Raw genomic sequence first — 552,353 nt, forward strand, 5'->3', positions numbered from 1 at the left:
TCAAATCCAGGTCTCCTGCATTACAGGCAGATTCTTTGCTGTCTGAGCTACTAGGGGAGCCCCATATATAATATATATAGTGATTTATTTAAATATAAAAGATATATGCAATTTTATTATTTTTTCCTGTCTCTGTCTGTGGAGAGGCCCTGGGAGCAATGATACCTCCACCGTAATAACCATACCCAATACTGGCTCAACCTTGGGTTCTAACATCACTTTACATTAAAATCATCCTCCCTCTGCCCCTCAGGAAGGGCTGGTTCTGGGTCTGAGGCAGAAGTCCTGGAGGAGCCTGGGATGTGTCATCAGAGAGATGGGAGGTGCTCAGAAAACCACGGGGATTTGTCAAAAGGACAAGGGGCATCTGGAAGGGGTCCCACTGACCAGATCTGAGACAATGTAAGCATCAACATAAATAATAGTAATGGATCATAATCTTTACTATCTGAAAGCAAGGTGTCACCTTATCAATATAAATAAAGGAAGAAAAATTCTTTTTTTTTTTTTTAACAAAAAAATAAAACCAATCTGACTTCACGCTGATTCAGCCAGTCCCCATCCAACACCCCAGGGCTCTTCCTTACTCTCTTTTTGGGACCGTGGTCACCCTCCTTCCCTGCACAGCAAACTCCATCCTCCGTCCTTGGTTCGGACGGCTTCACTGCTTTAAGTGGTTTACGTTCTTTCCCAAGAGACTCAGCCTCATCCCAGAATTGCCACACCGATCTCACCACCCACAGCAAACCTAAGCAAAGGTCCACACTTATTTTCAGTCCTTTTTTGACCTTAGGCTCACCATTCCACTGAAGGTGCCCAGTGTTTAAACCAGAAGAGGCACCTTCTGAGCTGGGTATTGATGGATGAATAGGAGTCTCCTGGGAAGAGAAAGGGGAAGAGAGGCCATGCGTGTGGAAAGGCTGGGGGGCGACTTGGACATGTGAGGTGTTCCCCCTGCTGTGGCTGCAGTCCAGGTTTGTTCAGAGAGAAGGGGAGTAACAAAGAATGAGTCTGGAGAGGTGGGGTGGGGAGGAGTAACAGGGAAGTCCCTGGTGGTTGGGCCAGGAGCTTCGGGTCAATAGTGGGTCACAGGGGGCATCAGAGTTTAGAAACTGTGGTGGATGGATTGGTAAATGAGTGGGAGTGGCTGCGACCACAAGTTCAGCATCCTTGCTGCTCTGGAGACTCAGTTTTATCATCTGTAAGGTGGGTGCAGGAGGAGGACCCACTCCCAGGGCTGCTGGGGGACGCCCTGGAGTCTGAGAGGGGCCCGTGGCTCACACCTCCTGTCTGGGACATCTCTGCTTCCTGTTTCTCCGTCAGGGGAAGTCTCGGTCTCAGCTTCAAAAGCACAAACACGCTCTCAAAACAAAGGAAGCTGGTCCTCGACTGCGGAGGAAGCAGGAAGCTGCCGGCCCTGCTAGCAGCCCAGCTGCCGGGGCTTGGGGACGGCGGTATGGAGTCTGTGGCCCTGTACAGCTTCCAGGCCACGGAGAGTGACGAGCTGGCCTTCAACAAGGGGGACACGCTCAAGGTAGGGTGGCCGGGGCTGGCCGAGCTGTGCCTATGTGGTATGGGGGGGGGGGGGATGGTGCTTAAAATCAGGGCCCGGATGGCCCTTCTAATAGAGTCTAGTCTCTGGAGGAAGATAGGCCCAGCTTCTCCAGCCATTGACTACGTGACTCTGGACAAGCCACCTTCTGCCTCAGATCCTCAGTTTTCCCATCTGAGAAATGGGGAGTTAGTTAGTGCTCCCTCCTTTAGGAGCCATTCTGAGAATTCAGCGTAGTGAGTGGCAGGGCCTGATTCAACACCCAGTTTCCCAGGAAATAATTTGAAATGAGTTAGAGAGAGAGAGGCAAAGAGACCGAGACAGAGAGAGGGTCTTGGGAATTAAGTACACACACTAACCTATCGGGGATAAAACAACTGTGACTAAGGGTCTAGATGGGCCTCCCCCAAGGTAAGATGAGCCTCAATGCTATGCAGCCCCCTCGTGGAACCTCTGTGAGGAGCACACACCCTCCAGGGCAGAGGGGTTTCCAGGCTCTCTCTCTCGGGAAGTGTCCCTGCTTACATGCCTGCATCTGGAACCGGAGCTCAGGGCCCTGATTTGGGAGTGTCTGGCACAATTTGGGCGCTGGAGCTGCCATCAAGTCCCGCTCAGGAAGCTCCCTGGGCCCCAGGCTCCACGCCGGCCCGGTAGGCCATCCTTCCAGTCTGAGCCGAGGCCCCGCTCCGCGCTGCCCCAAGCTTCAGGCCTCAGAAGGGACAGCACCTCCCGTGGGCTGACCATGTATGGAGCCAGGTCTGAGCTTGGCAGTGTGCTCCAACATCCGCTTAAACTGCTGCGGCCCCATTTTGCAGGTGACTAAGAAAGGCCCCCAGGCACCATGACTTGCTCAGTGTGGGGTCGAATGTGAACCCTGAACCTGGGCTGGGGCGAGAAGTTGACAGTTCTAAGACCACATTATTTTGAGGAAGTCCCCCCTTATCTGTGCTGGGATGCTGGCCCTTGGCCCCCTGGGTGGCCGGCAGGGGGTGTTGACCTGAAGATGTGTGGTTACCTGAGGGCAGGGAAGACTGGCACCAGGACCAACAGGCCAGTGTAGGAGACTCTGAGATCTAGGTCCGGCTCACAGGCCTTGTTAGCCAGTCTGAGAGAGTTTGGGTCTCTAGTTCCAGACTCCGGGGCTTGGGAGAAAGTGGAATCATGAGGAATCTGGAATAGGGTGGTCGGTCAGTGCTTTTCACCTGAGACCTGTGATGGGCAGTGTGGCGGGGAAGGGTCTGTGGGGTCCCCCAAGGGAATCACTGTAAAAACTATGACACCCCCTTCCCTCCTGGATGCCTGGGCTCACTACCCACCCAGAGACTGGCTGAGTTTCCACTAACCCTGGCTGGAGCACTGGCATCTCCTGCTGTGTTTGCTTTTAACCCGGGCTCCTGAGGGCAGGGACATAAACCAGTGCCCGCACGGGGCAGGCCCTCAGCAAGACACGGGGTGTCAGAGGAAGGAAGGCGGGATTAAGATGTTAGCCAAGACCCAGGAGGGGACCTCTCAAGGCATGACAGGCCATGGGAGGGGCTGCCTTTTCCTTCTTTCATGCAACAAACCCTTGCTGCCCTGTGGAGCATTGTCCTGAGTGCTGAGACCGCAGGCAGTGGACAAAGCCCAATCCCTGTCCTCCCAAACCTGACATTCCAGAGGGTGAGTCATGCCAGGAGGTGACAGATGGATGGAAGCAATCACCCGGGAAGATGGAATGCAGAGGGTGGGAGGGGCAGGGGGACAGCTTTAGACTTGGGGGGGGGGGCGGTCTGGGCAGTCTCTCAAAAGAAGTGACACCTCAGCTGAGATCTGAAGGGTGAGCGGGACCCAACCATGCAGAGAAGAGGCGGGGGAGGAGAGTGAAGGAGGAGATGCATCCAGCGGGGGTGGGGGTGTGAGTGAGTCTGCAGCGTGGGTTCAGCCTAGCTCCGTGCTCCACGATGGCATAAAATATCACACAGTCCCTAAAAACGCCATCTGGGGAGGGGTCATTTAACAACTCAAAAATGCTCATGAGGCAACGTGAAGTGGCAACAAGGCAGAATACAGAGGAATATACACAGAGAGCCGACTCACACGTACTCAGTAGATTTGAGTTTTAGGGATGGGAAACTGACATTCTGCAGGTGAGAAAGGGAAAGCTAAGCCTCTTACAGGCACCGGATTCGTGCCTAGGAGAAAACACCAGAATGTCCTGAGGAGTTAGTCCTTGGTCCCGGGAGGCGGGCCATCAGCAAGTCCCACCTCCTTGTTCATGCCCCTGCCTTTCCCTGAGGGACAGGGATGAATGAGCAAGTGGGCCTTCCAGGCCCAGACCTGGCGACAGGGCCCTTCCTCACGGTGGTGCAGGTGCCAGGTCAAATTCTGCCTTGATTTAAGGTTTTGATGGATTTTTTTTTTTTTGCATTAAATTTTAAACAGTCTAATTTTTAGAACAGCTTGAGGTTTACAGAAAAATCGAGAAGACAGTACAGAGGGAGTCGCATCTGACACCACACGCCCACTCTCACCCATGCACACCCTCTCCTGTGGCAACATTTTAAAGTAGCAACTCGGTTCATTTGTTACATTAATAGACTGATATGGATACATTATCATTAACTACTGACAGCATGAAAATTTTTAGCATTGATTTTGATTTTTTAACATATTCTCTTAAAATACTATTTACGTTGATTCGTGACATCCTCGGAGCTCCCTAAAATTTTGCACTCAAAGTGCCTCCCCCACCTCACGTGGTCTGGAGTCTGATTTCTGTAACTGTAAAAGTTAGACACGACAGCCCTGCAGCCCTGCAGCCTGGCAGCCCTGCTTCCTCTCCAACGCCCGTCTGATGACTGAGCATGCAGGGTGTCCATTCACGAGCGTGTTTCCAGCGTACCAGTTGTGAGCGCCCAGTGGACACGCAGATCCCAGGCCCTGGGAGCTGGCAGGATGTTGTTCTTCCAATCTAAGAGCTCTGCTCTTAGATGACCCTCTGGACAAGTAGCCCCAAATGTCACTTCCCTAAAACATAGCCCCCTCCCAGGAGCAGGCTGCTTTGGGTGCACAGTACCTGGCTCTCCTGGCTAGAGGAAAGATGTAGGTGCTGGCTTAGCTCTACCAGAACCCAGACTCAGGGCACCCACGGCCTCAGCACCTCCACGGGGACGGCCGGTGCGCCCCAGGTTGGACACAGCCAGCCCTCTGCTCCCCACCTGCCCCCGCAGCTGTTTCATAGCACCCGGCAGCCACACCCACCCACCAGCACCCAGGCCCAGAACTTGGGGGTGGTCTTGGCTGCTTTCTCTGCATCTCAGAGCCAGCCTGTCAGCAGTTCCCCCTAAACCATCCCTAATCTGACCACATCGCAGTCACCCCAGGCCAGGGCCCCATCACCGCTCACCTGGGCCCACCTCCTCACATCCCTCCCTCCAGTCCACAGCCTGGTCTCCACACAACAGCCACAACCCAGAGCCTGACCTTCCCCTAGTGGCCCTCAATGGTTTCTCTTGTTTGTTTTTGTAAATAATTTTATTTATTTATTGGCTGTGCTGGGTCTTTGTTGCTGCGTGGGCTTTCTCTAGTTGCGGGAACAGGGGCTACTGTCTGGTTGCTGTGCTTGGGCCTCGCATTGCTGCAGCTTCTCTGGTTGCTGAGCACAGGCTCTGGGGCGCAGGGGCTTCTGTGCTTACAGCTCGCGGGCTGTAGGGCACAGGCTCAATAGTTGGGGTGCTCTGTGGCGTGTGGGATCTTCTTGGATCAGGGATCGAACCTGAGTCTCCTGCATTGGCAGGTGGATTCTTTACCACTGAGCCACAGGGGAAGCCCACTCCTCTTGGTTTTGAAAATAAAAATCAGAAGAGCCTCCTCACTCCCACCGGAGTACGATAACGTCCAGTTCTCGCCCTCCCTGTGCACATCGTGGCCTGGCCCCTGCCTTAGCTGCAGTCACACAGCTTTCCTTTCTGCTCCAAGGACAGCTCGCTCCCACCTCAAGGCCTTTACACTGGCTATTCCTTCGGCCATGGACACTGTTCCCCACATCTCATGTCCAGCCTTTCCTATAATTAGGGCCTCAGCTCACATGTCAGTCACCTCCTCAGAGATGCCTTTCTTGCCCACTCTCCCAGCCCTGTGGACAATCCCCTGTCCCAACCAGGCATCTACGTCTTCCTGACGTATGTCTTGCGAGCACTCCCCGCTGCATTAAATTATCTTGTTTATTATCTGCTTCCTGTTTCTCCCTCTGCCTCTGCCCACTAAAGCGGGAATCTCCTGCCCCCTGCTGTGTCACTGGGCTGGACACAGAGCCTGCCCTGCAGGAGGTGCTCAGTGACCACGCTGGCCAGGGGATAGTGGCACAGGACAGCACACAGGAGAAGGGGCCAATCTGGGGGCAGGCCAAAGTGGGAGCATCACCAGGGAGGGTTGGCAATTCCTGTGTCTCAGAGCGTCTGGGGGCTTTGAACAATGTTGACAGCAAGACCTCAGCTACCGCAACCCATCAGAACATTTCTGAGTCTTTCCCTGGAGTGGAGATGACAGGAAAACAAACAAAACTGGGATAGACAAGACGTGTTACAGCCTCATGTCCACACAGGACTTTGTAGGTCACAAAACACCACCACATGCCGTGTAGGCTGCGTCTGTTTTATGGTTGCAGAAACTGAGGCCAAGGCTGCAGAGAGAGTTAGAGGCAGGCAGACTGGTCTAGAACCCAAGGCTCCCAGGAACCTTCACTGAATCTGTGTCCCATAAGCCCTGATTTTCCCATTAAGCTGGAGTCGGGGAGGGGGGGTTTGTTTTGTGTTGTTTGGTTTTCAGCAAAAGTTTTCCTGAGTCAGCCACCTGCTTCCGGCTGTCCCTGGGGACGCTAGCCCAGCCCAGACAGTGGAGACAGGAAGGAGGGGGCTCGGCGGGCCAGGCGGTCAGACGAGCTGCTGCCCCAGCCCTCGCTCCCATGGGGCCTCTGCTTGGGCGGCTCAACTGTGTCTGATTTTTTGTCTCAACCAAGCATCCCCACCAGGTTGGAGCTGATACGTGGACCTACTCTAGGACGGACGGGAAAGATGGCCCTTGGGCAGGGTCCAGAGACTGAATGAAGGGGGACTGGCGTGAAGAGTGAGGGGGTCCTGCTCACCTCCTCTCTGGGCCTGTGCCCTCCTCTGTGCAATAGCTTTTGATGACAGCAGCCCCAGGGGCCGGGGTGAGAAGGGGTGGCCGTGGCAAGCCAGCCCAGCAACAGGGGAGGGAGCCCAGCGTCCCGCCGCCACCCACAGTGGCTCCCACCTACACTCGGGTTTCAGTTCCCCTCAGGCCACCTGCAGGGCGACGTGAAACCTGTGACCCGAGCCTCGTCTCAGCCCAAATACCTCCCGTTTGCTCCCCAGGGTCTGAGCCCCCAACCCAACCGTCACCCCTGAGTTCAGACGTGCGGGTTTGTAAATGTGGGTGACCCCAGGTGACCACCACTTGGAGGGGCTCCTCAGACTTCCCCCCCCCGGGTCAGCGGAGGCGTCGAGTAGTACCATGGGCCCCATGCCCAGGGCCACAGCTCAGGGACCAAGGGGCTGCGGGGTCTCCCCTAACCCCACAGGGTGCTGGGGGTCTGGGTGGCAGCACTTGGATATCCAGCTCCAGCCCCCCAAGCTCAGCCCACAAACCAAATCCTCCTCTAAGACTTGTGGGCAGGCCCCCCTCCAAAAAAACGGGGCAGGGAAGAGCATGGAATCACACTGGGTGGGGCCAGTGACCTCGCCTTCCTCTGGGAAGCGGGCCCCGGGGCTGGGAAGGGGGCCCCTCAGCAAGGGAAGCCAACACTCCTGGGTGACCAGGAGCCATGTCTCTCCTGCCCACAGATCCTGAACATGGAGGATGACCAGAATTGGTACAAGGCCGAGCTGCGGGGCGCCGAGGGGTTTGTCCCTAAGAACTACATCCGCGTCAAGCCCCACCCGTGAGTAGCTCCCCCACATCCACAGGCCCCCTGCACCGCTGCCAAATGTCCCCTCCCAGCCTGGCCCAGACGGAGTGACCTGCAAGGCCTCACCCCAGCTTCCCTCCATCCGTCTGGAGCCCCCTGTCTGTACCCTGAGCAGAAGTGGGGGACAGAGGTGTGATAACTTGTCCCAAGTGGTGGTAGTCTGGGCCAGTCCAGGCCACAACACCGAGGACCTGGGACACCAGAGAGCAACTGGGCCCTGGAGAGGACGGGGCCTGGGCGCTCAACGGTGGGCCCACTGGCTGCGGCGTGGCCTCAGGCAGGCCCTGGCTCTCTATGTTCTTGTTTCTCTGTCTGCAGTCCAAGGAGGGCCAAGGCTCCTCTCGTGGGGGGTCCTAGGAGCCTGTGCGGGGGTGGGGGTGAGGGGCCAGGGAGGAGAGGGGCAGGAAGGAGGCAGCCCTGAGGGCCCTGCCGCTGGAGCAGGGGAGTGGGGGGAGCTGGACACTGGCCAGGCAGAGCTGGGACAGGGCAGAGCAGGAGTCAAGTGTGGGGCCCAGGCATCCCCAGGCCTGGGAACTGCTGGCCCAGGGAAGTCCCTGGTCAGGCTTTCAACGTTGAATGCCCTAGTCTCAGCCCCGGGACAGGCCTAAGTGGTCAAGAATCTGTGAAAAACCAAGTGGATATGCGTGGAGTGAAGGCTGAAGTAGCCTTGAGACACGGTCATTCACCAAACACTGGCTATGGCCCCAGGGACCCGGCCCGGGTGATGCTGGAGACATGTGTTGAGATGTTCGGGTCAGAGCACCGTGTCCCAGGGAGAGACAGGAGGTAAAGAAAGAATGACAAGAGAAGGCACTCAGCACTGAGATAACTAACCAGGGAGGCCTTCTCGGAAGAGGTGACAAACTGAGGTTTTGAAGGATGTGTGTAGGAGTTAGCTGCGTAGAGTCAGAAAAGGGCATTCCTGGGAGAGGGGCAATGAGAACCCCTGGCTGTGGGCCTGCCAGCGGGGCCTCAGAGCCTGGGTGGAGGGTGGGAGGAGCCACGGATGGGTTTCAGCGTGGATGGGGGTCCTGCATCTGATGCGGAGGCAGGTGACAGGGCTGGGCAGGCTAGAGGGGGCAGGCTGGGAGGTGTGACATGTGTGTGGTTGTGGGGTGAAAGGAGAGCAAGGTGCAGGGCCAGGGTGGGGCCTGGAGGCTGTTTCCTCTTTATCTGTCTTCAAGTTCTTTCCAAAGCTGCCACCACCTCCGGCTTCCTGTGTTGGGCAAGGCCTCTACCCACCTAGCTCCCCTGTCTGGGCTCCAAGCACTCCCACCCCACGACAGATCCTGTAGCCTGGACTCCAGGCCTGCAAGGTCTCTGGGCTGTGTGACCTTGATTTCCGTAAAGGGAGACAGATGGAGAGAACCTGCCAGGGCCACCAGCCAGTGCCAGGTCAGTGAAAGACACAGTGGAAGTGGGAGCCTCCAGGTGGAGGCTGTGGCCCAGCAGAGGCTGCAAGCCTAGGAGGTTGGAGGCCACTGAGAAACCCAAGTAGAGGCTTTGGTTTACTCAGAAGGAAAGAAAAACTGATGGATATCAGGGCCATGCCCTTTGGCGGAATATGGTGGTTGAAGCCAGTCTCCACCAGGGTGGGTAGCAGCCGTGGAAGGTTCCATGTCTGATGGCCCTGGGGTCCCTGGGGTCCCTTGGACAGATCAGGGACCAAGGGCATTTCCCCCACCTAACTGAGGCCAGGTCCAGGTGCGTTCTGGGCTAACTTCACCCTTGCCCTGGCTCTGAAATAGCAGTGGGGAAAGTCCAGCCAGCTACTGACTCAGCCCTTGGGGCTCCAGTGCGGGACGTGGCAGGGCAGAGGTCTCGGGGGGGCCCTGATCACCGCCACCACCCTGCAGCCCAGGGAGCCTGGGGCAGGTGTGATGGAGGCCATCTACTCCCAGGGCCCCTGGGCATCGCGGGCAGGGTCCATCGAGGGTCTGACCCCGTTGTGTGGGGGTCTAGGAGTGCATGGTCTGCTGGGCCGGGGAGGTAGAGCAGAAGTTTGCCAGGAGTGTGGGTGGACCAGCTAACGGTGGGGGAGGTGGGGTCCGCATGGGTGAAGGTCGGAGCAGTGGCGGTAAACCCCTGCAGGTGGCGGTGCCCTCGTCCTCCCAAGGGCCCTGCGAGCTGGGCGCTCTTGTCACCGTCTTGTGGGCCAGGAGATGGTGGCACAGAAACGAGTGGCCTGTCCAGGGTCAGAGACGGAGGGAGGTTTGCCTCAGGTACTGTGGGCCTGGGCTGTGCCCACCAGGACGGAGTTGGGGAAATTTGCCAGGCAAATCTTGGGAGGGGACCTCTGCTCCTTCTTGGGCCTCAGTTTCCACATCAGTAAAATGGGGGCTAAGTGAGGAGTGAGGTGGGTTCTGGGGGTGTCAGGATGGGGAGGCTGGTTTCTCCCATCCTGTCCTTTGAGCCACTGAGGACCAGGAGGGGGCTGGGCAGCCTCCTCAAGACTGCGGTTGCAAAAGCCTTTGAGGGTGACGGCCGCCCACACACAGACGCCTCCTGTGGGGTTTTGTGGGTTCTTCAGAGACACTGGGCTCGGGAAACGCCCACATGGGGCCCCACTGGACCCCTGCTCCCCCCGTGGCAGCACCTACACCTGTTCCTGCTGGGGGCTTCCCAGAGGAGCTCCGTTCTGGGCACCCCCAAGCCCCGGGCCCTCCACGTCCCAGCTCAGCCTCCAGCCTGGAGGTTCCTCCGGGACTCCCAGAGACCCGGGCTGAGCTCTCAGAGGCAGCCTGGAGCCCCACCCTTGGCCGCCACCTCCACCGCCTCCACTCCGGGAAAACCCACCATGAGATGGGCCCAGGCCTCCGCACCCCCTAGCATGGGGGCAGTTGTGGGCTAGAAGCTCACTTTTGGGGTATGGGCTCCCAGGAGTGGCATCTAGAACACAATGTCAGGACCAGGATTTTATTTTGGGGTGGAAGGTGGGGAGGAGACTTGGAACTGCTCCTTCTGGTTGGAACCAGGGTGCCAATGCCATGAGCTGAGCAAGGTGCCTGTCCTGCTCCCCTCGGTCACCACCTGAGACATTGAGGGCCCAACCCGCCCACACACAGGCCGGGCACATCAGTAAAAAGCCCTCGGAGGAGCTGGCAGGCAGGGGAGGGGCAGGTGGGGCTACAGGCAGGACCCTGTCTGCCTGCACCTGAGCCCCTGTGCTGAGCTTGCAGAGCTCTCTGTCAACATCCTGACATGACAGGAAATTCCCGCCTCGTATCCGCCCTGGCGCTCAGACTCAGGAAGGGGAGAAGGGAAACGGCTCAGGGAAGGGAGGCTTGGCGGCCTCGGGGCGCCAAGGTCTCACGGTGAGATTCCAGCCACGCTGGGCTTTGGTTTCCCCATGTGAACATCAAGAGTGGACTAAAACCCTGGGGCTGAGAAGCCAGCTGGAGATCACCTGGGCCCTCCGAGGGTAGGTGATTCCCAAAGAGCCAGATTCTGCCAGACTGCCTGGTGCATTTACAAGGAACCTTCTATATACCCAGTTCTGTTTGGTCAGAAGGGACTTGAACCTGTGAGGAAAAGTCCAAGTGGCCTCAGTCTGTGCATCTGTGAAATGGGTACAGGGAGAGACTCTTCCTTGCCAGAACAATATTTCTCTTTGGTGGTGCTTTACTCACTAAATTGTGTCTGACTGAAAAAAAGACAAAATAAATTGTGTTTGACTGTTCACAATCCCAGACTGTAGCCAGCTAGGCTCTCTCTGTCCATGGAATTCTCCAGACCAAGAATACTGGAGTGGTTTGCCATTTCCTTCTCCAGAGAATCTTTCCTACCCAGGGATTGAACCTGGGTCTCTTGCATTATAGGCAGATTCTTTACCATCTGAGCCACCAGGGAAACCCGTTTCTCTCTGGTCATCTTTAAAATATTTTTTCACTTTTAAGAACCTACAATAGGAAATGTAAAAGACCAGGTCGGGGTGGCTGGGTCAGAGTTCACTGAGGTGTGTGTTTGCCTGAGTCTGTGCTCATGTTAAGTCACTCAGTTGTGTCTGACTCTTTGTGACCCCGTGAACTGTAGCTTGCTAAGCCCTGGGATTCTCCAGGCGAGAATACTGGAGTGGGTTGCCATGCCCTCCTCCAGGGGATCTTCCCAACCCAGGGATCGAACCCGAGACTCTTGCGTCTCCAGCATTGGCAGGTGGGTTCTTTACTACTAGCGCCACCTGGGAAGCCCCATGTGTTTGTTTGGTGTGTTAGCAAAGGCTTGTGCTCGGGAGGCAGAATGCTGGGACTAGGTACAGCTCCTGTCTGCCACCATCTGTGACCTTGGGTACCTGACTTCTGCCTCTCCGGGCCTTAGGCTGATAGTCTGTAAAGTGGGTGCAGTCGCACCTCCTGTGTCCAGGACTGCTGGGAGGACCTGGCTGTGATGGGTGCCTGGCACTGGGCAGGGTGGCCGGCCCCTGCCCTCACGTTGCCCTCTCTGCAGGTGGTACTCGGGCCGGATCTCCCGGCAGCTGGCGGAAGAGATTCTGATGAAGCGGAACCACCCAGGAGCCTTCCTGATCCGGGAGAGCGAGAGCTCCCCAGGGGAGTTCTCTGTCTCTGTGAAGTGAGTTCTGACCCGAATACGCGGAGGAGGGTGGGCAAGGACAGGCCCTCGGAGCGTGGAGGGAACGACCGACCCCTGGAAGCAAATGATCATCTGGGTGTGAGATGACTGCAGGGAGTGGCCCTGGGCAGTGAGGATTGGAGGCTGACTGGGAGTCCTCCCATGCCAGGCCAAAGTGTCAGCCATTTTTCCAATGGCAGCAAGTCACCAGGGGAAGCTGATATGACAAGGCTGCAGGGGGAGAGCAGCAGGCTCCCCGGGGTGGGTGTCCAGGGTGTGCTCTGGACAGGGTCCCCCTTGTGCTACGCAGTCAAGAGGATGGACCCTGGGGCCAGAGTGCTTAGGTTCACATTCCAGCTCGGCCATTTCCTGTCTGTGTGACTTTGGGCAAGTCACTTAACCTCTCTGTACCTGTTTCCTCACGTGTAAAATGAGTTATTGCGAGGAGCAAATGAGTCATTCTATCGAGAGCCGTTAGAACAGTGGCTGCCACTGAAGCAGGGTGGCAGCCTCTGGGCAGAGCAGAAGCTGAAACCAGAAGTCACAATGGGGCAATAAGCAGTCCAGGTGGAAGGAGGGGCAGGAACCGGGGAGGGGGTCGGGCCCTGCTTGTCTCTGTCCTGCCTCTTCTGCACCTGAAACAGGGATGTGGGAGCAGCAATTCAAGGACTAGTCGCTGAGTTGTGTGCAGTGTGCCGGGCAGCGTCAGGGACTCAGGAAGCAACAGGGAAAAAACGAAGTTGCTGTCCTTCAGGGTTTGTGTCTTAGTCGGGGAGACAGACCTTGAACAAGGAGAGAAACGAACACAGCAGGAGCCAGATGGCAGGGGCTGATGGCCTCAGGTTTGAGCAGAGATCTGCAGCTGCGGTGCAGGCTGTCTGGGGCCCCGGGAGTGAGGACTGGGAGGAGAGCTTCCAGGCAGAGGGAACAGCAAATGGAAAGCCCCTGGGGTGACTGGGCAAAGCCAGTGGGGGGAGGGGTGTCAAATCCAGAGAGAATGGCCTGATAGGTCCCAACCAGGGGGCGGGTTCCCCCAGAACAACAGGCCGCCATGGAGCATCCCCACTAGGGAAAGGAAGTGGATCCCTTGGGCTACCGAGGAGGAGGATGGCTGGGATCAAGGGGGGGCCTGGAAAGAGCCAGGCGGAGCCTCTGGTATTAGCACTGGGATGGGGCTGGAGGGTCAGGGAGGTGCCATGTACCTGTGAACTGGGGACCACCAACAATACCACCATCAGGGTTGCTGAGGGCACTGGGCATGTAGCTGGATGGGATGGGCGGGTGGACGTGGGCAGTGTGGCCTCTGTGCTGGATGGCACCAGTCTTCTAGGACTTGGATGTGTCACAGCCAATGGCTGGCTGATTTTCCAATGGATAAACATACCTATGTTGATGGCTTTGTTGGCTTCTGATGGGGCACCAGGCTCAGAGGAGGGAAGAGCTCATGTCTCCCAGCAGGCCGGCCATGAGGCCATTCTGCTTGCAGAAATGTGCCCCAGGGGAGGCCTTTCCTATCTGTTCTGTACAGAGCTTGTGGTGGTGTGCGGTTGGCACACTGGAGCCCGGCAAGTGGGCTTCTCCTAGTCGGGGTCAGGAGGGCTGCTGGGGATGGTGGTCCCCCATCAGGGGTCACAGCCCTCACCCGCCCCTCTCCAAGCTTTGTCACCAGCCTTAGCTTTTATCACTTCCGTTTCCCCTGGGAACAGGCTGAGCTCCTGATCCAAGGCAAGGGCTCTCCTCCTCTCTGACCCTCAGGGGTGGTGAGACCCCAGTTCTTGGCCCTGAGCGTCTGGAGCCCCCTGACTTGCCCCTCCCTCCACAGCCCAGCCCCTGAGGCCAGTGGGTCCCCCGAGGAACAGGAAGTGGCAGTTTTCCCTGTGCCAGCTCCCAGGGCCCAGTATCTCCTGGGAGAGGCGCCCGCCAGGCGGGATGGTCTGGCCTCGCTCCAGGAATCAGCTCCAAGGTCACCGCAAAGGAGGGCACAGGGGCCTTCTTTGGCCACCTCTGCAGCCTGAACTGAGCTTCTACCTGCCTCCCTCTCCCCTGAGAGTGGATCCCATGGCCTGAACTTCCGCCGTGGGTGCCCTGGCACCCTGCCCTCCCTGGGCATGCAGACCCGCCACCCCAGGCACGGGGTCAGGCCAGCCAGCTCAGCCTTTGGGGTGTGTGTGTGTAGGACAGGGGAGGAGTCCCTCAGAGAATGAGGGACTGGGGTCTCCACGATGCCTGATCGAGGGAAGTTCGATGGCAGCAGACATTCCACAGGCTGGAGGAGATGACATCTGAGCTGGGCCCTGAGGCATGAGTAGGAGTTTGGTGCACAAAAAGGAGAGGCGATGCCAGGCCCAGGGAACAGCAAGTGTGAAGACCAGGGGTCGGGCAGAGAAGGTGGACTTGGAGAGCAGTTTGTCTGAGCAGGAGGGGGATGGACAGTTTTAGGGAGCCAGCACCAGTGCCGTCTGGGAAAGGGGCCTGGAATGTCCCTCAGAGAAATCCCCACACACAAACTGTCCCCCCTGCTCCACCCCAGGCATCCTGCCCAAGCCCTCTCCCCTAGCTCAGAGCCAGAACCCTGGGTGCCCGGGGTTGTGGTGTGTACACAGCACCACAAGGTGGCGCCCTCCAGCCTCAGTTGCATCCCCCAGGGCCAGGATCCTGGGTCCTGCCCCTATTCTGGTCCATGCTCTGTCAGGCGGCCTTTCAGGGCCCTTGGAGGACCACCAGGCAGACCTCAGAGCAGGAAACAGACTCAGGGCATCTGTGCTAGGAGAGTGGCTTTTGAGCAAGAATATCAGCTGTGTAACCCTGGGCAAGGTACCTGGTCTGTTTCCTCGTCTGTGAGGTGAACATCGATGTAAGGGGCTGAGTATGCTGCCAAATGTTGGCTTCCCCGGTGGCTCAGCAGTAAAGAACCCGCCTGCCAGTGCAGAAGGCACGGGCTCGATCACTGGGTTGGGAAGATCCCCCGGAGAAGGAAATGGCAACCCACTCCAGTGTTCTTGCCTGGGAAATTCCACCGACAGAGAAGCCTGGTGGGCTACTGTCCATGGGGTCGCAGAGAGTCAGATATGACTTAGCGACATGAACAATAACAATCCCCAAAGCCAGCTATAAGTTGTCATTGCCATGTCAACTCTCCTAGGACCACACAGTGCCTCCTGGCCCCAGCCCCATGGCCCCAGCCTGTTAGAGAAAGGCCAGTGGCCATGTGGGGGTGAGCAGCCCAGCTCTCTCCCTGTGTAACCTCAGCAGATCCCATCCTCCTCGGCTGTGACATCCTTATCTCCACTTTGGAGACAGTAGCCAGGACGTCGTGAAGTCCAGTGACCCGACAGCCACCCTTCTGGGTGATGACTACATGGATGCATGTGCAAGAGCGTTTCCACCTCACTGGCAGGGCTCCCGGGACCTCTGATCCTACACGAGTGGCATCTCCCGCCCGCTCTCACCAAGCCTCGTAAAGCTGTCAGAGGTAGGGTTTACGGGCCTTGCTCTGCCTCTCGGAGCGACGGTGGCCACGGCTGGGTGCCCTTTACGAGTTTACAGAGGGCGGTCACCCCCCACCCCCACCTCCGGGAGCATGTCTGAGCTGGCGGCCTGCGGGCCAGGGCAGGGGCGCATGGCCTGGCTGTGTAACTTTTGCACCCGCTCTGATACAGGCTGCGGTGGGCTCCTTGGTTGGAAGCAGTTTGTTCCCCAGTGAGACTAGGATGATGCTTGCTTCTTTTCAGACTCAGGTGCCTGGGGTCCCAACCTGTTTGCTCTGCCCCTCTAGTTGCTGAGCCCCTACTGTGCACCAGGTCCCATGCCCAGTTTCAGGGACTCAGCTGCCAACAATTGAACAAAGCTCCCTATCCTTTAGGCTCAGGTTCCACTGGGGCGACTGATAATTTTATACATGTATGTATGAGAAGATGTGTATGTATAATTTATTAAACAATTAGTAAATTATATAGAATCTTGGAAGATGAAAAAGGCTCTTGGAAAATGAAGCAGAAAGAATTGGAGGAAGGCATAGTTTTATGCAGGCAAAGACAGGGAGGAAGTGACCCCAGAAGCCTGGTGTGCAAGTGAAGAAACAAAGGCTCAGAAACGTGCAGTAACTTGCCTGAGGTCACACAGCCAGAAACAGCAGAACTAGCGCCCATTGACACCCCCATGACCTGAAAGACCAGGTCTGCCCTTCCGCTCTCCTTCCCTGAGGCTGAAAACCTGGTGTTGGGGGTTCTCTCTCCACTCCCTTCCCAAGGTCAGTTTGATTCTATCTCATATCTGGTGCAGAACAAGTCATCCACCCCCTCCTTTTTCACAGATGGGAAGACTGAGTCTACACAAGGGCCATGCCTTATCAGAAATCACCCAGTAGGCAGTCAGCAACCTGGTGTCCATCAGGCCACCAACCTGGTCTCCAAGCCCTGACTGGGGGGTCCTGGGGATCCTGACACCTTACCCCAGCCTTGTTTATCCACCCTGGCCCACTGTCACCCTGGCTAATGCTGCCACCAGGCCAGAAAAACCTGCTGGGCAGGACCAGCGGCAGCTAGCATCAGGCCTGACTTCATCCTTTAGACTTTCCTGACAGCCCAGGGGCCTGGCCCAGCCCTCACCCCCCTGGGTAGGTGGGCGTGGGGGTCACAAACAGGGATACACACACCCATGGCTGCTCAGAGACGGATGCACATGGCCAGCCTCCCAGAGCAGAGAGAGACACGCACACATCCAGGTGTGATGGAGAGACACCAGGCCCAGACATCACACACATATACCAGGCTTGGTGCCCCCTCCAGCTCGGGAGGGCTCACCCAGCAGGGCCACCCCTCCTAGCTCTGGGGCCACCTGGACTTAGACTCGGGCCTGGGGAGGTAGGAGACAGGATGGCAGGGAGAGAGAGCCTGCCCAGGTGCTAGGTCCTCAGCCCTGTCACATGGAAGAGGGTCGGTCACTCGTTAGGCCAGGGACTGGCTCAGAGGAGGGTCACGCCTGTTCACAGACATAGCAGACCTGCTGCCCCCAGCCGTGGGCAGGCTCCTCTCCCCTCTGGGCCCTGCTATCCCATCTTGAGCCATGCACAGGCTGGGGACTGGACCACGAGAGCTTCCCAGGTTTGAGAATCCGCCAGTTGTCAGGCTGATGAATTTGAGCAAACTCTGGGAGATAGTAGAGGACAGAGGAGCCTGGCACACTGCAGTCCCCGGGGTCACAAAGAGTTGGACTCGACTTAGCAATTGAACAACAGCAATAAGGTTCTAGAACTTCTGGGTCCTTTGCCCCCTCCCAGGCCTCGCCCCTCCCCTGGGTATGATCAGGGAAACGCTCCATTCTGGGTGACGCCCGGGTAACTGAAGGTAACCTTCAAACACCAGAGTGTTCAAAACTGTGCTCACTTAGAGCTGAGGTCTCCTCAAAATCCCTACACCCTCCTCCGCCCCTCACCCGGAGGACAGCTGCTGAATACACCCCCAGCTCCTCTTCAGAGCTGGCACTGAATTAGGGCCTCTGCCTCCCCAGCACCACGGCCACAGTCCAGGGGCCGGGAGAACCCCAGGCTCTCTGGGACAGGGCACAAGGGAGTCAAGAACCGAGGCTGCAGCAGGCCGGACAGGAGGGAGGTGCCTGCCCGCCTGCCTGCCCTCCTCCCATCCCAGGACGTGGACACACATGTCTTACAGCCGACAGCACAGGTGCTTAGTCACCTGGGAACAATGCTTGCTGACGGCACACGAGCAGCTTTGTCTCGGGCCAGGGTGATGGCTCTGGCTGGTCACAGAGCCTCCAGCATTTTCTGGCCTCAGTTCTGCAGGTGCAGCTGGCTGCGCTGAGAGTGACGTGTGTTAGAGGGCCTGGGACTATGGCTCAGAGCCAGCAGGGGTTGCGGGGTGTCAGCGGGGTCTGGGAATGAAACACCCAGTGAGCATGGATGCCCTGGGCTGCCCCACAGTGTCCCTGACCAGATCCTCTCCCAACTGGGCTATGCCTGGGCCGACTCCTGCCTTCCTGCCTTTGGGTATCTGTGAGCAGCGGGTTGCAGGCAGGCTGCACAGGGCTGAGGGAGACAAGGAGTCCCCTGACTCTGACGGAGGGCATCTGACGCAGCTCACAGAGCTTGGGCCATGTTACCCAGGCTTTGAAGCATGAATAAGAATTTGACTTAAGAAGAACTTGGAAGAAATAATGTAGCAGAGGTCTGGAGGCATGCTTGACAGTGGAGAGAGAGGTTACACGTGGTTGGGATCCTTGCCTTGGGCGGGGCGGGAGGATTCCCCCTCCCCCAAGCCCAGAGAGACAGAACGGAACAAATCTCTGTCTTAAATCTCACATCTTACCTTTAACAAGGCAGCACGCCAGGCCTGGGGCTGACAGGTGGAGGAAGTGAGCTCAGACAGGGATAGGCAGCTGGGGGATGGACGCCGAGCTCCGGTCCAGGCCATGGAAGCACTCGGACGGCAGCACTGCAGGAGCTCGGGCTGCCCAGGCTTGTGCGGCCCCTCCTGGCGTGGGATAGGCCGAGCACGACGAGGGACCGGCATGTCCCTCTGTCCTGTGGCCAGTCTGGGAGAGGCAAGCCATCCCTTCAGTTGGAAGGCGCTGGGCAGAGGGCTGGGATATAGTGCAGTTGGGATGCAAGGCTGGGTAAAGGGAGGGAGAAGAGAAAGGGGTACGTTGATCACATCAGAGTGTATTTGAAGAAAACTGAGGCTGGACAGGTCATCAGAGCCAGACCTTGAGATCAAGGTTTTAGGATTTTATCCCGAGGGCCGAGGGCCGTGGGGAGCCATGGGAGGTTCTTAAGGCGGGGTGGGGGTGGACAGGAGGTATCCCACAGCCTGAGCCTCTTGCACACTGGCAGGCTTTGGTCTAAGTGGGGATGGTCTTAGGACTCGCCCCTCGAGGGACTGTGAGAGCTGGGAGGGGATGAAGTTGGGGAGGGAAAAGAGAGTTAAGGCTGAGGGGACGTTGGAGAGAAGAGGTGCTGTCAACTCACCTCTCTCAGAGGAACCATGCAATATTGCCAATAAATGAGCACTCACCCAAAAGGGAGGTGTTACTATGAGGAAACCCAGGTTCAGAGAAAGTAGGTGATTTGCCTAAGGTCACAGAGCAAAAAAGTGTCCTGATCCAGGCTCCACATCCTTAACTCCACACTCCACAGCCAGGAGATTCCCTGTGCCTTGCATGGAGCCCGTTGGTGGGGCCTGGGACCCCTTCCCCACCTTGTCTCCTCCTGACTCGGTCCTCACCTGGAGAGGAAAAGGCCAGGTTCCGGGGGCAGGGGGAGGGCCCATCCGAGCAGCTGTCTGAGATGGCCTCTCCCCCAGCTACGGGGACCAGGTTCAGCACTTCAAGGTGCTACGTGAGCCCTCAGGGAAGTACTACCTGTGGGAGGAGAAGTTCAACTCCCTTAACGAGCTGGTCGCCTTCTACCGGACCACCACCATCGCCAAGAAGCGGCAGGTCTTCCTGCAGGATGAGGAGCCCCTGCCCAAGGTGGGTGGGGTTGGGGGGTGGCAGAAGGGTGAAGCACAGCTTCTCCAGTTCTGTCCTGGGGGTTGCCGTGAGGCAAGAGGAGTTGGGACGCAGGGGAGGCGGGAAGGGCGGGTAGAAACTGCCGGGCAAGCAGAGCCTGGCTTATTCTCCGCCAGAAGCTGTGCGTGGCACACAGTAGGTGTCCAGTAGTTGTGTGTTGAGTGAGTGAAAGTATGCCACCTGCTGAGCCTCCTGGGAGCCTGCACCTCACAGGTAGGAAGCTGAGGCGCAGGGAGCAACGGGACTCATCCCAGGCCGCCTGCCGGGTGGGGTCAGCACTGGCTTCTGCTTGCCAGCAGCTGGCCTGGGGTTGGGAGGTGAGGCAGAGGGTGCCCATGGGCCAGGTCCTGGCCTGGTGGAGGGGGTCTAGACACCCCTTGTTCTCACAATAACAGCAATTTGTCAGCCGGCTCTTTCATCAAGGGGCCCTGGGACCTGATCTCAGTCTCATTAGGGTGATGAAACCAGCCAGCGGGGTTATTAGACCTGACATACTGTTTTCCTTGGGACGGGGTGTCAGCAAGGCCTGGGGCTAGAGGTCGGGACGCTGCACAGCCTAGTGAGCTTGGGTTCTGTGGGGGAGCGAGAGGGGGCTGCAGGCTGCTGCTCCAGTCCTCCCTGTTCCTAGCCCCTCAACCCCCACTCCTGGCCAGGCGTGAGCTTAGGGCCAGTTCATCCCTCCCATGGGCCTCATTTTCCCCTGGGGCCAGTAGGATGAGCCCTGGGAGCTGACAGGAGAGTAAACAGTGTTTTCAGAGGACCCCCCTCCCCCGCGTTATGCACCCTCCTCCCATCAGCACACTTAGTGCCTGGCCCACTCAGAGCTCAGTCTCAGGGATGGGTCCCCCAGAGGGTCTACTGCCCAGGGCAGCTCTGCCCTTGGAAAGTGTGAGGGGGCCACAAGGGAGCTGGGGGCTCCCTGAGGGCTCTCCCACACCGACCGCCTGGCTCTGAGGTCACCCACCTTGCACCCAGAACCGCTAATTACAGCCTGTCCATGATCCTATCACCTGCCCAGATCAGATTCTGCAGGCTGGGAGCAGAGTGCCTGGTGGGCAGGCAGGTCCAGGGTGCTGGGTGTGATCATCACGGCGCCGGGCTGACGTGCCCGGAGGGGAGCTCTCATCCAGCAGCCATTCGCAGGGGACAACCAAGTCCCACAGAGGTCAGGGACTCACCTACAGCCACTGGGGCACAGGTGGGACTAGAGCCCAGCCGGCAAGACGAAAGTGTGCAAAGTGACATCCTTTGCCTCAAAGCCTGGCCAAAGGCAACAGCAGCAGACTGCTCACAGCCACACATCACTTTACAGTTTAAAGGCCTGTTCCCGTAGGTCTGGGGCCTGGAGTCAAAAGCTCAGGAGAGAGCCCCCAAGACGCGCAGGTATCTAACCAAAGTCCCATGCTGAGGCCCAGGACTTGGTCCCTTGATTGCTGGCCATGTGATCCCAGCTGGGCTGCCAGGACAGACCCTGTGGAGATGCAGGGTCTGTGCTGCAGATGTGCAGGGAGTGGGCAGCGGGAGGCCCGTGGCGGGGTAGGGTGGGGGGATAGCTGTCATCTGAACCTGGACACAGAGCTGGGTTCAATCCCAACTCTGCCTCCTCTTGGCGCTTCCGTGGGGACAGCCCAGCCGGGGTCTCCTGAAGCCCCACTGATCGTCTCCTCCCTCGCAGCCGCCCCGGGCCTGCTTCGCCCAGGCCCAGTTTGACTTCTCGGCCCAGGATCCTTCCCAGCTCAGCTTCCGTCGCGGTGATATCATTGAGGTCCTGGAGCGCCTTGACCCCTGCTGGTGGCGGGGCCGGCTCTCTGGGCGGATCGGCTTCTTCCCACGGAGCTACGTCCAGCCGGTGCACCTGTGACCGGAGTGGGCCCAGGGGCTGAGTCAGTGGACCCGCCGTCCACCAGGCATGTGGAGAGAGGACACTGGAGCCCCCAATACAGGGCTTTGGACAGGAGCATGGGTGTCTTGACTGTCTGGCTGGCCTTTGGAGCTTCATGCTAACCGGGATGGGCCCAGTGCCCTGGAACCACTGCCACGTGCAGTGCCCACCAGTCTGGGGGGCTCCAGGGCCTCCACTGGCCTCTGACATCACTGGGTGGCCAGCAGGACCCGTCCAACCCAAACACCAATGCCCTGCCCCAGGAGGGCTGAAGACTCGGGCTCCACCCGAGTGGGGGCTGAAGCCAAGGAACCACAGGCTGGGCCTGCCTGTCCCTCCATTCAAAGCCCCAAGGGCTGGCTACTGGGGAGGGGGCCAGGGCCCAGTGTACTGGTGACTTGGACTTGCTGGACAGTCCCTGGTGGAAAGCGACTTCTCAGCTGTCCTTTGAAGACTCTGGGCTCCACAGGCCTCCAACACCCCTGTCCACTGCAGACACTTAGTGAGGAGGGCAGGGTAGAGGCAAGGTCCAGAGGAAGGAGGGCAGGGGTGGGAGGAATGGAGGCAGCTGCTCTTTGCCACTGGCCCCATGGGACGGATGCACTCCAAGGGGGCAGCCCTGGACATGGCCCCCTAGAAGACACAGCTGCATCTGCCATATTTGTTGAGGCCCAGGTTCTGCCCAGACCAGGGCTTCAGGAAGCAGGGGTCACTGCAGACCAGGTGGGGAGCTGGGGCAGGAGCTGGGCTTTGAGGTCCAGCAGCATCCAGGATGCGGCAGCCTTGGTGGGCCTGGCTTAAGGAGAGGCTGGGTGTCTATGCGGATGGCGCTGCCATACAACCCGGGACGCTCAGAGGCCTGAGCTCTGGTGAATTCGCTGCTCATGACCTGGGCCCGTGAACTCAAAATAAATACAGTAAAAGAATACAAGGATGTCCATGAGAAATCTCATTTTCTTTCCAATTACAACTACTATTTTTAAAGTATCAGACATTCTTTTTTTCCCATTTCCTCCCTAATTTTTCAGGGCTCCTACTTGGCTGGCTTGGCCATTCGCTGGGCACTGGCCTGCCCTGTGGCCCAAGGCGCACTGCCCTCCTCTGGCCCTCGGTGTTCTTGATGGGAAAAGGGGTGCTCTGGGGGCAGCGTCAGGCAAAGTAGGCGTAGAAGAAGATGTTGACGCACATGAGGAGGATGGCGTTGACACCACAGACGCGAGCCCAGAAGGCGTGTCTCTGGGATGCTCGGCCATCACCTGGGGGTGGTGGGAGGAACGGGCAGATGAGGGCCACAGGGCCCCACCCAGTGCCCTTGCCTGCCGCCCTGCCACAGGTGGGAGCAAGAGGGGGGCCTAGGGTCACACATACACACCTGTTTTCACTCCCGAGGGCTGGTCCTGAGCCAGAGTCCACCAGGTCAGGCTCTGGATCTAGAGAGAAGGGCAGGGGTGAGCCCAGACAGGGGTCAGTGACGGAAAGAGGGCAGGGACCAGGGTTAGATGGGGTTATAGGTCAAGACCTAGAAGATTCCTGAGTCAGAGAGGGTCAGAGGCCAGGGGTGAGGGCAGGCTCACCTGGACGCCCTGGGGGTGTGGTGTCAGCAGGCTCCCAGCTACCACCACAGCCCCGCTGAGCAGGAAGAGGGCCACGGCGAAGTGCAAGTAGTGGACGCCATGGAGGACGGGGGGCCGCGTGTCAGGGTGGCCGCAGGGCGGGGCTGGATGCAAGAACTCCAGCACCAGCCTTGTGGCACCCACTGCCAGCCCTGCCATCAGGCCCCAGAAGGCTCCCTAGAGGAGAAGGCAGGGCTGCTGGGGCCTCGGGAGGAAGGCCAGGCCTCCCCCACTCGGCACCCAGGCACCAGGGGAGATGAGCCCTGAAGCCTCCCACTCTCCCCACATCCACCTGCTCATTGGCCCGCCGCCAGAAGATGCCCAGGACGAAGACTGCGGTCACCGGTGGGGCCAGGGAGCTGGTCACCGACTGCATGTAGATGAAGAGCTGCCCGCCGTTGGAGCCCTGCAGGACGGGGATCCAAGCGACACTCACGCCGACGAGCACCACGATGACCAGCCTGCAGGTGGCAGGGGGCGGGCCATCCTCAAGACTCCCACCCCTCCCCACCTCCCCTGGGTCACTGAGGCTGGCTATCCATCTGTCACCTGCTGCCAGAGCTCCAGCCTCCTCCCCGGCCCCTGTCCTCTCCTCCAGGGATGCGGCTGGCCTTGCCCTCTCCAGACTTTCCATGGCTCCCTGCTGCCTGCAGGAACCGCCCCTGACTCGCCCTGCGTGCTCCCAGTCATCCCTGCTGTCTCCCCCTGGTCTCCTGTCCATCTTCAAGGCCTGGCCCCGCCTCTCTAGGTTTGCTGCCATCTCCCCACTCCTGGTGGCAGCAGCCTCATCCTTTAGTTCCCTGCTGCACCTCCCGGCACACAGTAGGCGCTCAATACACACTTGTGAATGACCTGTTGCCCTCACATCCAGGCCAGACTGACCCGCTGGTGGTTCCTCAAACCCTGGCGGGCCTTTGAAGGAGTCGGGACCTCTGGTGGCACACCTCACCCTCTGCACACACAGCAGAGGTTTGGAGCCCCTCCCCTTGCCCCCCTGTGTGGACACCTCCTCTCAGCTCCTGCCTGCCTCTGGCTGGTGTGAGCCACCTCCGCCCCTCCCTCCCCCAGCAGGGACGTGTTTCACTCATTCCTCCATGAAGCACTCATGAGGAGCCTGCCCAAGAGAAGGACGGGGTGTTGGGGCTGGGTCTCGGTGAGGAGCGGGCCTGGTTTCTGTGCTGCGCCTGGAGCGGGGTGTTCTGTCATCGTGTGCTCAGGGCTAGGCCAAAGGAGCCCAGGGGAAGCACCAATCCAGGGGGGCTTCCAGGAAGAGGGGGCCTTGTGGCATTGGGGGACAGAACTGGGGCGAGGTGTCCATATGCTCTTCTCTGCCTAAGGGCCCCTTGCCTGTATCCTGGGTCACCTGGATGTCCCTCACCCCCAAGGTGGGTGACGGGTGGGACCCTCTGGGACCCCAGAAAGGACAGCAAGAGGCCATGTGTGCACCTGGGTGGGTCCTCCCCTTCCCGGCCTGAGGGAGAGGGTGGAGGAAGGAGCCGCCCCCTTGATTAGGGCTAATTAACCCTCCGCCTGGCAGGCGGCGGGCGCTGCCCTCTTCAAAGGCACTGGCAGGCTGCACCCCACCCTCCTTGCACAGGCCCTGCGTCCAACACCAGACTCAGCATCTCTCACAGGCTGGGCCTCTGCAGCCAGCCTAAAGTGTGGCCCTGGCCCTCACCGGCCTCTGGGGTTTGCTCCTCTGACTCAGCCCCTACCAGGCTGCCAGAGGGACCCCAAACCCAGAGGCTGTTCCTTCTGCCTGGAATGCCGTAATCAGCTCCTCCCCCAGCAAAACCTCCTCATCCTCCAAAGCCCAGCTCTAGGCCCTCCTCCTCCAGGAAGTCTTTCTGTCCCCTGCCGCACACCGCATTCTACTCTCAGGTGGGCAGGCCCTCTCCACTGTCCCTGGGCTGCAGCTGCGGTCACTGAGGGGAGCCCCACAAGGCCAGGTGTCTCTGAGACCTCTCTGGGCCCCAGGGAGGCCCGGCACTAGCAGACTGAATAGCAGGGGTAGGTGCAGGGAGGACCAGGGAGCGAGGCTCGGGACGCTGGTCATGAAGTGATCACATTCTGAGACCTGTGGTGGCTCCTCCAGCCCCCCACCTGAGGCAATGCCAGGCTCCCGGGGAACTCCTGCTGCCCTGCCCTGTGTCCTGTCTCTTCTTGGACTGGGGTTCCAGAGACCCAGAGCCCTCATGGGGCAAACACAGCTTGAGTGGTGCAGTTTTAGGCAGGAAGCAGGCTGGAGGTATTGGGGGCGTGCTGGTGCTTCAAGAGGGCGGATGGTAGGACTGAGCCCTGGGGCCTAGAGAGGGTGAGCAGCCAGGCCCACATCACACAGCTGTGCGTCCACAGGCAGGCTGACAGGGCCCAGGGTGGGCTTGCCTGAGTCAATGGGCATGAAGGTGGGCCAAGGGTGCTGTGTGGGGGGGTGGGCTGCATGGAGGGGAGACCAGCTCAGGACTTTGGCCAGGAAACAGCAGGCAGGGGCCGTGGAGCCACCAAAGTGCCCCTGGGGCTGCAGTGTCCAGCCAGGGGTGGGTGGGGAGAGGCACACCCTGGGCGGTAGGAGAAGGCCCAGTCCCAGCATCCGGGAGGCTGGAGCTGGAGGGGCTCAGGGAGTCACCTGGCTGGGAAAGGTGGCCCAGGTGCCGACCCTGGGAGTGGAGGGAGGGGCTCCCTGCCCTGGAGGAGGCGCGGGCCACGCGGGAGCCCACACCTGCCAGCTGGCGTGTCCCAACACAGGCGGCTGTGCTGCGTCACGGGACAGCTGCCTGGAGCTCAGGGCACCCCACCCTGAGGATGGGTGCCACGTGCTCTCAGCCGGAGGGGGCCCTGCTGGGTCAAGTCCAGAACCAGAGAGCAGGGTCCCCGGGGCGGACAAAGTGGGGGTCACATGGCTCAGAGGGAGATAGGTGGGGGCAGGATCCCTGAGAGGGCACCAGGTCCCCTTCACCAATCACAGAGTCTCAGCCCGGGAGCTTCTGGGGACTTAGCTGAGCTTGGGGATGGAGGGCCAGGCCAGACACAGCTACACCCACAGGAGAGGTGTCAGAACACCAGCGGGACCTACAAGGCCTGCCTGATCTATGGGAGCCACTGGGCTCTAGTTCCTACAGGGGCCTTCCAGGGGAGGGGACTCAGTCCTTGCCCGGGGGTATCAGGTGGGCTGCCAGGAGGAGGGGCACTTGAGCAGATTCTAGAAAGATTAGATGAGTCAAGGAGGGATAAGGATGGGACAAGCAGGGCTCAGAGGATGTGGGCAGAAGCTCGGTGGGGCCAGAGGGACAGCTACAGGCTGGATGTGGCCACTCCCAAGTACTGGCTCCCGGCATCTCTGCAACAACTGGGATACAACAGGGGACTAGGGGCTCAGGCCCAGGGAAGACATCTCTGGATGTTGGGGAAGGGGGCTTTCCCAGCAGACTCCCTCAGAGGTCCTGACTGGAATAAGAGAGCTACCCAGGATGGGCATGGCCAGGGGCCGGATATGGAAGGTGGGGGCAGGATGTTCTGGCCTCTCTTCTCCTCTCCTTCCTGGCATCATTCTATCTCCAACCAGCACACTCTTGTTCATCCCTCAATGCCCACCTCTGGGGGTTCCTCCCGGGCTGAGGGTGTGCTGGGGAAGCCCTCCTCCCCTCCCCTCCCCCATACCGTCCCACCAGCAGCAGCTCCCGCTCGCCCGCACGGGGCCGCAGCCGCCTCCAGATGTCCATGGTGAAGAGGGTGCTGCTGCTGTTGAAGATGGAGGTCAGCGAGGACATGAGCGCAGCCATCATCACAGCGACCATCAGCCCCCGCAGACCTGGGGGAGGGGTACAGGCCACTGTGACCTCCCTGGGCTGCTCCCAGGCCCTGCCGATGAGGCCCCTCCAAGTGCCCGCGGGCAGAGGCCCAGAAGGGTGGGGGTGAGGGTATTGAAGGTGGTGTGAGGAAGACCCTGACTTGGGAGGCTGGGGCTGACAGTGGGCCCCTGCAGCTGCAGGCAACGTGTCTGTTCTCAGCCTCTTCTTTCTACAGAGCTTGCAGCTGACAGAGTGCTTCCACACCCAGACTTCATCTGATGGGCGAGGAGGTGGAAGCTCAGAGAGGGGAAGAGAGTTGCCCAGGGAGGCACAGCAGGCCAGAGGCAAAACCCAGGTGTAGTGGGGAAGTGACAAGGGACCCTCAGCCTGGAGCCTACACCCCGTGCAGGGTGCAGGGGCCCAGGGCCTGGGGTTTCTGCTACTTCTTGTGCATGGCTGCCAGGCAGGCTGAGGGCCCCTGTCTTGTTGGCTCCAGGGGAGAGGAGATAAGGCTGCCAAACTGGGGGATAAAAGCCCTTGAAAATGAATGAAGGGCCCGCATCGAGGTGGGCAAAGCCCTGCTGTGCAAGCCCTCCTGGGGCTGTAGGCTCGAAAGGGGCTGAGAGTACAGAGGACTCAGTGCTGTGTGACTTTGGGTTGGTTGGCTCCCTCTCTGGGCTTTGCCATAAGTCTGTCTCCAAAGTTTCCTGTGCTTTTTCTTCAAGCATCTAAGCACCTCCTCCACCTCTGCAGATTCCCTGTCTGTCCTCCACTCCTACAACACCTATACACCCCTCCCTGACCCCAGGAAACGCCACCTCATCCGAGGGCTCAGCCTTGGAGATGCCACTGCTTGCCTGGCCCTGGTTCTGTGTCTGACCTGCTGTGTGACTTCCAGGAATCTCATAGTCCTCTCTGCTCGCTAGACTGGCTGAGATGGGGCCCAAAGCAAGGTGAGTTAAATCATGGTTTCCCCCCAAACATTTCTCCAACCTCCTTCTCCTGCTCAGGGACGTGGATTACCCTGGGGTTTATTCTCCTCCCATTTCTCATGTGGGGAGCTCAAGACCTTGGAGCTGGATCTCTAGGGATTGTGGTGAGCTCCTCAGAAGAGTAGAGGCAGACGACGCCCCAAGGTGCGAGCCCGCAGGGCAGCCAACCCCTGTGCCAGTCAGTTTCCCTGTACTGTGCTTAATCCCACAACCACTCTGAAGGGTGAGTAGGCATCATTATCCCCAATTTGCAAACGAGGACACCAAGCTGTGAGCAGGGAAGAGGCTTGCCTCAAATATCTCTGCTAGCAAGCGGCAGAACCCAGGCCTGGTCTGGGAGGGAGGGAGGGAGAGAGGAGCAGGGCGGGGTCCGAGCTCCCACAGTGGGACGCTGAGAATCTGGAGGTGAAGCCAGCAGAGGACAGCCGTCTCCTCCGTTTGCTTCAGTGGGACCACACCCCTCACCGTGCTCTGCTTTCACATCCTGTATCACACTGGCCGGGAATATGGAAACGGCCAAAACACACCCATGTTCTCTGGTCTGCAGGGTCTCAGGGAGACAGAAGCTGTAGGCTCAAGGCAGGGCTGGGCGCCTCGGGTCCCAGCAGAGTCAACAGCGGACTTGGGGGCCAGAGAGACTGAGCTCTGTGTCTTAGCCACAAGCTACAAGCCCGGGATGGGTCACCTTCATCTGTGTCTCAGTTTCCACATCTGTAAACACAGCTAAGAACTCTGCCTCATAACATATAGGAGAGGTCGTTTGTGAGTGGGCCTGACACCCAGCAGGCCTGGAAGATGAGAGCGTGGCAGCCTTTCTTGGGGGCAGGGCCGGCACAGGCTAAGAGGATCCCCCAGCCCTGAGTTCAGACTCCAGCTTTGCAGCTCGCTTGTCGCCTGACCTTGGTCAGGGCACCTTGGGTCCCAGTTTCTGCATCTGTAAAGCTGGGATGATAAGGGACTTCCCTGGCCGTCCAGGGCACCTTTGGGTCCCAGCTTCCCCATCTGTAAAGCCAGGATGATAAGGGACTTCCCTGGCAGTCCAGGGCACCTTAGGTCCTAGTTTCCCCATCTGTAAAGCCAGGATGATAAGGAACTTCCCTGGAAGTGCTTCTACCGCAGGGGGTGCAGGTTCTATCCCTAGTTGAGGAATTAAGATCCCGTATGCCTTGCAGGGTTGTAAAAAATTCAAAAAAAGAAAAAGAGGGTATGATGATTAGAGCACCAGGGTTCCTGAGAAGCAGGTGCAGGTCAGTCCTGTGCGACCCCCTGGGCATGGTGCTTGGTGCATGGTGAGTGCCCTACGTGCTTTCTGATTCCTTTCCTCTCTTCCCCCAGGAGCGGAACATCCCACCCAGGTGTCACACAGCATCACGCTGGATCCAGAGTGGCCTCCACCACCCCCAGGGCCCCTTGTCAGACCCAGCCAGGGCCTCACCTGTGGGCATCAGCTCCATGACCAGCTTGGGGTAGGCGATGTTGGAGCAGCCGATCTCGGCCCCGCAGGCCCGCAGGCACTCGGCCGGCACCACACAGCCCACGTCATCTGCAGGAGAAGGATCCTCAGTGTCCTCGGCCTGCCCCCCACCCTGGGGTGGGCAAGGAGCCTGGCTGGACCTGCTCTGTTACCACCTGCCATCAGCTGCTGCTCAGCCCTGGGCCTCAGTTTCCTGGCCAGGGTGACAGACAAGGAGGGGGCCGGTCTTGAGACACTATTCTGTCCCTGGACACCTTCTCTCCCTGCCTTCCTGTCCATTACCACGAGCCTGTCCATATCCACGATGCTGGCTCCCTGTCCCCACGTGGGGCCAGGGCTACCGTCTGCTATCTCCCTCCCCCTACCTCCTGCCCCCAGCCCTTCTCCCCAGAAGAGCAGGTGAAGGCCCTCCCCTCAGACTGTCTCCAGCAGCTTCCAGAGGACTCTTCAAACAAGAATGGAGTCCCCTCCCAAACAAGACTCTCCAGATGCCAGGCTCCTCCAGGCCGGTCTTCTGCACCCTCCTCTCACGGCGTCCCAGCCTCCCCCTGACCCAACCTCCCTCTCCCAGGCCTTCCCAGGGGGTGCTCAAAAGTCACCTCCTCCATCTGGGCCATAAGGATGGAACCCAGGTTTTGCTGCAGACACTCCCCGTGGCGGAGATAGCGCCCACTGCATGCCCTCTGAGTGGACGTCCAGGGCCTCGACCCAGATCCAGACTGAATCTGAAGTCTCTGCCTCCCTCCCAGCACCATCGGCCCTGACCCCTGGGTTTTCAGTGGTGGCAGGGGCAGGGAGGGGGGCAGAGGAAGGCAGAGAGAACGGCTGCGCTCAGAGAGAACAGGGAACGGGTGTGCAGCCGCTCGGCACAGGGGTCTGTTTGGGGTCAGAATGTTTCCACGTGTAGCATCGACGTTTCTGTCACCGAGCCTTCCTCATGGACCGAGCACTCCTGGGTTAAGATCCCTCCTTAGATGCCCAACCCACCACGGAGGGTCTTGGGTCTCCTCCCTTGAGCCAGTGGGAGTAGCATCACTCCGCCCCCACGATCCTCAGCCAGTCTCCAGCCCAGCCTCTCCTGAGCGCCAGGCTCCTAGGACATCTGTAGGATGCCCCCACTGCCAGTCCACCAGCCTCCAGCCCATGGGGGCTCCTCCCGTCACCCGCCCCCTCCACTGGACTCCCTCCACCAGCTGCTGTCTTCTCACTGGCCCTCTTCCACCCTCTGCAGCCTCATCCTTTCAAAGCCACGGCTTTGCTCTTGTCACTTCCTTCTCAGGGGCCCTCTCCCCAAACCTGGAGCCCATGGCTTCCTGGAAAAAAATTCCTTTCCACGTTCAGACAGTCAACATTTGAGGCCCTGGACAGCTGGGCCCAGGTCCTGTCCTCCCAGCACCGGTGCCGGCCACCCTGACCTGCTTGTATTTTCTCACACACACCCAGCACCCCGACGCCTTTGTGCCTGGGCAGACGCGGCTGGACTGCCTCCTCCCACTGCTCCTACTCTGTCCCTACCCTTGTTTGCCTCCTGCTTCACGCCTGCTGCAAAGGACTTGCTCTCAGAGGCTTTCCATAACTGCCCCCCAACCCCTCCCAGGCAGAGCAGCTTCCTCCCAAGGCCTCCTAAAGCCCAGGGTTGAATCACAATTATTTGTTTGCATATTTCATCTCCTCCACCAGACTGGGAGCTCCCCAAGGGCGGACACTGGCTTTGAATCACCTCCGCTCCCAGGTATCACCCAGTCCAGGGCTGGGCCCAGAGAAGCTACTCTGTGAACATCTGTGAATGAATGAGTGAGTAAATAAGTGAATGGTTGGAGGAAGGGGAAAGGCACAGAAGGCCAGGAGGAAAGGGAGAAAGGAGCCCATGAAGCCCCGGGGGGAGTTCAGGCACTGTCTGATCCAGCTGCCTTGCCCACCACTGTACAAATGTGAGAACTCAGGACCAAAAAGGGCATAACTTGCCTAGGACACATAGTCAGACCCAGGATACAGCCCGGGGTCCCCTGGAGGGACTCTGGGTCCAGGTGAGGACAGGTGACTGGCCCCTCCCAACAGGTTCTGGGCTTGGACTGGCTGGCTCTGGCACCTGGAGGACTCAGCCCTCCCGGAGGGACGGGTGAAGAGTCACAGCCACATAATGGCTTGAAAAGCCCGAGTCAGGAGATTCTGCCCAGGTTTATTCAGCCTGTCGCAGCCCATTGCAGGCTCCCGGGATGGGGCCCTGCCTCTGGGCACCTCAGGGTTTGTGCTGAGCATCAGGAAAGAACCTCCCCTCTTTTGTGACAGCAGCAGAGGTGTCGTCGCCACTTAAACACCAGCCCCCATTTGTGCCAACTCAGGACTGAGCAGCCCCAGGCCGAAGGCAGGGCCAGGGGCCTCGGTGAGAGGCTTTGGCCTTGTCTGGTGCTGGACTCTGCAGGCCTGCCAGGGTGTGCCCACTGGCTCAACCTTGACATCAGTACCCTCACCCAGCAGGGGCCCACGCTGGAAGCCTGAGGGCTGCCTCCCTCTCTGCCCTCCATGTCCTCCCTCCCTTCAGCCAGTGCCAAGTACAGTCACTGGGCTTGGGGACCAGGGGGGCTGTACCACCTAGCCCCTGTAACCCACGCCCTGTGGGAGCTTCTAAGACCATCAGTCCGCCCACACTCCTTCCTGCTCACAGCCTCCTGTGGCCCCCATCCCCCACAGGAACGACCCACACAGGGGCTCTAGCTGGGCACTACAGCCTCTTGCTCACATGGCCACCCTAACTACCACCAAAATCTCACCCACAACTTCAGGCCTCTGTGTCTGCTGTTCCTTCTCCCTGGAACACCCTTCTGAAATCCAGGGAGCTCCTCCTGACTCCTCTCATCTCTAAGGCATCACCCTCCAAGGGTGCCTTCCTGCCTCTCCAGAGACGATACCACAGGAGCCCCTTGGGGAGCCTGGGCCCCAGGCGTGCACAGCATAAGCCCACGCGTGGCAGGTTGTGGCTGTGTTTGTTGACTGACTGAATGACTCTCTTCTAAGCTGGTCACTTGACACACCACCCCAGGGAGTAAACAGGGTGCTCCCCACTCCCAGGCCAGCCTGGCTCATCCCTGAGAGCCAGTCTAGACACTGATGTTGCAAGAGGAAGTGGGAGAAAAGAAAAGCACACAGACCTGCGTTTGGGTCCAGTTCTCCCAAACCCATACTGTGTGCCTGCTCAGTCGATTCAGTCGTGTCCAACTCTTTGTGATCCCATGGACTGTAGCCTACCAGACTTTTCTCTCCATGAAATTATCTAGGCAAGAATACTGAAGTGGGTTGCCATGCCCTCCTCCAGGGAATCTTCCTGACCCAGGGATCAAACCCGTGTCTCTCACATCTCTTGCATTGGCAGGTAGGTTCTTTAACACTGAACCACCTGGGAAGCCTCCCGTACTGTGTGGCTCTGGGAAACTGTTCTTGGGCTGTTTCCTCCTTGGTAAAGCCCTTCTGGGGACATCCACAGCCAATGACTCAACCTAAACTTCACACTTCACACAAATATTAACTCAAACTAGACCACAGATTTAAGTGCAAACTATCAAACTTCAATGAAAAAAAATAGGAGAATATTATCAGAACTTAGGGCAAAATGAAGAGTTTTTAGACTTAACATCAAAAGCATAATACATAAAATGAAAAATTGACAAAATAGAGTTCATCAAAACTAAAGTTCTGGGGATTTCCCTAGAGGTCCAATGATTAAGACTCTGAGCCCTCACTGCTGAGGGCCTGGGTTCAATCCCTAGTGGGGGAACTAAATTCCACAAACTGCACAGTGTGACCAAAGAAACCCCAAACAAACAAACAAAACAAAAAAGAAGAAAAACAAACAAATAAAACTAAAGCTTTTGCTTGTATAAAACATCATCAGTGAAAAGGATGAAAAGAAAAGCTGCAGAAACAAATTCAATAAAGTCACAGGAAACAAGATCCATACTCAGAATCAGTTGTTTCTGTATGCTGAGTGAACTGTCAGAAAGAGAAATTCAGAAAACAATCTTATTCTTTTTTAATGCTATTTACAACATATAAAAAATTGCTATTCATTTATGTATTGTAAATATGCTGTTTATAATACATAAAAAATTTACAATAGCATAAAAAAATAAGATACCTAGAAATAAATTTCAGAGAAGGCAATGGCAACCCACTCCAGTACTCTTGCCTGGAGAATCCCAGGGACAGAGGAGCCTAGTGGGCTGCCGTCTATGGGGTCGCACAAAGTCGGACACAACTGAAGCGACTTAGCAGCAGCAGCAGTAGCAGGAATAAATTTAACCAAGGAGATGAAAGATCTGTACACTGAAAACTATAAGACACTGAAAGAAACTGAAGAAGACACACCAAAAAATGAAAAGATATTCCATGCTAACAGATGAGAAGAATTAATAGTGTTAAGCTATCCATACTACCTACAGTGATCCATAGATTCAATTCAATCCCTATCAAAATTCCAATGATTTTTTTCACAGAGATATTAAAAACCATCCTAAAATATTTGGATGGAACCAATAAAAGATCCTGAGTAGCCAATGGAATTTTTAAGAAAAACAAAGCTGGAGGCATCACAGGCCCTGATTTCAAACCAAATCATAAAGCTGTAGTAATTAAAACAGTGTGGTACTGGCACCAAACAGACACACAGCTCCACGGAACAGAAGAGAGAGCCCAGAAGCAAAGCAAAAGTGAAGCTGCTAGTCACTCAGTCATGTCCAACTCTGTGACGTCATGGACTGCAGCCCACCAGGCTCCTCTGTCCATGGAATCCTCTAAGCAAGAATAATGGAGTGGGTAGTCATTCCCTTCTCCAGGGAATTTTCTTGACTCGGGGATCGAACCCAGGTCTCCAGACTTGCAGGCAGATCTTCTCACATACATGGTCAATTGATTTACGACAAAGGAGTCAAGGATATACAATGGGGAAAGGATAGTTTTTGCAATAAATAGTGTTGGGAAAACTGGACAGTGACATGTAAAAGAATGAAACTGGACTCCTGTCTCACACCACATGCAGAAATCAATTTAAAGTGCCTTAAAGATTTGAATGAAGACCAGGTACCATAAAACTCCTAGAAGAAAACATAGGTGGTAGCTCTTTGACATCAGTCTTGGCCACGACTTTTTGGATTTGACACCAAAAGCAAAGGCAAAAAAAAGTGAAAAGCAAAAACAAACAAGTAAAACAACTGGGACTAGATCAAACTGAAAAACTTTTGCACATCAAAGGACACAATCAACAAAATGAAAAGGTAACTTGAAGAATGGGAGAAAATACTTGCAAATTGTATATTCGATAAGGAGCTAATATCTAAAATATGTAAAGAATTCATGCAACTTAGTATCTAAGACCAAAACCCACAAACAAACCCCCAAAATCTGCTTTAAAGATGGGCAGAGGAACTAAACAGACCGTTTCCCAAAGGAAAAAATGGCCAACAGGTACGTGTAAAGTACCTGTACAACATCACTCATCATCAGGGGAATGCAAATCAAAACCACAATAAGCTATCACCTCACACCTGCAAGAAGGGCTATTATAAAAACATGAGAGATAACAAGAGCTGGCCAGGATGTGAAGAAAAGGAAACACTTGTACACTGTTGGTGGGAGTGTAAATTGGTACAGCCACTATGGAAACAGCATGGACATTCCTTAAAAAATTATAAACGGAACTACTATATGACTCAGTAGTCCCACAACTAGGTACATATTTTAAGGAAATGAAATCACCACCTTGAAGAGACATTTGCACTCCTGCTGATTGCAGCATTGTTCACAATAGCTAAGATAGGTGAGAGTTGGACTATAAGGAAAGCTGAGCGCTGAAGAATTAATGCTTTTGAACTGTGGTGTTGGAGAAGACTCTTGAGAGTCCCTTGGACTCCAAGGAGATCCAACCAGTCCATCCTAAAGGAGATCAGTCCTGAGTGTTCATTGGAAGGACTGATGTTGAAGCTGAAACTCCAATACTTTGGCCACATGATACCAAGAGCTGACTCATTGGAAAAGACCCTGATGCTGGGAAAGATTGAGGGCAGGAGGAGAAGGGGACGACAGAGGATGAGATGGTTGGATGGCATCACCGACTCAATGGAAATGGGTTTGGGTGGACTCCGGGAGTTGGTGATAGACAGGGTGTCCTGGTGTGCTGCAGTTCATGGGGTTGCAAAGAGTTGGATACAACTGAGGGACTGAACTGAACAATACTTTCGATGAATGAATAAAGAAGATGTGATGCTCATATAGATATATATGAAAAAATCATTCAGTGACTTCCCTGGTGGTCCAGTAGCTAAGACTCCACATTTCCAATGTGGAAATGTGGGGTGTGGGGGTTCCATCCCTGGTCAGGGAACTAGATCCCACGTGCTGCAGCCAAGGCCCAGTGCAATCAAATAAATAAAATAAATATTGGAAAAGAAAATATTATTCAGTCATGAGAAGGAAAGACATCCTGCCATTTGTAACAATGTGGATGGATCTCAAGGGTTTTACGCTGAGTGAAATAAGCCAAAGAAAGATAAACACCATATGATATCCCTTATATGTGGAGGCTAAGAATGCCAAACCCATAGAAATAAAGACTAGAATACCATGGAGTACCAGTCAGCAACAGAAAGGAATGAGCTACTGATATACGTTGACCTGAACGAATCACCAGAGAATAGACCAGTGGTGGCCAGAGTTAGGGTGGAGATATTTGACTGCAGGGGGACAGTTCTCTGTCTAGATTGTGACAGTGGTTACACAAACCTACGCGTGTGATGAGGTTGTACACACATGCACATAAACAAGCGCACATCAGCTGGTGAAATCTGAACCAGCTCTCTGGCTGTGGTTATCGCACTGTGGTTATCCAAGATGGCACCACTGGGGGAGACTGGGTGAAGAGTGTCTGCAAGCTCTCTGTTGGCTTTTCAACAGCTTCCTGTGATTCTAAAATTATGGGCAGGTAACTGGAGGGCTGGAGGCCCTTCAGCCCTGAGAGCCAGGACTCCCTTCATGAGCCCAGGGCCTCTGAGCAGGGGAAGAGCAAAAGGAGATGCCGAGGTCCAGAGACAGTCTTGTCTGGGTCCCCACCTGCAGAGGCCATTAGCCAGGCTTCAGAGCTCCCAGAGCCGTGCTCACCCCGGGGGCACCTCCCTCCCAGTCTGACTGTGTGGGGTGAGGGTGGGGAGGCAGGTGTGTGTGCACCTACCTGGGAGGTGCTGGGGGCACCTGAAGGGGCACCGTGTTCAGACACAGTGTGAAGCCCCCGGGCCAGGGCAGAGGGCAGGACCCAGGGATGGGAGCACAGAGACACTGGGCCGGGAGGCAGCACCACTGCTGAGGGGCCCAGGGCAGATGGCCTGACAGGCAGACGGGGTGGGGGCAGGTGGAGAGGGTCCTGAGGCCGGTTTTCTAGGGCCCAGGCCTAGAGATGTCAACAGCCAACCCTCTGCATCACAGAGAAGTGTCCTCAGCGCCCCAAGCCCAGCAGAGCACAAGCAGCCGGTGCATGGCTGGGAGGGGGTGGGAAGGCTGGGCCAGATGCCTGGCTGACTGGCTGTGGCACGCGACGGGTGGGGGTTGTGGTTGGCGAGGTTTAATGGGCTTTGCTGTCCCCACCCTGGCAGCCTGCTTTCAGATGTGGTCCCCACGCACCCCCGTCACCAGGGTCCCAAGCCCCAGGGACGCAGGGCAGAAAGCTGGGCCTGACCCCAGCCCACAGCTGCTCTCTCAGGCCCTCCTCGCCCCAGGGCCTTGGCGCGGTTCATCATGCAGGACCACTCCTGGGGGTTAGGGAGTGTTGTTCTCAGTAGGGAGCCGGGGCTGGGACCTAGAACTGGGTGCCTGCCCTGTCCACGCCAGGCTGTGGGAGGGCCCCTGAGGCTGGGTCAGAGCGGCCCCGCTCCTGCCTCAGAGGCTCCCAGCCCAGCACCCCAACTCTCCTTCCACAGCGGGTGAGCATCTGTGCATGCTTTCTGTCCCACCTGGAAAACTGGACACGGTTGGGTTGGACCAGGATTACCAGCAGTGTGGGGGCGTGTCAAGGCTATCGCCTTGCTGTGTGTCCTCAGGAGAACACTGTCCCTCTCTGGGCCGCAATGGCCCAGAAGCGCTTGGATTTTGGTCCCTGAGCGGTTCAGAATTCCGCCATCTGGGGCCGGTGGCGGCGGAGAAGACACTCGCACACCCGCCAGACATCTGTCTGTCGGGGGTGGGGTGAATGTTTCCGGCCCCGCCCCCGGCCGCACGTGACCGCAGGTGGCGGCAGCGGGGTGGGCGGGGCCGCACTTAGTCACCGCCGCCAGCGCCCGCGCCGCCCGTGCGCCCGGTAAGCGAACCTCGGCCCGCGCCCCCGACCCCCGACCCTAGGCCCCCGGGAGGCCCGCCCGCTTACGCGCCGCCCTGAACCTACTGCGCGCAGACCCCAAGGGTTGCCGATCGCGGCGCTGGGAGCTTTGGGGGCCCCTTCCCACCCCGGAAGCCCTGGGGATGCGGGGCGCCGCCGAGCAGGGCCAGAGGTCGTCGGAGAGCAGACTTCGGACCCTCCTTTTTGGGAACTTCTGGGGAGTCCCTCGCCGCCCCTAGTTCCCCCCAGAAGTCGCCAGGACCTTGGCAACTCCAAAAATCCCCCGGGAGGCGGGCTCCCGCCCCCGCCCCCAGCAGGTACCGGCACCCGGGCGGGAGGCGTGCGCCCCCGCCCCCCGCCGGCCCCTCCTCCGCGCGGCCGCCCCTCCCCGGCCCCGCCTGCACTCTGACCCGACCCTGCCGGCCCGCCCCTCCCGCAGGTCCCGGGGCAGAGGAGCGGCGGCGGCCCGAGGCCCCAGAGCGCTCAGCGCCCAGCCGGAGACGGCCCGGAGCTGCGGAGCGCGCGGCCGCCATGGCCTTCTCGCAGGTGCAGTGCCTGGACGACAGCCACGTCAACTGGCGCTCCAGCGAAGCCAAGCCCGAGTTCTTTTACAGCGAGGAGCAGCGGCTGGCGCTGGAGGCGCTGGCGGCCAGCGGCCGCGACGCCTTCTACGAGGTGCTGAAGCGCGAGAACATCCGCGACTTCCTCTCGGAGCTGGAGCTGCGGCGCATCCTGGAGACCATTGAGGTGTACGACCCCGGCTCCGAGGACCCTCGCGCCGGCGCGCAGCCCCGCGGGCCGGAGGATGGTGAGGCGGCCAGCGCGGCCGAGGGCACCCCCACCGAGGCCGAACCGCTGCCCTCGCTGGAGTACTGGCCCCAGAAGTCGGACCGCTCCATCCCACAGCTGGACCTGGGCTGGCCCGACACCATCGCCTACCGGGGCGTGACCCGGGCCAGCGTCTACATGCAGCCCCCCATCGACGGGCAGGCCCACATTAAGGAGGTGGTGCGCAAGATGATCAGCCAGGCCCAGAAGGTGAGTCGGCCGGCCAGAGTCCCCAAGAGACGCAGCCGGGCAGGCCTGACCTGTCCCGGTGTCTCAGGCGCCCACAAGCGCGCACTCAGCCCAGCCCGGGCTTTCGGCTGCCTGCTGGGCCGCCTCCCTGCTGCCTTCGCCGGCATCCTCGGTTTCTCTGCAGAGCGGGCACCTGGATCCCCTGGCCGCTGACAGCAGGCTGCTCTGGCTCAAAGGATCTTTGTGCATCGTTGGGGGGTGTTTCTGACTTCCTCAGACTTGGCGAGGAGGTTCCCCAGAAGAAGGTGCTTGGGTGGGGCAGGAAGGATCACAGGGCTTCCCTCACTGTCCGCCGGGATGGCTCTGAGAAGCAGGAGGTTCCTGCGCACACGTGCTCCCGAGTGCTCTGGTGTTGCTTTTATGGATGGTGGAGACAGTCTGGGGCCTGGGGTAGGCATGGAGACTGAGAAGTAGCCTGAGGCTGGCCTGGAGATCCAAGTTCAACTGTGCCTTTTCCCTTGCTGTGCTGGGTGGCTGAGAGCAAGTAGCTCTCCCTCTCTGAGCCTCTTTGCAAGCTTTGCAGTGGCAGAACCTTCCCAGAGTGGGAGGTGGGGATTGGTGATGGTGTGTTCCTGGGGGTGGAAGCACAGCAGGTCCCAGTGAGGGTTGTCAACCTGGATTGAAGGGACCTCAGGCATTGTCTGGACCTCCTTCGGAGCGACCCCTGCCGAGCTGTGCCTTGTCCCGCTGTGGATATCCATTCAGCTGACACACTGACATACCTTCTGAGAAGGGATTTCTCCACTGGCAGCCAGCCAAGCCCTTGCTGGATAGCCGTGACCATAAGCGGGGCCTTCTCTTGCTTCCATGGGTTTCAAGGCACATTCTGAGATGACTGATAAAGCCTGCCTCACGAGCAGGGTTGAGGATTCAAAAGCCAGCTCTGGACTCAGTAGAGAGGAGTGAGTGATCAGCAGTGCCTGTTCTGGCCTTGGCCCGGCAGGGCAAGGTATTTCTAGCTGAGTTGAACCCCTTCACTATTCTGGGCCCACTCAAAACCTAGACAGTGGCCTTGGGGAATCATCCTGGCTGACAGGGCCCAGGGGAGCTTTTGGGCAAAGAGACCAGAAGTGGGTCAGGCACTGACAAGATGGCCATGGCTTAAGTTTCTGGAAAGGTGGAGTCCCTGTTTCCCGACGGGGCTGGCAGGGTCGGATAGCCTGTCTTGGGGAGCCTGGCTCTCGGCCTGATCCCAGGCAGCTTTGGGGCTTTGGGTTTCTGCTCTGTGAAATGGAGGTGGCGGGGATGAAAGCCGTGAGGATGGAGTCGGGTGTCAGAGTGAGGAAGAGGTGGGGTGGAGGAACCATCAGTTTTCAGACGGAATAACCTGCTCTGGCGGAGGGGGGTGCTGCTGGCGTGGGTGCCAGGCTTGAGGTCGAGGATCCCAGTCCCCTAGGAGTGCCTGTTGGATCCCATTACCCAGCCTCCACCCCCTTTTTAAAAATGGAGAATTGAGACCCTGGTAGAGGGGGCTTGACCTGCCGTGCTGGGGCGCCTCTCCTCCCCAGTAGAAGTAGGAAAGAGGTGGATCCCAGAGCCCAGACTGCTCAGAAACAGCTGAAAAGTCTTATCACCCCAAGATGGAAAGACAGATGGTCAGGTCCAGACAGGGGAGCCTGGGGCCAGGCTGAGCACCAGGGCCTCCTCCCTCCTCTCTTGTCTCTGTGTCCATGGCTGAGACCCAGCCATCCCATGCAGCCCCGTGCCCCCTGTAACTTTGTCTGCTCCCCACAAAGCCCTCCAAGCTTATCAGCATCACCTGTGTAAAGGGACAGAGCCAGGAGAAAGTCCCACCCAGGCCTGCACCCTGGTCTGTGTGGTCCCAGTCGGTGCTGTCCTGCAGCCCCCAACAGGTGGGCCTTGGCCCTGCTTTCATCCCTCCCAGGGTAGGGGCTCACTGACCATGCTCATACAGCATGGCAGTGAGCCCTGGCCTCAACAGGAGGGGCCTCAGAGGCCAAGGGCCTCCTCTTTTGGCCAGGGACACCGAGACATAAAGGACGGGGGGTTTGTTCACACCTGATGGGGAGCCTTGCTCCTGCTTTCCAGCCCATGTCTTCCCTGCCACATCCACCCCAGGACCCACGGCCAACATAGTGTGTGGAAGGTGGAGGGGTGGCCCTGATAACCAGAGCTGCTGCTTACTGGGTACCAGACACTTTATAGTCTTGTGTAGTGTTATCTGCTCCATTTTCCAGATGTAGTCACTGAGGTCCAGCAGGTTAGTCCCTGCCAAGGTCACCTGGCTAGCTCTTGGGTGGAGAGGTGGGGAAGGGACCAGACTGGTGTTGTCCTCAGACTCTATAGACAGGTCCCCTGCCTGTCCTGCCCAGGCCTTGGAAGGACACAGTGAGGGGCAGAGCAGGGAGGGGCCGCTCATCCAAGCTGCCTGGGACCCTCCCATTTCCCTGCTCTGCTGCCTCCTGGCTCGCAGGGCGGGGCCGTGACGCTGGCAGGTGCTGACGGGTGCTGACGGGGCGCTTTGCCTGGGCCGCCCGCCTGGCCGCCAGGAGCCTGACCCGCCTTCTCTCTCCCCATGAATCACCTCTCTTTCCCTCACCCCCAAATCTTCCTCTTGCCCCCAGCACCAGCGCGGGGAGAACGCCCCCTCTCCCCACCTGGGATGGAGACTCCGCGGTCCAGCTGCCTGGCCAAAATGCTGGCCCCCTGCCCACCTGGGCCCCTGGGCTGGGGCTGGTGGCGCTGAGTCAGGACAGCCCAGCCCACCGCCTCCTCAGCCCAGACTGTCGTCAGCACAGCGGGCCGACCCCGGGGCAGGGAAGTGACACAGCACACACTCAGCCCGTCTCGCCGGGAGTGGCCATGTTCCCATCAGGGCCAACACTAAGTTCTCCCCTTTTCCCAGGAGATGAGCGTGGAACTAATGGGCCACAGCCCAGGAGCCACAAGTACTTGGTCAGGTCCCGGCTCTTTCTCCACCACCTGTGACCCGGCACAAGCCCCGGTCAAGCCATCTGTGAAATGGGCAAGGCACTGGGGCCTTTTAAGGATTTCTCCCGCTCTGACCTTCCTCTGGTACAAAGACTAGTGGGTCCAGGGTCTGACTCCACTGGCAGGTGGCCCTGAGCAGGCCCAGAGATGGAGGGTCATCTGCCTGCCCTTCTCCCAGCCCCTGGGAGCCAGGGATTTATCTGGGGGAAAAACCTGCCACGGGGTTCTAACTGCATACCAGAAGCCGGGCCTGTAGCATCACGCCTGGGCGGATGCAGCCTGTGCAAAAGGGGTGAGGCCGGGCTGGGGCGGGCTGGGGCTGTGGAGGGCTCGCCTTGGCCGGCAGAAGGGGAGATGCTCTAGCAGGTTGTTCATTCAGGGATGCCCCGCCCCCCCCTCCACAGGACTTCTTCATCTGGGGCCCCGAGGGCAGGGCTGGATCATGTGTGGGTGAGGAATCGGTGGGGGGCACAAAGGAGAGTAAGGGGTGAAGCCAAGACCCGAAACCAGATCTCGTGCCTGCCAGGCCGGGGCCAGACCCAGAAATGTTGTTTCTTGCTTGGGGCCACACAGCAAGAAGGGACTGGAACTAGGTTCCATGGTGCCCGAGTGACCCCACGTCTTTTCTGTCTGGCCCCTGCCTTCCCACGCTGCCATCCTAGCTCACAGCTTGGCTCCAGGAGAATAAAAGAGCTTAATGAGGCATTTATTAAATGCCAGCTGTACCCCAGGTGCTGAGCGGGCACTTTGCCTGCCTGGATCCTCCCAGCTCCACAGCATAGGTGTGGTCCCCTCTGTGCAGACGAGGGGCTCGCAGAGGGCAAATGACCTGTCACCCAGCCAACACTGGAGGAGCCTTCCTAGGACCTAGCTCTGGGGGCTCTAAGCCCCCTTTCCCTGGAGGAGCAGTGTCTTGGCTGTTCTTTCTGAGCCCTGCCCCTCATGAGAGCCGTGGAGCCTCACTGTGGGCCCTCAGCTTGACTCAGGGCAGTAAAAGTATTTTCATGAGGCTCCTAGACTCAGGGTTCCTGCAGGAGCAGAAGTCTGACTGCCCCAAGGCCTGGTGAGCACAAAGTGATGGGAAGCCAAGGCCCCTGAGGACCAGGAAGGGACTCTCGCTGTCCCCAAACAAGGCGATACCCTCACAGCCCTGACACTGTGAGAGGCCTTGGGGTGGCCCAGTTAGCTGCTTCCAGGGGCAGCACCACCCAGCCTCACGCAGTGGGTCTGAGGAGCACTTCCCAGTCCAGAGCCCCAGGTGGGGAATCATCTGATAATATAATCCCAGGTGCTGGCTCCTGTCTTCTTCAAAGGTTCCTACCCAGCAGCATTTGTGTCTTAATTGAGGTTGAGGAGAGTGAGGAGCAACTCTGCCAGGAAGGAGGGCTGGCACCACTGGGCTGGGTGCACGCCAGGCTCCAGAGCGCCCGGGCAGGTTGCCCCATACCAGCCGACCCTGCCCTCCCTCCACGACCCTGGGAGCCAGGGCCTGTCATCACTCCCAGGTCACAGGTGATGACAGCCGAGGTCCAGAGGGGCCAGGGCCTGCTGAAGCTCCACCAGGGTCTTTGTTTTTCTAGCTGTGGCGTGTGAACTCTTAGTTGGGGCATGTGGCATGTGGGGATCCAGTTCCCTGACCAGGGATTGAGCCCAGGCACCCTGTACTAGGAGGGCCGAATCTCAGCCACTGAACCACCAGGGAAGTCCACCACACCAGGGCTTTGAGTGGCAGGCTTGCACTGAGCTTCTGGTCTTGGGGGTCCAGCAGGCTCGCCCTGCAGCCAAGGGTCCTTCCCCTGGGCCCTCAGAGGTGGGCCGGGCCAGGCCTCTCAGAGGCCCCCTTGCTGAATGACCTTGGGCCTTAGGTTCTTTGTAAGATGGGGATTAGGCACTGGTCTTAATAAGGCAGTGATATGCATGAGAATGCTCAGTGCGGGGCTGGACTGCCCCCTACTGGGGCCACACCTCCTTTATCCTGGCAGGCCCTGGCTGGTGGGCTGCACCAGCCTCCTTTGTGAGGTCCGAGTGATCCCCCAGATTAAACGCCCCATGGGGCCGTGGGAAGACAGTCTTCGGTTTCGGGGGGCCCGTGCTTGAGCCCAGCTCTGCTGTCAGGCCATGCTGCTCAAGGTAACCACTCCACCTCTCTGATCCTCCATCCCTTCCTGCTCAGCGCCATCTGATGCCAGCACCTGCCCCAAAGGGGCTGTGAGATTTGCATGGGAAAAGCATGGTGTCTGGCATGGATTCAGTAAATGCCAGGTCTCTTCCCTCGGCCCTGTCATCCTGATGGCCTCTCCCTGAGGGTGGTCTGGCTTGAGAAGTGGTGAGCCCCCCAGCCCCCATCCTGGAGGAGTTCAAGCAGGGTCCATGGAACACAGCAGAGAGGACACGGGACTCCAGTGGCTCAGGAGCCTTGCCCTGCGGGGCTGGCTCTGTGACCCCGGGCAAGTCCTTTCCAGGCCCCCTAAGCTGGGGGTTTAGGACACTCCATGACCCCACCGTGTCTGTTGCTCCTAGATCCTGGAGAAGCTGAGCTCTTACGTGTTTCAGATTGATGAACTTGAGATTTTCCAGTTTGAAAACTCTTGGCTTGTGTGGGCCTCAGTCTGGATCCCGTACCTGGAAGCTGGAGGCCCCTGGGGGCAGCAGGAAGAGGGAGGGGCTTGTCCTCTTGTCCCGTCCACCGGGCACAGCCCTGGTCACCTGACCCCATGCTCTGCGGCCTCTGGTCTCTGCAGCATTCCTGAGCTGTGGCCGATGTCTATCAGACTCAGGGCAGGGCCCACGCCACTGGGCTGGGTGGGACCTGCATGTGCTTCCTGACCCGGGCCCACTGCAGCCATTTGGCGCTTGGGTGGCCTGAATCTCCTTTAATTGGCCTTAATGAGGCTTCTGTCTTAATTGTGCAGAAGGAAGGTGCCAGAGCTGATGACTGTCAGAGGGGAGGGACCGCAGGTCTTCCAGTCCACTCCCCCTGACTGAGGAGGGAAGCGCTGCTCCATAGCCTCCCCTCCCCGACCCCCAGCCCCCCCACACACTGTAAAGTGTAGCAGAGCTGGGCGGCCCAGGCAGTGACTCTCTGGGCAGTGCTGATTGCCAGGGCTTTGTTCTAGGACCCAGGGTGGGCTCTGGGAGGTGGCGGGTGGAGTCGCAGCTAGAATGGACGCAGGATCCCTTCTGGGAGAGGAGCCAGGAGCAGGAGGCCTCTGTCACCAGCCAACTGTGTAACCCTGGGACGGTGACAGCACCCCCCACCCTGCCCCTACCAGGAAGAGACAGCGGTACGAGCATCAGCAAGCTGGCCCTGGCTTGAGCTGGCATTGTCACCCTGTATACAGACTTCCTCCCCATTTGCCTGGGAGGCTGGGGCTCCCAGGAGGCCTCCTCCCCAGGCCTTGCAGGTCCTTTCAGCATCAGGGTGTGGAGGGGAGAGGCACCATGTCGCATCGTGGGAAACTGAGGCACAGCGGCCGGGTCTGCCCAACCCTTCTGGAGTGGGGCTGGGGGCAGGTGCTCCACACCCCAGTGAGCGAGGGCAGCCTTGGCTTCCCCCGGGCCAGGCCTCAGCCCCTCCACCCGTGTAGGGCTGGTGACAGCCGCAGTGCAGGTTGACCAGAGTAAATTCAGCACTTGTGTCCCTGAAAAAGTCCTTATTTCATCTTTGGTTTTAGAGCTGTTTTCACTGGGTAGGGAATTCCAGATTAATGGTTTCTCCATTCAGTTGCTCCCATGTCCTCTGGTTTGCATTGATTCTGAGACGTCTGCTTTGTTCCTCACTGCCTGATGGTCTTTTCCCTTCTGGCTGCTTTTAAGGTTTTCTCTTTGTCACTGATGCTAAGTAATGTGATTATGATGTGTCGTGGTGTGTTTTCTTCATGTGTCCTCTGCTTGGAATTCATTGAACTTCTTGGACTTGGGGATAAATGAAAAGTCTAGTGGAAATGTTGGTTATCAGTGATGTCTGGCTCTTTGCGACCCCATGGACTGTAGCCCACCAGGCTCCTCTGTCCATGGAATTGTCCAGGCAAGAACAGCTAGAGCAGGTAACCATTCCTTTCTCCGGGGGATCTTCCTGACCCAGGGATCGAACCCAGGTCCCTGTATTGGAGGTAGATTCTTTACTGTCTGAGCCACCAGGGAAGCCCAGTGGTTTCCATCAAATGTGGAAATGTTATGGCCTTTTATTTCAAATGTTTTTCTATCCTCCCTCCCCCACCCTCTGCCTCAGCACCTGCTGAAACTCCAGTTACACAGACTCTAGACTTTGGAGTTGGTCCAAGTTCACGGACACTCTGGCCTTGGTTGTTCTGTCTTGTTTGTTTTTTTTTTTTTTCTTTTCTTTTCTGTGTGTGTCATTTTGGATAATTTCTACTGATAGGCATTCAGGCTCACTAATCTTTTCTCCTATAGTATCTAATTTTCTATTAGTCCCATCCACTGTATTTTTCATCTTAAATGCTGAAACTTACCTCTTGAGTTTCAATTTGGAATTTGTTTAAAAAAATCTTCTATGTCTCTAAGTAGCTTTTTGAGCATATAGGATGAAGTTATAACTGTTCACACTTCTTTGTCTGCCAGTTCTAACATTTGTATTCATTTTGGGTTCACTTTGATCGATTTTTTTTTTCCTCTTGAGGCTCATTGTTTTCCTGTTTCTTTGAATGCCTGGTAATTTTTGATTGGATACTAGACTTGAAAATTTTATGTTGTGGGAGTTTTTTTTTTTTTTTCCTTCAAACATTTTGGAGCTTTGTTTTGGGATACAGTTCTTGGAAACAATGTAACACTTTGAGGCTTGCTGTTAAGCTTTGTTAGGTATGGGGTCGCACAGAGTCGGACACCACTGAAGTGACTTAGCAGCAGCAAAGCAGATTTAGTCTACTATAGGAGTTGGCTAACAATGGACCGAATCTGGCTTACAGCCTGATTTTGTAAATAATGGAATGGAGATGTATACATTTGTTTATGAGTTGTCTGTGTCTATTTTTGGAGTTGAAGGGGGTGTCAGAAACACATGTCTTGCAAAGCCTGAGACATTTGCTGCTGCTGCTGCTGCTAAGTCGCTTCAGGTGTGACCAACTCTGTGCCACCCCATAGACGGCAGCCCACCAGGCTCCACCGTCCCTGGGATTCTCCAGGCAAAAACACTGGACTGGGCTGCCATTTCTTTCTCCAATGCATGAAGGTGAAAAGAAAACTACCTGGCCTTTGTAGAAAAACCTCATGGCCTAGGGTCCAGGGCGTGTTTGCCCATCATGTAGGTGGCATCCTTCTGGGGACCCTCTTGCAGGTCCTTAGAGCCTGTACTCTGTTGGGGGAACATAAGTGACTCCTGGTCCTGTGTAATCACCAGCCGTAGTTCCAGCTGCTTCTTTCCAGCAGTTCTGTTCCAGTCTTGGTGGTTTCCTCCCATGTGTGTGCATCTCAGTCTCCAGTTGAATCCTCAAGAGGCAACTCTGTGGCATTTGCTCTGTGCAGCCCTCTCCTCTCCTCTGTCCTGAAAATCCTGGTTTCCAGGCTCTGAGCAAACTTCATCTCCTCAACTCTGGGAGCCCCCTGGACTCTGCTGTGACCTGGAGGTGGCTGGGGCAGTCCTGCAGCTGACCTCATTTGTCTCCCTTGTGCCCAGGGTTCCTGCACTTACTGTGTTGCCTGTTGGCCACGGCTTCACAGATTTTTCTGCCTGGTGTTTATTGCTAAGGCAGGTGAGTAATTGCAGGCTCTGATATTCCCTTGTGGCTGGAAGTGGAATCCCAGGTCTTGAAGGCGCTGAGCCCACTCTTAGGACAGTCTGCAGCAAGCCCCAAGTGTTCCTATGGGTTGCCCTCTGGTTGGCAGAAAAGGAAGCAGAAATGGTGAGCAGTGATCTCCAGCCTGTCCACCTGAGGGTGCTGTGGGCCTGGAAGGCTGGGGTTGGTTCCGTCTGCTGAGCACAGCTTCTGGACCCTGAGTGGCACTGTACCTGCATTGGTTCACTTCACCTGCCAATAGCCATGCAGGTGGGTGCTACCATCACCCCACGAGGAAACTAAGGCCCTTCCTGAGGTCACACAGCTCTCTGGGAGGACAGTCTAGAGCCCACACTGCTACCATCCTGTGTCCACCTGAGCCTTAGTGACAGACCCAGAGATCCAGACCCACCTCTTGCTTTTCGAGGTGGTGAAAGTGCCCAGTGAATGCTGGGGACTTGCCTGCCGTGCATCATGTCTCTGGTGACCTCTGGGCTCCAGGGCAGCTGGGTGTGACTGTCTCCCCTTCCTCTGGGGAGCAGTTTGAGGGGAGAGACCCCTGCTGGCCCCTTAAGCTTCTGCAGGCATCTCCGTGGTTTTGGAGTGGGGGGCAGGCAGGACCAGTAGAGAGGGAAACTGCCCATGCAGTCTTGGGGCTCAGGCTCAGGCCTTGGTGAGATGGCTTCTCCAGAAACACAGACGTGGGGCCTGCTCACGGCAGCCTTTGAGTCAGGGTTTGAAGGATGGGAAGATGTTACCGGCGTGGAGGAGGAGGGGAAGGTGCCTGGTCAGGAGGACGGTGGGCACGGCTGAGGCGAGGCCTGGGGTGTGAAGGGAGGGGTCGGTGGAGTCAGAGCCCCTGTGGCTTCTGGGCCTCTGGGGAGAGATGCTCAGAGGCTGGGCCGTGGTCTTCCAGCAGCGTGGAGACCCCGGGTCGCCTCACCACTGCCCCTTCTCCCCCGCCCTCCCCTGCCCACAGTGCACCTCTGCCCCAAGAGGGGTCCTGTGGTCACGGGGGTGGGGTCTCACGGGCAGCGGTGGGGGTGCCAGAAGCCTCAGGCTGAGAGTCAGCCTGCGAGGCAGGAGCCCTGAGCTGGTGGCGCAAAGGGAGGTGGGGCAGCAGTGGTCAGAGCTGCCTCTCAGAACCTGTGGACACAGCGAGAGGCTGCGGCCTGCCTGGACAGGCTGTGTGGAACACCCAGACTGGGGATAGAAACTTGGGGTTGCTCAGCAGGCACAGCCTTGGGCATCATGCCCACCATTGTCCCCATTTCACAGATGAGGAAACTGAGACCCAGAGAGGCTGCAGGTCACCCATCCTGGACAGCAGACTGGGGTCCAGAGCTCCATCTCTCTTCCTGCCAGGCTACCTGAGCAGGTCGTTAGGCAAGTGAACGACCTGTGCCTCAGTGTCCTCGTCTGTAGAACAGGGGCAATGACCCGCTCCTTGCAGCATGTCTGAGGACTGGATGAGGTAGCAATTGTCGGGCAGGACTTGCTTCGGGTGGGGCACAGGGCCCCAAGTTCTCATCTGGAGTCTCTGACCCTAGGGACAGACACTCAGGTGTCCAGGCCTCTGAGAAAGGTGGTGGCCCCCATGGACAAGCCTCAGGCCCCACCCTCCTGAGCACCAAGACCCCTCTCCAGCTCTCCTGGCACCTGTACAAGCCCTCCTTTGACCCCTGGCACTGAGCCCAATGCCTGAGACCCCATGGGCCTCCACTGGGGAGAGAGGGGCAGGCCCCAGCAAACCCAGCCCGACAGCAGGCGGCCTAGACCGGGCACCTACCTGCCCGGGTGTCACGGAGAAGGCGCATGTAGGGTGGGTCCTGCTGGGCCATGTCCCCCAGCCTGGGCCCAGGGCACGTCCCCTTCTGGGAAGGTTGGTGGAGCTTGGACCTAGGCTGGCACGTGAGGCCATGCCTGCAGAAGGGCTGGAGTCACCGTGGGGGGGGGGGTGGGGGGTTGTCCAGGCGAGAGGGTCCCTGCTGCCACCCCTACCCCACCCTGGGTCCCGTCACCCTGGACTGGTGGAGCCCAAGGGTGTGCTGAGCCCACCAGCTCTGATGCCGTATCCCATCTGTCCTCTCGTCCACCCTCTCAAGCAGTCTCGGCCTTTGCACACATCCAGGGATGGGGCGCTCACTTCCTCTCAAAACCCCAGCCTATTTGGGGCCAGAGAGCATGTCCCTCAGCTGGTGCTACCACTGCCCCGTGGCCCCTCAGCCCTGCACAGATTATTTCTGCTTCCCGGGCTTGCCTGAAACACCCCTGAGGGACTCAGATGGCGAGCTGTGGTCCCCCAGGAGCCCTGGCTGGGCCCATGTGAGAAGGGTGCGTGTCTGTTGAGAGTGGGCAGGGCAGGGAGGGGCCCCCAGAAGTACTGGCTCTGGTGCAGACGTGTGACCAGCATCAGCAGGGGCCCGGGGCCCGGGAGGAGCCCCGCTGGGCCTGCAGGGGCCGCATGAGCTCACAGGAGTGTGCGGGCACGTCTCTAGCAGGCCCTGGGCCACCTGCCAGGTCACCCTCCTAGCAGGGGTGGGGGAACTCTGGCTCCCCTGGGCCTGGTTGCTTTGAGCCTGTCTGTGTGCCCTGCTCACTGTGCGGCCCAGTGCACAACCCTGCCCGCCTTTCGATGGAAGACTCTTCCAGGGGGCTCTCAGACCCAGGATGGAGCCGTGGCACTGGCCTTAGCAGGTGGGAGGGGTCAGCAGCACTGGGTCCTGGTCTGCTGTGTTCTCCTTGCTGCCCAGCGGGGCGGGGAGGGCAAAGGAGAGAGACTGAGTGCCAGAGCCTGCTGACCACTGAGCCCTGCCAGGCCCGGCACCTGCTGACCACCCCACTCCCTGGCCCTGCACTGCCAGGGCCCCTGCATGCCAGGCCTGGGCGTGTCTCGGCCGGACTGGGCTGGGTGCACTCTGACCTCTCGGTCCTACGCAGAGCCAGTCCCGAGGCTGAGGTCTGCTGCTGTGGCACAGATGTAGTCAGGACAGGAAGAGCACATGCACTCTAGACTCTGTCCAAACCAGACTGGAGAGGTGGCGGCGAGGGAGCCTGTCCAGGGACCGATGACCGGTGGGCGGCCGCAGCCCCCGCCTTCCTCCCTGGTGCTGACACGTCTGGCTCATCTCAGCTTCCTGAGGTGGCGGGCGGAAGGCGTTGGGAAAGCAGCCCAGGAGGGGAAACAGGACTGAGCTCTGAGCTCTGGGAGCCGGGAGGGCCACCCAGTTTTGTGGGGGTGGCCAGGGCTTGAACCCCAGAACTTGCCCCCTTCCCACTGCGGGGCCTTGAGTTAGCTCCTCTGGGCTCCTTAGCACCTTCCCCTTCCCTCCACATTCCTCATCTCCCAGTCACTGGGCTTGGTTTTCTGCAGTCTTGTTTTCTGGAAAAGGCAGGCCTGTGGACTGGGCCTGACTCCATCCCCTGCTGTCCAGAGAGTCCAGCCTGTGCCACCCACTGGGCATCTTGCACCCTGAGTGTCGGTCCTACGCCTGCAGCCTCAGGGCCAGGAAAGCCAAGGCCGCAGGAAGCAGAGCCAGAGTGGGCAGGTGTGGGAGAGGGTGGTGGGCATGGAGGCACCTGTCCTCCTGGCTGCGTGGCCTGACGGTCTCCCTTCCTGTTCACAGGTGATTGCTGTGGTCATGGACATGTTCACCGACGTGGACATCTTCAAGGACCTGTTGGACGCTGGCTTCAAAAGGAAAGTGGCTGTGTACATCATTGTGGACGAGAGCAATGTCAAGTACTTCCTGCACATGTGTGAGCGGGCCCGCATGCACCTAGGACACCTCAAGGTGAGCTGGCCGGTCTTTCAGTTCATTGACAAATTCTTGGAGTAGCTGCCATGTGGGTTGGGGCCGAGCATGTAGAGTTCTGTGTCTAGGGCCACCCACCAAGTGGTCACATGGCCTCTGCTTCAGTGCCCTGGGGACAGGACACTACCTGCCACCAGGTGTCAAAGTCCACGTGAGGTGCTCCTTCACCAGTGTCTCAAAGCAGCCCATGCCGCAGTGGTTGTCTGTCTCTGCTTGCTCACCTCCAGTGACAGGGTGCTCACCTCTTGGCTCTGGCAGCTCACATGCCAGCTAGAGAACTTCAACTCAGGAAGTCCTAAGCCCGAGTCTGTCTCCACATCACATCCACCCATAGTCTTTAGGACCCAACAGAGGAAGCTTCCTTGGGTTGAGGCCAGGGAGGGCTCCCTTGGAGGCTGCAGAGTTGAAACAGACTTGAGGAGCCAGTGGAATAGAAAGGGCCTTCCAGGGAGTGACACCGGAGATGGAGGTGGAATTCTCAGGTTGGGCCTGGGTTCCCAGCACTGCTTTGCTGAGTGTGGCCTGGAGCACGTGACCTCCCCTTTCTGGGCTCCAGGATCTCAGTGGTCCAATGGAGTGGTCGATGGCCCATGTGACTGGGCTCTTCTGCTCAGACACCCTGGCATCTGGTGCCTTACTTGAGGCCTTCCTGGTGATTCAGACGGTAAAGAATTTGCCTGCAATGTGGGACACCCAGGTTCAATCCCTGGGTCAGGAAGATCCCCTGGAGAAGGGAATGGCAACCCACTCCAGTATTTTTCCCTGGAGAATCTCATGGACAGAGGAGCCTGGCAGGTTATAGTCCATGGGGTCACAAGAGTCAGACATCACTTAGCGATGAACACTTTGGGGGTGGAGGGAGCCATTGCTTGGCACCTGTGTGCAGTTCACCCCCCAGGGTATAGACCAATGACAGCGAATCCTGTCACATCCCTTGTCCTGGGCCCTTGATATGGTTACTAGGCCCCCCTCTTGGCAGCCGGCAGGAGGGGTGGCCATTCCACGTTACCGATCGGGGATGTGGGCACTGCCAGGTGTCACCCCTGCCAGTGAGCAAGGCGTAGGCTCAGGGCCAGCACAAACCCTCTGGCTGAGCGTAGCTTCCGATGGGTCAGAATGCCGTGGGCAATGCCAGCCCGCTTAACAAGGGGCTGGGCTCCAGCGCCCATAATTAGTCGGCTTTGTCCAGTGACCCCTGTCCCAGCTGAGTCCTTTCAAGTGGGTGTGAGCTCTCTGGGCAGTGCGAGTCTCTGGCTGCTGGGACATTTTTATGTGGTCTCGCTGGGGGGTTGGCCTGCTGTGCTGCCTGCTGTGTAATTAGCACCGAGTGCCAGTTCCCGGGGTGGACAGCTCAGGCTGGGAGGTCCAGAGTGTGGAGGAGGTGGCTTCTGAAAGGTGACCGCAAGGGCCTTGTCCTGTGGGCAGCAGATCACAGAGCCTCAGGGCTCTCGTCCAGCCCACTCCTGTGCTCAGAGGCCAACCAGCCCCCTCCTGCTGCACCCTTGCCCCATGCCCAGCAGGGACCCTGAACACATCACAGCTGTCTACCCTCTGAGTACCTCCCTCCACATACAGTTGAAGAAACAGGGAGGAGGCTAGTCTGTGCAGAGGCTCCAGTGCCCCTGCTCTTTCAGCGGGGAAACCCTAGATGCAGGTTCCCGGAAGTGTCTGGAGCTCCCGGAAGTGGGCAAGTGGGGCAGGCCATCTAGACCAGACTTCCCAGGACACTGAGGAAAACTGAGGCCAGAGGGAGCCTGTGACTCGCCCAGAGGTATTCCACCAAGTTGGAGCTGAACTTAAAAGCCAGTGATGGGAGGTCGGCGGAGACGGGGCCATACACCCTTGGTGCCCAGTGTCCTGGACTGAGGCTGCACCTGGCAGGGGGTCACCCTGGTATTGGCCATGCAGCTGCTAACCTCCTGGTGTGAGGCCCACCTTCCAGAGCCTCCAGGGCTCCGTGGCCACCAGGATGCCTCGTTGGGTGGTTTGAGGGTGAAAGCAGATGAATGATGGCTCTGAAGGTGCTCTGAGCGATGGGTAAACACATGGCTGCGGCAGCAACAGGAGTTACAAACCCCGGGCCCTGGGCCGAGGGCAGGAGGCTGGGAATGAGGCTCCAGCCCAGAGCGTGGCCCAGCCTGCCCCTCTCACCCCTCCCTGCTCTGCAGAAGGTGGCGGGTCCACAGGATGACACACTCAGGAGCTAAACACTGTGGGTCGACCGGGTATTTTCACTGGAAGGAATGTGTGACCCTGGCTGCCTCGTTCTCGCCTCTGAGTCCGCCCCCTCCCAGCTCGGGCAGGTAGCCAAAGGCTCCTGTGGGCCCAGCCCTGGCCAAGTGTCACCTTGTCGAGAGCCTGCCTCCCTGCCCGCAGGCTGGCTATGCCCAGACCTGTCCCAGGAGCACTTCCTTTGCCGGTAATCCCGGGGCCCGCCCTCGGGCTCGCCGCCCCTGCCCAGCTGTGCAGTGACCTGCCCTCAGGTCATGGGACCCAGGGTGCAGGTTGTCCCTGCTAGGGTCATACGCAAGACCATGGAGGTGCTGGGCACCAGCCTGAGGGCAATGCCAGGAGCCAGGCCTGGGCCACAGCTCTGCCCTCTAGCACTATAACCTTGGGCAGAGACACTGAGGTCTCTGGGCCTCAGCCTTTTGGTCTGAAAATTGGGAATATTGTCACTTATTTGGCAGGGCTTCCATGAAGAGTTAGGTAGGCCTGTGGGGGCAGGGCACTGGGTGCTGAACTTCCTTCCGTCCCGTCTGCAGTTGGGGCAGCCGTGGCCCCAGCTCTGGTGTGAGTGCCATGGGGCTCCCTGCGCCCCTCTGAGCTGTGGTCTGGCTGGTGACCCCTCACGTCTAGCTCTCAGGGCAGCCCCCTAGCTGAACCCCTGAGCTGACACAACACAGTCTGAAAACAGCTGCAGTATTGCTTGGACTCAGTCCACTCCCGGGAGGTGGGAAGGTTGGCGCCAGCCCCTCCCTGGCCTGAGGCTCCCAGCTGTCCCCAGACCCCCGCCCACCTGCTCAGCTGGGCCCTGACTCCCCCAGACCCAGGGGACGTGGGCACAAGTGCCCACACTACACATGGGAACAGGCCTCGAGAAGACAACCCCAGCCTCTGACCCCATGCCCAGGGCTGGGGACATCTAGGGTGACTCGGTGCTAAGGGGTGCCCAGGCCAGGGAGCCAGGCCTCGAGGTCACCACTTAGGATGGCACCAGAGCTGTGAGATGCCTGGCTGCTTGGAAAAGCTAGCTGGCTTTGTGCAGCTGAACTGGAAAAACCAGCAGCCGCCTGGGCGAAGGCTAGACCCATTTCTGAGGAACAAAGGAACCCCAGGCAGGGTGGCCATGGGAAGGTGCCGGGTCAGGATGTACGGATTCCAGCTCCTCCTGGACAGGCTGGTCCCCACCCTCTCCTGGTACTAGGGCCTCCCCTTCTCCTGACCTGCTTTCTCAGACCCTGGCCTGGCTCTGCAGGGGACTCAGGGCACTTTTTGCTGGCCGTGACCCGGAGGGCACTGTGATACCTGCATCTTGCAGGTGGCGGCCAGAGATGCTGCTCAGCGATCACAGGACAGCCCCCAACAGAGAACTGCCTGGCCTAGCACGTCACGAAGCCAATCGGCTTGGCCCCAGGGAGGAGCCAGGAGCACCCCACCCCTGCTCTGTCCCCTGCCCCCAAGGTTGCATCCCATCCCAGCTTCACTATTCTGGGGGACGCCAGGGGGAGTATTGGTTCCCCATGCCCCATAAAACAGACCCTTTAGAAGAAGGCACCGGGACACAGCTGTCTGTCCCCAGCCTGGCCTGAACTTGCTGTTACCCGTCAGGCCTGCTCAGGGTGGTCTCAGGGCCTCCCCATGCCTCCTCCAACCCAAAAAGTGCCAGCAGGGCCTGGAGGGTGAAAGCCGCAGGGTGCAGGTGCAGGCTGTCCTCAGTCCCTAGGGGCTGGACCCTGTCCTCTGGGAGGCCTTGGGCAAATCAGTCTGCTCCCCGAGCCACCTGACCCTTGTGTATGGCCAAGCATCCCTGCCTCCCTGGGCCCAAGTCCACACCGTTCCAGATGTTTTCCACTCCTCTGTGTCCCTCCTGCTCCTTCTTTCTGAGTGGAAGGGAGAGAGAAGGGAGATGCCACTCCCATTGCGCTGCATGGCACAGCCCCCCTTGTCCCCTCCAGTTTAGGGAGCAGCACTGAGCACCTAGTCCCTCCCCCTATGCACTCAATCTTCACAGCATCAGGGGATGGACAGGCCCATTTCACAGCTGAGAACACTGAGGCGGGGGGAGGCCAGCTTGCATCCCTTTGCACCAGGACTTGGGCTGTGTTTGACCAGAGCTCAAGAGTGACCCACTTGCTCAGGGAGGGGGGTCTGGGCTGGTTCCCCCGCCTTCCACCAGCCCCATGTGTACACAGGAGACTCCGTGGAGCCCTCGTGCCCAGCACACCCTGCCCTGTCCATCCACCCTTGGGGCGGTGGCACCCTTGGGGCGGTGGATGAAGCTCTGCCCAGCCATCTTCCTCTTTTGACTCATCACTGCCCCCACACATATCAGGAAATAGGCTCCCAAGGATCCGGGGATCACCCAGGGCCAGGGCAACCCATTTGTGTCCCCCGCCTGCTGTGTACTCTGCTGGGGGCATCCCAGGCTCAGAGACAATGCGGCTTTGTGGATCCTCCACTTCTGCTCGCCCGAGCCCTGGCTCCTGAGACGTTACCTCATCTGGGCCCGGCCCCACGGGATGGGACCGGACCCACCCCCACCCAGGACCAAACAGCCAGGCGCTGCCATGCGGGGGAGCCACCACAAGCCCCTGCCTGCTGCTGGGCCCCAGGGCTGGACAGGCCTAGAGTGGTAGGCCAGGCCCCCATCATGCAGTCAGGGAAACTAAGGCCCAGAGAGGGTCAGAGTCACGTAGAGTCATACAAAGCATCGGGCGAAGCTGAGGCCTGCCTCCCCCACGGATTGAGTCACTCTGAGCTGTAGGTGGTGACCTTCTGAGCCCTTCATGGGACAAGCTTTGGGGAGGGTGGGGGCAGACACTGGTGGGAGGGGAGTCCTGGCTGGGAGGGGAGTCCTTCAAGTCCTCAGTCCTTGAAGGCTGAGGAGAAGCTGCGGCCTGAGTGTGCCAAGCTCTGGGCCAGGAACCCACAGAAGCTGTGGAGCAGGGCTGCGGTCAGGCACAGGCGACAGGGGAAGGCCTCACACCGCCTCCAGGAGCTTTGTTCAGACTTCTGGTCCCTGAGCCTGTTTTGTGTTTGGTACAAAGTCACGGGCACTAATTGTCCTGGGCTGTGGCCAGCTTCCTGCTGAGCTGGCTGTATGCAGACAAGCAGTGAGGGAAGCCAGCCTGGGAGCAGAGGTTTATCTGCCTTCTGGGCTGGGCCGCACAGCCAGGTGGGCATCCCTGGAACCTGCCCCTCAACCTCTGCGGGTCCTACCCCGGGGCTTCCCAGGCGAGGGGTCTGCGACCCGTCACAGAAGGGACAGACATGGAGTACCCAGGGCCGAGGGCCAGAGTGGAGACAGCCTCCAGTTCTTTTGTCCAGCCGGACTCAGGCCCACCTCCCTCAGGCACAGAACCCTGCCCCCGCCACTGTCAGCCTTTGCGCCCTGTGAATGCATGCATTCTTCCTGGATGGACCCCCCCGCCCCCCGCATTGATCCCTACTCTCATTCCTCCGTGGCCCCCTTCTGCCCCATAGGGTCTTTCATCTGGCTGGCCCCACTCTGCAGGCTCCATAGCCCACCCTTCTCCCCCAGAGCCCTCCCGGCTCTCAGTCAGACCTTTCTCGTCCTGAGTCTGGTGTCCCTCACCCTCTGCCCACCCTGACTAGCTCTTCCTCATCTGTCACACATCAGCCTGGATGCCAGCCTGCCCGGGAGGCTGCCTACAGCCAGGGTCATTATCCACCTGCTCCCCTCTCTCCAGTACGGGGTTGTTGTCACGGTTACCCCTTTGTGGGCTGGGGACCTCAGCAGGGATCAGTGAATGACTTAGTAAGCTGTCACTGGGCGAGGGCAACAGATGGGGGTGTCGCAGAAGGTGTGACAGGCCAGCACCCCCAGTGTGAACAGGGCCCCCCTGGAGGGAGTAAGAACCCAGTCACTGGGGCACGCAGAGGATTTCAGGCTCAGATTCCCTGGGGCTTGTGTTAAAAATGGAGTTCCTGAGCTCAGCCCTCCAGAGTGGGAGCTGGGGCAGTCGCGAGCTGGGCGATGCTTGCACCCCCTGAGCCCGTCTGCCTCTTGCCCTGAGGTTTCATGTCAGGGTGCCCTCAGTTGTCCTTTCAACCCCCAGGTCTCAGCCAGGCCTGCCCTGCCCACCCTGGGGTCTCCCCACCACTGGGCTTTCATGCCTGCTCTCCCCTCCAAACAGGAAGCTCTCCTGATGGGAGGGGAGCCTGTCCCCAGATCCTGGCATATCCACAGACTTGCAGAGGGGGAGGGCTCTGACGCCCAGAGAAAGGCAGGAGGAATCTAGCCTTGACAGGGGGCTGGGCTGGACCAGGTCTGCCTCTGACGCCTGGGAGACCCTCTACTCCCTCTGGGTCTTGGCTCCCCTTCTGTGGTCTCTTGGGACCTCTCTGGCCGGCTCCTGAGCTGACTGTGCCAGCCCAGCAAGGGGGTTATGGCCATTTCCTGAACTACCCTGGGAACCAGGCAGGGGGTTGGCTCTGCGGGAAGAGGGGGAGGTTGCCAGGATCCTTGCCTCCAGGGCTCAAGAAACAGGGACACTGTGGTGACAGGGAGATGGGGGTGGGGTGCAGGGGTGGGCACGGCGGTCACCCATGCTGGGAAGGCCACAGATCTGCCTGAGTGCAGGACCCAGGTCCCTCAGGGCAGCCCCATACCCCACTACACAGCCCCCAGCCATCCGCTGGACCTTCCTGAAACGTGTCCACCTCCCTCTCCTGCTGGAGACCTGCAGTAGCATTCCCCAGGCTGGACCTACCTCCCCTACCCACCTTGGCCAGGACCCACACATGCACTACCCCTTTCTTTAGGCCCTCCCTCTGTCTTATCCTTCCTGTCCACGCTCGCCTGGATCCCTCCCCAGGCCCAGGTAGGGTGCTCAGTGCTGGGTCGTGTAATTCCGTCTCCTGTCTCCAACCCAGAATCTCAGGGTGCGGAGCAGTGGAGGAACCGAGTTCTTCACGCGGTCGGCCACCAAGTTCAAGGGTGCCCTGGCCCAGAAGTTCATGTTCGTGGATGGCGACCGGGCCATCTGTGGCTCTTACAGGTGACTCTGGCTTTCCGGGGGCTGGGGGAGAGGCGGCTCCGGTTCCCAGCTGGTTTCTGCCCTTAATCCTGCCTGTGACACCCCGGTTATTCTGGTTCACTGGTCCCCAAACTGCTGAGGTGTGAGTGGCACTGGGCCCGCCCGCACACCGCCTGGCCATCTCAGAAGCAGGCAGAATGACACTTTCCTCCTCCAGACTGTTGTTCCAGCCTCGAGGTGTCAGCAGCCTGGAGGTGGAGTGTGGGCCGGGCTCACAGGGCGGTCACTCTAAGAAATTCTCAAGGGTGGGGGCAGAATGAGGCTGGCGGGGCCCAGCTCTACTGGGTCCATCAAGCAGGGACAGGGAGCTGGGAGGTGCCCACAGCCACACAAGGTGGGCGAGCAGATACTGATGGTGGCACAAGTCACTGTGCTGGACGACACACCCTGTCCAGGCTGTACCTCCAGGAGGGGCTTGGTGCATGGGACTGCCTGAGGTCCCACACCAGGCCTGACCCTGGGGCTCCGGCCCCCTCCTCTGCCTCTGTTCCCTTCTCCTGAAACCCTTGTGTGGCTGCAGTCTGATGGACACTGGCCTCTGGGTGCACTGGGGTGGGGGAGGACTCCCTCACCCAGGGCCCAGACCCCACACCTGACCAGGTCTGTGTGTTGCAGCTTCACATGGTCGGCCGCCAGGACGGATCGGAACGTGATCTCCGTGCTGTCGGGCCAGGTGGTGGAGATGTTTGACCGGCAGTTCCAGGAGCTGTACCTCATGTCGCACAGCGTCTGCCTCAAGGACATCCCCATGGAGAAGGAGCCTGAGCCCGAGCCCATTGTGCTGCCCCCCTCGGTCCCGCTGGTGCCCTCGGGCACTGTGGCCAAGAAGCTCGTCAACCCCAAGTACGCATTGGTCAAGGCCAAGAGTGCCGACGAGATTGCCAAGTCATCGTCTGAGAAGCAGGACACTGCAAAGCCTCCGGGGGTGAGGGGTGCGGGCCTCGCTGAGCGCCCAGGAGACCTCTCTGAGCCTCCTCTGCCCATGCACCCAGGGCTGCTCAACCTGGAGCGGGCCAACATGTTCGACTACCTGCCCACGTGGGTGGAGCCTGATCCCGAGCCTGGCAGCGACATCCTGGGATACATCAACATCATTGACCCCAACATCTGGAACCCTCAGCCCAGTCAGATGAACCGTATCAAGATCCGAGACACGTCCCAGGCGGGGACTCAGCTGTGGAGGCAGAGCCAGGACCCTGGCCCCGCCCTCCAGTCCAGCGCCCTGCCGGACAGCGTCCCTGCCAAGAACAGCCTCCCCCAGGGGGACGCCCAGCCACAGCCGCCTGTGCCCAAGCCGCGGACAGTCCCAGTGGCAGACCTGCTCGCCCAGGAGGGTGGTGGTGCTGGCTGGGCCCTGGAGTCTCTAGAGGAGGAATCACCCCACAACGGGATGGACCACGGGCTGCCCAGGACGGCTGGCCCAGGCCACGCCGTGCTTCAGCGGCAACTACCTGTGACCCCGGATGACCCTGATGGCGAGGGGCAGGTGGTCCCCAACGGGCTGGACGGGGAGGAGGAGGAAGACGATGATGACTACGTGACCCTGAGTGACCAGGACAGCCTCTCGGGCAGCTCCGACCACGGCCCTGGCCCCCGGCGGGCCTCACTGGCCTCCTCCTCTGTGTCAGATGAGTATTTTGAGGTGACGGATCGCTCGGCCTGTCTCCGGAGGCGCCACTCGGAGCAGGTCGCCAACGGGCCAGCTCAGCCCCCCCGCCGACAGCTGAGTGCCCCCCATATGACCCGTGGGACCTTTGGTGGAGCCCTGGGTGGCTCCTCATGGGCCCAGGGTCAGGAGAGAGAAGAGGCGGGCACCCAGAGGAGAATGCAGGCCGCACGCCCCATGGACCAGGAGGCACAGGTGGGTCGGGGTTCTGGGAGCCCCACCCCCAGGACTGAGCACCCACAGGTGCCACCTGCTGGGCATGCGCGGTACTGATGGCTGTCTGTGTTCCGGGGAAATCTTACAGTGGGAGGGTGGTAGCAACCAGGCAGGGCTCACACGCGGCAGGTCACTACCCAGCATCCCACAGAGGCAGCCTGAGCCAGGGACCAAGAGCCAGAAGAAGACACTTGTAGCATGCCCAGAAGTGATGAGCGTGCAGGGTCATGCGGGTGGTCTGTTCCCGAGTTTGTGATGAGGGGATGGCAGTGTACAGAGGTGTTCCTTCACACCCTGAGGTCACACAGCAGTAGGTGGTCTTTGCTCAGACCTCACATCCAGCTACCTCCGTGTGGATCCCTTTGACTGTGGCCCAGGGACCACACCCCTCCCCGCTCCACTAGGCCGGGAAACAGCTTGCCTGTCCTTGGCCTCTCCTCCTGGTGCCCTCCGGATCCTGCAACCCCGCCCCGGAGCATGTCCTACCTGGGAACAGCACGCGGCTGATCATGCCCGGCATGACGATCAGGCCCATGGGCAGCATCTTGAGATAGCTGGCCAGGATGGAGCCCCCCTTGGCGTGGTTCAGGTCCCGGGCGGACAGTGACCGCTGCACGATGACCTGGGGGCAGGGGAGGGGGTGAGTCCCAGCTGCCCCGGATTCCCCCTCCGCGGGGCTCAGGGAGTGTGTGAGATAGAAGCTGACCTGTCAGCCCTGGATGCACCCTCCCTGAGCCCTGACTGCACCCCTGCTGGTTGTCTGAGCATCTGGGGCCCAGGTTCTCTCCAGGACTCAGTCTTCCCATCTGTCAAGCAGAGAAGTGTTGGTCCTGCCTGTCCTGTCACTCCGGCAGTTGTCAGGGCTGGAGAAGACCATGGAGCGGTGTCAGCGACCACCCCCCCACAACCCTCCCGCCACCTCCTGCATTGCATGAGAGGCCGGCAGGCTCGTGCACGTGTCAGGAGTAGACACTGGTTCCAGCTGTGTTTTGTGTCCCAGGCAGAGGTCTGGAGCTTTAGAACCTGGGTTTCGGGAAGCTTGCATGTCAATTGTGGAAGGATCTAGAAGCTGCAACATGAGGGCAATTTTTCATGCAGCCGCAGGCGACGCCTATCTGGGCCTCAATTTCCAGATCTGCAGAATGGGAGGGGGTAGTTGGACCTGATGGCATCTGAGATCCTCCCAGTTCTGACACCACGATTCTACTTGTTAAGAACATGGGACTTTAAACAGCGTTACCAAGATATGATTCACACACAGTTCAGCCACGTAAAGCATACGACTCCATGGTTTTTAGTATGTTCACAGTTGTGCAGTCTATAACTTTTAAATGCAAGTATTTTTTGGTTGCTGTTCTGCAGTTTAAATTACTTCCTGCAGTTCAGAAGTAGAAATTCTTTGTGATTTTCACTTATTTTTCAAACACACGAGTTTGACAAGTGGCTCCTAGCAGTTGCCTCTGACATGGCTGTTGGTGAAGCAATTAATTACAGGGTCCCAGTCAGGGTGAGCTCTAAAATAGATGTTTTCCTGCTAAATCAGGCGGGGACAGAGCAATTTACAAAGCTCTAAGGGTGCAGCCAATGGAATCCACTAGAACATTCCTTGGGTTCACTTGGTGACTCCACCCTCCCTGGCTCATCCTCCAGCACCTTTTCATCAACTGAAGAAAATTACCTATGTTGTATCAAAGCAAAGGGGTGGGAAGGACACACGTGGGAAATAGAGGTTTGCACACTGTTTTTTTTGTTTTTTATCTTTGGCTGTGCTGGGTCTTCATTGCTGTGCTTGGGTTTTCTCTAGTTGAAGCGAGATGGGGGCTACTCCTGTTGCAGAGCACAGGCTCTAGGCGCATGGGCCTCAGGCACAGGCTTAGTTGCTCCACAGCATGTGGGATCTTCCTGGACCAGGGATTGAACCTGTGTTTCCTGCATTGGCAGGTGGATTCCTTACCACTGGCCAGCAGGGAAGCCCCTATAGCCTGTGTTTCACCAAGGACCTCAGGTGCTTCCTCCATGTGATCTTTCTCCATCTTTTCCCAGGTTCTTGCTTGGGTGAAGGTATTAAGTACCTAGTAGTTAGGTGCCTACTGGTCCTCACTTGATCTAATGTCTGCTGCTTGGGGACAGTTAACATTCTGGGGAGCAAGTGCAGAATCACAGTGTTGTGCATAGGCATGGACACAGCCTTTGTTTTAGGGTAAACCTTTGTTTTGATGAAAGTGGATTTTCTAAAGACTAGAAATTGCAAATGTCCATCCTAGAGGCCTCTAGGTGCCCACTTGGGTTTGGCGCCCTTAAGAGATACTGTCATGAGCTTCTTCAGAGGTCCCTCTAAACATCTCAGAAAATGCCCTGAAGATTGTAAACTTGCTCTATAAAGGAGCTCTGGATCAGAGATGGTGATCCCTGAAAATTTAGGTGCAATTTTCTTGTTATAGTCACCTCAAGATCCAAAAGCGAAAGCATGTCCTTGGAGGCATACTCACACATACTAACTGTGGAAGCCCATCCCATACAGACTGAACAGCGCATGGACGGTGGCTGAGCTGCATACAGAAATAGAACTTTGGGACTTCCCTGGTGGGCCAGTAGTTAGCCCTGGGTTCAGGCCCTGGCTGAGGAACTAAGATGCCACAAGCCTTGTGGCTCGACCAATAGAAAAAAAATACAGTACTCTGATCCACGACCTGCAGCAACCTGCCTGGGAAACCACTGCCCTGATGTCTCTCAGAGGCAGGCGGGAAGGCAGATGGCTGTTTCCAACACCCACCCAGAAAGCTGCACGGTGACTTTGTAACGATCAGCCCCAGGTGACCAGGACCTAATTAATAACTGGCAGCCTCTCTAACTGTTGTCTGCAACTCATCCCTCCACCCTGACCGTTCTCACAGGCGTCCCGTTTCAGTCCCTGCCTCCTGCGTCCCCAGGCTGGTGGCCTCCTGTCAGTGCCCGCCCCCCCAGCTTCCCCTCTGTGCCTCTGAGAGGCTTCCTCTCCTCTGCTTGTCTCGGAGTTTCTGCCAAATGTGAGGGACGGGAGCCACCTCCCCTGCTGCAGCTCAGAATAAACTCCCTTTGCTTTTCTTAAAACATGGCCGGTGCCAGGCTGGCAGCACGGGGGCTGCAGGGCAGGCTGGTTCCACCTCCTCTCCACCAGCTCTGACTTGGGACAGTCCATTCCTCGCTTTGGGCCTCAGTTTCCCTGTCTGGAGTGAGGGGTGAGCTGTGGTTCTCTGTACACCCTCCCGTTGATGTCCTGTGATTACGAGAGCTGGGGCTGCACTCTTCACAGGAGCGTTTCCCTGAATCCCTGCCGTCTTCTGTGATTTCACTCCATACTCTCTCGGTGGCCAGGCCCAGGTTGGGGGCGGGACAGTCATGGTTGCCCCACTCCGCAGCTGGAGAAGTGGTGCCCCCACAGCCCAGGTCAGGACCACCGCCCCGTCCCCAGCAGCATCAGCACCGCTGCCACACAGGCCCCGCCTGAGGCTGCTCCCTCTCCCTGCTCAGCCACGGGACTGCGCCGAAGTGCTGTGTCCTCGCCTGCAAGGTGGGATGTGACCCCCGACCCTCACGGTTGCTGAACATCCTGGATGAGGCCGCTTGTGGACCGCCAAGCCCAGTTCTGGCTGACTGGTGGCGAGTCATGGAGGGTGGGCGTCTCTCAGGGTCACCACAGGGTCACCCGTGGCCCTGTGCTGGCCCAAGAGCATTTAGACGCTCGGTTGTGAGATGGGGACAAGAGAGGAGCTCGTGGGAACGAGGGTGACAGGGGCTGTGCACTCAACACGGCACCCGGTCCGCAGCAGATCCTGGAGGTTGTGGCCTCTGCAGACGGACCCAGCTGCTGCCCAAGAGGGACGGTCCATCTGAAACTGCAGCTGCGACAGGACCAAGTGCGCTCCAGCACCGCCGGAGTAGGCAGGCCCAGGGCCCTTCCTGTCTGTGTGCCTGCCCCCTGTGCAGACGAGCAGCTGCAGTGGGAGGGCACGGCAACCCCCAGAGAGGAGCCCAGTGCCTGACCAGCCCCCACCTCCTGTTTCATTGGTTTTGTTGGGTTCTGAGTGTCACCTACACGCTGCGGCCGAGCTGGGAGACTCTGAAATGTCTGAAGAAGGTGAAAAGCATTCATGGCCCCAGCACACAGAGCTGCTATGTGGCGCTGACCACACCGTGGGGCTGTCTGGATCAGGGGCTGAGTAGGACCCAGTGGACCGGTACCTGCGTGGTTGGGGATCTGGTCCGAGGCCCAGTGGTTCCCTGGGTAGACCCAGCCTGAGCAGGAGGGGGACAGGGAGGTCGGGCTGAGGCCAGGCATGGCCCCAAGCTCCTGGCACTCTGGACCTCCATGGGGTCAGCAGTGCCTCTGCCTCCCCATGTGACCTTCTTATCCAGGAAGGGGGCTGATCCAGCCCTGACCTCCAGGCCAGGCTGTGTGCTGACTCACTCGGCCTTCATGGGAGAATCTCCTGAGTGCTGTCCCACCCTTGGACGCAGGGCCATGCCAGGCCCACGCTGAGCGAGGAGGGAATGAAAGGTGCCTGGCGAGGAAGGGGCTGCGACTGGTCCACAGGGCTGCCAGGCACCCCCTGCCCACCCTCCACTGCTGGCCTTTCATCCAGACCCTCACTCAACTGGGCTGGGCCTCAGTCCTCCCAGGTGCTGGGCAGACGCCTGCAGTGGGTACAGCCTACAGGGACTCTTGGGCATGTGACCATGTCATGTCACATGTCACTTATCACAGGTGGGGAAACGAGGCCCAGGATCCTTCCCACCTGGATTGCGTCCCACAGTCACAGCCCAGACAGGGTCTCCTGGCGAGCACATGGAACACCTACACCTGGGAGATGCAGATTACCCCTCACCAGCTGGCACCCACCCTGGCCTCAGTGTCCCGTCCTGTGGATGGACTGCCGGGTCTGCCTCCCAGGAAGTCTGTCCCCGTTCACTCCACTGTGACTGGCTGGGTCGACTCCTGGCCAGGTGGCCTCACTTCCAGGGTGGGGTCCTCGGGCCATGGTCCAGAATCAAGGACAGTGGTGAGGCCAGTGCCCCTGAGGGACCCTCCCACCCGAGAGCTGCCTGAAGGTACCCACAGCCCTCAGGCAGGCAGGGCATCATCTGCTTCTGCCGAGGGAGGGAGCGTGGCCCCCTGAGGCCACCTGGTGCCAGCTTGGGAGGGGGACCCCACCCCTAGGCACCAGAGACCTGGCCCAGGTGGAGGCCTATCTGACCCCTTACAGATGGGGGAGGTGGGCAGGGGCTTGGGGAGGAGCAGGCGCTGGCCTTGATAGGACCATAAGGGCAGGATCACTCCCGTAGTACCTGTGGGGAAACAGGCACGGAGGAGGGAAGGAAATGTGTCCAGGACCCCCAGCTAGGGGTGGGGCAGGGCCAGAGAGCAAAACCAGGCATGCTCGCTGCAGGCCAGAGCCCTCACGAAGGGATGGAGCTGCCTCCAGGCCCCTGGTCTCACCTGTCTGCTCTCTCTCCACCAGGGCCAGAAGTTTCACCACTACGGAGCCCCTGCCTCGGGCACCAGGGAGAAAGATGGCTTCCCGCGGCCATTGAGGACCCTGGGACCCCCGCGGTTCCGCCCCACTGCCGATGGCACCCAGAGCTCCAGCAGGAAAGCAGGCCCAGCTGTGGCAAGCCCCCAGCACTGGCAGGCCAAGAGCGGCCCAGGGCCCCGCATGTTGCCGGGTCCTGGGAGCCCAAGGCCGGCCCGAAATGCCAGTGCCCTGGCCAACAGCAGGGCCACCGAGGAACACCCCAGCCCCTTGGGAATCCCGTATTCCAAACTGTCCCAGTCAAAGCACCTGAAGGCCAGGACGGGTGGCAGCCAGTGGGCCCCATCTGACTCTAAACGGCGAGCCCACGCCCCCCAGGACCGCAAGGACCCCTAGCACCCCGTGCCCGGGCCACACCGTCCATGGCCTCTGCCCAGCCTGGGCTCACTGTGCAGGGGTTCCTGGGCCACCCGCACCTCCACAGGCACCCTGGAAGGCAGGAATGGGGGAGGGCGGTGACATGGACCCTCACCTGGTCAGTGCACCAGTACCAGGCGGCCATGATGGTCAGGCCGAAGGTCATCCCAGTCCACGGGAGGTCCCCAGTGTAGGGGTCTCGGAACATGTGCATGGCGTCTGCCCGGGGCACGTGACACGTGGTATTGGAGATGGTCCTGGATGGGACAGCCCGGGCGTAGGCCTCTGCCAGCTGCTCGTACCCGCCAATCTGCTCGAAAGCTGCAGGGGCGGGTGGGATGGTGATGGTCAACGGCCGGCGGCTGTGACTCCCGGCCCCACTGCCCTCGTCTCACAAATAACTCAGGAGTCTCACAAGTACAGGAGACTCAGCTTTTTCCCATTAACTTTCCGAATGTCTGGAAAGGTGTGGAGATAGAGGGTTTTTTAAAAAAAGTGAATTCAAAAGACTTTTATTTGTATTTAAAGTAATAATATTAAAGGAACATTTTGCACGTGGGCACCCCATGTCCTGCAGCCTCTGGATGCCCGTCGGTCAGGAGGGGGCCCCCTGCTAGGCTCACAGTCGACTCGAGGACGCAGCAGCATCTTTTCCTTGGCACTCGAGGACTTCCCCGGTAGTCGGAAGGGCTAATGTCCTGACCCCGGGGGCTTCCAAAGGATGAGACTTTGGTGGAGCTGAGAGTGGCTGGGGGGAGGGTGGGTGTGGCTCTGAGACGGGAAACAGGGTCCCAAGAGGGCAGGGGAGCCACCAAGGCCACACTGCCAGCTAGCTGGCCGGAGCTGAGATCACGTTCACCACTCACTGTTCTTTGTCTGCCCTAGGGTCTGGGCCAAAAGTGAAAGTTGTGCCCAACTCTGTGACCCCCATGGACTATACAGTCCATGGAATTCTCCAGGCCAAAATACTGGAGTGGGTAGCCTTTCCCTTCTCCAGGGGAATCTTCTCAACCCAGGGATTGAACCCAGGTCTCCCGCATTGCAGGAGGATTCTTTACCAGCTGAGACACCAGGGAAGCCTGTGGCTTTTGCTTTGTCTGTGATCACTGCCCCACCATCCCTAACCAGACTGGGCCTGGCTGCCCAGGTGCTTTCCTGCAGTGGGCTCTGGGGACACAGGCCCCTGGTCTGTGAGGAGGCAGGTACACAAAGCCCAGACAGCCCCAGGCCCCACTCCCCACCCCCTCCCCACAGCCCTCAGCATCATTCCCACCCGGAGCCCAGGCCAGGCCGAGGTGAGCACTCAGAGAAAAGGTACAGACACTAAACAAGGGTCCTAGAGTCTGAGTCTGGAAGAGACTGCAAAGGCCTCTGTTTGCCCTCTATGGGCTCCTCCTGGCTCTGCTTGCATGCTTCCCAGGTTGAGGAGCTCACTATCTCCGGGACAGACCCCAAGCTTACCCCTGTTCCCCCGTCTTCCCACCCTGCCTTTGTCCTGCCTGCCACAGCACTTCTTGGGGTCTTGTACAAGGTTTCAAACAGTGGGGGCAGATGTCCAGGCAAGTACGTGGTCTCCCAGTGGTGTGGGGGCACACCACCCACAGCCCCACCTCCTATAACTGACCCAGCGTGGATATGGATGGCCCTGCCTCCTGCATCAGCTCTGCAGCCAAACACCAGCCGGCTTGAGCTGGTGACAGAAGTGCCACAGGGCAGCTGGGGCGAGAGGGGAACAGGCTTCTGCCACTCAGGGGAGGCTGGCAGGGGGCTGAGGGCCCCACAGCCTGGCCTCGTGGGGACACCCACCCCTAGTGCCGACATGGGGGCCTGCTACTGGATAGGCCCACGGCCCTCACCTTTGATCGTCAGGATCACGGCCCCCGCCACCATGACAAGCGTCTGCAGGGCGTCTGTGTAGATGACAGCAGTCAGGCCCCCTGCAAGTGGAGACGACAGAGCTAGAAGCGCCTGGCCTCGACGGGGGAGGAATGGGGAGGCAACCGAGCTCTGGGAGGGATAGCTGTCCCACACCCATGCCCCTTGCTCTTGCATAGGTGGATACAGCAACCAGGCTGGCTGAGCAGCTGCAGAGACCCATGTGCCTGGCTCAAACTGGCCAGGTCCCAGGCTACAGGAGGAGGTGCCCTGAACCCCCACCAGCTAGCCTCCCAATTTCCTGTTTGTCCCCGGGTGCTGCACCTGCAATGGTGTAAAGGGCCGTGATGGCGAGCATAATGACCGTGGACAGGTAGAAGTTCCAGCCCAAGCAGATGTGCACGAACAGGGCCCCCGCATACAGGTCGATCTGCAGAAGTGAAAGAAGCATGTGTAGAGGCCCAAGGTGACCCCAGGACCCAGAGCACCACGCGTCTGCCCAGTGGCCTTGGTGCCTCATTGATGAGGAAGGGGAGACCGCCTCACCCACCAGGGGCTGTCCTGAGCAGGGGTGCATCCTGGCTGTAGACAACGGTGGGCAGGGGACATTGCGGATGTTAATAAAGTCCTAAGCGGCCTCTACCCACCAGGGAGCAGCTTGTTGTTCATTTTGGCTCCTGCCTGAGGATGGAGGAGAGTCCTGGAGGGCTTCCTGGGGGAGGAGTGGGTCTCAGAGAACAGGACCCTGTGTCTCAGTCTCCAGACCCACGTCTTTCTATGTAAAATGGGTCTCTATGGTCTGTTCCTCGTTAGGCAGGGCCCCCGAGAAGAGACCAGACTTATGCCAGGCCAGGCTGGGGGAACAGGGGGGTGCTCTTGCTTATTGAACCCTCCCCATGGGGTTGAAACTGAAACCAGGACCACGTCTCAGGCTGGAGCTTGTTTCCAGGGGCTGAACTGGACTCAGTCCTGCCATCCCAGACTCTGGGGAGCACAGGACAGTCAGGGCTCTGGGGTGAGCCTGAGAATATCAGTGCTGGAACAGGCCTTACAGACCACACGCACACACCTTCACTGTGCAGTGGGTGCCTGGAAAAGGAGGGAGGACCCTGTTCTGCAGGACCTAGGGCCTAGACCAGGGGCCCCACCCCCTAAGTGTCCAAACCTGCTTCACGTCAGGAAGATACCCCAAAACACAGCCTGTGGGGCCAAGAGGCTTCTGAGAAGGCTGGGCAAGGCCATGGGTCAGCTGCCACATGGGGGACAGTCTGCGTGAGACCAGAACACCGGCCCAGCTAGGGGCCCAGCAGTTCTGCTGAAGTCAGGCTCTCAGACCCCTGCTTACCCAGGCTCCTCCCCTCCCCTCTCCTGGAGCAGACACCAGCCAGTGTGGGGATGCTGACAAGCTGCTCTCAGAACAGTGGCCCCTCACTCTGCCCCCACCCCTGGCAGTGAGCCAGTGCAGCCCAAGCTGAGGAGCCCAGAGCTGTTGAATATAAGAGCAGGAAGGTCTCTCCAAGCCCCACCCCTCTCACCCCGCTCCATCAGACCAGGAACAGGGAGGTGAAGGGACCTCCCCACGGTCAGGCCCTGGCAAGTATCAGAGATGGGAGTGGCCAGGCAATGGGAGCAGGGGGCTGGTTCTAGAAAGTAGAGGAGACACAGGTTCTATCCCTGGTCTGGGAAGATCCCACAGGCCTCAGGGCAACTAAGCCCGTGCACCACAACTACTGAGCCTGTGCTCTAGAGCCCGTGAGCTGCAACTGCTGAGCCTGCGTGCCTAGAGCCTGTGCTCCACAATAAGAGAAGCCATGGCAGTGAGAAGCCCATGTCCTGCAACTAGAGAAAATCTGCACAGCAACCAAACTCCAGAACAGCCAAAGAAAGAAAAAAGACCCCTCCCCAGACCCGAGTCACCTCGGAAGGGAGCCCTGGTCTGTGTGCCCAGCCTTCAGGCTCTGCCTTTAAGCCCAAGTGACTCTGGTCACACCAGACTGGCTGCTGTTCCATGCCCAGCACTTTGCTGCCTCCAGGCCTTAGCTCAGCCAGGTCCCTCCGTCTGGGAACGTCCCCGTATCTGCATCACTCAGGACTCAGCCTGCCCCCGATGCCCTGCTTCCCAAACTGCTCTGCAGCCCAGGGACTTCCTTCCGAGAGTAATGGTTGGGTGGCAGGGACAGCACAGGCATGGGTGTGGAGGTGGGACTCGGGGACCCTGCGCGGCCTCTGTAAAGGCTCCTGGTATTGCTAGAGGCCAGGTAAGTGTGCGGTCAGCTGCAGGCTCCAGGTTGTCCCCCAGCCCCATCGGACCTCTCCTTCTGCTGAACTCTGTCCTGGGGGCCCAGGCGAGCTGCAGCTAGGTAGGAGCTAAGAGGCCTGGGCCTGTGACCCTGGTGAGCAGGTCACCTTACCTCCTGAGCCCCACGGACCCTGTCTGTAAAGTGGGGGGGGGGGGTGTGGAGCACCACCAGCACGGTGCTCAGCCCCCACCAGCCCCCTGACCTCTGCAGACCCAGAGCAGGGGAAGCCAAGGTGGGGCAGGTGGGACCCCTGAGGGAGCCGCTCCACTCCACAGAGGGGCGCACAGGCGCATAGGTTTGAAGCAACTGGCTTCGAGCTCCTGAATGACCCAGGGCATCAGACCAGGTTTCTCTACTGTCTAGAGGTTAAGTGACCAGCCTGGAGCACACAGTGATGGAGCTCGGCTACCCTCCAGCCTTTAGGCCCCCTGGGGTCATTTGGCAGTTCTCTCTGCAGACTAGTGTCCCTGCCTGGGGCCGGCAGCAGGTGGGCCCTATGGTCTCTGAGCAGGCTGGAGCTGGGGTCAGTCCTGGACACGTGGACACACAGGGCATTCCAGGGGCTCCGCCCAGTGGGGTCAGGGCCTCAGGGACCCTGCTGGGCTCCAGAGCTGCAAATAGCTTCAGCCCAAAGCCTTGGTCAGGGGAACCCAGTCCCTCCAAGGCCTGGCCTGGCAATCAGTATTCCCCCTGCTTTCCTCCCACTTCATCCATGCAGCCCCAGCCTCAGGGCAGAAACCCCAGCCTTGACATCAGTGGGTTCCCTCCCATTTTATAGGTGGGTAAACTGAGTTACCTGGGGCTTCCCCAGTGGCGCTAGTGGTAAAGAATCCACCAGCCAATGCAGGACATAAGGATTTGATCCCTGGGTCTGGAAGATCCCTTGGAGAAAGCAATGGCAACCCACTCCAGTATTCTTGCCTGGAGAATCCCATGGACAGAGGAGCCTGGTGAGCTACAGTCCATGGGGTCAGAGAGAGTCGGACATGACTGAGCGAATGAATGATGACAACTGAGTCACCTCATCACAAAGTGGGGCAGTGATCAGCCCTCTGGGCTCCAACCGTGGTCTCTGCCTGATTCACCGTGACCACTCCCTAGGTCTCCATTGTCTTGTCTGTAAACAGGGCCGTGCACAAAGTGTCCTCTAAGGACTCTCCCCATTTACTCCCCCACTGTTCTGGACACCCTGCCCAGGCTCTGAGTGTGAGATGTGAACTCTGCCTCAGAGCCACCAATAGGACAAATGGGCTGGGGGACCCTAACGCCCAGAGGTTGGCCTTGGCAGACCCCACCCTGGCCCCTCGCCTCTCACCCGCGTCTGCTCAAGTGCATCCTCCGGTGGGGGAGGATGGTGGCACTAACACAAGCCTGACATCCCCTGCGCAAAGCCCCTGGGCCCCTTGGGCACTCAGATCCCTTCCTCACCTCTCACCAGCCCTCTGGCCTGGGATGGGAGGGGCCCCCGAGAGCGACATGCAGCCTCGGTCTGGCTGTGTGACTGCTGGTCAGTCCCAGGCCCACTGCTCCCTGTCACCCCCAACCGCCTCCTCCTCTGGTCCTGAGGTGTCTGACCCCTGGGGTCTGAGCCCCCCGCCATGACCACCCCCAAAGCATCCCACACCACCCCTGCCTCCTTGGCGTTTGCCCTCCCCATCAGCATCCTTTTCTCCACTAGACCCCGGCTCTGTGCCACCCAGCAGGAACGCTGCCTTCTCTTCTGAGGTCCATCCCCTGTGTTACATCTGCACCCCCCCCCGTGCTGAGTCCCTGCTTCCCGAGGGGCGGGGGGCTCAGGAGGGGCAGGAGAGGGAGGAGGAAGCACATGGAAGCTGTCCTGGAGGGCAGCAGCGCCCCCTCCAGGAGAAAGCCCTGGGGAGACCCTCTTAGGAGAAAAGGCGGGGCCTGCTTACTAACCAACCCCCCTCTGAAACCCACTCCCACCCAGCAGGGGCCTGGCAACCCAGGTGGAGGCCTGGCCGAGGCGAGGCTCCCGGGGCTCCCGGGGCTCCCAGGGTAGTGGAGGAGGAAGCCCTGGACACCCTGCAGAAGCTGCCAGGCAGGAGGGAGGAACCAGGCTCGGTCTGTGCAGGGACCGCTGTCCACCTCTGAGCCTTGCCAGAGCTGGAGCGGCTGGATGGCCTCTGGGGACAGGCTGGTGATGGGGATTCAGAAGGGAGAACACAGGCCTGGAGTGGCCATGGAGGCCCCATGGGCTTGGGACCAGCTCCCCCCATCCTGGCCTTAGTCTCCCTCCCTGTGAGACCCAGGGTGTGGACATGATGTGCCCAGCCAGGCCCCCCAGGGAAAGGGGGGTCAGCCTGGCAGTGGAGCTGACAGCCACTTGCCACCTTGGGCCAGAGACAGAAGGCTCTGGGCGCCCCCTAGTGGGCACTCCTGGCTGGCCAGAACCGGGACCCAGAGCCCAGACAAGAACCCAGGGGCAAAGCAGGAGTCACAGGGCTGCATTCTGCCCCCTCCCAGGACTCTGGTGCAGCTGTGTGATCCTGGGCAAGTCAATGTGCCTCTCTGGGCCTTGGTCTCCCCAGCTGTCAGACAAGGAAGAGGCAGATCAGGGGCTGTCAGGTCGCTTTGAGGGCCCCAGAGCAGGGATGTTCCGGCTAAGCTGGCCAGAAGCTGGTGGGGGAAGGGGTGGCTCACCGATATCTTGGTGAAGACAGACAGCAGCAGCGACAGGACAGACAGGTACATGCGAATCCGCTGGCCCCCGTAGCGCTTCTGCATGTATTCAGGCATGGTGACGATCTAGGGGCACAGGCCGCGGGGCTAAGCTCACTGCTGCAAGGCCACAGCTAGCAGCTGGGCCCGGAGCATCTCACAGCCCCAGCACCAGGCCTAGAATTCTAGGCTTACACTTCCAATCACATGGTGAGGGGCTTAGGCTGGGCTGTAGCAGGCTGAGACTGGAGGGATGCATGGGGGGCTGTGGCTGGGGGCAGGGGACAAGTTGGAAGGCTGTTATAACAAATCCAGGTGAGCTCTGGCTAGATGGGGAAGTATGAGACTGAGACATCCAGGAAATGTGAACCACCGGGCTTAGTGACGCCGGCTGGGACTAAAGAAGCGCCACAATTGAGGATGCGACTTGCAGCCCAGGTGTGCAGCCTGTGTGCTCAGGTAGACGGAGCAGCCTCCTCCAGATGCAACAGGCAGGTACAGTAGAGACCAACAGACTAGGCACCTGGGCTGAGGGCCCAGGGGACCTGACTCCATGGGTTGATACGAACGTTAAGCAGGACTAGAAACAAACCCAGAGCTGAGACTTATGGCTTCACTTACCAACTCATGTGCGAAGCCAGGGGTCCTGCCCATCGCCACCACCCACTCCACCCCAGGCCCAGCTGTCCCGAGGCCCCCAGCTGGGCTGTCCCTGAGCAGACTCACCTCCGAGGAGAGGTAGATGGGCACAAACACCCATGCCAGGGCCAGCAGCACATAGGTAGCCTGCGGGGGACCGAGGCAGGTAAGGATAGGGACATACAGGGTCAGGAACTGTCCTCGCCTCCTCTCTGCAGCCCTGAACACTAAGGATGATGGCCGAGGCTCAGGGCTCCCTGCCTGCAGCATTCCGTAGACCCGACTTCCCCAACAACCCTGCCTGCCTGGATCTTGGCCTTCCGGGTTCCTGGGTACTGCCCCTGGCCATGGAGGGGTGGGCTCTGATGAGCACCATCTAGCACCTATCAAGGTTGCTGCCTACCCCACCCCACTCTCACCCACAGCGGACACCCTCCTCTGGAGCTCACATTCCACTCGAAGCCGGCCACCGCCAAGCCTCCAGCCGCTCCCGAGCCCGCCAGTCCAATGAAGAGGCCCGAACCCTCGCTGCTAGCAAAGAGGGAGGCTCCAATCTGGAGGAGAGAGAGGGGAGGAGCTAGCATCAACCCTCCTCTCTCCATGCCTTCTACCACCTGCCCCCCCACCGCCGCTCTGGGACCCCTGCCGGCCTAGGCCCCATCTCTGCCTCCTTGGCCCGGCCTGGGGTTGACCCTGGGTGTGAGGAGGACACAGGCAGTGACGGCAGGGATGCAGATGCAGGCTGACCTAGGGGTCAGATGTGGCCCCCGTGCAAGGAGGGGTGGGAGGGGTTGGGGGCACTCACCGGCCACCACGTCATGTCCTGGCCGGCCAGGAAGTAGCCGCTCACCGTGTTCCTGCTGGCCCGGCAGGAGGACTGCAAAGACAGGGGCAGGAACTGGAGCCTTCGCTGGGCCAGAGGCAGGGAAGAATCGGCTGCTACTGCGGGAAATAGTGCACTGGCTCCCCAGAGAGTGGGACACACAGGTGAGCCCAAGACCCAGCAGTTACATCCCGGCTACATCCGGGAGAGCTGAGAGCAGGTGCTTGTATGACCCCCACAGGGCTGCTCACAGCTGTGTAATGCACCGCATCCTGAGGGTGGAAGCAACCTGAAGGCTCATCAGCTAATGGATGGATGGAAGGATGAACAAACGTGCAGCCACACCACAGACCATCGCCCAGCCCCCAAGAGGAAGAGGCACCACTACTTGCTGAAACACGAGTCCATCAACATGCAGGCCTGGTTCTCCCAGACTCCACCTGCCTGCTCTCTGCTGCCCAGATGGTCAGGATGACTAAGCTGGTTTGTCTGGGCCCACCACTCGAAGCTTCTGATATGACTGCTGGCTGCCTGTCCCATTACACCCCCCTGACCTCTGCTTTCTCTCTGTGCTCATGATCCAGCCACACTGAACAGAGTACAGTCTGAGGACTCTCACCATCTTGCCAGGATGGCCACGTCCAGCTGCGTAGGTGGTGCACTGCACAACCTCCGGAGCCACCCTGGTCTTAGCCCCTGCTTTTCTCTGTCGTGTTCTCTTATCCTCAAGGATGTAATAGATGTTGCCAACGGCCTTCTCACATCATTTTCCCTTCCTACAAGGGCCTCATCTTTCCCAGTGGTTGACTGAGTGGTCCTGACTCACTCCAGCTCCAGGGGTCCCAAGTCACCTAAGTCACAGAGCCTGTCCCATTCCTCATGTACTCTGCATGTACTCAGATGTACTCTGCATGTAAGTTAAATAAACAGGGTGACAATATACAGCCTTGATGCACTCCTTTCCCAATTATGAACTAGTCCATTGTTCCATGTCCAGTCCTTACTGTTGTTTCTTGACTTGCATACAGGTTTCTCAGGAGGCAGGTAAGGTGGTCTGATATTCCCAACTCTTTAAGAATTTTCCACAGTTTGTTGTGAGCCACACAGTCAAAGGCTTTAGTATAGCCAATGAAGCAGAAATAGATGTTTTTCTGGAATTCTCTTGGTTTCTCTATGATCCAACAGATGTTGGCAATTTGATCTCTGGTTCCTCTGCCTTTTCTGAATCCAGCTTGTACATCTGGAATTTCTTGGTTCATGTACTGTTGAAGCCTAACTTGAAGGATTTTGAGCATGACCTTGCTAGCATGTGAAATGAGCACAATTGTCTGGTAGTTTGAACATTCTTTGGTATTTCCCTTCTTTGGGATTGAAATGAAAACTGACCTTTTCCAGTCCTGTGGCCACTGTTGAGTTTTCCAAATTTGCTGGCATATTGAGTGTACCACTTTAACAGCATCATCTTTTAGGATGTGAAGTAGCTCAGCTGGCATTCCATCACCTCCACTAGCTTTGTTCGTAGCAGTGCTTCCTAAGGCCCACTTGACTTCACACTCCAGGACGTCTGGCTCTAGGTGAGTCACCACACTGTTGTAGTTATCTGGGTCATTAAGACCAGGAAATAAATTAATAAATAGTAATGATAATATTTTTTTAAAAGAAAGCCTCCACTGCAGGGGCCCCTCCTCTGGGCCCCAGCACGGTGCTCCCAAGAACACAGCACACTATGGTTGGAATGGATTTTCACATCCACTGGGCTCTTGCGCTCCTTGGAACAGCTGTGAGAGGCGAGCGTACAGATCTACGGGGTGTGTTTGAGGAAACAGGAGGTTAAGTAACTGTTCCCAGAACACACAGACCCAACTTTCCTGACACTCAGCACTGGGCTGCCTGAGAGTTACTATTTAATCACAGGAGAATGAATTCCAGTCACTGCGGCTGTTACTGCCACCAGCCCCTCCTCGGCCTCCACCATCATCTCCACCGCCCCCCCACCCACCGCCTCCACCTCTAGCTCCACCACTTGCACTTTCTACTACAGGATCGACAGCAGCAGCAGGGGCCCTTACATGTGGTCACCTCAGGTAGAAGACCTCTCCCATTTGGGAACGTGGGACCTAGGACCAGGCAGGTGATACATGTCTTACAGATAAAGACCCTGCAGGTCGAAAAGCTGAGCAACTTCCAAGGATTCTAGAACTGGGGCCATGGCCAGAGAAGATAAGAGGGGCCCCTCGTTCTCCAGCAGGAGAGGAAGACCACTGCCAGTCAGGGCTCAGGGGTGCCAGCCGGGCGAGGTCTGGAGACAAGACTGACTGGCTTGCGTCCACCTCCCACCCAGGAGTAGGAGTAGATGGAGGAGGCCCTCCCCTCTGGGCAGGGTCCTGGGTTCAGTGCCCAAGTCCCTGCCCCCTGAAGCCCTGGGGTTCACCTGCAATGGGGCTGAGGGGTGCAATGCACACAGCATCTGCATAGCGGTGGCCCCGCTGCTGCTGGAGCCTGTGGTGACCTAAAGCCCTTCTCTCTTCTCAAAGGCCGAAGAAACTGGCTTATGAACTAGGCAAGGTTGGCGGACACAGCGTTGTTAAAACAGAGACCCCAAGGCCCTGCATGCCACTGCCCCGCCCTGGATTTGGCTCAGCTGGTGCGGGCACAGCCAAGAACACTTGTGATTCTGTGAGGCCATCTGACATTGGAGGGGAGACCAGAAGACTGCACGCTGTGCCAAGCGCCCAGCTTATCAGCCGCACAGAAGCCCCCAGCGTCCTGCTCGACCTGCCCTTAGAGATACTTCCTGTTCCTCACTTTAGAGACTTGAGAATCTGTCGCCAAAGAGAGAAAGGGGCTTGGTCAAGGTCTCCGGCAAATCTCCCCGGGGCTGGGAGGGGGGCCCAAGGGCATCAGGCCTCCAGAGAGAGGATGCCATGCCCAGGGACATCCCAGACGGTTCCCACGCCCCAGCGCCCGCCCCAGCCTGTGCCACCACTGTCCTCTCACCCATATGCCCACGGCCACGTTCAGGGCAAAATACACGGTGATGATGGCAATGTCCACTGTGGTCAGTTGCGGCCTGGGGGTATGGGGGTCGCTGGTGGAGTTGTCCACAGCCATCCTGCAGCAGGGCCGGCTCTGAGCAAGTGGGACTGAGGGCTGGACCAGAGCAGAGGGCTTCCTGGCAGGCAGTAAATTTATGATTAAACCAGAACGGCGGTGACATTCCAGCCCACGGTGCACGCTTCAAAGTGCAGCTGGGTCTTCTCCACCCTACCCCCTCCCCTGCCCTGTGGGGACTGCTGGGGGAGGGGCACCTCTTTACACACAAAGGAGACTTGGGAAATGTAAAGGGGTCTAGTGGACCCAGAGGAACCAGAGTTGTCCCAGAAAGAAAGGGCTTGTTACCGAATGCATGCAATTCAGGTAAGGAGCAGGAGGGTTGGGGGCAAATGCCCCTCCTCTGGGGATACTGCCAAGACAGTATCCCTTGGCAGTGACTTGCATCTCTTGGGTCACTTCCAGCCACAGCAGTCCTGGTCCTAGAACGTGCTCTGTTGGACACTAGAGGCTTGTCACCACATTTCCTGTCCTCTTTTCTAGACCAGGCCCAAGAGCCCCTTCCTGATCATCCCCTTGGGTCCCCTTGTCTCCCAGCACCACAGATACTTGGCCCCACATTGAGCAAGCATCTGCCAGAGGCTGGGCCATGCTTAACCTTTCTGGTCACTGACCCGTTCTGCGCTCAGAGTAAGTGCTGTGGGTCACAGTCAGGGAAGGAGGTGGAAGGGTGGCCACCTGCCTCCATCCAGCCACTTGAAGGCCAGAGCTGGGCTTCGGCCCCGTACCCAACCCCAGATGCTCCCCAGTGGTGGCAGTGATGGCTTGGGTCCACTATGTCCCTCCTGCTCAGATGCTTGCTCACTGATTAAATCAGTGTGTGCAGCTGGGCAGCTCTCGGTGACATGGCCCGTGGCTTCACAGAGCGTTTGGAGTTTACCCTGACATGCAGCCCTTCCAGAAGTGTTAATGAGTGAGTGGCTGGCACTGGGAACACGGGCTTGCAAAGCCAACCGTGACTGTTACTTGGTAACCGAGGCGGAGGGTTTGAAGATTAATCCCCCTCACATGCAGGACTCGACTGGGAAGAAGTAAGTCACTGCTTACGGTAGACTCAGGCAGGCCCAGACCGTCCTCCCCAGCCACCCTCACCTTCAGCCAGCTAGGTTCTCAGATGTCTTACTCATTGTTGGAAATGCATCGTGACTCAAAAGGTCACTTCGTACCACAGAGGGACCCAACTGGGTAATGTCCAGATTTATTAAACTGGTCTCCTAAAGAGGAAGTAGTTGAAAGAACAGTCTTTGGTCCCCTCTCCATAGCCTGGGTCTCAGAAGGAAATATACCACTTAGACAGAGTCCTCCACCCCCTCCACTGTCTGATCAAAAGACCTGAGGAGAGACGGCCGACATGAGCTGATGGATGGGGCCAGGGCGAGGGTGGCAGGGGAGGGAATGGAGAAGAAATTCCACACGGCAGTCCAATCGCAGTCTACACTCTCCTCCAGCCTCCCTTGACCACACTCGCAGACCCAGCTCCTCTGGGCCAGCTCACCCAGGACAGGAAGACAAACAGCTGTCCAGCCAAAAAGTCACAACTGGTGACTGCACATGGACACACCATCACCATCCAGAGTCCAGAGTTTACACTAGGGTTTATTCTTGCTGTCGTGTGTTCCATGGAGAAGGCAATGGCACCCTACTCCAGTACTCTTGCCTGGAAAATCCCATGGATGGAGGAGCCTGGTAGGCTTCGGTCCATGGGGTCGCTAAGAGTTGGACATGACTGAGCGACTTCACTTTCACTTTTCACTTTCATACATTGGAGAAGGAAACGGCAACCGACTCCAGTGTTCTTGCCTGGAGAATCCCAGGGATGGGGTAGCCCGGTGGGCTGCCGTCTCTGGGGTCGCACAGAGTCAGACACGACTGAAGCGACTTAGCAGCATGATGACACACATCCATCATTACAGTATCACAGAGCATCTTCACAGCCCTAAAAATCTAGGCTCTGTGTATTACTCTCTCCATTTCCCCACCAACACTTGATCTCTTAGTGTCCACAGTTTTATCTTCTCCAGACCATCATATAGTTGGAATTACATAGTACGTAGCTTTTTTAGGGGAGAAGGCAATGGCGCCCCACTCCAGTACTCTTGCCTGGAAAATCCCATGGATGGAGGAGCCTGGTAGGCTGCAGTCCATGGGGTCACTGAGAGTTGGACACGACTGAGCGACTTCCCTTTCACTTTTCACTTTCATGCATTGAAGGAAATGGCAACCCACTCCAGTGTTCTTGCCTGGAGAATCCCAGGGACGGGGGAGCCTGGTGGGCTGCCATCTATGGGGCCGCACAGTCGGACACGACTGAAGTGACTTAGCAGCAGCAGCTTTTTTAGATTGTCTTTCACTTATTAAGATTCATTTTAGTTTCCTCCACATTGTTTCATGGATTGATAATTCATTTCCTTCTGCTTGAATAATATTCCATTGTCTGAAGGCACCACAGTTTATCAGTTTACCTGCTGAAGGACATTTTGATGGGTTCCAAGTTTTGGCTATTATGAATAAAACTGCTATAAAACTCCATGTGCAGGTTTTTATGTGGACATAAGTTTTTTACTCCTTTCAGTAGATACCAAGGAGCATGACTGCCGAATCACATGGTAAAAGTGTGTTTAGTTTTGCAGGACACTGCCCAACCATCTTCCCAAGCAGTCATTTCTGTATCCCCACCAGTGATGAATGAGCTCCTGCTGCTCCATCTTATCAGCATTCGATGCTCTCAGTGTCCCAGATGTCGGTCTAAGAAGTGTGCAGTGTTTCTCGTTGTTTTAACTTGTAGTTTCTTGATGGTATACGATTGAAGGCATCTCTTCATATGCTTCTTTACCATCTGTATACTTTTTTTAGTGAGGTGTCTGTAAGGTCTTTGACCCTTTTTCAATATAAATTCAAAAGGTTTCCTGTTCCAAATGCCACAGAAAAATGCATCAAAATATGTGAACAAGTTTTAAGAAAAAAGAATTCTATCTGTTGACATTGATGTCTATTTAACTGATCAAAAACCAAAGTCCTATGACTTTGTCTTAGTGGAATTTCAATAACAACAAATCAATCCTGGAATTTTCTTTCTAAAAATCACCTAAATCTAAGCATATTGTAATCTCAGTTCCAAGTTTTACGGTTCACTTTCAATCAGGTTTTTATTTTCTAATGGAGATTTAATTGTTCTTTTTACTAGTCCTTTATCAGATGATTGTTTTCCAAATACTTGTCCTAGTCTATGACGGGCCTTTTACTCTTAACACTGAGTATCATAGAGCATAAGTTTTTAATTTTAGTGAATTCCAGTTTATCAATTCTTTCTTTCATGGATCATCCTTTGGTGTCATATCTGAAAAAAAAAACCATTGCCATAACCAAGGTCATCAAGATTTTCTTCTAGGAGTTTGACTTTTACATTTAAGTCTGGATTCCTTTTTTTTTTCCCCCCTGCATGTGAATATCCAGTTATTGGTGGCTCAGATGGTAGAGAATCTGTCTGCAATGCCAGAGACTCAGGTTTGAGTCCTGGGTTGGGGAGATCCCCTGGAGAAGGGAATAGCTACCCACTCCAGTATTCTTGCCTGGAGAATTCCATGGACAGAGGAGCCTGGGGGGCTACAGTCCATGGGGTCGCAAAAAGCTGGAGATGACTGAGTGACTAACACTTTCACACTGTCATCCAGTTATTTAAGCCCCATATGTTGAAAATATTTTTGGTCCACTGTGTTGCCTTTGGTCCTTTGTAAAGATTGGTTAACTATATTTCTGTGGGTCTGTTTATGAGCATTCTCTATTCTGTTCAACTGATCTGTCTTTTCAACAATATTTTGTTGTTGTTTTTGGCTTTGCCATAGGGCATGTGGGATCTTAGTTCCCTGACCTGGGGTCAAACCCACACCCCCTGAAGTGGACATGCAGTCTTAAACCACTGGCCCACCCAGGAAGTCCCACCACACTCCTGATTATGGCAACTTTACAGCTGGCTTGAAGAGAGGTAATGTGAATATGTTCTTTTCCTTCAATTATTGCCTTGGCTATTCTGAATCTTCTACCTCTCCATGTAAACTTTAGAATCAATTTGACAAAATTCAAGAAATGATCTGGTGGAATCTTTACTGAAATTTCATTGAATCTTTAGACCAAACTGTAAAGCACTGACATGTTGACAAGTCTTCCTATCCATGAACATAGGCTATTTCTCCTTCTAGTTTTTTAAAATTTATTTCATGTTTTGTAGTTTCCCTTACATAGATTTTATGCCTATTTTATTAGATTTCTACTTAATATTTCATTTTTGTGGTGCTAGTGTATATGGTTTTGTATTTTTATCTTCAAATGCCACTTGTTCTTTGCTGGTATACAGGAAAGCAATTGACTTTTATCCTACAATTTTGCTATAATCACTTATTAGTAATGAGTTGGGAGAGTTGTTCTTGATTTATATTTTCTACAGAGCCGCCTGCCACAGGGTTGGAAGTGTGGGTCAGGTATCGGCAACTTTACTAAGAGCTGGATTTGACAAAAGTTAGCTACATTTACTGTCTAACACTTTCCCTGGAAGTTGCAAACCTTCAAGACTCCAGAGTTCCAAAATCATTAAATGGATTTGCCACTGTTTAGATGGGGGATTCCTGGTGCTTCCTATTCCACCATCTTCCACAAATCCTCCCCATTTGATTCATTTCTATTATTCCTCTGTACTGATATCCTCCATTCGGTGACATATAATTCCTATACTTTCCTTTAGTTTTTTGAGCATGTTTAAAATAAATGATTTAAAGTCTTTGTCTAGTACATTTAAAGTCTGAGCTTCCTCAAGGAAGACCCTGTATATGGGTGCAACCTTGTTTCTTTAGATGCCTCGGAACTTTTTGTTGTTGAAAACTGCTATTTCTAATATTATAATGTGATGGAAATCAGGGTCTTCTCTATCCACAGGGTCTGTCTGCTCTTCTCAACTGATTCTGTAAAGTCTGCATTCTTCATTGTTTGTGGCAACTGAAATCTCTGGACAGTCAGCTTAGTGGTCAGCTAGTGAGTCATCACACACTTCCATAAAACCCTGAAACCAAAAAAGAAGAGAGAGAACAGCATTCCCAATCTGCAGACGGGCTGTGAGTCCTGGGCATGCCATCAACGCTCAGCTAGGAAATCTACAACCCCACTGGGGCTCTCACTTCTTGCTGGCACAGAAACCCAAGGTCAGACAGAGGTGCAAGTTTATGGCTTTCTCAGGTCTTTCTGAGCACATGCTCAGAAAGTAAAGGTTTAAGGTTTTTTAAGAGAAAAAAAAGCAATTTTTCTCTTTGTAAGAAAGTCTTTTTTTGTGTAAATGAGCTGGAGGGGACTGTGGTTAGATGACCCCAGTACCTCACAGCCTGATAAACTCTAAGGCAGAGTGCTGGGCTCTGAACTCTGACGGACAATATGAGATGCTCGACACTGACCAGGGTCACAGCGCTTGCCCTCGGGAAGCCCCTCCCTCCAGCACCTTGTCATCCAGAGCATGCAGCAGTGCGCTTTGTTCAGAGTGTGACTGTGCTATCAGACAAGGAGCAGAACAAAGCCACACCAAGATGCAGACGGCAGCTCATGCCGACTCCTGACCTGACCCCAGAGGCTCATGCTGGTGTCCCAACTCCTCTCCTGCCGCAGTCAAGTGACTATGTGCCATGAACGTGCAGGGCCCTGGACAAACAGAACAGGGAACATTACATCCCAAAGACACAACTACACCACGCAAAGCTGCAGAAATCCCCACAAGCTGACCAACACTTCAACATCCACGCGTGGATATTCAGCTTCCACTTTATTTTAGTTATAAAACAATTGCCAAAACACAAAATTAAAAAAAAACACACACACAAACACAGTATGTTTTTATTCCTTCTTTTGTTGCAGAAAATAAATAACCGTCACATATTCCATATGCTTGTCTATAAAAGCATTTCTAAAAATGTAATTTACTGGATTTAACAGCATAATCTTTTTGGCTTTTCAACTGCAGTATCATACAGCAGATCATTTTATTTTACTAACTTTTTAAAAGCACTTGGGCTGCAGCAACTTTTGATAAAGGCCGTTTGTGAGCTTAAAAATCTTTTTCCAAGTTATTTTTTAAACGGTTAAACTGAATACAACCAGGTCTTAAATTTATTCTATTTAAGAGGAGAATATAGTTTTTCTTTTATAAAAATTGCCCCTCAAACTCACAAACACCCAAATGGACATAAAAAGTGGGTCTGTCTTCATAGAAATTAACAAAAGGAAGGAACAAGACACAGCCGGCCCCCGTGAAATGCATCCAGCCAGGCATGCGCCTCAGAGTACGGACGCTCACGACTCCAGTGTGACCCTCGGGACTTTTTAAAAGAACAGTGTTCAGTCATCTAAACCTATGTTTCTGAAAAGGTAGGACATAGACTCCCCATTGTGAATCCGACGGATGGCTTCTGAGAGGGTCATGCTGATATCCACAGTTTTGATTTTGGGGCACTGGAGCTTCTGGATTTCATGTGGAATTGTATTGGTAACCACCACCTGCCAATCAAGAGGAAGAAAGGAGAGGTCGTAACACCAAGTAGCCTCCTGGATGGGTCTGAAAAAGCGACACATTCTCACCCTTCTGAGTCCTACTTCCAGGACTGGGGTCTACTCTGCCTTCAGCATGAGTTCAGTCAGTGTGAACACAACCTGCATCTGAGGTTAAAGTTTGCACCCACTGTGACAGCTATACAGACAGATGACAGCAAGTGTGGGCAAGGATGTGGAGAAACTGGAAGGCTCACTCACTGCTGGTGGGAACGCAAACTGGTTCAGCTGTGTCGGAAAACAGCCTGGAGGTTCCTCAAATGGTTAAACATAGAGTTACCGTGTGACCCAGCAATTCTTCTCTTAGGTAGACACCCAAGAGAAATGAAAACATCTCCATCGGAAAACCTGTACATAAAAGTTCATAATAGTGTTATTTACAATAGTCAAAAAGAGGAAACAACCCAAACTATGAATAGAAAGCAAAATGTGCTACATCCAGGCAATGAAATACCATTAGGCAAAAATAAGGAATGAAGTACTGACACCTGCTGCAACACGGGCGAACTTTCAAAACATTATGCTAGTGAAAGGAGCCAGACACCAAAGGCCATGGTATTATACGATTCCATTTACATGAGAAGGCCGGGTTAGGCAAACCTGTTACAGAGACAGACAGCGGATTAGCGGCCACCTAAAGATGAGTGGGTTGAGAAGAATTGCAGGCAGACAACGGGTAAGGAGTTCCACTGTGGCAGCCTGAAAATGTTCTAAAAGTGAGGGTGGTAATGGTTGCACAATTCTGTGGAAAAATTGAAGATTAGTATATATTTACTTTTTTAAATGAATTTGTATTGGAGTACAGTTGACTTATTTCATATGCATATATCCACTCCTTTTCAGCTTCTTTTCCATACACGGCATTATAGAGTATTGATGGGTAGAGTACCCTGTGCTATACAGCAGGTCCTTGTTGATCATCTATTTTATACATCATAGTGTGTATATGTCAATCCAAATCTCCCAATTTATCCCTCTCCCTCTTTCCCCCTTGGTGACCACAAGTTTGTTTTCTACATCTGTGACTATTTCTGTTTTGTAAATAGGCTCATTTGTACCATTTTTTTAAGACTCCACTTATAAGCAATATATGACATTTGTCTTTCTCGCATACTTTAAATGGGCCAGTCATAAGGCATGTGAATTACAGACCTTCCTCCCACCCACCATCCAAGCTTTCACTTTACATGGTTTCAGTTACCCCTGGTCAACCTCGTTCTGAAAACATTACATGGAAGGTTCCAGAAATAAATAACCCATACATCTTAAATCATGCAGAGAGCCGAGTAGTGTGAGAAAACCTCACACTGTGGTGCCCCATCCGGGAGGGGGCTCATCCCTCTGTCCGGCAGATCCCACCCCGGCAGTGACTCACAGTGCCTGTGACCAGCGGACCCTTATCTCCCTTAATAATGACCCCAGAGCACAAGAGCAGTGATACTGGCAATTCAGATACACCAAAGAGAAGTTGCTAAGTGTTTCCTTTAAGCAAAAAGGCAAAAGTTCTCAAAGAAAAAAATTTTGTGCGCTGAGATTGTGAAGACCCATGGTAAGAATGAATCGTCCATCTGTGAAATTATGTAGAAGGAAACAAATTCATGCTGGTTTTGCTGTTGCACCTCAAACCACAAAAGTTATGGCTACAGTGTGTGATAAGTGCTTAGTTAAGACGAAAAAGGCATTAAATTTGCACAATAAGGTATGTTATTATAATAGTTATATTTTATCATTAGTTATTGTTAATCTACTACTGTGCCTAACTAATAAACTTCATCACAGACTACACACAGGGTTCAGTACTATCCTGCACAGTTTTGGACATCCCCTGGCAGGCCGTGGAACCCATCTCCTGTGGATAAGTGGGGACTTTGGACTTCCCTTGTGGCTCAGCTGGTAAAGAATCCACCTGCAATGTGGGAGACCTGGGTTCAATCCCTCGGTTGGGAAGATTCCCTGGAGAAGGAAAACGCCACCCACTCCAGTATTCTTGCCTGGAGAATTCCATGGTCTGTATAGTCCATGGGGTCACACAGAGTCGGACACGACTGTGACTTTCACTTTCCAGTATATCTCAATAAAGCTGATATTTTAAAAAGTTAAGATTTGATAAAACATCTAAAAAAGGAGAAACAAACATTTTTCAAAAGCTATAAAAAAAAACCAAACTTAGCCTTCTTTAAAAAAAACAGAGGATAGAAATACTTCTCAAGTTATTATTTATAATACATATTTCCTATTTCCAAAATAAGCCTCAAGACAGTTCATAACAAGAAAGTCCACACACGAGACTTGAATGGGACAGTCAGGGATCATGCCAAACCAGCACTAAGAATGCAATCACCTGGCCACCGTGAGGACTCAGACTGGCTCTCTGCCTGATCTTCCAGGAATGTACAGGAGACAGCACTTTTATTTCTTGAAAGATAATAAGCATGTGATTCACACAATCGCTGTCCAGCCAGCCAGGCCCTGGGCCGAGGTGGACAGAGCAGAGCAGGGATGCCTGCTTGGCTCACTTCACCAGCCAGGCACTGGGCCGAGGCAGACACAGCAGGGCAGGGATGCCTGCTTGGTTCACTTCACCAGCCAGGCGCTGGGCCAAGGTGGACAGAGCAGGGTAGGGATGCCTGCCCGGCTCACTTCAGCTGGGCGCCACAGGCACGTAGGAAGATGGCCAGCATGCCCTCCTCTTTGTCATGTCACGGGCATCTGTCCAGGGGGAGTTGGGCCTCAGCATCAGGCAAATAGGGTCTGAACCCACGTGCGCCTCGTGGCTGCTCAACCTGAGGTCCCTGCATGTCTCTCACTCTCCCCACAGGGGTGTGTCGAAGCTCAGGGTGGGTGTGTGCCTGACCCCGGGCAGTACTTGCAGGGACTGTGTACTCCATCAATAGAAGTTACTAAAACTACCACCCACTGCCACTGTCAGGAGCAGAGGCTACAACCAGTGACCAACAAAACAGAACTCATGCCAGGAATCCACTCTTAATGCTCCACCTACTCTCGTGACCTCAGGTCAGGGGCCCACATGCACCAGCAGGTGTGCCCACACGTGGCCTGTCTCTGTTACCTCATCGATGGCAGACTCCTCGATCAGCCGGGGGGCGTCAGAGGACAGCAGGCCGTGGGTCGCCATCACGAAGATCTTATATGCACCCCTCTCCTTTAGGGTCTCTGCGGCGGCCAGGAAGCTGTCTACATCGTCGATGATGTCATCCTGGCATTACAGACGCAGCAAAAGACATGAGCACTTGTGCAAAGGTGAGTCTAGACCATGGGGAGAGAGGAGGGACTGAAGACATCTGCAAAGGTGAGTCTAGACCATGGAGAGAGGGAAGGGGCTAATTCTACTATGACATGCTTGCTGTCCATGGGGACCTGTCCAGAGAGGTCACTGGCTTCCGTGGTGTTCCCTCTGGGCCTCCCAGCTGGACAGTCATGACAGCTGTCACTTCATGGCTCCTGGGCCCTTGTCTTTCTGTCCCTACTTTCCAGAGCAACGCCCCACCAGGCAGGGGCTCCAGGAACATGTACCCATAAGTTCATGCCCAGTATGGCACCTGTTAGGAGATGCTCTGACTCCACCAGGTTCTTTCCCCTTTGGTGCTACTTTTCCTTATTTTCTGAATTTTTTCCACTGGGTGGATGGGAAATGGGGTCTTATATATTTTTTTATAATGGGAAGACAAAAAATACTATCAACAAAATACACAGTCTAGTGGTTTCTAATCTCACAGAGGCCCAGTACGAGGTAATAGAAAATACATATGGTGGTTTCTGTTCCTGGATCCTGACAGCAGGCTTCTAAAGTGGTTGTAGATGCCTCAGTAATCAGAGCACGACAAGAGTCTCTTGTCTTTACTCAGTGACTCTGGAGGGCTCTTGGGCGAGGGCTGGTCCCAGAAAGACCAAGCCATGATGAGAAGCCTGGCATTTTCAGCCCCCTCAACTCCTCCAGAGAGGGAAGGGGGCTGGAAATGGACTTAATGACCCTCTGACAGGGTTCAGGGAGCTTCCAGGTGGTGCGCCCCAACTCCACAGGGACCCTCCCAGCTCTTGCCCTGAGCATCTCTCCCTTCCTCTGGCTGCTCATCTGAGTCCTACATCACATCTTTTAATGAACTGGTGAACGTTAAGTTAGTGTCTGCCTGGGTTCTGAGAGCTGTTCTAGGACATGTCCGAGTCCAAGGAGGGTCCCGGGAGTCATGTCAGACAGAAGTTGGAGGTCACCTAACAACTCCCAGTTTTTGGACCAAAGCAAACATTTAGCCTAAGACACCCACCAACTTAAGTGATATTTACCTGGCCATAGCACGATCCTCAGCACAATTAACAAGGTGAGCTGACAAGTTAACGAGGGTAAATACGACAACCAGTAGCGACAGAAGAGGTGCACGTACCACAATGATGGCGATCCTGCCTCCCACGTCACCAACAACTGTGATCGGGGGCTTTTCTTTAGGAATCAGCACTGGTCAGAAGAGAATACACACACGTTTCTGCATCTGATTTCCTGACATCCCTTTATCTGCCTAAAAGCAGAGCCCCCAAAAGAATTCAGTTGCCATAAATCCTGATCCAGGAATAACACAGAAGACTGGCTCTCATCACCCAGACCAGAGGTCAGTGCTGCTCCTACATGGACATCGCCATGGAGACAAACACACGGCCCTGTCTCCCCTAGCCCTTCCTGAAAGAGCCACTAGTCCTCCCCTTGGTGCCCCTGCCCTACTCCCCTTCCCCTAAGCCCCAAATTCCAACCTTCTCCTAAAATCTGTCTTCTCTCTTGCTAATCTGTCTGTTGACAGTTTTATTTCACTGCAGTCTCCTGAGCAGTGAACCTAAAGAGGCTAGAGGAAAAGCTTCTTCTCCCTAACAGACTTAAACAAAAGCAGTAATTTTTTTTCCCATTGAAAAGGCGTTATTAAAGCTTGAAAGAAGTTTCTTAAAGACAAAAACAAACTTATGCACAACTCCAACAGCCAGTCACAGCCACATTCCTCATGTTCCCTCCTGGCCCAGGCAGAAGACAGTGAATAAGACATTGCCTCATTCACACACATTCCTCAAGTTTTCTCTTGTTTCCAGTCAATTCTTTCAATGGGCTGCATAATGAGCGGTGCTGATGAGACATTCTTCACCAAGGCCTCCCCTCTGAACCATTTACTTGTCTAGTATTTTACACCAGAAATACCAGGAACATGAATAACTTGTGCACCTAGAGCTTTCTGCCCGTGTTAACCTCTGCTCTAGCACATACTACTGAGTGGATGAATGTGATCCCTGATGGGCCACAAGTGAGTCTAAACTAGGCATGTTCATGGGTCTTGCTGGGATCAGACAGGCCACGCTGCTAAGGGGCCATCAGAGATGCACTTGTCACAGCCAGAAAAAGGTACCAGTTTTTGCCAACTTAAGAAACAGACAAGAAGTACTTCACATTCAATAAAGAGATTAAGTCAGCCTTAAAGGCAAAGAAGAAGTGACCCGGGGCTGCATGCTTACTGGGGATCTCCAGGCTGGGGTGGATGGCGGCTGCGCTCCTGACCATAGGTGGGGAGTGCCGCCCGTCCACCAGGTCGGACTCGGCGTCCTGTGCTTCTCCATGAATCACCGCAATGCCCAAACGCAGGCGCTCGGCGAAAGACTGGGCCCTAGGGAGAACAGGAGGTGGGTCACAGCCATGCAAAGCGGTTTCTACTCATGTCTACGGAGAAGTGTCACAGGAATTCAGAAAATGAAGTTTCCGAAAGGATTAGTGAAAAAGGAGACTGAAACAACCTCAGCTTCTGGGAATCCAGGACAGAGTGTGGAGAACCCACCTGACACACGTCCCCCTGCAGGGCCTGTGGGCATGCAGCCAGCGAGTGAGCCTGTGCTATAGGCTAGTTCACCTCCCTGAAGCCTCTGCTTCCTCGCTTGGAGCTATGCACTCTCCCTGCTCACCTGGTTAACAGTGAGAACCAACACGTGAGGCAGAGCGCGCTAACGACTCAGCAGAGCAGGAAGGCTCAGATGACGGGGGGCATTTTTTAGCAATAAAGTGTTTTTAGATGCAGGGGATATACAGTGTTGACGGTACATACCCCTGCTGCACACTGAATAGACTGCGGTGTAGTATAAACATAACTCTAGATGCACTGGGAGACCAGACGTCCATGTGACTCACTTTACTGCAACACTGTTTTCTGAAACCCACACCACCCCCAGGGTGTGTCTGTGTCTGACATCCTTTCAGTCAAACACAACTGCAGGTTCTGTGCCCCTGTCTCATCAGTTACTCCAGTTACATGGAACTCTCAGCACTGCCCCATTTGCACACCTGTAGTGTCTGAAAGTTTTGTAAAATGTCACTTTTTAACACATACCAATCAGTGGCTTCTTGGCTGGATAGAATTATCTGTTAATAAATTACTGAGTTCTCTGAATAAAAGGCAGTAAACAACCTCAAAATATATTTGCTGGCGAAGATGTGAAGATGAACCACCAGCAGCTACCCCAGGGCAGGGCTGGGACTCTACAGTCCTGGACACTTCCTGGTAGGAAATGTGACCGGCAGTCACAGACGGGGACTGGGACAAGGGAGGATGATGAACCATCACCTAATAAATGAAATCGGCAGACAGGCTGTGCACTATCAGCTCCCAGGTCAAAAAGCAAGGGCCAGAGAGGGAGCTGCTGCAATGCGACCCAGAACACTGGGATTCAACGGGCTGGACTCAGGTGTGGTTTTACACAGCAGCTGTGAGCACCCACCTACCTCTTGGCTGAGGCCGGAGACTTGGCCACGATGACGGCGTTCCTGTAGTCTGGGATCTGAGAAGAGGAGGGGCTGGGTGACTGCCATGTCTCCAAAGGCTGCTCACACCAGCTCCACAGTCAAAAAAAGCAACACCCCAACACACTCAGAAATGTCAGCTGGTCACTTGAACGTTTTCCAAAAAGAGAGAAAACTCAAAGTAAATTTCCTCTTTGGAAAATGGAGAAATGCCTACCTAAGGAAAAAAATTATCATCAAGACATGAATCTCATAGACTTATTTTAAGAAAAAAAGTAGAGTTAATCAGTAATAAGCCCATATCTAAGTGGCAGCAAAAATGTTTTTATAAAGTCAACAGGAAGTCCTCTCATGGACCCCTGTTACATGTAATTTCACAGCCCAAGGATGATACTCACTGGACCTGAATCGAAGGCATTTGTCAACTTCTAAATAAGTGATTACTTAATGTAACTGTCACAGCTGATGAAGAAAGAAACCAGCCTGCTAATGGAATCAGCCTAGCACTCTTTACAAAGATACTAAGAGCCCTTAAGAAAATAAGCAAATGTCGGTCTACATTGAAGCCCTTCACTTTGAGCATCTGAGTGACCTGGATGAAGATGATGACAACTGAAGAGACACACAGTACCAACTCCTCAGAGCTCACAGGGCAGGACTAGCAATGCTTTTCAGCTGAGCAGTAGTTTGCTGTTTCTGATTTCATCTGGGCAATATTTTCAAACCATGTGCTTAAAATCTAATCAATTCATTAAATTATGTTATTCCATTCAGATATATCCCCATTGATTTCTCACAATTATGCTAGCTTGGTGAACTGGAACATAAGCACTCACCACCATCTAGCACATTGCACAATCCCTAGCATGTGGAAAAAACTAAATAATCAATACTTAGTAAACAAACAAAATCCTGATGAATTTGAAGAAGGTTCTATTATACATATACCTAATTGGATAAGATGTCTCTCCATCTGGTCCATCTACACACACAAATAGCACAAAATATTTTCATTTTCGCATGTTCCTCATCTTTCCTGGGAGTCTTTATGAACTGTTTTATGTACTTCCATGCCTCACTGAACATCATCAAACAGCACCAAACCCAACCAAGAGGAGAAATAACTAATGAAGGGACAGTTACTAAAGCAAAGAAAAGGAAACTTTAAAAGAAAGGACTTTTTAAAATAAAAACAGGTCTACTTCCTCCTCGGGACTCAAAACAGGAAATCATATGCATAAAGAAAGAACAAGTTGTTATGAAGGTGGAGGTTATTATGGTCAAAGTAAGAAGGTCAGCAGCTGGCTGGTTCAGGGGCAGGATGGACGCGGCTGCAAGAAAATGTCAGCAAGAGCAAGGCATGGAATTTTCCAACCAATTCAGTACAGGAGAAAGCAAAACTTGAACAAAAAACAGTTAAATAATATATAGACTAGATACAAGATTTCAACATCTAATAGCTCCTGAAGAAAGAAATGAAAAATCCAAATTACAGAAAACAAAATTTGTAGGGAATGGAAAGGCCCCACTGAGCATCCAGTGAGATGGATGAAGATGGTTCATCTCACTGGATACTGGTTCATGGGTCATAGATGTCCACAGACATGCCATGTGGAGATTTCAAAACCACAGCAAGAAGATAAAGCACTATCTCAAACGGGTAATTCTGTCCAAGTGCAGATTAATACAGCCCTTCAGACAACCTTAATTTTTGCAGTATCTAGTAAAATATTAAAAATGTAGATACTTTTCAATCATGATTCCACTTCCAAGTATATTTCAGAAGAGCACTTGTTTAAGTACTGAGAAAAGCAGGTACTGCTTTTAGTACTTGAAGTACTGAAAAAAGAATTTTCAGTGCAACATTACTTAAAATTTTTTTTAAAATAAAATATTTCACTTAAAAGAATGAAAATTTAAACTACCTAATATCCAGCCAAGAGGGAAATGGATGAAAAACCTGTGGCTCATTTAAACTTGTGCTTTAACACCTAAACAGGCAGCTACTTACATTTACATTAACTAAACTCAAATGAAATCAAGGATTCCATTCTCCAGTCACACTGGGCACTTCAGCTGCCATTCTGAAGGCAGAGTGAACATTTTCACTGGCATAGAAAGTTCTATCCATTACAGTTGGTCTGAACTTTGGAATACTGTGTAGCAATCATGAAGAAAAGAGGTAATCCTCTATATCTAAACATGGAAAGACCACCAGACACCAGTTGGGGAAAGGAAAGACAGTTACAGAACAGGAAAGGAAAGAAAGTTTCAGAACACAAACAATATATCAACTCTTCCCCGCCCCAAATTGATATCTGCAACTATGTGTACATTGCAGAGGGAGAGAGGGTAAACTCAGAAGGTACTAAGAGGATTCAGGATTCAGGACACACCCCACGCAGGTAGGAGGTGCCCTGCAGAGGGTCCGGCCCAGGCTGGTGATTCTAGGCACCTGAGGTCCAAGAGAAAAAGAGCAACTTCAGAGCTCCACAGATGAAGTCTCAAGTACACCAGTTACATTCATAAAGTCAACTTTAAGCAGAACATGTCAATGTTAATTCTTCATCGAGCCCAAGATGGAGATGCATATTTCAGCCTTAAACAGAAGGCTGAGAAGTCTGAGCTAACTCACCTCCTCCTGAATGTACTGTAAGAGGAAGGGAGATGCTCTCAAGTTGTCAACAGGTATATTGAAGAAGCCCTGGATTTCCTTCTGGTGTAAATCCATAGTAATGAGATGAGTCAGACCTTTGAAAACAAAGCAGACACACACACACAGATTGTTTCATGACCAGCTGCACTGTACGAATAAGAACTCCATAAAATAAGATACCATATGGAATAAATTACTATCTAAAATTACTCTCTCATCAAAAACTCAGCCTCTTTATTCCTCAGATTCTTAGTACAATGAGATTATGAGACAATAGAAAATATAAATGCTGGTCTCTGCCCCCAGGACAGAACTCCTAACCCCTTGTTACTCCCTCAGTGCTAAGAGCACCTCTCTTGTCACATCTGGTCTGTGACCCCATCTGACACAGAGCTCCTGAAAGCTCTGAAGATGGGCTCCTGGACATGGCTGGTCACCTTGATGGGAAGCTTGGCATTACCAGGCTTCCCACCCTTACTGTCCAGAAAGGGGGAGGCACTGGACATGGAGCTGATGAATGACCACGCCTCCCTGAAACCCCAAGAGCAAGGGCTCTGGGGAGTATCCGGGTGGTGAACACGGATACTCTCCTAAGCAAGTGGGGACCTGGGCTTTCCCTCCTCAGAAGGGAAAGACTGATGATTCTTCTTACAAAGAGATGCACGGTTTTCACACCAATTTAAAACAGCCAAAATCACAGCGATGAAGAAATGCCTCTAATAATTCTATGAGAGAGATTCCCTCTCCCTGAAGTTGTGTCAGTAGGCATGATAAAGCCAGATTAAGACATGTCTTCAGATATTAAGGTAAACCTCACATGCCTGTAACTGGAAAAAATGAAGAATCTTTATCCCACTGGCTCCTTGAAGGATATTTGAAATGGAAATACACACACACACACACACACACACACACACACACATACACACACACACTTCAATTGGAAAAATTTTTTAGAGCAAAATTTTCCCAAAAGAGCAAGAAAGTCTAGTGGCCCATCATGAGCAAGACTAGGAGGGCAGGGGACCTTCTCGGGAGCTTGATGGCCCATCTGCTCCCTTCAGCAAAGTTCTCAACAGGGTGTGCCTGGAGGTCACTGGGGTTCAGGTCTGGTCATTTTCTGTTTTGCTTTTGCCTTCTTTGAAATGCTACAGGAGAACTTTATTCTGCAGTAAGTGTGTTAAAAGGTAGTATATGCGGACTTTTTATTCTTTTCTCTCTGTGCAAACTCTTTGTGATGTGTGCCTTCTATAGTCACATACACAAGTACACATTTGTGTGCATGTGCACACACACACACAAAGTAACAACTCTGAAATTATTGAGAAACAAGGGGAGACACTTAGGATGTTACTGAAAAATGCACAACACAAAATAACACATAGGATTTGCAAAATATGACAAGCTGTTGTGGGAAAGAGAAGAGGTGAAAATAAAGAGAGTTGCTATGTTAGAGTAGCTGATTCCAATGCCTTTTCTACTTTAAAAACAGCCTTAATAGGACTGCCACCTGCCATTTCAACTTTTTAATCTTTTAAACAAAGAATTTAAGAAAAAATAAGTTGTCCTCATGAGCTTTGTGTTCAGAGAGTTTAGGCCAGGAGCAAACTGTCAGCATGGGCGTCTGTTACAGATTCACCATCTGGAAGCGACATCACTCTGGGCACTCTGTCCAATGCTCTGAGTAAGTGAACATGAGGCTTTATGATTCCTCAGGTAAAAATGCAACTCCCAGACCCCCATCAACCATCAATGCCCGCCCCTCACCGGCTTTGCACATCATGGAGGCCAGCAGCTTGGAAACGATGGAGCCCCTCTTCCTCATCTTGCACTGCTTGCTGTAGGGGAAGTAGGGGACCACACCGATGATGCTCTTGGCGCAGGAGGTCTTACAGGCATACACCATGATCAGGAGCTCCATGATGGTGGTATTCACATCCCTGCAGCCCAAGGGCAAAGACCAGCAGGGAGGGTATCAGACTTGCCACGACCTCTCTCAGTCCCAGCTAAGCATCACCAAGATGCCACACCCGCCTCGGCCAAGACAGGCTCCAGACACACAGAAGAGACAAATACCACTCTTCTCCGGCCTCCATCAGAAGCCCCCACACTGCCTCTCAGCCAATGACTCAACTTCCTTTCCCACCAAGAACAGCACTGTTCACTCCAGTTTACTCAGGACAGAGCTCCAGAGGCATCCTTAGCTGCCCTCCTGTCCAGACACTGGCAGCATCTCACACTCCACTGCTGCCCTGGCTGAGGCCCACCTCCCCAACGGACGGCAACAGCTGCACCCATATGTTCCCTGCCCCTTCCCCCTGTCCCTGGCACTCTGTCTGCAGCCACTCTCTGAATAGTACCTGGCTGATCTTAGAGTCACGGTCAGATCACAGACTCTCTGCCCAGGACCCAGGGATGGTTTCCCACTTGGCCTGTGGCAGATGCCCAAGGCCCCACAGGGCTCCTGAGGCTCCTTCTAGATCTGCCCCACTCCCTCTCTGCACCCTACTCCTCCTCCACGCCAGTCCTCATAGCCACCTGAGGGCCCTCCGTCTAGGGGCCCCCATTCCTCCCTGGAATGACCTCCTTGCCAGCTGGCACCAGCTTCCAGTGTTTGTCAGAGGTCACCCACCGATCGACCCTCACTCCAGCCTCCTGCCACCGTCACGCCAGCTTCCTTGCACACTGTGCTGGTTTTCCCCAGAGCCCTCATCACCTCCTGACAAACTGGATGATCTACTTGTTCATTACGTCACTTGCATGTCACAGAACGCAGGTTCCATGAAGAGCAGGGTCTGTGATCTATTCTAATCTTTTATGCCTCTTGCGCATCTGTAACAACGGCTGACACACGGCAGACATCTGACACATGTCTGTGAATAAGCGAGTACATGAAAGAGCAATGGGAAGCCTGGAGCTTTCAGGCGAGCAGCTTCTCTGGATTACAGAAAACTTAAGTCAATGGACATAATTTTCTTCACTTAAAATTTTTCTTATATTTTTAGTAAAAAGAGGCACTTATTTTACATATAAATGCACATTTAGCATGCAGCAATTTTTGGAATCTCTAGGCTAAAAACTGATGTACTATACAAACTCATTTCTAGACATTATTAAAAACTGCTGAGTTAAAATTTTCATCTAAGAGGCCTTCAGGGACATGTGTAAACAGAGTGGCGTGTGATCAAGGACTGGTGCAGACACCTCACTGCACTGAATCTTCTACCCAGTGTACACACCTGTGGCTCGACAATTTCTAGAACACACGGCTCCCAGACGTCACGGCAGACAGAGACACATCTGCCTTCACTACCGTCTCGCTTCTCCTTTAACTTATGATGCGGCAGGACAGCACACAGTGACCACATTTAAATTATTCACAGGAAAAGCTTTAAGAACCCAACTAAGTGAACATCTCTCATGCTGCTTATTCTTTTTGGGAACTAGAAGAGCTTCCCTATAAGCTCCGTGAGACTCTGGCTCCTGACAGTGAATGCCACAGGGGCTCACTGTCCCATGCCTCTCCCCCAGCGCGCGGCTATCCCCACACCGAAAGGACACAGGAAAGTCAGCAGCTATGTCAGAAAGATCAGCTGAGTAGCATCGGGCTAGTTTTAAAACAATCTTAGTCCTTCTTGTCTGGGTAACTCTTATTATACTAGACATTCAAACCCAAACAGAGACCCAGAAAGCAACAACATTTCTGGTGGATAAGCTACTCACTTTGAAACAGTCTGAATGATGAAAACATCTTTTCCCCTCACAGATTCTTGAATTTGTACTCTTGTTTCTGGCAGGAAAAGGGGAAAAGAGAAGAAGGGTGTACAAGGCACATCATTTTAAAAAAACACACAAGAAAATCTGCACCATTCCCCAAGGTTATAAACTATGGAAACTGGAACTGTTACAAACTCACTACAAGGCTTTAGATTCCATGGAGGATAACAAACACTGATTAACACACTTTGAAAATGCCACCTGACACTAGGGCCACACCAGACACATGCACTCTGCCTCAGGGGACAGATTCAACCCAGGCCAAGCTCATGCTTCCGTCAGCTGACAGCAACTGCCTTTGGGTGAGGTCTGAGGATGAACCTTTAAGTCCCCAGCTGTGACCTGCCCCATATTCTCTATGGAGCTGGTATTAGTGGGGGTGGGAACACCATGATGGCCCACCCCTGTCTGCCTTCCTGCAGATAGAACTCACTGGACACTGAGGCTGACTGCTCAGTTATGGCCGGGCTGGAATGGCAGGTACCACACAAAAAAGCCATCACAAGGGCACAGGATCACTCACCTCGGTCAGGCTCCTGATACACCTGCACTTTGCCCATCTCCACCCCTAGCCGCCTAGAGAAGAGAAAGAGGGACAGAGCGGAAACATTAATAAAACAGACAACATCTTTACTATTAAGATGGTTTAGAAATTGATGAAAATAAAACAAATTTTAAAAATAGAGACATTACTATTATCACATTTAAAGTGGGTCTCAAACTGTTTGGTCATCTAGCCCATCACACCTCCACCCCACACCTACCCTGTCCTGGGGCTCCCTGTGCTCCAGCCACATTCCTGCTGTCTCCTTTCTGCCTGGAGGACTCTTGCCCCAATTCCCAATTGCTGCCATTTCCTGTCTCTCAATTCACATTCCACCTACAGGTTTACAGGCACTTGAGCACCTGAGCTAAGGCGGCACAACCTGCCCCATCTCTCTGATTTTCCTGCGCAGATCACTACCTGAAGTTATCCTGTTTGTCTGTTTGTTGACTTTCTCCTTGTCTGGCACCTCCACTAAAGAAGGAAGGATTCTGACCGGCTTGTTCACTCTTATACCCCAGTATCTAGATCAAAGTATAGTACACAGCAGGGGTTCAATATTTATTTAATAAGTTACTAAAATTATACTGAACTGTAACCTGTGAACTACCTTCATATAGCATAGACCCTTCATTGTTCTCTGTATTCAAATAGCTCTATACAAATGTAGCACCTCACACAATCGCTGGCACTCAGGAGTCCTGGTAAATGTCTCCTGAATCCATGTGTAGGAGTGATGACAGTTTACAAAAGGTGAATCCTTGGTGCACTGATGACATGCAGATTCACTGTAAAATAGCTGCTGTCAAAGTTAACACCAGCGCCAATATGCATGTTAAACGTAAACCACCACTGAACAAGCACAGGCTTTCACAGCGTGATTATACTCACTCAGCGATCTTCTTTGAAAGCTCCATACACGATGAATTCGAATTAGCTGAAAACAACACCAGACCCCCTTTGGTTATGTTCATCTTGGCTTCTGATTCAGGTGGCGCCACACAAAACATCAAAACCTTCTTGGTTTTCCAATTCTCAGCACCTAGAAAGATACCAAATATGTTAAAAACTGTCATATGAGATGAAATACACCTGAATATTTTTGAACAGCAAATGAGCTGAAGGAAATTAGTTTTTACCATAATGGAGTCTTTCACATTGAACGTGTATATGGACAAGTAGGGAGTCTACTTGAATTTATGGAAAGATGTCATCATACGACTCAGTTATTTTCATGACTACTGGGAATAAATGATAAACTTACAAGAAAGGTGGAGCTGAAGAGCTCAGTGTTTTACTGTTTGCTGCTTAAAGTCAATTACGACAACCTTCTTTTAGTTTCTGACAACAAAATTCCTCCTGGATTAACACACAGAAAAATGGCAGAGCCATTAGCAAGGACACGAACTGACTGACCCTTAAACAATGAATAAATAACCCATCCACACCCAGCTTTCCCTGTAATACCTGTTTACTCCAAACCCCCACCCCCACCCCGCCCCCGGCCTTGCAGCTGTCCTGGGTCCTGTCTAAGCCTGACCTGGTCATCGGCACTTTCCTCAACTGTTAACACAAGGTTGAGCAGATTACAATAATCTTGAAGGAAAGTGACTCAGCCCCATAACTGACCAGCAGCAGGCACACAGAAAGACCCTGGCCTAGAGACCTTCAGAGTCATCCACATGTTCCTCCTCCTTCCACTCTGGGGCGAGTGTCCTGATGGAGAAAGGCAGGCAAAGGACTGGGTGCAGGATCAGCAGCCCAGGAGGTCTGGAGGGATGGAAGAGTCTTCAGAGCAAGCCTGCTGCATTAACGCAGCTGTTATGTTTATGTGGCTGGCTCTTGGAAGGCTGGTGGAGGGAGGAAAAGTCTGGAGCCCATATCTTATTTGTTATTCTTAAATTTTAATTACACAAGTACATTCTCCTTGTAAAAAACTGAAACATGAGAGTTTAGACTAACGTCACCAGCTCGGATCGGATCCCAGGCTCCTCCCACCCACCTCCCCGGAAGAGACAGTTCTTATTACTGGTTTGATACAGATACCATCCGCCGGTTTACACATTCATACATGTGATCCCCATTTAAAAAAAAAGTATAAAAATTCATTTGTAACATAAAAAGGGACCATCATACAACTCTATCTCTAATCTGCTTTATTTTGAAACAATGTATTTGAGAACCCAAGGAGAAAGCATAGACCCATTGTGTACTTTCTAACTGTTGCCAGTGCTCCCTGGTGCAGCCAGGCTGCACTGGCAGGTCATTAACCCAAACAGGCCCCCCTGCGCATGCATCTCCCTCTGCAGTAACTGCCAGGGGGAGCCAAGGGGGCACAGGTGGGTGACTCATGGTCCCACAAGCAGGCTAGGAGAAAACACTTCCTCTTCAGAGGCCTTCCACAATGGGAAACGTGGGCCATCCCGCTGGACTTGGCCTATTAATTACAAACAGAAACATGTGAACAACTGGCCAAAGCCCTAAGGAGACCAAGAAGGACCACTGGTGGGTATAGCGGAAAGTGGCTTTGGAGCAGGGATGAGCAAGGTACATGCAGGCTAAAACAGGTTATTTCTGTAAATGAAACTATACTGGAACACAGCCATGCTCACTGTTTACAAACTGTGGATGCAATGGTAGAGTTAGGTGTGGGCTGCAGAACCTAAATTATTACCTGGCCCCCTACAGAAAATGCATGCTGACCCAGCTTTATAGCATAGAGTCGGGCAGGGGGGCTGGTGCAAATGAAAGAAAGAATACTATTTAACCCTTGACACTCAGAATTGGAGGAGATCCTGGTTGTCTTCTATTACCATCTTGCAACCCCTTTACAGCTGTGTTTAAGAACAGAGGTCTGGAAAAGGAAACCACAACAAAAATAAAACTCATCCTCCTGTAGTTATGAACACAGGCTTTAGAGTCAACCCAGGTTTGCATCTTAGCTCCTATTTGCCCTCAACTTACTGCAAGATCTCACGTAAACTAACCTCTCTCACCCTCACCCATGCCACTGAATACTGACCTTATAGGGTCACTGTGAGATTAGCTCCTGTACAGCACTTAACACACTGCCCCACATACAGGATACCCTTGGTAAATAGAAGCTATGAGGAGTCAGCTTGTAATATGTTCACTATCTACTGAACAAGCACGTAATATGCATGGGGGTGGCAACCTTTATGCATCCCCCAGTCTTCAAATAAGAAGCTTCTTAAAGGAAAACAGCGTTCTTGAGTGGACGTGTAACACTGAGAATCACAGTGTCTGAAGGGTAGGAAGAGTCCTCAGAAATAACTCAGTCCATCTCTAGGACTCCTACCAATGAGCCACTCCAGACATCTGAACAGCCCAGACCCAATGCCCACACCCTGAGGGATGTCCCAGCCATTCCAATCCTTCCTCAGAATACACAATGACTGCTTTCCTGGCAGCTGCCACCTCTGGGCTTTGTCCTTTCCTTGAAGATTTATGGGAAACCTCAAATTCCTTCTTCCCTAGGCAGTCCTCAGCCTATCTCAAGATGGCACTCTTGACCTGGGCCTGGCATTACTGATCATGGTTTAAGTCCTTCATCACTGACCATGCTCTCTAGGGTTCCAGTCCAGGCTTCAATAGTGGAAACCTAAGACCCCAACATACCACAGGCAGGGAGATTGTTTGGAAACAGGTATCAATACAGCCATGTTCTCTGACTGTTCATCTCAAGAGCTTGTCAAACAACAGAACTAGCTGCTAGTTTCAGTTCTCCTTTTCCTAGTGTAAATTCAAATTGTGTTCTTTACCAAGCTTCTGGGCAGCAGACCAGCTTCAGGAAGAGTTTTAAAGAGAATCCTCAGAAGCAAGATAATCACCGGGATGGGGGGGGCAGAAAGTTCATTAGCACAAGGCTTTAGTGTGAACAGAGTGTAAAGACAACATTCCCATTTCTCCCCCCATAAACTTCAGTTGCCCTTACATTTATCCTAAATTAACTCTGGAATGTGTGAGAATTATATATAACACATGAAAACACACTCTTTCCACAGAATCTCAGCACCTCACACAAAGTGGGTCGTACTTCTCTTTGAATGAGACGGGGCAATCTGCTAAGTCTCATGAACCAAATCTCACTGAAAGACCACTTGCTCTGTAAGTGCCAGCAGTCATCGTAAAAAAAAACTGATCCACACCTCAGATGAGAAAGGCTGGCATCAAGGTGTGTAAACACCTTCCATCTGAAGACGGTTAGAGTCACAATGTCAATACCCAATTTGTCTCCCCAGTTACCAGCTACGCGTTCTTGGCTTTCCCCACTGGACAAGAGATAGAAGCCTGTTAAAAACAGCTTCCCCAGCAGAATTTAAGGCTCAGGACAACAGAGACTTTTTCCACTATGCTTTTCTCTGCTGTGTACCCAGGGCCTAGAACAGCACCTGGCAGACAGAGAGGCTCAGTACACGTCTGCAGATAACACATGTTGGTCAGATAAAGCCTGCCTCATTGAGCTGCACTGATTAACACACAGAGTTGAAAGTAGTTTGCAAGCTCAAAGGTGCCATAAAGAATTATTATTTTTATTCTGATGTTCTTCACATTTTGGGGACGTGAATTCTAAGAGAATTAGAAGGGCAAAGCCTGTAATTAGATCAAATTAAGTCCCCAAGCCTCTGGGATCCCAGGCACTCTGCTGTCTCTCCATCAGAATGTTTTCTTTCAGCTAAATACCATTTTCTGAGAGCTCTGAATTCTTATGACAACTTAATAAAGCAGGTATTACACTGCAAGTCGACCCCTTTCAGACACTGTGCTAGGGGGCAGGGTGAGGCTTGGAGATGAAGATACTTCCTCCAGGCGGCCCTCCTGGAAGCAGAGGACACCAGGTCAGCTTCAGCTTGTATCCCAAAACCAAGGAGGGTGACCTAACACTCAGAGTTACAGGCGGGTAGGACCTGACAAACACCAGGTTAAAAAAACGTCTGTAGAAAACTCGCCTTGTTTGGAGAACAATTTATATCACGTGCCAAAGAAAGAACACATGACTCGGTATTTCCCCTTTGGAGAATTTATTGTAGGGAAAGAAGGAAAAAGCTCAATGATGGCCACTGCATGGTTTTTCTAGGAGGACGACCATGAACATATGGAAAAGTTACATGATGGGGGCAATTAAGTAAAACTCTGAATATACATTCAATAGAATAAAAAACGGTATATATCTGAGACTGTGTGAAAGTGCTTATGTTAAGCGGGTACAGAGCGGAACTGCATCTCCTCCAAGCTGAACTGGGTGATAAGGGCAATGGACCAAGTCGGGACAGGAATAGGGAGGAGACGGGCAGGACTTTGTGGGGTTCAATAATGTGGGCGAATCACTTTAGTTGTGTACGGAACATCTTCACACATGAGAAATCACACTTTCTCACTCCAAATCTCCATCCCGAATTTCTTACTCCTTGCAAAAGCTGCACACCCAAACCGCGTCAGTGTCAATAAAAGGGGGAAAAATCCGCACCATCACTGTGCAGTCGGGGTGGGGGGGGACCCTGAACAGCAGAAGCCTGCCTCGCAGCCACATCCCAGCCGCCCTCGGGCTCTGAGCGCCGGCCGAGGAAGAAAGCATCTTTCCGGGCGACAGAGGCCGGCCCGCACCGCGCTTCCGCCCGCGGCCGCAGGTTCCGGACCAGCCGGACCGGCCTCGCGCCAGGCCCGCGGACCCCGACAGACCGGACCGCGCTGAGGGCGACACGCGGCCGGCCCCCGCCGAGCCCCCCGCCCCTGCACCTGCGCCCCACAGGCCCGGCCCGCCGGCCGCGCCACCACCGTCGCCGGCTCCCGCCCGCCTACCTGGCCCCGACCCCAGCCCCGGCCCCGCCGCAGCTTCCGCTGCCGAAGGAGGAGAGAGCCGGTCCCCAGGCGGCCGGTCCAGGAGCAAAATGGCGACTCGGAGCTCGAGAACGGCGTCCGCGGCGACAGCGAGGCCTGGGGGCGGGGCCACGTGGGCGGGGCCTCAGGAGAGACCCTCTGCGGGGGCGGGACCCACCGAGGAGAGGGGCGGGGTCTTCGAGTCCAGCAGGAAAGTGCTCGGCCGGACGAGGGGCGGGGCGAGGTCGTGAGAGGGGCGGGGCCGACTGGAGGGGTGGGACCGGATCAGGCGAGGGGCGGGGCAGAGCCTCCAGAGGAACGCGATCATCACCGACACGTGAAAGCAGGTGAGGACTTGCTGTTTGGAATTACAAATGTCTGGGTTCAAGTCTTTACTGGCCTGTAACCTTGGACTCCAGTACTCTTGCTTGGAAAATCCCGTGGACCGAGGAGCCTGGTAGGCTGCAGTCCATGGGGTCCAAAGAGTCGGACACGACTGACCGACTTCACTTTCACTTTTCACTTTCATGCACTGGAGAAGGAAATGGCAACCCACTCCAGTGTTCTTGCCTGGAGAATCCCAGGGACGGGGGAGCCTGGTGAGCTGCCGTCTATGGGGTCGCACAGAGTCGGACACGACTGAAGCGACTTAGCAGCAGCAGCAGCAGCAACCTTGGGCAAACTCACTTCACCTCTCTGTGCCTCAGTCTCCGCAGCTGAAAAGTGGAGATGATAGTAGCACCCATCTTAGGGATTGTTGGGAGGAGTAAGCAAAATAACACCTACTGAGTTTCCAGCACAGTCCTTGCGTATAGTAAACCCTCTATTGTGGTTAATTACAGTTATTTGCTTTGTTGTCCTTTCTTCTTTTATCATAAAGTAAGGAATTGGTGCTTGCCTGTGTTCCTTATAATTTGAGTATGTTTTATATATGTATAAAACATAATAATTGCAAACACATATGGAGTGTGTCAGGTGAAGTGCTTACCACATATTAAACACTGTAGCTTATTTAACCCTCACAGAAGTATGAGATGATCTTATTATCTTCATTTTAATAGTTGTGGGAACTGAAACACTGACATTAAACAAATTGCCTAATGACAAGGGCTTCAGCTGTAAAGAATCCTCCTGCAATGCAGGAGAGACAGGTTGGATCCCTGGGTCTGGAAGGTCCCCTGGTGAAGGAAATGGCTACCCACTCCTGTATTCTTGCCTGGGAAATCCCATGGACAGTGAAGCCTAGTGGGCTACAGTCCATGGATTCTCAAAAGAAGGACACAACTGAGCGACTAAACAACAAAATGACAAACAACCTGAACAAGAACTTCCATCCAGGTGGCCTGGCAGCATGGTCTGCATTAAGTCAGGCCCTATACCATGCCCCAGCTCCAGTTCTGCTTTGACTTCTTAACTAGAGTGAGGCTTGAAATCACTCACGAGAGGCAGCACAGCCAGCTAAAAGCAGCCGGTCCTCACAGTCCAACCTCCTAATTTACAGTGTGGAATACAAGCATCTCTATTTACGAACTATAAATTAACTATAAAATGCTTTCTGATATGGAGTCATTTCCTTTGCCTGACAGCTGTACAGGGTCTTACCTCTGTGAACAACAAGGCCAGTGAGCCCACACAGACAGATTCGTGTACAAAACTGAGTCCCCTTCTAGGGTGCTTTGGTTTCATGCACTGCTTCTGCACTGACCCAGCCCTGATGCTTCTCACCTCCTGGTTTGGGTCTGCATTGGCTCCACCCAGCATTCCACGGTCCAAGTGACTGGATCTAACCAATCAGGGCCAGTCATCTCTCTCAGCTCGATGATTCTCTCCAACGGCAGGCCTCAGCCAATCAGTTCAGTTCAGTTCATTTCAGTGACTCAGTTGTGTTCGACTCTTTGCGACCCCATGGACTGCAGCGCGCTAGGCTTCCTTATCCATCACCAACTCCTGGAGTCTGCTCAAATTCTTGTCCGTGGAGTTGGTGATGCCATCCAACCATCTCATTCTCTGTCATCCCCTTCTCCTCCTGCCTTCAATCTTTCAGGGTCTTTTCAAATGAGTCAGTTCTTGGCATCAGGTGGCCAAAGTATTGGAGTTTCAGCTTCCAATGAATATTCAGGACTGATTTCCTTTAGGTTGGACTGGTTGGATATCCTTGCAGTCCAAAGGACTCTCAAGAGTCTTCTTCAACACCACAGTTCAAAAACATCAATTCTTTGGCGCTCAGCTTTCTTTATAGTCCAACTCTCACATCCATACATGACTACTGGAAAAACCATAGCTTTGACTAGATGGACCTTTGTTGGCAAAGTAATGTCTTTGCTTTGTAATATGCTGTCTAGGTTGGTTATAGTTTTTCTTCCAAGGAGCAAGCGTCTTTTAATTTCATGGCTGCAGTCACCATCTGCAGTGATTTTGGAGCCCCCCAAAATAAAGGCTGTTACTGTTTCCACTGTTTCCCTTGTTTCCCCATCTAATTGCCATGAAGTGATGGGACCAGATGCCATGATCTTAGTTTTCTGAATGTTGAGTTTTAAGCCAACTTTTTCAGTCTCCTCTTCCACTTTCATCAGGAGGCTCTTTATTTCTTCACTTTCTGCCATAAGGGTGGTGTCATCTGCATACCATGTCATCTGCATGCCATAATGTTGGTATCATCTGCATCTGAGCCAATGGGAGCCCAGAAGATGCTTGAGCCTCAGTGGGCTACCTCTCCAGTTGATGCAATCAGAATAACTAGAGGATCCTGAATATGGAACACTGAATTCCTTCCCTCCATCCCTGAAGTCAGTGTGGACTGAGTTTCCATCATCACAGGGGCCTGGCTGTTCTCCTCTGTTTACTTCTTTTTGTTCTTCCCCACTAGCCTGTTCCCCTATCCCTGAAATACAGGGCCTTTGCATATGCTGTTTCTACCTCTGGGGACAGGTTCCCTCCTGCTGCCCTCTCCTCCATCAACTCCTACTTAAACTACATCTCAGTGCAATTGTCATTTTTAAGGCTTTCCTAAACCACTCACCTTCTCTAAGGAAAAAAAAAAAATTCACGCACTTTTCCTTCCTTAGGCTTATCATGATTGCTAACTGTGTATTTGTGTGTATGGTCATTTTATAAATATTCCCATCCCAGACACGGCAGGCAGGTTCTTGTCTCTTTTGTTGATCACTGTTTCCCAGTACCCAGCACAGTGTCTGGCACAAGTGTAGTACTCAAGAAATGTCTGAGGGTGACTTCAGAATTACCTCCACCCCGATGGAAAGGAGGTGGGCAATAGCACCACACAGGGACAATATTCCTGATAATTTAAAAATCGTCTCCACTAAGTCAGTATGAGCTAGCTCCCACATATTGTGCTCCCAGGATTTGGCAATGAAATTGCCAGTTTCTCATTAGTTTCTCCTCATTGCAGGCATGTAGTTTTCAGTTTCCTTTGCTCTATTATGTCAGTTACCACTTATCCATCCACTTTCCATTCTCCAAACTCTTTTGAAATCCCTCATAGGCTGATGCCTTATCTCCCCCTCCTTCTTTATTCTTGGGGTTTAGGCCATGGGAGGGAGCCATGATGGACATCCAGCCCAGACGCCCCACTAGTGACTGCAGCCCCAGTCACTACTTGACTTCAACTGCATGAGAGACCGAAATGAGAACCACCCAGGTGAGCGAACTCAACCCACAAAAAATTGAGAGATAATAATAAAACTTTGTACTAAGTTGCTGCCTTTGGTGGTGTCTTTGTGTGTGTGTGTGTCTTTTTGTTTTTTGGTCAATGTCTTGACACACCTCTATGGGTAATGAGCAAGAAAGGAGCAGAACCAGAATCTAAAGGTTGTGGTCAGTTTCACTGTAATGAAGTTTTTGGTTAGTCTGTTTCCGAGCTTGATAATCGCTTGCAGAGCCTGCACATGATGGATCCTCAGTTTGCCTGCATCGTGTCACTGACCACATTCAAGGGCACATAGAATATGAATCAAGACACTCAATCCTAAGACATTGCCCTTCAACATTTTTTTGAGGAACTGAAAAGCATCTTTGCTAAAGTTTTATAGAAGGTTTTCAGCAGGGTGGTAAACCAGAAAACACACACTTCTTCAAATGACTATTGAAACAAAAACAGAGGGACTTGACTGTCAGTCATTTTGACCAGGGTCTGTACCCAGCTTCCTCCACAGAAATGACCTCAGCCAGAGAGCTGAAGGCACCTCTCTCAGGGAAGGTTTCCTCATCTGAAAAATGGGCACTAAGATTAGCAGTCACATATGGATTCCAGGTGGAGGATGACTTTTCCATGGAGTCAGAGGGTGGAGAGGACACCAGAGGAAGCTGTTGTGCAGCTGTCTCCCCACCCTCATATCTCTGGCCATCAGGAATGAACAAATGAAGCTTCAGTTTTTCCGCAAGTGGAGGAGGATGGCAGCTTGTTCAGCCAGGCGAGGCTGCAGAGGCCAGGGGCCTGGTCACTGGATAAGGGAGACTTGGAAGTTTCTATCTTTGTGTCCTTTCCTTCATCCTCTGGATTTTCTCCTTTTTAATCCACAACCCCCCACAGGGGAAAAAAAAGTCTTCGTTATCTTTCATGATGATTAATATTTACATATTATAAACAATTCAAACAAGCCAGAAGAAAAAATTAAAAAGATCTTTGTCATTATCTCATCATGGAGAGATAAGCGCTTGACTTTTTTTAACCTCCTTTTCCCCCTTAACGATCCCTGGTCAGGGAACTAAGATCCTACAAGCCATGAGGTGCAGCCAAAAGAGAGAAGGAGACTGCAGACTGTGTGATTCCCTTTGTGGGGATTCCCTGGAAAACTAATCCATGGTGACAGGAGGCAGGTCAGGGAGGCCTGCAAAGGAACAAGAAGGAATTTTTCACAAAGACGCAAAAGTTCTATCACATCATATAGCATGACAGCAGTTCATACAATGGTAATACTGTATTTTATGTAGAGTTGTTTGTTGTTGTTTAGTCAGTCAGTCATGTCGGACTCTTTGCAACCCCATGGACTGTAGCCCTCCAGGCTCTTCTGTCCATGAACTTCCCAGGCAGGAATACTGGAGTGGGTTGCCATTTCCTTCTCCAGGATGTCTTCCTAAACCACTGATCGAACCCAAGTCTCCTGTGGCTCCTGGATTGGCAGGCAGGTTTTTTTTTTTTTTTTTTTTAACCATTTGGCCACCAGGGAAGCCTTTATGTAGAGTTATTGTTGTTGTTCAGTCGCCAAGTCATATCCGACTCTTTGTGACCCAGTGGACTGCAGCATACCAGGCTTCCTTGTCATTCACAATCACCCTGAGTTTGCTCAAACTCACGTCCATTCAGTCGGTGATGTCATCCAACCATCTCATTCTTCTTCTGCACTCAATCTTTTCCAGCATCAGGGTCTTTTCTTTGCATCGTATGGCCACATTATCAGCGTCAGCATCGATAGAGTACGCCTCCAGAAGGTGTATCTATAGAAACCTGCTGGCCCCAAGGGCAGACCCTCTGCCCTACATGCTGGTCCCAGTGCGCTTGTTGCCACGCATGTCCTGCCTGTTCCTTCCACACATACACCCCACCTCCACCGCTGGCTTCCATGGCCTCCATGGCTTTCCCTCTGCTATTCTTGTTCATGCTCATCCCCTCCCTGCTCTGCTCTCCAGGGGGTCTTCCTGACCGAAAGACTGAACCCAGTCCTCGGAATCCAGGTCTTCAGTGGTTCTTCATCCCACATGACTTCCCTGTCATGTGACTTTCACTTCTCTCTGGGCACTTAGAGGCATAACCTGCCAGCCAGACCACCTTGGCGAGTCAGTGGATGGGGCAGGAGAGGGAGGCCTTAGCTGAGGAGAGGCTGGGCTACAAAGGGATCCAGAGCCAGGTGCATGGAGGGACAGGGCAGTAACCATCCTGTCATCCTCTCCAGAAGAGCTGCAAGCTACCCGGTAGTCAGGTGCTCACGAGGAGCAGGTTTGTGTCCAGAGGCGCTCTCCCAGCCCTTCCTCCTGAGTGTGGTGTCCTGTGGCATCCACGAGAACACCTTCAGCTCCATCACTAAGGGTAATGTACAAGTCCAGAAGGACCTGTCTGTCTGCACTGAGCTGTCTGGTGGGACCACTGTGTACATCGGCATCATGGATTGGATGCAGAGGGAGATCAGGGCCCTGGCCCCCAGCAGGATGGAGATCATGACCCTCACTCCTCTGGACACAAGTACTTGGTGGGGAGCGGGCTGCACCCCAGCCTCACAGTCCATCTTCCAACAGATGTGGGTGGACCACCAGGACCAGCCTCTCCATAAACGCTTCTAAATAGACTATGAGCAGACGCATAGCACTTGCTGTGTAAGTTCATTCAGGATAAATTTGCCACACACCTTTGCCAGCCTCCTGAAACTGGAATAAGTCTTTGAAAATAAATTTGTCCTTGAAACTTGTATCTGAGACTGTAGAACTTACTGCTGATTTTGATGTTGTATTCAACACTTCCCCTGGTGTATCTTTTGTTTGTTTGTTTTTGGCTGTGCTGGGTCTTCGCTGCTGCACACAGGCTTTTTTCTAGTTGTGGCGAGAGGAGGCTGCTCTCCAGTTTTGGTGCTAAGGCTTCTCACTGCGGCGGGCTTCTCTTGTTGTGGAACACTGGCTCTAGGCTTCTCAGGCTTCCGTAGTTGCGGCCCACAGGCTCTGGACCACAGGCTCAGTAGTTGCAGTGCACAGGCTTAGTTGCTCTGCAGCATGGGGGATCGAGGATTGAACTCATGTCTCTTGCATTGGCAGGTGGATTCTTTACCAGTGAGCCACCAGGGAAGCCCCCCTTGGTATATGTTTAATACCTTGTGTAGATCTTTGGTTTAAGATCCTAGTTACATGTGATTCCATCACTTCGTGGCTGAAGTGAAAACCTGTTTCTGGAAGAAGTATCTTTGGCTGGATGAGAATCTGTGAGACCTCGAATCTCTCTATCTGTGTAGAGGATTAATATGTCAGAATTGCCGATCCCAAGGACTTTCTTGGTTGTCCAGTGGCTAAGACTCTGCGCTCCCAATGCAAGAGGCTGGGGTTAGATTCCTGGTCAGGGAACTAGATCCCACATGCCGCAATAAAGACCCAGTGTAACCAAGTAAATAATTTTCTTTCTTTTTTTCTAAAGCCTCTTATTCCAGGATTTCTCTAGAGGCTGGCAAGAGTCCTGAGCCAATCACTACTTCTATCCTGCTGACCTGGCAAGGTTCGGGAGGGTCTGAGCCTCAGGTCCCGCTTTCTTCTCATACCTGCTCTTTTCCCTCCAGTGCACCATGGACTGTTATCTGCCTTCCCTTGGAAAACGGCTTTCATTTACCACTGTAAACTTATGCAACCTTTTAACTTAGGCAAGATTTTTGTACTCAATCCTCAGTTCTTAAGAGATGACAAGAAATTTTGGTGTTATATAGTCACATGAGAACATGAGGCCCAGCAACACGTCACTGTGAAGACAAGTGCTGCAGTAAACAAACAAAAGACTTTCTTTCAAGGCTTTCCCTTTGGACATTTGCTCCGCATCCGGTATTGAATATGTAAAAGTCACCCACATATTGCAGAAAATATAACCCTTTGCTGCAAAATAATATTTGAAAGGATCTTTATGGTTTTGCTTCCCAAATCATTTGGCACAAGCTGTCCAATCAACCTATGACTGACTGTGATTTCTGAGGAAACTTCTTTCCTCTTACTTATGAGGAATTCTGGCAATGTGAGAAAATCTAAGCCACATGTTTTTCACTGTCCTGAAAGTTTTATGAATATGAAATTTAATGATGAGAAAATTGACTATAATGTTATATGTTATAGGCATTTAATTAAACATTTGTTAATCTTGGTTTTGCAGTTTAAAAAAAATTCATATGTGTAAATTTTTTTAGGTATCAAATATAAATGAAAACTCTGAAACGGTCATTAAGTCCTGGACTGGGTGCCAGAAGAGCTTGCCAGATGAAGTGGGAGCTTATCCCAAAAGCAGACAGAGGGTGCGCGCCATGTAGAAGCTCCTTCATCTATACATCACTGCAGGGTGATCCCATGGGAGGGAGCAGCTGGGTCCTGTTCATGGCCAGGGCTGGAGCTGGGGCCAAGGCAGAGACTTCAGGGAAACAAGTTTTGTCTCAGGCTCGGGAAGGTGGTCACAGCAGCCGACAGAAGGCCTGACCTGTCGAGGAGGCACCACTGGGATAGAAATGTAGATTTCTGTCTAGGTCAGGAAGGGCTGGGCTCTGCCGCAGTAACAAATAAGCCCCAAACCACTGTTGGTTTCTACCAACCAAGAGTCCTTCCTTACCCACACTCTGAGTCCATCATGAATCTCCTGGGAGCTGAATCCACATCACCTGCACTCAATGCCCAGTCTGAAGGAGCAGTGGCTGTGCAGGGCACAGTCCCTGGTGCAGTGGAGGGAAAATGAGAGAGCTGTTGCTAGTTGTGTGTCAGCCATTAGCGCTTCTGCTGGGAAGTGATGCATGTCACATTTGCTCACATCTGTCAAAGATTCTCCCCTTGACCAGATTCTGCTTAGGCTCCTCTGAGTTCTTTTTCTACTAGGTTTTTATTTTTGGACTTCCATGTTCATCTCTGCATTGTCCAATTGTAGCAAGAATCTTGCTTAAGTCAGTTTAGCCAGAATTCCCCATCCTCCATATCTGACTACCCTCCACATCTAATCAAGTTCTTCATCCTCCACCATCCCCCAGGTTATGTGCAATCTCCCTGACCTGGCTCCAGCAAAAATCTTGTTTAATCAGAAACCTCCTGTGGGCTTCCCAGATAGTGCTAGTGGTAAAGAATCTGACTGCCAGTGCAGGAGACACAAGAGATAATGGTTCGATCCCTGGGTTGGGAAAGTCCCCTGAAGTAGGGAATGGCAACCCACTCCAGTATTCTTGCCTGGAAAATTCCATGGACAGAAGAGCCTGGTGGGCTACAGTCCATGGGGTCCCAAAGAGCTGGACATGACTGAGCAACTGAGCACACACACACAGAATCCTCCGGTACTCCTGTTTCCTTTGATTAATTTTCCATCCAGTGACTCTATCCTGCTCCTCAGTTATAAATTCCCACTTTTCCTCTCAGTCAGTCCAACCTCTCTCTCCCACTGCAAACCCCCACTTATCCCGAGAACCTTCTTGAATAAAGCCTGCCTTACCACTCTTTAACAAGAGTCAGAGTGAATCTTTTCTTCTTTAACTCATCTCATCCATTGGCCAAAGGAAGGCAAGTGACCAAGATGATTGTTAACAGGGCCGGGGTGGAGAGTTTTCCAGAAAGTGGCAGTGGGTGCTTGTGAACAGTAACACAGCCTTTTACCATTTTCCTCTGACAGAGAAACTTGTAAAGCAGGTCCCACCCAAGACAGCTGTCTTGCCTGTTAGGTCTCAGACAACCGCATCTCGGGGGGTGGGGAGGGGAAGTCACGTGCCGGAGATCATCAGAAGTCCCTTCTCCCTCCCCTCCATTGAATCGTTTCTGATTCACACACCTGCCCCTCAAACCGGTGTGAAAGGCCGCCTGACTCAGCTGGGGTCGGGGAGGGGGGAGGCACAAAAATCTCTCTTCTGGGGTAGCCTATTTGCATGAGATGAAGGTAACCTGCCTCAGATTGAAAAGACATTTTATGCATGAATCTTGATTAGTTCCTTTAAACAAAAAATCACTGTCAAGACTACTGAGCCCACATGTCACAACTACTGAAACCTGTGCGCCTAGAACCCATGCTCTGCAACAAGAGAAGCCATGCCAATTGCTACAACTAGAGAGAAGCCTGCACAGCAACAAAGACCCAGAATAGCAAAAAAAAATAAGTAAATAAATAAGATTTAAAAAAATTACTTTCACACTTATTTATCATTTATAAGTGACATTTACTTATGTCATTTGTCTACATAAGAACCTGTAGTGGCTTCTAACTGCCAACCTCACAGGTGGAATCTGAACACCTTGTCCCCTCTCCCAGCTGTACTCAAAGGCAGGCTCAATTTCCCTCAGGATACAAAAACTAGGGTACTATTAGATGGAGGACAATGGGTACTAGGGAAATGACCAGCAATAGCCTTTAACATTCACCACTGTGATTTGTTCTTCCTGCAGTAAAAGTGACACCTCGCAAGTGTCCTCATGGGCACTCAGATAAATTACATTTTCCAGTCTCATTCCAGTGGGACTGTGTGACGGTACTCTGGACAATGCAATGTGAGCAGAAGTAATTTACATCATTTTAGGGCTTGGTCCATAAAACGCTCCAATCTCACAACAACATCAAACAAAACCAGAGCCTGCCAGTAGCTAAAGTGGTAAAAGCAAATTTTACTCAGGAACTATTGGAGCAGGGGGAAAGAGGCCTCATCGTAAGACTGGGCTCAACTTCCAATATGAAGAGGAAGCCATGGGAACACAAGGGTGGGGACCAGTGGATGGAGAATTATTAAGGAAGCACCAGGGATACAGAAGTATTCTGGCTAAACAAGATTTTTGCTGAAGGCAGGCAGGGCATCACCTCAGGCATCACTTCAGTGGAGAATGAGAAGTTTGGTCAGGTAACCAGAGTGATCAAGGATGGGAAATTCTGGCCAAACTGACCTGGCAGGATTCTTGCTAAAACTAGACTCTTGGAGGACATGCCCAAGGATGGGGCCAAAGAGGATCAGAGGAGCCTGAGTAAAGTTTGGTCAAGCAGAGAATCTTTGCCAATATTCCTTTGGATCCTTATTTTTAAACAGCAGCTATAATGAATACTTTGGGAACAGTTGTGGAAACTTGAAAATAAACTGGTTGTGAGGTGGTATTATAGAATTTTATATTTTCCTACATGTGATAATGACACTTTGGTTGCATAGGATATCCTTACATTTAACAGATGCATGCCCGGGACTTCCTTGGTGGTCCTGTGGTTAAGTACCTGCCAGTGCACAGACACGGGTTCAATCCCTGCTCCAGGAACTAGATCCCACATGCCATGGGGCAACTAAGCCTATGTGCCACAACCACTGAGCCCTCACTCTAGAGCTGGAGAGCCGCAACTACTGAAGCTCGCTTGCCTAGAGCCTGTGCTCCACAACACGACAAGCCTGCATGCCACAACTAGAGAGTAGCCCTGGTCACCGCAACTAGAGAAAGCCTGAGCACAGCAACGAAAACCCAGCCAAAAGAAAAGAGAGAGAGATGCATGCCTAATTAGTTAGAGGTGAAAAGTCACACAAGACCACAGCAGTGGGTTTGGTTTAGGGCTGACATCCAAACTCACAATACTAACTGCTCACGCAGCACCTAGCTGACTTAGAAAGGATGTGGAACAGGAAGTACAGCAGCACTCTATACAGCTCTCCACGGCTCTGATGACTGCATATGGGCTAGGTTCTAGCCCCAGAGGATTCAGCAAAGAGTACCCACTGGCTCTGCGGCTCCCTGCTTGTCTGGTGGCAATGTGACAGTAAGAGGTCACATGCATTCTTCAGCAGAGCTACGGCTGAAGTGACAAGTTACACCAGCAGCCAAGAACAGCAAGCCGAGAGGCAGCCTTCAACAGCAGTTGCACAGCACACACAGGTCCTACAGGAACACCATCTGAGTTCAGACTACAAGTCAGCTCCTGGAGGAGGGATTCACAGCTGTGAAAGCTCTCCCTCTAGTCACGGATGTCTGCAACATTTGAAATCACTGGACAAAAAAGTTAAATAAGACAAAACGGCTGACACTCGCTGAAGCCAGATAATGAGTTTATCAAACTATGCTTCAGTGCTTGAAAATTTTTATGATAGGAAATCAAAAGAATTAAAATCTAAAATGGAGGTGTTCACCACCTGCTTTCATTTCCTGTGTAGTTTACCGGTAAGTTAATTCCTTCTGTTTAAAGCTCCCTGCTCTCAAGTCATAGCGCAAATCTCCCCTCTTTTATGTAGCGCCCCTCCCCCACTCCGACTATAGGATCCGTCCCTCCCTCCAATCCAAGTGCTTATTTCCTCTGGACTCTTCCTGTTGCCTTCTTTCAGTTGCAGGGCACAGAAAAAGAAAAAACGGAAACTCTGCCACATAGCCAAATAATCCTAGATTCCATGTCAGGCAGGCTTGGACCCAGGGTTCCAAGCAGGCGGCCAGGCCCCGCGGCTCTAGCCCTATCACATGGCTGTTGTTCCTCGGGGTGGCTTCCCTTTGCAGCCACTACAAGTTAGCAGCTACCAGCTCCTAGGCACGCTTCCTTCTGGAGGGACTTGCGGAAGCCTTTGCTGCAGCATGCTCAGCGAAAGTCCCAAGGCTTGCTCTCATTGGGCAGGCTTATCACATGCCCACCAATCAGGGAATATCTGGCCCTGATTGGTGGGTCTGGGTCACATGCTCCACACCTGGCCCTGAGGCGAGTCAGCGATGTCAGCGACCCTCGAAGATTTGGAAGCAGGTGACTCTAGAAGGCAGGTGACTCGCGCTGGGGTTCCAGCATCTGACAGATGAGGCCAGAAATGCGGTGGAGGGTGGGGTGGGGGTGGGGCACCTGGTTGGTGACATGGTCCATCCCACCTCAGAGGCCATTAAGGTGCTCGCTGGTTCTGAGTGGTTTTCGTCTTGTGAGTCCCCAGAATGATTTTTGGACGCCAAAGGGGCTGAATTTCTCTTCTCCTGAGAGTCCTGGTGAACGCGCTTCCGTTCGGCTCAGTCCCGTCAGGAGCCGCGCCGCTGGCGCTGTAGTTCCAAGAGAGGCCGTAAGGGGGAGATGGAGAGGCGAGAGGCAAGACTCCATTCAGTCCTTTCAGTTCAGTTCAGGTGCTCAGTTCAGTTCAGTTCAGTCGCTCAGTCGAGTCCGACTCTTTGCGACCCCATGAATCGCAGCACGCCAGGCCTCCCTGTCCATCACCAACTCCCGGAGTTCACTCAGACTCACGTCCATCGAGTCCGTGATGCCATCCAGCCATCTCATCCTCTGTCGTCCCCTTCTCCTCCTGCCCTCAATCCCTCCCAGCATCAGAGTCTTTTCCAATGAGTCAGCTTCGCATGAGGTGGCCAAAGTACTGGAGTTTCAGCTTTAGCATCATTCCTTCCAAAGAAATCCCAGGGCTAATCTCCTTTAGAATGGACTGGTTGGATCTCCTTGCAGTCCAAGGGACTCTCAAGAATCTTCTCCAACACCACAGTTCAAAAACATCAATTCTTCAGCCCTCAGCCTTCTTCACAGTCCAACTCTCATATCCATACATGACTACTGGAAAAACCATAGCCTTGACTAGACAGACCTTAGTCGGCAAAGTAATGTCTCTGCTTTTGAATGTGCTATCTAGGTTGGTCATAACTTTTCTTCCAAGGAGGTGTTCAGTCGTGTCTTTTCGCGACCCTGTGGACAGCAGCACACCAGGCTTCCCTGTCCATCACAAGGCAGTCCTTTGGGTTTTGCTTTTTAACTGTATATGGGAAAGCGCCTCGTGCAGTCGATGAGTCCTCACAAACTGGACAAATCTGCGAGGCCAGCGACCAAGGCCTCAGGAGCCCCCTGATGCTGCCCATGCTCCCCTGACTCACAGTGTGTCGTTTACACTGGCGCCACTCTACAGTATGGACTCCCTTGTGAGCTTCCCCTGCGCTGTGTGTGTTTCCATGTGAACACATTTTTTCTCAGGTTCTGTGGTCCCCGCGTTCATTTGTCTGCTCTAGTGTTGTTGGGCACCTGGGTGATTTCTGGTTTGGGCCATCATGAATAAAAAATGCCGCTGGAAACCTTTCACATATGTTTCAGTGGACACACATATATGCACTTTTGTTGGGTGTACACCTGTGAATGGGATTGCTGGGCCATAAGTTGTATACATTTTTTAGTGTCAATGGATACTGATTGCCACACCCTTTCAAGGAGGCTGAGCAGATTTGCCCTCAGGGTCCAGTTGCACTGGGTACTCTCTGTCTTTTCCTTGTTAGCCATCAAGTTCAATAGGGTTTTCTTTTTTGAGGGGGCAGTAATATTTATTTGGTCACATCAGGTCTTGGTTGTGACATGTGGGATCTAGTTCCCTGGTCAGGAATCGAACTTGGACCCCCTACATTGGGAGCCACTGGACCACCAAGGAAGTCCCTCAATAGGTTTTTTAAAAACAGCTTGATTGAATTGACATACTGTAAAATTCACCTGTTTTTATGTGTACAAATCAATGCTTTTAAGTAAACTTGTGCAATCACCACAGTGAATCAATTATGGAACATTTCCAACATCCCTAGACCCCTCATGCCCTGTTTAGTTTGTTTTTTAACCTCGTTTTCTTCAACAGTCTTTGGGCACTTGTCTGGTGCCAGGCACTTTTCTAGGCGATATGAATAACTGAAAAATCAGGAAAACCTGGTCCTTGCAGCCTAGAGAGAGTCAGACATAACCTGATTGCTGTAATCTTGGGGAGGTACAGAGTAGCATGGGATGTGCAGTGACCCAGAAAGTGACAAGGGTTTCTGACACTTTAACTGCAAATGTGGAGAGGGAGCAGGGGCAAAGTGTAAGACAACAGCGAAGGGACATCAGCTTGACCACCACCTGGGACAATGACCTTCCAAAGAAGAGCTCATCCTTCCAAACCTTGGGGGTTTTCCCAACCACAGGGTTGGATAGGAGTCTCTGCCCTTTACCCCCAGAACCTCCTGGGCTTCGATACAGGTCTGCCTCCCTCCTGGACTGAGGGCAGCGAGAACAGGGTCTTGACTTTCTTCACTATGTGCCCCAAGCTGGGGGGCCTAAGGTGACAGACATGTATTCTCTCACAGTGCTGAAGGCTCAAAGTCAGAAGCCAAGGCGTGGGCAAGGCTCTCCTTCCTCTGAAGCCGGCAGGGAGGTCCTCTCGCCTCTGCTCGCTGTGACGGTACCAGCAGTCCGTTGTGACCCTTGACTTGTAGCTGTATCACTCCAGTCTCTACCTTCTCATCACAGGGAGCTTCTGTGTGTGCATCTCTGTGTTTCTGCTGTTCTTCTGAGGAACCAGTCATATTGGATTTAGGGCTCCCCTACCCCAGTATAACTTAATCTTAACCAAGTACACCTGCAAAGACACTGTTTCCAAATAAAGTCACATGTGAGGTTTCAGAGAAACAGGAATTTGGGGAGGGGCCACTATGCAGCCCAACACAGTGCTCAGAAAGCCTGTTGGAAGATGCCTGCCTTTCCTCGTACTCTGAGCTAGCACTCACTGTGGAGCCTGCTGCTGGCTTTGGTGTGAAAATCACCTTGATGGAGTTGGGGTGGGGGTCCAGGAAGTCTGTTAGATCATATCTCCTGGGTGTTCAATCTGTTTTCCTCTAGAGTCAGCTCCTGTGGGTGCACCCAGACCAGCCCCCCTTGGGAGGGCCAGGCCCTGGACACAGAGAGTCACTACACCCCAGGTCCCCTTGCCTTTTCATTTCAAACACTTTTAAAGTACACTAATAACACATGGTGATTTTTATAAACTTAAAAAACTTTTCTTTGTTTTCCTTTCAAACATTTCATTGTGTATAATGCATGGTGATACTTTAAAAACTTTTTTAAACCTAATTTTTTGTTTCATTTTTCACTTCAAACATTTTTTTAAAATAGTCAAATAATGCATGGTGTTGTAAAAGGAAAACAAGTGCAAGGAAATAGCCCCCAAAAAGAGCTGTTGCCAACCCCAGGATCTGTTATTTCCATCTTACATCTCCTGATTTTCAACTAGTCAGGTTGTCACCTGGAGTAGAGGCTACACTTCCCAGTTCCCAGATGGTGAGGGAGGCCACATGACTAAGTTCTGGCAAGCGGGATGAAGTGCAAGTGTTACATGTCAGTTTCTAGAAAGTTCTCTCAAACAACAGCTCATGGGTGCCCTTTGCCCTTTCTTGTCTGTTGCTTAGAAATCAGATGTGGTGCTGGAGTGCCTTCTTGGAGCATGAAGTTAGGGTTGCACGCTGGGGATGAGAGAGCAGAAACTGCTGAGTCAGCCTGAATCATGGTTGTCTGTGGAGACACCATAGCAGCCAGGGCTGTCTGTACTTGGACTTAGATGTGTGAGATACACCAGCTTCTGTCTGTGGTTGTGTACCGGATTGCCAGGGGTGGACTAAAGCCACATGCGTGTATTATCTCACAGTGCTGGAGGCCAGAAGTTTGAACTCAGCATCGCTGGGCCATGTCTGGGAATCAGGAGGGCCTCCCTGCCTCCAGAGGCTTTAACGGAGAATCTGCCCCTGGCCTCTGCCAGCATCCGGGAGCAGCAGCCTTTCTTGGACTGTGATCGCATCACTCTGATCTCTGCCTTGGAGACCCTGATGCTGGGAAAGACTGGGAGGATGAGAAGGGGGCAGTGGAGGATGAGAAAGTTGGATGGCATCGATGGACAGGAGTTTGAACAAATCCAGGGAGATAGTGAAGGACAGGGAAGCCTGGCATGCTGCAGTCCGTGGGGTTGCAGAGTCAGACACGACTTAGCAACTGAACAACATGCTGCCAACTTTGTGTATATGTGTATAATCTCCCCCTGGCTCCCACTCAGAAAGATATATGTGACTACATTTAGGGTCCAGATATATAATCCAGGAAAATTTCTTCATCTCAACATCCTTGACTTGATCATATCCGCTGAGACCCTTTTACCAAGTGAAAGTGAAATTGCTTAGTTGTGTCCAACTCTTTGTGACCCCATGGAATGTAGCCTACCAGTCTCCTCAGTCTAGGAGGAGTTTTCCAGGCAAGAATGGAAAACTTGGAATTTTCCAGGCAAGAATACTGGAGTGGGTTGCCATTTCTTTTACCAAGTAAGGGAATATTTACAGGCTCCAGGGATGAAGACTTGATGTCTTTGGGGAGCAGTGTCCAGCCACTGTTGTTCATGTCTCTGTTACTTTGTGCTGAGAGGAAACCCCAGTGAACAGACAAGAATACATGGAAAGGAATGTTCTGGGCAGCATTATGTGTTATAACTGAAGATTGGAAATGACATCCATGATCAGCTGACTTTGGAGAATGTAGATTAATGGTCTAGTGTCATGGGACCTTATACAGTAATGAAAAGGAAGCATTTATCAGCACGGCTAAGACCCCTGCAGAACGCTGTGCTGAGCTCTGTGCTGGAGCTTGAGGGCCCAGCCCTTCCCCGTATGAGGCCCCAGTCCAGAACCAGTCATGACAGCATAGCGTAGGCACAGCAGCAGTGTCCTGGACCTCTGATTGAGCTGGGAGGTTTGGATATTGGGGGATAATTAGGTTTGTACCAGATGGGCTTGAGGGGGGGCGCTTCCAAGTGAGGAGAATTCCAGGTGCAAAGGCTTAGCCATAGATTGGCCGTGGCCATGTGAGATGAGAGAGGGGAGCAGAGGTGGTGGGGTGCTGACAGGCTTAGGCAGCAGAGACCTACCAAGAGGGGCTGCTTGGCCCAAGTGATGGAGTGCTGTGTCAGGCTCGCCCCTCGTGTCAGCATCCTCACTGACCGTCGGCAGTCACCAGGGTGACAACCCCTCTCATTCAGTCCAGGGTGGAAAGACATTTCTGCAGCCAGGGAGAATAGTCCTGGATCTTCCCTGCGTGCAGCTGTTCCCCGTGCAGCAACTCAGTGACTCCCCACCCTTCTCTGCACCGCTCTGCATCCTGGGAGCTACACTGGTGAATTCTTGCATTTTTGGTTGGTAACTCCTCTCCTTTCTATTCTCTGAAAAGACAACTACATCAGGCGATAGTTAGCAATCTATGCAGGTGGGTATATCATGTACAAAGATGTACTTTGTGACAATAACAGCATGAAGGAGGGGGAGGATGCAGCTGTTGAGGAGCAAAGTTTTACTAAACCATTGAAATGAACACTAATCTTGAAAACATTATGTAACATGAAAGAAGACAGACAGGAAAGGCAACATATTTTATTAATTTAAGTGAAATGTGCAGAACAGGCAAATCCATAGCTATAGAAAGCAGATTAGCGATTGCTAGATATTGGGTTTGTGGGTGTTGGAGGGGGTGAGGAGTGGGGATTACTACTAACTCCTTTTGGGAATCATGAAAATGTTCTGAGGTTGAATCGTGGTGAGGGTTGCATAACCTTGTGAACCTACTGAAAACCACTGCATTTTATGCTTTAGGATAGTGAGTTTTACAGTATACAGATTATTTCTCAATTTTTTCAAAAAGAAAAACGAAAACTTTACCACCCTGGTATTACTCAGCCATTAAAAAAAGTGAAACAATGCCATTTGCAGCAACATGGATGGACTTGAGAGTGTCATACTGAGTGACATAAGTCAGATAGAGGAGGAATAGCATATGACATCTCTCATATGTGCAATCTAAAAAGAAGTGATACAAATGAATTTGCTTACAAAGCAGAGACTCACAGACTTAGAAAATGAACTTATGGTTGCTGGGGCTGGGGAAGGATAGTTAGGGAGTTTGGGAAGGTCATGTACACACTACTATATTCAAAATGAGAACTCAACAAGGACCTATTGTATAGCACATAAAACTCTGCTCAATGTTATGTGGCAGCCTGGATGGGAGGGGGAGTTTGAGGAAAATGGATACATGTATATGTATGGCTGAGTTCCTTTGCTGTTCACCTGAAACTACCACATTGTTAATCAGTTATATCTCAATACAAAATAAAAGCTTTAAAGTTTGGGGAAAAAAAAACCTTACCACCCTGTAGGTCACAATAGGAATGTACTTAGAGACAAGAAATAGACAAAAACAAACGGAGTTTGCCTACAAAAGGAAGCCAGAGCCGCTGTGCCCAGGTGTCCACTCCAAGTCGTGGCAGGGCTGCCCGGAGCGTGGAATGTAAATGTGACTGGAGGTCAGGCTGCTGTGCAGATTTGGATTCTAAGGGTATAGTTCAGAGAACCTAACTTTCTCATGCCCTTTCAGGTGATGCTGGCACTGCTGGTCCTAGGACCAAACTTGCTGTAGCAAGGCAGTGCTGGTTATCTCCTGCTGTGTCACCTTTACAAAACCTAGAGCCGTGAAAAACAGTTGTTTCCATGTCACGGTTCCGCGAGTCGACTGGGCTCAGCTGGATGGTTTTTCCATGGAGGATGTCTCTTGCAGTTGTAGTCAGACAGATGGTGACTGGGGCTGGAATGTTCCTAAGGCTCCTCACCTGGGTTCACCTGTCTGGTGCTCCGACTGGGATGGCTACAACCACCAGGGACTAGACAGGCCTTGACCTCTCTCTATGCAACCTTTCCACGTGGCTACTTTTCCACATTCCTTAGAGTAGTCTGCCCTGTGACATGGCGGATAGATTTTTCCAGAATAAGTGTTCCAAGACACAGAAAGTGGAAACTTCAGGGTTCTTGTCTCCTGAGCCTAGAAATGGGTACATTATCATCATTCTTTGGTGTTCTAATGGTTGAAGTAGTTGCAGGGCCCACTCGAGTTGAAGGAGAGATCACATAACTCCTCAGTGAGAGGGGTTTTAAAGAGATTTGGGGCATTTTTTGGACTTCCCTGGTGGTACCATGGATAAGAATCCACCTGCCAATGCAGAGGACACGGGTTCCATCCTTGGTCAGGGAAGATGCCACATACCACAGAGCAGCTAAGCCCGAGCGCAACAACTACTGAGCCTTGCTCTAGAGCCTGTGCTTGGCAACAAGAGAAGCCATTGCTCACCACAAGAGAAAGTCAGAGTGCAGCAATGAAACGCAGCGCAGCCATAAATAAAGAAAGAAATTTGGGGCCATTTTTAATCCTCCGAAAAGGTTCTGATAGGTTCCCTTGACAAGGCCTGGTAGGTACACTGCTCCCTCTTGAGTCCTTGTACCGTCATGACAGTTTCCCTGCTACCTGGCTTGGTTGTAGATCTAGGCTGTGAGATTTTGGTGTGCTTTCCTGGTTGAACTGTTTTTATGTAGGAATTTGGGGATATTTAAATACACTAACATTGCCACCATCATCCGGGACTCTTCCCTCTGGGCTTTAATTTGGATCTGCATATTTTTTCATTCCTGATACAGGTCGTCACCCAGTGTGGGAGCCACAGGGCTCATAAAGACTGTAGGAATGTTCTGGCCAGTGAACCCTCATCTGCCTTTGGCTATGTGACCTCAAGTGGCTTGAACTTTCCAAGCTTTTTTCATTAAAAAATGAAAATGCTCACTTTGAGGAGATGTATTTAGAGATAGCAGATAAAGGCATTCAGCATGTATTAGACAGTAAAGAGTAAATATGAGAAAAATAAAAAATAAGACCGTTGTCAACAGATTGGAGAGAAAAACAAAGAAAAATTGGAGGTGTGGGCGGGATGGTAAATTGAGCCAATCCTTCTGGAGTAACTGGTAATATTTAACAAGAGCTGGGCAGCTGTTCTTTGCTTTGGCCTGGAAATTCCCCATCTGGGAATATATTCCAAGGAAATGATTCCCAAGGGGAAGATATGCAGTTTTTCTGCAGATGTTTTTAATAGCACTATTCATGATAGGAAGTAATTGGAAAGAAAACAAGTGACTAATTTAAAAAGTCTTGAAAAAGCAAAGGAAGAGAGCATGACAGCAACAGAAAATAGAAGTATAGGGAGTTCAAGGGACCAGCCCCTCCATGGAGCAACCATTAAGCAAAAATCAACAGAACTAACTTATTTTGGAACTCTGGAATCCAACCAAGTGCTTACAGCAACCAGGGGAGTGCTTAATGAAGGCGGGGGCGGGGGTTAAGTTTCAGTATGAGGGGATTGTGGTGTTTTTGCTTCCCTTATTGCCACAGGTGGCTGTGGAAACCACAGCCCGTGTTCCTGGTGTGGCCTGTTGGGTAAAGAGTCAGTGTGGACTTTGTTCTTAAACACTGTCCTGGAATGTTTTAACCAGTTTGGCAGTTCCCTAAGGCCCTGGTGCCAAGATGTCTCTTGATTTTGCCCGCATCAGGTTAAATCCATTTTCCTGGAAGTGACAGTCAAAAGCATTTACAGATACAGAGTCCCCTAAGCCATCTGGGGCAAGGGTGAGTGGACAAAATGGCAGCAGATGGACTGAAAGGCCTGGAAGGAAGGGGGCTGAGGAGAAAGATGGTGGATGGGATAAGGCTTTGAAGGACTGAGGCATGTATGAGGGTATTTGGACTACAAAGAGCATGCCCAGGGCCAGATGCATACACAGAAAAGATCTCCCAGGGTCATAGGCTTACAAATCTAGTGGACCCTTGGGCTCTGCATAAGCAGAAGATGAAGTAAAGTCCTAGGTGGCCTGGCCAAGGTTGTAGGAGCATCCAGCTCAGATCCAGTCTGCACAGATTGGGAGGAGGATTGTTTATTCTCCTTGGCTCCAGGCATTTATGAAAATCTCTGTCCACTGACATAATAGAACAGAGAGTTCAGTCATGACACATGGCCAAGAATATAGTTTTTACAAAATACCTTGGAAAAGTCACCAAAAACAAACAGAACATGTCAGTTCTTAGCAATAAATAACAACAAACTCTGAAGAGAGGGAAGAATCTGATTTTTGGAGTTTCTACATTATAATACTAAAAATGTCCAGTTTTCAACAACAACAAAAAATGATGAGCAGTGCAAAGGAAGAAAAATATGTCCCATTCACAGAAAAAAAGAAATTAGCAAGAATTGTCCCTGGCAGAGCCCAGATATTCAACTTACTAGACAAATACTTGAAATCAGTTGTCTTAAATGTACTTAAAAAGCTAGAGAATTCCAGGAGAATGATGTATGAACAAATGGAGAATATTACTAAAAAGGTATAAATTATGAAAAGCAACACTATGGAAATACTGGAGCTGAAGAGTACAACAGTTGAAATAATTTCGCTGGGGATCAGAACCAGATGTGAGCAGGCCGAGGAAAGATAAGAATCAGATGTACAGATGGAGCAAGTGAAATCATTGAGTCTGAGGAGCATAGACACAAAATCATGAGGAAAAATGAACAGAGCCTAAGGGGTGTATGGGACATCACTATATGTATCAATAGATGCATGATGAGAACCCAGGAGGGAGAGAGAGACAGAGAGACAGGGAGAGACACACACAGAGTTAAGAATATTTAAAGATATTAAGGCCAAAACACTTTCCAAATTTGATGAAATCATAACTTGCATATTCAAAACCTCAATGAACTAAAAGTATGACAAATCCAAAAAGATCTACAAAAGGCATATTATATTCAAATTGTCAAAAATCAAATACAGGGATTTGGAAAAGTTAGGTAGCAGAGCCAGAAATTTGTCACCCCACCTAGAACTGCCCAGGCAAACTCTGTCTCAGGTAACTCTCTTGCAACTCCGGAGTCTATTGGAGGCTTGTAACTTCCAAGGAAAGGTTTGGAGAGAAAAGGGTGGCTAATCAGAGTAAATTTTAGCTCTTAGAATAGCGGTTCCCACCTCCTACCCACCAGTGCTGTGGCGGGCAGCTGTGCATGGGTGTTTAGAGCAGCTTGTATGAGATTGGCAGGAGCCAAGCAGAGGGGAGAACCACATTCTTCAGGAACTGCACATCTGTTCTCTAATCACCGATTGCTGCTTCTGATTACAGATGTGCAGACAGGGCTCTTGTTGCTCCTCCACCTAGTGTTGCAAACCACATCCTCTCTGACTAAAGCGACTTCCAGGGAATGGAAAGGACCAGGCCTTTTTTCCCTTTCCTTTATTTCTTCTCTTTTCCTCATTTTGTGACCCAGACATTGAAAAATAAGACATCCAGGAGTTCCCTGGTGGCTCAGCGGATGAGAGTCCACCTGACAATGCAGAGGACACAGGTTTGATCCCTGATCCAGGAAGATTACTTCATGCTGCTTGGAGCTACTAAGCCGGTGAGCCACAACCACTGAGTCTGTGCCCTAGAGCCTGCCAGCCACAACTACTGAAGCCCGTGTGCCTCGAGTCTGTGCTCTGCAACAAGAGAAGTCGCCACATTGAGAAGCCTGTACATCACAATGAAGAATAACTGCTGCTCACCTCAACTAGAGAAAGCCCATGCATGGCAACAAAGACCCAGTGTAATTTTTTAAAAAAAGAAGATATCCAAAAACAACTGCAGTACAGAGGAAATTAGAAAGTCATTGTGCATGCCCAAGGGAAAACACAGAGGTGGTCTCAGAGGATGGGGAAGATTTAGACAAGCATATTCCATGGACCTGATCTTTGAAACTATCTTTAGTTTTGTAACAAAGGTGTTAAGCCCATGGGAACCATACCATCTTTTGGGGTTTTCATTAAAGTAATCAACTAAAAGAAAAAGCTATCCTGAGCTTCCCTGGTGTCCAGTGGTTCACTCTGTTTCCACTGCAGGGAGCACAGGTTCCATCGCTAATTGGGGAAGTCCCGCATACTGCACAGTGCAGCCAAAAATAAAATAAAGCTGTCTTAATGTCCTTGTCCTGAGAAGGCAATGGCACCCCACTCCAGTACTCTTGCCTGGAAAATCCCATGGACGGAGGAGCCTGGTGGGCTGCAGTCCATGGGGTCGCTACGAGTCGGACACAACTGAAAGACTTCACTTTCACTTTTCACTTTCATGCATTGGAGAAGGAAATGGCAACCCACTCCAGTGTTCTTGCCTGGAGAATCCCAGGGACGGGGGAGCCTGGTGGGCTGCCATCTATGGGGTCACACAGAGTCGGACACAATTGAAGCGACTTAGCAGCAGCAGCGGCAGCAATGTCCTTGTCTGCTAGCTTCAGCACCTCTGTCATTCTGGATCTGTTACTAGTCATTAATTTTTTTTCCTAGTTATGGGTCGCCTTTTTCTGCTTCCAGGCATGCCTCCTAATTTTCTATTGGACATTGGACACTGTAGGTGTTCCTTTTTTAATATCTGGACTTTGGTGTCTTCTTTTAAAGGGTGTTGGACTTTGCTCTGAAAAGCAGTTAAATTATTCGTGATGTGTTCAGTCTCTTTGAGATTTTAAAAAATAGTTTATTTCAAAATAATTATGGATTCACAGGAAATTTCAAAGATCATGCAGAGTGGGCCCATTGAACCCTTCACCCAGTTTTCTTCCACAACTGTCTGTTGTACAGTATCAAAGTCAGGAAATTAACGTTGATACAATGTATGTATAATTTTGTGCCATTTTATCACATGTATAGATTCATATGTGGTTGTCGTCCCTATAATGGTTTTACTTCCCACGGTCCTAAGACACTGAATAAGAAAATTCCCAAAATGAATAATTCATAAGCTTTAAATCGCACACCATTGTGAGCAGCATGATGAAATCTCTCGCCATTTTGCCTGGGATGTGAATCATGCCTTTGTCCTGTGTCAGCTGCCAGACCAGCTGCCGCAGTGTCACAGACCTTGTGTTCAAGTGACCCTTTTTTTTCTTAATAACTGCCCCCAAAGCGTGAGAGTAGTGATGCTGCAACTCAGATCTGCCACAGAGACACTGTACAGCGCTTCCATTAAGTGAAAAGGTGAAAGTTCTCAACTTAATAAGGAAAGAAAGAAATCATATGCTGAGGTTGCTAAGATCTACGGTAAGAAAGACTTCTTTTTTTCAAAATTTAGGTATAGTTGATGTACAATATAAGTTTCAGAAGTACACATAGTGATTCGCAGTTTTTAAAGGTTATATTCTGCTTAGTCATTATAAAATATTGGTCATTTTCCTTGCACTGTACAATATATCCTTGTAGCTTATTTATTTTATATGTAGTAGTTTTGAACCTGTTAATCTCCTACCATATCTTGCCCCTCCCCTTTTCCCTCTCCCCACTGGTAACCACTAATTTGTTCTCTGCATCTGTGAGTCTGTTTTAGTTATTGTTGTTATCTTCACTAGTTTTATTTTTTAAAGCCCACATAATTGATATCATACAATATTTGTCTTTGTCTAACTTAATTCACTTTTCATGATACTCTCCAAGTCCACTATGTTATTGCAAATGGAAAATTTTCATTCTTTTTGTGGCCTAGTGATATTCCACTGTGTATTATACATCTTCATCCATTCCTCTGTCAATGGGCATTTAGGTTGTCAGAGATTTTATTATTTTCCTGTTATTGACTTCTATTTTGGTTTTATTGTGATCAGAGAACACACTCTGATTTCAATTCTTTTAAATTTCCTGAAGTTTGTTTTATGGCCCAGGATGTGGTCCACCTTGGTATTTGTTCGCCATCACTTGAAAGCACGTGTAATCTCCTGTTCTGTTGTTACGTGGCATGTCCTATAAATGTCTGTTGGATCGAGCCGGCTGAGGGCAGCTTTGGATCCTTCAGTATCGTCTCTGGTTTCTGCCTGAGGCTTGTTTCAAAGTTTTGCTAGAGGAGAGTAGATTTGCTTCCATCTGGGGGTAGTTTGGATTTACTACTCAGGTATGCTGGCTCCAGGGTGTCCACCCCATGGCCCCTGCCATCACTGGGGAAGCTCCTCTGGGTGCTCAGAGTTTGAACATCTTTCCCTGTTAACTCTGGGGATTTGTCAGCTCACAATTCCCTGGCTGTTCTGCCTCTTTGAAGAGTTTTTCTCTGTACATGCAAGTCACATACTTGGCAAACTCAAAGGAATTCCACACACAAAGCAATGCCTCATTCTCCCCAGCCCTGACTTCCACCCCCTCCACCTGCCGAGACCACCAGCCTCTGTGCCATCCCCTCATCAAGGATCGTCTCCACACACCCAACCAGGGAAGATCCCACTTTTCCCGGAGTGTCCAAACCCCCAACCCCTGATTGTTCAGTATCTGCAAGGGGCTCTTTGATAGGTTTTGCCCAGTTCCTAGGCAAGGAAGTTTATCAAGGAAGGTTAAGTGCGATCTTTTCTACCGTATCATGCTTGGAGGAGGAAGTCTGTTTCATATATTTAACATTCTGAAAATAATGCTTTTACGTGGCAACACAGGGAAGTGATGACAGTGGAGTTTTAAGTTCCTTTTTGTTTTAAGTGTTGCTAAATAGGGAGAAAGAAAAAGTTACAGAGGCAGCCTGATGTCTAGGAGGAAACAGTGGGTTGAACTCCAGCATCCTGCCTGCTCTTCTGTCCTGCCTACCTCCCTTCCACCTCCTTTTGTCCAGAGAAATCAGACCTGTGAGTTTGATGTGACCCTCCTTGGGGCAGGCTTCCTTACCCTCCACAGGCAGAGTTCATGGGCCTCTTCTTTGCCAGCTCCTCTCCCACCTTGCGCCCCTCCCCCACCCTAGAGTTTCTCTCTCCTCCTCCAACACCTGTGACACTTCACTCAGATGGTCAACACCACCTGGGAGTAGATGAGCTGGTCTGGGAGAATGTGTAGGAGAATGAAGATCATAGATCATATCTGGAGAGCCCACAGCCTGGAGGAAAGCAGAGGAAGAGAGGAGTCCAAAGTGGACGTGATGAAAAATCAGAGAGGCCAAAGACCTTCCTCAAGGCCACACAGCACATTGACCTTGCATGCCTCGATGTGCCTTTGCAGCAAAATCAAAGGTGTCCACTCTCACTGAGCTGTGTGGCCTCTCCTAATTGGCTAGCATCCACTCTGAGTAAGACCTCCTCCCCTGGAAGGTAGTGTTTTGATCTACTTACATATGTGTACTCTTGTCACCCAATGTGAGCTGAGACTCCAGGTCCTTGTTCCACTATAGCGTCAGGAAGAGCCAGCAGATTAGGCAGAGAGAAGAAAGGTCGTAATTCTTGAGTTTCAGATCGTTTGGGAACTTCCTCACAGAGCAAATGGTTTGAGAGAAAAGGGTTTAGTGGCAGAGAGGCCTTGGGGTTACAAAGGCCTCCTCTCCTTGTGATTTAGAGTAGGGAATACACTAGTGAGCCAGACGATTTTCCATTCCACCAAGCCTCTAAAACAAGAGGACTTTCTCTGGGCTGGAGAGAGAAGCAGTCTGGAGCGGAACAGAAGGGCACACCAGGCTCCTGAGAAGGGTTCTGCCCCCCGCTGAGCTGTGGAGCAGGCCAGTGTGGGCAGTGGGTGAATGGAGACCCCAGATACCTTTGGACGGCCTTGGAGCAGGGAGAGGCAAGACCCAGGGGTCTGAGTCTACCCTGTGGAGTAGAGATAGTCAGGGGGCTGGCACCGAAGGAGTGGGCACAGGGGAGAGGGCACAAGGCATTACACAGCCAAAGAGGTAGGAGGGTACACAGCGTGATACACAGAGTAGTCCTTAGGGATCGAGGCCATGAATGCACTGTGGATGCCAATAATGTGTGTAGAAGCAGACACAGGCCCCTGGCCTAGTCCATGCTGGGCACCATGTGACCCTTGAACGTCGATGAAGCAGCAGTAGTGGACAAGGCTGTGGTTGACTGAGATCCTGGAACTGCATGGCTTCCCTCTGCTTGAAAGCCACAGAGTGAATACATTCACGGCATCATGTGGCTGTCTGGATCTGTCCATGCAAAAGCAAAGAGGTGTTGGGAGTCTGGGTGCAGAAGAATCCTAAAGAAAGCATCCTTTAGGTCCAGCTCTGGGAATCAGTTTACAGTCTCTGGAACTTAGTCAATATGGTGTTGTTACTGTTGTTGTTCAATTGCTAAGTCTCATCCAACTCTTTTTGACTCCATGCAATGCAGCACACCAGGCTTCCCTGTCCTTCACTATCTCCCAGAGTTTGCCCAAATGCATGTCCATTGAGTTGGTGATGCTTCAGTATCAGTCCTTCCAATAAATATTTAGGGTTGATTTCCTTCAGTACAAATGTGGCTAAATGAAAGTCACTCAGTTGTGTTCAACTCTTTGTGACCCCATGGACTATACAGTCCATGGAATTCTCTAGGCCAGAATACTGGAGTGGGTAGCCTTTCCCTTCTCCAGGGAATCTTTCCAACCCAGGGCTTGAACCCAGGTCTCCCACAGTGCAGGTGGATTCTTCAACAGCTGAGCCACCAGGGGAGTTCCTCAGGGGGACTATCAGATGAACTGGGAATACTGCCCCATTAACTGCCCTTAAAACCAAGCTGGACTCTGTGGGGCTCCCAGGCATGGAGGTCTTTGTGTCCCCCATTTCTTGTAGGTAAGACTTCAGCCTCCCTGACCTTCCTGGAGTTCCAAAAGGCAGATTGGAACAGTTGCTAATTCAGGGAGGAGCAGCCAAGAAACAAGCTAAGGCAAGATTAAAGGAACTCAAGAAGCTCATTGAGATTGGGAGACCCCTGGTCTTGTCTGGCCCCACCTTTGGCCCACTGCCATAAACCCTTATCCAGTTCTCTGAAGTAGACGCACACGGGCTTTTTGAGGAGAAGCCTGGTGTGCCTCCCTTTGCCTGGCAAGGCAATAAAGCTGTCCTTTCTGACTTCATCCAAAACTCTGTCTCTGGGATTTGTTTCAGTGCTAGCATACAGAGAAGCTAGGCTTTCAGTAACATCCTCAGGACTTGAACAAACCTGTATTCTCCACTGTTTTTTATAAGCAGAATTGTTGCAGGCAAGGGGACTCCTTCCAGGGCCCAAGAGTGGGCTTTTGTCTAACACAAGTGAATTGTCCAAATGGCAGGGTCATAGCCCATATTTTAAGAACTTGGTTATTAGAAGTTGGATACCTTGTTGGGCCTCAGGTATCAGAGTCTCTTGCATGGGTAATCAGCATTGGGTTTAACAGGCTCTGAACCGGGAGCAGATTAGTAGCTTTCCCAAGGACTTCAGCATCCCAGACAGTGGGGTCCACTTGAGAAATAATGTGGGCTGGAATGGAGACCTCCTCTGGTTGGGACTAAGGCAGATTGCATGGCTGAGTGCCTTCTCTGTGAGGGTCTCCAGAGTGGCGTATCATTTGGAATAGAGTGGTCCCTTCCCAGCAAGCAGCTTCATTCTTTCTGGAGCTATTAGTAATTGTCCTCCGTTCTTCCCCAGTAGCATACTGGACACCTTCCAACATGAGGGCTCATCTTTCGGTGTCACATCTTTCTGTCTTTTTATACAGTTCATGGGGTTCTCACGGCAAGAATACTGGAGTGGTTTGCCATTCCCTCCTCCAGTGGACCATGTTTTGTCAGAACTCTCCACTATGACCCGTCCGTCTTGGGTGGCCCTGCATGACATGGCTCATACCTTCATTGAGTTATGCAAGCCCCTTTGCTACGACAAGGCAGGGATCCCTGAGGTGGGGTGGCACTCAGGCATGAGCAGAGACTGATGTGCAGAGGTAAAACCCTAACAAGCAGCTGCATGGGGTGGGGAAGAGGGGATTCTGAATCGCTTGGTTTGAGGCCATACATCATTCCTGAGAATCAGACCGGATTGTCCAGGGAAACTAGTCAGCACAGAGCAGGCTGCCCCCGTACCTAATAGAAAATAATCTTCCCACCTGCCACATCAAGGGCTGCTGCAGCTCCCCTGGAGAATGACCAGGTGTCCTCTGGGAGCCAGGGAGGGTCCTGGGCCCTGACAGTCTTCTGGAGCCCTGAGTCCCCTTCAGGACTGAGGGCAGTCCTGCTTCCAGTGATCCTCCTGTTTATATTTTGGACAGGGTCCTGGTGGCCCTCTTCCCCACGGGTGACATTCATCCTTCCAGTAGCCTTCCTGGCTGCACTTCACACACATCCCTTCTCCACAGGGCAGGGCTCCAATCCGGGCTTCCTGGACCCTGTCCTTCCCATGAGTTTTCACAAGGGAAGGTAGCCCTGAGGTGGTGCAGGCATGGGAGCTGCAGTTTATTTTTCTCCCTGATAGCCCACTAGGACTTCCCTGGTGGCTCAGACAGTAAAGAATCTGCCTGCAACACAGGAGACCTGAGTTCGATCCCTGGGTCTGGAAGATCCCCTGGAGAAGGGAATGGCTACCCACTCCAGTATTCTTGCTTGGAGAACTCCATGGACAGAGGAGCCTGATGGGCTACAGTCCATGGGGTCACAAAAAGTCAGACACACTTTTACTCTTCACTGATAGCCCAAAATGTAAGAAAGGAGTGTGCTGCCAGGGACTTAAGTGGGTGGGGCTCTTCAAGGGATTGTCACAGAGATAAGTCCTATAGGCATTTATTGGCCTGACCCCAGAGTTCCAAAGAATAGCAAGGAGAAATAACAAAGCCTTCCTAAGTGATCAATGCAAAGAAATAGAGGAAAACAATAGAATGGGAAAGACTAGAGATCTCTTCAAGAAAATTAGAGATACCAAGGGAATACTTCATGCAAAGATGGGCACAATAAAGGACAGGAATGGTATGGACCTAACAGAAGCAGAAGATATTAAGAAGAGGTGGCAAAAATACACAGAAGAACTATACAAAAAAGATCTTAATGATCCAGATAATCACAATGGTGTGATCACTCACCTAGAGCCAGACATCCTGGAGTGTGAAGTCAAGTGGGCCTTAGGAAGCATCACTACTAATAAAGCTAGTGGAAGTGATGGAATTCCAGCTGAACTATTTCAAATCCTAAAAGATGATGCTGTGAAAGTGCTGCACTCAATATGCCAGCAAATTTGGAAAACTCAGCAGTGGTCACAGGACTGGAAAAGGTCAGTTTTCATTCCTATCCCAAAGAAAGGCAATGCCAAAAAATGTTCAAACTACCATATAATTGCACTCATCTCACATGCTAGCAAAATAATGCTCAAAATTCTCCAAGCTAGGGTTCAACAGTACTTGAACAGGGAACTTCCAGATGTTCAAGCTGAATTTAGGAAAGGCAGTGGAATAAGAGATCAAATTGCCAACATCTGTTGGATCATTGAAAAAGCAAGAGAATTCCAGAAAAACATCTACTTTTGCTTCATTACCTATGCCAAAGCGTTTCACTATGTGGATCACAACAAATTGTGGAAAATTTTTCAAGAGATGGGAATACCAGACTACCTTACCTGTCTTCTGAGAAATCTGTATGCAGGTCAAGAAGCAACAGTTAGAACTGGACATGGAACAATGGACTGGTTCCAAATTGGGAAAGGAGTACATCAAGGCTGTATATTGTCACCTTCCTTATTTAACTTATATTCAGAGTACATCATGTGAAATGCTGGACTGGATGAAGCTCAAGGTGGAATCAGGATTGCAGGGAGAAATATCAATAACCTCAGATATGCAGATAACACCACTCTTATGGCAGAAAGCAAAGAGGAATTAAAGAGCCTCTTGACGAAAGTGAAAGAAGAGAGTGAAAAAGCTAGCTTAAAACTCAACATTCAGAAAATTAAGATCATGGCATCTGGTTCCATCATTTCATGGCAAATAGATGGGAAACAATGGAAACAGTGACAGCCTTTATTTTCTTGGGCTCTAAAATCACTGCAGATGGTGACTATAGCCATGAAATTAAAAGACATTTGCTCCTTGGAAGAAAAGCTATGACAAGCCTTAATGTTATGTTAAAAAGCAAAGACATTACCGAAAAAGGTCCGTATAGTCGAAGCTATGGTTTTTTTGGTAGTCATGAATGTGAAAGTTGGACCATAAAGACAGCTAAGCACTGAAAAGTTGATGCTTTTGAACTGTGGTGTTGAAGAAGACTTTTGAGAGTCCTTTGGATAGCAAGGAGATCAAAACAGTCAGTCCTAAAGGAAATCAGTCTGAAATATTCATTGGAAGGACTGATGCTGAAGCTGAAACTCCAATACTTTGGCCACCTCATGCGAAGAACTGACTCATTGGAAAAGACCCTGATGCTGGGAGAAATTGAAGGCAGGAGGAGAAAGGGACGACAGAGGATGAGATGGTTAAATGGCATCACTGACTCTATGGAAATGAGTTTGAGCAAGCTCTGGGAGTTGGTGATGGACAGGGAAGTGCTGTCCAGGACTGGTGTGTTGCAGTCCATGGTGTTGCAAAGAGTCGGACATGACTGAGTGACTGAACAAACTGATCAGGTTAGGGGATCGAGGCAGAAGAGGTGTCTAATTAAGCAGGGGAAACTGGGCTTGTAGCCATCAGACCATGAGAAAAGGTTTGTCTTGCAAAGACAACAGCGAGGGCCCTGTAAGCACCCAAAATCAGTTTGGTGAGCCTGAGGAGACCCCTGGGGTTAGTCAAGGGGAGGAACAAGAGCCAGAAAAAGTGACTAGAGTCCCAAGTCCTACACCCTTCAGGGAGAGAGGGAGGAGACCTAGGCCCTGTGTCACTAAGCAGATTACCTTCATTTTCGGAGAAAGAAAAATGTAAACAAAGAGACTTCCCTGGCGGCTCAGACGGTAAAGCGTCTGCCTACAATGCAGGAGACCCGGGTTCTATCCCTGGGTCAAGAAGATCCCCTGGAGAAGGAAATGCCAACCCACTCCAGTACTCTTGCCTGGAGAATCCCGTGGATGGAGAAGCCTGGTGGGCTACAGTCCATGGGGTCGAAAAGAGTTGGACACGACTGAGCAACTTCACTTTCACTTTTCAAACAAACAGAGCTGCAGGGTAGAGCAGAAGCCAGAAAGTGGAAACAAGACAAGGTCAAAGCCCTCCTTGGGAGGTTGTCCTTGTGCTATTGAGGATGGGCACTTCTTTACATGAGCAGGACAGAGATAACCTCCACCCACTGGGAAAGCTGGCAGGGAGGTGCAAGGACCAGTAGACAGGCTAAGAAACCATAAGGGGATGAGAGAAGGAGGATATGAGAGAAATCCAGGGCAAAGAGAGAAGGTGCCCAGCCAGGACGCTTCCTCAGCCAGAGATTCACAGGCCCCCTGAGGAGGGTGATTGATCACTTCCTCTGCTCGGGGGTTGATAAAGTCTGAGACCCTCACATGTAACCAGGGGTGCAATAGGCTGTGAGCCCTGAGAGGCACTCAGAGAGGGCTGGGCCACAGATGTACTGGGAGACTCCCATTGTCTCCTTATTTGGGCCCCTGATGCAGTTCTGACATTCTGGAACCGGGCCAAGACTAAGATCGAGGAGGGAGGAGGAATCAGACTTGAGGAGCCGTGAGGGGAAACTAACCCAGTCAGGTTGCCAATTGCCACAGTCTTAATTTGGAAGTCCAAGTGGTGGACCCTGTGGATCTTCTCAGGTCCGAAGAAATGGAGTGATGGGGAGAATGACAAACATGACGAGAAGAGCCTTGGGCTTGGTGGACTCCTTCGGGGCCAGAGAGCTGGTCTCCACTAGATCTCCCAGGCAGCATTAGCTGCCACCTAATGGCTACTCAAATCTTCAGGACTAAGTCCCAGTCGTCCTCTGCAGTGGGCAGCCACAGCCTAGTAGATGGATCCAGGTTATGCCCTTTGATGTCCCTTTCGTGATTGCCACAAAAGATGTTGCAGGAGAAGGGTGGGGAGGAGTGAACAAGGTCTCTAGAGAGTCACCAAGTGAGGGACCTTGGCTTCACACAGGAAAGAATTTAAGAGTAAAGTGGTTGGAGAAGGGGCAGGATTTCTAGGAACCGGGCCACTGCTCACTTTTTGCCCTCTTATGGTCAGCCTCAAAACTGTCATGCTGCCTGTGTGTGTGTCATTTAGATGCTAATGCATTACATTGAGCATAGACTGAGGCTCAGAGTCTGCTGGAAGTCGACTCTTCCGCTATCTTGGACCTGATTGGTTCCAACTAGCTTTTGTTGTATCCTCAAAGTCTGCTGTTCAGTTGCTAAGTCATGTCCAACTCTGCGACCCCATGAACTGCTTTTAATTGTTGTGCTCTTCCCCTTCCTACCTGTCTCAAGAGGAATAACAACCTTCTCCTATCTTTATGACAGGAAGTAATTCTGCATCTTAGAAGGAGATTCTTACACAGTGATAGACACTTGGAGATATGGCTACTGGATCCTTCACATTTCTGTTTTTAAAGTGATGGCTCCCAGGTTCTTGACAAAGATATTCCTGGGTCATAAACTTGACAAAAGGCCTATCTAATCTTCAAATGGATTTATATATGTTTCAAAGAGATGTTGTTAATATCTATCTATAGCATCATTCGGAGAAGGCAATGCCACCCCACTCCAGTACTCTTGCCTGGAAAATCCCATGGACAGAGGAGCCTGGTAGGCTACAGTCCATGGGGTTGTGAAGAGTCAGACACAACTGAGCGACTTTCACTTTTCACTTTCATGCATTGGAGAAGGAAATGGCAACCCACTCCAGTGTTCTTGCCTGGAGAATCCCAGGGACGGGGGAGCCTGGTGGGCTGCCGTCTATGGGGTCACACAGAGTCGGACACGACTAAAGTGACTTAGCAGCAGCAGCATAGCATCACTGGCTCAATGGACATGAATTTGAGCAAACTCTGGAAGATAGTGAAGGGCAGGGGATCCTGGCATGCTGCAGTCCATGGGGTCACAAAGAGCTGGACATAACTTAGAGACTGAATAGCAACAACAACAGACATAACCAAACCAAGCCTGCATCTGTTCACCTGATGCACGGCAAAGTCAACCTACTGGCACCAAGTGGTACTGAAGGAAAACGCAGCCTTTACTGCAGGACCAAGTTTACTGCAGCTCATGCTCAAAAGACTCAACTCCCCAGTGGCTTTTGGGAAGGCTTTCAAAGACAACATTAGGGATGAGGGTTCAAGGGTGTGTGATCAGCTCGTGATCATTCTTCTTAGTTGGTGGTGGTAACAGGGTGGCGTTTTGGGAATCTTGGTTATCAATTTTTTGGCTTTAACCAGTGTGGGGTCTACATGTTGGTGGTCAGCATGCTGTTAACTTCTTCCACCTTGTGGGGGTTTCAGTATCTGCACAACAGCTCGAGGATATGGCTCAGGATTTTATATAGAGCCCTTGAAAAGGAACTAAAGGTTCTTGACTTTCTTATGGATCCTTACTCTCTCACTGTCTTTCCCTGGACTTTTCTGAATCAATTTTGAATCCATTCACTGGCACATTTTAGCCACATTTGTTACAATATTTTGGAAATTGCTTGACATTGTAAAAGGTAAAGTGTTGTGGGTACACTGAGTACTGAAAAATCCAGAGCTATTAAAGAAAAAAATATTCAATGACACAGTAAGACAGATCTTATTCAGTGGTGGGGGGCGAGGGTGTCGGGGCACATGATTTCAATTGGTGTAGGGACCACTGGCATGGAACCTTGCAGTTTGGGAGAGAGGTTATGCTCAACTCTGAATACAGCAGGGGCAGTGGGAATTTATATAGCAAGGAGCAGGATGAGGTGGGTGGATGGAAAATTGCAAAGGGAAACATCAGGAAACAGGAAATTCTGGCCGAGCTGACTAGGCCTGGGGGATCAGACATCACCAAGGCTGGTAGAAGATGAGGAATCCAATCAGATATGGAGAAGTGGGCTGTTTTGTTTAAACTGACTTTGCAGGATTCTTCCTGAAATCTGACAACACAGAGACAAAAAGGAAAGTCCAAAAGTCAGCCTTCCTTCAGTTAGAGAATCTTCATCAGCTTGTTCCCTATATTGTGCAGACCCTTGGTTTTATTATACTTAACAATGGTTTAATGTTAAAATGTTAACATATTGACAAACTCCGGGAGATAGTGAAGAACAGAGAAGCCTGCCAGGCCTGCTGCAGTTCAAGAGGTGGCAGAAAGTCGGACACGACTTGGTGACTGAATAACAACAACGGTTTTTATTTATTGAGCCCTTGCTGTGTGTCAGGCACAAAGTCAAGTGTTTTAGATATATCTACAAAACCTCCCCACAGCCCTGTCAGGAAGATATAGTTATCTCCAACTCAAAGATGAGAATATGAAACTCAGAAAGCGAAGTGACTGGTCTAGGGTTCCATATGTGCAGAGTAATAGTGTTGGAGTTGGAACCCCCCTTTGTCCTATTTAAATGTCCACTGTGGTAACCTGTAAGTAGGACAATGCAAAAGATATAAGCAACAGAATTCACCTCTAAACCTCTTGTCTTCCCGGAAACCTCAGCCCCTGGCCTGCAGCCCCAGGGGATGGCACTCTGCCCCCCTGGCCCAGGTGAGCCAAGACACACCTCGCTGTACTGGGCGAGGCCCGACCCCGCGGTAGCCAATAGCGCGGGCTCCTCTTGGGGGCGGAGCTCTCCCATTTCCGCGTCCTGATTGGGCTACTCGGGGTCTCTCCAGGATGCGCGATCTGATTGGGTGTCTCTGGGGCGGGGCCGGGGCGGGGCGGGGCGCGCCAAGTTTGGGAGCGGGTCTGGAGCGCGGATCACGTGGAGGCTAGCGCGCGGGTCCCAACTCTGGTGGTGGTGGCAGCAGCCGGGAGCTTGGTGTTTCTGGCTGTGCTTCCTACCCCGCGGCTTCGAGAAGCGGGATCGGGTGAGTGCAGAGCGCCTTGCTGGCGCCTGGGGTGAGGGGCCGGGGCGCGCGGCCCCAGGTCGAGACCCGTGCGGTTGGGTTGACCGCACCTCGAAGGCTCGGTGCAGGTGCCGGCGGCAACCTTCCTTGTGGAACTCTAGATATCAGTGCAGCGCGTCACCTTGTCCCAGTATCTTTCCGGCGCGGCTGTGTCCAGGTGTTTCCCTGTAGCCCATTTCGCAGACGAGTTAGGGGAGGCTCAGAGAGGGGGCCCGAGGGAGCCTGCGCTGTCCCATTGCACTTGCGGCCGCCCAGGGGATGGTGGTGGGCGGCGAGCCTGGCCTCCCCACCCCTCACCCCGGCCTAGGAGACAAGCGTTGCCCTGTGGGGTTCGTGGCCCAGGGCCCTGAGGGTCGAGGTTCAGGAAGTTAAGCGACCTTTGGTCAACTGAGGCAAGCACAAACGTGATTAGAGCTGGCAGACTGGAAACACCAGTTCACGTTCTTATGGGCTCATAATCTTTTTACTTGACGGAAGGGGCAGTGGACGTGGGCGATTATGGTTTTGTTTAGCACTGCTGCTGCCAAGTCGCTTCAGTCATGTCCGACTCTGCGACCCCATAGACGGCAGCCCACCAGGCTCCCAGGGAGTCAGGGAAAAGAGTTCAGATTCCTTCTGTCACTATTATATGCGACTATTATATTATAAGTAGGGCACACACACAGACAGTAATCTCCTCAGGACCAACAAGGGGCTGATCCCATTGTGTGACAAAGACCCAGGAAAGATCTGGGGGTGTGGGAAGGATGGTAACCCTGGGAAGTGAATTCACTTACTCGGATTGTTTCCCTGGGCTTGAGGTGTTGATCATGGACAGTGTCACAGGTAAGTGACATTTCTCTAACAGAAACACCAACAGCATGACACAGTGACAGCTGCAGTGGGTTGTGTTTCCCAGGGTGCTTAGAGGTAGTAAAGATGGCCCTAAGGTACCCAAGTCTCTTTAATAATAACAGTAGCTGCTCTCGCTCTCTCTCTTTTTTTTTAATCTCTTGACCACACCACATAGCATGTGGGACCTTAGTTCCCCAACGAGGGATGGAACTCATGGCCCCTGCAGTGGAAGCATGGAGTCTTAACCACTGGACCACTGGTGATGTCCTGTAGCTGCTGATTGTTGAATAGTCACTCTGCCTGGTCCTGTCTGAGTGCTCTGTGTCGTATACCTCATTTAACTCCAACCAGCTCAGGACTGTGGTCATCCCTGTGTCATGCACAAGGGGACTGAGAAACAGGTGTCTGCAGCTCGTTAGGAAGTGGAGAGCGGGACTCAAACTCTGCAGGCTGGCTCTGCAGTGAGTTCAGTACAGCTCCCTTGGATGTGACCTTCACTGATGGGAAGTGGGGCATAGCGGGGGTCCGACCCATGGAACGGCCACTGCTCTCACGTAAGGAACCTTGATCTTCTCCAGTCGGGTTTCTCTAGTTGTTAGTTTCAGACAGGTATTTCTCAAACAGGTACATTGGGAAACGACATGAGATCTAGGTCCTTGAGCACAGTTTGAAACCTGTGAGCTCTATTCTGTCAAGTGAGGATCTTATCTCATCCCTGGACTGGACTTTAGGCCCTCGAATCTCATCTCCTCGTCTCTGTTGCGTTCCTCATTTCTGACCCTTGACAACTGAAACCTCTTCCCATTTTCGGGCCTTTGGATTGGTGTTTGCTCTTGCCCCATGTCTCACAAGCTTGGCTCCTTTCCACTGTTCTGATCTCAGCGCAGGCGCTTTCCATGGCAGGTCTAAACAAGCCCTCTGACTGTTTATTACCCTTCTAACAGTCATCACCAGAGAAAGCAATGGCACCCCACTCCAGTACTCTTGCCTGGCAAATCCCATGGATGGAGGAGCTGCAGTCCATGGGGTCGCGAAGAGTCGGACACGACTGAGCGACTTCCCTTTCACTTTTCACTTTCATGCATTGGAGAAGGCAGTGGCAACCCACTCCAGTGTTCTTGCCTGGAGAATCCCAGGGACGGGGGAGCCTGGTGGGCTGCCATCTATGGGGTCGCACAGAGTCGGACACAACTGAAGCAACTTAGCAGCAGCAGCAGCAGCAGCAGTCATCAGTCCCTGATGTTATCTCTTGTGAACTTATTTACTTTTTTAGATCCTGCTTCTCATAATGGCAGGGCCTTTGTCTTGTTGACCCTTGTATTCTGAGCTCCTAACTCAGTGCCTGGGACACAGGTGTCACTTAATAAATATTTGTTAAAGGAACGAATGAATCCATTGCAGGTTAATGATAGTGAAGTAAAGCTCCTAAATATCAAAAGCTTATTTCTCATTAAATGTAGAATTACTGTATGACCCGGAAATTCCACTTCTGGGTATAAACCCAAAAGAACTGACAGTAGGGACTGGATATTTGTGCACCTGTGTTCACGGCCGTGTTCCTTGCAATAGCCGGGAGGTGGGAGCAGCCCAGGCATCAGATGGATGGGTGGATGGATAAACAAGACATAGTCTCTCTGAACAGTGGACTGTTATCCAGCCTTTAAAAGGAAGGAAACTCTGACACGTGCGCCAACACAGTTGAACTTTAGTGCCATTGTGCTGTGTGAAATAAGCCAGCTACAAAAGGACAGATATTGTGTGACCTCATTTACAGGAGGTCCCTGAAATAGTCAAATTCATAGAGATAGAAACTAGCATAGTTGCTACCCTATGCTGGAAGGGAAGGGAATGGAGCATGTTTAATGGGGACACAGTTTTAGTTTAGGAAGGTGGAAGCATTCTGAAGATGATGGTGGTGGAGCTGCATGACAGCGTGGGTGTTTTTAATGTCACTGAGCTGTGCACTTCTGTCACAGTTAAAAAAAAAAAGTGAGAAAAGTGCAAGGTGTCCTGTTTCTCAGCCAACATCCAGACCTGAAGGATAGATGCTCAGTGTATCTTCCGGTCTTCCCTCTGATGTAAAAGAGGACAGTCTCGGGATCTTTGTCTCACTTGTTTGCCAGCTGTCAGGGCGTCCCCCCAGGCCCCGCCAGGTTGATGTGTGAGCTAACCATCACATTCAGGATCTCTGCCTTTCTTACTGTAATTTAGAATGCCGCAAGATATGCATTATACTGTAATAGATATTACAGATTTAACTGAAACAAAACAAAGAATACTGAAGTTATTGTTTTAATGAAGAATTCAGACTTCTTTGATTTTTGTTTTTTTTTTTTAAAAAAGGACTTTAAAAAGAACTCAAGTTGTGTGGATTTAATGAATGTGAACCGAGCACTCCATTTGTGGGTGGGGGTAACTTGACCTGAGTGGTAACAGGATGCAGGGTGGGAAACACCCCCAGAGAGCGGCAGCAGGAGCAAGGGGGCCCTGCTAGTCTTGGAGGGGGGCCAACCACACAGACAGCCCTCACCCAGGGGTTGAGAAGGAACTGGGACTCCAAGTTCACATCTTAGATGAGAGGAGGGTTTGTTGGCACTTCCTGGGTGGTCCAGTGGTTAAAACTCTATGCTCCCAATTCAGGGGCACGGGTTTGATCCCAAAAGATCCCACATGCTTTGCGGTGCGGCCATAAAAGAGAGTTTGCTATGAGGGCAAAGGGCTGCGGGTGGCGATGCTGACAGGAGATGCTGAGGCCACAGGTGGAGGTGGAGTGGAGTGGATCTGAGTGCCTCTAGGAGCTGAGGCAGATCTAACTTTCCTGGGAGAGGGGGGAGAAAGCATTCCAAAGGGACTTTAGTTACTTATTTGGTGCTTGAGAAATACTTGCTCTGTGTTGCTTGAATCCTTTTTAACCTTGAGCAGTTGGAATTTCAAAGAAACTTTTCTCTTTGAAAAAACTGTAGGACGAGTGTACCCTTTTGGTCTCTGGTTTTCTGTGGGTTTGCCACCACCTGCTGAGGGCACATGGGAAGCAGCCATTGAGTTCAGAGAAGCCATAAGCCAGGTGTCCAGACCAGCTCGTCTCCCTGCACCTCTTGGGGGTGTGGCAGAGTCCCTGGCACCGGGGTTGGGGCCACTTCTGCCTCAGACGCATTTGTGGCCAAAAAGTCCTGCACTCACTGCTGGTTTTGCGGGAGTGGCCGTGTTTCTGATCCCGTTGTGCTTATGTTGAAATAATGGCTGCTTCAAAAACCCCAGTTTGGGATTTCCTGGCTAAAGCTTCCTGCTGGTAGATACTTGCTTTCCCAGAGATTAAGGAGGCTGCTGTGACTGGGGACTGTGTGGCTGGTTTGTTTAGTGAGTATATGTGTCTAGCAAGTGATACTGCATGTGCGCCTTGTGCAGGAGAACCATGCTCTTCCTGCTGTACCTGCTCTGCACTCTCCCAGCTGCTGTTGATGGCACCTGTGACACCAGATGACCAGCCGGCTTTCCCTCACCCAGCAGTGCTGCCCCACTGGCTGGTGTCGCTCATTTCAGCTCAGTTCTGACATGAGCCAGAGTGAGCACAGACCTACAGGTTAATCCCACCAGACAGCCGCCCTTCCCCACTTCAGATGCCAGTCACAAGTATCAGGTCCCCAAGGGACCCACAGCTTCTGTCCGACTTGGCTCCCAGGACCCTCCTTGAACTCGAACATGTTTTAGAAGAGCTCTCAGAACCCAGGCAGACACTAACTTACGTTCACCAGTTCATTAAAGGATATGACAAAGGACACAGATAAGCAGCCAGAGGAAGAGATGTTCAGGGCGATGGCTGGGAGGGTCACCGTGGAGTTGGGGTGCACCACCCGGAAGCTCCCTGAACCCTGTGAGGGGGTCATTAACTCCAGCCCCTTTCCCTCTCTGGAAGAGTTGAGGGGGCTGGAAATGCTTCTCATCATGGCCTGGTCTTTCTGGACCAGCCCTAACTTGGTAGCGTCCCAGCCCGAGTTGCATCATTGGAACAAAAGATGCTCCTGTCACTGGGAAGTCGCAGGGACCTGTGTGTGTGTATAACTATTTATATTCTCATGGTGCTCTCAGGAGACTGCGTCTGGTGGGCCCCTTCTCAGCCTGGTGTCCTCTGGTCGCCCCCAGCGCTTGTCCTTGTGGGCCCGCTTATCTGTCTGCATTCAGTGTGCTCACTGCCTCCTGCTCACCTTCCCCCAGGAAGCCCCATGAAGGTTCGGTCTGTTTGGGTCTCACTGTGTTCCCAGTCCCGACCTGTGGCTGCTGCTGAGGGGAAGGGCCTCAATAAGTAACTGTTAAGGGAATGAATTTGAAACGAAAGCTTATCTAATTAATAGAAAGTACTGAAAGTTGCCAACCATCGATTAAAGGAGGTCAGTTCCTGTAAACATTTATGCTGTCCCTTTAGCTGAAATACCACTGAGCTCAGACTCTTGTTCTTTGTGGGGATGTATGTGAAGACACAAGCCTGCTGTATTGTGATGATGCCGAGTCCAGGTGTGTACCTCTGCCTGTGGACCTGACCAGAGGCCCAGGGTCAACCCAGAGCGTGTCCTGCAGCCCCAGCCGCGGAACACCAGGTGGAGCCTCTGCGGGGTTTGAGACTCTCCTCCAAGGCCAGTGGGCTGTGCGGCCCTCCATTAAGATACTTTTCTGAGTCTCATTTTCATTACTTGAGAAATAGAAAAAGTAGTACATAAGTCAGCAATTCACTTGTTCATTTGGCAAATATTACTCACATATGGCTGCGCTGGGTACTGTGGGAGATTTTTTACAAAGTAACCATCAGCCCTTGCCTTCAGGAAGCTGGCTTAGTTGGGGAGCTAAGCCACAACCAGGAGAAGTTCAGGTAGGAAGAGGGGGTGCTGGGCTCCCCGAGGCTGGAGCAGCCTCGAGGCAAGGAGGGCGGGTCTCCTGAGGAGCCAGTGACCTGCAGGGATCCACAGGTGGTCCCACGTGGTGGATCTGCAGCAGAGTTCTCATGTTCTCCAGGCGGTTCTGGGACAAGGCCCACACGTGTGTCAGTACTTCAGCAACTTGGGAACTGACAGGTGACGATGAGCTGTGACTGAGTTTAATATTTGAAGCTTTTCCATTTTTAGGTGCCTCTGAACCAGCACAATGGCAGCTCCAGTCAACAAGGCACCCAGAGATGCCGATTTGTGGTCCTTGCATGAGAAGATGCTGGCACAGCCCCTAAAGGACAACGATGTCGAGGTGAGGCTGTGGGTGTTCTCGCAAGTATTGCTGTTGGAGGTCCTTGTTCAGGCCTCTGATTCTCACCAGAAATGAGCTGTGTTTGGGACAGCCTTGTGGTTTGGATATAGGACAGGTTTATAGGCAGTGGCTGCAAAGTGGCTGCAAGTCCTTTGAGGGTGCATTTAAATCTGAGTTTCTGTGAAGAGCAGTGTGCTGGCTGCTGCTGAGGAAAGGGGAAGGGGTGGGGTCACTGAGACTTGACCCTCTTCTTACAGTTCAGGGGAGCATTTCTGGAAGCATCTTTTATTTATGTATTTTTACAACAGCTTTACACGTGAGATAAGTGAATGCACTTAACATACAAGTTGCCCATTTAAAGTACACAATTCAATGGTTTTTAGTGTATTCATGATTGCTTTTAGAACATTTTAATCCCCCCAAAAGAGACCTCAAACCCATCAGCAATTGCCCCCCTCCATCCCCCAGATTCCCAACTCTCGGCAACCACCGGTCTGTTTTCTGTCTCTGTGGATTCATCTAGGTATCTGTTATTTTAAGGAAAGGAATAAGGAACAAAGTTCAGGAGGGAAACTTGGTGAAATCTAGGGATGAAAATAACAAGATGGCGCAGAATTTTAAAATTCCGTGGGATGCGTGTTTTAAGGATCATTTTTCTTCCATCGTTTTGTTCTCCTTAATTCACTTTCTATTAATTCCTTCCTAAAAGCTTTGAGGAGTATTTCCTTTGTTCCTCAGGTGCTGTGGGGGTCATCTTATTCTGGTTACACTTGGCTTCTGAGGGCAAAATATGAAAGGATAAGTGTCTCTTCTCTTTGCTCAGTTATTGCTCAGATCAGAGCAGATGTTAAACTGCAGTGTCCCCATTCCTGTTTTCTTCTTGTCAGGTTTACAACATCATTAAGAAGGAGAGTAACCGGCAGAGGGTTGGACTGGAGCTGATCGCCTCCGAGAACTTTGCCAGCCGGGCTGTTCTGGAGGCCCTAGGCTCTTGCCTGAACAACAAGTACTCTGAGGGGTACCCAGGCCAGAGGTATGTGAGTGTCATCCAGGCCAGCCTCCTAGGAAGGGAGTGGACATTTCAGAAAACAGCCAGGTTCTCAATGGCAGGGCCTCCTGTCTCCTCCTCTCTTAACGATTCCTAGCGGGTGGTGGCACCGCTGTTCTGGGGGCAAGATACTTGGGGTCACTTGCACAGTCCCCCTGGGCCTTTCTAGAATAACAACCAGGCCCGAAGGAGCAGCTGCTGACTGCAGCTGAGCCTCCAGAGGAAGTTTGTGTGAGCAGGGACCCCAAGATGAGACTGACCCACCACACTGGAAACTGGGTCAGTGTTTTAAATGCTGGGTTTACCTACAAGAGATTTCAGTCAGCTTCTCCTCTTGAGAACCAGGAGAAGTCATATTCATTTGTGTTTCTTACAGTTGTCATCAGGAAGAGATGGTGATGACAGAATTTAACACGTGGTTTTTGCAAAATTGCACACTTGTGTCCCAGAGGACACGGAAAAGGGAGGGTCACCTGCTATTCTACACTGATTAGAGGGTCATAATTTTTGGACACCCACACCCATCCCCCTGGAAGGGGGTTGTAGGATCACATGCCCTCCTGAACCTTGTCCTGTTCACAAATTGAGTCCTTCACAATAAACCAGGGATCATGAGTGAGGTGCTTTCCTGAGTCTTCAGTTTTTCAAGTGAATTACTGGAACTGAGGGGGTCATTTGTAGCCAACTGGGGCAGCAATGCTGGTGGCCCAGTGACCAGGGACTTGCCTTTGGCATCTGAAGTGAGGGGCAGTCTTGTGGGTCTGAGCCCTCAGCATGTCGGTCTGCACTGACTCTGGGTGATCAGTATGGGAACCAGGTGGAATTGTGGGACACCCAGCTTATGTTCAAACCCCAGGCTGCCTGGGGTCCCAGTGTTTCCAGTTGACCTTGGAGGAGATACTTTGGTGCCTCTGCCCAGAGATGTGGTGCTGCAGTCTTGCTGCTTCTTGCTGGGACTGAGGGCATGGTGACTGTGGCACACCACCCCTGCCCCCAGCTCTGTTCCCACAACAACAGCAGGAGAGAGGGGCACCCATTTTCTGGCAGGTCAAGTCGACTTGAAGAGCATGGCTTCCGTCCCAGGCCAAAACTAGTCACAAATAATAAAAAAACATAAGTGCATGATACATTGTGATATGCAATTATTAAACAAAAAAAAATTTTATTAGAAATGCAAAGTAAATCCCCCCAAACCAGTAACTCCCTCTCCCAGCCCCTGGAAACCACTGTCCTGCTCCACTTGCTATGAATTGATCCCTGGGCAGCTGGCACAGGCCATCACATGGCTGTGACAGTGTCCTCAGGGTTCATCCGAGTTGTGGGGTCAGACCTCCCCGCAGATGGCGAGACACAGCCACCTGGGCCTGGTTCAGGGTGCGTGTTCTCACCCTTGCTCCTTCGTCCCACTAGGAGCCTGGCCTCTGTCCTGCATGCAGAAGTGGCGCCAGTGGGCCTATACCTCCCGCCTTCCTCCACAGGTACTATGGTGGGACGGAGTTCATCGATGAGCTAGAGGTCCTCTGTCAGAAGCGAGCGCTGCAGGTCTATGGCCTGGACCCCGAGTGCTGGGGGGTTAACGTCCAGCCTTACTCAGGTAATGGCCAGGTCCAGAAAGGCTTAGGTGGTCCCCTTCCTGCCAGCGTCCTGGGGCTCCCTGAAAAGGGGAGTATAAGCAGGACACCCTGCCAGGTGGGGGAGATGAGGTCTCCCCCATCACCCTCAACTGCCTACTGCACGCATGCCTCCTGGGTACCCCACCCCTATCTCTGAATGTCCCTGCCACTTACTCAGGGGCACCTGGGTCCAGGAGAGGGCATGGCAGCAGCCAGGCTGTTGCGGCCACTTGTGATCAATGGCCTTGTGGGCAGGAGTAATTGTGCCTCTCGGGTCTGTCCACTCCAGGCTCCCCAGCAAATTTCGCAGTGTACACGGCCCTGGTGGAGCCCCATGGCCGCATCATGGGCCTGGACCTGCCAGATGGGGGCCACCTGACCCATGGGTTCATGACTGATAAGAAGAAGATTTCTGCCACGTCCATCTTTTTTGAATCTATGCCTTACAAGGTACGGGTGTGTGTGTCTCCATTCTGTGGCTTGATTCTCAAAGCTTCCTCACTGGCCGTGCCTGTAGGAATAAGGAGCTTCATTTCCAAGGCACCTCAGGAAGTCTCGTCATCACTGTCTCTCATCTCCCTGCTCTGGGGACCCTTGGATGTTCATGGCTCGCGGAACCCCCCAGGGCATCCTGTCCGAGAGCGATGTACCTAACTGTTTTAAACACTTGTGCCTGTCTTGCCCTCGAGTCCTGGTCAGGGGTGAGGGCTGCAGAGGGGTCTAGGCAAGGGGAGGGAGTCCTCTTACCCTCAACAGATGGGCGTGCTCCGGCGGAGTGGCCCGTGTGGCTGGAGGGAGCAGCGTGAGCCTGGTCTCCGTGACATCCACAGGTGAATCCCGATACCGGCTACATCAACTATGACCAGCTGGAGGAGAACGCCCGCCTGTTCCACCCGAGGCTGATCATTGCAGGTGAGAGCGGGGCAGGGCCCCAGCCCCCACATGGGAGGTGTGCTCTTCCACCACGTGCTGGTCCCTGCAGGCTCTGCTGTGCAGCCAGGCTGCTCGGGTCTGAGTATCTCCGTCTCTCTCGGGGCTGTTAGTATTGCCCTGCTCTCCAGAAGCATCTGGACACACTGGCCCCTGTCGAGCTGGAGTGGTAACAGTGGGGAACCTGTCCCCCCGACCCTGTGACACAGGAGCAGAGGGCAGGGTTGCCTTTGGCACAGATGGGATTTCTCGAACCTTAGAGGGAGCAGCCCTGGCTTTCAGGCAGGCACCCCAGGTGGGCAGGGTCGGGGCTCTGCTCTGCACTGGAGCTGACTGCCAGTCAAGGTCTCTCCAAGGGTGACTGCACATCACCCTTGCCATCTCAGGGACTAGCTGCTACTCCCGGAACCTGGACTACGCTCGGCTGCGCAAGATCGCTGACGACAACGGGGCGTACCTCATGGCTGACATGGCACATATCAGCGGGCTGGTGGCGGCCGGCGTGGTGCCTTCCCCCTTCGAGCACTGTCACGTGGTGTCCACCACCACCCACAAGACCCTGCGGGGCTGCCGCGCCGGCATGATCTTCTACAGGAAGGGTGCGCTTATCCCTGGGGGGTGTCAGGGTCCCGTGAAGAGCAGGGGGCGAGAGCACAGCAGTCCAGGTCATGGGGCAGGAGGGTGGGGAGGGGTCTGGATGATGGAGCCTTTGTTTGGGGTTTCCGTTCCCAAGATGCCAGATGAGGGTCCCACGGTCCTTCAGCCCTTGATGGTACCAGTGACTAAGCTTCGTCAACAGAGACAACCCCCTCTGGGGACCGAGTCTTTTTGACCCCTGCAAGACCCCCTTTCCCAGCCCCTGGGTAGGGCTGGACACACCATTGCCCACTGGGCCTCCAGAGCCCTGCTGCTCCTTGGAGGCCCCTCCCCAGCTGCTTTAAGCTTTCCAAGGCCAGCAGCCTTTCCCACCCACCTGGGAGACATTTGTTTTCCCTGCTGTATGTTGGTGATGTTTGACTGACGCAGTCGCAGAGCAGGGCCTGGCTCTGCCACAGAAGCGCTGTGTGGTCTTGGGCTAGTTGTGCAGCTCCTCTGTGCCTTGTTTCCTCACCTCCAGATCATCGCAATAGCGCCTGTCCCTTGGGATGGCTGTTGTGAGGATTAAATGAATGAGTTTAGGGAAGCTGCTCAGAGCAGCTCCCGGCTCACAAGAAGCTCAGTGGAGATGCTGGCAGCTCCCATCCCTGATCCTTAACTTTTCTCAGAAAGGAAGCTTCTGAGATGAGTGAGCCCCATCTCCAGAGGCATTATCTTGGATGGCTCTTTGAGAAACTGCCCAAGGTGTACTCCTTGTTCCTGTCTTGATGAAGGGACATTTTCATCCTTCCTTTAATCTCTAAAGCTTGGTTCCCCCTCCCCTAACCCCTCAGGAGCAAGCACCCTCCCTGGTCCGTAGTGTCAGCTCCAGGAGTGGGGGATGGGCCGGGTCTGTGTCCAGGCAGGGAGAAGACAGAGGGGACGGCCTGTCCCATGTCCCATGTTGTCCTTCATCCAGGAGTGCGCAGTGTGGACCCCAAGACAGGCAAAGAGACTCGCTACAACCTGGAGTCGCTCATCAACTCTGCTGTGTTCCCAGGCCTGCAAGGGGGACCTCACAACCACGCCATTGCTGGTAACGCACCCTACCCCATGGCTTCCCTGCTGTTACCCCCCCCGCAGCCTGATCCCCCTTGCTCACGACCCCACCCAACCCCAGGCAGAAGCAGTTCTCTGGTGGTACACAAGCCTTAGAGAATCTGTGATGACCTCAGAGTTACTTCTCCATCTCTGGAGAAAAGCAGTTGGTGGAAGAGCCGGGGTCGAGGTGTCACTTCCCTTTCAACCGGTGTTTGCAAGGAGGGATGTGGAGGAAGCAGTGAAGGGCGAGTTTTAGGTTTTGGGCTGGGCGGGTTGGCTCCCTTTACACCCCCAGCTCAGTGCCCAGGTGCCCCAGCTCTGAGATAGTGGAGTGCCCATCCACTGGCCACTCTAGCCCTTTCCACATGCTGACTAGAGGCTCATGTGCCAGGACTCGGGAAGGTAGCTTGCATCCTCCTCCATCTTCGGTGCCCCTTTAAGCAGCCCTTGGGATGGAACAAATCCAGAGGAGCCTGGTGGATTGGCCACTCCTCTCCCCAGCTCTGCTCTGAAAGCTGCCTCACTTCACATCAAAGCAGTGGCAGCTAAGTGAAGCATGTCCCACATCCACCTTGCTGGGGACAGGGAGCAGCTCTCCCGTGGCAATCTTAGCCTGGAACTTCATGCTGGACAGGGGCTGCCTGAAAAACTCTTGCTCAGAGAGGTCTGGAGAGCCAGCCAGGGAACGGCAGGGTTAAAATGGGATCATTCGGGAGGAGGTGTAACCCTGCCTTGGTGACACTGAGAAGCTTGGATGCCCTAGTGGAAACAGGTGTTTCTTTGACTCATGGTCTGCCTTTCATCTTCTGCCAGGGGTCGCGGTTGCTCTGAAGCAGGCCATGACTCCAGAGTTCAGAGCCTACCAGCGCCAGGTTGTGGCCAACTGCAGGGCTCTGGCTGAGGCCTTGATGGGACTGGGCTACAGAGTGGTCACAGGTACAGCAGGAAGTGAGCCCATGGGGTGGCCCTGCTCCTCATCCCATCTCCGTCAGGGTGTGGCAGTAGGTCGTGGCCTGGGCAGGTGGCCACAGCTCTGGGGTGACTCAGGTTTCCCAGCTCTGGACACATGACCTCTGGATTCGAACCTTGAAACAGCCTTGCGAATCACTGGTCTTGTTTTACAAATGGGCATCTGAGGTTCCTAAAGCCACATGACTGCTGGAGTTGGGGGCAGTGAGGGTAGGGTTGGGAGGATGGGTCGAGGGCCAAGGGTCAGCTTAGGCCATGAGCATCTTTGAAGTCAGTGCCTGGGGATTAAGCAGGGTTCATTCACAGTGAAGATTAGGTGCTTGAGAGATGCCTGGGAGGCCAGGGGCTGTTCCAGAAAGTTCTTCCATACCCTTACCTACACCACTTTGAAGATATAATCACCTTGGCAGGATTAGGGGTAAAGCACCTGACGTGCCAGTTACCCTGGCACCTCCATCGCCTCCTGCCTGCTGCCCTGAGGCCCCTTAGAGGGAGCCTTGAAGATGGATCTAGAGATAAGTGGTAAAATTCCCAAGGGGGGTCGTCACCCCGACAGGCTTCCAGGAGCTGGTGGGTTGGGATGTAGCCATGGGCCATCTGGGCTGGCCATATGCCCTCAGCCCCCTCTGCATCCTCAGGTTCCCTTTCTAAACTACTCAGTGCTTCATCTCAAACCCTGAGGCCCTGGGTCTTTAGCAGGTGATGACAGCCCTGTAGGACATGTGGTGGGGTCACCTTCCTGACCTCACCTGCTGTAATCCCCTTGCACCCTGCCACTTCTTTGGAAGAGGGATCCCTGTGCTCAGCACAGGATCACCTTCCATGTCTCCCACCTGGTTTCCAGGGGGTTCTGACAACCACTTGATCCTCGTGGACCTCCGCTCCAAAGGCACAGATGGCGGCAGGGCAGAGAAGGTGCTGGAAGCCTGCTCCATCGCCTGCAACAAGAATACCTGCCCAGGTGAGCATCCTTGGTCCTCTCCTGTCTGGACCTCTTGGGACTGATGGTGACTTGCTCTAGGGACAAGATGTGCTGTGTGGGACAGGAGCCAGGCCCCCCCCGACTCCGCCCCACCTGCCCCCTCTGATGAGACACTGACTCTGCCCAGGACAGAGCAGGAGAGGGTGCGGGAGGCGGGGGCCCTCTGGAAAACTGGATTTCTCAGCGGCTCATAAATAAGATGTGGGAGATGCATCTCAGATACAGACGTGAACGCCTGGTGTCAGGAGCAAGGACCACGTCCAGGAGGTCACTTCCTTGTATTTAAAGTAGTGCAGCTGACACCTGGCTCCATGTCCTGGCTTCTGCTTTCCGCTCTGGCCCCCTTGGGCTGTGTCCGCTTGAGCTGGTATCTTCAGGCCCATTCCTTTTGCCCATGCGTCCCTTTTTAGTTCAGTGGGATCAGTGGGGGACAGAGGCTGTTTATCTTAAAGGTGACAAAAGTGCACTACGGCCCAGTGGGCTGCGCCTGGGGACCCCAGCACTGACCTCCCGAGGGCTCTTGGAAGAAGATTTCCGAAAGGTTGCCCATTTCATTCACAGAGGTGAGGGGAGGCATGGCTAGCTACTGGCCACGTCGGGCTGTGAGATGGGGTGGGGAGGACTGCTCTGCGTCAGGGCCGGTGATGGGCCAGGGGACAGAGCCTTGCCCAGCAAAATATGTGGGCAGAGAGGGTGGCGGGCGTGGGTGGGAGGCACACTGGGGCCTGGACAGCAGAGCAGTTGGCTGGCCGCTGGGCACGTGGGCAGTGGTGTCTCTCACTGGCACAGGCATAGAGCTGACCCTGCAGATCCAGGATGCTGTAGGGGTGAAGGCCACCCTGAAGGAGTTCATGGAGAAGCTGGCAGGGGCCGAGGAGCACCAGCGGGCCGTGACGGCCCTCAGAGCAGAGGTAGAGAGCTTCGCCACCCTATTCCCGCTGCCTGGCCTGCCTGGCTTCTAGAGGAGCGCCTGCCTGCCCAGGGACCCAGCGACCTGCGGGCCCCACACAGGCCCTCCCAGAGGCCTCTTTTCAGAATTTGGTACCTTTTTTACCTTCTTCACAAATCAACATTTAAAGCTTCTGAGACAAGTTATGAAGGAGTATAAATCTGAACCTCACTTTCTCGCAGCTGCAAATAGTTATCATGGGAAAATGGAATACAATTTAGCCATTCCACCTTAATTATCCAGATGAGTGTGGGCACAGCTGCTGGGAAGACTGGGACCTTTACCCCCCTCTTGATCCCCTGGGCTTCCTGACACTGAGACAAACAGAAGCACTGAGCTGCAGCTGGGAGAAGCTGCTATGACGCCAGACAAGGGCTCAGCTCTGATGTGGGCAAGGTGGGAGCATCCTGGCCTGTGCTTTCAACCAGAATCCCAAGTCAGGTGATTTTGTTCGGGTGCCACCCAGCTAGGTGGGAGTCCAGCTCTCGCACCTGGGGAGGCGGGGGACGTGTGTGGTTTCCTCTCCCAGTCTGGAACAGGCAAGGTCCAGACGACCATCTCCCTCCCCTGATCAGGAAACCAGAGGTCACCTTCCCAGAGAAACTTTATTTTCCACAAATCTCAAGTGCAAAACATAGATGACCATTTTTAATAAGCACAGTCAATTTTTAACCACAGGAATTATAGTTTTAAAAAATACAACCAATTTTTATATTTCAAAAATATCTCAACTCAAATAAATTAATTTCTTAAAAAGTACACTTTTCATACTATTTGTTTGGCATGACTGGTTAAACTGATGCAGCCACACCGAGAGCTGTGGGCACACACATGTGCAGTGCGCTCTCACCCTGCAGTGCCCACAGCTCACCGGGGGGACCCACGCTCACACATGACAAGGAACATGCAATGACAGAATAGCCTTTAAAAAAGTGACAAATGCGACTTTGTCATGCCCTCTGCTTCTCACTGCGGCCTGAACGCAGCTGTGGGTGGGGGCTCCAGCGTAGTGGGCAGGGCAGCCGCCACCTCTGGAGGCTATGGGGTTGTCACACTGCCCAGCCTGAGACAAAGGCGCGTCCCCAGGCTGCCGCACGCCCACCCCACACGCCTGCTCCCTCCTCCCCACAGCAGTGGTAACCAAACCTCCTCAGGTAGGGCCAGTGTGCTCAAACCCTAGCTGAAGCTGGTTTTCCTTCTGGGCAGAAGTAGAGATTTGATGCTTTTCCTTTTTGCAGTCTGTTAATGCCGCGTCTCTTAAAAATTCCAGTTTTAGCAGTTTCTATCACAACACTGGGGAAAAGCCAGAAAGCCAGCTGGTCTGCTTCACAACACGAGCCAAGGCACTTTCTCAAGCCTCCAGGGAGATGGGAAAGGCTGTCCACTAGCCGAGGGCTCCTATCTGTGTGGAGACCACGTTGGCAGCGGCAGCATCATGGACTGAGTGGAGAAGCTGGCCAGGCAGGCGACATAAGGCTGGGGACGGGGCGGCAAGCTGCGTGCAGGGTCATCTGGACTGCTTGGCCTCCGGGGATGTGTCACAAGCTGCAGCAGCGCTGGCACTTGGGGGAGAAACTATCAGCCTTCCTGTGACTTGTCACTAGTTTGGGGGTGAAATTTACAATCTCTGCACATGGTAACTGACCTAAAACAAGATGTTAAGAACCAACTGGGAAATGACCCGGGATCAGATTCTACGGAAGGAGCAAGACCCCCAGGGGCTGTAAAAGGGTTCGGCGGGTGTGGAGCTTCTGGAAATCTCTTAACTGCCAGCTTGACCAGGTTCTTCATAACCTGGACTGCTTTAACAAGGTGGGGACTGGGGGGGCGCAGTGTATGTAACAGACTGGAAGTGAAGGTGAAACCAACCTCAAGGTTTCAGTGCCTGGGCCTCCAAGGTGGCACCAGGACTGAAGAAGGGGCGCTGACACCCTGATTTCCTAAGTGTCTTGGTGTTTGAACACTTATTACAGGGCAAACAAGATGAGCTGCTGCACAGGCTACCGCTGCTCAGACTGCGGGTGCATCTGACACTGCGCAAGTTCCGGAACTATGGCAGGAGAGGGAGAGCCTGGTTCCCACTCGAGATCCTCTAAAGAGAAACATACTTGCTATCAAGCCAGCCTGTGAAACAGCCACACTGCAGTGCTGGCTTTTAACCAAAATTTAAATGTTGGAGTTCAACCACTAGTTAGCAAAGGCTACTTCTCAGTGAAGACACAGCTCAAGGGACTGGCTCCCGGGTGCCCACTCTGTGGCTGCCCCATGGCCAGGCCTGCTTTACACCAGCCAGGCTTTCCCTCCACACCCTGGGGGTCTCCTGACCACTTAAGGTGTAGCTTCTGCACAAATACTCTCCAGAACTGGACTTTTGCTTCAGGGAGGCCAGTGTGACTGACCTGCTGCCCCTCCCAGCTTCCCAAGTAAGAGATGTGAACTGCTGAGTCTGTGCTGATGGCCCAGGAACAAAACAGGTGGGCCAGTGATCACTTTGTATCCGGTCACTGGGGACCCATGGCCCGCCAATCTTCCCTGGATGTAAGGTGTCACAAAAGCTCGTGTCCCAGGAGGCCCAAGTAGACACAATCAGCCACCTACCTGGAAACAAAGTAGCCTCAGAACACGAGGAGGGGGAGCGGGTAGTCAGCCTTCCTGCCTGCACCCACACTGCACGTTTAAAAGCTGCCGGGCCATCCCCGGAGACACCTCTGGGGGAACACAGGTGACAGCACAGGTACACAGAGCCGAGAAGACAAGGCAACACAATGCCCCCGAGGGGCCTCAGTCTCAGCCCTCCAGCAGGAATGGAGACCCTGAGCAGAAGCCCAGGCAGGGAGAAGCCACGGGACTGAGGCGACATGGAGCCAACACTACGGATGCTGCCCCAGCAGACTTGCACACACACGCTCAGGAGCAACCACCGTGGCTGGTTCAGCTGTGTTTATCACAATGTGGGGAAACGTAAAGCAGTAACACCAAGAGTTCTACTTCAGGAAAAACAGCATAAGGAAAAAAGGTACGAAAGTCTCAAGATTGCAAAAACCATCCATCTATATACATCAGGGGTAACTGTCAGAGCCTCGGGGGTCCTGGTGGGTGAAGGTGTGGGGGACTCAGCGGGGGGTTGGGGGGCAGTGCAGCAGAGCAAGCTGCCGTAAGGTGCCCATGCTCCAGGCCAGCACAGGCCCTGAGGCAGATCACTGAGACTGCCACACAGCCTTCCTGGAGACCCCAGCCTAGCGGCTGGTTGAGTAGGACCCAGCGGCCGCCAGGCCTGCGACACCCCACGAGGTAGTGAAGTGGTTGCAAAGGTTTGCTGTGGGTGTGAGGCCTGGGGTGACCTCTGCCAACTGAGCTTCAGCCTGTCGGCAGACCCTTTGAAAAAACAGAGTAGAATCACCTGGCCAGGGAAGGGTGGACAGGGCTGGCTCTTTCTTGAGGAACCCCGTGGCCTTGTCTCCAGGGCTCCCCACCCTCAAGAACAGATCTGAAAATGGGGTACCAGTGACTCCGCTCACTCCTGCTGAGCTGGGGAGCCCAGAGACAGGCGCCTCCATGCCTGGTCAGGAGGTGAGGCCTGGGCAGGGTGCCTTCAGGGGCCTCCCTGAGTAGGCAGCTCCACGAAGCTGAGTGAAGGGCCTCATCCTGCTTCCCATTGTGTCCTCCAGGCAACAGCTGCCCCCCTGATCTTGCTTGTGTGAGTGTCCAGAGAAGCTGCCCGCAACCAGCGTGGTCCTCCACATGGGCTCTGCCCCGCTGCCCTAATCCACCACCGAGACTCTTCTGTCCCAGCCTCTGGGCCCGACCCCAACCACTCTCCTCCAAGCAACGCTGCCAGAGGGCCAGGCCCTCCACCCTTGCCCAGAGGCACCGGGGAACCATGGCTGCTGCCTTGGTGTCCTTCCCGCTGACAACAACAGGAGTCCGAACAGCTCAGAGGACCGCTCAGTCACGCCAGCCCCTCCCCAACCCTGGGTCACAGGTCTCAGTCACCGAGGTGGGCTGGACTCAGATCTTGTACAGAAAGCTGGGCACGTAGTCGAACCTGAGGGCGGGCTGGCTGGTCCCACGTGGCTCCTGCGTGTAGTGCAGCCGCAGCAGCTCCGCCAGGTACCGCACCACCTTGACATCCTCGTGCACTAGCCCCAGCGTCAGCTGCAGGAAGCTGGCCTGGCGGCTGGCAGCCAGCTCTGGGGCCTCGCCACCATGCGCGGGCAGGTGCAGGTGATGGCAGAAGGTGTAGAGGAAGGCCTTGGCACACAGCTGTGCGAGCATGCTCTGCACGTGCAGCAAGTAGGTGCTGCCCCGCCGGATGTGTGTGCGGTGGTCCGCCAGCCGCGGCACCAGGGTGCCCCTGTACAGTGGGCAGCGCAAGGTCTTCCGGTCCAGGTCAAGGATGCTCGTGTAGCGGCTGTAGCGGCTCAGGGCGTGCAGGGCACCGGCACTGGAGGGGGATGCCACCCTGAAACACACAGATCAAGGTCAGGGGGCCGAAGCTGGGGTGGGGCCCCCTCTCAAGAGGCCGGCCCCGGCCAGCCCCACTTGCTGGTGCTCTCTGGAAGGCAAATGTGGTCACGACGATCTTCACGGCTCCTCAGCCCTTACAATGGAGGTCAAATCCTAGTGTGGCCCATGAAGCTCTGATGACCCGCTTTCTGCTGGTCTCTGAGGCCCAGCTGTTACTTCCCCGAGGACTCCCCTGCAGCCATGCCAAGCTTCCTGCTGTGCCTGGCTTATGACAACTCAAACCTCACCCAGCCTCCCTGACCCCCGTGTGCACACATTTCTTCCTCTGTGACCTGGTCAAGTTCCTTCACTTCTGAGCCTTGTCTGTGAGGCAGATGCTGGTCCTAGCTACTGGGTCACCTCAGAGGCCAAGTCCAGGGTGCTCAGGACAGCGCCTGGCTCTTACCCCCAGCCTGGTGCTGACCAGCGTGGTGCCAGGAGCTTCTGCAGACTCGTATCTGTAACTCACGTGCCACCCTGCATGTCAGAGGCGGGAACGTGGGCGGGGTTCGGTCAGTGAGGGAAGGAGTGCCAGGGGAGGGAGGGTAGGGACTGTCCTGGGTCCAGCTCTCAGATTCCAGACTGACTTAGCACATGGGACCAAGCCCAGTGGACACACAGAGGCACCCTCTGCTTGGACCCTCTAGCACTGGCCCTCAGGGGCCTCGATCTGCCTCCTACTTCAGTGTCCAACCTGCCTGCCGGCCTGGCTCACCACCCACCTCAGCTCTGAGCACCCCTGGGGCCAGGGTTCAACATGCATCCCAGGGGGCAGCCCTTTCCTGCTCTGAAGGGCAGCTGCAGGACCCCCGCCCTAGCCTTGGTTCATCCCCTCAGAGTGGCCCCCACCTCATCGCCGCTCACTGCCTGGGACACCTTTAGAGAAGCCGCAGCAAGGCCAGTCCCCACTCTCCTCCTGGTCTTTCGGTCAACCCTCCAGCGACAGGTGCCCTGGAGGGCAAGGCCCCCAGCCTGTCCACTGTGGCTCACACCCAAGCAGGAGCCTCTGGGGGCACATGTCCCAATTCTCAACCCCTGTGCACTCAGGAGCTCTGGGAGGGAGGGCTCACTGCACGAGTCATCAGACAACTTCCAAGGTCTCAGCTGTCACTGTTGACGAGCCTCCCACTTTCCTGGAGGGACCCTCCATGGCTACAAGGCCAGGGATCAGGGCCTGGCTCCGCCCCTGCCGCCCAGCCTACCTTCCTCAGGGCAGGTGTTCACCCCATGGGGACATCAGAGCAGCAGACAGGGATCAGACGCAATTGGCCCAACACCCAGCCCACGGAGAGGTCACAGCTGGGGTGGGAGCAGGGCAGCCTGTCACAGGGACGCCCCACTGTGGACACATCTGTAATCCAGCCTTGGGCACAGTGGCTGCCACTTAACAGCCTCAGTAAACATCTGGCAAATGACTGCTCAGTGACACAACCCTCCTATTTCCCCAAAAGGGAGGAGGGCCCTGCCTGGGTGCCCACTGCAAGGGAGCAACTCAAGCATACCCTTCTCTATGGTCCAGGGACTGGACTCCAGCTATCACCCCTCTCAATGCCCGCATGTCGCAGGTGAGCAAAGGCAGGTGTGGGTAGAGGAGCAAGGAGGCTGAGCCCAGAGCACACTCAAGGGCAGGAGTCTCTCAAGCCAGACAAACAGAGTGGAAAACCCCAAAAGGAACTGCTAAAGCACAAGGGAGTGAAGTGGAGACAGAAAGCTTTCAAGAGGCGGAGGAATCAGCTCCCGCAGCCGACAGGACAGTGGAGGGGGAGCCAGGAAGGCTGCCTCTCCCAGCACCGCTACTCTCCTAAGACCCAGACCTCGCCTCAGTCATTTACACCACAGTGTGAACTAGAGACTCAGCAGGGACCTGAGATCCAGAAGTCCAGTCATTCCCAAACCTTGCTGCAAACCACGCAACTCCACTTCATACCCCAAGCCAACCTGATCAGAATCTCTGCAAGTGGGGCCAAGGAGCCTGGGATTCTAGAAAATGCTCCCAACAGTTTTGATACAACAAGGTACAGACCAGGGTCGGGAACCACTTCGCAACTGAAGTCCCTTTGGAAAGGATCTCCCCAAAGTGACACAGTGAATTGGTGTGGGGGCCCCCACAGGACCCATGAACCTCACCCCAAGGGACGGCCACCGGACACCTCATCTCTCATGGACAGGGCCCGTCCCACCCCGTGACCAGTTACCTCTGCAGGCCAATAAGCTTCCACTTCTGGAAGTCCGTGATGTGCAAAGGGGAGGAGAGCCAGTGCTTCACGGGTTTGCCATGGCGGCCGTAGCCAGGGACAAAGATGGAGAGTGCAGTCACCAGCTTCCTGACCACGGCCTCCTCTTCCCCCAGGACCACCAGCGTCCTCCCGCTGAGCAGGGAGTAGATGGCTGGGTGGGCAAATGGGTACTGGCGGATGAACTTTAAGGCATTCTGGCCTGCCTTCTTCTTGTGCCTCTCGGAAGAGGGGCCAGCAGGAGGCACGGAGGAGGGAGTCCTGTCAGAGCTGGTGGAGGCTACGCTGCTCCCATAGCTGGTAGCGTCGGAGTGGTCATCCAGGCTGGTCTTACTGCCATCTAGGCTGGTCAGCAGGTGGCTCGGGTCCAGCTCGTAAGTAGGGAAGCCTTCACAACTATTGTCTCGGGAAGAAGGACTGGCATTTTCCACCGAGAAGTCCACGTGGAATCCTTGGTCCTTCTGCCGGTAGCGCTGTGGGGGAACACTCACGACCCCATCCTCATCGGAGTGTGTGTGGCCTGGGGTGGAGAGTGGCACCAGCAGAGCACCAGCTTCCCTCCCGATGCAGCAGGAGGCATCTGTCTGTAGCGAAGTGAGGCCTGAGCTGCCCTCCTCAGCCTCCCCCAGCTCTGGTGGGCTGATGCCTGCCTGGAAGTGGATGGCCCCCTGGCCACTCTCTGCGTAGGACTCCTCCTCGTTAATGGCACTTGGATAGCTGGCCTTGAAGTCGTCGGGGATGAGGGCCTCAGAGGGGCAGGTGCTGAGGACTTCGATGCTGTCCCCGCTGATGGTCCTGTGGCTGACCGCCTTGCTCCGGACCACCTGGGGGCTCAAGGGCACTGTGAGGCTGGACTGGCTCTCAGACTTCGACAGCACAGAGGTGGGTTTCTCTGTGCCCAGAACCTCGATGCTCTCTCCGCTACTAACGCTCCCTTTCATGTCCATCTCCAGGTAGTCCAAGTTCTCCTGGGGGTCAAAACTGCTCGATTCCATCACCGCCGCTTCCCTTGATGCCTCATCCCCAAAGTCCTGCTCCATCTTGATGAGCACGGACTCCACACTGGATTTGTAGGAGCCTACGCTGATTAACACTTGAGGAACCAAACAGTCTTCTGGAGACTCAGAAGGGGGCCCGTAGTGATGGGGCTTAGAGACTGTGCTCTCCTGTTTTTCAGCCGGTCTGTTGCCGACCTCCACCAAGTCTTCAAAAAGGAAGCTGGTGATGTGTTGCTGCTTCAGGAGTGCTCTGTCAATCTGATTGGTCAGGAGGTAACAAAGGTCCCCTCTGAACATGTGCTCAACATGGCGGAGCTGCGCCAGGGTCTGGGTGAAGTACTCAGTGTCACAGAGCTCCTCCAAGGTCTTGAGCTTCTTGTCAAAACACTTGGTGGACTTTGCTTTGATGAGTTTCGGGGTGTAGGAGGGTCTGCAGGCATAATGGTCGGTGTCAACAGACTCTTCAGGGTCAGAGGTAGTGGCTGCCTGGCTGGGTGGATCCTGGGTGTGCTCCGATTCCCTAGGACACAAACTGGACCCCCTCAACTTGCGATGAGGGTATGAGCGGATCTGCCTCAGAAGGTCTTGATGTTCGATGATGGACTTCTCTACGCTGGCCAGTTCATTGGCCTTCTCGATGGCCTGAGATGAGTAAAAGCCTTTGTCGTTAGCTTTCTTCTGGATCTCTGTCTCCGTGTGTAGCACTGTCCTGGTGTAATCTAAATCTTTCAGTTTTTTTTCAAGTTCCCCGGCAAAAGCCTTTCTGTTGCCTGTCTTCAAGCACTCTGATGCTTTGGAAAATTCAGCTGAGAGCTCCTGGAACTGCTGCATAATTTTGTGCTGGTCTGCCGAGATATAAGCCATACAAAAGGGTCTCACAAAGCCGCGGGCCTCCAGGTCGTACAGAGTGAGATGGTGCACGTAGGCAAAGGCCCCTTCCTTGGAGTCTCCCAGCACTACCTTGGAGTCCTCCACGAAGTTCAGTTTGGGGTAGGCAGAGCCAGGAGGATGCCCCACGAAGGACGCCTGGTAATCCACAGACATGATCCGCAAAGAGAAGTAATTGAGATCAAAAGTACCAAAAACTTTGGTGTCATTGGGGATGGTCAGTAAGGGCTGGGGTCCCACCTGCTCAGAGAATTCGGAAATAAGGATGAAGTCCCGAGAGAACTTGGCCCCAGACAGTTTGGACCATGGATTGGCTCCTTGGCTGGCAAAGGGGAAAAGCGGCACCGAGTACTCCTCGGGCAGTGCTGGCTCATTGTAAGGCTCCTCCTCGTACTCGTCCTCTTTGGTGAAGGCCACCACGTCAGGGGCGCTGATCATATTTCCAGGTATATGGGAAGAACATGGAGAGGACGTAGCACAGATGCGGAGGCAGCCAACGCGGGGGAGCCAGGCCTCTGGAGGAGGAAGCAAAGTCCCTGCGGAGCAGTCTTCTTTGCGCCCTCAGGAGTCCGCGGCTGCCGGTCATAAACCGGAGGTTCGAGCTCCCGCAGCCCCTCAAAGGTGTGGCTCCTTCAAGGCTTCCGGAGGCCTCAGGAACTCCGCAGGTCAGGAAGACCCAGGAGACTGGTTGCCCTTCGCCTCCTCCCGCGACCGCGGCGGGCGCAGGGCACCCGCAGCGAGGTCACCGGCGCTCCCCCGAGCACACCGCCACGGCAACAGCCCCACCTCTGGACGGTTGCCCAGTGCGGGGCTACGGGCTGCCGCACGGACCAGCCAAGCGTGGCGACTCCCACGGCCCGGAGGCAGAAACCGTCGCGGGTCCTAGGACGCCACAACCCGGATCCAGCTACCGCGGCGCCGCCATCTTGGTATCACATGACTCGAGCTGTCGTGCCGCGTGACCCGGAAGCGTCCGCGTCAACTTCCGAACCGGAGAGCTGCGTCTCCCGAGAGCGGAGCGGGAAGGCAGGGAAATAAGGCTGCCGCGCAGGGCGGCCTGGGAGTTGTAGTTCACGGGGCTGTGCGACTAGCGCTGGCGGAAGTGGCTGGAAGGCGGGCGGAAGTGGGTTGTGCGCGGGATCGCGGGCCTGCTGGAGATTCCCGGTTCCCGGGGCGGGCGCCACAGATGCGCTGGACTCTGGGATGATCTTTCCGGCGCTCCGCCGCGCTCTTCGGGGGCTGCCGCGGCCCGGTGCTCGGGCCCTGACTCGCGCTGCCATGGAGGTGGCCCTGCGAGGGGTGCGGAAAATCCTTTGCGTGGCCGAGAAGAACGACGCGGCCAAGGGCATAGCCGACCTACTGTCCGGCGGCCGCATGCGGCGGGTGAGGAGGTCCCCGGGCGGGCGGGACGGGGACGAGCGGCTGCTGCTCCCTCCGGGCGTCCCCGCCGTCGGGGCAGGGCGTCCGGGCGCCTGCTGCGACCGACGGGCGTTTAGAAACGGAGTTAATGTCTAGTTTGTTTGGAGAACTTGGGTCTGCGTTGCGCGGCGGCGGGTGCCAAGCCGGTCTGAGACGCGGAACCGCCGGCCGAACTCCCCCGGCTTGCTCTGGAGCCTGAGCGGTCGTCCGTCTGGGTGCATCCGACGGAGCGACCCGCCCGAGTGCCTGTCCCGCCGGGCGAGGTGGAGATCGGGTCTGTTCTGGACCACGGGAGGCGCAGAGGAGAGAGACGGTGAAAAGGTTTGGGAATGGGGTGACCGGAGGCCTTACAAGCTGTTCAGAACGCTCTCAGTTACAAAAGTGGGCCTCGAAATGGTTTTCTGGACATTTCTCAGCGCGCGGGTGGAAGTCCCTTGCTCTCTTTTCTCTTATATCTCAGGGTCCTCAGGCCTCTGCTTCTCGCCTGTAGGTGGTGGGAACTGGAGCAGAGGTTGTACGGGTGCTGGCTGACAGCATCACCTTTTCCCAGAGCTGAGTGTCCTGGTGACCAGCCCCAGACTATGCCGACTCAGGGCTCCAGGCTCCTTGAGACTGGCCTGTCTACACAGCTAACTTCCCTATCCTTCGGCCTCCGTTTAAGTGTCTCTTCTTCGGGGAACCTTTTCTTCACGTTTCTTTCCCCCAGAAGGGTCAGGGTGCAGTGTGATAAACTGTCACTGTGTCCCTTTCTACTTGGAAGGCACCTCCTGGTTACAGTTCCATAATGTGCTGTGCAAGTTGCTCATCTCATCCGAGTCCCCGCCCCACTTCCATGGACCCTGAGCTCCGAAGGAAAGAGCTGTGGCTGTTGGGTCCCCTACTGTATCCCTCATACCCAACATGTGTGTGGAGTACAGCAGGCCCTCAGTCAGCACTTCTGGGTGCACATTTGACCTCAGTCTTGAAGCTGTAAAAAGAGATGCAGTGAGAACCATATGTACAAAGGGTAACCACTGGCTTGAAACAGCTTGGCAAGTTCAAAACTGGAAAGATGAGAGTGTGGGGTGCTGGGGGAAGGAGCCAGTGGGCATAGCAAGAGAGGATGAGAGAGCCACGTGTTTCATGGGTGAGTATCAACTGTCTTGAAAGTACAGTTCATCAGTGTTCACTACACCCCCAGTTTTGTCCTCTATTTAGTTCCAGGTTTTATCACACATCAAGGGGAAATGCCGTAGCCATTAAGCAGTCACGCTCCTTTCCCCACTCTTCCCAGCCGCTGGGAGCCACTAATTAATCTGCCCTGCGTCCCCAAAGATGTGTCTGTTCTGGATATGTCATATGAAGAGATTCATGGCCTTTTGTGTCAGGCTTCTTCTGCTTAGCATTTTTGGAAGCTTCACGTTCTAGCGTGTGTTAGCACTGCATCTTTTTTTTACAGCTGAATAATAGTCCATTATATAGACAGATCATATTTTGTTTATCCTTTCATCAGTTGGTGGGCATTTGGGTTGGTTCCACCTTTTGGCTCTTGGAAATAGAGCTGCTGTAAACATTCACTTACACACAAATTTTCATTTGAATACCCGTTTTCAGTTCTTTGAGGTAAATTCCTAGCAGTGGTATTGCTGGGTCATAAGTTAATTCTATCTTTAACTGTTTGAGGAACTGCCAAACTATTTTCCACAGTGGCTGAAACATAATGTATTCTCTCCATTGATGGTCTAGGTTTTTCATATTATGTCAACACTTTTTCTTTTTTGAATTATCACTGTTCTGTATGCGTGCTAAGTTGCTTCAGTTGTGTTGTGTCTGAGTCTTTGCAAGTCCCTGGACCGGAGCCCTCCAGGCTCCTCTGTCCATGGGATTCTCCTGGCAACAATACTGGAGTAGGTTACCATGCCCTCCTCCAAAGGTTCTTCCCAACCCAGGGATTGAACTCCTTCTCTTAAGTTTCTTGCATGGGTGGGCGGGTTCTTTACCACTAGCACCACCTGGGAATCCCAGTTATCACCATCCTCAGTCAGTCTAGTCACTCAGTCGTGTCTGACTCTTTGTAACCCCATGGACTGCAGCATGCCAGGCCTCCCTGTCCATCACCAACTCCGAGAGTTTACTCAAACTCATGACCATTGAGTTGGTGATGCCATCCAACCATCTCATCCTCTGTCGTCCCCTTCTCCTCCCGCCTTCAATCTTTCCCAGCCTCACGGTCTTTTCAAGTGAGTCAGTTCTTTGAATCAGGTGGCCAAAGGATTGGAGTTTCAGCTTCAGCATCAGTCCTTCCAGTGAATATTCAGGACTGATTTACTTTAGGATGGACTGGTTGGATCTCCTTGCTGTCCAAGGGACTCTCAAGAGTCTTCTCCAACACCACAGTTCAAAAGCATCAATTCTTCGGTACTCAGCTTTCTTTATAGTTGAACTCTCAGTCTGTACATGACTACTGGAAAGCTTTGACTAGATGGACCTTTGTTGGAAAAGTAATGTCTCTGCTTTTTTTTAATATGCTGTTTAGGTTGACCATAACTTTTCTTCCAAGGAGCAAACATCTTTTAATTTCATGGCTGCAGTCATCTTCAGTGTGATTTTGGAGCCCCTCCAAAAAATAGTCTGTCACTGTTTCCCCATCTGTTTGCCATGAAGTGATGGGACCGGATGCCATGATCTTAGTTTTCTGAATGTTGAGTTTTAAGTCAGCTTTTTCACTCTCCTATTTCACTTTCATCAAGAGGCTCTTTAGTTCTTCTTTGCTTTCTGCCATAAGGGTGGTGTCATCTGCATATCTGAGGTTATTGATTTCTTCTGGCAGTCTTGATTCCAGCTTGTGCTTCATCCAATCCAGCATTTCTCATGATGTACTCTGCATATAAGTTAAATAAACAGGGTGACAATATACAGCCTTGATATACTCTTTTCCCGATTTGGAACCAGTCTGTTGTTCCATGTCTAGTTCTAACTGTTGCTTCTTGACCTGCATACAGATTTCTCAGGAAGCAGGTCAGGTGGTCTGATAGTCCCATCTCTTGAATTTTCCAGTTTGTTGTGATCCACACAATCAAAGGCTTTGGCATAGTCAAAACCATCACCATACTAGTGGGTGTGAAATATCTTGTGGTTTTAGTTAGTGCTTCTCAAGTGACTGATGACACTGAGCATCTTTTCATATGCTTCTTAGCCACTGTGTCACCTTTGAAGAAATGTCTGTCCATGTCTTTTGCCCAGCTTTGAGTTGTCTTTTTGTTACTGAGCTGTGAGTTCTTTTTATATTCAGGATACTAGGTCCTTCTTAGATGTATGACTTGCAGATGTTATCATCCATTCTGTGGGTGGTTTTCTCTGTTGATAGTGTTCTTTGATACAGAAAAGTTTAATTTTGATGAAGTCTAGTTTATCTAATTTTCCTTTTGTTGGTTATACTTTTACTATCATGTCTAAGAAACCATTGGCAAACTGAAGATCATGAAGGTTTGCCCCTGTGTTTTCTTCTAAGAGTTTTAGCTCTTATATTCAGGTCATTGATCCATTTTGGGTTAATTTTTCTGTGTGATGTAAAGTAACCTGTTTTGTGAAGTCTTTCCTCAGGCTCCTCTCCATCCATTTCTATCTCTGTTTCTAGATGCATTTTCACAGTTCTTGATGCTGGGGATCTCTGTCCTGGATCACGTCCTCCAGCTGCTTGTCCCTCTCTCCCGTGTGTCACTCTCTAAGACAGAGATGGGTCTGTTCACTTACTTAGCCGTCACACGGGTTTCTTCCCATGACGTAATCCCTGCCTTTCAGGGATGTAAATTCTGAAGGAGGAGCCCAGACATCCACACTCAGAGCTCAGAATCAGGGGATGGCCTTTGCAGCTTAGTAATAGAAAAGAATGGAAGTAACAAGTAACGGCACCAGGGGGTAAAATCAAGTTGTAGTTATGATAGGTAATTAGATACTCATCATGGAAAAAACTCGTATGTAGAAACATATATATGTTTGAGAGAAGTTCACGATTAAAATAAAATCTTTTCTTTCCTCAACAGTAGTGCTTAAACGGTAGTAACTACTGAAGATAGTTCAGAGAACATAAATGTGTATAAGCAGAGCAGCCCCACTTCCGACAGTAACCACTGTTAGTAACTCACAGATCTTTGAGGATTTATATTCAGAAGAAGTCCTGTAAATTCAGGGGCAGCAACGTTATCATTTCCTGCAGAGTGCTTAGAACAGGGACTGCTCTGGCGTCTGGGGGAAGTTTGTTTGTTTTCTCTAATTTTGATGACATGGATGGCTCTGCAGAGAGATCACTGAAGCCACCTTCTTGGTCTGTATACGCGGTTTTCTTCTTTCTCTAGGCTCCAGAACTCTGCTGGAATTTAAGCAGCCCACTCCTGAGCACCTCACCCAGACAATGGAATCATGCATAATTGAGAGCTGTCCTCAGCTGGGAATTTAGGGGAGTCGGTCAGGGGCAAGTTTGAATTGCCAGCAAAACGTTTTAGTTCCTCAGGACCGTCCGATGGCAGAGACTGCCTGGAAGAGCCTTGCCCTGGGGCACACACATCTTGTTAGACAGGTCATCCTCTGGAAGAGGATTAGAACACAGTTTCCAGACTGTTCCCAGGGGAGTGAGGACCATGGACACACACGACGGGGGCTGGGCTGGGGCCAGGCTGTTGGCTGGACTCAGCCTGTGGCAGCCAGAGAGCCTGGGCCTTGGTACGTATCAGAACCCATGCAGGAGTTTGTCTGAGAAGCTTTAATGCGTTCTTAGAAAGAGGTAGAAATGCTGCTGATTCAACTGTTTCTCTTCTCTGGACTAAACGGGCTTAACCAGCAGTTGCAGTTTGTAGGAAATGGCAACCCACTCCAGTATTTTTGACTGGAGAATCTCAGGGACAGAGGAGCCTGGTGGGCTGCGGTCTGTGGGGTTGCACAAAGTCAGACATGACTGAAGCGACTTAGCAGCAGCGGCACTAGACCCAGTGAACTCGAGTATCAGATATGAAAATAAATTCCCACTTTAAGTTTGCCATTGTGCCTTGAAGGGGTCTGCACTCATTCCATACAGAAAATTCGTGTGAGGCTGGGGGAGAATGTTCTAGACACAATCCTTCTTGGTGCTTGCAGGTTCCCAGAGTCCCACTTTGCCTGTGTCTTGTCTTCTGTGCTGTGTTGGTGTGAAACTCACACATGTAGTTACTTTTAATACCTTTCTGAAGGCTGGGATCTTCTCTGAGAGGGTCTCATTCACGGAAAAGTACAGCTAAGGAGGCGGGTGTAGGCTGGTTCCCAGCCCTGACTGGGACTCACAGCTTCGCTGGATTTCAAAGCCAGAGGGACCTTATAGATGACTTTACTCAGAATAAAGTGAGATTCAGAAAGGTGAATGACTTGCCCATGGTCCCCAGTTTATTGGTGCAGTTGTATGGCTGGGAAGTAGAGATGTGTGTGAAGAACAGAGAACTGATGAGACACGTCATAACCCTGTCTGGAGTAATTGTCACGTGATCTTGGACAAGTCCAGTCTCACCTGTAGAAACATGTTCACTGACCGCAGTGGACATGACCAGGTCCCTGCTTTTCCCTGAGTGTGGAGGGGCCACTTCACAAATGGGCCTAGTGATCTCGCCTCATATTTATCTCTAGGAAGTTCTGTTGCATTTTTAACATTCTGCAGGAGTTTGCTTGATCCTTATGTGAGGACTCAGTTTGTCTTTTATGTGCTTTATAGATTTTTTTCTATTTTTGTTTTGCTTTCTAGAGGGAAGGACTTTCAAGATTCAACAAGATCTATGAGTTTGATTATCATCTGTGTGGCCAGGTAGGTGCTGCAGGGCTTCTATCCTGTGGCTGAAGGGTGCTTTTGGATCCACGTACTGTCTTGCTGTACATTTCTTGGGGTGTTAGTGATGGCTGAAAAGAGAGCTTGTGTTTTAGAATTATTTAATCAAGGAAAATTAGCCTGACCATTGTAGACAATACAATGTCTTTTAAGAAAAACTGTTTCTATGACCTAAAGATCACTGGTGACAGGTTGTCATTTTATAATTCTCAAGGAAGTCTATTTTTTATAAAACATGGTCCCCACGTTAGCTGTCTATGACAAGAGACAAGCTAGTATACCGTCGTTTAAATATAAAAGGCATCATGGAGCCAGAATTAGAATGGTATTCATATCACTATGGCTTTGGCTTTGAAGAGCTGTATTTGTTTCTTTCTTTTCAATCTGCTGGTTTGGGGAGGGGGTGTGTGTGTGTGTCTGTCTGTCTGTCTGGTTTCACAGCAGAGCTGAGAGGAGGGTACAGAGGTTTCCCACACACACCCTGCCTCAACACAGCCCCCCAACAACCCCCTCGGATGGCACCTTTGTTACAGTTGACAGGATACATGAGATCATCTTTACCCAGAGTCCCAAGTTGACATTAGGGTTCACCCCGCTCTTGTGCATTCTGTGGGTTTGCATGAATGTGTACCTGTACCCACTGTTATGACCCCATGCAGAGTATTCTTACTGCCGCCAAAGCCCCTGTGCTCTGCCCATTCATCCTCCCTTCCCCCCACCCCCCGACAACCACTTTTTTTCTCTTTGATAGAAGTTATACAAGTTCCCTACTTTGACTTGGCAAATCTAATTGCTAAAAGGCTGATGTAAAGTGGATAACCAACAAAGACCTATTGTGTATCACGTGGAACTCTACCCAATATTATGTGCCAGCCTGCATGGGATGGGGCTTTGGCAGGGAAATGGATACACGTCTGTGTGTGGCTGAGTCCCTTCCCCGTTCACCTGAACTGTCACAACATTGTTAAATTGGCTGTACCCCAATTCAAAATAAAAAGTTTGACGTTTAAAGAAAAACAAGGCTAATGTGAATTTTGTCCTCATTCAGAACGTCACCATGGTAATGACCTCAGTCTCAGGACACTTGCTGGCCCATGATTTCCGGATGCAGTTTCGCAAATGGTCAGTTCAATCCCTGGGGGCAGAACATTCTGATTATTACAGTTACCTGTAAAGCATCACGGGAAGTCTGAGGCATGTCAGTGTTAGGTAACTTACAGCAGTAAGATGACTGAGTCCATTCGGCTACTGTAGCAAAACACAGGCAGTGGGTGTCTTGTGCAGGACAGAAACACATTTCTCCCACTTACAGAGGCCGGAGGTCGGAGTGCCGGGTGGTCTCGAGAGCCGGCCAGGGTCCTTTATAAGAGCTCAAGTGGCCTCCAGGAGGCCCCACCTTCTGGCAACGTCCCACAGTTGTTGGGATTCCAGCCTGTGAATCTAGGAAGACACAAACAGCAGATACCATGGCAGTGACCTAGGATTAACTTGTTTGCTGTGAATTTTCACCACATGCTTAGAATAAATACACACTTTCAGGTGTGTTCCCCAAAATACCCAGACCCCTGACCGAGCAGGGATTGAACCAGGGCTGTATAGTGAAAATGCCAAGTCCTAGCCACTGGACAACTCGGGAACTCTCCACCCAGACCTTGGGTTGCATTTACCCTGTTGCGGATATGCAGGAAAGAGCTCCAGAATTTCTTCTCAGCAGATCCTGTTAATCGCTAGGGGAAGTGCTTCTCCGAAGGTCGCAGTCTCACTCATGTCCTCTGGCTTTTTCTCGGGGCCTGTGTCTGGGGGGGACACACCACCAGGGCTCTGGGATGGCTTTCTCCCTCCTGCGCTGAGTTAGGATTTTGTGTTTTCCTTTCCAGGCAGAGCTGCAATCCTCTTGTCCTCTTTGAAGCAGAAATTGAAAAGTACTGCCCAGAGAATTTTGTAGACATCAAGGTAGGATCTTGGGAGACGCGTGGCCCTGCAGTTGAATAACCACCACGTAATTAAACGGAGAGATTTCTGTATTTTGATGGCATTAGAACTGAGGTTTTCCACTAAACAAGGCACCATGGTTTAAAACATTCCCGTCCATTCTGTAGAGGTGAAGCCACTTCGGCTAAGTGGCCTAGGGCCCGGGTGAGCGTTTTTGTGGACTGTGGCCGCCGAGGAGATCTTGGGGATGAGCGTGCTTCAGTCAGAGCAGCTCCTGCTGTCGCCGCACTGGAGGGAGAGCCTGCAGCCCCTGAGTGGCCATCTGGTCCTGAGCTCTGGTTTCTCAGGCTGTTGCGGCACCTGTCCTTGGTCCACTCCCGACTAGGGGCCCTTCTTGGGATGAATCTCAATTCAGGGTTGATTTTTTTTTTTTTTAACCCGGGACATGGTCAGAACTCCTAGAGCTGAAAGTGTGTTAGAGCCAAGTTTCAGGGCTCCTCACATGGGTGTCGTGATATAAACCCCGTCTTCTATGAGCTCCCGGGCAGGCTGGCTGCTCTGGTGACCTAGCCTCCTCAGTGCACCCGGTGGGGACAGGCCTCACCGAGCTGGCATCTCGAGGAGCCTCGGCAGCATTGGGCAGGTCCAGTGCAGAGCTGTCGGGTGGTCGCTCTGCAGGTCCTGCTCTTACCCTCTTATCCCAACCGGGCATTTCAGAAAACTCTGGAGCGAGAGGCCCGGCAATGCCAGGCCCTGGTGATCTGGACCGACTGTGACAGAGAGGGTGAAAACATTGGGTTTGAGGTCATCCACGTGTGCAAGGCTGGTGAGTATCTGAGGCCACAGTGGGTGGTGCTCAGCCCAGGTCACCCTGCCAGACTCACCAGCCGTGTGTCAGGGGCTCGGCCACCACAGCCCGGGGCTTGTTGCCTGTTTGGTCCAAGCTGTACGATACCTGGAAGTTAAATAACCATTGACATCCACTGAATGATTTCAGGTAAGTGAGAGGGTGACTTGAAGGCCACTGCTGGGCTTCAGAGTGGGGGTGCTTTTCCCTAAAGGCTCAAGACAGCAAGGGACATGGGCGTTCTCGTGAGGCTCACCAGGCTGCTTCAGCTGGTGGCTGAGATGCATTCAGCCCCCGTTTCTGACAGCTCTCAGCCTGGCCACCACAAGGCTTCCCTCTTAGGCGGCACGTGGCTAATTTAACTGAACCAGTGAAGCTGGACACCACAGCCTCTTGGACTGGTTCACCCCCGCCAGGGTTCAGGGTGGTTTGGGAGCAGCGAGCCCTTGTAACCAGCCCTGCCCTGTGCCCCTTTCGTTTCGCAGTGAAGCCCAGCCTACAGGTGCTGCGAGCCCGTTTCTCTGAGATCACTGCCCGTGCCGTCCAGACGGCATGTGAAAACCTCACGGAGCCCGACCAGAGAGTGAGTGACGCCGTGGATGTGAGGCAGGAGTTGGACCTGCGGATCGGTGAGGAGGGGGCTGTGGGGGTGGGGGGCCAGGGCTCGGGCGCGCATCCCCCTGTGACCTTGCCATCTGCGGTGTCTCCTTCCGTCCGTCCTCTCTGCCAGGGGCGGCCTTCACCAGGTTCCAGACGCTGCGGCTGCAGAAGATCTTCCCCGAGGTGCTGGCGGAGCAGCTTATCAGCTACGGCAGCTGCCAGTTCCCCACCCTGGGGTTCGTGGTGGAGAGGTTCAAAGCCATTCAGGCGTTTGTGCCGGAAGTCTTCCACAAGATCCGAGGTTTGGGCCAGGACCTGTGGGGCAGCTCGGCTGCTGGTCCAGGGGGTGGTTTGTGCCTTGCCATCTTTGCCCCCTTGTAATGTGTCTGAGGTGGCTCTTGCTCTCCCTGTGATGGGCCTCTCTCCCCAAGTCATGGCCTTCCTGTGTCCCCGACAGTGACTCATGACCACAGGGACGGCGTGGTGGAGTTCAGCTGGAAGAGGCATCGTCTCTTCAACCACACGGCGTGTCTCGTCCTCTACCAGCTGTGCATGGAGGTGAGAAGGTCTAAGAAGGTGGTGATCTGGGACGACTGTCCTGGGACTTCCCAAGCTGCTCTTCTCTGTCCTGTGTCCCATGGGACTGCAGTTGCCAGCGTGTATCTTGGGGCATTAGCTTTGGGCACCAGTAAGACCCCATGAAAACAGTTTTGATGTGGAAGGAAAGACTTGTAGAACTTTCAGGTGAAACCAGGAGTATTAATAAATGTGTAGCTGGAATCTGTCCCCAAACAGTGCACTCTCACCAGAGGCAGATAAGGACCCGCTAGGCCAGCCAGGAACCACAGATCCTGGAGCTGGAAGCTGGGGAACTGGGTAGAAGCAGGTCCTCTGCAGGCCCTGATAGCTGGGGAAGATGCTTGGCCGGTCACGGTGATGTCAGCTTTCCCTATCTTCCCAGGATCCCAGGGCGACGGTGGTAGAGGTCAGGTCCAAAGCCAAGAGCAAGTGGAGGCCTCAAGCTTTGGACACTGTGGTATGTTCTGGATGGGAGTTGGTGGGAGGAGCCCTGGCGTCCGTGGGGAGCACTGGCTTCTGCTGCAGAAGGTGCCCAGGGGCATCTGTCTTCCTGGTGCCATGCAGGAAGGAAACAGACCCCAGAGCAGGACCTGCTCGAGCAGCTAATAAACATGACGTAACTGCTCCGTGCAGGGTGTGGGGAACAAGCAGGGAGATAAGTCACCGACCCGTCCTTAGGTGGTTGCTGCCGCGGTTTTGGCGTTGTCCTCTGTTTTCCCTGTCTTTTTTAAGCGTTGTTATTGGAGTAGCTAGTTTTTTCTACCGAAGTGGAAAAGCATTTTCTTTGTTTCTGCAAAATCTGTGTAAACCTCGTTTTGTATACCCAGTTTTTGAACCTGCCCCCAAATAGGGCATCTCAAATTTTGTGACCCCAGGAAAAGCTGCCTAGCAGGATGTCTTAGGGTGCCGCTTCCCAGTCCCCACTCTCCAGGAGAGTCCAGGGTGTGTTCACTCTGAAGGTGGAGCCTGTGGGACAGCAGGGGCAGTGGGGGTTACAGGCTGTGTGCAGTGGACCTGAGTGCGTCATCCCTTGCTGGTTGACATGCTCAGACGTGTGGCCAGCATTGTTTTCAGAGGCCCCCCCCCCCCGCCCCGCCACCAAGGGACAGGATAGCTGGTGACCCCCTGAATGCCTGCACAGATGTTTGTCACCAGGGGAGGCCCCAAGATCTGGATGGTGTCCCCAGAGTGCAGGTCCCAGACTGCGGCAGCGGAATAAGTCCTTTAGCCATTGTTAGAAACGCAGTTCCTGGCCCCCCCGTCCAGCCCTCCTTGTCAGATCCCCTACTGCCTGTGCCTAGAAGTGTGTCCACTCCTGTACCCACTCATTTTGGCTTCTGCACTCAGAGCCCGACAGCCCCTGGGCGGTGGCCTGAATGCCCGACGGGCCCGGAATCCTTTCCCAGCACAGCCTTTTACATGTGTGTGACGCAGCCAGGGTGATGGCCGAGGGGTGCTGAAGAAGAGGGTGTGGATGTTGTGTTCTCTGACCCATGCTCTGCCACACGTCTGACAGGAGCTGGAGAAGCTGGCATCTCGGAAGTTGAGGATAAATGCTAAGGAAACCATGAGGATTGCAGAAAAGCTCTACACCCAAGGGTAAGCCTGAGTGCTCATTTGGGAAGAGAGTCTGATGCATCTAAATCAGGGTGAAGCATCTTAGAACTTGAGCTCGTGGGGAAGCCAGACTGTCTAGATGTCACCAGCTCTCCATGGAGAGATTTTGGCCTTGTCTTTTTTTCTGATGGAAAAGGCATGTCAGAGTCACTTACAACCTAAAATAGAAACCCACAGAGTATGTTCAGATCCCGCTGCTGACCTCTCATAGACGGGCCACGGGGACCCTGGCAGGGGCACATTTGGCGCTTATGTGCCTGTGGGAGGGCGGGGCTGGAGTGGGCGGCCTGGAACCAGCTCTGACCCCTGGGAGTGACCCACAGGAGTGCCTGCTGCTCCTCCCCTTGGGACCTCGTCTCGGGACTTCCCCAGCGTTGGGCACCACAATTCTTGGATCAGACGGGCTGCTACTGGGGTCACCAGTGTCCTTAGGTCAGTTCAGTTGTTTCTCGACCACTTCAGCTGTTTCTCATTGTGTGTGTTTGGCCTTCTTTAGGTACATCAGCTATCCTCGAACTGAAACGAACATTTTCCCCAAAGACCTAGACCTGTCGGCACTGGTGGAGCAGCAGATCCCAGATCCACGCTGGGGGGCCTTTGCTCAAAACATTCTAGAGCGCGGTGGCCCCACCCCACGCAATGGAAATAAGTCTGACCAAGCGCACCCTCCCATCCACCCCACCAAATACACTGACAGCCTGCAGGTGGGTATTCCTGGCCGACTGCCGCGGGACCCACAAGGTCGTCAGGGCTCAGGCCTGGGTTCAATCTGCTCTGTGGGCTCTGACTTCAGGAACAGCGTGACTGAAAATTTGTCTTCACTGTGGGGAAGAGATGTCATATCAACACTCTTCCCACAGTCTGCGCCTGGTTTCACTGAGGGATCCCACAGGGGCTGTGGCCCATCCAGGCCCTGCCGCACGCTGTCCCCTCCCTCCACTGCTTCCCTGACCCTCCCGCGGACCAAGCGGCCCTTCGCTGAGCCGTCACACAGCCTCCACCTTCTCCCCCCGAGACCGGGCTGGTCGTGCAGCATGATGTCTGATGGTCGTGTGCTTGTGCTGTATTTGCTGGGTTTGCTTTGAAGGATTGTATTCGACAGTCGTTTGCACAGTGGCTGTGTGTGTGGATGTCACGTCTCCCTTGCAGATGTCCTTAGAGGAGGATTTGGGATCTGAGTGGGAATGTCTTACAGGCTCCTGCCAGGGGGCCTCACTGTGTCTCTAGTTACTGGAAGGGCAGAGGTTGCCGTGAACCCTGTGCTTATGGTAGGTCTGGGGCTGCCTGAGTGTCTTCACTCTGCATGTCCTGCATACACGGGCCCTCTTGGAAACTTGCTTTCACCTTTTTTCCTGCTCAGACAGGCTTTACATCAGAGGAGTTGGTTTCCAGTCTTGAGGGAAGGGGACTCCACTTGTGAAGTGTATGGGCCTGAATCAACAAGCAGCGGGGATTTGCCTGCCCTGCACAAGGGTGTGGAGCTCTGGGCTGGGAGGCAGCACTGGCCAGACAGCGTCTGGAGGAGCTTGGGTTCCTCTTCTGCCCGCAGGGGGATGAACAGCGACTGTACGAGCTCATCGTCCGCCACTTCCTGGCCTGCTGCTCCCAGGATGCCCAGGGCCAGGAGACCACTGTGGAGATCGACATCGCGCAGGAGCGCTTCGTGGCCCATGGCCTCATGATCCTGGCCCGGAACTATCTGGATGTGTACCCGTATGATCGCTGGAGTGACAAGGTGATGCATCTGGGCGGGGGACCGTCCTAGTCCTGGCTCAGGCCAGGTGGGCTGACCGTTGCGTCTCTGCCCCTGTAGACCCTCCCTGTCTACGAGGAAGGCACCTACTTTCAGCCCAGCACTGTGGAGATGGTGGACGGGGAGACCAGTCCCCCCCAGCTGCTCACCGAGGCTGACCTCATTGCCCTCATGGAGAAGCACGGCATTGGTCAGTAGCTGGTCGTCATGGGAACTGGTACTTCTTAGCTGAAGGGAGGCCGTCTTCTCCTCCGTACTTTGTAGCTGAAGGGTGGCTCAGGAGCAGTGAAGAACTTGCCTCAGGGCACAGAGTGTGTCAGCCGTGAACCCCTGGGTCCAGGTGACGCCACAGTTGGCACCCTTGGCCGCAGCCCTGTGCGTCCACATGTGGACACAGGTGCTCCCCATCACTCGGGCTCACCTGGGCCACGCTGACCAGTGTTCTTGGCCCTCACAGGGATTTGTTGGGTTTTGTTTTACATTTAGCAAGGTACCAACGTTTAAAACTGAAGACCCACTTAAAAACGGGTACCTTCATCTTCAGGAGCATCAGGGGTTGGCAGCTTGGCAGCCAAGAGTGGTGGTGGTTTTCTGGCACTAACGCTTGGCTTTGTTCACCTGCTCAGCACGTGCAGGGCCCCTGTGCGATCTGAGTCTGCCTCTTGGGTTCTCCATGGATGACCACCTGCTTAGCTTCTGTTAAAGTATTTCCCGTAGCTGTATAAAACTCAGATTTTTTTTTTTTTTTTAAGAAACTGGGCCAGAATACTTTTTCCCATTAGTCCTGTGGCCCAGGCTTTACAGGTGGGTCCCTTGTGACTGACCTGCTGCCCGTCAGTTTTCACAGCTCTAAGGGCAGCTGAGTCCAGGGCAACCAGCGCCACAAGGGGTGGGGTTATAGGGAGAGGTGGAGCGGGGCAGGGCCCCAGCCCTCACTGCAGAGGGAGGTGGGGGAGGAGCTTACAGGGGTTTACAGAGGGACGTGACTGCTGGAGTGAGTCGGTGTGAAGGAGAGGTGAGGTTGCTGACGAGGCTTCTGCACGGCTGGCTCTGAGTGGAGGTGTGTCCCCTGGAGTAGGAAGTCAGGCAGAGGAAGGGGCCTGTGGGCCTGGGGGCTAAGGATGAGCCTGAGTGACAGGAGTGGCCTGCAGGTACGGATGCCACGCACGCCGAGCACATTGAGACCATCAAGGCCCGGATGTATGTTGGGCTTACACCAGACAAGCGCTTTCTCCCTGGGCACCTGGGCATGGGGCTCGTGGAAGGTGAGGAGCTGGGGGCTTTGGGGGTGGTGGTCATGAAGCCCCACAGTGTATCCAGGCCACACGACACCACTCTTATCCACAGGCTATGACTCCATGGGCTACGAGATGTCCAAGCCTGACCTGCGGGCCGAGCTGGAGGCTGACCTGAAGCTCATCTGCGAGGGGAAGAAGGACAAGCTGGTGGTCCTGCATCAGCAGGTGCAGAAGTACAAGCAGGTGTTCATCGAAGCTGTGGCCAAAGCCAGGAAGTGAGTGCTGGGTGGCCCGCTAGGTCCTGGGGATGGGCTCCGTGCACTGTGGCCTTGCCGGGCACTCGGCCCGCCTGCAGTCTCCCCTCTCTCCTCGCCTCTTTTGGCTCCTCACCTCGGAGCCTTGTCAGCCTCGCAGCCGCAACCAGGAGGGTCTGGTCCAGTCGTTCTGGGCTTTAGACACGCCATCTCCATCCCATCCTGAGTTAGCAGGTGGCGGTTTGCTTGTGGGTGCACCAGGTGTGGGCGTGTGCCCTGTTTTCTTGGGCCTTCGGGGGTGCCCATCGCCGGTAGCGTGTCTATGTATTCTGTTGGAAATAACACATTTTTTTACCCCACGCCAATTTTGAAAAGAAATGCATGAGCCATTTAGACTTGATTCCAGACCAACTCGAGTGTGTGCGTGGCCTAAGGTCTGCTTGCTATGGGGCAGGTGGTGAGGCAGGGGCACCTGCCTGCAGTTGGATTACTCCCAGGAGCGGCCACCTCGGGAGCAGGCCGAGTGGCCCACACCGCCCCATTTGTGGGAGAATGCTGTGTGAGTCACACGGGCATGGTGGGTGCCTAACTTGAAATGCTCTCCGTTTTCTTCAGGTTGGACGAGGCCTTGTCCCAGTACTTCGGGGCGGCTGCAGAGGTGGCCCCACAGGAAGCCCTGCCGGCTGTGTCCGAGCCCATCAGGAAGTGTCCACAGTGCGGCCGGGACATGGTTCTCAAGACCAGGAAGAGCGGCGGGTCGGTGTCTGGCTATGCCTCACCCTCACCCCCGCCCGGGACCCAGTACTGCCATGCAGGCCCATCCTTTGGTTCTGTGTCCTGTTTAAAAGCAGGCCTGCTTCACCAGTTCCCGGACCTGGTGCTGGTGCTGAAATGGTGGCCTCAGAGGTGTGAGGCCTCGTGGGAATTGAGGGCTGGTGGAGGCAGGGCTTGTCCCCCGGGGATGGACAATGCTCCATGTGTTGACGGTGGCACAGGCCTCCTGATCAGTGACCCACTGAGCCCGTCTGCTCCTCACAGAGCTGCAGGAGGGTGAGGCCTGCATTCTTTGAGGCGCGTCCAGCTCGGGGCTCGGAGGTCACCCTGGGCAGCCAGGCCCCACTTCAGTCTGGGCGCTGGTGGCGGCTTAGTGGTTTCTTATCAGGAGACAGCATCAGCAGTGATTGAGGGGGTTTCAGGGATACAAGTACAGGCTGGGCCTCCCATCACTTGGTGTCACGGACCGTGTCTCCAGAAGCTTGAGTATCACCTGTGATCAGACAGAAGTGTCTCCACCGATGGCACCGTCCCAGGGTCAGGGATGCCCATCTGACCCGGCCTTGCTCCCCAGGTTTTACCTCAGTTGCACGGGCTTCCCTGAGTGTCGGTCGGCTGTCTGGTTCCCAGACAGCGTGCTGGAGGCCAGCAGGGATGCGAGCGTGTGCCCAGTGTGTCAGCCACGCCCCGTTTACAGGTGAGATGGATGCCCAGGACTGGTCCTTGGACCTTTGGTCACATGTCAGAAATCACAAGGATCTCAAAGAACTTATGTTTATGGAGATTTACCACATTTTCAAAGTGAAAGCAGGTTTTAAAATATTTGTTAATTTGTAACAATTGCATACTAACAGATAGGTCTTTAGGATAAAATTTATTTATTTTCAAAGCAAAAAAATGAGAACAGGTTGTGTTGCGATGTTGCCAGAGTAACATCTGGCTTAACAGTAGAACAGAGCCCGCGTGCTGCTGGGCGCCATTACCAAGCCATACACCAAGAGGCCCTGGACCTTGCTGCACTGGGGCCCGAGGACGGGCACTTTTCAGAGGCACCTTGGTGTGGGCGGTTGACTGGGTCCTAGGGCTCACCCCCCGCCAGCCCCCTCCTTCCTCTTGTGATGACTGGAGGGCCAGGTGGCTGTGCCTTATGTGGCTTCCCTGGGGTGGGGGTGTGGGACAGCCCCCTGTGGACCCAGGGGAAGACTCTTAACCCAAGGATTGAGTGCCTTGTCATCTTCTATCCTCACAGATTGAAGTTCAAGTTTAAACGAGGCAGCCTGCCCCCAACCATGCCCCTGGAATTTGTTGGCTGCATCGGCGGGTGTGACGAGAACCTGAGGGAGATCCTGGCCCTCAGATTCTCACAGGGCGCCCCCCGAGTCGGCCAGCCCGCCAGCCAGACCTCTGGCTACCTGCAGGCTAGCCAGTCCCTGAACAGAATGGACAGTGGCCAGCAGGGCCAGCCCCGGCCCCCTGTCACCAGGCCCTCGAAGGCTTTGACCAGGACGCTGCCCCCACCCGCCGTTGAGAGCGAGAGCAACTCGGTGACCTGCAACTGTGGCCAGGAGGCCCTGCTGCTCACCGTCCGGAAGGAGGGGCCCAACCAAGGCCGCCAGTTCTACAAGTGCAGCGGCGGGGGCTGCAGCTTCTTTCTGTGGGCTGACAGCGGCCACCCGGGAGCCGGGCCTCCCTCCTCAGCGTCCAGACCTCCAGGCGGCCCCCTGGGACGCCCACCGGGCTCCGGGACTCTCCTGGGCGGGTCCAGCAGGTCCGGCAGTGGTGGCAGCGCTGGCGCGTCCTGCCTTTGTGGCCAGCCGGCTGTCACACGCACCGTGCAGAAGGAGGGGGCCAACCAGGGCCGCCAGTTCCACACATGTGCCCAGCCCCGTGAGCAGCAGTGCGGCTTCTTCCAGTGGGTGGATGAGAACGTGGCCCCAGGTGAGGGGGTGGGGCTGCCCTCCCTACCAGGACTTCACACCCGCGAGGTCACGGGCAGCCTGCTCTGCCCAGGCAGATGCCCCGGCACTGAACAGCACTCCACGCACAGCTGCTCTTGTCTCCGTTGGGTGGTGGTTGTGCTCGTGCCTCCCAGACAGGGACCATGAGGCCCACACTGGCCACGTGGCCTGTTGGGATCCCCACAGCCGGGCCTGACCTGGGAGCCCTTCCGACCTTTGTGAAGCTGGCAGGGTCTGTGTCGGGGCCTGGTGTAGTAAGACAGAAGCCCTCCCTGACGTTTGGAACCTGCCCCAGGTTATGCAGTTTGGGTCGGCCCCCTGCAGATGGGTGTGGGGAGAACCACTGCCTGGACGGAGGGTCAAGGTAGATGAGGTACCTGAAGGTACCTGGCCATCCTGGGACACGGCAGATACCTGGTTGTGTGTCTGAGAGAGACCAAATGGCCTTGTGGTGAGCCCGGTTGTATGTCCTTGAACCACTGGGTGTGGTTTCTCGGCCTGTTTCCTCAGTAAGATAGGGTCCTTCTCCGTTTCCCTTGTTCCTGTTAACCTACAGCTGTGATCCTGACACATATGTGGCAGGTCTGCACACACAGAGCCCAGAGCCTGGGTAGAGGCCAGGGGTTGGAGACACCACTGTTCCAAGGGACCCACATCTGCCTTGTAGGCAGCAGTCTGTCTGTAGGAGGCATCAGGGCTGGACCACCTCCTGTATGGCGGGCATCAGGGTCTCCTGTTGGGAGGAGGTGGTATCTTTGGTCCTGGGTGACAGGGAAGTCCATGCTGTGAGGCTCCTGAGGGACGGGGAGGGTCCAGAGCTTGGGCTTCTCGCATGGCAGATGGAAGCAAGTGTTGGTTACAGCCGGCTTGTCTTTGTTGCATCCACACGCGATGAAGCGGCTTTCCTAATAGGTCCCCGTCTCTGCCCATGAGGTGACATGGGCCCCTAACCGAGACCATGGTGGCAAGGCTCTTGGAGGGCATTCCCGTCTGCACTCAGCAACCTCCCATTCTCCCCACAGGGACCTTCGGAGGCCCCCTCTGGCCAGGAAGCAGGGGAGGAACCCAGGGGCTGGAGGCCAGAAGCAAAAGGGCTCGGGCCGGCTCCTCAGACACAGGGTCTGCAGCCAAGAAACCCCGGAAGTGCAGCCTTTGCCACCAGCCTGGACATACCCGTCCCTTCTGTCCTCAGAACAGATGAGGCAGCATCAGGCTGAGGGGGCCACCTGACCTTCTTCCCCGCCCTTATGTCTTAGGAAGCAAGTTGTTTCTCAGGGGCCACCAGCGGCTCTTGGGGTTTGGCCTGTGTGTTGAATCCAGGCCCAGATCTCTCTCTCTGCTGGACAGTGGCCCTGTGTGCGGGACCCAGGAACAGCCGTGTCTACGGCTGAGAAGCCACAGAGGCTGCCTTCTGTGACTCACAGGGGCTGTGCTGTCAGCGCCTTGGTGGAGATTGGCCCTGTCTGCAAGGGGCTTCCATCCACAGATGGCCTGAGAAAGGGTGGGATGCCAGGGAGAGACTCCTGTTTGGAGGTTGTGTCTGCGGAAGGTTTTTGCCTCTTTATTAAGAAGCTGCAGCCAGGACACCCCACAGCTCAGGTGCCTCAGTTAAGAATCCAGCCCCTTGACCCTGGCAGGTGATGGTGTAGTGTCTGGGGAAGTTTGGCAGGACACTGGGCAGTGTTGACCTCCCTGGCCTCCCCTAGCTCCACCACTGTCCTTTGGGGCAGAGAAGAACTGGTGCACATGCTGCTGTTCCGGCCTCCCAAGAACCATGGAGCTGAGCGGGAGTCGGTGGACTTTGCTCTGCAGCTCAGATGATAAGCAGGAGTAAGCTGAGCATGACTGAGTTGTATGGCTGGTGAAGCAGCAACCTGTTCTGGGACTCCTGTCCCCAAACACTTCCTTCAGAGCAGCCCTCGCACTGGGACTGGACAGCGGGCTGTGCAGAATTGCTCCTGGAGCGTCTGGTTGCTGGGTGTTGGTCTTAGCCCAATGGCCCAGCCCACTCTGTCCCTTTGGTTTTCACCTGGGCTGACCATCTCACGTGAAGAGCCACGGCCCCCTCTGCTTCCCTCTCGGCGCCTTGTCTCCTGCGGTGGCCCTCATGGTCATGCATCGGTGCCTTGGGTGTTTTTCTGACTGAGCTAGTCTGCCGTGTTCACTTGTCATCAGTTGATGGACACGGGGGTGTTTCCACCATCTGGCTATTGGGAGCATTATAGCTGTGAACTTCTGTGTGCAAGTTATTTGAACACCTGTATTTTGGGGGATCCACACCTAAGAGTGGGGTTGCTGGGTCATTTAATTCTATGCACTAAGCTCTCCACAGCAGCTGCACCATTTTACCTTCTCACCAGAGTTCCCCTTTCTCCACATCCTTGCTATCGTGTCCTTGCTCATATTGCCATCCTCGTGGGCCTGAGGTGGTATCTCGTGGCTTTGACTTGCATATTCCCAGTGACCATTGATGGGCATGCTTTCACCACTCACGTGGCCTTTCATGTTTCTTTGGAGAAATGAAAGGTCTTTTCAAGACCTTTGCCTGTTTTTCAGTGGGGTGGTTTGTGCTTTTGCTGTGGCTGCAGTCTCTCCATGGGGAGCCCCTGTGCCCACCAGGACCAGAATTGCTGGGTGGGACTGGGGGGTCCTGGGCTGGGCCTTCACAGGGTGGTTGGGTTCTGGGCGCAGGGTTGCTGTTAGCCCAGGTGGTGAGACCATCACACACAGATGGGCGGACACTGTGAGGGAGCGTTACACACAGGCCTCCCAGGACACTGGGCAGAGGCCCCGCTACCCTCAGGGTGCATTGGCCACCTTCCCCCCCAGACCTGTGTTTCGGGTTCCCGAGCTGCGTCTGTGTTCAGCTCACAGGTGGGAGGGGCCTGCTCCGCAGGGCAGGGGTGCACCATCCTGTCTCCACCAGTATTCATGCTGCGCAGGGGTGCAGGGTTGGCCTGGAAAGTTCCCTGAGGTCATACAGGCAGGCGAGCCTGAGGCCCATGAGCTGAACTGCTGGCTCAGGAAGTGGGTGGCTTTGCTGAGAATACTCGGAGCAGCGTCCAGGCCCTGTGGTAGCCTTGGGAGCACTGGGCTGGTGACACCAGCTTTGGTGTCTGTCCTCAGTGAACTGAGTGCCACCAAACGGTCATGTTACTGGGGTTTTTAACTTTTTAATTTTTTTAAATTTGGACAGTATTTAAAAGACTTTCCTGATTATAAAAGAATACACTTAAAAATGGCAATGCGTCAGATGTATGTGACTTAAACCAGGCTGAAGGCTGCTCATCCTGGAGGGGACCAGGCTGGGGGCAGCAGTGGTCCTGGATTAGAGGCGAGGGCTTCCCCCTCCCATCCGGCTCCAGCCTGGCCTGTCAGGGCCCTTGGACCTTGACTACAACCCCATCTGGAGGCTTGGTGAGATCCCCAGGGACCTGAGTTGTGGATGTGCCTAGCAGGCCACAGTCCAGCCTCAGCGAGAGAGTGCCCATGCAGACTTCCATCAGGGCTTTTTCTGTTTAGTAATTGCTCAGCCTGAAACCCCTGGCTGGGTTGGCTCTGGATGTGATGCACTGTCCTGAGGGGTTGCTCGCAAGTTAATCCATGAAAGGACTTATCTCGTCTGGACAGACTTTGCGGAGGCCCCCAACTTTGACGGACACTGGACTGTCTGTCTTGGTCACTGGTTTGAGGGCGCTTTGCTCTGTGCCAGCACTGGGTTAACACCCCACCTTGACCTGTGAAGTAGGTATTCTGGAACCCTCATCTTACAGGGAGGAGGCCAAGGCCACCCCACCCCCAGCCTGTCCTGTTGCTACCATCATAGTTGCTCACCGCCGAAGGCACTCAGGCCAAGCAGCTCCTGAACCATGTGACCTAACAGCGCTTGGGGAAACCAGTCTCCTGCCCTCTGCCTCTCCAGAGCCACTGAGCCCATGGGAACACCTGGGAGGCAGGCCCTCCTGATCCGCAGAGGCCACTGGCCCTGCAACCAGAGTGCCCAAGAGCACCTCCAGCCTTGTCCCCACGTCCCAGGTGGGAGGGGGTTGCCTCAGGACACATGGGACAAGAAGGAGGGGCCTGGCACAGCTGTGGGGGCCTCACCCCAAGCCCATGTGGCCCCAAGCCCTCCCTGGCTCGTCTGCCACATGGGGTTACATGGGAGCCACAGCTCCCACAGGGACACCTAGACACACCTGCATCCCCGTCTGTACAAAGCAGGGAGCCTGCCCTCCACTTGAGGATGTCTCGCTGCACGTGGACCACTGCTGGCCGAAGGGGCCCCGGGAGCCCCGCCCATCCGGGAGATTACAGGCCTCCAGGGGTCAGGCTTTTTGGAAGAAAGAAAACCTTGGTCAGCTGGTGCCTGTTATAAAGCTAGATGCCACTCCAGGTCAGTCTCCTAGTTCCAGGTTGAGCCCAAGCCCCTCTGGCCAAGCTCACAGAGCCTCAAATGGCTGCATGGAAGAGCCCAACACGCGTCTCACGGACTTTTTTGAGTTTTTTATTCTCATTCACAGTCCTTGTGGCATAGCTTTACTTTAGCAGGAAGGATACCAGAGAGGAGAGATGCCTGGGAGGGGAGGCAGACAACACCCCCCTGGCCCAAGCCCCCACCAGCTCCAGGGAGAGCACAGGGTCAGCTAGGACAGCTGGTGTTGGCACAGTGGGGGCCGGGCTGGCAGCAGCCAGGGGCACCCTAGGCTCTGGGCCAGGCGAGCAGCACAGACAGCCTTGGCTCCCCCAGTGAGGACAGAGACCGCCCAGGGCCTCCGAGGCTAGAGCGGAAGGGCCTTCCCCCAGGTTCGCCCCGGCTAGTCCAGGCTAGAGAGCAAACCAGGCACATAGCACAGAAAACAGGCCTGAGGGTCAGCCAAAAGCTACGTTGTGAGGATCCCAGGTGACTCCAGCCCCGGGGGGGTTACCAAACAGAGTGTCCACGGCCAAGCACCAGCAGCCTGGAGATGCCCGCACCCAAAGGAAGCATGACACCCTTGGGACAGAAAATGACAGTGGCCTCATCCCTGCCTGGGACTCATGGCAGCTCCTGCAAGCCGAAGGCGGCCCACACCCCCTCGTTCCAGCTAAAAGCAGTGCTGTCTGTTGCCCAGCTGCATCCGCCCTCTAGAGCAGCCCCTCGGGGGCCTGTAGGCCACGGTACAGTGCAAAGCCCAAGTCGTCAATCTCTTCCTCCCGCAGGCCATCCAGGAGGTTCACGCCGCGGTTGAAGTGGCTGGGAAGGCTGGCCTGCTCCAGGCTGCTGAGAAGCAGCTCCAGAGCCTGCAGGAAGTGCTCCCCCAGGGCCTCCTCGGCCCAGTCAGCCTCCTGCTCACCCAGGTGCAGAACCACCTGAGCCAGGTGGTCCCGGCCCAGCCGCCACAGAGCTGAGTGACTGCGGCAGACAGCACAGAGCAGCAGCAGCAGCCGCCGGCGGGTCCCGGCGTCCTGCTCATCCAGGGCCCGCAGCCGGGCAGCCTCAGCCGGGTACCAGTCCTGCAGCCAAAGGTTCCCAGCTAACCCCTCCAAGGGCCAGGCCAGCAAAAGGTCTCCATCCTGGGCTCCAGCCACCGCCAGCAGCACGGCCACGGTGAGCTCCAGGCAGTCGTGCTGCACCTCCAGCAGCAGCTCATCTGAGGCCACGCGTGGCCGGATCAAACACCCGAGGAGGCTGCCGATGGCTGGCCAGTTGACGGAGGTGATCAGGGCCTTCCGGAGCAGCTCCAGCAGGACCCGGGAGGAGAGGTAGCCACCCACCAGGAAGCGGTCCCAGGGGCTGCTCCCGCGGGGGCAGAACTCCAGCTGAGTCCTACGCACAGCACAGCAGCGAGGGTCTTGGGCTACAGTGTCTGAGCCGGCCACCAGGCTCCACAGGCCTGGCTCCAGCGCCAGGGGCACCAGGAGCCGCACAGGGTCGGCAGTCCCCGCCTGCAGCCCCTCATAGAGTGGCCCGCCGGGCACAAGCGCCCCAAAGGGCAGGTCTGGGAACTTGTTCCGCAGATAGGCCTGTAGTTCCAGGGCAATGTCACCCGCCAGCTGCTTGGCCAGAGACACGTGAGCCCCTGGCACAGTCACGTGGTCCCGCTCAAAACCCAGCAGTTTCTCCTGGAACGTCAGACACAGCGGTGGTGCCGGCGAGCTAAGCTGAGGCGACGTCTGGGGCCCTGCATCAGCAGACCCTTCTGAAGAAGGAAGGAACCGGGGGCCGGTCAGAGGGGTTGTAATGGGACCTGAGATGGCACTGAGCTCAGTGACGAATTCTCACCGTCGGAGACCCCTCCCAACACCCTGAGGCTGAAACCCAAGGTCTCAGTTCCCCAGGTGAGGGCCCCGCCATCACAATGCTGCCACCTTGCTCTGGTGCCAGCCTCCATGGTCTCACGTTCTGGTGGCTGGAGCCTCGGCACCACGCAGGAGGGAGAAGGCGCCCAACACGCAAGGGAGCCCGCAGGGAGCAAGGGCCTGAGCAGGCCACACGGTCACCAGGGCAGGGCCTGGGCTACATCTCCCGAAGGTAACCGCTAAAGTGGGACCCACCCAGGTCAGAGTGGAAGGGGTGCCGCTCACCTGGGGCAGAGATTGAGGGGGCTGGAGGCGGCACCGGCTGGCTGAGCGCAGCGGGCGGGGGCCGGGGCTGGAGGCGTGGCGTGGCCTTGAGCAGGTTCAGGTCCTGCCAGCTGTCCTCCAGGCATGGAGCGTCCCCCTTGGCGGCGTCCTCATCCCGGGGGCTGGTGGCCCTGTCAATGAGCTGCAGGCGGAGTGACACAGGTGAGGGCATCTGAGGCCTGGGTGGCCATGGCAGAGCCAACCAGGCGGAGGGGCGGGGGCAGGTGCAGTCTCAGGCAGTCCCACCTCCCCAGCCCTGCTGTGGAGTCCATGTCAGTGGGCCAGGCCAGCCTTACCCGCTTCACGGCCAGGGTGGCAATGCCCAGCACTGCAGCTCCGCCCACTCCCAGCACCAGGCGGGCATTGGCCAGGAGGAAGTCTACAGCGCCTCCCAGCACCTCGCCGTCACGCCGCTTGCTCCTATTCTGGGAGAACTCCGCCATGGTCAGTCTGCCTGTAAGGGAGCCAGGGTGCAGGGGCCACTCAGTGAGGGGCAGGCCTGGCATCCAGCAGGTGCTCTATGGTCAGAGTTGGGGTCACAAGGGGGCTTCCAGAGAATTTCCGATGAGAAAGGGGCCACCTGCAGGTTTTCTTGGGAGGAGACTGGGAGCTGGCCCAGAGACCTCCCCCAACCAAAACCTACAAACAACCCACCTGTATGACAAGGGGCTCACAGAGAAAGACCCTAAGACCCACGGCAGGTCAGAGAAGGGAGACAATCTCCCTGATCCCACCTTCCAGGTCCCCTGATGTCGCTAAAGACCATGAGGTGGGTCTTATCAGCACCATCCCCATTTACAAAGAAATAGGTTGCGGACCACACAATGAGTGGTGGGGACTCAGACCCACCCTATGACCAGGTCCCAGAAGCAGCCTTATCCTGGTTCCTAACCAGGCCCTGCAGGAGAAAAACAAGGCCCAGAGAAGACCATGGCTTGGGGACCCAGGCAGCCTGCACTGGACAGCCTCAGGCCTTTGAGGGAAACTCAGCGAAATTCAGGGGGCCACAGTTACCCCCAAATCTCAGCAGGGCAGCCCCCAGAGGCAGGGCCACCAAGTCAGAGAACAGGACAAGTGAGATGCCCCAGGATGCCCTGGGGGGCAAGCGCTGGCTGTCAACAGGTATGTGTCAGACAAGGCTGAAGGCTCCACTGTGGGGACAGGGTGTAAGGGGGCTCTAAAGACCACAACAGGGCCGGTCCAGTGCCCTGGACAAGGGCCTCTAAGGCTCGGGACAATAGTGGGTGGGGAGGGATCTCAGCTGCTGAGAGCCCAGGCCACAGCAGGTGAGCTAAGGGCCTGAGTGTGCCAGATACTCTTAGCTTGTCTGTAAGATGGAGCAGGTGCCACGAGAAACCATTAGACATGCAGAACCCAGAAGTACAGATGGCTGGGACCTCAGGCATCTTTGCCAGGCCCTGCAGGCTGAGCCCCAGCTCTCAGGCCCTGAGCACTGAGGGGGTGTGTGACCAAGGGACAAACCCAAGGACCAGTCAGATGGCCAGGCAGAACTGTCACCCTGAGGATGCCTGAACAGATGACGCTGAGCTCAGAGCCAACTCAGCCCCAATGACTTCTGGCTGTCCTGCTCCCAGCGGGTGCCGGAGCCCGGTTGCCAGGTGGGGCCTGCAGCCCCGCACCCACCCCCCCTTTCCCAAGCTAAAAATAGGAAAGACAGCGGAGGGGGTTGACCCAGCATGGCCCGGCGGCGGCTTCCTTCATCAGGACTGCCAACCGCCTCCAAACTGTAAAGCGCTCAAAGCCCCTGCCTGTCTGACCTGGGGCCCGCAGACCCTAACCAGGGAAGGGGAGAGGGAAAGGCCACGCCTCCCCTAGCCTCCTCCAAGCCCCGGCCGCGAGGACACCGAGGCCCGGGGAACGCCGGGATGGGCCCAAGAAGCGACCAGAACTCGGCTCGAGCCGGTTCTCTCCCGGCCGGAACCGCGCGGCCGATAGAGGCCACGCCCCGTGCCCCGGCCGTACCTGCGTCGCGGCTTCGGCGCCCCGGCCAGGGGACTCAGGGGGCCGCTCGGGCAGCGCCCCGGGGCCGCCTGGGAATGGAACGTGCAGGACCCGGGAGTCGAACGCCGAGGCCTGGGGCGGGCGCGGGCCCCAGGCTCGCAGACGGACAGGCCCCGACTCCAATCAGAGCGCTCAAGGCCCGTGCCCACGTGCGGCCCTGAGGCGGCCTCGGCCAATGGCGGCCGAGCGCCCCTCGGGGCGTGGCTCCTCGGCAAGCTCCGCCTTAAAGGCGCAGGGCCACGCTCCAGGACTCGGCAGGTGGAAACGTGAGCTCCTTCCGGGCAAAGGAAGCATCCGGTGGAGCTCCTGGTCACTGTAGTCTGCGGCCGCCTCTCCCGTGAAGGGTATACTCGTCCTGTCACTTACTGGGACCGCTATGTGCCGGCCCAGGGAGGCCTCCCTCGAGGGGCAAGCGGGCACGTAACCGCGCACCCGGGCTGGCCTCCGACCCAGGACGCCTAAGAGTGTGGGCACTGGCTCCGGAGCGTCTCCCGGAGGCTCGTGGCTCCGGACGAGGACCCGGGCGTCCTACTGCCACTGCCGCCCGAACCACCCAGGTCCCCGGCGTTGACCAGCTCAGGAACAGCCGCGGGCCGAGAAAGCCCTTCGGGGCACCGGGACACAGCGCTCCTCGAGGCCCCGCGCCCCAGGGCTGGCCCCGAGCGGCCCCGGGCTGAGGGGCGGGGCCGACGCGCTCCCCGCCCCGCCGGCTCCGCGGTCCCCGCCCCGAGCGCCAGGCCCCGCCCGCGGTCCTCTCCCCTCAGCCCAGCGCCGCCATGGAGGGCACCGGGGTGCTGCCGTTCGTGCGCGGCGTGGACCTCAGCGGCAACGACTTCAAGGTGAGCTTCTGGGCGACGGCCGGGACCCCCAGCCCGCCCCTCCGCTTCCTGCGCGCCCGGGACCGCGGACGGGCTTGCCCGGACCCCGCCCCGGCCCGACGTCCCAGGCCTCCGCCCGGCGCCCGCGAAAACAGCCCAGGCCGTGCGGGGCGGGCGGGCGCGCGTAGGGTCCCGGAGCTGCGCCGGGGCGCGCGGGGTCTGCCCACCGGCTGGGTCCTGGCGCCTGGCCCCAGCAAGCCGGCCGGGGGTCCCGGTCGGAGCTCGAGCTCGCGCCTCCCCAGCCCTCCCCGCCCTGTGAGGTCACAGCCCAAGCCGGGCCCTGACTCATGGTTACGCCGCCGGCTCTGCGCTACCCGCACCCGCCACCCCCATCCTGTGTGGTCTTAGGCAAGTCACTTCCCCTCTCGGAGCCTCGTCTTCTCGTCTGGTGGAGAGGCTTACCTTGAAACCCCTGGAGGCGGGGATTAGTTGTGGAGGACGTGTTGGGCAGGTGGGCGAGGCCCTGGGTGCCATTTGTCTGAGCAGCTTCCGAACTGGCGGACCAGGGCGGCTGGGAACACCAGCCCAGCCTCGGGGCGGGGCAGTGGTTCTTGAGAACTGAGAATGAGGCCGGAGGGCTGGTGACCAGAGAGGAGGCCCTGAGAGATGGCCTGGTTCCAGGAGGGTCCTCAGGGTGGATGAGTGGGCCGACCCTGGCTGGCGTCAGTGGAGCATCAGCCTGGGTCTGCAGGGTCCAGTGGTCCAGGCAGTGGCTGGGGTCAGGGCAGAGGAGACAGGCCCTTTCTTCCTGTATTTACCCACACTTGCCACCGTGCACACTTCTCTGCCTCCATCCCCACCGTCCTCACCTGGAGTCCCCAAGTGTCCTCTTCAGTCTAGGAGGGTGAGTCACCAGCAGGGAATGTGGCCGTAGGGAGAAGGGGCACTAGCCCAGAGCACTGAAGGCATTAACCTCCCCAGGCTTCTGGCCACAGGGCTGGGTCCTGAGGTGGGCATTTGAGTCTGGGGGACGAATGGGTGAGTGAACTAATGAATAAGCTATGCCTGTGTGGGAAAGGGTGGGGAGCTGGGGCCTCATGCAGGGGGTGGGTGGCAGGGCACAGGTGGGGCCTTGGCAGAGGCACAAAGTGCAGTTCAACAAATTGCACAGGCAGGGCCTGGATGCAAGGCAAAAACATTGAGTTGATCCGACCTCACAGCTGACTCTGGGGTGGCATCTAGAATAAGCCTTCCTGGGCCAAGAAGCCAGCAGGAGAGGCGGGTCTTAGGTCAGCAGCCATCCTAATCACCAGTGGGTTCTCAGGACGCTTTTGTCATCAGGGGGCTTTCATCAGCCCTATTCTACGGGTGAGAAAACTGAGACAGAGTGGCCAAGTGATGTGTCTGGGGTCACACACACAACTAGAAGTGACTATTGCCCCCAAAGGCTCCCACGGGCAGTGGGGGCCACAAGGTGGCAGAGCAAGGGTACCATGTCCCAGACCGGCCTCACTGTGACGTACGCGCAGGGTGGCTACTTCCCTGAGAACGTCAAGGCCATGACCAGCCTGCGATGGCTGAAGCTAAACCGCACCGGCCTTTGCTACCTGCCAGAGGAGTTGGCCTCCCTGCAGAAGCTGGTAAGAAGCTTTGGGCAGGAAGGGGAGGGTCCAGGTGGATGGGGCTAGCCAGGTGGACAGAGCCTGTGCAGGACATTGCCTATCACAAGCAGAACTGGTGGAGAGAGGATGAGCACCCTGTCCTGGGAGGTATGCAAGAAGACTAGGTGTGTGAAGGAAGAAAGGTGCAAGAGTGGACTGGACCTGGGTGGCCTAAGGTGCCTGGGTAGGGCAAGGCTGTGGTAGCAGATAGGGGCTCTGTGGGAAGATCCCTGGGTGGTGCAAGGCCCTGGTGGTGGATGGGGGCTCTATGGGAGGGTCCTTGGACAGGGGAAGGCTGTGGTGCCAGTGGAGGCTCTGTGGACGCCCAGCCCACCCTGCTGAGCCTCTACACCCTGTGCCGGCCCAGGAACACCTGTCAGTGAGCCACAACAACCTAACCACGCTGCATGGGGAGCTGTCCAGCCTACCATCGCTGCGGGTGAGTGCTGCCCAAGACTGCAGAAGTCAAGGTGGGGACTGGGGGCAAGGCCAGCCCCTCTGTCCACCCTGGTGTCAGGGGTTTGTGGGGAGAGAGCATGCAGTAATGACCTGAGTTGAGTAACACATAGGAGAAAAGGTGAAAAAACCTAAGACTGATCCATTTTGAACTGCTGTGATAGCTGATCCTGGCTGAGCAGCACTCCAGCTATTTCTCAAGGGTCTTTCATGTGATCCCGACCTCCACCAAGTTCACAGATGAGGACACTGACCAAGGGGGCAGGTCACTTGCCTGTGGTTTATCCCCAGTGATAAAGCTGGGGCAGGGCAGGGCAGGGGAGGTGGTCTGGGTGGGTCATTCCCCCTGCTGTTCTCCATGGAACCTCCCGTCCCAGATGTTCAGGCCATTCCAGTGGTCGTTCCCATTTAAGATTGGAGCCCTGAGATGCGAAGGGCACACCTCTGGAGTCGGATTAAAGCTGAGCTCTGCACTTTCCGAGATGGCCCTTCAGTGACCACCGTGAAGTGGCAGAGTGTCACCACGCAGACATTGGGCAGAGAGGGAGCTGCAGTGGTGGCTCCTGTTTCTCCTGTCACTTGTGGCCATGGTGCCTTCCTCTGGTCCGTTCTGCCCCCCTCGGCCATCCTGCCCTAATGTCCTGCACCATGAAAGCCTGAGCAGGTTTCAGCCCTAAGGGCACAGAAGACAGGCTTGCTGTGTGTCTACACTCTGATGCTTTTGGTCCAGCCTTCTTCCATCTGTGCCAGAAACTCTGACTCAGAGCTCCATCCCTATCTTGCTCTATGGAACTGGGAGGAAGAGGGGTTATTCCATCAGAAACAGTTCCCTGTGTTTCTGTGTGCTGGGCTGTGGGGCGTGTTTGAGTTGGGCTTTGAAGTGTGAATAGGAGCTCATTGGAAGAGTAGGAAGGGCTTGCCCAGTAGAGGGACTACAAGCAAAGGCCAGAGTGGAAGAGCACTCAGGATTGGCCTCCCATGGGCTGACAGAGAAGGTAGCCTTCCCTGACCTCTGCTTCTCCTTGGAGTGGAAGCCAGGGCTCATGGACTCTTGTGGTTTATCCCCAGGCCATTGTGGCTCGAGCCAACAGTCTGAAGAATTCAGGAGTCCCTGATGATATCTTCAAGCTGGACGATCTCTCAGTCCTGGTCAGTGGTCACCCACCACCTGGCAGTGAACCCTACTATTCAGTGACCCTCCCCCCACCGCCCTGGTCCCTGGGGCCATGGTTTTCCTATTGTACAAATGAAGGAACTGGAGACGTCCGATGGACAGTGCCTTGCCCAAGGTTGCTCAGTTCCCTGACTTAGGCCCCTTCTTCCCAGGGTCCCGCTGTCTCCCTTTGGCCTGGAAACCTCCTGCTCTGCTGCCCTCTCAGCACCCACCCCAACCCTTGAACGTGGTGCAGGCCTGGTGGGGTGGGGCCAGCCCTGCTACCCCTGACCTGGCCTCACCCCCTCCCCAGGACTTGAGCTACAACCAGTTGACAGAGTGCCCGCGGGAGCTGGAGAACGCCAAGAACATGCTGGTGCTGAACCTCAGTCACAACAGGTGCCGCGTGCCCGGATAGGCTGGGGAGATGGCTGACCCCGGAAGCAGAGCGCAGCCCTGACCTCTGGCCCTCTGCTCACAGCATCGACACCATCCCCAACCAGCTCTTCATCAACCTCACTGACCTGCTGTACCTGGACCTCAGCGAGAACCGCCTGGAGAGCCTGCCCCCCCAGATGCGCCGGCTCGTGCACCTGCAGACGCTTGTGCTCAATGGCAACCCGCTGCTGCATGCCCAGCTCCGGTGGGCGCCCGCCCTCCCCACTGGCCTAGCTGGGTCGACACCCGCCTGCCTAGCTGTCAACACCAGGCATCCTGCCTGCCCTGCCCACACCCACCCTCGGGCCCTGCCCCTGGCCTGAGGCAGTGTCTCCCCACATACCCCCACAGGCAGCTCCCAGCACTGACAGCCTTGCAGACCTTGCACCTGCGGAACACACAGCGCACCCAGAGCAACCTGCCCACCAGCCTGGAGGGCCTGAGCCACCTCGCAGGTGGGTGGTCCCCGGGAGCCCTCAGCCCCTTCCTTCCTCAGGAGGAGGCTGCTGGACCCTGCTTCCCTAAATGCCTCTAGGGGGAGGGGTGCCTCCAGGGGGAGGGGTGTGGTTCACAGAGCTGGAGTAGCCAGGCTTCACATAGCTGCCTTGGAGCCGCTAGGAGCCCCAGCTGACATGCTCACCTGTGCGCAGATGTGGACCTCTCTTGCAATGACCTGACGCGTGTACCCGAGTGCCTGTATGCCCTGCCTGGCTTGCGGCGCCTCAACCTCAGCAGCAACCAGATCGCGGAGCTATCCCTGTGCATCGACCAGTGGGTGCACCTGGAGACCTTGAACCTGTCCCGGAACCAGCTGACCTCGCTGCCTGTGTGTGCAGGTCTGGGGAGGGTGGGGCGGCCACAGGCCATCTTGGCACCCACCTCTGACCCCACATCTGCTGTCCTGTACAGTCGGCTATCTGCAAACTGACCAAGCTGAAGAGGCTGTACCTGAATTCCAACAAGCTGGACTTTGACGGGCTACCCTCAGGCATTGGCAAGCTGTCCAGCCTGGAGGAGTTCATGGCCGCCAACAACAAGCTGGAGCTGATCCCTGAGAGCCTCTGCAGGTGCTGGGCTGAAGCTGGGCCTCCCCTGCCCCCATGGTCTCTGTGCATTGTACAGAACACGAGGGGTTGAGCTGCATTTGTGGATAAAGACACTGGGCTCATGCCAGTGGGTTCCCCAAGCACCCTGCAGGGACAAGGAGTGAGGCCAGAGGGACTGTGCTGCTGCCTCCTTTGAGACGCTGTGCTGCCTTTGTCTGCTCCCCGAGGTCACAGCATCCACTAGCATAGTCCCCGGTGGTGAGAACAGAGGACCCCTGGCAGCTTCTGAGCTAATTTGAGGGCAGAGCGTGGTTTTTGATGCCCTTTTGCTCGTGTCCAGGGGTCTCTGGTTCTCGGAAGGCCATAGTGGAGGATGCTTCCCTGTAGGAGCCACAGAAAGGGCCTCCAGTCACTCAGCCACAAAGGAACTCACCCCGCCCCCAGGCTTCTGGGCGCTTTGGAGCTGGCTGGTTTCTTAACTGGCCGGGCTGCTTAGGCCCTCTGGTCCTACTTGCCTCCCCAAGCCAGGACTGAAAGGCCCCTGTCTGCCTACTTCTGAGGCCCAACTGTGTCCTCACAGGTGCACAAAGCTGAGGAAGCTGGTCCTAAACAAGAACCGCCTGGTGACCCTCCCAGAGGCCATCCACTTCCTGACGGAGATTGAGGTCGGGCGGGCAGCTGGCACTGGGGGGTGGGGACAGACCCCCAGGAAAGACCAAGCAATGGGGTCCTGGGGAGAGGGCAGCAGGGGCTTCTGGAGGGGTGGCTGGTGCCAGGGTGGGGAGAGGGTGACGTGCATCCGGCATCCACATCACACTTGGCATTGTCACTTAAGCCTCACAGCCAGCCTGTGAGGCCGCTCTTCACAGATGGGGAAGCCAGGCCCACAGGGGCGGCAGGGTGGGGACCTGGGCCCTTTGGCCCTGGTGGTGCAGAGGTGGAGATGGGGTTTGGGGGCACTGAGGGGGAACCGGGGCTCAGCGCTCACTCTGCTCACCGACGAGTCAGGTCCTGGACGTGCGGGAGAACCCCAGCTTGGTCATGCCCCCCAAGCCTGTTGACCGTGCCGCCGAGTGGTACAACATCGACTTCTCGCTGCAGAACCAGCTGCGGCTGGCGGGTGCCTCCCCTGCCACGGTGGCCGCGGCAGCCGCTGGTGAGCATAGGATGCCTCTCTGGGCCTTAACTTACTCATCTGTAAACAGGGTGGGATGTTCTCTCTGGATAGGGGTTGTGGGATTGGCCCCTGGTTGGCTGGATGCCCTGGGAATGAAGGGGTCGGAGCCAGCCGGGTCAGCCATGTGCCCCTCCACTCAGCAGGGAGTGGGCCCAAGGACCCCCTGGCTCGCAAGATGCGGCTTCGGAGGCGCAAGGACTCGGCCCAGGATGACCAGGCCAAGCAGGTGCTGAAGGGCATGTCAGATGTGGCCCAGGAAAAAAACAGAAAGCAGGAGGTAATCCGGCTGGACCAGGGCTCGGCTCTGCTCGGCAGGGACCCAGGCCCGGTGGGAGAGGGGACAAGGGCAGAAGGGTTCCACTCCACCAGAGCTGGGCATGGGCAGAGTCAAGCCAATGTTGTGCCCGCCCCCACCAGGAGAGCGCTGAGGCTGGAGCGCCTGGGGGCAAGGTGCGGCGCTGGGACCAGGGCCTGGAGAAGCCACGCCTTGACTACTCGGAGTTCTTCACCGAGGACGTGGGCCAGCTGCCTGGCTTGACCATCTGGCAGATCGAGAACTTTGTGCCTGTGCTGGTGGAGGAAGACCTCCACGGCAAGTTCTACGAGGCAGACTGCTACATCGTGCTCAAGGTGCGAGTCTGGATGCTGTGAGGGGCTGCGGGGGCGTCTCTTGGATCGCTTTGGATGGGGTGGGAGGGGAGAGCTCTGCAGCGCGTGGTGGTGCCGCTGGCAGGGGCTGACCCAGATGGTGCCCCGGCCTCCAGACCTTTCTGGATGACAGCGGTTCTCTGAACTGGGAGATCTACTATTGGATCGGCGGGGAGGCCACACTCGACAAGAAGGCTTGCTCTGCCATCCACGCCGTCAATCTGCGCAACTACCTGGGTGCCGAGTGCCGCACGGTGCGCGAGGAGATGGGCGACGAGAGCGAGGAGTTCCTGCAGGTGCGGGGGCTGGGCGGGGCTGACAGGGATGTGTCCAGTGTGGGGACAGATGGGGTGAGGTCAGAGGAGTGAGATGAGACCGCCGGTTGGGTGCTGGGTCAGGTAAAGATGAGGAGGCCAGGCTGGTTTGGGAATCCGCGTGGTGAGGGTGTAGCCAGGAGAGACGGGAAATTGAAGCAAGAGTTGCAAAGGGACTGGCTGCTAAGGAGGTGGGGCCAAGGGCAGGGCCAGAGTCATCCAGTGAACTGGGCCAGTGAGGGGTGCTGGCCTGCCACCAGCTGGTTACATGCAGACACCTGCACAAGATTGTGGGTACTTTTACCTAAGTTTGCCATGTTCTGTAAACCTGCCATCCTGTCTCCTGATACGCTTGTATCTTACCATACTGTGTCTTGCACAGGAGCAAACGGGTTCATGGTTGTGTGTATACTAACACCCCAAGTGTGTTTGTCTGCAGGCATAGATCTTATATTGTTTTTTAACATTGTCATAGATTCATAGCATTTGATCCATCTGTACACAACTCTGCTTCTCCTGACAGGTGGTATTTGGTGGGGGTAGGGGGGCAGCTCAGTAAAAGGTCACGTACCCTCTCACAGGTATTTGACAACGACATCTCCTACATTGAGGGTGGAACAGCCAGTGGCTTCTACACTGTGGAGGACACGCACTATGTGACCAGGTGAGGCTTGTGTGTGAGCGGCACTGAGCTGGACTCAGTTGGGAAGGATGGGGGAGGGCATTGGGGTAAATCTGCCCTTGGTGCCCCCCCAAGCCACTTCTGCTCTGGCCCCCAGGATGTACCGCGTGTATGGGAAGAAGAACATCAAGCTGGAGCCTGTGCCTCTCAAGGGGGCCTCCCTGGACCCAAGGTGAGCCCCATGATGTGAGGTGGTGTGCTTAACCCCGTACCTTCTCCCCACCAGTGTGGAGGGACAAAGCTGGGCTCTAGATAAGAGGCCACCCAGCCCTTGTCCCACATTGCTTGGCAGGAGGCCAGCAAGGAGGGATTTGGGGTGAGGTCAGAGGTACAGGGGGAGTTATTGCATGTGGCCCATTGCAGCCCCTCCCACCCCTTCTGTCCAGGTTTGTTTTCCTGCTGGACAGAGGGCTGGACATCTACGTGTGGCGAGGGGCCCAGGCCACGCTGAGCAGCACTACCAAGGCCAGGTAAGAGGACTGCACCCTGCCCAGACATCCTGGGTGCTTTGTGCAAAGGAACATGGTCACCTGAGGAGGTATAGGCCTTACTAAGGCTTTGCATCTGCCCTCAGGCTCTTTGCGGAGAAAATTAACAAGAATGAGCGAAAAGGGAAGGCAGAGATCTCACTGCTGGTACAGGGCCAGGAGCCCCCAGAGTTCTGGGAAGCGCTGGGTGGGGAGCCCTCTGAGATCAAGAAGCATGTGCCTGATGACTTTTGGCCACCCCAGCCCAAGCTGTATAAGGTGAGTTTCATCAGTGGTCAGGATATGGGCAGGCCTTTGCACCACTGCGGTGGCTGTGGTGTTATTCTGGACTTTGGTGGGGAGAGGGTGCCACCTCCTGGGCAGGAAGTGCCAGTGTCTGAGAGGGGCCATGGAAACTAGCATCAGGCTCTGTGGTTCCAGGAAGGTGGGACTGGAGAGGAAGGCCGAGAAGCACATGGGTGCCTGGCTTGAGCACCTGGTCTTGACTCTGGGTGACAGGAAGATGGGGGTGTTGTGGGCAGGAAAAGGACCAGTTAGAAAATCTGTAAGGACCCAGAGAGGGAAGGCAGGTTTAACAACCCTTCCGCTGGTAGGATTTCCTGGAAAGGAGGTTGGGGTACAGGGAGACTAGTCTGGAGAGGAGCAGGCTGTAGACTTGAGCACAGTGGCCAGCCTGACCAGGAGCTGCTGAGTTGGTCTTGTGTTCCCCAGACCCACCCTAGTTAAACCCACCTCTTGCTCCTGCCAGGTAGGCCTGGGGCTGGGCTACCTGGAGCTGCCACAGATCAACTACAAGCTCTCTGTGGAACATAAGAAGAGGCCCAAAGTGGAACTGATGCCTCGGATGCGACTGGTGAGACTCACAGGGAGTTGGGCCCCTGGGCCAAGATCCCTCCCTGCTGGATGACCCTGGCCTTGACCTCCAGCCTTTGGGGCCCCGCAGCTGCAGAGCCTGCTGGACACACGCTGCGTGTACATCCTGGACTGTTGGTCCGACGTGTTCATCTGGCTCGGCCGCAAGTCCCCACGCCTGGTGCGTGCTGCAGCCCTCAAGCTGGGCCAGGAACTGTGCGGGATGCTCCACCGACCACGCCACGCCATGGTCAGCCGCAGCCTTGAGGGCACTGAGGCACAGGTGCGGATGAATGTAGCCGCCATCGGAGGCTTCCTGCCCGAGGTCTTGCGACCGCATTCTTGCCCTGACGCCCCATGAACAGGTTACAGACTTTGTACACCCCTGCACAGCTTCCAGGACTGCTGCCGGCCCAGCCCCGTTCCTACCCGCCCCTCCCACTCCTAGGCCACACCCCTCCAGCCCGCCCCTTCCGGCCCCGCCCCGCTCCAGGTCCCAGGCCCCGCCCTGCTCCGCGGACCCCGTCTCCTCCAGCTGTAATTTCTCAGGTGTTCAAGGCCAAGTTCAAGAACTGGGATGACGTGTTGAGTGTGGACTACACGCGCAATGCAGAGGCCATGCAGCAGGGCCCGGGGCTCTCGGGGAAGGTGAAACGTGATGCCGAGAAGAAAGACCAGATGAAGGCAGACCTCACGGCGCTCTTCCTGCCGCGGCAGCCGCCCATGGCTCTGGCCGAGGTGGGCGCGAGCCCCGGTCCGCGGGACGGGAGAGCCGGCTGTGCCGGTCCCACCGTGACGGGTGGGTTCGTACGCAGGCCGAGCAGCTGATGGAGGAGTGGAACGAGGACCTGGACGGCATGGAGGGCTTCGTGCTCGAGGGCAAGAAGTTCGCTCGGCTGCCGGAAGAGGAGTTCGGCCACTTCTACACGCAGGATTGCTACGTCTTCCTCTGCAGGTAGACGGCCTTCCTCTGCAGGTAGACGACCCTCCCCCGGTGCTGGGGCCTCGGTTCAGGCCTGCCCACCGCCCTATGACCCTGCAGGTACTGGGTCCCCGTGGAGTACGAGGAGGAGGAGAAGGCGGGGACCGAGGACAAGGAGGGCAAGGAGGCGGCAGCGGAGGCGGAGGAGAAGCAGCCTGAGGAGGACTTCCAGTGCATCGTGTACTTCTGGCAGGGCCGCGAGGCCTCCAACATGGGCTGGCTGACCTTCACCTTCAGCCTGCAGAAGAAGTTCGAGAGCCTCTTCCCTGGCAAGCTGGAGGTGTGGGGGCCCTGCCCCAGAGCCCTGGGCAGGGGGCGTTCCTGGGGAGGCTTACCCCACTGGGAGCAGGGTGGGGGTCCGGGGAGCTGCCCCTGATGCTTCCACACCTGCAGGTGGTGCGCATGACGCAGCAGCAGGAGAACCCCAAGTTCCTGTCCCATTTCAAGAGGAAGTTCATTATACACCGGGGCAAGAGGAAGGCTGCCCAGGGCACCCTGCAGCCCAGCCTGTACCAGATCCGCACCAACGGCAGCGCCCTCTGCACCCGGTGCCTGGCTGCGGGGCGGGGCGTGGGTACACAGGGGGCAGGCCTGGCTGCTCCCAGCTGACCCCTCCCTCACTTTCCCCGCCCCTCCCCTCCCCCAGGTGCATCCAAATCAACACGGACTCTAGCCTCCTCAACTCGGAGTTCTGCTTCATCCTCAAGGTGGGGTATTGTGTGGCTGGGACTCGGGGGCAGGATGGGGAGCAGAGTGGGCCTGACCTGACCCACACACACCCAGGTTCCTTTTGAGAGCGAGGACAACCAGGGAATTGTGTACGCGTGGGTGGGCCGGGCATCAGACCCCGACGAGGCCAAGCTGGCAGAGGACATCCTGAACAGCATGTTTGAGACCTCCTACAGCAAGCAGGTGACCGGGGTTGGGGCAGGTGGTCAGGTGACAGGGAGGGGGCACTCGGGGGCCAGGCAGGGGGTGGTGACCAGGTGGGGGCAGGCAAGCTGTGATCCCTGAGCTGACCAGCCTTCTCCCCGCAGGTCATCAACGAGGGCGAGGAGCCCGAGAACTTCTTCTGGGTGGGCATCGGTGCACAGAAGCCCTACGACGACGACGCTGAGTACATGAAGCACACACGGCTCTTCCGGTGAGGTCACCCCGCCACTGCTCCCAGCGTCCTCAGTCCTGGCCCTGCTGCCATGACCCTCAGCCTCTCCCTGCCCCTTGACTTCCCCCAGATGCTCCAATGAGAAGGGCTACTTCGCGGTGACTGAGAAGTGCTCTGATTTCTGCCAAGATGACCTGGCAGATGACGACATCATGCTTTTAGACAACGGCCAAGAGGTGAGACACCCCCCCCCTCCCCCCCCCCGCCGACTCTGCCCATGCTGGGAGCCTGACCGTCCCTAAAGAGGCATTCTGAGGCTGGGAGACCACGTACCCTGCTGTCCCCACAGGTCTACATGTGGGTGGGATCCCAGACCAGCCAGGTGGAGATCAAGCTGAGCCTGAAGGCCTGCCAGGTGAGCAGGGGAGGAGCCGAGGCTGGGCCTGGCGGAGGGGCCGAGGCTGGGGCTGCCCTTACCAACCCCCTGCCTGCCCCCCAGGTGTACATCCAGCACATGCGCTCCAAGGAGCACGAGCGGCCCCGCCGCCTGCGCCTCGTGCGCAAGGGCAACGAGCAGCACGCCTTCACCCGCTGTTTCCACGCCTGGAGCACCTTCCGCCAGGCCCTGGCCTAAGGCTACCACACTCCACCTCTATGGAGGGATAAGTGCCCCAGTGCCACCATCCCCAGCGCCACCAGTGGGGTGACCCTAACCAGTGTCTCCAGGGGTCTGGCAAGGCAATCCCCCTCCACTCTGAGCTCACGTGTGACTCCCCCTCTTCTGCCAGGGATAAAGCAGGTGTGGCTGCCCTTTAAGAGATATTAAATGCTTTTATTTTCAATATTAAAAATCAGTATTTTTAATTTTAAAATGCTAATTTAACAAAAATGACAGAAAAAAAGCCCCCCAGAATACAATCTACAGGAGACCCATCCTGACCCCCCACCACACACACACGCGCGCACACAAGGCCAGGCCTCAGTCCTGGTTCCCAAGTGGAGCTCTCACACACATACTTGCACGCAGCAGGGGGGTCGAGGGGTTGCTGGCCCAGGAGCAAGTACCAAAATAGTTTTAGAAATGACTGTGGTGCCCGGCACAGGCGTTAGAAAAATACTCTCTGTAAAAGGAGAAGGGGGGACGGCACATGGCCTGGGAGGTGGTAGCTGTGAGCCCTCCGGCCTCCCCTGTGGCGCCTGACCTTCCCGGTGGCCTCTGCCTGCAGGCAGGGCCCGGTGGAGTCCTGAGGCTCAGGGCCAGGCTGGCAAGCCCCACAGAACCCCGAAGTTAGCAGGTGCAGGTCTGCATGCAGAACCAGGCCCCTGGCTCCAGCTCCGAGCAGGGCAAGGTGACCCGGCAGTTCTGGCCTCCCTAGCAGAGAGAAACAAGATCAGCAGAAGGCCAGGGAGGTCCAATGGGGCAGGCAGCCTGGCCACACGTGTCCCACCACCAGTCTCCAACTGCCTGAACCCCGAGGCAAGGGAGGGGGCAGCAGTGACCCCGGCACAGAAGAAGCCACAGGGTCTGTGTCGGGAGAGGCTGGGGAGGTACTGACTCGGGACCAGGCCACGCACCTGCAGCCTCATTTGATCAAGATGGCACAGGCTCGAGCCTCCTCTTCTGACAGGTTCCGCAGGTTCTTCTCAGATTCCTCTGAGGAGCTGCAGGGAGGGGCAGCGGTCAGCAGATCTGGGGTCAGGCCCTTCTCGGTCCTTCATGCCCAGCTGGGGTATGAGGTTGGCTGAAGGGTTGGGGAGGGAAGTTGGGAGCGACCAGCCCCTCCTGTGGACCCAGCCAGCTCCTCACCCCAGGAAATCCTTTACGTCCTCCACCGTCATGTCCCCCGTTGTGTCCAGTGTGGTGTCGGCACTGGTGGCCGAGTCAATGGACATAGGTGAGAGCATGGCCTCAGGTGGCTCTAGGGTATCTGCAGGGAGGAAGTGAACAGGGTCCTTCTAGGGCTCCAAGGCCCCGTCCACACTTGACCTGGTCCCAAACCAGCCCACGGTGGACCATGGCACCAACCAACGCCTCCCCAGACCCTCTGGAGAGCTGCCTCCTGCAGAGCACCCCCACCGCCATGAGACAAGCTGCCCAGCTAACGCGCGGCCTTCTCACCAGCCTCCTTGCAGATGGGATCGGGGCTTCCATCACGGCTCTGTGGGGCCAGGATGATGCCCGGGGTCCCATTAGCCTGGCTCAGCTTGGGCGACTCTCGGGACCTGTGGCTGCAGAGATGGGCTGTGCTGCAGACCCTAGGCAGGCATCTCATGGCTTGAGAGCCAGACCCCCGCCCTCCCATTCCTGAGCCCTGGGGCCAGAGGGATGACCGGGGAGGGCCACCCTGCTGCTTGCTCAATGGGGGCATGGAATGAGCCCAGCCTTGGTCCCAGCGCTGCAACCCCTGGCCAGGGGCTACCCCTTCATGCACCTGACACGGGTGGCATCACAGGGCCAACGGACGTCCAGAGAGCAGAGTGGCTCAGTGATGTTCCGGGCACTCAAGGAGAAGCGCTCAAACTCCGAGGGAGAAATCAGGTAAAACCCTAGGAGGGGGCAGGAAGCACAGTAAAGGGCCATGTCCCTGCCTCCCGGAAGCCCTGACTATAGCCGCCTGCCCGCCTCACCCTGGCCGTGCCGCGTGAACACGCAGGAGGCGATGCCGCTGATGTCCTCTTTGCGGATGCAGGCATAGTGCACCTGGGGCCGCAGGCCCGGCACAGAGAACACGTGCACGTCACCCAGGTTAGTGAGGCAGGCCAGGCAGGTCTCCGCGTAGTCCTCGCAGGCCACGCTGGCAAAGGTAGCCAGGGCCACTTTGCGCACGCGGCAGCCCTCATGGGCTGTCAGCTTGAACTTGGTCTTGGCGCTCACCTTGGGTAGCGTGAACACCTGGAGATGGGTGGGGGGTGGGTGCTAAGCGGACCCGGGCCAGTAAACACCCGTGTCCCCAGTCTAGCCTGGCCCCCACCACCTCCTCCACCCAGCACCACCCACCCGGAGCTGCCACCCTGACCACAGCTCCACAGCCCAGAAACCTCCCAGGCCCCTCCACCTGTGGCAAAGCCAGTCACGCTGGGTGGTCAAGTTGGAAGCCAGTACCCCACACCACAAGCTCCTGCCAGACCACCCAAGGGAGTGCTCAAGGGTCCTGAGGGGCACCAGGGTTCCCCAAGGTGCCTCTGCCACGGCTGGAGGCTCTCAGGAGGTCCCAGTGAGCAGGGATGGATGCAGGCCAAGGGTCCGAGGGTGTCCAGGAGACGAGAACCCCAAGGGGTCTTGGAGACTAATCACCTTGAACTGCTCCTCGGACGCGATGAGCACAGCGTGGCCACCCTGCATGTCAGGCGCCTGTGCAAGGTCCCGCGAGGCCTCGTAGGGCTCCGGCAGTGGACGGCCGCGCCCATCCAGCACCGCGATGGCCACCACCGGGGCACGGTGCATCAGCTGCACCTCCTTGCCCAGCACAGCCTCCACCGCCCGCTCTGGCCGCTTCTCACCACCCGCCACTGCCGCTGGGACCTCCAGTGCATAGGCAAACACGGAGCCCGAGTTGGTGCCCGCCCACATGGTGGGGCCATGGTGGGCCGCTGCGGGGAGACAGGCTGGTGAGGCGGGTGTGTGCCACCCCTCCCCTCTGGTGCCCTGGGATCCTGGACTGTCTCTCCGACATCCCTGGTGACTCCGGCCGGCCCCTGCAGGCACAGGAGTGACCTCTAGGGTCCCTCCACAGGCACATCAAACTGGACCCTGACCTTTTCAGACCTCTCCCAGCATCCCAGTGACGCAGCTCATCACCAGTCCCCCAAAGACTTGGACTCGGGCCCCACCCTCAGAGCACCCAGGCACCAAGTCCTGGGCCCATCCAGGATGCACACCACACAGTTCAACTCCCTTAGGAAAGGGAAGGCTCTTGAGTAGACAGTGAGCTAAAAACACTGGGGTGCGGGTAGACCGGGCAGTCACACTGTGCACCCTTAATGGCCTGGTGGCCTCAGCAACAATCTTAGTTGGGATGGAAGGGATACCTGAGCAACAAACAGGTGAGCAACAGGAAGCCACACTTCTCAGGGAGACAGTGGAACCAGGTCACCTCCCACCCCCTCCCCGGGCTGCCACATGTAGACAGTAGGAAGATCCCCCAGACAAAAGGGCCCTCAACAAATGACATTAGAAGTGGGGGGCTCCCCTCCCAGATGGAGGAGGAAAGAAGCAGAGATACCACGTGCACACGAGCTGGACGCTGACCCCATCCCAACTCTGAGAAGGCATTTCCGAGATGAATGGGGTCCCCTGTGGGCCGAGGGTGACAGGCAACAGTAGCCAGCCATCAGTAGCCACACTCCAGGCTTTGACACAGGCCCTGTGCCAGAAGTGACGTCCACGAGACACACCCTGAGCTGCTCAGTGACCTTCGTTATGTTTAAATCGTGTTTACAAGATACACGATGTATGTAGAACAGGTGGGGAGTCGGTGCGGGGCTGAAATGCCCCATTACCAAGTTAAATTGATCAACAGCTCTGTCCATAAACCCCAATGCACCACTGCCCTAGGCAGGACCTGCCGGAGCTCTGCCCACTTGGGGTCAAAACCAGCTCTTTCCAGGCCTGCCCTCTGCTCCAGTCATACTGCCCAGGCGAGTCACATCCGCCTAGGCCTTGGCGCTGCAGCCTGTACTTTCCCCAGATCCTGGGCTCCCTTCTCTGCCCAGGTCTAAGGCCCGCCCCACCCACTCACTGAGCCTCACCCTGGTTGTTCCAGGGGGGGTCAGGGCACCCTGTTGCCAGCACAGCCTGGTACTCAGGAGGCACACAGTGTTTTTCAGCCTTCCAGAAGGCACAGGTCCACCCCATCACCCGTTTCCCAGAGGACTAAGGACACACCACCCTTGGCTGCCCACCCCGCCCAGTCTCACCATCTCGAAGGAAGGTGTCTGCAAAGTAGAGACAGCGCACAACACCGGAGAGGGAGTCGTCGGCTGAGCGGGGCTCAATGCGGCGCTGTACGGGCGTAACCTCCACATCCTGGGGACCGGCCTGCTCCGCCAGCTGTGCGTTGGCCTCCTGCAACTGGAGGGGCGCAAGGTTGGGCCACCATCCTGCCTCCGCCCCCATCACCCTGACCGCCTTGCCTGCCGCCCCACCTTGCTGCCGGCGACCATGCGCTTCTTGCCCGATGCACGGCTCTTGCGGATGCGCCGGAAGGACTGGCGCAGCGACTTCTTGAGCGACTTCACGCGGGACAGTGGCCCCTCCATGGCCAGGGAGTCGCTGGGGTGCAGGGTGCACCTGGGGGTGTAGGCCGGCCATCAGGGAAGCACAAGTCCAGCAGCCGAGGGGCAGACCTCCCCCAGGGGGGCCCTGCGAGGCTGGCAGTGCCCCCGTGAACCTCAGGAGGGGCTTGCTCACACCCACCTGGCCAGCACGGGGCTCCTGCGCAGGTAGTCAAAGAGGCCAAAGCCGTGACTGGTCCCGAAGGCCACGAGGCCCCACTCAGCATGGAGTGTGACGGCTGTGACGGCGGCTGGTGGCAGGCACTGGATGAGAGCGCGGGGCTGGAAGCCGGCTGGCCAGGGCAGCGGTCCCAGGCGCGGGCTCAGCCGCTCATGGCCTTTCCATGTGAAGCCCTCGCGGTCCTGCAGCAGGTCCAGGCTGGCCACGCCCACCGCCTGCTCTGCCGGCGTGTCACTCAACTCCAGCACCAGCACCTGGTCAGGGGGGCAGTCAGCTTGGAGGACAGGGCACCCCCACCCGGCCCGAGCCAGTGACACCACTGCCAGGGTGCTTCCAGGAGTGTCTGGAGAGCATCCTCTGAATAAGCACTGACTGGTGCCTACTATATACCAGGGCCCTCACTGAGCAACACCATGGAGACCAAAACCTGCAGGCCCCGCCCTCCCAGGGTTCACTTAACACAAGTGCTCCTGCCCCGGCCCCAACCCTGTGAGGGTCCCAAGGCCCCAGCTGGCCTCCCCCGTTTCCACCTCTGGGTTTCTGCCAGGCCAACTGCTCTAGCACCCTACCGGACCCGCCAGAAGCCCTCGAGCCCCGCGGCCCTGGCAACACCTCGGCCGCACCTGACCCGCAGTGCCGGCCACCACCATCTGGGCCGTGTACTTGCAGAGCGCCACTTTCTGCACGCCGAGCCGCGGGTCATCGCTGTAGGGGTCGAAGCAGCCCACCTGCGGGGGTGGGAGGGGAACTGGTGACAAGGCAGAGCCCAGACCAGGCTCCCCGGGCTGGGAAGGGGTGGGGGGCTCGCACCTTGCGGAAGGGTGGCCAGTCGTCCTCGGCGGCCTGGGCCAAGCTGTCCGCGTGCTCGCAGTCCGTCTGGAAGAGGCCGGCAGTGCTGAGCTTGTAGAGCGGTCGCAGGGCCACACCGGAGGCGTCCCAGAAGCGCACCGTGCCGTCCTCGTGGCTGCAGAGAGGCAGCATCAGGCCCAGGGCCCCACCTCACCCCTTCACGTCCATTCAGCCAGCAACCGCTCACTGGGCCCCCAGCACCTAGGCCAAACACTGACTAGACTCCTACTGCATACAGCAAACAGGAAGCACCAACTGTATAGGGCAAGCAAGTACTGAGCACCTACTGTATGCCAGGCCACAGCGCCTGGGCCCTTGCCTGCAGAGAGGGTGAGAAGGTGCAGAAATATCACTGGAAATAATGAGAAAAGGTGTGGAGAAGTGACTCAGAGGACAGAGGACCATGGGGGTTCTGCCCCCAGGGGCCTCCAGAACACGTGACCAGAGATGCCCCAGAGCAGAGGAGTGTGCTAGGGCAGGAGCATTTAACCTGGGGAGGCCAGGAGGAAGCAGGGAAGGAGCAGATGAAGCTGGGGGTGCAGCCCAGGACATAGCCATAGAGCCCGGGTCAGGGCCCCGAGTCGGTGGCGGCAGCCCAGAGCCAGGGCGGGAAAAGCTGAAAGTCTGCGGGCTGGCCGGGACACCTCCAGAGGCCTGAGGGTCCCGGCACAGGCAGACAGCAGGGGCTGGGCAAGAAGGTGGGGCCTGAGTCACCGGGCACGTCGGCGCCCGCCAGGCCCAGGCTGGGCTCTCCGGCACCTGCCCTGGGCAGCTCAGCGTGGGCTGGCCCAGATTTTCCGGTCCCGGGGCAGGCTGAGTGGGTGGAGCTCAGTTTCATCAAGAAGGAGGGATGGGCCTTAAACCAGAGTCTAGGGAGGCTTCACCTGATGCACCCGGTGGAAGAGGGTGACCTGGTCCCACCAGGGGCCAGGCCTGAGTCAGTGGGCAGGTCAGCACCCGCCAGGCCCAGGACAGGCCTTCTCGCACCTGCGCAGGTGCCACCAGACCCTGCTCGCCCACACACACACGCTCACACACACGTCACAACTGGGCTGGAGAGGTGTCACCTACCCGGTCAGCAGCAGGCCTCGCTGGGATGGCTCCTGAGCCAGGTTCCGGCCCCCAGTGATGGGCCAGCTCTGGGGGATGGAGACGGGTGTAAGCTGAAGTCACGCCAGGTGCCACGTGCAGGACGCAAAGGCCAAGCAGGTGTCCCACTTACACCTGCCACATCCCCTCCTCGGGCCCAGCCTGCAGTATACCCCCAGGGGACCCCTGCCCCACCTTCCCCCCCGGCACACACCGAGGCCCCGGAGGCCGGCTGGGGGCTCTGCTGCTCCCCGGCGCTCACGATGCGGGCCCACAGCTTGGCAGGGACATTGGCGACGTGGGCCGAGCAGGTGATGGCGGAAGAGTGCAGGGGGGCCAGGTACGGGGCGGGTACAGCTGGCCAGCCGGGTGTCTGCAGGTCCAGCACCACCAGCTCCTCTTCGAGCAGCACAGCAAGGGCCTGGGGCTCATCGAACTCTGCAGGACAGGGTGGGTGAGTGCAGCCGCAAACACGTGCGGAGCTGAGTCTTTGGGGGGGTTGGGTACGCACCATCCTCAGGCCGCGTGCTATGCACCGTGAAGAAGTCGATGACGCGGGAGGTGAAGTCCAGTGTCACCAGGGTTTCAGCCTGGAGCACACTCACGCAGTGGCGGTCACCGTAGCTGGCGCGGGGCATGCCACCACTGAAGATGACGAAGTGCTCACTGCTCAGGGTGAGAAAGCCGCGTGAGCAGCTGGTGGGGCTCCGGGAGAGCCTACCCCCACGACCCTACCCCCAGGCAGGCCCCACCTACCCAGACGCACAGCTTCGCCACAGGACCTTATTGATGGCTTTGCAGGGGAAGGGGCCTGTGGGGGGACAGCATTGGCCTCACTTGCAGGCTCTCAGGCAGGGACCTGAGGGCCCTGGATCGCATTTCTCACCACTGCCCCATCCCCCTCCTGCCTCCATCATCCCCACTGGGTGGCTGTTCCCTGTATCCCAAGGGGAAGGCACGCTACCCAACGTGGGGCAGAGGGGGTGGTCTCACCTTTGGCCTGGTCCTGCCACCTTCCACACATGCCCCCTGAAGCTCCCCCACTGAGACACTGGAGCTTGGGGTCACAGCCAACCCTACACAGGTCCCCCACACTCACCGTAGGGCGTGGTGGCCACCGTGGGCTGCACTGTTGGGGAGTCACCGGTGTCCGCGGCCCAGATGGCGTAGCTGCCGTCGCTGTGCGAGCTAACCACTGTGTGGCCACTGCGCTCCCAGCACACGCTCTCCAGCTGCTGTGGGGCGGGAGAAAGGCGTGAGCTTGGCGGCCATGAGCAGAGGCCCCAGGTGGCCGCCAGCCTCGCCCACACACCTGGTTCCCCAGGAAGATGCGCTCAGCACAGCGAGCGGCCTGGTTCCAGATGACCAGCAGGCCCCGGCTGTAGCCGATGAGGATCTTGGTGGGGTCCCGCAGGTGTCCCTGGAGTGACTCCACGGGGCCCAGCGCCTTCCCACATCGGTAGTCATCAGGCACGCTGAAGGTGGCAGAGGGAGTGAGCGGACGGGGTGGCCAGTGGGGGGGCGGGGGGCTGGGGGAGGGGGCACAGGGAAGCTGGGTGGCCTCTCACCTTCGCAGAACCTCGTCTGGGCCCAGGGTCTGCCCCTCGAGTAGCGTCAGGGTGGGAACATCCAGGAAGAAGATGCTTCCGCCCTCGGTGCCCAGGGCAGCCATGTCACCCACAGCCACCAGCAGGACCACTGTGATGTGGGCGAGGCTGGGCAGGCCGCTGTGGGGCCGAGGGGAAGCAGGTGAGGGTGGGAGCCTGCACACTTGCTGGGGAGGGCACGGGGCCCGTGACTGTCAGCTCACTACAGCCCCTCTGGACTTGCTGGGCCCTGGTCATGCAGGGGGCTGGCGCCCAGAAAGGCCACGGTGGTGGCTGCAGACACCATAGCCAGCTCACTCAATTATTCACCAGGACGTCGGCAGGGAGAGGGATAAAAATAGGTCCCCAGGTCTTGGAGACAGGCCCTGGAGCTCTTCCCCCGACCCAGAGGGGATGGCAGCAGGAACCAGGTCCTGCCTAGGCAGGGACCACAAGCTCCAGGACTCTGCCTCCAAGCCCCACCAGGAAGCCCCATGTCTTCAGACATCTCCCTAACCCTGGAGGGGGCCTCCGATCACTCCCCTGCAAGAGCTGGAACACCCCGATCCACGCTGGGTCCAAGCCCAAGCAGGACAAGCCTATTTCTGAGCTGGATGGGCATCTTGTGTTCTGGTCAGACTTGCTGCAGCCATTCCAACAAGGGCTTGCGGGCCAGGAACCACAAGGCCCCTTCCTCTCCCCCTGAGCGTTGACGCCCATGCTGTTGCCCCCCGGGGCGTCCCGCCAGCACCTCACAACCAAGGGAAACCCTTCTTGTTATGACCTGCCCTCTCCTCCTTGCACAGTAGGGCCCATTGTCCCGCCCCTGTCTAAGGGTTCAGAGGACCGGTGCTATGGTCAGTTCCTGCCCCAGATGCCCCCCTCACTGCAGGGGCACAGGGCCACTCCCCAGGCTCTGGGACACACCCTCCCCAACCCAGAGCCTCCTGGGCCCCGGCAGTGCCAGGGCACAGACCCTCCCTGCTGACCATGGGCTCACCTGGGACTCCCGTCGGATGCCCACAAAGTCCACTGAGCAGCTCTCTGGACCCAGGCCCAGGCCGACGTGTACCACCCCACCCCGAGTCCCAGCCCTGGGGCAGCTTCCTGTCCCCACTGCACCTTCACAGGCCCCTCACTACATCTGGCAGCCACAGCCGGCCAAGCCCCTCGGTACCTGGCGCCGTCAAAGCCAGGCCGACTGGGTGCCTGGAAGTGGAGGGCTTCTTCCAGGTGGGCGCAGCCGTCATGGTGGACAATCTCCCACAGGTGGAGGCTGTCGTCATCCAGCAGGGTCAGGACTCGACCCTGGCGGGTGAGTAAGACCAGGACTAAGCTGACTGGGGTCGGGGACGGGGCAGGGGGTTTCTGGGGGCCGGCAGCGGGGCCGAGGCTCACCTGACCAGGCAGGAAATGCATCTGGGTGACAGTGGCCGCATCTCGGTGCAGGCCCGTGAACTCCACGCCAGGGGCACCGTAGCTGAGGGTGACGGGTCAAGGGTGGAAAGCAGGCACAGGCCAGGACACCAACACCAGGGATCACCTAGCCCCGCCTCCCCAGGACCACTGCATCAGGCCCCCGGTGACACGGGGAGGGGTGTCACCTAGCCCTGTCCAGGGGCCCTCCCAGGTCTGGGGGCTCCTCTCTGGAAGAAGCACTGCACTCAGGATGCAGACCCATTCAGTCCTGCAAGTCAGTGCTGCGTATGGCCTTCCCTTCCTCATCTGTAAAACCGGCCAGTGACTTGCTCGCCTGCCTCCTGGGGCAGACACAGGACACCTAAGAACGCAAGTTCTCCTGGCACACCTGGCCCGGGCCCAGCTCATGGCCCTGTGTCAGCCTCACGGGTCTGTGGGCGCAAGAGGTGGCCTGGCACATTGGCATCATGGGCAGAGATGCCAGGCGCAGGAAGCCGGGGGCAGAGCAGAGTCCAGGCTGCCTCTCCACAACCACAGGCCGCTGCCAGCTGCAGGCCAGGAAATCCATGTCCTCGTGGGGCTGGCAGCCCCCACTGAGTTGGGAGAGGCCCCAGGACTTGGAGAGGTGGATGCCTGACTACAAGTGCCCGGTGTGAGCGCCAGCATCCCAGCAACCTCAGGCTTCACCGTGGACGGCAGGCCAAGGGGCCCCAAGGGGGAGGACTAGGCTGGGGTCAGCAACGTTGCTGGGAGACAAGGCGGGAGCCGTTGCTTGGAGCTGGAGCTGGGAGAACACAGACAACGGGACAAAAGAGGGGCAGGAGTGCTGGGCGGGAACCAGGTCGCCAGGGAGATGGGCCAGACTGGGGGGTGGAATGGCCCCTGTGGGCAGCCTCAGTTTCCTAACCCAGGGCATGGGTAGGAGTGGTCTGGGGTCGGGGGGCTTGTCCTCCTCTGAGGCCGTCTGGCTGCCCATCCTTTGTCAGCATGAGGGGCTGGTGCACTAGAAAGACTCCACCACCTGCAGAGACACACTGTGCCGGGGAGAAGGGGCCATGGGACCACGGCTCCCACAGGCAGGCAGCAGCTGGAGGCAGGAGCAGCAGGCAGGGAGGGGCCTCCTGGGCAGGCAGCAGCCTGGGGCAGACGACCAGGGGACAGTCTCCTCCCTGTCCCACCGATGCCTCGGTGTCCACGGAAGAGGAGGGGGCACCTAGACCCAGCCCCTCCACTTGGTCCCTGGAGCTGGCAAACTCACAACTGCCCAGCCGGTGCCCCGAGTCCCGGATGGGGAGATCCCATCCCACCCTGTGGTGGCCAGCCAGACCCTGCACTTGGGCCCCACCTGGGGGACTCACCTCTTGCAGTGGGGGTGGGCTGCTCCACAGCAGGAAGGAGGCATCCAGCTGCCAACCTCCCCCGCCCCGCCCCCTCCCCTTGGAGCTCTCAGGAAAATGGCCCTTTGTGCGGCTCACAGGCCCATTGTGCGGGGCCAGCATCCAGGTGGGGGCTGCGCTGAGCTCGCCACGCCGAGCCTGGCACTGCCCCCAACCCTCGGCTGGACATACGTGTCTTCAGGCCGGCACACATGTGTGCACCCGGTTTCAAGGGTAAGGCCTGCTGTGACCCTGGTCCTCCCGCCACCCTTGCTGGGGACCGTGTGCTGCCAGCCCCGGCCCACCTCCCCAGTCACAGTTGCTGGGACAACGGGAGGGTTGCCGAGGTAACTGGCTGCAGCGATGGGCAGCTGTGGACCCCTTCGTCTCTGAGGCGCCGCCTCAGGGCAGCAGCTGCACGACCTCCACCAGGGGCCCGGCCCAGCGCCCCACACATTAGCCACAACCCCAAAGGATACATCTTGACGGCCCCAGACCGGGTGCCGATGGCCATGATACGAAGCTCAGGGTCAAAGGCCAGCGCACTGGGCTGGTTGGGGAAGCCATGCTCCACGGTCTGCAGGGAGGTGGGGGTGTTTGCAAGGCACAGCCCCCACCCGAGGCCCACCCAAGGCAGTCTCCAGCTCTGTCCCTGCTGCATGCCCGGCCCCCCGACCTCAGTGTCCTCAGCTGCGAGATGGATGACCACACTTCCAGCGGGTGAGGAAGGGCCTGAGCCCTGGCCCCACCACAGGCCTTCCCAGCCAAGACCCATCCCACTTGACACTTGGGTCCACGACAACAAACAGAATGGGGCTTGCAAGGGAGGATGCGTGGGCACAGATGCGAACCCCAGCTGCCCCACAGGGTAGGCTCTGCACCCCACTCACCCAGGCAGACTGAAGTGGGGTGCAGTCCTTGGTACCCCCCACACACAGGCTCTGCATGGCGGTCAGAGACCAGCACCCAAGGTTGGCTAGGCAGAGGCTCTTGACTCCCCTGAACCAGGGCTGCTCCCCACTCCCAGCCCCAGAGACAGGAAGAGGGGGGCCCAGACAGAGGTTGCTACCTGCCCAGTCCCTGAAGGTGTCACGCACCTCCCAGACTCAGGTTCCGATCTGGAAACTGGGGGACATGGTTCCCACCCATCCCTGGTCAGGGTAGTAGGCAGTGCTGCACACTGGGGGTGTCAATGGAACAGCTCCCACCGGATTCCCTGCTCCTGGCAAAGCCCTGGTTCCCCCACCCGCCCACCAACACAAGGAACCCCTAATCAACCCCGAGGCCTGGTTAGGAGCCCTCCCCAGGGGCTGCACCTCTGGGCCCCCAGCCCCCAATACCAAGGTGGGATACCACATGTGGCTGCCAGTTCCTCCTGAGCACTGCGTCATCAACACACAGGTTTTATAAGAACCCCTAGTCCCCTGAGGCCTGTGTCTTTCTCCAGCCCCAGCCCATCCAGGCAAGGACTGAGTTGTCTGAGGAGCTGGCTCAGCCCTGGGCAAGTCACAGCACTGTGCAAGCCTCAGCTTCCCATCCAGGCACTGGGGAGCCCACCTGAAGACAGAGTGGACCACTGGACCAGGGAGGGGTGGCAAACACTGGCACCGCCGTGCCCACACTGGACCTGACCAGGTCCTGGGGCCTGCTCCTCTGTTCAGGACCCTGGGGGACCCCCAGCTCACTCCAAGTCAAAAGCCTAGTCCTTACCACCTGGCCCTTTCCGACCTCCCTTCCATGGACCCCTGGCTGCTGGCCTTCCGCTCTCCTCCAGTCCACCATGGAAGCTTCCTGCCTCAGGACCAGAACACCCACCACAATCCCTTTACCTGGCATGTGCCCTCCCCACTGTGGAGCCTTCCCCCACCTCAGGAGACAACCGCTGGCTCAGCAGCCGCCCCTCTACACCCTCACCTGCCTGACTTCCTCCACGGCACTGACCACCAGCCCAGCCATTGCCAGCTGCACACCCCACTCCCTGTTTCATCTTCTCACTGTCTCCCCAGCTAGGACACTGGCCCCTCAAGGCAGTATGTGTTAAGATGACACAGAGTGGACACACAACAGGCAACCAGGGGCAGGGCTGGGATTTGGACCCAAGACAGTCCAAAGTCCACACTCACCCTGACCACCCTCCACCCCCGGCCACTTGGGAATCTGAGGCTTTTTGTTTTTGCTTGTTGGTGTTGCCAAGCGGCATGTGGGATCTTAGTTCCTGGACCAGGGATCGAACCTGAGCCCCAGGAAGTGGAAGCACAGTCTTCACCACTGGACCACCAGGGAAGTCCCTGGGACCTATTTTCTAGTGATCACCTGCCAGTCCCTCTAGTGACCCTCTGCCTAAGTCCACCCCCCTACCACTGCTGCCCACTCAGAATGCGGCCTTGCCCGCCCTAGCATGGAGCCCAGCTTCTGCCACCAGGGGCCAGATGGGGGCGCGCCTTCCCTCCACCTTTCTGGGGCCCCAGCTTCACACCTCGACTCCCTGGCTGAGGAAGTGACACCTTAGCATGACACCTGCCCCACCACGCTGTCCTCTCACCTCGAGGGGCTCACCCTCAGTCACTCAGCATAGGAAGGGGCCACCTGGGAACCCCTGAGCACTAGCCTCCCGTCTGGGCCCCTTGGCCAGCAAGCCAGAGGATCCTGGCACCCTCTACTGCCACCTGGGAAACCCTATCTGCCCTGAGAAACGTCCCAGCCTCGGCCAGTGCAGGAGCAGTGCCCAAAGAGCGTCTCCCTGGACCAGGGTCTCCTGCCAGCCGCTCAGGACCTACAGCAGCCCCTCCAAGGGGCCCTGGCTCTCAAGCTGAAGTCAAATCCCACTGACGAGGGTGCACAAAGACCAAGCCCCCGCTTATTCCGTCTCTGGCCAAGTCGTCAGTTCTGTGAACCTCAACTTTGTCACCCTCTTGTGAGCATAACGACTCGAAGCCCCAAGAGCAGCAAGGGGGCCTGTGATCAGAGGGCTTGGGTGTAAAACTGAAGCCAGAAGTGACACCCCTGAGGGCAGTTAGCAAGGGGCAGGCCGGGCCTCTCTCAACCACACACCAGCGTAGGGAGGCGGGGCTGAAGGCAGCCCCTTTCCCGTGGCCCCTCTGGCCCTACCCAGGAAAGAAAGGAAGGAGCAGCCCTCCACCCCCACCTCCGCCAAGGCTCCAGAAGCGATGGGTCGGCTGCCCCCGCGACAGAGTCCGCAGCAGGGAAGACAGTGGCTCCATTTCATCGCAAGGGAAACTGAGACCCCAGGATTCGAAGTGCAGTTGGTTACACGGCCAGGCATCCCCCCTGGAGCCCCGGGAAGGCCGGGCACAGCTCAGGCGGGAGTCCCAGGCAGTGGGGGAAGGGAGGAGGAACCGGGAAGGGATTTCCCAGCCCCACCCCCCAACATCTGCCCCCACTCAGCACTCCTCCCCAGCAGCCTGGGTGCGAAAGCAAAACAAATCGGGCCCAAGGGCCGCGCAGGGGCGCCGAGGTCCCCAAGAAAGAGATAAAGAGCCAGCGAGTGGAACCAGAGCTAGAGTTGAGAGCCGCACGGAGGCGGAGAGGCCCCTCGGGGAGAAGGCAGCGAAGTCCGAGGCGCGGAGACATGAGCTGGGGAAGCGGAGGGCAGGGATGCAGGCGCACGGCTCGGGCGGAGCGGAGCTGGGCGGCCCGGCCCGGCGTGCGCCCCCTCCCCCGGCCCGACGTGGCTCCGGCCAGGCCCCCGCCCCCAGCCAGCTGCCCCCGGCCCGCCGCCGCACCTTATGGAAGGCGAAGAGCTCCTGCTTGAGCTTCTCGCGCTGCGGGTCTGCGCCCTGCCTGCGGAACCGAAACTTCATCATCTTGCGCCCGGCCGCCCGCCGCCGCCCGCAGGATGCGCCGCGCGGCCCCGCCGGTCCTGAGGCGCGGGCGGGCGGGAGCCAGGCGCGGGCGCGGCGGGGCAGGGCCTGCACGGGGCGGGGCTGTCCGACGGACGCGCAGCTCGGCCAATGGACGACCCTCACGCCACCTGCCCCCGCCCCTGCCTGGCACTCAGTGGGCGCTCGCGAGCACGCCCCACCGCGCGTGCGCCTTGGCGCGGGGCCTGCCGGGACTTGTAGTCCGCAAGCGGGGCTTCGGCGTGGAAGGCAGGGGACTGGTTTTTGAGCGGCAGCGCGCGTTCCCCAACGCGGAGGAGGTTTTTCCCTTCCTGCCAGGAGCCAGCGATGAGCACACCCAGGTTGAGACAGCCCCGTCCTTAAAGCCAAGAAAGCTCTGACCCGGGCCACTCCCTAGCCCCCAGCCTCAGTTTCCCCATCTGCACTACTGGCCCAGTGATGGCTCAGTTGTATTATGTTTGACAGGTTTCCCGGGACCCCACGTGGACCATACCTCAGCGGGCCAGAATACCGTCCACGCCATGCTCTTGTCCCAGGTGGGTGGTCGGTCCTCCGTCCCCAGCCCCTGGGGAACTACTGCACCTCCAGGATCCTACATTAAGAAGCTCTGGTGGCCTCACGGGGGATTCTTAGGCGCACCACGAGCTGAAGAGAAGGATGGAGACCCAGTTGGGAGTAGAGACCTTTCCTTGGGAGCTGGCATTTGGTCCTGAGATTGGATCCGGCCTTCTCCAAGATGGAGGGAGGGCCTCCCTGCGCAGAGAACTGTTAAACAAAGTTGCACCCCCTCGACTCAGAGAGGATGGCCTATCCCCCAACCACCTCCCAGGCTTCCTTTTCTCATCTGGACAATGGCCTGAAGGCTGAACCTTCCCTTCCAAGGCTGAGAATAGGCTGCTCTGGGCTCAGGGTCCCAGAAGCTTAGGTGGGGCTGACAGACTTGGTCCAGACCCCACCAGCTGTGTCAAGGGAGGCGTGCCTGACTTGTGACCCCAGGCATCTGCCAAGGCACAGGTCCAACCCCCGCACCCCACCCATGTCAGCCCTGCTCAGCCCTTTCTTGGGGTTGGATCTGGAAAAAGGATGAGCTGCGGAGCAGGGAGGTGAGAGGAGGGAAGATGATAAGAACAAGGCTTGAGTGTCCACAGATGTGGCAAGCACTGTTCACAACCCTCTCCTGGTTTCAGCTGATTAAGTGAACTCAACAGTCCTGGGAGAGAGGAAAGCCTGGTGTTCTAGAGGAGGAAGCTAAGACAGATGGTCACAGGCAAAGGGGCAAGCTGGATGCACTGAGAAGCATCAGGCCTCTCCGGCCACTGCCTACACCCAACTCAGGTGCTCTGAGGCCTGGGTTCTGGTGCCTGCTCTCCCACCCTTGGCTGATTTTGACTGCCTGAGCCCTAAGTGGCCTCTTCTGCAAAGTGAAGGCCTAACACAGAGAAGTGTTAGGAAGGTGTTAATTCACATCCTTAGTCGCCTTTAGAAGCTGTGCGACCTAGAGCAAGACATTTAAACTGTCTCAGATTTCCTCATTTGTAAAAAATGTGGGTAATCCTAGTACCTGCCTTTGTTTTTGTTGTTCAGTGGCTCAGTCATGTCCGACTCTGTGACCCCATGGACTGCAGCATGCCAGGCTGCCCTGTTCTTCACCATCTCCTGGAGCCTGCTCAAACTCATGTCCATTGAGTTGGTGATATCATCCATCTCGTCCTCTGTCGTCCCCTTCTCCTCCTGCGTTCAATCTTTCCCACCATCAGAGTCTTTTCTAATGAGACGGCTCTTCACATCAGGTGGCCAAAGGACTGGAGCTTCAGCATCAGTCCTCCCAATGAATATTCAGGGTTGATTTCCTTTAGGATTGACTGGTTTGATCCCCTTGCAGTCCAAGGGACTCTCGAGTGTTCTCCAACACCACAGTTGAAAAGCATCAATTCTGTGGTGCTCAGCCTCTACCTGCCTTAGAGGGCCATTATGAACAAGAGGTGAATTAGTATTTGTAAAGCCCTGAGACCAGACTGTGCCAGGCAGACAGGAAGTGTCATGTGGGAGTCAGCTGTCATTAGAGTTCTTGGTAATTGCTGTTTGAGCTCCGCCCCTCGGTCACCCGGGTCCTTGCCCTTTCTCAGTCTCCAGTCTAGAGGGACACAGAACTGAGTGAAGATCACAGCAACCCGGAGTTTGCTGTGCTATACTGGGAATGCCGGGGGTGTTGGGAGTCCAGAAGAGGCATCTGACCCGGAGTAGGTGTTGTGGAGAGGGGCAGTTCAACAGTAGAGAAGGCAGGAGGGAGAGAGAGGAGGGCCCCAGGCAAGCAGGGGTTCCCAGAATGCCAGAGCTCCCCGACACCTGTGTGAATGCCCGTGGAGTGGGGCCTGAGTCTGGACTTTTAAAACAGCCCTTTACCAGGTGACTCTGAGGCCCCAGCTTGGCCCCATCCGATCTGGTTATAAAGGAATTAAATGGGTAAACTGAGACATGGGGCAGGGTTAGGAGAGGCACAGGGCAGGTCTGGGGTACCAAGGACTGCTTGTGCCTCCCCTACCCCGAGAGCCTGGGCCCAGCCTGTGATCACCACGGTTGCCCCGGGGCAGCAGGGCCAAGCCTGCTCAGAGCAGGAAGCAGACTCAGGGGAGCTGAGGTAAGGGCATGCACACAGGGTCTTCTTGACCTCGGGTGACCCCCGTACCTGTCCTGGAGGTGGGGGAGCAGGAGGGCACCTGAGTCAGCACCGGAAGGGAAAGCTGGTCCGTCCTGCAGCCTCCCAGCCTCAGGTCAGCCTCGGGCCAGGGACGGGCTGGGACTTCTCGGCATTTCCTGGGTGGGGTGGCCTCTCCCTACACCCTCCTCCTCCTCCTCGGCCATCCCAGGGCCCTGCCCAGCTCTGAGGTGGGACCTAGATCTGGCTTCAGATCCCAAGACATCCTCTTGCTAGCTGGGTACCCTCTGGTAAGCCATCTTACCTGGCCATCAGTTTCCCCATCTGTAAAACGCAGTAAGGACTCAGTGAGATGATTTAAGCTGGAGTGGAACTCAAGGCTGGGCAGAATCTGTCCCTGGTGAGCCGGCTCAGAACTGGCCACCTCTCCAGTCTTCACAGGTACCAGGCGGGCTTCTTCCTCAGAAGACCTGCACTTGCTGTTTCCTTGCCTGAGATGCTTTACCAAATCCCTCCTCTCCTTTTAGTCTTTCCTGGTGGCTCAGATGGTAAAGAATCTGCCTACAGTGTAAGATGGGTTCTAGTCCTGAGTTCGGAAGATCCCCAGGAGAAGGGAATGGCAACTCACTCCAGTGTTCTTGCCTGGAGAATTCCACAGACAGAGAAACCCTGCAGACTACAGTCCATGGGGCTGCAAACAGCTGGACACAACTGAGCAACTTTCACTTTACTTTTCTCCTCCTTTTAGTCCTGACTTGATGACACTTGTTCAAGGAACCCATTCCCCGCCTCATACCACCAGGGCCTCTAGATTTCCGACGCCTCCCCAGCCTGTTCCTCTCTGCCTGCCTCTTCTTACCCACCGTCTATATATATTGTCTCCCAGTTTAAGAATGAGCTCCCTGAGGGCTTGGTTTTGAATGCTGTTGTTCACAGCTGTGTCCCCAGTGCCTAGAACAGTGCCTGGCACACAGCAGATACTCAACACATTTATAAAATACATGAATTAATTAATCTTAAAAAGTCAGAAAACAAGTGTGACAAACTGTTAACACATGTGGGTGGTAATGTGGCTTCTCTTAAGTATTTTTCAGTGTGGTTGAAATGTTGCATTAAAAATATAAAATGCAAATAACCCACACTGGGAGTCAAAGGTCATAGGACTTGGTGGTTGATGGATGTGGGGAGAGTACAGGTGTCCCAGAGCCAGGCTGACATGCATCCAGGGTGTCCTCAGAGGCAGGCACTGCAATAGATTCTGCATTTGTGCTTTATCTGCTCGGATCTTTGCGGTGACACTGGAGGTAGTCACAAGGACAACCCTCTTTATAGACAGGAAATGGAAGCTAAGGTCCAAGGCCACCTGCGGAGACGGCAGGGATAAGGGGTGGTGGGAAAGCCCCCCAGGGAGGCCGAACAGGGGCAGCCCAGGATGGGAGGACGGTCTGGAGAGCCTGGCTGCGGGAGGCGGGACCGCCTTCCAGGAGCTGGCCCAGATCCCGGCTAAGGCCGCGACCCTCCTCCGCTGCCCAAACCACACAAGCAGCTTCTTCCTGGCGGCTCCCCCAGGGGCCTGGCAGGCCCCAGGATTCCAGGAGTGGAATCTGGGCTGGGGGTGGGGCGGGCGGGCAGGGCCGGAGGTAGAAGATGATGAGGGTTCTAGCGGGGTTGGGGGGCTGACTGAGAGTGCTGGGAGCCCAAGCTGGGGTAGCCCTCATCCTTTATGGTGGGTTTCAGCCCGGATAGGGGAGGAGCAGCAGCTCTGGGTCCATCGGCCCACAGAGGGTGAGCAGTGTGCGGGGCCCCAGAGAAGGAAGGCCTGGCAGGGGAGGTGGGGGCAGACCCAGCCTGTCCTCCTTTTACAGGGGAGTGACCCCCCAAGGTCATGTAGGGGACCACACAAGGGTCTTCGGACCTCCAGCCCAGGGCTCCCTCTCCAGCCCTGACACTGGTCCTGAGCCAGGTCTGCATTGTGCTTTTGTTGGCTCAGCTGGCTCATAGGAAGGACCTGGGGGATTGGGTGTACCTGCCCTCTCCTTGTAGGGGTGTCAGGTTTGAGGTTCCAGGGGACTGTCACAGACCTGTTGGAAGGTGGAGTTCTGTGCTTTGTCTCTCTCTGTGGCTCCAAGTTCTAATCCTGCTCTGCCACTTCATCTTTCTGGGCCTCAGTTTACTCATCTGCAAGATGGGGGCAAATGTTAATTCCTACCATTTATTACCACTGAACACTTGATCTGTGCCAGGCACCATAGTCATTCCTTTCATCCTATGCCTGTTTTACATAGGAAGGAACCAAGATCAGAGAGGTTAAGTAATCCACCCAGAGCTAGTACATGGCAATGTCAGGATTTGAGCCTGGGCCCCAAGTAAGATATATCAGAGTTTGAGATGAGAATTAAATCAGGCAGATCATAAAGGGCCTCACTCACAATGAGTCCAGAGAGGGTGGGAGTTAGGGAGTTAGGTTCTGGGTCCCAGCCTGGAGTGGCAGCACTGGGTCACAGAGAACTTTCTGGAGGTCCATGGAGCCGGGGTAACCCTGACCCACAAGCCCTTGGGCCACCCTGCATACCCACCCCTGGAGCCTTGGCTGAGCCAGGCAGCAGCAGCAGGGAGCCCTCGTTGTTCCCCTGGGGCCTCAGCTCCCCTTCTACACTGAAGGAGGGCTGCCCCCCCCACCCACTCGAGGCACCAACACTGGGGCTCTGCTGCCACTCTGTGGGCACCAGTGGAAGTGTGCCAGGGAGCACCCAGTTGGAGGGCCCTAGCCTCTGAGATCTCTTAACCCGCTCCAGCTACTTACCACTCAGCCCTGCAGCCCGCGGGACTCTGCCCAAGTGCTCCACTGCTCAAAACCCTCCATGTGAAGCCGCTCCCAACAGCCAATTATTACCTTTTACGAATTTTTGTGTCAGTTGTCAGACACAGCTGTTACTTAAAAGTTAAAAACAAAGGTAAAGTTCAGAACTAAGCACTTCCTTTCTTAATTAATTTTTCTCGTCTGCTGCCCTTCCTTCACTAACAGCATCTGTGTGATGGGAACACCGTAGTAATGCTCACAGCCACCCCGTTGACAGCTGAAGTCTACCAGAAGGGAGTACTGGTGGCTGAGCTGGTAAAGACTACCCCTGCCATGCAAGAGACCCCAGTTCCTTTCCTGGGTTGGGAAGATCTCCTGGAGAAGGGATAGGCTACCCACTCCAGTATTCTGGCCTGGAGGATTCCGTGGACTGTATAGTCCATGGGGTTGCAAGGAGTAGGACATGGCTGAGCGACTTTCACACCACGGAAACAGGCCACCACCACAGCCAGGCTGGTTTTCATTTTCTAGACCAGTGCCACCCAATAGAAACACAATGCAAGCCACATATGTAATTTTAAATTCCCTAGTAGCCAGACTTAAAACAGTAACAGGTTAAAATTAAATAGCATATTTTTATTTAACCCAGGTAGGTCCAAAATACTATCATTTCAATGTAATCAGTAGAAAGTAACTAATAATATTTTCTTACATCCTTTTTTTGCACCAACTCTTCAGATTCTGGTGTATATTTGACATTTCAAGTTCCTCTCAGTTCAAACCAGCCACATTTCAGCCAGGCTGTCCAGTGGCTGCCAAGCAGCTGCCATGTTAGACAGCACAGGTTTAAACTTAAGACTCAATGAAGAAGGTATTGATGATGCAGATTAAACTGGAAAGTAGTGGTGACTGAAACATTTCAACCCAAGTAAGTTTGTTCAATGATGAGAGGTCATAGGTCATGTATCAAATTTAGTGACACATTTATTGGGAAGAGAGGTGTAGCAGGCTGAACAATGGCCCCCATAGGTTATTAGACCTTAATCCCCAGAATGTAAATGGTTTTACATTTCTTTTAACCTTGCAGATGTGATTATAGCTCTTTACATGGGGAGATTATTTTTGGTTATTCAGATGGGCTCTAATGAGGGAGAGGCAGAGGAAGTGTGGGACACAGAAGAGGAGGTGGCCATGTGGCCACAGAGGCAGAGACTGGAGTTGCGTGCCCACAAGTTAAGCAGTGTCGACAGCCATGAGGCACTGTTGAAGACAGCTGAATCTGAATGGGCAGATTCTAGCCCAAGGGTAGTGATTTTGGGTTTCCGACCTCCAAACTGTGAGGAAATCGATGTCTGTTGTTTTAAGCTACCAGGTTTGTGGCTGTTTGTTGCTGCAGCCACAGGAAAGCAATGCAGGCAGATGGAGTACAACTCCATTCACCATACCGTGGCTGAGTTACCACGGGTGAGCTCCAGATATAAGAATTCTACAACAAATACAAGCATCCTGTGAGCAACAACTGACTAAACAGAGCTTACCAGTGCTGTGTGCTCCGTTATTGGTAATGTAGGTGCTGCGCACCTATCAGCACGACCTACAGAAACCTCATGTGTGTGTGACACACACCAGATGGTCTCATACCCTCAGCAGGCAAACACGCAGATGTTTTCTGAATGAATGGATGTGACGTCAGGCCTGTTTCCCTCACCACAGAACAGGATTGTGGAAATGGGATGGGCTGCCCAGATGGGAGGGGCTGGAGTCAGATGTTAGAGCACCTACTGTATGCAGGGTAGGGCAGGGGCAGAGATGGGACTCGGCCCATGGCCCAGACACTGACAGTCTGATTCAGGGAATTGGATATAGGGCCCCCCACCTGCCTGGGGACAGTCTCAGAGATGGCATGCCACGGAACCACTGTACAGGGACAGAAACCAGAGCCAGAGACAGCAGGACCTCCAAGGGCTGGATACCCCGTCTTCCGGCCTCATCCCTCAGTCCTGCAAGGCAAAGAGCCTCAGTACTCAGGGACTGGGAAGGACCCAGGTCTGGCTTTGTCGCAGTGGCAGTGGGGAGTCTCTCGCAGTCCTCTACAGAAGTGCCCATCCTGTGACCCCCGAGTCAGGGAGCTGCCCCTCCCATGTGCTCTGGATGACCGTCCTCTCAGCTCCAGAGCTCAGCCAGGGCCCATGTGCTCAGCCCAGTAGCTACCCCTGCAGGCTCAACTGGCCACAGACCACAGGGAAGCTCTGCTTACCTCATCTCCACTTCACATCCTGTCACCAACCAGCAGGCCTGAGCCCTGGCCCCTCACTTGCTTGCTCCCTATAGACTCTCCTCTCCCTGTTACATGAGGAACTGTGTGGCTTGCCAGGTATTCACAGCAAGAATTCGGCCAAGCGGAGTGACTCTGCTTGGTCCAGGATCTGAAGGGACTAGAAGCCCCTGGGCCCCAGCAACTGCACCCTCAGCTCTACACACTCACCCCAAAAGCAGGGGCTCAAAGGGCTGTGCTCACCACAGGGCCACAGTGAGGGCTTGGCCAGCACACAGCAGGAATTTGACAGTTTGTTCAATGAACAAAACTTCTAGTGCATTTGCTACAAAGGCGAGGCTCTCCCTGCCTTTGCTCATGCTATTCCTCCTCCACTGGCCTGCAGCCTCTCTGATCACTCCAAAAGACAGGCATCTGCAACTCAGCAGAGCAGGATCCTGGCTCCTGTTGGTCCATGGTGCCCACAACGGGCATCTGGACACATGGGTTACAAAGTCCATCCTCACTGCAGTTTGAGAAAGACAGTGGGCGAGCCAGTCCTTAGCCCTGGGTTAGCAACTGCTCACCTCCTCTGGAGCCCTGGTGGGCAATGGACTCTGCCCTCCCACCCGCTTCAGGGTTTCAGGGCAAAACAAAGGGATTAAGGAAGAAAGGCAAATCCTCTCTTACAACAGCATCAGACAACTGTTTCAAAATATATTAGATTTGGTTTTTATTGTAGAGCACACATATCAGGGCAAAGTGCTGCACACACAACTACAAATCATTTTTGGGAAAAAAGCTGTAAAAAAAATACAACTGCAACTGCTTTAGTTACGAAGTCCCAACTTGAGGAATCCACGCTGGCAAAGGAGTTCTGGCCCCCAAAGGGGCTTCTTGATGGTGGCTGCCCAGCTCTCTGCAGCCTCCTCTTGGACCAGCCCCTGCACAGGGCAGCCTGGGGACTGGGAGGGGCTCTGCTCTCAGTGGGCCTGGGTCTTAGGCCTGCTGGCGAGGAGACATTCCTAAGGAACCACTATCAGCAAAACCTTGCAGCCCTCAAGGATGAGTGGGTGGAAACTGCCAAAAACTTCACTTTTTTCCCCTTTTGTTATTTTTTAAAAGCCCCTTTCCCAGGTCTGATGCCCGAGGTGGAGGAGGTTCCCACCCCATCTGTAGGCCCAACCTCTGGCCCTGGACGCATGCTGCAGGAGGGCCCTTCCTAGGGGGATGACACAGGGAGAAGGCCCATGCTGGTCGATGGACGAGAAAAGAAAAGGAAAGGAAAAAGCCAGGAGGCCAAAGGAAAAAAATGAAAACTCAGAACAAAAGAAAACAAAACCCTACCACACACCACCACAATTTTCCATACCCCAAACGCTAGACCTGGAAGGACACCAGTCCCTCCAGCTAGAAACAACTCCTAAAACTGCCCAACATGGCAAGTCTAAAACTATTCCGTACAATCGCAAGCATATGCTTGAAAGGAGCGACCAGCAAAGAGGTGGGCTCCCAGCAAGAGGTCAGGACCACTGCAGCCGGTTCCTTGGCAGCCGGGGACCCGTGGGCAGAGCAGGCCAGAGGGCGTGCAAGAGGCCCGAGGTCTCAGCCAGTAACAGCTCTACGGGCAGCAGGGGCTGACACCATCCAGGCTTCTGCTTGTCATCTCCCCAACAGCGGCGGGAGGGGTATCCACTTGAGCTGCTGGGCCTGGAGAGCAGGTGAGCGGTAGGAGGGCAGCAGGCCCCCTGCAAAGCCAGCAGGACCTCACCCCAGTGCAGACATAGGTGGGAGGAGAGGGAGGAGACAGAACTTCATTTACAACACTGAGAAGATTTACATTTAAAGCAAAACAAGAATTTTCTTAACCAAAACATTTCGCTGTTTTTAAATAACCCAGCCTGACACAGCCCTCCACGCCTCTACTGGCCCCTCCAGTGTGCGCTTCTGTGCCTACAGATGCCAACAGCCTTTCCATCCAGGAGGAAACCCAGAACAAGAGAACCAGGTCCTGGCCAATCCCGTTCTTCAGCCTTAACAGGCAACAAACCAAGGGGAAAAAAACAGAATCAAAAATAAAAGGGGGGGAACCCTCAAAACAGAACAAAAGGAGGGGCAGCTAGTGAGGATCACGCGAGTCCGGAGGCGCTGCCTTAGTGCCGCCGCATCTTCACCTTGCGGGCGGGGCTGCCCGCCGCCTCCGAGCAGTCCTCCCCAGGCTCGTAGGACTTGCGCCGGTAGTTCTCGGAGCTGAAGCGGCCCGCCCGCCGGTGTGCGGGCAACAGCACAGACCGCCGGTTCTCCTCCTTGTCCATCTCCAGAATGCGAGGCCTGTGGGGAGGCATCAGGGAGGCATTACCCAGCCACCCCCGCTGGCTGGTTCCCTGTGGGGCGGCACTGGCAGAAGCACTGCCCCGTGCCCTGGCCCCACGAGGTGCCAGTGCCCCAAACCCAGTTTCTGAGACACGCCCCAGTCACCCGTGGGTCTGCTGGGCTCTGACTCTGCACCCCAGGACACTGCCAAGGTTGCCGGACACAAGGTGGCCCTCCCATCGCAGCCTTGAGACCCTGCCTGGTCCTGCTGCCTCCCTGGCTTCTCAGTCCTCCTCAACGCCCACTCTCCCTCTCTGCTCACCAGCCCCACTACCCGAGGAACTACCAAGCTCTTCCTGGCTTGGGGTTTCAGCCTACATGGCACCTTCTGACCGTACTGCCCTTCCTACATACCATCCCATCCTCCAGTCTTGGTGTAAACAGCTTCCTCAGAATCCTACTGGGAGGAAACCCTGCTCCGCAAACTTCCAAGTCCCTCACTTCCCCTCCAACTCCCAAAGAACCCACAGGAGCACCTTAGCGTGTCCTGAGCAAGGGGAGGCCTGCAGCATCCCCACAGGAAGGTAGTCAGGGCTTAGCTGGGAACACCACCAACTGCAGCAAAGCAGACAGAAGGCTCTGAAAAAGTGGGCGATGGCAGGCTCCAAACCACCTACCCCAGACCACCCACCCATCTCACTCTGCAGTCAGGCAGTGGCACCGCTCTGCTGGCCTGCATTGAGGGACCACAGCTGAGTACCTGTGGGCAGCGTCGGGGTCTGCCTTGCGGTGGGACCGCTTGGGTTTCAGAGCAGGGTCCCTGTTGTTTCCCGACAGACGATCTGAGGCATAGCTGGGTGGCAGCACGGAGCTGCTCAGGGACTTGGTTTCCAATCGGGGTGCATCTAATCTCGTCCTGCAAAGGAAACGCATGTGGGGTCACCCGCGGGGCTCTGGGGAGGACATGTCCCCATCAGACCAACTCTGGCCAGGCTAGGTGAGGCCAGCACTCTCTGTACTGTGCTCCGGTCTCCTCGTGGGTCAACTAGGGACTGGTCCAGCTGACTTGCAAAGACCCTGCTGCCCCAGGGAAAAGGACCCCAGGGCTCTCTCGGCCAGATGGGGCGGCCCCACCTCACCCCTCTCAGGCCTAGAGACCCTCCGGGGACGTGTGCTGCACCTGCCAGAGGACTGGGGTCCCACACTCCCAGACATGCCCACCCCTGCCTGGAGACCCAACAGGCAGGTCCCCAGGTCCAGCGTGTGGAAGGGCTGGAAGTGAACAGAGGCAGAGCCCAAGGAGGCCTAGGCCCAGCTCCACATTCACGCATGGCTCTGGTCCCACCACAGCTACCTGGTAGCCTTTGCTGGTTCCTGAACACAGACCAACCCAAGGCCAGAGGGCTTCTGAAGGCAAAGCCCCCACCGAGCACTGGAACACAGTGCCTAGTCAAGGACACAGGAAGAAAGGATGGAGAAGGTGGATGGGGGGCAGCCCAGGGCAGCGATCCAAGTCCTTTATGATGTCAGGCCGGGGGAAGCTGGTGTGGGAAGCCTCCGAGAAGCCCGAGGTCTTTTGCGTGGTCAGAGACAGCCAGCAAGTCAGGTGGAGAGAGAAGCTGGGGGCGCAGCTGGCAGGAGGCCCTGAAGGCACCTTTGCCATGGGCTGCTGGGCACAAAGGACAACTGGGTCCTGAAGAAGGTGCTGTGGCCAAGCAGGGCTCAAAGGACAGCCTCCCGAGAACACTGGGGGAAGAGAGCAGAGGGAAACATGAGAGCTGCCTTGGGTTCTTGGGAACAACTGCATCCAGTCCTCACAATAGACAGGAAAACTGGGTCAGTGAGGAGGGAGGTCATGTGTCCCAGAAGTCTTGAGAGAGAGCGCTAGTCTAGGTGTGACTCCAGGCCTGGCAAGCAGGAGCCACAGGGCTCCAAACCTGGGCTGGGGTAACTCTCTAGAGGTCAGCAGGGGATGCCTCTGCAGCAGGGAACCAGTATTCTGATGTCATCAGACTCAAACTGGTGGACAGGCAGGCAGGGCCAGTGTCCCTGTCCCTTTGCTTTGGTCTCTTATATGGAGAAGCCAGAAGAACCTGGCTGCACTGACTGGCCCACCAGTCTCAGCCTCCCCTCTAGGGACCCCGGGCGACAGGATCTGGTAACAAGAGGAAGATGCAGCCCTGAGGCTACCCTCAGAGTCAAGCTAGTCACATCCCTCCCCTTCTGAGCAAAGGCTTCTCTCAGTTCTCAGGGTCCAGAGACCCAAGACAAGCTTCCTCCTTCAAGGCCAGGGGCACGGGGAAGAAGTGGCGCTGGGAGCACATCCCCAGGCAGGAAAGCCCGTGTGGGCAGAACTGAGGGCCCAGGACCGCCAGGTAGTTTCGTCAGGTGAGCGCGGACGGCCAGGGGAGAGTCTGGCCCACACCTCTGGGGCTAGAAGGCACAACCCACCACGCAGGCAGGGCTGGCAGTCACTGAGCCTGTGGGCCCCACCCTTCCTAAGCCGCTGGGACTACCACAGCCGGCCTGAACAGTGGGGGGCCCTCACCATGGGCCCACGACCACTGGGGCTGTGGGGAGACAGGTGGGACCAGCTGAGAGTGGACACCAATCAGGGCCATGGGCCAGGTCTCTCTCTAGCTGCCTGAAAGAAGGAGAAGAGGAAAGGGCAGCTTTCCACACCCGCACTCCACCACTGTCACATCAGCCCACAGGGAGGGGGTGATCAGAGGTGGCTCTACCAGGAGCCAGTCTCCCGACCCACTCTGGGGATCTATGAGATTGGGGCCCTGAAGGCTCCTGACACTCCCTAGAGGTTATGACAAGTACATCTCACAACCGATGGAGGAGCTCTACTTCCAACAGCCACCAAGCTGCAGGAAGCCAGGCTAGAGCCAGACCCCCAGCCCAGAGCCCACCAGCAGTGCACCTTCAGAACCCACCCCTCTTAAAGGGCACAGGCCAGGATTCAGTGCACAGAGCCACAAGCTTGGAAGCAGTAAGTCCAGTTCTAGCAGTGAGGCCTGGGCCTCCTCCAGTGGCAGCAGAAACAAAGACCCTCCTTATATATCTGAGTCAACGTCCAGGGGTCACAGCAGGACACCCCAGGTATGTCAGGAGAGTTCCCGGGACAAAGCATAGATTGGGTGTAGGTACGGGGGAAGCCAGAACCAACGGAGCATGGCCAAACATTAATGGAACATGTTAACGTGTGACCTGAGGGGAAGTGAGAGGGCTGATTGTCCCAGGCACTGGCCTCAGATTGGGCAAGAACGCAAAATCAGTCCACAGCTGCTATCCCGGGTGGCCCTGAGGCCCCGGTGGGCCCTCCTCACTGGGGCAGAGCTGAGAGCAGTTCCTGGAGGCGGACCACGGCTTCTTAGAGATGGGGAAATAGTCTGTTCTTCAGGCCCCGCTGCCAACCACCTGCAACTTCTGGCCCCAACCCGACCTGTGCCACAAAGCCTGGCCTTTCCAAGGGGGCAAGGAGACTGGGGTACCGAGGCAGGTGCGTCTGAGTGTTCCTCATCTTCGAGTGCCCTGTCCCTCCCCCAGCAGTCCTCAGACAGGTGCTGCAGCAGCCTGCTGTGGTCAGGAGGCCACAAGGATACCTGAGCAGTTCCCCAAAAAGAGAAGCAGCCCAAGCACATACGTTGTCCTGGGCTTCCAGCAGACTGGCCCCCAGACCCAGGCCTACAGAACATCCAGGCCGAGGGCAGCTTCCTCCAGTCGTGCAGCCTGGCTACCACCACACCACACCACACGAGCCTAAGCATAGCCCCAGGAGGCAAGGCTCCACAGAGCCCAGCTACACCACAGGGCCCAGATGACGGGCGCACAGTGATCCCCCAGTTGAAGCTCTGGTAAGGGCTTCCTGCCCCCCTCCCTCAAGACACAGGCCTCCCTGCACCTGAGCACAGCATCCTTGCCATGACCCCAACCCGTCAGTTGGGAAACCTGCACTGGGCAGACTAGGAAACAGCAACATGCCAGGAGGCTGGGGGCACTGAGGGGCTGACCGACCTGCAGCTGCGACCTCACCCCACATCCTGGAGGGTAGCCCCCTTGCCACTTAAAATACCCTCAGCCCCCAGTTCTCTACTAGTACAGCAGAGGCAAGAAAGCCCTTCTGTATAAGGCACCAGGCTCTCAACTCACAGCACCCACCCCAGGGTGGGGCTCAGGGTGCTCCACTGTGCAAACCATCGCCGGCCACAAGAGCCAGCACCAGGAAACCAGGGTCCAAGGCCGCACTCAGCCATTTACTGGTTGTGATCCCAACACATTTTAACACTGAGCTGCCTGAGGAACGCACTCAGGGAGGCTCTCCTTAGGTCACTCCCAGCCTCCAGGCAAGAAACGATGACACCACGTCCTAAGTGAAGATTCAGCATCACCCACCTGCAAAGGAGCCGTGTTTTGCTGAATCAGAAAGCACCTGGTCACCGCCTGCCCATCTCCCCCATGAGGCCTTAAGAAAGACTACCCTAGTGCTGACCAGCCTAAAGTGGTGACAGAGCCCCCAGGCCCACTCTCAGCAGCCTGTGTGATATTTATCCAAACCCAAGAGAAGGCAGGGCTGGCTCCCCTACCTACCTACAGGGAACAGGGCGGGGATCAGTGCCCATAGCCCACCCGAAGGGGCCTTACTCAAGGACACTCACCAAGGCCACATCTGTGACCCCTGGCAGCACCTAAGCCAGCATGCTCCCCTCTCCATCAGGTCGCCAGCTTGTCCTTTTCCACTTGGTGCTGCTCCTCACTGGCCAGAGCTGTCCTCTGAACCACCTCAGTGCCAGGGCCCAGATGAACAGGGCTCTCCCAGGCTCCTTTGCTTTCCGAGTGTCAAAATGGCTGACCTTTGAGTCTTGAAGGACAGCTAGATTAACCAACTTTCAGTGTGTAAACGTGGGTCATTTGGGTGGGGAGTGGGGTGGCTGTGGATCAGAAGGTGAATGTGTTCAAAGGGAGAGTAATCCCAACAGAGGCCACTGCTTCAAGAGCCTGGGACATCAGCTCACAGGCCATCCTTGGAGCTGCGGGTCCTTTAATGGCAGCGAAGGAGCAGACAACAGCTAACACACTAAAAGAGGACCTGACTCTCACTCAGCAGGTGACAGCACGGCCCTGCCTCTTCTCTGCTCCCCAAGTTGGCTGCTTACAGTTGGGCACTGCACGCCTCAGCAGCCCTGCACATCCACCCACCCCTTTCTGCCCCTTTTCCAAGGTCTGTGCTTCTGTCCTCCAATCCAGTCCCTGGCTGGCTCCTGGCCCCACTCAGGTCAGAAGGTCAAAGAGCCCCAGTCATCCACAACGGCCACTCTCCAAGGTCAGAACACTGGCAAGGGCTCAGCTGGCCAAAGAGTGCAGATTCCTAGCCCACCAAGCCCGAGCACACAGCTCAGGCAGCCAGGTACAGGAGCCACCGCGCAAGGAAGGATGACTTGGACTCTAGCCACTTTCCCCCGCACCTCCAGTGAAGAGCTCCCTGGACAGGCTATCATGATGGGCTGGGAGGGACAATGGGAAGCATCGTGTTGGTTCCACTCCCCCCCATGCCCGGTTCCCAGACCAATCCTATCTCCGGAACTCTTGGAGGTCCCAGGCACATCTGACAAGAAATCACTGGGGAGGGAGGCCAGAAAGGAGCGACACTCAGCTGCCTCATTTTCAGGTCATGGATTCTGGAATATACTCGGAACCACAGGAAACCCAAGCATAAGACAGATGAAAAACCTTCTTCCGATGGATTCTGGGAATATCCTTAGGCCAGAGGAGAGAGGCTACAAGGCTGACTGCTGTCTGGTGCTCCCCTTGGTGCCCAGGGCTCTGCCTGCACCACAGGACTGTCCACAGCTCCATTCTACAGACGATAAGACTCAATGTTCTGATTTGGCAAAGTGGCAGAGCCATGCCAAAAAGACACCACCATCACAATACTCTGGAGTTCTGGACCCAAAAGGCCAAGATGGTGAAGTTATAAACTGAAGTTAGAAAGAAAGATGGTAGGCCAGAAAGTGAGGATGTACAGTGGCCAAAGGGGAAACAAGCTGAGCATAGAATAGATACCATGAGTCCATGCTGCCATCAGGAAACAAGAGAACGAAGAAGTAAACAAGGGGGACAGAACAATCTCCTGCAGAAGATCCCAAGTGGGCTTCAAGGAGGTGGCACTCACCCCCAACTCCTCACGTGTGGGCCACCTATAGCGACATCCTCGCTGAGAGGACAGCGTGGACAGGGGGCAGCAGTGAATGTAGAGGTAGAAACCCAACATCACCTTAGCCAGGCGCCTGAGGCCAGTGCGGACAATGGAAGGCCCTGTGCCCAGGATGTGATGTGACAAGAAGGGCACCGCCCCTCTGCGGCCTCCTTGCCAAACCCACAACCAGTGTGACCACGAGGCAACACCGCCTACTCCCCAGCTGAGGGCCTTCTGCCATATACCTGGCTGGTCAGTGTTACCACGAGTAAGGTCAGTGTTATTACGAGTTAGGCAAGTCTGAAAAGGTATCACAGCAGGCGTGACACAGAAGCGACATGACCACCATATGTCCTTCTGGGACAGAAGAGGACGTGAGGAGGAACCGGGACGTGTGAATAAAGGATGGACTTGAGTTAATCATCCAGGTCATTACTGGCTTCCCGACTGTGATGAACGTGCCACACTGACGTGAGACGTCACCAGGAGGGGACCGAGTGCGCTCTGCTGTCTGCATGCCTCTGTAATCTAAATCTGTTCTAAAAAATAAGGTTAATTAAAAAAAAATTAGGCAAGTTATAGGACATTCTGTTCCAGCTTGGGTCTAGGCACTGGCCCCGCCCTGCTCACTGATTTCCACACAACCTGAGCAATCAGCCAGCCTCTCAAGATGCCAGCCTCCATCCAGGGAGAATTGTCTTGACCCAATGTCTGCATGGCTCAGTCCAAGCACCACTTGAGCACACACACACAAAAGTGCTGGAGATGCCAGGACTGGCCATGTTCATCATTGCTTCCCTGACCCCCGGCCAAAGAGGAGGGACAGCCACAAGGCACGCGCCTGCTGAACACACGGCCAGCCACTTACCTTCGTCCCCTCTCCTCACTCCCTTCTCCTCACAAAAGTGAAAACTCAGGCAACTTTACAGCAAGCTGCTGAGGCACACCTAAAAATATTCAGTGAGACGCACACCCAACAGATCGGAACCAAGGAGGAAGGGAAAGGAAGAGGTGCAAGAGGCAGGGTCTGGAGGAATACTCCCCAAACCCTGTCTTAAGACCCAGGCCACAAACCCTGGGAGTGTGTGCTTTTGCTCAGCTCTCACACTGAGAGCACTGACAGAGGGAGCCAGACACCAGGGCACTCACTTCCTGAGGATGATGACCGCTCTGCGCTCCTTGATGTCCTGAGGCCGGATGCAGTGGGTGATTTCATCAGCAGCGTATCCACTGAAAAGAAATAGCATGTGAGCATGGATGGACAACCAAAGATCCCAGGGGTGAGGGAGCAGAAATAGGGGCCTGGTCTTATGGCCACACTCTGCCCTCTTACTTAAAAGGTCCAAGGATCTACACGGAAGGAAATAATGTGTTAAGATTCATGATATTTCTGCCCAGAAATCATTAAGGGAAAACCTGGGATGAGGTAAAGGTGGGTCTTGAAGCAGAAGCCCAGAAGGAAATCTCCTTGCACAAGCAAGAAGCCCTTTCAAAGGGCCCCCAAGAGGGCACACCTTGAGTGGCTTTGGAGGCAGGCAGAGTGACTCAGGCCAGACCATAGGGAGAAGAACTGCATCCCCTTCCCCCACCCCACCCCTGGGCTGGCAGAGGAGACCAAAGCAGGCGCTGACAGCACTGAGTCACCAGAGAGAACTACGGCAAAAAGAGAATTTGTCTACTTGGGAAAAAAAGCTTTCCATAGCCTTCTTTTTAGGGGATCCAAAATCTTGATGACAGCTGTATTTGGAATGTTTTAAGAATTCCCATCACATTCAAGTATCTATTTATTTTCATCAAGCTACATGATTTTTAAAACTGCTCAGACCAGTGAGTGTGGGTAGATGACTGTCCTCCTCACAGCTAATGGCTCTCCAACTTGGAACTCTGGAAGCAAACTCAGCTCCCTGAGCACATGCCCTCACTGGGGGCCTGGCAGCCAAAAGACACCCCCACCCGGAGTTACCCAACTAAGCACAGGGAGTGCCACAACCAGAAAGACTCTCAGCCACAGGCCTCCTCCTCCTGCTCAGGGTCCCCTGGCCTGCCCCCCGACCAATCCTGTGTTCAGCAGCCAGTCAGCTCCTTCTCAGCTGTCAGATATAGGGCAGGCCTCTGAAGGACTTCTCAAAATGGCCAGGCTGCCCCAACTTGGGCAAGAACTGGATGCAAGAGCAAATGAAGTCCAAGAAAGAACCACGCCTGATACGAAGATCTGATTTGAAGCCATGTTGAAGGTGGAGGAAAGGACCCTTATGTTAGGAATTTTCCCCTCTGAGCTGTTCCTCAACCAGTTTTTCAATTTTCTCTGTAAATAACAGTCCCATGAGAAATTACAGACAAATATCCACAGTCAAATTAATCTGAAAACACTGATGAGTTTAAAAAAGCATTGGTACGTTAAAGGATCTGAGAATTATTACCGCAAAACAATCTGCTGACTTCATTTAACTGAGCACTGACCAAAGAACATTCTCTCAAATAACACCTATTAATATCTGGAGGCCCAGAGAGAAATGCCATACAGGACGGCGTAGCTGAAGGGACCTGGGAAGAACCTGAGCTCTGTCACCTCAGCCGAGTTGCACGTTGGGTTGAACCCTCAGTGCCTCCATGTGCAGGGACAGCAGTAGGTTCTCAGGTGCTGGTGTGGTTGTGTTCTATGACTTATGACTCCTTAGTGGTGACTTATGGTAAGATTTTAAAAAGAGATCAGTGCCTCCTCTTGTCCAGCAGAATTATGTCCTAGGTCTTCCTGGTTGGCACCCTGGAGAGGAGTAGTGGGAGGCCCACTTGCAGGACGACCGTGAGAATTCAGTTAGACAATGTGGGGTGCCTGGCGCCCCACATTTACCAAGCAGCTGACACCAGCCAGAGGCCCTGGACCACCTAGATCCAGGCTCTGCCTGCAGCAGAGGCCTCCTGGGCCCCCTCCCAGAGCTGGGAGTTCTAGACCTCGTCCTGTGCTTTCTTGTCACTCCACTTTGGGGAAGCACAGGTACGGGCTGTGAGACAGTCCCATGTAAATCCAGGACTTTCCGAAAAGCAATCCAAGGCACATCTCTATGGCCAAGATCTGCAGTACTGGCTGTAGGCAACCTTCCTTGTGCTAACAGGAAGGACCTAACTTGTGCTAACAGGTTAGTGGTACTAACCCGTCTGACTTGGCTACAGGAGCTGCCAAGGGCCCTGACTTCCCATCTTCAACAAGGAATTGCATCCCATAACACAGAAGCTGCAAATCCAGATGCTGATCAAATTTTACCTGTCCCCACCTCCCAAAGGCTTCAGAAAGAAGAGCAAGCCAGGCCAGGTTCCTGCCACCCAGCCCAACCTCAGAACGAGGACAGAGGCAGTACTGCACGGACTCCACCTGAAGAGCTCACTAGCACTGGTTTTCCTGAACTTCTAGCAGCTGTGACACAACCTACTGACCCCTCCTCAGTATCAGGCTCCACTGAAGTGGGACGCTCAAAGTCCTAATCAATGGAAGCTCTTCAGTCTGAATTTCAGCAGAAATGGTTCAGCAGAGACCAAAGGAGGTTATTTACTGCCAAGGAACCTACTGGCTACAAGAGAAACTGAAAGTCTCATTCCACCAACCTGAAATTTAATATGCCCTGGGTCCAGTCCTACCCTTGGCGTGAAGAAAAGTGCTGGCGCCTCCCGCCCTTTTGTTTTCACAGGGAAGGGAGAGGAGGAAGCACCTTGGGATGGTATGGGCCTGGACAGGGCCCCTCACGGCCCTCTCTACACAGCAGTAACCAGTGCACCACAAGCACACAGAGCCAGATCCTGGCTGCCACCCATCACGCTGCACCTTAGAGTGATTCTTCAAGAGTCTCTTCTCCCTTGGGAAGCTCTGCTCAACCCTCTAGGCTGGGTTTCCCCAAACTGCTCACCCAAGTCTCTTGACTACTACTGTTCGGGCTTGTGGCAATTGTCTTCCCTACAAGACAAAGCTCTGCAAAGGCCTTCCACATCTCTACATGCTAAATGACATCTGTGTTGAGCTCAATGTTTCTGCTGCTTTGAAGACTCAGAGATTGCGCTAAGTTAGTCCTTCCTCAGAGGATTAGGTGCAGGTCAGAGGAGGAGTCTGGAAAACTCTTTATAAGGGACTGTACAGGACTGCACGCCTCTCCTCAAGGGGACAGTCTTGCACACAGATTTATTAAGGCACAGTTCCAAGGTGGCTGCCATTGCCCATCTACTACAGTTTTGCTCAGGGCAGACAGAACCAGAGATGGAGGTACTGCCTGATGACAGCCTCCCTCCAACAGGGACTAGCTGCTTTGGCAGCCCTCATGAACCTGCCTCACCTGTGAGAGGCCTACAAAGACCTCCCTGAGGCTTAGGGAGTGGGGAGGGGAGGGCCAGCAGGCCAGCCTCCTGGGCACGGGAGCAGAACTGTGAACTCAGGCTCAAGTTATGACCACACCTGAACCCCCTAGAAGACACATAGCCAGTACGATGAAGCAGTCCTGGGGCTTTCTGAACCCAGAATGAAGGCAGTCAACCCGCTCCAAGTCCCAGTTCTATACACATCAAGGTATAAATAGAACACAGCTGAGCACAGAAGCAGCTCATCTCCAGAGGCTCCACCAAAACCTCAAGCTTCAGTACTGTGAAAGAGAGTCAATCTTTCATAACAGCTCTAGGATGTCAATAGCCCTAACAATGCGGAGGCAAACTAAGGGCCAGAGAGATTAAGTAATCTGCCCAAAGGCAAACAGCTAAAGTGGTGGCACTGAAACTCTAATCAAACTCTTGGTTTCAGTGTCACCACTACGCTGGTTTTTGCTTTTTGGGTGGGAGCGTGGTGGGGAGGGAGAGGAAGAAAAGCCCATCTGTGTTTCCCAGTGACAAGGTCCAGTCTGTCTCGGGGGGGGCTCACTGACCTCAGCAAAGAGTACAGGTGTTCCCACCACTCTCAGAGAAGAAGTACGCAAAGGTGAACCCCTGCCTCTGAGTAGCTAGCATCAGCTACACACCAACTGCCCAGCTGAAAACGGCTCTCTAGAGCTTCTGCTGTGCTTCATGACTGAGACTGTCACCAGCCCACCTGCTTCCTTCCCTTTGCTGTCCTCTGCCTTCTAGTCAGGCCTGGGAGAACCAAGGCCAGCCAACACCCCTGGCCCAGAACTCCTCCTGAGAATAAACAGCCCTGACTTCCTCCTGAGGTCCCTCCCCATCTCATGGAATCAGAAGACTCCACACAAGAGATGTGGCCCAGACCTATCTGCCCTACATTCCCAACTATTTTAAGCCAGAAAGCTAAATTTTGCTTTCAACCAGCTTAACAAAATCAGTCCTCTGCCCAGAACTGACAGGGTGCCCACTCCACCCAACATCAACTGTTATCTGGAGGTCACAGGCTGGGCTCACCGCAGCATGTCTTGTGGCCGGGCAACCCTGCTACCTCAGACAGGCCTGGGTCTTCGGGCATGTGGCCACCACAACCACAATCCAAGAGGCAGTGATTAAAAATAGTGCAAGTAAGCAATTAGCCTTGTAATTATTTCAGTTAATCCAACTGAAATCTGTTTTAATCTGCCATTTACTATACAGAGAACAGGAGAAGGAATATGGGATTAACTGACATATAAAAAGAAGAGATAAAAGATATTTATTTCCTTAGAAAACCACGTTAAGAGAGGACTTATTGAGGCCCAACATGGAAAGGTTACAAAAGCACTTCCAGAAGGGTCTGTGAAGCGTTGCTCTAAATGTCCACGTTTGGACACTGCTGAATCAATGTTTGACACACACTGAAATCCATGCCGACAACTGTTAAATACAAAACTGTACTCCTGCCACTTTGCCTTGGACGGGTACACCCCCCCACTGCCATGAACAACACAAGTCTGAGTCAGATGAGAGCGACTAGAACTCTCCCCATCTGTGGAGAACCACTGTCTTCACCAGCCCCTTCCTATGGGCAGCTCACAGCTCTGGGCTGGGATACACACTGGGAAGTGAATGCAAGCTCCTCTCCCACCAACCTGGGGGAAGAGCCCAAGCAGGACTTGAACAGGCACCACCAACAGGCAGGTGTTCACCCACCTGCACAGCAAGCAAGCTGAGAAAGCTAAGCGAGCAGGTGCTGGAGGGCTTAAATTAGTGGGGGTGTCCAGAGCCCAAGAGTAGTGGCTTTCCACTGGGGAACATTTTACCCGCAGGAGACATACAGCAACATCTAGAGATGTTCTTCGCTGTCACAGAAGGTGCTTCCAGCCCTAGTGGACAGAAGGCGGGGATCCTGCTAGACATTCCACACCACACAGGACAGCCCCCAGCAACAAGTAATGAACCAGCCCAGATGCCAACAGCACTGCTGCCGAGAAGCTTGGACCTAGAGCTTCATCGAGGCAGCCGCACCAGAGCCCCCGTCCTCAGGTTCAGGTTGGCTCTGAGGACTATAATGAGCGCCATCTGCCCCTAGTCAGCCTCGAGCCATAGCTCCTCACCTACAGCCACTTCCTGAGCACTCACTCCACTCACACCTTCTCTGCTTGGCTTACTCCCAGTCATCTCCAAGTCACCCTTCAAACTGCCGCTTACTTCCTCCTGAAAGCTTTCACCCTCCAGAGTGGATAGTTACCTTCCTGGGCGGTCACTAACTGTCTGTGGCCTCCCCCAGGCCAAGAGCTCCATGAGGGGAAGAACCCTGTTAAAGGCTCTCCCACAAGAAGCAGGGGAACACTTGTCACCCAGTGCTGGGCCCTCTAGGAGACACTAAATCACGAGATTTAGTTCTAACAGGCCTTGGAAGTTGACATCAACCCCACTTACAGGCGTAAAAGCCAGCTCGGAGAACACCCACAAGATGCCAAAGCAAATGAGAGGACAGCTGGGTTCAAAGCCCTGGGGCAGCACTTTTCAGGACTGGGCTGAGCCTCCCACGCTGACTCCTCAGCCAAGTCAGAACCCAGGAGGAGGGGACTGGGAAAACCTCAGGACTGTATACTCTTCTAAGGAAAAGATGAAGAAAATTTTCCTGGTGATGCAATCCTGCTGCTGATCATTAACAGACCTGCACTTGAAGAACTTGAAACTTCTCTTCAGTACAGGGAGTGCGTGTGTGGGAGGAAAGGGGACTCTCAAAGTCACAAACTGCCTCTTGTGCCCCTACCCTTTACACATCAGATCACCGTGAGACCTTGAGCTGACAACCCAGAGATTCCGTGATTATGTGAGACACTAGTATCCCATGAAGATACCAAATGGCCCTTGAGTGAAACCCTTTTAAGACAGAGAGCCCTTCAGTGAAGTCAGGCACCAAACTGCCTCACACAGCAGGCCACCTGAGAGAGTCTGCCCTGGAAATCCCATCCTACAGGGCTCCACTAAGACTTCAATCTGGAAGCACCACACAGACCTGAAAAGCTCGGGGTCTAGGTGACAAGTGGGCACCCGAGAGGTAAGTGGCTGGCCCTCTGTCTTTTGATGCACAATGAAGCCGAAGCGCTGCTTCTGCTGCTAACTTTCCCAAGTTTCCCTTGGGGAAACCTTGGTATCACTCAGCTCTGCTGACATTCCTAGAATGGAAAGCAGCCTCTGCTGCTCCCCTCAATGAACACAGAAGACTTGCCTCATGATGTTAAGAGAACTCCAGCAACCCTGTTTCTACCCATAACCGTGGCCTATGGCACTGACTGAACTTCAGAGATAAAGTGGCTCACAACAAAACCACAGTGTGTCCTGATCCTGTACTAGAATCTGGTGGTCAACCAAGCTGCTCTGAATAGCCGCAATCTAGATCTCCTAAAAGGTTTTGGGGATTACTTAAGTTCATCGCTAGATGTGCTTGTTTCAGTACGGGAAAGAGGCAGCTTTCAAATACATTTTCTGCTTCATAGAAACAGCAAAGGTGTTCCAGCAGGCCATCTCCTCCTGGGGACCAGGGAACTGAGGTAATTCTCAGCAGGATCCCGGAATGAAAACAGGCCAAGAGCCCAAGTTGTGCTGACACAACTACACAGCCCAACACCACGTAAAAAGACAAACTTTACTGTGTTTCATCTGGTCCTGATTACAGGCACCACATCTTACAAAGCAGCAGTGGGCTCTCCTGCAGCCAAGGGGGGCTGCGTTTTAAGTCTGTTCTCCTGGCCCAACCACCGATGTGTTCAGCTCCAGGGCAGCCACTCCCCCTCCTGGGAATGGAGAGCGCCATCAGTTAAATCCTCTTGGGGCTTTCCTCTGTGAGGATCTCCTCTATTAAGGAATCCACGAACAAGTTCTCTGATAGACCAGAAACGGCAGACTTGGGGTGACTGTTGGGCAGTAATTCCAACAAATTTTCTTAAAAAAAACACACACACTTGAAGCTGGAGACCTCAAATGGAAAAGTGACTTGTTCAAATGAGGAACGTTATGAGACTCTTAAAATTAGCCTTCTGGAAAAATGCCTTTAGACTAGTTCTCGGCTCAAGTCATCGATCTCAACAAAAGTGCCCTGGGATAGTTTTCTAGCTCCGCCGCTCTTACTGCCCGCGTTTCATACGCAGACCCCATTTCTCCATCCCCACCCCCGCCCCGCCCCGCACACAAAAGCCCGGGTCAGAGCTTGAAAGCGGAGGCTCCCGTGGCCGCCCCCTCATCCCAGGAGGTTACCTGAGCACAGTCACGCTCCCCCTGCGCACCGGCAGGGAAAGCACGGGCTCCGACACCCGGATAGGCTTGAACTGGAACTTGCAGCCAAAGCAGAGCGCAGAGTCGCTGAAGAAGGACACGGACACGATGGGGCGCTCGAAGATGTGGATGGGGTCCACGTGGGACACGATGCAACCGCCGGGCTGGTAGTCGTTGATGACGGCGCTGTTGACGAAGCCCTCGGGGATGACGCGGTGCTCTACCAGCTTCTGGATGACCAGCTGGTGCACCCACTCGGGGATCTCGTCCACGTCGCCGGGCGGGTAGAGGCGCTCCTGGCCGGGCCCGCGCTTCTGCAGCTGCGCGCCGTACGTGTAGCCCTCGCCGAAGAAGTACTTGTTGCGCAGCGGGGCCCGGTCCACCGTGTGCTCGTTGTACAGGCCCTTCTCGGCGCGGGACACCACCTCATCGATGCGGGCCTCGATCTTGGCGCACTCGTCCTGGCTGAACAGGCGCATCTGACGGATGCCGCTCTTCACCTTGCGTGCCTCCTCCTCCTTCTGCAGCTGCTGCTCCTCGAAGTCGCTGCGCTCGGGGTCCGAGTCCTCCGGGTACTTGCGCTTGGCTCCGGACGCCGCGTAGGGCTCGGCCGCGGCGGCGGCGGCGGCGGCAGCAGCCACGGCGGCGGCGGCGGCCGCCGCGGCCTCCCGACTGCCCGCCTTGTAGTTGTCCCGGGACGTCATGGACTTGAGCTTCTCCCGCAGGTCCGTGTAGCCGCTGGCGGCCGCCATGGCCCGCGCCGCTGCTCTAGGGCCCTCCGCTGCGGGCGGGGCGGCCGGGCATGGCTCTGGGGGACGCGCCCGGGCCCCTGGCCGCAGGGGCCCTCAGCGCCAAGCCCTCGAGCGAGGCCGCGCGGCCCGGCTGGGGCGTCGAGGGGCGGCCTCACGGGCTGCGGGTCATGCGGCGGCGGGGGCGACGGGACTCCCTCCTCCTCCGCGTCCGGGGGGGCAGGAGCGCCGGCAGGGCCTCATGCCGCGCAGGGCGGCCACGGAGGCTCGGCCAGACTCCCGGCCGGACCCTCAGACGCCCGGCCCGGCCCGCACTTTAAAGCGCTCCTCACGACGTCACGGCCGCCCGCCCGACGTCCGCCAGCGCCGCTCCTCAGCGGGCTGCTCCGAGCGCACGCGCAGTACAGCCGGCCACCGCGGCTCCGCGCGCACAGAGCATGCGCGTGCGTGCGGCCGGGTCAGCGGAGAGGTAGGCGCACGCGCAGACGAAAGCCGCTCGCCGCCCCTCCCCCACCCACTGAAGGGGTCCGCGAACGCCCCAAACAGCAGCCTGCCTCCTCGCCGCGCCACCCACGCGGCCGAAGGGCTCCCTCCACAGGAATGCGCTCACGCCACCAACGCTGTCGCCACGCTGCGTCACGGCATCGTCCGAACGACCAAAATCGCCTCAGCCCCCAGCGCGCAATCACCGGGGAACCGCCACAAGCAAGGCTGCCCGGGCACCGCCCCTTTGGCGCTTCTGAGTCTGTCATTGGGCCACCCGCCACGGGCCGGGCGGGACCAGACGGCAGCTTCCGGAAGCCGGTTGGCGCGCCTGCCTGTCCATCCGACGGTCGCCTTGGCTACTGCGTCCGTCCCCCTAATTAGCCGCGAGCGGGATACAAGGACCCCTGAAGGATGACCGGGTGGCTAAAAGAGTGCCTGAGTGGAGACGTGACCGAAGTGAAGCCCTTTGCGCGCAAGGGAACACTCGGATTGCTGGGTCGAGAGCCCCGGCCGAGCCCCCTGTCCGACGGCCGCCGCCGCAGATGCCACCCCCCGCCCTCCGCCGCCCCGCGTGGACGTTGCCCGAGTCACGTCCAGGCGGCGGCGCGTGCGCGGCCCTCCTGGGCAGGGTGCCCCGGGGATGGTGGGGAGCCGGGACTGGAGCACGCACCTTGGACCCGGGAGTCGCCGCTCTACCGGGCGCCTAGCCCTTTGTTCAGACCCTCCAGGCCCCGCCTGACCCGCAGGCCTGCTCGCGTGGTCACGCTCTTGGGCCCAGTCCCTCCCACCCGCGCCTTCATTGTGGTTTTTGGAGGCTCGGTTCACCCCTCTAGCAACATCCCCAGATTTTCTCTGGAATGAAATGCATCTTGGGTTTCGTAGTCTCTCCTTTCTGACCGTTGTGCGCCCGCCCCATTGTCCCTGCGCCCTCTCCACCCACCGTCTCCGCTTGTCAGGGCCTGAGCTCCGGACCCTGCGACCCGGCAGTCGTGTTTTTGGACTTTTACCTCCGGCTTAGGACCCCGACAAGCTCTGGAGGCGGGAATGACATCAGTGCCCACACGTGTGGTGGGTGCGCAGCTGCGATGCAGTCCCATATCCTGTCCATTAAGCAAAGAGGACCACTCGCCTCCATTTGGGGCCTGTTTCCACGTCCTAAACTGAGGGCCTAACGGTCTCTGCTGTGAAGTGGGGCCTGTAGTGGGGTAACTTGGCAAGGCCAGGACAGCAGGGCCAGTGGGATGGGAAGGCCTGGACACCTGGGACTCTGGCCCTAACCCCCTTGCGAGCAGCAGCAGGTGTAAGGCATGGAGCCTGTAGGGAATGGCTTCTGGCCCTATTCTGACTCAAGCTGGTGGGCATCACTTGTAGTAGTGGCAGGAAGGCAGATACATGTGGTGTGAAGGTGGCCAGTGGGCAAGGCCAGAGCCAGGGAGCTAGGCTCAGGCTCCAGTCGTGTCTGAGCCATTCTAGGTGAAGGCTTGGGTAGGGCCCCTTTACCTGCATACTGGCAGTGTGGCTGCAAGGGCTCAGGCCCTTCAGAAGCCCAGCACCCACCTCTCAACCACCCTCCAAGAGGGGGCATTGGACTCTGCTCACACACCTGGTGGCAGGGAGTTCACTACCTCAGTTGTCAGAAAGTCCTGCCAGAGCCCCCAAGTGCTTCACTCTGGGCAAATGTGGGAGTCACCTCCTCTTCCAGGGCTCCCAGATACCCCTTCTGGGTGGCTTTCCCATCCTCTGCAGTCAGGGCCCTTCTCTCTCCCATCTGAGCCTCAATGGGAAAGGAGAAGCTCTGGAACAAGACTGCCTGTGTTTGCCTCTAGGCCAGACCAGTTAGTTGCCCCTTTCATCTCTGGGGTCTCAGTTACCCCAGGAAGACAGGACAAGAGTGTGTCAGGCTTCCACGCCTCCCAGGCGTGTCTCCTGTTATCACCCCACACCAGGCCAGGCACCTGGGGCTGGGTTCCTTCGGTTCTTGCTGTCCCCACGACCACCTGGAGTTCCTGTCTTCCTGGGTCTGGGAAATACAGAGTGATCTGACTCTCCTGCCACCCCTGAGTTTTCCCACTGTACCTCTTCGGGTCGTTAGCTCTGACAAGGGGTCGACCTGCTGCTGCTGCCACAGAAGCACCAGAAGAGCTGTAAAAACAGGAGCCTCACCCTTAAGGCCCAGATCCTGAAAGTCCAAAGCTCCAGTGTTCTGGTTGTCTGATTCTATGCAACAAACCTCTCAAAACTCAGACCTGTCACCACCCAGCACATGAATCTGCAGTGCCCAGGGTTGGGCCCGGAGGCTCCTCCCTGTCCCATGCACTTCAGCTGGGGCCTCACTCACATGGCCTGCTTGCATGCTACAACCCAAGAGGCCTCTCACCTGGGCAGAGCCACTAACTGAGCGACTGTGAGCAACTCCCAGTGCCTGGCATTTGCCTGGTACACAGTGGGTGCTTAATAGGTACTGAATGAATAAATAAATCCCTCTGACACTATGGCTCCAGCCGATTATGACCCCACACACCCTCCAGTCTTCCTCTCCCAAGCCTAGTGCTCCACTCCCCAACAAGTTCCTCAAAGCACTAGCACTCTCCATCAACATTCATTCAATTATTCTTTCATTCACATGACAAATATTTTGTAAGCACCTACTCTGTGTTAGGCATTGTCTTAGGCTTTGAAGGATACAGTAGGGAATAAACACTGTTTTCTCTGTTTAGAATGTTCATTTTCCTCTCCTCCATCTATTCCTAGCAAACTCCTACTTATCCTTCAAAACCCAACCACAACATCCCATTCTCTGGGAAGCCTTTTCCCAGACTTCTGCCTCCTCAGCCACTGACATGTGGGACATCCCTCTCTCTCTACCACTCTCAAGTCTTGTGTGGCCCATCCCGTGACAAGGACCTGGGGTTGGGACTACCCAAAGTGGGGGAAGGTTGGGAGACAGGGGCCTGCAAGGAGAGGTAAGGATGGATGTCTCTGCTGACAGCTCTGTTCAGAAGCATAACGGGGCTTCCAACTCCTGCTGCCTCCCTCAGGCTCATTTTCGAGTCACTCAACAACTGTATTCCAGAAAAGAATACAGAGAATTCCAGAAAAACATTTGCTTCATTGACTACACTAAAGCCTTAGACTGTGTGGATCACAACAAACCGTAGAAAATTCTTCAAGAGATAGCAATACCAGAACACCTTACCTGCCTCCTGAGAAACCTGTATGTAAGTCAAGAACCAACAGTCAGAACCGGACATGGAACAACGAACTGGTTCCACATCGGGAAAGGAGTATTTCAAGGTTGTATATTGTCACCATGTTTATTTAACTTACGTGCAGAATACATCATGCAAAATGCTGGGCTGGATGAAGCACAAGCTGGAATCAAGATTGCCGAGAAAAATATCAATAACCTCAGATATGCAGATGACACCACCCTTATGGCAGAAAGCAAAGAGGAACCAAAGAGCCTCTTGATGAAAGTGAAAGAGGAGAGTGAAAAAGCTGGCTTAAAACTCAATAGTCAGAAAACTAAGATCATGGCATCAGTCCCATCACTTCATGGCAAATAGATGGGGAAACACTCATCTCAAAGTAATGTCAAAGTAATGTCAAAATTCTCCAAGCTACGCTTCAACAGTACTTGAACAGAGAACTTCCAGACGTTCAAGCTGGATTTAGAAAAGGCAAAGGAACTAGAGGTCAAATTGCCAACATCTGTTGGATCATCGAAAAAGCAAGAGAGTTCCAGAAAAAACAACTAATTCTGCTTTATTGACTACGCCAAAGACTCTGACTGTGTGGATCACAACAAACTGGGAAATTCTTCAAGAGATGGGAATACCAGACCATCTTACCTGCTTCCCGAGAAATCTGTATGCAGGTCAAGAAGCAACAGTTAGAACCAGACATGGTAAAATAGACTGGTTCCAAATTGGGAAGGGAGTAGGTCAAGGCTGTATATTGTCACTCTGCTTATTTAACTTATATGCAGAGTACATCATGTGAAATGCCGGGCTGGATGAAGCACAAGCTGGAATCAAGACTGCCAGGAGAAATATCAATAACATCAGATATGCAGTTGACACCAACGTTATGGCAGAAAGCGAAGAACTAAAGAGCCTCTTGATAAAAGTGAAAGAGGAGAGTGAAAAAGTTGGCTTAAAACTCAACATTCAGAAAACTAAGATCATGGTATCCAGTCCCATCACTTCATGGCAAATAAATGGGGAAATAATGGAAACAGTGAAAGACTTTATTTTGGGGGGCTCCAACATCACTGCAAATGGTGACTGCAGCCATGAAATTAAAAGATGCTTGCTCCTTGGAAGAAAAGCTATGACCAACCTAGAAAGTGGAGTGAAGTGAAAGTCACTCAGTCGTGTCTGACTCTTTGTGACCACATGAACTGTATAGTCCATGGAATTCTCCAGGACAGAATACTGGAGTGGGTAACCTTTCCCTTCTCCAGGGGATCTTCCCAATCCAGGGATTGAACCCAGGTCTTCCGCATTGCAGGCGGATTCTTTACCAGCTGAGCCACAAGGGAAGCCCTATCTAGACAGCATATTAAAAAGCAGAGACATTACTTTGCCGACAAAATCAGTCTAGTCAAAGGTATGGTTTTTCCAGTAGTCATGTATAGATGTGAGAGTTGGACTAGGAAGAAAGCTGAGCACCGAAGAATTGATGCTTTTGAACTGTGGTATTGGAGAAGACTCTTGAGAGTCCCTTGGACTGCAAGGAGATCCAACCAATCAATCGTAAAGGAAATCAGTCCTGAATATTCATTGGAAGGACTGATGCTGAAGCTGAAACTCTAATCTTTTGGTCACCTGATGCAAAAAACTGACTCACTGGAAAAGACCCTGATGCTGAGAAAGACTGAAGGCGGGAGGTGCAGGGGATGACAGAGGATGAGATGGTTGGATGGTATCACTGACTCGATGGACATGAGTTTGAGCAAGCTCCGGGAGTTGGTGATGGACAGGGAAGCCTGGCATGCTGCAGTCCATGGGGTCACAGAGTTGAACACAACTGAGCGACTGAACAGCAACTATATGGAGAAAAGGCTGCCAGATGAACCTTTTATTTGTGCTGAAATGACCAAGAGCCATGAATCCAAGCTCAGCAGCAGTACAGAGGGCACCTGGAATAGGGGGGGACAAATGAGGGGCTAGGACAGGGAGATGGAGCAGATTTGAACATCAGACCCCAGGAGAAGTGAAAGCAGATTCAGTTTGCCTAGGCTTCTGGTCTGGGGCTACCATGCCGCAGCAGGGGTCACGGCAGGGCCACAGTCGTAGGTGGCAGGAGGGCCCATTGGTCAGTCCCTGGAAGTTCCTCCTGCTATCTGACCCCAGGTTTGCATGCTGTAACTCCATCCCAACTCTCAGTTGGTCTTCTCAGGTTCCTGGGAACTTGGGCTTCTCCCCCTACTGCCTCTTGGTCTCTCCAAAGGTTCTGGCCCAGTAGCTCCTCTGGGACCATACAGCCAGCCTCCTGCCAGCGGGGGCCTGGGGGCTGGGTCAGAGTAGTGTGATCTCGCTGGGGGGCAGCGTGAGCCGCTTCTCGCAAGCACTGAGGAGGTTCTCCACATGCACGGCCACCACCCGACACAGCTCCAGGCCCTGCAGGAGAGACATGAGTCCACACTGCGCAGCTCTCCCGGGGAGAGACATGGCTGGGAGAGAGGTGGAGGCCAGACTCTCCCTTGACTGGGGTCCCACCCTCGTCCCCACCTCCTCAGGGCCCCAGGAGAAGCTCTGGCAGCTGGAAAGGAATTCTGCGCTGCAGGCGGGAAGCGGTGAGCCAGGTGGAGACCCACACATTCACCAGCTCTGCTGCATGTAAGCTGGGTCAGTTACCACACCTCCGTCACCCTCAGCGGCCTTGTCCCTGGGGTCTCGGTTTCCCAGGGCCTGTCTCACAGGGTCGTGGCAAGGATGACATGAGACTTCAAGACATGTAAATCCTTCACATTTAAAAACTATTAGCCCTGTCAATAAATGAGCTGCCACAGTTACCACCTGGTACCCACGGCCTAGAATGAACTGGGCCCCAGCCTCAGGGCTCCCATGGGTGGGGGGAAGGGAGTGCTGCAACCAAGTAGAGAAGCCAGAAAGGCTGCCTCTTCCTCCTCCTCCTCCATCCAGCTACCTCCTAAGCATCCACTACACACTGGGCACTGTGCTATGAACACCGTGTGGACACCGCCCTGCCCTCTTGCGGCTTCCGTTCTAATGGGGAGAAGGACAACCTCAGAACTAATAATGAAGTGACTTCCAAGCCATATGACACCTACTGAGGCAGAGAGAGTGAATTATCAGGAGGATCAGGGGAGGCTTTAAGAAGGAGGTGATGTTTGTGCTGAAACTGGAATTAAGGGAGGGAAGAAGCCCTGTGATGCAAGGGGGAGTGTGTCCCAGGCAGAGGGGACACCGAGTGCAATAGGAGGGTGTTCTGGGGCAGGGAGCGGGCAAGGCAGGGTGGGGGAGCTGAGGTCATAGAGGTAAAAAGAGGAGGGGGCAGAGACAAGAAGGACTGCTGGGCTGGGGCCCAAGCCTGCGAGCATTGGAGGTTGAGGGCAGAGGCCTACTGGCCTCCAAGGGTGACACCAAGGGAGAGAAATAGGAGGCTGTCTCGCAGAGCAGCTGTGAAAGCCTCCCCTGGGGGGAGGGCCCAGCCTTGCACCAGTTAGAGCTCGTCCAGAGAAGGGGGATCCAGAAGGGGCCCAGGAAGCAACAGACAGGCAGGTCTGAAGAGGTGGGGTCTCTGGCGGAGTCCAGGAAATAGGCTGAGTCCAGGTGAGGCCAGGATCAGTGTGACCTCAGCAGAAACAGGACTGGGGGGCAGTGGAAAGCAGACTGATCCCCAGTCGCAGGCTCCCCAAGGAGCATGGCAAGGGGCCGTGTTCCAGCCTTGACCCTCAGGGGCAGGGCTAGGGTGGTGGGAGCCCCTGTCTCGTGCCCTGGAAAGCAGCCCAACTAATATAGGCCCTGCCCTGGGGTGGGGGAGTTCTGGGCCCACATCTTGAGGGGTGCAGTGGGCTGGCAAGGACAGACAGGTGGGCCCAGCCCCATTCATCCCCTTCTCTGGACTTCAGCCCCCTCTCCAGCAGGTGAGAACTCTGGTCTGGCCCTGCCCCAGGGGCTGCGAGACGTGGACCTAGCTGACCTAGAGGACTTGGCTTTTGAGAAGAACCCTCTCCATCTGTCAAGCCCTGGCCCCACAGTCCAGCCTCCAAGCTTTAGCCCAGGTGAACTGCCCATGTCCCTGCCCTTCTAGCAACCTTCTATGGCTCCCAAGTGCCCTCAGGAGGAGGCCCAGGTTCTTAGCTTTATACTCAAGGACCCTTAGGACCTCCCCAGTTTCCCATCGAATACCTCATTCTTCTGTAAACAACCTGGGCCCTCATTTCTAGGATCCCACCATCAAGATACCTCTCCAAGACCACCCCAAGACCCACAGGTCTGTGTAGTGTGGGCTTAGCTCTGTCCCCTGCGCTGGACTGGACACTCCCCAGAACTTGGCCAGGCCGAGGAGAGCCTAGTACGCAGAATTTGGGAGTGGGGGGCTGGGCAACTCCCCTGGGGGCCCACCTGCTCCAGCTGCAGCTGCACGGTATGCTGGGCAGTGACATCGCCGAGCGCGACCTCCACATAGGGGCAGCTAGAGCCAGCTGTGGGCCGCTGGGTCCGCGTCGACTGGATCTCCTTCAGGGGGAACTTCACCATCAGCTCCTGGGTGGGATGGGGAACAGACAGGCTTGGGGATGGGACAGTCTCACCTACCGGTACCCCTGTCCTAAAGGACAGATACGCAGGGGGCAAGACACCCCGGTTGCAGCACTCGTCCCCCAGTGACCGGCTGTGTGACCCGGAGCAACCAGCTTTACCTCTCTGGACCTCAGCTTCTCACCTGTAACATTACTTCAACAATGATGCACGTGTGTGCAGCGTGCCAGGCACTGCTCTAAGTGCTGGAGCTCCAGGTAATGCCAGTGTGCCCTGACCTTCCTGCCTCTTCACACCCACCCCTCTGGCTGGGAGCGTTCTTTCTGGCCCCAGGAGCTAACACAGAGCTTCCCTGGCTCGCCTCAGGAGAAGCCAGAGTGATGAGAGCCAGCGGCCCCTTGTGACAGATGGACAGAGCAGACGGATACCCCAGCTTTCCCACCCACAGAACAGGGCGTCCTCTGAGGCTGGTGCTCCCCACTGGACTGAGTCCCCCTGCCCACAGTGGGAACCTGGATGCTCACAGGCCCTGCCCTGGCTGTGTCCCCCTGGCTGTGACCTCCTCCTGGTCTCTCTTCCTCGCTCCATTGTTTCCACACAAGCCACTTGCCCTGGAGCCCTCGTGTCAAGGTCCACTTCCTGAGGAAGAACTAAGAATGGGGGCAGCAGGTTCCTTTTGTTCTGGATTGCATTGTGTCCCCAAATCCTGACCCACCCCCTCAGAACCTGGAGACAGGTCTTTGAAGAGGGGAGTCAGGCTAGGGTGGGCTCCCATCCCACGGGTCCTTATGAGAAGAGGACCTTGGGATTCATGGACCCCAGATAAAGGGCCATATGAGGACTCAGCCAGGATGGCCATCTACAAGCAAGGAGGGAGGCCTCAGAGGAAGCTGACCCTGCCGGCACCTTGATCTTGGCCATCTGGCCTCCAGACTCACAGAAACGGTTTCTTGGCTGAGGCTCTGGCAGAGCCACACAAGCTCTGCAGGTCAGCGTACTTCCCTTGTTTGCCTGGACAACAGCCTGCGTCATCTTCCCAGGTGAGGAAGACGGGGGCGGAGCCTCACCCAAGGTCACGCAGGTGCGAGCAGTGGAGCTGGACGTCCCTGGGGGCAGGGGTGGGGCGGGGCTGGGCTGAGCCACTCACATGGGTCTCAGTGCTGAGAAAGTTGAGGCCGTTCTGGTTGACAGCGAGGATGCAGGGGGCTGGCACAGCCGCGGTGCTGCAGCTTTGGACCAGGAAGAAGGAGGAGCCGAACATGGGTGAGGCGCTGAGGAGGCCTGGGGGTGGTGATCAGGCGACAAGGGCTCATCAGTGCATAAGCCCACCCCTCCCCCACAGCCCATCCAGCACAGGAGCCCCCAGCCTGGTGCCCCTCCTGCCAGTGCTGCCGCTCACCCTGCACCTTCCTCCATCCCCGCTGGGCCCCCCAGCCTAGGTGGGGCCTTGGAAGGCCTTTAGAAACCTGACACCAAAGATGCTTTTGTGCAAAGGATAAGGCCTCCTCACCACCCTCCTCAGCCAGGTCCCCACGACTCCCTCACCAGCCCAACTCCTTCTCACCCAGAAACTGGGCGCGAGCCTGGTGGGGGCTGAGCGCCTGCATCTGCTGCCGGTGCTGACCAAGCAGGTGGAGCCATGTCGAGCTGGCCTCGGTGCGGTACAGCTGGGCTGGGATGTACCCCTGGGCCTCCCGCCTGGCGGGCAGGGAAGAGCTGGCTGACCATCAGGGCTTCCACCAAACCTCCTGATGGCTGAACGCTGGGGGAGCGCGGACCACAGGGTGGGGACAGGCGGTGGTACAAGCGGGGCTGGGCACACAGCACGCGCTCAGTAACCGCTGGCCAACACCACTGGGCTCCTTGCTTGCTGACAAGGGAACGCAGGCTCTGAGGAGTTCACCAGCTCACACAGGGTCATACAGTGACCCCACATGGGTTCGTCCTTTGTAGTCCCTGGCCCCTGGGGAGTAGCCCAGGCCAGAGGGGTAAGAAGGAAGCAAAGGGTGGGGGAAACATCAGGGCAGCAAAGCAAACCCCAGCAGTGGTCAGCAGAACAGAGCAGTGGGCTCCAGGTGACCCCCAGGACCCTCAACTCCTACCTGTCTAGGCCTCCCCTGACCATATGCTGGCGGCCCTAAGGCAGCCCTGGCCTCAGGACATCTGAAAAATGCCAACAAGTACCAGTCTGGGCTGAACACTGGGATAGGGAGGGATGTCAGGGGAACCCCTAAAAGACTCTCCAGGCTACATCTTTCCTTCTCTGCACTGCTAGGTAAGAGCCTGGCCTCCGGACCCTCCCCAGGTCTGAATCCTGGTCGCCCCACTCTGGGGAAGCCATATCCCCTCTCTGGGGCTGAGTTTCCTCATCTGCAAGAGGTGACATTAGAGTGCAGTTTGGGGCATCTGCCAGAGCGATGTGTGCAGATGCCACGCAAAGAGTAAGGGCGCCACAACTGTCTCCATCCGGGCCTGGTGATACCTGTATGTGCTTCCTCCACTTTCCCTTCCATCATAGCATCAGAAGGGTGTGAGTGTTGCACCCTTACAGTGGGACATACCGTCCACACACTGCCTTTCTTACAGTTATTCACAGCAGGGGCTCTCAAAGTGTGGTCGAGGGGCCTGGCAAAGTCACTTCCGTAACAATGTGAGCGGTTATCTGCCTCCCCCTCGTTCTCTCACAAGTGCAGGTGCAGAGGCCACATGACCTGTGCGGTCACAACAGACTGACCGAGAAGCAGGGACGGGTATCCAGCTGTCAGCTATTAAGCCAGATGGTACAGATTTGCAAAGGGTAAACCAGTGCAGCAGCTCTCACTGGAACTCTTGGCAAAATACACTTGTGTTTTCATGACTTATTTATATTAACACGTAATGTTACCTTACACTATTTGTATTATAATTATCATATGTCCACATTTATCTTAACATTAATATGTAGTGTCCTTGTTTTTCATTAATAAATCAGTATTTTAAGTTGTTTCTGTTTTCATTTTGAATAGTGTAAATATATCAATAGATACGACCCACAGACACAGCAGCTCTTTGGAGCCCAAGTTTCAAGAGGAAAAAGATGGAGAGTGTGGGGACGACCGAGGTCCCGTCGCTTTGAGAACATCAGTTTAAAGGCCACCTGACACCCCACAATTTAAGGCATCCTCTGCTGTTGGAGATTGTTGACGCCATCACAGTGGACATTCCTGTGGCCAACGCTCTCTGCAGGGCCGAGTGTACTTGCAGGGCCGAGTGTACTTCCTGGGCCACAGTGTATGTGTCCTGAACGCATTTTATCACTTGTTTGCTCTGAGCTATTAATACCAGTTGGAAGTGACCTGTCCTGCTGGGAGGCAGGGTCCTAGCTGGACAGACTGGGCTGAGGCGGGGTGGGCAGCTCAGGGGTGGGGCAGGGGTGGGAGGGCGCTCACGCGCTGGGCAGGTAGAAGTGGTCCTTGGCCCGGTGCTGCAGCGCAGCCAGCTTGGACACCTGCTGAAGCTGCTGCTCGCTGGGCCGGCCAGCCGGCACGCTGCTGAAAAGGCCCTTCAGGTAGTCGGGCAGCACCTACAGGGGTGGGAAGAATGTAGGCGAGGGGCTGCAGAAGGCCAGGCACACTACCGGGGAGGTCCAGACACAGATGCTGAGCTGTGCCAGGGTCATGCTTCTGGGGAGGGGGGCGGTCACTTTCCTGGGCTTCGGGGAGCAGTGACAGAAGCACCTGGATGGTGAGCGGGGAGGGCCGTGGCTTGGAAGCCACAGGAACTGGGGAAGCACTGGCCCCTGCTCTGCAGAGTGCAGGACCCAGGGGTCACGTTTCCACGAGTCCCAGGGGTGCTGCTGGCTGGCCCACAGGCACAAGAGCCCAGTGATGGGCCTTGGACACAGAATGGCCGCAGCTTCGGGCGCCAGCTTCTGAGAAGCATGCTGTCTCTACCCAGCATGTCTGCGAGGGTCCGCACACGAGGGAGACCCCGACTTTGTCAGGACCACTGCCCTGACTGAGATGACCTAATCCAAAAGGGGAGTGACAGCGCCCCAGTGTGAAAAGGCCTGGCAAAGTCTCAGAGCGGGGGACTTCCCTGCTGGTCTAGTGTTTAAGAATCTGCCTTCCAAGTCAGGGGACCACGGGTTCAATCCCTGATCGGAGAGTTAAGATCCCACATGCCTCGTGAGAACTAAGCCTCAGGCTGAAACCAAGACCGAACATAGTCAAATAAATAAAAATTAAAAAACAAAAAACAATGCTACTGAGCACGGGACAGGCGAGGTGCTCAGTGCTGGAGGGGAGCAGGAGGAAGGAGGTCAGAACGGCCTGAAAACATGTCACCTGGGCAGCCTGGCTGGAGGGGCCCGGACCAGCAGCGACACAGGAAAAGCAGGCTGGCCCGGGTGACAGAGGCCTGTGAATTAGGAAGTGAGGGTGACAATGACATGCCCACATGGGGACGAGAGGCCTCGGGGCTGGAATCATGAAGGCCTCGGATGCCAAGCCCGGGGGAGCCCGGAGACTCCGGAGACGGCCACAAGCCCGGACCTGGTTGTAGTGCATGGTCACGTAGAGTTCGTTGTCGAACTTGAGCGGCTGGTCCCAGAGCACACGTCGGAACCACAGTGCGTAGCCACCGTCCACCTGCGCCATCTCCGAGGCCACGTCCAGGATGTAGGCGTGCCGGCTGAGCGGACACACGTGCTGGCCTGCGGGGAGCGCAGGCAAACATGGCGAACCCCCTCCCTGCTCTGGGGCACGGCTTCCTTGGTGAACAGGACGGGGGGCCCTGATTTGTGGAAATTGTGCCCCCAGGTGGGAATAACGCTCAAAGCTCAGCTCGCCTGGGCCTAGGGAGGTGCCCCACCCAGGTGCTGCTCAGAGAACACCCAGCCTCTCTTCCCTCTCTAGAGGAGGCTGTACCCAGAGAAGCACAAGAGGCCTTAGGTCCTCTTCTGTAGGACTCCTATGGGGAGACCCCTGCTGGGCTCTCCGGGGGTGAGGGGAGGATGCGGGTCTGGCACTGAGTGGGTCTCGGCCATAAGTTTTTATTTCCTGAAGTGACATTTCTGCTCCCTGTCCGACACCTTTGAAAAATTTTACTGAAAACAGGGATGTGGGATGATGATAAAGTCCTGGCTCTGACCCTGGGCAAGTCCCTTGGGCTCCGTGGCAGGTTGAGAAACAGCCTGACCTCAAAATGCTCCCGTCCTAATCCCCACCTGCCATGAACGCACACCTTCATGGAGAGGAGACGTGGAGTGTGATTAAGCGTCTTGAGAGGGGAGATAATCACAGGGACCCAAGTGGACCCACCACAGTCTCGAGGGGCCTATGAGAAGGAGGCAGGAGGGTCACAAAAAGAGACTGGAAGAGGCTACGCTGCGGGCTTTGAAGATGGAGGAAAGGGCCATGAGCCAAGGGACTTGGGTGCCTATGGAAGCTGGAAAAGGCGAGAAACAGACTCCTAGAGCCTCAGAAGGACTCAGCCCTGGGGCCGTTCCGACTTTCAGAACCATAAGATCATACACTTGTGCTGTTTGAAGTCACCAAGTGATTTGTTATGGCAGCAACAAGAGACTAATACAGGCTCCCTGGGCCTTGGTTTTCCCATCTGTAAATGGGAAGGACAACACATTTCATTTCATGGGCTCCTGGTGGGATAGTTGATGGGATTAAGTGCTGTCAGCTGTCGCCTCTGCTCCGTGAGCTTCCTTACTAAGATTACTTTGTTACTGCCTTCTCCACCCCCATGTCATGCTGGACTCAGGCAGGGCTGAGGACATGTGTTTCAGAGCTGAGTAGCCCGAGAGCCAGCTGGAGTTGGGTGAGACTGACGGGCCGGTGGCAGAAGCTCAGCCATGTTCTAGAGCAGGTGGGCTGCAGGGGGAAAGGGTTTGGCCCCATGGAGAAGGGCCAGGTGAGGCCGAGGATGGGGCTCCTCTCAGCCGCTATGAGGACAGAGGAGGCAGGAAAAAGTACTTGCATGTGTGGGTTACAGGAGCCACATTCTGTTAAGTCCTGCCCTCCCAGAGGGCAGGGCCTACTGAGCACTCTGGGGGGCAGATGGCGGCGTGGGGGAGCCCTGTCTTCCACCATCTCGCGGCCTGACAGACCAGATGAGCTCACACAGATCGAAGTGGGGTGGTGGGGGTCAGATGCGGGGCTGGGGGTTCTTGGTGCAGAGGCTCCTGCACCTGGGCAGGGGGCTTTTTGGAGGAAGTGGCATCTAATCGGGGCCTCACAGTCGGGATGGGGGCCATGGGCCCAGTTTGCCTCATCCTCTGGCTGCTCACCTCTGTTGGTTACAACAAAGATGACGTACTCATCAAAGGCCTCGGGGCGGGTCAGAGCCATCTCAGCACAAAGCTCTTCCACTACATCCAGGGCCACCTGTGGATGGGGGAAGTGAGAGGCTGGGCCAGGCAGGTGACCTCTGCCCTGAGCCCTCCCTGGCCCCCCTGCAGAGGCTAGGCTCCCAGGGCCCTGGGTCAGCCCCACACAGGGAAGGACGCAGCTTCCGGAGTTGTGGGTCCCAAGTCTGCCCATCTCTCATTTGCAGCCTGACTCTGAGCTGAAGGCCACCCACCTCCCCTAGGCTCGGGATTGGGCTGCAACAGAGAGCTAAGTCCTGACTCGGGGGAGGTAGGGGGTGGCTCAGCACCCTTGGGGCCCCACTCCCCAGACACTCCTCCACTCACAGTGCATGTCTTGATCTTGAGATGGCGCTCCAGGCCCCCAGGGAGAAGAAAGAGCTGCCTCTTGGAACTGCGGCCGGCCTAGGGGAAGGTGTGGAGAGAGGAGAGGCTGGGATCTCACCAGGGTCTCACCCAGCCCTGGGCCCCTCCGCCCGCGTGCCCGGGCCGGCACAGGGGTCCCTCGGTAGGCCGTCCCCCTCCCCAAGCCCCACCTATGCTCACCAACATGGCCCGCAGCTCCATGCTGCCTGGGAGCTCCAGACGGCCGCCAAACCGCAGCGTCTTCTTCAGGTTCTGCTCACAGGCCTTGGCAATCCCTGCAGAGACTGGGGTTAGCGCGGCTGGGGCAGGCCCAGCAGAAGAGCTCCTCTGGCCCCAGCCCCAAGCCCCCTTGGTGGGGGCTGCTCTCCCTCCAGTGGCCGCAGAGACCATTCAGAGGGCAGTGACTGACCCAAGGTTAAGAGCCAGAGTACAAGGGCTGGGTTTGAACCCACATCCTTTCGGAGGCCCGCACACCTCGGTTATCCATGAGTCCCCGGAGACAGCTGGTGCCGGGGGCTCATCCCTGGGGGCTGTGTCCAGAGTCTCCATGCAAGAGACCGCATCGTCTGCTTCTCCATTTCTCTGGCTAAGCGGTGCCCTCCCCCCACTCTGGGCAGGGGCCAAGTTAGAGAGTTTGGGGGCACATTCAACCCCCTTCCCTGGAGCTGATGCAGGGATGTTTGTTGATTGACTCGAAGAGGAGGCTTCAGAGGCAGAGAGGATGAAGTCTCCTATCTCCTCCATGGCTGCCATGGTAACCACAGGTGCCCTGACCTCTCTCCTAGGGGGACCCAGGGGTTCCTCTGGAAGCTAGACTTTGGGTGAGGCTGAGGAGCAGCCCCTTTCCTCTAAATTCCACAGGGAAAAGGCCAAGACCCTGCCACCAGCCATGGCGCCCTCTCAAGACCCTTGTTGATTCCCAAAGACCAGAGAAAGGGCCATGCCGCCTCCTCCTCCTCTCCCACATGCCACACATCATCTCCGGTCTTTATGCCTGCTACTGAGTTCATCTAGAAATCCCTCCTCTGTGCTCAGTACCCGGAGCAACACTTCCTCCGGGAAGCCATCCCTGATATGTCATCCTCCCTGTCATATCAGACAACCTATGGCATCAGCCCCTGTGGGACCTCTGCCAACGTTTGGGGACAGGATTGATATTAATAAGCACTGCCTGGGCAAGAAGGGCTAGGCCCTCCTGCTGGCTGCCCAGCCAGCCCTCGTATGGTGCAGACAAGCCCCTGGCCCTGAGTCCCCACTCGCTTGCCCCTCACCCTGGAAGGGCAGGCCTGGGGTCCGGCTCACGTCTTGGAGGAAGTGGGTGAGGTGCGGCTGGAGGACCTCAGAGCAGCTGTGGTAGGCGGCCACGATGTACAGCAGCCTCCAACCTCGCTGGCAGCTGTCCCTGTGAGCACACATGGGCTCCATCACAGTGGCCACTGCTCCGAAGCCACACCAGGAGTCTCCCCGCCCACCAGGCTCTTCTCCTGAGGATGCCCCTGCCCCTGCCCAGTGAAAGCAGGGCCGCTAGGCACAGAGTCAGACCAAAGGTGCATTCTGTTGGGAATTCTGAGTGGGAGGGAGGGTGGGAGGGCAGGGAGGGGGTGAAGCTCCTGACATACCCATTGTGCACAGAGAATTAGTCTTCCTGGGGTGGGGGGGCATCTCTCTGGGCAACGGTCCCTGAAGGGGGGCCAGGGACCCTGTGCAGAGCTGGTGGCAAGTAAGACTGGTTGGGAGGGGCAGGACGATGCACCGAGTGGTTCTGAAATTCCTGGGAGACGTGAGCAGGTGGACAGGAGGGTGGCCCAGTGCTAACAAGAGCAGCACAGGCTCTGGGCCCCGCCATGTGCTAGTCACGTGCGAGACACGGACGCTTACCTTTGTGCTGCCCTGGATCCGGGTTTCACTTGTGGGAACCTCTGGTGTCTGGGCACAGCACTTGGGCTTCCTTTGGGAAGCCACCCACCCCTCCCCAGGTCCCTGTGCGTATGAGAGCCAGGGGACTTCCCAAGTGGCTCTAGTGGTAAAGAACCCGCCTGCCAGCACAGTAGACATGAGTCACGGGTTCAGTCCCTGAGTTGGAAGATCCCCTGGGGGAGGGCATGGCAATCCACTCCAGTATTCTTGCCTGGAAAATCCCAAAGAGGAGCCTGGCGGGCTACAGTCCATGGGGTCACAAAGAGTCAGACAGGACCGAAGTGACTTTAGCATGCACATATGTACCCATGAGAGCCAGGACTGGCCAGTTAGAACCCTGAAGCCTCTGGCTAAAGTGACTGGTTCATGTCAGTGGACATGAACTTGGGCAAACCCTGGGAGATGGTGAAGGACAGGGAAGCCTGGCATGCTGCAGTCCATGGGGTTGCAAAAAGTCAGAGTCAGACATTAATTGGCGACTGAACAACAATAAAAAATGGGAGCCAGGCTTGGCAAGTTAGAGTTCATCCTCCCTCTGGCTATGGTGATTGGTCTGGGAACAGGTACATGATCCAGGTCAAGCCAATCAGAGCTCTGTGGTTGGCTCAGAGATGCCCATGGGACCAAGACAGGCCAATAAGGCTGGATTTGGGAATTTTTGCTGCAAATATTCCATCAGTCTTGCTTTGCCTGGGATTGCTGAGCTGGGGAATGTCCCCCCAAAGCTATCATCTTGCCAGTCTATGAGATATATTGTTTGGGAGTAATAACAACACATAGAAAATCAGGTCCAGGGTACAGAGAAAGACTGCTTCCTGATGACACCTCGATCCAGCTATGCCTAAAGTCCTCTGTTAAACTTTTCAGTTACCTGACCCCTTTTTTGCTTAAACCCAACTGAACTGGGTTTCTGTCACTTGCAACCAAGAACCTGGACTCACCCATTATCAGTGCATTTGACAGATGAAACTGAAGCTCAGAGACCAGAAAGGGCTTGTCCCAAACCAAGCAGTTTCGAACATATGTGCTCTGTCTCTGGCGTGAGGAAGAGGATGAGGCGGGGAGGGCACAGGCTGGGAGATGGGAGGCTGATCTGGCCCCTCCGGAGCAGGAAATGGTGGGGAGGGGGGGACACTCACTGCTTGGTGCTGGTGTTGTCTGTGATCTGCTTCACGACCTGGCAGTAACACTCGTCCCGCATGACCTCATGGTCCCTGCACAGCTGTGGGAGGGCGGGCCAGGTCACAGGTCACATGCCCACAGGAACACAGTGGGCTCCTGAAAACAGGCCTGGCGTCCTTTCTCCAGAACCCTCCCCACCAGCGGGATGCACTCCTCGTTGGGCCACACGGTTCCCACCCCAAAGGCTGCAGCCCCCGCTGACAGATGGAGAACCCGAGCCACAGGGCAGGCAAGGGAGCTCCTGGAGGAGCTGGACTGACCTTCAGGAGGGTGCACAGCACGTCCAGTTCACTCTGGCCCTTTAGCGGGGCATCCCCCATGAATCGCATCACAGCTGGAGGAAACACTGTCCCATTCAGCCACCGGTCTCCCAGCTGCCCGCCCACCAGGAACCCTGGGTTGGACCCCTCCCCCAGAGGCTATGGCCAGGGCCGGTAGGGGGAAGGGGCCTCCTCCTCTCCTCCCACATCTGAGGGAAGGGGTGGTGGTCACCAAGGGTCACAGTGCGGCGTCCCTCCTGGCCTGGGGCCCTGGCCACTGTCCCACCCCCACACCTAGAAACATGTCTGTAGCCATCTTGTTGAGGCTGCTGTCGCTGAACTCAATGAGGGAGTCCTGGAGCGGGGTCTGTGGGGAGAGAAATTGGGTCATGGCAGGAGGAAAAGGGAGGGGAGGAGAGGGGGAGGGGAGGGGAGGGGATGGGGAGGGTCCTATCTTAACAACAGAAGAGTTCACACCACAGAAGGCGGTGGGTGGAACCTTGAGAAGATGAGACACTTCCTTTTGGAGGAATCCAGGCCTTCGGGGTACCCAGTGGTGGGGGTCCCCCTGGGCACAAGGCTGTTTGGCCCATGGGCCTGGGATGCACTCTTGTATGGCCATTTCAGAGGGACCTGGGGCTGGGCACCTTCGTAAAGCAAAGCATGTCCTCCAAGGTTCTGGACTCCCGACCCTCCTTGGATTTCAGCCTGAGGCCATCCCTGCAAGGGGAAGTGGACGCTACTGATCAGTCTTACCTCCGAGACAGCCTTTCCCACAAGAAGTGTGCTGGACCCAGTGTCAGCCCACCTGGCAGCACGGTCCCTGAGGCAGAGGCTGCAGACCAGCCCCCTCCCAGGGTTTCTCATTCCCTCCCAGACCTGAGGCCTCCTGCTTGGGTGGCTGGGAAAAGCCCCACCCCAGAAAGACCCTCCTCAGGGCGGGCCACCACTCACTGGGGTCTCCTCTGAGGGTCTCGGAAGTACTTCTGGGCAAACTCAAGCATTGTGTACGGTGGAAGAGCCAGGCCGTCCTCCCCACGGTCCATGGAGCCAGCTCTGACTGGGGGGCCCTGCAAGAGGGGCATCTGCTACTCCTGCTAGTCAGAGCCTGCCCAACGCCAGCCCAGCCTGCCTGTGCACAGACCCTCTCCGCCTGCCCTGCCTCCCCATGGGCCACTCCTTGCCCCATGTGGCCCCACTGCCTCCCCGATGGCCTGGTCCAGCTGACCTTATCCCTCACCCCTTTATCTTCCTCACCCTAGCGAGCTCCATGCCACCACAGGACCCAACCTGGCCCACTCACCAGGCCCTGCCCTGTCGAAGGTGGATTCACCATCTGGCCGCCCCAGGCTGGTCCTGCCCCATTGGCCTGGTCACTTACTCTTCCACTGACTGCACCCACCCTACCTGACTGGCCACACCTCCAGCCGCTTCTGGTCACATCTGGCGGCTCACATCCCTCAGGTCATATGTCTGGCTATCCCTACCAGGCTGCTCAGTCCCAGGATGGCCTACCCTTGACTGACCCCGCTCTGCTCCACCTCCACAGTCAGGCCGACCCCGCTGCTGTGTCCGCTCCTCTGACCAGCCCTGCGTTCTCACCTCCCTCCTGCGGCCCACCTCCCGTGCAGCGGCAGTGGAGGCCACAGCGGCGGCCACAGCGGCAGCGCGGCCCCGGCCTGGCTCGGCAGGCAGCTGTAGGAAGTCAGGGGCAGCTGCAGGCTGCACCAGGTCAGAAGGGAAGCGGCCCACGCGCCCGTGGATGGTCCCAAACCGCCAGCCTAGGGGTGGAAAGGGTCTGAGCAGTGAGAGGGTGTCATCTGGGGAAGAGTGGGGTACAGAGTCAGTGAGGGAGGTATGCCATGGGGCCAGTTATGGAGGCGAACAGAAGGACACTGGCTCAGGGAAGGAGAGGCAGCCCCTCAGCGGCGGGCTGGAGTGGGGGTCTGCAGAATGGAGAACACAGCGCCTGTGGACCTTTGGGCCACAACACAGAGACACTAATGTCCACAGACACCCGTCAGCCCGATGTGTGGACAGGGGCTGGGTTGCATGGCCATCTTAGCAGCTACAGCCCGGCGAGACCCTTGGGGACCGCAGGACCTGCACTGCGCATCTGCTCTGTTTGGGGTTTCCAGGTCTGGCAGCTGGGGCAGCTGAACGGGGGCCCCAGGGTACACACCGAAGTCAGGGCCCCGGTGCCGCAGCTCCTCCAGGTACACCACCTTCTTGCCGACCACACAGCCCGCGCTGTAGCCTGTGGGCCGGGCCCACGTCAGCACCCGCCAGGGAGGCCCCCTGCCCCACTGCCCCCGCGCTCACCCTGCGCTCACACCCCGTACCCCCCGGCGCTGACCCAGTCGAGGCGGCTCCAGGGGCTGCAGGTGGATGATGTCGCCCTTGTGGAAGGCCAGCAGCGCAGGGTCCTCAGGCAGGAAGTTCCTCACAGCGACCACGTAGTCCGAGTCCTGCGTCAGTCAGGGGCCGGGTGAGGGCTGTGGGCCCATGCCCTCCTCCCAGAGGCCAGGGCCCACTCCCCTGCTCCGCATACAGGCCATGAGAGCATGGCCACAGACCTGACCCACCCCTACCCCTCCCACAGCCTCAGCGCTGAGGCCAGGTGCCAGGCCTGGGGACTGCCCGGTTTGGAGGAAGCATGGGGCTGGATGTGGTCACAGGGTGGTCAGTGACGGGCAGTGTAGCCCCTGCAGGAGGGGAGGAATGAGGCTGCTGTGGAGCCCAGAGGCCTAAGTGAAGGACCCTGGAGAGGCTGGCAGCAGGGGCATAGGCCCCAGGTTGGAAGGTACAGCTCGAGCAAGAGCCTGCAGACACAGTCGCAGACACACAGGTGTATCCACGCCTCTCAGGCGGGCGTGGCTGGTACATTCAGGCCCTCAGCCTGCTGCGGGCATCTGCAGGAGGGCCCTGACCTTCTTCAGCTCCAGGATGAAGTCATCCACCAGGGTCTTGACCTGGTGAGCTCGGGCTGAGAACAGAATAACCTTCTCACTGGCCAAGTTGAACTCCAGCATGTTCTGGGAGGGGATGGTCACAAAGAGGATGTCCGCAAAGCTGAAGGAGGGGAAGGTGGCATGAGGCAGGACACCACGGACAGAGGGACGCCCCCCACCACTGTCTGCACCTCTGGCCCCTGCCTGCCTCCCCTCCCCTCCTGCCCACGGCTCCAGCGCCCTGCCCATCACTCTGTGAACCCACAACCTCCCAGCACCCCCACACTTTGTCTTTTATTTATTTTTCTGCCTCTTGATCCAACCCCCTAGATTTTGCCCACAAATCTGTTTCCTTCACTAAGCAAACGCTCAGACTCTGGAAGGAAGGAGCCTGCACCTCACTGATGCCTGAGATTCCCCGTGCTGTGGCATAAAGGACCATGGGCTGCTGGGAGGGAGGGGTCGGAGGATACAGGAAGGTTTCACACTCAAGCATCTGCACTTGGCTATTCACATACGTAGCCCTGCCCTCAGTAGGCTCTCGGGTGGGACTTCAGAGGTGTCCAAGCTGGGGATGGGATACTGGCTCCCAGCTCACCACTGCCTGGCTGTGTGACCCGAGACAAGCAACATCTCTCTCTGAGCCTGTTTCCTTGATTAAAGGGTTTGGCATAGAGCCGGGCACATGGTAGGTACAGTCATCCCTCAGTATCTATGGAGGACTGGCTCCAGGGCACTTGGAGGGCAACCAAATCCATGGGTGCTCAAGTCCCTCCCATAAGATGACCTGGTATTTGCATATAACCTACGCATATCCCGTTTACTTTAAATCATCTCTAGATTACTCTTAACACTTGAAGTGAAGTGAAAGTTGCTCAGTCGTGTCCAACTCTTTGTGACCCCATGTACTATACAGTCCATGGAATACTCCAGGCCAGAATACTCTGGGGATCTTCCCAACTCAGGGATCAAACCCAGGTCTCCCACACTGCAGGCGGATTCTTTACCAGCTGAGCCACAAGGGAAGCCCAAGAATACTGGAGTGGGTAGTCTATCCCTTCTCCAGGGGATCTCCCCAACCCAGAAATCAATTTCCTGCATTGCAGGCGGGTTCTTTACCAACTGAGCTATCAGGGAATTCAATGTAAACGCTGTATAGGTAGTTATAAAAGCAAGATAGATGTTATGGGAATAGTTGCCAGTGAGTGAAAATTTTGCTTTGCTTTTTGGAATTTTCTGGAATTTTTTTTTTTCTGAGTATTTCCCATCCACCATTGGTTGAATCTGCGGATGTGAAGCCTGTGAACACAGAGAGCTGACTGTACTCAGCCGCCAGCCATCTAGCTAGTTGGTGCATGGAGGAACCGCTGGTGTCAGCCCACCCCCCAAATCCTGCCAACCCGCATCCCGCCCACACCCTGTGTGAACCCTCCCCCCGCCTGCTGCTCACCTGTAGGTGCGCAGTACCCGCAGCTGCCCACTCGCCTCATGGCTGCCCTTGACCACACGCAGGAGCTTGATGCCTGTGTGGGACACAGCCAGCATCTGCACCCCGGTGCCCACGCTGCCCTGGGGAGGGGACAAGGGGCACGTGAGGGTCTTCCAGGCTCATTCCCGGAGCCCCTGGGCAGGCAGAGAGTGGGCAGGGGGACGGGCAGGGGGCTCCTACCGTGGCAGGAAACAGGCGGGAGAAGTAGACCTCCCAACTGTCCCGGGCAGCGCTGACCACGGCCCGCTTCACACTCTCTGTCACCAAAGGCCGCTGTGTGTCCAGCTGGTTCTGAGCTAAGGGACACGGGTCGGGTCAGGACCGGGGCCCCCTCCCCTGCTGACCCGCAGTGCATGGAGGGGAGACTGACCCTCAGCAAGGAGGTGTCAGACCACTGCATCCTCAGCGTCCATACTGGGAAACTGATATCCACAGACAGGACAGTGGGGACCGCAGCCGGGCCAGTATAGCCCAACCCAGACCTGCACCCGGGTCCCGGGGAGAGGCCAGGAGCAGAGCAGAGAGGGTGGCAGGGGCTCTAGCAGGCTGCCCCTCCCTCCCCACACCCCGCAGTACCAAACAGGGCTTTCATCTGGAGCCGCTCCTCCGCAGAGATGCGCAGGCAGGCCTCAGAGAGTGTGTCATGCAGGACCTGTGGGAGGGGCATGAGGCGGGTGGCTGCACGGCTCCCCAGACCTGGAGCCCAAGCTGGACTGTGTCAGGACGAGTGGGGATGGGGCGCTTTCCACGCAGTGAGGGCACCTTGTAAATCAGACCCCACTTCTGAGGACCCTCACCCTTCTCATCTCCACCCTCCCCAGGCCCTAGTCTCCTGGTCCACACAGGGGATCTTGGGGTGGACGCTGGGCCCCATGAGCTCAGACCAGCGGTGAGTCTGCTTAGATGGGATGTGGGCTCCCCAAGACCGTCCACGGCAGGGGGCACAGCAGACCAGCTCCCTGTCCTCACTGTGGGCGAAGACCCCAAACCCGAGCAGGAGGCTTGGCAGATGGCTGATCCACACGCCTGCTGCCCTGCTGCCACTCGAGGCCGGGAGGCGGGACAGGCCCTCACCTGGCGGAACAGGAGGTCCAGCTGCACAGGGTGGCTGTGGTCGTCCTTGGGGTAGAACACCTGCAGTGTAGGGCTACCATGAGGCCCCATGCTCCTCACCAGCTGTGCTGTGACCCCCTGCCCCTGTCAGGCCTTGTGCCCCCTCCAGCCCTGGTAGGGCCCCAGCACCTCTTTGCGCAAGAAGATCTGCCAGGGGGTGTCCCGGTAGCCATAGAAGTCGGGGTTTGGGAGGCGGTGCAGCTGTGTCTGCACGGGATCCTCAGGAGGCTCCAGTGACCGCGAGGGCAGCGCTGGGGAGGCAGGGCCCAGGGAGGGCGAGGTTGGAGCAGAGGGGCCTCCTCCTGCCTCGAGGGTAGACACACCTGATCACGCAGGCACGTGGGCACACTCTCTCAGCCCTGCCTTCCTCCCGCACACAGAGACCCAGCCCTACAGTCCTAATGTGGTGGGGGTGGGGGTAGGGGCCGGGGGTACCTGGAGCAGCAGAGACCAGGCGCTGCCCGGAGGGAGGCCCTGGTAAGGTGGGTGAAACAGTTCAGAAAGGACAGAGCTCTCGGTGCTGGGAGCTGGGGCAGAAATCAAATGGCGACCTGGGAAAATCTGGGGGCTGGTCTGTGAGGGGCCTGTGGTCTTGGCGGTCGGGCAGACCTCCCTGAGGAGGTGAGGTTTGAGACTTCTTGATGAAAAGGGGCCAGGCATGCAAGGATTTTCTGCGAAGAGCATTCTCAGCAGGGGGAAGAGCAAGGATGAAGGCCCTGCGGCAGGACTGAATTCTGGTAGGCCCAGAAACTGTGAGGAGCAGAGAGCCCCGGGGCAGTGAGCAGGAGGAGGTGAGGCTAGGGGTGGGCCACAGTGAGGAGCCTGGGGTTCATCCCAGGGGCCGCTGGAATGTCATTGGCAAGGTGGATGGGAACTGACTGATCTGTTACGATCACTGATCACCGTGGCTACCATAAGGCAGGAGATGCAGAGGTTAGGACTCCAGCTGTGATGTCAGGATGCCTGGGATTCTGTCCCTGGTCTGACACTTAAGAGCTGTGTGATCTTGAGTGAGTCACTTAACCTCTCTGTGTCTGTCTTCTCATCTGTAACATCTATGGGCACAGACAGTACTGTGTTGAAGAGTCTGAGTGAGGATTTAGAGTGGGCCTGGCCTGAAATCAGTGCCATGCAAATGCTGATACAATTGCACAAACATCCACATAGTATGTCCACACAGGTCCAGTGACATGGACACACACGCCACCGTCATGCAGACCAAGACTCACCTGTGCTCACACCAACTAACTCCTGCACTCAGACACCTGCCCTCCGGCCCCTCCCTCCCTCCTGGCCCTCACCTGGAGCGGGCCCCATGGATGGCCGCTGTGTGCTGGTCACTGGCTTCACGAAGGCCACGGCCTCTCTGGGGACCTGTCCCCAAAAGACGGCCCACCACAGTACACAGAGGCTCCCCCAGAGGCCCCCCTCTTTGTCTTCTGTTCCGCCTGGGCCCCACCAGCCCCAGCCCCTCACCTGGGTGCCGGGTGCTGCCACTGGGGGGCTCATCTGCCCCCTCAGGATCGTCAGGGCCTCCTCATGGGGATCAGGCCGCTTTACGAACACCCTCCCGCCGTCCTTCCTGGGGAGCGGGACGCTGAGCCTCCTCTTCACAGCCACACAGTCCCACCCAGGAACTTCCTCTCCCCCCATCACTGTACACAGTAACCCCAAGAGGACCAGAGACAGGCATGGGGCCACACACAACCCCTAGAGAGCGGTCCTGGCCTCCCTCTGCCCTTGGCGGGGGCATCTCATCTGGGCCACCTGGGTGAACAGACGCTCCCTAAAGGCTGCTGGGCAGGGTGCTGTGAGCCCAGCAGACAGGCACACAGGGAGGCAGTCACACAAGAGGGCCAGAGGGCTGGGTGGGTGGGCTGACCTGAGGGCCTCCGGCTGGCCCCCCCGGGGCAGCTGCTGGTGCTGCCTGACAATGTCCTTGATCTGCTGTGTGGGGTGCGGGAAGTGCTCCGAGTTGAGGGTCGAGGACCGGACCGGCTCCAGGCAGGGCGAGGCTGTGGCGGGGCATGGTATGGGGGCAGGTAAGTCCACCCTCCCGTCCCATCTTGGGAAGCCCCTGCTGCAACAGGACACTCACTGCTTTCTGGAGAAGCCCAGCCCTGAGGCAGAATAGGGGCAGCCACGGGCTTGGTGGGGGGCCTTGGGGCCTTGGCCAGAGGGGCGGGGGCCACGGGCTTCGGAGCAGAGCGCAGGAGCACGGGCTTGGCTGGGAGTCCAGTGCCTACGAACTTCGGCCGGGCCTCTGACGCTAAGGGTTTCTGTGGAGAGCAGAGTGTGAGGAGGGCTTCCTGGGTCACGTCAGTCTGCTCTCAGGAACCCCACGTTGGCCCAGGAGAGGCGGAGGGGTCTCCTGGTTCAGAGAGGTGCAGCAATGCCCTGGGGCAACACAGCACTCATGGAGGGCCAGGCTCACCTCTGGGGGGAATGGTCTCGCGGTAGGACTCAGGGGCTGCTGCTGGAGTGCCATGGCCTGCAGGGTCATCTCCCGGGCCTGCAGAGAGTCGGGGTGAGCGGGTAGGCCCAGGCTTGGGCCCCACAGGGCCCCCCAGCAGGACACCCCAGTTCCCTGGCACTCACCAGAAGTACGGCCTGCTTGTGGATGAAGGCTTGCTGCAGGGCCAATGTGGAGGCGTCCAGGCCTGGAACTGGGGTGACCGGGTGAGGGGGCACAGATCCAGAGATGAGAGAGGTAGAGGTGGGAATTCCCTATCCTGCCCACCCTGTTGGCTCACCCCCCCAAGCCTGAGGCTGCCTCTGTTCTAGGGCTGAAGCTGCCCTGAGCACCGCGGGGCCCCGCCGAGCCCAGCCCTGAACCCGACCTAGAGGATGCACTGACTTGGCTTTGGCTCTGGGGGTCTCCTGGGGGGCCCTTCAGTGCTGCTGCTGCCATCTCCACCAGGCTGGCCTCCCCCTTTCATGCGGTAGGCAATGGCTGTTGGCTTCTCCAGGTCCTGGCGGGCAGATGGGTCAAGTGACCGCCCCAATGCCACGCTCCCCAGACTCCAAGGCAACAGGCACCTGACACCACCCCCGCCTCCTTCCAGGGGCCCCCCTCCGGCCACCCCAGGGCCTGGCTGCAAGAGGCTCCTGTGCATGCACCCTGCTCTGGCCTTCAAAGGCCCGCGTCCCTACCGCATCCCCGCAGGACAGCACGGGGTCGAAGAGGCTGTCCAGGTAGCAGTCCAGCCCCTTGTGGGGCACAGCGGGCTCTCCAAGGCTGTCTGAGTCTGGTTGGGTTGGGGGAAATTCAAATTCTTTCCTCCTGCTGATCACCCTCTCGTCCCCAGGCTCCCTCCCCACCAGAGACAGTGGCCACTGCTGGTGGATCTTGGAGGGTCACTGTCCCTCTCTAAGACTCAGTCTCCCCATTTGTACCGTTCTCATTGTGGCTGCAGTACCCATCCGAGTCGGCCACTACAGGCACGAGCCCCTGGGGCTGGGGCTTGGTAGGTGCGTCATCGTCCGAGTCCCAGCTGTTTCCAAACACCCTGGGGGATGGGGAACACAGCAGCTGAGCCCCCCAGCAGACCCGCCTCTGTACCCTGGAGTTCTCCCTTTGAAGGTAGGCTCCCTTCCTCGAGAACTTGAAGTTCAAGTTCAGCTCACAGCCACGAGCATGCAGGAGGGGGACCTCGGGCTGGGAGAGGCCACCTCTACCTGAGGCCTCCCCTGCAGGCTGGGGGCCCCTCCGCACCCACGAGGAAGTAGGCTTTCCGTCGAGGGAACTCCCTGAGCAGTTCGAGGTCTGACACCAGGTCCAACACGTAGTCGTGGCCGGCCAGCTCTGCCCACTGGACCCCGTTCTTCATGGCCACTGTCCAGCCTCGCCAGCCATCAACCAGCCCCCTGGTGATAGCACGTGGAGGGAAGGGAATGAGGGATGGCTCCTGGAGGTACCGCCTGGGGAGACCCTGAATGGAACCAGACCTGGCCTCCCACCCCCACTTCCTCCTTCCCGGGTGTGCAGGGGTGTGCTGGGCGGGGCATCCCAGGAGCCAACCTGTGCCTCAGAATGTCTCCGGCCACCTCCTCCCCCGTACTCCAGGACTGCACCGGGCAGGAGAACAAGTCACCTGGGCAGCAGTGGGGGCGGGGCTTGGCTCCAAGCACCTGCAGCCCGTCCTGCCGCCTCCCCGCTCTCGTCCTGGGGCCTGACTGCGCATCCTCACGGCCCTGCTCCCAGCCCCAGTCCAGGTCCTGCCCCCTGCCCCCACACTGACCTCTCTCCAGGCTGCTCACAGAAGGGCCACCCAGCTTCCCCTAACCCCAGGCTCTGCTGCCCCGCCATGGGAGGCAGGGGAGGGCAGCTCACCGTTGAAGCAGCCTACATCCAGTGCCATGCCAGCCTTCTCCTGGGTGGCTGTCCACTCAAGCTGAGTCGGAGGGAAGGTGCGGGCAGCCCCAGAGACCATGGCCTGCATGAGTCGATGCTGACACACGGCCTGGAAGCCACCCTGCCCATGATCAGACACAAACCTGGCGGGTAGGAATTGGAGCAAGGATGAGGCTAGCCAGATGTGGGGGAAACCCTGAGACTGGTCAGGGATGCCCAGGCCAGCCCAGAGCTCCGAGGTTGGACTGCCAATGATTAGGGCAGCTTGGAGCTCCCAGGCTAAGCTGAAAGCATCCAGGCCAGCCAGAGGTACCTCAAGCCAGCAGGAGTCCAAGGATGCCAAAAAGGTTCCAGGCAGGCCCAACTAAGCTCAACAGAGCAAAATGTCATTGCCAGGATGGAGCCTGCAGGAGGTGTGAGCAAAGACCTGGCCTCCGGGGATTTGCTCCATTTTACCAGGCCACCCGGGTGGTCATCAGTCCTCTCTGAGCCTGACACCGAGTTCACAAATGGCTGTCGGGGTTCCAGCTGACCCAGGGTCAACCAGCCTGCTCCCTGCCAGGGGCGGCATTCCTCATACCCAGCTCCCTGCCCCTCCCCGCTGCTGGTGTCCTGTGGCTACCACAGGGAAGCTAGAGCCATGCCCACGGGAAGCCCAGCAGGCAGGTAGTGGCCCTGCCCCCAGCAGAGTCCCAGGGAGCTGCCCCTACTGCGCTGAGCTCAGGAAGGCTCTGCACGCTCTGCAGCTCACAGCCACTGGTGGGTCCTGTTACCATTCCCAATTCCCAGGTCAGGAAAGAGGCTCAGAGAGAGGCAGTGAGTCGCCCCAGGTCACACAGCAGGTAAGTCAGAGCTGGGTTTCGCACTGAGGGCCTGCTTGAGCTTTTTCCCATGCAAATCAACCTCGTCACCAAGGAGGGGGACATCACCATCACCTTAACGTGATCAGGATGCTGACGACAGCCATGCTTACACAGCGCTTACCACCATCCTGTCCTCTCGGCATTTCACACGTGTTTGCATGGTTAATCCTCACACAGCCTGATGCAGGTACTCTTACCATACTCATTTTATAGGTGAGGAAACAGACTCAGGGAAGTTATTTAAATTGCCCAAGGTCACACAGCTTATGGCTGAGCTGGGATTTGAACACAGACTGTTGGAATCTATACGCCTAACAACCTGGCTGCAACCCACTGCTCACCACGCAAGAGGTCAGCACCTCTCTTCCAGATTCCCCACACCCTGGTCCGGCCACCACTGAGTTCTGGAAGTCCTGTATCCAGTCTTGTCTGACCCACGCCCTGTGACGTGAAGCCCTGGGCCAGCCCCCGAGCCTGAGCTTCCAGGCACAGAGCCTCCCTCCTGCCTGGCCTGGCATCTGCCCTGGGCCCTGGCCCCCCAGCTCCACTCACTTGAGCAGGTATTTGTCCAGGCGCGGGGATGGTGCGAAGCCGCTGAGGCAGGCGGCCAGCAGGAGCCAGCCCCGCTCAGCATTGTGGGAGCTGGGGTTGCGCCACACCTGGTTGGCCAGTTGCGCCAGGATCTCGTCCCGTAGCTCGGGCACTGCCAGTCCCTTCTGCACGATGTAGCTCCCAAAGACGTAGTCCCGGGCGCCGTGCAGCTGGGGGTCGCCCATGAAACGTAGGATCTGGCCACAAGCAGATTCTCCTGAGCCTCTCAGAGGGCTGTTCCCACTGGTCCTCACCCCTTCATATGCATCCCTCACATGTCCTTTCCCAGTCCCCCTGCCCATATAAAATTCCCCCACAGTAAAACTGTAACAGGCTTGTGCGTGCTAAGTCGCTTAAATGGTTTCTGATTCTTGTGACCCTATGGGCTGTAGCCTGCCAGACTCCTCTGTCCATGGGATTCTCCAGGCAAAAATACTTAAGTGGGTTGCCATGCCCTCCTCTAAGGGATCTTCTCAACCCAGAGATTGAACCCGCGTCTCTTACATCTCCTGCATTGGTAGGCGAGTTCTTTACCATTAGTGCCACCTGGGAAGCCAGCCTGGCTTACCCTGGGCCAAGTGACCAGGGCTTGGGGAAAGTCAAGATTCTCCTGCTCACGAACGTTCTACAGCCTTCCTTCACCTCTGGCTCTATCCAGGCCCCAGAAGGCACTTTTGAGCATGCGCACCCAACCACATCCTCCCATGGAAGCACCATCTGTGGCTCCCTTGGGCCCCTGGGAGCCCAACCTCAGCTCTGGGCTTGTTGGTCAAGACCTCCTGCCCCTCTGGCCTTACTCTCCTGAGTCTCTGTTCTGACCATGGCAATTTCTCTCCTCTCTACCCCTCCACTTGCCCTGGCTGGGAGACTCTGCCGCCACCTTCCTCTCCAGCTCAAATGCCCCCTCCTCCAGGAAGCCTTCCCTGACTCTGCCCAGGGCTGCATGAGGGACCTTGTCTGGGCTCCCCGAGCCCCATCCCCCGCTCTGTCCACAGGAGGGGGGGTTACTCGTTAGGTCTTCTCTGCCTCCCCTTTCAGACGAAGCTCTATTCTGGAAGCTCCAGAGAGGCTGGGAGGCAGCCATGTTGCCGGGACGACTGTGAGAAGACAGGCCCCCATCCCCAGACCCCACCCCAGAGAGGAAGACAGACACTGACTCCCAGAAGTCCCTCCCAGAAGTCCCTCCTCCAAAGGCTCAGGGCCTGGGCTGGTGGAGGGTCCAAGGGAGCAGCACGGGGGTCTCCTGTCTGGCCTCAGGGCTGAATCGCAAAGAGTCGGACACGACTGAGCGACTGAACAGAACTGAACTGAACTGTGCAAAGTCGTACCAGCTTGAAGATGCTCACGGCCTCCACATGGTACTCCGCCGGCAACCGCGTGAGGGGTGTCCTCAGGGGCACGGTCAGCATCCCGAAGGCAGGCTCCTGGGCACAGAGCAGGCACCTTGGCACAGAGCTAGGAGGCAGGGGCACCTCCAGATCTGCTGCTCTAGGCCGGGTAGGGCACACGAGCCTGAGGCGCCCGGGCTCTGGTCCCCAGCATGCAGATGGAGACTCAGCGCATCAGGGCAGAGCCCTCTCAAGACACACCCGGAGGGCAGGAGATGAGCAGCAGGGGTGATACGCTGTGGGTCCACTCACTGCTTGTCAGGTTTCTGAAATGTTTCCAAACAGCCACTGCCCAAGCCCCTGAGGGCCCACCACCACCATTCAGGCCCCCGGAGTCCCCAGACTCCTCATGACCCAGCAACTGGAGGGCTCGGGCCTGCTCTCAAAGGGTGTGACCAGGAGTCGGCCGTATCAGAGGACAATGCCAGCCATCACTGTGTCTCCTCCAGGTCTTACCTTGAAGTGGCACCGGACAAACTTGGCCATGGGGTAGTTGTTGATGTCCAGGGGCAGTGTGACCCGGGGCTCGGCCCGAAGCCGGGGAGTCCGCACAAGGGCCACCCGGGGGCCCTGGGCTGTCCTGAGGCCTGTGGACAGAGGAGGCCTGAGGAGCCTGGCCCCCTGGCCAGCCCGCCCCCTAACAGTGTCCAGCACTGACGTACCCGCCACGGCTCGCAAGAGCCCAGCCAGCTCCACCGGGACCTCCAGGTGCCCCACGGCCACCACCTGCCGCTTGCTCAGCTCCTGGGGGGTCAGCACAGGGTGAGGGGACAGGCCTGCCACACCCCCACCTGCCGGCCTCCCTTCCTGTTCCCCGCAGCCGCCTGGACCCCACACCCACCTCCTGCTCCCGCAGCCATGCCTCCTCCACCCGGAGCCTCCGCTCCGCCCTCAGCTGCAGGAGAGCAGATGGTCAAGGCGGGCAGCGGCGGGCAGAGGGGACGGCGGCCCCAGGCCCACCTCACAGACGGGGGAGGCAGTGGTGTGGCCAGAGAAATGGGTGTGGGAGGAAGACAGCAAGAGACTCAGGCAGAGGGCAGAGCAGCGATGCTTTGGGGAAGGAGAGATGCACAGGATGTCGGACAGCAGCAGAGAGGTGCATTCTGGGGGCCCTCCCTGGAAAGTGTTAGTCCTTCAGTCGTGTCCAACCCTTTGCGACACCCCATGGACTGCAGCCCGCCAGGTTCCTTTCTCCGGGGATTCCCGAGGCAAGAATACTGGAGTGGGTTGCCAATTCCTTCTCCAGGGGATCTTCCCAACTCAGGGATTGAACCCGGGTCTCCCACATTGCAGGTGGATTCTCTACAGTCCCGGAGCTACCAGAGAAGCACCTCCCTGCTGCCCCACAAAACTCCAGGAAAGGTACGCAGCTCCTCGGGGCTGTTTGTCTGGCTGTGGAAATGTGACAACAGGCCAAGACCAGCACCAAGACAAGGGCAAAACTAGAGCGAGTGCTGCTCGGGTCGCCAAATTCGAATTGTGCCCGGTTACTAGGCCCTGCTGTGAGCCCTGTGCCGGGCCACACCCTCCCCGCAGCCTCTCATTCAACCCCTGCACACCCCAAGAGGTGGGTGAGGAGAGTAGGGTTAGAGAGGGACAAGCGGGGATCAAACCCAAGCCTGTCCAGGCCAAATGCCTCCTCCCCGTCCCTGCCGCCCCATGGACCCTGACAGAGCAGGCCTGGTTCCAGGGGGAGGGACGAGAGCCCAGCCTACAGCACCTTGAGGTAACGCCGGTGGCTCGTATATGTGTGCACCAGGGCCCGGAACTTCACCAGACGCCTCCTCATCTGCTGATACCGCTGCCTGGGGCATGGAGAAGAGGAGAAGAGGTTTTGAGTAGGAGGGCCGGGGGGCAAGGGTCATGGGTGACCATGGGGAAGAGATGCCTACACCTGCCTTGTTGGGGTGTCAGTGTCCACACTTCACTCTGGGACCCAATGCAAAAAGGGAAGCAAACTCAGAGAGGGGCAGCGACTTGGCCAAGGTCACACAGCAAATGGAGTGGCAGGGCCTATTGTCTGTCCCAGAGTATGGGAGATGCAGGGTGGGGCCCCTCTTGGTTGGATGGATTTCTACCTACCAGTCACAAGGACCAGGGGGGTAGGAGGGAAGGACACACAGAATCTGATCACCGTTCCCACAAAGGAAGGGTGCATGCCTCTGGGAATGGGGAACTCACTACCCAAGTTCAGGCTCGGCCTTCCTGGGGCCTGGCCACAGAAACCCAGGGAGCCTTGCCCACTCTGGGCCTGCACCTGGCCAGGTAGCCGCGGGCCCGGCTCTGCAGCAGGATGATCTTGCGGCGTAGGGAGCGGAAACGGCGCTGGACGAAGAAGCCACGGAGGCAGCGCTGTAGCGTGACAGCCGCCAGGCTCAGGACGTGGTCCCGCATGCCCTCCAGCAGCTGGTGCAAGTGCTCCTTCAGGAAGAGCTGGGGGCAGCAGGCGAGCGCTGAGGCTGAGAGCCCCCGGGCACTGCCCGGGCCCGCCCTCCCCAGGAGTCCCTGGAGACAGAGAACAGGTCAGCCCTGTATCGGGCGGAGGACGGCCAAGTCTGGAGAGGTGGGGAAGGCAGAATGGTGAATTGGACAGTGAGAGCAGCCAGGCAGAGTCTGGAGGTGGGATCAGCATCCATGCCCCAGCTTGGCTGGGTGGCCTCTTGCCTGGGCACCTCTGAGCCCACAGTCTCCAGCCACAGGGCACCCAGGGGCTGAGCATGGGTAGGACTCACCTTGCTGACACCAACACAATACATGTTTGGTGTGACTGTGCATAGGCGGCTCAGCACCGACACACACATGTCCCCACTGGCTGGCAGGTTGTGCTGGAGGGCCACTAGACAGCGGTACCTGCAGACCCCAAACCCAGCGTGGGGCTATTGGACCCATCCAGCTGCCTGCTAGACCTCAGGGTCACCACCCAACCCCTGTCTCCGGGAGGCCTAGGTCCCAGCAGAGCCTTTACTCATAGTCTCTTCTAACCAGAAAAGGGCTTTCTGTCCCAAGGCTACTTGAAAAGAGCATTAAACAATAATAAATGGTTTCAGTAGGAGAAAATGCTTTCGCGCCATCTTCTGGAAACTTGTCATATTAGTAATAGCTATGAAAATCACTTCTCTTTGGGATCAACACATACATAATAGAACTATGAAAAATGCAAAGTAGTAAATATATCTGCCACGTAACAGCTAGTATGTGGTGGTCTTGTGTAGTGTACAATCTGAGCAACTGTGCATGGCCAGCCCTATTCTGCCTGGGTTGTGAATTCCTGGGGCCATGCGGGGCTGGTAGGGGTCTGCAGAGCTCAGGAAGCACCAGACCAAGGTACCTGTCGATGAAGACCTGGAAGGGCAGTCGCACTGGAAAGCCCTCCTTCCGAATCCGCACAGTCTCCAGCAGCCCTGAATAGCGTAACTGGGCCGTCACCACATCACACTCAAAGAGGCCTGGCTCCTAGGGGAAGGCCCAGAGAGGAAGCCTGCATATTGGCCCAAACATATGCAATGGTCTCTGCGGTGGGCTGGGCAGATGGGAGGTCCAGAGAGGCAAAGCCACTCGCCCAAGGTCACACAGCATGGCTCCCCCAGGGGCCCCTGCCATCACATACCTTCTTGTGGTTGGGCTTCAGACACCGGACGAACAAGGGGTTACACCTGGGCAGAGTCGAGAGGAGGGCAGTGTGAGGCCCTGGGGATGGAGGGTGCTTGCCCTCAGGGTCACAGGGTGGGGACACCTGCCACACCCACCTCTCCATCTTTTCCACCAGGTCCAGAAGTGACTGCTGGAACTTGGCAGCCACCGTGTGCGCCTTGTAGAGCCGGGAGACGGAGCTGCTCTTGCCCAGGTGCTGAGGGGCAGCCTGCGGGGCATGGCTGGAGAAGAGGTGTGCTACCACCTGGGCCAGCAGTCAAGGTCAAGGTGCCAGGAGACGGAAGGGAAGGGCCCAGAGGCAGAAACAAGGAGGGAAATGGACAGAGAGAAAGAAAAGGGGAAGAACAAAAGGCATCGGTCTCTGGACCCGGGGATGAGAAAGTGACCGCTAGACCCCTGCCCTGACTGAAGGCCATGCCCTCTCGGCTGGCATTCTCCTCAAGTCAGGGTGCTCACACCTTCCAAGTGGCCTGCCTGTGGGGGAACATGGGGCACTGTCTCCACGCCTGGCCCTGAGGGGGCCTGTGGCACACCTGGCCATGAACTCTGGCAACGACCTGGGGGGATGTGGAGGCCGAGAGGATGGGGGGTAGGAGAATCCCTCAGGGAGGGATAGGCTGGGGTGAGCCAGAGGCTGGACCAAGCTGGGGAAGGGGTCTGACAGCGGGCTGGGTGCTCGGGGGGCCGGGGCAGCGAGGCTCGCTCACCCGAGTCCGGCTCCGCACAAACAGGTCCAGCACGTCCTGGCGCACCTGGTCGTGGTTCTTGTCCAGGAACTTGTGCACCTGGAGGAGGGGAGGGGAGGGGCAGTTCGGTGTGGACCCCACCCTACCCCACCGGCTTGGGAGACAGGGCGGAAGGCTGACCCTTCGCAGGGGGTGTGCACTGCCCGCTCCACTCCTCTCCCCTCCTCTCCCTTCCTCCTTACAGTGGGTTAGGGACTCACGGCCCCAGGGGACCCTGGCCCTGCCCCCCTAGGCCTCGGTCTCCCTGTCTGTCCTGAGAGGGACGCACCCCTCCACCTGCTATGGTTCCCCCCTTCCTGTCCCACTGTCCTCTCCAATCCCTGGCGAGGGCGAAAGGGGGCAGTAGCCACATGCCCAGTCCACGTCGTGGCCCGTCCTCAGTGACGACTCTATCCTGTGCCCATTCTAGAGATGAGGAAAATGAGGCCCAGTGGGGACAGAGGCTTAGAATCCTGGTCTGAGACACCTCAGGGCAGGAAAGAGCCAAGATGACAGTAGTAACAGCGATCACTACTGGTAGGCGCTCCTCTTCACCACATCTGCCGAGCCCTGGACTTCTTCACTCACCCCGGGAGATGGGCACTATTGTTCCCACTCTTCTGACGAGAAAGTCGAGGCTCAGAGACGTAGAGGGACTTGGCCGAGATCACACAGCTGAGGATCAGCAGGGCCAGACTGCCAACAGGTCCAACTGTCTCTGGCACAGGGACTGGGACTGGAGGCCGTGTGGGCCATTCAGGATCTCACCTGGTAGGTGACTTTGCCCGCATAGTGCTTGATGGTGAACTCGGGCAGCGGCATCTTGGGCTTGGAGTAGAGTGGGTTGGCGCCATGGTGGTAATGGCACTTCTGCAGAAATGTGTGGTCTGTGGCCTGGGGACAGGCAGGAGTCAGCAGGTAGGCAAGGCCCGGGCATGCAGTAGCTGGCCTGGTGGCAAATTCTTCAGCCCTGACTGGTGCCCCGCAAGCCACAGGGAGGAGGAGCAAGTCCCTGCTCCCCTGGCTGCCCGCTGCTCAGTATGGACAACCTGAATGGATCCTGCAGAAGGGTGGGCTCCCAGCTGCCTTCCCTTCAGCCCCTCTGTCTCTGCTCTCTCTAGTCCCACTGACCGGAGCACCCATACCACTTTCGTGTTTTCCAATCAGAATCTGAGGCCCAACCCCAAGGCCACCTCCTCCAGGAAGCCTTCTGTGACTTCACGGGCTGGCAAAGCCCCTCCTCCAGAGCCCCCATCCAGCCTCAATGACCCCAGGTTTGAAACCCCGGGTTGGGTGTCCTGAGCCCCCGACCTGAGTCCAGAGCAGAGTGGAGTGCAGGACTTGGGCCCAGTGGGGACGTGGGCTCAGAGTGCCGCTTGCCCCAAGCAGCGTACTCAGTGCACACCTGGGGGAAGCAGCACTGGTCATCGAGGATGCGTAGGATGCCATAGGGTTTCAGCGAGAGGAGGTTGATGCAGGGCTGGTTGTCGGCGAAGGTGACCTCCCGCCAGTCGATCTGTTCACGCATATACTCCTCCTGTGGACACTGGTCCTCGGCCTCCAGCCCTGCCCAGTGCCTCCCGCCCTGTCCCCCAGGTAGACACCATCCATAGGAGCCCAACTGGGGCATCTCCACCTGCACCCCTCCCAGCACAGGGAGCTCACTCCCAGAAGGGCAGCACAACACGAACCACCTCTGGGCCCTGCTTGTCCCCAGCCTGGATGGCCCTGCGAGGGTGAGGAGGACCACAGGAGGGCTTCTCTGGGCTCAGCACCCTTGCACCTGCCCCTCCAGAGCAGGGCCTATGCATATGCTGGTCCCTAGCTCAGAGCGCCTCGCCCTCCACTGGGCCTATGGACAACCTCTAGTTTGTCCTTAAAGAGCCAGCACAGCCTTTCTGTCTCTGAGGAGGCCCAGCAGCTGGCAGGACAGGACGGAGAGCGGACAGAGGCTTCTCACCTGCTCTTCCTGGAAGATGATTTTGTTGAAGAGGTACTGGAGGCTCTCGTTCGCATAGTTTATGCACAGCTGCTCGAAGCTGTTGAAGCTCAGGTCCTGCCAGATGGGTAGAGAGGCTGGGCCCTGCACTTCTGTGGCCAGCAGCCCATCTGTCTCCACCCAGGGCCTGCCCACCCCGCCTTCCCCATGCAGGCTTATCCTCGCCTTCCACAACCACAACTTTAGCAAGCTGAAACCCTGTGCACAGACGCTCTGCTCAGACCCCTCGGGGGCTCCCTCTGGGCACAGGTGAGAGCCTAGTGGTTCAGGAACCATGGGAGGTGGCCCAGGTAGTGGCTGAAGCCCAGGCCCTGGAACCTTCTACCTAGGTTCTGACCCTGGGTCTGCCACTTTCTACCCCAAGTGCCTCAGCTTCCCCATCTGTAAAATGGGGATGACAGTCCCCACCTCCCAGGCAACTGTCAGGATTAAGTGAGTAACAAGCCAAAAGCTCAAAACAGCAGCCAGCACATAACAGGTGCCATGGGAAGCTCAGCAGCCACTTCTGCTGTTCTGATCTTGCCTGTCTTTTTCCATGTCCCCCACTCTAACCCCCCAAATGACTTCCAGCTCCCCACACCCCTGAGGCTTTGCATGACTATTCTCTCCACCTCAGATGCCTTGACTGGCTCTTAAGGAACCAGCTAGGGATCTTCTCCAGGCTCCCCCAGTACCGGGATGCCTCTGGTATGGCTCTGACCACATGTGTTTGCCCACGTCTGTCCACTGGAACCCCACCTCCTGGAAGCACCTAAGGGTAGTGCCCAGGTCTGGTCTTTTCTGGGGTCCCTGGTGTCACCCACAGAGCCTGGCACCCAGAAGCCCCAGGAAGTGCTGTGGGTGAATGGAGGGAGATAATAATGGGGGAGGGCCCTGAACAGCTGATGGCAGTAGAGCCTCCCCTGAAGCCCCACCTCGAAGCCATAGATGTCCAGGACAGCGATGGACAGCGCGCCCTTCTGTGGGGACACCAGTGCGTTGACCCTGGCGATGAGCCAGCTGAAGAGCAATGCGTACAGCACCTTGGCGATGGCATCCCTGGAGCAGAGAGGTGTTGAGGGGGCAGGCACAGTGAGGAGGTGGAGGGCCTCAGGTAGGGCTGTGGCCTCACCTGGCATCCACGGCGCTCTCCACCGTCAGAGGGGTGAAGATCTTCTCTCTCATGGTCTCCTGGGGTGTGGGGGGAGGTGGGCTCTGAGTGACAGTGCGCTGGCCACCACCTCTGGGAAGTCCCCAGAGAACTGGGGGTGGGGGCGCGTAGAGCGGGGATCGCGGAGCTGGTGTGACCGGTCTCAGGCACAACCAGGGGGCAGGACGCATACCCTCATCTCTCTGCTGCCTGGCTTGCTGGTGGGGTGGGGGCTGCCCCCACCGTCAGGGAGACAGGGGCTTGTATAAGCAGACACATAGTGACGTCAACCTCGGGAAGGGAGAATGGGCAGGGCTGCGGGAGGGACAGGCCCAGCCAGGGGTCAGGGGTGGCTCCCTGGAGCAGGCAATGTCTGTGCTGGGTCTGGAAGGTTGAGTGGGTGTGAAAACAGGAACAGCTATGCAAAGGCCTGGAGGCTGTAACGCCTTTGGGGTCTGAGGTACCCAATTCTGGGCCCAACCCAGAGATGGACAGGAGTGGGAGGCAGGGGAGAGGGGCAGGGGGCCCACACAGCATGGGGCATGAAGCGGCCCCAGCCACCAGGGACTCACAGTCACTTTGAAGGTGATGGCCTTCTGCAGGCCCTCGGGGGAGACCTGCAGCAGCTCGGCCACAGCCTGGATCTCCCGGGCGCTCACCACTGAGGCCACCTCCTGTGCGTCCGTCTGCAAAACACCCACAGGAGTGCCTGTTGAGCTAGATGAGCTCTTTATATAAAATTCATACCCAAAAAGGGAAAGATTGAAGGCAGAAGAAAGGGATGAAAGAGGACGAGATGGTTGGATGGCATCACCGACTCAATGGACATGAGTTTGTACAAACTCCAGGAGATAGTGGAGGACAGAGGAGCCTGGCGTGCTGCAGTCCACAGGGTCGCAAAGAGTCAGACACAAGCGATTGAACAACAACGTACAAATACGGAAACAAGTGAGAACAGCCAGGAAAATTCTGAAGTAGGAATTCCAGGGACTCTATGAGATAGTAAAACATAGAGTTAGAATAATTAAAACACTGTGGGGTCAGACACATAGTTCATAAACAAATCAATGAAGCACAATAAAAAGTGTGGAACTGGACACAAAAGGACACAGGAATTGAGCATATGATAAATATGTATTTCTCAAGTTGGGAGACTGAATGACCATTAAAAAAAACAACCACCTGGGATCCCTACCTTGTACCTTCCTAAGGTTAAGTTTCTGATGAACCAGAGATTTAAATATTTTAAAAAAATCAAACAGAAACCCTAAGAGACCTCGAAAAAAATTACAGAAAAAGGCTTTTATAATTTTAGAGAGATCATTCTCTAAAAATGATGAAGAGTCTAAAATTTGTTTAAGAAAAAACTTGATAAATGAAATTTCTGAAAATAATCCTTAAAATCTCTGTAGCAAAAAAAAAATCCAAAACACCTGTAAATAAAGTCAACATATAAATGATAAATCAGAAAATATATCTGCAATTCCTACAGATTTCCTTAACATATATAAAGAGCTCTATATACCAATGAGAAAAAGATGAATAACCCCAAATTGTGGACCAAGCGCTTCCAGCTGTGAGCTGGCAGCTTTCAGCCTCGGGGAGCGGGGGTGGACGGCCATGTCCCGAGAAAGCTGTCCTGTGGCGCGGCGCCTCACCTCGTCCTTCTCAAAGTAGACATTGCCCAGGTGCAGGATGGAGGCCAGGATGCGGAAGATGCTGTCCTGGTCCTCCGTGCTGAAGCCCAGCACCTCCATGGCGGCCAGCAGCCGGCGGAAGTCGTCCGCATCGCTCTTCCCTGAAATCTCACAGTTCCCACCCTGGGCAAGGTCAGAGTGGGGGTCTAGGACCCTGGGTGGGGGCCTCGGGGTCCCTGCTCTGCCCTGGCCTGCAGCCTGGCCTGAGCTCTCAGCTCTCAACCACTCCCAGGGGCGAGGGGCTTCAAGCGGCCCTGCATGCCAGGCCCTGTGCTGAAGACTCTGAGTACATTCCCTTCAACTAACCCTCACATGCCCTGCAATGCAGAACTATTCTGTCCCCATTTTACAGACAGGAAAGTGAGGCTCTGGAAGGAAGTGTGGTTACTACAGGCTGCTGAGTTCTGTTCCAGGCTCCAGAAAAACAATCAAGTAGGCTGCCCCCACCTTGGTTTTGGATCCCAGTGACACCTGTCCCCCTTGCCACAATGAGACACTGCAAAGGAACTCACCCCCCAAGACCCCAACACCTTCACTGTCCATCAGGACATGGCTCTCTGGGCCCATACAACATGATGGGGTGGGGGCACCTGGCCAGGGGCCCTCAGACACCTGCTGGCACTCACCTGGTTCAGGTAGTAGTAGGTTTCAGCCTCCTGAAGGCTGAAGGCCTGCCGGAGCTGGGCAGGCAGCCCAGCCAGAAGCTCATAGAAGATGTGGTAGTTCCTCTCGTTTCTGGCCTACAGAGCAGTGGGTGGGTGCACAGAGGGGAGCCACCCACCCGGGTGACCCCCAGACACACATACAAGCCCAGGTGTACCCGCAAACACACACACACGGGCCTCAGGTGAGACTGGCGCCTCTGTGTCGAGTGACCCCAGCCTGGCACTGGCAGGGCTGGGGGGATCTGGCATGCTGGTGGGAAGGAGCTCTGAGCAGGGTTTAACTTTAGAGAAATAAGCACAAGGTGGAAGGAGCCCCAGAGCCTTGTGGAGCCCACCTGCTGGTGGGGAGACAGACTCCTGGCAGACCACCAGGAGTGGGGGGAAGTGCTCTGCAAGGAAATGCTGCAGCAGTGGGTGGGCAGGCCTGGTGGGTGGAGGGGCTGCATTTTTACTGGGGGATCTTCCCTGAGCAGGTGGCATGCTGGGGAAGATTCGGAGGTGAGGGGCTTGGCCTGGCAGGTGTCTGGGGGCGAGCGCTCCAGTTACAAAGAACAGTTGTGCAAAGGCCCTACAGCAGGATGGTGCCTGGTGTGCTTCCATGACAAGAAGATGGGCCACAGGCTCACATACACACACACACACACACAACATATATACAGATACATACACAGATACACGGAGATATACACACGCAGATACACACACACACAGATACACACATACACACAGATACACACATACATGCACACATATACACACATGCACAAATGCACACGCACATACACAGAGATACATACATGCACATACATACACACACCGACACACACGTACACTTACACACATACATACACACACACAAGGAGATGGGCCACAGGCTCACATACACACAGATACACAGATACACTGCTCAGCCAGGTGCCAGGCTCCGAGGGTCTGCATGCCCCCCACCTGGACACACAGGCCTGGAGAGCCAGCCCACCTGAAACACGATCCTGGATTTCTCGAGTAGGTACTGGGAGGTTATGGCACCAGAGATCACGCCCCTGGGTGGGTGGGCACAGTCAGGGGTCAGGCTGCGCCTGGCACAGTGCACACAGACTCTGTGGGTTCCTTCACCAGCCCACTCACCCTTCCAGAAAGATCTCCACAAACTTCCCGAAGCGGCTGGAGTTGTCGTTCCTGACAGTTTTGGCATTACCAAAGGACTCCAGGAGGGGTGTGGCCTCCAGGATCTGAGTGCCAGAGGACAACGTGGGCATTGTGGGGAGCGTGCGGAACCAGCCCAGGTTCCCCCTCGTGAGGGCGGTGGGTTCCCTGAAGGCCCCCGAGGCCGCCCAGGCCCCCCTGCCCTGCCTCCTGCTGCCCCACTGCCCCACACATGCATGTGCACACACACCCAGTACCTTTATCTTCAGGAGCCACCAGGACCGAGGAGGAGGAGAGGGACAAGAACAGAAGTGGGTCACCTACAGGGCTGACCGGCTCCCCCAGGATGTGGGGTGCCTCGAATCATAGAGGGACTGGCCAAGCCCTCCAACTCCTTGGCAGGCAGGAGAGTCGCCAGGTGAGAGCAGACCCCTGAGCCTCGGAGACCCAGGTGTCTGGGCTCAGGGACCAAGGTGTGGTCCCAGGCTGGGGGCCCTGAGGATGTCTTTGTGCCCCAGCGTCCTGAAAGGGCCTCCTTCCTGCCCTGCCTAGCTCCCACCTGGGGTTCTCTGCATCCTGAGTGAGGTCTTGCCCCCGCCCCTCATAGCTCCCACCCCTTGGGCTGGAAGGCCTGGCACAGCCCATCCTCGTCTCCTGTCCCCTCCCTCGATCTGCCCAACACTACAGTCCCCTTGACTATGCCTGCGTCAGCCGCTGGGTGTTAGAGATCTGTTCCCCTGCAGCCCTCAGCCCTTCCCTGCGCCCCTGTCTCCTGCTGGAACATCAGCCCCACAGGCAGAAATCTGTCTGCATGTGCCTGGTCCCCAGCGTCCACACAAGACCTGGCACTTAGGGGGCCCTCTACAAACATCTGCAAGGGGGCTTCCCTGGAGGTCCAGTGGTTAGGACTCTACGCTTCTACTGAAAGGGGCACGGATTCAATCCCTGGTTTGGGAACTAAGATTCCCGTGTGCCACACATTGCAGCCAAAAAAAAAAAAAAGAATCTGCTGAATGAATGAAATAGGGGTTAAAGAGCAGAGCCACCAGGGCATAGTGAATTACAGTGCCCACTTAGTAAGCAGCTACTGCATGCCAGACCCTTCGTCCCAATTACAGCATCGTTAATGATTTTACGAGGTAGATGCTAGTATCAGCCATTTACAGATCAGGGAGCTGAGGGTGGGAGAGGTGTGCCGCGTGCCCGGTACGCCAGGGTCAGAAGAGCGAGGACCCACAGTCGGAGCTTGGTGGTGTAGGCAGCGTTTTCTCTGGCTGCACTGTTTCCTTGGGATGAATTCTCAGGTGAAGCAGGAGGGCCCGGGGTACACAGAAGTGACACCTGTTATCCTGGCGACCGGGCCAGTTCCCTGCACTCACAGTCTAGTTTGGTCCCAGAAATATTGTCTATTGCACAGAGGAGTGGACTGAGGCCCAGAGAGGTCTGGGGGCCTGCCTGGGGGTGCTCCAGGAGTCAGGATCCACCTGGGCTTGGGCCTGTACTATCCCTTAGTCTGGGTGCCCCTTGAGGGCATCTGGAGTGAGTCCTCTTCCTGGTGCCTGGCATGAGGCAGGCATGCAGCCCTGGGCCCCCCTGCAGATGTTTGTAGAGGGCCTCCTAAGTGCCAGATCTTGTGTGGACGCTGGGCACCAGGCACATGCAGACAGATTCCTGCCTGTGGGGCTGATGTTCCAGGCACGCACCCGGGGGGTGCTCCAGGAGTCAGGATCCACCTGGGGTTGGGCTTGTACTATCCCTTAGTCTGGGTGCCCCTTGAGGGCATCTAGAGTGAGTCCTCCTCCTGGTGCCTGGCATGAGGCAGGCATGCAGCCCTTCTCAGTGTCCCAGCACCTCCTGCCTGCAGCCCACACATTCGGGCCAGTCCTGCCTCCTTCACGACCATGAAGCTGAGGCCAGGCGGGAAGTGTGGATGGCGCCCCTGGCCCACACAGCCTCTATTTGGGCCGCTCCAGGAAGCTGGAACATAGAGCTCACGCAGAGGGGCAAGAGCAGGAAGGAAATCCCAGGGAGGGCAGGCAGAAAGAGCCCCCAGTCCTACGAGCCCTCCCTGTGCATCCCTGGGTGCTGGGCTGGGGGAGATGGACAAACCACGCAGGTGAGAGATGGATGTACCTGCCGTGTGACGCCCCGCTTCTGACTCATGGCCGCCAGGTAGCGCAGAATCAGCTTCGTGGCCTCGGTTTTTCCCGAGCCGCTCTCTCCGCTGCCCAGGCAAAGGAGCAGAGTGAGCTGCCATCTGCTCACAGTGCCCTCCCCCAGGCTCCTCTGACCCCGCCATGACACGGGAGGACACAGGTAGGAGGCTGGTCCCCAGCCCCACCCCTGCTCACCTGATAATTATGCACTGGTTCTGTTTGGCATCGAGCATTTTGGCGAAGGCGAGATTTGCGATTGCAAAGAGGTGGCTGGAGAGACAGGCCAAAGGGTTCCTGGGCAGGCCTTGCCCCATGCCCCCAAACCATCCAGTGGGTGGGCAAGGGGCAACTCTGCCCAGCCAAGTGGCCAGTCCTGCTCCACACCCACTCCTAGGAGAATGTTCCTGCAAGGCTCCCTGTCCAGAACTGAGCCTGCAGTTCTGCAGAACAGTGGCCTGCAGCCCAGAGGGGGCTATGGACAGGCTTGGGTAGAGGCTGTTGGGCCGCCCACCACCACCTGCCCCGACCCCCAGCTCAGACAGGGCCCCAGGAGACCCCAGGCTCTCCCCCCTCCCAGCCCCAGAGACACTCACGGGGGGTTGTCGGCCAGGGCCCGCCCGCTGTACTGCTGCACCTGCTCTGGCCCATAAATTCCAAACATCTGGTATGGGTTCACTGACACCAGGATGCTGCCGATGTACGTCTGCTGGGCAGAGAGCGGCCTCAGTGCCTGTCCACATCCCTCCCTCCCCTACTCCTGGAGTCGGGATCCCTGTTTTGTGGGGACAGATGCCTGGCTGCCTGGCCCTGGTGCCTACACCTTGGCCCCTGACAGTCTGATGGGTTATCTGCTCTGGTGGTGGAGTGTCGGGCACTGACCAGGCTGAGGCCAGAGAAGGATGGAGTGAGCAAAGCCCACAGCCACGATGCTGCAAGGATGGCCATGACAGCTGCTGCCTGCTTCATTCACTCACAGGTGGGGCCGCCCCCGACTGCCTCTTCTGGAACCTGGGTCTCTGGAAGCTTTAATCCACTGGACCCCTGGTGGGGGGTCACATACTTCTGGGTTCCCTGTCTCCAGGTCTCTGCTCCTGGCACCCACTATTTTCAGACTCTGTATCTAGGACTTTAGGTGCTAAGTGCTCCCAGCTCTTGCATGCTATGCCTGAATAGTAAAAACTCCAGTCTGGGGTGGGCAGGAGAAATCCATGCTGTCCACTGCAGCCCCAGGAGTCAGGGGAGCCACAGCCCTCAGATCCCAGCCCAGGGAGGGGCCGGCCCCAGGCCTTACATAGATGAGGTTCCGTTCAAATCTGGTCTTGAGGTTGGCCAGCACAGTGGTCTCCTGGAGGTCTCTGCGAAGGCATGGAGAGGGGCAGTCAGGGGCCACCTTCCCCTCGGGGCAGGGCCTTCATCAGAGAGGTTAGAGTTCAAGTCCCATCTCTGACACCAACAGTGATGCCTTGGGCAAGTTACTTAACCTCTCTGTGCCTCAGTTTTTCCATCTGTTCAATGGGCATAACAATCACTGTCCCCATGTCTCCGAGGTGGGGATACTCTCAGGTAGCAGACGTAAGGGCTGTCCCCATGGTTGGATAATGATATTGACCAGCACAGCCTTCACATCTGGGATACCTCCGCTGTGCCGGCACCCCACAACAGCCTCCCCACATCATGCAGGTGAGAAACCACGGCAGAGAGGCTGAGTAACCACCTGGGCCTAGCCGGTAAAGGCCAGGGCTGGGGTCTGGACACAGCCCCTCCAAATTGTCAGGCTTTTGTGACACTGCCTGACCCTCGCTTTGCAGAGGAGGAAATGTTCCGGGAGGTGAGGGGGCCCTGGGCAAGAGGTGGTGCTCTGGCTGGGAGCACAGTGACCATGGGGAGCACTCACTCAAGCTGCGTCATGTCCTCCACGCCGTCCTCTTGCTGCTGCTCGCGGAGCTGCGTGGATGGCAGGTTGCGGATGGAGTGCATCTGGAGGAGACACCAGCGGTCAGCCGTGCGTGCGCCCCCGGCCCCCATGGCCTGGACACGACCAGGACCCACTCGAGTTTCAGGAGAGGGAACCCTGAGGCCAGGTTAGGTGGGTCCTGCGGGACCCCCGCCTCGGAACGCAACCCTTAGTCCAGGGACCCACATCCAGCCTCAGTGCTTCCACACGTTCCCAAGGGTCCTGCCCAGGAGGTGAGCACATGCCTGTAGAAGCAAGGCCTCCTGCCTCACATGCTCCTGGGGCTGACCCTCTTCTCCATGGTGATGCCCAAGTCGGCTTATGTGATGACTAGCATCCATGTCTGCTGCCTGGGGCCCTTCGAAGGACGAGGACTTTCCCATTTGACACCACATCCCATGATCAGAGCTGAGCAAACTCAGAGCCATGCACACACACCCAAGCTCAGTACTGCCTGCCACTCAGGCTCTCTCCCAGCCTCCGCAGTCTTGCAGGGTGCCTGTGGACATGCACGCCGGCCTGTGGTCCATGGATGGGGGCACACACATGCAGCATACACTCTCAACTTCCATTTGACAGTTTCTCCTGTGTCCTGTGTCCCCGCATCTGGGGGTCTCAAAACAAAAGTCCCAATGCCCCCTCTGGGCGGCAGGGCCTCCTCTGTGCACATCTAGTGTGCACACTGGACCTGAGGATGCCATGTCTGCCTGGGCCATGGCACATGCACTCATGCGCTCTCCATGTTTGGCTGTGCTGTGCCTGAGCACTTGTCCCAGGGCTGCACGTGACCCTCGTAACTGAGAGCACACCTGGGCACCCGCCTTTCCTGCCTCTTGAAACCAGCCCGCACCCCTCCACCCCTCAGAGGTGAGGAAAGGGGACACCGGGAGGCAGCCCTCGTGCTAAGTAGGGCACAGCATGTATCACCCCAGAGGCCCTGGCCTCCCGCCCACCCACCTGCCCAGGTGCACCAGCCACTCACATATTCCAGGGTGAGGAGGGCCCAGGCATCCTTGCCCCTCACCCCTGGGCGCCTCGTTCCCCGCTCCCGCAATGCTGCGGCCCACACGGCACGAGGCACCCGCCGCCGGGGCCAGGGTCCCCCCAGCAGCCAGGCCGCCCCAGTCGCCATGGCTGGGCCACTGGCCGCCCACTCCACCAGGCCCCGTCTGCAGAGGCTGAGAAACACACGCGGCCACTGCATGCCCCGCCCACCCCAGGTGTTCCCGGGGGAGGCTCCAGTGACTACCCCCCTCCACTGAAGGCTGCCAGCACGGAGCTCGCTTTCTGCCTCAAGCGTGGCAGCCAAGTACGGACTTGGCACCCCTCAGACAAACTGCCTGCCCCACACCCTACAGGGGCCCAGACAGACTCCTGGCTCAGCATGAAACACTGTGTGACCCCTGGGTCTTGGTACCTGCCTGCCCTGTGCAGTAAAGAGGCTGGAAGCCTGGGTCCTAAGCCCTCACATTCAGACAGTCCAATGCCCTGCAGCCCAGGAGACTGTCCTTAAGCAGGAGCCCCCAAGAGAGCAAAGACCCCAGTTTGGCAAGAGGAAGAGCATGTATGTGAATGGGGGTGGAACAGGGTGGTAGGCAGGGTCTGTAGTTTTGTGCTCAGCCAAGATCTCTGCAGGGAGCTGGGGGTGGATGTGCCATCCAGGTCAGACAAGGACGGGGCTGCTTGAAGCCCAGGATGGACAAGATCCCTTTCTCCACATGACCTGCAAGGAGTTTCTGGCATCTCTGTCCTCTGCTTGCCTGTGCCGGGCATCCAGCCCCTCATTTAATCCTCCAGAAGCTCCAAGAGGCTGTTCTTTCCAAGCTGTTCTTTCCATCTTACAGATGGGAAGACCAAGGCCCAAGCAGGCAGCCGCTCTCCAAGGTCCTGAGAATGTCTCCTGCCCTGTTTTCCAGGAAGGAACCCCAAGCCCTCCCTCTGACCTGTGCCCCCATACCTTGCTCCACAAGCCTTTGGTGCCAACCTCTTCCAAGGGCCCCCCATGGGGCAGGCCAGCAGCTCCAGGGCCCAGGCGACAGGACAGGGGGCGGGTGGGTACTTGCAGCTGGGGTTGGTGGGCCTCCACAGGCAGCCAGAGGCGGGACCAGAGCAGACTCCAGGCTCTTGGCCTGGGGATGGGCTCTGGCTCCTGAGTCTGCTGGACAGGGGGCTGCAGAGGGGCAGGACCAGCTCGCTGGAAGGAGCTCAGCTTCTGTATACGAGGCATGACCACTGCAAAACGCCCAGGACTTGCCTGGAACCGTTCACCTGCCTTGGGCAGGGGTCCTGGGGCCTCCTTGGGCGTCAAGGGGGCTGGGGCACTGGGCAGTGTCCCCCACCGGCGCCATGGTGGCCATGTGGCTCTCATCTGGTCAGAAGCAGCCAGCGGGTTGGAGAGACTGAGCCTCAGTGCTTTCTGATCTGAGGGGACATCCCTGGAGGGTGTTGGGGCTGGGGGCTCAGGCTCTGTTGGTGTCTGGGCATCCCCTGGGCAGGCCTCTTCTTCAGGCTTCTTGGGGCTGGGGCTGGCTGATTCGGTCAGCTGTCCGGGTCCCGGGTCCTGGTGTCTTCCCAGGAAAACGCGGGTTGAGTCAGAGGCTAGGTCTTCAGCCTGGAGAGCAGGGGAGGGCACTGGGCCCCCGTGCTGGAGGAAGGAGCTCGAGGGCACAGGGCGTGGCCTGGAGAAGCCACGGAGGCTGCCAGGGCCTCCGGGCCAGGGTGAAGGTGGGCGCTGGGTGGCAGGCATGTCCACATCCCAGCTCGGGGCCAGCGGGGGCACTGTCCAGGGTGTTTCTGAGTCCTCGGGCTCGCCTTGGCTCTCTGGGCGCTCAGGAGCAGCAGCAGCCGCATGCCAAGACCCAGGGCCCTGAGATAGCAGGAAGGGCTGGCGGGGCCGGGGCTTTACGGCCCTGGTGGGCGGCTCACTGAGGCGGCGCCACGTGCCCGGGAGGCGCGAGGGCAGGTTGAGCGAGCGGTGCCGCGGGCCGGAACCCAGCAGAGGGGGCGGTGAAGGCGGCCGCGGGGGGCCCAGCAAAGGTGAGTGGAGTGCGCCAGGGCGTGATGAGGCTTGGCATGGGGATGGTGGCTCCCGCAGCGAGTGGGGACGGCGGGGTGGTGGCGAGAAGGGCGGCCGGAAGGGGACGGCGCGGATGGAGGGCTGGGGGGACAGGGGCCCCAGGGGCGAGCAGTAGCCCAAACCGGGCCGGCTCCTCAGTGAGGGTTGGGGTGAGGGTCCAGGGAAGCCGAAGGCAGCCCCCTGGTGGCGAGAGCCCCTGAAGGATGGCCGGGGTCCGGGGAAGGCCAGTGGGTCTGGGAGCCCCTCAGGGATCAGGGGTGGGGCCTCTGCCAAGGCCCGCCAGCTGGCCTGGGGTGCGAGGGGCACGTGAGCCGGGGCGGCCCAGGGTGGTGGGTGCAGGCGGAGGGAGCTGCAGGGCGAGATGGCCGGGGGCAGGCCTGCGGCCAGGCCGAAGGGCGGGGCGAGGGTTGGGGTGGGCGCTGGGCCAGGGATGGGGCTGGGGCGCAGACGTGAGGTGCGCGGCGGGGTCGCAGGGCGGTGGGAGTTGTTGTTGTTGCGCGCGCGTGCTTGCGCCCTGCGCAGCACGATGGGCGTGCTGGGCCGCTCGGAGTCCATGCCAGCCAGTTTGTAGCCGAAGCGCTTGTAAGCTGCCTCCCTGACCGCCGGGCCTCGCGCCTGGGCCTTCCGGCTGCCCCTGAGCCGCGGGATGGGCTCCTTTTCCGACAGGGTGTTTTTGAGGAACCGCGCCAGCGAGGTAGCCGGGCGTGGTGCGTGGCGGCTGAAGTCAGGGCTGAAGCCCAGGCCCCGGGGGCCGCCGAAGGCCGAGAGGGCGCGCTGGAGGTGGCGCTGGCGCGACGTGAGGAAGCCCCAGAAGGGGTGGCCATAAGGGCCCGGGGGCAGCGGCGGCATTTCGTCCTCTTCCTCGTCTTCATCTGCATCCCCCAGGGGCAGAGGGATGTCCAGGGAGGGCGGCAGGGGCACCTCCAACTTCTCCTTCCCGAACAGCTTCACTTGGGGCCGCGGGAAGAGGCGGAACCTGCGGATGAGGGACAGCTTGGACCTAGCAGGCTTGTCCATGCCCTGCTGCTCGAAGAAGGCGGCACTGGGCAGGCGAAAGGAGGTGGCCGGCTGTTCGCTGCCCGCCTCCTCGGGCTCCTCCAGCTCCGCTATGTCATCCATCGGGTGGGCGTATGGGTTGTGGGGTGACAGAATGGGCGGAGGCACCCACGGGTATGCGAAGGCCGACTGCTGCGGTGGAAGATAGGGCCCTTCGGGGGGGTAGACTGCCTGGGCCCCACCGTAGGTGCCTTCCGCGAAGGGGACACCGTAGGGCTGCGCGTAGGGATCCAGGTGGGGCGCAGCATACGGGAGCTCGTAGGCCAGGTCGTAGGGTGGATATGGCGGGTAGAGCGCCTCGGGCGGGGCGTAGGCCTCCGGGTAGTAGCTGTGCGGGTGCACCTCCCCCGCGTAGGCGTCGTAGTAGCTGTAGGGAGACGCGAACGCCGACGGGGGCGCGTAGGGGGGCTCGTAGTCGTCGTAGCCGTAGCCGTAGCCGAAGGTGTAGTCGGGGTAGAAGGAGCCGCTGTAGTAGTCAGGGCCGTAGTAGTCGTAGGGGTCCTCAGGCACGTACCGGTGCGCGTAGTCGTAGGGCGGCCAGGCTGGGCCATGGGGGCCATAGGCGCCCTGGAGGGGCTCCTGCTCCTCCTCGTACCGGTACAGCGATTGCTGGTCGTAGTAGTCATCGCCCTCGCGGTGGTAGTCGTAGTATTCGCCCAGGTCCTGGAAGCCCTCAAGCCCGTACAGCGACCTGCGGGAGCCCGAGTGCCGGAACGGGGCCTCGTCCTCAAAGGGCAGGAAGCCCACGGGCTCGCCCGACGCGTAGATGCTGTGGGCGCGCGGGAACCGGCGCAGGCGGCCCCCTGGCCTCAAGATCTCAGCGCCCGACGGGAAGGGCAGCTTGCGCGAGCCCACGCGGGAGCCCGAGCGGTCCAGCCAGGCATCTAGCGAGGCCTGCGTGCTGCCCGACTCCTCGGCCTTCTTGATGAGGAACTTCTTAGTGAGCCAGTTGATGGCCGTGGACGCTTTGCTGAGCGACTGGGCACGCGGGCGCAGGCGGCCGTAGCCCCGCCGTCCGGGGAAGCGGATCACCATGAAAGACGGCTTCTTGCCCTTCATGGCGCGCTTCTTCTTGCCGACGCGCATCTGCGTCATGAGCTTCGACGTGGATTTGAGCACCGTGCGCGCCTTCTTCTTGCGTTTGGTCTTCTGGGGGCCTTTGTGGAGGCCCCAGAAGAAGGCTGACGCGCTCCGGAACTGGCCCTTCTTGGAGATCTTGGGCGTGCGGTCTCGAAATCCCATGAACAGCCGTGACGTCCCCTTCAGGCTCCGCTTGGGCTTCTCCGGCTCCGGAGCCTTCTTCCCCTTCTTCCCTTTCTTGGCTTTCTTCTCATCCTCATCTTCCTTTGCCATGGTGGTCACCTGCTCCCTCCCAGATCGTCTGGTGTCACAAGCTCAGGACCTTGGGGACACGGGGACTTGCCGAGTGTCCTGCCTGTGGCTGGACATGCAGCCTCCTTTGACTCAGAGCAGCTGGGACCAGCCCTGTGGCCTGGGAAGGTTCAGCCAAGCTCCTTCTGGCCAGGACCAGGATTTCAAGGGGGCACATTCATAATTCATTTCCTCCAGGCTCCGCCTAGAGTTTCACCCTCGAGGCTGGTGGAAAGTGCCTGGGTGCTGTTTACTGGAAGTTAGGGAGGCCTGGGAGGCCCGTGCTGGGGCGACAACTTGGCCTTACAGTCTCCACAGGGACAACCTTGCTGACCCCAGTTGAGCCCTCCCCAAGCCTCTGCCGACCCACTCACAGAAGTGAGTGCTTGGGTCAACTGGGCCCCAGAGATGGGGAGCCTCCTGCCCTAAACCACACAGCAAGTCTGTTCCGGGCTACAAATGGAGCCCCATCTCCTGAGCCAGAGCCAGACATTTAAAGGCCAGCAAGTAACCCTGAAGGGGAAGCTGGGACCCTCCAGGTCCTGTGTAAGGGACGGGGAGGGTGGGCAAGGCAGGTGCCCAGGACTGCTGTCAGTGTAACCAGAGCTGGCCAGCTCTCAGTAGTGTGAATAATTTATTGGGGAGAACCAGGCTGCTGGCTCAGAAGGCAGGGCAAGAAGGGGGTATCTCAGTTCCAGTGGGGCTTGATGAGGCCACTTGCCTGGCCAGGCCAAGGGGTGCAGAGGAGCAAAAGCACCTCTGAGGTGGGTGGGGCCTGGCTCTGGCCCCAGCTCTGCTGCCAATGGGCTGTGTGGTCTCGGGAGAGCCCTCTGTCTTCTCTGGGCCTGTTTCCTCCTCTGGAATGAGTGATGACCCCACTGTCTCCTTCACACGGAGGAAACAAGATGTGATGGAGCTGCTGGGCAGGATCCCTGACTGGGGACACCATGCGTGTGGCCCATGTCCCAGGCCCCTTCCTGGCCCTGCCGCTCCTCCTGGTTTCTGCTGCTGCTGAGACAGCCCTGAGGTCCCTGCCCTCTCCAGGTACAGCTGATTCCTCCAGGGTGGCCGCTTAACCCCAAGCCATGTGCCCACTGTCTGGCCAGTGACCAGTCCACTTAAAAAACCTGCAGTATGAGAGGCAGGGGCTAAAGCTTGTTAGATGAAGGGGGCCGGGGGAGAATTTAGGGGCTGCACCTCTGGGACCCAAGGCCTGGGTATTGTCTCTCCCCTTGCCCACCTCTGCCCAGGACAGGTCTCCAGCTAATGTCAGGCTCTCCACTCATTGGACTTCCATTTAGTCCTCGCGCCCCACAGCCAACTCTGTGATTATCTAAAGGTTTTCCTTAGAAGACCCTGGGGCAGAGGTGCTCTAGTCCTGGGCCTACCACTTGCCGACCCTTTGGAGCCTCAGTTTGCTCAGCTATGAAATGGGGACAGAGAGGCCCTTCTCAGAGGAGAGGAACCAAGAGGTGGGTGTGTGAGCAGATGCACCCCCATCCTCCCCTCCTCTCACTCCCTCTGCCCCCTCGCTTCCTTCTCTGCCTCTGCTTTTCCTCCCTCAAGACTCACCAAGAGCCCTTTGGTGCCCAGCAGTTCAGGGGATGGTGTGGAGGGCTAGGCCAGTGGCTGCTGGTGCCCCCAGGGAGTGGGAACCAGAGCAGCCAGGCAGCTTCTGGCGGGGGGGTGGCACGCAGGAACTGGGCCCCCACAGGGTGGGATCTCAAGGGGGCATCCACCCCCATCACCTCCTCTGGTACTGTCTCCCCTGACGTCATTTTGGGCTGTGGCTACTGCCCACTGGAGGGGACATGGAGCAGGGGTTCACTCTAAACCCAGAGGGGCCAATACCCCACCCCCCACTGCTTCTCCCGGAGGTGGTTTCCAACTGAGACCCAGGCCACTGTTTTCCCATGAGGGTCTTATGACAGGCTGTAGGTGGGGACCATCCACTCCACTCTCCAGATGAGGAAACAGAGAGGTGAAGTGACTTGTTCAAGGTCAACCAGCTAGGGATGGCAGAATTAGGCTCCGACCCAGGTCTGGTGGTCCAGAGTCACCCTTCTTACTAGGTCACCCTTGCCTCAGGGCTCCTGGGTGCCTGGGGTAGCATGTGGCAGGGGGAAGCTCCAGACACTGGGTGCAAGCAGGGACTCAGCTGGCCTTCCAGTTCTGGGGCCGAGGGCCCAGTGCCGGTGGGAGTTGCCTAGGCCCTGTCCCTGCTCAGGGACCCCCTGGACCCCTCCCCAGCCTGGCACCAGTCCCTCAGGACAGCGAACACTGACTTGTTCATTCACTGGTTGAGAAGTGTTTGCTAGAAGCCTGTCCTGCACCAGGTGCTGTTTAAGCACTGGGGATGCAGCTAAGAAAACAGAAACCTGCCCTCGAGGAGCTGACATTCTGGGCAGGAGGACTGGCAACAAATAAGGTGAGTGAGTGAAAGATACAGGCAGTCGGATGGTGTGAGTATTGGTGTCGAAATAACGCAGGGAGGCAGCACCAAAAGGGGCCTGGGCGAGGTGCCTCAGAAATGATACCCGGGCTAAGAGCTGCAGGAGGGGAGGGAGGGAGGCCTGGGGGGGGAAGCACAGTGGTCCCGACGTGTTGGAGGAGCAGCAGAGCCAGGGTAACAGAGCACAGTGAGGGGCAGAGGTGGGGGTGGGTTCGGACGTCACGGGTGAGCACTTGGCCAGAGCTGTAGCAGAGAAAGGGTGGAATCGGACCTCCGTGGTCTTCACAGAGTCCCTCCAGCCACTGCAGAGGCTGCTGTGAGAGCCACCGCGTGAGGAAGGCTGGGGCGGTGCCGAGGACAGGTGGGGGATGCCGATGTGTTTGCAGGTGGAGATGAGAGTGCCTGCCAGGGTTCCTCACTGAACCGGGCAGGAGAGTGGAGGCTGCCAGCAGACGAGGAAGCCTATGGGCAGAGCAGGGAGAGACTGGACGTCAGCCCTGTGCATGGAGGTCTGGGCCATCCCCTGTCCGGGGAGCTGGCAGGAACTGCACGGATCGGAGCTGACAGCAGCCATCAGTCAGTGGTGCCTGGGTGGCGCTGAGGTCACAGCTTGGCAAGATGGCACTAGCCTGGGGCTGCACTGCTGGGGACCGGAGCCAGTGGCAGAGACCAGAGGGAGGTGTGGGGAGACCCTGCGTCAGCGTCACCCAGGCCACCTCCCCAGAGCAGATGGGAGCCGTGGCCTGGAGGAATTGCATTTGTGATACTAATGGTAGGCTGCCTGGCTCTGTGTTCATCACACGGAGGCTCCCCCCAGCCCCGGGAGTGGAGAGTGCCCCAGCGCCCATGCTTGCATACAGTTGAGGGGCCCAGGGAAGAGTCCACGTGACTCGCTGTGTCAGACCCAAGACGGGAATGGGACCGACCGAGAGCTCTGAGCCACCCCCAGAATCCCGGGGGTCCCTCTCTGAGAACATGGGCTCTGCTATGGCTGGGCTTGCCTCTCTGAATGTCAGTCTCTTCATCTGGACAGTGGATTTTGGAGCCCAAGGACCTGAGAGTCCCTGCTGCCTGGCAAGTCAATGGCTGCACTCCAGTGCGGGCCTCCCAAACACACACCAAGCTGCCAAGGACACCCAGCGTGGGTAGGCAGAGGTGTGGCTCCAGGAGGGATCCCTGGGCCCCTTTCCCCACCTCAGTTTCCTCAAATTTCATGTGGAGCTGGGAGCGGGGTGGCACCCTGTAGTCTCCAAAGGGGGGCCCCTTTCTAGCTGTTGAGGGTCCCACCTCTCTCTCGGGGTCCCCAGCCTCGGCCACAGTCAAAGAGTGGCTGTCAGGGAACAAGTCTCATTTGTTTACATGTCACCTGCCACCTGCCAGGCACCGTGAGGGCTACAGGCCACAAAGTGGAGCAGAACCAGGCACAGCCTCCACCCTCCCACAGCTCCCAACGTCAGGGATATACGGACATTAAGCAGAAAGCCACACCAGTAAGGGGGAACTGCGGCCATGGGAAGAGCTGTGGAGGCCAGGCTGTGATGTGGCGGGGGTGGGGGTGGGGTGGATGCTGCAGGGGAAGCCTGGAGGGCTCCCCAAGATCTGAGCAGTTCAGATGGAAGAGGGAACAGTTTTCAGGCAGACAGAATAGCATGTGCAGAGACCAGGTGGCAGGAGGGATGGAGTGAGGTGGGAGTGCAAGTGAGAAGTAGCCAGGATGGCAGGTAGGGGAGCCAAGTGAGGCCGGGGGCTGGGGTGGGACTGTGAGCCCTCCAACAGCGGGGGACACGGCCAGGCTCTGAGCTCTCTGGGTGCTGCAAGCCTATCTGTGTTCTGAAAGTGGAAGTGACCAAGCGTGCTGAGCTGTGCTATGTGCTGGGCCCCAGATCTCACACCTCCCCCACAGACGGAGGTTTGGTCTCGGAGCTTTGGACCCCTGGCTGCAGAGTGTAGTGCTCTCAGCAGCTGCTCCTTATGCAGTTGTCCTGGACAAAAGCTTCTGGGTCACTGTGTGGCGACAGGGCACAGGGACAGTGGCTGGGCCTGGGTTGGCTCTGGTAGGGGACATGCTCAGGTCAAGTGGCAGCCCTAGAGATGGCTGTGTGGGCTGGCCTGGGGCCCGAGGCGAAATGGGAGGTGTGGGGAGATGACAAGTCTGGTCTGGGAAGCAGAAGGTGTGGGGTGACCGTGGGTCCAGGTGGAGAGTCATGGAGGAGGATTAGGTGGGTGTTGAGGCTCCTCCAGCCCCAGGGACACCTCCCCAGCATAAGGATCTGTGAAGGGCCAGGTCATGCTGACCTAGCCTCGCACAGACTAGACAGCGTAACTCTGCTGACCACAGATCCAGGAGGCCCAGGACCCAACACAGATACCCAGACTGCCCCGGAAACAAGCCCACCCATGGGAAGGGATGTGGGGGGCCACTGCCCACAGCCCCAGTCATGCCTCCCAACCAGACACTGTCCAGGGATACCCAGACCTCTGGCCTCATCCTCATCCTTCCCCAGCCCAACTGGGGAACAGACAGGCCTGGAGGTGACCCCTGTGAGCCTAGGGCCCTTCCCCACATATGAGGCAACCATCACCAAGGCAGAACCCCTCCCTTTGGACCTCATGGCTGAGGTGGGCAGCCCACCGTCACCAAGAGAACTGTACTAGGCCTTGAGCATCACGCACGTCTCACAGATGAAGAAAGCAAGGCCAAGATGGACCTCACAGTGGGTCAGGACAAGGCCCCAGCTCAGCCACTGCACCCCCTACCCCTGCACCCAGGGCTGGGGGCAGACCCCAAGGGCCCAGGCCAAGTCACCTTACCTGGGTCCTGTGGCGCTCTCCCTGCCCGCATGCCACCTGATGGGATTCCTGTGGCCAGACCCCAGGAGTGCAGCTGCCGGTGGAAAAGCTGGCCTGGGAGAGAAGCCCAGCCCACCCCGCTGCCCGCCTGGGCCCCATGCATATTTAATAATGTCCATTATTCCTGTTTTGTCACTGGAAAGGAGACTGAGCAGCTGAGAGGAGCCAAGAACAGTAGGGAGAGCAGAGCTGTGGGCGTGCTCCACACCCCAGCCCCTCCCCAGACCCCCTGTGGTTCTGCCCCTATCTGCCAGCCAGCACTGGGCTGTCCCCTCAAGTCTGTTACCATCCCCCCCATCCCAGGGAGGGGCCCCTCCACCCTGCCTGCAGAAGCAACAGGAGCCAACCCGCTCTCACTGCAGAGCCTCCCAGAGTGTTGGCCACCCTCCTGGGGCAGAGCCCTGCAGCAGCCCCCACTCCCCCTCTACCCCGCTCCTCCCAAGCCCAGGCTCCACCCGCTCACTGCTGCCCCTGACTAGAGCTGGCACCTGAGTTCTGAAAACTTAACACATTGTCCTTAGTAAACAAGAGTCATGGTTACCTTTTTATTTCAGAAAGGAGAGCCAAGATTTGGGGAGGGAATGGGGTTCGGAGAGAAAACAGTGTCCTGACTCCGAACTCCCTACCCTAGGGGTATGAACCAGGCTAGGTCCTGGGTTTTGTGCTGGGCAGGGGCTGCCCTGAGAAGGGGTGACCCTTCTGGACTGGTCAGGCCATGAGGGGGCATGAACTGTGCTTTTAAAGCCCCAGATCTCTGGTTTTCATCACAGGGCAGTCCTGGGCAGGTTTGGGGTAGGGATGGGTGTTCGTCTGGGGCGGCACCCTCCCTGAGAACCAGAGAAGCAGGCAGGAGCTGAGAGGCCCCCAGCACAGGGGGGCAACCACCTCCCTCTGCTCCAGAAGGAGTGGAGTGGGCACAGGCCCAGGGACCCACATTCAGGACCCCTCCGGGGCCCGTCTCACAGGAAATACCCCGGCCCAGTCCACCCAACCTCATCCTCCACCCAGCGAGTTCCTTATCATCTGCCCACTGAAGAAATGTGGAAAGAGCAGACATGAGCCCCCTTCCCAGAGTAGGTGTGTATTTTGCTGGTTTGGGCTCCAGTGAATCCCACGGGTGGGGTGGGGGCACTACTTCTTGACAATCTGGATGACGTCCTCGTGCTCCATGGTGTGTGTCAGGCCCACCCGCTGCGGGCTGTACTTGGTGCTGGTGCCCTGGGGGTGGGGAGGGGCTCGTCAGCCTCTGAAGCACCCAGCTGAGGCTGACGGAGCTGCAAGGGGAGGGCGGGGCGATGCTGGGGTCTAAAGTGGGGGTCCTAGCACAGGCAAACCGTGCAGCTTCGACAACAGGACTCCCAGGAGTCAGACCGCCCTGGACCCCAAAGCAGGAGGCCCGTGTCCTGTCTGGGTCAGCATGTGTGCTGTACATCTGGACAGCAGGGCTGACGGACACCCTGGTCCCTACATGGGAGGATGGGGCCGCCCTCCCTGAAACTTACCCACACAAGCGCGTACTTGAACTGGCTGGCGAGTGACCGGTGGATGCGGTGGCACTAGAGGGAGAGTGGGACAGTGAGCCTCATGAAGCCTCAGCTCACAGCCACTTGGATGTTCCCGCTTCCTGCCTCCAGGGCACCTGTAGGCTGTGGGGCCACAGCCACAGGAGGACCTGGGTCCTAGCGGAAGGGGCCCTCTGCCCCCTGTGCCAGAGCGGCAGCCCTGACAGCTGCTCCCTCAGATGGGCAAGTGTCCCAGGAGGGAGGGAGGCCCTGCAGGGCAGGCCTCCCTGGGCTGAGACCCAGGTCCCTCTGCAGCAAGCCTCGCCCCTGCACTCTCCGTGCCAGCTGGCAGCACATAGCCCACACACTGTGGTCACTCCTGCCTCTGGGCCTCTGCACCTGCCACCCACTGCCTGGAATACCCTTCTGCTCCCAGCTTCTCCACTTTCCTTCCTGGCATGGCTGAAGCCCCGTAACCTCTAGAGCTGGTGGCCAGGGGCCTGAAAGGGCTGGGGTTTGTGCCCCTTGCAAAGATGCAGGGGGCAGCGATGAGGGCCAGCTCCCAAGGGCACCTAACAGGCTGCGGCCCCAGCCCCTGGTCATTGCAGTCCCCACCCCGTGTGGGACTGTTTAGCTCCAGGATTGGGGGACTGAAGTTTGCAGACCACAAAGGACCGAATTCTGGCAGGCAGCAGGGCTCCTTTGTTCAGCACAGACTCTCCCTGGTGATGGGGTGCAGGAAGCACTCAGCCCCCTGGGGTAGGGGGCATGTGGAAGGGCCAGCATTCGGGGTACATGACTTGGAATGAACCACCCGGAACTGCCCAGGCTGGCAGCTTTCCTGACTGGAGGGCCCCGAGGACCCAGCAGCTCTGGCGTGACAGGATGGTGACGACCACTGCTTCTCGGGTGTCCCTGCGCCAGGCAGCGAGCCCGCGCCCAACCTGTGGGCGCTGCTCCATGCCTGACTGCAGCTGGGTGGTAGGATGCAAGTCCAGTGCCTGACTGCACGTGGCTGAGGGTTGGCCGAGTGCCCAGAGGACATCAGACAGGACCCCGAGGGGACGGGAGGGGCTCCCCACTCCCCACCCCTGGCAGGTTCACTCACCACGTGCTCCACAGAAGCCCCTTTCCGGAGAATGATGGCATCCGTGAAGTCTGGCCTCTCTGCACGGGTTGGGGGGTGGGTGAGAGTCAGCAGAACCAGGGTGCGATACCACAAGGCTTCTCTTTACAGGGAACAAGGGCCCTTCCACTCTCCACCAACTGCCCCCCTACTCTCTAGCATACCCTCACTAAGAGTCCTGATCAGGCAGGCTCTACAGCCTTGACTCGACACAGAAAATCAAAACACACCCCCGTCCAGGTGCAGAACCCTGAAAGACTGTCAGCCGTGAGAGCCCTGGCCAAGGGGACCTGCAGGAGAACCTGGACTGGACCAGCTCCATGTGGGCAGCTCATCTCCCTCTGCCGATGCTAACTGCCCAGACTCAGCTGCAAGGCACGTGCTCAGGGGTGGGACTTGGGGGAGGCTCCTGTGCTACTGGTTCCCTAAAGCTTGGACGTGGGGCCTGTTACCACTGGGGAAGCCACTGCTGGGCTGTCTCCCCCTCAGCGGCCCCTGGAACTTGGCTTCCTGTGCCACTAGGGCCCAGGTAGAGGGTGATGCTGGCTTGGAAACAGGAGAGGCTCTCACATAGAGCCTGCTAGGCCAGGGTCAGCAAAAGGGAGAGGGCGGCTGCGCCAGACTCACGGCCTCTCTTCTTGGTGTAGATGCAGGTCAGGGCCAGGTACTCCCACAGCATCTCCAGCAGATAGTCCAGGTTCAGCTTCATGCCGCAACTGCCGGGAGGAAGAAGGGGTTGGTCAGAGCGGCCCTGGGGTTCCTGGCACCAGGCTAGTACGGCCCTGACGGTCCTCGAGGGCAGCACACCGGTGGGCCCGATGGCTCTTCAGCTGCCATGCCTCCCGTCACCATCACGCTCCTGCCCACAGAGCCCGGCCATCTCTCTGGCACTCTTGGAGGGCCCAGGGCACCTGTGACAGCCAGGGCAGCTGGGGGCAGAGGATGACTGCACAGAGCCCTCCCCCACGGCAGCCCAGCAGGGGTTTCAGTGGCTGAGTGGGCCTTGGCTTGGTCCTCTGCGGCTGCACCATCCTGAGTGGAGTCCCACCCTCCCCTGAGGTGAGAGTGAGCACATCAGGATGGCCGGCGGCCCAGGTGTGGCAGCAGGAGGGGAGCAGGTGTCCTGAGGAGTGACCCTCGTGCCTGCTGCTCTCTGGATGCTGGGGACGCCCAGGAAGCGGTCCTCTCATGGGCCCAGACCACCTTCTTGGTCCCCGAGGTCTTAACTCCTCAGGAGCCAAGCCTCACTGTGGTGCTACAGAGCATGTGGGTGGAGTCAGTGTGCGGCAAGGGGGGCGGGGCATGAGGCCAGGCTGCCCCTGCAAGGCCTCTGCAGCCATGGTAGGCCGGGGCGTAGGTGGCCCCCGGGACTCAACCCTCAGAGAAGCCCCACCTGAGGATGTTGGGACCTTTCCCTTCTGGTGGAGATGACAGAAGCCACGTCTCCCAGGGCCTCAGCAGCAGCCTGGGGCTCCCTGGTTAACTGCTAAGCCACGAAGCCCTAACCACTCTCACCATGGACCTCAGTGGATGAAGTCCTTCTGTTTCCTGAACCAGAGCTCACCCCAAATCACCCCCTGTCCCAACCTGGTCAGCGTGGGACCTGGCCCAGGTCACGAGCAGCCCCAGGACGGCCTTCTGCCTTGGGCTGCGCAGAGGCCAGACAGATTGGCTCTGCTCAGCCTCACCTGATGACCACGCTGTCGGGTTTCCGGGCCAGGCGGTCCACTTCTTCCATCGAGATCTGGTCAATCTTGTTATAGACCTAGGGTTGGAAAGGCAGAGGGGGCTGGGGAGGGGAGGAGCAGCGCTGTGCAGGACCAGACCCCCTTGCTGCCTCGGGGAGGGGGAGGGGGGTGCAGCAGAAGGGGCCTGAAGTCCAGCCCCCAGAGACCAGGCTGCACTCAGGGGTCTGGCTGGATGTGCCTGCTCTTGCCAGGTCAGCTGGGGTGGGGGTTCCTCCTCCCAGGGGGCCTGGCACCACTTACATACAAGCATGGCATGTACACGCGGTTGCCCACAATCACGTCTATGAACTCGTCTGGGGAGCAGTCTTCTCGGAAGAGCACCTCAGCGTTGAAGATCTCTGAGGGGCTCAGGTTAAGGATGACCTGTGCATCAGCAGCCCCTCGCCCCCCACCCCCACCAGGAGGCCCCATACAGGTAGTCTGCATCACCCACCCCCGCCCCCTCCTCCTGCCCTTCTGGTGAGGATGCTGTACTCATGCAGGATCAACTGCACCAGCTTCTCTGAGCACTGAGTCAGCGTAACCGTGGAGTTGAAGGAGATCCCGCCTCCTTTCTTGGGCTGGAGGAGAGAGAAGGAGGCACTACTGATGGAGGGGCAGCTGCAGCCCCACCCTACCCCATGTGCTGGCAGCCTAGCCCCCAGCTCGCACCCAGGTGACAGGTGATGGGCCTCACCTTGAAGTAGATGTTGGGCTTGTGCTTGTTGAGGCGGATGCCCACCGACTCCAGCTCCTTTTCCAGCAGAGACCTGGTAGAGCCCCACAGCCTTCACAAGAATCCCGGGCAGGCTGTACTGCCTCCACATCACAGTCAGCCCCCAACCCCATATCTGGACAAAGACAAGCCCTCTCCCCCACACCACCAGCTCCCGAACATCGCTTCTAGCCACCAGAGACAACAAGGAAGAGCCCCGGACACTCTGGCCAGCCCAAGGGGAGACGGGCTGGTGTGCCCTCAGCCGCAGGTCAGGGCGTGAGCAAGGCTCTGCTGCTTGGGGCTGGGCTCCTGGTGGGTTCTGGGCAGCACTCGGCACACCCAGGCCGGCATGGCATAGCCCCAGCCTCCACACAGAAGCCTCTTGAGGACGCCACTCACACTGGGTGCAGCTGTGGACCACCCTGCCCCTGCTCTCGTGTGTAACAGGGCCAAGTGCCCCTGGACCACCCACCAGGAGTTCAGGGACACAAGAGCTGCAGCCAGTCTCCCGCCACTCACCCCAGGGCTTCCCTGGGCAAGCCAGCCTGCCCTGCCCCACCACAGACCTTTGAACCTCGCCCTTGGTGGCGTCCAGCATCATGATGACAACATCAGCTGTGCGGGCCACAGCAATCACCTGCCGGCCACGGCCTTTCCCTGGTCAGAAAGGGGGGTACTGGTTACAGTGACAAGTGCAGGGCTGTGGGACCCCCGGCCCAGGGAGCCCAGACTCCTCCCCTTACAAACCCACATGGACTCTGCCACCTGTCATCCTGGAGCAGGCATGTCTCTTAAACCCTGTCCTACTCATAGAGATGTGAGTTTTAGGAGGAAGCCGACATCAGCACCTGGGGAGGAGTAGTGCTCCCCACTGTGCCCCCACCAAGGCCTGAGCCTCCACCCCCACTGCCCATTCCTGCCCCCACCTTGTGCTGCGCCTTCGATGATTCCAGGGAGATCCAGGAGCTGGATGTTGGCGCCTTTGTACTAGGAAGCAGGAGAGGAGTGAGGTGGAGCCGGCAGGCTGGGAAGGGCCCGGCCGAACCCGGATCGGCCCCAGGGCCAGGTCTGAGCCTCGTCCCACCCCAGCCAGCCCAGCGCAGACCATGTCCTGAGAGTGGGGAAGCCTCCTGGGAGGGAACCACAGTAGTCACTGCTGGTGGTGACAGCGCTTCAAAGAAACCACCTCACGGGGTAGGTGGGAGGTCCAAGGCTACAGGACCCCGGCTGCCCAGAGCTCCAAAGCTTCATGGAGAATAGGACCTGGCTGGCCAGCCTCAGGGAACCAGGGAGGGCTTCACACTGGCAGATCCTTGGAACCAGCCTGGACTGCAGGATGGGCCAGGCATCTCTGGGGTCCCAGCAGCCCCAGTCCCCAGAGGTGTCCATGCTTGAGGCCAGGGCAGCTTAGCCAAAAGTCTCCCCCCACCAACCCCCTCCCCCAGACAAGCTCACCCTCCCTCCTGGGACCCAGCAAACCCCAACTTACTTCAATGACCCCAGGGATGCAGGTCAGGGTTGTGAATTCATAGGATGCAGCCTCGCTGGCGGTGGAGGTCATCAGACTTAAGAAGGTGGACTAGGAGAGAGAAGGCCATTGCAGCGGGAGTCGTGCCCTGCCTCCTTGAGAAGCCCACACACTGGGTGCCCCCCTCAATCACCCTGGCTGGGGTGTGATGACAGTAGCTGGAAAAGTCACCTTGGGCCCTGACCAGTGGGGGTTGGGCATCAGAGAGCCCTTTTGTGCCCAAGGCCTCAAGCTCGTCTGGAGTGAGGGACACAGGGACCTGGTTCCTAAGAGGGTTCCCGCTCTGTATCAGGGCCCATCCCCAGCTCCACGGAACCCTCAGACCCTCCTGCGCCTGGCAGACTTGAACTGGGTGACAGCCCCATGGCACAAAGCTGCTACTCCAGTGAGGGTAAGGAGATAGGGATCCTCCAGCCTGAGACAGCAGACTATGGGGGAGGGTGAGTGGGAAAGGGTCTGGATGGACCCTGCAGCCAGTCCATTCTGTGGACTGAGAGACCTGACCTTCAGTCTCATCTCTGCTGGAGGACCCTGGACCTCCTCCTGATACCAACCTCATGAAGGAGGCAATAAAACAGGGAGCACGGTGACCCTAGTGATGGCTGCTACGGCCCAGAGGCCAGCAAAGCAGTGGGCTGTGCCAAGAGGGCAACCTGGCCTGGCAGCCCCATCCTAGTCAGCAGGAAGCCGGGCACAGCTCACTTACACACCCTCAGGCCCCCAGAATGAGGTTTGTGAAAGAATCACAGTCACACATTCTCCACACAGGGTGCCTCTTAGAAACTTCAGGAAAGATAAAAACCTGGTGGTGCAGACAGGTGTGGGCAGACAGGCAGCCCTGAGAGTCATGGTTGCCAGAGGTCAACCTGGGGGACATCCCTGAACCCGTCTGACCCCTGCAGTGGGTGGTCTGGGCCCTCCTGTGCTCAGGGCCCTGATTCCCAGTAGGGCCCAGACCCCAATAGCATAGCCCCTGGTCACTAGAGTGGCCCCTTCCAGCCTGGGCTTCTCATCCGGGAGAGAATGCCTTACAGATTGGAGAGTGAGATTGAGGGAAAAGGGTAAGATGAATGAGTCCCCAGCAATGTTCAAGGAGTCGGAGCCTGGCTGTGCTCACTGGCCGCCTGCCTGGGGGCAGCTGGGCACCGAGGTCGCACCCGGCCAGTTCAAGGCCTCACTGCCACCCCCCTCCCCTCCTGCCACTGCTGCTGTGCCCCAGGCCCCACCTGGGCCTGTGAGCCTACTCTGCCTTCCGCCTCAAGGTCTGCTCCTCAGGGTTCAAACACCTGCTCATAGAGCAGCTGCCCCGGCTCCCAAACCTGCCCTTCCCGCTTTCCTGGCCCCCACCTCCCAGCTAGGGGGCTCTGAGGGAGCAGGGACAGAGTGTGCCTGGCACGTGGTGCACACTCAGTAAACGAGGCCAAGGCCAGCAGAGCCTCTCTGACTGGGAGGTGACAACACCCCCGCAGGGCTGACAAAGGGGTGCAGCCTGACCCTGGAGAGGCTGACTCTCCTCCGTCTGTGGAGTCGACTCAGAGGCAGGGAAGAGGTGCATCCGGGTGGGAGCGGAAACAAGCTGCCTTCCTCCTGGGGCCCACGCTGCCCATCACTGACCTTACCCACAGAGGGAAATCCGATCAGTGCCACACGGGCATCGCCCGACTTCATGACATCAAAGCCCTCTCCTTTGGATGAGGACGATTTGGACGGCTCCAGGAGCTGGGCCCGATACTTGGCAAGTTTTGCCTTCAGCAGACCAAGGTGGTACTCGGTGGCTAGAAGACACAACACAAGACAGGAGGTAAGTGTCCAGGGCGGGCTGGGAGGGACCCATATGCTCTGAATGCTGGCCAGGAGGCCCCAGAGCCAGGTAGCAATCGTTGTCAAAGAGATCAGAGAAGAAAACCACGCTCAGTTAAAATGCCCTTGGCTTTTCACTTCACTTAGGACAAAAGCTCCTTACTGAGACCTGGAGACCCACTGTCAGGGGTTCTCAGCCCTAGCGGTACCACTCCTGGGGACATTCTGGGGCTGTTTTCTGCTGTTGCTGGGAAGATGAAGTCCTTCAGTATTCATCAGGCAGCGGCCGAGGAAGCCAGCTGCCCTACAAGGTGTGACTCAGTGCAGCAGAGCCAAGAACTGTGAGGTGACTTCCCAAGCTTGGAGACCGGGCCCAAACCCAGGTCCACCAGACTCAAGTCAGGACCGCTTCCATCCACCTAACGGCTCCAGGCTGCCGGCAAGGATGTACCTGTTGGGTCTCCTCCTGGACGGCCCCCCACTAAAGGGCAGAGCGCTAACTCCCCAGGCCCAGCCGCCAGGAGACCCGGGTTCGAATCTCGACCCTGCCTATCCAAGTCGGACGCTGCTCCGAGAGCTGAGGTTCTCCATTCGGCCCTGTGGTCCGGCCCTGATCCCGCCCGGCCCCGATGGCTCCTGCTCGCCGCCCGCAGCCCTGGCGGCAGAGGCCCCGGGGGGCCGGCCCTCACCCTTATTCTTCTGCGTGCGGGCGATCTCTTTCTCGATCTCGGAGATCTTCTCCAAGATTCCCATGGCGGCAGCTGAACCGGGCGCACCAGCCAGAGACACAGCAGCGGACCCGCGAACTGTGGCACCGTCAGCTGCGGCCGACCAGCGTGCGCCGGAAGCCCACGGAGCTCGGGTATTCAGAGTCCGGGCGGGAGACGTCGAGGGGAGCGATATTGGTTCCGGCCCCTGGGTTGGCGGGGGCTGGGGAAGCGCGATGGGCCGGACCGGGGCGGAGCCCGGCCGGCGGGGCGGGGCCAGGCGAAGGAGGGCAGGAATGGGGCGTGGGAGGTAGAGAGGGACCCTCAGCTGATGGACTCCGCATTGCGGGTCCCCAGCTCAGCCGGCTTTGCTGGTGTAAGGAAAAGGCGCCGAGCTGAAAGCCTAGTGGCTTCTTTTGCGTTGAGGTTAAACGTCTGTCCCCAACTTCGCCTTCCTACCTGCCAATCAGATACCTCCTCATAGGATGCAGTCGAGACAGCATCTCCTAAGTGCAATCCTTACCTGAAAATGCTGTATCTGAGTTTAGACTTGAGGAAACATCGGACAAACTAGAAAGTGGTACGTTTTATAGGACAAGTGGGCTGTCTTCAAAATTGTCAGTGATATAGGTGGACGGGATGGGGGAAGGATTGTACCAGATTAAAAGATGTTAAATATAATGTGTGAACTTTGCCTGGATTCTGGTTGAAATTTTTAAAAGGAGTTATGAGAAGACATTCTGAGGACAACTGGGGAAATTTTGACTTTGGATAGACTGTTAGATATTACAGTTGTTGTTCAGTCGTTCAGTTGTGTCTGGCTATTTGTGACCCCATGGTTGGAAGTCCAAGGTCAGGGTGCCAACATGGCTGGGTTCTAGTGAGGGCCCTTTTCCTGCCTTACAGACCGCTGCCTTCTTGCCCTGTCCTTACATGGCCTTTCTTCCGGGAGTCTGCACAGGGACAAAGAGGGGAGACAGAGACACAACTCTCTGAGGATGCTTTTTTTTTTTTTTTGCCAGGCCTTAAGGCATGCAGGATCTTAGTTCTCCAGCCAGGGACTGAACTTGGGCTCTATGCAGTGGAAGTGCAGAGTCTTAACCACCGAACCTCCAGGAAATTCCCTTCTGTATGTTTTTAATACAAGGTTGGGAGTGGGGAGCAGTATATTGGAAATCATGCTGTGTTCAAATTCCAGGTTAACTGTGAGCTTGGTTAAATTTCTTAACCTCTTCTACACTCTAAAAACAGGGATAACATGGTTGTTGTAAAAGTGAAATAATCTGCTTGCTCAAAAGTCCTCCTTGAATGCCAGAGCCACTGTCAGTTGAGTCTCCTTGGTGGTGTTACATCTTCCCCAGATTCAGCCCATGTTTGCCAACACCATTATGCACAAGGCTCTTGGCTGAAGAGGGGTGTTGTAAGCCCAGCTTGCTCTTCTCCTCCGCTGCTGACAAAGCCACGATACGAGCCCTGTAAAGTGCCTGACCCAGCAGCTCAAGCTATTAACAGCCGGGCTGAGATGTGACGTCCAGTGACTGCAGGGTAACAGGTAGACTGTGGGGAGAATACCTACATGTTTGGCTCCATGAGGTTCACAGGGGATGGGAGGGGAGAGCCTTTGGGAACTGAGAGGTACAGGCAGGTGTGGAGCCCTGGCCCATGGAGAGGGGGTCTCTGCCCCAGAGGCAGTTCCTGGCTCCCAGTGCCACACTTGTGCCCACGGAGGTGTGCTATCGGTTTATACTCAGGGACACAGAAATGTCCTGAAATGTGACTCATCTTCCAAGAACCCTGGGACCTCTGCTGTTGTGTCTGCTTCACTCGCAGTCTCCAAAGGGTCTCTTTCTTCATAAATAATGTGGAATCAGGCCACTCCCAGGATATAACCTGAAGATCAAACCAGCCTTTCCTGCTTGGAATGTCTGGGTCCTCCAGACCCAAGCCTGGGAAGCCAACTAGGAACCTCTTATGTTCACATCACCCGAGGAATCTTTGGACTTAGTTGCTGTGCAGCATGTGGGAATCTTAGTTCCCCAACCAGGGAGCAAACCTGCATCCTCTGCATTGCGGTGAGTTCTTAACCACTGAACCACCAGGGGAGGCCCTCACCTGAGTAATCTTTGAGAGTTGACAAACTTCTAGACAGGCTGCTGCTGGATCTCCGAAAATATTCAACGTGTGCATCAAAGGATACCATATCAACAGAGTGAAAAGTAAACCCAAGATGTGGGGGGAAATATCTGCCAGCCGGGTACCTGATAAGGGGTTAATAAGCAGAATATATAAAGAAGTCACTGACCAACAGGAACACAACAACCTGACTTTTAAAACATAGAAAAGACTTGAGTAGACATTTCTCCAAAGAAGACATATTAATACAGCCAACATGTTAAAAGGTGCTCCACACCACTAGCCATTAGGGAAATGCAAGTCAAAACCAGTAAGATAACACCGCACATCCGTTAGGATGTGTGTAATGTATGTACATGTAACAGGTGGTGGTAAGAACATGGAGAAATTGGAACTCTCGGGCACTGTTGGTGTGTGTTAGTCACTCAGTCATGTCTGACTCTTTGCAACCCCATGGATTGTAGCACACCAGGCTCTTCTGTGCATGGGATTCTCCAGGCAGGAATACCAGAGCAGGTTGCCATTGCCTTCTCCAGCACTGTTGGTAGGAATGTAAAATGGTGCAGCCAACTGTGGAAAACAGTATGGAGGTTCCTCAAAAGTTAAAAATAGACCTGCCATCTGATCTAGCAATTCCACTTCTGAGTATACATCCAAAAGTGAAAGCAGAGACTTGAAGAGGAATTGGTACACCCATGTTCATTATTTGCAATGCCCTGGAAGTGGAGTAACGCAAGCGTTCATTGATGGATGAACAGATTAACGAAAGTGGTCTATACAGTGGTCTGTTCTTCAGCCTTAAAAAGGAAGTTCTCAGACACGTTAAGTGAAACAGGCCAGTCACAAAAGGGCAAATACTGGTGACACGTACACAAAGTCCCTGGAGTGGTCAGATCCATAGAGACAGAAAGTAGAGTGGTGGATGTCAGTGGCTGGGGGTGAGGAGCTGGTGTTTAACGGGGACTGAGCTCTACTATGGGAAGCAGGGAAGGTTCTGGAGATGACAGTGGTGAAGCTTGTACACTATGAATGTGCTTAACATTACTGAATTGTACACTTCAAATTGGCTAAAATGGTAAATTTTTAAAGGATTTTTTGATGTGGACCATTTTTATTTTGAAAATTTTATTTGTGGCTGTGTCGAGTCTCAGTAGATGTGGCACACAGGCTTAGTTGCCCCGAAGTGGGTGGGATCTTGGTTCCTGACCACAGATGGAACCTGCACGTTCCTGAACTGGAAGGTTGAAAATCCACCAGAACTCTCTTGATTTAGAAATAGGGCAGACTTGAAGCTTAAATACCTTTATTACTTTTTAAAAATTATTTGGACATTGATAGCTCTGCAAAATACTTCTCCCATCCCAAACTCTCATACCCTTTCCACATATCCTCCCCAAAGAAACAAAATACTCATCCTTTTGCCCATTCAAATCTAATTTTTAAAAACATTTAAGATTCAAAATCAAATATTACTTTTCTTTCCCAGAACTCGTTAGTAATTTTAAACCACAATGCACATATTCAATGGCATTTCCTTTTTAAAAATTAGCTTATCTGACTATTTTATGAGGAAAAACAAAATCATTTCAAGGCCTTAGAATATAAATTCCCTGTTTCTGAAAGCAAAAGACATTGAAAGCCCCTCTGCCCCCTGGAGTCTGCTGTGCATGTCACCCATGGAACCAGCGCTGCATGGGCGGCGCCACTCAGTCTGTCCGTCCACAGGTGAGACATGTGGAGTTGGAGAGGGCAATGGGTGGGAGGAGGGGGCTCCGGGCAGAGGCAGGCTGGGCGTGCAGAGCGGAGCAGAGGAGCAGGAGCTGGGTCCTGAGTGGGGAGGGGAGGTGGTGGGGAGCCTGCACCCGCACTGGTTTCTCAGTGATGAACAAGAGTGTCCACCGGAAGCATTGCACGTAGAACCAGAGGTGCATGGATTACTGAGGAGGCTCGGGAGTGACCACAGCTGGGGGTGACGGTCCAAGCTCCCCCGGGAACTAAGTCAGGGTGGAGGGTCTGGGGGTTCCTCAGGGGATAGAGAAACCCCTGCTTCTGCACCCCTGAGAGTCAGGATTTTACGAGAACCAACCTTTATCACAGGTGTGTCCCAAAGAGCTGACAAATGTACCACATCTTCATCCCCAAACACCACTGCATCTGACCCCTGGCTCAGCAAGGAAGTCAGCACACAGCAGAGCCCTGCCCACCTGGGCAGCCAAGCAGCAGCAACATGCCGACACCCTGTCCAGCCCACCGGCTGCCCACTCACGGCCACACACGTGGGCCCCGACCAGCTCCGGGAGGCTGGGGGCGGGGGGGGGGGGGGGAGGGCGCCTTTCCCTCAGGGGTACCTGAACCCTTCAAGGAGCTGGCAAAATGCAGGTGCTGGTTACTCGCTGAGAAATTGGGGGCAGGGAAAGGGAGCCCACGCCACCTGGCCCCCATGCTGCCAGCCGGCTCTAAAATCAAGAGGATGTTTCTGACTCATCTCTCCAGACGGACGTGAGCCATCTTTCTGCTTGCAGCCACCTTCCCAACACTTCTCCTTAAGGCTTCTCCTGACATGCAATCTCAGCAACATACAACACGTACTTCGATAAAGGATTCTGAGACTAAGAGACCCGCCCCACCGCTCACCTAGACCGGAGGGCTTCACGCCTTCTCCCTCCGCCCTGGACCTGTCCCCTGCGCCAGTTCTGCTCCTGTGGGTTATGGCAACACTACCCCTCGGTTAAAGCTTTCCCTCCCGTGTTCCGAGTGAGTCTATAAATCAGCAGAAGTCACCAAACCTCCCAGGCCTTGCCGCATATGGGGGCTATAGCGGATGCCACATGAAGCTCTCTAAACATTTAAACAAAACAAAACAGCAGCGCACGCCTGTGTGCGCACACACACATACTTTGGCACATGAGCCTCGGGTTACTTGAGCGTGTTCAAGCTCAGCCCCTCCTATGCCCCGACACCACTGAGCTGCGGGTCTAGGGCTGCAGCGGCCCCTTCTGCCTGATGGGACAGGTTGCTGGAAGCGCTGCTGTTTTGAGTAGCGAGAGGAGGAGGAACAAGTGCTAAACTGGCCCCCAGAATGGTCCTCACATTTAGCACTAGAATGGATGCAATGCTGCAGAACGTCTCACCAGGTGACCAGTTTCAAACTGCTGGCTGATTAAATATACATTTACATATAGATATAAAAATTACTAAGTCAACATTTGCTGTTTTCAATGTGAAAACGATAAAATGTAATTCTCAATAATTGTGCATTTGCCATAGGGTCCTTGCTAAAGGAACCATAAAAATAATTTTGTAATAAAAAAACTTTTCTTTTTTTTTAAAGTTTAGTATTGCCCTCAAGTTCAAAAGTTTGGAGCAAACGTGCTGAGTGGGCAGGACTGGAGTCTGTTCCTGCCAGGGACCTGGAAGCCTCAAACCCTGTGGTCCCAACGGCAGGCCCAAGGGACCCACTGACCACAGGCTAGCTTGGCTCGATCACCCTCGCTGAGCACTTGGCCTGCGCCCCGCACGGAACTCCAGGGGCACGTGGGAGCTGGGCTCTGCCTTCTCTTGACTTACCAGACTGAGCAGCTGGGGGCAGGGGTCCTGGGTGGGGACCACTGAGCACCGTGGCCCGGGGGGGCTGGGGCTGACCTATGCAGCGGGAGGCAGGGGTGGAGCAAGGGCTGTGCGTCTCAGGGATACAGAAGTTAGCTGTGCAGGAAGGAAAAGTGCATTGACGGCAGCCTAGAAACAGCTCACAACCAAACCTCACAGGGAGGGAGGAAGGGCCGAGGTCGCCCTCCACCTGCCCTGTGGGCTGGCCGCTCCTCGGATGCTGCGGGCTGACATTCATGCTTTCGATGCAAGTCTGCTCGTGAAGAAACAGGAACACATGTTCTCCCGGTTCTGGCAGGTACCCGGTTTTCCCGGCAAAGTTCTTTTTTGCCAAGTTCAGTTTGTTTGGTTACTGTTCCGAGCCGCTGTCACCGGAATTCGTAGATGGGGGCGCTGTGTTCTGGAACATGAGTGAGATTTAGCGACTGATACCTGCGGGAGGAGAGGCGGAGGAGTTAGAGCATCCTGAAAACCACACAGAGTATGGAACCCAACCCCAGGAGACCCCAAGCCCAGATGAAATGCATGCTTATCTCAGCTTCCTCAGGGGAACTGAACCAGCGACAGCCTATCTTAGGCAAGGAGAGGCTGGTCCTCTCGGGGAGGATGCAGACCAGGCCCTCTGCCTACTCCACCACCCTGCTTCCCTCTGAAGTCGTGTGACCCTCAGAGCTCCCAGGGGACCCGGGCACGTGCTGATCTGCCCAGAATCTGGAGGGCTTGCAATGATGACATCATAGCCACACCCCCAACCTCAGCGACTCCATCTTCCTCCTCCCTGGACATGGCTGTGAGACTCCAGAGCATCAGGGGCTCTGCAGGGAGTATGACCCCGTGATGGGTGCTCTCAGGAGTGAAACAGGGGACAGAGAAACAGGCAGGGACAGCTCCCATTTGGGGACACCCAGCATGGATGGCGTGTCAGCTCCCTCACTTGTCCACAGAGGAGTGAGGTGCAGCACAGGAAAAGTGGCTCATCTCTCTCCCAAACACCTCAAGGAAGGACATCGTGTTAGCCGTCAGAACAGAGCTCTCCCCTCCTGGCGGGCTGGCCAGCATCACAAAGACATCTGAGTGCTGGGGGCATGTGGAGACGCAGGAGAAGCAGAACTGTGTGCATCCCTGGCAGGAGCGGGAAGCTGCAACTGCTGAGGGAAACGGTTCCCTAAGAAGTGACCGCAGACTCACCCATGACCCAGCAACCTGCCCCAGCTGCATACCCCGAGGAACTGAAAGCAGGCCCCAGACAGGCTTGGGCACACCCACGTCCACAGCAGCCAGAAGGTGGGGATGAGCCACAGGTCCATCCACTGATCAACAGATAAAGATAATGTGGCCCCCATCCACATGACAGGAAATTGCTCAGCAATAAAGACGAAGGACTGACGTGCACTCAAAATGCAATATGGGGTCTTCAAAACACAATGACAAGACCCAGAGGGCAAACAGTGCACGGGCCCATATTCATGAAGCACTCAGAACAGGCAAACCTATACTCAGAGCAAATTAGTGGTGCCTGCAGCTGGCAGGGGCGGGGAGCTGGGTGACGGCTCCTAGGGGGACAGGGTTTCCTCTCTGCCATTGGAAACATTCTGAAATCGAGTGACAAAACCATGCTGACATGAAGGGCCCCTGGACTCTACACTTTCAATGAGGGGATTAGATGGCACGTGAGCTGCTTCTCAATAAACCTGGTGATTTTAAAAGAAGACCAAAAGTTTTAAACACTCATTTGAAAACTGAACAGGTGTTGAAATCCCAACGTCTGTTCTCAGAGAAACGAGGGTAGCACGGAACCCCTGGGCCCTTGGCCACTGCTGGTCAGCCCTGGGCAGCGTTCTTCACGAACCTTTAAAGCATGCAAGAGTTGACACGAAATAAAGAGCTTCAACATCCAGAAGAAATCAGGTGTTTGAGGGCACAGCCACCCTTCAGGTGGACAGGGCACCTACAGAAGCTCAAAAAGCCATGAGAGGCCCCACACCAGCGGCAAAGGCCACACCCAGGAGCACGTGGCTGTCACCTTGGCAGAAGGCAGGCCCATAAGGCCCACAGGCCCTGGTTACCAACCGACTTTGAGCAGGAAGGTGAGCACAAAATCAGAAAGGCCGCTGACAGCAGAGTTCACATGGGATCTCACACTCTTAACTACTGAGTCTGGGAGGAATGAAGACAAGACCCACAAGCCTGAGATAAACGTAGCTGAAAATAGGGCTGCTTGAAAGCATTCAGCAGTGAATGCCTGTACCCAGAACTTCACCTTTGCACCCATTTACACCGCTCTGGGGAGGCAAACAAGCCCCCATGTGAGCACTTCGGGAAGTGTGGCCAAGCTCTCAGTCCTTACCACTCCGAGCTCCTGTGGTAGTAGTAGCCCTCTATGGAGGCCGCTGACTTCTGGAAGCAGATGTAGTAGAAGCCAGCAAAGGAAGCACCGCTGATGTCCTTGATCGTGTGGTCCGGGACTAGGAACTGCTCCTGCATGCACAGAGGGTCAGTGTCGCAGCTCCGGCCCCCAGGCCTCCCTGCCCCTTGCAGCTGGCTCTCAGCCTCACTGGGTGACCGTGAACCATGCGCCACCTGTGTGTTCTAGACCAAGCATGGCCCCCATATCTCAAGGTTGCTAGGGTCAGAGCCGGGAGCAGGCTGTTGGGTGGGACTCAGGTCTGGGCCAAGCCCTGGCCCCGGTTCTCAGCACAGAGCCTGGGAAGGAGGATGCTACAGGCTTCGGTCTGTAGAAACACTGGCGAGATTTCAAAATAAAACAGCTTTTTCCCACAGGCTGGGGGCCTGGGGTTGGAGGTGGGTGGAGGCTCACAAACTCACCTCCTGAACTTGGTACCCGTGGCTCTAGCTCAGGAAGCACCAGAGGAAGCCCACCTGACAGACTCTTCAGGAGCTAGAAGGGAAACCCACCCCCATTCCCTGAGCTGGGGGGACCAGGGGCACTGTGATGGCCCGCAGCCCGGGCGAGAGGCTGGCCAGGGAGGTCACTTCACTTAGGGGCTAAGAAGAGGGGTCTCCCAAGTCCATGGGACCCTCAGGATGACCCAGCCTGCAGGGTGGAAGGTGAAGCCAGAGGGAGAGGGGTCACAGAGCAGGGAGAGGGGTCACAGAGCAGGGGGAGGGGTCACAGAGCAGAGAGGGTGAGGCCAGGCCTCCTTACCTTCCACCTCATGAAGACATAGTCCCCACTCTTCAGCTCTTCGTAATCAAAGTCGTCTGAGTTAAACGATTTTGCATACTGATAAAAAGCCAGAAACTTGCCCTGAAAGCCAAAAGCAGAGCATAGGATGAGGGCTGGGCGGGGCCGTGGGCCTGGGGGTGGGGCCGAGGCACTCACCCAGTGCTTCCGGTCCACGTCCTCGTCAGCGTCCCACTTGCGGGTTAAGAAAGGGTGCTTCCTGCTGATTATTTCTCCTTCAAAGAAGGTCGTGAGGGTTGGGTACTCCTGTGGCAAAAACACAAATATCAAACAAGATGTCCAACAGGAGTTCTAACTTTTCACAAAGGAACAAACCAAGTTCACTTTAATTTCTCCCCAGAACTTTGAAAAGAGGACCACAGTGCTGGGCGACCACCCAGACCAGAGGCAGGTGCAGCAACACCCACGGCCGAGGAGGGAGCCTGACTTGAGGGGCCCGGGGTGGGGGTGGGATGTCTCCTGGATTCTGGGGACTTTGCCAGAAGCAGAGAACCCTTCTTTGGCGCGCTTGTGATGTGTTGATGGCTCAGAAAAGAACTTGGACAAGTTACTTCTGAATATTCTAGCATACAGAGCAGATGGTAACTTGATAGGTTGTACTTTCCAAGGAAAACACCCAGAGAGACTGCGGAATCACAGCCTCGTCTTCATGGCTCAGCCTGGTCATCGCTTCTCAGACTGGCTCAGTCTGTCCCTGGTGCGCCAGCTCTCAGGTTTGAGGGGCAGGGAAGGGGCTGTCGAATAGCCCAATGTGAGAGGCACTCATGTAATTCTATCATGTGAGCTAAGACAACTTACATGACGGGAAACACTGATGACCATGTCTGCCCCGGGAAACCACAACCACCAGAAGAGCAAACGAGTGGTCATCCTGACCGGGTGCCTGAAATGTTAATACTCCCAATAACCCTGCTGTTTGTCCCTCTGCTCATACAAAAGATTTGCAAAAAGTTAACGGAAGAACAAGTAACCACTGTAAAAAGTTTACCATTTCTCTGCATTTGTAAAAACCCACCCACCAGGCCACCCCTCAGTGTCACCAGGCAGCCCCTCAGAGCTGCCCGCCAGCCCAGGTCATTCCTGGGGGTGCTGTGACAACCCCCACCCAGCAGAGCACAGGTCACCATCCTGATGTCCCGAGACCACGGAGGACCTGCTCTCTTCCTCACACCCTACGTCAGCCCCTCTTGCTCAGTATTAAACATCTACCGGTTTAAATCCATTCCCAAGGCTTTGCCACTTCTGCCGGCTTGCCTGCCAGGTGGCTCGGCACCCCCGCAGGGTACTGCAGCCTCACTGGCCTGGGGCTTCCAGGAAGGCCACGACCACTTTACTGCACACGCCAAAGTAGCCTGCCCTTGTAGCAGTGAACTTGAAACACGGCAGATCTGCCATCCCCCTAAAACTGAAATCTTCACCCCAATGGTGGCACTGCGTTCCTCAAACACATACCGGCACAGACAGAGCCAAAACACTGTAGAGACCAAAACTGCCTAAGCGGAAACCTGATTTTTAAAGGTATAAACCAAATTATAGCAATCATTTGAGAAAGACCTGCCAAGGGAAAAATTGCTTTGTAAGCTGGCAGCTGACTTGAGACGTTAAATTAACGGCTAGACAGTATACTGACTTCCTGAGTTTTGAATCTTCGTATTTTATCAAGATGTCCATAAAGAGAGAGAAGGATGAATGATCAAGTGGTCCTACTATGTAATAACAAAGAACAAGCTTACGGTCAAGTCACGAGTTTTCCTAACAAGTGATTCTGCACCGACCTCTCTAAAATGTTCCAGGCAGTCTACCAGGGTGACCACTAGGTACCCACAAACACTGAGAATTAAATAAAATAAATATCTAATGAATGAATGAAGGAAGGAAGGAACAGAAGGAACCCAAAAGACAAAACCCCTCGCAGGGCAAGCAAGGACATTCAAGCTCTGACTACAGCCAGGGGTAGGGGGCTCACAAAGGGAGGGCGGGCACGGCTAGCATCTGCCTGCCTGGAGGTGAGTCCAGCTTTCCGTGAAGACCCACCTTCTGGAATATCAATGTTTGATTGACCAGTAAGGCAGTCTCTGCATCTGGTGGCGTGACCACCTGTGTTCCAAGTAAACCCAGCACAGCCTCAGAGTGCCCAGCATTGTCTGGGGAGTGTGTGGTGGGCCTGACACCCTCCCGGTGGGCTCCCAGCCACCTATGTTGGGCTCCCCAGAGATGCCCCTCTCCCTACAGGTGGCTGGCTGGGAATGCAAAGAGAGTATCACTTGACACCCATTCTTCACAATTCTGGGATTCAGTCCCCACAAGGCAAACAAAACTTCCCAAACTGTGTTTGTGACTCAAGGCAGGTAGGAGGCCAGTTATCTCCAATTATGTAGTTAGTTTTCCCTATTTCCGTACACATGAGGAAGACCATGGCTGATTAGTCACGTTAAAATAAGTCAGATATCTGCTATTTCCACAACTATAAATGGAAAAGCAAACAAAAACAGCACTTTGTTTTTTTTGCCACACCATGCGGCACATGGGATCTCAGTTCCCTGATCAGGGATGGAACCCAAGCCCCAGTAGTGGAAGCGTGATGTCCTAACCACTGGACTGCCAGGGAAGTCTCAGGTTGTACATCTTAAATGGGTGAATTCTGTGCTATGGGAACTATATTTCAGTTAAAAAGAGTTTAAAAAAAGGTGAATTAAAAGACTTGGAAGACTCCGGCAGGATGACAGACCCTCAGGAAGCACAGCCCCCTCTGACGAAGGTGGCTCCGAGTGGGAAGAGCTGGCAGCGACACCCCCCTCCTTGGGAAAGCAGCTTTTGGGTGGCTTGGGGCGCTACCCTGCATTCGGGCCACCTGCCCCCACAAGGCCACCGCAGCCTTTCCGTCTGTGGGTTTTTAGTCCTGCCCACCACCTGTGTGCAGCTCGCTGTGACCATTTGGAATCAGGTCCCCATTCCACACTACAGACTCTGCTGGCTTCCTTATGAAGTTCAACACTTTTGTTCTACACTCCACACACACGTATGGCCGCCTGCGAGTTGAGCGTGTTCTGTTGCTCGGTCTTCTACAGCACAGACCCAGGTGAGAGTCCTTCCTCGTGCTGTCACTTGCTGCCCCGACTTGATGTGATATGTTTCCAGAGGTCTGTCTCAACAACTGAATTCTCAGGAGACTCTCAGACATCTGATAGGAAAGCGGGAGAACCAGAGGGACAGGGAGATGGAAACCAGTGCTTTCCGACTGTGGGGGGCCCAGCCTGGGGGTCGGCAGCTCCCAGAGCTGCCCGATCACTGACGCCGCATCCCCTCGGGCCCTGAAACGGGCACCTGGAGCCCTCACCTCACAGGTAAGCCAACTGACACAAACAGGTGAAGGTTGTGGGGCAGGAGGAGGCGAGGGTGTCCGCCAGCCCCTCACTACTCTGAGCAGCGTGGCCAGACCCCCTTCCTGCTCGCCAGTGGGAAGACAGAGGGTGCTATCTCTCGCCTGTGACATTCCTGAGTTCTGAAGATTGAAAAGCTGGCCTTGAGGGAGGGAGCAGCTCCTTCTGCTGGAGAAACCTCCAGGGCCATGGTCTTGGAGGGGTGCTGCTCACTCCAGAAAGTGACACTAACCATGATGGCAGCAGCGATGCTCTGATTATATTTTTGTTTTCCTCAAAAAGGCTCAAAGTAAAATCAGTAGTGTTGGTCACATGGTGACCTTTTGATAAACTTAAACGTCTGTGAATACACACATCCACACTGCCTGCTCCTGCTCCCTTACAATAACTGCACTCAAGATATGGGGCTCCTGAGTCAGGCCTGCAGAGTCGAGCTCACTGGCCCTTCACACCCGGGGTCCCAACATGCTGTCCCCACCAGGCCCCTGCCTGCAGGAAGAGCACTTACCTCAGTAAGGCCTTTGATCTTCAGATACCCACAAAGGTAGGAGTTCCCCGTGTCCACGTGCTGAAAAGATAGGACACAAGCCTTGTTACAAACGCAGGGTCCACCAGGGACAGTAAAAGCATGTCCAGCATGCAGAGGCCCCTTGGAGGCCGAGGAGTGAGGGAGCCTGGAGGCTGGTACAGCTGGGTCTCCCCGGTCCAGCAGCAAGCTGAGTGTTTAATGCTGACTAAGGGCCTCGTGTTAAGAAACTAGGGGGACTCTCCTGGTGGTCCAGTGACCAAGGCTCCAAGCTCCCCATGCAGGGGGCCCAGGTTCAATCCCTGATCAGGGAACTAGATCCCACATGCTGCAACTAAAGATCTGCATGCCAGCAAGGAAGATCAGGTGTAGCCACATAAATAGATACATATTAAAAAAAGAAAAAAACTAGGAACGTTTGTTGCATTCCTCAGATCTGAGGACCCTATACCTTCCAGTGCACCATGAGTCAAACACCAAAGTGGTGCTTCAAAGCTGCAGTGAGCTCGGCCAGCCCGAAGCACACAGCTTCACGAAGCTGGAGCGGTCCCACTGTCTGGTGCAGTGGACAAAGGTCTGCACCTGAAAAGCACCACAGCTCTGCAAACGTCCTCACCTGCCAACGTGGGCATCCAACAAAATGGAGCAGCCAACCTGAACTTACAGGGGTCAGCAAGGAAGCTGTGTTCAAGGACCCATGGCTTGAACCCGAAGCCTTGTTTCAAGGGTGTGATTCTCACCAAATTCAATACAGTTTGGGTTTCACAGCTGCCAGAAAGGGTATCAGGTGGCAAGGATACTCGCTAATAAGATTAAAAACTCAACTAAATTGGCTAACATTTTGCATGGATTATCACATGCTTGAGAATCAGAATTTCAGTTTGGCCTCCATCCAACCATGTGTCTCTCCCTCTCTGCCCGAATTGATCTTTTTGAACCAAGGGAGTGTCGACCCAGCAACCAGCCAGCATCTCAGTGAGAGAGAACAAGGCAGAGGCCTCAGCAAGAAGGTGCTCGAAGCACAGCTGTGTCCAACAGCTGCTCTTCCTAATATTCCTCCTACAGTGACCCGGCCCTCACTTCACTCTTGCCTTCTTGGATGGCAGAGGAGAGAGTAGTCACAGTAACATAAAAAACAGCAACAACACCACCACCAGGTCAGAACCTCACAAAGATTTGAAGAAATCTTCAAATTGTAATTTTAGGGGAAAAGAAAGCACTCCAGAAGCACATGAAGAGAGGCCCATCTTTAGTCATCAAAGAAGTTCAATCAGAACCACAAGAGATGCCACCTCACCCCCACTATGGGGTGAGGCTATAATCAAAAAGAGGGACTGTGACAAGTGTGACAGGCACGTGGAGAAACTGAGCCTCTGACACTGCTGGTGGAGATGGAAAATGGTGCAACCACTTTGGAAATCAGCCTGGCAGCTCCCAAATGTTAAACAAACAGTCACCATATAACCCACTATTCCACTGGTAGGGAGACACCCAGGAGAAATGCGGACAATGTACACATAACAACTCGCGCGTGAATGTGCATAGTGGCGTGTTCATGACAGCCCCAGAGAGGAAACAGCCATCTACGCATCAGCAGAGGAACAGAATGCTGCAGAGCCACTAGGGGACGATGACACAACGACACAAAGGGAGGGAGCACTGGCTCCTGCTGTGATGTGGACGAACCTCAAAACACAGTGCTCAGTGTGACAAGCTAGACACAGAAAGTTACCGTATGATTCCTTTACGTGAAAAGGCCACAATAAGCAAATCTTAGGGGAAGAAAAATCAGGGGTTGTCTAGGGCTGGAGTCCTTGGACTGCATGGAGATCAAATCAGTCAATCCTAAAGGAAATCAACCCTGACTCTTCATTGGAAGGACTGATGCTAAAGCTGAAGCTCCAATACTTTGGCCACCTGATGCGAAGAGCTGACTCGTTGGAAAAGACCCTGATGCTGTGAAAGATTGAGGGCAGGAGGAGGAAGGGGCGGCAGAGGATGAGATGGTTAGATAACATCACTGACTCAATGGACATGAGTTTGAGCAACCTCCAGGAGTTAGTGAAGGACAGAGGAGCCTGGCGTGCTGCAGTCCATGAGGTCAGAAAGAGTCGAATATGACTTAGCAACTGAATAGTGTTGGAGAGGTGTGGCACCTAAGGATTCTTTCTGGGGGTAATGAAGATGTTCTAAAATTAGACTGCAATGGCAGTTACACAGTTTTGGGACCACACTAAAAACTACTGAACTGTACACCTTACATGTGTGACTTGTGTGACAGGCGAATCATACCTCAATAAAGCTCCTATGAAAAATAGAAAGAAAGCAGGAAAGAGGTGGAGTTACAAAAGTCAGAAGTTTCTAAGATGACAGAGCCCAAGAACCCAGTTGTGGCTGAAAAACCAGCTGATTGGGCAACTCACAGGCCAGACTCTCTGCGACAGAAAGACACTCACCCATACAGGTGCAGGGCGGCATTCCTGGGTGTGATTGCCGCCCCCACCAGCAGATGGCCAACTCCAAGTGGCCTCCAGCCACTGGCCAGGTCACTCTGGCCACCCTGGGACCTGCCAGTCGTGCACCAACCCAATCCCTACTCCCACCGGTTCACAAGGGAATTGGCACCAGCAGGAATTCAGAAACAACACACTGAGGACAGGGAGGGGAGCTGCCGCAGGAACCAAGATTTGTCTGTGATACCAGGCTGCTCCGCCACTGGTCCCCAACCCCATTAGACACCATCAAACTCAACGAGGGGCCCAAGTCAAGATCATCCCAAACATGACCCACACCAGGCATCTCACTTCTAGAATTTTATGATGAGCTGCAAAATGTAAAAGAGTCTGTATCTTCCTACTCAATTCTCACATTTGGAGCAGAAGAGACGGGAGATTGCCACAGTGGTCGTCTAATGGTGAGAGCTGAAATAACTCAGCCACGACCCTTTTCTTTTCCTGGCCTTGTCTCACAGCTCGAAGGATCTCAGTTCCCCGATTAAGGACTGGACTTGGGCCACAGTCCAGTGAAAGTGCCAAATCCTAACCATGAGACCACCAGGTAATGCCCATCTTTTTAATTACGATAAACACCATAGCTCATATTAGAAATTTCAGTTTGTAGACCAGAGACACAATTAACAGAGATGGAGTTCTCTTGATCTAAAGTAAAAGACTTACTCCCACAAAGCAGTAAGATAAAAAGAGGCAGATGAATCGGCAGTTGGTGGAGACAAAACATATCCCCGTTGTCTTTAAGGTGGGAGAAGAGAGGCTGAGAAGAGAGGCTGTTTGAGATTTAAAATCAGTAAAGAGCAAAGGACAGGAGAAAAATTCTGTCCTCACACAGAACCTACATTCTACATCTACATCCTACATTCTGTCCTCAGACAGAACATCAAAGCTTCTGCAAGACCTTTGAGGGGACAGTATTTGGAGGGGCTTTTAGGCACAGCTTAGGAGGTGAGGTATCAGACTGAAGACAACAGGGCGAAGGGAGGAGGAAGTGGGTCCTGCTGCAGGCCTGGGCAGATAGACAGGAGGAACAGTTTTCCAGGAAGGCAGAGAAGAAAGAGGATTAACCACTGCCGATCTCCTTGGGCCGGGAGGAAATGTCAAGTGTGCTCCCATCGACATGAGAGGAGTGAAGTGCAGGAAGGAGCTGGGACAGGTAAAGCTAAAGTTCCAAAGCCATTAGGAGCTGGCAGCAGGTTCTCAGAAATCCAGGTCAGATGGGGGGAGGAAATACCATATGAGAAATAAAAGTGGGTGAGTTACATTTCCTAGCATGAGTATCAGAGACTAAAGAGGAAGCCCTGACATGTGGATCAAAGTTAAAAATACAGTAAGAGGGTCCCCTAGAGCCAGGAAGGAGGAGAACAGAGAGATGGGGAGGTCTGGGCAGACAGATGGACAGAACAGGAGTGGACTGGAAGTGGCTAGAGGGTGGGGAGTAGGGAGTGTCAGGAGTCTGAGCCAGGAAGAGACTATGGGTTGGGGGCTGGGAGATCAGCTTCTAACAGACTGTGAGGAGCCCACTTAGGATGTGAGTGCCCAGGCTAAGGAATGGGGCAGCAGTCGAGGTGGGATGGGGGCCCTCAGGTCCCGGGGCTGATGGAGAGAGGAGGCGGATGAAGCTCTGCCGAGGAGGAAACCCCCGGAGAAGGAGGCGGGTCCCAGGGCCTGGGCTTCATGGGACCGAGGAAAACGTGGGAGGCAGCAGGCACGTCTAGGGCCTGGGAGCGTCCAGAGTCAGAGGGAATCCCTGGAGAGTTTCCCGGACGGGGTCCGAGAGGGACTGAAAGAAAGACTGTTGCCAGGGCGACAGGCCACGGGGAGGCAGGGCCGGATCTGAAGCGGCCGGTCCCCGGCTCGGGCCCGCAGGGTTGGGGTGCACCGGAGGGCCCCCGGCAGGCCCGGGCAGCAGGCCCGGCCGTGGCCGCGGGCCCGAGGGGGCGGCGGCGCGGCCCGGTCCGTGGACGTCTCGAGAGGCCGGGCCGCCGGCTCACCTGCAGCACTACCTCCACGTCGTACGAGTTCCCCTTGCTCTTCTGGTGGCCGCGGAACTTGGAGCCGCTGTAGAGCAGGCTGGTGGCCACTCCGGGCTGCTGCGTGTTGATAGGCGGCGGCGGGATGAGCGAGGCGGCGGAGGCGGCCGAGGCACCGGCCGGCGGGGGACACTCGGTGCGGACCGGCATCGCGGGGTCCCCCGGAGCCAGGGCTGGGGGAGGGGGAGGAACCGCCGCCGCCGCGCGGAAGCCGAGGGCAGACGGAGGAGAAGCCGGCGCGCGCGTAGGGCGGGAGGGGTCCACCCGCCGGCCGCAAGCGGATCGAGCGCTCCGGCCACCACCGGGACCCCGGGACCTGCGAGCAGGGCCTCCGGGTCCTGAGCGAACCCCCTCCCCGGCTGCGCTCGCACACACACCCCTTCCGATTGGCTCGGGGGCGCTGAGGGGCGGGAGCAGGCTGGCTCGGCGATTCCACCCATTGGCGGGCGGGGACAGCACGTGGCGGGAGCCGAGGCCCTCTGGGACTTGTAGTCTTTTTCCAGAGGCGCGGCGCGGGGGCGGGGCCGGGGCGTTTGTGATGCTGATTGGCTGCGGCGTGCGCTGAGGCGCGCGGCGGCGGCGCGCTACGAGTGTCGTGCGCAACATGGCGGCGCCCAAAAAGGGTGAGGGTGCCGGCGACTGGTGAGGAGGTTTGTGGAGTTCGAGCGCACGGCGTGTGGTCCCTCCGCTCCGTGTTCCGCGAGCTCTGGTCTCGAGCGGTCGTTCTCTGAGGCCCCCTCGCGATGTGGAGGAGCTGCCTTCGGCTGCGGGATGGGGGGCGTCGCCTCCTGAACCGGCCCCGAAGTGGCCTCACCGCCTCCGAGGGGCTGGGGCGAAAGCCCCCTATCCCCTTCCGGGCCTACGTGCCCCCGGCAGGTGAGAGAGGCCAGGGCGGAGCAGGCTGAGGGGTCGGCCATGCAGGGTCACACGTCGGGAGGGAAGTTCCCCGCGAGGGCAGGGATCGCTCCAGGGCACACGCGCGTCGTTTCCTTTTGGCAGGTGCGGTTTTTCTCTCTTTCACTGGGGAAGCAGAGGTCATCCTTGTTTTCAGGCGGGGAAATTCGACTTCTGGGTCTGGATTGCGCTAGAGGCGCGAAGCAGACTCAGGTTTGCGGGGCAAAGGCCAGTCTGCTAGGCTGCTTTCTGTGTCCCCGCGACCGGCACTGAAGGGGCCTGAAGCTCGGCCTTTAAGTCTTCCATCCCGGCCGCTTGCTCCACAGCTGTCCTGGCCCTGCCTCCTGCTGCCCTCCCAGAACACCTGCCACCTCTTCTAAGGAGTTGACACCCCGTGCCCCCTTCCTGCACTTCCGACTCGGATGAGGCTTTCTGTAGCGGATCTTTCTTACTCCTAGGCAGAGATTTTGGGATAAGAGTGGGACTGACTTTAAGTGAGTGAAGACAGTAACGCTTTCTTTCCTGCCAGTTAGTATTGTGCTGAAGGGGGGGGTGAGGAGAAGGTCACTGCGGTGTTGGAGCTGTTCCGAGGACGCCCGTGTGGCCTCCAGCCCCCTACCAGCTGTCCCAGCCATCAGCTGCATAGAGAAGAAAGGTCTTCAGAGAGCCTGCCTGTCCAGCTGAGGAGTACACCGGTGAAGTCAAAGCTGGGGGTCTCTGCTTACAAGTTGTCTTGTCTGCACAAGTGGTTTAGCTTCTCAGTGTCTGCCTGGTCTAAAGAGACAGCTTGTGCTGGATTGAGGGAGATGCTGTAGATAGGGAGGCCAGCCTGCCACCTGTTTTTTAAATAGTTTTCCTGGAACCCAGGCCCCCTCATTCACTGACACACACCTAAGGCTGTTTTCACTACAGTGCAGAGTTGGCTGGTTGTGCCAGACACTGGATGGCCTGCAAAGCTTAAAACACTTTGGCTTTTTACAGAAAAAGTTTGCCAACAGTGCTGTGGATGCTAGAGGGGTTTTGGGGAAAAGTGTTTAGTCATCTGGCCCGTTTATAGTAATTGCTGTGGTAGATACACTTGCCCTGAAGAATTTTAAAACAGCCTTACTGAGATGATGCACTTAGAATTCACTCACTTAGATTGTACAGTTTAATGGTCCCTAATGGCTCAGATGGTAAAGAATCCGCCCTTGTTGCGGGAGACCTGGGTTCAGTCCCTGGGTTGGGAAGATCCCCTGGAGGAAGGGCATGGCTACCCACTCCAGTATTCTTGCTTGGAGAATCCCCATGGACAGAGGAGCCTGGTGGGTTACAGTCCATGGGGTTGCAGAGTCGGACATACTGAGCAACTAAGCACAGTATACTCAGAGTTCTGCTGCCATCAGTTCTGGAACCTTCTTATGACACCAAAGGATCCCTGTACCCTTTAGCTGCCACTCTGAGTATCCCCCTGCCCCACCCCATCCCTCCAGCCCTAGACAACCACTACTTCACTCTCTATGAAGTCAAGTCGCTCAGTCGTGTCCGACTCTTTGCGACCCTGTGGACGGTCGCCTACCAGGCTCCTCCCTCCATGGGATTCTCCAGGCAAGAGTACTGGAGTGGGTTGCCATTTCCTTCTCCAGGGGGTCTTCCTGACCCAGGGATTGAACCGGGCTCTCCCGCATTGCAGGCAGATGCTTTAACCTGTGAGCCACCAGAGATCTGTATCTATAGATTTCCCTATTTTGGACATTTCATATAAATGGAATGTGGTCTTTTTCTCCATTTAGCGTATATCCAAGGTTTGTCCTGGCTTCCCTGGTGGCTCAGACGGTAAAGCATCTGCCTACAATGCAGGAGACCCTGGTTCGATCTCTGGGTCCGGAAGATCCTCTGGAGAAGGAAATGGCAACCCACTCCAGTACTCTTGCCTGGAAAATCCCATGGATGGAGGAGCCTGGTAGGCTACAGTCTACGGGGTCGCAAAGAGTCGGACACGACTGAGCAACTTCACTTTCACTTTCACAAGGTTTGTCCTAGAGTTAGCGCATGTCAGTACTTCATTCTTTTTCATAACTGATAATATTCAGTTTTGGGGACACACCATGTCTTATTTACCCAGTCAGTCATTGATGAACATTTGGGTGGTTTTCATCATTTGACTGTTCTGAATGCCTTTGTAAACACCTGAATACAGGTTTTTGTGTGAGAATGTGTTTTCGTTTCTCATAGGAGGTTCCTAAAAATAAATAGGACGTCCCCAGTGGCTCAGGGTTAAAGAATACACCTGCAAGGCAGGAGACCCGGCTTTGATTCGTGGGTCAGGAAGAGCCCCTGGAGAAGGGAATGGCAACCCACTCCAGTATTCTTGGCTAGAGAATTCCATGGACAGAAAAGCCTGGTGGACTGCAGTCCATAGGGTCACAAAGAGTTGGACACAACTAAAGGAATTTAGCATGCACGCAAGAGCAGACTTGCTGGAGCAAACGGTAGCTAACTAACTTTCTGAGGATTGGCCACCCCACTTTCCAAGGTGGTTGCGCCATTTTATATTTCCCCAGCAGTGTGTGAGGGTCCCAGTTTCTCTGCCCCCTTACCGACATCTGTCTGTCTGACTATGGCCTTCCTAGCTGGTGTGAAGGACTGTCATTTGAATTTCCCTGAGGATGATTGACCTTGGAAGGAAAGTTATGACCAACCTAGATAGCATAGTCAAAAGCAGAGACATTACTTTGCCAACAAAGGTCCGTCTAGTCAAGGCTATGGTTTTTCCAGTAGTCATGTATGGATGTGAGAGTTGGACTGTGAAGAAAGCTGAGTGCCAAAGAATTGATGCTTTTGAACTGTGGTGTTGGAGAAGACTCTTGAGAGTCCCTTGGATTGCTAGGAGATCCAACCAGTCCATTCTAAAGGAGATCAGTCCTGGGTGTTCTTTGGAAGGAATGATGCTAAAGCTGAAACTCCAGTACTTTGGCCACCTCTTGCAAAGAGTTAACTCATTGGAAAAGACTCTGATGCTGGGAGGGATTGGGGGCAGGAGGAGAAGGGGATGACAGAGGATGAGATGGCTGGATGGCATCACCAACTTGATGGACGTGAGTTTGGGTGAACTCTGGGATTGGTGATGGACGGAGGCCTGGTGTGCTGCAATTCATGGGGTCTCAAAGAGTCGGACGCAACTGAGTGACTGAAGTGAACTGAACTGAAGATGAATGATGTCAAAGAAAATCTTTTTAGGTGCATTTTGGACACTTGTGGATTTTCTTTGGAGAAGTGTCCATTCAGATGCTTTGACCATTTCTAAATTGGGTTACTTGTCTGTTTATTATTGAGTTGAGAGGGGTTTTTATATACTGGGCCCCCCCAGTTAGCCCCGAGCCGCCCCAGGATTGTGGGCAGTCAAAATCTTGCTGTGAGGCGTAAGGCCCGCCAGGTGCCGCCGTTTAGAAAGAGACTGCTGTCACGCCGCTCGGAGGAGGCGCGGCCTCCGCTCGCGGTGCATTGTGGGGGTTGCAGTTCTGTCCCTAGCAAAGGCCTGCCGGGAGATTGAGGTTGATGAAAAGAGCACTAGCTGGCCCGGGGAGCCTGGGACAGGACGAGGAGTGTCCGGGGAGGTGATACAGAAAATCGCTTGTTTCTTTATATGGATTGGAGCAACCTTGCAGGGAAAAGGAGCCCCGTGGACATCAATTTCCACTTAGCCTCTCTTCACAGCAGCTTGTTAGCGCTCTCTGCCTCTACAGCCAGTTTTCTGTTGCCCAGCTTTTAAAATTCAGTGTTTCTCCACATTCGCATTTCTTTGTATCTGTAGTCCTTAAAATTGCCAGGATGACACCACCCTTATGGCAGAAAGTGAAGAGGAACTAAAAAGCCTCTTGATGAAAGTGGAAGTGGAGAGTGAAAAAGTTGGCTTAAAGCTCAACATTCAGAAAACGAAGATCATGGCATCCAGTCCCATCACTTCATGGGAAATAGATGGGGAAACAGTGGAAACAGTGTCAGACTTTATTTTTTTTGGCTCCAAAATCACTGCAGATGGTGATTGCAGCCATGAAATTAAAAGACGCTTACTCCTTGGAAGAAAAAATTATGACCAACCTAGATAGTATATTCAAAAGCGGAGACATTACTTTGCCGACTAAGGTCCATCTAGTCAAGGCTGTGGTTTTTCTTGTGGTCATGTATGGATGTGAGAGTCGGACTGTGAAGAAGGCAGAGCACCGAAGAATTGATGCGTTTGAACTGTGGTGTTGGAGAAGACTCTTGAGAGTCCCTTGGACTTCAAGGAGATCCAACCAATCCATTCTGAAGGAGATCAGCCCTGGGATTTCTTTGGAAGGAGTGATGCTAAAGCTGAAACTCCAGTACTTTGGCCACCTCATGCGAAGAGTTGACTCATTGGAAAAGACTCTGATGCTGAGAGGGGTTGGGGGCAGGAGGAGAAGGGGACGACAGAGGATGAGATGGCTGGATGGCATCACTGACTCGATGGACGCGACTCTGAGTGAACTCCTGGAGTTGGTGATGGACAGGGAGGCCTGGCGTGCTGCGATTCATGGGGTCGCAAAGAGTCGGACACGACTGAGTGACTGAACTGAACTGAACTGAACTGAAGTGTGGTTTTGTCATAGAAACAGATATTCTGTAAAGGGAGTGATTTATGCTCAAAATAAGGGTTCATTGTGACTAGCCTGTCTCTCCCATCTCCAAGGATGGGGTTTCCATTGCTGTCAGCTCACCTCATCACTGAACATGTGGGTGCTTCACTTGCTCCTGGTCTCATGACTTGTCTCATGAGACCCAGGACCTGGGAGGGTCCAGGCAGAAAACGTCCGTCTTTTGAAATTGGGGAGTGTGGATTCCACCAATTGAGTTTTCCGGATCCTGTTCTTAGCACCTGTGTGAACCCCTAACATGACTCCCTATTTCGTCAGCCCTCCTTGCGGTGACCTGCCAGGCTCCTCCCCAGATCTGGGCCTCTCTAGCCATCCTCTGCCCTGTGACTGCAGGCTCACCCTGCACACCACCTTCCTAGCTCTGAAACCTGCTCTCTGAGGCCCAGCACCTTCCTGTGAACTATTCCTTCTCCTGGAAACTCCCCACCCCCACGCCCTGGAAAGCCACCAGTGCAGGTGGGCCTGCCCACTCTCCTGCGGCTCTTGGGTGCCATCTGGCTGTGAGGAGGTCTTCCTCTCGCCCAGATGAGACGAACCTTCCCGGTGCATGTTTGCAGCTTGTCTGGTCTTCTGGCATCCACGGTTGCTTTACTGTTCGCCTGGATTAGTGTCCGTTGTCCCATGAGACAGGATGCACCTCAGGTGTGGCTTTTGAGTCCTGCCCTGGGAGGGGGCTGCTCCTCAGCAAGTTTGTTCCTCCCCCCAGCAGAGCCCTGAGCCCACTGGCTGACATCTCCGATCAGGTGCAGAAGTGGCCTGGCCAGGGCAGAGGAGGTAGTCAGAGGACGAAGACCCCCTCAAGGGAGACCTCGCTATCCCGGCAGCTTTGTGTGGTTCAGGCTCTGTCTTCCATCTCTGCCTCCAACCACCCCCACCCCCACCCCCAGCTGCCCCTCAACCCCCAGGTCTCTCAACCCATCTCCAGCCGTTGGCATGTGTAGAATGCTCTGCTGGCACTTCTTGCTGGTGGGTGGGCCCCTCCCCCAGAGATGGATCAGAGTCTTCAGATCCCCCCACCCCAGCCCTCTGCTTCCTGCTGGATCTGGCCTTGGACTTGCTGCCCTATTAGGCACTGGAAAGCATGCTGGACGTAGTCTGGACGCCTCGACCCAAGTCTCCCAACAGATGCAGGGGCCTCTGGACTTGGTCTTACCCGCTGTCTGAGTGAGACCAGGCTGGCACATAAAGCATTGGGCAGTGGGAACTTCCTACTTGGGTCAAAGGTATGAGAGAATTACTATTGTGATTTCAGACAAAGGTGGTAAATTTTGCCATCGTAATACTTCATCATGTTGGTGGTCACACCACCTGTAGATTCGATTGTGTTGTCCCAGGGGGTGGAGGGGTGTTGGAGAAGTCTTGGAGTCAGGCAAGCTGCAGCTTCATAACACAGCCACTGTCCTTGGGAGCTGGTGGGGCTGTGGCTCCTCCTCCCCTGCTTTACCCAGTAGCTATTGACCATGTGGAGCGAGGAGACCGGGCGCTGCCATGGAAGTCTGGGTGGTCAGTTGGTGTCAGCAGTGAGGTCATGAGCGCCTCCACTCCTCCTTTAACTGCCCTTTTTAAAAAATCTTTCCCACAGAAAGGAAGAGGTTCTATCAGAATGTCAGCATCTCACAGGGTGAAGGTGAGTGTCTGGAATTTTCTCTGCCTCTTGTTTTTATTTCTGTGAATGGGAGGTGAGGGGCACTTTTCACCTACAGCCAGCTCCTTAGTGAGCTTGTCCCAGCGCTCTTGTTGGGTATGTTTCTATAAGCCATTCCCCACGAAGGGACTTGTGGCGTCTTGCATCAAATCAAGTAGCCAAATATAGAGGTGATCATTCCACTCTGCCTATCAACCTGAGAGGTTTCCGTTCGATCTTTCAAGGTGGCTTCGAGATCAACCTGGACCACAGGAAGCTGAGGACGCCCCAGGGCAAGCTCTTCACTGTCCCCAGCAAGGCCCTGGCCATTGCCGTGGCCACTGAGTGGGACTCCCAGCAGGACACCATCAAGATGTACACCATGCACCTGGTAACAGGTCACAGCCCGCCCCTGTGGCCACCACAGGCTTCCTGGGGTCCTGGGCAGGAGTATGGGTCCTGTCCTGATTCCAGTAAGGCTCTGGGAGGCCCCCAGTAGACAGCCCACCCCACTCCCAGCCCGGGCTTGGTTCTTCCAGATTCCTGGGGCACACGTCCTTCCCTGGTCACTTTTCCGCTGCAACAGCCACGCTTTGTTTGGTTGGTTCTTGTGCTCTGTGGTGGTCTGGGTCAGGAAGAGACAACGTGTGGAGAGTCCATGTTTCCTGGCACGTGGACGCAGGCCCTAGGCAGGCTCCTTGGCCTCAGGCCTGTGAGCCAGCCTCCCCTGGACTGTGGGGGAGCAGGGGTGACTGCTGCAGACGGAGCCTTAGAGGGGCTCTGCAGTCTGCAGTCCACAGGGAGGATCCAGAGAAGCTGTCCTGTCCTGGCAGCTCTGTCCCCCGCCGTCTGAGGCTCAGGGGGCCGGGTGGTGAGCGACTTGCCCGGATCCAGCAGTGCATTCATGTCTCCTGACTCTGGTCTCCTTGGGCCTGGGTGTCCACGGCTCTGAGCTATCACTGCTGTCACAGTGGTAGCACCTCCTGAAAAATACCACAGGGCCTGGTGGTACAGAGCCTGAGACCTTGAGGGAGTTCATTCCTCCCGGGGCCTGGGCAAGGCCCTCAGGATGCTGACAGGCTTTCTCTCTGTGCCTTTGATCCAGACCACACTGTGCAACACGTCTCTGGACAACCCCACCCAGCGGGACAAGGACCAGCTCATCCGGGCGGCCGTGAAGTTCTTGGACACCGACACCGTCTGGTAATGGACGTGTGGGCACCCTTTCCCAGGGCCCCAGCAAGTCCCTCGGGCCTTTTGCTCAGAGTGGTCTCCATGGAGGAAGCAGTGGACCCTCTGACTCCTCAGTACTCTGCTGCTCTGCAGACTCTGGGAGAGAGGACGTGACGGCTGCACCAGTGTCGGGACCAGCCCTCCTGTAGCCCGGCAGCTGTCCCCCGGCCTGGGACGCAGGGGCTGTTGGCCTCTGTGGCTGTCGCAGGCTCCACGGCCCAGGGGTCACTTCTGACCGTTAGCAGGTTCTCACAGGCATGGTCATCACTCCTCAGCTGGGCTGCAGATGGTCTGTCCTTGGCATCCCGAAGCTGGTCTCCTTGGCTCATTTTCGCAGCCAGGTTCTTAGGGTGTTGACTGGATGTGGAAGGAACAGTTGAGCCCCCCAGATGCTCTAGGGTTACCGCCCAGGTGGCACTTGAGGTCTGCTCTGGGGCGAGGGGCAGAGCAGGCCCCTGCAGAGGCCGTGGTGCTGCTGTTGGAATATCTATGCCGTCTGTGTTGGGGACAGTTTGGTGACAGGGAGGGAGCCCTTCCAGTCCAGCTCAGGGAGGGGTTCTTGGGAGCATCCCGACTCAGAGAGCAGAGCCATGGGAGCCTCCCTCTGCCCTAGGCCCGCTCTTCCCCACTGGGCAGCACCCCCTCCATCCCTCTGCACCCCCACTGCCTCTCTGCCACTTGTGCTCACACCAGCCTGGCCTCCCTGAGCTCACCTGTTGGGTTCCTGTCTGCGACACCCTTGAACTCAGCTGACCCTAGCTCTGTCTCTTGGTCAGGACAGTGGCCTGGCCTGAGGGGGCATCAGGCAGGGCCACCAGCGGCCGCATCTGTAATTGGGAGGGAGGCAGGCTTGCAAGGGGTGCACAGGCAGCTGGGTCTCGCTGCCTCTTGGGAGAGGAGGGGACGGCAGGATGCAGTGATGAGCTGGCACAGAATCCTAGGACCCGGGGTGCGAGTCAGGACAGTGTAGTGTGACGAGCAGCACTGGGCAGCGCTGTGGGCCCTGACTGGTCAATAACCAGGGACGTTTGGGACAGTGGGACTCAAAGTCAAGGGTCCAGGGAACCCTTGGAGGGCTTATGAAGCTGCAGGCTCCTGGTCTCCGCCCTGTGAGGGTATGGGTTTCCAACAGGTCCTGGATAAGCCCTGGGCCACCCTTTGAGAGCCCTGCTAATATAGGGGGAAGGCAGGGGTGGAGGGGTGGTGGTGGAGATGTTTTCTGCTGTTGCCTTTCATGTTTCTGTATCTGTCACTGGATGAGAGAATTGTACTTTTTTATTAATGGAGGCACTTTTGCACTGAATTAGCTACAGGGTGGAAGAACCAGAGACGCTGGTGGAGCTGCAGAGGAATGAGTGGGACCCAGTCATCAGCTGGGCTGAGAGGAGGTGAGATGCCCCACACCCGGCAGCTGGGGTCCGGGCCACACTGGACAGCCAGGGCCCTGAGCTGGTTGACGTTCTGAGTTCAGGGCACCAGGGGACTTGGACAGTACAGGCCCCCTTGAGGGTAGATGCAGCTAAAGTGCTTCTGCCCCATTGGTTGTGCGACTCTGGGGTGGTGACCTGATTCCTCTGAGCTTCCCTTTCTGTGTGTGGGGCTTGTGACCCCTGTCTCCTTGGGTGTCATAAGGAGTACACGGAGTGCTGCACACTGCTGGGCACACAGTGGTGCCTACACTGGCCGCTACCATCCTGCTTGTTGTCACAGTTGCTCTGTGGCTGAATCAGAGCCAGGTGTGTGACCTGGACACACATGGAGGACAGTCTGGGCAGGGCCTTGTGGAGGGATAGTCCAGGGACTGGTGAGGCCCAGTGACTTCCTTCCCAGGAAGACACTTGTGCAGAGTGGACAGACCAGTGATGTGAGCAGGGTTCGGTCAGGTTTATTTCATCCCAGGTTGTTGCGAAGGGCTCCTAGCCTGGGCTCTCTGACCTTGGTGTTCCGTAAGCTTGCGCACTTGGAGTGGTTTGGACATAGCATTTTTCATCCGTACACATTTCCTGAGCACCCATGATGTGTCGGCATCCTCTGGTTTTGTAGTAAGAGGCGGAGCCAGCACACTGAAGGATCAGGTAAAACCTGACAACTGAACGCCACGAGAGAACCGTGAGAATGCGATGCCATTTCACTGGGGAGCTCAGTGACGTGAGACATGAGCTCGGTGCCTGCAGGTTTTTGCTGTGGCACGAAGTTGTCCACTTTTGGTCGCAGTTAAGATTTCTCACCTATAATATTAATAGATTATAGGAAAATGTGGCCCCTTCCTGTGTTTCATTTGTACTAGAAACTTCAGGAAGAATGTTTCTAAACCGATGAGAAAGATCAGCGATATATGAAAGAAAATTACAAAAATTGCTTTCATTACATTTTTCCTGCATTTTACATAGCTATGATTGTTCTTGAAAATGTTTTGTTTTTGAAGCCAGCTCATGCCCGCTAGGACAGTGCCTTGTGTGTGTGATGGAGGCTTATTAATAAATGTGTGAAAAAGTGATTGACTGATACAGGATTGTGGCTTAGTCAGTAAAGGATCTGCCTACAATGCAAGAGACGCAGGTTCGATCCCTGGGTGGGGAAGATCCCCCAGAGGAGGAAATGGCAACCCACTCCAGTATTCTTGCCTGGAGAATCCCATGGACATGGACAGAGAAATCTGTCAGGGTACAGTCCATGGGGTTACAAGAATCAGACACGACTTAGTGACCAACCACAGGATGTATACAAATACCATTGTAAGGAAAACAATATTTGAAAGAAGCCTTTTATGGTTCACATGTGAAGACCTCCTTCTGAAAAGCAGGCAGCCCACAGCTCTTATGGACCTTCATGCCAATGAGTTCAAGTTTCAGGAGCTGCCTGTGGCCCCTGCTTCCTAACTTGCCAGCCCTAGCTTCATGCATAGTTGATCTGTCCTCTGCTCCTAAGGGACAGAAGGTTATAGGTCAGGAGGCCTGATGGCAGTGGCTCCCAAAACCCCCAATGGGGCCTGTGTGTGCTGGGCAGGCCGGGGCTGTGCAGCCGGACAGACTCATGCGGGGCCTCTTCCTTCTAGATATGGCGTGGAGATCGGCTCTTCCACCAGCATTACGGGGCCCAGCATCCCTGCCCGGACTCGGGAGGTGCTGGTCAGCCACTTGGCCTCTTACAACATGTGGGCCCTGCAGGGTGCGTGGTGTTTCCTGTGGGCCATGGAGGGTGGGCATGATGGGCATGGTGTGCAGAGCCCAGGGTTACCAGAGCACTGGGTTGGTGGGGGAGACGCTGTCACCTGGTTCATGGACTGGCAGGCTCACCCCTCCCAGGAGGACGTGGCTGTCTCCTCTTCAGGAGCCTCCATTCCAGTCCCCCTGTCCCGGCTATAGTCACGGGGGTGGAGTGCTCCCTCTGACAGGCAGAGCCAGGTGTGGTGCCTTCCCAGGCAGGGGCAGAGGAGGGACTCCTGAGGAGAGCAGAGGCTCCTGAGAATGTGGAGGGGCTGGCACCCCACCTGGCGGCTCCCTGCACACAGCAGGACCCCGGGGCCAACCTGGCTGTGTCCCCGTAGGGATTGAGTTTGTGGTGACCCAGCTCAAGTCCCTGGTGCTGACCTTGGGGCTGATGGACCTGCACCTGACGGTGGAGCAGGCTGTCCTACTGTCGCGCTTGGAGGAGGAGTACCAGGTGAGGCAGAGCTGGAGCCCCACTGTGGTGGAGGCTCCGGGTGGCCCCCCAGGTGCCCTGGGGCCGCCTGTGTGCTCACGGAGGCTAAGCCTGGACACGCAGACAGGCACCCTGGGTCACCGAGGCTGCTTCGAGTCCATGTCTGATGTAGTGGCTCAGAATGAACAAGGCTTGGCTGCTCTGCCGTTGGCATTTTTTTAACTCAGAATCACCATGTTCTCTGCAGTTCCCTTGTTACTTCTCCAGCCTCAGAAGGTTAATTGCTATTACAAATTGACTCCTAGCATGATGAAAAGCCTTTTGTAATGACAGTTTTTCCCAAGTTGGTCTAGTTATCTGTTTGGAAAAATGTCAGGGGGAGAAGCTGGTTTGTGTCACAAGAGAGCTGGCAACTCTGGTGTCAGAGCCAGCTGGGTGGGAGCGGGGGCGGGCAGCAGGAGCAGGAAGCCTGGCTTCTGGTCTGGGCTCTGTCCTTGGCTGCAGGACCCAAGCGGGGCCGTTGTTCCTTGAACCTCACTTTCTCCCTGACAAACAGTTCTCTGAGTATAAAACGCTCTTCAGATGTTCTGGACACCCAGAATGTAGGCAGGTCCCAAGTGTCAGGGTGGGCAGGCCAGGCCTCCATTCTCACCTGCCGCTCCCCTGCATGCCTCCTCCCCTCAGCCATGGGGGGTCATGGCTTTGGCAGTCACCCTGCAGCCTGTCCCATCCTCTCCTCAGATCCAGAAGTGGGGCAACATCGAGTGGGCCCACGACTACGAGCTGCAGGAGCTGCGGGCGCGCACGGCCGCCGGCACCCTCTTCGTGCATCTCTGCTCCGAGAGCACAGCCATCAAGCACAAGCTGCTGCAGGGGTGACGCCGGCCCTCAGCCTGAGATGGAGATGCTGTGGCCAGTGGAGGCTGGTTTGGGCTGAGCCAGGGCTCGGGTACCAGTGAGTGGTTATACTGAACGTTTCTCCGCCTGGAAGTGAGAGGAGCTGCCACTCATCTTGTTCCTACTGTCATGTCTGGGTCCCAGAGGCCACCCCGCTGACCTGCAGAACACTCGCTGCCCACCAGGACTTTCTTGTCTGGGAGGTATTAGTGGCCCTCAACCTTTTTTTCTCCCTGGTTTTTTAATCAGACTTTTAAAGTGAAGCTGTCTGTTTCTGTTTGTTCCTCCTGTTTTAGCAAAGTGATTTATTTGTGAAAACAGAAAACAATCTTTGTTGTTCCTGGGTTAAAAGCCTGGGCAAGGTCACATGACACGCACACATCCTGTTCAAGGAGCCACTGCAGGGCCCTGGCACAGAGGGGTCTCGGGTGCCTGGGGCCCAAGTGAGGGAGCGGGAGGAGTCTGCAAGATTCGGGCACAAAGGCTCCAGAGCCACCCAGCCTTGCTCACCTGCCTCCCCTCCCCAGCACTGTCCCCACACCCTGAGTGTGCTGGGAGGAGGTGCTTGTCACCTCCCCACCTCACAGATAACACCAGCTGCGCTCTCAGCTCCGGAGGGTCCTTGGGTCCTCACAGCCTCCACCTTGGAAAGCCAGCCGGGCCCCTGAGGAAGGGCCTGCCCTGGACAAGAAGGGGCAGCCAAGAGCCTAGGAGTCACTCTGAGCAGTCACCAGCTGCTCAGATGCAGACACAAAGAGGATGGAGAAAGCTGACAGTGTTTTATTTGTCTACCTGTGGAGTGGGGGTCAGCCCTAGTCCAGGAGGTCCCCACACTCCAGGCTGTCCAACTCGCTCTGCACGTGGTCGACGTACTGGTTGATCTCCTTCACACGTTTGCGGTTCCTCATGATCTCATCCTTGTGAATCTGAGGGCAAGGCGGATCTTGAGACTGTCTGCCTGAGTCTGCCCCACCCCCACCCACGTGTGGCTCCACCCCCTGCCAACCTGCCCTTGCCACACATCTGCTCACCTTGTCCAGCAGGTGTGTGCACCAGGAGTTGACCCTGGTCACCAGCTCATCCTCGCGATTGTCAATCTTCAGGAGGTGGATGTCATGCGAGGCCCCAACTGCGTTAACTATCGTGTCTTTGTCAACGAAGAGCTGGGAAGGAAAGAGTGGGTGAGGGGCCTAGATCCACCCTCAGCGCAGAGCTGCTGAGCCGGTGGGGAGAGGGGCTGAGGTCCCTGGGGGCGGAGGCAGAGCCTGCTCTGTGTCCCCACTTCCTTGCTGTTGGCCCAGCAGTGCCAGTAACAGGGCAAGGGCCCCCGGGCAGCAAAGCAGTCCCCGTGGGGAGCATGCCCTTCCCCCAAAGACAGGACCAGCCCTGTGACTTCACCAAGGTTCTCAAGTCCAACCTGCCTGAAACCTGCCATCAGGTGGGAAATGTGAGGCCAGCCGGGGGTCTCGGGGCTGCTCTGAGGACAGAAGGCGCCATACGCCCGCCAGTGGGTCTCTGCCGCTCTCATGTCAACCCAGTCGACCTGAGCTCCTACTGGGGCTCCTGCCGTCATGTTCCCACCCGGTTCCCCACTGTGGATGACACTGTGGGTCGGTGCTCCCCCCAGGCCTGGCTGGAGGTCCCCGGAGCGGGCAGATAGACCTCCGCAGTGCTTTTCCAGTAGCTAGAGGGAATCTCAGATCTTGACCTCCCTTGTAGTCACTGCGTCTTACAAAGTGCCAGAACCCCCACTTTGGGAAAGCAGGCTGTCCCAAACCCAAAAGGTTTCAACCAACCTGTCAGTTGAAACCACATAGTGGTCAGGAGCTCCTCTTTAGTGGGGCCGCTCTGGGTGCTTTACTTGTTGGCCTGTCACCTGCCTATCTCCCCTTTCGCAGGTGCGAAATTAACGCTCCCGGAGGGGTTCAAGCTTTCCGGGGGGCGGGCCCCACGACGCCACCGCCCACCAGGACCCCCGCCCACCGGGCTCGGGCTCCGCCCACTGGACTCCAGCCCCGCCCCCCGCAATCACCGAGCGCACGTCGTCTGGCAGGTCCTCGTCCATCTCGCCCTTGACTATCTTCTCCAGGATGTTGATAGCGATCTCCAGGAGCTTCTCGTGGTGGTGGTTCTCCAGGTCCCGGCACTGTGCCATCGTGCAGCCAGAGTTAAGCCAAGGCCGGGCCAGGCAGGCTGGGGCACCCTCCCCTGCGCTGGCCCAGCTTGTCCTCCCCTTACGGGCCCTCCGAGTCCTCTGGCTCCCTCCACACTCCTTGGGGTCCCTTCTGGTCCCCTCCCCCACAGCCCTTTGTCCCTGCTGCTTGCAGCTCTCACTCTCCGTTGTATCCTGAAGGCCTCCTCTCGGAATCACTTCTCCCCATCCTCTGCTGCCCCCTGAGCCGGAAACGTCCTCCCCACCTCTCCAGCTGATCCCTCTGGCTCACCCTCTGGTCCTCACTTAGTGGACTCTTCCTCAGGGAGAGTCCCGACCTCCGCTCAGCTGCTGCCATCGCTCTGACAGCAGGATTGGGCCCAGGAGGACAGAGGTGAACTTCAGGGCCCTGAGTTCAGGTGACAAAAGGCTGGGCATGCCCCACATGTCAGCCCCTAACCTGACACTGATCTGCTTACGGATGACTTGTCAGTGGGATCAGCATAGAGGTTGACTACCCCTGGGCCCAGCACCTGCAGCATGGGCTGGTCTGGGGGAGGATTCTGGGGTGTGGTCTCCAGGTGAGGTCACTCGTGCAGCAGGCAGCAGCCTGTGGAGCAACCCACTATCTGGACTTCTGCTCTAACAAGGCGCCTTTGTGCTGGGGGTCAGGAAACACTCCTTAAACGCTCCAGAGAGTTGGCAAACCTCCACCTCTTGAAGGTGGGCTTCCTTCCTCAGTGAGAATGGGAGGTTTTACAACCCCAGTTTCAAAGGTGGAGATGCCCATTAAATAGGGTCCTGTTTAATCTCACCTTGGTGGAGATAACAGATCTTCCTGTAAGTCAAAAGGGGCATAGGCAGTTCTGGTAAAATGTGAAGTCTGATTATAAAGCGCTGGATTTTTACTCTTTGCCAGTGTGTCTAGGGCTCTGGTGGCAGTGGGAAGGAGCAGGCATGGGAACCCACAGGGAACCACCTGGAAGAGACCCCACTTATTTTCATCTTTTGTAAGCAGTGCAGAAGCTCTACCCTCTTGTGTCTTTGGTTTAGAATGTGGGCACCTCCCTGTGGGTCTGGTGGCGGGCACCATGTTGTGGGCAGGAGCCCCTGGCCCACAGTGCCTCCCCGGAGGGTCCTCAAGGAAAGGATATAGGCTCTGGACGTTCTCCACAAAGAGTCCCACCAGGTCGATAATGTTCCTTTCAAACATGTTTATAGTCTCCTGGAAATGATAAAGAACATGTGTGTTTAGACGTGAACTCCACTGACTTCACGCCAGAGCCACAGTGCTGCTTACTGCTTACCGGGTGGTGACCCAAGACCTTGAGGGTGAAGACCAACCGCCTGGCCTCACAGGGGGTGGTGACCACCTTCTCTCAGCTGTCACCCTCCAGCCTGTTCTCTTGCTCACCCCTCAACCTCAGGGCTTTAGTGGGTGCCTTCTCCAGGCCTTAGCCTGTGCTGTCTCTCTGCTAACCCCCCCAACCCCCTGCAAGTATGCACACACACAGCTCTGCCCTTTCCGGGGCTTCCCAGTGGCATCTGGCCCTGTGGACTGTGGGCCATCAGGCCCCTCTGTTCATGAAATTCTCCAGGCAAGAATACTAGAATGGGTTGTCATTTCCTTCTCCAGGGGAATCTTCCCCACCCAGGGATCAAACCTGAGTTTCCTGCATTGTAGTCAAAATTCTTTACTGTCTGAGCCATCAGGGAAGCCCCCTGCCTCCATCACCTCCACAGAAACAAAAGGAAGGAGTTGCTAGGAGCTAGGCTGCCTGCCAGCTCCACCACTGTCTGCAACTCAGGGGAAGTCATTAACTTCCCTGGCCTCAGCTTCCTCTTCTGTGAAATGGATTTCTTCCACATAGGTTGTGGTGAAGCAGGAATGGACTTCTTTACACAAATTGCTTTGGGAGGCACCTGGCAAGAGGAGACCCTTGGGAGTGCCGGCTGCTCCCCAGGCCTCTTGCTTTCAAGGCTCCCACCTTTCTCTGTGAGGGTGACCCTGCACAGCTGCATCCAGTGCTCGTCAAGGCATCCAGCCTCACCCAGGTGCCACGGGGAGGTCTGCTGCCCCTGAGTCACAGGGTGGTCACGCCCATGACCTGCCCTAGACTCCAGGGGCCGCAGGGTGGGCTGAGAGCACAGGGAGTGCAGGGCAGGTTGAGTCTGAGGACTGCAGAAGCCGAGCTAAATATACATCTTTCAAATGTGTGTTAACACTTGTAATAAATGAAAATAGAGTCATTGATGAGACCTAAAGGAAACCAACCCTGAATATTCATAGGAAGGACTGATGCTGAAGCTGAGTCTTTGGCCACCTGATGTGAAGAGCCGACTCTTTGGAAAAGACCTTTTTGCTGGGACAGATTGAGGTCAGGAGGAAAAGCGGGCGAGAAGAAGATGAGATGGTTGGATGGCATCACTGACTCAGTGCACATGAGTTTGAGCAAGCTCCGGGAGATAGTGGAGGAAAGAGGAGCCTGGCAGGCTGCAGTCTGGGGTTGCAAAGATTTGGACACAACTTAGCAACTGAACAACAACACTGAAAAGCAAGGGCTCTACTTGATAGCTTTTTAGCCATTAGTAAGACAAGCACAAGTTCTGGAGGACTGGGGTGGGTGATAGAAACGGGGCTCCCTGCTTGGGAAGGTTGGGAGCTACTGCCTGAGCCCTGACTCCGGTGGGCCATTTTCAGCGGTGCCAGAGCCCCCGTGGGGAGCAAGCTCTTCTCAGAGACACGGCAGGAACCTCTCCCAGTCTGTGGGTCACTGTCTCTGCCCAGCCTGTTCTGTTCATCACTGTGCTCAGGGCCCAGCCTTGGCTGCTGGCTGCCTGCTGAATGCACAGGTCAGTCTGGCTGCCCCAGATCAGGCAGCAGCGCTGTTAGGCTCCTTGCTCTGCCCTGAGATACCGTAGCTACAAGTGGCAGTGCCGGCAGCCTTGGCTCCATCCCAGATCTCCAGATTGAGTGTGGGGTGGGTGGAAAGTGGGGGCCCACTTTGTTTTTTGACAGCTCCGTGGATCTAAGCAAAGACTCTCCCTGCCAGGGCTCCGGGCTCTTCCTGGGTCGGGCGCTCACTCCAGAGAGACGAACTCAGTTCTTGTGCTGCACAAGGACCACTGGGCATCTCAGTGACTGCAAAGTGCTGGAGGCACAGAAAGCTCTCATGTGGGCTGCCGATTCACACCGGAAGGTTCTGGCCCCCAGGAGGTGTGGCCTTGGTGGGTTCCTTCACTGCAGCTGTGGCTCATGCTCACAGCCATGCCAGGCCCCTCATCCGATTCCTGCATTGGAGCTGCACCCAGGCCCGCCTCACCTCCAGCTGCTCCATCAGCTGCATCTCCAGCGTCATAAGCACGGTGAACAGCTCTGTGATGTCCTCGCTACACTGCACTATCTTTGCCTCGATGTTACTCAGTTCACTCTCCTCTCGGATCGCGTTTAAACTCTGCAAACAAAACTGTGCTTTAGGCAGAAATCTACGATGAAATGTAATTCCTGAAATGACAGGCAGTGGTTTGGTTTTGTGGGTCGGAACCTGGATTCTGGGGTCGGCCCACACTCAAGTGTCAGCTCTGCCCCCTCCATGCAGGAGGGAGGTGGTCAGAGCAGAGGCTCCACCAGCTGGGGAGTTATTGGAGGTGGAGGGGACAATGGCTTCAGAGTCACCTGGACCTGAATCAGGACCAGGTTGGGTCACTGTGTGACCTCAAGTGACTCCCATCTCCTTGGGAGCAGGGGCAGAGAGCCTGAGCATCACAAAGCCAGGGGATGGGGTGGCATCTCTGAGGTCTTGGCTCAGTGGGGCTCTGATCAGGGAGGGGTCCAGGACCAGCGGGGCAGTGAAGAGGGTTATAACACAAGGTTGGACCCCCACAGTGCCCCGTGAGCTGCCAGCGGTAAGCAGACACAGGTCCATCTGTGAAGAGAAGTGCTAGTGGGCTGGACAGCATGGGTAGTCGGAGCCGCACCCAGTACCAGCCGTTCACTAATGAAGGGCCTGGGGGTTTGGCTGCTGGATGCAATGTCAGTGACCAGCAAGTGACCCAGCAAGACTGGGGGTGAAGGGTGCTTGTGGTCATGGCCGCCCCATCTGGAGGAAGGTCAGGGTTCTTCCCTAGCTCAAGCCTGATGTGAAAGCAAATCCCGACAGAGGGAAGATTAACATGTAAAAAATAAAGCCATAAAAGTACCTCAAGAAAGAAAGGGGGGGCCTTTAATAAATAATCTCAGAGTGGAGAAATCCTTCCTAGGTGTGACTGGAAGAAAAGATTGATAATTTCTACCACATTAATTTTTAAAAAATTCTGAATGTCAGAAGTGCCATAGACATAATGCCAAGACAAATAGGAAACAGGAAAATATTTGCAACTCATTTCACTGACATGGGGCTAATTTCCCAATCTATAAAGAGTTGCTACAAAGTAATCTTTAAACAAAACAAAAAAAAAGAGACAGAAACACAGAGATCAAAAACCAAATGGGTGAGGGCATATTATAAGAACCCTGGAAGAGAAGGCTTGGGTCAGCCGCCTAGTCTGAGGCAACATTTGAGCATCACCAAGGTGGGAGGGCATCAGCTCTCCCCGAAGACACACCCCAGACCTGGGAGCTAGGTCAACCAGTCTGCCCGGGGCTCCAGGAGCACCAGCTGGAGGACATCCAGACATCCCAAGCCCAGTGGCTCCAGGGACCAACGTGATGGGGACGGGGACTGGGCGACTCGGCTGGCCCAGGGGCAGCTGCTGCCAGGGACGTTGGCAACCACAGTTCTGTGAAATCCTCCCGTTTTCAATGTCAGAAGAATGCTCAAACAGTTTAAAACCTTCTTCAGGCCACACGCAACACATGTGTGAACAAACGAGCTCCTGCGCTGAGGTCTGAAGCTCTGGCTCTCGTTAATGGGAACCCTGGGAGCCCTGTCAGCCTGACCCATGTCACCGGTGGGGGGCGGGGGGTTCCTCCTCTTTAAACTAAGTCCTCAACCAGCTTCTCGCTCCTCTAACCTGGATGCCATGTGCACTCACGGGCTTGCTGTGCCAGTGGTTTCTGGACGAAAGGAAAGTCCATAGCTTTGGAGCAGGTCAGTAATCCTGTCTGCAAAAGCAAGGTTAACTGAAACCGCTCTGCCGAGTATACACAGCCCTGCTTGCGGTGCGGCCCCTCTGCACAGTCTGCGGCTCACCCTGCTGTATGCAGCCCCAGGAGAGGTGCCCAGAGCAGCGCTGACCCCTAGGAGAGGAGGGGGCCTGGCTGGGGGTGGCTTCCCAGCCTGGCACTCACGTGCAGTGGTCATCCTCTTTGTTGTGACCACCGGGGTAATGGCACCACCAAGGCAAAAAGTTGTGGCGACCCCACCGTGAGCCTGGGATAGTGGAGGAGCCAGAGTGGGTGGGGCAGCCTGAGTTGGTGAACTGGTGAACAGGGACAATGATTGAGGGGCTTGGGTCGTCAGAGGGGAGGGGCTGGGCCTCTGGCAGGTGGGCACCTGCTGCGGGAGGGGGGGACGGGACCCACCAGCAAGTGCTTCTCCTCAAACTTGGCAATCTTGAGCTTGCCCTGCTCCTGGTTTTCCTGGATGGCCTCCTGCACACACTCCATGAAGGTGTCTAGCTCTGCCTTTCGCTTCTCCTGCTGCTTCAAGCCGTACTCAAAGATGTTCAGACAGATGATGACAAACTTATCCTTGTAGGTGAACGACTGTTAAGGAAGCCTGCAGCTGCCCTGGAGGGTGGACTGCCTGGGGGTGGACTGCCTGGGGGGGTGGGCTGCCTGGGGTGGGCTGCCTGGGGGTGGGCTGCCTGGGGGTGGGCTGCCTGGGGGTGGACTGTCCCGGGGGGTGGGCTCCCTGGGGGTGGGCTGCGCTGCCTGGGGATGGACTGTCTGGGGGGTGGACTGCCTGGGGCTAGATTGCCTGGGGGTGGACTGCCTGGGGGTGGGCTGCCTGGGGTGGACTTCCTGGGGGTGGGCTGCCTGGGGGTGGGCTGCCTGGGGCTGGACTGCCTCGGGCTGGACTGTCTGGGGGGTGGGCTGCCTGGGGGTGGGCTGCCTGGGGGTGGGCTGCCTGGGGGTGGACTGTCCCGGGGGGTGGGCTCCCTGGGGGTGGGCTGCGCTGCCTGGGGATGGACTGTCTGGGGGGTGGACTGCCTGGGGCTAGATTGCCTGGGGGTGGACTGCCTGGGGGTGGGCTGCCTGGGGTGGACTGCCTGGGGGTGGGCTGCCTGGGGGTGGGCTGCCTGGGGCTGGACTGCCTCGGGCTGGACTGTCTGGGGGGTGGACTGCCTGGGGGTGGACTGCCCGGGGGGTGGGCTGCCCGGGGGGTGGGCTGCCTGGGGGGTGGGCTGCCCGGGGGGTGGACTGCCCGGGGGGTGGGCTGCCTGGGGGGTGGACTGCCTGGGGCTAGACTGCCTAGGGCTGGACTGCCTGGGGGCTGGACTGCCTGGGGGTAGGCAGCCTGGGGGTGGGCTGCCTGGGGGTGGACCGCCTGGGGGGTGGACTGCCTGGGGGGTGGGTGGCCTGGGGCTGGACTTCCTGAGGGGTGGGCTGCCTGGGGCTGGACTGCCTGGGGGGTAGGCTGCCTGGGGCTAGACTGCCTGGGGCTGGACTGCCTGGGTGCTGGACTGCCTGGGGGTAGGCGGCCTGGGGGTGGGCTGCCTGGGGGTGGACCGCCTGGGGCTGGACTTCCTGAGGGGTGGGCTGCCTGGGGCTGGACTGCCTGGGTGCTGGACTGCCTGGGGGTAGGCGGCCTGGGGGTGGGCTGCCTGGGGGTGGACCGCCTGGGGCTGGACTTCCTGAGGGGTGGGCTGCCTGGGGGTGGACTGCCTGGGGGGTGGACTGCCTGCAGCTGGACTGCCTGGGGGGTGGACTGCCTGGGGCTAGACTGCTTGGGGCTGGACTGCCTGGGGGCTGGACTGCCTGGGGGTGGACTGCCTGGGGGGTGGGTGGCCTGGGGCTGGACTTCCTGAGGGGTGGGCTGCCTGGGGCTGGACTGCCTGGGGGGTGGACTGCCTGGGGGGTAGACTGTCTGGGGGTAGGCAGCCTGGGGGTGGGCTGCCTGGGGTGGACTGCCTGGGGGGTGGGCTGCCTGGGGGCACTGCCAGGTTGGGGTGGCATGTGGGCCTGGAGGCAGAGCCACAGTTGAGATGGAGTATAAGGTGGTGATCGGGTGTCTCCACCCTCAGCCTGAGAATTCAGGGAGGGTCCTGGGTAGGTGGCTATGGTGACAAGTGCCCATCAGTCACATCCTCTGGGGGAAGGGATCAGGCCCAGCCCATAGCCCCTAACCGTGCAACACATCTCCCTCTGCAAGCTCGACCTCCCCAATTGCAAGCCGGGGTCTGAGACCCCGTGGGTGGTGACACAGTTTTAAACACTGAGTGCAAAGCACACAGCAAGAAACTGTGAACAGCTAGGCTGCATCCCCGGCAACCTGGGCCCTGCTAACCGGACACCCCATGTGTTCCTCCCCTGTGCTGAGGAACACCCCATGTGTTCCTCGCTGCCCTGGGTGCACCGTCCTGGGGCCCAGAGGGGAAGGGGACTCCCCCTGGGCTCCCATGCCCAGGCCCTGTGGGGTGGCCATGACCCGGAAGGATATGCCTCCAGGAGCTCGCCCACGCCAGGCAGGTGGGAGAGCTTGCTGCCCTCTACGTCCTCATTGTACATGCTGTCGAACAGGAAGGTGCCGTTTAGCTGCTCCACGAAGGCTGCCTGTGGTCAGAGACACAGTGGGCTCACTGGGCAGGACCCTGTGCTGGGCACTGGGGCCGTGCGTGCCCAGCCCCTGGGAAGGCAGGCAGGGATGGGCAGGCGATGGGCTGGGTGAGGCCAGAGCTACAGAGGCAGAAAACTGAAGGGTGCCCTCAGCTTGGTCCTGTTGAGCGGGGGCACCCTGGGAGAAATGAGCATTCCCAGGGAACTGACCAGTGGGCCTAAGGACCAGGGACTGCTCTGAAAAACGGCTGGGCACAGAGTCCCTGGCCCTGGGGCCAGAGCGGGGCCTGGGGGCCGTGGGACAGAGTCGGGGGTGGGGGTGACAGGTCAGCATGACTGTCCTGACTGAGGCTCCAGTGGCCCAGAGACCCTGGGTACCAGCTGTTCTCAATCAAATGACAGGTTTCTGAGGCCTGGGCTCTGCCGACCTTCACAGACCAGCCTGAGACCGGTGCGGGACTGGGCAGGCGTGGCGGGTGGGGGCAGCGGGTCTCCCGCGGGCAGCCCTGAACCTGGTGCTCCTCCAGCTCCTCCCGCCGGGCCTGCTCGTCTTCTAGCCGCGCCTGCACCAGGTTCTCCCGGTGCTTCAGCTCGTCGATGCTGTACTGGTGCTTCATCTCCGCCAGCTCTTTCTGTCGGAGAAGCGGGAAGGGGCATCGTTACTCTGGGACCAGGGGTCCCTCACAGCCGCTGGCCTCCCCAGCATGGGCAGGGCCTGAACAGGAGTGGCTTGTCTTCCCTCCCCCACCCTTCCCAAGTATTCTGAGCCTCGGGTAAATCAGTGTGGGAGCCTCAAGGGCAGGCTGAGTGAGGATGTGGGCCGTCCCTGGGGTGGAGGCCCCCTCGCAGTCCCGCTGGTTCCCACACCTTCCCTGGCTGGGCTCTGGCCCTCTTTAAGGGGTGCACAAGGAAGAGCTGCAGTGGGGGGTGCGAGCCACAGGCCTGGGCACAACGCTCTCGGCTTATTCTCAGCATTTGAGCCCCCGTTGCCCTTCAAAGTACTGCCTAAATGCAAAAAATAAGACTTGAGAGTCTTGAAATTCAAAATTTCACAGTCCTATCCTGTTCCTGGACAAGAGAAGGGCATGGTTGGGGAAGGAGGGGCAACTCTCCGACCCCCCTGGTATCTGTGGACCCCCAGTCTCTGTGGACCCCCTGGGTCTCTGTGGACCCCCTGGATCTTTGTGGATCCCCACTGGTCTCTGTGGACACCCCCAGAAAGGTTCCTGCGAGCAGAGGGCTCCACACTTGGAAGGTGGCGCAGCAGCCAGGCCAGCAGGGTCAGCACGGAGACCTGGGGACCAGCCAGCTCTCCCGGTGCCCCCACGTCACCTTAGGGCCTCCCCCCACCCTAGACACAGGCTCCTTCCTCCCAGAAAAGGCAGCAGCTTCTGACTGGGGGGTGGCAAGTCCCCCACCTCCTCATACCCTACTTTCATCCCGTCCTGCTGTCAGAGGCCTTCCCTGTCGGGTGGGGTTTTTTCCCCTGGGGGCAAAGCACCCACAAACTGGTCACAGGGTAAAGGGTAAAAAGCTCCCAGCAGGGGTGTAGGACAGAGGCAGGGGTGTAGGACAAAGGCGGGGGTGGCCTGGCCAGGCAGTGGACAGGGGCGGGGCCTTCCTCCTGGGGTGAGGCTCCCTCAGGCCAGAGACCCTGGCTCTGCTGCAGTTGAGCCCAGCTCTCTGCTGGCCACCTCGGCCGTGGGGTCCTGGGGGCATCCCTCTGGGGTCAGCGAGGTTGGCACTTTGGGGTGCTACCATGACCTGTCAGTGTCACTCCCGGGGTTGCCTGTTGTGGGGGTGAGTCCTGACTCTGCCCTGAGCTGCTGAGCCCACTCTCACTTAGTCTCCCAGACTTGTTCGCGGAGAAGCAGACAGAGCAGGACGGCAGCGAGGAGGCGGGAGGAGGCCCAGGACAGGGCCCAGCCAAGAATGTGCACCACAGTGACCGGGGCCGTTAGGGTCAGGAGCCTCCAGGAGGGGCTGCTTTCCTCTCCTCCCGTGGACGTGGCCCTCCCCAGATGCCCAGGGCCACATTGAAGGGAGACGCTACCATGTGGTCGTCGAGGCGCCGAAAGTCCAGGTACACGAGGTCGGGGAGGTAGGCGCAGATGAACATCTTGTAGTCCTCGTCCTCGGCCACTGGGTTCCCGGACAGGCTGAGCGTGCGCAGGGCCTTGAACCGCCGCAGGTAGATGACCTGAGGGGAAGGTGGGCCTGTGTCCTTTCTCTGCCCTCTGCCCACACCGGGAAGCCACGAGGATGAGGAGCCGTGGTCTTTGCCACGGCCAGTGGATGGGGTCCCACGCTCACTGGGGACCCAGTCTCCCCATCTGTGAAGGGGCTGCAGGGGTGTCACACGCAGGTGTTGAGAGGACCCAACGCCGCGAGGAGCGCCAAGAGGAGGGCTGGCACCTGCTCCCCAAGCGCCCGCTGTCCCTCCACCCTCCACTCTCAGCACAGGCACCCTTTCCACCCGTCAGTGCTCTGAAAGGCCCTGTGCCCTGAAATTCAGCAAAACCTGGATCTACTGGGTGGCAGCTGGTGGGACCACCACTAACAACCATTTACTTTTCCTGTTGTTAGTAACGAGGGACATTCAGCAAGACCACCAGCCCCTCATCTGACAGCATCTCCTCCCCTGTGCGAAAGACAGAAGAGAAACCTGCTTCTCTTCCGTCTTGAAGGGATTCCCTTGTCAGTTGTTTATTCGTTCAGCAAACATCACTGAGCACCTGCCAGCCTGGGGACACAGTGGGAACAGAGCCCTCAGAGCAGGAGCTGACACTCTAAGGGCAGGGGACAGGAATGCTTCAAAAGTCAGCAGAGGGACTTCCCTAGGGGCACCGCAGATAAGAATCCGCCTGTCGATGCAGGGGACACAGGTTCCATCCCTGGCCCCAGAAGATCCCACCAAGCAGCGGAGCCCCCGTGCACCAAGGCCACTGGGCCCACATGCCTAGATCCCGTGCTCTGCAACAAGAGAAGCCACAACAGTAAGCCAGCATGCCGCATCTGGAGAGCGGGCCCGCCTCCTCCGTCTCCGCAACTGGAGGAAGCCTGAGGAAAGCAGTAAAGACCCAGAACAGCCAAAAATAAATGCTTTTTAAAAGTCAGAGACATTGCTGTTGGTCATAAGCGCTCGAAGAACTCGAGGGGGTAGGTAGGGAGGGAGCCTTAGGGACAATGATGGGGATGGGGTTCCGTTAGGATTTGAGCCTCTGAACTCTGAGGAAGCAGCAGGAAGAGCAGTGGCGAGTGTACTCCCAGGAGCAAAACCAGCACAAACGAAGGCAATGCCGTGGGAAAGGGTGTGACCAATGCCAGGAAGCAGGGAGGGGCCAGGAGGTCTGAGAAGATACTGAGAACAAGGCCAGCGCTGATTCATCTGAGACCTGGTGGGTGGCGGTCAGGAGTTTGAAAGCTGTCTTAGGGAAATGGGAGCTGTTGGAGTTTTCAGGGTATGTGGGGTGGGGCGGGGGGTCAGGACCTGATTTCATTTTAAGAGCTCTCCCAGTGGGATTCCAGTTTTTGTCTTTGGGATCATCAAAGCAAGAAAGGTCTGGGAGCAAAGTGTGCTGTGGGTGGTTAGAGGGACAGGACTTCTTGTCATTGCTGCTGGGTCTGTAGGTGGTTCCACTTCTGTAGATGGCCACGCAGCAAGACCCATCACAAGGAGAAAATGCCTTCGGACCCAACAACTCCACCTGGAGGAACTCATCTCCCACAGGGGCTCATCCAGGTGCACAGTTAGCCCCCATCCAGGTGCACAGTCAGCCCCTATCAAAGACATCCCCAACAGCCTGTGTATGACGGCATGAGGTCGGAGAACACCTCAGTGTCCACCCATGGGGGCTGGAGAACTCCATCCTGCAGGATCTAGGCAATGGAATGTCCTGTGGTGTGTAGAGGGCACCGATGACTTGCGGGGGGTGGGGGGGCGGGGACGATCCAAGACAGGCTCTGGAGAGTAGCCAGACAGGTGTGACAATCGTGTGAAACATTTAGACAGTAAGATGCCCCGAAAGACACATGTGCGATTTAGGAGCAGTTGTGGCCTCTGGCAGGGGACACAGGGGCAGAGGTCAAGAGCGAGGGGCTGTGCTCTGCATGCCCTGAGTTCTGCTGAGTCAGCCACTTGCTTTTAATTCAATGAACAAAATGAAAACAAGCCTAACAAATATATAACAGGAAAGTCTATAATCAGATGTAAGAAACTCAGGGCAGGTAAGGACTGACACCAGAGATGCTCTGGGCTTGTCGGCCATGAAGCCAGCACCCCCTGCCTGTCTCTCTGGGGACCAGCTGCACCTGCTTCTCCTGTCTTCATGGGGTGGAGGGTGCGTGCCTGGCACCCAGCACGCCCTGGGGAAATGGGGACAAAAGAACAGCCCAGGCCAGGGAGGGAGGTGGGTGTTCACAGCAGGGTGGGGCACGGCCTGAGTCAGTGTCCCCTCCCTGCCCAGGCCTGGATCTGCTCAGGGCCAGGGCTAGTGTCTGAGGATGACAAGTCAGAGGCAGTCCACTCACATACAGGCTCCCAGGTGCTGGACCTACCCAGGCAGCAGCAGCTCTAAACACTCAGAAAGTTTCCCACAAGCACGATTTGGGGCTATTTGGGGTTTACCCTTAACTGAAAACTCCTGAATAAGCACCATTTCCTCCATAGCCCCTCTGCGCCCTGTCCTGCTGCAGCTGCTCTACATGGACAGACTTGACCCTCACGATGGCCTGTGGGGTGGACTGCTATTTGTCCTCAGGAACAGATGGGCACTGAGCCCTGGATGCTGAGTTCCCGGCCCAGGGCCTCACCCCTCGCCAGTCCATTGCTCTAGCTGCTCTGCCTGGGGCACTGCCCTGTACCCTCTGCCCACTCTGCCAGCGACCTGGGGCTGCTGTTGGTCTCTGTCCCCACTGGGCACAGGCCAGACGCCCCACAGGCAAGAGGGCCCCCCTCACCAATGTCTGCTGAGTGAGTGGTGGGGGTGGGGCACAGACGCACCCACATGCAGGCCCCCACGGGCTAAGCTGGTATCTGAATGTCCTTGAATCTGGATTTCCGGCTTTTCTAGGACGGGGTGGGGGGTGGCGGGGAGCTACCCCCACAGTCCCCCTGGCCCCTGCCTGTGCCCACACTCACGTTCATCAAGTTCCCGATATGGTTGTTGCCCAGCGACAACACCTGCAGCTTGACCAGCGCGTCCAGCGAGTCAATCTTGCTGATGCGGTTGTTGAACAGGCTCAGGTCCTCTAGGTTGACCAGCGTGTCCAGCCCCTCGATGGCCTCGATGTTGTTGAAAGACAGGTCTGGAGGACAGGCCTGGCTTAGGGGCACCGTCCTGGAGCTGAACCCCCACTTCGGCTCTACTGTCTCCTTCCCAGTAGCATAGGTGGGCAAAGGCTCCCATCTGTGCGACCCGTGATACAGGATGGAAACTCACTGGGGGGTGGGGTCAGCACATCTTGGGGAGGGGGACACCCTTGAGGCCAGGCCGCCCCACACTCCAGGCCCAACCCCAGCTGACCTGAGGACCCCCTCTACTCCAGGTTTCTCATCTTTGGGAATCAAACTGCTTTTTCCCACTGCAGGATTGGGTTTGAGGGGATCGGGGCTGCAACATTGTCCTGGAACACGGATGGCCCTAAGGCCCAAAGTGGGAACTTTTCATGAGCTTTCAGCTAAAGCCCTGATGTTTGAGGGGCTCCAGAAGTCATTTAGCCTCCCCGGCCCCTCAGAGGAGGTTGTCCTGGGACACTTTCCCTATGCCAGGACCGCCCCGTGCCTTTCCTTGTTTCACCCTCACAAGCAGAGCTGTCATCGCCATGTCTTAGGGATGAGGGAGCCGAGATTCAAGGATGCCAGGTGCCCAAGGTCAACAACACGTAAGGAAAGTGAGGTGCGGGAGCTGAGCTCACATATCCAGAATTCGTTAGCAGTTCGGCAGAGCGGGGCCTGACTGGGTTCCCCTACTTCCTTTCCTGCCAGGCTCTGTTCTTTGCAGACTGAGCTGGTAGATGTTCAAAAAAGGGGTCGGGGGGAGGCAGCTAGGATTTGAGCAGCTGCAGATTGCTGTGGTGTAAATACTGCTACTGCCAGTGTCAGGCTACCATCAGGGCATCCCTGAGTGTACAGTTGGGACAAGATGTGGGCAGCAGGACTAGCCGGCCCCAGCTTACCCTCAGCACTGCGACAGCTGACTGGCCACCAGCAGGGCCTATGCATGTGGAGGGGGGTTGGGCTGTGGGTACAGGGCGGGCTGTGGGTACAGGGCGGGCTGTGGGTACAGGAGGGGGCCGTGGGTACAGGCGAGGGGGGTGCTGTGGGTGCAGGGCAGGGCTGTGGGTGCAGGGGGCACTGTGGGTACAGGCAGGAGCCATGGGTGCAGGCAGGGGGCCATGGGTACAGCCGGGGGTGGGCCATGGGTGCAATAGGGGGATGTGGGTACAGGGGGGCAGTGGGTACGGGGTGGCCGTGGGTACGGGGGGGACAGTGGTTGTAGGTAGGGGGCCATGGGTGCAGGCAGGGGCTATGGGTGCAGGTAGGGGGCGGCTATGGGTTCAGGGGGTGCTGTGGGTGCACTGAACCATCAAACACCCTCTCCTCACCCCACACCCCTGCATCCCAGGGCCCAGCTCCTCCCAGCTCTGGCTGCATCCCTGGGTGACCATCACTAGACAGAGGCTTTCCTGCTGGGAGCCAGCAGGGAAGCGGGGCCGCGTGGGGCCCTACCCAGCCAGACCAGGTGCGTGAGGTTCTCCAGGCCCTCGATCTTCTCAATGATGTTGTTGTCCAGCTGCAGCTTCTGAAGGCTCTCAAACTGCCAGAGGTTGTCGATGCGGAGGATGTCTGAAACAATGGAGGGTGCGCCCAGGTGGGTGTCAGGGTTTAGTACCAGTGTCATGGGGGCTAGATGATGGATGCTGACTGTGGGAGGGGCCCCAGAAGCCCTGTTTCCTTCCCTGGAGTGCCGGGGACCCTGGAGGTGTGCGCCCAGCTCCGCGGAACTCAGAGTCCCTGTTAGTGCTGGTGCCGGGACTACCACAGGCTACACCGCAAGGTGAAGGTAGGTGGGCCCTCCAGGGCAGGGACTCACATGGCTCCCCCTTGAAATGCCTGGGCTCGGTCAGAGGGCGCAGCAGGGCCCCCCGGGTTGACAAAGGGAATCAAGGCTACAGGGATGGCCCGTTGAGCATTTTGTGGGGTGCTCTGGCCACAAGGACCCTGCATGTCTCTACCTAGAATTGCACGCTGTGTGTCTGCCCAAAGATGGGGGCCTATAAGAGGCAGAGAAATGGCCCCCGAATGTCCATATACTATGAGGGGAAGAACTGCCCACACAGAGGCGGGCTCCTCGCATCACTGATCCTGAGTCCTCTGAAGACCAGCTCCCTGTCATGCAGCTGACTGCCCTCTTGCTCCTGAGGCAGGCAGACCCTCTGTCACGGCCACCAAGAGTGCCACCCTCAGTTGATACCAAGTCTAAAAACCACGCATGCTGGTCTTGTGCCTTTCAACCCAGGTGGCCCGAATGCGACCAAGGACCATAGACTGTGGACCGTGCGTGGAACTGGGGGCTGCCTGCGCCCACCCTGCCCGGCCCCGCCCAGGACACGTACTCTGGAAGTCCAACTGCAGGGACAGGACGTCCTTGAAGAGAATGCCCTCCTGCTTGGCCAGCTGCCCGGCCTCCTCCCGTGGGCCCTGCTCCCCCACGGCCAACTTGAGCATCTCATCGTCCATCACTCTGGGCTCCATGTCATACAGCCGGTTCATCTTTCCTGGAAAACACCAACACCCTGGCTGAGGCCGCCTCTCCTGCCTCCCTTTGAGGGCGGGGCCTGGCCAGTATCCTTTCACTGCATCGTGGGGAGCGTGGCAGCCATGACGCTCTGAAGGCAGGCCCCTCCCACTCTTGGCTGCTAATTCTGGGCCTCCCCAGACCCCCGCTGGCCTGGTGCCCACGAACAATGGTGCACCCCTTGTCTCCACAACCAGGCTGTGACCCTAACCGCGATCCCGATATCCATACTGGTCCCTTTAGCCTCTGGAGCTCAGCTGCCTGCAAAGCCATCGATCGCCATCTTGGGCCTCTGGCTTTCTGTGCCCACCCTTGTTGGGTTCCTCGGCACCAACCACTGATCACAGTCCTTGGTGGCCCCAGCCAGGCCCGCCAGGCCTGCCAGGCCCGGCCCCCCTTCCCTGAGAGCCTCACCCTCTGAAGGTGGCCATATCTGTAAGCACCCCCAACCACAGGTGCCCAGGGTGTAGCCACTGGTACACACGGACTCAAGCTGGCTGTTTGTGACCCTCCCCAGAGAGACGTGAACTGCGGCCTCAGGACAAAGCACCCGTCAGTGCTGGTTACTTGAGCTTGGAAGGCACTGGGAGCTAAGGGCTGGTCAGGGACATGGTGAGTGAGAGAGTAACAGGACCTGCGGAAGATGGACAGACAGAAGCAAGATGGGAACTTGATCCAGGAAAAAAGACAAAAGGACAGACAGAGGCTGCCTTCCCCTCACTGGCTTCCTGGCCCCTCCTGCTCCAACCTCAGGCCCCTGGACCTCTGACCCCAGGCCCCTAGATAAGGCACTGACTTCACAAGTTAAATCCTCATTTCCCTAAACTAACCCAGGAGGTATCTGTTGCTACTGGTCCAAAGGGATTTGGCTGAGGCACAGCGGGGTGGGTCACAGACAAACCTACACTGCTGTTCTTGGTTGGACAGAGCCACGGTCCTGGGCAGTTTGACCGCAGTCCATCATTACCAGCCGTCCTAGCACACCCAGAAGGCCTGGACCCCATGGGAGGGCACATGCTACTGGAAACGCCCTGATTCTGCCTCGGAATGCTCTGGACGTTCAGTCTTCCCCCTACTCTCCACTCTGTTCTCACCTGCCTACTGGCTTCACCTCCTACCTTGGCCCTTGCGTGCCCACGCCCGGCCTCCCTGCCCCACTGGTCCCTGATGATGCAGCCCCACAATTGCCTTTTTATTCCAGCGAGCGCTGCTGGGGAGACTCGCAAAGTGTTGGGCAAAGTGGGGTGGGCCTGGCAATCCTGCACCTGGTCTCAGAGACCCCCTGCCTGGCTGCCTCTACCTTACCCAGCCATGCAGCTTGTGCAGTTGTGCATCCCAGTGGCCCCAGAGCAGGCACAGCTTCCTTCTTCCTGCACCCACTTCTCTGAGTCTCCCCTCTTCCTGGGTCCGTCCACATTCTCTCATGTCCTTCAGCTGACTGACTCAACCCCTGAAAGACATTTCTAGTCCTCTACCTCTCTCTATCTCCCCATTCTTTGGAGACAATTTTTCTAAAATTTCCCATAACTCGACACCAGCTTCTCTCTGGGGAAATTTTAATGTGCCGTATTTGGCAGATGCTACTTGAAAGTGTTGGTGCTTTTCCCCCCACCCTTCTTTTCCTTTACAGACAAGTGCTGTGCTTTGGGAAATGATTCATACTCTGATTTCAAAACTTTGGCTGACTTCTTATCACTCCTGTCACACAAGGGCCTGGTCCCTGAGCCAGGTTGAGCCTGCTTCCAGACAGGCCCAACAGTCATCAGGCAGTGTGGAACATCTGTGTTTGTTACACACACCAGAGTTGGATTCGCACCCTTGGGCAACTGACTTTGCTTTCCAAGCCTTCGACCTCCTATCTGTAAAAGACAGGCAACTCCTCCCTCCAATATTTGTTTAAGATCATTTATTTAGTCCACAAATGTGCAATGAATAGCTACTACATGCGTGGATAAGACTCGGTTAGTGGGTTTAGGAGTATTGTGATTCATAGACCTCCTTACCCCTGTTTCAGACCCAACTCAGATGATCATACAAACCTTTAATTATAAATGGTGACAAGTCTGTGGGTGTAGGGAACTATGACAACATACTTGTGGGGACCTGGGCTGAGACCTGGAGAGAAGGAGGAGGGGTCTTTGAGGTGAGGGTCCTGAGCTGGGAGAGGAGGAGGCAGGTTCCACCGGGATGCCCAGAGTGGCAAGGCCTCCAGGGGTGTTGTGATCATTCCAGGATCCCTAGGAAGCTCCAAGGCGTGATGAGGACATGACGTGATCAGAGTTTAATTTGAAGAAGCTCATTCTGGCTTGTTGCACTGAGAATGTCAAGAGTCGAGAGGTGATTGGGGTGCAGGTAAGAAGTGGGTTTGAGAGACCTCTAGAAACGTAGTTTATGTGAGGGACTGACTCTGCAGTTTTCAGGTAAGAAAATGGAAGCTGCTTAAGCAAGTCAAGTGACACCTATGCTGAGAGACATCCCGTGCATGCAGAGGCAGGAGGTCAGGCATGCAGAGCTCAGGCTCTTAATCAGACTCAACTGCACCCGCATGCTGTGGGTCATTGCCACAGTTCACACTGTTTCTCCTAACTGTTCCAGGTTTGGCCCAAAACCAGGACAGTCCTCCCCCGGGGGGTTTATCAGTACTTCCCCACCCAGCTGGGGCTGCTGTTGACTTGCCTGACAGTAGTGTTGTTGCGGGCGGGGAGAACAGCCAAGAGCCTTACACCTCCTCACAGAGAACCAGATCCTGAATCATCCAGCAAAACAAGGACTTGGCATCACCTGGACCTGAAAAATGGAGCCCCTATTGGCCGTGAATTGATAAGAGAAAACCACCCTCTTCTGAATGCTCACCATGCTCTGGAGTAACGTTCATGATCAAATTACAGGTCTGGTCTGGGAGCCAGCAGAGAAGGGAGCCCTATTGCCCTGACTGTCCAGACGGGGAAACTGAGGCCCGGGAAGGGAGCTGCTGACAGGGCATCCACGTTCCAGGCCAAAACCCTTCACTAAGGGTAGCTCTAAGGAAGAGGAACAAGGTAGCAGCAGTTGAGAGGTCGGGCAGACGGTCAGTGATGTCCTCCTGAAGAGGGATCAGTGGGCCGGGTACCTCTCTCTGGCCCGGAGGCCGGGAGTGGGACCTTAAAGGTCTCGTTGGGGCCTGCGCCCATAGGAAACCCTTCCCGAGCTTCTCTCCCCACGAGGCCTGAAGGGCCTGACCGGTGTGGGGCGGCCAGCAGGCTCCTTAGTGAAAAGGTCAAGTCCTTCAGCAGCCTCTCGGCTCTGGGCTCTCAGCTTCTCTGGCACAGTCTGCCACCTGTTCCTGGTAGCTGAGCTGGGTTGCTAGGAGAACCAAGCGCCGCACTCCGTTGCTAGGGGGAAGTCAGGGAGTAGACATCCTGGGTGAAAGTTGACGGCCACGTGATCATATTTCTGGGCGGGGAATGTCACCCAGCACCAACCAGCCTTAGAGAAAACAAATGCTTGTCCAATCAGCACTCTCCCTGGGCGGGGAACTTACTAGCCCCGCCCTCCCTTGCCCTCTTTTTGAGTGAATGATTTGATTTTTGTCCAGTAACAGTAAGGATTCACTCGATTGACCAGTACATAAATGAATCAAAATACACAGTCTCTCGTCGGGAGGCGGGCCAGGGGAGGTGACGGAAATTCCTATGACTTAGCTAGCCATCCCACCCAATCGGACGCCGCGGGGTGGGCGGGACCTCGCGTAGGGTGGTGTGGTTACCAATGGAAAGAGGGCAAGGCAGTTCTCACCCAATAGGGACAGGTGGGGCGGGGCCAGCGGCGGGCACCGGCGTTCCAGAGGGTGGGGCGGGGGCAAGTGTCAGTCAGGCCGGGAGCACGTCAGGGGACGCGGAGACTCGGCGGCTGACGCGCGCGGGCTGCTGCCGAGCCGTCTGCCCAAGATGGAGTTCCTCCTGGGGAACCCGTTCAGCACGCCGGTGGGGCAGTGCCTCGGTAAGGCCCCCACCGCGGCGTCCCGAGGCCTGGGCGGTGCTCCGCGCGTTGCTGCGCGGCGGGGCCCAGCCCCGTGCCCCAGCCCGGCCGCCGCGGTCCCAGCGGGCTCCCTGCCCCGGGCCCGGCGGGCTGAGCCACTCTCCGCGGCGGGGAGGCCGGCGCGCCCTGGGAAGGCTGGCGGGGGGGTGGGGAGGACGGCTGTGCCGGCTGACGACCGGAGTCCGGACCGGGGAGCCTTGCTGCCGACTCTCCCCGTGACCTTGTGCGAGTCGCTGCCCTGTCAGGTCTGAAGTTCCGTCTGTCAGAGGCGGTCCTCATGTCCCTGGAGCCACTGTCTGCCTGGTGGCTGTCACTTCCCAGCGTCCTCAAGTCTGCCAACGCCAGCCTTCTGGGGGCAGATGGAGAGGGCGTTACTCGGCAGTGCAAACCCTCTGCGGGCTCCGGGCACCGGGATGACCAGCATCCCGGTGAGGAAGCCCGAGGTGGAGGTGAAGGACCACCAGAGACCCGTCCCGTGGAATTTCCTGACTGATGAGCAACGTGCCTTTTCACCCAAGGCGGGAGCTCACGCCAGGCGTGATCCGTCAAGAATGTGGATTGGTTTCTTTTAAAACTGGGTTCCTCCTTGTTGGTAGAAGGACTGGTAAAACGCCTTCTATGAGCAGGGACCTTTGGCGTCCTTATGGGCCTGGCGGGATTAGTCTGGAGTGATTTGCCTATTTGCTGCTTTGTAAATTTCCAGCTTACTTTTCAGCCTTTAATGGGCCTGTGAAATTACTGACGCCTCTCCCGTTGGCTGACTGGCACCTGGGAGCCTGCCTTTGCTCCCTGGTATAGGGTCTCTGATAAGGGGTGATGGACACTAGGCCCTGGAGGGTCTTTTCCTGCCTTTCTGGAGGTTCCCACCTCCCTTTCTTCTTCCTCAGGTGCTCTTTCACGGCATCCGTATTCCAGAAACTCATTTCTGGTATTGAATTCCAGGCAGTTGTGGGAGGGAGCCAGTAAACTTGGGGGGATTTTTTTTCCCTTTTCTGTCTCCTTTATAATAGGAGGCTCTGTTACTACCTTTGAAACACCAAGGTAGCTGATGAGGGGTATAAGTTAAAAGGAGATTTATTTTAAAATATACAAACATAAGGGATGTATGGGTGGGTAGCAATGAAAAGAGCATGAGACTTCTCTCAGGAGGACCTGGGGTGAATGTCGCTTTGCCCATTTCAGCTGTGGGGCCCTGAAAAATGGTGCAGCCCTCCTGAGCTTTTTAGTTTGTGCTCTGGTTGGGGTGGGGAGATTGGCTCATTTCCACTTTGGAGAGGAGATGGGGGACCGCAGGCCCATCTGTGACCAGGCCCCAAGTCCACCGTCCCTTAGGACGCTTGACCATGAAGAGAATGGGGCCCCTTCATTGCCAGCCAATGAGCCTGCAGGTGAGGCCTTGAGAATTTCGCAGCTCAGTTCAGATAAGTGATTAGAGGTCAGAATAGGTTCTGACATGTGTTCTGTGCTGTTGGGACACAGTGTAAAAGTGACCCTCACGACGTTTAGTGCTGTTCATGTTCTTGAGAGGTATATGTGCCAGCGGTTGGTAGAAGGGAGGGAGACGCAGGAGTGAAGCCCCAGCAACAAAGCTGGCTAGTAGGAGCAGCAGGTTTACCCCACACGAAGCAATTTGACCACCGTGACTTTCTCCTGAGGCTGTTCTGCATGGTGAGTTTTATTATCCTTCTCACCTTAAGATGAGGAAACTGAGGCTTAGTGGGGTGGAAGGACAGCCTACAGAGCTGTCCCAGCGCTCAAAGGGTTGATGGGGTCACCACCGGGAACAGAGACTTGGGGGACAGTGGTGACCAATGGAAGGCCGCCATAGCCAGTGCTGAGTCGCCCCGTGGGGACGGAAGAGCTGTCAGGAGGCTGGCACACTGTGGAGTGTGGGGCCTGGGCCGATGGTGAGGAAGGGGAAGGAACCGCACTCGCAGAGAAGAGACCCCTGTGCCGGGGACGGGTGGAGGAGGCTAGTGGCAGTGTGGCCCCCTCTGTGGTCCCCTGTCCAAGCGGAGCAGGGGTGGCTACGGGAGACGGGGGCAAGTTGGGTTTGGGCCCAGGATGGAGCCCTGTCCTGGGTGGGTAACATCAAGGCCACATTCCTTATTGAGCTCAACTCTCGGTCTCTCTGGACCTCGTTTTCCTCCCTCAACAGCTGTGGGGCTTGTAACTAACTCACCCCATCCGTCTAATTCAGCAGGCATGTTGAGAGCGTGCTGGGTGCCAGGCCCCAGGATAGAGATGTCAAAACACTGCTCCGAGGGGCCCTCTGTAGCAGAAAGGCACCCACCCAGGTGTCCTGAGCCGCAGAGCCTTGGGCTCACTGTCTGGGGGTGGGTGGATTGGCCGTTTGCGCTGCCTTGGGGCTGGCCTGCCGCATGCTTCCCGGGCACTGTTGGGTCAGACACACGGAGAGCTGGCAGCCGTGCCCCAGCTGACATCTGACGTGGTTTCCGGGGCTTCCTGGTCTCCGTGCTGCCCGTTGTCCTGGGAGGTGGTTCCCGAGTAGAGGCCGTGGCTTTGAGCCCGGGTGCGCCGTGGTGTAAACAGCTGAGGAGTACCCAGGAAGACTGAGTGCTGCCTTGTGCTGCCTGATGCTCTCTTCTGAAATGGGTTTCAGGGGGTCCTGTGTTACCAGTTGTTGTGTCCGGGAACCACAAGCCAGGTCCAGGGTGCTCGGCAGGTTCACAGCTCTCCTGTGTTGACTGGAAAATGTTTTCAGATCATCCTTTTCCAGGAGTAAAGTTTGGATTCATTTAGATGAGATCAGTGAGGAGTCAGTTAATCCTGACCCGAGTGTTGGAGGACCAGCTCCCTCCCACTCGCTGCAGGATCAGTGTCCGGGGCCTGGGTGGTGTGGGGTCTTGACTGCTGCGGGAGCCTCCCCGTCTCCTGAGATGGCTGTGAGCTTGACGAGCCAAAGTGTTTGTTCTGAGAGGAGTTAGTTACCAGTGCGAGGGGGCGGCTTCAGGGTTTTATTTAGTCTTCCCAACCCTGTGAGAAAGACAGGATGAGAACGGGAAGGAACTTACAGTTTTTAAGCACGTACTTGGTGTGAACTGCACATGGGATCTCCCTGAATCCTGAGTGTGATGATCATCCCTGTATCGCTTCTAAGAAACTGGAGCTCCTGGAGGTTAAGAGACTCCTGCCAGGTCAAGGCCAGAGTCCGGCGGAGAATCCCGTCCTGATCTGGGCTTCGTTCTGGGCTGCCATGTTGCTTCTTGCCCTGCGGACCCCACGAGTCAGGGTCATCAGAATCCCTGGAGAGCTGGTCGAAGCTGGTGGTGGGGTCCGTTGGGGTGGGCTGTCAGGGTCTGAGGATGCTGACACTCTGGGTCCGGAGACCACGCTTTGAGAACTGTTGCTTTTGACGAAAAGTTCTGCTCCTGTAATCGCTTCTTAATCTTGCTTCAAACAGTAAATGTGAGTTTTCTTGTGGACAGACTATAGGGTTGATTATTTAGAATCATTCATGCATTTGGTGGTTCTGTCACCTCTCAGTATGTACCACACTAAACACTTGCTAGGATGTTTGGTCTAGTAAGGGAGCTGAGACAGGGACCTAAATCAGATAAGACGGCAAGTTTTGGCAGCAGATTGGAGAGAGAAACGAAGGAAATGGAGGACAGGAGGGATCCTCCGCAGCAGCAGTAGTAATGGTTAGCGGTTTTGCTGTTTTAGAGATGGGGCCGGCTTACCGTGTGCCAGAGGCCACAGTGGGTGCGCTCTGGGTCTCGTGCTGCTTTCGTTCTTACAACACTGCAGGGAGTGTGCTACTCTCTCTGCTTTGCAGACGTGACCTGACTCTGCAGCTGCTGTCCTGGGGGATGGCGGTGGTGAGAAGGGGCATCCCAGGGGCTGGAGGAACCTGGCGCTCGGTGGGGGGTGGGGGGGGGAATTTGGCTCCTATTGGAGAGGAGAAGGAGGCTTGGAGGGTGCTCTGAGCAAAGGCTGGTTGTGGAGGGGTGGGGGTAAGACCAGCTGGGAGAGCAGGGAGAGGCCAGGCAGACAGTGTCGGGCCTGATTGACGAGGCTTCCAGCGTCGGCCGCGTGGTTTAGACCCTCCTGTTGGCGGCACTGAGGAGCCATGGATGATTTCTATGGAGGGTAGTGGCCCGGCTGTCATTACAGAGGCTGGGAGGGTCCCCTTGGCAGCTGCCGAAAGGCACCTCTGTCTTACTGTGAAAGCCTCCACTGTGCAGAGCAGGGGTCTGACGAGGGAGTCAGCGCACGCGGTGCTAGTTCCCCGAGGTCTGGGGTAGGGCCCTTCCGGGGAGCCCCCAGAGAGATAAGAGGGTACCTGCTGAGGTGGGTGGGCAGAGCATGGGTGGAAGTCTGGGGTTCTGAGAGCACGCATCCTTAACTGCTGGGATGGTTGTAAGGGTAACCAGCCTGCTCACGCCCCCCTGCTTTCCACGCTCGGACACTCAGACCCGAGCTGAGAGGCTCCCAGGATTTGGCCAGGTCGCTGCCCTGCTTAGAGGCTATGATGGGGCTATGAGCAGTTCCATGGAAATGTGCTTTAAAGACACAGTGCTGACCTCTGCAGAAAGCTTGAAAACATACACTTATGGAAAGGGGGGAGAAAGTCACCATAATGTGCTTCCTTACAAACCCTTTGCGATTCTCATCTCACAGAGTGAATGGAGTAAGTAGAGTGCCGTGTACTTCATAGTCTGTTTTCTCAGGCCTTGGAGAGGCAGCGTTGTGTGAGTGCCCTTAGCCTATTTCTGTATGACATGCTGTGCTGTGCTCAGTCGTTCTGTCATGTCTGACTCTTGCAACCCGTGGACTGTAGCCCGCCAGGCTCCTCTATCCATGGGATTCTCTTGGCAAGAATACTGGAGTGGGTTGCCATTTCCTCCTCCAGGGGATCTTCCCAACCCAGGGATTGAACCCAGGTCTCCCACATTGCAGGTGAACTCTTTACCATCTGAGCCATCAGGAAAGTCATTTCTGTGTAATATGCCTGCTTTGGGGGTGAGTGGGTGTCAAGTAAGGGAGGGGATATAAATGCCCAGAGGGGCATCAGTTAAGCATTGTTGCTGTTGACCTAGGAGTCACTCAGAATTTTCAGGTTAACCTGCTAGTCTGCAAGGATAGAAAATAGCGTGCTGACCTGCTCGTTGTGGCCTGAGGAGAGGCCTGTTAAAAACCAGCCTTGGCCTTGGTGCCTATTTCAGTGCTTCCCCGAATGCCCCTGAGCTAGAAGAGTCTCTGATCTCCTCCATTTAGCCCTTAAGCCTCTGGCTGTCAGCACTCACCACCTCCTCCAAGCAGCCTTCTGAGACCACCCTGCCTGTGGTGCCGTGTCTCCTCTGAACGCCCGCGTGTGCTGTCTGGCTCATGCACTTGGCCTCGCCCTCCAGAGTTCCTGAAGATCAGCGGAGGGAATGTGAGTGGGTGCCCAGCAGAGTCTGCACGCTGCCGCTTCCTCCTGCCCTGCTGTTTCCTGTTGTTTGCTGCGAGTCCCGTCCTGTTTATGGCCTTGTCTTCCTCAGGGCAGGATGAATACCTTCTGTTTCCCCATGATCTTCACAGCACGCAGTAGAGTCTGCTCTGTACATTGCTCACTCCAAAGGTTCCTCTCTCTCAGGCTTGTTTTCAGCATCTGTCAAAGCTGAAAATAGTGGCCATCGTTTTCCGGCCCTGCACGGGAAAGTAGGACGCCCTACGAAGTGCCATCCGCACGGTGTCGCGCGCGACGCTTTTCCTCAGGAGCTCCCGTCAGTCAGTGCTGTCCTGTCCAGCGTCTGGAGGCCTAGGGGGGCTGAGGGCCTTGCCCAGGCGGGGCGGGGCTCCAGAGCTCTGTGCTGCCACTCTGTGGCCCGTGAGCCTGGCCAGTCCCTGTAGACGAGAAGGGGCCTCCGCTGACCCGTTGTGTGTTCTCGAGCCTCCTGCTTGTTCTCTTCTGACACAGGCACCTTGCGTTTGGGGTCAGAGTCAGTCCTGTCTCAGCTCTGTGTGCGACTGCCCGCGTGTGGATCCACTGAGCGGATCCAGGGAAGGGATGTGTGTGACAAGCAGGCTGCCCTGGCACTTCTTCGTGAAATATGCCATCACCTTACCGTTCTTGCCAGGCATCATTCAGACGCATGCTCCATGATGGCACTCGTTTTTTATTTACTTCGTAAAAGTTGTAGAAAAACATGCATAGCACACATTTACTGTTCTATTTTATGATGCTCAGTGGCATTAAGTACACACACCTTGTTGGGCGGCTGTCCCCACCATCATCCTCAGAACTTTCTGGTCTTTCCAGACTGCACTCTGTCCCCCACCCCTAACTCGCTGCTCCCCCCCAGGCCCTGGCTCCAGGCACCTCCTGTGAAGGAATCCAGCAGGGTCTGTCCTCTTGTAACTGGCTTGATCACTCCGCAGGGTGACTTCAAGTTTCACTCATGCTGGAGGAGCCTGTCTCAGAATCTCCTTCCTTTTTAAGACCAAATACTCCTCTGGTGTGTGTGTAGAACTCATTTTGTGCGTTCACTTGTCCATCCGTGGACACTTGGGTTGCTTCCACTTTTGGGCCGTTGTGAATAGTGCTGCTGCGAATACGGGTGAGCAGATGTCCCGTGTTTGTGTTTGTGTCCCTGCTTTCAGTTGTTCTGGATACAAACCCGGAGGTGGGGTGATTGTCCGGTGCCCCTTCACCGTGGCTGCACGTTTCTACCCTCCTGCTAGCTATGTGTAGCGTTCCAGTTGCCCCACTGTCTCACCAACAGTTGTCATTTATTTTTTTATAGTAGCCATCCAAGTGGGTGTGAAGTGATATCTCACTGCAGTTTTTTGTTTGTATTTATTTTTTTCACTATGCTGGGTGGTATGCAGGATCTCTCCCTGTGGCCAGGGATCACACCAGGCCCCTTGCAGTAGGAGCATGGAGTCTAAGCCACTGGACCACCAGGGAAGTCCCTCACCATAGTTTTCAGTTGATATTAAGCACCTTTTCACGTGGTGATTGTCCATTTGTAAATCTTTGGAGAAATGTCTATTCAGAACCTTTGCACATTTTAAAAAGCAGGTTACTTCTGTCGTTGAGGAGTTTTAGGCGTTCTCTCCATATTTTGGATAGTAGTCCCTTACTAGATACTAGATTTGCCTTTTAACTCTGCTGTTCAGCTCTCTCGGTGAAGCGTGGTGTGTCTGTTTCTCTGTGGCTGCCTGTGCCTTTGGTTTCCTGCCCGTGTTCTCAGAGGGTCTGGCATATGCCCTGAGGACAGGCAGGGTGATACTGGTGGGGCTGGTCAGCCTGACTCCTTACCAGGTGCTGATTGAGAGCCCCCAGGCAGCAACCCCGGAGGCGGCACTGTTGCTCACGTGTGATGGAAGAGGAGGCCATGGCTCAGCAGGTAGGTCCTTCCCAAGGGGTCTGTGACGGCCAGTGGCAGAGCAGGGACTTGCGCCCAGTCTGTGAGTCCCTACCCCTAAACCAGGGTTGTCTGTGGAGTCGAGTGAATGTGCTTGTAGCTCAAAGTGTGCAACTGGTCGTCTCAAGTTCCGACCCACCTGGGTGTCCCTTGCTGTTCACCTGGTCCCAGGGTGAGTCTAGGCAGCTTGTCCTCATCCTCCCAGTTTCTGGGGAGTTTGTTGAGAAGCAGTGCTTTCTCACCGCACACCCAAGTCTTCCTGGGGTTCCATTCTCCTCGGATGTGCTTTGGATCTGCAGTGTCGGGAGGAGGAAGAAAGGCGGACACACACAAGTTCTCCATGTAGCCAGCTTTCTTTCCAGGCTCACCAGCTGTTGCTTTAATTGGGAATGAAGCACAGGCCTTGTCTTCTGGGAGGTGCATTCAGATTTCTGTCTGAGGATTTGGTTTAGAGTGGAGAGTAAGGAGGGAGGCTGGTTCCTCATCTCAGGGGATTGGGGCCCACGCCTCTGGGAGCTGGGACACACCTGGGCCTGGGGTCGATGCCATGGAGGTCTCTGCTACTCCCAAGAGAGACACGCGTGAGCTCCAGCTTGAGGCAGGAGATGCAGCCTGGGGAGGGACGAGCCTGGTGTCAGCCTCCAGAGAGGGAGTTTCCTTCCTGCTAACTCTGGAAACCCTTTAACCAGCAGTTCTGAGGGTCACCGAACTCTGGAGGGGCTTTCGTGGCCTTTAGCCCAAACACCTGGCCCTTATAGGGGAGGAAACAGAAGCCCAAAGAGGCAGGTCTGTGCTATTCATACACACACAACACTTCTGACTCCAGACCTGTTGGTTTTTCTGGATACTGGTCAGTTCTGACACCAGCTGGTATCCTCAATCCAGTCCAGTTCAGTGTACTCTGACCTGCCTGCCCCTGGTTGTCATAGGCCACCATGTAGAGGCTCGGCCTCACTGACCACTCCCACTTGATTCCACCACTTCTGACCAACTGGCTGTAGATGGGGGTTCCTGTGAGCCCCTGCCCAGGTTTGAGGATTTGCCAGCATGGCTCACAAGACACAGGAAACACCTTCCTTTGCTGGCAGTCTCTCTGGCATCCAGCTCCATCATGCAGCTGCCCAGGGCTGGCCACCAGTGGGTACTCTCTGCTCTGGAGAGTCTGAGGGTGTTAGGAGCCATGGGCTGGGAACTGGGACAAAGGTCAAATGTGTGTGTCTCCTTGTGTCCCAGGAGAGGCCTTGACCAGTGAGGCCTGGGGCCACTGGGGAAGGGCCTGGTGGCTTCTCCTGACCTTGGGCCCTGCCAGTCACCTGGGTGTTTGTGTCCACAGTGGGGTGAGGGAGGTTGGGAGTTCATCATCCATCACGTCATCAAGGACTCTGACTCATGAAGGTGAACTTTCTGGGCCTTTCCTGGTGGTCCAGTGGTTAAAGCTCCTTACTTCCACCACTACAGGGTGAATGGGTTTGATCCCTGGTCCGGAAGCTAAGATTCTGCATTCTGATCGACGTGGCCAAAAAAAAAGAAGATAACTTTTGCTTTGTTTGAATCATGTTTAGTCTAATCACATGGGACTGGTTAGTTCCAGGTTTGGTTGAAAAAGTTAGTTCGTAAACTCTCCTTTACTCTTCTGTTTTACCTGCTTTATCTGGCTTCTGTCCAGAACAGAGGGGCTGCCCCCAGGCAGGACGCAGGCAGTCCGGGGCTGGCCGGAGTCCTGCACTGATTTGCCATGTGACTCTGGAAAGGCCATGCCCAGCCCGTTTACTCCTGTAACGAGGGCAAATCAAACAAGTTCATTTCTACATCTGAAGCTTGAGACCTGAATCAAAGGAGCTTTTAGTTTTTCTTTAGACTTTAGCCTCCATGATTCACTTTCATGGGCACTGAACAATGCTCTGCGAACTTTAAAAAAAAAAAAAATTGTGCTGGGACTGCCCCTGGTGGTCCAGTGACTAAGACTCTATGTGCCCAATGCAGAAGTTCAGGTTCTATTCAGGGAGCTGGATCCCACATGTGCCACAATAAAGATTGAAGATCTCGTGTGCTACAACTAAGACCCATCACAGCCAAATAAATAAATAAAATTAAATTAAAAATTTAATAATTGGGCAAAAATTAAATGACACAAAACTCACCATCTGTATCATTTTTCAGTGAACATCTCAGGGGCATTAAGAACACCCACGTCTAGAACCCTTTTTCTTGCAAAACTGAAACTCTGTCCCCATTAAACAGTAACTCTTATTCCCCCCACCCCTGCTCAAGCCCTTGACACCCACCCTTCTACATTTTGTCTCTATGAATGTGACGACTCCAGGGACCTCATATCAGTGGAATCAAACTGTATGTCTTTTGGTGACTGGGAATGGCTCCCCACTCCAGTATTCTTGCTTGGAGAATCCCGTGGACAGAGGAGCCTGGCAGGCCATAGTCCATGGGGTCACAAAGGGTGAGACACGACGGAGCGACTGAATACACACAGCGCTCCACTGAATGTATAGGCCTTGTTGTGTATCCATCCATCCATTTTTGAACATGGCTTGCCTGCACCGTCTGCTGCTGTGAGCATGGTGTGCAGGTTTCTCTTGGAGACCGTGCTTTCAGTTCTTTGGAGTACATACTCGGCAGTAGCCTTGCTGTGTAGCGTGGCCATGTGGCAGTTCTGTTTCTGTGTTTTTTTAGGAGCCTCCATTCTGTCTCCAGAGTAGCTGTGCCATTTTCCACCCCCACCAGCAGTGCCCAAGGGGCTCCAGTCTCTCCTCATCCTCGCCTGCATTTCTTACGTCCTGGTGTTCTGATGGAGCCATCCTCAAGGGTGTGAGAGGGTGCACACTTCTGGGGTGTGACCCAGAGACTCAGTGCTGTTCAGAACTCAGTGCAGGACATGTGTCTGGAGGAAGGTGGAGCACCAGGATCCCAGATGGTGTGTGCACGTCTCACAAAGCCACTCAGGTGCCCCAGTCACTCCCCGGGGACTGTCTTCATGTGTCCGTCCTGGCACAGATCTGAGTGTGGAGGGGGCCTCTGAGCTGAGGGAAGGGGCTCTTCATCCAGACTCCACTGGGAGCCCTGAAGGCCGGGCCATTCCCCTCACCCACATCCGGCCCTTCATCCTGGTCTTGCGGGGCCGGCTCATGGGAGCGTAGCCAGAGAGGGCATCCAGTACAACATCTTTCTGGAGGGGAACTGACATCACTGTCGAAGTTTCAGTTGCTCTACAACCTGACCCAGGCTTGCCCTCTAGGGACCTGATCCACAGAAATGTCAGGTGGATGCACGTGCGGCCACGGCAGTTTTCTGAGGACGGAACCCCATCTCCCCAAGGAGGACAGTGTGTGCCCCCCAGGGGCGGGCACACAGCCAGGTGCATAAGCAGGTGTAAAGTGAGTCCCGGGGTTGGATCCCATTATACCATGAGCTTCACGGAGCAAGACCCACACTCAGCAGCTGATGTGGTCACGGGGCAGGGGACCTCACACTTTACACAAGGTGACTTGTGTCGTGTCCGTGTTGTCTGATTTTTAAACAAGGATGCGTACGTCATTTCACTTTATACCGACCTCTTGTCTCATGAGCAGGGCTGTGGATGCAGCTCTGCTGTGGGTAGACCCTAACCCCACACATGGGGCACCAGGAGGACCCTGCTGCTCCCTCAGAGGAAACCCCTGACCACCAAGGTGGGGCTGCCAGGGTGTCGTGGAGGCCAGACCCCAGAGTCTGCCCCCCTTTGACCTGCCCTGTCCCATCCTCGGGGGCTCTGAGGCGGGTACCATTCACGCCTTCTCCCTAAGCTTCTGAAGGTATGAAACTGAAGACCCCTCAGGATGGTCCCTCATGTGGGCATTTGATGAAGTTCAAGCTGAAAGGCTCTTTCTGCCAACTCCCTTCTCTCTTTCTGGCCAGCTCCTACCTATCCTCCTCAGCCAGGCCCCTGGTGCCTGTCGGGAGCCCTCCGACCCAGGAGGATATCTGCTCTTGAAGGCCCAGGATGCTGCTGCCCACCTGCCCAACTGAGGGCTGTGGTTGCTGCTCTGTCACTCAGCTGCAAGCCACCCCAAGTCCCTGTGTTTCATTACTGCCCCGAAATCCCTAAAGACAGTGGCCATCCTTTCTGGGAGGGTCCCAGAAAGCCATTCTGTGACAGCTCCAACCATGTGGCATCAGTCAGCAAACAGGAGCCACTGAGAGATGCACATGCTGCCCGGGACCCTTCCTGGAGCTCTGCCTTTCTCCCTGTGCGTGTCCTGCCCTCAATCTCTGTGGCGCTCAGTGGCACACCCAAAAGTGTGCAGCCTCCTCACACCCTCAAGGATGCTGCTGCTGCTGCTAAGTCGCTTCAGTTGTGTCCGACTCTGTGCGACCCCAGAGATGGCAGCCCACCAGGCTCCGCCATCCCTGGCATTCTCCAGGCAAGAACACTGGAGTGGGTTGCCATTCCTTCTCCAATGCATGAATGTGAAAAGTGAAAGTGAAGTCGCTCAGCTGTGTCAGACTCTTAGTGACCCCATGGACAAAACCCCAGGGCAAAACAAGTGCGGGCAAAACAAGTGCAGGCTAGGGTGTGGAAAAACTGGAGGCTGAATGTCCAAGGTCCAGGTGTCAGCAGGGTTGGTCTCTCTTGAGGCCTCCTCTTGACATGCAGAAGGCCGCCTTCTTGCTGTGCCCTCTCCTGATGTCATCTGTGTGCAGGTTTCCCTGGTGTTTCCCTGTGTGTCCAGCTTCCTCTTAGGAGGACACCGGGCCGGTTGCACCAGGACCTGCTCCCTCAGGGCCTCCTTGTACCTTTTTTGCTTCTGCAAAGAGCCCTCCTCCAGGTGCAGCCACACTCAGTATATGAATTTAGGGGCATTCAGTTGACCCCTGACATTTGCACAGTGCTCCATGGGTGGCCGCTCGCCCCCCTGTTCAGCTTGGGTATCTGGGTTCTGTTCTTGGGCAGACTGCATGTGGTGCTGGTTGTCCTGTGGCTGGCAAGCTGTGCAGTCTTCTAACCCCCAGGTTCCTTCTGTTACAATTAAACCAGCACGATAGGCTCACACTCGGAGGACCAGACCGAAGCCTTCAGCCTGGTCCCAACTGAAGGTCAGTAATGCGTTGTTACTCAACTTACCAAGTTAACAAAGGATTACACTTTAAATACGTAGGAATTCAGACGGGAAGGGAGAGTAGCAAAGCCCTAATGAAAACTGAGTTAGGTAGGGACTTTCCTGGTGGTCCAATGGCCAAGACTCTGCACTCCCACTGCAGGGGACCCAGGTTTGATCCCTGGTTGGGGAACTAGATCCCACAGGCTGCACCAGGAGTTTGCCACAACAAGGATAAAAGATCCTGCATGTCGCAACTAAGACCCAGGGTGGCCAAATAAATAATAAAAATAAAATTTTAAAAATATTTTAAAATCTTGAGTTAGGTGAAGACATGATGCTGTGACAAACAAGCCAGACACAGAAAGCCACGTGTGGTGTGATTCCATTTCCACGCATGTCCAGAAGAGACCATGTGCGCAGAGAGGGCAGGTTAGTGGGTGTGGGGGCCAGGGGCCAGGGGTCCTTTTGGGGTGGAGGAAATATCCTGGAGTTTGGTGGTGGTGGCTACAGTGGTCTGGGAATGTACTGAAGTCCTCTGAACTTCCAAAGAGTGAACTTTATGGCACCTGAGTTCTGTCTCCGTAAAACCATTATAAAAACATTGAACTGAGGTGGTGGCATGCCAGTGTGAGTGGCTTTCCTTCTCTCCTCTGTCCTCTGTAATTACTTTTTTTTTTTTTTCAAGTGGAAAAACCCAGAGTCATGCAGATTACTTGGAATCTAGTTTTGTGCGGTGCTGAGTCATAGCCAAGCAAAGAAAATCTCCCTGGAATATTAAGGGGTCACTTTCGCTCCTAAAATATCAACATTGACTAAGATTTGCAGGCTAAAAATAGAGAGGAAACTGGGTGTGTATGTGCTGCAGCTTGATAATGAACTTGCCCCACTGTGACGTGGGCTGTCTCCTGGTCCCACCTCCACACAGATCCGTGGTTTGCAGCAGGATTAGCTTGTTGTTGTCTGATGGAGTCCAGCTGGTGCTGGGCATCAGAATCCACATTTGTTTCTGTGTGTGTGTGTGTGTGTGTGTGTGTGTGTGTGTGTGTGCGTGTGCGTATGTCCTTTCTGAGAACTGTTCATTCCCAGCTTGACACTGTTTTCAATCCCGCCCAGAGATTTCTGAGCCATATATATTTTTAATATATGTTAAATAATTCATCAAGGAACGTGTGTGCCAAAATGTCGGCGGCCACCTCACTTCCCATTTGACTCTTTTCTACCCAGTTTTTAACCGCGTTCCTGCTGTAGGCCCCATTTCTTGGCTAGTGACATAAAATCATTTTCAAAAGGAAAGCCAAAGACTCTTGCGTTACCTTTTTCTGCCTTAAACCCACCCTTTGGTATTTGCAAAGGTCAGATGAGCTGTTCTGGCGTTCGCGGGCCTGATGGACGGGGACGTGTACGTTCCCATTGGCCCCTGAGGATGAAGGATGACTGCGGCGGCCACGGCATCTGCTGTAATGTCAGGAGCGGGCGCTGGGACGCAGGGGCAGCAGGCGTATGAAAAATGCAGGAGGCAGGAAGTGCCTCTGCCTCGCAGCCACGGGGACATCTCCGAGAGCGTTTGTTCTCCTCTGTTAAGCCTTGTCACTGGGCATCTAGTACAGGGGCTGGGGGCAGGGGCACCAGGGCCATGTCCTGCGGGGCCTTGCCCTGCCCTTGCACCAGCTTGTTTTTGTTCAGTGTTTGCCCCTCGTGGGGGTTGTCAGCTTTATCCTCAGATAAATAAAGAGCATCCTTTGGTTGGTGCCTGGTGTGGGAGAAGCAGGTGCTGTGCACTAGGCGTGTCTCTGTCCCCACTCAGAGCAGATGGCCTGCGTCAGTTCATTTCGTGACCTTTCTTTGCTGCTAAGACACCAAATCTCTGATCCCACGGATCATAAATATTCTTTAGGTTTGCAGGCACGGAGGTAATGGGAGCGGCAAGCTGTCGCTATCATTTTCCATTTGTTGGAACCCTTGGAAGGAAACCATTACAGCAGTTGAGGCGCTGCTCATGCCTGCTGCGGCCCCAGGCTTTACGGACGTGTGAAGGGCACCGCAGCCTGGCAGCCTCAGCCGAGGTCAGGGAGCCTTCTGCTCCATGTCCCACCGTCCTCACCTTTCTGCTCGCCAGGCAGCCCCTCCCAGCAGCCGGGCACATGACTCAGCCCCACCGCCGGCCTCCTCCCCGGGGGCTGCATTCTTAAAAGTCACTAAAGGTCATGATGGTCACCTGGTCTCCATCGCTCATTGTACTGATGGGGGCCTCTCCCTGCCCCGGCTGGAAACAAGAGCAGCACAGGCTGTGTGGGCCCAGTGAGGAGGTGCTCGGAGCTGGACCCCTCAGAGGTTTACAGGGAGAAGGCAGGCTGGGCGAGGACCCAGTTCTGGGTGTCTTGTGGGGAGCTGGAGCGGAGGGCAGCGAGGATAGTCACCCTGGGAGTCAGGCTTGAACCTTGTCTGGAGTCAAGGGGGAAGCTTGGCAAATGAACTCATGTACAAAGCAGAAGCGGAGTCACAGATGTAGAAAGCAAACTTATGGTTACCAGGGGTAAGATGGGAGAGGGTTAAACTGAGAGATTTGGACTGACATAAACACACTACTATATACAAGCTAGGTAACTGCCAAGGACCTACTGGACAGCACAGAGAACTCCACTCAATGCTCTGTAGTGACCTATATGGGAAAAGCTAAAAAAGAGCAGGTATATGCGTGTGTATAACTCATTCATTTTGCAGTACACCTGAAACTAACACAACATTGTAAATCCAATAAAATTTTTTAAAAGGTGGGGGAAGCTTGGGCGGTCTTAAATGTGTGTGTGTGGGTGGTGCTTATGCATCTCAGGGGAAGGAGTGTGTGGGGGGCCTGCCAGAGAGGGGCAGCAGCATCCCATCCTGAGGGGCCAAGGGGGGCCTCCGCCCCGTTCCAGCTCTCAGCACCCCACCCCATTCCTTCATCCCCGCCGCTTCCCAGAGCCTCTGCACCCAACCCAGTCTGCTTCCCTTCTGACACCTCCTGGGACCCCGAGGCAGGGGCCACAGCAGGCTGGGCTGCCTGGTACCAAGGGCCCTCGGTGGAGACTTTGCTCCAGACTTCATGCGAGTCCCCGGGGGCTGGGCCCTGTGCGGAGCAGGAGAGGGGCCAGTCTTCATAGCCATCATCCAGCAGATCCCAGGGAGCCTTCTGCTCCATGTCCACCGTCCTCACCTTTCTGCTCGCCAGGCAGCCCCTCCTCTACATAACACATTCTCCAGGAGAGGAGGTGGTGTTTTTAGTTTTTCCTGTGGAGAATTTCAAACATAAATAGGGGAACCAGTGTAAAGAGCTTCTATGCTCCATGACTGGGCTTCAACAGTTCTCAACAGCTGGCCGGTCCCACCCTGTCTCCTGGATGCTTCCCACCTCACGGTTTGGAAGCTAGTTCCAGGCCTCATGTGACTGTGACGTGCGTGTCTCTGAAGGTCAGGGCTTCCTGTTGGGCTCCATGAGCCCCAGCCCTCTCACCAGTCCGGTGGGTGAGGATGCTCTCTGCCCAGGGCTGCTGCGAGCAGGCCTCTTAGAGACGCCTTTACCAGAACCTCATAGCTCCCTCTCTGCAACCTGCCGCACACCCAGCCCTAAACTTTAAAAAGAGATTTAAACTTTAAATCTCTTCCTATCTCAGAAAAAAATAAAACCAGGGGCAGGGACTTCTCTGGTAGTCTAATGGTTATGACTCTGAGCTCTCAAAGCAGGCGGCCTAGGTTCCATCCCTGGTCAGGGAACTAGATCCCACATGGGTCACAACTAGAACCCAGCACAGCCAAATAAGTATTTTTTAAAATAATAGCAAAAATAGAAACGGGGGCAGATCTCCTTCATAGGCTGGTTTTAAGATTTAGATGAGACAATGTGTGTCTGTATGTAAGTCATTCAGCACTCGGTAGCTTGTCATGAACATCCTTTCGATAATACATCCTGCAGGGTATTAGCTACTATCCCCATTTTACAAATCAAATGACAGAGGTTTAAAACCGAGGTTAGGTAGCATGCCTGAGCTCTTGGGGCAAATGAATTACAGAGCCAGGGGTCTGAGCCCAGGTGTGACTACCCCCTGGCCCCCTCCTTCATGGTGGCTAATCAGTGAACCGAGCTTTGCGACCTTGAGAATAGAAGGGGCCGGTTATGGGTCAACAGACTAAGTTCACGTGGTCCTGCCTCTGTCTGGCGTTCCAGCCAGTGCTGATTCCTGGAAGCTGACAGCCACATAGGGGTCTCCGCAGACCCCTACCTACATCCCCCACCTGCTTCCCACTCCTCCTGCGGGTAGTGCTACTCAGCCCTGCTGTGGAGAGAAACTGGGCGGGCAGGTCAAACACAGGTGCAGCAGCCCTTCCCTGCTCAGTTTTAGTGGGAAGAGGCAAGCTCTGAGGCTCAGGAGGGTCACTGGTCACCTGTGGAGGCTTGTTCTCCAGTCAGGATAGTGAGGGGTGGACGTTCCAACTGCAAAGTTGCTGGGAATGGAACGTGTCAGGTTGATGTTGCCGAACTGGACATAAGACCCAGGCTCGTCCAGTCCCACTGCTCCCCGGTGCCTTGGTCTGGACCCGCAAACACCCCCGATTAGGCAAGGGGACCCACTGACCTGGAACCCTCTTCTGGAGGGTCTGGCTTAATGGGAGCCAGCATCACCAGACCAGGACCCAGCTTCCTGTCTGACTCTGTGCACCTGTTCAGAAAGGTTCTCCATTACCAAACGAGGAAGCTGAGCAGACAAGCCAGTTGTCTGTGGCCCTTGGAAGGCAAGGCAGGGACTTGAAGGGCATGTTTAGGCCACATCCAGTCCTCTTCCTGCACGTCCACCAAGGCCTCTGGACCTCCGTCACTGAGCAGCAGGATCGCCAGGCCCGGGGGTTCCTCCCTGGGTGCTTGGCCACCTTGGGGGGGATAGACAAGGATGGCTTTTCCCTGGAGAAGTGTTCTCTTCTTTGGGGGTATGTGTCCTGGTGTGTCACGTCTGGATAGCCACCTTCACCAGTGTAGTTTCCCCAAACGAAGCCCCAGAACAGGTTTTAGGGGAAGGTGCAGAGCCCAAGTGGTTATAAACCTTACAGGTAAGACTCAAAAGCCCCATGGAGAAGCCCCCACTTTGGATAGGAAAGCAAAACCAGTCACCTTGTTGCTGGAATGACAGCCTGGCTCTCTTGGGACCCAGCCAGAAAAACAATTTGTTAGAATGACCCCCACACGTAACCAGCTAAAGCTTTGGGCTGAAATCCAGGATGCTTATTATGGGAAAGTGGGGTTAAAACTGTTCCTCTGAAACCCTGTGGTTGTTTATTTGAATTAGCGAGGTCGCTCCAGTGACAGCTGTGGAGGCCAGTCTTTAATTAGGAGAAGAATTTGCCCTGAACGTCATCAGAGTGGCATTCTGAGGCCTCCGGTGTTTTTCTTCCTGGCTTCTTCCAGCCTCGTCTCAGTCCCGGGCTCCATCCAGGGTCAGAGCTAGCTTCTTCCCAGATGACCATTCCGCATGCTTCTAGCAACCCTGGTCCCCCACCCTCGCGAGCTGGGGGGCTGCTTCTGGAGCCTGGGCTCCAAATGAGGCCGTTAGTGTTTGTCGTGTGAAGTTAGGTACAGCTGGTGTTGAGCGCCGTTGCTGCAGGCCACACACTACTCTTAAGTGTTTGATATCTGCAAGCACATTTCCATCTCATCTTAGTAACTGGCAGGTGAGGCGGAGTCCTTAACGTCCCACTTCACAGGTGAGGAGGCTGAGGGGCCGGGATCACATGGCTGGTTAATAAGGCACCCACTGTAGAGGCTGGCACAAGGCAGGCACTCAGTGGATGTTCGTGGAGTCTGAGCCTCTCTCGCACCGAAATGTCCGTTACATTTGCCATCTTCTGCCCTCTAGTTGTTTTTGGTTTTTTGGCCACACTACGCAGCTTGCAGAATCTTAAGCTCCCCAACCAGGGACTGAACACGTGCCCCCTGCAGTGGAGGCCCAGAGCCCTAAGCACTGGACTGCTAGAGAATTCCCCCTGCCCTCTAGTTTTCACTTTGACTTTTCTCTGATAACATTGAATATGGTAATCTTTTCTTCAAACCTGGGTTTACTTTTTAAACTTTGACTTACGCAGAGTTTTAAACATTTTTTAAAAGAGAGAATAGTATAATGAAACTCCATTCAACCCTTTCTATAACTTCAGCAGTGATCAACTCATGGCCTGTTTTGTCAACATGCCCATCCCCTCACTCTCCTGGTCTGTATTATTTTGAAGTAAATCCCCCAAATCGTATTATTTCAGCCATATATTTCAGTGTGTATCTCTAAAAGAAAATGAACTCTTAAAAACAACCATGATACCATTGTTGTACTTCAGGAATTAATAACAATTCCCCGATATTGCTTATTCAGTCAGCATTCACGTTTCTGTGCTGTGCTTAGTCGCTCAGTTGTGTCTGACTTTGCAAGCCCGTGGATTGTATCCCACCAGGCTCCCCTGTCCCTGGGGATCCTCCAGGCAAGAATACTGGCCATGCCCTCCTCTGGGGGATCTTCCCAATCCAGGGATTGAACCCAGGTCTCCTGCATTACAGGCGGACTCTTTACCGTCTGAGCCACCAGGCAAGTCGTGTTTTTAGTTGTCTCCTGATGTCGTGTCACACGTTGTGTTAAAGTCTGTTTGAACAGGCTCTGATAAGCCCCGCCTTGCAGGTGGGTGGTGTGTCTCTTTTGTCTCTTAGTCTGTAGGCTCCTCCTCCCTGTTTACTTCACTGCAGTTTGTATGTCGAAGAAACCAGGTCACTGCCCCTATTGAGTTTCCCACGGCCTGGACTGTGCTGATTGCATCTCGTGGTGTCATCTAATGTGGTCACGTGTTCCCATGTTTCCTGTAAACCTCCGTCTGACCAAATTCAGGTTGAATTTCCCAAGGAGGCAGGGGCCTCTGCTGTCTCTCTGTGACTTTCACAACCACTACTGATCAGGGCCTGGATCCCCTGCTTCTTTATGGGTTGTAGATGGTTTCCAAACTGGGTTCTATTCCCTCAAGGGCCTGTCCCAGGGCGGGGCACACAAAAGGCTTCATAAGACTTGGTGCCAGTCTATGTCCCTCCGGCCTCTCCTTGACGTCCTTGCTCACTGACTGGTCTCCCCGGGAGAAGGGTGACATGGTCCCTTTGACTTGGAGGCCCTGGCCTGGGCTTGGCCCTTGTGTGCTTTCCTTCAGCCCCCTGCATGGGAGGGCGGTAGGCGGCAGGCAGGAAGAGCGCTGGGGTGGCCAGGTGGCCCCGGGTGAGAGCTCCAGCTCCTCTCAGCTCTGAGAGCCCACTGCGGGCAGTGTGTGGCAGGAGAGGCTGGCCTTGCTCTGCAGCCCAGAAGAGGTCAGACCAGCTGGAAGAGCCGCGATTATTGGGGAAAACAAGTCCTTCAGAGGAAGTCTGCCTATCTCGGTCCTTCACAGCATCGCTGTCACCCCACCCTGAGGGCTGCATTGTGCCACCTGCTCTTGGGCTCAGAGGCCAGAGCTGATCCCTGCTGCCCTGCAGGTCGGAGCCTCGCCCCAGGCGTGCAGACGGGGGCGCAGGGGACCTCCCTTGGTGTCCTGGCCAGGCGTTAAATGATGACGCCATGTTCCATCATGTGGCTGTATTGTGATATACTGTACCTTAGTGCTGGGCATTCAGGTTGTTGCCTTTTTTCCTGGCTGTAACAATTAATGCAGCAACAAACCCTGGGAGAGCTTCAGTCTTTGTCTGCATTTCCGGTTGTGATAGGGAACCCCTGTTCCCCGGAATCACCCTGTGAGACAGGTGGCTCCTTTCTGAGGGTCTCGCTCCCTGAAAGCTTCACTGCCTTTTCTTTTCTCAGCATTTTGGGGACCTAGTGTGGGTTCAGGTGTGCATGGGGCTGGGAAGACTTCCTGGGAGAGGGCTCACAAGGCACACTCTGATAGTGACCGAGGGTGGAGGCATATGGGGGGGTGGGGGAGACCAGAGCTGCCGCTGGGTGTGGACCTGGGGGAGCTGAGGCCAGAGGAGGTGGGTGAAGGGATGGGAGGGGACGGGGCAGGGGTGAGGGGAGCAACTAAGGCCTGGGGACAGAGCCTAGACTTTGCTGAAATGGAAGGGGAAACCAGGGAGTGGCTCCAAGCAGGGCAGTGACTGAGGAGCCTGTGTGCTGGGTCACCTGGCCACCAGGCAGAGGGTGGACAGGACAGAGCCAGTTAAGCCCCTTATACGAGAGGGGTCCTCACAGACTTGGCTAAGTTGGCAGGAGATAGTGCCTTTCACTTAAATTCACATTTCTTTAATTCCTGCTGAGGTTGGATATTTTTATGTTGATTTTTCCAACTGTGTTTCATCATTTTGTGACTTGACTCAGTGGGTCCCAAAGGCTTGTCACTGTGGACATTGCGGGTGGCGAGGCCAGACTCATGGCTCAGCCTTGCATAGGAGCCCTGAGAGACCCAGCAAGGGAGGTGGGGCCCAGGCGCTTCTTGAGCTGCCCTATAACCAGGGCACACTCAGGGTCTGCTGACCGAGAGAGCAGGATGAGTGGCCATGGAGGTCGCTTCTCTGCCATCACATTTGAGGAAGGGGTTCAGGATGCACCAGACTCAGCTGGGTCAGGGGTCCCCAGTGGCCAGGGGCAGCTTTGTTGAGGAAAAGCCTGTCCAGGCTGGTCTTGCCTGCAGGCCATGTGCACTGGCTGGAGCAGAGAAGCTGAGTGAGAACAGGCCTTGGGGACAAGGTTTCTTCTCAGCCCTGCTCACGGTCCGCCTGCCTCTGCAGGTGAGCAGCATCCAGCCCGTAGACCTCGTCTATGAATGGGTTTATTGCAGGCTTTTCTGATGCCCTGGAAGCCTCCTGAGGAAATGGGGGCTGCTGGTCAAGAACATACCCTTCTTGGAAAATGCCACTTCCTAGCTGGCTGCCTCTGGGCACGAGGTCCTCTGCACTGCCTGGCCCCCTGAGGGAGCTGGCTGGCCATGTGCAGCTGGGTTGCTGAGTTGGGGTACAGGCAGCGTGGTGGCCAAGTAATGACCTCCACTGTCTTTGCAGCTTCTGGCTGGGAACCACAGGGGCCTTGAGCCCTTTCCCTGTGAAATCTGAACAGTGTCGGGATTGCAAGGCCACCATCATGGCCGGGCCCTGTCTAGGTTGTGCCTTCGCCGAGGCTGGAGTCCCCACTCTTTGACATTTAATTTTACATGAAGAACAGAACTGGGTGAGCTGACCCACCAGTGCTCAGCCGCTTAGTCGTGTCAGACTCCTTGCAGCTCCATGGACCATAGCCCACCACATCCTCTGTCCATGGGATTTCCCAGGCAGGAATACTGGAGTGGGTTGCCATTTCCTACTTCAGGGGATCTTCCCGACCCAGGGACCGAAGCCCAGTCTCTTGTGTCTGCTGCATTGGCAGACGGATTCTTTACCACTGAGCCACCTGGGAAGCCTGACCCACCAGAGCCCTCCCCAAACTGTTCAGATTCCTGATGATTCCTGATGACCTAAACCTGGTTACAAGGGAAGTGCACATTTTTATAGAAAAATTCTTCCCTGAGAAACAAAGCGGGGGTTTCCCTGGGGGCTCAGTGATGAAGAAGACGCCTGCCAGTGCCGAAGACACAGTTCAATCCCTGACCCGGGAAGATCCCACAAGCTGCAGAGCACCTGGGCCTGTGCTCCCTAGAGCCCGTGCTCCACAATAAGAGAAGCCTGTGCGCTAAGCTAGGGAGTAGCCCTGGATCACCACAACCAGAGAAGAGCCCGAACAGCACCAAAGACCCAGCACAGCCAAAACCCAATAATTTCTTTTTTTAATATCAAAGCAGTCTTGGACATGGCTGCTCTCACCCTGTGGTGTCCACCTGGTTACAACCTGGCCTAACACTCCAGGCCTTTCTCCTTCCATGTGGGCACAGTGGTTAACATAAAACTGTGTGTACAATTTTTACCTTGACCTTCTCCCACTGGGCACGGTCACCACCTGCCCATCAGCCACGTGGGTCCAGGAATGCAGCCTGGCCTCCTCAGGCCTCGGTCCCCTCAGGGGACACTCTGTCATCTCAGTCAGGGCCTCATGGCTTCAGCCAGGTTTGGAGCCCCCATCACATTCTTCAGATGCTTCATATTACTGAACCTGAGATGTGGCTGCAGTGGAGGAGAGCAGGCTTCCTGGCTGACCTGCAGGTGAGGGGAGAGGTGAGGACGCGGTCCCTAGGCCCCTGGGGCGCTCGGCCACCCAGCTCTGAGCTGGTGAGAGCTTCGTGAGCACGGCGGCCATGCTCAGACCCCAGGAGACTTGGCAAAAACATGCCCATGAGGCTGGGACGGATGGAGCCTGGGGACAAGGGCCAGAGGATGCAGCCACCACTTTGGCTGAGCTGGACACTCCTCGTTTCCCCCTGACTGGGGCGGGACTCTGGGCCCGGTTGGAGCATTCTCTCACCTGGTTTCCCTTATGGCTACTCATGGCATAGGGCACAATTCTGGCCTCTGAGAGGAACAGCACCTCTTCAGCAGTAAATGGCAAAGCCCTCTGGCCCTTGTGCCTTCTTCCTGCCTGTTTCAAGGACTCTGTCTGCTTGGGCGTTGGCCACCTCATGGGTTCAGGGACGGAAATGCTGGTGGAGCAGGAAGACAAACGGATCCCATCCTGCCTGGGGGCCTGGTGGTGCTGCTCCCGCCTGCACTGCCTGCTTCCAGGATTCTTACTCCATGAGAAAAGTAACCCCCATCTGCTTAAGCGACTGTTAAGTTTTTTTTTAATTGCTTGCAGCTGAATGCAATCATAACTGATAAGGTAATGTTTTAATATTTTACAAGGGGGAAATGTATTTACATATTGTGTAATTAAAAATGAAAAATAATTTAAATCCCCACAGATTTCCGGGCCCACATCAGACTCACTGAAACAGAATCTTTAGGGATGGGACTCACATATCAGTATTTTTAACAAACTCCCCAAATGATCTGATGTACAGTAAGTCATTTCCATATTCATTAATATTGTCCCCATTTTATATAGGAGAACACTGAGAAAGGAGGTTAAAAAACATCCCAGTCGTAGGGATAGAATGAAGGGACAAAATAGGTGATTAAATAGTTAATCCCCCTAGGGGATTGTAAATAGAAAAATATGGGAGACCCTTGTAAGTTAATGATAACTCAAAAAAGCAGGTTTGCTTAGCAACAAAACAATAGAACAGAAGCAGGAGGCATGCCCCCAACAACAAAAGAATTGTGGCATGAGGCCCATATCCTGCCCGGTGAGCTCAGTGAGTTAGTCACCCCCAAAACATGTTCTCTGGCCACTAAGACATGTTCTTTGCACAACACCCCCCAAACAATAGAACAGTAGTAGAAAATAAGGGCAGGTGAGAAATGCCCCATGGTGTCATCAAGTTAATGACCCCCAAAACAGGCTCTGTGCACACAAAAAGCAATCATTTACAGGAAGGTGACTTTTCAAAATGAAAGACCCTCATTTTGTACTGAGACCTGAAAAATACTTTTCCAAAGTGTTAATAACAGTCCTGGCCTGACCAACAAGTAAGCTTCCTTGTCCTAACTGGGGGAGGAACTGATGATGGAAATGTGATGTCTACTCGAGAAAAACAAACAGGTTCTTCTCCCTTCCCCACTTTGCCTTTGATTAGAAAATTGTAGCTCTCTAAGTTCTCAGGGTATGGCCTTTCTCGCCTGCCTGCTAGTAAACCTCAACAAGCGTCCTGTTCTAATAGATTGCTTAAAATTTTTTTTATTTATATATTTGGCTACAACAGGTCTTCATTGTGGCATGCAGGTTCTTTAGTTGTGGCATGCAGCTTCTTGGTTGCAGCATGTGGAATCTAGTTACCTGACCAGGGATCAAACTCCAGCCTCCTGCACTGAGAGCACGGAGTCTTAGCCACTGGAGCACCAGGGAAGTCCAGTAATAAATCCCTTCTTATCTACCTCCGTTCAGCTCTTGCTGAATTCTCTGCACTGAGACATAAAGGACTATGGTCCCAGAGCTCTTCTGAGCCCTGGAAACGATACCAGTCGGTTTCACCCGTGTTTTCTTTTAATTTGACTGCACCAGGTCTTAGTTGTAGCACAGAGGATCTTCGTCGCAACATGTGGATCAAGTTCCCTGGCCGGGCAGACCCCCTGCATTGCAGGTGTGGAGTCTTAGCCACTGGACCATCAGGGATAGTCCCTCCTGTTTGTTTGTTTGTTTTCCCCACTTTTGATGCCTGAAGGGTTCCATGAACAGAGGAGCCTGGCAAGCTACAGTCCACGGGGTCAGAAAGCATCAGACACGACTAAGCGACTAAGCACACATAATTGATTAACAATGTTGTGTTACTTTCACATATACAGCAAAGAGATTCAGTTATGCATATACGTGTATCGATTATTTTTCAAATTCTCCCATTTAGGTTATTTCCCCAGTGTTTTTAAGTGAGACTTGCATCCATGACTGTCTGGTTCCAAAGAGCACCCACCCCCTGCCCCAGCCTGCCCCTGGAAGTCCTGGCTTCCCCTCACAGTCACAGGACTTCTGAAAGGAACTTCCAAAACAGAAAATTCAGAACTGTTTTGGACACAATTTTGCACGGCTATCCGGGGCTGAGTCCCTGCAATGCATGTGTCCCCAGGGGATGAGGCCAGGTGGGTTGAAAAACAGACTCGTCAGTTCTTGGTCTCGTCCTCTTCTTTTGAGACAAAATTCTTTGAAATTAGTTTTTTCTGTAGACTTTCTCGGGTTAAATCACTTAAGAATTACTAGACCATCTCACCCATGAAAGGTAATTACAGTTGTTTTATGAGTGTGGAAGACATATAGCGTGTAAGTGCTCCAGGAGTCTCCTGTGAGTTATTAGAACTCACAGGATTCATGTTCTACCAAATTAGCCATCGAGAGCTGATAGATTGTATCTGCAGTTCACTGAGGCTCTGGTCAGCAGTGCACATTCGTAACAATTAAGTGCACACCCGGTCCCCCAGAGGGGCTCTCCGGGCGAGGTGGTTGCCCAGGTTGTAATAGTGTGATCTGTGTGAGGATTGAGACTTGTGTGATGAGAGTGATCTTTTCGCGGGGATGAGGGTCTTTGCCTTGAGAAGCAGGAGGTCAGTGCCCTTGAGCCCCTGGGGTTGGGGCAGTTCTGATAGTGTCCCATGGACCAAGCGTGGCCTGGGGTCAGGAGCTCCATGTTCCAGACCTGGGCCCTGCATGAGTCTACCGTGTGTCGGGTCTCTGATTCCACACAGTCAGACTTTCAGGCAGCCCTGTTCCTGAGCTCCATGGTGCAGGGCATCCTGGAGATGCTTCTCTAGTCGCCCTCAGGGACCACCTTTGCTGGGGGTCTCCACTGTATTGGGCTTCCCAGGTGGGCAATGGTAAAGAATATGCCTGCAATGCAGGAGACCTGGGTTCTATCCCTGAGTTGGGAAGATCCCCTGGAGGAAGGCATGGCAACCCACTCCAGTATGCTTGGCCGGAGAATCCCACGGACAGAGGAGCCTGGTGGGCTACAGTCCACAAGGTCACAAAGAGTCAGACATGACTGAGTAACTGGAGTACAGCCAACCACGGGCGCAGCCATGCTTGCCCTACTTCCGCATGCTGCTCTGGGCCAGCCTTAGTTCTCACAGAAGCTTCGCACTGTGTGGATGTTGCTGTTCCCAGTCCATAGATGTAGACACCGAGGCTCAGAGAAATTTAGTTACTTGCTGAAGGTCACACAGCCAATAACCACAAGGGTCAGACTGGGGCTCAGTTTGGCCTGAGCACAGGCATCGTGAGGCCGTGTGACCTGCCTCCGTGGTGCGGGTGCTGGGCAGAGGTGGGGGTGCGGGGGTATGCTGGGGGAGGCCTCTGGACTGGGAGTCGGGGAGATCTTTGAAGAGGCAGGATCTAGAGTAAGTGCAGGGGAGCTGGGGAAGGTCGAAGTGGTTCTGGGAACTTGGAGGAGCCCGGCCGAGGGGAGCCGTGCCGTCACGAGGGGGCCTGGAGGAGCTGGGGAGGTGGTGGGGGCGAGTCGGGGAGGGCACGGATGCCAGGAAGGCGGAGGGAGGATGTTTTGCGTTTTATGTGATGCTGTCTTCAAGACATTTCATATGACCCTGCTCATTATTGCACAGTACAGGAGTGATGGCAGTACGTTCACCTCCAAGTCCTCAACATTAGGAAAAGATGGCCACCCTGCTGGTGGAGTGTGGCTTGCTCTGCCCTCGATCAGACAGTGAGGACCAAGGCTCCTTGTCTGTCCTTTTACCTAGGGTGCCAGGAGTCGTCATAACTCGTTTCCTCTTTTGTTCCACGTGGTTTCCAGTCTTCATTTCATTTTCCTTGAGTATAAATTATTATAAAAATGACCCCAAGTTCCTTTTGGAAGCAGGCCTTTACATGTGTTCCAACACTCGGTGAGAAGAAACTGGGACTGACTTCCTCGCACAGTCGCAGGGAGTGGCCGCAAAGGGCCAGGAGGACAGGGCAATGATGGACTGGGGGCCACAGGCTGCCAGGACCGCGAGTCCTGTCCCAGGAGTGGATGAGCAGGTCTCTGGGAATCCTGGAGTCTCCGAGTATGTAGGGGTGTTGGGGGAGGCATCATCACAGTCATTGGTGACTCACTCGCTCCCTGGAACCCTGGGACCAGCTCTTCCTGGGAGAACAGACTAAGGCTGTGTGGGGGCAGCTCCCGGCTCCTGGGGCACTTAAGGAAGCCCTCAGGGAGACCGCAGCACAGTGAGGTCAGCATCCCAGTCCCATAGACCCGCTGCGCCTGGTCTAGCGGCTGAGACCCCCAGTGGAGAGTCTGCCCGCCTGCCCAGAGGGGCCCTCCTGGGAGCACTGCAGCCGCTTGGCTGCCCTGGACATTCATGTTCTGCTTAGCTTTGCAGGTGTTCTTATGAACAGGGCAGCTGAGGCGCTTGAGATGCTCCCAGTCAGGGTGCTTTCCAACCCGGGTGGTGCTCTTGGGGAGCCCGTCTAGAGTGTGTGCTGAGTTAAGTACCTGCGCACTTTTCTGGAAGATCTTCCCAGATGCTCACAGGGAATTACTCTTCCTTTAACATTCCATCCAGAAAGAGCCAAGAACCACTGCCCTGAAAATTGGCCTTCTCTGGGTTTCTTTCTGACTCTCTTCTCTCTTGAATATCCGTATCAAAGCATGTCCCCCAAAGCCTGCTGCTCAGCGGGGGCCACCCAGGCCTTGGGGGACACGGAGTCAGCACTGGGGCATGGGTTGGAGGGTGGTCTTTGTCCTCGGGTGGCTGTGCCTGGGGCATGGGCGTTGGGAAATGGGCACGGAAACCCAGGGCCGGCTGGCAGGGGCACAGCGTGGCTTCGCCTGGCCCAGTGTGGTTTGGTTCTGTCTGCACTCCTCCCAAGCTGGACGCCTTTCCCAAATGGTCCCTGCAGGTGGGGATGGCTCCACAGAACAAACCAGACTGAACCTTGGACTGGACTATGGCCGTTTAGATTGTTTTGCTTGGGGAACATCTGTGCCATGGAGTCCCTGGGCTCCGAGAGGGGCCCCCACGTGGCCCCGGGGCTGTGGGGGGACCAGAGGGGGAGGGAAGCAGGGTCAGTTCAGCACTGTGTGTTCTCGCCCATGAGCTCGTGTCTCTGCCTGGTGGAGATCAGTCTGCATGGGACACTTTGGCTCCGGATGTTCACTTAGCATTCCTGCACTGATTTCACTTGGTGCCGAGGCTGAGGCATTTATCATTTTTAAAAGGCCTTATGGATAGGCCTTGTCAAGTGGCGTCCTCTCCTCTGCGGGAACAGCAGAGGTTTCCTCAGTTAGGCACCTTTGCCGAATCAGCTCCCTTCCCGCTCAGCATTTCCTCAGGGCTTGTCTGGCTGGGTCACAGGGAGGAGCAGTCTGTGCCTTTCCTACAAGCATTTAAGAAGAGAGACCCTCTGGATTACCTCTCCTGTGGGTGTGGGTGTGGGTGTGGGTGTGGGTGTGGGTGTGGGTGTGGGTGTGGGTGTGGGTGTGTGGCTGGTTGGTGTCAGTGTGCAGTGGGAGGACGCCTCGCAGTCAGGTTGGGGTTGAACTGGAAGCCCTCAATGCCCGGCGCTCTCCCCTGGCCCCTGCCCTCAGGGTGCACAGCCCTAATCTGAGCCCTGGCCCCTGAGACACCTCTTCCTGTCAACTGGCCCAGCGGGTAACAGCCGGAGACCCCCTCCCCTGCCCAGCCTCCTCCCATGCCCCCTGCCGCACCCCCAGCCCTAGGCCCATGTTTCCCCCAGCTCCCCTCCACACCTTTGTTTATAAGACCTGGGGAAATCCCCCATCCAGACCCCAGTAGCTCTGCCTCTAAAAAAGAAAAAAGGTGAAGTCGCTCAGTCATGTACACCTCTCTGCGACCCCATGGACTGTAGCCTGCCAGGCTCCTCTCTCCATGGGATTTTCCAGGCTCTGCCTCTAGAGAACATGTATTTAAAGCTATGGACTCCCCCCCACCAAAACCGCCCCGTCTTCCAGGAGAATTCCAGTTAGAAAGAACTTGGACCAGCAGCCCAGGCCCGCATGGATGACCAGCCTCTGTTCTCTGCTGCTGGGCCGCCCTGAAGGGCTCCTTTGTCGGGGCCTGGGAGGATGAGGTGTCCTCATTCGGCCGGGACGGGGTGTGGGATCGGCTGGCAGGGCACTGCCCTTCGGAACTGAGCTGTGCGGGTGGGAGAGCGAGCTCAGGATTTTATGAATGTGCCAGTCTTTAAAGAAAGTAGACGTTTAAAGTGAGGAGAAACCTAAATGCAGCATGCTGGTCTGAACTGGATCCTGGACAGAAGAGGGCATCTCAGTGGAAAAAATGGAAAACTCTGAATAGGAGTTAGTAGTCCTGAGCTGCTGTTAGCGTCTCAGCTTTGACACATGAACGGTGGCCCTGAAGGATGTTAACATGAGCAGAAACTGGGAGACAAGCCCTTGTACTATCTTGGCAGCTTCTCAGTAAGTCTGAAATTATTCCAGTATTGACAGTTTACTAATTAAAAAAAACAAGGGGAGCAGCTGACTGCACTTGACCCCTCACCCTGTTCTCTCGTGCTTCTCAGCCAGCCCTTCTGAGCTCACCTGAGAGATCAGGGGTTGGGGGCCCAGGTGTGCTCAAGGCCCAGCCTTGCCCGGGGTGTCAGAGACCGAGACCTCATGCACCAGGATGACCTTGGTTGGTGCTCCCTGCCGGCCGTGTGCAGTTGGGCGGTTCACCCCTCGGCTTCCTTTTTCTCCCCTCTGACAAGGGCTGCCTCGGAGCAGGGTGGCGCATAAGAGGGTGTCTGTGAAGAGGCCACGGTGTGCTCTCTGGACCTCGTGTGAGAGGAGTGACTTCAGTGGCTGGGGGATTTGGGGTCAGCGGTGTGGCCGGTGGGGCGCAGGTAGTGCTCTTGGCCCCCTGCCCCAGGGCCCACATCCAGAGTTGGGAAACACGACGTCCACTGTGAGTGACTCGTGGGGAACCTTACAGCTGGGAGCTTCAGCGTTTGGATCCCTGAGGAAGCGGTGCCTCTGCCCTGCACGTGGGCCAGGCTGCTCTGGGGCTTACCTCTGAGGGAGACCCTTGTGGTGCAGAAGCCTCGAATCAGACAGCTGGGTGTTTGCAGGTTCCCAGGGCATCGAGTGACCAGGGTGGCTTGTGGACTTCTGTTTACCTGTAGGTGGCAGTGGTGACACAGGAAAGCGAGGGACGCCCTGGCGGGGGTGGGGGTGGGGGCTCCAGCCTCTGTGTGGCTGTGTCGGGGGCTCCATAGGGCTTCCTGTTTTGTGTTGAGTTCACCTCCCAGCAGGCCTGTGAGAAGACTGCTGTGATTATCACATCTTATAGACAACAGAAAGCCTCGAAGAGGTCACATTCCTGGGGTCACACAGTAATTGGCTGAAGTTTGAACCCGCCAAAGCCGGGCTTTCAACTCCCGGCTCAGACTCCACTATGATGCCCGATTCTCTGGCTTCTGAGCCCAGAGGGAGACGCTGGGGAGAGGTGGAGCCCACCTCTCCCCAGGCCGCCTAGGGCCCCAGAGGATGTGCAGTCACCACTGCTCAGTAGCACAGGCCCTTTGCTCACCCACAAGTTTAAATGGAGAGCCAGCGTCCCCCCAGTGGCCGTAAGAAGGGAAGAAGCTCCCAGAACAGCATCGGGAGGCCTTGAGAACTCGGCTCTCATGTGGACTGTAGACCATACCATCAAGTACGGGTGCCCGTCAGAAGCGCCCCTCGAGATCCTATGGCAGGAGGCACGGGGAAGCCATGGGATGGCTCTGTCCTTGGGCAGGCTTGTGGGGCATGGCTTTCCAGGCTAGAGAAGTCCCAGTGACCTCCTCAGAGCTGGATGCAGATATGAGACCCCTTGGCAGGCAGAGTCCTCAAGCCCCTGCTGGGGTTCCCGCGCTCACCCTCAGGCAGGTGATCTACCTTTCCCTGAGGTGAGAACTCAGCTCCACTAGGTCCTCTTATCCCTGGGTTTCCTCTCAGGTGATGGTCAGGTTTGGTAAAGCCGTACGTCAGGCCTGGGACGCTGACTTCACCACTTCTGTTCAACATAGTCTTGGGAGTCCTAACCAGAGTAGTTGTAGGGCAAAAGAAAGGAAGGGCATCCAAGTGGGAATGAAAGGAGTAAAACCATCTCTATTCACAGATGATGTGACCTTGTATGTAGGAAACCCTAAAGGTTTCATGAAAAAAGAAAAAAAAAAACTGTTAGAATGAATAAATAGATTCAGCAAAGCTGCAGGATATGAGTCAACACTCAGCTGTTTCTCTACACAGCGAACAATCCAAAAAGGAAATTAATAGCATCCAAAAGAATAAAATCCCTAGGAATTAGCCAGGAGGTGAAAGACTTGTACACTGAGAACTGCAAAGCATCGCTGGGAGAAATGTTTTTGTTGTTGCTCAGTCACTCGATCATATCTGACTCTTCCTGGCTTCACGGACTGTAACCCACCAGGCTCCTCTGTCCACAGAATTTTCCAGGCAAGAATACCGGAGTGGGTTGCCATGTCCTCCTCCAGGGGATCTTCCCGAACCAGGGATTGAACCTGCATTTCTTGCATCTCCTCCATTGGCAGGCTGACTAAGCCACCTGGGAAGCCCAAAAGAAATGAGAGAAGATAGATGAATGGAAGGACATCCCATATTCATGGACTGAAGACTTCATACTTTGAAGCTGACAATACTAACCCAAAGTGGTCTGCAGATTCAATGCAATCTCACTCAAAATCCCATCAGCATGGTTTTTTTTTTTTTTTTGCAGAAATAGAAAACTCCATCCTAAAATTCATATGGCATCTCTCAGTTCAGTTCAGTCGCTCAGTCGTGTCCGACTCTTTGCAACCCCATGAATCGCAGCACGCCAGGCCTCCCTGTCCATCACCAACTCCCGGAGTTCACTCAGACTCATGTCCATAGAGTCAGTGATGCCATCCAGCCATCTCATCCTCTGTCGTCCCCTTCTCCTCCTGCCCCCAATCCCTCCCAGCATCAGAGTCTTTTCCAATGAGTCAACTCTTTGTATGAGGTGGCCAAAGTACTGGAGTTTCAGCTTTAGCATCATTCCTTCCAAAGAAATCCCAGGGCTGATCTCCTTCAGAATGGACTGGTTGGATCTCCTCGCAGTCCAGGGGACTCTCAAGAGTCTTCTCCAACACCACAGTTCAAACGCATCAATTCTTAAGCGCTCAGCCTTCTTCACAGTCCGACTCTCACATCCATACATGACCACTGGAAAAACCATAGCCTTGACTAGACAGACCTTAGTCGGCAAAGTAATGTCTCTGTTTTTGAATATGCTATCTAGGTTGGTCATAACTTTTCTTCCAAGGAGTAAGCGTCTTTTAATTTCATGGCTGCAATCACCATCTGCAGTGATTTTGGAGCCCCCCAAAAGAAAGTCTGACACTGTTTCCACTGTTTCCCCATCTACTTCCCATGAAGTGATGGGACCGGAATGGCATCTCTAGGGACTCCAAATACCCAAAGCAGCCTTGACAAAGAAGGACAAAGTTGGGATTTCTCTGGTGGTCCAGCGGCTAAGACTCCGAGTCCCAATGCTGGGGGCCTGGGATCCATTCCTGGTCAGGTAACTAGATCCCTCGTGCTGCAACTGAAAGACTGAAGATCTGCGTACAGCCAAATAAATATCTATTTCAAAAATAAATAAAAATAAACATACTAAAAGAAAGAGGGATAGCGTAGAAGGACTGACACTTCCGGATTTTAGAACTCACCATCATCAGAGCAGCGTGGCCCTGGCACAGGGAGAGATGGAGACCACGGGACAAAACAGGGAGCCCTGAGGCAAATCTTACCGTGGGTGCTCAGCTGATGTCTGACACACAGGCCAAGATCAGCCGGTGGGAGAAAGACAGTCTTCCCAACAGATGGAGCTGGGAAAACTGGGTGTCCACACGCACAAGAGTGGAGTTGGAACCTCACCTTCTACCATCTAGAAAACTCAACGATGAATCAATTAATAGCTAAACATGAGCTATTAATAAAACTATAAATGTTTTAGGAGAAAACAGAGAGAAAGCTTCATGACCCTGGATTTAGCAGTGCAGTGGGAGAGGATACTTGCAAAGCACATATCTGATAAAGGATTAATACCCACTTCTGTGAGGTTCCTAGAGGATCAAGTTCAGATACAAAAAGTAGAAGGGTGGGTGTCAGCAGCTGGGGGAGGTGTGAGGAGTGAGGGTTTCAGGGGGCTGAGCTTCAGTGTGGGAAGATGCATCATTTCTGGAGGTGGTGGTGGGGACGGTTACGTGCACTTGCACTTGATGGCCTCGAGCTGTACACTGAGAAGCAGTTATGGTGGTACATTTTATGTTGCATATATTGTGAAAGTGAAAGTCGCTCAGTTCTGTCTGACTCATTGCGACCCCATGGGCTATACAGCCCATGGAATTCTCCAGGCCAGAAGACTGGAGTGGGTAGCCTTTCCCTTCTCCACTGGGTCTTCCTGACCCAGGAATCGAAGAAGGGTCTCCTGTGTTGCAGGTGGATTCTTTACCAACTGAGTTATAAGAGAAGCCCATGTATATTTTACCACAGTAAAAAAAAAAAAAAAAAGTCACCAAGAAAGGAAGAAAAAGTGTCCATAGGCCAGTGTGCTGTCAGAGCAGAGTGGGGGACTGAGGGGGTCAGAGATCACCAGACCCCCTACCTCATTTGACAGAAACAGTGCTCAGAGGAAGAAGCAGAGTAGGCTGGGTCCAGGGCCCAGGGGTGACGTGGCAGAGCAGGACTGAGCCCAGTCTGCGGGTGGTGGGGCAGGGACGCGGTCTGCCTGCCTCCCGCTGCCTCCCAGTGCCCGACCCTCAGCAGTCATCAGCTGGATGGCCCTGTCCAGGGCCCCCCCACCCCCACCCCTGGGAGCACGTCTGCACCTGCCTTCTGCTCCCAGGCTCTGATGGGAAGGCTCAGGGTGGGACCAGGCAGGGCTGCCTCACCTGCAGCCAAGGTCCAGAGCACGATCTCCATCAGGCCCCTGCCCTTGCCCTCTCCAGCTGTGGGGTGGGGACAGGGGCTGCCTCAGTCCCTGACGACTTCACATTAGCCCTGGCTGGTTCTTCCTGGCTTGTCTGGTCCTGTGTGCCCTGCTGCAGGGGCCTGCTGTGGTCTGTCACTGTGTGTGTGTGTGTGTGGCCAGGGAGGTCTTTTTCACTTCCTCCCGGCTCCATGGCACCAGCGCTCCTGGAGATTGGGTCCCCAGGCTGCCAATCTGTATCCATGGCCTGGGGACCACCGTGTTTTATTTTGCCTCCACGTTACAGAGGAAGCTGCCTCTGGAGTCTGTGGGCTGGTCAAGTTATACTTTGTGCACCTTCTTCTGGCCCCTCCTCTGCCTTTTAAGAGGGTGAGGGAGGAGTGGGACCCCCAGTTGTAGAAAAGGACACCCCATGAAATGGGTGGACACCCATGAAACAGGGGGACACCCCATGAAACAGGGGGACACCCCCTGAAATGGGGGACACCCCTGAAACAGAGGGACACCCCATGAAATGGGGGATACCCCTGAAACGGGGAACACCCCATGAAATGGGGGACACCCCTGAAATGGGGGACACCTATGAAATGGGGGGACACCCCATGAAACAGGGGGACACCCCATGAAACGGAGGGAGTCTCTAGTGAAAGGGGAGCAGCTGCAGTTAACATCCACCAGGTCAGGGACCCAGAGCAGAGGCGTCCACAGCTCTGAGTGCGGTGTTGGGACTGAGTTCCTTTCCACCTGTCTGGTCCACCTCACCTGCCTCAGTGGCCTGAACCCATCCAGAGCCCAGAAGGCTGATCTCAAGTTGATGGGGCATGTTGTCGAATGAGTCCCGCCCTTGCAGACTCCTTTTCTCCTCTCCACCCCCGACAGGAAGCAGCCCAGTCCCTCTGGGCTCCTTCTCACTCTCTTGATTGTGGAGGAGGTGGAAGATTCTGCTGTTTCTCCTCCAGGCTCACCAAGAGGCTGCTGCTGAATGCAAAAATGCTAACCCAGCCCTCTTGGCTGCTTCTGACGTTGCTGTATTTCACATCAAAGTGTAGAAATCAGTAGCCAAGAAACCAAGCCCCTGGACTGGAGTGTCCTCCCAGCATCACGGCCCTGAACTTCAGAGCATGTGGGAGGGACATTGTGGTGGGGCATGGGCTGCTGCTGGAAAAGAACCTTGCCATCAGGGTCTGTACACCCCGACCAGGATGGAAGCTCAGAGCCTTAGCCACTGCACTGCCAGGGAAGTCCCAGGGTTGCCATTCAAGGCACCCTGGCCCCCAGCTCACACCAGGCAGGGGGCAGCCTTTTCTGAATGGAGAAAACTCCATGGCAACAGCATCAAGATGACAGGCTCTGAAGCTTTAATGGGCGCTGTGTCTGCCCCTGCTCCACCCAGCCCTGCACAACCCTGTCCGGCTCTGCCTTGCCCCTGGCCGTTAGCATATCACTGGAGACCTCTGGAAGGTCAGCCCTTTGCTGCCCGGGTCACTGGCTCTTTGATCTGTCTCCATCCTGAGGGCTGGCTGGCAGGAATGACTTGCTCCCTGACCTCTGGAGCATTGTGTTTTTGCTGTTGCACCAGGATTTATTTATCTTCGGTTTTGACAATTTACGTGATAACAGAAATGAGCCTGAACTTGGCGTCCTCTGGCCTGGGGAGGGAGCCAATGGGAGTGGCCACAGTTGGAGGGCAATCAGACCCAGCTTGGTCCCATGGCGGGCATTCTTTTATGAGGAAAGGAAACTGAGAAGCGATTTGAGCTCCTTTGTCAGCCTTCCCTCCTTCTTCTGTCTCCGCCGAGCCAAATACCCACAGTTGTATGTCTGTGGCATTTCCAGCAAAATGAAAATAAAGAGGCATTCTTATGGGGTCAGTTCTTTATAATCAAAAGGAGCCTCTATCTTTTGCTGGAACTCAGAGCCCAGTGATTGAATAGAGGGTGCTAACCCCGAGGAGAGGTTCTCACGCCTCTGACCCCCTTCCTGGTGGTGGGAGGAGGGATGGGGAGGTTCACTGATGGAAGTTTCCTCCGTCAAGCCTCCAAGACAGTGTCCCCTGGGCCCTGCTGGTGTCCCCCGTTCTGTCTTCCTGAGTCTGTGTGTGACCCATGCTGAGATGGGACAGACCACAGGCGGACAGTGGCCCTTTGGCCAGCTGGCCTGTCCCCTCACTGGTTCCGAAGGGTAGCAGGCAAGCGGCTTTACTAGGAGGCTGCAGAGGCCCTGCTGTGTGTGACCCCAGGTGTGTGGGGGGGTCTCCCCCTCTGGGGGTGGGCCCTTCAGAGATCCAAGTGGCAGAGTGAGCAGGGGGCAAGGGTCTCGTCGCGGACCCTCCAGATGCTGCCTCATGCTGCCCTCGCCTCACACAGCCTCTGTGTCCAGTCTTCCCGGCTCTGGGCTGGACGTTGCTTTGACCATTCCGTCTGGGTGCCTGCCCCAGCCCCACCCCCATGGAGATGTCCCCTGAGGGCCCAGCGGTGCTGCCTGCGGCTGGGTGGCATGGCCTCTCCTCCATCCTGACCTTTGCCTCTCTTCACAGGCCCCTGGCTCCTCCTCCCTTCCTCTCTCCCCATGCTTTCCTCCCCCAGTGAGGTGCCTGTGTGCGTGCTCAGTCATGTCTGACGCTCTGTGACCCCACAAACTGTAGCCCACCAGTCTCCTCTGTCCGTGGGATTTCCCAGGCAAGAATACTGAGGTGGGTTGCCATTTCCTTCCTCGAGGGGATCTTCCCAACCCAGGGTTGGAACCCACGTCTCCTGTTTCTCCTGCATTGCAGGCAAGTTCTTTACTGCTGAGGCACCGGGAAAAGCCCCCCAGAGGACAGGGTTTCATCAAATGCTGCCTCTGCTGCAGCCGGGTGACACCATGGGCCCTAGTGAAGGGCCCCTGGCCCCCACCCAGCGCCCCGCACACAGGGCCTCATCCAGCCACTCTCGCCCCTGGGTGGGCTTGCTCCTTTTGTGGGGTGGAGAGTCTTTGGGTGTCAAGGGTGACAAGTAAAGAGGGTGAAGAGGTTGAGGATACTTGCTTTTTGGTAAAGACTGAAGCAGTGAGGGTCATCCACACAGACCACGGGCTGGCGCACTGATGTCCAGAGCCGCGGCCGGGTTCCTGGAGTGTGGTGACCGCTGGGAAGGACCGCTGTCGATGGAGCGTGAGCTCTGGGCTGCATGTGCAGAACAAGCGTGCCTTCCCCGCAGCTGCGTCTAGTGGAACCAGCCACTTCCAGTGTGCACAGAGGTCGTGGGGTTCACGCTGTCAGTGGACATGCATGTTGTATGAAGTTTTTGTTAAAGAGGCCGGTGACTGTCTTGACTGTCCCTCTGGAGAACTAAACAGTTTGGACAGGGCAGCGTTGGGTCCAAACTCACGGTGCTGACAGCTGGGGCCACATCAGCAAGTGCCCAGGCATTAGACAGACCCAAGACCAGATGTCAGGGCCTATTCAGCTGTGTGATCCTGGCCAGCGTCCCAACCTCTCTGAGCCTCACTTCCTCTAAATATGGGAGAGAATACTGCCTCCCTTAGGATTTTTAAAAACGTATTAAAATAGGTATAACAAAATGTGCCATTCTAACCACTCCTAAGTATTGAACGCATTCACGTGGTCGTGCACCTCACTCTCTGGACCTTTATCATCAACTCTGTCCCCAGTTCAGTAGTAACTCCCCACTCCCTCCCCTAGCCCCTGGCACCCACCATTCTACTTTCTCTCTATGAATTTGATTGCTTTAGGAACCTCCCATAAGGGGAATCATGCAGTATTTGTCTTTTTGTGTCTGGCTTATTTCACTCAGCATAATGCCCTGGAGGTCCACTTATCTTGGAGCCGGTGTCAGAATTTCCTTCCTTTTTAAGGCTAAGTAACATTCCTCTGTGTGCATCTGCACATTCTGTTTGGCTGTCATCTGTGTCTGGACACCTGGGTCACTCCCTGGCTGTTAGGAATAAAGCTGTTGTGAACATAAGTGCGGACATATCTCTTTGAGGTCCTGCTCTCAGCTCTGCTGGGTGTGGACCTGAAGTGGAGTTGCTGGATCATACGGTAGTTCTGTTTTCAGTGTTCTGAGAACCTGCCGTGTTTCCCACAGGGACAGCTCGTCATTTTCCATCCACACCAACAGTGCACAAGGGTTCCAGTCTCTCCACATTCTCACCAGCATTGCTTATGTTCCTTTTTTTTTTTTTTGATAGCAGTCATCCTAGAGAGTGTGAAGTGATATATCATTGTGGGTTCGATTTGCACAGAGTCGGGCACGACTGAAGCGACTTAGCAGCAGCAGCAGCAATGATTAGTGATACATAGCATTTTTTTTTTTCAGGGACATGTTGGCCACTTGTATATCTTTTTTAAAAATTAATTAATTAACTTGGCTGTGGCGGGGCTCAGTCATGACATTCGGAATCTTTTGTTGTGGCATGTGGGCTTAGTTGCTCTGAGGCATGTGGGATCTTAGTTCCCGGACCAGGGATTCAACCTGCATCCCTTAAATTGCAAGGCAGATTCTTAACCTCTGGAACACCAGGGAAGTCCCTGTATATAGGTTTTTGTTTTATTTTATTGTTTTGAGAAATGTCTATTCAGGTCCTTCTGTTGTTGTTGTCCAGTCACTAAGTTGTGTCCGATTCTTGCAACCCTATGAACTGCAGCCCACCAGGCTTCTCTGTCGTTCACTATCTCCCAGAGTGTGTTCAAATTAATGTCCATTGAGTCGGTGATGCCATCCAACCACCTCATTGTCTGCTGCCCTCTTCTCCTTTTGCCTTCAATCTTTCCCAGCATCAGAGTCTTTTCCAGTGAGTCGGCTCTTCGCATCAGGTGGCCAAAGTACTGGAGCTTCAGCATCAGTCCTTCCAATGAATATTCAGGACTGATTTCCTTTAGGATAGACTGGTTTGATCTCCTTGCTGTCCAAGGGACTCTGAGGAGTCTTCTCCAACACCACAGTTCAAAAGCATCACTTCTTCAGCCATCAGCCTTCTTTATGGTCCAACTCTCACCTTCATACATGACTAGCAGGAAAACCGTAGCTTTTACTGTACAGACCAAAGTGATGTCTCTGCTTTTTAAAACATTGTCTAGGTTTGTCATAGCTTTCCTTGCAAGGAGCAAGCATCTTTTAATTTCATGGCTGCAGTCACCATTCCCAGTGATTTTGGAGCCTAAGAAAATAAAATCTGTCACTGGTTCCACTTTTCCCCCTTCTATTTGTCATGAAGTGATGGGACTGGGAGCCTTTGCCCATTTTTAAATTGGGGTTTTTGTTGTGTTTGAGTTGTAAGAGTTCTTTGTTTATCCTAAAAAATATTAACTCCTTATCAGCTTTGCAGATATTTTCTAACATTCTGAACATAGGTTACTCTGTTTTTACTCTGTTGATTGTGTCCTTTAATGCCCAGAAATGTTTACGTTTTTATGCAGTCCAGTTTGTCTGTTTTTTCTTCTGTTGCCTGCGCTTTTGGTGTCATATCCATGAATGAAATTATTGCCACATACAATATCATGAGGGCTTCCCAAGTGGTGTAGAACCCACCTGCCAATTCAGGTGATGTAAGAGATGAGGGTTTGATCCCTGAGTCGGGAAGATCCCCTGGAAGAGGGCATGGCAACCCACTCCAGTATTCTTGCCTGGACAGGGGCGTCTGGCAGGCTATATAGTCCATGGGATCACAGAGCGTCGGAGATTACTGAAGTGACTTAGCACCCACACACCGACATCGTGAAGCCCTCCCCCTGCGTTTTCTTCTAAGAATTCCAACTCCTGGGAGTTTAGTGACTGAAGGACAGTATTGGGGGTCACCCCTTGACCCCCTGTCCCAGGTGTTCTCTCAGGAACAGCATTAGAGCTGCTGTCAGCTCAGCCCATCTGCTTGGGGAGGGGGCAGTGGGGTGCATCCAGTCCCCACTCTTTCCTGCCAGGCCCCTTATTCCAGGAGAAATGTTAAAGCAGCTTTCTTTCTGAATTTGCAGAAAAGGCAACAGATGGCTCCCTGCAGAGTGAGGACTGGACATTGAACATGGAGATCTGCGACATCATCAATGAGACGGAGGAAGGGTGCGTGTCCCCTCTGCCCCCTGGGCAGGTGGCCCGTCGACCATGGTGTCCGACCTGGCAATGCTCGGATGCTCCGCCCTCCCGCCGGTGCCCCCAAAGGCGCTGCTGGAGTCAGAGCAGTGACCCCCTCTTTAATAACCTGCTTTTAATCACAAGTGAAAATGAAGTTGCCTGGTTACTGAGTCCCCTGCAGCCGATCCTCCCTCCCCCAACCCTCTGCAGCCCTGGGCTCTCTGCCCTGCTTTGCTGGACTGGACGGAGCCCCGGGAAGGAGAGAGCCCTCAGGGTGTGTAGTGGGCGGTGGAGCAGGGAAGACTTGCGAGGCCCAGGACCCCCCACCCCTGTAACGCCTGGTCTGTTCTGCTGCTGTGTTTACATCCTCTTCTGCATCATCATCACAGCTGCATTCTGCATGCACGTCTTCCAAATTTGTCGGTCTTTGACTCTCTATCTGCTCCATAAAAATGGAATTTATGCTAGTAGCACTCTCATAAACCACCCCCAGACCTGGGCAGCTCCAGCCTTGCCCTGAGCTCTGTCCTTACTGGCCTTGCCATGTGGAGGCTGGGGACCAGCCTCCTGATTTCACTCAACAAATATTTCCTGAGTGACCATCTCATACTCAGCCCCAGGGGACAAACAGACTCCCTCGCTCGGCACTGACATTCTAGAGCAGGGATGCAGGCTGTGAACAAGACACCCTGGTCAGCTGGTGACTCGACTGTGCAGAGCTGAGCTGGGGAGGAGAGGGCAATGACCACTTCTGCACAGTCACCAAGGAGGCCGGGAGGCAATGGGGGCAAGGGGCTGCCCCTTCCCTGGGCCCCCACCCTGTGTCTGGCCCTGGTTCTGCCAGCCTGTGTGACAGGGCCCAGCCCCTTTGAGTGTTGAGGAAGCTGAAGCTTGCCCTGGTTGGCCCTCGCCCAAGGTTAGCACAGTTCAGAAGGGCAGATGCAGGACGCAAGCCCTGCTGACCGGTTCCAACCCAGAAACTCTGGATATGCTTCCTTCATTTATTCAGAGCTCACCTGACAGGTTGGGGTCCTGGTGGGCACAGGTTTGATGTGCTCTTCCACAGGTCCCTTGCTGGGCTTGCCCTGATGCCCAGCCTAAGGTAACCTCCAGCCTGGGGCCTTGTGTGGCCACCTCTGGTGCCCTGGGCCCTTGGTCACTAAGCAGCAGTGCCTGGCAGAATCATAACCCCCAACCGGATGTCTTAGATCCTGTTTCCCAGGCCTCCCTGGACTACTAGTCAGGTGCAGGCACCTGGGTTTGATGAACGCTCCCAGGAGAGTCGAATGGTGGCTCTGGTGAGGATCATGGTCGTTTTTATGACCATCTTGGACCTTCCCCAGCTCACAGAATCCTTGTGCCCAGCCTCTACGCTGGAGGAGCCCAAAAACTGCAGTGGAGCAAGGGAACAGCTAGGAGGGGTGGCAGGAAGGGAGTGGGGGCGTCCAGAGTATGAAGGGGGTACAGCCTCGTCCTCCTGGGAGACAGGGAGGAAACAGCTTAGAAGTGGCAGTCCTGGTGCCGAAGGAGCAGATGGCTTGGCTTCAGGATGACTAGAGGAGTTTGAGGTCTGTGGAGACTCTGGGGAGGCCAGCTCCTGTGGCCCCGATCTCTCTCCCAGAAGCTGCCAGGTGTGGTATCCCCTTCCTGTTCTCAGCCTCTGGGTCCCCGCTCCCCTGCTCCTGGCTCATGGCTGATCTGCTGCTGCAGGGAGCTGTGTGGGGCCCCCGACAGGACTTGGGTCCTATCTCCAGGCTTCTCCCTGGGAGAAGGGTAAATAATACTTCCCTTTGTGCTCCCTCTCAGGCAGCATCTTCTTTCTAAGTTGGGAGCTACATCATCTCTGCTTTCCCTCCATGCATCCCCCATTGGGAGCCTGTGTGCTGTGCTCCCTGAACCACAAGTGAGCACAGCCCTGGGTGGCTCTGCCCATTTAGTGCTCCGTGGAAGTTCAAGGGGAGGGGATGAGACTGCTTGATGGAGCCTTTGAGACAGGAGAAATCAATCATGCTCCTGGCCTGTGGCCATGGAGCTCCACCAGCTCAGGTCCACAAAGTCCTCAAAAGCAAGAGCTTGTTAAGTCCCTTTTTGCAGAAATCAGCATCCCTTGTAGGAACTGCTGCCACATTGCACACACCTCCAGCAGGGCCTCTCCCCAGGGCAGTGCTGCTGCAGCCACACACAGACAGAGCACACACACACAATAAACAGACACACACTGCACACATACACACTGCACACACATGAGCACATACACAGCACGCAGAGCACATACATACGAGCATACACAGGGCACACTGCACACACACGAGCACACACACAGCACATTCATACACAGCACACAGAGCACACACACACATGAGCACACACAGGGCACACATTACACATACACGAGAGCACACAGCACACACAGAGCACACACCACACACACGAGCACACACACGAGCACACACAGGGCACACATGGCACACACACAGGAGCACACACAGAGCACACACATGAGCACACACCACACATACACACACTGCACACACACAAGAGCACACACAGCACACACAAGGGCTCATACATGCAAGAGCACCTACAGGGCACACACACACACAAGACCACACATGCACACACAATACACACAAGAGCACACACACACAGCACACACACACAAGAGCACACCACATAGGGCACACATACACAAGAGCACACACCGCTCACTCAGTGTGTGCACACTACACACATACACATACACTGCACACACACAGGAACACATACACAGCACATATACACACAGGAGCACACACAGGGCACACACAGCACACACACATACAAGGGCACACACACACACACAAGGACACACACAGGGCACACGCACTGTGTGCACACACTGCACACAAGAGAATACACAGAACACACACACACCTCCGACAGGGCCCCTCCCTGGGAGCAGAGGACTCCTGTGGGCAGCTTGATTCCAGGCTGGCGTGTGTTGTTCCTTCTGGAAGCCTCTGCTTTCTGTCTAACTGGGCTAATTGGCAGAGCTGCTCCCTCCCCTCCCCCAGCTTTCTCACGCACTTTAAAAGGATATTTTTGTTTGGCATGTAGGTAACAAATATTTCTGAACTATCAAGATAGGAGGGCCCCAGTTTAGACTTAGATTATGCTGACCTGCAGGTGGGAGCCCAGTTCTGACAGCAGAGGGCAGGGGCTCCTGAGAGAAGGTGATGTTGTGCTAGGGGTAGGGATTTCGTGCCCAGGTCACTCCTGGCACCACGGCTTTGCTGAATCCTGGCTGAGAGTAAATGACACAATGTGTTAGACACAGGGCTGCACCCAGTACTTGCCCTCCTGGGCAGGCTGGGGACCCTTCTCCCGGCCATGTCCGAGGTGTCAGGAAGAGTGTGTCCTGGACGGTCAGCATGTGATGCAGCCTTGTCAGCTGGAGGCCCTGCATTTCTGCCCCAGGAAGCCTGGTCAGATCTGGAGCCTCAAACCTACAACTTCTGAACTTTTGAGGAGACTTACTTCAGTTTTATCAGGGAGAAAGGTGCTCCCCGGAGCCAGAGGCTTGACATCCAGGCCTGTACAGGGACTTGGCCAGGTTCCCTTCTTGAGCCCATGTGCCAGCCGGCTGGTCACTCTTCTGGGAGGACCACGCTTGCACGTGATGCAGAATTCGAGGGGGCTGGAGCCTGCATGTGACCCTAGGAACAGTCCCTGCTCCTCAGCCCCATGCCCTTCCCAGGGGCAGATCCCTCCAGGGTCCCCTCCCTGTGGATGTCAGACATGTGTGCCAGGTGCTCTTTGTCCTTCCGAGCTCATGTGGCAGCGTCCCCTCTGCCTGGCTCTGCAAATGATGCTGGTCCTTATCTTTGGACCGGTGTAAGGAGCTTCTGTGTTCTTCAGTGCAGCTGCATGGTACTCCATTGTGTAGAGAAGCATGGTTTAATTTAACCTGATTCGCGCTGATGGGCATTTCATTTGTCTGCAATCTTTCTCGTTTACAAATGGGCATTGGCAAATAAGGTCATGTAAATGCTGTTGACACTATGGCCCTGACTCTGCAGGGCGGTGCCCAGGCAGGATTGGCAGGGTCTGCACTTGTCTGTTCTCTAGGCCAAAGGACGCCATTCGGGCCCTGAAGAAGCGGCTCAACGGGAACCGGAACTACCGGGAGGTGATGCTGGCTCTAACTGTGAGTGCCCCTGTCCCTCTCCCAGGGTGGGAGCATGGCCAGGAGCCATGGCCCAGACAGCAATACCTCCTGCTGCTGCCCCAGTGTCTTGCCCTCTGAGATGCGTGAGCCCAAGTCTGATGACGTGCTAGCAGGGATGAGGCGTGGACAGTGCTGTCCAGTAGAAGCCCCCAGCAGAGAAGCCCCAGGCCTGGGCATGGGTCCCTGTTGTTCACCAGTCTGCCATGGGACACTGAGGCCAGCTGCTCCTCTGGGGTCAGCTCACTCCCTGTGAGAGTGCCGACTCCCCTGAGCACCTGCCCAGATGTTATACACTTGCTTCCAGAAACCTTCCCAAGTAGGTTTCCTCATCCGCTTTTAAGGATGAAGAAACGGGGTCGAAGAGGCCCAAGGTTTGCCCAGATGTCACAGCTAGTGAGGTGCCGACTGGATTAAGGGGTAAAAACTGAACATCACTGCAGAGGGTTTTGGGAAAATCAGCAAGTGACTCCTTTCAGGAAAGAACAGACCAGATTTTTGCCTGTCCTTGAGATGTCAGAGGGCTTCCCAGGTGGCACTAGTGGTAAAGAACCCCACTGCCAATGCAGGAGACATAAGAGACACAGGTTTGATTCCTGGATCAAGAAGATCCCCTGGAGAAGGAAAAGGCAACCCACTCCAGTATTCTTGCCTGGAGAATCCCAAGCACAGAGGAGCCTGGTGGGCTATAGTCCATAGGGTCGCAATGAGTCAGACACCACTGAAGCAACTTAGCCATGCACACAAGATGTCAGAAAATTAAAAGGGATGGCTTCGGGTGTTATCTCTGTCTTGAAACCTAACATTTTATCAAATGTGGTTAAAAACCTGCCTGCCAATGCAGGGAACCGAAGAAGGCAATGGCAACCCACTCCAGTACTCTTGCTTGGAAAATCCCATGGACGGAGGAGCCTGGTAGGCTGTAGTCCACGGGGTCACGAAGAGTCCGACACGACTGACCGACTTCACTTTCATTTTTCACTTTCATGCATTGGAGAAGGAAATGGCAACCCACTCCAGTGTTCTTGCTTGGAGAATCCCAGGGATGGGGGAGCCTGGTGGGCTGCTGTCTATGGGGTTGCACAGTCGGACACGACTGAAGTGCCTTAGCAGCAGCAGCAGCAATGCAGGGAACATGGGTTCGATCCCCGGTCCTGGAAGATCCCACATGCCACGGGGCAGCTAAGCCCATGCGCCACCACTCCTGAGCCTATGAGCCGCAACTGCTGAAGCCTGAGCACCGAGAACCTGTGCTCTGCAGCAAGAGAAGCCTGCTCCCTGCAACTAGAAAGAGCCTGTGCACAGCAACGGAGACCCAGAGCAGCCAAAATAAATACATGCATAGCTTCCAAGTGTGTACCGCAGTACTGTAGGTTATAGTCACCATGTTCTGTGGACCCAAGGACTCACCCAACCTTACCACTGGGATGTACCCTTCACCAGCCTTACCCCATCTCCTCCACCCCCAGCCCCTGGCATCCACTGTCCTAACTCTCTGAGTTTGGAGTTTTTAGATTCCACCTGTAAGTCATATTGTACATTATTTGTGTCTGATTTATTTCACTTAGCCTGATACCCTTGAGAATCATCCCTGTTGTTGCAAAGGGCAGGATTCCCTTCTGTTTATGGCTGAATAATCTCCCTCTGTGTGTGTGCGTGTGTGTGTGTCTGTATCCTGTTTGATTTTCTTCGTGCATTCACCCATCAGTGGACACTTAGGTTGTCTCCATGTCTTGGCTGTTGTGAGCAAGGCAGCTGTGAGCGTTGGGGTGCGTGTGTCTCTCAGATAACCTGAAAGCATTTCTTTTGGATGTCCACCCAGGAGCGGGATTGCTGATCACGGTAGCTCCGTTTTTAGTTTCCTAGGAACCTCCTGTCTGCTCCCTGTAGTGGTGGCGCCAGTTTACATTCCCGCTAGCAGTGCACAAGGGTTCCCTTCTCTCCACACCCTCACCAACACGTACCTCTTTTGTCCTCAACATTCCTCAGATGTTTCAATAGAATATAGATTTTTCTTAAACTCTTTTCAAATAAAACAAACAACAAAAAAAAAATGCAATGTTAAGAACCACTTAATTAACTCACAACCTGAAAAATTAGATAGGGACTTCGCTGGTGGTCCAGTGGCTAAGACTCCACGCTCCCAATGCAGGTGGCCCTGGGTTCGATCCCTGGTCGAGGAAGTAGATCCCTCGTGCCACAACTAAGACCCGGTGCAGTCAAATAAGTAAATATATTTTTAATTAGGCAACAGATGAGGTGTGAGGTGATAGCTCATTGTGTTTTTTTCCCCTTTAGCCATGGACTTTATTATTGAATATTTGCAGCTTTTATTCTATACACAAGTTTCTTACAAAACTCTACATTGCATCTTGCTCCATCACTTCACTCTCCATTTTATGCCACCTTTTCATGAAGAGATATTTCCCCAGATCACCATCTGTCTGTGTATTTGTTGTTGTTCAGTCACTAAGTCATGTCCGACTCTGCAACCCCATGGACTGTGGCCCTCCAGGCTCCTCTGTCCATGGCATGTCCCAGGCAGGAATACTGGAGCGGGTTGTCATTTTCTTCTCCATCATTGTGGTTCTGCGTTGCGTTTTCCTAATGAGCAGTGATGTGGAGCTTCTTTTCAGGTGCCTGTTGGTCATCTGTATGCTTCTTTGGAGAAATACTTAAGTCCTTTGCCTGTTTTTAAATAGGATGGTTTGTTTTTTTGCTGTTGAGTGGCGTGAATTCCTTACATACTTTTGGATATTAACACCTTATCAGATTTTATTTTGCTGAATTTTTTTTTTTTGCCTGCTCGCGGGCCTTGGCCGCATTCTGGAAACTTCCCATGTGATTCGGGCCCTCAGGCCATGGGGGAGGGGTTCACTTTTTGGCAGAGCAGCCTGCAGTGGGCTGTGCCAGCCAGGGCCCCTTCCTTCTGCAGCTCCTGCTCTGCTAGGCTCTGGGGCCCCACTGCCTCTGTCCAGGGCACTTTAAGGACCAGATGAGGGGACAAGACCCTGGCAGAGGTTGCCTGTCATCTGAGGAGCTCGCTGATCTTGGAGGAGGGTGGCCCATGCCTCAGGGCAGGCGGAGATGGGAGCTCAGAGGAGGCTGCAGGCCGTCCCAGCGGCCTTCTCCCAAGAGGGCTCGTGTCCATCGGCCATTGCTGTCCACTCAGAGGCTCGTTTCTGGGGACGCTCAGTCATTGACCCCACTGAAACCCCAGCATCCTTCTTGTGCAAGAGCTGGTGCCTTCTGACTGCTGTGCAGCCCAGGGACACGGGCCAGCAAGGGGCACCTGTGCCTCGAGTTTGCCTCTGGAGGAACCGGTTGGCAGGACAGTCCAGGCAGGAGGTGGCTGTCTGCTGCCCCTCAGTCCCGGTGGTGATCTCTCTTCCTGCCTGCATCAGGTGCTGGAGACGTGTGTGAAGAACTGCGGCCACCGCTTCCACGTGCTCGTGGCCAACCGGGACTTCATTGACAGCGTCCTGGTCAAGGTCATCTCTCCCAAGAACAGCCCCCCCACCATTGTGCAGGACAAGGTGCTTGCTCTCATCCAGGTGGGTCGGTGGCCCTGGGCCTCTCCCACCTCCTCTGTAAAGGCGCCTGGTCCCTGCCTCCCTACTGCCAGTCTGAGACCCCCACCAAGTTCTGGAAAACCCCTGCTGGTTGGGTGACCCGCTCAGCCATAGGCTGGTCCTTAGGTGTGGGCACTTGCAGGTGGCCCTAGTGGCTTGTTTGGGAAGTCTGATCCCCTCCAGACTCAGTTTCCCCTGAACAACTTTGTCCTGTGCTCACAGCCACCCCGCATGGAGGAGAGCAGGTGGCAGACAGAGAATTAATGGGGTCCTTAGCCTTCCTTCCTGGTCCCGCTGGCTCGTGGCCATCTCCCAAGGCCTGTGTCTCCCCAGAGAGCAGCCCAGCCCCACCCTGGGCCTGGCCAGGCTCTGTGGAGAGAGGACCTGACCCAGCAGCTGGGTACACATTGCCTTCCAGTGCCTTCAGGGGCCTGTTGATGGCTGTTGGGCAGGTGCCCTGAGGAGTGTCACCGACTGGAAAGGACAGTCAAGGTCTTCAACATCACTTCTGTGGGGGGAGCCCTCCTGCAGAAGTAACGGCGGAGGCCATGCCAGAAGTAGCCACCGCACCCATGTTTCTCCCCGACCTCCACTGAGGCTGTGGGATGTTTTGAGATCCTAAAGTTTAGGTCTGAGACCAAAAGCTGGCCCGTTTTGAAGGTGGAGTCGCAGGACTGAGCTGGGTTTGAATCAGGTGGTGCAACCAGGGCAGCTAGTGGAGACAGGGGCTCCGGGTGCTCCTGCTCTCCTGCCGGTGCTGCCTCTGTGGCCCTGCCGCCCGCCAGCGTCCAGGCCACACTGCAGTGTGGCCACTGCAGGCCGTCCTGACGTGGGCATGAAGTCCCTGCAGGTGCAGACAGGACAAGCAGACCTCAGAGGCTGGGCTCTTGGCAGGGTCTGTGGTTCGTGAAATGTAGTAGCCGAAGTTGAGCGAGTCTCTTTGGAAACTGACCTTGCTGCTTCTGGTGGTCAGCTGTTGAGGGACAGATCTCTGACCTTGGGTTGGCTGGAATCCTTCTGGAGTCAGGGAGGCAGCTGTGCCCTGTGCCAGTGACAGAGTTGGCAACGGAGCAGCTCTGCCTCCTCCTCTGGGCCTGTTTCTTGGAGGTGTCCTCTGGAGGTACCTCTTTTTTTTATATATTCTGTAACTTCTGAAGAACAGAATTTTTAAAAAAAAATTTAACAGTTCCATGAACCAGTGATGAGTGGCAGTCTATTGACGTGTGTGTCCTTTCCTCTCTGGGTTGTGTCTGATCTAACAGAACCTGGTGGCTAAGCCTCCCTGTGGACTGTCCCATGAGGGCACACGTCCCCTGACGCTGTGGGCAGCTCCTGCTTTCCTGCCCTGGCTGCAGGTACCTGCCCATCAGACGGGTGGCGGACAGCATGGGCTCTGGGCTCCCTGACCTACTGAGGAAGCCGGGGGTCAGCCTGGACCTCCCTGTGCAGAGTGAGGAGGCCACACTCCTGTCCCCCATGGCTTGCAGCCGGTCGTGGTCAGGTCCTGGGCTCAGCCCCGGGACTCGGCTGGTGGGGGGAGTGGTTTCTTGTCTCTGCTCTAAGAGGTGCCCCATGCTGGACTCGGTTTTGTGCTTTGTTTCCATCTGCATTTAGCCTGGCAGTGCTGGCAGTAGGAGCAGAGTGGCTGGGCTGCAGCCCTGAGTGTCTGGTACCACTAACAGGTCCGTCCTCCCCTCCAGGCGTGGGCCGATGCCTTCCGGAGCAGCCCTGACCTCACGGGGGTTGTGCACGCCTATGAGGAGCTGAAGAGGAAGGGTGTGGAGTTCCCCATGGCCGACCTGGATGCACTGTCCCCCATCCACACACCGCAGCGGGTGAGCCTCCCAGGAGCCCATTGCAGATACTCTCTGGGTTGTTCAGCTTGTCAGCAGCTTCCTTAGAGCTCCAGGGCATCTCTTGTTGACAATAAAGCAGCGCCAGAGGGAGACAGCTGGCTGTGGGGGCTCAGTGGCAGCAGTGTCCCCCAGTTTTCACCCCATTATGAGGGCTGTGACCCCATGGACCTCAGTGAGGATGCTGTCAGGAGGTGGCTGCTCCATCCTGGGAGGGTCAGGTGCCTGCTCTCCAAGCAGGGTGTCCAGTGTGGGGACTGCATCTCCTTGGGGGCCCGAGCCCCTCTGGCTCCATTTCCACATTGCAGGTGGCGAGGAGCTGATGGCCTCACTGGTCACAGGGCAAAGAAGAGCTTTCAGGCTTTTCAGGCCAGGTTAAGAGGCCATCAGGGGCTCGGAGGGAGCACAGGGACCTGGACTTTCCAGCGTTTCTCGCGTGGATCCACCAGGCCCCTGGCTGTGCTTTGTGGGGTACACAGACATGTTTTATTTTTCGAGTAATAACAGAACGGTATTGTTCATATAATTACAGAGGACATTTGGTAAATTGCATGATTACTGTTTACATTAGTCTACTTGCAAAGGCCAAAAAGTCATCTTCTGGTACCATGTAAGGGCTCCTGAGGGCCTACTCCATAGCAGCGGGCCCTCTGCTCAGACCCAGTGGTGGTCCTGACAAAGGGAGGGCAGCCAGAGCCCTCAGGCTGCGGGGTCTGCCTCTCTGGGTTGTGTGGGGTGCCTGAGACGTTAGTGGGGGAAGGAGAGATGGGGGGCAAAGGGGTCAGGCTGACATGCAGTCCCAGGGTGGGAGCAGTGTTGGGGGTCGGTGCCAGGCCAGCGCATGGGTGACCTGGGTTGACAGAAGGCTTTGTGGTTGCCCTGCCAGAGCGTCCCGGAGGTGGACCCCGCCACGACCACGCCCAAGTCCCAGTCGCAGCCAAGGACGAGCAGTGGCTCCTACTCGGCCCCGCAGGCCCCGGCTCTGAGCACTGCGGGCCCCATCACTGCCAATTCTGAGCAGGTATTTGCTCACTTGGGGCCACGGGTGACCTGCCAGCTGTCTGCGGTCCCCTCCCAGGAAACAGACCAGGCCTCTCTGGATGGAGCTGGAGGCGGGGGTGGGGAAGTGGGAGGGGGTAGGGGGGATGGGAGTGGAAGCACATGGCCAGGGCAGGGTGGGGCAGGAATCAGGCAGGAGCTGAGCTGTGAACAGTCATAATCCTGTGTGGCCTGCAGAGGCTCAGATCTACCCGGTGAGAAGGCTGCCCGCTGTGGAGGCAGAGGTGGGAGGGACCCGACCATGGCCAGCACATGGCCTCCCTGCCCTGGGAAAAGGGAAGGTAGACACATTTGCAGGCGGATGGCCACCAAGACCCTCTCCTGACTGGCTGGCTGTGCTGGGGAGCTGGCAGCTGGGATCTGCCCCCTCCCTGGGTGGGGGCTGGTGGGGAAGGCATGGCTCATGCTGGCTGCTGTGGTTAGACCTTGATTCCCTGGCCAGAGTCTGCAGCTGTGAGGTTCCTGGACAAGGCCCCCAGCCCTGCAGGGACCTTGGGTGCCACGTTCACTAGCATGTGAAGGAACAGAAACGGGCCTGAGAGGCTCGTGTCCCCTGCAGGCCCTGCTTGGCCCCCTTGCCCCATCCAGGTGCTGCCCCCGGGGACCCCAGCTGCTGGCACCCCCACACAGGCAGACGAGAGAGGCCATGTCCAGCTCGCTGACCACCCCCTGCTCCCCCACCATTCCCCGGCCCCACAGATTGCCAGGCTGCGGAGTGAACTGGATGTTGTTCGAGGAAACACAAAAGTCATGTCTGAGATGCTAACTGAGATGGTCCCTGGGCAGGAGGACTCGTCGGATCTGGAGTTGCTGCAGGTGAGGACATTCGGGCCGGGGTCACAGGAGGTGGCTCAGGGTTTGGGCCCATCCTTGAGAGGGACCGAGTTGGGGAAGCCCGTTATCGGCCCCATGCATCCTGGGGCCATCAGAGACCAGTCCCTGGTGCTTTTTTCTTTCTTAAAATCCTGTTTTCCTGGTTACAAAATGCCAGTTGTAGGCTATATACCCATCGAAAAAGAAAGGAAGTACAAAGGAGAAAATGATTTCCTTTAATCCCAGCGTCTACATATAAGCACTGTTGGTTTTGGTGAATTTTCTTTCAGACATTTTTTCTGTGTTTATTCCATATGAGGTGATAGTACGTGTATAATTTTACGTTTTGTTTTGTTCACTCAATTTTGTCACAAATGTGCAGGGACCGTCAACTCTTCCTGTTCCTAGGGGCTCCTTGTGAGACATCTGGGGTGATACTGAGGTCCTTGGGCCAGGGTGGCTCATATCCTTGCCCACTGGCCACCTGCAGGTCCAGGAGCCTGGCAGAAAGGGGTCTAGGAGTATGGCTGGCCCACAGGGCTCCTTCCCCATGTCCACCAAGCTCAGAGCTGGGACCTGGCCCTCCCCACACCATCTCAGAGGCTCTGGTGTCTGGGAAGTGGCGGCAGCTCAGCCCGTAGGGGCAGCCCCTCTGGGGGTGGGGAGAATGTGGTGTGAGGCAGTGTCTCCTGCAGGAGCAGATGCCTGGGCAACAGGGCAGAGCTGACAGTGTGGCCCGTGGGAGCACTTCCCACACCTCCCACACCTCCCACTCAGGGCGGCTGGTCTTGGTGCCTGAGGGCCACACCGCACCTGCCGTGGGCACACTGCTGCTCTTTCAGGAGGGCACACAGCCTGCACCAGTTGTCTGGGCCTGAGTGGTGCTGGTCGTGCCCCTTCCAGCGCCCGAGGAGGGGGTGGGGAAGCCAGCCTAGAGGTGTTTGGGCTGTGGTCCCTGCCCTGGAGGCACTCAACCATGGGCAGCCCATCTCTCTGGGCCCAGGCCCACCGGCTGCTCTGGACATGGAGTGGAGGGCCTCCCAGCTCGCCCACGTGCCAGCCACACGGCGGCCTGAGGGGATCCTCCAGGTGTTACCGAGGCTCCAGGACTGAGGGGCCTCCTGAGGCAGCGTTGTTCTGTGTCAGCACCAAGTTCCTGCTGACCGGTCTGCAGTGGGCAGAACGGAGGTCCTGGCAGCGGGCACCATGGAACAAAGCCAACCCGAAGCAGAGAGCACACACGCTGCGTGTGTGTGTGTGTGTTCAAACAAGACAGCTAAGGCTGAGCAGGCAGCATGCACTCTGCGCGTGAGTGTGTATGTGTGTGTGTTCAAACGAGAGCCAGGGCCGACCAGACAGCATGCACTCTGCGTGTGTGTGTGCATGTATGTGTGTGTGTTCAAACAAGCCTGTCAGCCAAGACACACAGAATCTGATCTCTTGGTGTCAGCTCACAGTTTTCAAAAATAGGTTGCTTCCCATGACGTTTCCTTCCCCTCTGTTCTCTGACTCCAAGCCTGCCCACTCGCTGCTATCTTATGAACCAAACAGTAAGGATGGGCCTGGGTGCCAGTGGGAGGCTGTCCTCTTGGCACGAAAGACTCACAAGCTGGCAGCGCTATCAGTAGGTCTGCTGGCTGCTGGCTGTGCCTTTCAAGCTGTCCCCGATGCCCCCCTCCTTTCCTCCCCCACAGCTGGGAGCCAGCCAGGCGGGGTCTCCCGGGGGTCAAGGCTGCTCCGGACAGCAAGGCTCCACGTGGGAAAGTGCCACAGTCTGCTGGCAAAGGGTCGGGCTGGAGGGCAGCCAGACTGCTCAGGGCAGAGCTGTCCAGAGCTCACGATGGGAATAAATGCGCTTGTCATCAGCCCAAATGTTCACGCCAGCAGAAGCTGCTGCGGATTTGAGTGTAAATTGCTGGGTAGGAGGTGGAGGACATGGGAAGAGGGAGGCAGAAGGTGTTAGCGAGGCACACCATGGCAGCGACCAGCATCTGGAAGGGTGACCAGTGGCTTCCTGCATTTCACGAAGGACCTGTGGAGTGGCAGGGACTGGAGCAACGTGGGTGAGGCGAGGCCGATTCCCCCCGGGATGGTGAGGCCAGGGCCTGGAGTAGCACAGAGGCCTCTCTCTGGGCTGGAGAGACCTGCTGGCAGCTGGTCCAGCCCTTCCCTGTGCTGGCCCCCCGATGGCAGCTTGCCTAGCACCCTCATTCCTGAACATCCTCAATGACAGGCCTGGGAAGCACCTCCTCCTCCAAACACAGGATTCGTATAGCCTTTGGGAAGCAGCTTGACAGAGCAGAACAGCCGCAGCTGAGGGGTTCCCGGGTGCCTTTCCAGGAGCTGGTGACTTGGAGCCTGGAGTAATCGCTGCCCTGGCAAAGGACTGGGAAGCAGCTGAGAAGTCACCAGCATAGGGCCAGGCACAGCTTGTCAGAGCCAGTGGGGCTGTGCATGCTTGTTCATCCACGTCCACCCCCTGCCTGCGGCCCCACCAGCTTAGCATCACGAGTTCATCTCCTGTGGGGCAAGTCCTTCACTGCTGTGGTCGGCCGCCCTCCCTCGCTGGTGTTTCACAGCAGGAGGCAGTGCTGGGGAACCTCCATCTCCCTTGAGAGCTCTCCAGCCTTGTCTCCTGGCTGCGTATGGGCTCCAGGTCTGGGCCTGAAACCTGAGGCTCTGCCTCTGTCTGCTGGAGCTCGGCCCTCAGTCGCATGTGGGAGTCCAGCCTTTGGAATCCTTGGGATCCTGGTGCCAACAGCCACGCCCCTGCTGCCCCCGCACCAGCCTCTGCAGCTTTGTCTGCAGTTAGCGATAACATTTAATTAATCCAGTGGCGCCCAGAACAAGCACTCCTTCACAGCTGTCCCCCAGCTCCTGGAAGGCTCCCTGCCCAATGTTGTCTCTTCAAATAGCAGATGGTTTATCCCCTCTTGCTTCTTGCATCTCATGTGAATAGAAACCAAGATGGCTGGGACCGTTTTCTCCAGAGAAACCTAGTTGACTATGTGTTCAGCTTCATTATTCCCCTCTTGTCGTCCACAAAGACTTCCTCTTCCTCCGTCTCCTCTGCACCTGCAGAGCACAGATCTGCAGGACCCCATTCCCTGCTCCTGGGAACCTAGCAAGATGATTAAAAGATTGTTCTGCAAGGTGGGGATGAGAGTGTCCCTTGAAGAAAAGATGAAGGTGTGGGGATTAATTAGACAGGAAAAGGATATTTTGCCAGGTGCTCTGATGGATGGAGGATGTTTGCACCAAAAGCAGTGACCAGCTGCTCACCCCACTGTTGCGAACCAGACCCAGGAGGCCAGACAGAGACTGTCCACGGTGAGGACGTTCCTGTCTAAGCTGGGGCCGGTGACAGGCTCTGGTCGCCTTGTTTCAGCTCAGGACCAGAAGAAGGTGCCTGTCTGGGTGGCATGGAGCTGGAGGGAGGCAGGAAGGTCTGCCTGGAGCCGCTGCGTCTGACTGTGGATGATCGCTTGGAGGCCCTGAGGGTGGCCGGCAGGTGTCCATGGTGGCACAAATCTATGCTCTGGTCTTTCTCACTTATATAATCTCTCTCTCTCTTTCTTTTCCTTTGTAATTTTTTAAGATAATAACTTAAAAGTTTGAAGCAAGGAGAAGGTAAAACCTTCTCTCTGCAGAGACCCCAGGAGGCCCCTGATCTGGGTCCATGTGTAGGTGAAGCTCCATGAGGGGCCCCCGGGTGCTGGCCCAGGTGTGGCGCATCCAAGGCCCTGCCAGTGGGTCGGGGGCTGTCTCGCCCCCTCCGCTTCAGCTGAAGGCCACAGGAGCCAGGCACTAATGCACAGCTTTGGGTCTCCTCCTTCAGAAATCATCTAGTGCTTCCTAAATGCTCTGTAGGGTCAGGGAACCCTTCCTCCAGAAGTAAAACTCTACAGAGACCCCTAGCATATTAAACAGGTGGAAGCAGATGAGGCACCCTGGCTGTTGTGGCCGGGGCCAGAACCCTGGGTGGGGGGTGGGGGGCAGCGCCTTGGGCGTGGGAGGGCTCTGGGCAGAGCTTCACCTCTTCTTCCACCCCATTCCGTCCCGGACAGCTGAGGGTCAGGACTGCTTGCTGTAGCCCTGACACCCCGCAGGGGCTGGGCTCCAGGGGAGACTGACTGCAGTCCTGCCTTCTCCAGGCAGGTGCTGTCCCTTCTTCAGGCAGTTGTGCCTGGTGCTGGAGCCACTGCCTGCAGTCCTTGGAGGGGCTTGTTCTCCTTGAGCTTGTGGCGCCTCCGCTGGGGTGGGTGGGAGCCCGGCTTTGCTAACTAGAGGTGAGGGGGAGCTGGGGGCATGCTGGAGGCGCTGAGTTGGGGCGTGTTCACAGCGCACAAGCAGTCTTGGCGGGTGCCCAGAAAGCATTGAGATGCGTGGGGATAGAGGATGGGGTAGCCTGTCTCAAGTGATGGGGTGACGTCTGGCATGTTCTGTTGAAGAGAGGAAGCAACTGCAGGGAATCGTGTTCTCAGGTTTTGCAAGCGGTCTGTGTAAAGTTGTTCTCCGCGCGCAGCAGAGCGCACACTAGGACACTTGTTCATCTACTCGGGGGCCGGGGCGTGGGTGGGGGGGAGGTCCTCCGGGTCTCGGGCACACGCCCGGCCTTGTGGGGGCGTCTAGAGCACTGGCCCTGGGGTGGCTTCTGGAGTCGGCACGAGCCGCTCCGAAGCGAGCCCGTGGTAGCCGGGCCGTATGTCCTCAGGAGCTGCACCGGACCTGCCGCGCCATGCAGCAGCGCGTGGTGGAGCTCATCTCCCGCGTGTGCAACGAGGAGGTCACGGAGGAGCTGCTGCACGTCAACGACGACCTCAACAACGTCTTCCTGCGTTACGAGAGGTGAGGGGGGCGGGGGTTGGCGGGGGCGGAGCCCGGGGAGGGGCGGCCCAGGGCAGGGGGCGGGGTGGGGGCGCGGAGGCAGGCGCTGACCTCCGTGAGCCTCAAGCTGGTCCCGTGTCTCCGGCCCAGGAAGGAGAAAGGCCGGGAACCGCTGGCTCCTGCACCTGCTCCTTGGAGGAGCCCCTGAATCTGCAAAGGATTAAGGGGGGAAATTTCTACCAGGGAAGATTTTCTCTTTCCCATATTTAGAAAGAGAGACTGTCCTCTCCTTTGCAACGTCAGTGTCTGGAGGCTCTGAGGCAAGGGGTGTGAATGCCACCGGTCACTGCTGCCACAGGCACTGTCTCTCTCCTCCTGCAGACAAGTCAGTTTGGGGTTCAAGGTAGCAAACCTGCATATTCTCTCCCTTCCCCGAGCCTTCCCTCTGGAAGAAGTGTGGGATCCAGGCAGTGTTAAGCAGGCAGGTGGTGGTGAGTGTGTTCCCACCCTAGATTTGGAGGGGGCTGCCCTAGGAAGCTGGAGAAAGCGATGGCACTCCACTCCAATACTCTTGCCTGGAAAATCCCATGGATGGAGGAGCCTGGTAGGCTGCAGTCCATGGGGTCGCAGAGTTGGATATGACTGAGCGACTTCACTTTCACTTTTCACTCTCATGCGTTGGAGAAGGAAATGGCAATCCACTCCAGTGTTCTTGCCTGGAGAATCCCAGGGACGGGGGAGCCTGGTGGGCCTGCCATCTATGGGGTTGCACAGAGTCGGACACGACTGAAGTGCCTTAGCAGCAGCAGCAACAGCCCTAGGAAGCACCTTGGCCAGGCCAGTGTTTTGCCGTCAGGATGAGGTGGCCTCTGGGTTGCAGACCCTGGCTGGACAACCTGGCATCACAGAAGGTCCATGTGACCAATGGGCATCTGGGCCTCAGGCTGGTTTTGCTGAGGGTGCCACAACTCTGGGCCTTGTTTCTGCTTTGACTCTGGTGGCAGCAGTGGGGTGGCCCTGTGTCCTCCAGTTGGGTGACGGGCCGACCACGGTAGGAATGTGGGGCCATCCGGGGCCCCAAATGCCAGGGGGCACAGGAGTAGAGCCGGATTGGGGGAAGCTCAACTCCCAGCCGCAGAGCCCTGGGCCCTGCCCTGCGTCTCCCGTGTCTTCAGTCTCGATGGGCTGAGCGTCTCACCCGGTAAACGCATCTCAGGAATAGGGTAACAGTAATACACAGGGCTGGCAGACCTGGCCAGAGAGCCTTTGACAGAACTGACTGTCAGTGAGGGCACAGGGGAGGTGCTCCAGCACACAAGCTACAGGCGGGTTCAAATTCCTGTCTGTGTAGACTGGGTACAAACTGCATCCCAGCTTGTCCTCGGAATCCCTGCTCACCAGGCGTGACTGCAGCATGTGTTGGGGACCACTGAGGGGCAGGAGCCCCAGCAGAGCCCCAGCTGTAAGAGGTCTTAGCCTACAGTGTCTGGGCTGCCATGCTGGTCCCTGCCTGGGACAGAATGCCTTGAGTGCAGGAGAGGAGAGTCTGTCCTTGGTCAGGCTAGGTCCTCTCTCTGGTGACTGACCCCCATGCAGCTGCTAGGGCCTGAGCCTGCCTTCCTCCTCCAAGTGCCAGCCCATGGGCCCCACCCTTTCCTCCATCACCTCGGCTCCTCACTCCCCAGCAGAGCTGCCCGACAGGGAGGGTGACAGCTCTCATCTGGATCTGGGATGCCCCCAGGGAAGATGGCTGACCCAGCGCCCCTTCAGGGCCCAGAGGCGCCTGGGGTCTGGGGGCGCCACAGGAGCTCAGTGAATGAGAGTTGAGCCAGAGGAACGCAGGGTGTGCTTTGATGCCTCCTGGACGTGCCAGCCAGCACCTCCTCCCGCTCCTGCAGTGCCCATGGGAAGGCTGACCCCCACCCCAGTCGCCACACAGAGGCAGGCAGGACAAAGTTGTGTGTGTACGGGGTGTCTGCTCTCAGGCTCCCGAATGAGCCTGGGTCTCTACTGGCCTCCGGGCCCGCGAGCACCATGGCTCCACCTCCCCGTACCCTCCTTACTCCACTTTCCCTTCCCCCTTAGGTTCGAACGATACAGGTCAGGCCGATCTGCTCAAAATGCCACTAATGGGGTGAGTGTTCCTTCTCCCCTGCCTGGGGGCTAGGAGACTGGCCTGGATTTGAACTTACCTCTGGTTTTCCTAACTGTGGTTGAAATATTAGGGTGATGGGAGAGCAAACTCTGAAGGGGAGGCTGGGGGAACATCCCTGGTGGGTAGGTGCAGGGAAACCCCGGGACCTCGTGGGCTTTCGCTTCTGGGTCAGCACGTCTCCTACCTGGCAGGTGCTGAGCGAAGTGACAGAGGACAACCTCATAGACCTGGGCCCGGGGTCTCCAGCTGTGGTGAGCCCGACTGTGGGGAGCACAGCACCCCCATCTTCCCTCTCCTCCCAGCTCGCCGGCTTGGGTGAGTGTCCCTGGCCTCCCCCCACCTCCTGGCCTTGGGGAGCGGGGGTCCATGGGGCAGTGTGGGCTGGGTCCTGCTGTGCCAGCTTCAGCTCAAGGCTTCTCCCTAAGCTTAGAGTTTGAACCTGTTGGAAACCTGGAGTTGGGGGGTGGCAGTCCAAGGAACTGGAGGCTGTTTGGTCCTGAGGATAGGTGGCTGCTGTGTCGCACGCAGACATCCTGTGTGGCCCGAGTGATCTCCTTCTCAGCGTCAGCCGGGCCAGGGTGGCAGACTGGTGTCAGCTCCTCAAGCACTGGACCTGCGGCCCCGAAGGCTGCTAAGGCCACACCAGGCCTGGAAGGGTCAGCGGCTGACTGGTGGCATGTAGGCACCTATGTAATATTTGTCACATAAAGGACCCTGGTCCATGGCCACTGTGGCTGGCTCCCGGTGTGCTCTGCAGGGCCCGCCTACTCACTGCTTGCCCTTGTCTGGGAGCAGCTTGTGGGGCTGTGGCTGTTCTCTACCCTTCTGCCCCCCAGGACTTCCACCCACCAGGGGCAGCCCACTGGGGCGGGGGGGTGGGTCCTTCCCGAGGTCAGGCCCACATCTGTGGTCACCTGTGCTGTGTTCTGTGTGCAGACCTGGGTACGGAGAGTGTCAGCGGCACCCTGAGCTCGCTGCAGCAGTGCCAGCCCCAGGATAGCTTCGATGTGTTCGCCCAGACCAGAGGGAGTGCCTCGGCTGAGCAGCGCAACCCGTACGCGGGGGCCCTTCTGATGGCTCTGGGGACACTGGGGGGCTGACCTTGGCCTGGCCTCATGGCCAGCACAGCAGGGCCTTTAATTCGCCGGGGCCAGGACTTCACACTCTGGCTACTGGAACCTGGCTGGAGAGACTGATGCTGCGTGAGGCTGGCATCCTGGCCATGTCAGTCTGTCCAAGTCTGGGCTCTTCTGTTCCCCCTGCTCAGCACTGTGGTTGCAGGAACCGCCTGTGTGTGGGGGTGGGGGTGCGAGGGGGGCAAGAGGATGTGGCAGGCAGGCAAAGAGTTGGTTCCTCGCTCCAGGGGTGTGGGGAGCAGCCTCCCTGACAGCGACTCTGACCACAGTGAGCCAGGTGGAATTGTGGGAGTTGATTCCAAAACACACAGCCCTCTGCATCTGCTTCTGGGACACTTCTGTTCAGCCTTGACCCACCTCCTAGGGCCCAGCATCTTGATGCATCCAGATCTCTGGGTCTGTGCTCAGGGTTCAGCAGGTTGAGCAGGGCCCCAGGCCCTGCTTCAGCACAAGAAGTTGGGGAGTAGAAGAGACAGCCTCCCAATGAGTGATAGACCCTGACCCTAGACCAGGAGACCGCCTCACCTGTCAGATGCCCCCAAGGTCACTGCTCTGCTTCATATGGCTGCTCCCTTGCAGCACCCTGTCCTTGAGCCTTAGAGATGCCTCATATTGTTATTTGAAAGGGGGACACTGAGGTGCAGAGGGAGTGAGCAGCTGGACCTCCTGGCTTCAGCTGCCTTCTGACCCCAGCCTAAATGTCGAGGCTGCCGAGCACTTGTGAGGAAGGTCCTGTGGCCAGAGGGGATGACCAGTCCACCCCGTCCATCCCCATGACTTCCCTGTTTGTGCTCCTTTGTCCCAGGCCCACCTACGAGGACCCCCAGGCTATTGGAGTACCTGCTGCGGCAGCTGATGGTCGGAAACAGAGCTCCGAAGTGGTAGGTGTGGAACCCTGCTTTTCTGCCTGGAGGGAAGGCCGGGGGGTAGGGTGGGTGGTGAAGGTGGCTAGAGAGTTAGCCAGAGCTGATGGCAGTGGGAGCAGGCCAGAGGGGCAGACCTGGGTGAGCCACATCAGCTCATGGAGTCCCCCCACTTTGTGGGAGACCCCAGTGTCAGTTTTCCAGGAGGAGACAGGCCCCGAGATGGGGAGACTTCGAGGGCAGCCCGAGAGCAGGCAGTGGGCAAGGCTGCACCCCAAGAGGTCTGACTGGGAGCCCCGCTGTGCCCCCCGAGGTGGATCTGGGCTCTCAGGGTTCCTGTGGTCAGGGAAGGTCTGTCCCCAGAGGTTGTAGTGCCCTGGGCTAGGGAGCACCCTGATAGGTGAGACCCTCAGGGAAGGGATAGGAGGTCCCGTAGGCCCACCCACCTGTTCCATCAGAAGGGGGTTGGAGTTCTGGGCTGGCTGGGGAGCTGGGCTGCAGGGGGATGGGGAGCGCTGAGGGTGGAAGTCGGGTTGTTGGGGCCCCAGATGCCGCGATGGCTCTTTCTGCCTAACTGAGAAACGTGTGGCTGTGAGTGAATGAATGCATGTGGGGCGAACCGTAGCCCCAGAACAGCTGCCCACGCCTGTTCTGGGCTGGCAAGGGGCAGCGCTTCCTCAGCGCCAGCCCCTGGCCTCCAGCAGCCCCTGTCCAGGTGGCCCGAGCAGGCAGCAGTGTTGTGGCCTGCTGTCTGCAGGAAAGCTGCTCCCCTGGTCCCTTCTGGTTTAGGCAGCTTGGTGAGAGTCATGCATCTCTGCTCACCGGCCCCTAGGGGGCACCAGAGCGCCAGCTCGGCTGTGGCTCTCAATGCCCTGCCCCCTCAGACCCCTGAGGCTAGCTCTGCTGCGTGCTCTAGTGGTCACCGTCCAGCGTCTCCTGTTGCTGAGGGCGTCTCCCCCTAACTCAGGGCCCCAGGGGGCCGCTGAGGCCCCTCCCCTGGCCCCCCAGCCAAGCTGGCCTGGTCAGCTTCCCTCTCTGCCTTCAGCCCTGCCCCCCCAGCCCAGGTGTGTCCCAACGCCAGTGCCCGAGGTTCAAGCTCAGGAACGTGGCCAGCTTCTCACCCTTCACCCTAGGCAGGCGGGTGCCTGGCTTGGCCGCCTCCCTCTTGTCAGCATCTTCACCTGCGGGAGACAGGCTGCTCCCCATGTGTGCTGCTCCATGGAGGGCATTGGAGCAGGGTTCCCGTGGGCAGTGTGTGTGCGTGTGTGTGTGCGCGGCTGTGGGGGGGCATATGCCTGTCTGTGCATGTCCATGTCTGTCTGTGAGTTTGTGTGTCTGTGTGTGGGTATCCCTGTCTCTGTGTGTGTCTGTATGTATGTGTCCGTGGGTGTGTCCGTGCACACACACACTTACATGCGTCTTCAGGCCTGTACTTCAGGTTTTGTTGTTCATATCCTAAACAGTGCTGACCTTAAAATGAAAACTGGGCCAAGGGTAAAATTAAGAACACAACAAAAGGGGAAAAATTGTGTAACCGCACCTCCACAGTACATCCAAATCAGAAGTCTTAACTTTAAATACTTTTACTATGTAAAAAGGCAATATCCCCAAATTCAGCATTCACATTAAGAGTTGGAAAAGGAGCACACAGGTAACTGAAAGGGGAAAAAGAAGAAAAAAAGCAGAAATGAGAAGAAATAGAAATGATTATGCCACAGCTGCTTCTGTGACGTCACCTCTTGGTGACCCCAAGAGTCCCAGGCAGGAGGGCATCCCCGCTGGCCTCAAGAGGTTTCCCGGGGTGGGGACAAGGCTTGAGCGTGCCCTCCCCTGTTGGGATGCCCTGTACTTAACTCCTTCTTTTATGCAGGAGTCGAGGGGTGTTTGGGAGGGGGTGGGGTGCTGGGTCCAGCTCCTCGGTGACTTAGCTTCTCTGTTTCCATGGCACCGGCTCTTGCCTTCTTTACCATGGGTCTCGCTGTGACTTTCCTTTCTGGGACGTTTCTGTCCTCGACCCAGAAGAGAGGTAAAGGTGGGGACTCTGCCCTGGAGCCCATAGACAGCTGGCTCATAGCCCAAGGAATGGTGAGCGGTCATCAACCGCGCTGACCCCCTGTCCCCCCAGCACTTCCCTCTGTCGCCTGCTGAGCCCCTGTGAGTCGGACAGTCCAGGGCCACCCCCCACCCCGGCGGGTGCCCAGTCTCCCCCTCCTGTCTGTCTTCTTAAGCCACAGACTTCCAGCCCCAGAAACACAGCTCTGGTTTTCTGCTGAGCTCGGGCGTTTGCAGGAGTGAGGGGAGGGCTCTTCCCCCTTCACTGTCCCTGGAGCTCTGGGCAGTATTCACTTTGCAGGATGAGCACGAGTCCTGTAGCCTCTGCCTGGGGGCGGGGGGCCCCCTGCTGTGAACGTGGCCATCTGCAGCCAGTGGGGTCTGTGCCCGCCGTGTCCCCCAGAAGGGTCTGCAGCCCCTGAAGAAACACAGACACAACAGGAACAGAACGAGAGGAGTCCGGAGCGGGGGCACTGGGATCACACAGGCAGTCAGCCCTGGGAAGTAGGGTGTCCGCAGCCAAAGCCTGGGAGGGTCCCTCCTGCCTCATGATCAAGTGGCCCGAGTCTGTGCACAGAGAGGCCGCCCGCTCCAGCCTGCCTGCCAGGCAGAGAGCAGCTCACCTCTCACGGAGCCACCACCTGGCTACCTGTCTCTGTCGTGGAAACCAGAGGTCTTTGTGTCAATGGGGCCAGAGCAGAAAACACTGGACACTCCAGGAGGAAGCGGGACTGACTCCTGGGGCCCGGGCCAGGATGGGCCAGTGGAGGGCTGTTCAGGCTGGGCCAGCACGCCTGGGCCTGTGAGTGGCACAAGGTCTCCTGGCAGAGCCAGGTGTGGCAGGACCGCTACAGCCCAGCCCAGGGTGTCCGCCCATCCAGCTTGGAGCTGGTGACTGGACCCAGCCACATTCGGGGTCATCGCCCACTCCTCCACAGCCCTGCCTGCTGCCCCAGGCCTAGGGCCAACCTTAGAGACACAGGCCAGCCAGGCCCTCGTCTGCTTCTTTGGGGCAGGCTGGGGCTCCACCCGTATGTGTGAGTGGCCTTAGAGCAGGACTCCTTAGAGCATGTTCCCTCCATTGTCCAAATTGGGAGGATCCATCCTGTGTCCTTGGACCTGTAATCCTGCAAAAAAGGATACTGCCCACAACGCGCGGTGTGGCTTGGCAGCCGGTGGTGGCGCCGCCCCTGCCTGGCCCCACCTAGAGCTCCAGGCTCCGACTTCAGAAATAAGCCAGGCTAACAACTAACCTTGCATCTCACCTGTCTGACTGCAGTGTGTTTGTTCTTTTTTTTTTTAAACAATGTATATTAATTGCTTTGCCTTATTTCCCATAGAGTAGAAACCCAAGTCTTTCCAAACTGCCTGAGTACAAATTCTTTGCTTGGAAACTTTTTGTACTATTGAGTGAGACCAAGGGTTTGTAGATGGTGGTGAGGAGGTGGAGGGCGGGCTGTCAGGAGGGTCCACAGCCCCTGGATATCACCCTTGAGCACACCACTGGCTCCAGCCTCATTGGAAACAGCGTACGTTTCCCTGTGGGGAGGAGAGGTCCTGAAAACCTTCTGGTGCAGCTTGCCTGGGGGAGGTGGGGGGCAGTGTAGGTGCCCCATCTGGCTTCAGGGTCTTCCTGCCTCTCCTGGCTCCAGTCAGAGGGCACATGGGGTGGGGAGGGGCGGGGGGAGCCAGGGAAGCACAGCGGGAACCGCAGTAGGTCAGCAGAGAGTCTGCTCCAGGTTTGGGGCGGGGGCGGGGCTCCCTGTGTGAACCCGCAGCCCCCAGATGCAGCCGAGGGTGCCTGGCAGTGGCTGAGCTGGTGGCAGCCCCCTCCCTCCTGGGCCGGTGAGCGAGCCGCCCGCCAGCCAGCAGCCAGTGCAGATCAGGGCTGAGGACACAGCTCATCTAGCTCTCCTGGGTGAGGGAGTCTGGGTGCAGATCCTCATTAGAGTCCCCACATGAGAGGTGCCTTTGTTTCTCTCTCCTTTCCATCTCCTTCCTCCACCTCACACTCCGCAGACCCCTTGCCCAGGAGGTGCTCCCCGCAGACTACGCCAGAGCCCAGGTCACTCAGGGTGAGAACACTGAGAGTCCTCGGGCCTGGGGATGCGCCCGCGGCCAGGGCTGTTCACAGGGCAGCCAAGTATCCAGCATGTCTGACACGCCTGGTTTTCACAGAAACTTTGCCCTGGCGCAGTGCTCCCACATCGACCACGTGGCAGGTGGCTCGTGAGCCCAGGCACTGCACCCAGCCAGGCAGTGCAGCCCATGCCAAGGTCATGTGAGCTGTCCTGTCACCCACCCAACCTACTCCGCACCTCTCAGTCAGGGGTCAGGCCCAGGGCTCCGAGCCCTGGGTTTCTGAATTAGATACAGAACGAGCAGCCCAGAAGTGAAGGGCTCCAGGGTGGTGAGTGGTGGAAGCCGTTGCCCCATGTCACAGATGAGGCCGGGGCCCACAGGCAGGGAGCTCCTGGAGAGGGGCAAGTCCACCCAGGGGAGGGGAGATCTGCTTCCGCCAGCTCGAGGGGTGAGGAGCTTCTCACAGGTCAGTGTTTATCTTCTGAGCGTGCTGGCTCTCAAGATCGGTCCAGAGGGGAAAACGGGGCATGATCCCTGAGCCCAGGGGATCAATTCTGAACAGTAAAGAGGGCTTAAAGCCAATGACCCCTTTAGCGGCTTTTTTCAAGCTTTGCAACCTGAGGAGTCTCTCTGCTCGTCCTGGGCAGGCTGAGGCTGGTGGGCGTCAGGGACCCCCTGCTCCAGCAGCTGGAGTTGCCGGTTTCTCCCTGGAGACGTGCTGACTCTCCGTGCTGGGTTCTGGCCAATGTGGCAGGTGGCAGGAGACCTCCCTGAGGCCGGCATCCCGGCTTAGAAGAATCACAGTAATGAAAACTTGCATCTCCTGTCATGAGAATGTGTCGGGTGGAAACCCTGCTGGCAAACGTGAACCTGGCAGGTTGCGCCCCGGGTGCCCCTGCTCCTGCTCGCTCGGGAGGGAAGGGGCCTTGGGTGCTGCCAGTGCCCATGGCGGCCTGCCCTGCAGAGCAAGGACCATGTGTCCCTCAGCCCCATCATCATTTCAGGGTGGTTTTTCATTCCAGCATTCATAAGGTCCCAGTAGGTCAAATAAATACAAATAATCTGGTGGAGGTTGGCCTGCACGTCTCTGAAACGCCTGTGGAGGCCGGATATGGGGTCTGCCAGCCTGGCTGTGTGGCCCTGGTGTGAACCCAGCTGCAGACACAGTGCTGGAGAGTTTTCTAGAAACAGTGGGCTTGCGAGTGGGTCCCAAGAGGTACTTCATGGGCCAGCCTAGGTGAGGACACAGGTCACTTCAGTCAAGGGCCGTCCACTCGTTTCTCTAGGCAGGGAGCCAACATTTCATTAGCGTGACTTCAGGGGGACTAAAGGTTACTCTTACTTCTTATCACATTACTATCTTATGACATCTGCCAGCAGCTTCACTGTTTCCAGCCAAATAGATTTTCGGGCCCTTGACACAGGCAGCCCTGGCGTGGGCAAGGCCCAGGCGATGGTTGGACGCCTTCCTTCTCTCAGGACCCCGGCCCCCTCCCCTGCTCCCCTGCCCCTCCCCTGCTCTCAGGTGCCCTTTGATGGGGGAGGAGGGGGCCACAGGCAGTGCTGAAGGCTGGGAGGGGAGGGTGGAGTGAGAGGAGGCTGCTGCATTCAGGCTGCTTCGCAGTTTTCCCACTAAAGAGACACACAGATGACCACAGCCTACAGTCCCTCTGATCATCAGAGTGCTTGCTTTTGCCTGTGTCTGCTGGTGGAGGAATGTGCTGGGCTGCTGTGGGCCAGGCCACCCCTAGGCCTGGGTGCCCTCTCCACTTGGAAATGCTCCGGGACGAATTTCAGGATCCTTTCAGTGAGCAGAGCCCAGACCCGTGCCAACCCCAAGCCCTGCGCCACCCTGGGCCATGGGCCGCTGTGCAGCCTCCCTGTCCTGCCGGGGCCCTGGGACCAAGGGTGGACACACTAGTCAAAAAGTTATCCACTGAAGAACGCGTACTGCACCTCCTCCCCTCGCCCACCCGGCCGCTCCCCGCTTCTTAGAGCCGCTGCTTTCCTCCCTACCGCCTCCCTCGGCTGCTGCCCGCCTGTCCCGCGTGTCCCGCTCTGTGCGCCTTTGGTTGCCTTGGGCTGCCTGCACTGACGTGTCCGCTGTTCTGTCTCCCTGCCTGGCTGGGGGCTGCCTGGCCGCTGCCTGCCGCCTCCGCAGATCCCCGTGGTGCAGCCCTCGGTCATGGACGACATTGAGGTGTGGCTCAGGACCGACCTGGTGAGACTCCACGTTTCTGTCTTGATGGGGAGTGGCGAGGCCCAGGCCGGGGCCCCTTGGGGCTGGCCTGGGGGCCCAAGGGGCTGCTCCCTGGGGAGTGGAGGAGGGAGGCTGGGCAGGCGCCTCCAGGATGCACCCTGACTTTTCCCAGTCACTGTGGTTCCAGGTGTGTGCTCTTGGATTCTTCTGGTTTTTGTGCGTTTTTTAATTTTAATTTTTTTGGTTTTCATTTTTTTCTTTTAATTGTGAAATTTTCGCAGTTGTGAGTGGGTGTTTATTTTTCCATCATTGTCATCACCCTTCCCCAGCGTAGCCTGGCATCTTGGCTTTACTGGCCCCAGAGGCCACTGTCTTTGCCTCCAGAGATGGGCAGGGAGGTTAGGACGTCATGCATCTCCCCATGGCAGCAGGTTCTGAGAGGGGAGGCTGCGTTGGCCCGTCCCCCGCCCCGCCCCTGTGCTGGCCCCCTGCCAAGCAGTGTTATCCCCTGGGGGGCTGTTGGAGAAATGCACCATGGAAAGGGGTGCTTGCCCACGTCATGGCTGACGGGACTGGGTACACCTCATCTCCTGTTTCTTGTCGCCTCCTGTCAGGCCCCCAACTAGGACGGTAGACCTTAGGAGGATCTCCTGCCGCTCCGGGCCAGCACACCACCCACCCAACCCCAAAGACAGGCTTTCCAGAGGCACTCTCTACCCCGCGAGCTGCTGCCTGGGGGCTGTGCCAGGAGGGAAGAGGCACCCATTAGGTCCTTCCCAAGAGAACGCCTGAAGAGAAATAGCTGCTGTCACAGGGCAGGCGGGCACACCTGGCCCCCTACCTCACAAGGGGGACCTGCACTCGAGGGCAGATCAGGGGTGGAAGCAGGAAGGAGGCTGGGGCCATGTCCACCACCCATCACTGTCTGTGCAGGGCCCAGTGACCCCCACATCCCCCAAACAGAACTGACCGCCCAGAGCGTCCTCAGTGTCTGAATCAGGGCGCGGGAAGAGACTGGCGCTGCTCCTAGGAGGCTGGGGCTCAGCCAACCCCCTGCCGGGGTGCCTTGGGGTCAAGCCCCCATGTCTCCAGGCCTCACACGGTTCCAGCTGCTGGCGTGCCCTTGACCACCCAGTGCCATGCAGCTGCCCGTGAGTGTCCGCGGAGTGGAGGGGCACCCGGAGCCCGGCCTCTCCCGGCTCTTCTGTGGTCCTGCCCTGAGTTTTAGCAGGGAAGGAGCTGCACAGTTCAGTTTTTTCTTTCTGACCTTTCTGGAGGATCTAGAGCCTCCTCAGCTTTTTGTTTTTACTTTTTAAAAACAAAAGTTTCTGTTTCTCCAATAAGATGAGAGCAGTATTATACTCTTGCAGAACTCAGGATGGGAAGTAGGAAGTGTCACTAGGTGTTGCCCTGGGGGGTGGGCTGCGGGCGAGAGCGGCCATGGACAGCACTAACACCCTCTCTCCGCTCTCCCACAGAAGGGTGATGACTTGGAGGAGGGCGTCACGAGCGAAGGTAGGCCTGCCTCCGACCCACTGTGGCTGTGCCCTTCCCAGGCTCTGAGAGCCTCCTTGCTGCCCTGGCACCTCCCCACTCCTGGGCTCTGTCCATCCAGGTCACCTGCTGACGTGGGAGGTGCCAGCAGGCACAATCGGCCATCCCAGGTCCATGGGACCCCAGACCGGTGTCACTGCTGACTGGTCTGCCCCCCCACCTCCGGATGGTCATTGCAGCCGAGACAGAACACACGCCATGCAGTCAGCACAGTGGGTGCCGGTCTGGGGCCCTCTGTAGGCCCTGAGCCCTGCCGGGGTTGGGGTCCCTGCCAAGGTCAAGGAGGAAGTTGCCCCTCCAGCTCTTCCTGCCTTGCCACCAGTGCCGATCTGGATGATGGAAAAGCACCAAGTCAGTGGTGGGGCAGGAGTCATAGCTGCCCGCTTCCCTCACGCCCCCTGGGTTGTGGCTGGGCTTCCCGCCTGCCCTGGTGGTGTCAGAGGAAGAAAGGGGCCCTCCCCTGTGGGATCAGGCGTGGCAGCTGAGCCCCTACCCATCCCTGCTGGGCCTTGTTCTGTGTTGCAGAGTTCGATAAATTCCTTGAAGAAAGGGCCAAAGCTGCTGAAATGGTTCCCAGCCTCCCCTCTCCCCCAGCGGACACTCCAGCCCCAGCCTCGAATCCCTCAGGCCGGAAGAAGCCAGAGCGGTCAGAGGATGCCCTCTTTGCCCTGTGAGCTGTCCTGTGGTTGGGCTCCCCCATGGCAGGTCACCTCTCACCCCCGGTCCACACCAGGCTCTGGCCACTTCTCCCATCCCCCGCCCCTACTTGGTCCTGTGCTGCTGTGTCTCCATGGAAACACCACTGTGTTTGCTCCCAGGCCTCCCACTCGTTGGGCCCAGCTTTAGCCACCTTTTCTTTGGGAGGTGGGACAATGTCGCTGCAGCTGCAGACCCTTCAGCCTCTGCCCTCCTGCTCCCTCTGCCTATTTCCTCCAGGAAAAGCTGGTGGCTGGCCCAGCCCCAGGCAGGGCCAGCCCTTTGGGGTTCCTCTGGTCACTTACCCACAGAGAAGGGGCTCGGACCCCAGCCCCATGCCCAGCTCAGCAGGCCTCTCCTGCCCTCCTGTGCCCTCTTTGGTCCCAGAAAGGGCAGGTCTGCAGCCGTGGGCTTGGTCTCGCTCCCCACTGCTGCTCCCTGACGAGCGTTGGCACTTCAGTAGGCTCTGTGGTGCCCGCGGGTGGCGTCTCTCATCTACCACCTGCTTGACCCTCTTCACTTTCCACTGCTAGCTCAGGCCCACTGCCGAGCTGGGACCAAGGGGTCTGCCACGGGCCCATGGCTCCGGTGTGGGCAGAGCCTGCAGAGGTAACATGGCATTGGCCTTGCTGCCCCCATGCACCACTCTGTATGCCACCCCATCTGTGGAGGGGCCTGCACGGTGAGGGCTGGCTCTGGCCGGCCTGGGAAAGCTAGGCACCTTTCGGAAAGTGCTTCGTTCAGCCCGGCCCAGGGTAGCCTCTGCCTCCACCTTCAGGGCCCACAGCAGCAAGCGGTTTTGACCCCGAGTGAGATCCCAGTGACCCAGCGGCCAGCGCAGCTCCAAGGCTCCTGGGCGAGGCCTCAGCCTCCCCCACAGACTGTCCTGAAGCCTGACCCCGCAGGCTACCTCAGCGGAGGCGGGGGGGGGGCACTGGCGAGCCCCACTCCATCCTGGGTCCTCACTTGGACCCAGCCTGGTCTAGCCTGAGCTGCCCGGTGCCCAGAAGAGCACACGGGCAGCTTTTCACTGGCCCGGGAGCCCTAGCCCCGCTCAGAGCTCTAGCAGGCACTCCCCAGCATCAGGGCAAAGCTGGGGTCTTCTGGGAGCGTTCAGGGCGGGGTTGGGGGCTGTGTGGGGCTCCAGCAGGAGCAGGTGTGGTGGAGACCAAGGCGCCATTGGGGGAACACCTGGCCTGGCCCCCTTGCAGCTCCCTCCACAGGGGAGGCCTGGGGTCCTGCTGGCACCTCACACCCCAGCTCCTCAGAGGATGCCCCTTCGTGTATCTGGGTCAGCCTGCTGCACCCTGCCCAGCCAGGCCTCCACACTGCGCCTCCCCGCTGCCCATTCCCGCCTTCAGTTAGCCTTGGATGCTGAACTGTCTGAAGCCAGCTGATGAGCTGCAGGGCAGGTGGCCTGCTTGTGCTTGGCTGGTATCCCCAGGCCTCTAGTGTAGCCTGGGGGTGTGTCTCTGTGGGGTGGAGCCTGCCTTGCCAGCCCAGGGTGGATAGTGGGCCTCCGGTGGTCAATCAGTCCTTCGGGAGTCACAGCAGCTGGGCCTAGCATCAGCTGAGGGAGGGGCCAGCCTACTGGGGGTCCCTGGGCAGATGGTGTGGCAGGAGCACGTGCCTGTCCCGGGGAGACCCCACAAAGCCGTCCCCAGCTCCAGCTGCTCAGCCAGGCCCGGTCTAGAGAGGCCAAGCCACTAGGGTGGTGAGTGATGGTGGCCTCACCAGCTGTCCTGGCTGGAGCTACCCCTCCGCTCGCCCATCAGGTCACAGCAGCCTGCCCCACCTGCCCCCACCACGCCCAGGAAGCAGGTGCCCAGGACGGGTGCTGCTCGCCCTTCCCGTCCTGAGGCCCCAGGTGCCCGGGCCCATCTCACTGGTTCCCTTCTGTCTGGGAGGCTCAGCCCTCGGGCTGCTCTCCCAGGAGGGAACCCTGGCCAGAGCCTTCTGCCCAGCAGAGTGAGACCCTCCGAGCCACCAGCCTCCGCCAGTGTTAGAGACCGCAGATCCAGTATGTAATTATACTAAATTATTGTTGGGATTCCTTATAAGCACTAATTATACCTGATTATAGGTTAAAATATTTATTTTGTCAAAATATTTTCTTGGGGGTGTGTTTAACCTTTTCTGTGTTGTGTGCTGAGATGTGAAAACTAACCCCTTCCTCCTGCCTCTCTGATCAGTGGGCAGCAGCAAATAGCACTGAGTTCATGTGACCAGGCAGTGGTGGGCCTTTGGCCAGCCTGCTCCAGAGCAGCCCCTGCCTGGTACCCCTGGGGGAATGTGACCGACGGGCTTATCTGTGTGCATAAGGACAAGGGCCTCAGAGCTGCAGTGGCTCTTCACTGGCCAGGCCAGAGGGCAAGGTGGCCGTCTGCTATCTGTCCTCCCATCTGTCTGTCAGCCCCTCAGTGTGATCAACCGTGCTGTCAGCCCTGGATCCCACCTCGGCGCCCTGCCCTTCCCCTCCTTACTGAGGTCCAGAGAAGGGAGCCTGGGGAGGTGCGGCGAGTGAGGACCCGGGGCAGCAGGTGCCCAGACTCCAGCTCCTTCTGTTCCTTCCTGCCACCACAGCCCCACTTGACCTCTGCACGCTTCTAACTCAGTCCAACCCAGCCTTCCGGAGGGATCAGGGGCTGTGGACCAGTGAGGAAGAAACCCTGTGGAGGACAGTGGAGCCTTTTGTATTGGCAGTCCCCAGGCCCGGGCCCCCTTCCCTGTCCCCAGTGTGGGCATAGCCAGCTTCACCACCCAGAAGACGCCCAAGGCCCTCGCCTCTCGCCTCTCCCATGCCCAACTTCAGCCCTTCCTGTCCCTGGGGCGCCCTGAGAATAGCTGTCAACTCAGAAGGCTCATGGCATCTCTCCAGGTGCTCCTGGAGGAAAGGGGGTGAATATTTATTCCCTCGAGTTTGCACTTGATTTGTGAGGGTTCTCAGGTTTGTTGTCGGCATCCCCCAGCCTAGCGGTCTGTCACTGTCTGTCTCTGCCGGCAGAGCAGGACTGGAGGGTGAGTCAGTGACACCAGAGCGTCTGTCTACCCACGAGCTCTCCTAGATACGTCTGTCTAGTTTGGGATCTTGCATGTAAAATACTCCACAATAAACAAACCAACAGACTGCTGCTGTGCGATCTCTGTTCTGTCGGGCCTGCCAGAGCTGACCTCCGGCTTTGTCTAAGCAGAGGCAGCGTGGGCCTCCGTGCTGCTGGGAAAGCTTGCCCTGCTCACTCTGCCCGGGGGTGGCAGTCGGAATGAGACCAAGGCCCCATGCCAGGGGAGTCTGGGAGCAGCTTCCAGAGTGTGGCGGCCCCAGTCTCTGTGGATGGAAGGCGTGTCCCCCTGTGAAAGGTGCTGTGGGCCCCGAAAGAGGCCTGCTCTGTGTCTCTGTTCGGTTCAGTTCAGTCACTCAGTCGTGTCTGACTCTTTGTGACCCCATGGACTGCAGGACACCAGGCCTTCCTGTCCATCACCAACTCCCGGAGCTTACTCAAACTCATGTTCATCGAGTCACTGATGCCATCGAACTATCTCATCCTCTGTCGTCCCCTTCTCCTGCCTTCAGTCTTTCCCAGCATCAGGGTCTTTTCCAATGAGTCAGTTCTTTGCATCCGGTGGCCAAAGTGTTGGAGTTTCAGCTTCAGGATCAGTCCTTCCAATGAATATTCAGGACTGATTTCCTTTAGGATTGACTGGTTTGATCTCCTTACAGTCCAAGGAATTCTCAAGCACCTTCAACACCACAGTTCAAAAGCAGCAATTCTTTGGCACTCAGCTTTCCTTATAGTCCAACTCTCACATCCATACATGACTACTGGAAAAACTATAGCTTTGACTAGACAGACCTTTGTTGGGAAAGTAATGTCTGTGCTTTTTAATATGCTGTCTAGGTTGGTCATAGCTTTTCTTCCAAGGAGCAAGCATCTTTTAATTTCATGGCTGCAGTCACCATCTGCAGTGATTTTAGAGCCCAAAAAATAAAGTCTGTCACTGTTTCCACTGTTTCCCCATCTATTTCCCATAAAGTGATGGGACCGGATGCGATGATCTTAGTTTTCTGAATGTTGAGTTTTAAGCCAACTTTTTCACTCTCTCTTTCATCAAGAAGGTCTTTAGTTCTTTGCTTTCTGCCATAAGGGTGGTGTCATCTGCATATCAGAGGTTACTGTCCTGTGTCCCTGAGTGGGGTGCAAAGTGGGGTGACCCTGAGACATCACCGTGGATGTGCCAGGATCCCATGGCGAGCCTGTGGGATGCCAGATTGGCCAGGAGGGGAGGGGCAGCTCCAGTCCAGTTCTCAGAATTAAGGACACTTTGCAGCCAGGAAGCCCTGGAGCCTTCTTCCAGGGCCTGCGGGCGGGGAAGTCTTAGGGAGCAGCCAGAAGAGGGGGCAGTGTGGGGAGCCCTGTGGGTCAGCTCATGGGTCATGGCCCATGGCCCACTGCCCACTAGTCCCCCACTGAGACAGCTGAGGAGAAATTCTTCTACAGCACCCCTCTTTTCCAAGGAAAAGGTCTCTGGGGCCCTGAGGAGCTGGGCATGGGCAGATAAGAGGCCTTGAACATGCAGGACTCACCCAGAAGTGCCGTTTGCTGTAGTGGAACCCCTGCCAGCTCTTGCTGGGTGGCTTCAGAGGGTCTATGCAGGGGCTCCAGGCCCTCAGCACCAGGGTTAGGGTTAGGGACCAGCCATTCCCTCCCCACCCCTGCTCAGAGCTGCAGGCAGGGTGTCCTGTGATGTGAGAAATAGGGTCAAACGCAGTTAACCCAATGCCTCCAGGGCCCTGCCTGGGTGGATTCCAGGGACAGAGGGGACGAGAAAAGCTCACAGGCCACTGTAGCCTGCTGTTGCTCAACTCCCAGTTTTCAAGAAAAGCCAGGGATGCAGCCTTCAGTGAAATGTACACTTGACAATGAACTCAGAATCAGAACCCGCGTGTACTTGGACGTGGTGTCAGTTGATGCCTCACTCTTCCTGTAAGCCCCAGCCCTCACTGAGTTCCTGAGGCTCTTCCCTGGCCGGTGTACCCCCAGAGCAGCTCAGAGAGGGCTTCAAATGACTTGTCCAGTACCCAGCAGAAGCCAAACTGGCATGAGAACATAGGGTCATTCAAGACCAGAACCAGCCATGCCAATGGCCATCTGGTTCCATTATGACCAGACGGGGAGCTGGGAGGAACTCAGTGCTCTCCCTGCAGGCTCTCTGCTGCCTCGGCCACAAGCTGGGCAGGTCCCAGCTCAGCTACTGCAGAATGAAGCACGAACGGGCAGGCCAGGGGCAGGGGGCTACAGGAGTGGGGAGGGGTCTGCGTAGCCCGTGAGGCACTGCCCAGGGCCAGCAGCCCTGGCAGCTCCCGAGCTTGCCCTGCCACCCGCCCCTGAGTTCCGGCATCAAGGACATGGCTCGGCCCTGCCTGCGCTGGACACCTGCCCCAAAGGGCTCTGAACCCACAGAAGATTCCCCTGTGCCTCTCAGACACCCGTGCAGCGGCAAGGAGCAGAGACGAGGCCCGCCTCTCAGGTGGGACCCGGCCGGACGCCGGCTCTGGGCGGGGCGGCGCAGGCGGGGCGCCGGGTCGGTTGGGCGGCGCACGTGACACAGCCGCCGGGAGCCGGGCGTTGACGCCACGTCACCCCACCCGGGGCCCCGCGCCCATTGGCTGCGCCTCGGGCCGGGGCGGGGCCCGGCCGGCCGGCCGGCCACTCAGCGGCTCCCGGCGCGCGTCCCCTCCGCCTCGCTCTGCTCACCTGTGAAATGGGATGCCGTCCTCCGGGAAGAAAAGGGTTAACGCCGAGGCGCGCAGCTCTGGCGCCCGGTGCGGGTGCGGCGCGGCAGCAGAGTCCCCGGGAAGGCCAGGGGAGGGGCGCTCAGAGGACCATGTTCCCCGAAGAGCCGCAGCCCCACCCGGCTTTCCCCACCCTCCCCTGGACGCCTGCCCTGCCCAGCTGGTCTCAGGCTGCCCAGTGAAGCAGTGATCTTTGGTGGCAGATTACGCCCCGCTCCCACGACTGGGCCCTACAGGGGGCTTCAGCCAGCCTTCACTTCAGCTGGCTGCGGGTCTCCATTGGGCGCTGCTTCATCACCCTCTCTCCTGAACTGCTGCAGTTACACGTGCATATTGACTGAGCTTGGTCTTTACATATGCGGTACAGGCGGCTACAAGACAAGCAGGCACGTCTTGTCTTGACCTTGACTCCAACAGACTCTTCAGGGTTACAGCAGGAAGACGTGTTCTCATTTTACGGACACCAGAAAGGTGAAGTAAGATGTTCCAAGTACACAGCAAGCAGGTGAAAACCCAGACCTGTTTCCTGACTCAGAAACTGGTCTTCAGGCTTCACACAGCACCCTCTCCCCTCCCTGGGAAGGGCTGTTGGAAATTTCAGGGAAATCCCTAGATTCCCAAGGCCCTCTGGGTGCTTGGCTCCTACTTGGGGGGTGGGGCCTGTGCATCAGGATGCAGGGGGCTGTTCCCCCACAGAAGTTCATCTGGAGGGCCAGGCCCCAAGGGTCCCTGGGCAGGACCACTTGGGAAACAGATGTGGTTTGGAGGTCCCCCGGGACCTGGCCATCTCTGTTCTGGGTAATTTTCCACCACAGCCACTTCCGGGAGGGGAACAAAGAACCCTGCGTGTCCAGTCTGAGCCCCAGGGACTTGGGCCTCCAAGGCCTCTCTTGGCCTGGGCAACACCCCCCTTCCAAAGTGCACCATAAATGTCACTTTGTCAGAGGGTGTGGTCAGACAGGCTATATCTGGAATCTGAGCAAAGCAGTACTCAGGATGGCTGGATTCACTGAGGAGTCGGGGTGGAGGTGGGGGTCCAGACCTCTGATAAGGCTCCTTGGCTGCCCCCTACCAAGGGTGCTTCTGCTCACTGCTTCCACACTTCCAGCACCTGCATATTAGTATCTCAGTCCACCTCATTAGGACCCTCCCTTGGCACCTAGCTCTGCCCCCAACCCACAGGACCCAGCGTCCTGGTCCAGCCCTCTCCCCAGCCTAGCTGTCTCCTCTGACCTGCCCGACCCTGTCCTGATCCAGGGCAAGGGGTCCCAGGCCCAAAGCACAGACTGCCCCTACCTCATCCCAGCTGCTCTGGGGACGGGGTCCAGTCCTGGTACAGTTCCAGGTGGCTGAGTGAGCTTGTGCTGGTGGGATCCTAAACTCTGGGTGCAGAGGCCAGCCCACCTTCAGCAGCCAGACTGGGCCCACTAACCCCCAGCCCTTCTGTTAGTCCCACAGCTGGATCTGGGAGGAAACCAGAGAAAGTCAGAGTGGGAAATTCTAGCCTCTTCCAGGCTCTTCAGAAGATCTAAAGAAGGAGGGGCAGGCTCATCTCACAGGCCCAGCCGGCCACCGTTACTAACGTCCCAGTCAGCCTATGCGGAGACACCATCAAGCCCCGTTACAGCTGATGAAACTGAGGAACAGTGTGGTGAGGTAACTGGCCAGAGGGCACACAGCAGGTCTTGGACTAGTCTGTCTTCTAAAGGCCCAAATCTCGGAATGAGGTTTGTCGGGTCACTTCCTGCCCCAAGTTCAGCGACATCTGGGACGGACCCAACCCGGGGCTTCTGCTCAGCCCCCTTGCTCAGGGCGGGAGAAGCCGGGGCCTGCGGGAGCCCCGCAGCAGTCCGCGCGGGGATGGAACGGCCAGGGGACGGGTGCGCAGGCCAGACCGGAGCCGGCTGACGCTCCTCAGGTTGGGCGGGACCGTCCACCCGGGGGCGGGGCTCCTGCAAGTCTCCGCCCCGCCCCGCCTGCCCGGCAGAACCGCCGCCGGGAACCCAGTTTCCGAGGAACTTTTCGCGGGCGCTGGGCACCACCGAGTTCCGGGCGGGACGCGAACGCGCGGAGCTGCTGCGGCGGGCCCGACGGACCTCCGAGAGGAGGTGACTGCGCCATGGACGAGCCACCCTTCAACGAAGCGGCCTTGGAGCTGGCGCTGGCCGAGCCGTGCGAGCTGGACGCGGCGCTGCTGACCGACATAGAAGGTGGGTCAGGGCCACTGGGCTCCGCGCGCGGGCGACGCCGGGCGCGGGGCGCGGAGGGGGTCAGGGGCGCGGCCCGCGCCTCTGTGCGGAGCTCTCCGTGTCTCTGCGCCGAGGGCTGCGGGCCTCGCGGTTCAGTCCCCGCGGAGCTGCCCGTGCCCACCGGGTCCTGTAGGAGGCTCGGCGCTGAGCACGTGCGCCTCTGGGCGCTTCGGCCCGCACCCCGCGGCCAGCGAGTCCTCAGTCGCGAGGCGGCGTTGGCGAGAGTGGGGCAGCCGGCATCGCCGAGGCCCCGCCCCGCCCCGGCCTTGACGTCAGCGGGAGGTTACTCTCGGTCGTTCCCTCCGGCCCAAGAGTTCAGCTCGGCGCTCGCGTCCTGCGCATGCGCGCCGCGGTCCCGCGGACCCTGACAGACCAGGGCCTGATTCTCCTAGCTGGCTCCCGGTATCGGTTCGGCACACGTTTATCGAGCGTCTACTGAATGCCAGGCCCGGTTCTAGGCACCAGAGGTTCACAGACCTGGGCTCCCCCTTTCCTTGGAAGCACAAACCCACCCTAAGGAAACCCATAAACAGATATTTACACCTTGTGGTGGGGCTGGGGCAGGGCGACTGCTTCGGATAGGGCGGTGGGGTGGGACCTGAGCTCAGCCCTGATAAGGATGTCTTCCCTACAGAGGGCACGGCGAGGAGTTGGAGGGACACAGGTGAGACTGGGCAGGTGGGTGGAAGAGGACTTGGCAGGGAAAGGCGGGAGCAGCAGCGCGGGCTCTCTCACACACCTGGAAACACTGCTCTGGTTGTTCTACAAAGCGGGTGTTGGGGGCGAAGCTGCAGCGGGGCCAGTCAGGAGGCTGTTGCCCACGGTGCACAGAGCACATTCCAGCCTCCACAAGTTGCCTCCGAGGTTCCTATGCAGTTTCAGCCACGTTGGCTACCTTGCACTTGGTTGATGGGGAAAACAGGCCCTGAGCACAGGACCCAAACCTCCCACAGCCTGGATGGACTCATCCATGGAGCCTATGGCCGCCCTAGGGTTAGCAAAATGGACACATCTGAGCCAACCACTCTTTGGTTGGCTCGCTGGGAACCCAGCTCGTAGGGCGCAAGAGTTGCCAGGTCCCCTGGAGGGGAGTTGAGAGGAGGGCCAGGCAGCGTTGACTCGGGGCTGAGAGCTGAGCTGGATCCCAGAGGCAGTGGGATGTTAGGTGACGTCCCAGGTCACACAGCAGAGCGTGGTAGAGCCAGAATTCAAACCCAGGATGGGAGCTCCAGAGGCCACACTCTTAAATGCGGGTCCCCTGTTGTGAGTGTGTGTGTGTGTGTGTGTGTGTGTGTGTGTGTATGACGCCGTAGAGCAGGGGACTCAGGAGGCTGCTCTATATGGAGGTATGCTGGGGGCTTGGGAGTGGGTCGAAATGGGGTCATAGGTCACACGGCCACCTCCCCACCCTAGCCCAGAGCCTTTGACTTATGAGATGGAGGACTGGCATCAAAGAGTCCGCCCATGTCCCTGAGCCCCACCCAGCCTGGGCATGTGGCTCGGCCAGACTCCGTCATGTGACCAGTGTCCTCACTAGGAGCCCCAAGTCCTGTGCTGCAGGCCAGGCCCTGGCTGCACTGCACCACAACTCCGGGTAGATCCGCCTGCTCCCAGCCTCCTTTTCCTGTTTTTGTTTTGGGGTCCCTTGTGGCCATAAGAGAGGGTATGTGGGAGCCGCCTTGCATGAGTGCTGGGATTGTGTTGATGCCGTGGAGGGCCTTACCTCCCGCTGGTTCATACACTGCACTGTGTTGCTTAGTGACGAAGAGGCGATTGGAGGAGGCTGCTGGTCAGGTGGGCCTGGTCAAGGAGTGGCCTGAGCCTCCGGTGCATAGCTGGAAGTCACCTCTGCCTGGGCTTCCCAGTTCATTGTGTCTTTGAAGTCCGGGTGTCTGCCTTCGGTCCAGTCCCTAAATCAACAGGGACCTGGCTTCCTGGGCTCCAGGCCAGCCTGCTAAAAGAGGTACATGGGGGCCAACCTGCCCCCCACCAGGCCACTCCCCACAGTCTCTCATGCCTAGTTCTCTCCCTGGTGCTGCCAAGCATGGGCCTTCCTTAGAAAACAAGCTCAAGATGGCTTACACCCCTGCTCTGGCCACAGCATATACCTGCTCAGCTCCCTAACCACCATGGCTCCCCAGAACCCCAAGATACAGTCCCTTGTCTCAGCATGGTGTTTGAGACCTGTCAGGTGGGCCGGGCCCGCCCTCCCGTGGTGAGTCCTGTCCTCCCTCCAGGTCCTCCCCATGCCCTGGACATACTCGGCCCCCACATGGCACTCCTGCCTTATCCTCACGTCCAGAGGTCCTGAGGGCAGAGCCTGGGAGAGGCCTCTCCCCCTGGACACGGCACCTCTCCATCCCTCTCCTGCCTTGGGTGCCCAGGTGGCAGGAAGCAGAGGCCCTCCCGGTGTGGCCATGAGCTCTCTCCAGGCTGCAGTGGCTGCCCTGGAAAGCTGGGGTGAGGCCATAGGTGGGGTGCCCGTGAGCCCCGGTGAGTTCCAGCCCTCGCACCTGTGAGGGGGATGGGGAGAGCTGCGGGCAGTCCAGGGAGGCGGGTGGGCTGAAAGTTGGGAGCTACCTTCTGCCTGGTAGTCACCTCACTGGATGCAAACATTCTAGATGACCTGCCCAGCCTCAGGTGGGGTCACCACCGGGCAGAGGCCTGGGTCTGGACTTCGCCCAGCTGATAGGGGCAGGCCAGGTGGCAATGACTCCTGGCCAGAGCAAGTGCCTCTGTCCTGTGTCTTGCCAGCCACAGGCCCCATGGATGTGCCCTTTGACCCTGGGACCTACTGGGCATGCATACCTGCACCTGTGAAAGGGGAGGGGAGAGCCTCAGAAATGCCACGGTCATCTCCTCACTGGTATACAGACTGGGGGCGGACATGTCCACTACCCTCACCTGCCCAGCTGAGGTGTGGGGAGCAGCAGGAAGGCCAGGCCTAGTGGAGGTTGCCTCCCAGGCCCAGAACATGTTGCAGTAAATCCATCTCTAGCTGGCAGAGGAGGGCCCAAGCCTAGGATGTGTTTCTGGGTCTCTGGCCATAGTTGATGGTTTGCTGCACAACCACCTCGGGGCAGCCTCAGAGATGCAAAGTAAAGCACCTTCAAGGTTCCATTCACACAGTTGTGAGGACTAAGGAAAGCACCCCAGAGTAGGTAAAAACGATAAAACCCAGTGCTGGTGATGCTCTGATTAAACATGACATATTGCAAGGGAGAGTGTAAGGAGGTTTATTGTTCCAGAGAGCAGCCTGGCAGCTTGGAAGCAGTGTGCTGCCTTTGAACCAACATACACACTTCCGAGGGGGCAGTGCCAGGGCTGAGCCTTGGAGCTTCACACTGCCTCCCCTCTGTGTAGCACTCTGCACGCACATCCTGACCTGGGATGAGTGGTGGCAACAAGTTGGGACAGAGCCAGGCTGGCCTCAGGGCTCACTCCTGCCCCTGGCAGGCGGGGCTGGGGGCTGTGGGGTCGGGGGGTTGGCAGGCCTGGGTGTAGGTCTTAGGTTCTTCTCTTGGCAGTCGGAGGACTGGGGCACATGGCCTCCCTCTGAGCCTTAGTGGCCTTTTCCGGCTAGAGGGCTCATATTCAGGTTCCCCTGGGGCTCTGGCCCCGGGGCCATCCCATTCCAGGAAGAGCAGGCACCCGCCACGTCCCCGGGCAGCCCCACACACACAAAGGCACCCTGTGCCCCCATTGCACACATGATCGGCTGAGGACATGTGAACCTGCCAACCGTGCTTCTCGGGAGGTTCCAGGAGATGCTGGTGGGAGCAGCGGGGCTGGCTGGCAGGGTGCAAGCCCGTTCCCCACTGCTGCCCTGTGCCCTCCCTCACGTAGCCAGAGGTGGAGCGGTGCTGTTGCTTTGTGCTGTCTGCTGCAGACTTCGTGACCTGCTTACAAATCCCTTTTCTGCCCATTCCCTGAGAATTGGTGTTCTTAGCTCAGGCGACAGACAAACGTGGGTTGGAACTCCAGCTTTGGGCTGTCTCCTTGACCCTCTTCCCTCTTGACCCCCTCTTCTGCAGTCTCACCAGCCTCTTCTTTGTCTTGACAGCGCACCAAGCTTGCTCCCACCTCAGAGCCTTTGCACTTGCTGTTCCTAGTGCCTGTGACATCCTTCCTTCCTCCTGGCCCACTCCCTCCTTTCGCCTCTACTCAGATGCCCCCTCCACAGGGAGGCCTGCCCTGACTCCCTCTGTTTCTTCACGATGCTCACCATCTGCACCCCCTTCCTCCACGGATTAGTAGACGGTTGGCCTCCCTCACTGGAACAGAAGCTCCACTGGGAGGTCTTCACTCTCTGTTCCTGCACCCCCAGCACCTGGCACTGGCCTGACATTTAGGAGAGGGCAGTAGATATTGTCAGAGAAACATCTGAGCTTCATGGGCCAGGCCATATGAGGGAGGTGGTGAGCTCCCTGTCCCAGGAGGCATGCAAGAAGAGTTTGGGGTGCAAGGCCTTGTGTCAGCACCTGTGGGTCATAGGCTCCTGTGATAGTCAGAGTTGGGCTCCTGTGGGTGGGCGCTATGGGGGTCCCCCAAGGATATCTGTCATGGCCTCACAGGATAAACAGGTCCTAGAATAAAAGGCCCACATCTGCCTTCAGAGGGAGATTTGAAGGTAGAGCCAGGGAGGGGGGAGAGGGGTTCAGGTTTCCTGTTAGGCCCTGATAGAATCAGGGCAGGAGAGGAAAAGATGAAGCCAGGCTTGGGGAGGGGCAGGTGGGCCCTCTGAGGCTGAGCCCACACCTCTCCTCTCCCCTAGAGTGGGTGCAGGAGCCACGCAGGCCTTGAGTCTTAGGTCACGCGAGTGCTTACTTCACCGGCAGAGAGTCCCCACTGTGGGAGCCCTGTCCAGCCTTTCAGACCCACTGGACTGGAGGGAGCTTCCTTAAACTGTGCACCCTGGTGGGGGTTGGAGGGTGCTCTCTTGCCTCCTAGAATCCCCTGCTCCAAGGCCAGAGGTGAAGGCTCAGAGGAGAGTGACTTGCCTGGGACTACACAGCAAGTAAAGGGTGGAGGGAAGTTCTGGCACCCAGATCTGGCTTTAGGAGAGAGTGAGAGGGGCCCCAGTCAGACTGTGAGTTCGCCACCAGATTGTGCTGCGTCTTCGTTAGATCATGTCCCTGAGGCCATCCCTCCTCTTGGCAGCTGTTCCTGACCCTATCGGCCATGGGCCTCTCCCTTCTACGTCCTTGGTCTGGATGGGACAGAGCCAAGACATGTGAAATGGGAAACAAAGGGGCCGAGAGAGCGTGAGACAGGGAGAGGGATGGTCAGGAGCAGGTAGGCTTGACATTGGGTGGTCCTGGCCCTGCAGAGGCTCAGGTGTGGGTCAGCCCTGGAATTCAGGCCTCAGTGTCTCCCAGTCTCAAGTGAGATAGGAGCCTTGCCAACACCAATGTCTTGATTTGGGGGCGTAAGGGAGGGTGTGAGCACCCACCAGCTGAGGAGGGAGGGGGGTGGAGAATTCAGTTGCCCTTGGCACCCGCTGCAAGGCTATGGAAGGACCCGGACAAAGAAGGGTGGATATGTGGAGAGGAGCTTCCTGGAAAGTGAGAGCCATCGGGGCCAGGGGATCTCTGCCCTCAACACCCTCTGAGGCTGCAGGACACCAAGAAAGGGTTGCGGGTGGGCTTGGCCGCAGTTGAAGGCTGGCCTGAGCCTGGAGTCCGCTTGGCCACAAAAGCTGGAGCTGGCAACCTGGGCTGCTGGCCAGGCTCTGTTCATCTGTGTAGAACTCGAACCTTACACAGAAGGGGAGAGGGCCTGGGTGCCCCTCCAGAGACCCTCAGAGCCTATCACCCCAGGACTTCCTCACCTTCTGTCCCAGGGACTGGGCTGCCTGTTGGCCTCCCCGGACCCTGCAGTGAATAAGTGAGTCAGGTTCACCCTGAGACTGCTGGGGGTGGGGGTGTCACTGACTCCGTCCCAGATCCAGGCCCCTCTTCAAAGGGATGTCTGTGTGGGGCTTCAGCTCGGGCTCAGCTGTTACTGGCCATCACTTCAGGGTATGAGTTCCCTTCCTCAGTTTCCCTGGGAAGTGACTGTTGCCAGGGGTCCGTGCGGTGGGGTGTGGCCCATGCTGGGGCGGCCCAGGAAGGGGAGGTCCCCACACCCACTGCCAGGTGGCCCTTGGTCTCACTTGAGCACTGCACCCAGTAACACCTTTACTTGTCCCCGTCGGAGCCTGAATCGTGCTCGGCCCATTTTCCAAGAGCGAACTGAAGCTGAGCGTGGTCGAGACCGGCTCAGGGTGTCAAGAGAGCAGGAGACTTAGCTGCGGAGCTGGGGCACCCCTAGCCCCTCGTTCCACCGCTCTTCTCTGACTTGACCGCCAGTAACCCCTGCAGACGTCGGCGCCTAGTGGGTTAAGGGCCAGCGTCCGCTAGTAACCCCGGCCCCCTTGCGGCGTGGCGGAGCGCAACCCGAGCCGCGTGCCGCGGGGGTGGGGCGGGGCCGGGGCGGGGCCCCAGGAGGCGGTGGCGCGGCTGCTGATTGGCCGCGCGCGCTCACCCCATGCCCGGCCCGCCGCTACGCGGGGCGGGGCTGGCCAGCGGGGCGGGGCGGGGGCGGGGCCGGCAGCGGGGGCGGGGCCGGCGGTAGCTCTATCGCTCAGCGGCTTTAAAGCGCGCCGGCCCTGCAGGTGAATTCTGTGCTCGGAGACCGGCAGGCCAGCCGCCTGGACGCCCCGAGTGGCGACGGGCCCGGGCCGCGGAACCATGGACTGCACGTTCGAAGGTATTTTTTGGAGGTCTCCACCTCTTTATTATAGAGCTTTCATTTCCTCACCGGGGTTCCATCCACGGTGCCCTGAGGAGAGGTTTGTGCGCACTCCCTGCTCTAAGAGGTGTAGGCTCCCCACCCCAACGTCCGGAGTAAGGGGATAGCTTTCCCACATCTGCTCCACAGGGAGGAGGACCGCTTTTCCTTCTGTCTGCTGGGGCTCCCTTTTGGGGGGCATCTTGGGCTTGACAGTGGGAGCCCTGGGTTCAGCCAGTTTCCTCTCTCAGCCTCAGTTTCTCCAACTATCAAAGAGGTAGGGGGTCCTGCGGGAGAAAGCACTCTATGCACTATGACCTGTGCAGACCTGGAGGGCCTGCCAAATGTTTGTGTTTGAGGACAGGAGGGCTGAGCCTGGCACCCATCCCCACCCCCACCCCATCCTTTGTTGTGCTCTCCTGGCAGCCTAGGTCGTCCCCTGCAGTCACTTTCCTGCCTGGCACCTGTCAGTCGGAGGGACTCAGGTGACCTTGAGGCCCCACTCCGTGCAGCTGTCCTGTCACAAAGTGTTTTGTCTGTCCTGTACAGATGGGGAGACTAAGCCCCAGTGAGAGGCACCAGAAGCCCAGGCTGGGGGTCTGGGGGACACCTGGGGCTCCCAGGGTTTGCTCATGGGTCCTGCAGAGCACTTTGACCCAGTGGATGACTCCTTCAGTGGGTTAGAGGGCCCTGGACTGACCCAGCCAGGCTGCTGGTTGCCAGCTGGGGGAGAGGGCTTGTGGCCAGTTTGGGCTGCTCTGGGCCATGTGTCCAGTCTGTATGAGGAGGAGAGTCAGGACAGACGGCATTGGCTTTCACTGAGGGGAGACGGAAGCCTGAATGGCTGGCCCCGAGCTGCTTGGCTGCAAACAGGGCCTGGGCTTGTGCCCAGAACATTCAGAGACACACTGGTTGACACACATATGGCCAGCGGTTGACTCTGCCCCAAGTCTTGGTTTATTGCACAGAGAAATGGGTTGGCAAAAGCAGCTCTGAACTGAGCGGTCGTGGACCTCTGCTTTGGGGGCCGCTGGCGTTGTCCAGTGTAGCAAGGCTGTTTGATGCACTGGGCAAAGCTCCAGATGTCCCAGGTGTCTGTGAGCGTGGGCTCCTGGGGGTGGCTTTTTTGTTTCTGTGGCGTTGCTCCCACGTGTACACTGTTGGGGGTGGGGTGGGGTGTGAAGACACACGACACCTGACACCTGCTCCACGGCTACTCACAGCTTTTCCTCCTCCCTGCAGACATGCTTCAGCTCATCAACAACCAAGACAGCGACTTCCCGGGCCTGTTTGACCCACCCTACGCTGGGGGTGGAGCAGGGACCACAGATCCTGCCAGTCCCGATGCCAGCTCCCCAGGCAGCCTGTCCCCACCTCCTTCCACGATGAGCTCCTCACTTGAAGGCTTCCTGGGGGCGACCAAGGCGACACCCCGACCCTTGTCCCCTCCCCAGCCTGCACCCACCCCCCTGAAGATGTACCCATCTGTGCCTGCCTTCTCCCCGGGGCCTGGGATCAAGGAGGAGCCAGCGCCCCTGACTATCCTCCAGCCCACCCCACCCCAGCCCCTGCCCGGAGCTCTCCTGCCGCAGAGTGTTGCGGCCACCACCTCACCGCAGTTCAGCTCTGCCCCCATTGTAGGCTACCCCAGCCCTCCGGGAGGCTTCTCCACAGGTAAGGAGGGAGTGTGGAGGTGGGGGTCAGGTGCTCTTGGTAGAGGAGTTTGCAGGCTTTAGCAGTCTGGCCCCTGCTCTGTGGCTGGAGGCGCCTGCTCACCAGCAGTTCTCGGGCTCCTGCGGACGAAGCACTTCCCTTACTGCCCGGGGTCCACACCAGCTACCCTTCCACAGAGTGATTCTTGGCTAGGAGGCTGGCATACTTGCATCAGAGCCCAGGGCAGAGCCATCCAGATAGGAACCCGCAGCCACAGGGGTAGTGACTCATCCCGGGTCACATGGTGATGAGGACCTGGGGGACAGGTTGGAAGTGGGTTGCGACAGCCTGTGTCCTCAGCCCCAGCCTTCATCTCTGCAGGGACCTCTCCGGGGAGCAGCTCGCAGTCACTGGCTGGCCCACCACTGGCTTCCCTGCCAGGGGTCCCGCCTGTCTCCTTGCACAGCCAGGTTCAGAGTGCGGCCCCCCAGCAGCTGTTGACAGCCATAGCCACCCCCACGGTGGCCCCTGGAGCAACTGCTGTGACCTCCCAGATACAGCAGGTCCCGGTGAGGTGGTCTGGCTGGCATCAGGGAGGTGGCGGCCCTGGGCCCAGACCCATAGCCCATGGCTGAGGCCCCTTCTGTCCTTAGGTCCTGCTGCAGCCCCACTTCATCAAGGCAGACTCATTGCTCCTGACGACCATGAAAACAGATGTGGGAGCCCCCTTGAAAGCGGCGGGCATCCGCTCCCTCGGCCCTGGCACTGCTGTGCAGGCAGCGCCCTTGCAGGTAGGGGGCTTGGGCGGGGTGGGGGTGGTGGCTTGGGTGGGGTGGGGAGGGGCAAGGTTTGCTCACATGTCCACCTGCTAACTCTGCCTGGCCCTGCAGACCCTGGTGAGTGGCGGGGCCATCCTGGCCACGGTGCCACTGGTAGTGGACACTGACAAGCTGCCCATCAACCGACTTGCCGGTGGCAAGGCTCCAGGCTCGGCGCAGAGCCGCGGCGAGAAGCGTACAGCCCACAACGCCATCGAGAAACGCTACCGCTCTTCCATCAATGACAAGATTGTTGAGCTCAAGGACCTGGTGGTGGGCACCGAGGCCAAGGTGTGGGCTGAGGCCCTAATAGGGCAGCTCTGGGGAAGGAGGCACCTGGGAGGAGGAGGAGGAGGAGGATGGGGCTGGGCAGACAGTCCTGGGGCCCCAGCCTCCTTGGGCCTGGCAGCTCTGTTCAGCTGAGCTTCAGGGAAGCCCCGGGTGGCACAGGCTCTTCCATGTGCTGGGGATTCAGCAGAGGACAGACAGAGATCCTGCTATTGAGTAGCTGACATTTTAGCATGGTGCGGGGGCACCAACAGACCTGGGTTGGGGTACGCCAGGTGGCATAAGTGCTGTGCTGGAGAGAAGTGAGATGGGGGAAGTTGCAAACCTGAGTTGGGTGGTCAGGGAAGGCCTCACAAAGGTGATGTGATGTGTGAACAGGGGCCTGGAGGAGGTGAGAGGGTGAGGCATAAGGTGGAGTGATGTTGACAGCAGCCAGCCAGGTGCTGTTGTCTGTATCTTACTTAACCGGGCAGCAGGTTCTAGGGGAGGAATGTTCCAGGGAGTAGGAATAGCAGATGCAAATCTCCTGAGGCAATTGTGTTGCAAAGCAGCTCTGCCCTCTTGCTTCAGTGCCCAGCTCTCTGGCCTGACCACTTGTGCCATCTCCCCCCTACCCAACTCCTGCAGTTGAATAAATCTGCCGTCTTGCGCAAAGCCATCGACTACATCCGCTTCCTTCAGCACAGCAACCAGAAGCTCAAGCAGGAGAACCTGAGTCTGCGCACTGCTGTCCATAAAAGCAGTGAGTGCTGGCCCCCTCCACGCCTGGTGTCCCTGGAAGTTCTTGCCCTGCAAAGGCCCTTCACCCTCTCTTTGGCCCTCCCTGGCTCGCAGCTCCCCCAGGTCCTGAGCTCCAATTTGGGGTGAAGTGGGGTGTGGAGCTCACTCCAGTCTGCTCCTCTCTGGCCTACAGAATCACTGAAGGACCTGGTGTCGGCCTGCGGCAGTGGAAGTAGCACAGATGTGCCCATGGAGGGCATGAAGCCCGAGGTGGTGGACACCCTGAGCCCGCCCCCCTCAGACGCTGGTTCGCCCTCCCAGAGCAGCCCCTTGTCCCTTGGCAGCAGGGGCAGTAGCAGCGGTGGAAGTGGCAGTGACTCGGAGCCTGACAGCCCGGTCTTTGAGGACGGCCAGGTGGGGCCTGCAGTGTTGTCCCCTTCTTGTCATCTAGCAACTTCCTCCGAGCCCCAGGACTGGATCAGGCCCCTCACACATCCCACCTCCCCTTTCATAGACAGAAGAAAGACAAGGCTGAGGGGTTCCCACAGTAAGGCAGGGGGCAGAGTTGACCCCTCCTTCCCGGAGCTGTGCTCTCTGGGTCACGCTACCCCGTTCTCACCGCCCTGCCCGCCCTCCCAGGTGAATCCAGAGCCGCTGCCCGCCTCCCACAGCCAGGGCATGCTGGACCGCTCTCGCCTGGCCCTGTGCGCGCTCGTCTTCCTCTGTCTCTCCTGCAACCCCTTGGCCTCCCTGCTGGGTAGCCGGGGTCCTGCTGGCCCCTCCGACACCACCAGCATCAGCCACCGTCCTGGGCGCAGCATGCTGGGTGCTGAGGGCAGAGGTAGGGTGGTAGGAGGGGGGCTCTCGCATACGTGGATCCCATCCTGTGGGCTTGGGGCCCTGGATTTCCTGGGTGCCCAGCCTCTGTGTCCCCAGCTTCTGTCTGCCCCCAGATGGCCCTGGCTGGGCCCCGTGGCTGCTGCCCCCACTGGTCTGGCTGATGAATGGGCTGCTGGTGCTCTTCTCCTTGGCGCTTCTCTTTGTCTATGGAGAACCAGTCACTCGGCCCCACTCGCGCCCTGCCGTGCACTTCTGGAGGCATCGCAAGCAGGCCGACCTGGACCTGGCCAGGGTAAGTGGCCAGACGCTGGGGGATGGGAGCAGGCAAGGCTGGGACTCTTGAGCAGTGCCTGGGAAGGTGCTGGGCATACCGTGGACCTCCCCTGTTCTCCCTACTCCTGTCTACCCCTCCAACTCCTGTGGACCCCTGGGGGCCCGGCTGCTGGGGATGGTGTGGTCCTCACTGGGGGCCCAAGATGGAGGAGTAGCACAGCCCCACGTTTCTTACCTGAAAACCCCTCACCCCCAGGGGGACTTTGCCCAGGCTGCCCAGCAGCTGTGGCTGGCCCTGCGGGCCTTGGGCCGGCCTCTGCCCACCTCCCACCTGGACCTGGCCTGCAGCCTGCTTTGGAGCCTCATCCGCCACCTGCTGCAGCGTCTCTGGGTGGGCCGCTGGCTGGCCGGCTGGGCAGGGGGCCTACGGAGGGACAGGGCCCTACAGGCAGACGCTCGCACCAGCGCCCGTGACGCGGCCCTCGTCTACCACAAGCTGCACCAGCTGCACACCATGGGTATGCGGGTGAGGGCTGGGCCCCTGGGGTCCTGCTGCCTCCACACCACCCTTGGCCTCACGCCCTCTTATCTTCCAGGAAAGTACTCAGGTGGGCACCTCGCTGCTGCCAACCTGGCGCTGAGTGCCCTGAACCTGGCGGAGTGTGCGGGAGATGCTGTGTCCGTGGCCACACTGGCTGAGATCTACGTGGCCGCCGCGCTCAGGGTCAAGGCCAGTCTGCCCCGGGCCTTGCATTTTCTGACAGTGAGTAGATGGTGACCAGTGGGGACTCTGTGGGTGGGTGAGGGCTGCACAGAAAGGCACGTGGTTATGGGGGCGGCTGCGGGCCCTCTGGGGTCTCGGCCAAGGTTCAGTGTGACGGCCCATTCCCTCCTCAACAGCGCTTCTTCCTGAGCAGTGCCCGCCAGGCCTGCCTGGCACAGAGTGGCTCAGTGCCCCTTGCCATGCAGTGGCTCTGCCACCCTGTGGGCCACCGTTTCTTCGTGGATGGCAACTGGGCCCTGTGCAGCGCCCCGAGGGACAGCTTGTACAGCGTGGCTGGGAACCCAGGTGCCTTCTCACCCTGGGCCCTTCTCTGTGCCCACCCCTTTCCCCACAGCTGGCTGCCTCCTCCATCCCCCGTTCCCATTCATCATGCCTATCCCTGGTCAGTGTCTTGTCCCTTGCCTCTCTGCTGTCCCTGCCCACCCTGGCCTGCTGCCCCGCCATCTGGTGTGGCTATGGGGATGTGCAGATGGGGACGCCAGCCTGGCTCTGTCTTAGCTGGGGCTCTTCAGAGGCAAACAGGAAGATAGGGGGCAGGGGGCCAGGGGGCTGATTTGAGAGGTGCCAGACAACATCACCATGCAGTGAGGAGGGTGGGAAAGGGCGTGCATCCCAGGTGGGTTATCCTGTCCATCGGTGGGCGGAGTGTTTATCCACCAGCTTTCACTTGTCTCAGAGCCAGGCCCACCCGTGCCCAGAAAAGATCCCTAGTGCAGGGAGGTGCGTGTGCAAAGGAGGGGTTGGGGCCATTCTCGCCCCTCTACTCACCCACTCTTCTCTATAGTGGATCCCCTGGCCCAGGTGACTCAACTGTTCCGCGAACATCTGTTGGAGCGAGCACTGAATTGCGTGGCCCAGCCCAGCCCCAGCCCTGGATCAGCCGAGGGGGACAAGTGAGTGTCTCCATGCGCCTCAGCAGACCAGAGCCCCCTGCCCAGTGGAGCCTGTGGGTGGCCAGAGCCGGGCCACTGTGGCCTTAGGTGCATTTCAGTTCCTCTCTGGGCCTCAGATTCCTACCAGCCCAGCACGAGGGGACGGAGGCTCTTAGAGGAGCCAGGAGGCCAGGCTGTGCTGTGTGCGGAGGTGAGGACCTCTGCCAGCCATGTTGACCGCCTGTCCTCTCCTGCCACAGGGAGTTCTCAGATGCCCTCGGGTACCTGCAGCTGCTGAACAGCTGTTCGGATATGGCCGGAGCTCCTGCCTGCAGCTTCTCCATCAGCTCCAGCATGGCTGCCACCCCCGGTGAGCCCCCTACCTGTGACGCCCTCAGCCCCAGTGCCAAGCAGCTCAGCCTCGGGGGCAGTGTGGCTGAGTTTCTGCCTCCTGTGCCCCCTTTGCAGGCACAGACCCGGTGGCCAAGTGGTGGGCCTCTCTGACAGCTGTGGTGACCCACTGGCTTCGGCGGGATGAGGAGGCAGCTGAGAGGCTGTACCCACTGGTGGAGCACCTGCCCCGTGCCCTGCAGGAGTCCGAGTGAGCACAGGCTGCATGCTCGTGCCCCACCCCCAACCCTGCCCCCAGCTTTGTTCTATGTCCTTGGGGTCCCGCCATGCTCTTCCCATGAAGCCAGAACCAGGGCAGAGGGAGGTCCAACCATGACACCTCTACCTTGGCCCCAACAGGAAACCCCTGCCCAGGGCGGCTCTGCACTCCTTCAAGGCTGCCCGGGCCATCCTAGGCCGCGGGAAGGCTGAGTCTGGCCCAGCCAGCCTGGTGATGTGTGAGAAGGCCAGTGGGTACCTGCAGGACAGCCTGGCCACCACACCAGCTGACAGCTCCATTGACAAGGTAAGGGCTGGGGCCGGGGGCCTGGCCCGTCTCAGGGGCCTTGGCCTTTCCACTCCCTGGATGGTCCCCCATGGGCTGCAGAAGACTGCAGGGTCAGCCAACAGCACAGGACGGGTGACCAGCTGGCCTTGCCTTCTGGCAAAGGCTTGGGTCCAGGGGAGAGTGGCTGCTCCCTCTGGCCTCAGTGTTGCCCCCCCAGGAGGAGGGTGGGGTGAACATGTGGCAGGGCCCTCCTTGGAGGCTGCCGCGCAGGCCGGTGGGGGCATGGGGGCCTGGAGAGCGGGCGGCCCCGCGGTGCATTGCTGTTGCATTGCATGTGTGAGGCAGGTGCAGTGCCTCGGCAGTGCAGCCCGGAGCCGGCCCCTGGCACCGCGGGCCCCCAGCCTTCTCTCCCACAGCCAGAGGCCCTGACCCCTGCCCTGCCCTGCCCTACCCACCACCCTCAGGCCATGCAGCTGCTCCTGTGTGACCTGCTCCTTGTGGCGCGTACCAGCCTCTGGCAGCAGCAGAAGCTGCCGGCACCCACCCAGGCCTCGCAGGGACCTGGAGGTGGGGCCCAGGCTTCTGCCCTCGAGCTTCGTGGTTTCCAGAGGGACCTGAGTGGCCTGAGGCGTCTGGCACAGAATGTCCGGCCTGCCATGCGGAGGGTGAGTGCCCACGGGGCCCTGACTTGTGATGGGGACAGACATGAGGTGTCTGAAGGGAGTGGTGACCTGAACCTCTCCTGGCCCCTCCTGCCCAGGTATTCCTACATGAAGCCACTGCCCGACTGATGGCAGGGGCCAGCCCAGCGCGGACACACCAGCTTCTGGATCGTAGCCTGAGGAGGAGGGTCGGCCCCTGCAAAGGAGGTGAGAAGGCCGGCTGGCCCAGGTGGGAAGGGTCACGGGCCAGGTGAAAGCTGCAGAGGGAGACCGTAAGACGCACAGGAGCCTCGGGACTTCGAGGTGGCCCCTGATGGGAGCCCTAATCTGAGACTCGGGGGACGACTGTCCTTTGTGGAGCACTCACTCTGTGCTCCAGGGGAAGGAGCGGAAGGGACCAGCTGCATGGCAGCCCGGCAGCCCAAGACCAGAGGTGTGGGGGCGCACAAAGGACCAGGCGGCAGGGGCGGGGCCGGGGTCCGAGCCCCACCCCAGGCGCGGCCCCGCCCCTGACGCACTCCTGTGCGCGTGCGCAGGCGCTGCGGCGGAGCTGGAGTCGCGGCCCACGAGGCGGGAGCAGGCCGAGGCTTTGCTGCTGGCCTCCTGCTACCTGCCGCCTGGCTTCCTGTCGGCGCCCGGGCAGCGCGTGGGCATGCTGGCCGAGGCGGCGCGCACGCTCGAGAAGATTGGTGACCGCCGGCTGCTGCACGACTGTCAGCAGATGCTCATGCGCCTGGGCGGCGGGACCACTGTGACCTCCAGCTAGACTCCTGCCGGCGGGCCTGCCCCAGAGCCTGGTCTCCGTATCAGCGGCCGAGAGCAGCGCCGGAGATCCGGGGCTCACTCCCAGCCCACGGACTGCACGGCCCCTGGGGGGATGGAGACCCTCGGAGACGTCTGCTCTTGACCTACGGGCCTCCCCAGCCCGCTCCCGCACTCGGCGCACGGTGGCCAGGATAGTGCTGGCCCCTGGTGGCCGGCTGGGGGATTGCCGGGGCCTGCCACCGCTGGATGTCACGTGCTCCCAGTGACACCCGCTCCTGGGTGTCATGGGCCCCCAGTCCGCAGCTTTCACCCTCCCTCCAGAGAGAAGAGAGGGGTGCATTTCACCGAGCCGAGGGACCCTACCCCCGGTGCCTCCCTCCCATCTAGGGAGACCTGTGCATAGTGTAGATCGGAGTGCACCAGCCTCTTGGCCTCCAAGGCTCAAGCGTTACTTTGCCTTTTGCAGACTTTATTTTCATAGGTTGAGAAGTTTTGTACAGAGAATAAAAAATGAAATTATTTATAATCTGGGTTTTGCTCCTTTGGGGAGAGGCAAACCAGAGGGGATTCTTTGGGCCTTCTGTCCCCCTAGCACCCAGGCAAAGGCTTCCCGTTCCCACCTGCCTTTCTGTGTTTGGGAAGCCTGGCTTTGTTCCCTCCCGCTGACCTGGGCCCTGGCCCTCTCTCTCATCTCCTGACCCTTAGGACCCTTGTGGTCTCAGCTTTTCCTTCTTGCTTCCCCACCCAGCTTCTGCCTCCTTCAGGTCCCAGAATGACACGTTCTTGGGAATCTGTAGTGACTGGAGGAATTACAACCTGGGTCTTCCTGTGTGTCTGGGTGTGTTGCCTGTCTGACCCCTGTCCCCTCATCTGAGGCCACACAGCTGTGACAGGGCAGCGGGGGCTTCTCTGCCTACTGCTCATTCCTGTCCCAGAGCCCTTCCCTAAAGCCTGGACCCTCTCCCAGCAGAATCTGGTCAGAATCCACGCTGCAGAATTCCAAAACAATCGTTGTATCTTTATTGACTTTTTTTCTGAATGCAATGACTGTTTTTTTTTTTTACTCTTAAGGAAAATAAACATCTTTTAGAAACAGCTCGATACACACAATCTTCAGTGTGAAGCAATATACTAATAAGAACACTAGTCGTCTTAACATTTACAGTCTTCATATATATTATATATATGTATATGTATACATATATATACACTATATAACGAGGCTGGATATAATACACACGTTCACCATTTTACAGTCATATGTACAGGAAGTTGCTAGGGCGGCCCCAGGCTGGGGCTGCGTCAGGCCTATCAAAGCGTGGACAGAGCTGAGGACACGGACAGACAGGCGGACGAACTGGTGGGCACTGGCCCAGGGCGGTGGTGGCTGCATGGGGAAGGGGGCAGCGCTGGAGCCACCTTCCCAGGAAGGGCCCCGTGCTAAGGGGCGCACGACGCACAGTGGCGACACACGGAGAAGCGAGCATGTTCCCAACATATATACATTCTATGTGACATATATATAGAGGGGCACACAGGTGTGTACATGGATCTAGCGCTGTCTCCGCTCCCGTGCGAGTGGCGCTGTGGCCCCTGGAGACGGTGGTCATGCGGAGGGTTGGTCACGCGTCTGTCGGGGATCGAGACTCCTGCGCTCCCAGGCTGGGTTCCAGGGATGGGGTGGGCTGGAAGGGGGACGAGCAGAAGCCAGCGGGGGCAACTCTGCCCACGCCCAGGAAGGTCGCATCCCTCGAGCACAGGCCCCAGATGCTTGGCCCTCCAGACCTTAACGCAGGTTTTGGCCAAGGCTGGGCAGTTAGGGCACCCAGCCTCCAGCCCCTCCTGCGTGGGTCAGGACTCGCCAATCCCCTATCCCTACCCACCCCCAGGGTGTCCGGCTGCGGGCCACGACCGACCCACGTGGAATGTATACCACGTCATCCTGGAACTTTCAGGGGAGAAGTGTGTCCCCAGGCTACAAGCCTCCCAGCCCCGTCAGAGTCTGGGTGTCCCAAGGGGTCTGGCCGCTCCGCGGGCTAACCCCTCTCCAAGCCTGGCCGGGGGATGGAGGCGAGAAAGCCCTGTGCCGTCCGGTGCCAGGAGCAGACGGATCCGGAGCATGTTTTCTACCCAACCGGGGACCACTAGCTTCCGCCCGGGGCGGCCAGATCCAAGATTCGGTTCTGGATCAGGGATCCACTCAGGACCCGCGCCGGAAGCAGCGCAAAGGCCCGGGGGCTACGCCTGCGGCTCCTCTCCTCTGCGGCGGGCAGGCTGGCTCTGGCGGCTCCTCCGGCCGGGAGTGGATTACAACGGCAGCCTCTGCAGGAAAGAGACACGAGGCGCGCTGCCTACGGCGGTGCACGTGCCAAGGGGTCAACCCCTCCAAACTCGCCCCGGACTCGCAGTGAGAGAGAAACCCCGCCAGCAGCTGGGCCTGGAGGCTGGCCTCCGCGTCCCGCCCCCGGGCTACGCCCGCCCCCCGGCGCACGCGGGAGTAAGTGGCCCGGGGCCCTCGCGTGCGCAGCCGCCACCGCTAGGTCTGCCTGGAGCCCATGGGCCTGCGGCGGGGTATGCTCTCCAGCCTGGACCCCTCCAAGGGGGGCTCGCGGTCACTCACCTTATGTTTGGGGCATTTCAAAGAAAAGTTCTCTTCAATGAATATACAACCTATGAGCAAACAGAAGTTCGTGCGGTCAGAACCGGCGTCGTGTGTGGCCGGGAGGGGGGCGCCCACCGCTCCGGGCGCCCTCGGTTGCCGGTTTTTTTCAAAGACTAAGTCAAACTCTGCCTGCCCTCCAGCCCCGCTGGCTTGCCTGTCCTTTACTCTGCCCTCCCCCTGAAACCCCCTCTAGTCATAGGGAGGCCTCCCCTAATTCTCCAGCCTGTCCCCCTGCAAACAGCCAAGCCAATGCAACAGCACAATCCTGCCCACCCTGGCCGGCACTGGGGGTGGCTCTGCTGGAGGCAGACAGGGCGGGAGCAGAGCTGGGAAGGCTCCAAACCTCATCTGGATCCAGCAACCTCAGCTGAGCTGCTAGCTGACCACAGCCACCTGGGTGGGCTCCCCCTGCCAACCCCTATGCGCCTTCCTGAGACTTAGTAACACAGCTAATACAGCAGGAGCACAGCCTGCCCTGCCTCAGGCCTGCTCCCTGCCTGGGGACACTGGCCACCTCCCTCTTCGCCATCCTTCTAGTTCGGCAGGCCCTGCTTCCTGTGCCAAAGCCTCTGGGGCTCCCAGGGCGGTGGGAGCGGGGAGGGCCCTGGCAGGGGAGGCCTCTGCTCTGTCGTGTGGCAGGGTTGTCATACCCTCACCCCCTTCCAGGGCAGCAGGGGGCAGGGGACAGAGGTCCTGGGGCCTCCCGGAACTGAACCAGTGCTGCCCTCTCTGGGTCGTGTGCATGACCTCACTGCCTGCCCCAGAGAGCTGCAGAAAGAAACAACTCTCCCCTCTGCTTCACAGATGGGGCCCCGACAGCAGAGGCATGGAGGGATGCGCCCAAGCCACACATGAAGGATGCCACCAGGATCAGGGGCTCCAGGCTCTCTGGCAGGCAGTCTGTGCTCTGCATGCCTGGCAATAGTAGGTACTCGATAAACGCCCACAGAACAGATGAGCGAGCGAGCGGAAAGAGCAGGGCAGCTGTGGGAGCCTGGCATGGCCCTACTTTCCCCCTTCCACAGCTTGTTTTGAATCTCCTCTCCTTCTATCCCACTCAGTTTTTGTCACTGAACTGTCTCTCTCCCCTTTTTCTCCCCAACCCAGTGAACTCCTATTCAGACTTCAAAGGCCCAGCCTGGTAGCCCTGCTCTCTGAGGCCCGAGATCCTCCCCAGCTCTAGGCACCCCGTGGCGACAGCAGCTCACATACAGCTTTCAACCTTGTAGGCTATGCTTCTCCAGCAGGTGGCTGGGGACTGAGGTGTCTCGCCAGCATTGCCCAGCAGAGGGCCTGGCTGAGCGTCACCAGAAGATAAAAAACTGCTGGGGCAGAAGAGGGAAGCTCGGGGCAGGGGTTGAGTGGGGCTGGTTCAAGGAGCTGTGCCCACATCTCCTGACCTGTCTGCTAGGGCTGACTCTTACCCGCGTCGCTGGCACACGGGTAATGGTAGGTGTGGAGGCATCCTTTGTGGCAGCACCCTATGGTGGCCCCCGCTTCTTGGCAGCTGGAACAAGTCTGGCGAGGAGAGAGGGAAGACAGGTGAGTCTGCAGCTGAGGGGCCCGGGAGGCCCCCACCCTTCTCTGAACAGGCCCTCGAAAGGCAGCTGTGGGAGAGCTCAGGATGGTCATTGGCACCTTGGGTGGGGAGCTCTCCAGGTGGGATACCTCGTGCATAAACATAGGGGTCTCTGCTTCTGGCAGGTGTGGGCAAGTGACAGCTTGGCCACTGTGTACTGCATGACGTCAGCCGAGCAACACAGCTCTTCCCACCTGGTGTGTACAGTGGGGACGGCTCCTATCTTACGGGATGGTCTCAAAGACTGAAGGAGGGACTCTGGGGGCCCAGCAGGTGACACGAACTCACAAGGCCAGTCACCACCCGGCCATGCCCTTGCCCACCAACTCCTCCCCACACCCTCCAGGTGGGCTGCTTTCATGGGCCTACTCTACAGTGAAGTTGGGGCTCCCTCCCGCTCCAGGAAAGGTGGTGAGCAGTTTCTCGCCCATTCTGGGGGCAGAAGCAGCGCTGAACCAACTCAGAGGCCCCACCCTGAGGCGCCATTCACCAGGGGTGACACAGCTGGTGCCCAGATGCGGGGTGCATATGAACTCCAGGCCAGCCAGCAGGGCAGCCGGGCCACTCTGGGTCTCAGAAATGGGACTGCTGAGCTTGAGGGCTGCCTGCAGGGGGACGAACTGGGAGAGGATGGCGACGCTAAAAAGGCCCTTGGAAGAGCAAAGTAAAACCCGAGGCCTGGGGAGGGACAGACCCCAGATCCCACAGACCCCGGGCCCCCAGTGCAGCAGAGGCCTGAGATGGGGGAGGAGAGCAGAGAAGGGAGCAGGCCCACGCCAGGAGGCCGGGTCACAGAAACCAGTAACTGAGGTTTGACGCACCAGGTCCGTGTGGAGGCCGCCTCCTTGTAACGACCTGATGGCACTGGCATCATCATTCATTTACCCAGGTGAGTGATGAGAGCTCAGAGAAGCCCAGTGAGTTGCCTGAGGGCATATAGCTCAGGAAGAGCTGGACAGGACTTTGAGCCCAGCAACGGAGCTGGGGCACAGGCTGGCCATCATGGTGCTGTGCTGCTGGGGCGGGGGCGGGTGGGGTCCTTCCCAGGACTGGGGGGAACCCACTCCCAGCAGGAGGAGAGAGGCCAGAGATGGTCTCCACCCTCCCTGGGCCTAATTCATGCCTGAGAATGTTCCCTCTGGTGCCCAGCTCGGGTGGAGAGTGCAGGGTGGGAAGCTGGGGGAACACCAGTGATCATATGCTTCTGCATGGCGGTGTCTTTCTGATCAGGGCCGAGTCTCCAGGCTCCCCATTTCTTGGCTCACAAAGAGGTGTTGAGGCAGGAACAGGCCCCCACACCCGGCCCAAGTGTCCCACCCAGAGCGGCCCTTGGATGTTCTGATGGCTGAAGAGGGACAGTGGGCTCCTCTGGCTGACGGCGTCTCGCACCCCATCTGCACTGAGGCCCCTCAAACCCTGGAGACAGGCCTCTAGAGGTGGAAGCAGAGCAAGGCCTCAGGCCCTCCTAAACCCAGCATGCACATTCTGATCTGTCCCCCTGGGGGCAGCCAAGGGCCCCAGCAGTTCAAGGGAGAGGCAGACTCCTGGGTGGTGGGCCACGGTGTGGCTCAGGGCTGACAGGTGGTGTGGGGGCTGCAGCAGGGGACACAGAAGGACGTCCCCCTGGAGGCCTGCCCAGGAGTTCTGATCCAGCAGAGCACTATGGGTACGAAGGTGGGAGCAAGGGTCCCTACTGTGTGGGTGCAGGGGTTATCTGGCCATCCACGTGGTCATACCCTGCTGATGGGCTTGGTGCCCTGAGACTCACAGTGGACAGTGGCTTGCAGGGGTCATGGAACTGGCTTCCTGTTGAGCTGGGACTCCAAGACCACCTTAGGCCACCAAGCTCTGAGGCAGAAGGGGTTTCAGGGGGGCAGGTGGCCCTTGGAGGCCTGGGCTTTCAGAGGGGAGGGGGATGAACCACGACCTGGGGAGCGCCGGACACTGCCTGTCTTCCCAGGGTGTCGTCCGGGTGGGGTGCTGCTCCCGTGAGCCCCTTGGAGGCTTGCCTGGCTGCTAGTCCCAGCCAGCTCAGCCCAGGACCACCTCTCTAGCAGGGAGGCTCTTCTGATCCTTGAGTAACTGGAGCAGACACTGTTGCAGTGACCAGTGAACATCCCTCCCCGCCCAGTTCCAACCTTCTAGGGCCGCTCCCAGGGTGGGAGGCCTCAGGACTTGTTATGGAGGATGGCACAGTGGGCCGAGATGGGACCACCAGGCCAAGTGCTCCAGTACTTAATAGCCATGTGACACCAGGAAAGCACAAGGCCACTCAGACCCCCTGCGTCTGCCTCAGTCCAGCAAGAGGTCAGACCAAAGCGCCCAGAATAGGCAACTGAGGAAGGACCAGGGTTGGCCCCCACCGAGGCTCAGACAAGGTGCAGAAGCAGCACAGCCAGGTCGGGGCTTTGAGGATGTGCACCTCGGGGGTAGGCCACTCGGCACTTTTCTGGAGGGGATGTGAGTGTGGGTGTTATCGTTCAATGGAGGGGAACACCTGAACCTATTTCAAGGAAGCTGGGAACGAGGCAGTGATGAGAGAGAAGCAAAAACACGGGATGGGAGGAAAGGAGAACTGGGCAGGGAAGCACAGGGACCCCGGACTGTCAGGCCAGGAGGGCCTTCCTCCATCTGGGTGGAGGCTGGCGGAGGGTTGCCCTGGCATGGAGAGGTCCTGGACCACATCCTGGTAGCAGAGGCTCAGGAAGCAGGGAGAGGTGGACAGCAAAGTCATCTCCCTGGTGACAGCCAGCACAGGACTGCTCATGGGGACCGGGGGAGTGGGGAACCAGAGGGAGCAGGTGGGCAGGCAGGGAAGGTGCAGGGCAGTGAGCTGGAAGGTGGCATGGTGGGTGCCTGCCCAGGAGACACTGGACAGCAGTGTGGCGAGGGGACAGGAGCGTGGTCCACAGCAGGGAGCTCGTGGAGCAAGAAAGCTGTAGTAACCAGAGTGACAGTCACTGCTGGGACGTGACATGCTAGTGTCGTCAGAGAGCTGCCGCTGTCACGGCCCCAGCAGATAAGTCATGGGCTGTGACAGCTTGATGGGACTGTTATGCCCACTTTAGAGATGAAGAAACGGAGGCACAGAGAGGTTAGGCTACGTGCCTAGAGGCACACAGCGACTGCAGCTCCTCTGCGATGTTTCAGGGCCTTGCAGGAAAGACTCCTGAACCACCCTACCGACAAGGGCTGACCATCCAGCCGCCTGTTGTTGGAGGGGCTCTTTCTCCGAGGCCCTGATCCACCTCAGATCATAAGAGGCAGGCAGTTCTGAGGCCCCTTGTCATCTGGGGACTCAGCGTCTCAGCTGATTACTGGAGACGGGTGTCAGGAGGGTGCAGGGGCTCCAGCTGGAAGGGGTCGGTTGAGCGTGTGGTGGGTACAGGCTGAGCGGGCAGCAGGGTGGTCTAGGACAGGGTGGGCAACTGTGTCCTGCCTTGGCCTGGGGGTGCCTCTGCTCTCTGGCTAAGCCCCCGGACTCATTTATGACTTGGTCTGTTTGGCCCACACCGCAGCACTGGAAAGAAGGCCTGCCTGCCTGCCTGCAGAATCCGAGGACCCCACCCAGCGGGACTGGCCTCTTACCATGTCCAGGGCCACCTTCATGGCCTCCTGCAGCCCAAAGAGCTTCCCGGCCACCAGGTAGACCCCGCCTGTCCACACGGCACAGGCCTCATGCACCCAGTGCTCCTGGGTGTCCCCACCAGGCTCAGCCGGCGGCTCCTTGCTGCACTCATGCTTGCGGCTCTTGTCGGCTGGGGCTGCCTCCTCACTGCCATCCCCCCGACCGTCACAGCAGTAGCAACTCTGCAGCCGCCGGGACAGGCCCCGGGCACTGGTGCGCAGAGAGCCCTGCTTGGCCGGATCAGCTGGGCCATCAGGCCTGGGGGGCTTCCCAGTGGTGGTGGTGGCAGCAGAAGACGCGGCAGCTGGGCACTCGAGGCCTTTGAGTGTCCTCTCGAGAGGCAGCGAGGCCTCCTCACAGGTACCCTCCAGCCGCACCTTCTCCTTGAGTTTTGGCTTCTTTTTGGGGAGGCAGTGTTCAGGGTAGTAGGGCCCACAGAGGTCCCCGAGGTCCTTGAAGTTGGCCGGGTTTTGGCAGAGGCAGCAAACAAGGCAAGAGGTACTCAGGGCCTTGGAAACCACGGGCCCCAGGTGCATGGTGGAGGAGAGGGGCAGGGAGGGCCGAGGCTGTGGGACGATGCCTCCAGGGAGCGTGGCTAGGGAGGCCCCAGCCGCGTCCAAGAAGGAGCAGGACGAGGAGGAGGAAGGCTTCCTCTGGGGCTGGGGCTCCTCTCCCGGGGAGTTGACAACAGTGCACACGGTGGTGAACGCACCCCGCTTCTCCACCCGAACGAAGGGCGAGAAGGCGGGGCTGCGGCTGTCTGCCCGCAGCCGCTTGCAGGAGGAAATGTACTTGAGGCGGATTTCAGGCTCGGCGGGATCCAGGGGCAGCACCTGCTGCTGCCGCCGCCGCTTAGCACGCCCCTTACAGGGTGAGGAGGTGGTGCTCTTGGCCCGGCCCCGTGTGAGGCGCTTCCGCTTGGAATAGCTGCTGTAGTTGGCATGGCCCGGCTGCTTCTGTGCCCTCGTCTGGGGCTGGCAGGGCCGGCCCTCTGGGGGCTGGGCAGCCAGGCCCAGCTCCTCCGTCTTTGGCTTCTTGCCTCCTATGCCAGAGCTGTCCTCACTGGCCCCCTGCGTGCCACTGGCCCTGTCTCGGGGAGTTAGCAGCAGAGCTGGGCCGAGGTGGGGCCTTTTCTCCAAGGAGCCTTTGGGGAGTCCAAGGGTCCCAGCTCTGCCTTTCCGGCTTCTCTTCTTAGGTGCCAGGGCAGTGCCCCCGGGCAGCAGGGCCTCTGGGGATGTGAAGGCCTCCGTTTTGAAACTATCGGTCAAAGACAGTTTCTTACTGTTCACGAGTTTGCCTTTTAAGGATCTATTGGTCGGATTTCTGCACAATGGCTCAGCCCCCAGAGCTGCTGGGAACTTCTGCCCGGGGCTCACATTTAAGAGACCTTCCTCTGCCCCTAGAAGGCTGCCCCCAGCACTCTTGAGCCCACGTTCCTTCTCAGGGAGGGATGGGCTCACAGGATTCCCTGGAGGGGCCCCTGGTGCTCTGCACGCGAACTTCTTCAGGCTGGGCGAGGTGATCTTCTGCACGATGGCCTCTAGCTTCAAGCCTCGGCCTTTTCGGGGTGGCAGCACCTTGGTCTTCATGGCCCCCTGGAAGGACGCCCGTGAGGCCAGCTTCAGGCCAGTGTCTGGGGTCTCCAGGGGCGGTGGCTTCGCCGTGGGCTCACCATTGCCCTTGGTGGGTTTCGCCTTCTTGGGAGACGTTATCCTCTTGAAGAGGGTTGGGGAGCCCTCGGCCCCCTCCTCCTTCACGTCTCCCCCGAGGGCGCCACTGCGTAAGACCAGGTTGCGCTTCTTAGTGGGGACGGGAGCCATGAAGGCTGACTTCCTTTTGAGGGCGTGGAGGGGTCGATCTGAGAGCTTGCCGCTGGCACCAGGCTTGGGGACCCTCGCCCGCTGGCCTGCCCTCCCTTCCTTCTGGGGGCTGCCAGCGACTTTGAACGTGGCGGGCAGGTGGTTGTTGGCGAGGAGCTTCTTGGCAGCACGGCAGTTTGGCAGTCGGCTCTCCGAGGGCCGCCTGCGCTTGGAGTGGAAGGCTTCCTGGGCCCTGCTGCGGGACCGGAGGATCATGGACCGCTGGTCTTTGCCTGGTGCGTCCAGCGAGTCCGTTTCCTTGGTCTTGGAGCCCATGGGGCTGCTGTCGGAGGCCACGGGCAAGGCGGCCGGGTTACTGGGGCTGGACGCTGCCTTTGGGGAGGGCTTCCCCACCCGCTTGCCTGACTTGAAGGCGGCTCGCTGCTTGCCCCCCAGCTTGTCTGGGGGGGCAGGGGTGGTGGGCAGGCCTGGGGGTCCGGGTGTGCGGGGCTCACTCAAGGCCGTGAAGGAGCGGGTGCACATCCTGGGAAGTCCTTCTGAGATCCCCCGGCCTGGGGTCCCTGCCCCCTCCATCTGTCCCTGGGGGGGCCCCGTGCATGATTCGGGGAGCAGCAGGTCTTTGGGCAGTGCCGGTGCCCTGCACGGGGAGTCCTCGGCCTCAGGCAGCCCCCGGTGCACCCGCCGGCTCCTCAAGCTTTTGCCACGAGGCACGGGCTCTTTCTTGGCAATGGGGGCCTCGGGCACAGCAGGCTTGTTTGGCTTTGGTGCCAAGGAGGCCTCCGGGGTCACAGCAGCGGAATCCCCTGGAGCCAGCACCCCCTCGGGCCCCTCTTCCTCTGGTTTCATATGGGACAGGGAGGACTCGAACCAGCTCTGGACCTTGGACTCGGCACCCACGGTGGGGCCCAGCAAGATGACTGAGTCCCCAGAGAGGGGACACGGGGAGCCCCAGCCGGCCTTGGGGTCCAGCACCTCCTCCACCTCCTCCTTGCCGCACAGCAGCGGGGCCTTGGGTGACAGTGCATCCTGCAGGCCCGGCCTCTGCTCAGGGCTCCCCAGGAGCTCGCACAGGGACGAGTACTCCTCGGCCTCCAGGTCCTCCTTCCGGCCCGGCGCTGGCAGCAGTGGGAGGTCCCCAAAGTCGGCGGCCGAGCAGCAGTGCCGACTGTCGTCCAGCCAGCGGTCGGCCTTGCTCACCTCAGGGCACTGCAGCAGCCCGCCTGCCTCCTCCTTCACCCCGCCTGCCGCCTCCTGCTGGGAGTCCCGGGGCACTGCAGCCTTCTCCCCGGGGGGTGCCTCCTCCTGGAAGCCCAGGCAGGCCGAAGCCTCCCGGGTGCCGTCCTGGCTGGCACTGTCAGTGGCCTTTCCGCCCTGCTCCAGACCCTTGGTGAGCTCGCCGGGGTGCAGCCCCCACCGAGGACAGGCATCCCCCAGGTTCTCCTCGGGCCAGGCAAAGGGGTGGGCACCATCCCCCGAGCCGGCAGAGGTCGTGTCTGGGAAGCAGTCAAAAGCCACGGTGGGGTCTGAGGCCGCAGCCCCCAGGGTGGCCTTGGCGCTGAAGGAGAGGGGACCGGCTGTCTTCTTGGGGTCAGGGGTGGTGAAGCCCACAGAGGGGTCTTCAAATAGCCCCGGATTGAAGTCCTTGGCGCTGCTGCCCTTGTCCAGCTGCAGGGCCTCAGGCAGGGACTCCTGCTCCCCTGGCCGTGGCCATGCACCCTTGGCCACAGGGTCCAGGCAGGCGCTGTGGTTCTCCAGAGAGAAGGGCGGCTTGCCGGTGTCTTTGGCCAGGCCCGGCGCCTCGGCCCAGGCCTTGTCGGCCTTCTCGCTGATGGCTTCCTGCAGCCCCAGGATCTCGGAGGCCAAGTCTTCCTGTGCCAGGGCGCTGAGCAGCAGCCGCGGGCAGTCTCGCTCGCCAGCCACAAGCTTGGAGAAGCTGTCGAGGGGCAGGCTGCCGTGCAGGCTCTGGAAGGAGTCGTCAGACTTGGTGGACATGTCGTCCGGTGAGGTCACGGAGCAGGTGGACACGGACTCGGGCTTGGCCTTGGAGCCGCCGTGGACCCTGGCGGGGCTGCCGCGGGCCTGGCTGCAGTAGAGGAAGCTGCGCTCCAGTGGGTCCTCAGAGCCGCTCAGGTAGTCGGCCTCGGGCGGCTCAGCATGCGTGGACTGCGGTGTGCTGCTCAGCGGCTCCGATAGCGGTGTGCCTGCTGGCTCGGCCGAGTAGCCGCTGCCCTCAGGGCTGCAGTGCTGGCTTTTGTGCTGCTCCGGTGTCCGGGCCACCAGGCTCTTGAGGCCCTTCTTCTGAGGCCCGGCCGCCTTAGACAGCAGCAGCTGCTGCACGGTGTTGGAGATGTTCTCCACCTGGGAGGTCAGGGCCGTGAGGCTATGCAGGCTGAGGTCCGACAGCAGGCTCTCGGGAAGCTTGTCCTTCTGCAGGGCCTTGCAGTTGGCGGCCTGGGTGTCCACAGAGCTGGCAGCATCCGTCGGGGAGGGGTTGAGCAGGGGCATGAAGTGGCTGTGGTCGGTGAGGCCGGCGGGGAAGGCCCCAGGGCCGAGTGGCTGCTGGTTGTAGGGAAAGTTCTCCAGGTTGGGCATCAGTGGTGATGGGGTGGAGCTGTAGGAGGGTGAGCGGCCCACAGAGCGGGCAGGTGAGTGGCCGGAGCCAGGGCTGAAGGTCTGGTAGTACTGCTCTGGGGTCCTGACAGTCGCGTCCGGCTGACAGTAGCCTGGGCCTTGCTGCCCATAGTGTTGGTACTTTGCAAGGTTTTGGTAGTGCAGGCTTTCCTGGGCATGGTGACGGCTCTGGAGGGCCTGCTGCTGCTGCTGCTGCTTCTGTGGGTCATAGCTGAGGCGGCTGGACTGGTAGGCATGAAGGTTCGGGACCCGCTGGCCAGGGGCCAGGCTGGCATTGGCGGTCAGCGGCCTGTCGTGGGGCTGGGCGGAGGGGGCCGTGCAGCTCTTGTAGGAGTGGGCCCCCTGCCCGCCGGCCTGGCCACTGGAGGAGTAGGTAGAGGAGGCAGGGAAGGACTGGGACTGCTGGGGGAAGTGGCCGCCCTGGGAGAAGGGCAGGGGCGAGGCAAGGTCACTCTGGGGTTTCTGCCTCTGGAGCTTGGGGTATGCCAGGGATGGTGGGGGCTGCGGCAGCTGCTGCTGGACGTGGAGGGCGTGAGTCCGGAAGGGCAGCTGGGCACCCTGCTCTGGATACTGCCGGCTGGGGGGCACCACCGTCTTTTTCATCAGATTCTCGTCATATTTGCCCACCCCGCCTGGCAGGGGCTGCGGCTGAGGCGGGGGTGGCTGGGGGCCCCCCCAGGCCTGCAGGCCCTCCTCGCCCGAGTAGCGGCCTGGGTATGGGCTGCCGTCCTGGACGGTGTAGCCCGCGAAGGCCGGCCTCCCCGGTGGGGCCTGCGGCGAGGACAGGCCTTTGCCGGCGCGCGCGGTGGCGGGCGTGCCCGCGCCGCCCTCGTAACCAGGGAAGGGCTGCGGGCCGTAGTAGTCCTTGGTCAGCAGACGCTGCCGGTCGCAGCTCAGCCCGGCCTGGCTTGGCTGCCTGTAGTTCTCCAGGCGCGACGTCTCCTGTGAGGTCTGCTGGTAGGTCTGCTGTTTGCCATGGAAACCACACCTTTCTCGAAAAGACTGCATGACTTGGGCTGGTTATCTGTGAAAAGAGAAAGGGCGAGAGGGAGGGCGGGGAGAGGAGGGCAGAGCGGGCGGGGTTCAGACAGGCCATTTCCTTCCCTTGGAAAGCCGGCCCCCTCCCGCCCCGCCCCCTCCTGCAGCCGCCCCGCCCCCTCCTGCAGCCGCCCCACCAGCTGTGCACATATTGACAACTTGTGTGTCAGGGCCGTGTGCTCTCTAATTCCTGCTCTGACGGGGACAGGGAGGTGCAGCCCGGCTGCCCAGCGCCAGCCACTGAGAAGCTGCCCCTCCTGCCACCAGTTCCCCTCCCCCTCCCCGCCGGCTCAGAATCGTTTAGCCATTCCCGCTCCCCTGTCCCCTGGGGCTGCTGGATCCGGTAATCTAGCCCCAGCGCAGCAGTGTTCAGGCGTGACCCAGCTCGTGAGTGTGTGCATGGCACGGGGGATGGCCTGCCCTGCCCCAGAAACCACTCACTGAGGCCTGGAGTCTATGCACGTGAGCATGCGTGCACGCACATACACACACACACCCCTGGTTCATCACTGCACACACACACTTCTTCATCACTGCACACACACACACTCCCCTTGTCTATCACACACACACACACCCCTTCATCAGTGCACACACACAAACAGCTTCATCACTGCACACACACACACTCCCCTTGTCTATTACACACACACACACACATCCCTTCATCAGTGCACACACACACACACCCCTTCATCACTGCACACACACACTCCCCTTGTCTATCATTACACACACACCCCTTCTCCATCACTGCACACACACACCCCTTCATCAGTGCACACACACACTCCCCATCTATTACACACACACACACTCCCCCTCTCTGTCACTGCTATGCCCTCTGGAAGCTGTCTGTTGCTTCTGGCAGACGCTGAGGAGGGGCCACCGAGCCACTGTGGGCATAAGCTGTCCCTCCCAGGGGCGCGGGCAGTGGCCCTGCCTCCTGTGTTGGTGTCACAGGCACGTAAACAGGCTGTGCGGCCCTGATGAAGCAGAGATGGGGCAGAGCTGCAGTCCCTCTGCCTGAGGCTCCTGGGCCTCCAGGTCAGCCTCGCCTGCCTGCACCGGGTCAGGGCCAGGCCGAGAGCCCATCTGTTTTATGATTTTTGGGGCTGGGCACACAAGGGGTCCAGCCTGCACCAAAGCAAGATCCTGGGTCAGGAAATGACCCCAGGGTGGGGGTGGGGCTGGGGGGGCCCTTCAGGGCAGAACCATAGGGTCACATAACAGGCCGGCTGTAGCATCCAGGCTAGTGGGCCCCCTCCCTTCCCCTAAGACCCTTCGAGGCGGGAGGAAGGAGCAAGGACACCCCTGGCTCACAGGGAGGCACAGCAGGGCTGGTGGAGCCTGCATCCCGGCCTCTGGGTTTACCCACACCTTGCTCACCTGCAGGGCCCAGGCCCCCAGGAGGGCACAGGAAACTTTTCAGGGCCCATTCCAAACCCAAGAGGAAGGGGTGGCCTGGCGTGTGCTCAGAGCCTCCAGGGCTTGTGAGGCACGGAAAATAAGGGGGCACAGAGGAGGGCCGACATGCAGATGTGAAAGGGAAGAAGCATTCCCCCGGGGTCTCGGTCACCCTGTCTTCACCCAGCTCCCACCTCCTCATGCAGTTGTGGGGGTCAGGGGGCAGCTGACCTGGGAGGGGCCCGAGTTGAGCAAGTCCAGCCTAGGGCAGCTGGACAGCCCCAAAGAGCCCCATTAGCCCAGCCCAGGGCCCTCCCTGCCCTTGGCAGTTGGCTGGTTCAGCCGGAGGGCCCCAAGCCCATTCCAGGGCCAGCCCCATGGCCATGGCCTCTCCCTGGCTCATCACAGGCGCCCTGATGTGGAGGCCCCCCTCTGACCCACTTCAGTCCATCCCGCGGCTTGGATCAAACACGACAGGAGTGCCTGCTGTGACCCAGAGCTGGAGGCAGTGCTGGTTCTAACGGGTGGCTCCTGCAGGTGGGCAGCCCCGGGGCCCCCATACCAGGCTCCCAGGTGGGCGCCCCCTGCTGCCCTCAGGCAGCACTTGCGGGCGGCCCCCGCTGCCCAGGCTGTCAGAGGTAGGTGGGGGCGCCTCTGCTCAGGGTGTCCCCCGCGGGCAGACAAGGTTGGCTGGGCCCCTGGGCCCTGCCCCGCCCTCCCCGGCCATGTTACAAGTCTGGAACTTGCACACCCAGGCTGGCTTGGGAGGCTTCGCCTCGTCTCTCTGCACAAATTACATCCCGGCTTTTATTAGTCCCAGATCGCGCTCATTTCCCGCTGAGTGTCTTGTGGATATCATTAACATTTCTACAGCTTTTTCTAATATACTTTTTTCACATTCCCCCAAAATGCATTACCAGAAACATTATTTAAAAAGAGAGCGTGCTCTGACCAGCGCCCCCTCCCTGTTTAATCAGTCCAGCTGCCGCATCTTTTAATGTCGCCAAGCCATGTTACAGCGGGTTTTCCGATACACAGGAGCAGCTGGACGTGGTGAGAGCATCTATCTCGAAGAAAAGACAGTTCAATTAAAATACGAGAAGCCCCGCGCCTGATGAAGAAGGCAGCAGAACGCTCACCCCAGCACCGCCCCCCAGCCTGGCGGGGGTGGGCTCCTGCCACCCGTGTAGGAACAAAGGCTGCCACTAGGCCCCGTCCCACCAGCGCCACCAGGACAAAGTGGGGCTCGGCCTCTTTAAGAGCTGCCTCGGCCTGCCACAGGCTCTGTTGTTATTAATTATTGTGATTATGATTACTTTTCAAGAGCACCATCAAAGAACAGGAGGGAAAGAGGCAGGCAGAGAGCTGGGGTGGGCAGCATCGTGACCTCCGAACCTGGGAGCGAAGGAGCGGGCAGGAGGGCACCAGCTGGGGGTCAGGGGAGCGCCCGCCAACACTCCTTCACTCCCCGGTCCAGCCTGGCCTCCCCATCCCTGCTTCCCCTCCCCCTTCTCCCAGACACTAGGTCAAGGCACATCTCTGAAATTCTAGCCAAATGGGAAGCAAAGGAAGAGGGAAAAGGAGGGAGGGAGAAGGTCAGTCCTGAGCTCCAGATCACCTCCCACGGTGACTCCTGCAAGCTGGCCTGCCCACCCTGTGCCCCAGGGCTTCTCTACCTCAGCGACGGGTATCCCTGCCCTGCAAGGGGATGCAATGAGCCCCAGAGCCCACCCCAGGCACAAGACCAGCAGCCCCCCAAAGGTGTTTGGTAGCAGGTGAGCCAGGGCTCAGCCCTTCTTTCTGGCAAAGAGCAGTAGTCTCTGTGGTCCCCCTGCAGGCACTGTGGAGCCCAGGGGCAGCCTTAGCCATGAGGCCTGTTCCCCCCTTCTGTACACTCACTGCTTTGACCCTCCTGCCCTGTTACAGAGAATGGGAGGCTCAGAAAAGCCAGGACCTGCCTGTGAGCCACCCACAGGAAGCTTTTCCAGATGGACGCTGCAACAGTGTGGACTGAGAATTCGCACTTTAGAGGAAGGCCGCTGGAGCACGATGAGGTAAGGGGGTTCCAATGTCCCCTCTGCAACCTCTGAGGCCCCAGAAGCCGGCTTGGGCCCGCCCCAAGGGAGTCCACTCCTGGCTGCCTGTTGTGCACTGAGCAGCCTCAGAGAGAACTCACTGGGTCCACGGCCTCTTCAGCCCCCAGGGTCAGGCTTCAGGTCAGGGAGATGGGCCTGACAGCATAGGCAGGAGCTTACCGCAGCTCCGCTGGGGCTGGGGAGGGAGGGAGGCGGCGAGAAGGGAGCTTCTGTACCCCAGCTGGCTCTGGGGCTGCAGGCGCATCCCACCTGCCTACCCAGGGTGGTTTTGTGACCTGGTTTTCTGACTTGTAGCTGCAGGGGAAAAGCTTTAAAACCCAACCCCCTCAAGACCTGGGAACCAGGAGGCTGGGGGTGGGGGTGTCCAAAGAGGATCAGAGCCGGTGGAACCACCTTGGGCCTCCCTCTGAGTTGTAGGTGATGAAGACTGTGAACAGGATACCTTGATTAAAACCATTAGTCGCTAGTCAAACTTACAGCTATTCTGTGGGGTCTATTTTGAGTCCCAAGGGCTTGGCTTGAATGGGGGGGAATGAGCTTCCAAGGAGGCCCCAAGACAAGACAGCCCAGTGCCCCCAGGCCTCTGGACAGGGAAGACCTTTGGGTCAGTCACTGGGGGAGGTCTGCTTGGGGAAGAGGGGCCCATCCAGGGGCAAAAGGAATTACAGAGAACAAGGCAGCCCCCCGCCCCCTGTGTGTGGGCAACACCCCCATAAACGCTGTGCAGCCCTCGCTCACTGGCACCCAAGGGAGAGCCCCTCAGGTCTGACATGCCACTCTATAGGCCCGAGAGAGAGGCAGGCAGACAGCCAGGCCCCTTTGCTGAGGCTGGGGTCCCAGGGGAGGGGGCTCTTTGAAGAATGTTGGAATGGGGGGGTGGGGCTTCTGGACTCTGCAGATGTTTGGAAAGCGCTTCCTGAAGCCCACCAAGCTGCCTCCTCCAAGGACCCCCCAGCGGAGCAGCCATGACCTACTAAGCCACCAGACCAGAGCCCCTGCTTGGGGTTCACGCACCAGGAGGATGTGGTGCCCCATCCGAGCACTCTGCTATCCTGGGCACTTCAGGGCACTGCCTGCGGGCCTGCTGCTCTGTTAGCTCCCTAAGGTACCCTGCCCAGGAAGGGAGCCATGACCCCACTGTCAGGAGTGACCTGCTGAATTCCCACAGCACAGCCCACAGGCAGCAAAGCTAAGCTCTCAGCTCCGTTCCCTGACTTCTAAAGCCATGCCTGCTGAAGCCCCTGGTGCAGCTTCTGGGATGTGAGGGCCAGTGGGTCCAGAGATCTGGGTCAGCTGGGCTGGAGGGGCCCATGGTCCAGGGGGTGCGAGGCAGATGGCCAGCCAGCCCCCTCCCCGCTGTGAGGTGTGGTGCAGCAGGAAGGGGTCAGCGCCGCTGTGCTGCTGGCCTCCTGGAGCCCTCTGAGGGGAGGAGGCAGTTGGTGAGGGGGCTCCACGCCCATTGGTCTCCTGTAGATAGTGGCTGCTTTTGCATCATTTTATCCACCACTCAACAAAAAGCAACCCCCTTTCCCCAACTCTGTCAAAATGAGGAAAAGAAAATGGGGTGGTGCTGGGATGCAGACAGCTAAGAGGGCCGGGGTCAGTCAACCACGCACTCAAGTACAAGGGGCTGGTCCACAGGCTGGCGTCGGGGGCTCCCCAGCTGCCCCGTGCCCTGCTGGTCTTGCAGGTGGCTGCACGCTACGGATGCCAGAGAGTCTGTCTGTCTGCTGGCTTTCAGGGGAGCCAAAGGCGGCGAGGAGAGAGCCTCACCTCTCAACTCAGTCTTGTCCTCTCACCCTGTGTGCCCCACCCACTGTGACCTCCTGAGGAAGAGCAAGTACCAAAGGACTGAACTGGCAGTCAGTCCAGCATCTCCCCAGGCCTCAGGGCCTTTGCACAGCCTTTCCTCTGCTGGGAAGACCATGCTCAGGGATCTCCATGGCTCCTCTGGCTCCTGGGCTGCAAGCCTTTGCTCATGTGATCTTCTCAGGTGGCTGACCCTCACCACTGTGTTTGAAACTCACATTCCATCTCCCCTACACCACCCCTACTTCTCTAAGGTAACTAGCCACAGGGCTGGCTGGCTTCCTCTTTAGAAAGGAAGTTCCATGAAAGCAGGGATTTTGCCTGTTTTGTTTGCACCCATATCCCAAGCTAGGGCTTCATGGATGACATTAGTGCTGAAGAACCCACCTGCTAATGCAGGAAACACAAGAGATGTGGGTTCCATCCCTGGGTCAGAAAGATCCCCTGGAGAAGGAAATGATAACCCACTCCAGTATCCTTGCCTGGAGAATCCCATGGGCAGAGGAGCCTGGTGGGCTACAGCCCACAGGGCTACAAAGAGTTGGACACGACTGAACAATAATTGTTGAATGTATATTGTTTAAAATGTCACATGGGACTTTCCTGCTGGTCCAGTAGTTAAGACCACCATTCTACTGCAGGGAGCACAGGGTCGATACCTGGTAGGGGAACTAAGATCTCAGATGCTGCCAGTTAATAAAACAAAATCCAATGTCTAATTGCTTAAAAATAAATACATACATAAAGTGTCATAGTATGAAAATATCCAGAACAAGGCTGAGTACAGGTACAGAGCACACTTGGGTGGGGATGAGGGGCTTGTGGCTGCACCTCCTCACTCATTTGACAAAGATCTCCCTGGGGGGTGGCAGAAAGTGAACCTGTGAAGGGCGCAGGTGAGGGAGGGAGGGAAGCTGCTCCTAGCTGACTGCTGCCTGTGGGATGCAGGACCCAAGGTGCCAGAGCCTCTGAGTGTTTCATAGAAGAATCTCTCATTTTAAAAAATGTGATCTGGGCAGAAGAGACCTTTCTCCAAAGAAGACCTACAGATGGCTGACAGGCACATGGAAAGAGGCTCATCATTGCTAATTATTATAAAAATGCAAATCTAAATGACAATGAGGTATAATACCACCTCACACTTGTCAGAATGGCCATCATTTAAGAAGTCTACAAATAACAAACGCTGTAGAGGGTATGGAGAAAAGGGAACCCTCCTACACTGTCGGTGGGAATGTAAATTGGTGCAGTCACTGTGGAGAATAGTATGGAGGCTGCTCAAGAAACTAAAAACAGAATTACCATACGATCCAGCAATCCCACTCCTGGGCATGTATCTGGAAAAGACGGAAACTCTAATTAAAAAAGATACAAGCACCCCTATCTATGATCATAGCAGCATATTCACAACAGTCAAGACATGGAAGCAACCTAGATGTCCATTGGCAGAGGAATGGATAAAGACGGTGTGGCGAATATACACAATGGAATACTAGTCAGTCATAAAAAAGAATGAGATCATGCCATCTGCAGCAACACGGATGGACCTCGAGATCATCATTCTAAGTGAAGTCAGTCAGAAAGATAAATACAGCATGATATTACTTATATGTGGAATCTAAAATATGACAAAAACGAACGTATCTATGGAACAGAAACAGACTCACAGAGAACAGACTTGTAGTTGCCAAAAGGTAAGGGTGGAATGGATGGGCAGTTTGGGATCAGCTGATGCAAACTATCACATACAGGCTGGATAAACAAAGGTCCTGCTGTAGAACATAGGGAACTGTATTCAATATCTTGTGATAAACCAGAATGAAAAAGAATCTGAAAAATAGATATAACTGAATCACTTTGCTGTAAAACAGAAATCAACACATTATAAATCAACTAGACTTCTATAAAATTTAATAAAATGTTATCAACCAAGCAAAAAAGTTTAACACCCCAGAGATCCAAGAGAACTGGGCTTCAGGCTGTATTTGCTCACAAGCTCCCTGGTGTCAGACCAAGGTAGCACTTGGCCTGGGCAATGCTGGGCACCTGAGGGGTGCCTGATGTGAAGAGGTGGGAACAGGAGCCCCCAGAACACTCCCTGGACTCTGGGAGGAGCCCTGAGACCAGCACTATCCACTTAAGCTGTGGAGTGGAGCACTGGGGGCTGGGTGGAGGGCAGCACTGTGAGCAGCGGGAGGCCCCATGGGACCAGAGCTCTGGGGGCTGCAAAGGCTGGTGGTAGGAGGCCCAAGGCCACAGAGGTGCTTATAACCCTCCTCGGAGCCCCACCCCAGCACCGATTAGGGAGGCCCTGCCGTCTCTCCCCGCCCCACAACATTGCTGGGTCCCTGCCGGGCTCCCTGGTGGCATCATCACAGTGGTAATTACATAATTAATGGTCTAATGAGCCACTTCACCTGTGTCTGCCTTGCTGGAAAGTAGCCTGAGGAGGGCAAGGGCTTCATCTGCTGCGTCCTAGGCTCTAAACCTAGAAACTGCTCCAAGTAGGTGCCTTTCTAAAAAAATATTTTATTTGACTGCGCTGGGTCTTCGTTCCAACAGGCAGCATCTTTAGTTGCGGCACACAGGATCTAGCTCCCTGACCAGGGATTGAACCAGGGCCCTCTTCATTGAGAGTGCGGAGTCTTAGCCACTGGACCACCAGGAAGTCCCAGTAGATGCCTACTAAATGCTGCCTGGACAGAGGGGCAAAAGTACATTACCTAACCCTCACCACAGCCCTAACAGTGGATGGCAGGCCTGGAGGCCAGGACACGTGCAGCAGCCAACCAGGAAGGGACGACAGAGCTTCTGCTCTGCCCTCCACAGCCCCTGGGTCACAGCCCTCAGTGCCCGTACTCACTCGCTCACCAAGCCTGTCTCTTACAGGCTGCGCAGGGGCAGAGCTGGGTGCTGAGGATCCAGAGGAAAAAGCAGTGACTTCTGCCCTCCTGAGGCAATCAGACAGGCAGATGACTGTGGGGGTGTGACAACCACAAGGGGCTCTGGGGGTGGGGAAATGAGGTGGTCAGGGCCAGCTAGGAGGGGGCCCACTGATGGGAGGCAGGGCTGACCAGGTGGGTGGTCCCAGTTACCACCCCTCCCAGATGGGGAGTGAGATGCCCACTGTCCACCTGGTACCACCTCCCCTGCTCTCCAGCAGTCCTTCACAGTCACCTGCCATTTATAGCCGCTGCCTGCTCACTGCTCCCAGGGAAGGGCCACTCTCCCCACTCTGTGGGGCCCATTGGTCTACAAAGCTGGAGTGGGGTCTCCCGGCTTGTTTCTGACCAGGGCGCCAGCATCCCCCTCTACCGCACCGCCAGCAAGGCCAGCTGCTGTGAGCCACCAGAAGCCTTCCAGGTCAAGCCACCTCCTCGTTTTGCAGAGGGTTAGTGGAAGCCGTCTAGGGCTAGACAGGGGCCGTGACTCGTCCAGGAGGTCCCTCTGGGCTGAGAGACCTCTACAGATCGTTGCTCCAGAATGCCCAGCCACCAGAAAACCAACTTGGAGCTGGAGGCCAGAAGTGGGGGTCCAGACCCTTCTTTTGGACATCCAGCATCCCAGGGGTCCTAGAACGCCCCCTCCTTTCCCCGGCCTGGGCAGGAACCTCCCATCGCTTCCTTGCCTGACAACCCCTCTCCGCTGCATCCTGACAGCCCCTCCCGGCGCGGTTCCACCTGGGGAAGCCGGGAAGTGGCGCCCCTCCCTCCCCCAACCCCAGGGGAGGAAGCCGCCTGTCAGGCCGCCGCGGCGTGTCAAATCCTCTTGCTGCCTAATTGTGAGACGGCGGCGTTTAAAGAAACGCTTTTCTGGCCGCCTGCCACACCGCAAACTGCTTGGTATAATTTTATTATTAAGGAGAGAGAAAAAGAGGGAGGGGGTGGAGAGAGAGAGAGAGAAAGGGAGTGAGAGAAGGAAATTGCTTAGTCCGAGTCAGCTGGTGGAGTATTCTCAACGTGAACGCGGCCCGGCTTTCCAGTTGGCAAGCTGACTTCGTTAATTGCGCATTCAGTCTCTACTTAGGGTAATTGAAACGAAGCGGGGCCCGGGTCTGACAATTAGGGTCTGCGACTAGGCCGTTAACCCCTCCGCCCCCGCCCCCGGCTCCCACGCAGCCCTGGGGGCGGCGGGTGAGCGCCCCAGCGTCGGCAGGGTTAACGCGGCGCGGGCGCCGGCCGAGCGGGGGATGGGGCGAGGATGGGGGGCGTGCGGGGGCGCTTGCGGCCTCGACGCCCCCCCCTCCCCCCGCAACAGATGTTTCAGGCGTGTAAGACAAAGGCAGAGCTCCTGCCGCTGCCGGAGAAAATCCGCAGGACTCCCTCAGGGGCAGGTAAAATTTCACCTTCTATTTGTGTTCCCCCGCCCGCCCCCGCCCGATTTCCCGGCCTCTGCGCCAATCCGGAAAGCGCCACCAAAGACGCCGCGCCGCCGTCTCCGCCGCCCAACCCGCTGACCCCAGCAAGGTCGCGGCGACCTCGGGCTCCGCCAGCCGCGCGCCGGCCCCTCCTGGGGCGCCCCGGCCGCAGTCCCGCGATCGCAGGCGCCGGGAGCAAGGAAGGGGCGCTTTTCTCGCCACGAGGCGAAGGCGGCGGAGACACCGCGCGCCTCCCTCCGGCCCGCGCTGGGACCCCGGGGGCTGCGCCCCCCCCGGCCCCCATCATTCATCTCCCTGATTCCCGCTGTAGCCGCCCTCGGAAGTCAGCCGAGTGAAGCAGCTGTTCCTTGCACACTCCACTTGACCAAAGATGATGATAAATGAGGCCCGGGCTGCGTCGGGAACGCGGCGGCGGCGGCGGCCGCGAGGGGCGCGCAGGGCGGGGCGTACAGCCCGAACCCCCTCCCAGCGCCCCGGGAAGGGCGAGGACGCTAAGGACAGAAGCCGACGGCCGCAATCAAAGGCCCACAGTCCCCTTTCGGCGCTCCGCGCCGCCTCGATGCGGGCGGAGAGGAGCCAGGCAGAGGAGCGCCCCCAACACCGAGGCCTACGTGAAGACCCCCTCCTCGCGGCGGCACGGCCCTCCCTCTGCATCCCGGGCTCGAGTGCCTTGGTCCCCACCGTGCCCTCGCCCGCGCCTCAAACCTATTAACGCTCGTAAATAATGAATAATGGAGCGAAGCTTCCCTCCGCCGCCAGCTGCGCCCGGTCCCGGGGAGGGGGCGCCCCGGCCGGGCGCGGGGGCCCGGGCGCACGGCCCCGCACACGTGCAGCCGCGGCGCGCAGGCGGGCACCCCGCCCGCCGAGGAGGGGGAATCCCGCTCTGCCCTCCCCAACGCCACCTCCCCTGGAGTCCTCTGGCACCGAACGAGGCGAGAGCGCGCACGAGCTTCCCAGCCGGAGAGGGTTATTTTTAACCTGCCCCCCTTTCCTTCCCAGCCTCTCGGGTTTGCGCGCCCGTCCGCCTACCCGCCCCCCCCCGCCCAAGCAGCCGAGGACGCAGGCTCCTCACCTCGCTCAGCGCCTCCGGACTCTGAGCGCCTCCCCCGGCCCGCGGCCCCCGCCCCTGCACGGGCATCGCGCGGCTAAATCTCAGCCTGGAAAGGACCGATTAGGAGCCGCGTGCCTTTCTGCGAAATATTGGAACCGGCTGGGCTGGGGGCGGGGAGCCCGGCGCGCTCGTCCCCTCGCCTCCCTCCGCGCTCGCTCAGCTCTCCCTCTGCAGACGCGGGGCGGCCAAGTCAGGGCGCCTAGACCCCCTCTGGATTTCGTCCTTCTCTCCTCAACGCCCACCCTTCTTCAATCATCGACGAAGCTGGAGCTTCTAACACGCGGACCTTCCGGCAGCGGCGGCGCCAAGTGGGGCGCTGCCTCCCCCATCTCCAGCCTCCTCCCTAAGCCGGTCCAAACACACACACCATTTACACAGCAGCGGCCTTCCACACCGGCGACTTCAAGGCGGACCGCCAGGCCGGGCCTAGGGCGCGGGGCGGGGGGGGGGGGCGCGCTCCTCCCCCAGCCTCCCCCCTCCTCCCGGCCCCTTCTCCAGCAGGCCCAGCAGACCAGACCCCCGCCCCCTTCCTCAGAGGCCTGAGGCACAGGAAGTCCACGTCCACTCCCATTACCCTGCTCGCCAAAAGGCCACCCACCCAAACCCCAGCCTGTGCTTCGCCCCAGAGAGGGGGGCGGCTAAGGATAGGGCTGGACCCAGAAACCCCTGGGGGCTTCGGCAGGATCAGTCACTTGACATTTTCCAGACTGCTCAGGCATCGACCCCCTGACCACCTCCCTCCTGAAAGGGGGGCGGGGGGCGAGAGAAAACGGCTGCAGAGCCTCCAGGGGTGGGGGGTAAACTGGAGGTCTGGCCTGCTGGGAAGGGGGAAAAGGCCTTCCCGCCGGGAGTGCTGGCCCAGTAGCAGCAAACTACAGGGCATATTTGGGAACTGGGGCCAGATTTCTCTCCCAGGACAAGCTGAATGGGGCGGGGTGGGTGGGGCACGGAGGTGGGGGGCGGGGGGGAGCAAGCAGGCGAGGCTCCCACCCTAGGGTAGCAGCCTCTGACCAAAATTACTGCAGAGGTAAGAAGCCTGGCCGGTTGGAGCTGGGGTGGAATACAGATGTGAGAACAGCTGGTCTGCTGACACCCTTGGGCCATCTGGGAGGCCCAGCCTGGCCTGGACAGGAGGTTTGAGGACAGAGCAGGGATCCCCTGGGCACACACACAGCCTAGCAGGGCAAAGGCGGGTTGTCACGGGGCTTCTCTCCTCAACCAGCCTGGATACAGAGCCTGGGGCCTCCCCCAGGTCTTGAAAATTCTCAGTAACCCCCAGACCCCGGAAGCAGGTATAACAGCAGGACAGCGTGTCGGTCCCCTCCTAGGGCCTTGGCAGATCATACCGCTGACCCTCAAGCTGCCATCTGGAAGGTGATGTAACCTCTCATTTCACAGATGGGGAAACTGAGCCCTGGAGTGGGGGATGGGGAGAGGGCTCCTAGCTCCTCCCACCCCAGCTTGTAGGAGGAGTCCTCCCATTCTAGGGCCAAGGATGACAGGGAGGCCCTGGTTTGCTCCTTTGAAAATGTCAGAAAACTTTTTCTTGGGGGAAAAAAAGGGCAGGGGCCTGGTGTGGTGAAGAGCTGGAGAGAAATCACACCGTCCACCAACTACCCCATCCATCTCCTCCCCTCAAGCCCCTCCCAACCCCCTCAGACCCAGCCACCCTATGGGGGTCTTACTGAGGGTCCCAGGAGGAACCTCATGTGCAGCCCAGATGTGAATGTCACAAGCTCTTCACACGTGTCTGGCTGTGTTAGGACAAACCACAGCTTCACATAGGGCCTGGCAGTTTTGCATCATCCAAACAACAGGCAGCTCCTATTTTGATATGAGAGGGAGTCTCCATCTCAAGGCTGGATTCTGGATTGGGGGGACTCTGCCAGATGAACAGCTGGGGCCACCCTGTGCTCCGGGCTCCCCTGCTGCCCCTCTGCTGGGAAGGGAGCTTCCATTTCTGGGCAAGGCTTGGATGGATGAGCTGCTGCCCCCTCTGCCCCCAACTCCTGGCTCTCCCCCAAACCAGGTGGATCCTGGGCAGCTCCCCTGAACACGTCGCCTGGTGACCAGAAGCACTGGCTTTTGGGGAATGCACTGCCAGCTCAAATCCGGAGGCAGCCTGGGACCACTCTCCTCAGGATGGAAAATATTTGCCTTTGGTTTTTAGCTGCTGCTTTGTCCTGGCTGACTTTCCTCTCCTCCATGCAGCCGTGAGACGTGGAGGTGCTGGGGGTGGGGGGGGCGCAACCAGGGGGAGGGCAGCTGTCTGAGTCCAGCGTCCAGCTGTTCTGAACAGCACTCTGTTTCTCTCCCAGGACGGACAGGATACTTTCTGCTCATTCTCTGTGCTCGTAGCTGGAAGCGTATTTCTTTCTCCCCAGGCCTGGCCCTCTCAGGCCTCCCCTCCAACTAAACCAGATCTCCCGGCCCGTCCCAGATTCCGGTCACTAGGTGTCTGGGGGAAGCGCCTCTCTCAGTTGTTCGCAGTGAACTCAGCCTGACCCCAGGGAGCCTGTTCTGGAAAGTTGCGGGAGAATCTTTGCTGGCCAGCTCTGTGTTGACCACAGGGAGAGGGCAGTCTTCTCCCAAGACAGGGGCTCCAGAGATGTCAGAGTCACATCCGCCAGTTGTGGGGGCTAGCTGGTGGCTCTGGAGCACTGGGAGTTGTCACCTGGCCCAACTCGGTCCCCATCTTGTAAAGACCTGGGCTCTGATGCCACACAGCTCTGCACACCATGCTGGGTGACCTTGGGCCGCTCACTTCACCTCTCTGAGCCTCATGCTCCCCAGCTGAAGCCTGCGCGTTCCCTGACACGCCAACATGGGTCTGTGAGACTGGCGGAGATACTGTGCTTGGTGCCTGGTGGAGGCAGCACAAGTGGCAGCGGTTTCCAGCGCTGCCCACAGGGCGAGAGCCAGACCCTGCACTGCCTCTGCCTCCCAGGGAGCTAAGGGTGGGACAGAGCAGGTCCTCAGGAAGGGGTCAGGGCCGGGGGCTGGGACCCAGGGTTAAGGTCTGTGCTGAGACGTGTCCCGACACCCACAGCAGATGAGCCGTCCTCTCGGCTGGAGTGCCGCTGTTGTGCGTGAGCTGGGTGGAGGGCAGAGTCTGGGTTTCTGTGACTCTTAACGAGCTCCCAGGTGAGGCTGCCTGCTGGCCTGGGGGCTGCAGAGGGCAGCAAGCTCTCAGCCCCTGGAGGAGGCTGGGCTCGGTGAGGGCCTCTGAGTCCTGTCCTGTCCAAGGAGGGCTGTCCAGGACCTGGCGCTAGCCTGTGGCTCCATGTTCCTGAGCCGTCTGTCTCAGAGCCGGGGTCCTGCAGCTCTGCCCCCCGCCCCCCAGACTCTGCACCCAGCCCTGCTTCCTGGCGGCACTGAAGGGCAGCTCATGCTGCTGAACCCCCGGTCACTTCAGGTCCAGGCCTCCTGGGCCTCAGTGTCCCTGTCAGGGCAGTGGGAAACTGGGCTAAACTCATCCCCTCTTTCCATTGATGGTTCCAAACCCTCTCCCTTTCCCTGGGGCAACAGATTCAGACCCCAGCACCGACCCCAGGAGCTGTAGACCTGGGGTGGGTATAGGGCTCACGCAGACCATCCTTACCACCTCACGTGCCCAGCGCTGCCCTAGTAAGCACTTTCACAACAAATTTCATCTTCATGCCAATCCTACGAGTGGGTCCCATGACCACCCTTGCTTCACAGATGACAGCGCTGAGCCCAGAGACCTGACGCCCAGGGCCACACCCTGGAGGAGGGGCCAGGGGCGGACCTGGGTTCTCTCAGGCAGGGTTGGCCCGGAGGCGTGCCAGACCACAGAGGATTCCTCTGGGGAAACCACTCGTTTTGGCCCCTCCAGTGCTGGTGTGGATATGATGCCTGTCTCTCCCTGGCCGGCAGCAGGCCCCGGTCGAGTTATGGAGGTGGGGTAAGCCGGTGCAGCCACTGAGAGAGCTCTTTGGTAAATAGGAACCAGCCGTGCCTCTGCCCTGGCCCAGCCAGGCCCAGAGCGGTCTGCAGAACATGAGCTGGAGTGTCGTGTGCAGAAGCCAAAGCCAGGAGATCCTACGTGTGTCCCCGTGAGGGGCTGAGGGACACACATGTGCGGAGGTCTGTACCGTGGATGCGGGCTTCGTGTGTGGATGGGGTGCAGCCTGTAGGTTGGTGAGCAAACCACAGTGTGGACAGTGCGCAGAGAGGCCCCACCTGTATAAAAGAGGAGGGGTACTTGATTTTTCTTTTTTTACCATGAGCCTGTGATACACACTTAAGATTTTAAGCTTACACGGTGGATAAATACCTACCCTCCAGACTGGCCCTGAAGATGGCTGGAGAGTGCGCCCCATGCCGGGCTCCCGTCTGGCCCGGCGGTTTTCCAGTTGCCAGGCTACAGCAGGCAGTGGCCATCAGCAGGAGGGACAAGCCCAGCTGCCAAGAGGAGGCAGCCTCACTGAGTCCTGCAACAGGCAGCACGGCGATCATGCATCATCTTACCGATGAGAAAACAGGCCTGAACCCCCACAGAGGCCATGACCTCGCTTCTGGGTGCACCGCCTTAGGGGCAGCTGCCACGGCCAGGGCCCCTGATGAACGGGGCCTGGGGCTCACAGGGATGGCTCCTGGTCTGTGGGACACCGAACTTCTCACTCCATTTCTACCAGCACTCTGCTCCCCTCCAATCACCAAAACAAAGGCAACACTCGTGATAAGGGCAGAGGCGTCTCTGGCTCCCAGGGGCTGTGAGGGCGCGGCTGACCGTCTGGGAATGCTGGGCTGAGTCCCAGCTGGGCCGCCTGCGAGCCCTGGGGCTGGGCCTCGGTATCTCAGTCGTGAGCAGGCGTGGGGGTCAGTCCCTGGAGGGCAGCGTGTCTAGGGACAGTGCCTGGCAGAGCAGGGCCCAATAAGCAAGTTGTTATTTCTAAGAGGAAAACATTTGTATGATTTTTTATAATAGAGGGCAAGTTTGGGAAAATCCTTGACCAGTCCTAGTGCTGGCTGAGGAGTGGGGTCAGGAAGCTGGGAGCTGTCTAGGGTGGCAGGAACCAGGCTCTGGCCTCAGGAGCAGCTGGTGCCTGCCTGGGTGGGCGGCCTTGCTGTCTCGGCAGGCAGTGGCCAGAGTGAGGCCTGGCTGTCTGAGTTCTCAAGCTGGCACTTTGGGTAAAAGAGACTTGGCTGGCTGGCTGGAGGCCTCTGCAGGCCCGGGCCTGTGGAAAGAGGACTCAGAAAGGCCCCTCTGTCCGCCTGGCTCTGGGCTGCTCTTTTCCAGACCAGAGCCTCCTGTGTCTTTGGAAAGAGCATCAAATACCCAAAGGCTGCTACTGACTCGCCGTGTGACCTCGGGTGAGCGCCGCCCGCCCCCCCTCCCCACCTCTCTGGGCCTCTATGTCCTCACCCAGGAGACTGGGCCCACCTCACGGGGTTGAGCAAGAGCCAATGAGAACATGGACAGAAAAGTGCTTTGTCATCGTCACCCTCGTAGCTGCTTCTCACACGATGCTTACGTGTGCAGAGCCCTGTTCAAAGAAGCAGTCTACGTATTTTAACTCCTCTTACCAATGATGTGACAGAGGCTCAGAGTGATTAGGACACTTGTCCAGAGCTGCACAGCTTGTGAGGACCAGAAGCACCACGATAGCAAAGTGCTGTGAGGCCTGATTTTATTATAGTTCAAGGCTGTGGGTTGGGTCAAGGATGGCCAGGCTGCACACTTCCCGAGGCAGCTTTGGCTAGTCCGGGAGGGCAGGCGGGGCAGATAGGGCCCTAATCACACCTGAGCAGGAACTCAGGCTCAGAGGAGGCTTCCCGGAGGCCTTCCTGGGTCAGCGTGGCAGGAGGCCTTGGGGGCCGTGGTGAGGGTCTGGAAGTGTCAGGCAGGAGCACCGACTCAGCAGCAGGTTCCAAACACTGATGGGGAGAAGCAGGGACAGCTTCGGGGTTCCCCAGAGCCCACGCTTCCAACCCACCAGGCGACACCACCTCCAGTACATCCACCAGCTCGTCCCCAGTGGCTGCAGGGTCAACACCCTTGTGTGACAGATTGCACATCTGAGGCCCAGCAAGGGCAGGGGTTGACACAGCACAGGGGCTTGGAACCGCTTCCCCCGGCCCCCATCTCTGGCCTCCTTCCTCATGCCTACAGGCCTGCACCAGCCTCGTCCCCATCCCTGTCCCACTGCAGGGACTGTCTGACACCGAGGGGGTGGTGGTCTCCCTCCAGTCAAGACCTCCTTGGCACTGCTATCTCGGTATGGATGGACGAAGCTTCCAGAACAGCAAGGACAGGCCCCTGGAGACGTACAAGGGCCTGAGATTCCCATGGGAAAGGGTTGGCTCCAGCAGAGGCCCCTGCAAGCCGGCTTTGATGGTGGATAAGCCCCAGCTGGCTCCTCAGGCAAACTTGATCCTAGTGAACTGGACAGGCCCGCAGGTCCACGCAACACCCCCACAGCCCCAGAGCTCACAGCAGTTCCCTCCATCTGCAGAGCCAGCGTGAGGAAGGTTTTGTCCTCCAAACACCCTGTATTTAAAGATCACCATGTGTTCCCTCTCACAGGTGCAAAAGGAAAGCTAATTAGGCCTTTGATGGACGTGAGCAAGCCAGGGGTCATGGGCCTTGTGTTTGTCGAATGACTGAATGAGTGAATGAATGGATGGATGGGTGGGTGGGCAGACAGGCAGTGGGTGGAATTCCAACCCCAAGCAATGCCATTGCTACCTTTTTTTAGCCTGAGCGAAATAAGACTTCCTCAAGGCTTTAAAGAACATGGCAGGCAGGGACTTCCTTGGTGGTCCAGTGGTTAAGAATTCACCTGCCAGTGCAGGGGACACGTATTCTATCCCTCATCCAGGAAGATCCCACATGCCACAACTAAGACCGGGTGCAGTCAAAGAAGAAAAAGAAGAACATGGCAGGCAATTTCCAGGGTCCTAGGGACCCCCTGCAACCACCCCTGTCATGACACCTGGGCCCAGAAATGGAGGGGCACGGGGAGGTGTGCTGGACCCCAGCTGCACCTTGCTGTGTGGGTCATCCCAGGGCCTCCAGAGCTCATCAAGAAGCCCCCTTTCCTGGGCCCTGTCCCTGCGCTTGGGGCTCCCAGCATCCCCTGTCCCACAAGTGTGCCCAGGGTCCCTGGGGACCTCTTGCTGGGGACCCGGAAGGCAGGTGAGGAGGAGGGCTGCATGCCTGCTGAGCCCGCCCAGCAGCTCTGCAGAGCTGGGGAGAGCAGGATGCTTGTCATCCACGGGGACACGGGGACGGTTTAAGGTGAAATTTAAGCCCATTAGTGCCTGGCTAATGACATCAGCAGCGATAGTGAGAATGAAGATGGCAGGGTGTGCGAGCACCATAAATTGTGGGGCCGGCGCCCGCCTCTGTCCTTGGGCCTGAGTCCCACCCCCCACCCCCAGCCCCTGGCAGCCCCCCCAGCCCCCGCCCCGGCCCAGCCCCCAGGGTCAGCGTGTGGCCGGGCCTTAGCCAGAGCGTGAGAAGAGCTGGGCTAGGGAGCTGAGCGTGCAGGCAGCATCTCCCTAATCTCCCTCCTTTGATAACTTCTGTCTTTCCGTGCATACGCAAGAACCTAGCTCAGCCGCCGGCATCTCTTCCCGGGCTGAGCCGTCGCCCTGCAGCTAATGCCTGACAGCTCTGTTTATGTCTCCCCATAATTCTCCAGTTTTATGTTTTTTTTTCGGGGCCATTAAGCTCCCAGCCACAAGCTCCTTCCCCTGCCCCCGCCTGCCTTTGTCCTTGAGGCCTGGCCGCCCCACCGCCCTGTGGGAGAAGGGCTGCCCTCCCTCAGCAGGTGGACGGGGGGCTGAGTGCTCACTCTGGACATCCCCGTCCCAGTCCTGTGGCTTCTCATCACAGGGCTCGTCCCGCCCGTCCCCAGGGACACAGGACACCAGGGTGCCAGGGAGCCTCGTGAGGCCCAGTCTCCCTCAGACTCTGGCTTCCTTTCCTGAGTGGGCTCTGCTCTTCCCCCAGCCTCGGCCACTCCTGAGGGCAAAGCCCCCTGCCTCAACCCCCCTCTGCAGCTCCAGATCCCCAGATTCAGCACGCACATGTCACCCTGAGGCCCCCCTCCGTACACACCTCATCCTCTGCCCCGTCTCCTCATGGTCCATCTGTGAGGAGGCCCCTCAGAGTCCTCAGGGCCCCGCTCCTGTCCCCATGACCACAGTCCAGGTCTGGCCACGGGTCAGACTGGGTTCCCAGTTCCCAGCCTCCCCACCACATGGCCTCTCACAAGCTCAGCCCCAGGCACTCCCTTGCTCTACAGCTTTCATTGGCTCCCCATTACTTAGTCCCCATCCTCAGTGTGCCGCTCCCACTGCCCTGGCCTCCTGCATGAGACCAGTGGGGGCTGCCCCTCGCCAGGCCCACTCAGCCCTCCCAGGGCGTCCACCCTCACTTCCACAGGCCAAACCCAGGGCGGGAGGACTTCCTCAGCAAGAAGCAGCCCTTCCCCTGCCTCTCGGTGCCCACAATGCCCTCACGTGGCCCCCGTGGGTCATGGAGTCCCTGGTTGCCCCAGTTTGGACGCCTGGCTCCCTGAGTGCCTGGGGCAGGCAGCTGCCACTCAAGAGCCGGCTTCCCGCACCGCTGTGAGGGCAGTGCCCCAGGGCCCACGCAAGGCCAGGTCTCCTCAAAGAGGCCAACTCGGGATGCCAGAAAGCAGAGCCTTCCAGACCCCCTTCTCCTGCCCTCCAGGAGTGACAGAGAGGAAGGGGTGGCCCCCTAGCCCCCTGCCTGATGCCCTGTCCGCCTCCTGAGGTAGAGCCACTCCTCCTCGGCCCTCTAACTTCCACTTTCCTTTCAGCTGAATTGCCTCTGCAACCAAAGGCCTCCTGCCCAACCTGCCCCTTCCCTGCACCTGCGGGCACCGAGGCGTCGCCCCTCCCCGGGTGGGTGCTTTGGGACATTTGAGCCTGCATCCCGAGGCGGGGGAGTCGCATCCCCGGGGTGTGGGTGCCGATGTTGCAGCCCATCCTCCTCTTCACAGGCGCTCGGCTCGGTTTCAGTTGATTCTGACCTTGTTGTTCTGCATCCCCCGGGGTGTCTGGCCACAGCTTGGTAGGTCCCCCCAACCCACCCACCTCCCACCTCCCACCTCCCACCAAGACTTCCTGCCCTTGGCAGGTTCCACGGCCATGCGGGCAGCCCCTGGCCCGCCTTTCCCTCACACAGACCCCTGGAGCACGGTGCAGGGTGCTGGCCCAGGCCATCCTATGCTCTGCTCCCTACAATCCTGTTGTTAAGAGTAGGGCAAGCTTCGTAATTTGAGGGACCCAGTGCAAGATGAAAAATCCAGTTCCAGCTCAAAAAGCAACAGAGACACACAAGAGCAAGTGCAGGGTATTCTGAACACAAGCCCACAAAGCCAGCCCGAGGAGGTGAGCTGGCCAGCCGCCTCTCCCGCAGCATGAAGACCAGGGTCTGACCTGCTGATCACGCCTGTAAGGATGGCTCCTATCGACTGCGCACTTGCTCTGTGTTGAGAGCAATGAACATGTTAAGTCAGCAGACCACCAGACTCCACGGCTCACAGGGGTTCAGGGAGGTGTGATCTGCCCAGGACCCCTCTCCAAAGGCATGATGAACTCTGCTCTGAGGAGGAGGCTCCCAACTGAATCCGTGCTGATGAACCACTAAGACCCCCCATGTCAGCTCTGAGTGGAGCCCAAGAAACCACCGTAACCTCTCCCTACGTGCAGAGATGCTGAAGCGAAGGCTCCAAGAGGGTGTCCAACTCCTGCAAGGTCACACAGCATGGCACAACCCCAGATCCCAGCCTCAGCAACCCTGTTTCCAAAGACCCAGGCAGACACTCATGGACTGGTGCACAAGGAATTGGGCGGGATGCGAAAGCTAGGGGGGCACACACAGATGCCGCACCGGAGGGGCGGGCAGTGACGTCTGTTCTCTCTACACTCTTGGTTATTTTCTGTATTTTCTCCAGTGAGCTAGATTTTTGAAATGATCAACAGCTCACAGTTTTGGGAATGAACGAGGAACAGAGATTTGTGGAACCGAGTCCTGTTAATGGAGATCCTGTGGATACAGAGCGGGGTTTACTTGCTTCCTAAGGCCCAAAGCTTCCGGGCCCCTGGAGTCTGGGTCTCCTTCCCTTCGTCACTGAGGGTTTAGAGGGCTCATGAAAGCTGGGGGGACCTGGGCTGGCCCTGGGACGACCCCGCCTGGTTCTCTGGGGACGCCTGAGTGCTCAGGAAGCCATAGGCCCTGAAGAGCGTGCTCAGGGCAAGTCTTGGCATCCCCTTGGCCGGTCAGGAAGCAGGGCTGGAATCCACTGGACTACTGTCCTGCTGGACCCCTACTCCAGATCTTGCTGGTCCCAACCTTTCCCTGAGGGGTCCCCCACATTCCCGAGGCCCCCCCAAACATGCCCTACCCTGCACTCCTGCTCACAGCCCAGTGGATCCTAGCCACCCCAATACCCACAAGACCAGGCTCCCCTCCAGCCCCTAGCCACCCTTTCTGGCTTCATCATCTGGTGCTGGACGCTGCCTCCAGGCCTCTGAAGCCCCCTCCTCAGCCAGGAGCAGGGGTTGCACCCAGTTCCCTGCCACGTGGTAGCTGCACACCGGGATCAGGACCACACCAAAGCAGGTCACCCCCGCCGCCCTACCTGGCCCAGAGTGGTGCCCAGGGATCCACCTGGGCCCTGCCTGCCCCCGGGAGGCGGGACTGGACCAGGGTCCCTCCCACCCATATGGATGCCAGGCCTCCTGCAGACAGCTCTGGGCCGCCTCCTGCCCTGAGAGCCCCTGGGTCTCAGGCTGAGAAGAGCTGACAGCTCCTTAATAAAAGCTGCCACAGACGCGCCTGAGTGACACTGCGGCGGCCGATGAGAGGCAGCCCACATCAAAGCCCCATTTTCCTTCTTCCTGTGCGGCACTGAGACGGTTTCATAGAGAGCCCCACGTGCATCTGCGACAAAGACGCTTCTTCTCACGACTGGCCATGGCCCCAGCCTCCCCAGATGCCCCGCCGGCACCTGGCATACTTCCCTGAAAGTGTGGGTTTCAGGGAGCACCCTGTGCTGAGGTCACCCGGACATGGGGCCAGGGGTGGCCAGTCACAGGAACAGGCACACTGTGTCTGTTAAAACAAAAACTGACACCAGCCGACCCTGAAGGGCTCGGGGCCAGAGACCCGAGGATCTCAGTGAAGCCTTGCTCTGGCAGACGGTTGGACAGGGGGCTGGTTGGGGGCTGGCAGGACACAGTGGCCCCACCGAGCGAGTCACCTACCCGCGCTGCAGACCCGGCCTGGGAGCCAGACTCTGCTCCCTACCACCACCCAGGCTCACTACTCGGCCCCTGCTGCAGTGTCTGCTCTCACGGCTGGGGTGGCTCTAGGTGAGGGTCCCAGACAAGCCGGGGCCTAACCATCTGTGCTCCTAGCTTCAATCTGGGCAAAGAATCACCCTCTCTTGGCCCCTTTAAGAAATACCATCTGGAGAGGTGACCCTGTGAACCATGACCCCAGACCTTTGTCCCATGCACCCAGGGTCGGGGAGTGCATGGGACCCCAACCTCCTGGCCAGCCGCAGTCTCCCCAAGTGTCAGACGGGCTCGGGTGCTCCCCACGTGTGCACTGGCGCAAGAGAGTTCCAGGCACTAAGACACATGACCTCCCTGCCACCCTCGAGCGCGCACTGTCACTGGAAGGCCTGTGCGTCACCATGGGTGGTTGTGGGGCTGAACGTGTAGCCCATGTCCAGGCCTTGCTTCTTGGGACTCTGGGGGCACTGACCATATGTGACCTCACTGACCACATGTGACCTTCACCTTCCAATCCCACAGGAGATGAGACTGCACTGGGGACATCTCTCCATTCTGAGGCCAAGTGGGCTGAGGGTCCAACCCACCCTCCAGCCCTTCTCCTGTTCTGGGTCACTCCCTTGGTCCCCTCTCTTCCTGAGCCCAGGGGGCACCTTCTTAACCCCGAGATCACGGCAATCCCACCTCCAGAAACACAGCAACACGAGTGCCACACACCACCCCCAGACCCTCCGTTCCCAATGCTCCTGGACGTTCCCGGCAGGCTTAGTCGTAGGCTGTAAACTGCCTGGACTTCCTGGGGTGTCACACAGAGCGCCTGAACACTACGCAGGAGGAAATAACCACGCTGGCTCCATGCAGCCCAGGCATGTCAGACAACTGGACCCGTGAGACCACACAGACAAAGTTCACAAGCTGACACTAGGATCCCAGGTAGGCCAGGCCTGGGGGGACACGAGGCTGGCGATGCCCCCTCCTGATGTGCATGCTGGTCAGACAATGGTGTGTCCAGTCTGTAGCAATTCATTAGCCGGCCACTAAGGATACGTGCCCTTCTCTGCATGGGATCAATAAACAGTTAAAAAACAAAACCAATGGGACCTCAGCCTCTACTCAAGGCCTCCAGAGGTGCCTTGCTTTACTCGGAATGAAGTATAGGACCCTCCTCAGCCTGGGGGTCAAGGTCAGCTCACCTCCAAATACTCCCTGCTCTCCTCGGTCAACGCTAGCCTGCATGTCCCATCCCCCGCCCCACCAAGGAGGCAGGGTGGCCACAGGCCCGCCTTAGTCAGTGGAATTGGACTGAAAGTGACATGACACTATAAGAAGCTCTGTGAGCCCAAGTGTCTCCTTCCCTCTGGGCCGTGCAGCCTTCACGAGGCTTCTGTGGTTGGTAGGCCCCTTAGTGACCACCAAGAGCCATCCCTCTGCCATCCAATTGCAACACACAGCTCCAAGGAGTGGAGCCCTGTCTCCAGGGGCTGACCTTTGGGGATGCTTACTACACGGGAGCCCTCTGGTCCTCACTAACACTCCAGGCTTCCCAGGCCCTCTGTGGTCTGGTCCCTGACAAGTTCTTTAGCTCCGAGAATCAGAAACGCGCTGGCCGTGAACCCCACAGGGCCTCTCTTTCAGGCACACTGTGATCTCAGCAGTTCAGACGCAGCCAGGTCCTTCCTGTCCTAGGCCTTCGTGCCTCCACCCGGCACCCATCTCCCTGGCCTGCTCTGCCTGAGAGGACTGCCACCTGCGGCCCCAGCACTTGGGCAGCACCAGCTGCTCCCTCTGGACACCATGGCCCCAGCTCATATCATCCTCTCCTGATCCTCTCAGGGGCTCCGTCGTGGGGAGGCATGCGGTCAGGCATCCATCGTCTCCCCCAGGAGCAGCAGGAGGTAAAGGCACACAGGCTTGGTCTTGACCACAAAGCCAGGGGTGGCTCAGGAGGCTGCGGACACCCCAGCTGAGCTCTGGGACCCCTCCCAGACCTGCAGAGCCAGTGAGCGTGCTCTTAAACCCACCCTCCCTCCTCTGGTGTCTAAGGATGGCCATGATCTCAAGGGCCTCTCATTGGGAAAGTCAGGGTGCAGGAAGAATCTGGGGGCACTCAGGGGAGACGGCACCACCAAGTAGCCTATTTTGGGTAATGCAGGTTACAGCTCTAGGGAGAGAACATCTTTTCCAGAGAAGACTCTGTTTGAGGCCATGAGAAAAATGACTTCAGCTCAGCTGCAAACACCCAGTAGTGGCTGGGGACCCGCCTGGAGCAGTAGGGTTTCAGAACGGCCGCCACTGGGGTCCACCCTGGGCCTCAGCTGAGTCTCCAGTCGTGGTGACAGGAGAACCAAGCCGGGGCAGCGTGGGCAGGACTCTGAGTGCATCAAGGAGCGAACCCACTGCCAAAAGAACAGGCCCTGTGGAGCTCCTCTCCAGGGGGCTCTCAGTTCCATTAAGTCGTCCCACTTGCCCCTCCAAGTCCGCCACCCAGAGCAGGGTCAGTGGGCACAAAGGTGATGGCAGCAGCCACAGCAGGGGGCGCTCTCCTTGCCTCTGAGCACGGCACAGAACTCAGGAGCTCAGAGAGGGTGGGTGACATGGTCAAGGTCACACAGGAAGCAAAGCTGGGGGCTTGCTCTCCTGCCTGGTGGGCGGGTCCCCTCACTGCCAGCAGGCAGACCCACCCCCTCTGTTCAGACTGAGTCCCTGAGCTGGGCCTGCACTGCCCACGTGGGGGCACTGCTCTCCTGTGTGATCTCCCACCCTGCCCTCCCGGCACAGGCTGGCGGGGAGCGGGGGTGGGTGGGGGCGGTGAGGGGACGGCAGGCATCTCCCAGCCTTTGCACACACTGTTCCCTCTGCCTGGATCACTAGTCCCCTGAACCTTCTCATTGCCCAAAGCCACCTCCTCCTGGAGGCCCTCTGTGATTGCTCAATAGCTATAGGAGCCCCTGCCCCCATGGCCCTCACCGCTCTCTGCAATCACCTCCCTCCTGTATTTGTGGACTCCCTTCTGTCTGTCGGCCCCATGGATGGTGAGTTTCATGGATGGTGAGTCCCCTGTGGATGGTAAGTCCCATGGATGTGAGCCCCCCATGGATGATGAGTCCTGCGGGTGGTGAGTCCCCATGGACGGTGAGTTTCCCATGGACGGCGAGTTCCCCATGGATGGTGAGTCCTGTGGATGTGAGCCCCCCATGGATGATGAGTCTCGTGGATGGTGAGTCCCCGTGGATGGTGAGTCCCCTGTGGATGGTAAATCCCATGGATGTGAGCCCCCCATGGATGATGAGTCCTGCGGGTGGTGAGTCCCCATGGATGGTGAGTTCCCCATGGACGGTGAGTTCCCCATGGATGGTGAGTCCTGTGGATGTGAGCCCCCCATGGATGGTGAGTCTCGTGGATGGTGAGCCCCGTGGATGGTGAGTCCCCGTGGATGGTGAGTCCCCTGTGGATGGTGAGTCCTGTGGATGTGAGCCCCTCATGGATGGTGAACCCCATGGATGGTGAGTCCCGTGGATGGTGAGTCCCGTGGATGTGAACCCCCCATAGATGGTGAGCCCTGTGGGTGGTGAGCCCCCATGGATGGTGAGTCCCCTGTGGATAGTGAATCCTGTGGATGTGAGCCCCCCATGGATGATGAGTCTCATGGATGGTGAGCCCTGTGGACGGTGAGTCCCCTGTGGATGGTGAGTCCCCGTGGATGGTGAGTCCTGTGGATGTGAGCCCCCCATGGATGATGAGTCTCATGGACGGTGAGTCCCCATGGATGGTGAGCCATGAGCACAGGGTCCTGCCTGTCATGCTGAAAGGCCAGGTTGCTGCTGCTTCCAGCTTCCAGGCCACCCTCACAGCCCACAGGCTCCCAGCTGCCGACAGCACTCCCTCCCTCCCCTTGCACCTGCTTGCCCTCCTCTCAAGCCCACTCCCTCACTCCCAGCCTTCCCCATGCTCAGACCCCTCCTGGCTCACCTCTCCAGCCTGATTTCAGGGGTGCCCCCTGCCCACCTTCCCAATTCCCAAGCCTCACCAGCAGCACTAAACCACAGGGTACTATGTGCACCCACCAGCGCTCTCATCCCCAACCCCCACTTTGCACTCACTGGACTCAATCATCTTAACAAATGCTCTGGGTCACCTCCTCTCCACTCCTGCGTGACTTCCCTCCCTGGACCCCGCTGTCCACTGTGCCAGCAGTATGCCTACCAGGATTGACAACCGTTTGCCTCCCAGAGTGCCCCAGCACCCGGCACATAGTAGGTGCCCAGAGAAAGAGAGTGATGTGAGCTGGTGAGTGGACCAAGGCCTTGTGATTTCAGAGGCCGGAGCTGGAGGATGAACACGAGCCTCTAAGGAGACCAGCGAGGACTCTGTTGTGGGTTCCCTGGGCACCAGGGTGACAGTAGCCACTTTCATCCGCTCGCTGTACGCCAGTCATTCACACGTGGATCACCTCTTCCAGCCCCGAGTCAACACCAGTGCTGTTATTATCCTCAAAGTAGAGGTGAGGATGCTGAGCACAGAGAGAACAAAGAATTAGCCCAAGGTCACACAGCCAGGAAGCAGAGGAGCTGGGACGTGAACCCAGGTCTGTTTGACTTTCAAACACATGCTCTTCAGTCACGAGGAGCTGTTAGCCCTGAAGCTGGCCATTCCAGGAGGCTCTGGAAGGCTGCAGAGAGGGGCTGTCTGTCAGGCGTCCCTCCCAAACTGCCCCATGCTGCTCTCTACTGCCCCGCCTTGTTGCCAGATGGCTCCTCCCTCAGTCCATCCCCAAATCCTTTGACTGGGAGGTAGGAACCCCTCAGGAGCCTTTCCCAGCCTGGATCAGGCGGCCTGGGCCATGCAGGGTGGGCCCAGTGGGCTGTGTCACCATGGACAGCTGAGGCGACCCAGGCTCAGCCAGGCTGGGGGACATTCCCAGGCAGTTCCCACCTCTGCTCCAAGAAGGTCCATGGGTGGCTGCCGGCTGAGGGCTGTGGGACCACTCTGGGGTAGGACTCTGGGTATGGGCCCTGTGTTTGGGGGCTACTTTGCAAAGCAGCGAACCTGAGGCCAAGGCACCAACTGAGCTGCCATCAGCTATCAGCATCCGGGAGCCCCTGGACCAAGGGACACGGGACTGAGTCAAACGTCTGGTTACAGTTTGGGTGCCTTTGGCTCAGATGGTGAGCCTGAACTGAATCACTGTGGGCGGTCCATCTCTCCACCATCATAGCACTGAACCCATACCACACATTCCAGGCACTTATCTGTCTCTCCCAAGCCTGGCAGCCCCATGTGGCTAGAACCCTAACTGGGTCCCCAGCCCTGTCCACACAGGAGAGGCCCTTATGCAAGTGTGCCCTTCTGTAATATCCCACGGCTCACCTCCTCCAGAAAGCCCTCTCTGAACACCCTGTTCCCTCTACCTTGGCCACTGCACACCCTTAAAGCACAGATCTCACTCCAAACCTCCAGTTAATGCCAGATCCAGTTCATGGCATCCCTGTGGGCTCCACCCAACCTCTGCTCACTCACTTTTGGGGACAGAGGGCTCACTCCCCACAGCTAGAAGAGTGAGCACCTACCAGGCATCAGCCTCTGTTCTGGCCACTTGATGCTGCAGGACAGCCCTGGCCTCTGGCCTCCAGAGAAGCGCTGGACATCCTAGTCCAATCGGGCCCCTCTGGGGAGCTGCGCCCTTGACAAACCCCCAGACACATGGGGAGACAGGAGCTGTTCCCAGCACGCTCAGCGGGAACAGCCGGTCACCCAGGGGTGCAGGAGGGAAGGATGCCGCTTGCTTTTAAAAAACATGTGACTGTGTCTGGTTCCAGAGTAACTGGACCCATGATGCAGCCAGGGTATCCATGGGTGGTGAGATCCTGGTGAGGGGGGCCTCGTCTTCTCAGGGTAGTTGCTTATTTGCTGAGTTTCCCACAATGAACATATATTATTAGTCACTGGCGGGGGACAGTCTCCCACCGACGCCCCCATTCGGCCAGGCCCAGGTCTGTCCTGGTTTGTGTCCTGCTTTCCAGTGGCAGACAACCAGGGACACCACTCCTCTCATGTGGGCCCTGTGACCCGCTCGCTTCTCCAGACCCCCTCCTGGTCCATGCTGTTCCCTGTGGGGTCTGTGCTGGTCAGGCCCCCACTGTATGGCAAAGTCCCCTGGGCAGGGACCACGAGCGTGACATGGGGCTGGGCACACAGCAAGTACATAGTGACAGCTCGCAGAGAGTGGCTGCCTCCCCTGCCTCCCACCCATGCAGGCGGTCTCTCCTCTCCGGCACTTACAGGCGATGCCATCCCCCAGCCTGGGGCCCTGAAACACTGCGACAAGAGACAATATCTGTGGCTTCTCATAAACCAAATGCAACTCTCTTCCTCCCCAGTTTAAAACCTTCCACAGCCCCTCAGTGTCCCCGAATCACCTCCCTCAGCTCTGTATCCACAGTCTTGCACATTCTGACACCTGCTCCCTCCTGCAGGTCCCCTCCTCTACCAAAACGGCTTGACCTAGAGCACACCTGCCACCTGGGCTGCCTCATGCCCCTGGGCCTTTGCACATGCCAGTCCCTCTGTCCAGAGCAGGTAGACTGGCCCCTGCTCATCCTTCTGATCAAAACCATGGGAAGAGGCCTCCTGTCCCCGCCCCACTGAGTCCATCTTGTACACAGATTGATCATTGCACTCAATGCAATTAGAGGCTGGCACGTCTGTCTCCTTCCAAACTGGATGCGACAGGGCCCAGGCCTTTTGTCTTTGTTTTAAATCCCTGGTGCCCAGATACTGCCTGCAGACAAACAGGCACTCGGGAATGTCTAGCTGACAGGTGGATGGGTCGGTAAACAACATCTGCACAGCCCTTAACAGTTTACGAAGCCTTTTCCCATCCTGTGTCTCCTGGGCTCCTCCACCAGGGCAGCAGGGAGCAAAGGCCCCAGACCCCAGCCCTGAACATGGGCACTGCTTCCTAGGGGCCCCAGGCCCCTCCCCTCCACCCGGGCAGGAGCTTCGCTTTGCTGGGAGCCTCCAGCAATCTCACCAGGAGCAGCCTGGACCCCTCCTCCTGTTTTCAGCAGGAAGGAAACTGTTTCCCCTGCCAGAATGGCATCCCCCGACTCCTGGGGAGGGCAGGCGGGTGCCCAGGTGGCGGCCTGGCCGGTCCAGGCTCGGCCGCTATCCTGCCCAGAGCCGTGGGATGCGGCGGGCTGGAGCCGCAGCCCCACCAGCGAGTCTTGGTAACAGTTGCTATGTAAAACGCTCGGAGGGGGGATTTACTGTCAGCGTTAATAATAGATGAAGGTTTCAGAATTTTTGATGCCTTACGTTCTAAGCTGTTTGATTTATAATGTCTCTGAAAAGGGAAGGATGAGGGTGGGGGCAAGGGAGGAGGCCTAGAGGCGCAAGCTGGGAGTGTATCCCTGCCACCTGGCCAGATAGGGAAACCAAGGCCCAGAGGTGGGGACGCCAGGGGCCTGCAGATGCCTGCAGCCCCGACTTCAAGAGGGGAGCCGAGGTCTGGGCCCCTCCCGCGCCCTGGGTTGTTTTGATGGATTTCTGCTTCTCCTTTTAGCGCGAGCAGGTGTGTCTCGAGTAGGCTCCGGAAGCTGTGCTGATGGTGCCCGTGGCAGGGGCTGTCGGTTACTGGCTCCACAGAGGCAAATCCAAGCCCCAACTTCCCTTCTCCTGCCAGTGGCGGACAGTCTTCCGAGGGGAGTGGGCCTTGCAGGCAGGAAGCAGGGCTGCTGGCCGGGCCCACCACCCCACCCGAGGGGCTGGAGGAGGAGCAGGAGAGGCCTCCCCTGGGCCAGGCTGCCCCCCACTGGGGCGACTTGGTGCTGGTCTTCAGAAGGGTGCTTCCCCAACCTCCCCGCCTGGCCTCTTCCAACCCTCCACGGCCTCTCTGTCCAAGCCAGGAGGTCTTCAGACAGGCCTTGTCCTCCCTGGATTCCCAAGACCCCAGTCTTTGGGCCAAAGAAATGGGGCCCTGGGTCAGGCACCCTCACACCCAGACTGTGACCCCTCACTTCAACAGCTGTCCCCCAAAGTCACGTCATCTCCCACTTTTAAACAGGAGGTCCTCCCGCCTCCCTCCTCAGGCCCAAAGTCCTGGCAGACCCTTGCTCCAAGAACATGAGAGAGCCCCACCCTCTCTGGCCCCCATTTCCTGGTTCGGGAATCAGGTGAAATGTGGAGGACCCCCAGCACCACCCTGCCACCAACACCCCTTGGGGCTATGAGCACCCTGCTAAGAGCGATGACACAAAAGTCACCACCAGAAGACCATCTTCACTGGGTGGGCACATCACCCCGTGGGCAGGCAAGAAGACCGTGGCCTTGGGAGGACCCCCACCCGGCCCGCCGCCCACCTGGTTCACTACCAACCAGCTCTCCGCCAGGCTGGAGCCAGGGACCCCCAGAGCCAGGACACACAGACCCAGCTGCAGGACTTGAATACCCCCAGTACCCCAGATGGAGGGCTTCTCCCCTGGATCCTGCATAGAGCCCCTGCCTGTCCTGCCGGGCACTTGCATCAAGAAGGGCACCTATAGCAATAAGGAGGTCTCTGGGGGGGGGGGGGGTCTGCCCAGTGGGAGGAAGTCCTGCCATGGTGAGGTGGGGACGTGTTCTTCTAGGTCAGCCCCGCAGGACCCAGGAGCAGCAGCCCCTTCTTCACTCAGCTCTCCAGTCACCAGATACCCACCAAGGCCCCTCTGTGAGCAGGCCCTGTTGGGGACACACTGGGGACACTTGGGAGTCTGGCCTGGTCCCCACCTGAGGGCCCCAGGAGACACACTAAGTTGTCTACATGAGAGTGTGGGGAGCAGGTCTGCAGGGAGCCAGGGGCCACAGTCTCAGTCACACCTGAGGGTACAGGGACTGGACACCGAGAGGCAGGTCCAGGGGCCTGGGAAATACCCCCTCTTCTGGCTCAGAGAAACACCCCTGGTGTGGGGGAACCCTGGATGACAGGGACTCAGAGTGCTTCCTGGGGAGGGGGCTTTAAAGGGTCATGGATTCCCAGTGTTTCCAGGATGCTCGCTCCCCAGAGGCAGGTGTCCCTTGAGAGGACTCTGTCCAGCCTGTGGGCGGGAAGGGCATCGCTCCTCTGAGGGCCCGAGGATCTTCAGTGGAGAAAGATCCCTGCATGGGGACCTCTGCTTCAGCATCCAGCAGCCTCTGTTCTCCGGAGCTTCACTGCTGGGCTCTGCCAGCCGCCTGCCAGCCAGGCTGAGCTGGAGGGCAGGGCAGCAAAGGTGGCCTGCAGGCTGGGCCTTGGCAAATAGGAAATTCCAGCTCACTCTTGAGTGGGCTCGAGTGCTGACTCCCCTGGTTCACTCCAAGCCTGCAACCCTCCTCTCTGCATCAGCTGCCAATACCCAGGCCTCCCAGCCTCCCCGACCCCATTTCAGGTTAGGGCCTTTGGTGGGCTAGGAGGAAAGCTGTGAGGAGCCAAGAGCCCACTTAACTGGCCACTGATCTTTCATAATCATTCACACGGTGTGCCCTGCCCTGTGTCTAGGGCTGACGGCCTAGAACTGGGTGCTGCCAGGCTGTGGGGACATGCTGCATAAACAGGCCGCCAAACCAAGGTGACAGCACTGTGATGGAAAAGCCCAGGCTCTGTGAGCCCAGAGGCCTCTAGCCAGCCCAAAGATCGGGGAGGCTTCCAGGAGGTGGCGTCACTTAGACTGGTCAGTTGCATGATGTGAGGTGCTGTGGGGTGTGGCTTTGTCTACTTCCTCTCCCCGTCCTTGACCTCCTCCCTGTCCTACTGCAAAGCTTCTGTTCATCAAGTCTCCCCAGAGAGGTGGGCCTTCTCCACTGCAAATGATTAGCTCCCTGAGCTTCAGTTTTCCTGACCCATGAAATGGACCCAATGTATCACTCATGTCAACTGAAGAAATATTTACTCAACTTCTCCCCCACTCTCTTGAGAGGTCAACTTCATGGACCATTTTCCTACCCCAAGCGAGACCTGTGGGCAGCCCCAACCACTACACAACACAAGCCCAAGACTCTGGGAGCACCAGGAACCAAGCGTCAGCATGTGAGGGCTGCCAGGTCATTCGTCATGCCTTTAGTGATGGAATTTACGAAAGCCAGGTAATCAGTGATAATGAGCATAATTTCTGTCACTTGGTTGTTGCTCCTAACCTGAGTTATCATGAGAGGCAGGAGGGCAAGGATAGGAGTTGGGGGCAGGCCATATGTTACATATGCACAAGATAAGAGAAGACACTCTAGGTGCCAGGCTGCACATCTTGTCCAGTGGAATGGAGGCTGGATTTCTGCCGGGCACTCTATTGCAGTATACAACCTATACAACTGTACATTTTGGCCCTAGGTTCAGGTGAGTGCCAGCATGGAGACCTTTTCCCAAACAGGTTTCCCCAGCCTTTCAGACCACTCAGCCCAGGTGTGAGAACTACCTGAAATCAAATGCAAATTGTGTGTATCTGTGCATGCACAAGCACATTTTTCTAAGGAGAACAAGAGTTTTTTCCAATTCATATAGTGTGCAGAAGCCCTGTAGTTAAGACCTGGACTGGGCCCAGGGTCTGGGATGAAGTGTGAGACAGGGGTCTCAGTACAGCCTGGGGACACAAATACTTGACATTCTGTTTCTCAAACACTAAAACCACACAGGCTTGAAAAGGGGGCAGATTCTGGGCTGCTTCCCTTAAGATCTGTGGTTTAGGGGTGGCCTGAGCCCAGGAATCCGTTGTGGTACAAACTCCAAGATTTGGATCAAACCAATGCTCCAGAAGCTCTGGTTTAATACTCCGCTACTACTGGCTTTGCAGGGCATGGTACTTTTTCTTTTGGTATTGGTGGGGAACAAGGTCCACACCTCATCCAAACCCCAAAAGGTGGATCTGTGTACAGCATTGTGAGCATAGCAGTGTGTGCAGAGCAGTGTTCACGGCAGTGTGTAGAGCAGTGGGAGTGCCCGGGCAGAGGCTACAGAGTTCTGTCACCCCCACTCCAGGCAGAGTGAGTGGACCCTAGGCCTCCCAGGGTCTCTGTCCCCAAGGTGTCCCCTGAGTAACCTTCACCAGCCCATTTCTGTACCACGCTGCCTCTTGAGGCAAGGAAGCCCTACGGCTCTTCATGTGGCCAGAACAGGGGACCATTGACAGCGGACACACACCAAACCAGGCTTCTCCAGCCCAGGGTCCAGCCAGACACTCACCCCGCAGTCTGGCCTTGGACATAAACCCTTCTGTGTCTGGGAGTCAAGGGGCGTCTGTTTCTCCTCTTGAGTCCTAGTGTCCAGTACTTGGCCTACCAAGGAGGCCTTGGGAGCAGCCAGATGAATGGATTCATTCAAAAGTATAAACAGCACCTACTGTGTGCCAGGTCACATGTAGGCCCTGCCTGGATGGCAGCTGGGTATGGGAGGGAGATGCACAATTAAAGGTACAACCGTCCGGGAGACATGGCCTAAAGCAGACCAGACACGTGGTCTGTGTGGAAAGCTTGCCCAGGAGGGGTGAGGGTTGGCCAGGAAAAATGACTTAAGAGTCCTGGAACAGACAGCGCACGTGCAAAGGCCCTGTGGCAGGAAGGGGCCCGGGTCGGCGGAGCGGACCATCAAGTGCACAGACCAGGATAAGGAGTCGGCCCTCTCAATGCCAGACCCTTAGGACGACAAAAAACGACCAAAGTCGGAGCCGGGCCGAGGCTGCCTTTGTTCGGATCGCGGCCCACGCTCACTACCTCCATCAACACGCCACCGACCCGCCCAACCTCCGCAGCCTTTCCGGAAGCCACGCCCATCCCAGCCGCGCGCGCGCCAGAGGGGCAGAGCGCCCCGCCCACTTCCGGGCCCGGGATACTCCCGCCCCTCCGCATCATGCCGGCCAATCAGGGGTGGCGACCACATGGGGGCGAGGCCTGTGCGAACACAAAAGGCCAGAAACCCACTCTGGCCCGGGCGCTGTAACCATGACTACCGGCACCCTCGCGCCGCCCCGCGCGCAGCCGGGGACGCGCCCGCGAGCCCGGGGCCCGTAGGGGTCCCCCCCCACGGCCTGCTCACCACAGCTTCAAGTTTTGCCCAGGGCTGAATTTGCTCATTAAGTCAACATTTATTGAGCGCCTACTATGTTCAGAGGCTAAAGATCGCCACTGAATAGGCCAGACTCAAAATCGGGAGAGAGTGCAGAAGGGAGGCAGCCAATGAGCAAAGACATAAGTAAATTACAAGACCAGGTGACTAAGCGCCTCTTTGGGTAAAACAGATTGGAGCAAGCGGGACTGTCAGGGCCCGCCGTCCTACACGGGTGACACTTGAGGGAAGGCTCGGGGGAGGAATCGGCCCTGTGGTGGTGAAGAGAGGGGCAGCCGGCCCGAAGGCCCTGAGCGTCACCAGCTGGCCAGAGAGCAAGGAGGCCCCGCGTGCGTAGCTGAGAACCGCGAGGAGAGGGACCAGCCGAGAGGTGCCAGCACAGGCCGGGACAGGTGCTCCCTCAGCCGCTGCCCACTCCTTCCCCTCCTTCCTTTCCTGCTGTCCTTCTGTTTCTCCTCCTTCCAGGACCAGAAGACACTCCCTCAGCTCAGGTTAGAAAGACCTGGGTCACTGGTCTGGGCAGCAGACCAAGCTCTGGGGTTCTGCTAGCCTTTGCATAAGCTGTTCCCTCTGCCAGGAACGCTCTTCCCAGCTCTACCTGACAGACTCCCGCCTTAGCCCTCAAGGCCTGAACAAATGTCACCTCCTCCAGGAAGCCCAGGAACTATCCCCCATACAGACCCTCTCGGACCCTGACCGACACCCTCCCTCAGCATTCTCGTGGGTCCTCTGTCCTTTCTCTGCATGGGTGGCAGGCAGGGGGTGGCTGCCAAGTGGCAGAAAGGCCAGCAAAGCCCTTGAAGTCATAACAGGCGGGGAAGACAGGCCTTGAAGTTGATGGCCAGTGGTTAGTAGCACGTGTGCACCTTCCCCGGTGTGGAAGGGTGGGTTCTGTTCCAGCCTCCATGCACAGGAGCCCCCCACGGGCCCAAAGCTGGTGACTCAGGAACAAGCAGAAGCTGTCCAAACACGCACAGCTAAAATGTCCCCCGCTCCCCCGCCCCCCACCCCAGGCGAGGACAAAGCCTCACAAGATGAGGAAAAGGGGAAGCCAGTACCTACAGCCCAGGCTGCACACAGCTGCCTCCTTAAATGGCCACGTGTCTGGTGTGTCAAGACTCAGGGTGAGAGCGTCAGCCAGATCCTTTGGACAGGTGGCCGTTAGGATGAAGCAGGGCAGGGCAGCACTTGACAACGCAGGTCCTTGAGCCAGCTCTGGCCCTAACAGGTCACGTGAGCCTCAGCCTCCTAGCGTGTAAACAGGGTCAATAGTAACACTGTGAAAACCGCACTGATGAAGTCAACAAATCCTGTGTCTTCTTCCTGGAGCCCTAGCTGGACTGCATCTCCTGCAATGAGCGATGGGCACAGGACTGAGTTCCAGCCAATGGCGTGTGAGCGCTGGAGAGGTGCCCCATCCAGATGGGGGACCAAGCCCAGGCCACAGGGAAAGGCGGGGCCATGTCACCACCTGCTGACCAGAAACTCTTGGGCTCTGGAAATGTCTGGGCTTGTGTGTTACTACAACCAGTCTCACACTGACTAGCTTGGGAACCCACCCACCCATTTCCTCTTCAGTAAATATCATGAGGGTCTTTGGGGACACTGTTGTGGAGCTCCCTAGTTAACAAAGGCTGTCTTCAGCAAGTGCTTAGGGCACGGAGCTGGGGGCAGAAAGACTTCCCTGAGATGGGGTCTCAAGGAGAGGGGAACGAAAGGGAGAGGCTGCAGGGGTGGGAGCCCTTCTGCCTGAGGAACACGATCCACTTCCAGGAACCCAGGTGGGGAAAGAAGCAGCCAAAGTTGTTTGACTCCCATCATCTCCCAGTTCTGAGCCTCAGTTTTCTCATCTCTAAAATGGACATGGTGCTAATAACATGGTCTTACAGGGAATCTCTGGATCTCAGGGGAGAGAAGGCCACTTGAAATGTCCCCGGATGCCCTTTCATCCCAACATTACCCAGAGCGGGAGGAAGGTCTCTGCCTGCAGCTGCACAGTGCAGGGACATGGGCTCAGGAGGTAGGCAGGGCTGGTCAAGGGGCCAGGGCTGCTGCTATTAAGGCTCCTGCCACACGGGCTAAACGTCAAGGAGCGTCTCCAGCCACTAGAGCTATCAGGCAGCAGCGGAAGTGCTGGCTCTCTAGGGAGGCGGGTGAGATCGTCCCTGGAGGCAGCTCAGGGAGCTGGTGCTGAAAGCGGGAACTCTGCTGACGGGCAGATGCTGGCAGCCGTTCAGCCTCCTTCTGGACAGGGGATGGGAAGCAGAGTCTAGGGGAAGGTCTAGGAGGTCCCGGGGGGCTCATGTCTCGGGCACATCCTCACTGCCCCATGCCAGCCTGGCTGCTGTCTCCTGAGATCAGGGGCAGGAAGGACACAGCAGGTCTGGGAGGTGTGCTTGCTGCCAGGCAGGCAGGGAGGTGCGACCAGAGCCTCCCACCCTCACATGCCTGCCTGGGCTCCCCAGCTCTCTGCTGCCAGCACCCAGGCTCCCAGGACCCCAGCCTGCCTCTGCACCACAGCTGCTCCTCTGCCATGCTTCTGCACTCACTGTTTCTTCTGCGAGCATGCCAGGCTCACCTCCCATCCCTTTCCACCTTTCCTATCATCTTTCGAAGAGCCACTTGGAGTTCTAAACCTGGCTGAGTGAGCTGGCCGAGCAACTTCCCCTCTAAGCCGTGGCTTACTCACTGAAAACATGTGGACGCTATTTCTTACCTCACAGGGTTGTTGGTGTTGGTGCAAATTAAACACGACAACGTATGTGAAAAGCACCTGACAGCAAACGGCATCAAGCACTGGGTTGGTCAGAAAGTTCATTTGTTTCCCCTCAGTTCAGTTCAGTCGCTCAGTAAACTTTCTGGCCAACACAATTGTTATTTTAAAAGTTCCCCACCCCCTGCAAAAAAAAAAGCAAAATGAAACAAAACACAGCCAACTTCTTGCAGCAGCACCTCTTCCAGGAAGCCTTCCCTGACCACACCTCCTGTATTGGCTTAAGCCTTTTTGCTGGTCCCTCACTCCTTGGGCATCCCCTGGCCTGACACCCCACAGGATGGCAATGATTTGTCTGGCTTCTGCCCCAGCCCCAGTAGGCTGTGTCTTCCTTGGCGGGTGCCAGGCCCCTCAGTCAGTGTCAGACAAAGAAGTTGAAAGAAGCGTTGAATGGCACAGGCCCAACAGCAGCCTCCTCTGTCTTGCCCTGGAAGGTGAGAGGACAGGCCTCTCAAGTGCCCCAGGACCCCAGGATTCTCAGCCTCCACGCTCAGACCAGTCTGCCAGGCAGTCCCCTGCACAGAGTAGTGCTGACCTCGGCCCAGGCCCTGACTCACCCCACTAAGCTGCACTGATGGCGGCTTCCATGGAGGGGGGGCCAGTCCACTCTACCCCCTCACCCTGACTGCTGCCGGTCAGCGGTGGCCAAGTGCCAAGCAGCCAACCCAAGCTCAGGGCTGGCTGGAGAGGCGGCGATAAAATATCCCAGGTGGCCCCAGGAGCCGAGGGAGGCAACGGGTGGGGGTCTGCGAGCTGTCTCCATTTCTTCTAGAAACCTCAAGGGTGCTGTGCATTTACCCCAAACACAGCCAGGCTGACACAAATCCAGCAGGGCCCTGCTCTGGGCCAGAAGGCTGTCAGCTTGAGGCCCCACTGGCCATCTCGCCCCACCCAAAGCTCAGGAGGCAGTTATGGATGTCTTTGATTAATAAGAAATGGGGGCAATGAATTAATCATTATGTAATAAATGCAGCTTGTTTGGCAGCCATATCTTTCAAAAACACGGCTCCTGTGTGTGAGAAATAGCAGAGGGGGTCCCTCAGTAAACACACGTGGCACTCCGGGGGCAGCTGTGTGTTTGCCCCAGGAGCCCCTGTACCTGGTGGGAGGCAGTGACAGCCTCAGGCATCTTGGTGGGGGGTGGAGGGGCGGACTCGGTTGCACCTGGCCCAGAGTCCCTGGAGGTGGCAGTGGCGGGTGGGAGTCTGACAGAGAACAGGGCTCCGGGCTTGGCCCCAATCCCCACTCCCAGCCCAGTGCAGGCAGGCGGGGCTCTGGGCCCTGGGTCTGCTGCCCGCCCGCTCTGAAAGGAGAGGCAGGAACAGATGTTTCCTTGAATCAGAAAATAACGCTGGCTCCCAGATGGGCCACGTTGTGGAGGCGCGGCCCCCCCACAACTTTGTGCCAAGGTTTGTCTGTCTGGAGAGCAGCAAAGGGTGGCAGGTGGGGGCTGTGGCACCAGCGAGGCACCTGGTGCTCCGTCATCACCCACTGGTCTGCCAACCAGGGTGTCAGCAGAGGGCCTCCCACCCAGGACGAAGGCCAGGCCACCCCACTGGCCTTCCCATGTCCTGCTGCTAAGTCCCCCATGCTGCACGCAAAAGGGCTGACCCCTAGGTTTAGTGTCCCAAACCAGCTCCCAGCCGGGTGTTCCTCCTCCCCTCCTGAAGACCGGGAGGCCCTTCCTGATGCCCCCCTGCAGCCCCTTCCCTGAGGCCCTTATCCCCCATCACCCCCAGCGGGACAAGGGCACCCCTAAAGGCAGGGCCCAGGCCCACATCAACCCTAGATCTCAGGGTTCCACACACAGTAGGTGCTCAGTGAAGGGACTTGTGTGTGCGTGTGCAAATCCACCAAAAAAAAAAAAAAGAATCCAAAGGGCCACGTTAAACTGAAAGGAATGACTTCTGGGGAAACCTGGGGCAGACCTTACCTATTGTCTGATACACCTCTATTGCTTTTTCCTTCTCTAGTTAGAGCTACCATTCCTTTGAAAATTAAAAATTCGTGAATGAAAACCACACTGCACCCTGCCCTCAGGCCATCTCAGGTGAATGGGGCAGCTTGGCTCAGAGGCCAGGTGTAGGGAGGTGGGTCCCAACCCCCTGCGACCCTGACCGGCCTGGGTCTCCCTCGGGCAAATTGGTGACAGTGAGGGGCAGGGGTGGGTCCTGGCAGCACGTAGAACCACCCGCGCCATCACGACATGAGTGAGCCGCCTCTCAGGTACTGTGTATAGGACTGTGCAGGGGGCACAGGTGACTGGTCCCACTGCCATTCCCACTTGCATCTCCCTTCCACCCCCTAAGCCCACGGGATGCCCCAGTGCCCTGCCAGGGTGCTGCCAAGTGGACGGGGCCCTGGCTGGCAGCAGCACCTAAGGGCTACCCTGGGGACTATGGTGCAGGCAGGCCAAGGACAGGGACGCTGTGCTGGCGTTCCTATGCCTCTTAGCCCAAGGGCCCGACCAGATGAGCCCGAGGCTGCTCCTAAGTCGGCCGGCTGAAGAGCAGTGGCCTGGTGCCCAGAGCGGACGCGGGCAGGGGGGCCACCTCCACACTAGGGGCGGGAACACTGGGCCCCTGGACGCTGCTCAGGGTCCTCCTCACCCCTCTGGAACCATAGGGTCCTGGGCCAGGGGCCTGGCACACAGAAGGGCACAGGAAATGCCTGGGGCAGGGAACTGAGTACAGAGTCCTTCCGAGGCACAAAGGCTACATTTATCATGTGTTCCACCTACCCGGGCTCCTTTAAAACTGGGACTTGAGGACCTCCCAGGTGGTCCAGTGGTTAGTACTCGGCTCTTTCAACGCAGTGGCCTGGGTTCAGTCCCTGGTTGGGGAACTAAGATCCCACAAGCTACCCAGCGCAGCCAATAAATAAATCCAAAAAAGGTTTTTTAAATAATAAAACTGGGACAGGAATGAAGGTATTTTTAACAGCAGAAAAGCCATCCACATGGCAGGCAGTGGACAGTGGAGGGGCCCTCAGGGTCACATGGAGTGAAACCCCAGTGGGGACTGAGAAACAGAATTTCCAGTGATGGGAGGGTGGACCCCATCCCCCTGGGGAGCTCGGGCCTGGAGCTGTGGGAACATAAACTTCCAAGTTCACACACTTCTGTTTTTTTTTTTTTTTCCCAAACAATGAGTGCATGCTGTTTTTTTTTTTTTTTTAAAAGGATATGATTTTTGGCAAAGCTTCCAATGAATCGGTGCCAGGGGCTTGGGGGGTGCGGAGCTGGCAAGTCCTTTCAGATAGGTGACCGTAGACTCTGGGGAGTGCGTGTGTACACGTGCAGTGACTCACAGGGCAAAGGTCTGACCCAGCAGTCCAGGCCTCAGTAGTGAGGGTTCATTCACAAGTATTTATTCCTGTCTGCCGTGGGAAAGACTGAGGGCAGAAGGAGAAGAGGGCGTCAGAGGACGAGATGGATGGATGGCATCACTGATGCAATGGACATGAGCTTGGGCAAACTTTGGGACTTGGTGAGGGACAGAGAGGACTGGAGTGCTGCAGTCCACGGGGTGGCGAAGAGTTGCACATGACTGGTCGACTGAACAACTGCCGTGGGTCTCTGGGCCTCTATGGTAGGGTTGGCGCTGCAGCCTGGGATGCACGGGTCCTACCTGCCCCTACAATGTTCCCCAGAGATCCCTGTGGCCACAAAAGCCCACCATCCACCCCTAATCCAACAGGCACGGCAGGCACCCAAAACAGAACTACCGTCTCTGGGAGAGACACTGGCATGAACTGGTTACTATCTTTTCAGCAAACGTAATTCGTTTTTATTAGAAAATTAAAGGCTGGGACCAGCTTGCCAAAAGCCAAAAGAGCTGAAATGTGCTTTCCTAAGATATGCAGCGTCTGATGAAACGGATTTGCTTGTCTGCCTCCTTTCCCACCGTCACCCCCGCCGGGGCCAGCCCTCCCTCCAGTCCAGCCCCTTCCATGGGCACCGAGCCTGGCCCTGGGCTTGGCAGAGGTGGCCGGCCCAGCACCCGAACGCGGGGAGCCTCTGGAACAAGGCAGGAGCCTCCCCAGGTCTCAGCCTTCTGACAATCACCTCGGTGTTCCTCTTGCCTTCCTGAGATGCACAGGCACCCGTGGCCTTGGCTAGGCTAGAGGGTGTCGGGAGGGAAAGGGAGGAACAATGAAGGACCAGGCTCCCGAGGAACCAGCTCAGTCACCTGGAGACCCAGGAGTGGCGGCTGCCGACAGAACGAGGCAGCCAGGGCAGAGCGCGCCGAGCAGAGGACCGTCCCTCGCCGCCACACAAAAAGCAACTATTCAGAGCCACCCAGGGAGCTCTCTCTTATTGAAGAGTCCTTGATTCTTCCCTTTCTGCCGCAGAACTCAGGAACAAGGGCCCCGTCTTCTTAATGGGGTGATGGAGGGGCCGGGGGGAGGGTCCTCTTGAGCAGGAAGGTGGCCAAGCCCGCCCCACGAGTCACTGGAGCTGGAACTAAGGGAACTCCAGGACCGCATTCTCCTCCAAAGCCCCCTTCCTCTTTTCTTTCTTTTTCTCTGCTGGTCAGAGGCTACCTTCCTGGTTTACAGGGAACCTCAGGGGAGGGTGTAGGAAGCTGGGAGTGATGTGCGTGAAGGGGTGTGTTGTGTGTGCGCGCACACACACGGTGGGGGGGCATGTGTGAGCATGTGCGTGTGTGTGCACAGGGGCATGTGTGTGAGCGTGTGTGTGTGCTGAATGCTAAGATGGTGACCACGCTCTCGATGTGCTAACGGGCGTGGGGGCAGGGGCGGCGTCTGTCTCAGGTGTGTCTGCCCCGGCCCCCTCCCCACGGCCCCAGCCCTCCCCACTCCTCCGCTCCCTGTTCAAGGGCACATCCAACAGGCCCTCCTTCCTCCGGTAACAAAAGGCAGATGGAGCCCCTTCCACCTGCTCAGATGCAGCCTCCACTGTGGCTCATCTCGCTTTGTTCTGGGGAAGCCAAGATGGGGGCCCGTTCCCAGCCTGCGGACGGGCCACAGCCTAGGGGGTCAGAGACACACGCAGAATGTAGCCCATGGGCCTGCGTTGCCTAGACCTCTCTCCTGGGACGTCTGGGCCCAGGAAGTACCGCCACAAGGGCACCTGTCTGCAGTCCAGTCACATCCCTGCCTGGGCACCATGGAGGGCGGGCCGTGGCCTAAGGCAAATTCTTTCGCTCTTCTGCCCAACTTGCTGGCCTCACCTGTAGGAAGCCCCGGCACTGCGTCAGGTCTCTCCGCCCCCCAGCCCCCGGCCAGCTCCCGGGCTGACAGTGGAGGGGCCACTTTTCCATGCGGGGCAATGACACCAGCTCCCCAGGGGCGAATGCGCAGTGTCCATAGCCTCTGGGAGGTTTCTGAAGAAGAGGGCAGGTCCCTAAGCTGGGGACCCAGAGCTTCTCTAGGTGGAGGAGGAGCTGGGACCCCCTGGCCAGGGTCCTCCCAAACGGAGGCCGTGGAATGGCGAGGGGTGGGCAGGGGCCCTGGCCCAGGTGCCAAAAGTCGGCGTCCCATAAGTCCATGTGCCCCCCACCAGGTAGAGGCCCTGGAGGGTCTCCCAAGGTTCTGGTGGACATCAATTCCAAGCCCCTGCGGTGAGCAGTCCCCATGCCCTCCGGAGCACTGACGCCTGGGCCCCTGGCCATCCACCTGGAAGGGGTTCACCTGGCATCTGAATCCCTGGGGAGCTGCAGCATCAGGAAGGCCCCCTGTTCCCTTAGTGGTGAGGTGACCGAGCTCTCTGTGCCTGGGGGAGGGGCTGCCCCATCTGGCCCGAGGTAAGGAGGTCAGCTCAGAAGCTGACTGGCCGGTGGCGTAGGCACCAGGAACCCACCCCAGGCAGCCTCTGGGGCTCCAGGCCCCCCACCCTAGGGAGGACAGGACTCCACTCAGGGCGGGTGGTGGTGTAAGGCCTCAAAATTCCTAAGCAAGGGGAGGCCAGTGGGGGCAGCTGGGGGTCAGGGGCGGAGGTGCTGTAGCAGGATGGTCTAGGGCTGAGACAGGGCAGCAGGCGGAGGGGCCACAGCCCCTGCTGCCCCTGCCTGCACCCTCTTCCCTCTCAGAAAGCACCCCCTCTTCACTTCCCCAGCTCCCAGGGCTTGCATGCCCCTTCCCACCCATCTCTGGCCCCTACCCTTGGAGGGCAGCCCAGCCCAGGTGTCTCCCACCAAAGGCGGCTGTGTGCTTCTAGAGCCAGGGCTCAGGCAACCTTGCTGAGCGTGGTTCTCATCCTAATAATGTTTTCTCCATCCTCACTCCAAGTGGCCCCACTGTCCCTTGTCATAGCCTGCCTGGGGGTTTGGGGGTGGGGGAGCCCTTGCCCAAGCATTAATGGGTGCCAGGAAAACACCCCCAGCACTGACCCTGCACGTTAACACCAGGAGCGAGGAGGGCAACCGCACCCAAGAATGCCCACAAACCCCACTTCCCAGATGGGGAAGACTGAGATCCCCAGGGCCCGCAAGAACAGGGCCAGGCCCGCCTGCTTCCTGGAACCTCAGAAGGCCCTCTCCCCCTGGGAGCCCACCCTTCTCCCCATTTCCTGCTGGCCCTGGGGCCGGCTGTCCCCTCTGGCAGACAGGCCCACAGGGCCCATGAGGAGGCAGGGACCACCCAGGTGGAGAGAGCAAGAGAGTGAGTGTGTGTGTGTGTGTGTGTGTGTGTCCGCCCAGCTGACCGCAGCTGGGAAAACAGGCTCCCTGGCGCCCCTCCCCCAGCCACAGCCCACCCCTCGTGGCCAGCACCTCACCAAGCCCTGAAGCAGGCACTACCTGGTCCCCTGCTTTCCTTGCCTCGGCATGAGCCAGACCCCTGGCCCACCCCCGGACCCCAGGAGATGGTTCTCCCAGTAGCCTGGCCCCTCCTGCTACCCTGGATCAGGGCCCCAACACAGGCCACCCCAGACCCACACCTGCCTGGGTCAGGACCCCTGCAGCTCTCCCCTAGACTGTCAGGGGTGAAGGCTCAGCCTCTTAACTGCAGTTTCCCACAACCACCTGAGACCCCTGTCTCCCTAAACTGCAGCTTCTCCACCCATGCCCATGGCTGGCATCCGAGGTGTGGGGTGGCCCCCAGAGCCTGGGGGCAGGCACTGGCTCCCTCTTTCTGGGCAGGGGCTCCCTGCCTTCTCCCACCCTGGGATCCAGAGACGGGATCACTGAGGCTGAAATTTCAATTAAGGAAGAGAAATAATTACTTCAGAGCTCCGGGCCAGCTCAAGTGGTGACAGTCCTCAGAATCCAGGCCCCTGGAGTTGGGGGGTGGGGGGAGGTGGCCAGGACCCTGAGGTCACCCTGGGCCCAGCAGGGACTTGGCCTGCCCCCACTTCAGGCCTCATACCCTGTGACCCCTCTGCTGAAACAAGGCCAACCTCAGGGCTGCTCAAAAGTAGGGGGTGGGGAGTCCCCAGTGGAGGCCTGGGAAGTGAGCCCAGGTGGCTCCCAGGAAGCTGAGTGAAGTGAGATTAACCATTCAGCCACAGCCTGTGCCTGCAGTGAACCTGGACACTGCCAGGGCCCACAGGGCGGGGCTGGGGCCCCACAAGCAGGGCTGGAGGCTTGAGGAAGGGTGGGCCTGGGCAGGAGCCCATCCCACAACACCAGGGTCACAGGCCGGGCCCTCTGGGCTCCGAGGCCACCTCACCCGCTTCTCAAGAGGCATCCATGGCTGCCCGAACTGAGCCACCGTCACCTCCAAGAACTCCATCTCCAGAAGCACTCCAGCCCCCACTTTGAGGGTGGCCCATGTCCTCTCCAGAAACCCTCTGTCTGATCCAGAAGGTTCCGTCTCCAGAAATGACAGTGCTCTCCATCAAGGCTCCTCTCAGCTCCAGACATGCTCCGTTTCCAGAAATATCACATCCCTTCTCCAGAGACGTTCCACTTCAGCTCCCAAAATACCTCAGATCCAGAAATGCCCTATTTTACGTCCAGAAATACTCCAGCATCACCCCCCAAACACCCCGCTTCCAGAAGTACTACAGTGTGTCTCTAGAAACAGTCCCTTTCCAGAAATGTTTCAGCCCTGACAATGTCTGGAATCCAGAAAGGCCTCATCCTCACCCCAGAAAATGCCTTCTATTCCCCAAGTGCCCCTGTCTCACCTTCCAGCTGCATGCCCCTCCTCCAGAAAACCTTCACGGCGTCTCTAGAAACACCCTCAGTCTGGCCCAGACACGCCATGTCTCAATTCTAAAAACACCCCACCTCTGGACACGCTCCATCTGCGTCTGCAAACGCTCACAGTACATCCACAGAGGCCTCCCCATCTGGCCCAGATGCTGTGAAAACCCAGGAACCACTTTCTTCAGGCTCTCCTGGTTGGGCAGGGAGCGAGTTGAGCAGTGACCAGGTGGCCTCTTCCTTCCCCCTCCTTGTCCCCATGGTGCCCTGGGACCTCCCGGCCACCCACAGGACCTGCTCTCATCCTGGGAACAAGGATAAAGTAAGAGCCGGGCTGGCAGGTGTAGAGGTCCCTGAGAGAGGGGAGAATGGCTGGTCAGTGTTTGGAGAGACTGGGAGCCTCGCGGGTCTGATCTGGAGGCAGGGGCAGTGAGGGGCCTGGGAGGGAAGGTCTGAACCAGGAAGGGTGGGCAGGGCCTTGGCATACCCCTCCCCTCGACACAAATGTGTCCACTGGCCCAGGTGCCCACACTCACAGCCACCCCCCTCCCAGCCCTGGGAGCCACACACGCACACAGCATCGAATCATCTCAGCCCCACCCTGCTGGGCACACAGACACACCCTCCCACCCTCACCCACACTCCCTGCCTCTCTGGGCAGGTCTGGGGACCCGGAGAGGCAGGAGGCCACGGCCGGGTCCTCCAAGCAGTCAGGGTGGCCTCAGTTAACTGCTGTGTGTGGTCACCCAGGGAAGCCCATAGCCCAGGCCTCTGAGATCAGGAAGGACCGCACAGGAGAGGAAGGCACACTTTGGATCTGCTCGCAGACCCTCTGGAGCAGCCCTGGCTGCTTCTGGGCCACTTTAAATGACAGAAAGTTCCCCTCGGGGTACAACTGAAAGTCCTCATAGTCACCTCTGTCCACACGGCCGGGTGCTGCTCTCTGGAATCCCAGAGTCTGTGTCCCGCTGAGGCTCCATGTGGAGACATCCATCCCCAGCCAATGGGAGGGTACTGGAGACAGGGCCCTGAGCCCGCCTGGGGGAGGGAGGAGGTGGCCCATCCATACCAGGTCTGTCCCTGAGACCTCGGACGGCTGTTCTCAGAGCCTCTAGGTGGGCAGGAGGGGAAGGGGTCCGACCCCAGTCCCCACTGCTGGTGGCATCAGTGAGCTCTGGGCCACTCCCACGGGAGGATAATTACCATTTACTAAGCCTTCCGATTTAGACTCAGCCTCAATTAACTGGAACCTCTCAAACCCCCTTACTGATCCTTTGGGGCCAAGGGCAGACAGGACAGATCTTCAGCGTGCCCTTCGATTTCCCGCAGCGAGGGCCCGGTTGTCTGCCACCCCTACTGGCCAGCTCCTGCTCAGAACAGGGCTTCCCCATCTGTCCCCCCCGAACTCCATCCCTCTCTCTCCACGGAGGACCCCTCCCCCGGAATTCATTCCACTCAGAGACCAGAGACATGAGAGGGAAAAGCCCAACAGCCAAGCCTAAGTATGAATGAATCTGAAAGAACTGTAGTCCCTGGGGCCAGGATGGAGAGTAGGGGACAAGGCCTCGGGTGGGACGACAGGTGGGGGTCCCCGGGGCTCCTGGTTCCAGGCTTTCTGGAGAGGTCTCTGCATTGGTATTCTCCGCCCCTCACAGCCCAAATTACACGGACTCTCCCGGGACCCTTTCACCGCACGATGTCACTTCAGCAAAAGGTTATGTGCGAGAACATCAAAATCCTTCCCGCATATTAACTACAAGAGTGTTCTTTTTAAATGCACATGAACAAGCAGCCAACATTACAATATCTGAGATGAGAACGGGTGCCGGAATGGGAGTCAAGAATAGGGTGCTGTCGGAGCCCCCCACCTCTCTGCAGCCCTCCTCCCTCCATCAGAGAGGCCCTGGGGCGGGGTGGGGGTGGTGCAGATTTGAGGCTAGACCAAGGGTCACGGTCACGTATGGAGCCAGCAGAGGCTGGCAGGGTGGTGCCCAGGTGCTGCCCAGCAGGCACGTGAGGGCAGGGAGAGCTCGCTGACGCTCCCCAGGGCCCCTGCCACCTCCGGCCCTCTCTGGCAGCCTCCTCCTGGCACCCCCTTCCTTTTATTGTACTTATTTTCACCTGGAGAATTTCTGGAGACACTTTCACTGGACATTTTACAGAGGAGTTCCAAGATATAATCTACCCAAGATAAGCGAAAGCTGGGGTGCCGGGATGGGAGCCCAGGTGTTAAGTGGTGTGTGTGTGTGTTAGTCACTCAGTTGAGTCCGACTCTTTTGTGACCCCCTGTGGACTGTAGCCCACCAGGCTCCTAGGTCCATGGGATTCTCCAGACAAGAATATTGGAGTGGGTTGCCATTTCCTCCTTCAGGAATCTTCCCAACCCAGGGATGGAACCCAGGTCTCCTGCATGGCAGACTCTTTACCAACTGAGCCACCAGAGAAGCCCCAGATGTAAATGGGGTGAGGGGCAAACCTGGTGGGGTGGGGGTGGGTGGAGGTTAACTAGATTGGGAAGGGTCTGCAGAGGCCCAAGGGGTGGGCAGCCCTGTCTCAACTCTGTCTGCAGCTCTATGATTTCCAATTGTAAGAGGAGTGGAAAGTGGGATTTTTATGTGAAGCCCAGTATTATTTTTTAAGCCTTGTGGCAGGCCACATAGTGCCCACCTGAAGGTGTCACCGGGGACAAGCTCTGGTCTGGTCTGTGGTCTTCAGCCTGAGTCTCTGGCCCCTCCGGAGTAGGCAGTCTGCTCAGATGAGTGTGGGGGTGGGTATGAAGTGGGGGGCGGGAAGGGCAGGACAGCAGAAAGCTTTTCACTTCTAGGAGATGGCTCGGATGCTCTTCTGTCAGATGGGGTGACAGTCAAGCCCCCCCACACAGCATGAGAGGTTCAGAGGGACCTGCAGGATGAGTGGGGGTGGGGGAGGAAGTCCCAGAGGTCACAGCCCCCCTCACCGCAGGGTCTGCCCTGTTGGCCACCCCTACTGTCTAGGCTACAGGAAACCCCAGGACAATCGGAGCCCCGGACAGGTGTGTAGACCCCCACGGAGGGGCGATCCTGCCTTGTTGCACGGCAGGCGATGCCGGGTAGCCAATCCCCTCCAGCCACCACACTGTGAGCCGTGATGCCAGGACCCCTGCCCCTCCCCAGACACAGGGAGGGGTGGGAAGATCTGCCTGGCCTGGACGTCATCCTGGTCATCCGTGCCAAGACTCTTACTGGCCCCAAGGACCTTGTCCCATAGGGGCCTCCTCTGGGCCTCGGTTTCTTCCTCTGTAAGACGCAGACAACAGGAAATCTTCCTTCACAGGGAGTTTGAAGACAGGAAACAGCTAAGTGCTGGGGCCCAGCAGAGGGAGGTCTCACAGAGAGGATGCTCTGAACGGGAGGACTCCAGGTTCCAGTCCTCTGTCCACTCCCCCAGCCTACCACCCTGCCTCCGCCTGCCCTCTCTGGGCCCCTCCTCCCTCTTCCTGCTGAGCTTTCTTTTAGGGAATTATCATCTGCTGGGCTTTAATTACTGGTCCCGGAGGCCCACCACCTCCCTCACCAGCCGAGACTCTGTAATCCCTCTGGCTAGGGCACAGGCTCAGCTGCAGGCCTCCGCCTCCCTGGGGAACAGCGCCCCAGGTCCGCACAGCAGCTCCCAGCTCCGGGGGCAGGAGGCTGCAGGAGGAGGAAGTTCCCTCCGGTCCACGTGCCACCAGCAAGGACTCAGGAGGCGGCGTTCTGAGGGAGCACACTCAGGCCCTGGCGGGTCACTCTGGTCCTCGCTCTGCTCCAGCGGGACCCCGCTGGGCCCAGACTCCTTTCAGCCTCCACCCCGGCCTCCAGCTCTCCTGCTGCCAGAGCCCTCTGCTCCAGGCCCTGTCCTACCTCCAGGCCGGCTGAAAGGTGTGCTCCCGACTCCTGGAGACCATCCTGACTCCTTGGGGGCAGGGCCCGAGGAAGCAAATGAGCCTGACCTGTGACCCCGGCGCCCATCAGATGCCCGCCCAGCCTGGCTGTGGGAGCAGCTGGGACCCCAGCTGTGTGTGCAGGAGAACAGGGCAGGTGGGCGCTTGGTCCAGTCCCAGTGTGCCCTCCACTCACAAACCCTCACTCTACGTGGGAGCGGGGCGCATGTGCATGAGGCTGGCACCATTCTCAAGGCTGGAGAGGGGGCAGTGACAGTGACCCCTGGGTGACAGCGATGAACCTGGAGGCTGCAAACGGGGCCTGCGCTCTGAATCTGGCCACAGGTGAGTTTCCAGACTAGGTGACAGCACACCCAAGCCAGACATCACGTGAATATCTGAGTTCCAGTTCCTAAGAAGGTGGGGGACAGCTCCTGGGCTGCATCCCCAAAGGCCACCTGGGAGAGCTGAGCTGTGGCCCCCGCCCTCAGTAGCTCTACCCACTGTCCCCGTGGGGCCTGGAGGGTGGAGACCCCGTAGCTGTGCAGACTCGAGCTCATCCTTGGTCACTCCCCCGGGATGACACGCCTGCAGATGAGCAGGGCCTCCACGCGAGTGACGGAGGGGACAGGACGCACCTCTGGCCCTGGGAGAGGCGAGAAGGCTGATACCACGTGGGGTGAGGTGCTCAGGGGACGGAACCCCGCAGGGGCACATAGGCAGGCAGGGTCTCCTCCAGCTTCGGGACAAAAGGCTTTTCCTGGGAGGAGCCGACATCTGCCTCTCTCTGTCTCCCTGAGTGCTGCCCTTGAGAAACAACAGAGAACCTTTGTGGTCCCATCCGTGCCTCTAACTCCTCATGACGCCGTTTCTGGCCCCACAACCCTCCCTTGGCCAGGCTTCCCTCAGACTGTAGGACCTGATCCAGCAGGAACCGCTCCCCCTTTGCAGACTCTCTCCCTTTGGTAATGGAGCTTCGGGTGAGTCCAGCGACGTCTGAGTCCCCTGGAGGCACTACTGAGACGACAGCCACCTCAACCCCAGTCGGCCTCCCAGAAACCCTGAGAGGGGAGCAGTGCATCTCCCTCCCAGAGGCCACCAGGCCCAGGGCCCCTGCCGAGGTGACACACCGGTGCCTTGAAGGGGCAGACGCGCCTCCCTGTGCATCTGGCTGCAGCCAAGTACCCTCCGGTCCACTCCCCTCTGCGGGACGAGTCTTAAACAGACTTGCCCTGGTTTTTCTTACCTTCCTGACAGTCTGGTCAGGAAAGAGCTATGCTCCCACTGTACAAAGGGGAAACTGAGGCTCAAGGAAGCATGAGAGGCCTTGGCTTGTGTGCTCACGGCTCCTGGGCACACAGGCTGGTGCCCACTGCGTGGAGTGGAAGGGGCAGGATGGCAGGCCACCTTCTGGACACAAACACCAGGTGTCCTGGTTCACCTGAGTGCCTCCCTCTCGTGAACCACACCACCACCTGGTTCTGGGGTGCGGACTGAGGGTCTCCTGCCTTCTTCTTCCTATGACTACTTGTTCCATGACTGCAGGGCTTAATGGGAGCCAGACAACCAGGCCAGGCAATGGGACCTGATCCAGACCTTTCCAGAAAGGGCTCGGCAGCATGGACCCAGAAGTGTGGGTACCTGGTGGCCAGAAGTCCCACAGGGCACCTGTAGCTGGTCTGCCCTGGTCATCAGCCAGAGTGGATGGCCGTGGGAAGGAGAGGAGCACAGCCCACTCCAGCTGGCCAGTCATCTGCTTGCCACATGTCTGGACACCACAGCCCTGCACCCCATGCAGCTCGGACCTCCGAATGAACAACATCAGGAGCACTGTGAGAATGACAAGGCCTACCCTTGGGCACCTCAGCTTCCCAGGGGTCATGCAGAGGGAACACCCCTCATCATGGAAGTCTGGGGGCAGCTGGGAGCTAGAAGGGGGTCTGGGTCTTGGGATCAGAGGACTTGGTCCCCAACCTCTGGCTCTGTGACCTCAAGCATGCCACTTCTCTAAAAAGCCGGAACCACAAACGCTGACTCGCAGGATCTGGGCAAACAGGCTCAGTGCCTGGCACAGAGGAATAGGGATCCACAGGGCTGGTGGTGCCATCCCGACTCACAGAGAGGCACAAATAGGTGTGCACACGCACAGCACGAAGACACAGCACAAAAATGCCCAAATGTCCACATTCACAGGAGGACAGCTCTTAACCTCAACCTCTTGGCAGGAGCTCCACGGACCTCAGAGAACACACCCGGGGGGTGGGTGTCTTCAAAATTCAAACCAGAAGCTCAAATTGGCTGTGGGCACGTACCCTCAATGCCTTGCCACCTGCCTCCCAGGGCCACTCCCCTCCAGGGGCCACGGGCCGGAGCCGGCCCTGTCGCAGTGGGACCCTGGGACCCTGCCACGTCCTGCCTCTCTGGCCGCAGCCCCGGCCTCTCCCCGGCTGGGGGACGTGAGCAGGAATGGCTCAATCAGGATATAATCGTTTTTAATTAACGTGCGGATCATTTCACAGGCTGATCTCCTTGGAGACCGGAGGGAAGATGGTCTTTTAAGAATTTCTTTGCCTCCCCCCGCCCCCCTCCCAGTCGAAGGCCGCCCCCCACTTCACCCACCCAGCTGCAACCTTGAAAACGGCATAGAAGCCTGGTGCCTGCATCCCTCTGGGGGCCATTAGGAGGAGCAGTGTGTGCCCACACACAGACACACACGTGCCTGAGCTCGAGGGCACACTGTCCCCCGGAAACGCACATGGGATCAGAGACCCACAGACATGTACGCATAGGGACACACACAGATTCACACACACACAGGTATGCATGCAAGCATACATGCCCAAGAATATAAAAATAGGGCCCGAGGCACACAGAATACACGGGCGTACACACCCAGGCTGGCAGGCATACCGACCCCCAAGAATACACAAACAGGATCAGACACACAGACATATGCACACGCAGGCACATGGGAAGACGTCCAAGTCGAGACACCAAAGAAAGGCCCAAATACCCACATTCACGGAAGGGCTGCTTCCAGGGGGGACACAAGGCCCTTGTCCTGGCGATGGGAAGTCAGAGCCATAATCGCCTCACCTGACGCACACCCCTGGCCCTGGCCTCTGACCTGGGGTGCCTCACCACCTGCCCCACTGGAATCCGTGACCAGAGGAGCTGCCACCTCCCTTCCACCCACCTGGTCTGGATCTTCCTGGGCCCCCTAAAGAGCTATTCCATTCCACCTTGACCCAGGCCACACAGCTCTGAGCAGCCCTAGCTCCCCCACTGGGAACCCTGCCCCCAGTCGCTCCCAAGGGTACCCAATGGGCCTGGGGGGGGCGGGGACCTCCTCTCTCCTTTTTCTTTAGCCAGATCCCTTCCTTCCCCATTTTCTCCCCCACCATTCTAATTCTTTCCTTTCTCTCCAAGCATCTCTGCTCCCTCTCCTTTCTCCCCTCCCTTTCCCTTCCTCCCCAGGGACCTCCTGGGGTCAAGCCGAGCCAGAGGGAGCAGCTGAGACATCGCTGGTCTTCCCCCTCTTCCCCACTGCAGGGTCTGTGCCAACACCCGCCCCAGCCCCAGAAAAGACACAGAACTACTAGGACTGAAGGCCAGGGCAGGGGCATGACCAAGGGGGTCCTCGGACATCTGCAGTCCCACTCTCTCTCTGCATCTGCTTTGGCTCCTCAGCTTTTTCTTTTGGAAAATGGGATGGCAGAGAGGAAGGGGGAGCCATGGGGCAGGGGCAGCAGGGAATCCACTGCTGGCCAATCACAGGCTGGCACCTTGGGTGGCCCCAGGCACCATGGACATCATGGCCATAGCCAATGTGTGAGACCAAAGGGCTAAGGAGCCTGTCTGGTGCTCCAGACATCAACATCAGAGACGAGTGGGTGCTCCTCCTCTCCTGGGGTCTCAGTGCCCCCATCTGTGAAATGGGCAAGGCCAGCCTACAGGACCCCCTCTTCCTGAATTTGGAAACCAAAAGGCGAATCAGCAGCCTGTTCTTGGCTGCTATGTGACCTTGGAATTCACTTCCCTCTCTGGGCTCCTGTTCCTTCTTGTCAAAGGAGGGGGTTCAGACAGGTGATTCACTGCCGAGGCTCTTTCAGTTCTGAAAGAAGGTTCTGGATCGTGGGGAGGAAGTGTAACAGTGTCCCACTTATCAGGGGAAAAATGAGGAGCCTGTTTCTCCCACTGCAGGCGTGAGCAGCGTCATTTTGAGGAAATCGTTTTAAACATCAAAGGGAAAAAAAAGCTCTCCTCACGAAGAAATCCACTACCTCGTTCATCAGGGGCAACCAGAACATGGAACAAAAGGGTAACATTAAGTAAATGGTGGTGCATCCACCCGATTGGAAAAGCCTGAAGACATTAACTGCAGTGTTTATGAAGAGTTGGTTACAAAACAGGAAAAGGCTCCCATGAGCGCCAACGAAGAGAGCAGGATATACGTCTGAACAGAGAGAGTGCCGACAAGTCTCTAAAAAACAACCCAGCCACCAAGCCAAAAAGACTGCGGAAAACGACATCAAAATACTAACACTGTCACAGCCCACCGAGACTGTCCACAACCTTTTTTATTTTTCTCGATTTTTCAGATTTTCCCATTAATCATATTTTAAAACATACATATTGAAAAATTATTTCTTAAAAATGAACACCTCCAATTCAGAAACTTTCCCTTTCCATTCATTTATTCATTCATTCAATACTGGTTCATTCATCCCTGTGTCTGTCCAGCCAAAGCCCAGTGTCCATTGTGGCCAGGTCCAGCTCTCACCTGCTGGAAAGGGAACCAGGGGAGGAGGAAGGCCCGCCCCCCCCCGCCCCGCCCCGAGGAATGCACCCGCGGGAATGGACCCTACAGGGGTTCTAGTGAGCAGAAATCAGTCCTGCCTCCCTGTGACCTCCCAGGCTGGCCCTCAGCTGTGAAGATCTCAGGGTCTAGCCTTTCGGTCAGAAACCGACCTTCACGGTGGGGCTGCGGAGTGGGGAGAGTCCCCCCACGAGGCCATAGGCTCCGGCTGCACCAGCTTTCCCAGGCTCTCCCACTGCAGCACCTTCTCTGGGCTCAGAGGGGAGTCCTGAGAAGGCACCCCTCCACCTGGTGGGAATACAGGGTGGGAATATGCTGTGAGCTCAAAGGGTCCCCACTGCAGCCTCCTGGGTGGGGGCTGACAGGGCCGGGGAGGATTAACTCTCTCCACGCCTGGATGGAGCCACAGAACAGCCTTCCCGTGCGGCCCCCCACCCCCGCAAGGATCCCCTCTTTGAATAGAAGGATTTCCTTCACCTGCCGGGGCTGGCAGTCCCATCCCTGGGCCTGCTCCCTACCCCAGGAAGAAAAGGGGGGCCGCTCCCTGGAACGTAATGAAGACAGAGTTCCACCGGCTCTCTGCCCCCACTCACACTCCAACTAGCCTTGGCCCTTTCCACCCCGCCCCTCCCCGCAAGGCACAGAGGGATGGAGCGCTCTGTGTGCAGAGACCCCGCTGACCCCGCGGCCCCCACTCTGCGTTGAGCGCCCCCAGGCCTGCGGTCCCCAGAAATTCTCAGGGGCAGCACTCGCTTCGCAGTGCCCAGGCGGGAAAGGAGAAGTTCCCACCCCCTTCTCCCCGCCCCCAGCCCCTAGGGGAGGGGCGAGGGTCGGATCTCCGGGTCAAGGAGCAGCGCCTGCTGTGGACCGCAGGAGACAAACACCCCGTCACACACACACACTCACACCACCCTCAGGATCACCTCTGAAGCCCGCATTGTACGGGAAGGAGGGGGGGAGTGGCTGATGGGGGGAGGGGGGCTCGACATGCCTGCACTCACCAGCCAATCACCAGCCCCAAGAGAGGCTGGAACCCGCGACCCCGGCCCCGAACCCGAGCCTCGGGCCGCCACCGCGCACCCCACCCCGCCCGACCCACCCGGTGTCAACGTCTCTAACCTAAACAAGCCCCACCCCCAAGGAGTCCCCCCTCCGGCTTCCTGGGGTTAGTAGCCCCCTGAGAGACCAAGCTCCGACCTCTCCCCACAACCGCACAGGCGCGAGGTTTCATTGTCAGCCTGTCCACTGGGGCGCGCGCGAGGAGGGGGCGCCAGGGCAGGGGACTATAGCGGCCAGTGGGGAGGGGTCTCCGGGAGAAGTGTTCGGAGCCGCTTCTCCTGCCCAGTCCAGATCCGGAAGCCGCCGGGGGAGGAGGAAGGCGGGGGCGGGGAGAGCGCGACCTCGGTGCTCGCGAGCGGCGAGGCGGGGCCCAGGCGGCCGGAGTGAGCGCCCGAGGCGTCGGGGGCGCCGAGTCCCCCGGGAGGCTGCGCTCTAGGGAAGTTTCCCACCGGTGGCCCGGAGCAGGACGGGGCGCGCAGCCGACCCTCCCCGCCTGACCAGCTCCGCGGCGCAGACTGAGAACTTGAGCAAAACTCCTTCCTCCCCGCGTCCCTCCCTCCGGTTCGCGGCCACCAGCCCCGCCATCTCAGCCCTCAGCCTTCAGCCAGTGCCACGGTCGCCAAGACCTCTCACCAGTGTGTGGTGGAGAGAAGGGGAGGGGGAAATCCCCGGTACAACCAAACTGCGGCCAAAAAAAAAAAAAAAAAGAAATTCCTTCTGAGACCGATTCCCACAACGGGTGTGGAAAACCCCAAACAGGCAGGTCTGCAACTCCAGCCAAGACCGCGGCGCGGTAGGAGGGGTGCCGGGGGCGGGCGGAGACCCCGGCCGGCAGCCTCGGGAGCCCTCGCGCCCGGATCGTCCCCCCACCCACCAAGACACAAAGCTTCGCCGCCAACAATACCTGCGGGCTCCTCCTGGGTCTCCCGGGCGCGGGCGCTGCGCGTCTCGCCGCCTCCCTTCCCCGCGCCGCCTCTCCTCCTCTGCTCGCGCGCGCTGTCCCCTCGTCTCTTCCAGAACGCGGCGGCCGGATGAGATCTTTGGGAGAAAAAAATGTGAGCGTTCGCACGATTCCTTTCTCTCCGCCCGCCGCTCGCGGCGGCCGGGGGCTCGCTTTTTTCTCCCTCGCGCTCCCGCGCGCGCCGCGCCTCTCGCGCCCCGTGTTTCCTTCTCAGCAGCCCCTGCGAGCGCCCTCAGTAGCCATTATTCACGGGCCACCGGGGGACAGGAGGTAGAGACCGCCCCATGGCCGCATCCACTCGCCGAGCGCGATGCGGGCGCGGGGCGCGCGCGGGGAGGGGCGCGCGATGAGGGGCTTGGCTGCGCGCAGCCCGCGCCCCAGACGCGGGGGAGGGGAGGAGGCTGAGGGGGCAGGAGGGAGGGGGCGGGGGAGGACTAGGAACTGAAGGGAGCGGGAGGAGGGGGCGCCGGGGAGACGCTCCGGCGGCTCTCACCGCGGGGCTCGGGGTCACTGGTTAGGAAGCTCCGAGGCGCTTAGGGACCCGGGGCGGGCGGGGGTTGGGGGGGTGGTAAGTGTCTTCGTGCGCGCGCGCGCGCGCGTGTCAGAGAAGGAAGGGGAGGGAGGGGACGCTTTAATATTTTCCCAGTGACTTACGAGCCCGTGGGTGAGCTCCTGGCTGCGCGCTCGGGTCCGTGTGTTTATTAGTGTGGCTGTGTATTTCTGGTCTGCCCCCCGTGTGAATGTCACAGGGCGGGGGGGCCTGCTGCGAGCTTGTGAATGTGCTTCTGGGTCTCGGGGGGACTGAGTGATGCGCTGCCTGCGTGGGGTTGTTTGTGTGCGATTGTTTATCAAGGGCTGCGGGACTGCGCCTGTGTGGGCCGTGTCTGCGTGAGGTTGTGCGCGTATGGGATTGTGTCTGCGTAGGCCCGAGTGTGTCTTAGGGGTGTCGTGTCTCCGTGAGGGCTTGTTTGCGTGAAGCTGCGGTTGTAGGGGCGGGGGACCAGCGAGGGGCTGGGGAGCGCCCGCACGCGGTCTTGTGTGGGGCTAACGGGGCAGTGTTCTGCGTGCGGGGCCGAGGCCTGGCTGGAGGAAGGGGGCCGCGTGGCCTCAGGGACCGCACCGCCGCAGAGGCACGAACAGGCCGCTCAGGGGTCCCAGCACAGCGCGGCGAGTGGTGGCGGAGGAGAGAAGGCGGAGACCCGGGGACCCGCATCCCGCCCCCGCTCCACAGACGCAGTTTAGAGCTCCTGGCACTGGCCGGCCCCGCGGTCCTAGAGGCACCGGGTTTGGAGGACTCGACCGGGCCGGGGAGACGCCTACGGGCTGGGGGCAGCGGGGACCGAGGCTTGGAGATCCATGAGCAGCCCAGAAGCGCGCGGCGAGGACTGCCCGCCGAGGCGGGTGGCGGTCCGGAGACGATGGAGGACCAGGCCGAGACAAAGAAAGCGCAGGGCCGGGGCCTCGAGGCGGGACCGTACCTCCGGTTCCCCCGCGGCCGAGGGGCGGGCCCTCCTGGCCCCAGTCCCGGGCCGCCGCCGTAGCGGCCCCAGAGCCCCAGGGACGCGGAATTACGCGTCCCGGGCGGGGCCAAGGTGTGGGGCGAGCGGTTGCGGGGGGAGGGTTGCGCGTAGCCGGCGGGCGCCGCGCCCCGGGGCTGTGATTGAGCGCCTGGCGGCCCGCCCCTCGCCGGGCTGCTCACCGCCCACGCAGCCATTCATTCATTCATCCGTTCTCTCTCCATCCACCCACCTTCTACCCAAACACGTGTCCGGCCTGTCGTCCGTCCACCCGATTATCGCGCCAGGGATCACACTGACGCGTCAGCGCTGGCTCTCTCCACTTTCCTTGCCCGCCAGCCTGGCCGTCCCACTCTCCTTGGCCCCCACCTCGCGTCCCCCCAGGCCCCTGTCTGTCTGGCGGGAGGGAGGAGCGCACCCCACGACCTCTGTCACTCGGTCTTTGCTCTTCAGTGATGGCCAGACCCCTGTCCCCACCTACTAGCCGCCCCTCCACTAAGGGCTTTGTACATAAGGGCTTCTCCCCGCCCTGCCGGACCTTCGCAGAGACCTGGTGACTCCCTGGAGGGCAGGGGCCAATACCATATCACACCACTGCTGGAGCGCCTCCTCAGCCCACCACCTCCTCAGCCCGGCCCCTCTGGGCTGGGCAGGCGGTGGTGGGGAGCAGCGAAGTGGGGGTGGGGGTGACGAGAGTGCATCGAGAAGGGGTTTTATGAAGGACTGCCCTGCCTCCAGGTCCTGGGCAGAAGGCTGTGCAGGTCCTAGTGGTCCAGGGGTCATTAGGACCCTGGGGGCCAGAACAGTCACCCCAAACCTGCCATTTGTAGGTTGTCAACTGAGGACGAAGAAAACAAGTTCCTGGTCTCTAGCCCAGACCTCATCCAACCAAGTGGCCAGAGCCCCTCCACGCTGTTCCTTCTGCCTGGGAATCAGCATCTAGCAGTCAGGCGTGGGAAGCACTGGCCAGGAACAGCTTCCAGTCTGCCCAGTGCTGAGGGTGGCTGCCTGGTGCCAAGACAGACCACTCCCAGAGACAGACCCTCTGCTGACTCTGGGCTCACCTGGTGAGGATGCAGCAAAACCTGCAGGTGCCAGATCCCCCAGCCAACCCTGAGCACCCCAAGCACCCCCTCCTCTCTGGGCTCTAGCCCCACCCACTTCTAATATGCAGATGCTTAGTCTTCAATTATCTGGCCTGGGAACCAGGGTTACTCAGTCCTGAGGCCACTGCATGCACCATTAAAACAAAAAGTACCAGTTCCTTCTGGGACCCCCGACTCAACCTTAGCGCTGTCTGACCCTCAGCCTGTCTCTGTCACATCCTGACTCAGCCATCTCCTCCAGGCAGCCCCCCAACAGGCCAGGTGATAGGTGGGGGAAAGGGTGGTGGTAGATGCCCACTTTCCCTAAGGACAAGCACACTCACTCCCCTGCGCCCTTCACCACTGGCTCATTCTCACCTCGGGGCCTTTGCACTTGCTGATCCCTGTGCCTGGAATGCTCTTCCCCACCTTCTAATGTACCGTATGTAATGTATTTTGTAGGCGCTTTTGTTTGTCTGCTCATTGGCGCCTCCTCCGTCCCTGGGATGGTGCCTGGCACAGATTCAATAAGTATCTGGTGACTGAACGACTGAGCCTGATCCAGACGCTTCCTCTTCTCTGAACCCAGGGCCCTTCTGGAGAACAATGGGAGAGGATGAAGAACAGTGGGGCAAGGACAGGTGGTATGACTCATCCAAGGTCACTCGAGGGCCCTTCATAGATTCTGGATTCCGATCACGTGTCCAGGGGGTTGGGAGAAAGGAGATGGCGGAGATGCCGCTCATCCCAAAGGAGAACGGAGCCCTTTCCCAGGCAGAGGACAGACGCCCCCACCTGGCCAAGGCCCTTCCACCAGTGCTGTCAAGGCAGGGCTCTGCCCATCTCTGATTGAAGCCAGGATCAGAGCCATCAGAGGGCTTGTCAAGAACACACAGCAAGACAACTGATCCCCACCTGACTGTAAATTTCCAGACCCTGGCTCAGTGCCAGGCCCAGAGCAGGCATTTAGGATGCTCTTAGCAAAGCAATGAATGAAGCAACAGCACCAAGATTCAGACTGAGGTGTGCCCGGCCCTGGACCCCTTGCTTGTTCCCTCAGCCCCTACCAGCGGGATCTGCAGGATGGTGGGCTGGGCCCACCACACAGCAGGTCTGTTCATCCATGCTGAGGGGAGGCTGCCTGGCTGCTTGGCTCCCTGCTCCAGCCAGGGGTCTGAGTCCATGCCCTGCCATGTGAGTCCTGCTCCAGGTTTGGCAGGGAGAGGGAACCCTGCACTTGGCTGGCGGGAGAGTCCCATGGGCCAGGGTGAACATTCACGGTCTTGGTGAGGGGAAGCTGTTTCTTGGGGAGAGATGTGGTCAGAGCCTGAGAGCCTGGGCTAGGATGGTGCCCATTCGCTTGCTCAGCACTGTCTGCAAAGCCACTTTCCTGCAGACCCAGTGTCCAGGTGCTGTTTAGGGTGAAATAATAAATAGGGGCCGAGGAGGGGGGGCGCCCAGGCAGATCATGCAGTTGGGGGGCTGCCAGATGCTGGGCTCACTGACAGGCCACCAGAGAAGGGGTTAGCCAGGGCCCACCCTCCTGGTGGGCACGAGAGGCAGAGAAGAGGGACACAGACTCCAGCCATCAGGCCCGGCAGGTGCTACCAAGACCCAGACGTCTCGTTCAAGCTCAGCCCTGGTGTGGTGACTCCCAGGCCTACTGGGCTTGGAGGGCTGTGGCTCACGGAGGAAAGGACGCGGCACTGGACGCCTGGTCTGCAGGTGCGCGGGCCTCGGGTCAGAGGTGCGCCAGCAATTTCAACTTTCCATCTTGTCCTCAGCTCGGCCACCCTTCCCATCTCAGAGCCAGGTCGCTGAGGGCCAGATGGCTGACTGGCCCCTGGCACCCAACCACTTGGGCAGTATTTATGGAGCACCTCCTATGTTCCAGGGACCATTCTACGTGTGAGGAGTCAGAGCAAGGAGCAAAATGGAGCTCCCCTTCTTCCTTGTCAGGACACAGTCACTTAGGTGAGGTGTGCTGCGACAAATAAATAAAGGAGAGCTTCCCAGGTCACACAGTGGTAAAGAACCTGCCTGCCAGTGCAGGAGACATAAGAGATTCAGGTGTGATCCCTGGGTCGGGAAGATCCCCTGGAGGAAGGCATGGCAACCCACTCCAGGATTCCTGCCTGGAGAATCCCATGGACAGAGGAGTCTGGTGGGCTACAGTCCATGGGGTCACAGAGAGTCAGACACGACTAAGTGACTGAGCATGAGCGTGGGGCTGGGAGTACGGGGTAGGGGAGCTGGTTTCCAGTCGGTGCCCAGGAACTGGCACTTGAAACAGGTGACAGCAGACCTGAAAAACGAAGGCAGAAGGCAAGCAGCTACCTGGGGGCAGAGCTGCCCAGACAGAGGGGACAGCACAGGTGGAGCCCAGAGGCTGGGGCAGGGCGAGAGCCCTCATGGAGCCGCCAAGGCTGGAGTGCAGGAGCCAAGGGGCACGTGGGAGGAGACGGGGACACAGAAGTGACAGGAGCCACCCACAGGCCCTTGTGCATATCTGTGAGGCCCCTGGGTCTCCTGAGGCGACAGATGCAGTATCTCTGGAGCAGGCCTCACAGGGGTGGCACCTCACAGGGTGGGGCCTGGCCAGGGTGGGGGCTCAGAGAGCCAACAGGGCATCCAGTTCTGGGTTTATTTTGGAGGAAGGGCTGACAGCATTAGCTGTAGTGGGCAGCCAGGTGGGCATGTGGAGTGGGCTCTCCCATGGGCGGACCATTCTCCTACCCCTGTGACTGTCAGTGACCCTCCTGGCCATCTGTCAGCTTAGCCAGCCTCACTTTTAGTGGGTGTGCTGGAAGCCTGCCTGATCTACCACGGTGTCCATGCTGAGCCTCATTTTCCCCCTTTCATGCATCTGTGGGCAGGCCCACAGCCGGGGCTGGCTGGGCTGGGGTCTGCTCACCTTGTTTGCTGAATGTCAGGCCAAAGGCCAGTTTTTTCTCCCCTGCCTTTGATCTATAAGGGCTTCCCTCATAGCTCAGCTGATAAAGAATCCGCCTGCAATGCAGGATGACCCTGGTTCAATTCCTGGGTCGGGAAGATCCACTGGAGAAGGGATAAGCTACCCACTTCAGTATTCTTGGGCTTCCCTTGTGGCTCAGCTAATAAAAAATCCACCTGCAATGCGGGAGACCTGGGTTCGATCCGGGGTTGGGAAGATCCCCTGGATAAGGGAAAGGCTACCCACTCCAGTATTCTGGCCTGGAGAATTCCAGGACTGTATAGCCCATGGGGTCACAAAGAGTCAGACATGACTGAGTGACTTTCACTTTCACTTGGTTCTGAACAACCTTTGATCTCTGCTGGCTGGGGTTTTCTCTGCTATCGCTCTGTTTGTCCATCCTTCCCTCCTAGACTAGAGCCCACCAGATGAGTTCATATAGCTTCTGACTCAGACAGGGCAGAACCACCTGCTGCGGACACTGTCCCCTGGGCATGGGACCCAGCCGGGAGGCCCCTGACCTCTCTCTCACACACACACCCCTACTGGTAGACCCCCAGCCTCCCTCTGCCGGGGGGTCTCGGCCAGCACACCTGAAGCACCCCTCCCCCACCATCCTCTCTCAGCGTCCAGAGCACCTGAGATGCTGGACCATCTCGCTGAGCTTGGAGACTGCACGGCCCTGCCTTCTGAGGGCAGAGGCTGGTGGTTGCGGACAGGAATCAGTAGGAGAATGAAAAGGAAAGAGGGAAGACAGACAGACATTTGGGAAGCATGGATGAAGGCCAGAGGGTGGGGAAAGGAGTGAGGGTGAGAGACGGGAGCAGAGTGGAGGGCAGTGGGGACAGGGAGAAGGGAGGCTGGAGGAGAGGGCGGGCAGGGGTCTCCAGGCCCCCATCCCGCTCTGCATTCTCTGGAGACGGCACTCTTGGCTTCTGACTATGACCGTGGTCACCTGCCCCCAGTGCTTCTGGCCTGGCTGGGGTCCCGACTTGGTCCTGGGAGCAGCACCTTGCAGCCTCATGCCTGCCTGCTGCCCAGCGGGGCTCAGCAAGAGGCAGGGGCAGCGGTGTGGCCGAGGACTCACCAGTCCTCTGCTCCAGTGCAGACTGACCCCTGACCCCCGTCACAGTGTCAGCACCCCCACCCAACCTCAGCCACAGACTGACCTCTGACCCCACCCCAGCCTGAACCCGGATGCTGGCAGAGGCAAACCATAGTGACCATCCCGTGGACACGTTCCTCCAGGGACTATGTGGGATGAAGGGCAAAGGCCCACTTCAGGGCCACTCACCCCCCAGGTAAGAAGCACCATCAACTCGAGTGGCCCCCCAATAAGGCCCCAGACCTGCCCAGGCCAGTGAGTGCAGCCTGGACACACACACATAACCAGGCCCGGGGCACAGCCCCAACAGACATGCAAAGACACACAGACGTGTGTACACAGACTGTCTCTGCCCCTCGTCCCGCTCCCTGGGCCACACAGCCCTCCTGCCTAGGCCCAGGGGTTCCCCAGACAGCCCCTACTTTCTCACGGGCCCTCCCTGGGCCCCAGTGGCTTCCTCTGCCTGCTGGGGTGGGAGCCCAGCAAGAGGCTGAGTGTTGCAACCTCCCTCAGACCCCCCACTTCCAGGAGAGAAGCTGCCCACATCACACAGTAGATCCTGGCCATCGAGACGTCCACACACACACACCCCTATCAGACACACACACGCATTGTAAGCAGGCAAGGAGACGCACACGAAGCATGTACACACATGCAAGGGGCACAGAGCAAGGATACGCAGAGCCTCCTCTCTGTGCAGGCAACACGCGCACACACGCCCACACCCGCCTGACTCACCCGTCTCCTACCCCACGCGCACAGGTGTCTCTACCTCTGGTGGTTCACGTGACCCCTCCAGCCCCTTCCTAGCTCAGCTCAGGGCTCCTGGGGCCTCTGCTCTCCCTCTCGAGCCCTCCTGTCCGTGCCTACCTAGACCAGGCCAGCGGTGGCATGTCCTTACTAGGGGCTGAGGTTGCACCCTCCCACATACCCTGAACCAGGAACAGCACCACCCCTGCCGGCCCCCGGGAGCAAGTCTGGCTCTGCCACATGCTGGCTGTGTGTCCCTGGGCAGCCCCACACCCTCTCTGAGCCTGGTTTCCACAGCTGAGAAAGAGGGGTGATGCTCCTGCTCGCAGGTGGCAGAGGTGGGATGGGGTGGGGGCACACGGGCTGAACAGCAGGCTGCTGATGCCTCTCTCCCTAAACTGAGCACAAAGCTCATGGTCTGTGACCCGGACAACCGCCCCGACTCCGCAGCAGCTGCAGCAGGCGCGAGGACTAGCCCCTCCCACAGGCTGACGGAGCCCAGAGAGTTGAAGCAGCCACAACGGAGGCTGAGTGCTGCTCAGCCTCCAACATGGTCCCACACACCCCCAGGACATGTGGCAAGAGACCACTGGCTGCTTCCCCTCGGTTTTCTCAGCCTCAGTTTTTTCACCTCTCAAAAGGGAGAGCAGCAGGGCCCGGCTGTGCCAGCTAACAGAAATGAGCGTGTGGAAGTCGCCGGGGGATCTGCCTGCTTGATCTCTGGGGATAGTTACCCCTTCTGGTCAATGGAGAGAGCTGAGTTTTCAGTCTCTGGGATGAGGATCAAAGTCCACTTTCACAGTGACATTCAAAGGCTGCATTTGCACACCCTACTCAGCTACCTGCTGGGGCAGAGGCCCCTCAGCCCCGCTTCACCCCAGAACCTCATGGCCTCTGGCAGCCCAGTGAGGGCAGGGAGGGACTGGGGGGCCCCTGTGCCACAGACCCAGAAACAGGGGCTCAGAGAGGGAGCTGAGGGGGAGGAGAAGCAACAGGAGGACAGCATCCCCTCCATATAAGGAAGAGTCTGTTCACAGGCAGAGCTGCCCAGGAACGGAACGGGCTGCCTCTGGAGGTGGGGAGCCGCCTGCGGCTGACAGCGTGCAAGCAGAAGGGGGTCTCCGGGTGGGGACACCACGCAGGCCAGGGGAGGGCCGTGGGGATCTCCAGTCCTGTGACTCGACCAAGGCCACGTGAGCAGGCATGGAATTCCAGAAGCCCAGAGCAGCCATATGAAAGCCCGCAGAACTACAGACGGCGCCCAGTGGGCCAGAGAAAGGCACCGGGCGGCCCTCCGTCGAGTCCCTAACCTCATCACAGAGCACTTAGTTTTCAGAGGGAAATTCCTAGTTTTAGTTTAGAAGTTGTAAGGTATGTGAAAGTAGGAAGGAAAAAAATCCAGGGTTCCCCTCGCCCTGGGACAGTTATCACTAAGTCAGTTTTGCTTAGAGTCCTGACGGGTTCTAAAGTTTTAAAACTTGGGTAGAATCCACATACTGTAAAATTCACCCTGTCAAAGCAGTTTTTGGTGTCTGCACACAGTCCTGCAACCATCACCACCATTTCCAGAACATTTTCATCAGAAGGAAAGCAGCCCCACCCCGCAGCAGTCACCTCCTCCTCCCCAGCGCCACAGCCCCCGACAGCCACTCATCTGCTATCTCTAGGGGCCAGAGCGCCCCCTCCTCCAGCCTCCCAGTGCCCACCGCGCCCCCTCCAGCCCTCCATCAGCCAAGGGATCCACTGAGACTCAAGTCAGATCCCGAGAACCATCAGTGGCTCCCAGTCCTGTGTGATCCGGCTTCCTCTGCCTCAGCCACACTGGCCTCTGTCAACTAGGTCCCACCTAGAACTTGTGTCTCCTGGTCTCTGCTTTCCCCACCTCTCCCCGTAGCTCCGCCTGCCTCCCCTCCTTGACCAGGACACATCGTCTGACATTCCTTCTGTCCCACCTTTTCCACTAAAATGGCAGCTCACACCTAGCATGGAGTCAGAGGTCAGTGAATATTTGGGCTGTTTCCAGTAAAACTTCCCTGGTGGCTCAGACGGTTAAGCATCTGTCTACAATGTGGGAGACACGGGTTCGATCCCTGGGTTGGGAAGATCCCCTGGAGAAGGAAATGGCAATCCACTCCAGTACTATTGCCTGGAAAATCCCATGGACAGAAGAGCCTGGTAGGCTACAGTTCATGGGGTCGCAAGAGTCGGACATGATTGAGTGACTTCACTTTCACTTTTCCAGTAAAACAGGCACATGCTAAGCCCACACACCCACAGGGCACTTGGATGAACTGGCAGTGTCTCTGCTGGTGGGCACGCCCAGTATAGACCACGCAGTGCCCCTCCTAACCCTGCCAGGGGTTCTCCTGACACCTCAGATCCGGTCGCCTGGGCCGCAGGGCCTCTGGACATGCAGCCCGGTCCCTTCCCAGGCCCCCAGAGCCCCCGCCACGCTGGTGGCTGCTGTGCCCTGTGCCTGCTCTTGCAGCCCTGCTAAAGGGTCCACCTGACCTGCCTGCTCGGGTCCCCCCGCACACCCCCTCTGACAGAGCTGGGGGCACCCTGTCCACCTGGCCTCCCCTGGCCTCAGCTACGCCCAGCACAGTAGGGCTCCTTAGGAGGCAGGCTTCCTGCCCCGAGGGTTCTTCTATGACGTGTAGGTGAGAAGGGTCCAGCTGGGGTCAAGCTCAGCACCCACACTTGTCAACCACCTACTGTGCGCCAGCGGGAGGCACAGTGTTGGAAAACTCGGGGTTGGTGCCCGGCAGGTGGGGGGGTCAGATCTAGAGAAGAGGTGGGAGGGCTGGAGCCCAGAGGTGCTGCTGCAGTTGGGCCCACACGTATGTGTGTGGGCGTGCCTGTGTGTGTGCATGTGTGCGCCTGTGTGCCAGTGTGTGTGTGTCCGTGCGTGTGCCGGTGTGTATGTGTGCCAGTGTATGCATGTGCCTGTGCATGCATCTGTCAGTGTGTCCGTGTGCACACATGCACGTGTTTACACGCGTGACAGCAGGCTCCACAGTGGCCAGCGCCTGGAGCTCTCCCAGGGCCTTGGTCTCCCCACCTGCACGCAGGGCCCCCTGACTGCCAGCCTCCCTGGCCCCCCAGCTCAGTCCGCCTCCCTATCCTGGAGAGGTTTCCGGTACTGCAGCCCTGCCTCCTCATCCATCAGGATTTTGCTGCATTCCTGTGAGTCATTCTCCAAACAAACCGTGCGAGGGAGAGAAGGGAGAGCAGCAGAGAGGAGAGGAGGGGAGGGGAGAGGAGGGGAGGGGAGGGGAGGGGAGGGGAGAGGAGGGGAGGGGAGAGGAGGGGAGGGGAGGGGAGGGGAGGCTCGTTGGGAACCCAGCCCCACCTCCTCCCTCCTGCCTGCTGCCCCTCCACACCCCTACCATGCACACATGGGGCCCCCAGAGTTCTGGTGTAAGTCTGGTCAGCTGTGCCATAGACTTGCTGTGTGACCTCCGGCAAGACACTTGCCTTCTCTTGGCAGTTGGAGAAAATGGCCCTGAAGATCCTATCTAAGAATGCACAGGCTTCCCAGGGGGCAGTCTCAAAGGAGGCAGGGTTGGGGGGGGTGTGCCCAGCTCCCTGAAGCAGCCCCTCCCCACTTCCTTGTCTGTCTCTCCACCTCCGAGGTAAGGGGGGGCAGGTCCTCGGTAGGCACAGGTGCTGCTGGGCAGGTGCCAAGGTGAGGGCGGAGCAGCCCGTGCCAGTCACAGGGCCTAGGCCTGTCGCGCCCAACATGGGGCCAGCGGGGCCTCCAGCAAAAGGCCCATCTCCTACATCAAGAACGCTGGGCAGGTCTTCCCCATGGGCCAGGCATGAGGGGGTCTCCCAGCAGAGCCCAGCTCTGGGGAAGGGGTGATGAGACACGGTCAAAGCCAAAAGGAAGAATCCCCACAGCAGCAGCAGGGAGCAAGCCTCTGGCTGTATGTAGGTGTGCATACGTGTTTGTGGGCAGAGCAGCACCCGCAGGAGCCAAGGCCTGCTCCTCAGTGACCAGCTTGCTTGAGTTATTTTCACCGCGGCCACCAGGCCTGCCTGGGCTCTAGGGGCCACAGAGCCCAGCAAGTGTGCGCATGATTGTGTGGCCAAGGCCAGCTGCATGTCTGTACACAAGGTCCTGCAGGGTGTGGGAGGGGTGTGAGTGTCCCTGAGCTTGACCAGTGGCAGGGGACAGCTGGCGACCAGGGGAGTGCGCGCTGGAGGGCTTTCTCCTGAAACAACGAGTCTTGGAACTGCCTCTTCAGGCTCCCACCCTCTGGCTCCAGGATAAGCAGATCCCTTCCCCAGGAGCTGCAGCCACACGTATGCCCCAGGCCCAGGGCTGGTACCCAGGGGCCCCTGAGACTCAGAGCAAAGCTGCAGGCTTTGTGCTCGGGCACCCCACAGACACGCCACTCTGGACCCGATACCAGGGTTCAAGGAGCCAGAGCAGCGACTTGCCTTCCCAAAGTCCAGCTGGTCCTCGGTCAGGCCTGGAGGCCACAGCCTGGTCCAGAGTGGGGAAGTCAGGGTCTGCAAGGGCACACAGAGCGGGTACACACCCAGGGCTGCACAGGATAGAGACTGGGGGGCAGTCGGGGTGCTCAGCTGCTGCTCCAGGCTGGGATGGGGGGCAGCCACGTGGTGGAGGGTCAGCTTACAGGTGCAGTGGAACAGGGGTAACAGGAGCTGGAGGCCAAGAGGCCCGCAGGAGGAGGAAGTGGGGGCTGAGGCGGCTGGGGTGGAGAAGGGGCATTTCTGAGGGAGTGGGAACAGCTGAACCAGAGGAACTGCGAGGGGCAGGGGTACTCCCAGCTCTGCTCCACACAGGCTGGGACAGGACCATCCTCAGGTGGAGGCTGGAGCACAGGGGAAACCCCAGGTTGCAGCCCCACTCCTGCCGCAAGCCCCTTCTCCCTGGACCTGTCTCCCCTCTCATAAAAGGGGCAGCCCAGCCCAGCCCATCTCAAGTGCTCCCCCCGCGCCTGGAGCTGGGGGCAGGGGCCCAGGGCTCACCCCACCCCCTACAGTTGCAAGGTCAGGACACTGTGGGCGCTTCTGTCAGGGCCGAAGGATTTGAGACAGCACAGGCTCGGGTGAGTGGGCTGGCACCCGGCCCAGGGCAGGGGCCCGGTTTCCAGGCTCTGGGCCATCGCCCTGTGTCCCTCACCATGTCTGGAATCCCTGGTCCCTAAAAGGGAGTGTGGTAGAGACAGCCACCCCTGAAACACAGGGACACAGGGACACAGAACCTCTCTGAGTCTCAAGCGTGACAAACAATGATCTGCTGGGGACGTCACAGCAGGTGTGCAGGACGTGGGAGACCATGACCGCCCCCTCCTCCACAGACCCTCCCAGGAGCGCTGAGATCTCAGTTCCGCCTGATCTGCAGCCTCACTGGGGAGGGAGAGCAGCCGGAGGAGCAGGCAGGAAGATGCAGGAGCCCAGCCTTGCGATCTGGGCTGTGAGTACTCACATTCGTCAAGGGATCTCCTCCTGGAGAGGCCAGTCCCACCCCTGCTGCCTCCCCCGGGTCAGGCACACTTGGAGACGATGCAGACCCACAGGCTGAATGGCCCTGGGGTCAAAGGGAGCAGAGAGGAGGGTGTAGGGAAGCTGGAGGGGGGCGAGGTGGCGGGGTGAGGCCTGGGAGGGCAGGGAACCTGCTGGGGAATGGGGTGGCCGCAGGGCCTGAGGGCTTCAGGAACCTTCTCTTGCTCTCTGGGCTCTGCTGACCCCTCCAGTCCCCAGGGAGCCTGTGAGCCCAGGGCAGCTCTTGGGGTGAAAGCCGGAGTCCAGCCAGGGCCTGGAGGCCGCTCCCAAGTCCAGACCCCCCGCCCCCACACTCCACCCCATCACACTGGCCCCTTCGTTTGTGCAACATAGGAAACACGTTCCTGCCTCAGGGCCTTTGCTTGGCCGTTCCCCCCAGACATCTCCCCAGGCCCACCGGCCTCCCTCGAGCGACCTGCTCGGTGAGACCTTTCCTGACGCCTGAATTTAAAGCTGCAAATGTCTCCCCAGTCCTGAGCCCCTTCCCTGCACTGCTTTTTTCTCACTGCATCTATCACCTTCTGACATCCTCCCCCTAAAACAGACATTCCAGCAGAGCAGGACCCCCATTCTGTTTCCCAGCGTGCACCCTGAGTGGCACCTGGCCCAGGGCAGGGCTCAGGAAACACACGTGCTCTGCTGTGCTCAGTCACTCAGTCGTGTCTGACTGACTCTTTGCCACCCCATGGACTGTGGCCTGCCAGACTCCTCTGTCCATGGGGATTCTCTAGGCAAGAATACTGAAGTGGCTTGCCTTTCCCTCCTCCAGGGGATCTTTCCAACCCAGGGATTGAACCCAGATCTCCCGCATTGCAGGCAGATTCTTTACCAGCTGACCCACAAGGGAAGCCCCAAGAAATACATGGGAACAGGTAGAACACCTGCTCTCTGGGAGAGGAAAGCCTCCACTCCAAACCTTTATAACGCTCCCCCTGACGGAGGACCAATCGGTTTTCTCCCGAGACGGCCCAGGGAAGACATGTGCTACCCCTCCCAGCCCGGGCCCGTCCCCAAACCAGTGGTCAGATCTGGGCCTGGAAGGGTGGTCACCCTTTCCCTTCAGTCCACTGACGAACCTGCATCCTGGACGTCACCCCTGGACGTTGCTCAGGCACTGACCACACTGGCCCCTCAACCTTCCCTGTCCCTGTGCAGGGTGTCCCCAGGACCCACTGGCCACCCCCCTGGCTCTGCCTGCCTTTCTTCTTCAGACCCCGTCTGGCCCCTGCCCACCTGGGTCCTCCATTCAGCCTCCTACCTGGTCTCCCTCTCCAAGAGCTGGTCTTCTGTTTCACCCAAGATTCAATCTCGTCCTTCAGCCAAAGGCCAAAGTCTCCTCCAGCCTGGCCGTGACCTGGCTCCAGCCCTGCTGGCCACACCCAACTTGCCCAGTTCTTTTGCCACCTCTCAGCCTTTTCTGGGACAGAACCCGCTGCCTGACTCTGAGAGTCCGGTGCCTACCACCCTTTCAGGTTCCCCACTCCACCCATCCCTCACTGTCGCTCCACACAACGATCTCCAGCTCCCCAGTGTCCTGTGGGCTCCCTTGAACCAGTGGACAGGTGCTCAAAGGACACTGCTGAATGAATGAATGACTGAAACGACTAGTGAGAAGATGAACAGATGAGACTGTGAGTGGACAGACTCCAGGAACAGGCCAGTGACAATGTTCTCTCTGCCAGATCTCCTCCATGGCTCACGGTCTCCTGCACGGACCTGGTGGGTATCAGACCTGAAGATGATGCTGACAACGCCCACCAGGCAGCAGTCCAGGTGGGCTAGGCTATGCTGCTGTAACAAAGCCCCCAGACCTCAAGGGCCCAAAACTACAAAGGCTTATTTCTTATTCACACTGCAAGTCTGGCGGGATGGCAGGGAGGCTCCTGCCCCCCAAGGCATCACCCCTCGACCAAGCAAGAGGCCTGGTAGGTGGCCCTGGCAGCGACACACCTGGGCACAGAAGGACGCACAAGTCAAAACTGGTCACGTAACCCCCAATCCAACCATAAGACGTCCAGCCGCAAGCTCATTGTACTGTGGACTCAGGAGGATAGGAAACCAGGATTTTGAGCCAAAAGCTGGAATGACACCTCTGATGACACCACCGTCAACATGAACAACAAAGACCACTCACGCAGGGCTTCCTGTGCCCTGGATGCTGGGCTGAGGCCTGAAGTGCAAGTTCCCTTAATGCTCACAGTGCTATTCTGAAGCGGGTGCGGTGAACAGCCCCTTTTCCAGATGAGACGAGATGACGGAAGCCCAGAGAGTGAAGTGAACCTCTGAGATCACATGGCTTGGACCCTGAGGTCCCTGCATGGATCACATGCAGACCATGAGGTCAGAACTCGCTTCGGTGATGCTGGGCCCTCACAAACCCCACTGAGGCCCTCTGCCGGGCACAGGCCTCAGCTTCCTCTGCCGAGACCGGTCAGGGGCAAGGACTGCCCTGCTTTGATGACCGTCCCCAGCACAAAGAGCCTCCTCACCCTGCCGCATCCCAGTCCCAGATACCCCTGACACGGGCTCCAAATCTCACGAGGAATGGAGACTGTGAGAGAGGCGGATGGGCCAAGGTCACCTTGTGGGGCTCCACGTGGCCAAGACGAGGCCACAAGTCCCTGTGCACCACAGCCTGACTGTCCCAATCCCTCAGCACCCACAGCCTCAGCCAGGGACCCCAGCAGTGATGGTGGTGATATACATTCCACCTTCCTGCCGACAGGTCCACTGAGGGAGTGTCCCCAGTTCCGGGCCAGCGAGCCTATGGCCCTGACTGTCTGGGCCACGCTCTGAGGAGCTGGGCTGAGTGGCCAGCACCTGCTCCCAGAGACAGTCCCATTGGGGAGGCCAGAAAGGGATGGAGAGTGGTGCCACCTTCCAGGATGTCTGAAAACAAGGCTGAGGGGCCTTCGGAGAAGCCACACTGCAGGGGGGTCTGTGCAGAGCAGTGAAGAAGAGAAGAAAAGGGGGCGGTGGGGTCAAGAGCAGATCCACCTGGAGCCAGACCCCACCTCACTCTGACCTGAGCCCCACGCCAACCCGAGCCTCTGTCTCATCTGTAAATGGGGTGTGAGTGATACCTGACATACTGGTTTTGCCCCCTCCCCCCACCAAGCTGAGCCCCAGATCACAACTCATCCTCTTCCTGGGCCTTGGGGCACCACGCCAGGAAGCTTACAGGTGCAGACTCCCACTGTGGCTGCCAGGAGAAGGTGCTCCTCTCACCTACTCCCTCCCAAAGTTTCTATACCCAGGAGCAGAAAGAGCCCCCCTGTTTCACGCCCCCGCAAGCAGTGCCCCTCAGCCCAGCCTCCGAGGGTGGCTGTCCTCCTCAAGTCTCGAGTTTCCGAGTTTCCGAGTACCCTGCCCCACTAAAAGCCCCCACCCCTCAGTTGCTGGGGTAGGGGCGGGAGAGAGGTGGGAGGCAGAACCTTTCACTGCCTGGGGAAGCTCACACTCACCCCGTCCCGGGCCTCAGCATCCATGCAGCATCTGCTACGTGCATCCACCTTGAGAGAGAACTGCAAACGGCATGGCCCCCTCCCCAGGCCCGTGGGAACATGCACAGGCTTGAAGGGGCACAACCCACCCCCACATGAGTGACTCCAGCCGCTGCATCATCCCGCAAGCCTTGGCGCCTCCATCTGCACCGTGAGACGGGGCAGGGTCCCCATTGTGGGTGGCACCAAGGGCTTCCCACAGAGCCTGGCACACAGCAGGTGCTCAACCACGTGAGCCTCACTTCCCCAGACAGGCCAGAGCAGAGCCTGGAGACTGCCCCTCAGCTTTCCACCACTTCACTAACCGGAGGGGACTGTCCTTCCAGCTGGGCTACCACTTGACACCCCTGGCAGTCGCCCGCTCACCTCCATCCTGTCTGCAAGGATGTCTGGGCTGGATAGGGCGGGCTGCCGGGACCCCAGGCAACCAGCAGAGGCCCGCCCAGCAGGCCCAATTGCCACTGAGCCCCACCAGGTCCCTGCTGACCCCCCACCCCCACCTGCCTGCACACGGCCGCCCACAGTACACACCGAGGGCTGTGCTGCTGGAGGGGAAGAAGGCTGAGGCCAGACTGTGTCCTGAGATGAGACGGTCAGGATTCGGTTCACTTCAGTTCAGTCGCTCTGTCGTGTTCAACTCTTTGCCACCCCATGGACTGCAGCACACCAGGACTCCCTCAGTCTCCTCAAACTCATGTCCATCAAGTCGGTGATGCTATTCAACTATCTCATCCTCTGTTGTCCCTTTCTCCTCCCGCCTTCAATCTTTCTCAGCATCAGGGTCTTTTCCAATGAGTCCATTTTTCACATCATGTGGCCAAAGTATTGGAGTTTCAGCTTCAGCATGAGTCCTTCCAATGAATATTCAGGACTGATTTCCTTTAGGATGGACTGGTTGGATCTCCTTGCAGTGCAAGGGACTCTCAAGAGTCATCTCCAACACCACAGTTCAAAAGCATCAATTCTTCGGTGCTTAGCTTTCTGCATGGTCCAACTCTCACATCCATACATAACTACTGAAAAACCATAGTTTTGACTAGACAGACCTTTGTCGGCAAAGTAATGTCTCTTTTTAATAAGCTGTCTAGGTTGGTCATAGCTTTTCTTCCAAGGAGCAAGTGTCCTTTTAATTTCATGGCTGTAGTCACCATCTGCAGTGATTTTGAAGCCCAAGAAAATAAAGTCTGTCACTGTTTCCATTGTTTCCCCATCTATTCGCCATTAAGTGATGGGACCGGATGCCGTGATCTTAGTTGTTTGAATGCTGAGTTTTAAACCAGCTTTTTCACTCTCGGGTCAGAGTTCAGAGGGACAAATCCGGCCTCCAGGGGGCAAGGAGCCACTGCAGAGTGTGGGCTGGCCAATGGGCCTCTGCCCCCACTTGTATCCGTCTGTGAGTTCATGCAGTTGTCGCCCCTCCCCTCTCCTCCCAGGCCTTTACTCCAACTTCCCGCTGCCTGGAAGGCAGTACCAACCACCCTGAGGAGCTCACGCCCTCTCCTGACCTTCCCAGGCTGGGGTTAGAGATGCTCCCTGCTTCCTCCGAATTGTTCCTTCTCTCACTGGGGCACAGGGATCCAGCAGGGGTCTTCGGCAGGCAGAGCTCCAAGGAATCTGACAGGGCCCAAGTCGTAGTCCGCTTCCGAGGCAGCACAGAGTAAGAGCCACTCGGGAGACAAGGGGGTGCAGACCAGAGGGAAGGGGGCTGGGGTGCCAGGGGAAGGGGGAGGGCAGGGTGAAGAAGGGCATCTTGAGGAAACCACTGACCGGTCCTCCTGTGCCCCCTTCCCTTCTCCCCTTCCACAAGAGAGAGGACAGGGTGGGAGGGAGAGACCCAGCAAGAGAAGGGGCCATGGGCTGCCCTGACCTGAGGTCCCCCCAGCAGCTCACAGCAGGCTAGGGAGGAGCAGGGCTGGTCCCACAGGGAGCATTTTGAGCCTCAATGCTCCCAAAGGTCCCCATCACTCCCTACAGCCTCAGGGCCCACAGCCTGGGCAGAGGGCATAAGGCAGCCCCACAGCCCCCCACCCTTGTGCCCGCTGGGGGGCATGTGGGGGCAGGGCAGTTAGAACAGGCAGCCTGGGCTGCCCCACCCCCAGCACGGGGACCAGACTGCACTGCCCCGGACACAGAGGCTCGCCTCAGAGGGGCAGGGCTGGACCTCAGGGACGATGGAGAAAGCCTTTGTTCAGGCAGCAGACTGGCCTCTGAAAGACAAGGAAGGTGAGGCCGAGAGGGAGGTGATGGGCCTTGGAGAGGGGACGTGGAGTCTGACCCCGAAGGCCTGGCACATTGTTACTGTGGGTGCGAGAGGGTGAGGCTGGGTCATGGGCAGCAGGGCCTTGAACGCCAAGCCGGAGAAGGCCGGGAGGCAAATCAATTATTCTAACCTCCAGGCCAGCCCTACTTCAGTCCATCCAGCTTCCCCCCACCCAATGCCCTTTCCGGGTAATGAAGGCCGAAGGGTTGGCAGTTGGTAAGGGCAATTAAACCCGTGCTCAAGGCCATGAAGCATCCACGCAGCTCATTAGCAGATGAACAAGAGGATGCTCTGAGGGCCATGGGCCCCTGGGGCTGTCAGGACCCAAGTCAAGTCAGCGTGGAGTGGGGGACCCCACCCAAAGGAGCCCAAAGGAGCTCCATTCACAGGGGCTCCAGTCCAGGTCCTGAGACTAGGTCTTTGGACGGCGAGGCACAAGGTCCAAAAGGTGTCTCTCTCCCAAAGAAACAGTTGGGTAAATAGGCCTGGAGTTGCGTGTTATACACAAGGTCCCGGGCAGTGGAGACAAACCCAGGCTTCAGCCGGCAGGCACCTATTGATTCAACACCAGTGCAGCAGCCGACACTGAAGCCAGTTCTAAGCACTTAAAAATTATCTCACTCAATTCCTCCTGTGACTCTAGGAGCTCATGGGTACTTCCTGTTGTGGTCCCCGTTTAAAATATATATTTATTTACTTGGCTGTGCCAGGTCTTAGGTGAGGCACACAGGATCTTCAGTTACAACATGTGGGATCTAGTTCCCTGACTGGGGATTGAACCTGGGCCCCCTGTACTGACAGCACGGAGTTATAGCCACTGGATACCAGGGAAGTCCCCTGTGACCCCCATTTAACAGAGGAGAAAACTGAGGCCTGGACAGGGACTTGATTCACCAGGTGCTCTGGCTCCTGAGGCTGGGCTCACAAGCAGGAAGCCACACCACCACGGGTGAGACAGCTGGGCCGCCGGGGAGGTGTGCAGACTGTGGCCAGGAGGAGGCCTGGGCCTTGGGCTGGGGGCCGCACCACCAGGTGTGGCTTTGAGGGAGGCAGATGGCAATGGTCCAGGTGAGCTGTAAACCGGAATTGGGATGAAATCTCCCAGGATTGCTCCCTGGCAACTCATTTGCTTTTCCCCCCACCAAACACTGGTGAGCCTTCATATTGGGCGTGGGGGCCAGATGTGGCAGGATGACACGCATCGTGGCACCTGGTCTAATGCACAGCAGGGAGCCTGGCAATTAGAGGTGTCCAGGACACAGTCGCAGGCAGGGGAACAAGTGAACTGATGCCTCCCTCTGCCAGGGAGGGGCCTGATGCTCTGGCTTCACCTCTTCCCAGTCTCCCACAGTACCCCCCACCCTGCCCCCCGCCTCTCCCAGTGGCCTATGTGAGAGCAAAGAAAGGAACGGTGGGCCTCCCGGGCCCCCTGGGGCAGTGCCTCTGGCATTCCAAAGTCAAGGCTGCTGCTGAGATATCCTGAGGGCCCTGGTGGGGAGGGCAAAGAGCACTGGGAGAGAAGAGACCTGCCTTCTGAGTTCCAGAGGTGATGGAGCCCAGAGGAGGCGGGCAGTGGCCTGGGGCCCACAGCACGAGTGTGGGTTTCCTGACTCCCTCAAGTCCTGGCTGAGCCTTTCAGATGAGGCGAGCAGCCCCCCTGCCCTCCGTTAGTTTGAGGAACTCTGCAAGACTGCTCCGGGTCTGCCTCAGCTCCTGATGAACGCGTGTTCCCATTCCTGTACAGGCTACATAATGACGCAAACAGCTGATATGATTACTGTCTTTCCTGCTTTTGGCAGCTCCATGAGGGTGGGGCGCAGAAACACTCAGATCTCAAGAGAATTCTGGTCGCACACACAGTAGGCCTGCAAACACGTCTATAGGCCAAATGAAGCTGTGATTACAAACAGTTGCAGGGCCAAAGGAAAAAAATGTGTGCTGGGGTGGGCTCCTGCCTCCCCAAGCGCCCCAGGACCTCCCACCTCCACACAGCAGGCTCAGGGCCTGGACGCACCTCAAGGCCCCTATGGCTGGGGGCTGCAAGCAAGAGAGGGGCTCACCCCCTTCCCCAGCCTGACCCCAAGGCCAGCCCACCCCCGCAGCTGCCGGCTGGCCTGCAAAGGTATGGCTCCCAGGGGGGCCCTGGGCATCCTCATTAGGAAAGTAGTGACAGACGCATTAGCTGCTGAGGTGGGGGGAGCTTAGGGCTGTCACGGGCTGAGGAAAACCAAATGCCATGGGCCACGTCTGGGCCGCATCTGGGTGAAGGGCTGCTGCCAGGAAAGGACAGAGGTGACGCCCTGGCGCCGTGCTGCCCCCAGCGCTGGGACTCCCTCCTGGGACTCAGGCCCCAAGCTGAGTGCCCCCAACATCCCTGGCTGTCCTTGCTGCCTGCCTCTGGGCAGGACTCAACTTGCCAACCAAGCTGGTGTCCGGCAACCAAGTCCTGCCTGCCCTGTGCCACAGGAGGATGGCTGGGAATCCACCCCCAGGGCACAGAAGAGGAAGATGAGGCAACAGGGGTGTCGGGGATGCCCTGAGCAGAGCACTGCAGCCAGAGCCCCGCCCAGCATCAGGGCTGCCGTGGCCATCACAGGCTGTGTGATCTTGGACCTTGGCTGTCCCCATCCACAAGATGTGGGCCCGGACCACCCTGACCCGTGTTCCTTCTGGTCTCTGAGTCACAGGGCAAGGAAGGGTCAGTTCTGCTGGAAGAGTGCCAGGGGCTGCCAGTGTCTCTTCAGCCCCCAACATCAGTCCTTCCCAGAGCCTGAGGCCTCGCCACACAAGGGTCACAGTACACAAGCGCATCAGGCATCAATTCCTCCCGGGCCACGGCTGGGGTGGCAGACAGCCCACAACCAGCCGGTGCCACGGACTCTGCCTTTGACATATAAGTCCTGCACCACACCACGTGCACACAGAAACGGGCTCACACACAACAGACACACACTCGGCACACCTGTGGCCCCACCACAAATGCAGACACACACACAGAGGAACATCTGTCCCCCAACCCTAATCCCATGTTGCAGACACAACCACAGACATGAGCACACAAACCTGCTCGCAAAACCCACTCCCTCAACTCATTCCTCAACCCCTCCCCTCCACACCCACAGACACCACACTGTACACACAGGCACACTCTTAGCAATCTTATACACACAGACTCATATACACGCCTGGACACAGCAAGCATGTGAGAACCATCACCCTCCAGTACGGAACCCCCTCAAAGATGGACACACACAGCCCCGCAAGCCCAGAAACACAAACAGACACACACTCATCTTGGTGCTTGGTTACATTCCATATGGCAGGCAGCACCCAGCCCAGAAGAGCAGCTCCAGATAAATAAGTCATGTTCAGAGCATTAATCTCAGCCCCAACCTGGCTGCCTCCCTGCTACAGGTAAAGCGAAATGGGGCTTCAATATTTCATAAACGAATAAACCTGCTAAGAGAACACAATTTACAAGGCCGCCGGCTGCAGACTCCCGACGGCCCTCACACATCTTTTCACTTTGGGAGCATGTGGTGGTGACTGCGGGGGGTGGCCAGTGGGGCATGCTGCCTGGTACCCCACCTGCCCCCCTCTTCCCGGGGTGCTTCCCAGGGAAGGGTGCATTCTGTGATTTTCCATCCACTAAATCCAGCTGCTGTCCAGGGACAGGGCCGCACTCTCTCCCCTCTTCTGCCTTCCTCTCAAGTCTTGGATGCTTTTTAAATGCCGGTCCATCCTTGGCAGCTCTGATTTTCCAAGGTCTGTTTCACGCAGGGATGGGATGTGTCAGAACTGAACTGCTTAGGAATGGAGAAAGAAGGCTGGTAGAGCGGATGGGTAGGGCCAGGGCAGGTTGGAGTTCAAGAGGCAGCTGAGCTGAGGGAGGCTGCACCTGGTGCCAGGCCCACAGGCCCCTAAGGGGAGGCCAAGCAGCCCAGGGCAGCAGAAACCTGCTCCTAGAACATACAGTGGGAGCAGAAGGGGGCCACAGGGCCAACCACGGGCTAAGTCTGCATGTGGCTGGGCAAGGGGGACCCGGATGAGACTGAGGTCTGGGACCTTGGTGCGGCCTTGCTGCTGGAGCCTGGTCTCCTCAGGGGCAACAAGTCTTCAATAGCTCTGCACAGGCTGGGTGGCACTGGCTGGGCTCGGTGGCCCCTGCCCAGACTGCCAATTAAGGAGCCAGGGCAAGGGTTCCTGGGGTTGGCAGATGGGAAGAGGTCCAACCAAGTCAGGAAGCAGCCACCCAGTCCGACTCCTCTCTGAAGCTCCCAAGATCCGGTTCCAGTTCTCTCCAGACTCACAGACTCAGGGAAAAGGAGCAGGCTTCACACAGGAAGGGAGAGAAGCAAGACATCAGATGGCTCACGGAGGAAGAAGGCAGCACCCTTTAACAAAAGACCCCAGGACAGGGCAGAGAAGAATCAAGTGAGGCTGGCTTCAGGGCCTGGGAGTTTGGGTGAACTGCTTTCCTTTACATTTGCCTTACTTTCCAGAAGTCTATAATCAGCCCATCCTCTTTCTGTAGTGGGAGAGAAAACTATTAAAACACAAGGGCCTTACAAAACCAAATATACAGCATGACTCCATATTTTATATTTATTACATCTATCGTGTTGTTTACCATATGTCTAGAGCAAAAATGCTGACAATGATTATGTTCTAGGGGTGGAATTATAAGAGGTTTTTGCTTGTCATCTGGCATTTTTAGGTTTTTCTAAAATCAACATGGTCATAACCTGGTGAAAGTGTTAGTTGCTCATTCCTCTCCTACTCTTTGTGACCCCCATGGACTGCAGCCCCCCAGGCTTCTCTGTCCATGAATTTCTCCATACAAAAATATTGGAATGGGTTGCAGTTTCCTTCTCCAGGGGATCTTCCCAACCCAGGGATCGAATCCAGGTCTCCCACATTGCAGGCAAATTCTTTACAGTCTGAGCCACCAGGGAAGCCCTTTATAACCTGATTTTATTAAAAAAAAAAAAATGCTCAGGCCTGATAAGTTCTTTTCCACATCAAGTCTTCTCCCGCGGCCGCTGAAGTCCATTCTCACCCTCCCAGTTCTCGAAAGGCCAAGGACAGCTGACCCCGCCCAGGACACCTCTTCCAAGGCCCAAGCCTGCACCCTTCAGCGGCCTGCCCAGGCCATGTGCGGGCGAGCAGAGGTCAGCCGAGTGCCCGGGGGGAGACGGGGGGAAGGCCCGGGAGTGACCGGCGGGACACCGAAGGCGCGAGGCCCGAAAGGGCATCAAGCAAGGGAGGCGGCTGGCGAGGGAAGCGCAGAGCCAGGGCCAGACCCGTAGGGCAGTACGCGACGCAAAACAACAGACCCGGGTAAGGACGAGAACCCGGGGGCCGCCAGCCCCTCCGGAAGCCCCGCCCCACGCCCCGGTTCCCGGAAGCCAGGGGCCGTGAGGGGCGGGGCCTGAGCCACGCCCACAGCCCCGGTTCCCGGAAGTCGCCGTCTGGCGAGGGGACGGGCGGGGCCTGGAATCCCCACCCCGCGACTGCGCGGGGCACGCTGGGATGGGCGCTGCCATGGCGACACAGCGGCCACCCCGCCCCTCCCCGCGCCCTGGCCTCCGGAGTCGCGGTCGCGGCCCTGGCTGGGCTCGTCCGGCCCGATGCGCCGAGGCCCCAGCGTGGCCGCTTTGAGGGCGCCGCTGGGACCGAGGGGAAGCCAGGAAGCGCGGGCGTTTGCCCTCCCGAGGTCGGGGAGGAGAGGAAATGGCCCCCGAGGCGGTAATGCAGCTGCCTCTGTGTCTGGCCTGCCGGCTCCTACCAAGCCCCGCCCCCCCCAACGAGGCGGGGCTGCGCGCGCCTGGACAGGCGGGCCAGCCCGGGCTGCCCTGTTAGGATCCAGGATTTGCCCCCCGAGATGGCCCCTCCACCAGCGCAGGGGATGCTGGGCTCCAGGGCCTAGGACCCGAGATGCCAGCCTCTGTCCACCCACATGCCAGGCATCTGCTACTGAGCAGTGCGAACCCCTTTGCTCCGCTGCCCTCCAGGCCCCCTCAGGAGACCCAGCCAAGCTGGCAGCCCGCCAGGCAGACCCTGATCCCTTCTTGGCCTGTATCCCTGTAGGGTCGGGGTTCACATGACGGGCCAGGCCAGTCGGGCCGGATGACTATCTCCCCAGTCCTGTGTGAGTGACTCTGCCCCAGTAGGTGGGCAAACAAGCCCAGATTTGTTAAGGAGTGAAGTGGCAGGGCTGGGACACAGCCAGGCTGACTCCAGAAGCCTGTCCACACACAGTGGCACTCCCTGCTCCCTGGCCGCCCAGCCTGGGCTGGTCCAGCCGCCTATCTCTGCCCAGAGCACTGGCCTGGCCTTGCAGTCCCCTCCTCCTCCCTCCTCCTTCCCCTCCCACCAGCCGGCTTCCCTTCTGAGCCGCCAATCTGCAACCACACAAAGCCCTGTTTGTTTGCTTTCGCTGCTGCTCCCCCTGGATCCGATGTCTCTCTGCTACCTGCCGGCCTGGCTTCCTCTCCAGAAAGCCTTCCCAGACTCCTGAAAGGAAGGAGGGGCCAGTCATCCTCCCTAGAATCCACCTTCTTAGTGCTGCGGGTACCCCGCCAGAGCGGTCTGATGGCTTTGCAGCCCCCTCACTACCTCTCAGAATTTTGGGGTGCCTCCTGGGCAAAGCAGGGGAGATGCCTGCAGCCAGAGGCTGGGATGGGGGAGGGGAGCCAGAGCAGTCCTGCCAACCTCCCTTCTTTTGTGAGCAACGCTTGTTTTGTCAGTTGGGAAGGCTGCCCCTGACTTCCCTCCCAGCAACTCAAGGGGGCTGCCAGAAGATAAGGAGATGAATGGGGCCAGGACGGCCAAATTCAAGGAGGCGAAGGGACACCCCAGGTTCAAGGCCATCACCCACTCTTGCTCTTTCTGAGGGTACCCAGGCTCACCAGGCTCTAGGATGAAGGGTTACAGGCTGCACTGGGAGCCTGGCTTGGGAGGTACCCTCTCAGTGCCCACACTAGGCAAGCACCTGGGCAGATCTGTCTCCATGGCAGACACTCTCTGCAGTGTCTTGAGACACCCTATCAGCCTGAGCTGAAACAGGGCTTTCACAGACACAGAAAAATAAACACCCGCATTCCACACCACCTTCTCTACCTGCAGAGTGGGGGCTGCCCTCTCTCCCCATTCAAATAATGAAACCCAACACTGATACTGCACAGAGATACCACAATCTCGCCTGGTTCCTTCTACCCAGGGTTCTTTCACTGCACTCTGTCACGCTGGGTGGCCCAGGGCAGGTCCTAACCTCCCTGGGCCTCTCTCTTCCCCTTCCTGTTCTCTTCCATGCAGTTTAACCCTTAAAAGCAACTCCAGGACAAAGGTGTGGTTGTGCCCACTTGACAGATGAAAGCAGGCTCTGACTGAGAAAGCTACAGAGACTGAAACTGCTCTAGTCAGAATTCAAGCCCACTTCTGACTCCGAGGCCTAAAAAAAAAATCCCGCCAGGTCACAGTATTATTTCACAGAGATTATCTGCTGAATGGATGAGTGACCACCAGGAAATGAATGAGGAGCAGGCAGGGCCTGGCTTTGGAGCCCAACAGATTGTGGTTTCCAATCTTAAGTCTGCACTTGGTCGCTGTGTGACCTCATGCAGGTCACTTAACCTCTCTGAGCTTCAGTTTCCTTGATCCACAGGAGTTGGTTAATAAGGCTTAGAGAGGACCACCCAGTGCTGAGCACAATAGCAGGCACTCATTAAATGACGGCTTTTCTCCATGATCCCTCTCATCAGCCAAAGAGCCAGGCATCCACTTATTAGAGGAACCAGGTCTCTCCTACCTCCACTTTCACCCACCTGGCCCCGCTGCCGGGCATCCCCCCAGTCACCTTCTCTGGCCCTCTGCACTGCTCAGGCTGAGCTCCCCGGGCTCCTGGCCTGCCTGGGAGAGCAGGGCCTCTGTTTACGTAGCCAGCCCGGGGGCCCCGGGGGAGGGGGGTCACTGTCATCCCAAGGGAACAAAGCCAGCACCGTCCACATCCTGCTGGACTCGAAAAAAGAGCCAATCAATTAAGTGTGATCTGGCCAAACGTCTGTTTTTCGTGCTATTTCGGGCCATGGTGGGGATTTTCTGTGCTCCTCTCAAAGGTGTCCTAAACCAGATTCCTTCCCACCTCCCTCATCCCTGTGTTTGAAATGAAAATATTGTTCTTCCTCTTCTTTTTTTCCTAGTTCTCTTTCCCATCTATCAGACAGATGCAAATGAGGGAAGGGGCAGAGCTGGGACCTCTCCGGAGGGCAGCAGTTCCCTCCCACCAACCCACCAGGCCTCCGCAGGGCACCCCCCCACCCCAGTGCCCTGGAGCACAGCATGCTGGGAGATGCAGTTGCCTCAAACCAGGCAAAGCAGAGAGGTCCTTGGCCTTGAGGCTGCGTCACTCACTGTCTGCTGTTGCCCCAGACACACACCAGGCATCTGCCCCTTCTACCACACACCTCTGCCTTTCTGCTTCTGAGCCTTTTCTGGGGCTGCACCCCTCCACCCCCACCTCTACCTGGATGCCCTCCCCCAAGGCCTCCCCTGCAAGGGACACCTTCTCAGCTGCAGCAGGGTCACAGGTGAACGAACCTACATCCACACAGTCATGGCTTTGAGGTCTGCTCACCTACCAGACTGAGGGCTTCACAAGGGCAGGGGCACAGCCGTGTCGTCATGTGGCTCCAGGACAAAGCTGCCCAAACCCCTCAGCACTGCTGACGTTTGGGGCCAGGTAACTTGTGGGGGTGTGTCCTGTGCATCCCAGGATGTTAAGCAGTGTCCCGGGCCTCAACCCACTAGATGTCAGCACCCCCTCCCCTGGTGGAGGCAACCAAAAACATCTACAGACAGGGCCCCAGGCCCCCCAAGGGATGAAATCACTCCCACTTGAGAACCACTGCTCCAAGGCCTGCACCCCAACCTCTGCCCCCCACCAAATGAGCAAATATACATTTCTCCCTACCCCACCACCCACCAACAGAACAGGTGATTTTTATTTTACCTCTTATCATGCATGCATGCATGCAAAGTCACTTCAGTCATGTCTGACTCTGCGATTCCACGGACTGTAGCCCACCAGCTCCTGTCTATGGGATTCTCCAGGCAGGAATACTGGAGTGGGTTGCCATGTCCTTCTCCAACCTCTTAGCATCATCACATGCAAATTTCATTTCCCATCATATCAGAAGCTTCCACAAGACAGGCCCACTTGAGCTCAGCTGTGTATCAGTGCTGATCCGCGGTTACCATTTGCTGCAGGAATAACTCTCAAAGCATCACAGAGCACCTGAATAAAAGCCAGCTCTGTTCCCACTTCGGCACCCTGCCCTAGGCTCCTGTGTGACTGTGCTTCAGCAGCTAAATGTCTGGGCCTCAGAGTCTCTGCCTCATTGTAACAATTCTTTGTCCCATGCTAGTGAGAAGCTTACAACTTCACATCTCCAAGGAGCTGTGGCCCCCAAGAAGAAATCTTTCAAGTGTTTGGTGTTTTTAAAAAATATTTATTTATTTATTTGGCTGCACTGGGTCTTGGCTGTGGCATTTGGGATCTCCTCTCTTCATGTCAGCATACAGGATCTTCATTTGTGGCATGTGGGAGCTAGCTCCCCGACCAGGGATCGAACCCAGGCCCCCTACACTGGAAGCTCAGAGCTCCAGCCACTGGACCACCAGGCAAGGCCCTCAGGTGGTTTTTAACTGACATATTCTGAGAACTATTATCACTAATAGGCAACATTTATTAAGCATTTTGCTATGTGCCAACTGCAGCCAAGTGCTTTGTAGGCATCCTCTCATTCAGTCCTCTTCGAAAAGAAACTACGAAATTGGTACTATCATTTCTGTTACCTGATATATGAGGAAAGAGAGGCTCAGAGAGCTGGAGGAACCTGCTTAAGAACACCCAGAGGTGGTCTGGTGGCCTCCGTCAATTGAAGGTGTCAATCGAAGGTGTCAATCGGAAAATTCATTCAGCTTCAGTTCTCTTTTTAATTTACTTGCCTGCATTGGGTCTGCAGCTCATGGGGTCTCCCTTGTGTCACATGGGATCTTTCATTGTGGCAGGCGGCTTAGTTACTCCAAAGCATGTGGGAGTTCAGTTCCCCAACCAGGGGTCCAACCCGAGTTCCCTGCATGACAAGGCGGCTCTTCACCACTGGGCTACCAGGGAAGTCCCTCAGCTTCAATTCTTGATACTGAAGTTACTTTCTGAAGTCTGAAGCCCACCTGGTGCCATGCAGGGTTACAGCTTCCCAGGTGGACAGGCCTCACCCTCTGGGCTCCTGAAGTAGACACCTGTCCCCAGGGCTCCTTGGAAGGTTCGACCCCGGAGGCTGTGGCTTGCCGGGGTGGGGGATTGGGGGCAGGAGTTCGGAGGGCCACCACCTGCTTCCTGGGTGTCAGGCCTCTCAGGAAAGCCCTGGCTGCACTGCCCTCCCTCAGCAGGGAGTGGGTGCCGAGATTCTTCAGGGCAAGAATAAAAATGAACCATCTTCTAGCACCTTCTATGTATTTCTATGCATTAAACAGGCTCTGTCTGAAGAATTTTACCTGCATCAACTCACTAATTCTCCCAACAAACCCATGAGGCGAGTGCTGACATACCCCCA

The 552,353-nt window shown here is 57.0% G+C and overlaps 19 protein-coding genes across 46 annotated transcripts; 8 read left to right on the forward strand and 11 right to left on the reverse strand.

Annotated features, from left to right (window-relative positions):
* The first annotated feature begins 1,409 nt into the window (after positions 1-1,409).
* GRAP (GRB2 related adaptor protein) lies at positions 1,410-22,383 on the forward strand. Of its 2 annotated transcripts, XM_068978009.1 has the most exons (5): positions 1,410-1,534; positions 7,393-7,490; positions 11,961-12,083; positions 19,400-19,568; positions 21,283-22,383. In XM_068978009.1, exons 1-5 carry the CDS (start codon positions 1,457-1,459, stop codon positions 21,466-21,468), a joined length of 654 nt encoding a protein of 217 aa, XP_068834110.1. In that variant the 5' UTR covers positions 1,410-1,456; the 3' UTR covers positions 21,469-22,383. The 2 variants fall into 2 exon arrangements, with proteins under 2 accessions (XP_068834110.1, XP_068834111.1); XM_068978010.1 differs by lacking the exons at positions 1,410-1,534; positions 7,393-7,490 and adding an exon at positions 11,598-11,669.
* A 255-nt stretch (positions 22,384-22,638) lies between these two features.
* Positions 22,639-77,804, reverse strand: SLC5A10 (solute carrier family 5 member 10). Of its 4 annotated transcripts, XM_068976128.1 has the most exons (18): positions 77,691-77,804; positions 74,676-74,747; positions 74,320-74,424; positions 73,958-74,017; positions 73,214-73,318; positions 68,577-68,682; positions 68,234-68,314; positions 66,493-66,698; positions 60,937-61,072; positions 58,184-58,191; positions 51,130-51,147; positions 30,753-30,774; positions 29,318-29,425; positions 26,760-26,910; positions 23,395-23,563; positions 23,064-23,279; positions 22,862-22,919; positions 22,639-22,745 (listed from the first exon to the last, which is right to left on the reverse strand). In XM_068976128.1, exons 1-18 carry the CDS (start codon positions 77,802-77,804, stop codon positions 22,639-22,641), a joined length of 1,842 nt encoding a protein of 613 aa, XP_068832229.1. The 4 variants fall into 4 exon arrangements, with proteins under 4 accessions (XP_068832229.1, XP_068832228.1, XP_068832230.1 ...); XM_068976127.1 differs by lacking the exons at positions 30,753-30,774; positions 51,130-51,147; positions 58,184-58,191; XM_068976129.1 differs by lacking the exons at positions 30,753-30,774; positions 51,130-51,147; positions 58,184-58,191; positions 68,234-68,314.
* FAM83G (family with sequence similarity 83 member G) lies at positions 38,241-66,652 on the forward strand. The gene is made up of 5 exons (XM_068976126.1): positions 38,241-38,747; positions 51,097-51,264; positions 58,405-58,529; positions 59,184-60,429; positions 65,949-66,652. The coding sequence occupies exons 1-5, from the start codon at positions 38,241-38,243 to the stop codon at positions 66,354-66,356; spliced, it is 2,454 nt and encodes an 817-aa protein (XP_068832227.1). The 3' UTR covers positions 66,357-66,652.
* A 5,891-nt stretch (positions 77,805-83,695) lies between the features above and the next one.
* PRPSAP2 (phosphoribosyl pyrophosphate synthetase associated protein 2) lies at positions 83,696-104,065 on the reverse strand. Of its 2 annotated transcripts, XM_068976071.1 has the most exons (12): positions 103,959-104,063; positions 99,403-99,497; positions 99,030-99,180; positions 98,118-98,170; positions 97,541-97,607; positions 95,585-95,757; positions 93,797-93,912; positions 91,144-91,199; positions 89,889-90,037; positions 88,784-88,854; positions 87,454-87,600; positions 83,696-84,332 (listed from the first exon to the last, which is right to left on the reverse strand). In XM_068976071.1, the coding sequence occupies exons 3-12, from the start codon at positions 99,146-99,148 to the stop codon at positions 84,174-84,176; spliced, it is 1,110 nt and encodes a 369-aa protein (XP_068832172.1). In that variant the 5' UTR covers positions 99,149-99,180; positions 99,403-99,497; positions 103,959-104,063; the 3' UTR covers positions 83,696-84,173. The 2 variants fall into 2 exon arrangements, with proteins under 2 accessions (XP_068832172.1, XP_068832173.1); XM_068976072.1 differs by lacking the exon at positions 99,403-99,497 and having other exon boundaries at positions 103,959-104,065.
* Positions 104,066-139,826: 35,761 nt separating this feature from the next.
* On the forward strand, positions 139,827-154,959 carry SHMT1 (serine hydroxymethyltransferase 1). Its single transcript, XM_068976140.1, has 12 exons — positions 139,827-139,947; positions 145,935-146,049; positions 146,937-147,082; positions 148,576-148,691; positions 149,000-149,160; positions 149,541-149,622; positions 150,027-150,239; positions 151,196-151,312; positions 152,131-152,253; positions 153,131-153,247; positions 153,721-153,831; positions 154,058-154,959. Exons 2-12 carry the CDS (start codon positions 145,954-145,956, stop codon positions 154,228-154,230), a joined length of 1,455 nt encoding a protein of 484 aa, XP_068832241.1. The 5' UTR covers positions 139,827-139,947; positions 145,935-145,953; the 3' UTR covers positions 154,231-154,959.
* A 3,266-nt stretch (positions 154,960-158,225) lies between these two features.
* On the reverse strand, positions 158,226-163,281 carry SMCR8 (SMCR8-C9orf72 complex subunit). The gene is made up of 2 exons (XM_068979224.1): positions 160,919-163,281; positions 158,226-158,679 (listed from the first exon to the last, which is right to left on the reverse strand). The coding sequence occupies exons 1-2, from the start codon at positions 163,279-163,281 to the stop codon at positions 158,226-158,228; spliced, it is 2,817 nt and encodes a 938-aa protein (XP_068835325.1).
* Positions 163,282-163,995: 714 nt separating this feature from the next.
* TOP3A (DNA topoisomerase III alpha) lies at positions 163,996-184,815 on the forward strand. Of its 2 annotated transcripts, XM_068976614.1 has the most exons (19): positions 163,996-164,226; positions 170,006-170,065; positions 171,135-171,208; positions 171,964-172,039; positions 172,736-172,844; positions 173,351-173,494; positions 173,596-173,766; positions 173,923-174,023; positions 174,427-174,501; positions 175,561-175,643; positions 176,158-176,365; positions 177,211-177,396; positions 177,475-177,604; positions 178,566-178,679; positions 178,762-178,927; positions 179,522-179,662; positions 180,255-180,377; positions 180,930-181,618; positions 182,661-184,815. In XM_068976614.1, the coding sequence occupies exons 1-19, from the start codon at positions 164,047-164,049 to the stop codon at positions 182,837-182,839; spliced, it is 3,009 nt and encodes a 1,002-aa protein (XP_068832715.1). In that variant the 5' UTR covers positions 163,996-164,046; the 3' UTR covers positions 182,840-184,815. The 2 variants fall into 2 exon arrangements, with proteins under 2 accessions (XP_068832715.1, XP_068832716.1); XM_068976615.1 differs by lacking the exons at positions 163,996-164,226; positions 170,006-170,065; positions 171,135-171,208; positions 171,964-172,039 and having other exon boundaries at positions 172,775-173,015.
* Positions 184,816-186,186: 1,371 nt separating this feature from the next.
* On the reverse strand, positions 186,187-190,312 carry MIEF2 (mitochondrial elongation factor 2). The gene is made up of 4 exons (XM_068978389.1): positions 190,225-190,312; positions 188,538-188,695; positions 188,203-188,383; positions 186,187-187,817 (listed from the first exon to the last, which is right to left on the reverse strand). Exons 2-4 carry the CDS (start codon positions 188,682-188,684, stop codon positions 186,763-186,765), a joined length of 1,383 nt encoding a protein of 460 aa, XP_068834490.1. The 5' UTR covers positions 188,685-188,695; positions 190,225-190,312; the 3' UTR covers positions 186,187-186,762.
* A 669-nt stretch (positions 190,313-190,981) lies between these two features.
* FLII (FLII actin remodeling protein) lies at positions 190,982-202,879 on the forward strand. Of its 2 annotated transcripts, XM_068975807.1 has the most exons (30): positions 190,982-191,102; positions 192,611-192,721; positions 193,110-193,181; positions 194,267-194,347; positions 194,665-194,750; positions 194,833-194,994; positions 195,141-195,244; positions 195,440-195,615; positions 195,699-195,856; positions 196,416-196,500; positions 196,844-196,991; positions 197,153-197,289; positions 197,430-197,642; positions 197,777-197,956; positions 198,556-198,638; positions 198,754-198,828; positions 199,043-199,126; positions 199,231-199,402; positions 199,893-199,997; positions 200,088-200,279; positions 200,546-200,734; positions 200,812-200,951; positions 201,039-201,258; positions 201,372-201,526; positions 201,625-201,685; positions 201,762-201,890; positions 202,016-202,122; positions 202,214-202,319; positions 202,433-202,498; positions 202,583-202,879. In XM_068975807.1, the coding sequence occupies exons 1-30, from the start codon at positions 191,040-191,042 to the stop codon at positions 202,715-202,717; spliced, it is 3,795 nt and encodes a 1,264-aa protein (XP_068831908.1). In that variant the 5' UTR covers positions 190,982-191,039; the 3' UTR covers positions 202,718-202,879. The 2 variants fall into 2 exon arrangements, with proteins under 2 accessions (XP_068831908.1, XP_068831909.1); XM_068975808.1 differs by lacking the exon at positions 194,833-194,994 and having other exon boundaries at positions 197,156-197,289.
* Positions 202,880-203,040: 161 nt separating this feature from the next.
* Positions 203,041-217,681, reverse strand: LLGL1 (LLGL scribble cell polarity complex component 1). The gene is made up of 23 exons (XM_068977804.1): positions 217,601-217,681; positions 214,337-214,434; positions 212,461-212,542; positions 212,240-212,370; positions 211,045-211,203; positions 210,789-210,951; positions 210,576-210,711; positions 210,233-210,287; positions 209,988-210,142; positions 209,691-209,914; positions 209,459-209,526; positions 208,349-208,502; positions 208,162-208,266; positions 207,500-207,792; positions 207,229-207,373; positions 207,001-207,154; positions 205,379-205,674; positions 204,712-204,976; positions 204,516-204,630; positions 204,226-204,312; positions 203,891-204,037; positions 203,659-203,745; positions 203,041-203,455 (listed from the first exon to the last, which is right to left on the reverse strand). The coding sequence occupies exons 1-22, from the start codon at positions 217,679-217,681 to the stop codon at positions 203,667-203,669; spliced, it is 3,192 nt and encodes a 1,063-aa protein (XP_068833905.1). The 3' UTR covers positions 203,041-203,455; positions 203,659-203,666.
* An 8,424-nt stretch (positions 217,682-226,105) lies between these two features.
* On the reverse strand, positions 226,106-243,328 carry ALKBH5 (alkB homolog 5, RNA demethylase). The gene is made up of 4 exons (XM_068977260.1): positions 242,559-243,328; positions 235,092-235,172; positions 228,501-228,656; positions 226,106-227,758 (listed from the first exon to the last, which is right to left on the reverse strand). The coding sequence occupies exons 1-4, from the start codon at positions 243,326-243,328 to the stop codon at positions 227,581-227,583; spliced, it is 1,185 nt and encodes a 394-aa protein (XP_068833361.1). The 3' UTR covers positions 226,106-227,580.
* Positions 243,329-249,333: 6,005 nt separating this feature from the next.
* On the reverse strand, positions 249,334-294,980 carry MYO15A (myosin XVA). Its single transcript, XM_068979047.1, is given in 65 exon segments — positions 249,334-249,435; positions 251,407-251,547; positions 252,689-252,822; positions 253,106-253,239; positions 254,970-255,103; positions 256,074-256,234; positions 257,822-257,918; positions 258,227-258,304; positions 258,446-258,540; positions 259,537-259,667; positions 261,322-261,404; positions 261,625-261,698; positions 261,919-261,991; positions 262,272-262,344; positions 262,579-262,694; positions 263,227-263,405; positions 263,807-263,881; positions 263,981-264,092; positions 264,555-264,696; positions 266,026-266,144; positions 266,245-266,360; positions 266,641-266,716; positions 267,139-267,198; positions 267,307-267,428; positions 268,479-268,551; positions 268,654-268,759; positions 269,060-269,192; positions 269,276-269,456; positions 269,612-269,689; positions 269,776-269,843; positions 270,035-270,149; positions 270,331-270,419; positions 270,499-270,686; positions 270,856-271,044; positions 271,199-271,271; positions 271,511-271,674; positions 272,947-273,182; positions 274,314-274,409; positions 274,830-274,960; positions 275,036-275,117; positions 275,215-275,268; positions 276,094-276,178; positions 276,631-276,806; positions 277,106-277,223; positions 277,702-277,826; positions 277,981-278,026; positions 278,120-278,268; positions 278,732-278,809; positions 279,518-279,643; positions 280,155-280,286; positions 280,710-280,805; positions 281,663-281,786; positions 281,860-281,918; positions 282,450-282,563; positions 283,536-283,697; positions 284,201-284,314; positions 285,219-285,282; positions 285,368-285,471; positions 285,643-285,648; positions 287,519-287,609; positions 287,737-287,811; positions 288,135-288,244; positions 288,833-288,896; positions 289,436-289,518; positions 291,453-294,980. Coding segments are annotated over 65 exon segments (10,512 nt in total).
* A 5,897-nt stretch (positions 294,981-300,877) lies between these two features.
* DRG2 (developmentally regulated GTP binding protein 2) lies at positions 300,878-309,514 on the reverse strand. 3 transcript variants are annotated; one of them, XM_068977076.1, is made up of 13 exons: positions 309,391-309,514; positions 308,516-308,676; positions 306,863-306,952; positions 306,300-306,360; positions 305,940-306,030; positions 305,353-305,425; positions 305,146-305,236; positions 304,917-305,014; positions 304,617-304,693; positions 303,556-303,644; positions 302,911-302,969; positions 301,819-301,856; positions 300,878-301,518 (listed from the first exon to the last, which is right to left on the reverse strand). In XM_068977076.1, the coding sequence occupies exons 1-13, from the start codon at positions 309,452-309,454 to the stop codon at positions 301,479-301,481; spliced, it is 1,032 nt and encodes a 343-aa protein (XP_068833177.1). In that variant the 5' UTR covers positions 309,455-309,514; the 3' UTR covers positions 300,878-301,478. The 3 variants fall into 3 exon arrangements, with proteins under 3 accessions (XP_068833177.1, XP_068833176.1, XP_068833178.1); XM_068977075.1 differs by having other exon boundaries at positions 301,803-301,856; XM_068977077.1 differs by lacking the exon at positions 309,391-309,514 and having other exon boundaries at positions 301,803-301,856; positions 308,521-308,642.
* Positions 309,515-315,121: 5,607 nt separating this feature from the next.
* On the reverse strand, positions 315,122-326,951 carry GID4 (GID complex subunit 4 homolog). Its single transcript, XM_068978832.1, has 6 exons — positions 326,763-326,951; positions 322,241-322,300; positions 318,491-318,598; positions 318,314-318,415; positions 317,495-317,625; positions 315,122-315,579 (listed from the first exon to the last, which is right to left on the reverse strand). Exons 1-6 carry the CDS (start codon positions 326,949-326,951, stop codon positions 315,516-315,518), a joined length of 654 nt encoding a protein of 217 aa, XP_068834933.1. The 3' UTR covers positions 315,122-315,515.
* A 464-nt stretch (positions 326,952-327,415) lies between these two features.
* ATPAF2 (ATP synthase mitochondrial F1 complex assembly factor 2) lies at positions 327,416-339,971 on the forward strand. Of its 2 annotated transcripts, XM_068978390.1 has the most exons (8): positions 327,416-327,677; positions 333,936-333,980; positions 334,223-334,368; positions 335,083-335,180; positions 336,518-336,598; positions 338,266-338,378; positions 338,758-338,873; positions 339,594-339,971. In XM_068978390.1, the coding sequence occupies exons 1-8, from the start codon at positions 327,545-327,547 to the stop codon at positions 339,729-339,731; spliced, it is 870 nt and encodes a 289-aa protein (XP_068834491.1). In that variant the 5' UTR covers positions 327,416-327,544; the 3' UTR covers positions 339,732-339,971. The 2 variants fall into 2 exon arrangements, with proteins under 2 accessions (XP_068834491.1, XP_068834492.1); XM_068978391.1 differs by lacking the exons at positions 338,266-338,378; positions 338,758-338,873.
* Positions 339,972-340,561: 590 nt separating this feature from the next.
* On the reverse strand, positions 340,562-357,395 carry DRC3 (dynein regulatory complex subunit 3). The gene is made up of 12 exons (XM_068979035.1): positions 357,239-357,395; positions 356,352-356,468; positions 354,762-354,928; positions 351,675-351,821; positions 350,134-350,253; positions 349,506-349,618; positions 347,426-347,600; positions 345,225-345,356; positions 343,056-343,126; positions 341,782-341,905; positions 340,781-340,912; positions 340,562-340,675 (listed from the first exon to the last, which is right to left on the reverse strand). Exons 1-12 carry the CDS (start codon positions 357,393-357,395, stop codon positions 340,562-340,564), a joined length of 1,569 nt encoding a protein of 522 aa, XP_068835136.1.
* A 3,898-nt stretch (positions 357,396-361,293) lies between these two features.
* TOM1L2 (target of myb1 like 2 membrane trafficking protein) lies at positions 361,294-433,588 on the forward strand. Of its 9 annotated transcripts, XM_068979075.1 has the most exons (16): positions 361,294-361,398; positions 401,335-401,419; positions 405,539-405,617; positions 409,040-409,189; positions 410,908-411,042; positions 411,947-412,081; positions 412,819-412,935; positions 417,647-417,780; positions 419,845-419,893; positions 420,106-420,229; positions 420,851-420,968; positions 421,856-421,928; positions 423,909-423,998; positions 428,209-428,268; positions 429,726-429,762; positions 430,327-433,588. In XM_068979075.1, exons 1-16 carry the CDS (start codon positions 361,347-361,349, stop codon positions 430,473-430,475), a joined length of 1,587 nt encoding a protein of 528 aa, XP_068835176.1. In that variant the 5' UTR covers positions 361,294-361,346; the 3' UTR covers positions 430,476-433,588. The 9 variants fall into 9 exon arrangements, with proteins under 9 accessions (XP_068835176.1, XP_068835177.1, XP_068835180.1 ...); XM_068979076.1 differs by lacking the exon at positions 423,909-423,998 and having other exon boundaries at positions 421,856-421,931; XM_068979079.1 differs by lacking the exon at positions 411,947-412,081.
* Positions 433,589-438,306: 4,718 nt separating this feature from the next.
* Positions 438,307-454,899, forward strand: SREBF1 (sterol regulatory element binding transcription factor 1). 10 transcript variants are annotated; one of them, XM_068978319.1, is made up of 20 exons: positions 438,307-438,564; positions 445,249-445,287; positions 446,551-446,982; positions 447,343-447,530; positions 447,615-447,752; positions 447,852-448,070; positions 448,695-448,809; positions 448,981-449,201; positions 449,427-449,628; positions 449,741-449,919; positions 450,157-450,418; positions 450,497-450,663; positions 450,801-450,969; positions 451,469-451,577; positions 451,817-451,926; positions 452,025-452,157; positions 452,307-452,472; positions 452,919-453,119; positions 453,215-453,323; positions 453,653-454,899. In XM_068978319.1, exons 1-20 carry the CDS (start codon positions 438,408-438,410, stop codon positions 453,880-453,882), a joined length of 3,546 nt encoding a protein of 1,181 aa, XP_068834420.1. In that variant the 5' UTR covers positions 438,307-438,407; the 3' UTR covers positions 453,883-454,899. The 10 variants fall into 10 exon arrangements, with proteins under 10 accessions (XP_068834420.1, XP_068834416.1, XP_068834423.1 ...); XM_068978315.1 differs by lacking the exon at positions 445,249-445,287 and adding an exon at position 448,466 and having other exon boundaries at positions 438,307-438,498; positions 448,723-448,809; XM_068978322.1 differs by lacking the exon at positions 445,249-445,287 and adding an exon at positions 449,313-449,339 and having other exon boundaries at positions 438,307-438,498; positions 448,981-449,213.
* A 219-nt stretch (positions 454,900-455,118) lies between these two features.
* Positions 455,119-467,209, reverse strand: RAI1 (retinoic acid induced 1). Its single transcript, XM_068978105.1, has 4 exons — positions 461,711-467,209; positions 457,968-458,061; positions 456,502-456,551; positions 455,119-456,203 (listed from the first exon to the last, which is right to left on the reverse strand). The coding sequence occupies exons 1-4, from the start codon at positions 467,207-467,209 to the stop codon at positions 456,189-456,191; spliced, it is 5,658 nt and encodes a 1,885-aa protein (XP_068834206.1). The 3' UTR covers positions 455,119-456,188.
* Between the last annotated feature and the right edge of the window lie 85,144 nt (positions 467,210-552,353).

Source organism: Capricornis sumatraensis, chromosome 8, assembly GCF_032405125.1.
Source record: "Capricornis sumatraensis isolate serow.1 chromosome 8, serow.2, whole genome shotgun sequence".
Lineage (NCBI taxonomy): Eukaryota > Metazoa > Chordata > Mammalia > Artiodactyla > Bovidae > Capricornis > Capricornis sumatraensis.

Excerpts from the sequence above, each read along its gene's own strand:
- GRAP (XM_068978009.1), top strand. The coding sequence starts at position 1,457 with ATGGAGTCTGTGGCCCTGTACAGCTTCCAGGCCACGGAGAGTGACGAG. Across the intron at positions 1,535-7,392 it reads ACAAGGGGGACACGCTCAAG|ATCCTGAACATGGAGGATGA; the intron begins GTAGGGTGGCCG and ends TCCTGCCCACAG. Across the intron at positions 12,084-19,399 it reads GAGTTCTCTGTCTCTGTGAA|CTACGGGGACCAGGTTCAGC; the intron begins GTGAGTTCTGAC and ends CCTCTCCCCCAG.
- FAM83G (XM_068976126.1), top strand. The coding sequence starts at position 38,241 with ATGGCCTTCTCGCAGGTGCAGTGCCTGGACGACAGCCACGTCAACTGG. Across the intron at positions 51,265-58,404 it reads TGCACCTAGGACACCTCAAG|AATCTCAGGGTGCGGAGCAG; the intron begins GTGAGCTGGCCG and ends TCTCCAACCCAG. Across the intron at positions 58,530-59,183 it reads GCCATCTGTGGCTCTTACAG|CTTCACATGGTCGGCCGCCA; the intron begins GTGACTCTGGCT and ends TGTGTGTTGCAG.
- SLC5A10 (XM_068976128.1), bottom strand. The coding sequence starts at position 77,804 with ATGGCTGTGGACAACTCCACCAGCGACCCCCATACCCCCAGGCCGCAA. Across the intron at positions 68,683-73,213 it reads CTGTCTTCACCAAGATATCG|ATCGACCTGTATGCGGGGGC; the intron begins GTGAGCCACCCC and ends TCACTTCTGCAG. Across the intron at positions 22,746-22,861 it reads GCCCTCGGGAGTGAAAACAG|GTGATGGCCGAGCATCCCAG; the intron begins GTGTGTATGTGT and ends CACCACCCCCAG.
- PRPSAP2 (XM_068976072.1), bottom strand. The coding sequence starts at position 99,148 with ATGTTTTGTGTGGCGCCACCTGAATCAGAAGCCAAGATGAACATAACC. Across the intron at positions 98,171-99,029 it reads CTTTCAAAGAAGATCGCTGA|GCGGCTAGGGGTGGAGATGG; the intron begins GTGAGTATAATC and ends TCTCTTCTCTAG. Across the intron at positions 87,601-88,783 it reads GCAGGATCGCCATCATTGTG|GATGACATCATCGACGATGT; the intron begins GTACGTGCACCT and ends CTGTAATGCCAG.
- SHMT1 (XM_068976140.1), top strand. The coding sequence starts at position 145,954 with ATGGCAGCTCCAGTCAACAAGGCACCCAGAGATGCCGATTTGTGGTCC. Across the intron at positions 147,083-148,575 it reads GAGGGGTACCCAGGCCAGAG|GTACTATGGTGGGACGGAGT; the intron begins GTATGTGAGTGT and ends CTTCCTCCACAG. Across the intron at positions 148,692-148,999 it reads TAACGTCCAGCCTTACTCAG|GCTCCCCAGCAAATTTCGCA; the intron begins GTAATGGCCAGG and ends TGTCCACTCCAG.
- SMCR8 (XM_068979224.1), bottom strand. The coding sequence starts at position 163,281 with ATGATCAGCGCCCCTGACGTGGTGGCCTTCACCAAAGAGGACGAGTAC. Across the intron at positions 158,680-160,918 it reads AAGCTTATTGGCCTGCAGAG|GGTGGCATCCCCCTCCAGTG; the intron begins GTAACTGGTCAC and ends TGTGTGTTTCAG.
- TOP3A (XM_068976614.1), top strand. The coding sequence starts at position 164,047 with ATGATCTTTCCGGCGCTCCGCCGCGCTCTTCGGGGGCTGCCGCGGCCC. Across the intron at positions 172,845-173,350 it reads CATCCACGTGTGCAAGGCTG|TGAAGCCCAGCCTACAGGTG; the intron begins GTGAGTATCTGA and ends TTCGTTTCGCAG. Across the intron at positions 181,619-182,660 it reads GGATGAGAACGTGGCCCCAG|GGACCTTCGGAGGCCCCCTC; the intron begins GTGAGGGGGTGG and ends TTCTCCCCACAG.
- MIEF2 (XM_068978389.1), bottom strand. The coding sequence starts at position 188,684 with ATGGCGGAGTTCTCCCAGAATAGGAGCAAGCGGCGTGACGGCGAGGTG. Across the intron at positions 188,384-188,537 it reads CCACCCTGGCCGTGAAGCGG|CTCATTGACAGGGCCACCAG; the intron begins GTAAGGCTGGCC and ends CTCCGCCTGCAG. Across the intron at positions 187,818-188,202 it reads CCCCTCAATCTCTGCCCCAG|AAGGGTCTGCTGATGCAGGG; the intron begins GTGAGCGGCACC and ends TTCCTTCTTCAG.
- FLII (XM_068975807.1), top strand. The coding sequence starts at position 191,040 with ATGGAGGGCACCGGGGTGCTGCCGTTCGTGCGCGGCGTGGACCTCAGC. Across the intron at positions 191,103-192,610 it reads TCAGCGGCAACGACTTCAAG|GGTGGCTACTTCCCTGAGAA; the intron begins GTGAGCTTCTGG and ends ACGTACGCGCAG. Across the intron at positions 200,280-200,545 it reads TTGAGGGCACTGAGGCACAG|GTGTTCAAGGCCAAGTTCAA; the intron begins GTGCGGATGAAT and ends GTAATTTCTCAG.
- LLGL1 (XM_068977804.1), bottom strand. The coding sequence starts at position 217,681 with ATGATGAAGTTTCGGTTCCGCAGGCAGGGCGCAGACCCGCAGCGCGAG. Across the intron at positions 214,435-217,600 it reads AGCTCTTCGCCTTCCATAAG|ACCGTGGAGCATGGCTTCCC; the intron begins GTGCGGCGGCGG and ends ACCTCCCTGCAG. Across the intron at positions 210,288-210,575 it reads GGTGGCCACCACGCCCTACG|GCCCCTTCCCCTGCAAAGCC; the intron begins GTGAGTGTGGGG and ends GTCCCCCCACAG.
- ALKBH5 (XM_068977260.1), bottom strand. The coding sequence starts at position 243,328 with ATGGCGGCCGCCAGCGGCTACACGGACCTGCGGGAGAAGCTCAAGTCC. Across the intron at positions 228,657-235,091 it reads GCGGTCATCATCCTCAGGAA|GACGAGATTAGATGCACCCC; the intron begins GTGAGTGCCCTG and ends TTTCCTTTGCAG. Across the intron at positions 227,759-228,500 it reads GACCCCGACGCTGCCCACAG|GCCTCGCATTCTGGAGATGG; the intron begins GTACTCAGCTGT and ends GCCTCCCCACAG.
- DRG2 (XM_068977075.1), bottom strand. The coding sequence starts at position 309,454 with ATGGGAATCTTGGAGAAGATCTCCGAGATCGAGAAAGAGATCGCCCGC. Across the intron at positions 305,015-305,145 it reads GTTGATCCTGCATGAGTACA|AGATCTTCAACGCTGAGGTG; the intron begins GCATCCTCACCA and ends TGAGCCCCTCAG. Across the intron at positions 301,857-302,910 it reads GGGCTTCTGTGGAGCACGTG|TGCCACCGCATCCACCGGTC; the intron begins GTGAGTGAACCT and ends CTCTCCCTCTAG.
- GID4 (XM_068978832.1), bottom strand. The coding sequence starts at position 326,951 with ATGCCGGTCCGCACCGAGTGTCCCCCGCCGGCCGGTGCCTCGGCCGCC. Across the intron at positions 318,416-318,490 it reads ACGTGGACCGGAAGCACTGG|GGCAAGTTTCTGGCTTTTTA; the intron begins GTGAGTGCCTCG and ends TTTGGCTTTCAG. Across the intron at positions 317,626-318,313 it reads ATGTCTTCATGAGGTGGAAG|GAGCAGTTCCTAGTCCCGGA; the intron begins GTAAGGAGGCCT and ends CTGTGCATGCAG.
- ATPAF2 (XM_068978390.1), top strand. The coding sequence starts at position 327,545 with ATGTGGAGGAGCTGCCTTCGGCTGCGGGATGGGGGGCGTCGCCTCCTG. Across the intron at positions 334,369-335,082 it reads AGATGTACACCATGCACCTG|ACCACACTGTGCAACACGTC; the intron begins GTAACAGGTCAC and ends CCTTTGATCCAG. Across the intron at positions 338,379-338,757 it reads CAACATGTGGGCCCTGCAGG|GGATTGAGTTTGTGGTGACC; the intron begins GTGCGTGGTGTT and ends GTGTCCCCGTAG.
- DRC3 (XM_068979035.1), bottom strand. The coding sequence starts at position 357,395 with ATGAACCGGCTGTATGACATGGAGCCCAGAGTGATGGACGATGAGATG. Across the intron at positions 356,469-357,238 it reads CCTGCAGTTGGACTTCCAGA|ACATCCTCCGCATCGACAAC; the intron begins GTACGTGTCCTG and ends CCATTGTTTCAG. Across the intron at positions 343,127-345,224 it reads AGCTGATGGAGCAGCTGGAG|GAGACTATAAACATGTTTGA; the intron begins GTGAGGCGGGCC and ends TATCATTTCCAG.
- TOM1L2 (XM_068979075.1), top strand. The coding sequence starts at position 361,347 with ATGGAGTTCCTCCTGGGGAACCCGTTCAGCACGCCGGTGGGGCAGTGC. Across the intron at positions 411,043-411,946 it reads CCATCCACACACCGCAGCGG|AGCGTCCCGGAGGTGGACCC; the intron begins GTGAGCCTCCCA and ends TTGCCCTGCCAG. Across the intron at positions 419,894-420,105 it reads CTCAAAATGCCACTAATGGG|GTGCTGAGCGAAGTGACAGA; the intron begins GTGAGTGTTCCT and ends CCTACCTGGCAG.
- SREBF1 (XM_068978319.1), top strand. The coding sequence starts at position 438,408 with ATGGACGAGCCACCCTTCAACGAAGCGGCCTTGGAGCTGGCGCTGGCC. Across the intron at positions 445,288-446,550 it reads CATGGACTGCACGTTCGAAG|ACATGCTTCAGCTCATCAAC; the intron begins GTATTTTTTGGA and ends TCCTCCCTGCAG. Across the intron at positions 452,473-452,918 it reads CTGACAGCTCCATTGACAAG|GCCATGCAGCTGCTCCTGTG; the intron begins GTAAGGGCTGGG and ends CACCACCCTCAG.
- RAI1 (XM_068978105.1), bottom strand. The coding sequence starts at position 467,209 with ATGCAGTCTTTTCGAGAAAGGTGTGGTTTCCATGGCAAACAGCAGACC. Across the intron at positions 458,062-461,710 it reads TGAAGGTGGCCCTGGACATG|ACTTGTTCCAGCTGCCAAGA; the intron begins GTAAGAGGCCAG and ends TCTCCTCGCCAG. Across the intron at positions 456,552-457,967 it reads CCCGTGTGCCAGCGACGCGG|GTTGTATATTCATTGAAGAG; the intron begins GTAAGAGTCAGC and ends GTTTGCTCATAG.